Here is a 575406-nt window from a genome sequence, read left to right on the forward strand (position 1 = left end):
ATAAGCAGGGATACCCTCTATCCAGTAACCAGGAGTCAATGGAATCTGGAGGTCCTAGAAGTAAGTCAGGAGGGTAAGTTAGAGGTAGTAAAGAGAATAGAGTAAAATGTATGGGGGTGTGTGATGATTTTGGTTTAGTTTCAGTGACGTGGAAATGTGGAGGGGAGTAGAATCAGTAGAAAGAACAAGGTTAAAATGATAGACAATGGAGAGTTTGCAGTAAAGAGTGGAGGTGTTATTCATAGGAAAGTAATTTTTAAAGAAAAAGAATGCAAAGAGAGAAATAAAGAAAAATACTGGAAGACAGATGCAAATAACAGAGAAAAATTATTTAAAAAAATAAAAAGGAAAAAAGAAAAAATCAGGAAAAAAAAACGAACAACAAAAACAAACAAAAAAGAAATTGATAGAACCAACAAGTAAAAATGGAAAACAAAAACAAACCAATGACGTTTCAGAAATGAAAATTAAAAAAAAAAAAGCTTAAAAAAGTTTGTGAAAAAATAAAAAAATAAAAAGGAGTCTTCCTTGTTTGGGTGGGCTTTCTCCAGTCTCTGGTTTCCTTGCGATGGTCTGCAGTCTATTCTGCCGCTTGGCTGGTTTGACTTGCTTTCAGTTTGCAGGGGGTAGATCTGCTCTGACCCACTTCCCCTGTTAGTGAAGTCCTGGGGCTCTGTGGTTTCCACAGCTTGCCTTGGGCGTCCTCTGTAGGTGGCAGACATGAACAGTCTTGGGAACCATGGCTCCTCCCGTCTGCTGTAGGGCCTCTGCCTTTAATGCCTGGCTTTGAATAGCCTGTGGACTCAGCAGGACGGGGAGCCTCTGGTCTGGTTTACCCAGCTGAGAGTTGCTTGCCTGGGGGAGGTTCCTCCCTCCTGGGCGGGGCAGCCTCGCTTTCTCTGCTATTTCTGCCCGTCTGTGCTCAGCCTGTGATCTGTCTGTAAGCCGCCGTCTGGAGGATTTCTCCCCAGTCTCCATTGAGTGCTTTAGCTGCGGGGAGTGCAGGGCGCTGTGCTGGCGCCGGCACTGGCGTGGTGGCGAGTCGCCGCCTGGATCTAAAATCTGTGTTTTCAGACCAGCAAAGTCAATTTTTCCTTCCTGGCCAGAATCCCTGTCTGTTATAACTTACTTTTGCTATCTTTCTAGGGGTAAAAGTTTCTGTGGGATGGGAAAACTGCGATGTTGGAGGGAGCTCAGCTAGGGCTCTGCTGCTCCTCTGCCGTCTTCCACAAACTCCCCCCTTTTCTCTTTTTGATCATTAAAACTTGACATCAGTAATGTTCATACAATTCTCAGGAATAAGGTTCCCATTGAGCATTCTCTGTTCTTTCATTCTCTTTTTTGTATTTTTCTATGGAGATACTCCTCATTGTTTCCTCAAAAATGACGAGCTATAGCCAGGCGTTAGTAGCTCCTGCCTGTAATCCTAACTACTCAGAAGGCTGAGATCTGATGATCACGGTACAAAATGAGCTCAGGAAATAAAATATATGAGACTACTATCTTTAATTAACTGCCAAAAAGCTTGAAGTAGAACTGTGACTCAAGTGGTGGAGTACTAATCTTGAATAATAAAGTCCAAGACAGTGCTTAGACCAAGTTCAAGCCCCAGGACTGGCACAAAAGAAGACAAATTTATGACTGAATGTGAAGGGTTTTTTTGGTGGTTTTTTTGGCCAGTCCTGGGCCTTGGACTCAGGGCCTGAGCACTGTCCCTGGCTTCTTCCCGCTCAAGGCTAGCACTCTGCCACTTGAGTCACAGCGCCGCTTCTGGCCGTTTTCTGTATATGTGGTGCTGGGGAATCGAACCTAGGGCCTCGTGTATCCGAGGCAGGCACTCTTGCCACTAGGCTATATCCCCAGCCCCAAGGTTTTTGTTTTTTACTATTCATATGGAAGATGTGGATTATTTCAATTTCAATAATTTGTGTATTGCTCCAGACAAATTTTTGTCTCATTATTTTACTTTACTAATTTACAATTATAGCTAATTTAAAAGAAAGTGTTGAAAATTTGAAATTAAACATTACTCATTGGCAGTAAATTGTCTCCAAATAGCTCGTGACTAACACAATAAGTAAAACAAATAGTGTCAGTTGACTAATTTGTTTATTATCCATAAATGTTTTGCATGACCATATAGCTTGCTTTTCTCCTTGACAAACTTGTTTTCCTCTGGGAAATTTTAATTTATGAAATGGGAACTGAATAAACAGAATGGGCAAGATATAAAAGTAGAGGACAATGACTATTGGTCTGTTGAAAGTTATTTTAATGTTTAAGAATATTGCCATACTTTATATTGAGTACTTTTGCTCCTATCTGTTCTTTTTATTCAAAACTGAAGCTTTTTTCACTGGCAAGTATTAAGATTCCCAGTTAGGCACCAGTGGCTCATAAATATAATCCTAAATACTCAGGAGAGTGAGATATAAGGATCATGGTTTGAAGCCAGCGTAGACAGGAAAGTCTATGAGACTCATATCAGTTAACCAGTAAGAACCTGGAAGTAGAAATGTGATTCCAGTGGTAGAGAACCAGACTTAAGTGAAAAAGGCTAGTGGACAGTGCTCAGGCCTCATGTTCAAGCCCCAGTACTGGCACACACACACAAAGAGAAGAAAATATTTTGTCTCCCATTCTGTTATCCTTGCATTTGGGCAAGGATGTCCTTTACACTATATATTTTTAGAACTCAGGTGATGGCATTGATTCTTGCCTTTCCTTTTATTTCACTATTTATCACATGCATTTGGTTCAGTCTACTCAAACACCTTCCAAGATCTCCATATCATGAACAGTTCACATTCTGATAAAGTCCCTTTATACAACATAATACAAATTATCTGTAAACATACCATTTTCTCCCAGGAACCAGAGTTCTGATTTAGGAAGTCATATGTACCATGTTCTAAATGTCCTATCCAATTCCCCTGATCCTTGTTCCTGGGCCCATGTACCATCTCTCACAGTCATGAGTGCTGATTTCTACAGCCTTCAGCCTTCAGCTAGTTTCTTCTCTAGGGAACAATACCTGGGCAACAGGAGCAACTTCACCCATGATGCCCTGCTCATGGGCATTGTATCCTAATCCCACAGTAGAAAATACTGACCCCTTTCCTGGACTGCAGCTAATACTCCACATCTTCCCTTTCCTGGACTGTAGGATGACATACCCCCTATAACAACACACTTCACTTTTACTCCTGCCTGCTCTGGTTCCTTGAAAGCATGTGAACCTGATCCAACACACTATAAACACTTAAAACATTGGTCTCACGCTTTGTTTCTAGGAAACCAATCTAAGACCCTAAGAATCATGTCAAATTTTTACCTTTCTCATCTATCAAACCAGGGAGTCTTCCCTCATATTCAAATATAGTCCCATAATAGCACAGCGGTGGGCACTTCATTGAGCAATAGCCCACATACACAAATGATGCCTGAAGAGTTGAATTAAACTGAAAAATAATTCCAAATGCCTAGTGACACTGTAGCCACAGCAACATCTTTGGACCCTGCCTCACTCACATTTGTGGTGATGGTAGCATAAACAAGCCTACTGTGAATATCATATATAATTGTGCACTAAGAGACTTGCTAGTGATAATACATGACTGTAAACAGTTCATCTGCTTACAATATTTTGTCATTATTTTAGAATATATTCCTCCTACTTATGTTTTAAGTATGCTAGAAATCAGTGTACCATGTGTTCCAGGAGCATGTTATGCATGAAGTGTAACATGTCCCCTGCCTACTTCAGGAGGCCACATTGAATGGTTTACCTGGATGACCTAGGTCTAGGTCATCTCGCAATGCATTTCTCAGGATATATTCCTGTTATTAAGGGATTTATGATTGTAAGAGACTCCATTAACACTCCAATATCAAAGATTATTCAGCTGTAAGACCTGCTGAGGAAAGATCACATAAAGGAACACATGTATGATAGCATATATGACTACTCATTGTCTAATATTGCTGCCTAAATTCATCAACTAAAGGACCCACAGGGGTCTCCAACTTCTCTATTGAGAGAGTAAGGAAGTGGTTCAATCCCCTGTATGTTTATTGAACCCATGTATTTTAGTGAACAGTGACGTTCACAGGTTTCTCTGAAAAAAGGGCATGAGAATTGTTATTTTTGAAGCTATGTGCCTCAGTAATATCTAACACTATGATGATAATAGGAAAAAAAACTATGACCATAATGGAAACAGATTTTAGAAACAAGCTTACTTGTGAGGCAGTTATATACTTCTGGCAAGCCTGTGGTAGGCCCATTCTATTTCTGCTGCTAGATTTCCTGGCTTCTTTGGGACTTTTCTTTCCTCATAATTCCAGTTTACATGGGGCCATTATGCTGCCCTTATCTTTTGATAGCACAACAAATTATAAGATAGTACTTTGCATACCAACTGGCAGGAACTCCCAGTTTTCTGATTCTAAAACCATGCCTTTGATTAGCTTAGCTTAACTTTTCTCACTGGATATTATCTTACTAATTGGCCATCTTACGTATAGACTATACTCTGAGGCTGCTGAGGACTGATGAAGGAAATCATGAAGTATTCAATTAGATTCCTATTCAGTAGGACTGTGAGAGAAGGCAAGTTGCCTGAAAGGTCTATGGGTATAAATGCCCCACAAAAACTGTAATACAGTATACATGGAACTAGGAGGTGTTTTCATGGTGATTAGCAGAAGAACAAATATTTGGAAACATTAGAAAGCAGGTAAATTGGCCAGTACAGCAATCAGATTAATTTAACCATTTGTACTTACGAAGGTTGCCACAGATAACATGAAATCTTGAGATAACTGTGGCTATTTACATTTCAGAAAATTAAAACTAAGTTCAATACAAATTCAGTTCTTTGCCAATCGCTACTTTATTGACAGATAGGCACATGTAGTTATGTTTTGTTTTGTTTTCTTTTTTGGCCAGTCCTGGGCAGAACTCAGGGCCTAAGCACTATCCCTGGCTTCTTTTTGCTCAAGGCTAGCACTCTGCCAACTTGAGCCACAGCGCCACTTCTGGCCTTTTCTATATATGTGGTGCTGAGGAATCAAACCTAGGGCTTCATGTATATGAGGCAAGCACTCTTGCCACTAGGCCATATTCCCAGCTCAGGCACATGTACTTATAACTGGAGAATGTTCTGTAGAACATCCCTATTTGAAAGCCCCTGCTTTTACTTAGGAGGAAAATTTTAAGGTATTTGTTACTCTTTTAGTTCTTATTTCTTTTTTTCCCAATAAGTATGATAATAAGCACAGTTTGAGACACTTTCCTGGAAACACAGTGAGAACGAGTGCCAGGTTCCTTCCATCTGTTGTAACAGGAAGGCAACTTGTGTTTTGTAGCTATTTTAAATATAATAAGATGTCAAACACATGAAAAACATTCCCTATCTGTCCTTGGTGTTATATTTTTTCCTCAAAAAATTAATTCTCCCATTTGTGTAGGTGATGGCTTTGCACAGAACTGAAGAGATTATTAGAAGTAGAGGTGAACATTATTATTCTCTGAGTCTCTGAACATGATCTCTCAATATGCCTTTTCTATCTAATTCAGCCACTGCCTCTGCTACATCATCTACACAAAAGGCTATTTTCATTTAAGTTACCAAATGCAGAATGGAGGCCAAGAGCCATCTGTTTGTGTTTGACTCTACTACCTGAATATGTGGGCAAAATAAAATGGAAGAAAACTCACTCTTATGAATTTGACTTTGAGTAGGTAGTAATTTCTAATGTTTTAGTTTTTTAAATTTGCTATTATGTGCCAATAACCATAAATGCTGATATATAAGGCAAGTATTAAAGATCATGTGCTATCCATGGGTTGCATTCCCAATGATTGTTATTTTTAAATAGCAGTAAATATTTATGATAATCATTCCTAAGTGATATATTTGTTTCTAGTCTGCCTTCAAAAGCTGATTTAAATCTGTAACACATGACCGTTTCCAACATGACTTCTATAAGAAAATCCAGTTCTTTCTTGCTCTGTCCCTTGGTTCTCTTCCTTTCTTTCATTTGTTCCTTTCTGCAATAAATTTTGCATTCAAAGACAAGGAACAAAGCTCTACCTAATCTAGCTTTTGTCATATATGGTAATTTTTATGGAAAGATCAGATAGTTTTTGTAGCAGGAGCAGGGAATCTATGAAAATCAAGGGTGCTTTAACAAAGACATATGCTCGCTTAGGTTTCTTCTTATAGTGAAAATCAGAAAGCAAAATTGGAAATCGCTGTGTGACCAGTTTTCTGGATCCAAACTAAGAAAGACAGTCTCAGTTTGGTTGTTGCTTTGGTTGTTACATGATGACTCATAAAGCATTTCTTTTCTCAGAAAAATAAAATGATTTTGACATGCTTTCCTGCTAAAACCATTAAAAGACACTTATTAAGATGTTAACCCAGGAGGAAATTCTAGTCTCAGGAGTATAGAGATTTTAATATAACTGAAACTAAATATAGAAGAAAAGGCATATGTAAGTTACTTAAATATAACAACCAGTCAGGCACCAGTGGCTCATGTCTGTAATTCTAGCTACTCAGGAGGCTGAGATTGGAGGATCATGCTTCCAAACCAGTCCAGGAAGTCATCCTTGAGACCGTTATCTCTAATTAACCACCAAAAAAGCTACAAGTTGAGCTGTGGCTCAAGTGGTTAAATATCAGCTTTGAACAGCAAAGCTCACCTTAGGAAGAGCACCCAGGCCCTAAATTCAAGACACGACTCACACACACACACACACACACACACACACACACACACACACACACACTATAACCATTTAAAAATAGATATAGATGGGAAATTCCATTTAAGATGTGGTTTCTTTGTTGTTGTTTTTGTTTTTTGTTTTTGTTTGTGCCAGTATTGGGGCTTAATCTCAATGCCCTAATCCCAGAGCCTCTCCAGCTTCACACTGGTTAATTGAGTGTAAGTCTCTCAGATTTCTCTGTCCAGGTTTTCTAAGAATCATGATCCTCCTATCTCAACTTCCTGATGGTTTGATTACAGACATAAGCCACTGACAACAAGCTTGAGAAATTTTCTAGAAAAAAATACGTCATTATACACCTGTGCATCCCTTACATAATATATATTTAGTATATATAACATACATTACACTATATATATCAACTATTAAGTATTAGTTATCTAAGTTCAAGATAAATCATCCTAAATAGTCTTTATTAAATGTAAAATAAGAATAAAATTACTTTTACCACTAAACAATATGTTTCTTTCCATTTATTTTTTCAAAGAAGGGTTTCATTATGTGCTCTAGGCTGGCCTCCAACTTCAATCCTTCTATCTCAGACTCCTGTGTTCTGAAATTATAGCTTTTCACAGTTTATCTGTTTTTTGCGATGAGGTGGAGGGTTATTGTAACTAGGAATGAGCAAGCCTCTTGAAGATCAAGACAAATAGATATAATTGATCGGATAACATAATGCTATATATACTATTATCTCTTAGTTTATGTTTTGCTTCATTTGGTCTTATTTTTTGTTAGCTTTTAAATTTGTTTTTGCTTTTGATGAACAGACCACACAGACTATACCAAAAAATCCCACTGTATTGAAGAATGATTCTACCCTTTTGTTCCTTCATTTCTTCTCAATGGACTTCCTCATGCTGCTAATAGCTTCTTGTGGTCAGTTGAGGATATTTGTGTCATAGTTCTTTCAGAATAAATGACTAAAGTTATGCCCTCTAAATGAGCACATGAATAGAGAAGTCTGTGTGAAGCTATGTTGGAATCTTTCTCAATAATGCTATTCTAAGAAATGAAACTGAGGGCTGGGGATATGGCCTAGTGGCAAGAGTGCCTGCCTCATATAAATGAGGCCCTGGGTTCAATTCCCCAGCATCACATATACAGAAAATGGCCAGAAGTGGCGCTGTGGCTCAAGTGGCAGAGTGCTAGCCTTGAGCAAAAAGAAGCCAGGGACAGTGCTCAGGCCCTGAGTCCAAGCCCCAGGACTGGCAAAAAAAAAAAAAAAGAAAAAAGAAAAGAAATGAAACTGAATTCTCTTTTTCTCTCCTTTCTTCTTTTTTTTGGTATATTGAGATAGAAAACAATTTCTTTTTTTTTAAGATGGTCTAAATCAAACTGATATATTTTTTTTCTTATTATTGTCAAAGTGATGTACAGAGAGGTTAGTTTCATACATTAGGCATTGGATACATTTCTTCTACTGTTTGTTACCTCCTCCCTCATTCCCCCTCCCCCCTTCCCCTTTTCCTCTCCCCGCATAAGTTGTTCAGTTGGTTTACACTGAACAGTTTTTTGCAAGTATTGCTTTTGTAGTTGTTTGTCTTTTTTTACCCTGTGTCTCTCGATTTTGGTATTTGCTTCCAATTTCCTAGTTCTAATACCAGTATATACAGTTTCCAATGTACTCAGATAAGATACAGTGATAGTGCGGGTATAACCACAGGAAGGGGATACAAAAGAATCATCAACAATAGAAGCTATGGCTTACATGCATGTTGAAAGTAGTTACAACAGTGATATAACAGTTGTTTCCATAACATAGACTTCATTTCACTTAGCATTATCTTATGCATTCATAGGGGCATAGCTATTAGGCTCTTGTGATCCTCTGCTGTGACTAGCCTAAACCTGTGCTAATTATTCCCTATGAGGGAGACCACAGGGTCCATGTTTCTTTGGGTCTGGCTCACTTCACTTAGTATAATTTTTTCCTAGTCCTTCCATTTCCTTATGAATGGGGCAATGTCATTCTTTCTGATAGAGGCATCAAATCCATTGTGTATTTGTACCACATTTTCCTGATCCATTTGTCTACAGAAGAGGGGCATCTGGGTTGGTTCCATAGTTTAGCTATGACAAATTGAGAAAACACTTTTTTAATCTTAAATTATAAACTAAGATCTCATAGCAAAACATGCAATTCATCAAACAAGTTAATGACTTATTTCTCTTAATAGCCTTGAGCATTCACTCTTCTCTACATTGTAAAGCAGGGATCCAATCTAATTGGGAAGGTTCTGACATCGTTAAGTTATGATTCCCAAGGTTCTTTGCATGGTCCAAATTTCTAAATCCTGTCAAGGAAAACTTGGGACCATGTTCAGGACAAGCATAGGTAGATTTTAAAATGAATAACCCAGACATCGCAAACATAATTTCCCCTTATCTCAACGACATGGTCAAAGATGAGAGCAAGGAAGTCTAGGAATTTGTTTCTAGAACAGGCATTTATGTGGACAGGAAGGAAGGATTAGGAAGGGTAGAGGAATGTGGTAGATCACAGGTGTATGCCACATTTACTACTCTGTCCCATCACTCAAATTTTAGTAACTGATGGAACAGTGATGATCCAATTGTTCCTACACACGCTGCAAGTTACACTGCCAAGATTGGCCTTCCATGCCTATTTTTGAGCAATAGTTCTTTAATGGAACATTTTGACGTTTATGGGTCAAGATTTTTTCAGTGAATATTTTCCCAGTGTTAAATTCTTTAGCCCCATTCATGAGGCCATGATAGATCACATGAACCACCACTTCCAAAGCAATAACTATCTCTCTTGCATTGCTGTTGCCTTTGGTACTATCCGAAGAATACAGGATGGTCACTACTAAAGAATGTAGATTCCATATTTTAGCTATGGCAAATTGTGCTGCAATGAACATTGTTGTGCTGGTGGCTTTAGTGTGTTCTTGTTTGTGGTCTTTTGGGTAGATGCCCAAAAGTGGGGCTGCTGGGTCATAGGGAGCTCTATGTTTAGCCTTCTGAGAAATCTCCATACCGCTTGCCAGAGTGGCTGAACCAGTTTACATTTCCACCAACAATGAAGTAGGGTTCACTTTTGGCCACATCTCCTCCAACATTTAGTATTGTTAGTTTTCTTGATAAAGGAAATTCTTCCTGGAGTGAGGTGGAATCTCAATGTTGTTTTGATTTGCATTGCTTTTATGGTCAATGATGTAGAGCACTTTTTCATATGTCTCTTGGGCATTCTCATTTCCTCATCAGAGAAGCCTCTTTTTAAGTTTCTAGCCCACTTGATGAGGGGGCTGTTGGTTCTTTGCAGTTTTGTTTTGGAGGAAGGTAATCTTTTCAGTTCTGCATATATTTTAGATATGAGGTCTTTGTTCGTTGTATGGCCAGTAAAGATCTTTTCCCAATCTGTGGGCTTTCTGTTTATCTTACGAGCTATGTCCTTTGCCCTGCAGAAGCACTGCAGTTTGATGCAGTCCCATTTGTTCATCCTTTCTCTGATTTGTAGCATTTCTGGGTCTTTGGTAAGGACATTTTGTCCTGTGCCAAGGAGCGCAAGTGTTTCTCCTACTCCTTCTTTTGGTGTTTTCAGGGTATCTGTCTTAATTCCGAGGTCTTTGATCCATTTCGAATTGATTTTGGTGCAGGGTGATATATAAGGATCTAGTTTTAGTTTGTTGCAGGTGTTGAACCAGTTTTGCAGCACCATTTGTTAAAGAGGCTATCTTTCTTCCATCCTATTTGTTTAGCTCCTTTATCAAAGATTAAGTAGGCATAGTTCGGTGGGTTCATTTCTGGGTCTTCAATTCTGTTCCATTGGTCTTCAGGCATAGCTAAAATATGGAACCAACCGAGATGCCCCTCAGTAGACGAATGGATCAGGAAAATGTACAGATACACAATGGATTTGATGCCTCTATCAGAAAGAATGACATTGCCCCATTCATAAGGAAATGGAAGGACTAGGAAAAAAATATACTAAGTGAAGTGAGCCAGACCCAAAGAAACATGGAATCTATGGTCTCCCTCATAGGGAATAATTAGCACAGGTTTAGGCTAGTCACAGCAGAGGATCACAAGAGCCTAATAGCTATGCCCCTATGAATGCATAAGATAATGCTAAATGAAATGAAGTTCGTGTTATGGAAATGACTGTTGTATCACTGATGTAATTACTTTCAACATGCATGTAAACCATAGCTTCTATTGTTGATGATCCTCTTGTATGCTCTTCCTGTGGTTGTACCTGCACTATCACTGTATCTTATCTGAGTACATTGGAAACTGTATATACTGGTATTAGAACTAGGAAAGTGAAAGGAAATACCAAAATCGAGAGACACAGGATAAAAACACAAACGATTACAAAAGCAATACTTGCAAAATTGTTTGGTGTAAACTAACTGACCAGTTCATGGGGGGCAGGGAGAGGAAAAGGGGAGGGGGGGAGGAGTAATGAGGGAGGAGGTAACAAACAGTACAAGAAATGTACCCAAGGCCTAATGTATGAAACTGTAACCTCTCTGTACATCACTTTGATAATAAAAAAGTAAATAAAGTAAAAAAAGAATGTTCATGGGCCAGGTGCCAGTGGCTCACTTCTGCAACCCTAGCCACTTAGCTGTGAGAGCCAAGGACTGTGGTTCAAAGCTAGTCTAGGTAGAAACATTCATGAGAGTCCATCCCCAATGTAACCAGAAAAAAGCAGGCTGGAGGCATGGGTCAAGTTTTAGAGAACCGGCTGAGCAAAGAAGCCCTGAATTTAAACCACACAGTACCACTCACACAAAAAAGCAGAGAATGTAGATGTAATTAAAAAAACAACAAGCACATGAAATGATGTTCCACAGATTTTAAAATTATCTGACAAATTCCCCTTGTCTAAACAAGATGTTGCTTTGGGATAGGTTATACAGGAGAGAAGACACTGCTACTTTTAATATGGGCTAATTTTCATCGTATCACTTGAAGTTTGATTTAGTGTAAGAGTTGAAATATCCCTTATGATCACTTTAGTCATATAGAAGAAAAGGTATAAATCATTAAACCATCTGGAAAGGTAAGAGGAAATGTTGAGGTTGTTTCACTTGGTTTAAGGCCATGTAGGTGTGGTTAGGAGCTATAGATTATATCCTCCAAGCCATTCCTAGGTAAGAGCATCAAAACCTAAAGAGGAATCAGTCTGTTGGATATACTGCCTAGGGCTCCTTCTAGTGCAGAATGAGACCTTGATGGTAAGGAATTTTCTGCCTGTGACCAAACTACTAATAAAGTAAATAATTATTTTAGCTGGCTATTTTCTACCAACCATATGTTTGTGAAATCTATTACGCATTTCTGTATAGTTCTTTCAAATGACTACATGGCGTTTTAATGTAAGCATATACCAATATTTATGCATTCTTCTCATGACAGATGTGCAGGTAGTTTTCATTTTGGAATTCTAAAACCAATGAACTCTGGCAGCATGCAAAACCTTAAAAACATAATGAAGGCTTTGATAAAGGAGCTGAAACAATAGTATGGAAGAAAGATAGCCTCTTTAACAGGTGGTGCTGGCAAAGCTGGATCAACACATGCAACAAACTAAAACTAGATCCTTATATATCACCCTGCACCAAAATCAATTCCAAATGGATTAAAGACCTCGAAATCAAAACAGACACCCTGAAAACACTAAAGGAAGGAGTAGGAGAAACACTTGGGCTCCTTGGCGCAGGATGGAACTTCCTTAACAAAGACCCAGAAAGGCTACAAATCAAAGAAAGGTTGGACAAATGGGACTGCATTAAACTGCAGAGCTTCTGCACGGCAAAGGACATAGCTCACAAGATAAACAGAAAGCCCACAGACTGGGAGAAGATCTTTACCGGACATTCAACAGAAAAAGGCCTCATATCTAAAATATATGTAGAACTAAAAAAATTACCTTCTTCCAAAACAAAACCACAAAGAACCAATAGCCCCCTCATCAAGTGGGCTAAAGACTTACAAAGAAACTTCTCTGATGAGGAAATGAGAATGGCCAAGAGACATATGAAAAAATACTCTACATCACTGGTCATAAAAGAAATGCAAATCCAAACAACATTGAGATTCCATCTCACCCCAGTAAGAATGTCATATATCAAGAAAACTAACAATTACAATTGTTGGAGGGGATGTGGCCAAAAGGGAACCCTACTTCATTGTTGGTGGGAATGTAAACTGGTTCAGCCACTCTGGCAAGCAGTATGGAGATTCCTCAGAAGGCTAAATATAGAACTCCCCTATGACCCAGCAGCCCCACTTTTGGGTATCTATCCAAAAGACCACAAACAAAATCACAGTAATGCCACCAGCACAACAATGTTCATCGCAGCACAATTTGTCATAGCGAGAATCTGGAACCAACCCAGATGCCCCTCAGTAGACGAATGGATCAGGAAAATGTGGTACATATACACAATGGAATTTTATGCCTCTATCAGAAAGAATGACATTGTCCCATTTGTAAGGAAATGGAAGGACTTGGAAAAAGTTATACTAAGTGCAGTGAGCCAGACCCAAAGAAACATGGACTCTATGGTCTCCCTTATTGGGAATAATTAGTACAGGTTTAGGCAAGTCATAGCAGAGCATCACAAGGCCCAATATCTATACCCTTATGAATACATAAGATGATGCTAAGTGAAATGAACTCCATGTTATGGAAATAATTATTATATCACAGTTGTAACTACTTTCAACGTCCCATATGTATATGTAGCTTCTATTATTGATGATGTTCTTGTATCACCTTCCTGTGGTTGTACCTACACTATCTCTGTAATCTTATCTGAGTATATTGGAAACCGTGTATACTGGTATTGGATGCAGGAAATTGAAAGGGAATACCAAATTTGAGAGACACAGGGTAAAAAAAGACAAACAACTACAAAAGCAATACTTGCAAAACTGCTTGATATAAGTGAACTTAACACCTGGGGGGGGGGGGGAAGGGAAAGGGGGAGGAGGGAGGGGGGTATGAGGGACAAGGTAACAAACAGTACAAGAAATGTATCCAATGCCTAACGTATGAAACTGTAACCTCTCTGTACATCAGTTTGATAATAAAAATTTGAAGAAAAAAAAAAGAAATGTAATGAAGGGGTTTGAAATGTTCCTTTCATTCAGAAAGCTCTATGTTCTTCTATTATGGGAATATAGCTTTAAAAAATTGCCCTACCTCCATGGTAATGAAAGTTCCCTATCTTTATTTCAGAGTTCCAAAGGAAAAATAATTCTGGATATATGCTCCAAAGTGTAACTTTGTCCTACATTTTCCAAAGGAATAGAAATGTCTGCTGAATTTATATATCTCATAATTTTGACAATAGAGAAAATAAAACAGTCACTCTTTTCCATTTTAAAAGAGCTTGAAATCCCATCATTGTCCGACAAACCTACTCAAATTAAATAGTAGTAAAAAATTGGAGAGAAAAGTGCATTTTCAAAGTTTTCAAAGCTTTGAATTTCTTATTTTGTGAATAACAAAGAGACAGGATTAAAGTGGTATTTAAATAAACCTGTTAAAACTTCACATTAAGTACATTTCAATCATAGCTGTAAAAACCAGAAATTAGGAATTATTATTCTGACAATATTTTCTGTCTTGAAGTTATTTTACCAGGCCAACAAGCCACCAGCCACACAGTAGGATTTGTTTCACAGGGACATGAAACTTCTAAGACTAAAATCAAGATTGAATGAGAACAAAACACTGTTCCTAAATGACTGCAAATTTTACTATGCAGTTTTTTGTTGTTAATTTATATATTCAAATGAGAAAGATATAATCTGTTGTAATAGACAACAATCCAGTCCAGCTTGTTAACTATATAATAGTTGTATTCGTAGCTTCATTGACAATCTTCCTCTAAGGGTACTACTGATGAAATGTTTGCATAGTAGCTAATAATCAGCATTGTTGGCTTCTTAGTGTAAGTGTTTCATTCCTTGGCTAATTAACGATAATATAAATTCCATATGTTAGAAGCAAGTGGAGATGGACATGAGTCCCGTAGCTGAATGACCTTAGACAAGTGAATTCACTCTGATACTGTCATTATCTGCCTTCCTGTAAGGCTATTTCTATTTTGTGTGAACATAGCCTTGTTTATTTTATATTTGCATTAGGATAATGTTTAGAGTTTCATTCATATAACCCATTGGACTCTGGGGTTTGGTTCCTCTGAAGTCCAGTTCTGCTGCTACTGACCAGCAGGAAGGTCTCCTCTGGGCAGCAGTTCCCTAGACATTTTCTATTCTAAGACTTTGCTTTTTTCTGTTTCTCCCTTTTCTTCACCCAGCCAACACCTGATGAAAACCTTGATATACAAGTGATTCACTTCACTTCAGGACTTAAAGTCTTGGCCAGGATGAGTTGGTGCAATACCTGGATGAGTTGGTGCAATACCTGGATGAGTTGGTGCAATACCTGGATGTAAAGAGAAAGGGGAAGGACCAACTATCCAGGAGGAATTCCATATTACTGAAAGGGAGCATGTTTAAGTACACATACTTGGTAAAACTGTTGGTGTCACTGATGTAGGTGCTGATTCTGACTACACCATCATCACACACCAGTATTCCCTTAACCATACTGAGCATGGTACACATCACCATCCTGTTGTACAAAAACTGACCAATGTGTTGGTGACAGGAAGTAGACCAATGAAGAGAGCAAGAGTAGGTGAATTTGCTTATAGTGTTTGATGTATATAGGTGAAAAGGGGCCTAGGAAAATTGAAGGGAAAATGATGAAATGGGTAACACTGATCAAGATGCATAATACAAACTGACATGTTGAATTGAAAACCCTTTGTACAAATACTTAAGTATAATTTTTAGAAGAAAAGAGAAATACAGTTGCCATTTTAATGTCTAATGTTTGGTATATATCATTAAATATATTTTTCAAGGTCTCCATCAGGTAGATAGAAAATTACAGCAGTCTCCTTTTATCTGTAGTTTCAGTTACCAGCTAGCAGCTACAGTCCTAAAAGTACTAAAGGAAAAATTCTAGAAACAAACAATCTATAAGTTTTAAATTGAATGCCATTCTGAATATCAGGATGAAATCAGATGCTATTCTACTATCACACTCAGGTTATGAATATATGATTAGATATAGAGTACACCCACTCTACATATACTATCCACCCATTAATCAATAGACTGAGTTATCAAATTAACTGGCAGTATTGTAGTGCTTGTGTTCAAGTCATCCTTTATATTGTTTGATAATGCCCCCAAAGTACAAATGCAATATAAAGGTCTTCCTTTAATTCAAAAGGTAAAAGTCCTCAACTTAATTTTAAAAATGGTGGGGGGGGGGTGTTGCATGCTGAGACTGCTAAAAATCTATGATAAGAAAAGTATCTCCTATTCATGAAATTTTTCCATAGGTGACAATCTGTGAAACCGAATAGCTCATGTTTATAAAGAAGAACATAGACTCTGAGAGTCTTAGTGGGATGTACTTGTAAAAGCAAAATAGACCATAAATGTTAATCAATTTGAAAATCAATAGTTGAATTATAATACCTCCCACTTTATAAAATGCCGTAGAGATTTTTTTTAAGTACTGATCATTTGTATACCATTATGAGAAAGAAAACCAATATTTGCTTTCTTTAGTTTCTCTTTTAAACATTGCAGCTAACGATAGGTTAAATGATGCCAAAGCAATTCCCACCCCATGTACACAGTGTGGTTGTGTGCAGGGACAGCAAAAATAAGCTCTCATTTGGGGATGTGATGATGGAAATGTATAGCGATCGCCTCTTCACTTTCATTGTGTATGTTTCTCTATTGTTTGAACTAAGCATGTGTTCATGGCTTGCTTCTGCAATTCGAAATACCAGTTTTTGTAACACTGTAATTACATGAGGAGCTATGGGGGAACATGAGGGGTATTCTAGGGCTTACTCAGAACTTTGCCAAAATAATTACAGTGATTTGATTGTGAAGGGAGACTGCAGGTGATAGCTAGGATAAGAGCATGGGGACTGGGAAAAGGAGAGGCAAGAATTGGAGGGAACAGGGGCCTTTTAGGGGTTAAGGTATCTACAAAATTATAGAATTCTTTAAAAAGTTAGAAAAATATCAAGGAACAAACCCCAGAGAGTCTTGTGAGCTCAGAGGTGTGTGTGTGTGTGTGTGTGTGTGTGTGTGTGTGTGTGTGTGTGTGTCTGTCTGTCTGTGTCTGTGGTCTGTGTGTGTGTCTGTCTGTCTGTCTGTCTGTGTGTCTGTGTCTGTGGTCTGTGTGTGTGTGTTACATGCAAGTCCTGGTTCTTGAACTCGGGCCTGGGTGCTGTCTTTGAGCTTTGGTGCTCAAGGCTATCACACACAGTTGAGCCACAGCTCAACTTCTGGCTTGGGGGGGGGGGGGGCATATTTTAATTGGAGATGAGTGTCAGATACTTGCTTGCCTGGGTTGCCTTTGAACTTTATTCTTCAGATCTCAGCCTCATGGGTAGCTAAATGGCATCTGGCAGTTTTCTTTTTTAAGGTCAGTGAGAAATCTTTTTTTTAAAGTTATGAGAGAGAATATGATGTGAATTCATGTTTTGGAAAGATGCATCTGGCAAGTGGTGCTGTGGCTCAAATGATAGAGAACAAAGAGGCTCAGGAACAGCACACAGCCCTGTGTTCAAGCCCCACAACTGACAAAAAGAAGAAGGAAAGAAAGAAAGCAAAAAAGAAAGAAAGAAAGAAAGAAAGAAGAGAATTGATTTTACGTGTGTGTGTGTGTGTGTGTGTGTGTGTGTGTCTGCCGCTGGGTGGAGTATTGCTTGAAAGTGGACAAGTTTAGTTGAAGGAAAATCTAGCTAGGTGAGTTCTCAGTAGCCCAGGAGAGAAATAATAGATGTAGACACAGAGGACAGCCAAACACTGCCCCCACCCCAATCCTGCAAATGTGTTAGGTTTCAAAGGAGAATTATAGTTGCAGGTAGAATGACCACTGATCGTGGACTGAAATTAAAATCACGAGCTTATCCAAGTGAGCTCAATCTTACTGTAAGACTTCTTTTTTAAAATTAATATATTTATTGTCAAAGTGATATACAGAGGGATTATAGTTTCATACATAAGGCAGTGAGTACATTCTTTTTATCAAACTTGTTACCTCCTCCCTCATCTTTCTCCTACCTTCCTCCTTCACAATTGCCCCCAGAGTTGTACAGTTGGTTTACAGCATGTAGTTTTGTAAGTATTGATCTTGCATTGGTTTGCCTTTTACCCTTTGTCTCTCCATTTTGATGTTCCCCTTCCCTTCCCTAGTTCCAATAACTGTGTATACAATACCGAGGGTACCAAAATCAACAGTGACATCAAGCGTAAAACCATGGGGAAGAAAGACAAAAGAAAAAGGCAGAATTTCACATGGTACATTGAAAATATCAACAACTATGATAAACCACCTATTTCTATAACTTGCAGTTCATTTCACTTAGCATCATCTTATGTGTTCAGATGTACATAGCTATTGAGCTATTGTGATCTTCTGCTAGGACTATCCTAGACATGCACTAATTCTTACCAATGAAGGGAACCAGAGAGTCTATGTTTCTTTAGTCTGGCTCACTCAACTTAGTATGATTTTTTTCCAAGTCTTTCCATTTCCTTACAAATGGGGCAATGTCATTCTTTCTCATGGAAGCATAGAATTCCATTGTGTATATGTACCACATTTTGTAAAAGTGTAATAGCAAGGCAGAGAAGAATCTGAGGGGCATGTAGAAAATGATAGAATAGTCAGAAAGTGATACATGTTGTTACCTTTGAATGTGGGATAAGGATCTAAAAGTCAAGGAATAAGAATGACCTCAAGAAGGTAGAAAATGTAAAGAAATTATCTCCTAGAACCTCAAGAAAAAGGAACATGGCCTTATCATCACTTTGATTTTTGAACACCCACTAAATTATTTCAGGGTTTTGACTTCCAGAACTATAAGTTACATAGTCTAAGCTACTATGCTTGCTTTATGACAGCAGCAAGAGGAAATTCAGACAGTAGAAATTCCAGATGAATAGTTCTAATGGGCCTTTGGGGCACAGAATGGATAGGAACAACAATTAGTGAATGTGTGGGATGAGAGAGAAGAGGGAGTCAAGTGGATTCCCAGAATTGCCTTCAGCACTTCTCAAGTTTAACTGCAGTGTGATGCTCTGTGCAGGAGGACTGAGATTTATAGAACAGGAACAGGCAGAGCATGTGGGAAGATTGAGAGTTAAATTTTGGAGATTCTGAGTGTCAAGAATAATCCATCAGAAGATTGGGAAACAGATCTGAAATTCAGGAAAAGTGTTTAGACTGTGTCGCCATCTTTGGAATCTTGACATAAGGAAACAAAGAATAGGAACATTAATACTAGTTTTTAATTTTCAGTTTCTACTTGCGTTGACATTACTCTGAAAGCCATGTTCTTCTGTTGTTGTTTTGTTTTCATTATATGTTACCACTCTGGACAAATGTGAAAACAATCAGAATTCAAATATTTTTCTCTTCAAAGTGAGCTATTTGTCAGGTTTGTTGTTTTTTGTTGTTGTTGTTATTGTTGTTGTTGTTGTTGTTGTTGTTGTTTTGCCATTCTTAGGGCTTGAACTCATGGCCTGGGTGCTGTCCCTGAGCTTTTATGTTCAAAGCTAGTGCTCTACCACTTGAGCTGAAGCTCCACTTCTGGTGTGTGTGTGTGTGTGTGTGTGTGTGTGTGTGTGTGTGTGTGTGTGTGTGTGTGTGTGCGCGCGCACACACGCATGCTTAATTTCTGATAAGAGTCGTGTGAATTTTCCTGCCTTCCTGGCTTCAAACTGTGACCCTTGGATCTCAACCACCTAAGTAACTATAATTACAGGCATGAGCCACCATTGCCCAGATTGTTTGTCAATCATGAGTGTTTGGGTGATTGGGAAATGAGAAGGACAAGTTGAGGTCAATATAAGGAACTGAGGTAGATCAGAAAGTTCTTGTAACTTTGAGGGTCTAGATATTACAGACTCAGGTGAATTAATATATATTCATGAATGAAACCCAACTGTGGGTACAAATTCTAGAATCACCCAGAATCAGAAAACTGAGTTGAGAAGAAATCAGCATAGAGATAAGACCCAAAAATTCTAAGTGAAGTGTCTAAAAGTAGGAAAGGACAAGTAAGAAACAAGGTGTCAGATCTGGACTCCCAGGCTGAAGGATGGAGCTTGGAGACCAGAGTCTAGCCAACAAAAAGAAGGAAAGGACAACCGCTTTTAAGAAGGCAAATGTAGTTGGATTTAGGTGTAGTTCATAAACAATAGGCACAGAGTGACGGTGCAATGGAAATGAGGACTGAACTTGATTGTTTTTTGCTCTTCCAAATCTTAGAAGCAGAGTAACTGTCCCATAGGTCTTGTTCAGGAAGCATACAATAAAAGAACCCAAGGAAGGAAAATTACATTATTTATAAGACACAGAATAATTTTTCCCTTTATGATGTATTTTTATCATTTTAACCATTTTTATTACTTTTACTTGTACAGGCGTGTTTCAACTCAACATGTCAATTTATGGGTATAATCTACCGATCCTTATTTTTTAAAATATTTCCCACTAAATCTCAAGTATGTAATTTAGGTTTTATTTACCTTAAAAGCAATATAATAAATAACAGTGTGGTGCTTCTTTTGTTCTTGAGGCTATGATATCTATGCATGTCTATATTCAATGACATTTCTACAAAGGGATGTGTAGTTAGAGCTATGCTCTCTAAAATAGGGCTCTGGAGAAGCCATTTTTCTTCTACCAATGACAGGCTAGTCATTAAACCTAAATTAACTGAACACAAGAATTTTTGAAGTACTTAAATATCCATTATTGCATTTACCAAGTTCTGCATGATAGATGTAAGACTAAGAAAAATCTCTTCATAAGGGATTCAGTGAAAAAAAAAGCCCATGCCTAAAATGAGCCCTTTAAAGGTACCATTGAAAAAAAAAATTCTCCAGTTTTAACTCTATGTCTCCAGCTATTTGTTAGTTGAAAAACCACCACAGTAGTCCAGTAACTATGTTAATTCCTCATTTCTGCTGTAGGACTACCCAAACGAATTGTGCCAAAAGTTAGATGTCAACTAGATTAGACCACAATGAGATGTCAAGAGGGAATATGAGCAAAATGATTTTCTAATGGATTGATTTCTGCTCTCTCCATCTTGTCCTTACTCAACCCCATTTTCAAACTGACCCTTGTCTACTGCTTCCTCCCTTTAGATTGAAATTCCTGGGGGTTTATCTGTACTACCACCTATCATCTATGCTATTATCATAAGAAACACATAACATAAAAGCCACTGTTTCAACATTGTTACCCTCTCCCTCAATTTCTCCCAGTTACTACTACCGCACCCCCCCCAACAAGTTATAAAGTTCATTTCCAACATTATATCTAGTGACTTGCATTCTACCACTTGAGCCACAGGTCTACTGCTGGATTGTTGTTTTTGGTAGTTTAGTAGTGGTAAGATTCTCACAGACTCCTGCCCAGACTTGCTTAAAACCATGATCCTCAGCTGTCAGCCTCCCGAGTAGCTTGGATTACAGATGTGAGCCACTGGCACACAGCTTATTTACCTTTTAAGAGAACCATCAGCATTATCCACCATTTATTTTAATTTAAAAAAAAACTGCTGTGAGTGGATCAATCAACAGAACCACAGTGGTTGAGTTGAACAAGGATGGATAATGCTAGAGCCTGCTCCATTTATAACCAGGGTCCAGTGAGTGGTTCTTCCTCCCTGCCTACCTTACAAAAGTGTTGAATGATGGCATTTCCACCACTGATTGGAATCTACTTATCAGTAGCGGTCTGCCAACTATATGTGAGACTCTTCTGATTCATTCCCCTCCAAAAACCAATTCGAATTCACGATACTAAGGGGTAAGTAATACTGAGCCATTGCTATAAGCAGAGACTTAAAGCTTCTTATTTCAGTAACTCCTCACAACAACCAAGTTTTCAAATAAGGATACTGAAGCAAAGCAGTTTATCCTAAGCTGTAGAATGTCCCCAAGTGTAGTAGAACTCCAGTTTAGAGCCAGGCAGTCTAGAACCATGCTTTCAACAATAATGCTACATCAAACAATGAGTTGGAATGCCTGAGAGGCAATGGCATTGTTTTATAGCATTCTGTTTATCTTTACTCTTTCAGATAATTGAGTAAAGAAAATTGCTTAATGGAATGGCACTTGTCTCATTTTGAATTTATCAGGATTTATGCCCAAGAAATAGATAAAGTGGCAAAAATGAAAACTTAAAAATAGAGTCATGAAGGAGTACATACAAGTAGGGGATCCCTACTTTGTAATGTATTTATTATATTTTCAACATATACATAGTGTAATATACTTGATAAAATTTCCACTCTAGGCTTGTATCCTGAGGCTCAGCCATAGGAACAAAGTGACATTCTAGAGAGGCCAGAAGAGGGTGGGCTTCGTTTGTATCCTGCCAATCAAAGGTGGTTTCTTTGTCTCCCTCTGTTCATCCAATGATAAATATTTAGTCCAAAAGGTCCAAAGGATATATTTCTTTCAGTGAATACAGAATAAGATGGGTTTTCTAAAGCTAAATAATGTTAGCAAGTAAAGTAGGATAATAGAAACAAGGGCAAAGAGGCCCAAGATTGAAATCAACTCATGATTCTTAAATGAGCACTTATCTCTATGAACTGCTACCCCTCTGGCAAATGGTGAATTGCAATAAGCCAATGCTTTTTTGGATTCCGAAATTCTCATATATTTCCCAAAGGATAGCAGCTTCTGAAATCCATGAATAGCTACTCTAGACATGATATCAAAATTGTGGCTATAGCCCTCTGTTTTGCTAAATACACTCATTAGTCTTTCTTGAGCATTGAACCCAAAGGATGGAATTTTAGAGTTGTTTGTTTGTTTTTAATCAAACTTAGTTAATTCTATCCTCATTCTACAAATATGTACTGTAGCATCTCACAGTTTGTTCAGAGATACAAAAGAATTCTTCTCAAATGATTTTTTTCTGAAATAATTTCTTCCTTTTTTCTTTAATGTTCATAGCTAAATGTCAAATTAATTCAGCCAACAGATGACCAAGTTATATTTTTTAGTTGTGTTTTAGGCTCAGTAAATAAAACCAAGAGATATTTTATAGAGTGTCTAACTTGGCATCATTTTCTGCCACTGAAAATATGTCAGGCCTTTTTTTTATTTACCAGATAGCAACATCATAATCAATAATGTTTTGAGATAATGCAATTATGTGGTTGCTAATATAGTTTCCCAGACTGGGTATTGTTATTTGAAACTTTGGAATGAAAGAGTAAAATGATAAGCATCTAAAAATACAAGACATAAAATAATAGTCAGATGTTGGCATTAGCTTTGTCTTCTACAATGCTACTCCAAAACATAATGCTTAAAATCATCAAATTCCTATATGAATTCCTTAGGTCAGTGCCTGTGGGTCCATTACCTGCAGACAGGTTCACTATTGTAAACAGAGGCAAGTTAGCTAGACAGCCCCACTTTTGGCGGTTTGTAGTTTGACATGTTCTCATGCAACAAGAGGTACAACAACAAGAGGTAAAGACACAATATGTAAACAAATTACAGGGTCATATTCTTTTATCTTTTGTAAAATTACATATCCTTTCCCAGAGTTGGTGTCGCAAAGGACAAGGGCATGGACACCTCAGGCCATTCCTGAGCGTGCTCTACTTCACCAAGTTTCCATTGCCTCTTCACACTCAGGCAAATGTACCCAAGCTTTAAGATCATCTTCCCTAGGTCTATTAGCCTACATGTAGTAAATAAAGCACCTAATGAATTTTTAAAATCTCTTTTCCAAGAGAAGAAATAGATCTAAGTGTTTTGAACCTTTTGTCATCTTTTGTCAGTTTTCCAAAGTAAATCATAAGTAACAACCAGGAAGAATGGACAAGTTTTGATGGAGTTTGTGAGTTAAGACTATAAATGATATATCAAGGCTAAGAAAATATCTATACAAGCTGAGAATGGAAGAGAAGCTTGAGGAAATGGTAATACAGTAGGAAGACCCTGTATGAAAAACAGCGATAAATGGTTTAAAAACAAAGAATTGTGAATGGGTGGGGTGGGGGAGAGGATGGATGATGTCAACACTGTATCAATGAAATTCTGTCCCCTTGTGCTATTTGCTGAATTAAGTGTATTATTCTTGGTGATTCAAGTCTGTCAAAAAGTATGCCTTTGGCCCTACTATATGCCAGGCATTAGCAAATAGCAATGAACAAGTAGACAGCATTCTTTTTCTTATGGATCTCATGTGCTAGCAGGGAACTGACCTGTAACGAGTAACAACTGGATAAATGCTATAAAGAATATGAAGAGAACTGAATATGAATAGAATATGAATATGAAGTATAGGAGTGTATCATTCTCCTATTCTAGTCAAAAAAATTGAGATAAAGCTCCCCTTACCCACCCACCAAGGCAGCATTGAAACCAACAGATCATCAGAGATAAATCCCATAGCAGTGTGTGGAAGGGTTCCACACATGGGAATGCTTGTCCTAGTCATAGATAAATGAACTCAGAGAGGAAAAAGAAAATACCCAGGATCACAGCTAATAGGTGCCCTGCTCAATGTTCAAATCCAGGTTACTAGGGTTTAATGCATTAATCATAACTTCACACTTTATGTATTTTTCTGGAGGGTATTCTGGTTGCTATATATGTTGCACCTTGGTAAACTGCATTATTTAACACACTATATATAATATGTATAACTTATGTGTAATATACATTACATATTATATTGTATGTAAAATATATTATATAAAATTCTAAACATAATAAGCAATGAAAAGTGAATCTAATCCACTGACATTTATATATGAATATATATGTACATATGTGTATATATACATACACAATTACACATATATAGATAAATCTAACCGGGGACTTCTGAGAAGGAGAGGGGGAAAAGAGCAAATAATTTTATGTTTCAAGTATAGATGAAAATATCTTAAGGGAAGCTGCTGATTAATAAAGGGATGGAAGGGTGAGGAAAGAAAAGAGAACTCTGTTGGGTTCAGGTAATGTGGAGGAGGGTTTGTGGCTGACAACAGGGGTGAAAAGTTGAATCCAGTTAAAATAGATTATTTGAAACAATGAAAATAAAATAATAAAGCCTGTTGAAATCATTTTGGGAAGAAAGACAAAAGGAGGAGGGGAGAGTAACAGAGGGGATGAGATGGATTGGAATATATTGTAAGCATGTGTAGAGAGGGACAGTGAACTCTCCCCTGTATAACTAATGTAAGGCAATACTTTTTATGAAGGTGTCTCTTCCTCCTGGCCTTATCTCCTAGGTTCCATTCTTTATAGGCAATGGTTGCTCCTTTTATTGTATATTTATCAAGAGATACAGTTAATATACGCTGCACTTTCTTTGCACCAGATGATTTTTCTCACTATCTGATAAATATATATTTGTTTAAATCCCTAGTAATAACTTCATGTGGTAAAAGTCACTATGAACATACTTTTATGTATATATGAAGGTTGAGCAGGTTTAGTCAAGCTCCTTTTATCCTAACTTCCAGAAGGTTTAGGACTTGCATTTCCCAAGGACTGGGATTCAGCTGGTTTCGCATATTTATATGAGCTGACTCCTGTACATACACACTACCCTATGCAGCCCTGAGACCCTATTTGCCCACTTTTGTCTACTGCAAGTATAATGCCCATTGTTGGGCAGGCTGTTGATGTACAGAGTGTGAGCTGGTAAACAATGTCCTGAGCCTGTGCAGAATCTTTGCTGCTATTTTGCTGTGTGATGATGATGATGATGATGGAAGAGGAGGAGGAGTCTGTTAACAGGGAAGCCTGAGAATACAGCATGGCTGCCATTTACAACGTGTCTGGCATTTGCTTTTGGTCTTCCAGAATCAAAGATCCATCACCAGCAGCAACCCAATATATAGTTTTTGTTTTGTCACACAAATGCTTTTGAGTTTACCTGTGTGTCCACCTTTAAGTGTGCTACTCAGCTTCTGATTTAATAATACCACTGAACTAACAAGTCCAAAATCTCTGTGTCTTTATTACACACACTGACATCTCACTTGTGACTCAGTTGTAGCTTAGCAATGATCCATTTGTGCTTACCTGGTCTTAGCTCCAAACTGGGTGTATGTCTGCTTTCTATAGCTCCTTTCAAAACCCAAGCATCATCAACCTGAGAGGTCTTCATGGCAAGTGATAGGAGCATAAGGGGGAGGTAGAAATACATAATTCAGCCAAACACCTGTGCCCCAAACTACCCTGCTGTTGTCTTTTGGTTAAAACAGGTCACATGGCCAAATCTTAAATCAAAGAGGCAAGGGACTACATAATTCACGTGGAACATTGAGAGTAAGAATAAATAAATAAAAACAAAACACTAAGAATAGATTTATTCAATCCAGCTTCCTGATCTTTCATAGCTGGTGTCTAGAGGTAGGACCGATAGGATATTAATTCAGCATGAGTTGGCTGGGCATGGGTGGCTTAGGCTTGTAATCCTATCTCCCCAACAGCTTGAGAAGTGCTTGAAGCCAGCCTGAGGCAGAAAAGACCATAAGACTTTTATCTCACCAGCAAAATGTCAGAAGCAGAAGTTTGGGCTCATATGGTAAAGCACCAGCCTTCAGCAAAGAAGCCAGTTCAGAAAGTGTGAGGCCCTACGTTCAAGCTCCCCAAGACCATAAATCAATATTCACTGTGCCTAAATCAATATTAACTCCCTTATGGTTTTTCTGCTGTCAAAATATAAACTGCTTCCTTTATTTTCTGTCTGCATTTCCCAGGTTTTGGCACCATGTTCGGGAAGAAAAAGAAAAAGATTGAAATATCTGGCCCATCCAACTTTGAGCACAGGGTGCATACTGGGTTTGATCCACAAGAGCAGAAGTTCACTGGCCTGCCACAGCAATGGCACAGCCTATTAGCGGACACAGCCAACAGGCCAAAGCCAATGGTGGACCCTTCCTGCATCACTCCTATACAGCTGGCTCCTATGAAGGTATACTAAAGACTTTGCTTGCTGGGGTGGCTCAAGAAGCATGCTTGTAATTAGTGCACTGTGCCCTCTTTATGGACAAACTATAGAATACCTAAACTGTGTGTTTAATTCAAAACGTCCACATATGTCCCCATTAGAACATATAGTAGCATTGTGTGTCATAGCACATCAAAAGGAGCCTAAGATTTCAGGGTCTGTTGGTGTAGCCTACCTAGGCTGGCCCAGAACTTTTGACTTTCTCACCTCAGCATTCCCAAGACTAGGATTGTAGGAATGCACCATCATGCCCAGCTAAACTTGAATCTTTATTCCTCTTGCCACAGCCTCACAAAAGGCTGGATACTCATGGAGCCCTTCATTTTGAGTTCAGCCATATGACCTGAATGGCTATTGAGGTGTTTTGAAAAAGGTATGCCATGGACAGCAAAGATTTCCCTTTGGGCTTTTATCACCTTGAGAACATACCAGAGTGATTCTAGCAGAGAGAATGACTTGGGACACATTGTCCTAGAATGCTTACATCCTTGGAAACGGAAGCAGAGGCTCTTCACTCTCTTCTTCACTGAATGACGCTGTGTGGAGGTGTTCGGTGCATCACATTATTGGACAACTAGCTGACACACAATCATTTTTAACCCTTGAACCATCTTTTTCAAGTGAGTGGTATTAACTGTCTTTTAGGTGAAGAAATTACACTTAGTGAGGTTGAACAATTTTTGGAAGTTACCACATCTAACGAACTGTAATTCCTAGGATTTAAACCCCGAGTCCCTCTAACTCCAGGAGTTATTACAGCATCCTGATTCTGATGATAAGGATATGTTTAAGCATAAAAATGTGTCACATGTATTAGAAAAAAAATTGAATGTTTTCTTCTTGCCGGGTTCTGGCCTTTTTATCTAACTGTTGGTACAATTAGAAAAAAAATTGAATGTTTTCTTCTTGCCAGGTTCTGGCCTTTTTATCTAACTGTCGGTACAATTGGTTCTCAGACAAGCGTCAGGAGTTTTCTGAAATCCACAAAGAAAGTTAATGTCAGGATTCTAGGACAAGACAGTCCTTTAATTTTGGCATTTATATGGTTTATATTTAGCCTATGAATCCCCACTCAGTTGAGGATTTGATGAGGATATCCTTTAATTATTTTTTCCTTGTTTATTGTTATTGTAAAAGTGATGTTCAGAGAAGTTACAGTTACTTAAGTCAGGTAGTGAGTACTTCCCTTCTCTCACTTTGTTACAGGATTTTTTTTCCCCTTCCATCCACAAGTAGTTGTATAGTTCATTTCCTTCCTCCCTCCCTTCCTCCCTTCCTCCCTTTCTTTCTCTTTCTTTCTTTCTTTCTTTCTTTCTTTCTTTCTTTTCTTTCTTTCTTTCTTTCTTTCTTTCTTTCTTTCTTTCTTTCTTTCTTTCTTTCTTTCTTTCTTTCTTTCTTTCTTTCTTTCTTTCTTTCTTTCTTTCTTTCTTTCTTTCTTTCTTTCTTTCTTTCTTTCTTTCTTTCTTTCTTTTTGCCAGTCCTGCGAATTGAACTCAGGGCCTGGGCACTGTTCCTGAGCTGCTTCTGCTCAAGGCTAGTACCCTACCACTTGAGTCACAGCACCACTTACTGCCTTTTCTATTTATGTGGTACTGAGGAATCAAACCTAGGGCTTCATGCATGCTAGGCAAGCATTCTACCACTAAGCCACATTCCCAGCCCTGTATAGTTCATTTTCAACATAGTGTCTAGGGAGTATCACTGCTGCTTTCGTTCACCCTTTGTCCCCCCTTTTCTATGCTCTCCCATTACCCTCCCCAAACAGATAAACTTACATACAAGACAAAAGGTACAGAAAACAAAAAGAGCAACAAAAAAGAAAAAACTAACTTCTTGTTTCCATTTCTTGGATTTCATTTTAATGAATATCACTTTATTGAACCTTTGCAATCCTTTCCTATGCGTCTATCAGAAAGAATGATATTGTACCATTCATAAGGAAATGGAAAGACTTGCAAAAAGTTAAATGAAATGAAGTAAGCCAGACCCAAAGAAACACAGGTTGTATGGTTTCCCTCATTTGTAGTGGCTTAGCATGTGCCTATAAACCTACAAGTAAACATACTGGAGGTCAGAGGCCCCCAAAATACACTTGGATATGATAAATTATACAGGACTCTAGACAGTCACAGAGTGAGACCAAAGGAGGACATCCTTTTAAACATCTTAACTGTGATTTCCTCACACACGTCCATGTGATTTTATTTTCTGCTTGTTGAGTGTTCATGACCTTCCTTTGGCAGTCTCTTTCATTAGGTATGTAATTCATGCAGTTGCTGCCAGTGAATCGGACAGAAATGTTTCAACAGAAAATGTCAATGAAGGCCTTTGGCTTCACACACACGCGGCTCATTCTCTGTCCACAATGGCTTCACTCCTCCTTGAGCAAACTATATTTGAGATCAAATGGTGAGCCCCCAGATCACAAGCATCCATTCAGACCATAGAGCTGACTTGCTCTGAGCCCCTAACTACAGAACTTGCCACCTGAGGAGACTCTTTAGGTTTGGATAACTAGAAAAATCTACATAAAGTAAAAGGGTGTTCTCAGAAACACTACATTTGCCCCAGCTCTGCTTCCTTCCTGGCAGTGGCGACCTACCTAAAATAATCCTTCTAAATCAAAGGGGAAGAGAGCATGTAGCTCTCTGGGACTCCCACTCCTGCCTGCAAACTGAAAAGTTTATTTCTCTCTCACACTTGGGCATCTTATAGAAATTGGAGCCTGGCAGCACTAGTGACTCCCACCTGCAATCTTAGCTGAGATCTAGCAGATGGCAAGTAGAAGCCAGCCTGGGCAGAAAAGTCCATGAGACTCCATCTCTAAAATAACCAGGAAAAAAGCAGAACTAGAGGTGTGCCTCAGCTGGTAGAGCACCAGAGCAACCAAGTGCGAGGTCCTGAATTCAAACTCCGGTGCCTGCAAAAACAAATACCTTTAATTGCTTCAGATAGCAATTTATCAGTTATCTCTTAGGTTATCCTACCATGCCCTGGTGGCTTAGTGGCAGTCCTCTTGGGTACCTCAGCATTTGGTTTGTGGAACATAAACCTGACATCTCATAGCATTATCTTCGTTAGTGTGTGGTCACATGAGGATTCTGTAGATTTGCCCCATGATTTTAAAGCTCTGTCTATGGTTGAAGATTTTATTTATTGGTAAATTCATTGTCTTTAAAGTGGAGGGAGGTTTCATGTGCATATACCAAGATGAAATGCTCAAATACATAGTCACTAACCATAGGTATTTGCCCAGTTTACAGCCTCAGTGTGCAGTTTTAGAGTCTGCTTATCTCTGAATATGATGATTGTTCCAAATCCTATGTAGTTCATGCATATGTGTCAAGATTTTTTTTTGGCAGTCCTGGGGCTTGAACTCAAGGACTGAGCACTGTCCCTGGCTTCTTTTTGCTCAAGGCTAGCACTCTACCACTTGAGCCACAGTGCCACTTCTGGCCTTTTCTGTATATGTGGTGCTGAAGAATCAAGCCCAGAGCTTCATGTATGTAAGGCAAGCACTCTACCACTAATATTCCAGGCCCCTGCCAAGACTTTTTTAAATGAACAAAGAACCTAAAACAGAAACATATTTTTAACCTATCCCGATGCTTTAAATTTTGGAATTGATGAATTAAAGCCAAGGAATTTACATTGGCAGTAACAAAGAGAAATTCAACCAGGGAGAACAGAGGAGAAGAAAGGATGACAACTAAAAACAACTATGAAATTCCAAAATGTCTGACTTGGGTGATCATGTCACACCGAAACCCCGGGCTCCTCACTATCTCCTCTTCCACCGGGGAGGAAGCCTCCATTCAGGCAAATGTTGGTGCTACCGGCAGTATGGTTGATTGTATGTGCCAGACACAGAAGCCCTGGTTGCAGTTAGCTCTGCAATTAAGGGCAGTTCCTTGCTGCTTTATTATTGCTCCAGCTTTCAACTAGATCCACCCACTTTCTCAGCTTGATATGTGGAAAAGGCCAAACAGGAGAGGATAAAGGACAGACAGACACCTAGGGAGAGACTGGAGGGGGGCCAGGGGGAGGTGGTGGAAGGAATGAGAGAAGAGAAGAAGGAGAAGAAAAAGAGAAAGAACTTCAAAATACAAAGATGGTCCATGCTAATAGAAGTTGTTGGTGGTAGAGGTACTGTAAGATAATGGGAAGTGGTGGTTTGGGTAGTTGTGGTAGAATTTGTGGTAGAGGCTGTGGAGATGGTAGTCACAGAGGGATGAGCAAGTTAAGATGGTTGGTGAGCAGTGGTAGTGGAAGCAATACTAATAACCCTTTGTTTAACCACTGTGAAAGACTACCTCTAAATATATGACTCATTCCATTGCTGCTATAACACAATACACAGAGGTTAATTCTTAACAGATCTAGAGAAATCCAGAGTCAATGAACTCAGTTCTGGTGAAATCCTTTTTTTTTTTTTTTTTTTTGCTGTACCATCCCATGATGTAGGGTGGAAAGACGATGGCACATGCCATAGTGGAAAGAGAGGGAGGGAAGGAGGAAGAGAAGAATCCCCTCCAGCAGCAGCTCACCGACTCCTGTGATGGCAGCATTACAGAACGCCCCAGGGGCTCTTCAAGCTCCTGTCTCTCCACACCACTGCATTGGAAATTACACTTCCAACGTGGATATTGGGGAATACATTCAAACCACAGCAATGCGAAGGCCCATGTCTACTGTATGCGTGATTGTAAAGTTTTCCACAAGCCTTTGTTCATTGCTGGTGACATGCCCACCATGTGTTTGATTCTTCGTGAGGTGAATTTACTGTGGCATTAAGGACCAGAGCTGACAGTAGTGAAACATTTGAATACATGTCACTTCATTTGAGCCTTACCCTGTAAAGGGGAGGGATCATGTATGTTTCACAGATTGGTGATCTGAGGCTCAGATAACACAAGGGATTTGCCAATGGTCACGGAGCTATAGGAAGGCAAAGCTAGAGAAGGGCGCAGTGGCATATACCTGTAACCCCAGCTGTTGAGGAGGCTGAGGTAGAATTCACTTAGAATCAGGAATTTATGATCAATGTGGGAAATACAGAGAAGTTCCACTTCAACAACAAGGATAAATGAATAAAAAGAAAAACTAGAGCTGAAGCATGCTTTATTAAGCTCACAGACCTGAGAGCCACGTCCTTTCCATGTGCAAAGAGTGGAGGAAAGGGGAAGAGGAGAGGAGATGGAAGGGGAAGAGAGAAATGGAGGGGAGGAGAGAGGAGAAGGAAATGGAGGGAAGGGAAAGAAAAAGAAGAGAAGGGAAGGAGTCAGTGTTGCTGAGGATTTAGCATCATAAATAGCATTCTGGAGTTCAAAATAGTGTCTTGTGAGTATCACTGTTGCATTGGTTTGCCCTTTATCCTTTGCTTCATCATTTTGTTGTTTCCCTTTCCTTCCCCAACTTACATAAACGTATATACAAGACACAGGGTACCAAAAACAATGACAACAGGGGATAAACCAAAGGGGGGGGGAACAAAAGAAAAAACAAATAATTTCACACTGTACATTAAAAACAACAACAACAAAGTAAAAACCTTTTGTTTCCATTTACAACTACGGGGGGGGGGGAAGTGGAGAAGGAGGGAAAGTGGGAGATAAATGAAGGAGGAGGAAACAATGTTTGACAAGAAATGTGGTCACTACCTTGCGTGTGTAACTGTAACCCCTCTGTACATAACCTTGGTGATAAAATAAAATTAAATAAATACTAAAAAAGATAGATAGATGATAGATAGATAAATAAATGGCTAGACTGATAGGTAGATAGAATCCGGATATGAGGAAAAAGCATAAACTCTTAACTCCAAGAGAACAGATTAAGTTAGAAAAAACTGTTTTACATTTATCTTCATGATTTTGCCCAATCCCAGGCATTGCATGAAAATCCTTTCTCTACCTACCTTCCAAGCACTCAAATTCTGTTATTTTCCAAGATAATTCAGCAAACCATACCCTTGTGAGATAAGATCTGTGTGCTGGGATTTACCATTGGGTATATTGATGGTGGATAGCAAGACAAAGCTAAAACTTACACAGGATTGTACCAAAGTGAAATTTCCTGATATAAATCTCCTGGGCCTTGTTGGACCATCTGTTCCATAGATTGCTTAATCGCATCCTTTATCAACTTTCTTCTGTTGCAAGAATTCTTGTATTAGTAAGATTTTCCTTTCTGCTTTTACTTTAAGTGTCCCCTTTGTCTGACATTTCTGTTTCCAAATTAATGTCTTTTGGGGTTGCATTCATCTCTTTGTCTATTGGTAAGTTTTTCTTTGCACCGTATTTCTAAGGATTATCTTATAAATATCATGTCGTTATTTGGCTTTATGCCATTTTGTCTTCAGTCTGTCCTTTACTAAAAAACTTGGTGGATTTACATTTAGTATCATGACTCCTCTACTTGAACTGACATTATTTTATGCTTATTTTATACACTATTATTCCCACCCCACCCTGATACACTGATGCCCAGGGGTGGCTCTTTTCTTCCTCTGATGGTAGGGGTCCCTTGATTAGAGAAAGGCAAAGCAGAGGCCACAAGTGGGGATTGATGCTCTAACACAGCTAAACTGCCTGCTCCTCACTGAGACCTGTGAAAAAACCCTGGTCTTTTTCTGCTGCCTCGTCTATGCTCCCAAAATTCTGGATGTTATCCACATTTCCTAAGATCAAAAGCAACTATGTGGTATTTTTTTCTTCCAATCTTTTATTTTTACTTTTATTTCCTCTGAGTTACCCAAATTAAGAGAGAAGGAACTGGAGAAGAATCTCTCTATGCCTTTATCATCTCCTAAAACCACCTGTCCTGCACTGAATTATTGGTTATGAATATATTCATTCAACTAGCCTTTTCTTTAATTGGCTTGTGTGATTTACATAGAGAAACTCCACGTGTCACCAAAGAGATGCTCAATAAATATGTGATAATTGATTGAAACTAAGTTACAGACCATCATAGTTTGACATATGTGTTTATATATGCTTAGGTGATAACATACTGAAGCCACATGGTTGATGTGGGGTTTTTTTGTTGTCGGTGTTGTTGTTGTTTTAAATTTGTTTACAATTTAGTAGGCAGATAATATTTTGGAGGTACCAGATATTTTTCATCAGTAAAGTGATGCTAAGCTTTATACATCAGGCATTGACTCCATATGCTAAATGTTATTAATCTATCATTCACATATTAAATACCATATACTACATTATACACAGTTTAATGTAGCCAGTATACACATACCACATTTCTTGGACTGTGCTGCCACCTACTGGCAATGGTATCATATTACAAACTCACTGTTAGATATTTAATCTTGTTTTATTGATTTCAATCTTTTCTTACTTGGCTGATCTTCAATCTTAGGGCATCATTTAGGTCTTAAAGACATATTTGATGTTTCACAATAAAATTGTTTAAATAGTTCACTTTTTGTTTTCCATAATTTAGTGAGTCGGGGGATCATTAAGACAAATATTTGGATTCTTAGGTTCTCATATGGTTCTTGAAAACTGAGTTTTTTAAAAAAAAAAAACAATCTGCCTCGGTTTTCTCATGTTTCAATTAAGGGCAACTCTTTATTGTTTCTAGTGGCAGCACATGGAACAGTTGTTATAGGAAAATAAACAAATCTGGAATGAATTAAAATACAAATTCCCAGGGTGGGCCCCGGAGTTTTAATGCAGTTTCTTTGCAAATCCCGGTGTTTCCTTTAGCTGATCTCAGCTTTGATGTTTTTGGAAGTCTGGCTTTGTCAGGAAATATGTGCTGGCGCCGCCTGGTGTCCATGAACGGTTTGCACAGTCTGACACTGGAGAAGCAACCTTGAAAGAATCCAGCGACAGCTGCCACATTCAACACTTCACTTTGCTATGTCAGACACAAACACACTGATACTGTTTCCACTTATAAATGCAAAATAACTGGCTCTAATTAGTGAGGTGGATGATACATGGAGAGGCATGTGAGCCCCTCAACTCACTTGTAGTCATTTATTCTGATCTTCCTCTTGGTTTATGAGTTGACCTTTCCTGGACTCATTTATGCCACTCTGCTTCATTGTGTCTGAATCACACTTGGTTGCAATGCCATGCTTTTAGCAAGGGTCTACATTTTTTTTACATAACTCCAAGAAAACTAAAATGAAAGAATAAAATAGAACAGCTCTCCCAGGGAAAAATAGTGATTTCCAACTCCTTCCTAGTCCTGCTGCCACAGAATTCAACAACCATCCACCCACCACTCACATCACCACGCACCACTAGATTTTCATCCCTGTTATCACTGCGCACAGGACTGCCAAGGCTACCAGGCCCCTAAGGAAGGTAGCATGCCGTTCATGAATCATAGGCTCTTGTTTCCCACATTGCAAGTCAAAAATCCTGGGAAACTTGTTAGATAAAAAGTCTCAGCCCCTGCTCAGGTCGGCTTTTAGTTGCTACATCAGCACCTGCCTCTCAACGAGATGCTTCAGGGATGTATGCAGGCAGGAAAGTTTGACACATACCACAATGGAGAACAGAAAGACATAAATCAAAGAGAACTGTGATAACCTCAGTGTTCTGCGTCTCTGTTCTGGTACCAGAAGCCCAAATAGTCTTAAAGACGGTGTCCTTTCTGATATTGGTAGTTTGAGTTTTCTCTTTGTCTTCTCTGTCCCCTCTCTCTCTTTCTACCCTTCCCCTCCACCCTGATCTCTCTCTGTCTCTCTCTCTGTCTCTCTCTCTGTCTCTCTCTCTCTCTCTCTCTCTCACACACACACACACACAAATGCACTCTCTCTTGTCCTCTCTCATCTTGGCTAGAGACTTACTAAAGAAACAGTTGTAAGTTTTGTCAAATTTTTCCTTTTGGTTTTCTGTTTTTAATTTCAAAATGTAGCACCCCTCAAAGAGCTCATTTTTACATATAAACATTTGCATATTAAAAATATAGAAAGCTGAAGGCCAGTGACTTGTCTCTGTAAACCTAGCTACTCAGAAAGCTGAAATCTGAGGACTATGGTTCAAATGCAGCTGAAGTAGACTTTTAACTCTTATCTCCAATTAACCATCAAAAAGCTAGAAATAGAGCTGTGAGTCAAGTGTTCGAGTGTCAGCCGTCAGCAAAAAAAAAAAAAGAAAAAAAACACACAAAAAGACAAAAAAAAAAAAAAAAAAAAAAAAGCTCAGTGATGGCATCCAGGCTCTAAATTCAACCCCCAGGACTGACACAAAGAAAAGAAGAAGAAAAAGCAAATGGATGACCCAGTGCCAGTGACTCAAACCTATAATCCTGCTCAGGAGTCATAGAAATGGAGGATTATGATTCAAAGTCAACCCAGGACAAAAGTCCATGGGTCTTTATCTCAAATTAACCAGCAAAAAGTGCTGGACTAGATTTTTTTCTGTTCAGCATCATGCAAGTTTTCAAAATAGAGTAATGACTTCCAAACTCCCTATATACCAGACTTAATAGTTAATTTTGTAGATTTGCCTTTTGTAAATAATATTTTATTAAAACAAAACTAGACTCATGCACTTAATGTATTTTACATGACTTTTTCCGTGCTCTGCTGGCAAGTTGAGTCATTTTCTCAGAGGCCAAAAATACTAATTCTGAACTAGTACAGAAAAATTTTGCTGACCCCAGTGCAGAGGTGAGGAGGCCTTAGAAGGTGAGCCTCCATGAGAACCTTGAGCTTGGATGTTTATTCTGGGTCAGTGTTTCATTATCCGGCCTCATTGGGGCTTTTACATAATGGGTCAGACACCCTGCACCCAAGGGAGGTGGAAAAGTAACATTGTTGTTCCTCCCTGTTCAAAATGTTTAAAGAGGACCAGATGATTCAGGATGGGGGCGATGGCTTCTGGATGGGATCTGTGAATGGGAGGACCAGGCCATCAGTCATGTACAACACACTTTTATGAAGGAAGTGGTCCCAAGGGCCTGAGGGAGACAGGCAGGAAAGGGAAGACACTGAGCAGCAGTGGGACAACTCCAAGTGAATTCCCAGCCTCATGCTCTCTGGGGAGTTCTAGAGCATAAATCCGGCTTAGAGACCATCCTGCTTTGGATCAGTGGTGTTGGGCTGTTGCATAATAGAATCACTTTTAGGAGTAACAAAAATCTAAACTCCTTCCCCTACCAGCCAAAGTCATCAGCTCAGTGCTGGGCTCCTGGGGGGAGGTGAATGAAACATGTAGACATGGTCAGCTCTATCTACTCATCCTTTGAGGATGAATGTCTTAGTCCATTCCTGTAGCTATAACATAATATACAGCACCATACAAATATCCAAAATGTGTTACACACAGTTCTGGACACCAGGGAATCCAAGATCAAGTTGCTGGCAGGTTCAGTATTTGATGAAGGTTTACTCTCTGCTTCTAAGATGGTACCTTGTTTTATTTGTTTTGTTTTTGTTGCCAGTCCTGGGGCATTGACTCAGGGCCTGAGCACTGTCCCTGGCTTCTTTTTTTGTTGTTGTTGTTCAAGGCTAGTACTCTACCTCTTGAGCCACAGCTCCACTTCTGGCTTTTTTCTATATATGTGGTACTGAGGAATGGAACCCAGGGCTTCATGTATACAAGGCAAGCACTTTTCCACTAGGCCATATTCCCAGCCCTTAAGATGGTGCCTTGAATTCTGATCTTCTCATAAAGGAAGGGACAGAAGGGATAGGGCCATTTGTTCCCTCCAACCCTTTTGTAAATTCACTTTAATAAATCCTAAAGGCCCCACCTCTTATCATATTAGGGCTTGAGTTGCAACACATACAATACCTTCAAACAGTAAATATGAATGACATGTACAGATTGTTAGAAGCACAACACCCCAAATCCAGAAGAGTGATTAGCCAGAACAGTTGAAGAAATCTAGGTGGAGCTAAATAAATAATCCAAAACCTTCTACAAAGATCAGAATGGAAATGCCTTAAGATCTTGCAAATATGTCAGTATCTTATGCTTATCTATTATATCCTCTTTTTCTGTTGTTGTTGTTACTGTTGTTGTTGTTGTTACTGTTGTTGTTGTTGTTGATTGTGGGACTTGTACTCAGGCCTGGGTGCTATCCCTGAGCTCCTTTGCTCAAGGCTATCACTCTACAAGTACTTTGAACTACTGTTCCACTTCCTGTTTTTGAGTGGTTCATTGGAGATAAGTCTCACAAGGGAGTCTGCTTGGTCGTCTTTGAGCCATGATCCTCAGATCTCAGCCTCCTGACTAGCTAGGATTACAGAAGTGAGCCACCAGTGCCCCTCTATCCTTTTATAAGTCAAATATAAAATACATCTCCTGGGGCTGGGAATGTGGCTTAGTGGTAGAGTGTTTGCCTAGCATGCATGAATCCCTAGGTTTGATTCCTCAGCACATAGACAGAAAAAGACTGAAGTGGTGCTGTGGCTCAAGAGATAGAGTGTTAGCCTTGAGCAATAAGAAGCCAGGGACAGTGCTCAGGCCCTGAGTCCCAAGCCCCAGGACTGGCAAAATAAATAAACAAATACATGCATACATCTCCTGCATGCTATTCAGCTAAACATTTTCAGTGCATAATTTTAAATAGGCAAGATGCAAGCATGCTACACCCCCTAGAGATCTCTTTTTAACCAGAGAATGGAGCTGCAACTATACCACCTAGCCAAGAGAGATAACAGAAGCCAGAGAGCCATGGCAAACAGCCATATGCAAGCCCTGGGTCCTGACAGTATGGCAGAGCATGCAGGCTAAGTCTTCCAATTTTTTCGTGACATCACTGATATATACTCCAATTCATCCTGAGTTTCATTCCTAATGCTATATGCGTTAGACTTTGTGTATAGCAGTGTGAAATTCACTTAGCTATGTCAAGAAAAACCCCTTTTCAGCACTTGAGGCTGCTTTTTTGTTTTGTTTTTAATTTCTTTTCTTTGGAATAATTATTTATTTATTGTCAAAGTGATGTACAGAGGGATTAGAGTTTCATATGTAAGGCAGTGAGTACATTTCTTGAACCCCCCCCCCCACCTTTCCCTCTACCCCCATGAGTTGTTCAGTTGGTTTACACCAAATGGTTTTGTAAGTATTGCTTTTGGACTCATTTGTCTTTTTATCCTTTTAACACTAGAGGTCATTCATGAGTTTTGGAAATCAGTGTGTATCTTTCTTAGACAACAAAGGCTATGTCTGGTAGAAAATAAAACAAAAAAATCTCTTACCACACATTATAAAGGTTACCCCAAAATACAACGACTATTTCTATGTACATTTGGTGTCTTTAACTGTTATCCACTATCCATGTTTCTGTTACTTATTGTCCACTTGTCTTGTTTCTACTCAGTTTGGAATACATTTTGAAGAGCCATTTGAGTTTGAAAGAGAAAGATATACTATCTGATTAGAAATTTTACCACCTCATTTATGAGTCATGTTTTTTAAAGTTGCTCAAATGGATCATTTGAAAAAACTGGTCATTTTTTTTAATGTGTTGTTTTGCTCAGTAAAGCATACAAGAAAAGCCTCAGTTCTCCCTGCCTTGATGGCTTTTAATGTAGGCAGCTAAGGGTTGACCTTAGCACTTCAGACCATCCTTCTCATGGTCTCATTTTCCTCATCATTACTCCAGATACTGAGGAAGGAAAGTAATGGCTTGCATGTATGCCTGCTTTTCCCTCAGCCAGGGTCTGTATGTAAGCATGCAGAAACTGATGCAGCACACCTGGGGCGGTGGGGGGGTGGGCGGGGAGATTTCTTTGAGGAGGGAGGCATGGGCCATCTAGTTAGTTCATTCAGTGTCTCATACTCAACCCAAAGGCCAATGAGAAAGTTTCCAAAGTAGAGCCACTGGCCTAGGTACAAGAAAGCAAAGAAATGGAAAGACCTTGGTAATGGGGAGACCACCTGGAGCATAATCTTTTCCCCACTACCAAGACACAGGGCTGTTAATATTCCATCACACAAAGTCCTGATGTTTGATGGCCAAGTCAAACCCAACTGTCAATGCTGGGCCCTTCCACCAGGGATCGAATCCATTTTTCCCCAATATAGATATGACTTGGTTGAAGAGGCATCATTCATTCACCAAATCTAAGAAGCTTTGCTTATTCTTCATCACGCCTTATTTTCTCCATGACAAGCATTCTTTTTCTCTCTCCATTCTTGTTTCCATTACTGTGGCACCCGATAACTGAACTGCATCCAAACAGCTGAATTGATTAGGAATGTACATTGTTAGGCCCAAATCACGACTGATAAAAGAGTGCTATGGAAATGAGCTGGCTAGTAATGCAAATTTAACCTAAAGGTTTCAAACTGTGATTATATAGATCCTTTTAAATTAATTTACTGTAGAATTCCCCCCCCCCATTATCTTACTTCTAGTCTGAGAATATGTGCATATTAGACACATATTTGTTTTTTTCAAAAAGTACACTCTTAAATTGTACTGAAAAGTTATATAATATTAAAAAATGTTTGCCCCCTGATTTCAAAATGAGACTGAAAATCAGATATACAGACATTTCTCCTGATCATCTTAGCCCACATGGAGAGAGCTGAGGGTTTCTGATGAACTTAAATCCACTTCAGTAAAGAGTATTTCTACCTCGGGTTCTTAGATTGATTTGCTGTCCTCTGGGATTAGAAATCCTTCTTAATAAAGCATTTGTGGAAACGACTTTTCATTTCTATTTCAAATCATCTGAAATTGTAAGCACCTTACTAAGAACCTCTTGCTCTGAATCCGTTGAGACTAGGTTGTCAACCTGATGATCCATTGCCTTTGAACACCATAGTGTATGTTTCCTATCTCTTATAGGCTGGATGTTTCATGCCCCTCCCATTAGACAAAATCCGTATACTGAAATACTAAGCTCAATGTAGCCTTATCTGTAGGTAGATCTTAGGTCACTGGGCTCTGTCATTATGAAAGACACCTAAGAGAACTTTGTTTGCCCTGTGTCCATGTGAAGCAATAAGAATACATTTGTCAATCGACCAGAAAGGAGACCTTCCCAAGATATTACATCTTCCAGTAACATGATCTTGAATGTCTCAGCCATCGGAAATCTTATATACTAACTTCAGTTGTTTATTGTAGATCACCCACTCTATGGTCTTCCGTTAAAGTGCTCTCACTGGTTTTAAAAACCAGTGTATCTTCTACTCATCCCTATGTCATTATCCAAACCAGGACATTAACACTGAGTTCATATTTCTTGGGCTCCAGTACTGTCCTAATAATAAAGACCCAATTGACAGATCATTGTTGCATTTAGCTGCCCTGTGTCTTCAGACCATGATGATTCTAGAATGGCTCATCAGCCTTCCTTTGTCTACTGGACTCTTAGAGAGAACAGATAAGTTGTATTGTAGAATTCTCCTCACTTCAGCTTTGAGTCACACTTGCTCATAAGGAGATTCAGGATATTTACCTTTGGAAGATCTATCAGAGAAGGAATGCTGGGCCCTCCCACTGCCTCTAGCCAGGTAAAACTTGGGTTTTCCAGAGTCCCAAGGCTAGTGGCACTGACCTTGATCGCTCAGTGAAGGAGCTGTCCACTGTCAGGTGGCAATGAGTAAGTTTATGAAGGGTAGATTGTTTGTAACTGTGCTATATGGGTCATCACTTATACAACATCCCTCACAAAAAGTTTTTATCCTAAGCTTTAGTTGATTTTCTAAAATGAATTGATTAGCTTATACTTTTGTGTTCACCCTTCTCACAGAGGAGCATTATGTTTCTTCCTTTTCTTTTTTTTTTTTTTTGGCAGTTCTAGAATCTAGGACTTTGCACTTGCCTAACAAGCCACAACTCATCCCTTTTATTGCTTTCCTTTGTTTCTCGATAGAGTCTCACTAACTTTTTGCCTGAACTGACCTGGAGTCATGACCAAGCGGTGGTTTCAGGCATACATCACTACACCAAAAAAAAAAAAAAATTACTCTTGGTGTCATCCTAGGAAGACCAACTTGTCCTTTGCTTCATTTACACTGTTGAACTATTTAACTATCTGCTAACAATTAATATACATAAATAAAAGGGCACAAATAGCTAGGCATCAGTGGCTCATGCCTAGCTTTTCAGGAGGATGAGATCAGAAGATCATGGTTTAAAGCCAACTTGCCAGAAAGTTCATGAGACTCCATCTCTCTTTAACCACAAAAATACTGGATGGAAGGTCTAGCTCAGTGTTGTGTAAGAATGTGAGGCATTGGACTCCAACACTGGAATAGAAAAAAAAAAATAGAAGAAGGGTATTCAGGTACAGGAGTCACAATTTTACAAAGCTCTCCTCCCCTCAGACCCTCATCTCATGCCCACTTTCATTCTCAATCATCACCAAGAGTTACCATCATCTAACACAGATTGTCATGAAATTACAGAATCTCTACCATGTCCATTAAACATCATGGTTATGAGACTCAGTCTATAATCATGCCATTAGCGATTCTGTTCTTCCCAGGCCACCCAGGCCACCATGTAGATTTTGTGTCCCTTATTCCTTCTTTCCTTCATTCAATAACCACTAAGAATCCAGACCTTTAAGCAAAGAGTCTAAAGTCTTTTCACTTTTAACAAAATGAGAAATGTATAAGGATTACCCATGGCATACCTGGTAGTCTATCAGGTGTTAATACATACCTTGTCCACAAGCAATCTAACAATAAATCATTTCACAGATAAGTGATACATGGTTCATGTGGACATGCATCTTTAAATTGCATAGTGGCAGAACAGACCTTTAAACTTGTATCTCTCCATGTTCCATGTGCAAAGCCTATTATAGAACAGTCGTATGAATACCCTGCTTCAGATTACTTGAACACACCTGAGTTTACCTGCAGCTTTTGTGAACTGATCTCCTGCATACTGACAGTTTCTCATCTGCCCTGTATCCAACTCCTTTCCCTAGCATAATAGGTCTGTCTAGAGATGTTGGAGAATGAGTACCCTAGAGGTCATTATTAACCAAAGTGGAAAGGAAGTGGTTAGACAAACACCTCCACTTCTTAGTGAGACAGTTCCTACACATTCCAAGTAGCTCTTCAGAGAGTCAAAGGTAGGTCTGAGTTCCACTTGCTCAGTCAGTGGTTGTCTGCTCATCAGAGCATCCATTATGGGATTGTTCCATTGACACTGTAGTCTTGTCTGTCTCCCATGTGGCCTCCTGGAATTTCCTTCCAATTCAACTAGCTATGCTAAAGTGGTACTGCTTTTAGAAAAGCTCAAACTAGTACAATTCCTTCTACATCTCTTTATGTAGGGAATACAGAATAGGATATAATTCTAGAAAAAAATGTCAGGTCCTGTCTTTTTTTACCTTATGCCACAAAATGCCAACTCTTGAGCATTCTAGTGGTGCTTCTGAAGGGGAAAACCAGTACCATGATACCAGGAAGCTTCTTCTCACCCCCCCCCCTTAAATGAGTGTTCGAGGAGTGTTTTTTGTGTGAGTGTCAACAGGTTAGAGTAGATCAGGTCAGTGGGATTCACAAAGCAGGTGGATCCATCATAAATTCCCAATTTGGATGCCACAGTCTTAAGATTTGAGCCTAGAGAAATTTGATTTCAAGACCTGATTCCTCTACTTGAACTAACTTTGTGACTTTGACTCACTTAACCTTCTTCATATCTAAGTTTTTTTTTTCACTTTGGGTGGTGATAATAACTCTTTCAATCTTGTTAGTTTGTTAAATAGATTGCTTTTGAAAATGTATATGAAAGCCAGGTGCCAGTGTCTCCTGCCTGTAATCCTAGCTACTCAGGAGGCTGACATCTGAGAATTACAGTTAGGAGCCAGCAGAAAAGTTCCTGTGAGACTATTATCTCTAATTAACCACTCAAAAAAGCTGGAAGTGGGGCTATGGCTCAAAGTGGTAGAGTACTAGCCTTGAGCAAAAAAGCCCAGGTCCTGAGCCTGAGTTCAAGCTTCACAACCGACTCTCTCTCTCTCTCTCTCTCTCTCTCTCTCTCTCTCTCTCTCTCTCACACACACACACACACACACACACACACACACACACACACAGAGCTAGTGGCAACTCCAGGTGGCAATGCATTTTTTTTCTAATATTAGCAATGTGAATGTACCAGCTAAGGCACAGAATACAGAATGAGCAGACAAATGCCCTGAGTTCCTAGTCAGATTCCCTACTTAATGGCTAAGGCCCCAGTATCCACATCTGTATCATGGGCATAATATTAGTATATATTTCCTGAAGATACTTACTATGGAGATTATAGAAGGAGGACATTTTGAACAGTGTGTATCATTTATTGTAAGTACCATAAAGTTATCTATAAATCTAGAAAACATTGAATACAAATCTGTGCAAAGATAATCACAGAATGTGGATAGTTGGCACTGATGAACACACAGGGGAGCCATTAGTTGGCCAAGAAGAACACCGTGAAGGGATGGTCCTGAATTTTCTTCTCAAATAGAAGCTATTTATGAGTTGAAGATCAGCTATGGTGAGGTAGAAGCCTTCAGGTGCTAAGAAGTGCTGTTTCTATGATTTAAATAGAGCAGAATTTGAATTGTTCTGCAGGGAATAGAAAGAAAAAAATTCAGAGAAGTAGAAAAAAAGCAGAGGAAGAATTAATAACCATCAAGAAAATGAATGGCAAGTACCATCGTACTAGCTAACACTTACATTACTCCACGGAAGCTCCATCGACCCAGAAAACCATGGTGAAACTGAACAGGCAGGTACAGGAGAGTTGACCACTTTCTTTTCTACATGAATCTATGGTCTTTCTCTTCCCAGGCACCCTATCTACCAATTTGCTGTGTTGTGTGATGCTTCCATGTTGAAAAAGGCCCTTTGCATTTCCTGGATTCTGGGCCAGGACAAAAATGAGACAAAATAAATCAACTTTCATTTTCCATGAAAGCCACCCCTGTCTCTACCATCTGTGACTTAGGGGAGTAGGAACTAAAATGCATGCGTGATGATGACATGTTACTTTTGTTTGCTTACTTTTGTGGTTTTTGTTTTGCTGCTTTCTAGTTGACAAGTTGATCAAATAAAGACTTTTTTGCCTGCTAAGACTCCATTTCATGTACATTTAAACAAGGTGGAGATTTTCCTTGGACTTATTCCAAATTATTCCCTTTTTAAACGGAAGCCAAACTTCAATAGAGAAAGAGGGCACTTTCTACTTCTTAAATTTTGTTCAGATGCTTTGCTCACATTTGACTAATTTGGAACAACTCCGACTCTCAACTCTTCCTAATATTACATGCAAACCAAGCTTTTTAGTAATTCCTAATCTATTATGGTGAAGCCATGCAGTGCAAAATAACAAGAGTAGAATGCACTGAAAAGAAGAACATTTTGTGTCTCCAAAGCTAACTGAGAAATCAACCTGAGGTTCTGTTCATAAAAACGACGAATGCTTGCCAGGTCAGCAACTGTGCTGGGCACTTCCCACCGCAACATAACAGGTGTGACCACAGGTGTGAATACTTTCTAGATTGTACATTAGGGACCTTAAGAGACAGGGCATTGCATTCACCCTGGAATTGAATCAACTTTGGCTGCAGAAATGCCACATAGTAAACAAATGGCGGATTTCTAATGGTGTTATAACATTAAAACTTTCTTTTACCATGTGTATGGGTCAGCAGTTGCTGGGGGTATTCTAATTCAGGCTTCAGATGACCTGGGGTTGGCTGCAGGATTGACACTGGTTTCATGTCTATTCTGGATGCCTCTTGCCATTTTTCATGGATCAGCTTCCAATGACCAAAGCAAGACAGGTGGCCAACCTCACAGGTGATGAGTCAGAGATCTGTACTGTATGTATGTCATATCCTTACATATCTCTACATATCACAAAGTCAGCTGCAAGGAACATGATCATTAATGAGAGAAAAAAACTATTTGAAATGATATTAATTTCAGTCCACTATACCACTAAAAGAGATGTGGAATCTTAGGAAGTTATTGTAACTTCTGTTTTCTCACTTTTAAAATGAGATAGTAATAATGCATGTTTCCTGGGGCTGTTGTGTAGAACAAAAGCAAGACATACGTTTTGCCACCTAGTGATCTGATAAGGTAAACCATTTTGCTTTGAACCTTTTAAGTGCCTACCTTCTCCTCTCTTCTATCCACTCAGTAGTAACTTGCTTGCTCCCCACAATTCATGAATTCATGACAGTACTGCTTGGTCCCCTCTCACCTCTTGGACTGATTCAACTTGTTCTGCTCACACCATGGGTTATGGCACTGTTCATGGGGTAATGGACTGTCCATGCAGATTCCTGTACTTAGACTGTGGAAAAGGTAACAGAACTCTACATGTTTGCTTTATTACAGTGAATGTCCTTTTATTAATGAGTCTTCATAAAAGCACACACCTCTGACTCTTCCAACTTTAATTTGAGATAGCTGTGCAAGCTGGTATTGGCTCAGTAAGTGAGAATCACTTCTATTCACTCACCCCCTACTACGTTGGGTCAAAATAGGACTCCTTACCTACAGAAAGAAAGTTATGGGTCTTTTCTCCATGAAGGTAGAATATATGGTCTATAAAGACAGTACACGGGCTGGGGATATAGCCTAGTGGCAAGAGTGCCTGCCTCGGATACACGAGGCCCTAGGTTCGATTCCCCAGCACCACATATACAGAAAACGGCCAGAAGCGGCGCTGTGGCTCAAGTGGCAGAGTGCTAGCCTTGAGCGGGAAGAAGCCAGGGACAGTGCTCAGGCCCTGAGTCCAAGGCCCAGGACTGGCCAAAAAAAAAAAAAAAAAAAAAGACAGTACAGCTCTCTCAAAAAAAAAAAAAAGAAGAAGAAAAAAAGGTCCTTTGAGCCATGTATGTTCCTCAGCTCTTCCCCTTTTTGTCCCATCCAACAAGCCTCTTCCTTTTTATACATAGAAGAGTGGCTATAGAGGAAGAAAGAAAGAACAGAGGAGGATGGGGGAGAAGCAGTCTCTTGAACAAAGAAAGTTTTTTCCTGTCTTGTTGCTTTCTACTGAGTGGAAGAATTAGCTTACAATGTATAGCTTGGTTTCACATCAAGCTATGATTTGTTAGTGCAATTCCATATGTCAGAAACTAAACACTCTGAAACTAAATTCCTAAAAACACACTCAAAACTACAACACTGATCAAAGAAAAATATACACAAATAAATAACAAGCATCCTGTTTCCCTAGATCAATCTAGATCAGTCTCAATATTTTTGATAGTATGGTACTACAGATTCAACATAATTCCTATGGAAATATGAATGGCTTGATTTTTTTCATTATTGCAGAAATAGAAAAACAGTCCAGATGAGAGTACAGCTCAATGATAGAGCACCTACCTGTCATACAGGAAGCTCATAGTTCGATTCCCACCATCACAAAAAGAAAAGAAAAAGTAAAGAAATCCTAAAAGCTTTATGGAATCTCAGTGACTCCCTCTCACCAGAGTCAATCTGCTCTTGAAGAAAAGAGGAAGAGAAAGAGAGAGGGAGGAGAGAGAGAGAGAGAGAGAAAACAAAGTTGGAAATTGACATTTCCTCCCATTTCTCAAAGATTTCTAAAAACTATAGTAATAAAAAGATCATGTTGTACTGACATAAAGCCAATGTATTCACATAATATTCACAGAATAAACCCCAGATTATTCATCTTTTCAACAACTAATACCAAGGAAACTTGACCTAGAAAAAACAGCGAAAACTATAAAACTCTTAGAAGAAAAGAGGAACTTCTCAGCAATGAATTTGGCAATCACTTCTGGGATATGAAGCCAAAATCATAGCCATGAAAATTTTTTTAAAGTTTATAAACTGAACTTTAAAGGCCCTAACAAGATAGTGAAAAGATAAGCCACAAAATGTGAGAAAATGCTTGCAAATCACATATATATATGTGTGTGTGTGTGATTCATATATATATTCATGTATCATATATATTTCATACATATATAATATGTATTGAATTAATATCCATAACACATTTGGTAAATTCCACTAAATGAACACCCAAAATAAGTAACCCAATCAAATATGAGTAAATGACATGGATAGGCATTTCTGCAAAGAAGGAATAAGGCTGGACAACAAACACAAGAAAAGGGGGAAATAAAAGTTAAAACCATGATGAAAGGACCAAGGATGTAGCTCAGGCCCTAAGTTTGGTCTTTAGCAGCACATAGCAACAACAACAAAATCACAATAAGATACCACTTTATGCCACTAAGATGGCTATGATTTATAAAGTCATAATGCAACATAGCAATTGTTTCAAGGATGTGGGAAAATCAGAAGCATCATGGGTTCTGATGGGAATATCTGCTATATAAACCATATAAGAGGTTCCTTGAAAACGGAAACATATACTTAGTTAAACTATAGCAGTGCTACCTCTAAGTACATACCCAATGGAATGAGGCCTAGACTTGAACAATTCTCATGTACCCATGTTCACACCATTATTTTTGAAAGTCAAACAATGAAAGTAGTCCAAATGCCCATTAGCAAATATATGGGTAATAACATGTGGCATATTTATTCATGTGGAATATTACTATTTCTTTAAAATGACTAAAATTCTTGTAGTTAAAGCACATCAACAGACCTTACAAATATGGTAAATGAAATAATCCAGATATAAAATAATGTTGTATTATGTAGTTACACTTATGTGATAACCCAAGAATAATAACTTACATAGGCAGAAAGTAGAGTCAAAGTTACCAGGGGCTCAGGGCAAAGAGAGATAATGAGAGAGTTTCTGTTGGAGGATGATAAAATGCTCTGGTAACATTGTGTATGTGCTTAGTGCCACTGAATTGCATACTTAAAAACAGTTGAAATGGTACTGTTTTCAGTTATGTATTTTCAACCATAGCAATGATTTTAATAAGAGCTTAGACAACAACCATGGGTTGTTCCTGACAATTCTGCAAGTCAGCAGTTCAGCCTGGGCTCAGCAGGCCTTTCTTATCTCCTCTGCACTCACTCATCTGTCAGCTGCTGAGTTGGCTCCACAAGGCTGATTGGTCTAGAATGGCCTCAGCCCAGATACCTTGTCTCTGCCCACATCTCTTTCATTTTTCACAAGACTAATTCAGACTTGTTCATGTGGCAACTTGAGTGGTTTCAAATTAAAGTGGCACAGCATTAGGCATGACATCATTTCTACTGGTCCATTGGTGGGCGCATGTCACCTGGTTAAAATAAAAGAAAAGGGAATAGAGTCCATAGCTAGATGGAAGGAGCTGCAAAGTCATGTTACAAAGAACTTATGAGTCACATTGGAAAGGACTTATGAACAGTCTGGAGAGGAAAAGTGGGACCATATATAGCATCACTCCATACTCATTTTCTCTTCTAAGAGCCTTTATCAGACTAGTTATCAACCAAGCCAGCTACTGTGCAAACATAGCACTCTGTTAATGCTGTAAGTGCTTAGAACAGCTGAGACATGTGAGAATCTTCAAAGCAACAGAATATTGGGGCTTGGAAGGAGCCAGGCAATGCTTTTTGGTATAGATAAGCATAGACCCAGTAAGGTAAAGTGACTTGACAAAGATTTTAACAGTTGCCAAGGATGGAAGGATGGAACTTGCCCTAAAATCCAGATTGCCAAACTCATATTCCAGTGTTCTCTTGAGTTCATGGTAGGGATGTCATTTCCTCTGTAATAAGTAAGCCCCAAGTCAGCTGTCAAATAAGTTTGATCTGCTTTTCAGAACACTGGAACATCAAGTGTGTCCTGCAGATCAGCAGCATGTGAGAAGTTGAGAATCTCTTTTCTTTAAAATTGTTATTGTAAAGGTGATATACTGAGGAGTTACTGTTACCTAAGTAAGGTAATGAGTACATTTCTTTTTAAACAGTGTCACCCTTTCCCTCCCTTTCTCCCAGTTTTTCCCTCCCAGGCCCCCTCCCCCTTAAGTTGTATAGCTCGTTCAACATAGTGTCTAATGAGTGTCATGACTGCATTTGTTGACCCGCTGTCCCACCACATCTGTGCTCCCCCCAACCCTCCCCTAGACAGATAAACTAAGAGAACAAAAACAGTGACAAAGGAAAAAACAAAAGCCAAAATAACAAAAAGCCTCTTGTTTCTATTTCTTGGAGTTCATTTCAGCCAGATCTGCTTATCCTCTCTCTGTTAGAAGATGCTAGTAGATTGGTGTGTGCAGTAGATCTTGATAATAAATTGCATTAGGTTACTGGTGTCCAACCTTCGCTGCATTTTGGAATAATCTGAGAAAGGTTTAAAACTACTGCTTCCCAGCCCCCACCACAGAGATCCTTCTTAATTTACTCCTAGATACTGTCTGCGCTTAAAGAGTTTTGAAATTTCCCCCAAACACTATGTGTCCGTAATTCCTTCCTTCCTTTCTTTTCCTTCTTTCCTTCCTTCCTTCCTTCCTTCCTTCCTTCCTTCCTTCCTTCCTTCCTTCCTTCCTTCCTTCCTTTCCCTTCCTCTCTTCTTTCCTTCCTTTCTCTTTCTTTCTTTCTTTCTTTTCTTTCTTTCTCTCTCTTTCTTCCTTTCTTTCTCTTTCTGTGTATGTGTGCCAGTATTGGGGCTTGAACTCAAGGCCTGCCTGGATACTGCCCCTTAACTTTTTTGTTCACAATTGGCACTCTACCACTTGAGCCACATCTTTCAATTTTGGGGGGTTAACTGGAGATAAGAATCTAATGAACTTTCTTAACCTGGCTGGAATTGAACTTCAATTCTCAGCTCTCAGCTTCCTAAGTTGATAGGATTTCAGGTGTGAGCCACTGGTACCTGGCTGTAGCCTATTTCTAAGGTGACAATGTTAGCAGCCTGTCGTCTAGTTTTCCCTTGGTGCAGTGAGCTAGTGTTTCCTTAAGGAGCAAGCATAGTCTTCAGTTGATAAACTTGCTCTAGTGTCAAGAGTTAGAATTAGGACAAAGAAATTATTTCAATGTGAGTTTTTTTTTTTACAAGATTTGAAGGTCAAATGATAGAACTTGTTATTGGGAACAATTATCTTGAAAGTGACTTTATTCCCCTTTTAAGTTTTGCCATGAATGTGTGATGAAATTCCATATAATACCATTGTGCAAGGAATCATACATCTAAAGATTAAGGACAAAGAAGCATATAAATTATGAAAGTGAAATGACAATAGGAAGTTACGAATGTGCAGGTATTTCACATGAATATAATCATTAGGCTATCTGATTTTTCCCCCCAAGCCTCTTGAGCATTCAGTCAGACCATTACTAGACTCTTTATGAATAGAAAGCAAGAGTGAGGACTGCAATCTTCCCTAACAGGAAAGCAAAATTTCCAATTCTCATTTGAAAGTCAATGGTTCATGAGGCCTTATCTGTGGGACCTAGTGACCTAATGAATCCAGCCTACAGAGATTTTCTGAGGGCAAAAGCAGCTCTAAATCTTATTTGTTTCTCAGGATTTTTGTTTTTGTTGTTAAGTCTACAATCAAACATAAAAACACAATGGATGTAATAAAATTGTGGGCAAAGGAAAGGTAATTTTGGTTCATTCTTTCCTGATGTATGTGTGTTGTAAGGATCCCCGATTTATCTAAGATATTGCTTAGGGAAGGGACTGAGATATTTGCCAAAGGCACTTCAAGAAGTGCATTCTCTCCAAGTGTGGTGCAAGGGTTTGCTAGTCTATTGCTATCCTGAGACAGTGAATAGGAGTTCGGTGAACTCTTCACAGCATCCTGCATTCAGGCTTAAACTTGACCTCTGGGATGTTTGAACACAATCATAATAGGATAAATATTATCCATCATTATGAAACATACACAGGCTAGGAAGATAATACTCCAGAGGTGCCCTTTGTGCTGTAAATTGGTCATTTCCCTCTTTCTGTTTGTTTTCCTATAACACAAAAAACATCCCACACTAATCTGGGTTTAAGAACTAGAAAATATTTTATAATGTATATACATAGATGTATACACTTATATGGCATTTATAATTAGATTATATTCGATATATATATTCAATATTTATGTGAAATCAGATATATATTATATATAATTATATGTAATATTTTGCAAGAGAAAGAGGAAAAGAAAGGAACGAAGGAAGGAAAAAAGGGAAGGAGAGAGAGAGGGAGGGAGGGAGGGAATAAAATCACATGATTACATTCTATATGTACTCAGAAAGCAAAGTAATGCTGGGAAACTACCACTTTTGCTGTCCTCCCAGGACATGCAAGTTTTTCTAGCTGGTGAAAGTAGCACCACATTCTGACTTGTGGAAATGTTAAAGAGATTGAGACTTCCAGGAACTGCCAATTACTTTGTTGTTGTTGTTACTGGAAGCTTTGATTTGCTTTCTTCCATAACACTAGGTATTAAACCAAGGACATCACGTGTAGGAACTGTCAAGCCTTTTCTTTGCTGTTATTTGTCTGGGGTTTTCTGTGTGTATGCTGGTCTTGTGGTTTGAACTCAAAGCCTTGTTTTTGTTTTTGTTTTTTTGGCCTTGATATAGGCTTGAACTATAACCCTCAAGTGCTCTCCCTCCCTGGTGGCTAATATTACAATGTGAGCCACCACACTCGGCTACTATCACTTTTTTTTCTTTCTTTCTTATTTTTTTGCCAGTCCTGAGGCTTAAACTGAGGGCCTGAGCACTGTCCCTGGCTTCTTTTTGCTCAAGGCTAGCCATTTTCTATATATGTGGTGCTGAGGAATCAAACTCAGGGCTTCATGTATACAAGGCAAGCACTCTACCACTAGGCCATACTCCCAGCCCCAAGCACTTTTTTTTTTTTTTTTTTTTGGCCAGTCCTGGGCCTTGGACTCAGGGCCTGAGCACTGTCCCTGGCTTCTTCCCGCTCAAGGCTAGCACTCTGCCACTTGAGCCACAGCGCCGCTTCTGGCCGTTTTCTGTATATGTGGTGCTGGGGAATCGAACCTAGGGCCTCGTGTATCCGAGGCAGGCACTCTTGCCACTAGGCTATATCCCCAGCCCTGCCAAGCACTTTTTAATAGTATTAATAACATCATTTGTTAGACATTTGTAAGTTCTGGTGACTCATTAATCATTGTTTTCAGAGATAGGATTTCCACAACCATTGGTAAGACAATCTGCTGTTCACCTCGGTTACACTGACCTCTGCTTTTATACATGATGGCTTCTTTGCCTTCATCTTAGGGTGACTTCAGCCATCCTACATAGGAAATGGGAGCAGATAGATAAGTGTGCTGTTGCATTCCCTCAAATGATCAAATCAAGGCAACAGTCTTCACAGCTCTACAGAAAAGGCCAAGCCTGATACCACATACTTGGATTTGCTTCCCCTTTCCTTCTTCTCTTTTATTATTATTATACTTTATTTTTAAAAAATGTTCTTTAGTTTTATTGTAAGGTGATGTACAGAAGGGTTACAGTTACATCATCAGGTAATGAGTACATTCCCTTACCCCTCCCTCATGCTCTCCCAGTCTTCTCCCTTCAGACTTCCCCATCCCTAAGTTGTATAGTTCATTTCCAACATAGTATCTAGTGAGTATCACTGCTGAATTGGTTCACCCTTTGTTCTACTATTTGTGTGGTTCCCTTTCCCCCCACCCCAAATCAGATAAGCATATATCAGACAAAGCATACAGAAATAAAAAGCAACAACTAAAGAGAATAAACCAAAAGAAGTGGGAAGGAAAGCAAAAAAGAACTGAAAACAGTACAATAAAAAGCCTTTTCTTGGTGTTCATTTCAATAAGCATAATTTTCTATGATCATATGCACATTTCTTGACCTTACTTTGCAAAAGAATCTGCTTTAAATAAAAAAATGAATACGGTTTAATCTGCCTCATTAAGTGCAGAGTACTAAAAACACTTTAGGTAAATGAATAAAATAATGCCTAGAAATATTTCCATATACCTCACTGCTTAACTAGCCAGTGAGCCAGAAGCCATCATGCAAATAATAGAATACCCAGAGACAGTATTCATGATCTTTAAGTGACTTCAAACAAAAATCTAAACACATCTATTGACTGATTGAATTAGGTGGCTCTAGCCCATGTGTTCAAAGCAGCAATAACCCAGCCTGCAAACAATTCCAATTGCCTTGTCAAGTTTCCATTAAATGGGAGTCACTTGGTGGAGAGCAGTCTCTTGTGGAACTTGCTCACTGATTGTACTGGCCTCATTGCAGCATAGGAAGTAGAGAAGACGAAAAACACTACAGCATTTTCCAATTAATGAGAAAAGCTTTATTCCTGCAAAATCCACAAATCCTATATACATTTTACTTCCTTGATATTAATGAAAAGCATAACCATATCTTTAGTTATAAAAGAAACGGGCTTATGCAGATTCCATGTGATTGAGGATATTACATAATTTTTAAGAAGTGTCTTTATAATCAGAAACCTTTACCATCATCTAAGATATTCTGCCTAAATATGCAACTCTCAATTTCTCACCACAATGGGTATTAAATAAAAATATATGTAGAAAATATGAAGAGACTGAAACGATGTCTTATGATGTTACAACATCCAGTTGAGAATTGACATTTCTTCCCATAAAAGACCCACGTATATGAGATATGTTTTCCTTATGTTTTGTCCCAAGATGTTTCTAGTCACATGTTTTAGTATAAACAAAGGCACTAGGACTCTTAACAACAGGGTAAGAATTTACGTAGACAGTTTAAAAGTAGATCCTTCCGAAGTGCATCTTGGTTTATTCTTGAGTGAGAGGAATGTTTGACTTATCCTTATCCTGGGAAGTTTTTACCCAGAAAGACAAAAGGGAACACACTCTTGATATTCTGAGAAGATATTGTTTATCAAAAGGAAATGGAAGGTCTTATTAGGGCAAGGCTGTTAATTACACACTTCATTATTGTCAAGGTTAATACAGCCTATGAAAACAGAGGCACTTTTTCATCCCTTCTCCAGGAACAAGGGGAGACAGCTGTTCTCCAGGACAGATCCATTATAGCTTATCACTAGCCGCCAGCCTACACAAGGAGTGCCATGAAATATAGCTGCTGTCACCAGGAGCCAGAACAGATGCCGAGCTGGTCCAGGGTACAATGGAAAAAAACAATGAGAACCACAGCTTCCAACTTAAATAGATTGGATTGCATTGATGGTTAATGCCCGGAGGTTCCATGGCATAGAATTCTCACAGTTATTGTATTATTGATTTTTCTTAAGCTGCACAATCTTGCTTTAATAAATATCTGTTGTTGACGATAATAAATAGTGGTTCTCGTCCAACACCTGATTAAACTGTGTTGGAAAAAATTCTACATGATTGGGTTCCATTATTATTGTTTTACTGGTTATGATTTAGTAAGTAAAGAATGAGTCAGGAAAACAAATACTTCTTTGGTTCTGGATTAACTGGCCTTCCTGGTCAAATAAGGTTTTGCTACCCTTCCATTTTACTTTTTCTAGGGTTGACTAACCAATTGTTCTTAACAACATTTTGGTGTGCTCTTGTGTGTTTGCATTCAAGTGGAAAGCATGAGATTCCAGGAATAGCTCCTTTGAAAAACTAACTCATAAAGTAAATACCAAGAAGCTAGTACTTGAGATGTGTGGGGAGAGGTTACAGGGTAGGGGCAGATGAGTGGAAAGAGGAAAATGGGGAGAAAGAAGTCATAATATCAATATCCTATGAAACTACGAAAATTGAAGAGGGACTGGATTGGAATGGATGGGGGAGAAAAATGAAAAGGGTGATAGTGATCAAGAGGCATTGTACCTGAAGTGAGCCAGACCCAAAGAAACATGGACTCTATGGTCTCCCTTATTGGGAATAATTAGTACAGGTTTAGGCAAGTCATAGCAGAGCATCACAAGGCCCAATAGCTATACCCTTATGCACACCTAAGATGATGCTAAGTGAAATGAACTCCATGTTATGGAAACAATTGTTATATCACAGTTGTAACTACTTTCAACGTCCCATGTGTATCTGTAGCTTCTATTATTGATGATGTTCTTGTATCACCTTCCTGTGGATGTACCTACACTATCTCTGTAATCTTATCTGAGTATATTGGAAACCATGTATACTGGTATTGGATGCAGGAAATTGAAAGGGAATACCAAAATTGAGAGACACAGGGTAAAAAAAGACAAACAACTACAAAAGCAATACTTGCAAAACTGTTTGGTGTAAGTGAACTGAACACCTCAGGGGGGGAAAGGGTAAGGGGGAGGGGGGAGGGGGGTATGAGGGACAAGATAACAAACAGTACAAGAAATGTATCCAATGCCTAACGTATGAAACTGTAACATCTCTGTATATCAGTTTGATAATAAAAATTTGGAAAAAAAAAAGAGGCATTGTACCTATAAACCAATGTGTTGGGGGTAACTTACCCCTTTGTACAACTACTGAAAGATAATTTTAAAACATTTTTTAAAGAATGGTATATTTACTTCATCAACCAATATTTTCAAATGCCAAAAGTGAGACCTACAGTTGGGGGGGGGGGGCCGGGAGAAGTCTTAATTTCATTATTTTATTTATTTATTTATTTATTTATTTTTGGCCAGTCCTGGGGCTTGGACTCAGGGCCTGAGCACTGTCCCTGGCTTCTTCTTGCTCAAGGCTAGCACTCTGCCACTTGAGCCACAGCACCACTTCTGGCCATTTTCTGTATATGTGGTGCTGGGGAATTGAACCCAGGGCCTCATGTATATGAGGCAAGCACTCTTGCCACTAGGCCATATCCCAGCCCAGAAGTCTTAATTTCAGTATCATTTTCTTAGTTTCTTTTGTTTTGTTTTTTCCTATAGCTAGATTAAAATTTCTTCTTTTCAAATAGCTCCAACAATAGACTCAAGGCCCCAATGTTTTATTAATCTGAAATTCTAAGGGTTACAGCTTCATACTGTTTTTTTTTTAAGTAAATGTTTACATTATGGGTGTTTTTTTTAACACCAAAATGATGAAATCTATTAAGGTCATTATTTTGGTTAACCATGAAGATAAAAAGTCACATTCATTGAAAATGAGAAAACACTGAACAGTACAACTCACTGAACCAACCATAGCAGCTAGTAATTTACATATATATAATGTTTTATATATATATATACATATATATTACTCATTTACTGCTAAATTGTAGATAGTAAAATATACATCTGTACTATTTTTGTGTTACATATTTGCAAATATATGTATATACATATGCAGAGCACACATGTGTGTTATTAATGTTGCCTCCTGTTATACTGAAAAGCATGTCTCATTCTAACATTTTATTTTACCAGTAACCAAAATTACAGAAATAACATGGGAAAATGCACTAATTGTATTATTATACAGTGTGAAATACAGACCAGCAGCAAAAACATCAACTGAGAGCTCTTCAGTATCAACATCACAAGTGCCTTCCCAATGCCTATTGAATCGGACTATATTTTGAAAGTCTAATTTTATTGATTATAAGACTCATATATTACATTTTTTAAGCTTTTTTTTTTTGTGGCCAGTCCTGGGGCTTGGACTCAGGGCCTGAGCACTGTCCCTGGCTTCTTTTTCTTTGCTCAAGGCTAGCACTCTGCCACTTGAGCCACAGCGCCACTTCTGGCCATTTTCTGTATATGTGGTGCTGGGGAATTGAACCCAGGGCCTCATGAATAGGAGGCAGGCACTCTAGCCACTAGGCCATATCCCCAGCCCCATATATTACATTTTTTAAGAAAGATATAAACAGAGTACCATATATTTCATCTAACAATTATGGTAAATTCTTCAAGAATTTTGTGTTTTGTATCTAAAGTTACTAATGGTAGTTTATAATGGGACCTTGAGGATTAGTAATGTGACTTAGTGGTAGAGTGCTTGCCTCGCATGTATGAAGCCCTAGGTTTGATTACTTGGTACCACATAAACATAATTAAATAAATAAAATGAACATTAAAAGACTGGACCTAAAATCCTACTTCTTCCTTTTTAAGTAGCTGGGATATGTCTTCTGTTGTTCGTAGCTTCATTTTTCCCTAAATGGTCTGCCTAATTTGAAAGTAAATTTCACTGAGAAGATGGTTAAATAACTACTATTTACTAGTGCTTTCTGAATGCCAGGAGTCAACAGCACATGCTGTCTTACTAAATCATCACATTAACCTAAAGATTTAGTCTCACCATTTTATGAAGTAACTTCCTTGACACCTGACATTATAAAGCTTGTAAGTGCTATAAGCCCAAGATTCAAAACAATGATAATTACTACATTTTTTAATGTCTCTTCTTCAATGGGCAGCCTGTTTTTCTTCTAAATACCCTTTAGCTCGTAGCCATGTTGATATTTCTACTTCTTCATTAACAAACATAGAGTTACATTTACTGAGTGAACTGCTACAAATATTCATGTGAGCTGAGCATGCCTCTCTGGACTTGCAGTTGCAAGTACATAGAACTGGCTGATTTTCAAGTTCTCAGAAACAAGGACCTTCCAGTATACTGCAGAAATTGGAATGAATGATTATACTGAAGTGGATACAGAAAAAAGACATTAACTTGAGTAACATTGAGAAATGGTGCTTTGAGTGGAAACTGTAATACAAAAGTCAAAAAGAACTGGATGTAAATAATATTCTACTTGGCAAGACATTTCTCATGGTAAAATGAGTCAGGGGTTCTGAACCTGCTCTGCAATACTGGGATGGAGGAGATAGATGGATGACAGATGGTGGGGCCTGTGTTTTTCACTATTAGGCAAGAAGGTGACAGATAAGGAGAAAGTTAGAATAAACCATATGGTAATAGATTATATTCAAAGGCATCAGTATGAAATCACATTGTTCAATATAAAAAGAGGATGGGTAAGTACAATTTTATGTATACATGGGCATATGTTTTATGTTTGTATATACCTATATATGTTTTGTGCTTATGTTTATACATTATATCTTCCCTTTCTCCATTTACTGCATGGGCCTATGAGCAATCAAACCCCAGGAGGAGACTAGAACCCAGACAATCGTTTTGAAAAGGAGCCAGGACTTCTTAGTGTAATGGCTGATTTATCAAAGAAACACAACAGCCAATCCAAAAGAATTTTCACTGACCAAAAGCTAGAGCCTTTGATCAATAGTGCAAATAACAGTGTTGGATCATAACCCTTTCATGAATATCAATGAATTCATCCAGTAAATAAATGGGGGACAATAAACATGTCTCCAGTATAGAAGAAGAATTCCAGATACCTTATGTAGATGAGCTCTCTCTACCCCAGAGATACAGAGCTCAACTCCCTATTCCTTGGGAGTGAGATGTTCTTTGCATTTTGATCCCAAGAGGAAGGCTGGAGAATACATCTTATAGTGTAGAAACATGGGAAATGCTACCTCACCAAAGTGATCGAAGAAAACATCACTAAGTCATACGGCTGGTATATACACTAACTAGGATAAAATGAAACTGGTACTTTACTCTTCATTTTCTCCCACAAACCCATTATTCCAGTGTAATCACAGGGAAAGCCTCAGAGAAAGCCAAATCTACAAAACACCTGCTTGGTCCTCCTCAAAATTACCAAGGCCTTCAATAGGAAGGAAAGTCTGAGAAACTGGGAACACTGAAGAGACATGACCAATAATGTAATAAGTCACTGTTGATAGTACACTGGAGCCATGGAAAAACATTAATGAAATTTTAATAAATGTGGAGTTTCATTAATTACCAATGTAGGCTGTTAACTCCAGGAAAAACTGGCTGAGAAGTCTATGAAAACTATGTATTATCTTCATAAAATAAAGCATATTTATAATCTTCTAAAATAAAGTATATTTAAAAGACAATAGGCCAAAGCATTTGTCCAGGACTATTAGAAAAATATAAATAAAAAAATGGTGCCCTTCAACATGAATTGTATAAGAATAACTGATGTATAAACCATGAGCTCTGGCACAATTTAGTCTTCCTCCTTCCCTTTGAAGTTGCCTATTGTACTAACTGTGATGCTGTTGAACTTCTTGCCCCTTGCTCAAAGGGGACTTTCTCTTAAAATCCTGGAAGTCACAACACTTTGTTCTTTCTTCTTTTATCCACCCCCTTCATATTTTGCTCCCAACCTCCTCATTATCAAGGCTTCACTGACTAGATTTTGCGAGTGGTTTGCTGTTTCTCTGTTCCTTGTATTTCAGTGTTATTTTGGTTCATTAAAGGGAACAATTTGTCACTAAGATCCAGGTATAACCACATCATTATCAAGCCATCCAAAATTCAGAGATGATAATATTTAGAAGTGTGTCCAGGCCTCAGCAAGCATTATAGTTATGGAGTGAATAAAAACATCATATTTGATCACAAATTAAACTCTACAAGTAATTTCCACACAGTTCCTTATTCAGCTTCAAAAATGCTTCCCTGTTCTATGAAGTCCCATATCATCAGTTATTAGTGTCTTTAATAAACATTTTAAACAGTATACCCATTCCTACTTATAGGTATTGCTTAGTGGATTTTGTTTATTTGTTTGTTTGTGTTCGTTGTGGGGCTTGAACTCTAGGACTGAGCACTGAACCTGAGCACTTCAAGGCTATCCCTCTACCACTTGAGCCACAGCACCACTTCCTGCTTAGTGGATTTTTCTCAAAATCCTCTGAGTAGTAAATATACTTTTTATAACCAAATAATTCTAGATTGTTAAAACTCATAACAATCAGCTCATCTGTTAGAATTTCTTTTAGATAAAGAATCAGGAAGAAAGTATTTGCCAGTAAGATAAGTTTCTAACTATATTTCTGATCATTAGTATCTCAATGGGAATAAATAAGTACAAAGCTGATGTTATTGTTTCATATTTAATTTATTTTGCCAGTGAAACCAAGCAATTTTTTTCTCTTCTTCAATCTTTTATAAAATGTGCCTAGGGGATGGAGTAGGAAGTGGCATTCTTCTGGCAATTTTAAGATATAACATGTTTTCTTTAAACGGTATTCCTTTGATTATTTCCAGACAATTGTTAGAGGAAACAAGTCCTGCAAGGAATCTTCCATCAATGGCCTGCTGGAGGATTTTGACAACATCTCTGTGACTCGTTCCAACTCCCTAAGGAAAGAAAGTCCACCTACCCCAGATCTGGGAGCTGCCAGCCATGGTCCAGGCCACTCTGAAGAAAATGGCTTCATCACCTTCTCCCAGTACTCCAGCGAATCCGACACCACCGCAGACTACACAACTGACAAGTACAGAGAGAAGAGTCTCTACGGAGATGATCTGGATCCCTACTATAAAGGCAGCCATTCCTCCAAGCAAAATGGGCACATCATGAAAATGAAACACGGAGAGGCCTACTATTCTGAGATGAAGCCTTTGAAAACAGATATGGCCAGATTTCCTATGGATTATCCTGCACACTTGGACTCTCTGAGCAAACCAAGCGAATATGGTGACCTCAAATGGGAGTACCAGCGAGCCTCAAGTAGTTCCCCTCTGGATTACTCATTCCAATTCACGCCTTCTAGAACTGCAGGGACTAGCAGGTGCTCCAAGGAGAGTCTGGCATACAGTGAAAGTGACTGGGGACCCAGCCTGGATGACTATGACAGGAGGCCAAAGTCATCGTACCTGAATCAGACCAGCCCCCAGCCAGCCATGCGCCAGAGGTCCAAGTCAGGCTCAGGGCTCCAGGAACCCATGATGCCATTCGGAGCAAGTGCATTTAAAACCCATTCCCAAGGACACTCCTACAACTCCTACACCTATCCTCGCTTGTCTGAGCCCACAATGTGCATTCCAAAGGTAATGCTTCTTACTTCTGAAGTATGTGACAGCCCCTCATACCCCAAAAGGATAGGCTAGCCTGGTCTTATTCAATCAGAGTCTACAGAGCTTGTCCTGCTCTTCCATGAGAATCCCTATCAAAGCTTATCTAACTTCTCCCCATGAGCCCTAAGAACAAAAGTTTGGGGACAAGGTATATATTTCACTAAAATAAAAATCTGGCCAGTGGGATTTTCCATAAAATTTCTGATTTAAAGGAAATTTTATTTGATAGAAAGAATTTTCTGATTTTCCAATGATAACCTACTATGAGATCATATGTTTACCAAGGTCCCTGTGAAATTCCTGTGGTTATAGGCCTTTCAAAAGGAAAATACAGGGATCAGACATTTGAGAACATCTTAGGAATGACTTAAGCTATTTTGGGGGGAGGGAATAAAGCTATCAGGTTAGTTTCCAACATCTAAAATTTAAAACAAATCCAGAGATGTGAAGGTTTGAAATGTGCACCCCAAGTTAAAAATTCAAGTAATCACTATGTTTTTTTGTCTTACTATGTTAATTTATTTGAATACCTATGGTGAGAGTGTCATAAATGTCTTCATTTCCTCTTCATCTTACCAGGGGAATTGCTAGAAAGTGGTCTAGTTAGGCAACAGCCAAAGGCTACATGTATGTATCATTACAAGAGGGAACTATGATAGAAGGAACACCTTTTTAGTTCTAGAGTGAAATAAGCAAATTAACATAGCCTGTTGCTAAATCTCAGGCATTAACCATAGGAAGATATTTTATCTAGGAGTAAAGAATAGGATTTTGTGTGTGAGTGTGGTGTATGAAAATATAGGTAAGGTAGCTGGTTTTTACCATAGTCACAGAGAACATGTTCATGGGCGGTTTGGGGCCATTGACATACTTGGCTCACTAAACACTCATTTCTAAAATTAAATAGGAAAGTTGAGATATTTCACAGCTTTCATTTTTGAGATTCCAGGCTTCTCTTGAAAAATCAAATAAAAAATAATCTGCTATTCTTGGTCCACATTTTTACTTAGCATGGGGAAAGAATTGGCTAGAGGTAAAGGCTGTCCCATTAAAAGCAAATGGACTTTTTAGTTTAGCACAGGACCGGCACAATCCATTTATTTTTTCCACACTATTCCAATACCTAGAGGCTTTGGGGACTAACATGGTCTCCAACAGTCTCTCACTGTTTGTTTCAAAGAGGATGAAACTATAGTCCAGAATCATGTGGTACACTTAAACTTTCATAGTTGTCTGCTCTCAAGAATCCAAGCCTGATAGTTTTCCCAGTCTAGCACCTTTCTAATATATGGGCATATGTTATTTCAGGAGCTTATCCAAACTTTCCAGGCAAAAACAAGAATTTTGCAGGTTAGAAGGCAGAAGAGGGTAGCAGGTACAAGCTTCAGAATACAATTCTGCCCTGAATCCTAGCCAGGGCACAGCCAGAAATGATGCAGGAGTATTGCACCTCAGGACAAAAAAAAATTTTAAAAAAGCAGGAAATCACCCCCTGAGAATATTTGCTGGGAGTTTTCAGCCCTTATTAGCCAGGGTTCCAAAGGAGTTAAGCCATTGCTCTGCGTAACACAAGAAAACAGCTAAAAAATTCAGGAGCAGGTTTTTGTGGGAGGGTAGGAGGTAGGAAGCATGTTGATAATTAAGCCGTTAACTTGATTAAAAATATAACATCTCTCTAAAAAAGAACTAGGTGACTGTGTCTTCAGAACCATACTCTTAAAAATCTACCAATCACATTGGAGTTCCAGCTGAGGCAAGAAATAGCGATCACGACTCAGATAATTTGGCTTTGCCTCATGGAACTCTTTAGAGGAGGGTGGATATGATGTTCACATTGGGAGAGACAGCACAGTACCCATGTAGATCTTCAGATGGAGCAAAAATGAGGAGAAGGGGGGATGTGGGGTGTGTGTGTGTGTGTGTGTGTGTGTGTGTGTGTGTGTGTGTGTGTGACAGGTTTTACATTTGAGCCTAAAGAAAATTCAAAACACTAATGATAACGCAGTTTAAAGAAAAAGAAAAAAAATCCTTCAATGTAATCTACCTCCCAAATTTCCATGTTAGCATGAGAGGAATGAAAATGTTATTAACACTTTCTACTTGCATTTTTTTTTTTTTGCTGAAACTGAGCAGTTGAAACCTCAAAGTGACAAAGAAAAGCCAACCAGAACTAAAAGCACCCTTCACACCTCATACCTGTCAAAATTGCCAGATGTGGAGGGAGAATGCTTTCTCTACCCACTGCAGACATAGCTGCCTCTCCATCAGGGGAACTGGCTGGTAGTACTGTCATTGTGTATTTGGTGTTTCTAACTGGATGCTCCCCAAGGACCAGGCAGCTGCTGGTTCATGGGTCTTGGTGCCAGCCCAACACTTCCACTCCTTGCTTGGGGTGTACAACCACTGAGAAGCCCCTAAAGTCATAACAATTCCTCTAGTTTTTCAGACACTCACATCCATGTATTGCTTTCTCAACCCTTGTGGCCCAATCATACAGAAGTTTACATTCTCATTTTACAGATGAAAAGGCTCTGGACCAACCTGGTCATCAGGTCCTAGAAGAGGTAGGATTCAAAACGACCTGATGGCACAGGGCAGCTGTAGGGGGTGCTACTCCTTCAATCCATCTTTGTAACACTCTCTAATGTTTGGAGTAATGAAGTTGCATTATTAAATACATTAACAAAGAATTCATCAATGGGGTCACGTCCTGTTTCATTCAGCAGTAAGGTTTCTCAACCTTGGCACTGTTGATCCCATTTTGTACCTGGTAAGTCATTGTGATGAAGAGCTCTCATCATTGTAAGGTATTTAGCAGTATCTCTGGCCTCTACCCACTAGATGCCACAGCACCTTTCTTGTAACTCCCCAAATTATATCCCTAATGTCTAGACACCACCAAATGTACCAATCAGCTGAGCAGTAGAGCACAAAACATCATTGAGAGTATGTAAAGGTGGAATTTTTGGAGACAAACCACCTACATTTGGGCATAGACATTACCGGTTATTAACTGGGTAAGCAAATTTGCTTAATTATTCCTGCACTTTTTTATCTATTAAGTGAAGATAATGACAACTTCTGCCTCACTGTGGTGAGAGTTAAATAAATTAATGAGTTAGAACAGCATAATTATTAAGACATGTAACCTACATGCCAGTCTGTGCATGTAGCACAGATGATGACCATGACCCTTGAGGGTTACCATGTTCTAAGCCTGGTAAGAAGCATTTTACAGACATTACCCAGTTTTGTGCTCACAACAGGTCTAGGAAAGTTCAGGGTTTTCTCTTTTGCAATTGAGGAAGCTGAGACATCAAGACTTAGACTTCCTTGAGAATATGAATGTCAGTAGCTCACTCTGGATTTAAAATTGCATCCCTCTGACTCCAAAGTCTGGGTATCTACAACATTCCCACTTTCCCAGAAGGAAACTGAAGAGGGGGCAAAGTGGATGTGAGGACTTAAGTCATAGTCATGTGTTATGAGCAGCCCTCAACTTGGTAGTAGGGGATAGGTGAAGAAGGGATGAATTTGGAATGCACAAGAAATACTCCATTCTTTCTGGTATTGGTAGGCTGGAAATATTACCAAGTTTCTTACTGTGACCTAGGAGTAAAAACTGAAACCACAGGTTATAAAGAAAACATTGAGAGAAAAGATGCCTAGCACTTTCTTACACACTTTTTCTACCTTACATGATAGATGACCTTGTTTATTTATTTAGGATGTTCAGAAAGTGGCCACCAGCTGGGTATACCTGTAATTTTAGCTACTCAGGATGCTGAGATTTAAGGATCACAATTCAAAGCCCTCAGAGTGATCAGGAACATCAGAGAATCTTATCTCCAAATAGCCAGCAAAAGCTGGATCTGGAGGTGTGGTTCAAGTGATAGAGCACAAGACTTAGGCTAAAAATCTAAGAAACAGTACCCAGGCTCCTTCCTGAGTTCAAGCTATAGTGCCAGTACACACACACACACACGGCAATCAGAAAGTCAGAATTTTTTCACTCATTATAGAAAAATGCAAGTTTTAGAATTTTATTTCAAAACTTAGCACTTTCGAGCTATATGACCCCCTCTATGTCTGTTACCTCATCTGTACAGTAAGTTTCAGTCCTTATTCATGAGGATTAAATAAGGTTAATAAGCATGACAAGCACTCAACAGTAGCCCTTATTTCCAGGAATGTTTCTTTTCTTTTATTTTTTTGTAGGCTTGGTAGACAGAGGGGTTGCAGTTACATGAATCAGATAATGAGTACAATTCTTTTTTATTAATTTTTTTTATTGTCAAAGCAATGTACACAGGGGTTACAGTTTCATATGTAAAGCAGCGAGTATATTTCTTATCAAATTGTTTCCTCCTCCCTCATTTTGCTCCCTCCTTCCCCCTCTTCATCGCCCCCCCCCATGAGTTGTACAGTTGGATTATGGCATATAGTTTTGTCAGTATTTCTGATGCATTGGTTCTCTTTTCTTTTTGGGCCACATCTCCCCTTCAGTCACTCTCTCTAGTTTTTCGCTCCTGTCCCCACCTACAAGATATCCATTTCATTTTCCACATAGTGTCTGGTATCACTGTTCTGTTTGTTCACCCTTCTTCTACCTTCTATGTGCACTCCTTTGCCCTCACAAATGCAAACAAACAAAGAAGACAAAAAGAAAACAAAAACAGCAACAACGGCAACTAAAAATGTCTCTTGTTTCCTTTTCTTAGAGTTTGTTTTGTAGAATTTTTTATATGATCATCTGTACATAGCTCTTAAGAGACCTTATCAACCACTCTTATGCATATCATCCTTTGTCTTCTGTTTGTTAATGACTGGGCTCCTATGTAATTTATCATGTTCCAGTGTGTGTGTGCGCGTATGTGCACACTTGCATGCACACACACACACACACACACATGCTATTCAGTGTGTTAATACAATGTAATTCCACTCATCCATCAGAAAGAATGATATTGTACCATCTGTAAGGAACTGGGAAGACTTGGAAAAAATTATGCTAAGCAAAGTAAGCCAGAGCTAAAGAAACATAGACTATATAGTTTCCCTCATTTGTAGTAACCCAAATGTTCCTATAAACCTACAAGTAAACACATTGAATGACCAGGAATGTTTTTTGTTGGGAAACATGTTACCAATCTTCTAATGCCAGCAACAAGAGTGGTTTCTCTGTGTAATCTTTACATATTTACAAAATATATAGGAATCAAAAGTTGGACTGTCTTCCCTTTAGCAATGTGGGTCACTGAGTAGCTGAGTGCCTACCTCAAGGGAATGCAAAAATTTCAGCAACTGAGTGGGCCTGAGGACCCCAGCCTTACCACCAATGTTTGCTCTACTCTGTCCAATGGAAGTGAAATTCCCAAACCTTCCATAGAAACCGTAGAGCACTATCTACACACATACTTCCTTCTACCTCCTCTAGCTCACCTCCCCACCTCCTAAGCATGGTTTTGCAGGAGTGACCAAGGCTGCTGCTGTAGGTGACCTACACAGATGGAATGTTCTAGGGCACTGAAGTAAGCATGATGGATGCAAAGGAAAGTATGCCTGCTTCCCAAGCCTTCCTCTTATGGTCACCTGAGCAATAGTTTCCACTTTACTTTTTCTGCAAGGAAAAGCATTAGATCCATTACCTTTAGTCTTCTTGAGTCAGTGACTTGCTGCTCCTTGTGGCACATGTCAGATTCAGCCACAGCTCTTCTTTTTTACTTAGGATCCTTTCAGAGACCTGCTGGGGGTTCAGTGTGCTATGAAATGATAATCCTACTGAAATGCCTGGTAGGCTGCACTTTACTGTGAAAGAGAAAAGCAAATCAATTCATATAACAGTGCTTGTATTTATGGCCTTTAGATTTCCTTGTCTAAGGGTTCCTATAGGATGTGCAGTTAGATTCATAATGAATCCCAGGTGATTCAGTGCCACATCTTAATATTTGTATTTGTTGAAGGAGACTTTTCATGCCCTCAGCATATGCATGAACACATCTTCCCATAAAAGCTTTTGTGGTTCAAAGTACATTGTAATTTGGTTGTTATGAGAGGGTTTCCCACTACTAAACTTACAACTAAATGAATCTAAGTGCGTATTACCAATCCTCCAGTTCTCCCAGAGGCCCTGACACAGTTGAAGAGTATTCTGAAGCAAGTAGTCAACTCCCAAAAGTTCAGATTCTTTCCACAAGCTCCAGGCAGTGAGAGATGGCAGGTCAGAGCAATCTTCTTTTTAAAAGAGAATGCATTCTTGGAGTCTGGAACAGCAACTGTGGGGGGTTAATTGGATATACAACTTCAGTGGTGGAGAGAGTGCCTGAAAAATAGTATACTTGTGCACACTGATCTTAGATTAGGTTATTTCTTCATAGAACTGGGCCTTGCCTATTTGCAGAGGTTGTAAACTACCTTTCTGAACTTGTTCAGCATGCTTTTGTCAGATATTTTGTAAAACAAGGAAGTACAATGGCTCTTCAAACTTCATGTCATTAGGAATATGTTTGTACATACCTAAATGGGACCCTGATGTATGGTTGTAGGATTTTTTCCCCTGGAAAAATGCTCAACATGGTGGATAGCATTCCGCTACATGTCGTTTGGAAATCCAAACAGTGTGTTTAACCATGCAGAAGTTAGCCTCCTTCCAAAGCCTACCACATCAGATTTTTAGGGCTTACAAAGGCCAGCTCATGATCTTTACTCTTTATCAGTGATCATACTTACTTGTGTCTTTTATTAAGAATCCTTTGAGACAGTGTGCTGTGTCCCCTTTGTCATCTACTAGGGAGTATTCACTAGGAAATAGAGCTGTCCCATTTTGCAAATAACTGTGGCTGGCAACAAGCCAAAGTTTGGATGCAATTGGAAATAAAATAATTCCTTAAGACCCTACAGTAAGATAGACTTGAGCTCTCAAGTCAGCAGTCACATTGGTCAGAGTAGCAGAGACTGGCTACCCAAGAGTGGAGACACACCAGATTAGTCTGTTGGCTACAGGCCAAGCTGTACACCCCAAAGCACAGTGGCAAGTGGATGGTGGAAACACCTCCCATCCATTGTGTTTCCTGCCAGTGGAGGTGGGGGGATTGGAATTGCAGAGCACAGCTAGAGGGCCATAGGGCTTAATGTATCCCCTTTCCCTAATTATCAGTCTCTAAACTGTTCCATTTGAGGAAGCAAATTAGTGATTCTCCCTGGAGCTCTTACAAGCTTCCCAAATCCCAGGCTGGTCCTGTTAACATTTTCCTCTGAGTCAAGTCAGGAACCTTTAAGATGTCCTTCATGTGGTCAGATAATAGAGCACTGTGATTTGCTTTTATCTCAACTTTGATTTATGCTGACAAGTCAGTAGCACTCAGTCTGGCTTCTTTTAAGCCTGCCTCCCTCCCTTCCTTCCTTCCTTCCTTCCTTCCTTCCTTCCTTCCTTCCTTCCTTCCTTCCTTCCTTCCTTCCTCCCTCCCTTCCTTCCTTCCTGCCTTCCTTCCTGCCTCCTTTCCTCCTTCCCTCCTTCCCTCTCTCCTTTCTTTCTTTTGCAGAAATGAGAGATCTCTTTGTTTTATTATGCTCCAAAAAGGTGAATTGGAGCATTACATCCAAGAACCGGAAGCAGCTGCCTCTTATCTCTGTCACTCTCTATCATTCATGGAACATTCCATAGTCCCCGATCTATGGGTGCAGTCTCTCACCGTGGTTACCTGGCACTCCTAAGTCCAGGCATCATCCATCTATGGTCTCCCTGTTGTCAGTGAAGAAGGCCACGGTGACAAATAGATGCTGTGACCAGATTATTTTTCTTCTTTTCTTTCTCCCACCCTCCCCTCGCTAAGGCTTTTCCCCCCAAGCCTTGGCATAAAATGGTCAAAGGATGTTCTACTGCAGAATTCAATTTCACAGTTCAGTTAGGTCCTTGATTACACTGCCAAATTCAGATTAATGTGCATTTAACTAACATGGATCAGGGGAATTCTGGCTGACAGCCAGTCGTAATCGGAGCAATTGATAGCTGTGAGGAGTTTTATTCCCTGTCCTCCCCAGCACACTACTGCTGAAATTGATTGATGAAATGGATTCATCGCTATAATTGTTTATAATTTTGATACATCAAAAGCCTGTGTCTGACCCTATCCTTGGAGACGTTGTACTTATTGTAGAAGGCTGAATTGTTAACTGGGAATTATTTATTCCCTTATAATACAGCCTTTGTCTCCTTTTCTTTACATTTTGAGTAGACACATAAAAAAGCAAATTTCTATAAGAATTAATATATGGTGGTATACTAAAAGGTCCTGGAAACAAAAAAAAATGTGGTATATTATTAACCACTTCCAAAAGGAAGAAAACCATGGCTGCAATGACTCATTCATTCTGCCAATATTTTTAATGATTGCTGCAGAGAGAATTTTTCCTCCACATATATCTAATTTTCAGTGATCGTTAGTGGCCTCATAAGACTGGAGCTAAGCAGTTTAGCACCCTGGGCCATCATTAACAAAACAATTGATCCAGCTTCTCTGATTATATCCTGCCATATGGAAATCTTTCCTGAAAGTATGTGGGCCCCTAGCTTCATTCCTGAGGAGCCATGTGTTCACAAAGCACAAGGCTATTTTCTTTAGAGGAATATGGCTAGTCTTAGTTGTTTTTCTATTGTTTTCTCTCCTACGTGGCAGCTTTCCACTCCCCTTCAGCATATATAAAACTCTTGCTATCAGGTGTGGCAAGGGTAAACCACATACATAAATTCCTTAGAAATGATTTTGAGCATGGATAATGAGAGATGTAGTGGATTTACTTATTTAATAGCATCCTTGTCACTGGTCCAATACCACTGCATTATCATCTGGATACATAATTCAACCCACATATCTCTCTCACAGTAGTACAGAGAGGACATTCATATGAACTCCATGCATGCTTTCTTTAATTTGTAGGAAAGGGTACAGAGATCAAGCTTGACTTTTCTGCATATATAAAAAAATGGGGCTGGGAATATGGCCTAGTGGTAGAGTGCTTGCCTCATATACATAAAACCCTAGATTCAATTCCTCAGTGCTACATATATAGAAAAGCCAAAAGCAGCACAGTGGCTCAAGTGGTAGAGTGCTAGCTTTGCATAAAAATAGGAAGCCAGGGACAGTGCTCAGACCCTGAGTTCAAGCCCCAGGACTGGCAAAATAAATAAATAAATAAAGAGAGAGAGAACAAGCGAGAAGAGAAGAGAAGAGAAGAGAAATAGATTCATCATTTGCTTCACCTACTTCCATAGAGAGTATCATAAGAAAGGTAACTTCAAACAGGACAGTTAAATAACTATAAATGTTCATGATCCAGGCAAGTGAGAAGGAGGTCTCATCCCCCAAAACACCTTGGCCTTTGAAGCATCCTGAGCAGGCTTTATCTCTGCAGTTGATGGTCCACACTCTGCTTGTCCTAACTGCATCCCTCACTTACCATTGAAGCATTATCTCTGTGGGCCTAAGTGCTAAAGTGTCTCTGACCGTGTTTTAATCTTCATTCTAACTTCTTAGTGAACTCTGGACCTTTACGTGTCCTACATAAACATGCTGTGCCTCAATCCTCTTCTCAGTAAAACAGAACAGTTATGGGGCCTGTTGCCTAACTTGAGATGTAAGTACAATAATGCACATTGAGTACTTGAAAAACTCCTTGGAATGTAGAAAGCAATAATGGCCATTATTAAGAGCAGAGATTATTACTTCTTTTTTTTTGGCTTTTGTTGTTGTTTCTCTTATTTTACCCTTTGTCTCTCAATTTTGGCATTCCCTTTGAATTTCCTAATTCTAATACCAGTACACACTGTTTCCCATTCACTCAGATAAGATTACAGAGATAGTGGAGATACAATCACAAGAAGGTGATACACGAACATCATCAATAGTAGAAACTACAGATACACATGGGATGTTGAAAGTAGTTACAACTGTGATATAACAATCATTTCCATAAAATGGAGTTCATTTCACTTAGCATCATCTTATGTGATCATAAGGGTATAGCTATTGGGCTCTTGTGATCCTCTGCTGTGACTTGCCTAAACCTGTGCTAATTATTCCCAATAAGGGAGACCACAGAGTCCATGTTTCTTTGGGTCTGGCTCACTTCACTTAGTATAATTTTTTCCAAGTCCTTCCATTTCCTTACAAATGGGGCAATGTCATTCTTTCTGATAGAGGCATAAAATTCCATTGTGTATATGTACCACATTTTCCTGATCCATTCGTCTACGGAGGAGCATCTGGGTTGGTTCCAGATTAAGAGCAGAGTTTATTACTTCTAATAGCACAATCGCTCCGTGGGAAAGTCCTTTACTGGGAATCCCAGGAAAATGTCAGAGCGTTTTTGTGAGGAGAAAAGACTCCCTATCTTGGTTATACAACCAGGTGGGTGATAAGTCATGGTAGAAGTGGTAAGGCTGGCAACAAAACTGGCCTGTGCTGCCAGTGTGTAGAGCAGGTAGGATTCCCAGAAGCCCTCCACCGGAAGTATAGGCCAGACCTGAGGAGAAGAATAAGGAGTGATCCTATCATGAATATGGCAGCATTTTCCCTGCCGTACCTCACTTTTGCCAATAATAAAACATGATAAATTGCTCTTTTAGTGATTCCCAAAGTTAAACAAAATACCAAAGCCTGTCACGAATGTGGGTGAGGAATATGCATTACTATGGTATCCAATCTGCTAGGTTATAATCTAAATCTATAAATCTACAGTTCAGTGATGGCTCCAAACAGCATTTCTCATACATATATTTCTTCCCAAAGTCAAACTATATATTTCCTCCCCTGTGCAGAATAGTTAATTCCCTGTTCAGTAAATCAAGTTTGATTCTAAAAACTGTCTCCTATAGCAGTGGATTCCTCCTTGCTTAAAGAATCTGTACCACTAATCAGCAAGCAGGGAGAAACAATTGCAATTTTTTGTCAAAAATACCTAATTTCAAAGACGTTTAGCTCCTAGCAAACAACTCTGCTTTCCTACTGTAACCCGAAATTGTCCTTTTCATGTAGGCAGGCATCCTCTTCTATATGCCAAAAGCTGGCCGTTGAGAATTGACCCTAATAATGCTGCCTGACAAGCGACAAAGAAAGAAAGTGGCCTAATGCTGTGTGAAGCAGTGTTTATTATTCCTAAAAGGTACAACTGTCCTGTGTATAATATATCTACAGAGATCAGTGAGATATGCTTGTGGAAAATGAATACAATTTTGTTTCAACTACAGAAGGAAAAACATAGGAAGATGATAGCTTGTTTAAGGTTCCATGACATGCCTCCAAGAATATAAGTCTAAGATCTCCATTCACCTTGACACCTGGCCTTGCTGTATTTAAGGCAACAGTCCAGTTGATTAATTACCCTAATGCTTATTTCTCTCTCAATCTTTTTCTAATATACAGTATTTAGTTACAATTTAATATTTTAGTTGAATTTTTTTAAATTTTATTATAAAGGTGATGTACAGAGAGGTTACAGTTACATAAATCAGATAGTGAATAGATTTCTTTATGACGTGTCACCGCCTCCCTCATTTTTTCCCAGATTTTCCCCTCCTGCCCTCTCCTCCTTCCCCAAGTTGTATATTTTATTTCCAACAGTCTCTAGTAAGTACCACTGCTGGATTGGTCCACACTGTTCCTGGGCTCCCTCTTCCCCTCCCCAAATCAGGTAATTAAATTAATTAATTATTTTATTTATTTAACATGTTGAATCTGAAAGTATTTTGCCTGATTGTTTTGAGGATCCATGTGCAAGAATATCCATGCCACCGGTGCGCTGGTTGTCTTCAATAAATGGTAATTTGTTTTCTAATATTGCACTTATGATTTATTCTTTCCTTCTGTACAGTGTGATGAGTTAGGAGCTTAAACCACCTGCCTGCTTTACAGTGACTTTCTAGCTCCATTGAAAGCCAAGCCTCATTGCTTTTCCTTTCTCTGTTGCATATGACAAGATGTGCTACTCCTTTCTTCTAGAAATACTTTTCCTCCCTTGACTTCGGGCACATTGTTGCCTTTACTTCCTTTATACAACACTGGTCAGTCCTATGTTTAATACCTCCTACTCAGATTCTTCTTTTTAGCCTCAACTTTTCACTGGACTTGGGGCAGGGAACATGTCATGGATATCAAAGCTGAATGTGGGTATAGCAGAACTCTTGGTTTCCTTTCCTGTGTTAATTATATCTATTACTATATAAAAATATTGCAAAATTTCATAGTTTAAAACAATTGTAGGGCTGGGAATATGGCCTAGTGGCAAGAGTGCTTGCCTCGTATACATGAGGCCTTGGGTTCGATTCCTCAGCACCACATATACAGAAAATGGCCAGAAGTGGCACTGTGGCTCAAGTGGCAGAGTGCTAGCCTTGAACAAAGAAAAAGAAGCCAGGGACAGTGCTCAGGCCCTGAGTGCACGGCCCAAGACTGGCCAAAAAAAACAAAACAAAACAAAACAAAAAAACAATTGTAAGCATTTATCATTTCACACAATTTCTTTGATGAGGTCTCCTATTATAACCTATCAACTGTTCTAGAACAAACTAGCTCATAAACAGAAGGTATTGATGTTCATCAAATCCCCATCCTCCCCCACTCCCCCAAAAATATTCAAGCATCCACTATTCCACAATTTCTATATGCCAGGAGTTTGGAAAGGCTGAGCTGGTTAGTTCTATCTTTGCATCTCTCCTGAGGTTTCAGTCAAGATATCGTCTAGGGCAAGTTATCTAAGGGCTAGGATCCACTTCCAGGGTGATCCACCTGGCTTTTGACCAAAGCCTTGTATTTCTAACTTTGGTAGTTTGTTCCTTGCCACATGGACTTACCATGTAATTTTCAAGTGCTTTCATGAGAAGGACCTGGAGAAAGTCAGAGCTAGTAATGAGTGACAAAGCAGAGACACCCCAATGACTATTTTGGCCTTGTCCCTTCTATAAAACAAACAATCTTCAAGGATGTGAATTTTGAAGTACAGGAGAGGTTATCTGAGTTTGAATGTGTCACCTAAATGATGGCTGAAAGCTGTCTTTTAATGAGAGATTAAAGTCTTTCATTCCTGAATATAAGTAAATAGCAAGTACACCTTAAATAAGGCACACTTGAATTAAAACACCTCTCCGTGGGCTCTGTTAGGAGAATTGGCGCAAGATAATTAACATGCTCCCAAGGAAATGTTGGCATATATGAAAACAAAGGGGTGAAACTTGTTGAAGATGTATGAAGAAGGAGGGTAAGGGAGACTGATAAGGACGAGAGAGATTGGTTAGACTGTACTATATGAATACATGGAAATGTGAAAATGACATACCATGCCATATAGCTAATGTATGCTAATAAATCTATAAATAAATACATAAATAACACAATGTGGTGCACACGGTTAAAGAGGTGCTTACTCACGGTAAGTGTGCCAGCAGGGTTTTCTCTTCACCTCTTGGTGTTCTTCATTCTGCCAGCTGTTGTCTTGGTTTCACACTCATATCTAATATGTGAATATTCTCCATTCATGTGTGTCTTCCCAGGTGGATTATGATCGAGCACAGATGGTCTTCAGTCCTCCAGTGTCAGGGTCCGACACCTATCCCAGAGGCCCCACCAAACTACCTCAAAGTCAAAGCAAAGCAGGCTACCCCTCAAGCAGTCACCCTTACCCTTCTGGGTACCACAAAGCTACACTGTACCAACATCCTTCCTTGCAGACCGGTTCCCAGTATATGTCTACGGCCTCTTACCTGAGCTCTCTCAGCATCTCATCCAGCACCTACCCCCCACCCAGCTGGGGCTCCTCATCTGACCAGCAACCCTCCAGGGTATCTCATGAACAGTTCCGGGCTGCGCTGCAACTTGTGGTCAGTCCAGGTGACCCCAGGGAATACTTGGATAACTTTATCAAAATTGGAGAAGGGTCAACTGGCATTGTGTGCATTGCCACAGAGAAACACACAGGGAAACAAGTAGCAGTGAAGAAAATGGACCTCCGAAAGCAGCAAAGACGAGAACTACTTTTTAATGAGGTAAATGGTGTGTGTTGGGTCATCCTCTCTGTCCAATGGGACACATATTTCTCACTTCCAAAAATAGCACATGTATGTTTATGAAGGTACAAAAATATATTGTAAATAGAAAAGCAAAATTAATTAACCCACTGTAACGATATCTTCTAGTCTTTGGCTGTTGCTTTTATTAAGTGTTTTATGTGTATCTGTCTCTGTGCTAAGCAGTAGTCTAGTGTGATCTCTCAGAAGCTGTATAAAGCTGAAAGAGGCTATTATCAATGTTTCAAGGAAATCTGAACTGAGATAAGTTAGGTGACTGCTCAGGGTCATACGAGTTGACAACAGAGCTGGGATTTAAATCCTGTCTAGAAGAGTCCACATCTCACAGCAGGTTCCAGGTGAGTGGGATTTGAGCATCTTACCTAGTCACTATTTCTCATCTTGAAATTTATTTCCAAATCACAAATAACACCAAGACTGATTATTGCAACATTTATGCAGCATATATTATCATATATATCATTATTGGTAAACAACCCCCAAATTTTGGAAGTACACATAAAGTAGAAGTTCCTGGAAGCTCCATCTCCAATAAACAGGCTCAAGTTAAACTTTTCATGCCTATATAACATGTAGTTTTTTAACTTATTTAATTTTTTAAATTTTTATGTATTTTGTTTATATGGTACTAAACAATTGAACCCAGTGGCTCATGCATGCTAAGCAAGCACTCTACCACTGAGCCACATCCCCAACACTTATTTTTTTATATCATAAAGGATCTATACAAAGGTGTTTCAATTAAACATATCATCACATTTAGTTTTCCCATCCAAATATATTCTTTGCCTTCAGACCAAATCTTCCTCAGATTCAACACATAATTTTTCCCCCATGAGAAAATAAATTAATCTCATGCAGCCCTTCCACTATTAACTATTTCTTCCATTCATTTATGAAATTCAAATAACAATAACAACAAAAAAGAATGAAATAAGAGAACAGTCAACTAAGGGTCCTTTTTAAATGCAAATCTTGTTGTAGTTCAACATGTTTCTACTTCAGTCTTTTTGTCTAGCCCTATCCCTATCGTGTGTGTATGTGTGCGTGTGTGTATGTGTGCGCGTGTGTGTGTGTGTGTGTAGTTCCAATGTTTGACTGATCAACCACTTTCTCACAAATGTAAACAGTCATGATCCTTTTTAATCATACTTATGGCCTTTGTCTATTCCAGCTAGACTTTTGACTATAGGAGATTTCCAAAGCAATTCCCTGGCAATCAAAACCTCTCAAATATAGGTGTGGTCAACAGAGAACCAACAGGCAGATATCACTTTCACAAGTCAACAGTGTCTTTCTCACTCATCCAGGTTGTGATAATGAGGGATTACCACCACGACAACGTGGTCGATATGTACAATAGTTACCTTGTTGGTGATGAACTTTGGGTGGTCATGGAGTTTCTAGAAGGTGGTGCCTTGACGGACATTGTCACTCATACCAGGTAATTTTTTTCTTCTCATTATTGGTCAGACAGATAACCTAAGGTGCTTATTATTCCCTCTTGGTACATATCTGAACTAAGAACTCTTCATAAAATAGATGTGCTTTGGAGCTAAGAAACAGAAACCAACTTCTGTGGGCCACCAAGGTCCACATAGCAGTCTCATGCATATAGGGTTCTTTCATTGAATTAACATTCATCCTGCCCTCAGAAGCTCCTTAATGCCCATTGATTAAAAGTCAATATTTTCAGTAACAAATTATAGGACTTTCTAACACATCCAATAGAGTTCTAAAGTTGAGTTTTATCCTCCTGAATTTCCATATGGCCAACACCACTTTGAGTATCTGGAGAGGTGGGATTGGGGTGGGAGTGGTAGAAGATCATAGTTGTATGTTAGAATAATGAACCTGCTAGGAGAGAGAATGTCTTTCATTCTGGCTTAATATAGCCTCTGGGTTTAGCTGTGATTCTATGGAAATGCATTTGCACCAACAACTTAAAAGCTGACAAATGAGGGTCATTTTGGTAACTTTCCTTGGATTTATACTAGACCACTGTTGATCCCAGTGCCAGGCCTTATATTTTGAGAATCATAGCCTAGGGATACCCCTTTCTTCATATATTTTCCCGGTATGAGCCAGCCACATGGACTAGTATCCCATGAAAGTGGCTTCTCTTTAACATTTGAAAATGTTCTTAAACTGGTATTGCTCATCTACTATTTCCTTTCTAGAATGAATGAAGAGCAGATAGCTACTGTCTGTCTGTCAGTCCTGAGAGCTCTGTCATACCTTCACAATCAAGGAGTGATTCACAGGGATATAAAGAGTGACTCCATCCTCCTGACAAGTGATGGCCGGGTGAGATTTTCATGTTGGGTCCTCTCCACAGTTAGCTTCGTCACATCTATCATGGGTATTATTCTCTTATGAATACTTTCTCATGATTCTATTTTTTTTCTAAGTCACAAATTATTCACCATACTTCCAAAACATACAAAAAGGAAATTAACTTCCCGTCCTCTGTGTCATCCTGTTACTCAGAATTACTTGTGACTCAAATTTGATGGAAAATATTCCTCCTTTACAATGAGCATAGGAAGTAATGGCAAGTATTGGAGGTTCTTCATTGTTGGAGGAGAGGAGGTGACTTTTCTAGGGCTATTTCTACCCCTCTTTCTGTCATTCACAGGATATTGCATGGTTTTAATGCCTCTCAGAGGTCCCTGGAAGAAACAGATGACCAACTTCACCTGGGTAACTTGAGAGTTTGATAAAAGGATAGTTTTCTACTGGGCACTGGTAGCTCATACTTATATTGCTAGCTACTCAAAAAGCTGAGAAGCTAGAGAAAAATTGTGGGGTCTTTTTTGTCTGCTCAGACAGAAAAGTCCTTGAGACTCTACCTGCAATCAACTAGCAAAATAATTGACCAGTATTGTGATTCAATTGGTAGAGCACCAGCCATGAGCAAACAAGCTGAGCAAGAGTTTAATGCCCTGAGTTCAAGCCCTGGTACTGACATGCACACAGAAAAAGAATAATTTACCAATGTATGAACAGATGTGGAAAATAAAAAGGAATAGAATAGAAGTGCAAGTTCAGTATTCTAAAATAGACCACCAATCTTACCACTCCATGCTTGAAGAAGGGAAGTAGAGAATTGGCCCTTGAAACGTGGAAAGAGTGATTGTTGCATTCAGAGCTGCCTGGACAAAGCTCTGATTTTTGGTGGACACAAGACTACAGTGACCTTGAACACTGGGGCTGAGGAATAAATATGCCAACTTCACTCTGCTCCTTGGTTCTGGTCTCCTAGTGTTTGCACTGGCTCAACCCAGGCCAAAGCCACCAGTAAAGTCTTCACTGTGCTTGGCCTCCTAAACCTCAGAATAAAGTGGATAATGATTTCTGGATGGACAAACAGGAAATATTATCATGCTAATGTATCTCCATATTCCAGCCTCTGTACTTGGCATCACTGCAACCTGCGTAAGAGATTTTGTTGGAAGTCAATTGCCTTACTAAGGAACAAAACATACAATAGCCAAAAAAACGATGAATCGACATTCCAGAAAAGGCTTACATGAAAGAGTTCTGAAGCATAGATTTTCACCATTTAGCCCTTCTGATACCCTGAAACTCCACCAGATGTAACAGCTTTAGGATAAAGGAGCCAAAATCCCATTCATGTTTCTGGCTTTTACAATTCAGCATTTTCAGCCCTACAAAAATATGTTCATATTCATGAAAATTTGCCCAGGAATCATCAAACGGTAGACTTGGAAGAAACTACCCACACATTTTGTCTTCTTCTATCTTGTTTTAAATTTTTTTTTTTTTTTTTTTTTATTGGCCAGTCCTGGGGCTTGGACTCAGGGCCTGAGCACTGTCCCTGGCTTCTTTCTGCTCAAGGCTAGCACTCTGCCTCTTGAGCCACAGCGCCACTTCTGGCCATTTTCTGTATATGTGGTGCTGAGGAATCGAACCCAAGGCCTCATGTATACGAGGCAAGCACTCTTGCCACTAGGCCATATTCCCAGCCCCTTGTTTTAAATTTTTATTGCAGAAAATTTGGTAGACTTAGAAAAGAGCCGAAGACAAAACAAAGATCACTCGGTCTTATAACCTGTTTTCTAATATTTCCATATACATTTATACATAATTTGCCATCTTGGGATAATCTTTAACGAAAGGTTTATTTTTTATTATTATCTTTAAGTAGTTATATAGAGGAGTTTCAGTTCAACGTGTCAGTTTTTAAGTACAATGCATTTGATCAACTCCACCCCTTTCATCATTCACCTCCATCTCACCCAACCCCAGTAATGACATCATCTGGGACAGCCGCTCTCTGCTGGGGCCATCAGCTGAGCTCTCTCTCTCTCTCTCTCCCCTCTCTCTCTCTCTTCCCTAATGTTGACTGTCTCTCAAGGAAATCACCAGGCCATGTATTCAATTATCACACATCCCCAAGTAGAGCGTTTCTGGTTCATTCACATGGTGATGAATAACAAGAAAAGAAAGGCCTAAATTCAGATGAAGAAACCTAGATTCAAGGTATGAGACAGATTCCATTTCTTGACATGCTAATAAAGCATGTGGTTCAGGAAGGAAAAGAAGGCTTATTCTTTTTTTTTTTTTTTTGACACACTAGTCCATACTGAAAGGGAGATATAGGAAAATGATAAGAATCATCTCCTAGCCTGACTCACAGGGTGAGGCCCTATGATCTAAGAATACAATCTTCAAAACAATGAACTAGTCTGTAAATCATCTTTGGACACTACTGATACTTACAGAAAACAAACATAGGGCAAATTCAAGCTGAGTTTCTTTCCCTACATCTGGAGGCTGATCGTGTGGGCTTCCTTGCTGGAGGAACATATCCAATGTCAAAATCAGATGAAAGACTAAAATAATAAGTCATTGGATAATCAATTTATTTAAATCATTCAGCTGTCATTCTCAAAGCCAGAAAACTTTGCCTCCAACATTTCTTGCACCCCTATGCACCTATAAAACTCATAGGAGAAAATGCATTATTAAATAATGTATTAGTCTTCCATTCATTCCATAACAATTCCCTAAAAATTTGCCATGGATGGTTATAGGTCCTAAGAATGAACAATTTGAACATTAAGTTAACTGAGGAGAGGGGAATATGTTAATAAGCAAACCCCATCAGACAAGTAGTAGTAAATGCTAATATTTCTGTAGTTTAATCAGAGTCAGGACAAAGAAGTGTGATCAAGCCAGAGCTCTACTACAAAGGCCAATGAGAAAAGGCCCTTCAAGGGCATTATAGCAGTTTTCTGTCAGAGACAATTGTGCTCTGAGCAGAAGAAGCAAGCAGCATGTTCAGTAAACCTTTTAGCCACATAGTCCAGTCACATTTCAGAATAGTGCACCATGTTGATTCCAATGGACTTTTGTAGTATGTACAAAGAAAGAAAACATTTTTTTTTTACATTGAAAAAGCAGAGAGAATGATGCACTGGCTTGTTGAATTGAAACCTCTCTATACAACTATTTAAAGATAATGTTTAAAAAATAATATCAATAAAACAACAAAAGAGAGAAGAATAGAAATGGAGTGTCTGTACTCTAGGCAAAGACTAAAAGTACATTTATAACTTTGAAAGAAACTGTCACACAAGTTTTCAGAACAGATGTACCACCTTACATAACCACTAGCTGAGTATGAAGAAAAAACATTATTATTATTTGTCATTTTAGTTATACAATGATTCAGTTTTAATTTGTACTTCTCTAATGTTAATGATAGTAAAGAGAATTAATGCTACATTGTAGCAATCATTTTCCAAAGAATAACAACAATAATATCACCTATCCCTTGAACTTTTCTTACACTGTGTGACTTCCTTCTCCCTCCGAGGAGGGTGTTTTACTTCCTCTCCACTGAATCTGGAAGGGATTGGCCCAATCTATTCAACAAGGGATTAAGAAATAGGGGCTGGGGATATGGCCTAGTGGCAAGAGTGTTTACCTCGTATACATGAGGCCCTGGGTTCAATTCCTCAGCACCACATATATACAGAAAACAGCCAGAGTGGCGCTGTGGCTCAAGTGGCAGAGTGTTAGCCTTGAGCAAAAAGAAGCCAGGGACAGTGCTCAGGCCCTGAGTCCAAGCCCCAGGACTGGCCAAAAAAAATAAAAAGAAATAACTTACTCTGAGACACACTTAGAACTCTGCCCATTCTCCCTCCTTGCGCCCATTCTCCCTTCTTGCTACTCAACAAGTCAAATGTGTCCTAAGGCAGGAAGAAGCTACTCTATACATTGATTGCTTTTTTTGTTGTTGTTGTTTTGTTTTGTTAGTGCCAGTCCTGGGGCTTGAATTTCTTTTGCATAAGGCTAATGTTCTGCCACTTAAGCCACAGCTTTACTTTCTGCTTTTTTGGTAATTTAGTGGAGATAAGAGACTCACAGACTTTCCTGCCTAGGCTGGCCTTGAACTGTGATCTTCAGTTCTCAGCCTCCTGGTTTCAGCCTAATAGTCACAAGCCACCAATATCTGACAGAACTGATTCCTTTTGTTCTGTCTCCCACTCCCATGCTTTTGAAGGGCCCCTGATTCCTAGCTGGGACACATTAGAAATGACTTGGATCTTCAGTTTTAAATAGAAGGTTCATCTGGCCCTAGACTCTGGTCCTCCTCTGGTGCTTATATAACAAACTGTATCATCCCCTTTCAGAGTTTGCACTGTGCTAGCTGTAGTTCTCTCAGCCTAACTGCATTAGGAAGACAGGGTGTTTTCCTAAGCAGCCAAGTTATACAATTCCATCTAAAATAAGGCTCATCCACAAGGCTGTATGATTTGCTTTTAAGATCTGCCTAAAGTGCTTTATTATACTCATTAGTTGAGTTCTCATTATCTACTTGCAGATTTATTTGGACAAATGTTGTATGCAATTATGCTCTCTTAGAAAATTGTCTCTTTTATGTACTTGGATGAGTTAAAAAAAATCATACAAAAGCATTTATATTCCCACAACAGACAAGCAGGCCTAACTTCCAAGTATCTAGCTTCAATTTTGTATCTTACACTTGGTTGGGAAGATAATTATTAGCATGCCAGATTCTGAGAGTTTGAGGGTTGTTTTTCCATGTCAGCTAAGGGAAACCAGGATTACCAATGCTGACATTAAAAAGTGCTAATGCCAAAATGCTGATCCATTCACTTATTTCAATCACTCACTGAGATTTCTTAAATTTGTAGATAATAGCTTGTAAATTTAGAGATAATCACGAAGGGAAAAAATGCATAGGCATGATTGTTATAGATGTGGGTAGTTTGTTGGCAGTTAATCTTTAGAAAACATAAACACACATGCTTACAAGAGAGACAGACAGACAGAAAAAAAGAGCAGAGAGATTGACTGGGAGAGACAGAGAAAAATACTTAAGAGAAAAGCAGAAACACAGAGACAGAGTTTCCTGAAATGAATCCACATTTCTTCACAGAGCTAAACTTGCGAGATTCTTTTTTTAATGCTCTATTTTAATTCTATCCATTAAACTTAGGCTGCCTGAATAATTTAAACAGTGTCTTTCAAAGTTTAGTGGCATTATGATAAAGCTTACCGTTTACCTAAAACTCAAGTGTTTCAGATTCAACCACTAACAGCACCCCTCCCCCTTTCCTCCTACCTTTGCTTTTTCTCTTGGTGGCCTCTGGAAAAAGGAAATGAATGCCCTCAGGGTAATGGCAATTTCTCATCTTCTAGCCCCTTTCTGGTCCTGGCCTTAGTTTACTTGGACTTTTCTGCTACCTGGGCTAGTGCCACTCATCATCTACATAGAAGATAATTTCTCTCTGTGTCTCTATCTCTTTCTCTCTGTCTTTCTGTCTCTGTCTCTGTCTCTGTCTGTCTGTCTGTCTGTCTGTCTCTCCCCTTCCCTGTCTGAATCCACATCCTTAAAACAATACTAATATATTTGTTCATACTCACTCTCAGGGATCTGTCATTTCTATTATTGAGGTTCATCTATTCGTTCAACAAATTTTGTTTTCTGGGCCTGTTATGGTTCTTAAGGCTACAAAGCTAGATATTTTTAATGATCAAAGATCCAAGGTAAGATAGAAGAGTCAGGGATGATTCTCATGAGTTCAGCTATAGTGGCTAAAGGGATGCCATTAACTGGGTCAGGAGAGATAAAGATGAGGGCTCAGATTGAAGAGCAGAGAAAAGAATACCAAGTTTAATTCAAAGTTCCTGTGTTCATCCATACAGAAATATATGCTCATTGAAATTACAAGAAAATACTGTTTGGTTTTTTGGTTGTTATTGTTATGTTTTGTTTACTTGCTTTATTTGTTGTTGTTGGAGTGCAGAGGAACAAACCCCCAGCCTTGCTAATACTAAGCAAGTGCTTTACCACTGAGCTATATATACCCTTAGCCCAAGATACAAGTTCTGGACAAAGGAGAGTTATCTGAATTAACTGTGGGAAAGAAAAGAGTACTTGGCACAAGTAAGTGAAAAGAGAAGAGGCTATATTTGAAACTATAACTAAGAATATCCAGTATTTAAGCTGTGAGCAGCAAAAGGAAAGAAGGAAAAAGTTTAGAAATTCAGAAGAGTATGAAGAATAACAAGAGAGAATTCCTACCTTAGAGACTTTACATATATGATCTATAGAAAGTTTTAACTTCGAATAGTCATTTTAAACCATTGTAAAGCAGGGGTAGAACTGTTGTTTTAAACTAGTAACTCGAAGTGCCTCATTGAGGTTCTCTTCAATAAAGATATCTGAAGTTCAGAGCAGGTCATTGTGCCCAGGAATTCTGCTTCCCAGAAATAGACCCAATCCTAGTCATTTATAGTACATAGGCCAGCAAGATACCTAACAAAGTGCACTGTGTTTTTAAGCATGTTCTCAAGAATATAGAACCACTGTGAAAGAATTTTTAGGGTATTTGGCGGGAGCGGGGGCGGGGGGTTAGAGGGATGCAATACTAGAGACTGAATTCTGAGCTTCTGCTTATTAGGCAAGTTTCCCACCAATGGAGCCACACTTCTAGCCTTTATGTTGTAGTCTGTTTTTCAGATAAGATCTTGTACTTTTTCACCTCAGATCCTCCTACCTCTACTTTCAAAGTAACTTGGATTAAGATACATGCAGTGCTTTGAAATACTTTTATGATAAGAAAGATGAATAACCTATACTTATGCAGAGCCCTTGGAATGAACACCCTAAATGCTTCACAACCAAAAGGAATAGGCTTGCACTAAGACATCATCTGTTATGTTACATGGAAGTAAGAGGTTTGCAATTTAATTAAATATATTATTTGAGATATATTGAATTTGAGAGGTTTTTTTCTGTTGTCGGCACATATTTTTTTATGCATAATGAAAACTGCAAGAGATTTGCAAACCAACGTGAGGGTACCTGTGAGGGATTTTCATACTCTACAGATCTGAATAGACAGGATCTCAGGGTCCTTAGAGGATGTAGGAACCTCATCCCTAATATTTCTGAGACCTGTTAATGAATTTGAATTTGAAATTCTCTAGGTCCACATTGTGAGCCCTACAGTTGTATGTCTGTGTCCAGCAGCTGATGTTTGCAAACTGTTCATTGGTCATTTGCCTTTCCTTTTCAGATAAAGCTGTCTGACTTTGGTTTCTGTGCTCAAGTTTCCAAAGAGGTGCCAAAGAGGAAATCCCTGGTGGGCACTCCATACTGGATGGCACCGGAGGTGATCTCCAGGCTACCTTATGGAACAGAGGTAAGGATGGAGCATTGTCTGAGAGTGGCAGGCCCTGGGAAAGGCCAAGGACCTAATGGCCTTAAAACAATTGGTGACCTTAAGAGATCATAGCAATGAATTCTCACTCCACATTTGACCCTCATTTACTGACTTGGCTGTGACAGAAAGGACATCAACCATCACCTAGGCTAGCACCAAAGGATTGATCTAGGAGTGTTTATTGCAAACCTACAGTGACTACTGGGGCAGGGTACAGGAGCAGCCACTAAAACAGTGGTCAAGCTTTCAATGACAGGCTCCATAAAGCCAAGCAGTATGACCTGAATATAGCTTTGCAGTGCACTGGTGAGCAGTTATGATGTTCTAGAATAAAGAAAGAGAACCAGAAAATAATAGCATCATTAGAAGTAATGCTTGAATAAACAATATCTTCACATAGGGGGAAAAATTAACTTATGTGACTATTTAACTTAGGTGATTATTTTAACATACTCCAAATAACGTTCAATTTCTAGTCCCCTGAAAAGGAGATGGTAACCTATTAAAAGATAGGGCTTGTATATGTGAAAAGAATGAGCCAGAAGGAATGGAGCAAAAGCCTTTTAGGGAAGAGAATAGAGAAGCTCTAAGACTCTCAGGCTACATAACACAGGAAAGCCAAGGAGTTCATGTTAGCTAAGCTTAGAAAGGTCTACACATTGTGGTGCATGTGTGATTCTAAGGAAAGAGGCATGGAAAGATAAGCAAAAGATATCTGCCTAAGTTAAGAGAGGCTCTGCTGTCCTTCCCTTTTGTGCTTGACCTCAAATGAGCATTGCATTCGACTTGTTTTCCTCAGTGGGGTTCCAGGAGATAAAAATCTTCTGTGCAGGTCAGTGAGAGGAGTACCATGGTAATGCAGAGGACAGAGAGGAGGTGTAATTAGGCTGTAATGGGAAATGACTAGAACTGGGAATTTATAGCTTTACTATAGCCTCCCATTGTCCTGCCTTCCTATTCTTTACACAGACAGAAGCGCTTATCATCTCCTTTTCTTTTCTCTTTTCTCCAGCCTCTAAAAGTGGTTCACAAAGCAGGGTTCTAATGTGCATTCTGCTTCAACATGATAAAATATCAAGGGAAAACCTCAACATAATCAGAGAAATCTGTTTTTTAAAATTAAATTGGTAAAAGAATCAGACTTTATTCTGTATCATACTGTGTAGCTTCTTGAAGTTTGTTCTGAAGATACCAAAAACTTTTCTTATGACTTAAATAAAATTTCTTCTGTAGTTTCCTAACACAATGGTTAATTTTTTTAATCTTCCCTGATTTAACAGTTAAGTGCAATAGTGAACCAGGTGAAAATTAAAGTTCTAAACATTAAAATATTCATTTGTTCCTAGATGGTAGACCTTTCTTTGAGGTTGTTTTAAAAAGGCAAAATGAATATTAGCAAATTTTTGGAAAACAACCTGTAAGATTCTGTATTGTAAATTCTGAGAAGTTACAAATGCCATATTGGTTTAGGAATTAGTTGGCTCTGTTGGGTTCCATAGATGCATCCAACATTCCAGAGTTTTCCATTTGCCTGACACAACCAGTGGATTGTACTTAACAGGTAGACATCTGGTCCCTTGGCATCATGGTGATAGAAATGATCGATGGAGAGCCCCCCTACTTCAATGAGCCTCCTCTCCAAGCAATGAGGAGGATCCGGGACAGTTTACCTCCAAGAGTGAAGGACCTACACAAGGTGAGAAATATCATGTGTTATGAGGTCTGGCATAGTTACTGGATTTCCTGGCTTTTCTGTTGTTTTGTAGACTGCTCTATGACATCTAGTGGGGAGAAAGTTCTTGACTTTTCATGCATGGACTTCAGAGTTAGCCACCTGGATTCAACTCACTCATCTGTTTATTAGTAGACAAGTAACCCGGCCTCTCAAAACCCAAAGCTTTCTTTTTATCAAAATCAGCGTGATCTCATCTCACAAAGGGCTGCTTAGATATGAGCCAAGGGCTCCACTCAACACTCCTTCACTACACACTTGTTACCTGCAGGGATTTTTAATTACTGGGAATATTGCAGAATAAGATCTCAGGTTTCCTGACACTTGTGGAGCTTGAATTATAGTTAGAGAAGCAGATAATAAAGCCCAGAAGATGGCTGAACAAAATAGTAGCAGTGAATGGTACATGCTGTGAAGAAAACAGCACTGTAATGAGATGATGTGTGCAGAAGGGGACACAAGGCACTGGTTTAGATTGAAGAACAAAGGACACCCATCTGAGCTAAGATCCAAATGTAAAGAAGACACTAGTCATACAATTAGTTGGGAGAAAAGTATCCTAGGTTGAAAGGCAAGCAATTCCAAGGACTTAAACCAAGAAAGAAGGTTTAGATGAATTCAGAAAGGTGAGGGATCAGACAGGGATAGGATTGTCCGACAAGTTAGCAAGGACTAGATTGTGCAAGGCAATAACAAGCATGTTAGTTAGCATAATATCCATTAGGGGCCAAGTGAGATCTTTCCTGTTTTCTAACACTTGTCAAGCAGAATGAAGCTCAGGAAACAAAGACAGGTCCAAGAATCTCCATTGCTGGGACTGTCAGCTCTCTGCAGGATTGCTGAGAAGGGTCATGTCCACAGGACACCCACAAACCCTGGCCAGCCCACACTTACTGCCATCTGCTTCATGACAGTGACAGAGAATGTGACACTGCATTTTGCAAGAAAATGTTTGTATGTAGTAGTTAAGAGTCCCTTCTTTCCTTTCACTCAAACATTAGTGAAGAGCCTCAGTCGAATCATTCATACAAGTTGTATGAACCTGCAGCAGCAATAACAAAATCCAGCTGAATGTAATAAGAACTTGAAACTTTCACTAGATTGAACAAAGTTTAAATAATAAAAAACTGGCTAAAGATGGAGTGTAGGAAAATAGTACCACACTTATGCTGCTAATGTTCTTCAAGCCATGTACAAAGGCACCTTCAATCCTAATAGTCAAAGCAGGAAACTATTCAACGCTATTTCCCAAATGGATAAACAATGTATAATATCATTGGACAGTGAACACTGTATGACAATGAAATGGGTGAATCTTTGTCAAATTTGTCAGGAATGTATCTCACAGATGGAATGTTGAATGAAAAAAGCCAGAGTTCACAGCATATGACTTGACTTCAGTAAAACACAAATGTTAAGTATGCTATTAGAATTCAGGAGAGTTATGACTTTTTGACTTATTGTCAAGGAGGGAGTCTGAGACAGCCTTCAGGAGTGGTAACAATATTCTAGATCTTGATATAAGTGGAGACTAAATAGACATAAATATATGTAGAACCTGTGAGGTATTCACTCAATATGTATGCATGTAAATATACATAAGGTGTATTTCCAACAAAAGTAAATTATACAAAATTAAAGGTAAAAATAGAACCTCAGTCATATGTCTTTACAGAAGTTTATTTCTCTTCAAGAAAGGTGAATCAGTGCCTGCCTCGGATACACGAGGCCCTAGGTTCGATTCCCCAGCACCACATATACAGAAAACGGCCAGAAGCGGCGCTGTGGCTCAAGTGGCAGAGTGCTAGCCTTGAGCGGGAAGAAGCCAGGGACAGTGCTCAGGCCCTGAGTCCAAGGCCCAGGACTGGCCAAAAAAAAAAAAAAAAAAAAAAGAAAGGTGAATCAGACAGCCTAGATATCTTTCATATACGTATATATGTATATATGTATATGTGACATATACATATATATGTTACATGTGTCCAAGACCCTCTATGTATTATCACCTCATCATAGTTGTTCTTGTGCTTACTCTTACCAACGTTATTGTACCTGGTAAATACATTTTCAATTCCTCCAATTATTTCCAACTTGGGCTACAGTGAGGAAAACACCATGTGTTAATAAAGACAATATTTACTTTTGCTTCTGTAACATATTTTTCCTTCAGGTGATTTTCTAGAATCTGAAAGTTGTTGCGAGGATTAACTGGGAACCGTGGCAGGGGACTGGGTAAGGTTCCTGTGTGTGTTTTCGACAGTGTCTGTGTGTTTTCTCAGGTTTCTTCAGTGCTCCGAGGATTCCTAGACCTGATGTTGGTGAGGGAGCCCTCTCAGAGAGCCACAGCCCAAGAACTCCTCGGACATCCATTCTTAAAATTGGCAGGTCCACCATCTTGCATTGTTCCCCTGATGAGACAATACAGGCATCACTGAGCCAAGGATTCGTATAAATGGCAAAGCTAGGTGAGAACATAAGACTAATTCAGGAGAACATAAGGAAAACCACAGAACATACAAAAGGCCTGTCCATTGGAGACCAGCTGACTGGTGGAACAGTGCGATGACCGGCAGGGTTCCACAGACCAGGGCATCTTCGTCTGTCTTAAATAGGCATCTCTCCACTGACAGCTGGCATGGTCATTTGGAGCATGGCTTTAAGAAGTCATTACTATATTTTGCAACCCTTCATCCAGCAAATCAGAAGGACTCAGTACAAACTCCGTTATGATATATATCCTAGCCACATGCAGGGTACCGCATAGGATTTTCTATATTGAAAGAATACTTTTCTGGCAAAAAAAAAGAAAGAAAGGAAAACAAAAAAGCACTTTTTTCTTAATGGTAGCAGTGTAATGTATTTTGCAATGAATTTGTAATTTTTCTGTACAATAGTTTTGATAATTTATAGTACTTTGATGTCACGTAGCCATTGTATCAGTTGAAGTAATACTTGTTTACTAGCAGGAGTTTGAACAAAGCCTTTCCTACTTTTTTATCCCTTTCAGAGAACCAACGATTCTTTAGGAACTTTGAATACTGAATGACTCTCAATCACCGTCAGCTTTAGTAGAATATCTTTCTTATCCTAACAAGTGTCTTATGTGATGGAAGAAGAATTAAGGATGATGGTGGTGGTGTGCCCATTTCATTTTATCCAACCAAAATTAATGAAATAAAAGTTGAGCCACAGTATACCATCAAATTATTCCTTGGGATAAAGCTAAATATGGTGGGAAAATTTAGTTGTGTTTTTTTTTTCAGGGCTTCTATTAGCAAAACTTTTTTTTTCCCCCACACCAGGATGTTCCCTTGGCGTGTGTACTCTTAAGGGGGTACTGTATCCCCTTGTGGCCAAATTTCCCTCCCAGGGAGAAATTTCCATACAAAGATCATTGGATACTGTTTTCCCCAAATTGAATGTTTCACTGAAATTATGGGAATTCCAGGAGAGTGACCAAGGCAAGATGTTTGGTTTCGTTCATCACTGTTTCTAAAACTTTGTATGCTAGCACACCAAACTCTTGTCTGCATTTACCTTTGTACCATGGTATTAATCACTTATTGTTCATGTATTGTGCTGGAAGTTTGAGCTGATGCAGAGGGTATTTTACCAAGTATGATCTGGCTTCAGTGGTGACCATGTTATAATGTGTTTCTGACATAGGAGAGTTGTGCTGCTGTCTAGATCTTCTTGAATGTTGATAAAAATGAATGACTACTACAATACATTTTTGTGTTGCTTGTTGGATGAATTTGCATGTTACCTGTAGGCCAATATAGATTTGCCTTTAAACTCTGGAAGATCTACATAGTCATCATTAGTTTCTATTAATTATGCATCACAGAAAAAAAAGCCATGTGTTATCACACTGGAAAACCAGAGGCTTTTCTTAATGAATGACTTCACATTACTATAACAAATATGAGTTTAAATTTGTAAAAATTCTCTGGTTTCTCTAAGAATAATTAGGAAATTTTGTAATTAATAGGTTGGTAATTATTTATCATAGCTTAAAGGAACAAAAGGCATAAAATGACCTTCTACTGATTAGGTTTTCAGGGTTTTTTTTTTAAACTGGAAATGCCACATCATGAATAGGTTCTATAATTTTTTTCATAAATGCAGTGAATCAATGTTTTATGTAAAATATTAAAGTTTTAGTATAAGTAAGAATATAAGCAATTGAAATCCAGAAAATAGCAGTCCTAAAAGTTCACAAAACAGTTGGTCTTACCTTAACTGGTACTATGTAAGCATAGAAAGAAAAGTAAAAGAAAATCTTTTTTGCAAACCAGAACAGATATTTAAAAAATCATTGCAGGAAATAGTGGATTTTGAACTCAAACATTTCAAACATTTTTGACAATGTCATGGAAACTTTTTTCTGTGATTTTCTTATCACTGGATATTTTTTAAAATATTCATTGAGTTTACTAAAAGTTACTGTAGCTAAAAGGAATATGTGATCACTCTTGGCAGAAACTACACTCGCAAATAAAAATAAATGCCTTTTCCCCATCGTGTCATTGGGGTCATCATGTCATGATTTTCAACATGTGTCTTATTTATTTATTTGTAATTCTCTTTGAGTAGTTACACAAGGCAATTACTATTCAGTATGTCAGTTTCTAAGGACAGTGTGTCTTATGGAGTGACTAAGAATGATTTCTTGTGATCTGGGGCAATGTAAATGAGTGGTTTTAACGGTAGCCAGGTACTAGTAGCCCACACCTGTAATTCTACTACGCTGGAGACTGAGTTCTGAGGAATGCAGTTCAAAGCCAGCCCGGACAGACAGGTCTGTGAGCCTCTTACCTCCAATTAAGGACCAAAACCTCAGAAATGGATTTGTGGCTCAAGCGGTAGAGCCATAGCTTTGAACAAAAGGCCTGGTTGCTGTCTCTTGTTTTGCTCTCCACTTTGGGCATGATGGAGGCATTGGCAAAGTTCTGTGTGATGGACTCTGGAAAAGTATGGATTGTCAAATCACTTTATTAAGTAATATAATGCTAAACACACGGAGTTCATTGGAGACATTCACCATGGGAGGAGCTTTGGCTACATTTCCGTAATGAGAAGCAGTATGGTGAGATGAAACTTCATATCATCTACACCAAGTTAACCCTAAAGAGAAGAGGTTGTGTTATTCATGTGGCTCCAAGTAGAGTGAGCTCCATTTCCAAGGAAGAAGATAAATACAGAGAAACCTAGTGTGGAATTGTACAGAGATTGATTTGTGTTTATAACCAGAAGTTTTCCTATTTTGGCACCACAAGTACCTGGCGAGCATCACAAAACTACAAATTATAGGTTATTCCCATAGAGAGTCTCAGATAGTCACTCTGGGATGACACCGTGGAACAAACACTTTTTAATTGTCTCCTAGGGTAATTCGATGCCAGAGTGACTTTTTCTTTATTTTTTTCTGACAGTACATGGGTTTGAACTCAACTCCTCATGTTTGCTGGGCAGGCCTTCTTACCACTGAGCCTGGTTTTTGCTGGTTATGGTTGAAAGAGGGTCTTCTTCCTTCCTGGGCTTGATCCACCCATGCTAGATGTCCCATGTAGCAAGGATAACAGGTGTACTCTATCTCATCCCAGCTCTTTATTGAGAAGGAATCTCTTAATCTTTTCTCTTTGGACTCACCTCAAATCTCAAGCCTCCTGACCTCAGCCTCCCAATAGCTAGGACTGCAGATTTCAGTTCCCCCATACCTGGCCCACATTGCATTTCAAGACACCCTGACTTAAAGCTGCCTGGGTCAGGTAACTTGGTGTTTGTAATGGTGGAAGATAGCTTTTCCAGTTAAAAACTGGATTTTGCAGGCAAGTGTTTGATCCCAATGCTAATTTAGACTTTCTCCCCAACAAAACACTCTCATATGCAAAGTATGCTGCAGTGTCAGCGAGGACTAGCACAGCTGATAATTTTTAATATTGCTCCTCCTGTTTCTCCATTCACGTTTCCCTGTGTCTCCCACACCCATGCAGCTTTGTGAAGTCTTAGATTATGGGAAAATTGCACAATTGTCAAAAGGGAAGTGGTTATATTATAGAGAATTTACTATGGCCTCAGATAATGAGTGACTGTCCCTAGACTGTCTCTAGGGCAGTTTTCCCTTCTTTCTAAGAATCATACTCAGAATTTAAATCAAAGTCATGCTCCCCTAAAAGAAATTTGCATGTGGTTCATTTAGTCTGATGTTTCCAAGCAAACAGACCCCAGCATCCTTTTTGTGTTCAGACACATTTGTGTTTAAAGTCCCAGAAAAAAAAAGAAAGAACAAGAGAAGAAAAATGACAGCTAAAGGGGTTCGTTCATTGAGCATCTGTGTTTCTCTGTTTGTTTTCTTTTCCATTTCCTAACATGGAAACAATGCAAGAGCATTCACAAAATGTAAGACAATGGCCACAGGCATGAGAGAAACCCAGAGCATGGCTGAGGATACAGACTGTCTTTGCAGACTGTTAGGTGGGAGAGTGCAGTGCACAGACGTGTTCAGACAATAATGTCCCAGCTCTGCACCCCAAGCTTCCCATTTATCTTTTGCAGTTCATTTGAAGATATCAGTAGAGTTGAGAGAAATAAGTCTGTGTTCAAGACACATTAAACTGAGTTTAGGACAGCTCGATAAACTGACAGTAATTAATGATGATGATAGCAATAGCAGTAAATCTCCAGAATCGCTTTTTATTCAGACTGTATATTATAGGTGGATGAATTCTTCTCAGTTCCGAGAATTAGGAGATTACTCTGGAAAGATTTAATTAAGCATCTTAGACTCACAGATACAGCCATATGTCAGTATTTTGAGAGCCTGTCCTTTTCAGAACAGCATGTTTCTGTGTATTTGGATTTTTGTCAGTCCTCTTCCTATGGACTCTATGTTGTCAACATCATATGCAAACCCCACACTAAGCCTGCACTCAGAAGGCGCTCAGAATGATAGCAGGTGTTCATATTCTATGTCTGTTGAATACATGAATGAATAACAACCCCCAAACTAATAATGAACAAATATTTTGTAGGGAAAGAAATAACAAAAGGAATTTTTGTAAGTATGAAAAGTGAAAAGAAAAGCCGTTTTCACAAGTGTTTCTCATCCTCAAAAATGTCTAAGGATTTTTTTTTTCCTGAAGGTGTCAGAGAAAGAAACTGCTTTGTGAAGTCCTCGCCACCTCTATGTGCCCGCTCCTCCACAAATCCTTGTACCAGTCTAAATAAAGAATATCACATTGTTCTTTAATGCATGAAACACTAAAAATAGAAAGAGCTTTTTAAGTCTGGAATATGGTGTGAGAGGGTCATAGATGAATAAAAGTGAGTCAACAGTATTGGAGTGTCTACTGACATAAAAAGTATCTCCTTCTTGTGCAAAATTTACTCTTTCAGTGGTACCAGGGAGACACCAGGAGAGACAAGCTAGAGAAGATCCAAGTTGGTGAACAGCAAGCAAATGGGTTACAGAACATTAGTGAGTTGGTATTTAGCAAAATGTGCATGTCACTCACTTGTCAGTACTTGAAGACTTAGGTAGATGAATTTATTGGCTACATTGGTGGAAATTTATGGGATATACAAGGAGATTCCCACCCTTAAACTAAAGAAGAGGATTGCCTCTGCACCTACTCTGTTATAAAGAAACGTGAGTTTTTTTTGGGGGGGGGGTGTTTTGTTTTTCTTTTTTCTTTAATACCTCATAGTCACTGTTTCTGATTTTGGTATCCTTTGTCTAGTGTATAAGTTTATCTGATTTGGGGAAGGGACAGGTTATCACAGAAATGGCTGAACAAAGGGCAAACCAATCCAACAGCGATACTCACTAGACACTATATTGGAAATGAAGTTTACAACTGGGGGAGGGAGGGGGAGTCAGAGGGAAGGGAAGCAGGAGAAAACAAGGGAGGAGGTAACCCTGTTCAAAAAGAAATATACTCATTACCTTACTTATGTCACTATGACCCCTCTGTACATCACCTTTTCAATACAATAATGTTGTTGTTTTTTAAAGAAAGAGGAAGTAGTGCTGTGGTTCAAAGTGGGAGAGCTCTAGCCTTGAGCTGAAGAGCTCAGTGATAGCTCCAGGCCAGATTTCAAGCCCCACAACTGACAGGAAAGAAAGAAAGAAAGAAAGAAAGAAAGAAAGAAAGAAAGAAAGAAAGAAAGAAAGAAAGAAAGAAGAGAAAGAAAGAAAGAAAGAAAGAAAGAAAGAAAGAAAGAGAGAAAGAGAGAAAGAGGAGAATGAGAGAAAGAGAGAAAGAGAGAAAGAGAGAAAGAGAGAAAGAGAGAAAGAGAAAAGAGAGAGAGGGAGGGAGGGAGGGAGGGAGGGAGAGAGAGGGAGGGAGGGAGGGGAGGAAGGAAGGAAGGAAGGAAGGAAGGAAGGGGGAGGGAAGGAGGAGGGATAGAGGGAGGGAGGGAAGGAAGGAAAGAATGAAGAGAAAAAGAAAGAAAGAAAGAAAGAAAGAAAGAAAGAAAGAAGAAAGAAAGAAAGAAAGAAAGAAAAGAAAGGAAGGAAGGAAGGAGGGGGAGAAGAAGGGGAGGAGCAGGAACAGGAGGAGTGTCCCCCATGGGTTGAGGGCCTATTTTTCAGCTCCCCATGCTCCTGGAACATAGTAGAACCTTTCGGGGATGGGGTCTAATAGTAGAAAGTTAGATAGCTGGATGTGTCCTTATGGAGGTATTGGAACATAGCTCTTTTCTCCCTCCCTCACTTTGTTTCCCAGCCACTGTGGGGTCAACAAACCAACTGGGTCATGGTCATGTGCTTCTCTCATGATGTATGATGCTGTCATAGAAACAAAACCACAAAGCCAAGGGGACCATGAGTAAAATTAAATCTTTCTTTTGTTATAAGTTTCTGTTTTCAGATATTGGTTACAATCATGGTAAGCTAATGGACACATTCATTTCCCTTCAGAAAGTGAAAAAAAAAAAAGAAATCCACCTTTCTTATTTTTGCCCTCTGCATACCAAAGACATCTCTTTTATTTTTTAAGTTTGGCAATATTGTTCCAAGAAAGCAGCCAAAAGCCAGAGAGTAGTATGTTTTAATTCATTTTCAGAGAACAAAGTCACATGAGCTGATTCTTCAGGTCCTCTTACCTTGGACCTGACAAATTATGAATCCCAAAGAACGGTGCATAGTTGCATTAGACAGGTTCTTGTGCTACAGTCATTGGTGCAGGTAGCAGTGAATCATTCTCAAGACAATCACTAGACATGCAGAATGTCAGCCAGAAGCATGGATCACTTTCAGAGGCCTTGCTGCAGGGAGTATGAGGTTGTGTTTTGTGTGCATTGATTGAAATCTGTATAGATAGCTGGCTGAGGCTAAGGGAGCAAAGCACCATCCCCCCATTCCTCTGAATCTAAAGAAGTCTTATTTCAAAGGAAGCATATTTCTAAATCCCTAAACATCAGGGCCAGATGCCTCTCCATGCAGACTTAGAGAGAGTCGAATCCAAGCCATCTTGAGCATCAAAGCTAGCTGGCTCTCCTCCCTACCTCTTACTTCCCAGCATGAAGAAGAGAAATTAGGAAATTGCCATTCACCCCATGGGTTCAGAGATGCCCCTCCCCCCATCCCTGGGTTTAAGCATGGAAGCAGGCCAAGCAAGCCTCAGATGCCCAGACCTGTGAGAGTATAGCTATGTTGTTGAATCCTGTAATACGAGGTGGAAAAGTGCCTTTGTTGTTCTACCTGATCCAACTGGGGGGCAGAGCTTGGGAGGGAAGGCTCTACTGGCCTTTAACCCATGTGCTTGTACTGGGATCTGTCCCGAGGAATCTGCACTTGATTGGCAGTCATTTTGTGGTGGACATGGTAAATGGCAAGTGTTATCACAATGACAAGGCCCAAGATAAGGCCCAAAACCAAGGGCAAGGTTTCTTCCAATTGTTCTCGTTCATCCACCGGGCATTTATGCTCTGAAATAGTAAAGAAGAAAATCAGTGAGTTCTAATCAAAACATTCGAAGTAAAAATCAATTCTGTGAAAACTAAGCTAGAAATAGAGATGACACAGTCTCTCAAAGGGGCTGGGCATGTGGCTTAGTTGTAGAGTACTTGCTTACTATTCATGAAGCCCTGAGTTCAATTCCTCAGTGCCACATAAACAGAAAAGGCCTGAAATGGTGCCATGGCTTAAGTGGTAGAGTGCTGGCCTTGAGCAAAGGAAGCTCAGGAGTTCAAGCCCCAGGAGGGGTGGGGAGAGAGAGAGAGAGAGAGAGAGAGAGAGAGAGAGAGAGAGAGAGAGAGAGAGAGAAGCTCCTAATACTTTCCCCAGCAAACCCAAGACTTAGCCATTTAATATTTCTAATCATAATCTAAAGCAAATATACACCAATAGGACTACATTCAGTTATTGGAGTCTTGGCAGTTTTGAAGAAAAACACAAGTGATTTCTTTACATTTTCAATGTTTTTGGTATTCAATAGAATCGTTATTGTCCTCATTATTCATTATTTTTAACTTTGGGTTTAAGGATACTATACCCATACAGCATAGAAAATTGTATAAAATAAACAATGTTTAGAAAAATTGAAAATATTCACAGAAGCTTTATTGAAAGTAATCATAAACTAGAAAGAACCAAAAAGTCCATCACATCGGAAGGAACTGAAATGTATCCAATCAATAAAGTTCTTATATGTAAGCAGAAACATATTTCAAGAGAAGTTTTTGTTGTGATGGCAGTTGTCATATCCTGGTATAGGCAATGTTTTGTTTTGTGTGTTTTTCTTTTTCTTTTTGAGACAGTGTCTTTTATGTTGTCCAAAGTGAACTTGAATTTCAGTCCTCCGGACTCAGTCTCCCTTTGAATGTTGGGATTACAGTCAGTGCCACCATGCCCAACTAGGTGCTGTTTACATGATTCTAAACATTAAGCTGTCCATTTTTAATTTGTCATACTTCCAACATTGCAGTGAAAATAATAGATATGTACATTAAAGTTATTCTACATTTTAATACATGTGAACTCAATATATGTGCATATTTGTATCTGTAAATATGTGAATATTTAAAGTAACAGAGCTTCATGAATATTCACAAATTAATATCTCATGTGAGTATCATCTAGATCAAGAAAGAAAATGCTGCCACATTCCAACACTAACACTCAAGATAGTCTAATGACCCTACATCTCCAGGTTACTTTCTGGTGGTCAAATAGTTTGTACATCTGATCAGAACTGTATGCCCAGATTACATTTTCTCAGGCTCATTTTCTCCTGTGGGTAGCTAGACATTTTTTCACCAAATTTATAAGCCATATCTACAGGGGAAAAAAAAACTGTTTTTTGTTCTTTGTTTTGTGTTAGATTTTTTTTGCTGATTCAGTGGTTTGAACTCAGGGCTTCAAGCTTGTAGACTAGTACACGTTAGTGCATACCTCTAGCCATGATTTACACTGGTTATTTTTAAGATTGAATCTTGCTTTCTGACCAAGCACTTGCTTGAGCAGCAATTGGCCTACTTCTAGGTTTCCCATCATCACTGGGATGATAATTACCTGCCACCTATCCAGTTTCCCATGTGGGGAGATGGAGTTTGGTGGAGTTTTCTGCCTAGCTGGCCTCTTAGCATGACCTTTCTTATCTCAGCATCTCATGGAACTGGGACTGATGGTTTCATGGTACTGTGTCAAACTATGGGTTGAGAAGGGGAAGGGGGTGTCTCAGGAGCTTTTCTGCCTGGGAAGCCTTGAACCATGATCTTCCTATTCTCAGACTCCTAAAAGTTAACATTACAGGCATGAGCAATGAGCACTACACTTCTTTTAAAACGCATTCTGAAGCTTTAGTACCAAAAGTGTTCTCCCCAAATCAATGGTAAGTTGTATGAAAGGAATAATACATCCTATCCCAGCCCTTAAGAAAGACAGAAAAAAAAATAGATGATGAATAGTGGAGGGAGGGGGTGGAAGAGGGGGCCAGGAAGCTGTAAACATAATTTAGTTTTCAAAAATAATAGCCATATGTTGCTTTTAGAACCAACTTGGATTAATATCCCAAGAAAGGAGAATATAGGGAAATACAAAACTATAGAGATGTGAAAATAATGCAAAGAAGAAGGTATCAAGTATAATGAGAAAACCAAGTCCCCATTTTTTTCAACCCTACCCATTAAGTTGGCAAATAAAAAGTGCTTTGTGAGCTATCCCTTGCCCCACCCCAACCTCTACACCATTCAGAATATTATAAGTACTCTGTGCTGGTCATCTGGCAGCAACCCTGACTTCAACTAAGGCTACTTGTAGTTCTCATTTGTTCTACCTATCATGAAGATACATGTGTTCTGGAAGGTAACACCTATATTATGTTGGTTACCATTAGCTGCCCTGACTCTTTGGGATCATATATAATCGGTAGACTGTGATGCACTGCAGTGTTTACCTCAAACGTAGAATATCCTGGATTGTGCAAAACTTTCCCTGAGAGTTTTAGACAAGTTTGGTCCTGTAGAAGCAAGACATGCATTCCCAAAGGCTGAGGCCTGTGCTTCCAAATTCTGCGTATATAGTCCAAGATGCAGCCAGAATGTCTTCCAATGGCCCAGGTGTAAGACTTGATTCCTATCCAAGGGAACAACTAAAAAGTAGTAGACACTTGAGGTGGTAAAGCATGGTAGGAAGAAGCCAGACCATTGAAAGTGTGCCCTTGATAAGGTTATTGGGGCTCCAACCCTTTCTTGTCTCTGTTGCTTCACAGACACCATGAGATGAAGACGCTTTGGCCATGCATTCCCACCATGTTGCACTATGCTGCCATAGACCAAGAGAAGCTGGAGGGAAACATCTGAAGCTCTGAGTCAAAATAAACTTTGCCTTCTTTTAAGTTCATTGTGTCACCTACTTTGTCACAATAATAGAAAGCTAACAGCTAATAATTTTGCTCTATCCTACTCTCTTTCACTTAAAACAATGCTGATGATGACTCACTGAAGCAGAGATGGTGATATTTTGGAGCAGGTATAATGAAATTGTGCGTACCTACTAAGAACAATGCTTACAAGTGCAAAAAAAGACATAAGGTGACAAAGACAACTGATATTCACCATAGTCCACTTTTAAAAAATAATTTCAGATACAGCATTGTATGTACTTCTTTCTTGGTGCCTATGTATTCTAGCTGTGAGGACAAAGAAATGAGGAACATAAATATTGCTTCTCAAGATATGGACAAACTAACACAAGCTAAGTATATATCATTTCTCTTGGTTACCAAGTCATAGGTACTGCTAATAATATTGCCATGTATCCTCATCATTTATAATCAGAGAAAATGCTAACTATTAAGCAGAGGTTAGCAGAAGGAAGGCTGGACATTTCTTCCACTGAAATTTACAGACCCCCTAAATTTTATCCACAAACTCCTTGAATTCTCAGGTTAAAATCCTACACAAGAAACAGTGAGAGACAAAGAACAAAAAGACAAACCATTCAAAAAGCAACACTTGCAAAACCATTTGCTGTAAACCAACTGCACAGCTCTTGGGGGGAGAAGGGAAGGTGGAGGGAGGAGGGGGGAAATGAGGGAGGAGGTAACAAGTAGAACAAGAAATGTACTCCCTGCCTTTCATATGAATCTGTAACCCCTCTGTACCACACTTTGACAATAAAGAAAAAAAAAGAAAAAGAAACAGATTATACAACCTATAAGTTACAGAACAAGAAAGGCACCAGCTCCCTGCCAGAGAGAAGAGCATCTCTTGGCTTAGTCCAGGCTACATTCAGGAACTCTGAATGCTTATCCACCTTCACACTATGGGGATGAAATCTTCACTCTAGCTGGGTTCCACTCTAGAATATGTGACACAGAGGCCTGGATGAGTGGTCTAGGGCTGGGAAAGGTGACAACCAGCCAAGTCACTGAGAATGCGATAAATGTAGGTCAGACAACAAAGTACTCACCTGTGGCCAGGCCCCACTTGCCTTGATTATAAACCTCATGCATCCATCAAAATCATGATGCATTCTAGGTTCTGGTTGCTAGATTCTAGGCTGGATGTCTTTTACTCTATGTTTCATTTGATGACCATGGCATTTTTTTTTTTTTTTTTTTTTTGGCCAGTCCTGGGCCTTGGACTCAGGGCCCGAGCACCGTCCCTGGCTTCTTCCCGCTCAAGGCTAGCACTCTGCCACTTGAGCCACAGCGCCGCTTCTGGCTGTTTTCTGTATATGTGGTGCTGGGGAATCGAACCTAGAGCCTCGTGTATCCGAGGCAGGCACTCTTGCCACTAGGCTATATCCCCAGCCCCTGACCATGGCATTTTAAAGCTGTATTGACACTCTGAGACAAGCTACATGTGCTCTTCATTATACTCCAAATGAACAGCATCAGGGTGGACAAAGAACAAAGCTAATTGCTTTCTGGAGTTTTTTTTTTAATATCTGAAAAATTCCAGGTGTATTGAAGAAAAGACTTGCTAGATAAGGATCTCTCTGCTGTCAGATGTGGCAGGAAAGAGGGAAGGGTTTGACTTTTTTCTACAGGAGTGGTTATAGATATCTATAGCCTAAAAATTCCCTCTATTTTGTAAGTTATTAGAAATGAATGGCAGAGCACTATTCACAATAATCAAGGTATGGAAACAGCATAGATGCCTACAATAAATAAGTAGATCAAAAACAATATGGTACCCAAACACCATGGAATTTTGCACAGCCATTAAAAAGAATAAAATAATGTCATTTGCAGGGAAATAGATGGAACTAGAACAAACCATATTAAGAGAGGTAAGCCAAGCTAGAGAGATAAACAGCACATGTTCTCTCTGATGTGCAGAAATTAGATCTAAAATATACTTGCATATGGAAATTTATACAGGATTCTATATACTCACACACAATGAGACCAAAAGTTGATACTCTTAGAAGAGAAACACAAAAGTGCAATGCCTAAGTGCCTCTTCATATTTATGTAAAATAATATACAGATTGAAATGAACTCCAAGATATGAAAACCAAAGATATTTTTCCCCTTTCTATCTTATTTTTTCTTTAGTTTTTGATGATTCTGTCTTCTTTGCCTTATGTATAGTGTATTCACGTGCATATCTTCAGGAAGGTGGGGGCAGGGCCCAGAACTCAAGGGAAGAAGGGTGAAAAAAGTGCAGCAGTGGAGCTTACTAGACATTGATGAAAGTGAACTATACAACTTGTGGGTGGAGATTGGAGGGAGGGATGGGGACAGAGTTAAGACAACAGACACTACAAAAAGTAATGTACTTATTACCTGACTCATGCAATTGTAATTCCTCTGTGCATCGCCTCTCACCATAACAATAAGTAAATTCATTAAAAGAAAAGATCTAGTCATGGCTACAACAACCACAGTAGTTTTGAAACAAAGTGATTTTGTAGAAAGGTGTGTATGCTCACACACTGGTACAGGAGCTTAAACATAGGGTCTGAATGCTGTTCCTTAGCTTTTCCATTCAAGGTGGATACTTTACCATTTGAACCACAGCTCCATTTCTGGCTTACTTTTCTTTGGTTCTTAATTGGACATAAGAGTCTCATGGGATTTTCTGCCCAAACTGGCTTTTTTTTTTCCCTTGGGCTAACTCTACCATTTCTTTTATTCCTGAACATAGTTGAAGGAGAAAAGCACCACTAGTCCAAGCTGGCTTTGAATAGTGATCCTCAGGTCTCAGTCTCCTGAGTAGCTAGAATTACAGGCATGAGCTACATTTCTATTGGTAACAGACTTGCAGGTACTTCTAACAAAAGTACAGTTTGCTGCCTATATTCATAGTTGAAGAAAATTACAAATTGCATTTAGAGGTATGGTATTCAATGTGCATTTTGGAAAATGGAATTATAAAACTTATGGGCAGAGACAAAAGGGGAAAACTGGGGGAAAGCAAAGGAAGGGTAACATTGTCCAAAAAAAGGAAATATATGCATTACTTGACTTATAAAATAACAGCCCTCTGTACAACACCTTAATAACAATAAAACATATTTCAAAAAAACAAAAGATTAATGGTAGGTGCTCTTATTGAGATGTAAGCATTGGAAATTAGAAATGATAAAAGCAATTATTATCGGATGTTGCCATATTCTAAGAACATGACACGCATCATAGGCACTCTGCCATTCTCATATCGTTGGGCTTAAGTGTAACCAGTACAATGTCCATTCTTTCTTTGTGGCATTCACCATGTCTATACAGCTCCAATGGATTTTAGTGATAAGACAGGTAGAATTCCCAGAACATTAATATCCCTAAAACAGCCAGTAATGGGTGATTGTGGTGAGTAGAAACTACAGTATGCCTATGATGATTCGAAGACGTGTACCTCAACACGGAGTTCTGCTGGCTGGCAACCAGGCCCTATGCTGAGGCTCTGTCTTGAAAGTATCAAAATGGTTCTCAACTGTATTGATAACCGGATTCGATTTCCTTCCCCTTTGCTGACTCTGGAGGCCCTGCTGATCAAATATCCAGGGTAGTATCTTTCTTGGTGGAAAAGTACCAGGTAAATTATAGATCTACATAACACTTTCTAAGGCTTGACATATAGCCTTGTCCTGTAGATGGCGTACAGAGAAAGATAAGCTGTATTCATTTTCACTACAGAACAGTTTTCCACTGGTGGCATCTCCCAATCCCACTGCAAGGAACCATTTTAAGAAGCTCATAGTGACTGACAATGTAGTGGCGTGGTAGTTGTCAAGTACATTAACCACTGTGGGTTAATTTCCCAGCTCATGAAGTCAGGGTCCCCTTGGGCCTAAATTTTACATGTATATGAGGACATTTACTATTCACACAGGTTTTTTTCTTGGTTGTTTATCCTTCTAAGAATTGAAAAGAAAGGTTTAGAATATTTGTGGCAGATTTCAATGAAGAGGCACAGTAGCAGCTTTCACATCCTATCATGTTCTTTCCTGATACTATGTGTCAACGTTTCCCTAATTCAAACCACTACAATTCTTAGGCTGGTTCTATCCTTCCTAATGAGGATTTTCCCAGGCCTTTACTGCTAGAAATTGTCCAGGCCTTCATAGGGACGTAGCGTGAATCGATTGCAGAAGGGCAAGTTAAATTAACCTCAACTGAGAAACATGGGGTGCCTTGACCTGTTGGGTGATCATTGCCATCCAGAATGTGGGTATAAATGAGCCAAAGGTGGTATCTATATGCTGGTTGTTTATTTCTCTACTGCAGGCTGAGACCCATTAGCTCAAAAGCTTGCTGGCATCAAACCCAATTATTTTCCTTTAGTAGTCCAAATATGAAATGTTTAGCCATTTAGACCCTGCCTGTTTTTATATCCTTTGAAACTTCCTCCTTGTTACTTATAGGGCCGCAAGCCACCACTGCCTTAAGAACTACTCTGACCTAGAGACCCACCCCCCAACCCACCTACCCACCCCAACTTATACACACACACAGGCTATTCAGAAACATTACCTAGACATATAAACCTCCACTCCTCTCCAGAAAACCCTTGCTCTCCCCATCTTCTACATAGTGGTCCTCAGGCCAAAAGCCTCCCTCAGGACAATCTTACACTGTAAAGGCTTCCCTTCTCAGACAACTCTGAGGAATCCCCACCCATTAAAGCTGGTTAAATGGTACTGCCTCTTAATCCTTTAAATCCTCTCTATATTCCATAAACAGGAGAATCACTTGGAACTTCACCAGCAAGGAAGCATATTAGACCCCATGTCAAGGTTGATTGAACCAGGGTTTGCATAATAACATACCTACAATGGCACACACTGAAGCTGAAGATCTCTATGCATGTTGCAATTAGAGATGTGCTGAACTGAGACCTTCATAAGGGGATCAGAGGAGTAGACAAGCCCAATGCACTTAAAAAGCCTTATATGATAAAGACATCAATCCCTATGTAGGCTGTTCTCTGCCCCTGTTTGTGGTTACTAATCCAGTTCACTGACCCTATTCTCATAGAACCTATTATATAGGCATCTGGAGACACTTCCATGTATAACCTCCTTATGCAGGGGATACACTCTTTGTGACAAAGCCTTATGCTGTACTGAACCACAGCCATGTTTAAACACACACACACACACACACACACACACACTCATACATGCACACAATGTGCAGATGTAAGAGCAGACAGCATCCCCTCAAGCAGGCATGCTCCATGCATACACAAGCATCTGCCACACATTGGAAGTTCACTGAACTCATATTCTGGAAAATGGATTACCAGTACCAAAACCTGCAAAGGTACCTTAAAAATGAATCTTTCAGATTCCAAAAAGTGGAATATAATGATCTCTTACAAAACACAGTAGAGGGCAGGTGCTAAAAGACACAGTTAGAAGGAGCTCAGAACAAAAAAATCACCCTCTACACAAAGATATAAAAATCCAGTGGTATTGAATAAAACCTGCCCCCTCCCAAGAGGGTCAAGACTTGAGCCTCAAGGCACCACACAAGAGTATACCAATTGTTAGCCAGAAAAACTTTAATGAGACAAGTACAATTTGCTTATGCTTACTAAATTGCAAATTTACAAATTTACAGGTGCTCAACACACTACATTTACTAAAGCAATGTTCCCTATCGAGAACCTTGAAATGTACAAAAATTGCTTTTGTTTTCAGTATACCACTTGAGCCACACCTCCAGCCTGCTTTTTTAAACAAAAGATATCATTAACTTCAAGCAATGAACCTCACTGAATTTTAGCAAAGCAGCCCTGGTTCTTACTCAATACTTATTTTGTTGTTGTTGTTTGTGCACAGTTTTAAATATCCATGACATTTGATTTCTCAGCACCAACTTAGAAATAAACCAGAGTGAGTTAGGGTTATATTGTAGTAAGGAATTATAAAACCAGGAATGCCAAGGAGTAAAGAAGTGCCTAATACAAGTGATCAGGAAACTCACCCCCCTCAAAAGCCACAAGCACTACTACTACTAAAATATCTCTGTGCAGTAGGAGCCTTGGAGACTGATATTACACAGTCCAGTACTTACCTAAAGAATCTTTTGTCCTTAATAATATGTGATTATATTCAGTATTTTTAGTTTAAGAAAGACACTGTTACATTTCATAAGCTTTTACACAATCAAGCCGATCTTCAAAACTGTTAAGGTCTTGACACTATGAGCTTAATTAGTTTTAATCCCTAGAAAACACATTAAAATTGAATAACCTATTCTTCCATGAGAACAGATAATTATAGTAGTGCATGTAAATACATAACATTCTTCTATGCCTGGCATATAAATATTTGGAAGTCTCTGTTAATTGAATCTTCAGCTTCAGAATATCAATTTAGTCTGAATTAATTGGACATCGGCAATGGGTCAGTCCTGTGTTAGATTCTAATAAATGCAGAGATGAGTAAGAAAGAACCAGGCTATTCTTTGAAGGACAGTGTAATGGTAATTCTCAAATGCCTTCTGAATAATCACAAAGTGGTTGGAGGTGCATTCTATTTAACAGAGGATAACTAGCAGCTTCATTTTATGAAAAGTGGACACCTTAAGAAATGATGGTAGGTGAAATGGATGAGGATTCACTTATATTTTGAGCATTTGAATGATTGAGTTCACCTGGTGATCCCCACCCAAAAGTAGATGGATATAAAGCAATTCGAATTTCTGTGTGCAAATTATATATATGTATATCATATATATGAAAGCATATATATGTGTGTGTTTTTATATATACATATATATATATGAAAGCAAGAACCGCTGAGAAAAGTTGGTACATTTCAGCTTGCAGAGTTTTCAGTCTTTGAAAAATTATCACAGAGGCCAAGAATATCAGCCTAAAGCAAAACCAAATGGTAATATCCTGGGACCCCAGCAGATCCCTCTCTCCTCCATTCTAAAAGTCAGTCATTGTTTCCCATTTCTTCCCAACCCCTCCTCCTTACCTTCACTAAAGACAAAATCTGAGATGATATCAAAGGGTTGGATGTGAACAGCAGATAGAATCATGGTAACTGTCTTCTGAGGGTCACTGGAAGCCAGAGAAATGGTCTGCTGAGCCTGGCACTCATAGGACTTCCCAGCTGGAGTGACTAAGGCAGAGAGGCGATGGGAGTTGGCTGTGTGTTTTCCAGCTGCAGGAAAGACACAAAACAGGGTTAAGATCCTTGCTGGAAGAGCCATCATTGCTCCTAAGTCCATGCACCTTACCCTCTGGGTACTTTGCTCTCAGTTCAGACTTTCTACCCCTCCAATCCTTTGTATTTCCATCTCAGGGCCCTGACTCCAAAAATGAAATCAATTAGTGATAAAGAACAAAAACAACCATTCTCTCTGAGCCAGGGTAGTAGTAGTAGTAGTAGTAGTAGTAGTAGTAGTAGCAGTGGTAGTGGTGGTGGTATTTTTAAGCAGTTTTACAAAGAGGTTTTGATTCAACAAATCAATTTATTTTACCTGCAATGCATTTCGACACCCTTTCCATTGCCTTCCCTTACCTCCCAGAACCGCATTCATGTTATGTAGTTATGTACCCAAATTATGTAGTTCCATTTTCACACATGCACATTGAATATAATGACTCTATTTGCCCACTCTTCCTCTGTCCATTTATCTGTCTCTCTTCTCTTTGACAACCCCCCCCCAAATTTCAAGACTTTTTAAAAATATTGATTTGGAAATTATTTTTTGAAAAAGAGGGATATGAACCTGGAAACCATAATATTAAGTGAATTAACTAAGGCTCAAAGAGTCAAAAAGCACGTGTTTCCTCTCATGTGTGGAAGTTAGATCTAAGTTATAAATAATACATGAAAACGTATAGGGAGTCATATGAAGGCATACACAAATGAACTGGCTAAAGTATGGTACACATGATGGAAGACTCCAACCATGTAACACTTTTGAAACACTTTACAGTTCAACAAAATGAATACCAGAATGCTAGAACTTGTGGTCAATGAGGTGAGGGTACACACATGGAAAGAGGATGGATGAGTGAATACAGTCATTATGTTCCAAGTACATATGTAAAAACCAGGTAACATGAGGGGAGAGATGGAGGAGAATGATGGAAGGGGTAACATTGATCAAGATGCACTGTACTCATAAATGGACATAATTGAAACTACTTAAGGATGCAATTGTATAACTATTTAAGATCATTGAAAAAAAAACAACCAAAAGAGATACCTTAAGACACGGGCCTTTTTACTACAGGAAACCTGACAGCAGGGATTCCAAAGACACAGAAGCAATGACTTCATTTCCCACATTTCCTACTAGCTCGACAAAGAATGAAACATGTTTCTAAACAAATATGGCTGATGGCTGCTGCACTGCGTGAATGTCCTTGCACATAGCCATACCCTTCTGACATCTGCCTTTTATTCTCCTTTTCACGACTGTTTTACTTTTCTTTATTTAGTTGGTTAACCTAACCCGGGGGAAATGCTTGAATATGAATTTTGACATAGAGCAAAAGACAATCCTTTTCACTGCAGCAATAAAAAGAAATAAAAGAAGAGGGAGATTGAGGCATTGCTTTTCTATCTTCATCTACAACCTCCCCCGCCCCCCGCCATTTTTGGTGCTTGGGAGATGGAAGAACTCATTACAGATGAGGCACCTTCAAATTCTTGGAATGTGGAGTAAAAGCTCATAGAGTAAGATATGGGGTAAAGAATGCCTTCTGAGGTGGCTACAGACTATGACTGGAAAAAAATCTGTATTACTGTGTGGAAAGTGTCTGACGTTGACCAGGGCTCATGGAAAGAGAAAGGCCCACTGTCCTCTTGGATGCCTAGCACAGGAAAGAAAAACAAATGGTCCAGAAGAAAATAAAAAGAAAGCTTTGTCCTTCTCCGTGATCCTTTCAAAGCCAAATCACAGGAGGCCACTAGGAAGAAGTCAGAGGACAGCAATATCTCAAGAGCTGTTTCATTTACAATCAGGCTCAGTTACTGATTGATCTCTCCAGGTTGTCCTTTGTGTATGAGCCAGCTCTGAGAACTTCTTGGGCCCTCCTGTCTCTTCCACCCTGGAGAGCAAACTGGAAAATCTTGGAGGTGACCTAGAAGAGCAAAACCTTGGATTTCCAAGACCTTGGGCAATCTGTCTGCGCCTGCGCTTACTGCTATACGTACGCTTTTCCAGGCTCCCTCCCCAGCCCTGCGGGACTCTACTCACCACTGACTGCATCTTTAAAGTGGGTCTTCTCCGAAGAATCGTAGACAAACTGCACCTTACTCATCCTCCATGTCACCTCAGGGCCCTTGGAGGTGTTGTGGCTTTCCTAACCAAAACGGGGAGGCGCGGGTCAATCGCTCCATTGACTTCTTTGTCTCTACTACCCACACCCACTTGGGCTTGCCCAGTGTAGCAATTACCTTCACAAAGAGCAGTTTCAGTGTGTAAGCGCGATCCACCCAGAACACCTGCAGCTCCGATTCGTTGTGGCCACAGTGGCCTTTCACCTCTGCTCCCCGAGTCAAGGCGACGTCAGCCTGTTCTGTGATCAGCTGGGAACACAGATGCCCCGTGCCCCCTCAGCGTGCCGAGCCCCGAGGGGAGGGGGGCTGTAAAGGCTTGTGCGTTCAAACTCTAGGTTGCAGGTTTGGGCGCTCCTTTCGCGCGCGCGCGTGCGTGCTCTCAAATCGGAGAACATGCGCTTAGATTCTCTACGTGCAGACCCGGCCAGTAGGGAAGCAGAGACACAGGGGTTTACTTTAAAAGCAGGCAGGGCAAGCAGAAGGTGTTACAAGCTGGAACCCCCATGCAGCATTCAGGAGCAGCCTGGAGAGCTGTGGCCAGAAGGGAGGGATCCCTCAGGTCTTTGCGGGGGAGGGGGCTTTGAAGGAGGGTACCCTATAGCCCCAAGCCCTAGGAGCAAGCTGAGGATGGGGGTCCTTACATCGACATAATTGCTGGCCCACACATCGTAAGGTACAATAAATCTGGCTGCAAATTCTGCCATGAGACACGTCGTCCCATTTTCTCTCACTACAAATATGTCTTTTTCAGGGTTAGTGGAGAGTCCAGAAAGATTTTCCACCTCTTGTTCTGCTACGATCTGAGCCACTGCGTCTGGGGAACAAACGAAACCACACGGCCAGTTTAGGGCTCTCCCAGCCCACGCGTCCAGCGAACTAGAGCGGAGAGCGGAGAGCCGACCTGGGTCTGAGGCTTTCTTGCGACAAAGTTCCCCGCTAGCATCTGAGAGCTCGACAAAGCTTTGCTTTACAAAGTGGAGCTAACAAATTCAATTCTATTGCTGTTGGTTTATAACATCCTGGGGGGTTGTTTGGAGTCAAATATGTCTTGCCAATGCTCAATGCTGGATACCCACACAACCAGTCTGTCCAGCTCTCTAGGTCTTGGTCTCGGTCTCTGTCTCTGTCTGTCTCTGTCTCTCTGTCTCTCTGTCTCTGTCTGTCTGTCTGTCTGTCTCTGTCTGTCTCTGCCTCTCTCTCTCTCTCTCTCTCTCTCTCTCTCTCTCTCTCTCTCTCTCTCTCTCTCTCTCTCTCTGAGATATACCATACAGGTGTGTGGCTCTGAGGGTAGTTAGGGTAGTTCTGTGCCACTGACAACTCTCCCCCATCTCCCCACCATTATAAAGAAAAAGAATCCTCCTCCCCACCCCAGTACCTCCCTCCCCCCCAAAAATCAACACATAAGGTCCAGATTTTGAATCTGTGTTACTGGCTTTACTTTGCGGATCCTTTTCTCAGTCACAAGAGAATCGCGCCCTCGGGAATCTCCAAAACACTACTCACGGAACAGCATCAGGAGCACTGGGAGTCTGTCATTGCCGAGAACCGCTCTTCTCCGGAGATCCATGCTTGCAATTGCAGCTAATGAGGCCAGCTGTGCTACTGCAGAGGCCGCCCGGAAAGGGAATCCCTCAAAGTCGCCGCCACAGGAGTGGGCTGGAGTGAGCCAAGGGCGGGGGCTTGGAGGGAGGAGGGAAGGAGCGAGGAGCGCGCAGCTGGTCGGTGCGGCACCGATCACTGCTGGTGGAGCCTTGCCGCGGACTGCAGAGGCGAGAACCGCTCTTGAGGGAGCTGTCCACGGCCGAGAGTGCTGAATGAAATCCCGTTGTATGGAAGGCAGGGTGGTTCCGATTTAGCTTGTGCAGGGGACCAATGAGATTTGTGGACGGGAAGGGGGAACTAAAATTCTCTCTGGGTTTTCTTTCTGTCCTGCCATTGTATCCGCAAAGATAAATCTGCCCTGAGGAACTTGATGGCATCAGGATTATGAGATCTCCCTATCAGGTCCAGTTAGCCCGTGGTGTAGTCATCATACCCAGTCCTGGATTCTGGAAATGTGTCCGGCTCCTGAAAGTAAACGGTAGGGTACAAACTATGCTTGCGTTGGAGAAGGAGAAGGGGGCAGGGATCTAGAAGGAAGATGCTATAGCAACAGTCTCCATCATTTGGAGACATCTCTCCTCAGCTCTCATTGAGCTGGAGATAAAAATGCAAGTGACTGATTTTTTTTTTTAAACTAACCTGACACCTGCTCCAATGGGGGCCATTAGACAATGAAGTATATCCACTTAGATTCGATGTCCTGTGAGTTCTGCTTTCTGAGCGCATTGTCTGGACTCTGAGCTGCGGAGAATCATCTACATTCTCTCTTTAGATTGTGATTTACATGAGCTGGAAGTTTATCGGGTCACCTGGGGTCTTTTAGGACAGGGATTTTAGAATTACACATCCAGTAATGTCACGGAGTTATGTAAGAAAAACACACTGGTATTAATCTAAAGCCTCTAGCTGAACAGCAAAATAAACATTACTGGGATAATTCCCATATTTGCATTTTTGGTAGCTTGCTTATTTTTCATTCTTGCTCTATAAATCAGAATACATCTCTTTGGGAGAATAATCGCTCTGTTCCCATTAATTGTAATGGCATTCCAGTGTTTCTCTCCTTCAAAATTATTTCAATGTATGAATAAATAATTGTTGCCTTGGTACTACAATGTCATGTTTAAGGAAAAATTGCCAAATACATTTGTTTGTATTGTCTAATATAATCCTCCACACAAGTTTAGAAAGTAGGCAAGGGAAGATATAGGCTATTAAGGTTACAAGGTTACATGTACCCCTCCCCAACTGAATCTCAAAAAAAAAAATCAAATGACCTTCCCACTGTTACATGGTCAGTTGGAATTAAAACAGAAAAATTGCATGCTTTAACTTTGTGATAAGCACCTTAATTTTCCTTGTATAATATTTGGACTTCAAAACATAACATTTGCCTCCCATAAAACTCCTTTATTAAATAACCAAGTAACAAGCTGAAACCCAAAATGTGTCAAAAAATACACATTCCTGAGATGTATAGATTGCTTATTTATGAAAAATTGTGTTAATGAGAACACAATTTTTAAGCTATCTATGTAATGATTTTAGCTTTCAAACACATTTTGTAGCAATAATTACATTACTCAATATTCAGGTTATGAAGTATCAACTTGATACTCTTACTTTTATGTATGTATTTGGGTATTTCGTTAAAATTTTCCCAAAAATTTTTACATAAATGATTACATAAAAGTGTAGACAAATATGTGGATGATATAAAGTCAATTTTTATTATGTAAGAGTTATAAGGTTTATATGCCTCACAATTTGCATTTTAGTGATTATGGAACAATTGTTTTCATGTGGAAATTATAAAGCAGTAACATGCAGATAATGAAGCTCTTACCCCCCTCTCTGTTTCTCTCTCTACCCTCTCTCTGCATCTCCTTTCTCCTCCTGCCCCTCCATCCCTCTTTCTGTGCAGCTTTAATGAAAAAAAAAGACATGGTCCAGTCTAGAGTTCAGTATATGTTACTTTTGTGACCTTTACAGATTTTAGCTTTCCTGTCCTAAAAATTGAAATAATAGCTAAGCGATGGCTAGTAAGATCAGATGACCCAGTGAATACAATATCATTCAAAATATAATACAAATTATTGTGGCTCAGAAATAGTAATTGAATATAAACCAGTAGTATTATGCTTAGTGCCTTAGAAACCAATGTATAAATAAATAAACCAATGTATAAATAAATACATTACAAATAGGAGAGATACTTGTAACAATTATGAAATTTATTTTGTGATATTTCTAATATCCCCACCATATAAATTGGTAAGAGATTAACTCAATTAACTCATGAATATTGCTTTGAAGCAAAATATTAAGTAGGTATTATTATTATTACTATGTTGCATGTGATTTGTAAATAAGACAGTGGTTTCTTTGAAATAGTTTCCCATTTCTATTCCTTATTGATATTCTGTTTGGTTCCTTGTTGACAAAGAGAGCACTATGTGAATGTAAAGCAAAGGAGAGTAATTTTAACCTTTTCTTCATGAGACAATCACCTTCAAATAATAATTAATTCAATCTTATACAAATCTTACACATTCTACTTACAAATACTAATAAACTTATTCATAACTTTACCAGTTAATCTTACTTGCAATAGGGTCATTAAACCTACAAGTTTTCCTATATTAATTTATTAACTTTCTAAATATTCCAAAAATATGTATTCCAACCAGAGTTGACAAAAGATAAAAATTTTATTAAAAGTTATACTTTAAGATACTAAGATTTGCCAAGTTTTTCTACTTTTATTTTGTCAAATGTGAGAAATATCAACATGTACACATAAGTAGATAGTAGCTCTGTCAGTTTTTAATCATTGGTGTGGTGATCAAGACAAAATGCAAGGATAAGCATGGCCCAAACACACTGGATTTGAGATTTCCTGTAGATTCTGTAGATTCTTTAAATGATTCTCTCCAATTTGTGCATTTGCTTATTGAGTCCGTCTTTATGAATCTCATGTCATCTGATAATTGCTGTTTTGTACAAATGGGAAAAAAATCCAATGTAAAACTTCCATTTTTTGTTTGGGAGAAAAGTAAGAGTTTATGTGGAGATGTATACGGTAGATGTTTAGGAATACAGTCATCTCATGAGAATAGGGATTAACGTGAACAAAATTGGCCTGGTAGGATTGTTGGATTCTGAAAGAATTGACCCATTAACCATGGGTGGAAGACAAGGAAAAGCAAGGCAGATAAGAGAAATAGCTGTTGAACAGGTGAGTCAATGCAGACATGTAATATCACATCATTTCGGGTTTATCAGATTGTGATAAAGGGGAAATTAGGCCATTGAATCCATAATGCTTTATGTAGTATATAATCTCTCTGTGAATCCTTTCTTTGACAGTTTAGCCAGATATCATATGTACAAAAGAATAGCATATGAAAAGATTGTTCCAAGTAAAAGCAAACACTCCCAGCTGTTAGGTGCATCTCTTTACACAATCAACTCATATTCTTAGCATCAAGAAACAAAAGTATGAAAATCAGGAAACAATACTCATTAGAAAAGCATGTTTAGGAGATTCAAATGGAAAAGTTGTAGGCTTTGTTGTAGCTGAAATTTGATCATTAAGGTTTCAGCCCACATTTTAGTGTGAAAATGTACCCTGCTTTACCCCAGCAATACCCCCACCCCCCACAGACACAAAAGCAGACATGCCTAATAGATGCAGAGAAATTCAACCAAATTGAACAGAATGCAGACCCATTAATATAAAACCAGCCATGACGATTCACCAAAACCTTTTCTTACACCCAGCACATATACCACTGACTATCTAGTTCATATCTCTTTTTATTATTACCTTTAAATCATTTTTTTAAAAATCTTTTCTGAGAGAAAGAATTTTGAGTAGGAAATAAAAAATATAGTTAGAATATATTTTTTCTTTTTGCTTATGCTGCCAAATATTAAGATATTTTGGAAAGGATCTGAAAATGGAGCTTGGGCTTCAGCATTCATGCTTCTGGTGCCATTTCCTGTATCCCATTATTTCATTGTTACTTTCCTACATTATCTTGAGAAAGTAAGGCTGCTTTTGCAATAAAGGTGATCAATGGAAGAAACAAGGCAGCAGAAAAAAAAATGCCCTTTTGGGTAGCAAGGCTTATATTAAGTCCTGAAGACATTCCATTTACGAATTTGTTTAAACAAATGCCTTCGACATAGAGAATTTCAGGTGATAAAATCCTCTAGTAAAACCCTGCCTGAGACATCAGGCAGTTATTCTTCAATTGCTCAATAGCCAGACATCCTATGCATGTGGCAAACCAAGAATCTGGTAAGTGCTCCAGTCAGTTTCAGGTTCCTTATTTTAGGTTCTAAGTTATGGACACAATCCATTTTTGCTTCTTAGTGGGAAGACAAAGAAAACTTTGTTAATGTCAGGCAGGAGACCTTCCTGTAGAGTGAAGGCAAGAGTTATGTGAGGATAGTTTAAAAAACCTTTCAGAAGTTTTTTTTTTCACCCATGAATAATTATAATATGGGCCTGAGTTATTAGACAAGCTGATGTTCATTTAAACTTGTTTTCTAGACAAAAGGTACAAAAATTAAAAAAAAAAAAACAGTGACCAAAGGGAGAAAAAGAAGAAAAAGTGCCCCAAACAGTACATTTTGTCTTATATGTAAGTTTCTCTGATCTGGGGAGGGGAAGGGGAAACACAGAAATGGCTGGACAAAGGGTGAACCAATGCAGCAGTGACACTCACTAGACACTATATTGGAAATGAACTCTACAAGTTGAGGGGCTTCAGGAGGGAAAAAAAAACTGGGACAATATGAGGGAGGGAGTGTCACTGTTCAAAAAGAAATGTACTCATTATCTGACTTAAGTAACTGTAACACCTCTGTATATCATCTTTACAATAAAAGAAAAGGAAAAGGAAAAATTGTTTTTATCTGAATCTTGAGAAAATTCAACTTCCGGCTATTTCATTTATGATGTGTCCTAGGGGACCCTTGTCACTATAGTTACTTTTTACATTGTCTGTTGAAGTTATTTGCATATTTTCTTGGAGATATATTGAGAGCTATATCTATGATGACTTTGGTAGGAGCGATGAGAACGGAACTGAGCACTCCGAGCATTGGTGGAAGAGGTTCAGGCCCAGCAGCTGGAATAAAAAAAAAAAAAAGCCTTAGGTGCTCCATGTGGTGATTTGGGGATCTTTCTCTGTATCTGTGAAAACAACACATAATGCTCTAGTGTTAAAAGAAGAAAAAAAACCCTGAAAAAGTGAACGAGAAAGACAACAAGGATGAGAGTCTCTCAGAAGTGACTTGGTAGATATGACATCTGGGAAAGAGTGACTTTATAGCTCCTTTCTTCAAAATGTCTTTACTAAGAAATACCTGCAAGACTGAATGTCCCATGTCCTTGAATGACATCAGTAGGGAAGTGAACTAATAAATTTGTGTAGAAGGAAAACGATTGTGAATTCCATCGTGCCAATGTAATATCTAAATTGGCAATAGGTGTGAGCTGCTTAGGAGAAAGGACTGTTACCTGTGATCTTAATCTTGGGATGGCAAGAAATAAGTAGAACTAATTATTGAGCAGTTCAGATCCTTGAGCTAGCGTCTTCTCCCTGTGAATTAACTGGGAACTGCAGGCCTGACAGTTCCTGCCCTTGGGAGAGGAGACTAAGGCTACTGCCCAGAGCTGGAGATGACCTCGGTCTGGTGCAAGGGGCTGGGATCCCTGTCACATTAGCCAGCTGTTCCAGGCCTACAGGTTGGAAAAGAGGGGGGGGGGAAACGTATCAAGTTTCGAAGATGAAATTTGCATCTGTTCCTATGCCAGGATAGAGAATATGATCATGAGGGGCTCAAGTTGAGGGAGTTTTACCCATGGCAACAGGAACTGCAGTCTTTTCCTGTCTAGAAAAGAAAAAAAGAAGGAAGTTCACCTCAGAGAGTGTGTTTTAGGCTCCTCTGAAACCTGCTTTGGAGCTCGAATGCCCAGCGCTGACTTGGCAAACCCTATGATCAAGCTGAGAATACTGATAGTAAGACTCTGGAGCCTTGCAGGGTCAGTCACTCGTCACTCCCCTGGGGGGGGGAAAGTCTAGACTGAAAGGGAGAAAATATTAAAGGATGCGTTAAAGAGGGGGAAGGAAGCAATCCTATCGTATTACAGCGTCCCTTCTCTCCTTTCCTTACCCACTAAACTCAGAAAATATCCTCACCAAACAGCCAGGAAAGTATCTTCATCTCCATGCAATCTCCTGACGTGCCACAGCGTTGCAGTTTCTTTAAAGAGCAGGAGAAGGTTGCTGTGCTCTTGGGCCAGGAACGCATGGGGATCCTCCGGAGCCAGCAGCTGGGTCTTTGGGTAATCCGGGCCCTGTGAAAGGCTTTATAGCTGGACAAGCGCTTGTATAGAGGAAGGGAAGGCAGAGACTGCGGTGGAGTTTTCCAGAGCTTGCTGATTAGCCTAAGACGTTTATTTGGAGCCAGCAACCTCTTTGAGGCAGAGCAGGTTCAGAGCCTGGAACCAAAATAAGAGGAGGTGCCCTTCTGCTAGGGTCCCGGGCAGCAAACTCCTGGCTAAGGGAAAAGACTCATCATCTTCACTCTCTCTGGCGACCAGAGTAGGAGGAGGCTCCCAGCTAAGGGGTGAGAGATTTGTTTTGGTTCACCTCTTCCAGCAAAGCCCCTCCTTCCGACCCACACAATCTATGGATGGGGGAGGCAGGAGCACAGGGCATTCTCTCATTCTCCACCCAGAATAAAACCTAGTTTTTCACCCATAGTCTTTCACCGCAATTGGCGTCTCCAGGAACAAACCAGGAACCTGCCACCTTTCAGCCAAAGGTCTTCTCTGCAGCTGGGGAACCCCAAAGCACTCCTCTGATCTCCCGAAGAGTGGTCCCCTATGCTCCCAGCTCCAGGCTGCTGGCAAGCTATGCAAGCCCCATGCCTGCACGCCTCTCTCCCTTCTCTTGTGGATGGGGCAGATAAAAACTCAGGGTGGGGTAGTGGTGAGGGGCTGTCCCACAGCTGGCAAGCATCGTGGAACCATTCCGGACAGTTGGAAGGCTAGTTCCTTCAATGTTAAAATACACACTTCACAACAGGGGTGTGAAAATACGTTTGGCTTTTTTAGTTTCCCTCCGTGGTGATCTTTCAGACATGATTGCTGAGGTTACTATTATTCAAAAGCAGATTTGGTAGTGCTCCAGCCTTGTCCCTACGGTGAGATCTCCTAGGCCTCTGCCACCCCAGATGGCTCTAGCAGAGGGCTTTCTCCTCCCAGCAGCCCCAGGTAGGCGCCCCCAGGAGCGGTTTCCCTGGACTTTTCTAATTCTCCATGCCTCCAGTCCCCACCGCAACAAAACAGCCTGGTCTGCGGAGGGCGGTAGCCACCCACCGCCTTGTGAATCCCAATCGAAGCCGAAAGCTCCTAGAGCTTAGATTGCCAAGCAGTGAGCCAAGCGCGCCAGCGCGGGTCGCTCGGCGACCGCTGTGATTCCCGGATGACGGAGGCTCACAGATGGGGCACGCCTCCGGGCCGCGCACCAGGGGCCAGAGTGGGTTCTTGGGAGCCCCCGTTGATGGATCGTCTCATTTCCGGACTTGATGGGCTGGAACCTGAGACGCCTGGGCCGATGGGGCCCAGAGGGGCTGGGGTTATCTCAGAAGCTCTCCGCATTTGAATTTTGAGTTGGGATAAGAAAATACAGTTTAAACCAAACCCTGAATCCACCTCCAAATACCAGGTTATCTTGTCTTTCCTTTTCTGTTCTGGGTAAAAGAGGAGCCGATGGTTTTTCTGTCGACAGTGGCCTTATGGGGAGCATGGGACCAGCAATGCCTCTGCATACGCCCCCCCGCCCCACCCCCCCGCATTCACCAACCTCCCCCCATGTGGCTTCCTTTACCACTAAGGCTGAGGGAAGGGGAGGGGGTGGTTGCCAGAAAACAGCCACAGGGAGGTTTGAAAGCCGCACCCTCCCCTACCACCCTAATGCCCTCCCAGTCCATCTGAACTCCACATCTCGCTGCAGATGAGACCGGGGCTCTCCTGCCTGTCCGTTCCAATTGAGCGGCCATGCCAACAAGGGCCAGATCTGGTGGACCTCCTAGCCCTCATCTCAGGCGGATTGGAAAAAGACAATCCAACTGATGAGGAAACCTGCAAGGGACAAAGGGAGGAGGTGAAAGGGTACATGGGAACGTGTACATGGAAACCCTGAATCTCTTCAGCTCTCCAGAGAGACCTAGAAAGTGTGGGAAGGTCCAGGCTGCTTGGTCTAGTCTTTGTACAGGTGGGAATTAGAGCTAGTCTAGGGGTGAGGGGAGATTGGAAGAGAGTTCAGGGGAGAAGAGAAGATCAACTAGACTTATGGGTCAGGTCCATGGGAATTCCTGCTTCTGGGTTTTTCACTGTAGTTTAATCCTGCATTTCTGCTTTCTTTTCAGCTTCATAGATTCTTCCTTTAGATGTTAGAAAATCGAAATCCTATAGTGATTCTAAAACTAATTCTATGCTAGTCCTTAGAGCATGATGAGAGCATCAGGCTAGGAATCCAGCAGGATAATGGCAACTCTGGAGAGGGCCAGGAAACCACACCTGCTTCAAAAAATCTGAGTAGCATCTGCCCGGAAGTCTGGCTTTTGGATCAGTGACATCATTATTAAGTGGACACTGAAGAGTTTCTGGCCCCTTGGGAATCCACATTTTTTAAAAAGAAAACTTTTTCGTGTTTAAGTTAGAAAAGACCTGGCCCAGTTTACAGACCTGGGAGTTTAATTATTAGCAACTTTCTCAGCTATATCTTTCCAGGTTTTCATCATTAGTCAATGTCCCTTCCTTCCTTCCTTCCTTCCTTCCTTCCTTCCTTCCTTCCTTCCTTCCTTCCTTCCTTCCTTCCTTCCTTCCTTCCTTCCTTTTCTCTCCTTCCTGTTTCTCCCCTCCCCTTATGTGCCCTCACTTCTTCTTTCTTTCCTTCCTCTTCTCTTTTTTTCTTTTTCTCTTTTGCTTAACATGAAAAAAAAAAACTTTATTTCTTTTTAAACCAAGACCATGTTTCCACCTGAGTAGCCCTCTTAGATGGTTTTACTCCATGTAGTAAGAAAGACTCATGCTGCTCTGTTTTGTATACCTCTGACATCTTGTTGTTTTATAGTTGTTCTGATGTTGACAAGGGTCCCAGAGGTTTCAGTTGGTGATCACTTAGTTAAATTCTTTTGGGGATAGTGAGGATCTTGTAGTAGAACACAGAAAGGTGGGGAAGAGAGAGAGAGAGAGAGAGAGAGAGAGAGAGAGGAGTCACAGAGAGCATTTTCCCTGTGCTTCAGTCTTAGCTAAAACTTTGGGACTTGCTTTCACCAATAGAATGTGGTAAGTGTGATGCCATGTGTTCTGACTGAGGATTCCTGGGTTCCTAGGGCCCAGCATTTTCATTTTCTGTCATTTTCAGTTCATTTTCCAGGTAAAAAAGCTTGAACTTGACCATACAATACTGAAAGGCCTTGTGTGTCTAGGGACTGGCCCCAAACAGCTTTTCAGTGAAGAACAGACATATAAGTAAAGTTATGGTGAACATTTCTACCCTAGCTGAATTGCCAACCAAATGCAGTCATATGAATGACCTTATCCAATACCAAATGGAGCAGAAGGCACAGCCAGCTGAGTCTAGGCAACCTGGAGCAGCATGAGAAATTACAAATTTTTGTTGCTTCAAGGACTAAGTTTGGGGTATAGTTGGTTATACAATAGGTAATTGGAACAACAGAAGCCATCATAGGAAAGTTTATGAGCTTGAGAAAGGAGTCCAGCTTTTATTTCTAACTCAGAAGTAAGCACTGCAAGATTTTAAACAGATCACGAATGCAATCTGATTTCTACTCTAGGAAAATGCCTTTGCAACTGTGTGCAAGAAAGGGTAGAAATGAGGAGGTTAGAGTACTCAAAGTAAGACATGACAAAGGCTACACCCAGGGTGGTTTGCACAGTACTGACAAATTGTTTTATTTTATCAATGTTCTGGAGAGAGAGTCAATTTTACCTCCTTAGTGACTATATCAAGTAAATAATACAAACTGAGTAACCAAAGATTATTCTTAGAATTTTAACCTGAGTCCGGGGTGATGGTAATGCCATTAATGACTGAATACCCAGAAGCAGCTTAAGTCTTTAAATATCAATGAGTAGGACAGTAATATATAAGCTGGTAAGTCTGATTTTTAAGGATGATTTTCTGTATCTCAAGGTATGGCTGCATTGTTTTGCCTTGTTCTACTTTCTCACACAAATGCATAATATCAGTGAACCCAAATTCTAGAATTTCATATTGAGAAGTAAATTTAGAAAAGCGCATTGTTTGTAAGATACAGTCTCGTGGCTTTCTTGGCACCTGGCATGCATATCTAGTGGATTTGGGATGATTAATGGATAATATTGTTGATGACCCACTTTATGGGCCGTTTCTTCCACTGTAAGTCATTTGAAATCTGGGAGGCTGGCTGGATTCCATTTCAAATGGGCACACTACCATCTTTAAAATATCAAGAAATAAACAAAATAGGACAAAACTCACAACCCAGACATCTCAAGAGGTTTTGCTGTTACTAAAATACAAACCATATTGTAGTGTCTGGATTTTTTCATGCCTTCTGTCCTGTTTCTTAAAATCTTTGCAACAAGAAACAAGGTTCCAGGGATGATTTTGAGTGTTAATCCTGATCACAGTAATTTAATGTGGATTATGTTAGGTAGCAACTAGCCATGAGCTAAGGAAAAATGCAAAGAAAACATAAAATAGAGGATGAAGCCATAAGATCTCTAAGAAAAATATATTGTAAGAATATATTGTAAACTTCCCCATTAGTGGTTAACCTTAGACCTTTAGATTGGACCTAGGAGTAGGAACTTGTCACAGGAAATCTCAACAAATACTCAAATCCCACAGGCTAATTTGGTTGTTCTCCTTCTACAATCTACTTTCAATCTACCAAAAGCATATTTGTAACAGGTACTTATCTTCTAGTGGGAAACTTATTTTTGCTAATGTATCAACTTCTGATGTACTAGTAATTTGAAAATAAGGAAATTATACCTTTGTACTTTTTCTCCATGTAATGGTATACATAAATTAATTTATGATGATACCCAATGCAGAGAACCTATTGTTTCTTCCTTACTATGCTAAGTACTATACTATGGAACTTATTCAGTAATTGCTCCATTTGAAAAATAAATGGTAAAGCCCACATTAATAGGTTGCCATGACAATTAAATGCCATTGTGTCTTTAGTAGTGCCTTTTGTAATTGTAAAATGTCATGTGGCATTGTGATGGTGATTTTTAGGTATAAAATATGATGTTTTCTGTTACAGTGGAGTAATTCTGTAGAGGAAGTAAACTTGGGGACTGGGGAATCAACAAAATATATTCCGTTTTACTCAGACAATTTTTCTGTTTGACCTTGGATTCAATAGCTATAAAATGTCAATGATAATTTTTACTTATCTATATCATAGAGATTAAATGAGAGAGATCATTAAATGGCATAAGCATGTTAACTTTAATATTTAGTATCTGTGTGTGTGTGTGTGTGTGTGTGTGTGTGTGTGTAGCCAAGTATTCAAGATGGTCCCCAATAGTTCTGCCCCTATACATATATATTCTGTATAATCTCCTGTTGAAAGTGACTAGGACAGTGAATAACATTTATTTTACTTCCTTAATTAGGTAATATTTCTAGACAAAGCTGGAAAATTTTGCAGATACAATTAAAATTCCAAATCTGTTAACTATGAGTTAATCAAAAGGAAGATTTATCTTGGGGGAGCCTAACCTAATCAACTGAATCACTGCAATCAATCCTTTCTAAAAAGTGATAAGACAACCATTCTGTTGTAGGCCTTGACAAAGCAGGCTGGCATAACTTTCAGAGGACTCGTAAAGTATGCAGGACTATGAGACTATGAATTGTAGGCATCTTGGAGATTGAGAACAATCCTTGACCAACTCCTGAGAAGGTGTGGGCACAGAGTGCTGTGAGGAACAGAACTTTGCAAACAAACACTTGAACTTGGAATGGGACCCCAGTTTTTAAGTGAGAATGAATACCAGATGATACTTTCAGACTTGGAAGAGTCAGTGCAGATAATCTAGCCATGCTGTGCCCAGAATTCTGGCCTTCAGAACTCTGGAGTTAATAAATGAGTCTGTAAATCAGTCTATAATCATAGCAATAGAAGATAAATACATGTGATCTTCCTGTCTAAATGGAGTGATAAGAGTTAGCTTGTAAAAGTTAGAGCAGATAAAATGCCTAGAATTAGTTGCTGATAAATATGGTCTGGGCCATCAGCTCGGCATCCCATACTAGAATGGAATAACTGGGAAGTATGTGGTAGGAGGTAGCATGGGAACTCCCTAGTTGAAAGATTTCTGTAGGTCTACCTTTTCTCATGAAAAGAAGAACAATATCCTGGGAGATACTGTGTTTATGAAGTCTGAGGGTCCATATGGTATAAAATCATTGAAAAAAGGAGAATGCTTTGGGAGTGAGGCTATGGTTGGCTACGTCCCAACCACTGCTGGGAGGTTGAATGAGGATGTAGAAAACACTTAGGCAATTTAACTTGGTAAAGGTCATCATATCTTGAACAAAACCAAGTGGGTGTGCTAGAAGTTAGGTAGTGAGTTTACCTTTACATTTATCATCCATTTATCTTTGGTAAGCATCAATGCACTTTTATGGGAAAAATAGTCTCTTCAACAGCAGTGTAGGGACAAGTATCTCTCTGCCAAAAAAAAAACAAAAAAAACCCTGAATTGCATCTTCATTATTTAAAGCCTTTACTAATAGGTGCTTACTAATTTTTGCCTTTCAGGGAGAGGGGTTATAAACTTTTGTAATAAATTAAGCTTTAAAAAAATCTCAACTTGACCAGACAGGGCTACAATGAGATGCTAGAAACCTTGACCATGAAGTTTAGTAGCTGAGCATAATTCTTTGGAAGACAGAAATCACATCTCATGTGTGTAAGTGATTTTCCCTGGATTTTTTTTTTTTTTTTTTTGGCCAGTCCTGGGCCTTGGACTCAGGGCCCGAGCACCATCCCTGGCTTCTTCCCGCTCAAGGCTAGCACTCTGCCACTTGAGCCACAACGCCGCTTCTGGCCGTTTTCTGTATATGTGGTGCTGGGGAATCGAACCTAGGGCCTCGTGTATCCGAGGCAGGCACTCTTGCCACTAGGCTATATCCCCAGCCCTTTCCCTGGCTTTTAAAGTGGTTTTTGGGCCTCTGTAAGGAGACAACTCTACTATTCCCAGTGCTTATTGGCAAAAGTAGCTAATTGGTGCATAACAAATCATTCTGAAGTCTGAAAGAGGTTGAAAATGTCATCCGTTTTCTGTTTACTATGAATGTAGGAAATAGGTGGTTCTACAGCTCTGGAAGTCTTGGTTGGGCTCAGCCAAATCCTCATGTATCTGCTGTGTGCTAGTGGGATGAATGAAATGCCTCACCTCTCCATATGTGTCCCACAGGTTCCAGCAGGCCAGTTTTCACTTGTTCACATAGCAGTAACAGAGATCCAAGGGGAATGAACAAAAATGCACCTGTGCATGGGTCAAGCTTGCTGCTACTCCATTGGCCACAGAAAATCACATAGTCAAGCTCAGAGACAGGGCAGGAGGGCATGAAAACATGGAAATATTAAAATGCAATCTATCATATAAGCATGGCGTAAAGCTACAATTTTTTTAAAAGAACTCATTACTAGCCAGAAGAAGTGAGGAGGGTAAGAATGAACTTCTAATAAATATATGATCAACTAATAGACTAGACTGAAGATATGGAAAACAGAAACATTTGCATGTGACTAGATAAGCTAGTAGATGTCAACTTATGTGTCATTACCTGTACAGCTTAATATTGCATTATGAACATCACACTTTAACAGAAATATTACATTGTCTTTTCCAAAGAGGAAGCAAAAGGTTGAAATTTAAACCTTGTAAAGCTTGAGAATATTAACTTCATGGCTTGTAAAAGGTAAACAGCCTTTTGATGCATTAAATACTTTCTCATTAACATTATATTGTGAAGTAAATAATCAATGGTTGAATTCTCCCTTCTCTATTTCTGATTTTGGTACATTCCAATTAATCCAAAGCTTTTGGGGCCTAGTGTGATTATGCCTACAGTATTAAATTGGCTTCCCGTGTTAAAATTTTTCAAGTTCTTTGTGGAAGCTAAGAAAAAACGTTCTCAAGTGAAGCAGCTCAGGGGACTCTTCCTCATCTTCAGTTTCTGAGAGGGTAACTCCAACAAATGAGAGAAATGGAAGAGGCATTGTATCATTTAGAGATAGGTACAGACACATGCTATTTTTTTAAAATGTTAAAACAGCGATGATGCTATTTTCTACCATCTACTTGCCCACTCCTCTAATATTTCCCCTTATTTTAACCTATGTTAACAGAATTCTTTTTCATAAAACATCATTAAATAAGATGGTTCATAAATATACATCCAGAAGGAACACTTTGGATTTATTGTTATGTTAAAGACACAATAATTGATATGTGTATTTGGGATTCTATTCAATGCAGAGTGACAAAGAAAAGGTTCAAGAAATAGTGTGGTTTCTTCTAGACTCATCAGAAGTGATGATGGGGGGCTGGGGATATAGCCTAGTGGCAAGAGTGCCTGCCTCAGATACACGAGGCCCTAGGTTCGATTCCCCAGCACCACATATACAGAAAACGGCCAGAAGTGGCGCTGTGGCTCAAGTGGCAGAGTGCTAGCCTTGAGTGGGAAGAAGCCAGGGACAGTGCTCAGGCTGAGTCTAAGGCCCAGTACTGGCCAAAAAAAAAAAAAAAAGAAGTGATGATGGGGAAGTTATTTAGAGTGTGAAACGAGCTGTCCTTAAACCATCATCAAAGATAAAGTCATATGATTTTCCTTCCTCAATCTCTAGAGTTGCTTTTAATGTTGATGGGTCCACCTGCTCAGTCACTGATGGCCTTTTGAGATCATTGAGAAGGATGCTAAGAGAACTGAGAAAAAAATGGTTTTCTTGGAACTGAGAAGACCCTATACAAAAATCTTATTTCAGATTTTCATTCAGGTTTTCTTTCTTGCCCAAGAGACCATACAGTCAGAAGCTCTAAAATCTACTTCCCAGAAAAGAATTTAAACAGTTATTTGATAGTCATTGTCTATTTACTCTTTCAAAAGCAATTGAACAAAACTTGAAAAAATTAATTTGGAATGGAAGAAATATCTTACATGTAAATGCTACACTTTAAAAAGTGTAAATTACATTAAGAAAAATGATTTCTACCAGGTGCGGGTGGTTCATGCCTGGAGCTACTTAGGAGGTTGAGCTTTGCAGTTCAAAGCCAGCCTAGGCAGGAAAATCCATGAGACTCATATATCCAATTAACTATGGAAGAGCTTGAAGTGGAGCTGTAGCTCAAATGGTAGAGCACCTTGAGTTGAGAAAGCTAAGGGACAGTGCCCAGGCCCAGAGTTCATGTTCCAGAACTGGCAAAAAAAATATAAAAATAAAAAAAAATTAATTAAAGAAATTCTCACTTGGAAGTAAAGGGAACTTTGTGAAAGTAGTGCTTTTGGAGACAGCTTCTTCAGCGTTTAAAGAAAATCATTAGGAAATGTTGCTAGAAAATGTGCATTCTGTATGTTTATGAGCAAAAAGTAGTGATAAATTCGAATTGGCTGGGAGAGTAGGTAGACTGGGGCTAGAAGTGAATGCTGTTATCAATAATTTTAACCTATTCTCTAGATAATAGAGATTCCATTATCTATAAATAGAATGCAGTCTAATTAGAAGCTGCCATTTAAGGAAAGAAATCTGTATGATGAAGGGAAAGAAATGAACAAGACACTTAGTCTTAGATGTTATAGAATGAAGGAAATTGTAATGAAGAAGGAAGTTTCTCAAACAGTGAGGGTACAATTCATAAGATTTATCAACAGATTAGATATGGAAGCAAATGAGTTGGAGCAGAACAACATTTCCCCAAGGTTTTGCACTGATTATGGACTATTAATAAACAGGGATAGCAGATGGAAAAAGGGTAACTATTTTTTAAGTACATACACTGTACATATGGGTTGTTTTCCTCGTGACAAACTAAGAGGAAGAACCAGAGTTTTGGGAGGTAAGAGCAAGGGTAAGTTTACAGCTATGAGAATTGTGTGCAGAGAATAAATGAAGGTACGTGATTGGAGGACACACCTAAGTGAAAACTTGATTTATAGACTATGAAAGATAGATCTTTTTTCCCATTCTTGAATTGATTCCCAAGAAGCTCATTATTAAATATGAAAAACAGTGGCTGAATTGTTCCCTAGTTTATGTTTTCAGATAAAGAATTATCCTGTGCCCTTTGGAAACTGCTCCTTTAAAGCTTGGGGATGAAGAGTCGGTATAGTATTACTGAAAATCTACCTATTTCATGTATTCTCAGGGGCTCCTGTCCTTCGCATTTTGTCTTCTCTGAAATTGAGATGTGTCTTAACAATCACTGGGGGATGAAGATGTAGCTCAATGGCAAAATATTTGTTCAACCTGTGTGAATCCCTGTAATCTGTCCTTAACTATTAAAAGTAAGTCCATAAAAGGAGATTCTAAACACTATTGAAAAGTCTAGCAATAGTATAAATGACAGCATGTTTTCATTTTGTGAAATATACAACACAATGGTGTCTTAACTTTGAGGCAATATGGTACTTTCTGTTTCTCTGACTTGGCAACCTTACTTTCTTTCCATGAAGCCTTTTGTCTCGCCAAAGGAAGAAAGACTGATGTGCTTAGAGAAGAGGAAATCTAACATGGTATAGGTATTCTGGTTCTTCAGGAGTGAATAGTTCAATGTCCTCTCTCGGCTGACAGAATTGGAGAAAAAAGGCCTGGGTGTGGAAAGAGCAAGACAGTGTGGAAATCGAGATTGTTGTGGGGCTTGGTATATGCCCAGAATACTGCTTCTTGGGGTAGGGTTCTAGAAAACGTTGAGCCTCTTGGAGCTCAAAGACATCATGATAATGACTCATATGAAACTGTAGCTGACAAATAGTCAAAGGATGTGTTTTGTTTGACGCATGGGCTTATGCTGTCATGTCTGGTTTCCCACAGTCCAAACAGTTCCACGCATTCTGCAGATCCCAGAAAATCACTGGGATAAACTGAGCATCAAGCTTGATCTCCTTGCAGGCTATCAAGGTGGGCAGTCCAACAGCACAGAAACCTCATGTAACTCCCAATGATCAGGCAGAAGAGCTTCCATGTAGAGCCACTTGCCACCTGGTAGAAGAGGTAGGGGAAATTCTTGAGTGAGGGCAACTTCTAAAGGGGCATTTGACACTAACATGATTTAATATGTCCCTGGATTGAAGTTGTTTCTTTGTTTTAAGCTGGAAGACATCGAATTACTTTAATAGGCAGTATATTTTTTTCTAGAGAGAATGAGGGGATAAAGAGGAGTATAAACTTATAATGCCATGGAAAGTCCGTATTTTTATTGTAAATTTCAGCAGTGTATATTAATCCTACCATTCTGAATCATTTGGGGCAAAATGTCTCTAATATTCTGAGTTCAGTATATATTATCGGAAAACATATTTATTGTGCCAAAGGAGAATGAAAATCCAGAGAAGAGTTGATCGAAGCAAGAAAGCTTATAGTATCTTTCAGAAGCAGGCAGGAGAAAGTAAATGGTAAGTTTAGTTAAAAATTATAGGAGGGTGAACTTGCCCTAGGTCTTCTCTTAAAGAAGCTGTGTAATGTGATAAAGAAAATCTTGGAGAATGGGTAACCTGAATGTAGCCACATTTGACTAACTACAACTTTTTCATAAGATGTTAGCACCTAATGACATGTGAAATGGTTCTATTCTTTAATAGATCATAAGACTAGGAACCAGAGCAATTCTTGTAGAAACCAGTTCAAGTTACACATATGAGAAAAAGAAATCCAAGTCCATTACAGTTGAAAGAGAAGTAGAGTGTACGTGTTTTGTGTCATTTGGGGTTAAAACAAGTATGGAGCATGGTATAAGCTCCCTTTTGGAAATAATACAGAGATCATTTATGGCTAAAAGGCTCACTAGAAAATGATGTAACAAAGCAAATATTCTGACAAATGTTAAATGTGTTTTAATTTTTTTATTAGAGAAGTTGGAAGTTGAATTTTAGTATCGATGGTATCTTCATTTTCTCTGCTCTGTCCAGAGGAACACACAGAATCAATTTGTACAAACATATACCACGTTTCAGTTGGCATTTTGCATCCTAAAATCAGTCATCTGATTACTTCTAGGTTCCTAGATCTCCACTCATTCCTTTCTTTCTGGCTTTGGCTACACAGCTCACTTCCCAGTGTTGGACTTCATGCACTGCCTGCGACACGACGACATGAGGCGCAAGGACCATGCAGATTAACACTGCAGCAAATCGTTTGGCTATTTAACAGACATAAAAAGGTTATTTCTTGATATGAAATTCTGAAAATCTGCATAAATATTTTTGTGTAAAATTAAATTAGTTTATGTATTTATTTTTCAAACTAGAACTTGAAGTATCAAGAATGCCCACATAATTCATATACACACATATATATTTATATATATATATAGAGAGAGAGAGAGAGAAAGACTTTTTCATTATGCTAAAAGCCTCGATCATCAAATTATAGTCTGTGCCATACATTTAAATCAGTATTGATTTGGCATTAGGGTAACTACTCTGAACCAATTACTCTTTAAATGGTGCTGTGTATCATGCAAATGTAACTCTAGTAGTCCTGTTTACTAATTGTGTAAAGTGATGATACTTAGATGATTGTTGCTCTATAACAGTGTGAATTAAAGAGTATAAATACTTTATACATGATCACATTTACAAATGTTTGCCAACAACCACTTCACGATCTGTACAGTGCAATAGTGAATTGTAAAATCTGGACTCTGAAGAAGCAATTCCTATAAAGCAGTGTCAGGTGAAAGCTTTCATTAATGAACCTAACAGAACTCCCCTCTTTTGAGCACAGTTGAGTTTCAGCACAGGTACACTCTTTTGTTATTTTTCTCTATTGTTCTAATAATTTCCACAACTCTTACAGGAAATTAGCTTCATATGGCATGGTAAAAACATGGCACTTACTGATGAGGTAACTCAGATATAGAAAAATTCTGCAAAATCATTTCTCTAGCAGACCACCACTTCTGCTGACACATCTGTGGACAGAGTTTCTTATTTTTCTCTTAGTGCATGCACTTGCTATTAAATTGCTAATGCACTATTTTTGCTGTAGCTCAAACATGTTCTAATGTATCACAAAGCAGAGTTGTAAACACCAAGCTCATTTACTTGTGATGGTATCTTATAGCAAAACATGTTTAAGTTGTATTATCAATGGTTAAACTCTGCCTGACTGGAAAGGAGATTTTTGTGGATTCATAGCTACTTTTGGTTGGCCAAGGATATTCAATACTTGAGCTATTAAATAGGAGTACATAAGTCATCTAAAATCTCTGTGTTTTCAGGTAACTTCTTGTCTACACATAAAAAGAAACAGTAAGAAAACTGCTTTTGTCCATGGAATTTGTAGTTGGAAGGTGGGAGTGATCTTCTGATGGTTTGTGGCTTTGTTGTTTCAGTTGGAACTTTGGAGTTTCACACTACTGTTGCTGGTCTGCGGTCCATCTCGGCTTCCAATTTCACCATCTGCTGCATCTCCTTCGCCTGTAATATCAGAAACATGGTATTACATGTGGAAAACCTCTTCTAAAGCACCTCATACAACCCTGGACTGTCTTCTCCCCTACATCTGATGTTATCACTGTATCCTTGCTATTCAAAACATGGTCCATGGGCCAGCAGTGTCTGTGTTGCCTAGAACCTTGTCTGGAAAATCTTGGCTTACACATGGCTCACTAAAACCAAACTTCCATTTCAACAAGACCCATCAGGAAATTCTTATGTACATTCATCTTTGTAAATGATTGGTGTTCATAGCTTTAGTAAAAAAACACTTGAAGAGAAATGGAGTCAGGCATTGGGTACGTAGACTATGTCAAGATCAAACCATTTGATTTGGTCTTTACAGTCTGATGCATTGCTTTGTATGTAGATAACTCTAAAATCAGTTTTAGAGTAAGTGTTGCTCATGCACAACTTGCCTGAAATTTCATTAAAAGTAATTTCCCAAGAACATAATAGATGCAGAAAGTTAAGTGAGACCCTAGTATTGATTTGATCCCAGTGTCCTATATTTAGAACTTTATAGGAATAGGTAGGATCCCTGAAATTGTATTGCTTGAACTCTGTCCTGAAGGATTTTTACTTCTCCGGTGTAATTCTTTTTTTTTTTAATGGATGACTAGGAAGTAAGTCATGATGAATCCAGTCTTGTGGATTAAGATTGTCCCTAAGATAACCAGCTGTTTTAAGGGTAGAAAGGAATAAGATAAAGGTAAGGTGTGTTGACAAATAATTGCTTGGCAATACAAGGAAAATAAAACAATTCATTTCAACTTTTACTTTCCAACTGACATCCTACATACTTGAGCCAAACCCATGTACATGTATCTAGAAGGGGTAAGGAAATGTCCCTTTCCTTGTTTAGAGACACACTACTTGTGAAATAAAGGATATGTAAGAATGGAACTATGGAAGTATAAAGGTACCAATCAGAGGAAGAACCTGAAGTGTTCTGATGCCTCTACTGATGTCTGTTTGGTATTCCAATGAAATGGAAGGTTTGGAGGTTGGTTCATTCTAGATCATACTAGAAGCATTTAAATCTCCCAAATGAAGTCCTGTGACTATTTAATTCCACAGACCATTCGGTAGTTTTCTTCTTATTATTCTTATACTATGCCTTTCAATTTCAATTTGGTGAGGACAAAGAGCAACAAGTAATTGTGTCTATCTGCATAAATTTAGGGTGAATGATTCCCTCCAGAGAGATAATTTTATGCCTGATAGTTATCCTCTACTAGAAAAATGAAGAAATGGAGAAAAATATACAAACATGACACTATGACACAAACAGTATTCAGAAGAGATGACAGTGAAACATTATCAGCACTGCAAATTAAATAACTTGATGGCCAATAAACAGTAATAAAAGATTTTCTATGCTTTTTTCCCATTACCATTTAAAGACAATATGGAATATAGTTTAGAAGGAAGAATCAGGTGACATTGAAAGATTATTCCAAGAGCTAAGTTATTGCCCAGCAAGGTGACCATTCATTTCCATTTGCAATTCTAGCATATATCTGGCTATTACAAATATTGCTCTCTTTCTCAAACATTTTTTTTTGTTCCTGATCCAAACCATAAATTATATGGGCACCTTTATGAAAGGTGACTGGACTTAGCAGAGAGTAGAACAAAAGATTGCATAATATCTGCAAACAAATCATTACTCTGTCATTAAAAAACACCAACAAACTTGCAGCGTGGTTCATTAAAAATTAACATCTTCATTAGCCATATTAACATTTATAAATGATTTGACTCTGTGACCCTGTCTTAGCTGTGGTGGTTCTATATAACAATCACATACCACTGTTCTAAATGTCTGGGCTGTCTTCACAACCACTGCCTGTTTCCCAGATCTGCAATTGGAAATGTTGGCTAACATGCCATCCAAAATGATTGTTTCTAAAGATTTGGGGCATTTCAGATTAACTAATAAATATTTTCAGAAATCTAAGTATGAAATAGTCAAGCTGTTAAGTTCAAACCCTCATGATATTAGTTATGACCAGATGTGAATCGTAAATAAGATTGCACCCAGAATACTGATGTAGCTGAGAAGGAAAGCGATATCTTGCTTATCAGAATTTTGGTCCTACCTTGTGATTGGGACACTGCATGACAGGATTTCAAAAGCTGTTTGTACAAAAATAGTAATGTCAAAATTGAGTCATACATACAAAACAAAGAAAATAAATGAATACTGAAGTGAATTTGAGAAATGAATGTAAAACCATACATAGAAAAGCAAAAGGCTAAGAGTAAAACATGTACACACCCATCAGTGACAAACTTTCCCCAAGTTGATCTCAACAAAAAAATTTTTTTAAAAAAAGAACAAAACAAACAACCAATGCTTATTGGCCCCAGCTGAGTAGAGAACTGTACCTTTACCTAGATCCCATATTTCATTTAATTTTTAAATTTATATTTTATTGTTTTTGTGTTAACAGTGGGGCTTGAACTCATATCTCAGCCTCTTGAGTAGCTAGGATTATAGGCATGAGCCACTGGTACCCAGCTCTTACTTCACCCTATTAGGACTGATGACAAAAATCAATTTTTAAGAGTCAAGGGTGACAATAATGGAGTTGTTAATGCTTGAAATGGTACATGTGAAGACAATGAAAAACTATGAGGTAGGGAAGTCTGTGGGAAACTAGAACAGAGAAAAACAAATCACCAACATTTGGAATTTTAAGTGAATGACTGAACAAATACGCTAGTCTATTATGTGTCTTACAAAGGACACATGAGGGTAGAATCCAGAATCAGAATAAAAATACATAACCTCCTGAATTTATTTCTTGACACTGTTCTTGACATTGTTCCAGTTAATTAAATACAGCCATTCATGTTTTACTTTGAGGATGATGGGGACAATGTATAACAGTAGAAAAATGGGAAGAAATTATGAAAGGAAATATGAGAGGGGCTTTTTAGAAGTGTTGAGGCTTAACAATAGTTCTAGAGACTGTTCTAGAAATCTAGAATTATATAGACATTAAACTGTTCTAGACCTTGTTTTTGGAGGGAAGAAATGGAGTCATGGTATCTTTTGCACTGCGTCTATAAAAGTTGTAGAATAAAGAACAATTCTGAATCCAGTGCTTCTGGTCTTTAAATTTAAACAAAAAATACACTAGAAAGTGCTGGTACCCAATTAGTTATGGATCAGATGATATTTACAAAGTAAAGCCTAACACAGAAATTCAAGTCCAAATTCCATAGTTATCAGAAGGGTCAATATCATATCTTGTTTTGTTTTTTTTTCTTCCCTTGAATGTCACTAAACCTTCAATTCTCAAGTGTCTTACTATTCTGTGTGTTCCCAAGATTTTGTGACTCAAAGTATCAGTTGTGTGTGATAGACATTACTTATGACATATTAAACAGCAATGTGCATTTGCAGAACAAAAGCCAGCCCAATTCTCTCCAATCAATACAACTATCAGTAATCCGCAAGAACTCTCCTGTGGTTTGATTGCTCATATATTAATACAAAATGTCAAAGTGATTTCTTTATTATGTCCCGAAGCTAGGGACAACTGAATTCTTTAGCTCTGATCTACACCACTTTCATAGTGATGAGTAATTTTTAGTGCACTTACAGTCTTTAGTCAAACTTGTTGCTAAGCAACACAAAAAGTTTTAAAGAGTTTCTTAATTTAGATAGTTAAAACATAACTGTGCTTACCTTTCATCATGCCCACCTTTTAAGGATGATTTTTTAAAGCCTTCTCAAAGGCATCTTTATTCCCTCTTATCCCTGAATTACTGAAATGGATTCTAGCACTGGGGAAATAGTGGCTTGACCCTTATTTACATTCTTATATTTCCCCAGGGACATTTTCTGAGAAGCACTTTAAGAGCAAAACGCAAAACACAATTTACCTAACTTGTACCAGACTATAATGTATTTATGGGCTGGCCAAAGGAATTGGACTTATGGGGTCTTAATCATGTATAGTTTTCCTTGGGAATCAGTGCACTAAAGCTAAAAAGAAAAGGAAATGTGAATAATAACTCTGAAGTATGGAAATGCATAACACTTCTGTCCATCAAAAGTAAAGAAGCTAAAATCAGAAGTTGGATATTCTTTTACCCAATTACAACACAAAATATTATTTTACAGTTTCTGTTTTACTTTCTTATAGGTTCTTTTAAATGTAATTCTTAAGTTTTCACCAACGGGAGCCATTTACTCTGAAACAGAATATACCTTAGTATATTTTACTTTTCAAATGGGAGAAAACAGAAAAGAATAATGCAGTATATTAGGTCTTTAAAGTTTCTAAATGGAAGTAAATTATCTAGAAAGAATAACTTTCCCACCCAATTGTACCTAAAGAGTGAAATTTAAATGTGTACAGAGGGTCTTGCTGCTAGAGAAGCGAGAGAAAATACCATCCAGGTAAAATGGCTCTAAGGAAGGTCAATGGGGACAGCTATTGTGGGATGGAGCTCATCTGTGCTAGGATCTAGGTAACTAATTAGCTGGAATTTGGACAATTCCTTTACTTCTACACACTTTTCTTTTGTTTTGCTTTGCTGGGAGAAAGCATCTAGAGGATAGCATGCATTCACTTTGGTTATTTGAACATTTACAGAGGCATAAATTCAGATCTCACTTGTAAACTCTAGGAAGACTTTATGACTTCATTTTCAAATTGACGTTGAAAAACACACAGTTATTTGTCTTAATATGTAGTATTGCTGGCCTGTAGATTTATGACTGAATGAAAACAGGGAAAATCTTTCTTTCCAGTCTATTCTCCTTTAGAAATATCACTCCTGAAGTTGGCATTATATACTCAAATAGTAACTTTTCATTCCTTGCTCTTTTCCTCTCCCATTACCAATAAGGTACTTTCTGCTTGTTTTTTTTTTTTTTTTTTTTTAAATACAGCAAAATAGGGAACAGATTCCTCTAGCCACTTCCCATTTTGCTCAGGCCACTAGCTTTTGCGAGTTTATGGCTTAGGTATCCTGAAGTTGTTTATGTCTTTTTACATATTTTGGGCAAAGTACCTGCTCATTCTGTTTCTCTAGAAATTCTAGGTGTTCAAGTTGGACTTTTTTCAACTGATCCATTTCTTTGGACTGCTTCATTGCAAGCTGCAAGAATAAAACAAAATCTGTTAAACATTTGTTGTAAAGACTCATAGATAAAGGATGAGTTATAAAGTTTACAATTTAAATAATTTAAATGGAGATCACAATTTTAACAAAAACACTTGTCTGAAAACTGGGATACTTTAGACTCAGAATTGTTACTGGGAAGACCTTTCCTGCAAAAATCTTAGAAAATAATAAGTGTACTTATACACAACTGGAATGAAATGTGACTTTATTTTCTAAAAAAAATGGTGTCAAATATAATTGCTTTAAAGAATTTAGTAAAGGATTCCTGTAGCTTTCTGGGAGGAGAGAAGCTGGAAAGGTTTATGTACAGAAAAAGTAAAATTAAGCAAATTAGAACTTGCATCTAAGCATGAGTTAGTGTTTACATTTTTCAAGGAAGAGTGTCAAGAAAATTATACATACTTACTCTCTTTCTTTCTTCTAGAAACTTTTTAGTGTTGCTGCTGTTTAATTCCCTGACTCGCCTAAAAATAATGGAAAAAATAGTTGGTATGATATTGAATAGAATTAAGAAACCATAAGAATAAGTAATACTTCATTAATTAACTAGGTAGAATTATGACTTCTTTTCTCCATTTTCATTGCACCATGTTCAAATAAACAATGTACACAGAAAACCAGAAAAATCACCTAAATGCCCAATGCTCTGATTCACAAGTACTAATGATTTACTAAAATCTGGTATTTTTAAGGGGAATAAAATGTAGCAAATATGGTTTAAGCTCCCTTTGTGTTCTTCCTGATTCTTTTTCCCTCCTTCCTCTTCCTCTCTTCCAGAAGGCAATCGTTGTTTGCAATTTGGTGTGGGTCTTTTTCTCTATGATTTAATATTTTTACTTACAGGTGAAAGCATCTGTGTGCAATATATTTAAGTGTGTCTCATGCTTTCCCAGGCATACATATCACCTGGAGTGATCTCTCTCTCTCTCTCTCAAATAAAAGTAGAGAGCCCAATTCAGTAGATCTGGAATGAGCCTAAGGTTCTACGTTTTTAAAGAGCTTCCGGAAATTCTGCTGCTGCTGGTTATCATTTTGTGGACTTTCAAAATGTACCCAAGTAGTAACACATTCTAGGTTTCTTTTTAATTAATAACAGAATTGGAAAATAATTTGACTTATTTGAACTAAAGCCCACTCTGTAATATACTTGAAAAAATGACAGAGTGAGGACAATGTAAATTTAATGTTTTATTTTTAAATTGTGGCTGAAATATTTTATGTTTTTGAACAGATGAATACAGCATTATTTCGATGTATGTAAGGCCCTTCAACAAAGTTCGTTATCTCAGAAAAACATCCAGTTTGCCACCCTTTACTAAAACAAAATCAAACAAGTATCAGAGGTATAACAATACCATGTTTCCAATAAGCACTGGTAAAAATGATGAAAAATCCTCCTAGGGACTTGGAAAAAAATTATACTAAGTGAAGTGAGGCAGACCCAAAGAAACATGGACTCTATGGTCTCCCTCATAGGGAATAATTAGCACAAGTTTAGGCAAGTCACAGCAGAGGATCACAAGAGCCCAAAAGCTATACGCTTATGAGCACATAAGATGATGCTAAGTGAAATGAACTCCATGTTATGGAAACGACTGCTATATCACTGTTGTAATTACTTTCAACATGCCATGTGAAACCATAGCTTCTATTGTTGATGACCCTCTTGTATCCCCTTCCTGTGGTTGTACCTGCACTATCACTATATCTTATCTGAGTACATTGGAAACTGTGTATACTGGTATTAGAACTAGGAAAGTGAAAGGGAATACCAAAATCTAGAGACACAGGATAAAAAGACAAACGACTACAAAAGCAATACTTGCAAAACCATTTGGTGTAAACCAACTGAACAATCATGGGGGGAGAGGGAATGGGGGAGGGGGCAGGGGGGAATGAGCGAGGAGGTAACAAACAGTATAAGAAATGTATCCAATGCCTAACGTATGAAACTGTAACCTCTCTGTACATCACTTTGACAATAAATAAGGAAAAAATCTTCCTAGGGAACTCTTATTGTGACACACAAATAATACTCCATGTTGATCAAGAACTGTCTTGGCCAAAGTATTCATTTCCAGGTCAAAAATCTTGTGGAATTATCTATCTCACTGGTACCTATTAATCTGAGATGGCATGATGCTTTACATTTCAATGTATTTTGATTTTGACATTCCTTAGCACTGTTCAAAAGTTAAATGTGTTATGAAAAAGTAACAGCTGCTGTACAGCAGTCCTTTCTGCTCAAAGTGGTAAGACCAGGTATCCTGTGGGAATCCAGAAAAGACAAGGTAGCAGAGGAGTTGAAACATGGAAGTTCTACTTTGTGGCTTCAGAGTCCTCTAACAGCTCCACCTATAGGTTCATTGAGAGTAAATGATCTTGGCTATGGAGCTCGTTGCCTTTGGATCTTCAGAGGTGGAAGATAACCAGACAGGCAAATTAATGTGTTAACTGTGACCACTGGTGATCAAGTACCATTAACTTCCTCTCACAGCCATCACAACTACTGACGTTCTTCAAGTCCTCTTTACCAATAGCAGATAAAGGCTGGGACCTGTCATCACAGGTCTTACTCAGCCCCTGCCATGGCTCCATCCTGTATCCACCAACTCCCCTTGGCTGAACATCCTGCTCAATGAGATATGTACCCGAATTCCTGTGTTAATGTCTCTTCTCACTAAAAATAAAGATAAACTTGAAAAACTGGGTGGGAGCTTTGAAATTGATCTGTTTGTTAAGATATCAAGGCATCAAGCTGGCTGCCAGTGGCTCCCACCTGTAATCCTAGCTACTTAGGAGGCTGAGCTGAGGATCACAGTTTGAAGCTAGCCTGAGAAGAAAAGTCCCCGTGAGACTCTTATCCCAAAACCACTCAGAAAAGTGAGAAGTGGTGCTGTGGCTCAAGTGGTAGAGTGCTAACCTTAAGCACAAAGAGGCTCAAGGACAGCACCCAAGCCTTGAGTTCAAGCCCCAGGACTAACAGACAGACAGAGAGAGAGAGAGAGAGAGAGAGAGAGAGAGAGAGAGAGAGAGAGAGAGAGAGAGAGAGAACACAGGTGAGGTACTTGCAAAATGAATGACCCCATCAACGGGAGAAAGGATGTTTTGGAATTACATTGATCATTACATTATGTTCTATACATTTTCAGTTGCAAACAAGCACACATATATTGAATATAAACTCATTTTACTTGTGGTCATAGTTAACAAGTAGGAAACTATGGACACTTAACTGTTCTTTAGTTGTAATAACAAATTCCATACTTTTATCTCAGACATGACTGTGTGTGTCTATACATACACACATGTTGCTGAGACTGTCTCCAAGTCAATGACCTATTTCTAGTAAACATTCACAGACTTACCTTTCCCGTTCTGCTTTGTTCTTGATTGATTTATCTTGGCTGATGGCTTTGCTGTTTTCCATAGAAATCTTAGCCTGGTGGGCTCGCATTTCCTTGCTTTCTCTATGCGCGAAAAACAAATGAGGATGAGGGTGGACAGTCAGTGCTTAATGAGTGCAAGAGTTTCACTCAGGGCAGGTGAAAAGGTCTTGGAAATGGTTGGTGGAGATAGTGCATTTACACTATCTGCCACACACAAACAGCAGCATGAAAGCCTCTTATATTACATATTGCATGCCTTATCATAGTATACAAACAAACAAAACTATGAATTCTGTGGGAGTAACTCTAGAAATAGGTTTCCTTTTTGTTAGTGTGATCAATCTGATCTAGTTGTTTTGTGCTTGGGAGACTGAGAGACAGAGATCGTGCTCATGCCTGTGATCCTAGCTATTTAGAGTCTTAGGATTATAGTTTGAAGCCAGTCGAGTCAGAAAAATGTGTGACACTCTTATCTCCAATTAATCCCCCAGATCCAGAAGTGGAGCTATGGCTCAAGTGCTTGAGCACCGTCCTTGAGTGATAAAACTCACTAACAGACTCGGGCCTTGAGTACAACTCCAGTTTAAAAAAGAAAAAAAATGACAGGAGTTTACCCTAGACCTTCCTACCTGTCATGGGACAGTTTCAGCTGCTGGGTTTGTTGCTCATGAGCATTGATTAGTAGCTTTCTCAGTAATTCACACTGCTGGTTGAGGTGGAGGTCTCGGATCTCTTGCTCCTCTGCACTGTGGGTATTGATCATTTCTGACCACTCCTTTGTGTGCTGAGCTACAATCTCTTTGACCTGTTGGGGAAATGGAACAATATCATCTAGAATCTTCACATCCCAGGTGCGACCTGAAAGCATTATCATTTTTGCACTTCAGATTATTCCCACCAATTTACTTGGCAAATCACTAGACACCCACATACCACACAAAATGATACCTACTGATGGATGGGGATTAGCAAATTATTGCTTATTAGAATTAACCTATTGCTTTGACTCAGTATTACATCATGCCTGTTATGGTCCTTCCTAACTCCATTGTCCTAACCTAAACCATAGGCTCTTCTACAAGTTCCATCTAGCTTTGCTTCTATAGGGCCATGGGTTGGAGTAAAATGAAGTGCTCTCTATTCCTTTCGAACAGACACTGGGGAAGGAAGTTCTCCCTTCCTGATACCCATATTCTTTGCAATATGGTTGTGTAGTTCCTTTTGGTAACAGATTATGTGGGTCTCAACATAATTAAACTTAGCTAGCTTTGCAGGTTCCTTTAGCACAGTAAAATGGAAGCAGAGGGAAACTGTGATGTAAGGAGAGGAAAATGTTTTTCCCCTTTGTTGGGTTTGGTACCCCAATGCTGAGACTGCTGGAGACTAAGGTAAGGTAGGAAAAGACAATCAGCAGCTAGCCAACCATAAGATGCACAAGTGAGGTCAAGAAACCCCAGCTGACTAGAGACACATTAGTGAGCTCAGCAAAATTGGAAGAGCCACCCAGTAGACAATAGCACAAACTTTACTTCACAGAGTTGTGATCTAATAAATGGTCATTATCGTTTGGCCTGAATTTTTGACAGCTTTTTTATGCAGAAAAAACAACGTATATTATCATTGTACTTGATTGGTTATAGCATCCAAACAGCTCCCAAAGCCAGGGTTTACAGCTTTTATATACTTCATGTTATAAACCATGGATAGCATCAAAGTGAACATTATCTAGAACGGCATGGCTGGCTCATGTGGGCAGAAGGGTTATGGTGCTCAATGACATAGCTGCCCATAGACATATGGGAACCAGATGGTTAAACAAAAAGCTACAGCTGGGAGCTTTAAGAAATATATATATATATATATATGTTTAATTTACTATTGCTGGAATGAAGTTTGGATTCTTTTACCATGCCTTAGTAATTAGGTTTTCAAATGTTCAAAACTTTGGTGAAGGTATTTCAAGCTTCTATTATTTTCCTGTCTTGGGAGAAATGCACAGATGGAGTAGGTTTGTAACAAATTCTTTCCTCCCAGTTTGGGTAGGGTTTTTTTGTCATGCATTTATTGTTACTTATATAGGAAAGAATACTCTGTATTTTACACAGTATTTCCATCTGGTCCTTTCACTTGATGCCTTAGAGTGAGATGAAATAAATATTGTTAGCATATCTCTATATATAAAAACAAAAATGGTTTTCCATAAGGTGGATCTTCTCAAAGGTAGCAAACTGGGGAACATATGAACCTTGGATCCAACTACCTACATCACTACTTTGTTGTTTCTGACATTAATGCAAGTAAATTTTCTAAAGTAACTACAGTGTCTTCTGCATGCCACCACTGTGAAAATGGTCATTTTTCTCACCTTAGATTTGTGATCTGATGTCAGTGTCTGAATTTTAATTTCTGTTTCTTTCTTCATTTCAAGACAATTACTTCCCCTGAAAATAGAAAATTGCAAATGCATGCCAGAAATTAGATATCTTCTAATTCCTTTAGCCGCTGTGACAAGGCTTTCTAATGAAGACAATACATTCATCAAATGTGGAATGCCCTGGCTCAATGGGCCGCATTAGTTTTTCTAGTAATAGACTGATCCCTTACATAATATTATCTATATTGTGATTACTCAATTCATTCACCATACAAAGAAACACTTCAAACTTAGCAATTATTTCATTGTTACGGGTCTGTTGTCAGAGTTTCCATTTTGGTTCCTGATTTTTTTTCAAGCTGATTTTTTTGTTTGTTTTTTTTTTTTAGTCAATCAAATGTTATTTGGAATGAAAACTGGAAAATAGAGATTCTCATCCTTCAAGTGAATTTCTAACTCTTCCTTTTGGTAAATCCAGATTTTGTCTTTTAAACATGCCAATGAAGAAGAAAATACCATTTCTTGGCATCATATGGAAGTTTTTTGCTTCTTATTGTACCACAAATAGGAAATACATTTGAGGCAACTGCCCAGCAACTATTACTGCTGATTTCAGGGATTATGTTGTCCTTTCTGTATCACTGCAGAAACAATGACAGGTCCTGTGCCTCGGTCATCAGCATGCATGTTTTGGTTTATTATAGCCAGAGTCAGAGTGCTTCATCGTAATTGTTCATTGAGTATCAAATTTATTCCTTCTCAAACACTGGCTCTGAGTATGTTTCTTCTGTCATCTGTCATTCAGTGAGAATGAAATATTGGTGAAACATCACTTTGTCTTATTTCTAGACACAATCTTTCACAGCAAACGCAACACGTTTTACTGCAAATTCTTATCCATTGGCATGAGCTAAATATTCCTGATATTTGAAAAATCATGAGTGCATTTTTGTTTCTCTTGTGTATCCATTTATGTATTTTCTGGGCTCTGTAAAGCAATTTCTATAATTTTGAATTTTCCCAACTTTAGCTTGCCTTTCCTTCTCCTCCCACTCATGTTCTCTGCTTTGCCTTGAAGATATTGAGTGAAAAAAATACATACTATTTTCACTGCAGAGCACTTGAACAAAGCTTACATTTTCACTTCAATCATTCCCTTTAGCTGAATAGGAAGAGAAAGGAAACCTACAAGTGCTTCATGAGTTAGAGTAGAGTTGTGCCTAATTTATACATCATAAGTCTATCAAAGGCAAAAATGCATTTATCCACCTAAAGTTCCAAACATCCTATGTTGACAATCCAATCCAATGATAGAATACCATAGTTCCTCTGTGTAATTCTATGGCTGACTGGAGGGAGGAGGGAGGTTCTGCTCAATAGCCAAAGGTTATTATATCACCTCTTGGTAGCCTAGGGAAACATCCTCAAATTCAGAGTGTACATTCTCATTGTAAAGATAGAAATTCATAATTCAAATAGTCCTTAGTCAAATATCATCTATATTTGTTTTAGAAGCAGATTTCACTGGCGAAATCTCCAAAAATTAACACCACTTTTGATGTGCATGGACAATTCACTAACTTGAAGAAAATACGTCTATATGATGTTGATGAAGAAAAGAGGGAAACTCTAGTCAGTCCTGCTGGCCAGAAGAAACCAACTGATATCTGGTTTCACAGATTTTGTTTTTGTTTCTGTTTTTGAGACAGGGTCTCAATATGTAGCTGAGGCTGGCCTTGAACTAAAGATCTGCCTCAGCCTCCCAGGTGCTGGTCTTACAAGGCATAGACCCAACATGATTGGCTGAAATAACTTTTAATGAATCTTTGACTTCTATTGCTTAAAGTATTTGGAAAATTCTGTTCAGGGTCTGAAGGCTGAGAGGCGTTCTTTTTCTCACCTACACTCCTGGTAAAATAAGACTTTGTTGAAAGATCTCCAATAATGCTGGTTGTTTGACCAGGAACATTTTGTAGTAAAGGTTACTGTCACCCCACTTTTAATCTTTGCAAGTAAAATTAATGAGGTAAAGATGTACTTTACCCATTTTTGGAGTTATAGAGGCATTATTATTGAGTTATGAATTTAAAGAATTGTAGCATCATTTTTTTTAGCAAAGAAACTTTTTACATGATGCGTGAGCCTAAAATGTCATAAGATTTTGGTTTAAAAACATGTAAAGATAAAAGATAAAAGGAGCAACATTGATCAAGATAAATTGTACTATAAACTGATTTGTTGAATGGCAAAAAAAAAACAAGACCAGTTTTATATGACATTATTCTAAATGGAATGCAAAATTATATCACTATTTTGGGAATAATTGGAAAGTTAGTAAAGCAAGATATTATTATTCAAAAAGACAAACAATTTAGGTTCTAAATGTCTGTAGTTTGTAAAAAGTAGATGGATCTTGACCCATCTTTCATTAAGTAAATCTTCTGAATTTTTTTAAAAAATGGGAAAAGTTCTCAATACTGGTATCCACAAAACCAAATGTATTTTAAAAATAATGACTTGTGAATACTCATTCTTGGAGAGAATGCAAAAAAAGTTCCTTAAAAATATGGCATTAGAGCCTATTTATACTTTTTTCTACATTCTTATCTAAAATATCATTGGAAATAAGAAAATAACTGGAAAACAAATCATGAAAATTCCAGAGCTGCTAATGTGGTTAGAAGTCCAGAAAAGTCATAGATGCACAAACTTCCATTTATTCATTAATATAGCCACATGAGCTTTGAGACGGCTAAGTTCTATCTAACTAACTTAAAATATGAATTGGTCAAGATTCATTATAGACATATAGTACTTTATTGAATAGCAGCTCATTTTACAAACACTTAAGGATAAAAATAAAACAAATAATGGATGGACTGAAAAAACTTCAAAGAAGGAGGCCTTATCCTGCTTCTATGACACAAATTAATGGCTAGACTATGCATAATAGCAATGCTTCATAATCAGTGACTGGTGTGTGTGTGTGTGTGTGTGTGTGTGTGTGTGTGTGTGTGTGTTTATATGAAGAAACCTTTTTAGTTTGAGATCTGAGGTCAGGCTAGGTGTTATATTATTACTCATCATTGACCTTTTAAGGCAAATGACAGTGGTTTCATGTAAAAAGAAAAAAACAAACCAAAACAAACCATGACCTTTGGACTCAGAAATTGTGAGAAACATTCTGTTTTCAGACTTTTTATTTTCTAGGTATATCTATAACATCAACAAATCAAAGTATAAAATAATTCTTTTCTCCCTCTTTTTATGGATCAAAGGCTGTGGAAGGAAAGAAGATACCAATAGAGAGCTGAAGATGGAGAATAAAAGCCAGAGAAAATCTACTAAGCAAAGACAAAGCTGGACCAAAAACAGTATTTCAGAGAAATAGACTATCTGCATTGACTCAGTATCTTCCCCAAAAGACAAGTAGGCAATATTACAGTGCAGACACCTGTCAGATTATCAGATCAACATGTCCTTGTGTTGTTGTCAAAAGTGCATATTCTCCAATACCATGTACTGCATAGATAGCATCATTGTTTTCATGCTACGCTTACCAAACATTCATACCTTCCCTTAAATCATGAGAAATACTAAAAGCCAAAAGGAGCATAACTCTACAAAATAACTGAGAATTATTCTTCCAAAATGAAAAAGTGAGGAGACCATGAGACACTGAGGATCTACAACTGACCAAGGGTACTGGGATATAAGTAAATGAAATGTGCAATTTCTAGGGTTACTCTCAAAGCAGAAAAGAGACATTAGTAAAAAAAATGAAACTGCTGAAATTTTCAAAAGCAGTGTAATTGAATGAACAGAATTTTACCAGTGTCAATTTCTTGGGTTTATGATTGTATTAATGGCTACATGAAAAGTTACTATTTAAGGAAGCACAGTTAGGAGTAAGCAGGCTGGTGGGGTGGGGGGGGCGGCACACACAGAAAAGATAGGCCAAAGGGTGAACAAATACTACAGTGGTACTTACTGGCCAATAAATGGACAATGATAGAAGGGATGGAAGGGCAAAAACTGGGAGACAGTAAGGGAAGGGGTGACATGTATTTATTACCTGACATATGTAACTGTAACCCCTCTGTATATCACCTCTACTATAACAATGAAATATATTTAAAAGAAAAAGAGTAAGTGAGAACTCTAGCACAGGGCATGTGGGCTAAGATCCCATTTGCATGCCTTAAGCCAAAGATAATATCTAGTAATACTGTTTCTTCCCCCACACACCTACCTATGATAAGGTTTATTAGTCATAGTCAAATATTCACAACTATAGTGACAAAAAGAGAACAACTAAAACAACATAGTGTAATAAAAGTTCTTCAAAGTGTATCAATTACTATTTCTAGAATTTTCCATGTAATATTTTTGGACTGTGGTCCACTGTGGTCAATAGGTATACCAATGTAATCAAATTGCACATCAAGGGGAGACTATTTCATTTCTGTAACTTATTCTATAATTTTCAAATTAATTACTTAAAATTTACGTAAGAATACATCATCACCAATGATCAGAGTAGAGAAGTATTTTTTCAAGTAGTTATGACTGAACTTCCTTTGTCATATTTAAACTTGTTCTGATAAATTACTTACTTCCAACATCTCTGCTTGGGAACTTTCCTTAAACCACAGAAATGTCAGCTAACGCTTTAGGCTACTATGATGCTAGTGTTTTTAAAATGAATGGCTCTTGTTTTCCAGTAGTATTTTCAATGAGCCAGCATTAATGCAGTTATTCCTTAACCTCAGTAGACAGCTACACTGGGAAAAGATAAACACTAAGAAGAAGAAAGCCTCTGGAAAGAAGTGAACAGCCTTACCCTTTCTTCTTCATTGCTTTTTCTAAGATTTTCTCATGAGTTGACTTCTCTTTGTCATACTGAGCCACAATTTTGTCAACTTGTGTGCAATGCAACTTCTGCATGGTACTGTGCTCCTGAATGAGAAGAATTTACAGTTATTTGTTGGGTTTTTAGTGTGGCCAAGAAGCTTGATATTGTTGGGTTTTCCTAGTCTTTATTTGAAAAGCCAAGGACTAACCCAGTCTAAGAGGATTCTCAGTCACCTGTCCAGCACATTCCTGTTGGAATCCCCAGTAAGGGCAGTCCTCAGCCTCAGAATAATGAAAATGCTGACTTCCAAACACAGCTTTGCTCACAGAGTAGCAGTGCCAATCACCTCAAAGTCCTTTCGTCTACATGCACACATACCTTTATACATTTCCCACCCACTTCTCTTCATTTTTAGAAAGAGGTCTTGCTATGTTGCCGAGGATGTTCTTGAACTGGGCTCAAGTAATTCTCGTCTCAGCTTCCTGAGTAATTGGAGTTAAAAGCATATACCCCAGCATTTAGCTTACCCATTCATTCATCTTTGTTCTGTTGTCCAAGATACCTAATCTATTGTCCTTTCCACAAACTAGTCCTTCAGAACCTAAGTTTGGCCATCATATTCCTTCATTTTTGTGCAAATATAACTATCCACCCTGTGACATGTTTCTAAATACATTTTGGAATGCCTTGAAGACCATTCTTACAGAATAAAGAGTGTCATTATGGCTGCTGCCATGAGCTGAGCTTGAATTTATATGACTGATTGTGTAACTGACTTCCTTGTTCATGATACCAAGGATGTTCAGGAGCAAAGCTTTCAGTTTTGCAGACATTCAATCTACTTTTTGTCACATGCTTAATTGAATCACTGAAATTAAGGGTACAACTTGTTGGAATTTTTTCTCTAAGCATCATTTTCTTCCAGACAATGACAAAGGTATGCAAAGCCCTTGGACAATTCAAGTAGACTAAGAAAATCTTTGTAAAAGTTGACAATGTGGTAAGTAGTAAAGAATACTGTTTTTTAAGAAACCATCCAATCGGGCTTGTAACTAGAATTGGAGTATTAGTTGTACTCTGGGTAAAAGATTCCATTTCACAGAATTTTACTTTACTCCCGTCTAAAATATGGAGAGGGGCTGGGGATCTGGCTCAGCGGAAGAGCGCCCGCCTGGCAAGCGCGAGACCCCAGGTTCAGTCCCCGGCTCCGGAAAAAAACAAAAAGAAAAAAAAAACCACAAAACCATAAAATATGGAGAGTATTATTTAGATTTCAAAGATACTGTGAGGATTCAAAAATGTTTGTAACATGTGTGATGCAAATACATGTTAAACTTAAAATTGGAATTCCATACATCTCATAAGATAATGAAGTTAGTCCTCTGTGTGTGTGTGTGTAAATCAGTGTGGGAGAAGCAATTCATTCATAAGATTAGCATCACACACTAACAACTTCTATTTCTGATGTGTAAGAGGATATGAAAAACAAGCAGTGAGATCCAGTGCTGCTCAGAAATGCTTCTGGGAAGCAGCAGCACAGAAACACATAATTTACTGTGGCACATTAGTCACAACAAAGTTACTTTATGGAATTCTGAAAGCTAATGCTTCTTCCATAGAATGCATGGGAAAGCTGTTAAGAAAGTCCACAGGCATCCAGGTAGGGGGCTTTAAGGAGACATTAAATTTTCTTTTACATTCTATTATAATGGACCTTTAGAAAGTTTGAAGTTATTTTTCTGCAAGGGAAGGTAATCTAATTTATCCAGCCATTTGGAACTTACTGGTTGGTGAATGATATGAATCTTTCCCTCCTTACCAGAGATCAAAAATAGATGGAATGAAACCTAAGGCATCTTAAGGTGGAGGGAAAGGCATATTAAGCTCCATTTTAAAGAAGGGTGTTGCATGTTAGGAGGTGTTTTCAGCTATAAGAGAATTCCTAGAGTTCTCATAAATTTGCACCTGTCTCTTAAAATGTCTCCCAACCACTATCAGATAGGCTTCTTCTGAGTAAAAAGGAAAAATAAATAAATTTCAGAAGTAGTCTGCTGGGTGGTGTTTAAACCACCTTGTAACGGAAGAGTAAGAATCATTACGTCCCTAGGTGAAATATGCAGAAATTCAACCTTGCTAGTTAGTATCTGCCTCCCCACAGAGAATACAGTAAACTACCGGATAGTGACCAGGGAACAGAGACAAGGAACAGAGGAGAGACTTTACCTTTGCATGTTTCTTCTTTAAAGAATTTAATTCTTTCTGTTGTTTCTTTAAATGTTTCAAGTAAGCCTATAAAGGAGAGGTGGAAAGAGGATCTAAATGAAGTTTATTTTTCTTGGAGGAAGACTGTCTACATTTGTTAAGGAAAAGTACATTAAGTTTTAACAACTGACAGCACAATAGTGCTTGCAGAAGGGTTAAGCGATTTTACCTTCATTTGCTTTAAATCTTCTATCCTTACTTGAGGTATAAGTTCAATACCTTAAAAGAAAAGTCACACAAAAGTTATACTGTATATTAACAACTGGAGAGAATAATAGATCACACAAATTTCAATTTTAAAATCTTAGCTAAGGTCACTGAAGCAGCCTTATATCAGCAGTATATAAACACTTTAAAATATATTTTATTATCTTTAAGTAGTTATTCAAAGGAGCTGCCATTCAGCAAAGCAGATTATGAGTGAAATGCATCTTGATCAAATGTCATTACTTTCATCATTCTCCCCCATCCCTCCCAACCCCATTCCTTCCCTCAATTTTCTTAATTTTGTAGGATATGCATTATATTTTATGAAAGGTATATTTTAATTCTTACTGCAAAGCACTTAACTAAACCACTAGAATTCTCAGTGTCTTAGTTTCCCTAGCAGCGGAAGATACATACATATGTGACTTATTGAAGGCAGACCCAGGAGAAACTGCTAAGCAAGAAGCAGGGCCATTTATTGGTGGAGCATGCCTGTAATTCTAGCTACTCAAGAGGCTGAGATCTAAGGATCACAATTTGAAACCAAGTTTACAACCCAGTTCTGGCACAAAAAAAGAGAGAGAAACAGAATAGAGCATGTCATACTTCCAGGTGAAATACAGCCTCAGCCTGTCCTATAAAAGGTCTTTAGTATAAATAAGGCACTTAGGAGTCACCTGACCTGGATGAAAGGAAGTTTGACTCCATACAAGCCTGCTGAGAACTTCAGAAGTTTCATGAAACAATTCAGACATTTCCAGGCAAAGGAATTCTCATAGTTTCGTAATTCCGGAGAGGGAGCAGCTAGAATTTTGAGTCAGCCAATACTAGCAGCTCAGAGATTGGCTAAGTGACTCCCATAAGGGGATCTGATCAGGCTCAGTGACATCTAATACAGTTAGTTCTGCATTTATTTTTGAAAGCATATCATTAGATCAGTCAACAAACTCCCGACTTCACTCCCAACTTAATCATCACTAACGAATAAGACTTTTTAAAAAAGCTTTTTTTTAAAAAAAAACAATTAATCTTAGCATTTAAGCCACATGCTGTCTGAGTGCAGCAATGCCTTTAACACAAAGGAAATAATGAAATCAAAGCACTGTATAACAGAATGCTGCCTTTAGTATCTAGACTAATGTACCAAGTCATCTTGCTATCTGAGTTAATGCTAGGCCATAAGTTGTCATGGCAACCTCGTGGTAGCAGAATGTCTAATGGGTTCTGTTTGACTGCAGATGTTCGTCCTAGGCAAATAAAACGAATGCACACTCAGTACTAAATTGATTTCCATTAGACTCCCAAAGGCCAGGTATGATACTTCAAGACAGATAGATATGAAGTCCCCATTATATCTACTCGTCTTTCATTTTGATTCATTTTAAGATCTGCAGATCCAGGGTTGGGTGATGTTTGGGGGGCGGGGGGAGCTGTAAAAACAATCTTGACTGAGAGAAATCAGTATTGAGAGCCATGGCATTTTACAATAGGGTTTGAAGGATAGGTCATGATATGGAAAGCTACCTCCCTGCTTTTTGGCAGACAGTGAGCTAGAGGCAGTGTAGGACAGGAAGTGAATGCCAGCATGATTAAGAGCTTCATAACGTTGGGTCTCAGTTCTCTTGCCTATAAAATGAACACACACAGGATTGGAGAGTCTTGTAAGGACCTCTAGAGATCTAATAAGCACAAGTAGCTTGCCTGATGAGACTTTCTTGTTTTGGTTTTGGTTTGGTGAATTCCTGGTAAAGACAAGCTCCAACAATATATACTGTTTTTGCACTGTTAGAAAAGGGAACTATTTAATTCCCCTAAGTGATTAATTAGAAAAAACCCACATGGCACAAATCATCATCTAATCCAAGCACATGGACTTTTCCATTGATATGCCTAGAGCAGCATGTCAAAGGCACACTGGATGAGAGTGGCCATGTCTCAGGTATGAGGTGTCTAAGAGCCACGAGCTACATGGGGCTCTTGAACATCAGAAATGTGGCCAGTATGGGTGGGGAGCTTCAAATGTTGGAGCTTAAATTAAGTATATTTAGATAGACACAGGCATCTAACTACAGGATACTATCTTCATACCAACCTCTCAGATATGAAATTGGGCTAAGGGGCACACATTTTTGCATTTAAAAATTTGAATTGAAGTCTCAGAGGTCACACCATTCAAAAAATGTACTCAGTATCTGACTTGGGTAACTATAAGCCAATAAATGTTACAATAAATATTTTTAAAAGAAAAATATTGTTCTTAACATAATTTCTAAAAAATCATCTGTTTTCTCAAATAAAAATTTAGAAATTGGGTAGGAACTGGTTCCTTCCTTCTTCCTTTCTTCTTTCTCTTTTTTTTTCTTTCTTTATCTCTCCCTTCCTGCTTCTCCCCCATTCTCTCCTTTCCCTCCCTCCCTTCTTTCCCTTATGTGCCAGTACTGAAAGCTTGAACTCGGGATTTGAACCCTGTCCCTTAGCTTGTTCACTGAAGGGAGAGCCACATCTCCATTTCCAAAGTTTTTCTGGTTAATTGGAGTGAAGAACCTCAAGGTCTTTCCTGTCCAGGCTGGCTTCAAACCATAACCTTCAGATCTCAGCCTTCTGAACAGCTAGTCTAATAGGTGTGAGCCACCAGCAACCAGCTTGGAGTTGGATTTTCTGAACTTCTTGTTTTGGGAATGAAAAAGGAACTGAGGTATTATGGGTGGGATCATTGGTGTGTTGTTACAGGTGTAGAAGCTGTTCAGAACTTCCTTCAGAGCCGCCACAGTGAACGCTGTCCATTTTGCCCCCACATCAGGTCCTTTCCATTTGTGGGCCACATTTCCTCTTTTCCAATTCCCTTCTGCTTCTCTTCATTAGCTGCTACATTATTGCTGGTCAGCAGAACAAGCATGTTATCTTTGAAGTCATCACACTGTTTTTCTGTCCACATATATCAGCCACAGCTGAAGTCAAAGAATCTAGGGGCAGAATCATCATCTTCCTTACCAAAAGCAATTCCTCCTCTCAACTTCTACTTCTCTCACCATCTATTTCTAGATCTTCATCTTGATGCCTTTGACTTGCTATGAGCGAGCCCTTTTGTCCTTAAGGTCCAAATCCAAGCTACCATCTTACTTCTATTCTATTTCTTCATCTTTCCAAGTGATGACTTCCAGTTTAATTCAGGCCCTCCTTGTCACTATAATTTATTTATCTGTCATTTATTTCCCAAGAGATAGCTAGATCTTTCCTAGGCTTAGCTTCAGTGATGATGAGGCACACTTTCTCCTGAAATAATCCTTCTGGCTAACATTCTATAAACAGAATGTGATAAATGTGACAATAGAGGTATGAGTACCATAATTCTTAACGGCCCTTAACATCTCCCCTTTTTAATGCATTTTCTGCTAAGGCTGTATTAATCTTAAAATTCTCAATAGATCATCGTTACCCCTTTTTTTGAGGTGATCTCAGAATCCTTTCCAAACCATAGAAAGTAAGTTACATACTACTACCAGTGAGCACTCGCTGTGCTACCTTTCCCTGCACCTAGGCACTTCTGCATGGCTATCTCTAGAAAGCTTCCCTAGGATACGCTGGGCACTTCCACGTTTCTCCTCCTGTATGAACTGCAACTGTGTTTCAAAGTCCAAGTCAATGGAGATATTACTTGAGTCTTCTCTTGGATTTGTGCTGTAAAAGATATCTACACTTGTTGTGTTATGAGTTGTCAGCATCCTGTACCTGCTTGAGCTGGACATCATGTGGAGGCTGTATCATTAAACCCCTAGCCACCCAGTCATGCACAGTCTCTGAAGACATAGATGTATCTTTTTGAACCTAGTATTCAAGTAGGCTTCCAAATTTCATGCATAAAATGCAACATGTGTATGTTCTCTTTCCTACATCACCTGGTTTCTACTGGATTAAAAGTGAGAGCTGCTTGGCTTCTTCAATGCAGTCTGGCTTGGATACAAGGGTGAGGCAGCTCTATCCCCAAGCATGTTCCCTTCTAGCATGAGGATCACTTTTGTCCTCTAGAAACTGGTCATAGTGTCTTGTGGGATTTTTTGGCCATTTACCCTAGAATTACTAATGCCTTTATGTACTCATGGGTATAAGGCAGAAAATTGAACACAATTCTCTCATTTTCCACTGTCTATCTCTATCTTAGTAGCAATCTTAATAATGACCAGGACTGGTATGCAAAGCCTGTATTATTACCTTACTCAGTGTTCTTTCAATGGGAGAGCAGACAAACAGCTGCAAGGCCTGTACAAATTGGGCTACTTTTGTGTAGTCTCATTATCTAATTTGTTTCACAAAGCTCAATGCACATTTAGTTTCCTGCTAAATTACTATGTTGCTTTGGTTTGGGAAAAGCCTGTCATTTCTTACCTTAAACTGAAAAGCTCTAGGTGTTCTTAAGTGTATGAACAACTTGATTTTCTTATACCAGGGACACTAAAGTGTATAAATCAGAACTGTTTATACTGAGTAATAAGACATTAAGAGAAAAATAAATTTTATTATAGTTTGGAGAGTAAATTTAGCAAAGAATTCAAGATCAAGGAGGTCATTTAATTACCAGTGTGTGATGGGGACAGTTCAATCTGAAAGGATGTCAACATTTAATAGTCAGCATAGTTTTTCTTTGCATACGAACTAGCTGGCTACATGGGACATAGAACATGGCAGATGGGACAAATAATTCCCATAATTCCATGTGATAATAGCTCTTATCTTTTTGTTTACTCATAAGTAACTGTGTAGAAGTAGCCTTCCAATACATATCTAAGAGTTTTACAAAGAAATAATCACAGGTACTATCTGTATATAAGAGGAACATAGAATTCCTCCATATAAAGGATTTTAAAAATATAGGACACTCCCTGTTCAGGTAAGTACATATGACGCTATCCAGAAAAGAGTGGAGATGAAAATTTGCTAATAATATCCCTTGTAAAAGTTTCTTTTTGTCCATAATGGGCACCAAATTTACATATCTTATAAAGCTATGGATTTTGTTTGTTATGTAATTGGTGCAAAGGTTCTAGCAGACAAAACACAAATGTTGACTCACTATGAAACACTTAGGGAAATTAGACAGCTTGCCTAATCCACAACAAAATATATTGCTTTCACATTCCTGGTGCAATGAAAACTGGTGAAACTGACAGTTCTGAATCCTCTCATAGAGCATTCTTTAGAAAGAAGCTAAAACTGCCCGAAGAGATAAAAAGGACAATCACCCTCTCACCTTTCTTAGCTTCCTGTCCAGAGCCCAGGGCAGCTGTGGTGGTTGGTCTGAGCTCGGAGCTACTCTGAGGTGTTACACTTGCTTTGGCTGTGTTAGCTTTTCCTTTCTTGTCATTCTTGGATGTGTCACTGGGCACATCGGCAATGTCACTCTGGAATAGAAACATTCAGACTGACTCAAGTGAATGCCCCCCTCAAGGTCAAATTCCTTGCATGTAATCTTAGTGTACACTTGGTACTCCTCAGCATCTCCTATTCCCTTTGTCAGACTTCTACTGTGTTAAAAGGTCTTCACCTAATGATAGAAAGTCTATGGCTTTCTTAGGCAAGAAGGCAAAGGATCAAGCCAAAGGAAGAAACTTAACTTCTTTCTAAGCAAGATATAGCTTCTCTTTTCTGTTTGTTTCTACTCTACACTGAAGAGTCTGGTTAAGTGGACCATTTTAACAAAGAAAGAAAACAAAACAAAACAATATACGCATGCACTAGAATGAGACAAAGTTGGGAGGCAAAGATAAAAAAAATGAAGAAACAAATATCAATTTCATTAATTCACTGAACTATGTCAATTGGTATTTCAGGTATTACAAAAGCATCCTGTATTTTAAACTTTCCTCATGGCAGCACAGATGTTTTCTATTTTCCTTCTAACAGGGCTGAGGTCCCCAGATGTGTTAAGCCACTTGTGATGAAGTGACTTTTTTTAAAAATTAAAAGTAACCACATTTTATGAAACATACTACATGCATGTAGTTGTATGAATCCTTGATGAATTAACAAAATGAGTTCTGAAAACCCTCTTAAAACTTGCTGTATTCAGTTATTTTGCTTCTGTAACCACTGACAACGGAACTCCCCAACCCGACTGACTTCAATCAGCCATTTCTACGTACAGTTTCAATGCCCATTGCTCTCATTTGGTCTGCTCTCTTTTCCGTAATTGAAAGAAATTTCTTTGGATCTGATAAAGCATCCACAATATCTAGAGAGGAAAATAAAAGTCAAATCAGTTGTAATTCTGTTTTCTTGAAAAACACCAAGAAATCCAACTAATAAATTCTTCAACAATCCTAGACATCTATTAAGGTAAATACTTTTCTCCCAAGACTCATGACTAATAGAGTTAAAAGAATACAACCGGTTCTGAACATAAATAAAAAGTCAAGGAACCACAGGTAGGTAGGGTTCTTTACTTTCTGTTCCAGAAACTAAAGGTAAACTGAGTAAACTGCCTTAGGATCTTGAATCTTCATTTACTTATGTGACTTCCAGTAAGCTAACTAATGTCTTCAGCCTGTTTCTTCACCTGAAAATGACAGAAGATACTAAGCACTCTGTAGGGTCAGGATGAGATTTCGACAGGAAGATGTAGGCACCAATAACACAAAGTTTTGTTTATAGATACAGATACAGAGGTTAGCTTGTAGTTTATAGATATACAGGTTATAGATATAGAGGTTAGTTAGTACATATCTAGATATAATACTTCTAGAGTATTTTCACAGCTATAACTTGCACTTTTGAAACAGAAAAAAATGTGTTTTATAATGCCATCTGAAGAATTCCAAGTACTTTCAAGGTTTCATATAATTTTACATGATTTACCAATACTCTAAAGGGAATAATTATCTCCTGAAAATACTACATAATTCACAAGTTTTAAATTTTACATGCGTTCATAATTTTCTCTAGCAAAACCACCTAATTACATTTCAAGATCATTTTTCTCAACAGACAGAATTCATAGAATTCCATTTAAATGTTTTCTTTCCTTTGATATAACAGAAAATAAAACAGGCACATAATTAACATTCAACTATACAAAACGGAAAACTAAGACTCCTTTTACCAATCCTAAACCCAGAAAACAACTGCTATTATACATTTCTTTCTACATATTTTTTAAAATATAGACATTGCATTTGTGCAGTCTCTAAACTTATTCACATTGATCTTACTGGTTGACAAGTTAACAATAAGAAAAAGACATATTTATAAATTGGACTTTACTTATGAAACTGTAACCCCTCCGTACTTCACTTTGACAATAAAGAAAAATAAATAAATTAGTAAATAAATAATTTCAGCTGAAAAAGAGAATATATTTAGCAGAAAGTCTTTCTGCTTATTTTTATGTGAGCATATGCCAGTCCTGGGGCTTGAGCTCAGGATCTGGGTGCTGTCCCTGAACTTTGTGCTTAAGTTTAGCACTCTACCACTTGAGCCACAGCTCCTCACTTTTGACTTTTTGGTGATTAATTGTAAGATTCTCAAACTTTAGCTGTCTGGGCTGTCATTGAGCCATGATACTCAGCTCTCTGCCTCCTGAGTAGCGAAGATTACAAATGTAAGCCACCAACACCTGCTTGGCTCTTTCTACATATTTTTAAAACTTCAAATGAGTTTATCATTTTTTTACTTCAAATATCTTGGAAACACTTTTATATCAGGAATGCAAGCATGCCACATTCATTGTTAAGAACTTCTTAAAAAATATTTCATTTTTCTGAATGGTAGCAATTTCCTTAAACTAATTTGCCATGGAGAGACAGTTGGAATTCTTCACTTTTTTTGTTATTAAAATACCACTATAGTGAATTTCCTGGAACATTCTGTATCACATCTGTATGCGTGTTCATAGGATAAATGCCCAAATGTTGGAGCAATGAATGAGAATATTGTTGCTATGATAGTTATTGCCAAATTTACTTTCACAAGTTTTACATCAGGAGAATGCTTCGGGTTATAACTAGCAGCCCCTAACAACATTTTGCCCCATTACAGTGGATGTGAACAAATTAATTTTTAAACCTTGCTCAGGTAAAAAATTCAGACAATTAATTTGAGAAGCTAATAATAAAAAATTTCAAGTACATACCAATGTTGAGGGAAAACTAAGAGTGACTATATTTTTGACAAAGATCTAATAACTATGAAGTTTGATACATTTCCTTTATCTGTTATTTCCTTTCTTCTGGAATATGTTAAAGCAAATTTAGGGATCTTGTCATTTTATTCTTAATTTTCTCTGGATACATCAAAGAGAACTATTTTTGTTTTGGAACTAGTCATACCAATATCATATCTGACAAATTTGATAATGATTCCTTACTATGATGCAATGCATAGCCCATTGTAATATTTTCCCCTGCTTAGGTTCTCTATTTGATTCAAGACACAAACTCGACTCCACATCTCTGACAAACCTATCTCTTACATGCACTTTAACCTAGAAGTCTTCTACTGTTTGTGAATGGATATGCTTGCTGAAGAGGCATCAGATGTCCTGTAAAGTGACCCACATAATGAGTGAATCTCAGTGCTTTTCTTTTGTGGTATGTTGCTCTAAGGCTTGGATTCTCATATTTGGAAAGTACATTATAAGAAGTGTTTTGACTTCATAGGAATCACACCAAGGGACATAAGTCTGATGTCCCACTTGTGGAGCCAAGCCCACTAAGAAGACTGCTGAAGGGACAGCTTGACCTCTGCACAGTAGAGCCACTTTCTCTCTTCAGAACCCATCTACAATATTTTAGTTATTACATTTCCCAACCATACTTTTGGTCGTATTGGCATCCTTCTTCAGCTGGAAAGGTCTGGGGAGACACAGAATCTGTTTCCATATCCAAGGAAGGTCACAGGAAGTTAGGAAGGCTCTCTGATGTCCACTTAGCTCCTTCCTACTGAGAAGGCCTCAGACTTGTGGTCACTTACCATGACATGATGTGTCATGTGGCTTTCTTTGCTCATCAGAATGCCACATTGTGGGTATCCTTAATCCCACTTAACACATGCTGGTACAATTTGACCAACCTTTAAATCATCTCTGTCTGACTCCTAATGCTTCTTCCTTCCATTCAAAGTGAACAAGTGAGGTTTAGTGTGTGCTCACTGAAATTTCTTGCCTATCTGTACATGTAGGAGATACATACAGTCTGGATATCTTTGTACACTCCTTCATTGGTACATATTCCCTGGTAAACAATAATATATTTCAGGTGATGCCCCACAGTGCTGGCCTGTTAGGAAATACATGATTGCTAATCTTTAATGATGTATACTTAATCTAGAAGCCTGAACAGACTATATTGCATTTTTAAAGAGTGATGGGATGTTCTTCCATTAAGAAAAACAGATGAGGGCTGGGAATGTGGTCTAGTAGTAGAGTGCTTGCCTAGCGTGCATGAAGCCCTGGTTCAATTCCTCAGTACCACATAAGCAAAAACAAACAAACAAAAAAAGTGGAAGTGGCACTGTGGCACAAGTGGTAGCATTGAGCAAAAAGAAGCCAGGGACAGTGCTCAGGCCCTGAGTTCAAGTCCCAAGACTGGCAAAAAAAGAGAAAAGAATATGAGTCAGGCACTCCTGTAATCCTAGCTATCCAGGAGGCTGAAATGTGAGGATGCTAGTTCAAAGACAGCCCAGGCAGCAATGTCCTTTAGACACTTATTTCCAAATAACTATCCCCTTAAAAAGCTGGAAATGGAGCTATGGCATTAGCCTTGAGAAAAAGGCTCAGGGGCAGTGCCAATGCATTGAATTCAATCTTCAGAACTGACACACACACACACACACACACACACACACACACACACACACACGTAACAGATGATACTTTAATTATTTAAAACAAAGCAAAACATTGAAGAAGGGAATGATACATAATCCTTCCATGTTAATAAGCCAGTTTTTATCATATATATTATATATATGTTGACCATTATTTTTACAAGAATTCACATTTTCCCATAGCTTGTTTAATGAATAAAAATAAGTTACTTAACCTGCTTTCATCTACTTCTAATTGGAGTATTTAATATCTACCTAGTTACTTTGGTGAATAATGTTCCACTGTTTTTACATTTCAAACTACTACCCACAGATAAGTATTTAGGTGGACTTTCAATTCTTCTGTGAAAGATGATTTCTCAAGGAATATCTTGGTGTAAGATGGTATTTTCATCATTTTCCTTTATCAAAAGTAAACAGTTGAGTTTTATAGTGATTATATGCCTGATGAATATTCCTAACAAAATTAATTCTTAATAAGCTAGAAGAAAGCTACTAAAGAATAATTTGCTGAAAAAGTGAAACTAGGAAAATAAAGCAGATTTAAACATTGCATAAGTCTTAACAGCCCTGTATCAAATTCTTGTTTATTCAGAACCTCAGAAAGAGAGAGACCTTATTTATAAATAGCTTCATTGCTTGTGTTTGAATTAAGGACTAAAATGGGATAATTGTTATGAGGATGGGCTCTAGATCTAATGTCTAGTGTCTTCCTAAGAGGATTCACAGAGACAAAAGGAAAAAGGCCATGTGACAACCCAGGCAGAGATTAGACTGGTGCAGATACAAGCCAAGGACTGTCAGGAGCTAGGAAGAGGAAAGGAAGAACTATTTCTGTGATCTCATGGCAAGCATGAATTTCAACTTTTTGCTCCCAGAACTGTGAGGAATTAATATTCATTGTTATAATACTTTTAAATTATAATACTATTAATGAGGAAACAATATTTATATTGTTCCAAGTCTTTCAAGTTGCACTCACTAGTTAGAGTAGCCCCAGGGAATCTAATACAAAAGGTGAAAATGAGACCAGTAAATTTGATTACTAACAATGACTGAGAAAAATAATTTTGTTATGAAATCCTCTACAAAGTCATGTGTTTAATAGAACAAGTTTTATTAGTGTTAGTAGGGAAAGACCACCCAACCCTGGAAATCTCCTAACGTCCTGTTTTGAGTTAATCAGGGGCAACCCCAACCTATAATCTCTAGTTTCCTTTCTCTTTACTAAAGTTTGCTTTGGGTGTCAAGGGCTGATTTTATAGAATCGATCTAGTTGGCTTTATAAAGAGATCAAACACAAGTTGACAGATGTTCTTGTCAACCATCTAGTATGGGATTTTTATACTTGTTACTTGAATTTAAAAAATATGCTGCAGATGCATCTATTTGTTTTATAGATATTATTGAAACCTGCCCTGAAATAGCAATACAAATACTTCTAGAAACCACTGGGACTTATGTCACCAGATTCTGAAATAATGCCTGTGAGTCTTACTTTTGAAATGTTCCATTTGGGACATTTTATTTGCAGTTATGTATTACCATTAAAATACTTACAATAAATGTCAGAGGGGAACATGATCAAGATACATTGCATACATAAATGGCCATGTTAAAAAGAAATCTGAAACAACCTATTGATGCTAAAAAAAATATTAAAAAAGCCATCATAATTCGAAATGGTTGCCTTCTTGACCAAATTATAGCAAAAACTTCCTTGTATAGTATAAAAAACAAGGCTTGCTCAAATTAGCTGAACGAGACAAATCCAAAGTTACAAAAGGGCTAGAGGTTGTGGATAAGGGTCAGGTTATCAGGTTATAGGAAATGAGTACTTGATTCTGGGCAATTTCAAATAACAAATTAGATATCTGTGTGGAGGCAGGGGGCCATTATGTTGCAAGAATTATAAATCAATATAGAGGACAATGATTTAATACACAAGAAAGTTCAATCAAAATGTTCAGCAAAGGGTGAAAGGGTTTGGAGTCAAGAAGCCAAAGCATGTCTTGGCTTTTTAGGGATACGTTTCGACGGGTTGCCTCAGTTTTTCCTCTGGCTAGAGGCATAAACATCTGAGACAAAATGAAAGATAGTCAGAATACAGTATATAATAAAAAGAAATTGATTTTTTAACAATCACATTTAAAGAAATGTGGAACTAAGGAATGGTCATCTAACCCTCCAATAAGGCATACTGTGGTATAACCATTTGCAAATGTTTATTTTTCTCCTTAGCCTAAGCACAGAAAGAACTGGTATATTTTTGGCTACCATTTTCAAACACTATTTCTGGGTATAGTGCTATTTCCGAAAGGCTGGTCTCTCCCATATATTCTTTTTTTCCTCTCCATTCCTCCCTTCTTCCCTCCCATCCTTCCACACAACCTTATAAAGTGGAAAGCATCAATTTAGATGTCCTGAAGATCTAAAGAGAAGATAGCAATTCATTAGTCTAGATTTGCATATATTTATTAAGTTTCAGGGAAATTTATGGAAAATTTTAAACTGTTTTTTGAGCCATCTGGGTGCCCTCCAGGCTGAGCACAAACCTGGCACCTAGTCACTTCCCTTCCTCATCTCTACGAATTTGTTCCTGGCCCATTCTCCCCACCCTATTATTTCTGTCATCAAGAGACATAGATGGAAGAATAATACATCTGTCCCTATCCCCTACAAAATATGTCAATAAGGACCAATTAATCCCACAGCTATGGTTTTGGATTCATTCTTTTAACATCTACAATGATGATTATCCATTTCCCAAACTGCAATGGTTGGAAGACTACACTGTGGTGCTTACAGTCACCAATAAAGCAACAAAAACCACTGAAGCCCATCCAGTTACAATGAAGCTGACAAAGAAAGAATGGCTCTCTTATCACATGCTTATAGCACCCCAACCTTATATTTATTTATTCATTCATTCATTCATTCATTCACTTGAGAACAGTACTGGGGCTTGAGCTCAGGACCTGGGTACTGTCCCTTAGCATTTTGGCTCTAGGATGGTGCTCTACAAATTGAGCCACACCTCTCTTCCTGGCCTTTTTTTTTTTTTTTTTTTTTTTTTGCAGTTAATTGGAGATAAGAATCTTACAGACTTCCCTGCTTGAGCTGTCTTTGAACAGTGATCCTCAGATCTCAGCCTCCTGCATAGCTAGGAATACAGGTGAGAGAGCCCCTGGAGCCTGGCTTGTATTTTAATTTTGTTCCTGAATGTGAGAGTGACAAACAATATTTTAATGTTCAACAATATTTAATGTTTTAATGTTCAACATGAACAAAAAAATCACAAGAATTAAACCAAAGCCTGATTTATTCCAAGTTATTTCTCCTCTACATGTTACTGTTTCTGTCCATCAAAATTTAGTTTCTGAGAAGTAAGAGATTCCTTGCTGTTCTTTAACCCTGAGACAATTTATATGGGGACTGCTGTGGGAACAGAATGCTGTGAAGAGTTCAGAAGGTCATGGTAGCTAACTGCAATGGTTTGGACGTGGGTTGTTCCCTGCTGAAATTCATGCTGCAATTTCATTGCCAAGGTAATGAGACAGGAGCTTTAAAAATGTACTCATGTCAGGGGGGCTCCACTTTCATTGAAAGGTTAATTTAGTTCAAGAAAGAGTAGGTTAGTTATCTTGAGAGCAGGTCCCTTGTCCCTCTCTTCTCCCACCGCGAATGGAATAGCAGAAGGACCTCTTTTTTTTTTTTTTTTTTTAAATAAATTACCCAATCTCAGGTGTTCTGTTAGAGGAAAAAATAAAAAAAGGAACTGAGACACCATCGTTGCTCTGTCATTTCTTTGTGCATTTGGGGAGTTATTACACCATAGTAATGAGGAGAATTAGGTGCAGTAAAATCCCTGCTTCTGTTTCTTGAAGAGTGAGCAAGGAACACAGGGTGTAGGAACAAAGTCAGAGGGAAACACTGGGCTCTAACCCTATGGCATGTTGTGTGTTGGGATGGAGTTGGGGCAGCCAGTGTACAATGTCTCTGAAGAGCATGAGTTGCAGGAGGGCAGGATTAATTATGAGCCACTGCAAACACAGCATATGTCACCATATGTCGACTACACAGAGCAAATCCCCTTCCCCCCACTTCCAAAACCCACAAAGGTGGCCAGAAACTCCTGTAAATGCCCACGCCTTTTGTATGGAAGTATCTTAACATGGAAAGCCTTAAGAACATTTTTCCCCTTTATTCCTACAAAATGATGCCACCCACAAGACATTATTGGGTTAAAATATGTTGTAAAACCATGTGGAACACAGAACTGCTGCTACCAGATGAAAATCTGACATCACCACCGATGCATTAGAATTCTGAGAAAGGTATGCGATTAAGGGATTTTCTTAGGATGATGAGTTGTTGATGACATAATTATTTACTGGTGGCATTTTATACAAACTAAAGTGTAAGTTAAGGTGAAGAATTTAATTAGATCTGGTAGATTTTTTTTCTTTCACTCACAAATTCTCAACAAAAATTTAAGAAATAATAGAGGTATGCTATAGTCAACACTGCCTTTCAATATAAAACTTGGGATGAAGGCTGCTGAGTCCCATTATCAATACAGGGCAGACATTTCAAATGCCTCTGATAATACTGGAAGCAGCCACAGTGGCATGTTAGGAGAAAACTCTTGCAAGATGATCATTATGGAGGTTGATTTGGATCAGTACCTAAATGTCAACACTGGCAATGAAGTTGGACTTATGAATACAGATATTTCTTCAATGTCTATCTAGACCCACTCACATCCATTCACAACAAGTTCACATTTTTGGACTCCCTTTATGTAAGTGCCTGGCAAAACAAAGTAGAAGCTCAACAAATAGTTTCTTTTTTTTTTCCTTAATGAAATAGCTCAGTTCCTAGGGAGAAATTAGTAGTTTCACTTGAAATTTAAACACTGAAGAGGCAAAATTTTTGAATTTCCCACCATGTGGTTTAGAAACTATTAGACATTTAGTGTACACTTTCTACTTTATTTATGATCATTATTTAATGTATTTATTGTTATTGTAAAGGTGATGTACAGAGGAGTTATAGTTACATAAATCAGATAAAGAGTATATTTCTTTTTGGACAATGTCATCCTTTTCTTCACTTCCTACTTTCTAAGCCCAGATATGAGGGACATGATTTTATCACCTGCTGAATCTTCTAGCCAGGGATGGGCTGAAATGCAGGTTGGTTTCTGGGCTGTCATGAGCTGGGATATGGCTTCTAAACTCCTATTGTAGACCTTTGGTCTCCTCTGACCTCTAGCCCAGTTCCATAATGTTCTCTCTCCCATCCTCTACTATGGATGCTGTATCTTAACTCTTACTGTCTGCTACAGCATCTATTACGTTGTCTCCTTCAATGAAAAATAAACTGGTGATGATGTCCAGCACAGTATGGGGGTCTTATTTTTACAGACACACAAGCATTCTTAAATCTTGCTATCTTGTGTCCTATATTGAAGGATGAACATTTAACCAGACAGCATCTTTCTTCCTCTACAGATGAAGAAATGAAGGGTTTGAGAAATTATATCATCATCACCAGGCCACTGGCCAACAGTGCAGAGTGAAGATTTGAACCTTTGGCTAATGTGATACAGTTCAACTGCGCTGTTTCTCAGTAGTTCAATATAGTCCAAGGACAGAAGGGCTTTTGTTTTCTTTTAATGTTATTGGATGACTGGCAGCTACAAAGAGTTATGTTATCTGTGTGAATATACACCTACGACTTGATCTAGTTTGAGTTTTTTCTACTTCTTGTTATCTTTGTAAGGCCAAGGTGGATTGATGACTGCTTTTGTTGTTGTTGTTTTGTTTTTTGGTGCCAGTCCTGGGACTTGAACTCAGGGCCTGAGTGCTGCCACTTGGCACTTGTGATCAAGGCTGGTGCTCTGCCATTTGAGTCATGGCTCCACTTTTATTGGAGTCTTAGACTTTTCTGCCTGCTTGTCTTTGAACCACAAACCTCACATTTCAGCTTCCTGAGTAACTGGGAGGAGAGGCACAAGCCCTCAGTGCCCTACCAATGACTGGGTTCTTTAATAAAACTGAATGCTGTTGTGGATGTGGAGGGAAATTCAGGCATGATGGCAACAGTGGAATCTAAACCTTTGTGTGACATTAGTTAAGGAGATACAGTTTCATCTTATTTTTCCTACTTAAAGTGGCAGTATAAATCTTCCCTTTATGGTGAACCAATGCAACAGTGATACTCACTAGATACCATGTTGGAAATGAACTTCACAACTTGGGGGGGTGGGGGGAAAGGAAAGTGGGAGAAAATGAGGAGAGGGGGTAACACTGTTCAAAAAGAAGTGTACTCATTACCTTACTTAACAGTTACCCCTCTGTACATCACCTTTACAATAACATATATACACACATATTTATCATTTCTTTATAACACATTGCTTGTAAAAATGATAAATAGGGCAAAATTATAATATTTCAAAGTAAGAACAGACTTGAAGACAATCTAAGTTTGACCTTTCATTTGCTCTTGCAAACCTTGGGTTACTCTACTCTTGACTTGTTCAAGACTTCCAGGGTCGGCTGCACTGACAGGATGTCATTTTATAAGCTTGGGGAAAAAAGTATCTTGTAATCCTGTAGTTGAATTTCACATACTTCATAATCTGTACCCCCAAGTCTTACCTCCAAATCCATCAGGCACATATGTTTTAAGAACAATATTGCAAAAAATTGTTGGCAGTGATAATGGTTTGTTTCCCTCATTCCGGAGGGAGATGTGTCGGTAGCCTGCTTGGAGGCCATCCAGAGGAAGGATCCTCTGGCCAATCAGCTTGCTGTTGTCATCATACACAGCTATTCTTAAGACAGCCAGGTCTGGCAGGATCACCTGCAAACAAAGAGCAAGGCTTTTCATTTGCTGTTTGTAATGCTGTTTCCAAGAATCCTGAGTCTAGGACTCTGAAGCAAATCCCTATTATACTTCTTCAATACTCTTTTCTGATGAAAATAAATCCAGGATCCCTTTGCAATCCTAAAATATGTAATGTAAGCTTTGATGCTCAAGAACACTGAGGAAGGTGATGGGCACAGGTTTCCTGGAAATTATGTCATTAAAAAAATGTTATGATAGACTCTATGGCCTCCCTTATTGGGAATAATTAGTACAGGTTTAGGCAAGCCATAGCAGAGCATCACAAGGCCCAATAGCTATACCCTTAGGAACACATAAGATGATGCTAAGTGAAATGAACTCCATGTTATGGAAACAATTGATATATCACAATTGTAACTACTTTCAACGTCCTATGTGTATGTGTAGTTTCTATTATTGATGATGTTTTTGTATCACCTTCCTATGGTTGTACCTACACTATCTCTGTATTCTTATCTGAGTATATTGGAAACCGTGTTTACTGGTATTGGAAGTAGGAAATTCAAAGGGAATACCAAATTTGAGAGACACAGGGTAAAAAAAGAGAAATAACTACAAAAGCAATACTTGCAAAACTGTTTGGTGTAAGTGAACTGAACACCTGGGGGGGGAGGGAAAGGGGGGGAGGGAGGGGGGCATGAGGGACAAGGCAACAAACAGTACAAGAAATGTATCCAATGCCCAACGTATGATACTGTAACCTCTCTGTACATCAGTTTGATAATAAAAATTTGAGAAAAAAAATGTTATGAAGGGTGTGGGTGGCTCATGCCTGTAATCCTAGCTACTCAGGAGGCTGAGGTCTGAGGATCATGGTTCAATGCCAGCTCAGGCAGGAAATTCCATGAGACTCTTATCTCCAATTAACCACCAGAAAATTGGAAGTGGTGCTGTAGCTCAAGTGGTAGAGCACTAGCCTTGAGCTGAAGAGCTCAGGGACAAGGCCCAGGCCCAGAAGTAAGCACCCCCCCCCTCAAACACGTGTGGGTGGCAGTTCATATTTATAATCCTAGCACTCAGAAAATAGACTTTGGAGGGTTGAAAGCTTGAGGCCATCCTCGTTGAGATTCTGTCTAAAAGAAAACCAAAAACAAACCAACAACCAATCTACTCCCAAACCAACCAACAAATAAATAAAACAAAGAAACAAAAAGATGGACCGTTTCAGATTCTGACTCCAACCCTTATCTTTCTTTACCCTACCCTCGCTATAGGAAAAATTAAGGAGTCCAAAAAACAGGATGACTTCTTAATCTTAGAGGTGGTCAGTATTTGAGCAGGTTTGGGAACTCAAGTCAGAACTTGAGTAGGTTTTGAATCCTGGAATCTATCTACTACATGGCTGGCATTTTGCTTTGTTTATTTTAAGTATCAATATCGATGTTTAAATCAACATTTTAACATATCAGTATATATGAGGAATTGTTTTATAGCTAAACAAATTTGTATGTTACTATAGAATATCCAGGTTTTTTTTTTTTTGTCAGTACTGTGGTTTGAACTCAGGACTTTGTACTTGGTTGCTCTGCTGGTACTCTGCTACTTAAGCCCCACTCCTTTCCCCACTTTTTACTGGTTATTTTGGTGATAGAGTCTCATAGACATTTTTTTCTACATCTGGCCTCAAGCCACAATGTTTCTCCGGATCCCAGCCTTGAGTAGCTTGGATTCCAGGCAGGAGCCATTGGCATCTGGCTTTACAATGTCATTATTTCTGACACTCAAGGTTTGGGGCACATTTTGGGGGATATTAAATAGAAGAGAAAGCTAAAAAAGTTAATAAATATTGATTCAAAGACATCCGTTCTTGCTATCTATATATTGAATGAATGGGTATAAAATCTGAGTTCACAGATGACACAATTCCTATTAAGGCAGAAAAGTATAACATAAAAAAGAAAATCCAATTTGCCAGCTCAAGACTGTTTTTATTGGCTAAGAGCAATCAGGACATGTTGGCTGATCTCAGTACTGTGTCTAAGGCTTGACAATGAGTTGCTTGCTTTTTACACATGGAGATGTCATTTAATTCTTGCTTTACAAAGATGAAGAGAAGTCTTGCTAAAATTCAGCCAACTTCCCACACTCTTTTTCCTCACATAGTGAAGGAAGGCCTTGGCCTTCATCATTCATGCCTTGTGACATTTGTGCAAAAAGCAAAACCAACTAATATAATAATATGGAGAAAGGAGTAAAAAGTGAAGATTTTGCTATCAGTGGAAGGCAATTTAAATCTGTAAGAACAGCAAAGGATCCAGACTTGGCATTTTGCTTCTGGGATTTGAAATATTACATGAAGAAAACAAGTGGGATATTTCTTTATATCAAAATGCTGAGAAAACTTTCTGAATTTCTAGAAATATCTGTAAGGACAATTCATCATGCCCCAAAGTACTATTCCATACAAGCAACAGATTCAGCTACAAGAAAATGACAAAGAAAAAGACAGACAAACAGATGAGAACCATAAACAAACAAGCAAACAGGGAAAACAAACTCCATCGATGATATTTACTGGTCTTAGTTTGGGATGTAAAATTTTGCCTGACCTTTTGGTTAAAGGAATAGAACAAGTTACCTACAAGAGAAAACCCTGCAATATAGGATGGTGTCCACCTATGAGAACACAGACTAAGTAGACTGCAAACCTGGAACGTGGGCATTGCCTCATGGGAAGAGAGAAAGGAGAATCAAAATGGGCCACCCCCCAAAAAAAATCATAAAATAGCTACAAGAATTATCTATCAGAAGGTGGGAAAAAGAAAATGTTGTGGGTTGAATACCCATCCCAATGCGTGTAAATATCTAGACACTGAAACATAGTCCCCAAGCTCATTAGAATGACGTGGACACATTAATAATGCCCTACCTTCCGAAACACAAATGATTCCTCATTGTAAACTGGGTTGAGTCCATTGTTCATGACCATGCGAGTTCGGAATTCCTTACGTATAGTGTCGGTGGGCAGCCCATACATATCTACTTCCACATACGTGCCGATTTTCTTATCTGATAAGAATTGCCCTGATATGACCTGCAGACCCATGGGCAGAAGAGAGAAAAGTAAGCTTTGTGATAACAATGAAAGGCAAAGAGAAACATTCTCTTTGATGGGGGAAAATTTTTTATTTTTTTAAAATTTAAATACTCCATTACTTTGTTATGAAACCAATACATTATTGAGCAACTAATATATTGAGCAAATAATATATATCCTATCATCTACAACAGTGTGGCAAAAGAATGAATCATACAACCCAAGAAAAAAAATCCACAGCTTCACTGTCTTTTCTTTCCTGACATGGACTGGCTAGTTTTGACAATGTTTTGTACAAACCATTGTTAAATTCTATCTCCTGTAATGCTATCGAGTGATTATTTTCCATTTATTGTCCAAATGACTAGAGCCATTCCCCAGTTTTCTCATCTTATCATAGCTAATAATTTTGAAAAAGTTTTTTTAGGTAAAAATGATCCATATAAACTGTTCATATATAAAGTATACACTCACATCAGTTTTCACAAGTAAGCACATCTATAAAGCATCCCAGCAATTAATACATCATAAGCATTTCTATCACCTCCAAATGTTTCTTTGGGATCTCTTGTTTCTAATAAGTGTGTACTAATTGAATAAAGGTGTTTTATTGTAGTATTTCCAGATGTGTGTATGTTTCACATTGATGATATTTATCCTCCTTTGTATTCTTCTTTTTCCTTCCTCCTCAACCTTTTACAATTTTACTGTTTCTTAATGTGATTCTTCTACATGAACGCAGCATGCTTCAGTGATATTCACCCTATATGATGGTCTTGCCCCTTCTGCTTCCTTTGTTACCTTCTAAAAATTGTGCTCCTTTTATATTCAGCATACATTTTATAATTTGTTTTAGGTCTAGATTTCACATATAAGAGAAAATATATGATATTTGTCTCTCTGAGCTCAGTTCATTTTGCTTAGCTTGATGATCTCTGCAGTTCCATCGATTTTCCCGCAAATGACATAATTTTATTCCTCTTTATAGCTGAATCCCATTGTGTGTATACATATACAGTATACACACAAATATGTATACATATATTACACACATATATAGTATATACACACATCTACATCTACTAATTATATACATATATACATGTGTGTATTGTGTGTGTATATATTTGTGAGTATATATACATATATATGTATATATATATATATAATTTCCTTTATCGGTTGATGGGCATCTAGGCTGATTCTTCAGCTTGGCTTTTGTGACTAGTGCAGGAGATATCCCTATTGTATGCTGATTTTCTTTTCTTTTTGTCCTTTTTAAGTCTATCTCTGTCCAGAGGAAACCACTGTTTTATTTTGTCAATATTGCTCATATTTCCTAGAAATTTTTACAAAGGTAATTGCATAGTACATACTTTTAAGATTGCATGTTTCATCCAAAGAAGCTTGAAATGTTACTAGCGCACAGATGTGTCTCATATAAAAAACAGGGCATTTTAAGTCAAAGTTGAAGAGGAACATTATGACACTTGCAGTTTGACATTAAATATCTGGATGATGATACCCCAGGTCATTTTCATATACATACAAATTTACACAACCTGTGATGAGGAGGGTCTGTTACCTGTACTGAGCAAGTGGCTGCAATGACCCCATCAACAGGGGTTTCAGAGAAGGGATCAAATGTCCTATCAGGCCGCCTCATGAAATCTGGTTTGAGAAGGTACCTGAAAGGAAAAAAAAAAAAAGGCATAAGAGTTCATTTTCTTGACAGCTTCCACAAAGACTAATACATTGCTGGTATTCTAAATATTTCCCATCTGCAACTAAGGAACTAGGCTTTGGGGCAGAGCGGCCTAGGGGTTGAGGAGCATAACGTGTGGGATTATCCTGAAGGACATTTCACAATGAACACCTGGCCACACAGGGCGTGCTGTAGTCAAAGGGAAGAACAATGTCTCCTTGCTTGAACAAGAAGAGGGGCAGGAGATAACAAGTTGCAACTCAAAATTTTAGGCAGACCCTGAGTTGTCGTCTTTTTTTTTGGGGGGGGGGATTAGCCAATGTCATCCTTCTTTCTCATCTTCCTTTTTCTTCTGGACTTGCAGAATGCAGTTTGAGTTCAACTCCTGCTAGCTCCATTTGTTAGTGTGTGTTTGGTCCTCTTCTTCCTAAAGCTGTGAGCTGTGATTGTGATGTCTTTCCTAGGGCACAGCACTAGAGAATGCAGTTTGTGCAAGGTATGTACATGGTAAGTGATTCAGGTGACATGACTGTCACTTGTATATGTGGGCACACTGGCAGGGTGCCATCTGTCAGGCAGGCAGGAGCACAGAATGTACACTATGCAGAACCATGACTACCCACAGCTGCTGAAAGACTCTATCTGGCCTGATTGTTTACAATGATGAGATGAAAATGTCCCACAAGGCAAGCCACCATGAAGAACTTCCTGACAGTGTCTTCATGGGAAGGGACAGTACTGTATGCACTAGATGAACCTACAATCCTCTGGGTTGCTGTTCAGCTTACTTACTTACAGTGCTACTTGGGGGAAAATGACTAGTTTCATATTTTCTATGAGCCTTGTAATATTTCTGTGTAGTTAACATTGCCCATTTCACTTCTTGATTCAGGGCTTATTTTTTTACAAGTGCTATTTAAGTAAACTAGAACAACAGTCATGATATTACGTAACTGCTATTTATAAGACATGCAAAAGACTCAGGAGAGAATAAAGGTTTATTATTGATTACATTCAATATGAAATTAACTTCCTTTATTTTTCACATGTTTGCACATATTTAATGCCCATGTCTCCAGTGTCTAAGTGACAAAGATCATTTACCTGTCTCGGCTTCAGTACATTTGGTACTGAATTGAGAGTGAGAGAATTAAGCCCTAGAATGTGTATGAGAAGTTTCCTGTGGTTTAAAATAGGGTAGTAAAAATGTCTGTTTGCAAATACAATCTGTCTAGGAATGCCATTTCTTTCTACCCTATGCCCCTAATCCAGCCTACATCCAGCAACCCCCTATTAAAAATGACATGGTTTCATTAGAGCTGTAGGATGAAATCCTACAGTTCAAGTCACGTTACTCACCCGCATGATCCATTATACTCAAATTTTCCCTGATTCAATTGCATCGCTAAATCTGTCAAGAGACAAAAATAATTCAGCATCTCATCTATCAGAACAAAGAAGATACTGACAGAGTGATGTGAAGCAATAGTAATCAGATTATTCCCAGACCCAGAGTTCTTCTGCACTAGAAGGTACTGCTGGCTCAGATTAAGGTACATTGTTCTCTTCTAGGTTGAAATGACCTGTGTTTAGTTGACATTAAGCATGAACTGTGCTTTTGTAGATATTATCCTACAATTGCTTTAGAAATGGGTTTAATACATGACTCATATGATGGTTCATATAATGTTGAGAACAGATGTCCAAGATGCTATGGTAAGAGAGCGTGTACATGCCTCATGACCTCAGAGGAAGGAGACTTCAGAATACATAGAAGGGTCAGCCTGAATACACTTGGCTAAAAAGAATACAGAATGAACTAGGTATAACTCACATAAAAATTGGCTGGATTTTTTTTTTTCCAGCAAGGGACTTAGAGTTCATCTACAGGCATGTACACAGAGCAGTGTCTGACTTGGGTGTTTTTTTCTTTCTCTTAAAGAAGAGTAACTTTAGGGCTGGGAATATGGCCTAGTGGCAAGAATGCTTGCCTCCTACACATGAAGCTCTTGGTTCGATTCCCCAGCACCACATATATGGAAAACAACCAGAAGGGGCGCTGTGGCTCAGGTGGCAGAGTGCTAGCCTTGAGCAGGAAAAAGCCAGGGATGGTGCTCAAGCCCTGAGTCCAAGGCCCAGGGATGGCCAAAAAAAAAAAAAAAAAAAAAGATGAGTAACTTTTCCTCTCTCTCTCTCTCAACAACAACAACAACAACAACAACAACAACAACAACCGAAGTAAATGGATAGAATTTTATTTTTTTTATCATCTTCAAAACACCGTGGTTAAGCCTAACTACATGATAGATGAACACATAAGCTGGCCTAGAAAATAAACTGCTTTAGGGGCTGGGGATATGGCCTAGTGGCGAGAGAGCTTGCCTCGTATACATGAGGCCCTGGGTTCGATTCCCCAGCACCACATATACAGAAAACGGCCAGAAGTGGCGCTGTGGCTCAAGTGGCAGAGTGCTAGCCTTGAGCAAAAACAAGCCAGGGACAGTGCTCAGGTCCTGAGTCCAAGGCCCAGGACTGGCAAAAAAAAAAAAAATAAAGAAAAGAAACTGCTTTAAAGCCTTGGAATCCTTACCATCTATTTGCTGACAACTGAGAACATAGCTTGACCCCTTGGGAAGTAAGAAACAATGGCAGCACTTTTTGGGTTGTTCCTGCCCCAAACATCTGGGATTGTACTGGTATAGGTCATAGTCTCATCTAGTAAGGAGTGTTCAGACACCATGTACAAAGGGGCCTCCTGTATGAGGATTTCTGGTGGCTGAGGGGGCTCCCCTAATGTGAGAAAAATGTAATTGGCTCATGAAAGTCAAAGAACCTTCCAGTAAATCTAGATATCAAGGTGCAAGTATAGTAGAGCAACAGAAAAGGAAAAATTCCCCCCAAATAGATAGACCTGGGAGGTACTGTCATATAGAAAAAAAAATGAAAAGGAAAAAGATTCGTCTAACAAAAACCTCTATACTGGAAGTAGAGGTGTGGCTGCCTTGGGTGAAAAAAGCCAAGCAAGTGCACATAGTTCTGGCACATACAAACAACAACAACAAATAAATAAATAAATAATGGTGGCTACCTTCTATCTTTTGGATTTCTATTTTGCATTGCAATTCTTGGCCCATAGGCTCCTAAGAGAACTTTGAAAACTACAAAAAAAAAAACTTATTTATGCATTTATAAAAATGTACTAATTTCTTTCCGGAAAAGAAAAGAATTAGTATACATTGAAAATTTGTCTTTGAATACACTTTGGAGGACCAGTTTGCAAGCTAATTTACCTCTCAAAATATACTATTCATTGCATACCATTTTAGTGGAGTTTACTCTGTAATAGTCTGTATTTTGTGGTGAGGTATCATGGTTGTTAATATTAGGGTTTAGGTACTTTCCACAAAAGAAATGGCCTAAACTTACTCAAAATCCTAAATTTACTCATATCGTTCTCACCCAATTCTGGCTCAGCAAACAAAAATAACAAGTTTGATCCAAAAATGAACAAAACAAAACAAAAAAACAAAGGGAATAAAATAGAAATTAAAGTTTTAGAGTAGGAGGTAATTTTAGCAGAATAATCACAGCATTTATGAAAGAAATTTGAGTCAAAGCATACTATCTTCTACCATTGTTTTGTTGTCCTATTTAGGTCTTGTAATGTCTCACAATAATAGAAACCAATGAAAATATTGTTTGCCATACGCCTGGTTCTGTCAACTGATAGCAGAGTCAACTGATAGCAACTGCCAGCACCACCCCTCCACCCCTCCAAGCATTCTCATGAAATTTGGGGTCATTGGACATCAGCATATACCTGGGGTTTGATAGTTCAGTGAAACCATCTGGCAGCCAGCGTTCCAGAAAATCTGAGGCATGTAATTACTGGAATCCACTCTGCCTCCCTTGGGGTAAATGCGACTCATTTGCCGTTTGTTGTAACTGTGTAACTTATTAAGGAAATAAAAAAGATAACATACATAAATAAAAATAATGCTAGAGAGATAAACGACAAAGAACTAAACTCACCCAGATATAAGCCAATGTAATGACAAACAGCCAACATGGAACAAATGTCAAATTGATAAATGATGCTTAGGAGAAAAATCAGTGTGCTCTGTGGATTCTGAGAACAATTCACATCTGGGCAGTTGGTCACAGCTGCTGTGGTCTTTCACACATAGTGTTTTATTAGCTCTACCATCAAAATGATTTATGAGGCATCATTCTATTCCAGAGACCACTGCCCAAGCAAAAAGACATCATCTACTCCTTTTTAGTATAAAAGGATACTTTACAAATTCGATCGCATGTGTCTTCAAGTAGCCAAGACCAACGGACTCATTAAAAGAAGACATGTTATAATGAATGTTGCGCTCTGTAAAAGAAAAGCCAAGATACATTCAGAACTCTGTCACCAATTCTTTATAGAAAGACAAGCAATCTGTGTAATTACATCCTGAATCAGGAAACTTCAGTGACCAACGTCATAAGACCAAGTCAGTTGATATGGGGTTCATGAACCTTGTGTGAATGGAGACATCTAGCTTAAAACAAATATACTGAGTTATCTCTGGAATCATTAAATAAGTTATAGGTACTACAGCTTCCATCACCACCCCTATTATTTACACCTGTTTGATGAAAATGATAATAGCTTCCTCGGGCTAAAAATGATTACAGAAAAGTTTATAAATACTTAGTCTGTTCTGTAAGACTAGTATTTGATGGAAAGAAGTCAGGTGCTTATGGCTTATATGGATTATAGTTCCTCAGGAGGCTGAGTTTTGAGGATCACAGTCCAAAACCAGCCTGGGCAGAAAAGTATGAAAGACTTCTATCTTCAGTGAACCAGAAAAGCTGAAAGTGGAGGTACAGCTTAAATGGTAGAGGCCAGCTTTGAACATAAGACAGAGCGTGAATCTCTCTGAGTTCAGGCCTTAATGCTAGCAACAGAAAAGAAAAGAATGAAACAAAAAAGTTTTGGAGTTGGGTATCGGTGGCTCACGCCTGTAATCTTAACTACTTGGTGGACTGAGACCTAAGAATTAAGGTTTGAAGCCAGCCAGTGCAGGAAAGTCTGTGAAATTCTTATCTCCAATTAACCACCAGGAAACTGGAAATGGCATTCTGGAACAAAGTGGTAGAGCATTAGCGCTGAGCAAAACAGCTGCTGAGCAGTGTTCAGGTCCTGAGTTCAAGCCTCATGACTGAAAAAAAACAAATCTTGGGTTCTAAATGAACATCAGCGTGTACGTCTGCCTCAGTCTCATTGTTAATATTGAACATTGAGCCCATTGATTCCCTTCACTCTCTCCAATTCTTGGGGACACTAATTATCCAGAGAACATATGATTCCATACAATCATCTATACATTGCATTGAACCACATAGATATATGTACAAATAGTATGTGTCGGTAAATATGCCTATGAATGTGGATGGTTTCTTAAAGAGGCTTTGTGAATGTACAAATAGAAGCAGCTAACAAGCCCACAATGTTGCAGAGCCACCGTGTGGATGATACAGAGAATGACAACACAACACAGGATCTATGAATAAAAGAAAAAGGTAAGGTGAGTTCCCATGCCTGAAAAAGAAAAGAGTAAGTCCTATCAGGGCTGAGCCACCAAGACAAAAGAGAAAGAGACATAAAAAAAGCCATTGCATTTAACCTTTGGTGTTACCTTCAGCCACATGGAAACCTTGAAACTTTACAGGTTGTGCGTAGTTGATCATTGTGGACAGATACGGATGGATATTGGTGGTAGCACCTACGTATTTATAAGATGCCATCCATGCCTGCTCATCTTCTACTGTAACCAGGCCCTGTGAGCACAAGGAAAAAGAACATATAAGCCCATGACCTCAGAGAGACTCATGCTGTGGAATCCATTACTGAAGATGATTTGCAATGTTACACAAACTCAAAGGTGAATGCTCTTTCTGTGCCTCAATTCCATCAAAGAAGAATTTGAAAAATGCAATGTGTATTGTATTTCCAAGTGATGTGAAAGGAGGTAGTCAAAAAATTACTCAGCCTATATTGCATGTTTCGGACAGAGTTAAAGTTTCAAAGAACTTTAAAATAGTCAAGACATTATATTGAGATTTCACAGGAAGGCTGTCAGGTAAGTTCAGCAATTGTATCACTCATGATTTTACAAGCTGAGGCACCAAAGCCAAAAGCAGTGACTCTCTCCTACTTGAGTGTGCATTAGAATCACCTGGAGCACTTGTTGAAGCAGATTTCTGAACCTTCTGCTTAGCGTTGCAGCTGAGGAGAACCTGAGGCCCAGGATTTGCAATTCTCTAACTAGTTCTTGGGTGCTGGTGCAGGGTAGGTCTAAGGGGCCTACTTTATAGAGTGGCACTGTTCTGGATTTTAAGCACATGTACACATGGTCTAGTGTATTGTAAAATGAGGACCGATTACTAAAATGGGTTGACAACTTGCTACACCTGATATACTGGAATTGCTTGAAAAATCAGAACAAAACTAATAAAGCCACAAGGAATGAATTATTAAACAGGATCAATATCTTGTTGAAAACTTCCAGGTATAAAAATTGCTTAGTCACATGATCTCATCCTTAAGTGAAAATAATAGTCAGATTATTTCTTTTTTTTTTTTTTTTTGGCCAGTCCTGGGCCTTGGACTCAGGGCCTGAGCACTGTCCCTGGCTTCTTCCCGCTCAAGGCTAGCACTCTGCCACTTGAGCCACAGCGCCGCTTCTGGCCGTTTTCTGTATATGTGGTGCTGGGGAATCGAACCTAGGGCCTCGTGTATCCGAGGCAGGCACTCTTGCCACTAGGCTATATCCCCAGCCCCAGATTATTTCTTTTAACTAATGACTGAAAGCCCTTCTGAGCACTCTAGAACATCAAACTGATATCATCAATGAAACCTTGAGCTAAGTAATCAAAGAAATTAACTTCCTTGTGTTATTTTGTTCCTTTCCCCCCAAGTAAAATTAGAAGCTACATGCATTCCTTCTTGTGTGTTTGGTGATAACAAGTAACACCAGTGCTGTCTACTGAACACTAGGATCCACGTTCCTGCCTGCCCAACTTCATTACTTTTCTTTCTTTCATGATACTGAGGCTTGAAATTAGAGCCTCATACTTGCAGGACTTTTATATTGGTTATTACTCAACATGGCATCTTGCTTTAAGCCCAAGCTGGCTTGGATAATGATCCTTGTATTTATGCTTTCCTGTGTGGCTGGGACAGCAGGCATATGACACTGTACCCAGGAATACGCTGCCCCCTAGCTGGGATGACAGGTGACAGGTGAGTGCCTCACTGTCTAGTCAATGGTGGATGTGTGAACTTTTTCACATGGCTTTGTATTCAACCCCAATTACTTCCTCCCAAGTAGCAAGGACTATAGGTGTGAGCCACTTTACTCAACTATTGCATGCCTTTACCATCATAACATATTCCACAGGGATTAGACTCACCCATGGAGCACAGAAGACTGAGGCATTGAAGATGGAAACAATTTAGCTAATAATTTTGTAATGACCAAAAAAACCAGTCAGTCTTTGCACTCATGACTCTACTACATAATAAATCCTAGTCTATGAAAGGTACAACCTCATCAACACTTCAAGAGAGCACTATGGTCAGAGCACTTCATAATTTCTTCAATAAGGACAATAAGGACAAGGTTTCACGACAAATATGCTCAGATCCCAAAGACAGGCAGGTAGCATTTTTCAGAAGCTCTGAAGTCTGAGTGTCAAGGTACAAAGCAAATTGTTGCCTGAGACTGTCATAATTTCGCCACTGCGCAATAAACCACACTCATTTACTTGGAATACTTTGGCTTTTGGAAAAAACTTTGAAGAGAATGAAAGAAAATAAACACATCGCTTTACCTTCTTTACCATAAGGTGAATAGCTAATACATCAAATAAGACTCTAGAAACTACGCAGTGTGAAGCTAATTAATGATCTCTTGCAAAGTTAATGTTTACAGAACCAATAGCACCTTTCAGTTATGCTATAATTTGGATCTGATGAGCTATTAGGTCACTTTTATTTTCAAATTCAATGTGCTAGTGATTAGGTAGCTCTCTCTTCGAGGACTGACATTTCTAATTTCAACTAAGAAAATACCTTGCCCACATGCAACACCTATTTTTAGGAAATTACCTGCTCTAGTTTTGTGGGGGATTTTGGTTAAAATCAGGACTTAATCATTTTATCATTAGGATTAGTTCTTTCCTACGAAAACTCCTTTAGTTAGATAGATGAGGCACATAAAAGAAGTCTAAGAGAAGAGTGTCTTCATAAACATTTTGGCAGAGGAATATGATTAGATTTATCCATAATTCTTTCAAATTCAATATTTAGCCAGTAAGAAGACGGGATCTCAGAATATGATGGGACCTGTAGACATCAAAGCCCTATAAATATTAAGCCTGATATTCCATATTTTGGGGGAGATACAGTTACTACCATGTTTAATCTAAAATGCTTATACTATTAGAGGGCTGCCACAATGTGTGAGAGAATTTTACCTTTTTGTTGTTTTCATGTTCAAGGTCATCTGAGGTCTAAATCAGAGAAAGAAAATGATTTGTTTACTTCTCTAATGGGCAAATTTCAAATTTATTAGCCAAACATAAATTTATCAAATAGTTAAATAACTATATGTAAATGTGTCATTCTATTTATTTATTCAAATGGGAAGTTATTGATGACATAAAGCCATGAATAAAAAAAAGAAATACTGAAAAGATGTAATGATATAACTGGTTTTTATTCCAGAAGTTCATCTTAATGTTATGTCCCTACTTGACAGCCTTAACTTAGATGTTTCACTATAAAAAAAAAATCATTAGTGACTGTGTTATGGGGCTTGGGAAATGGATAATGAATGTTGCTATCTCCTAAAGGGCAGCTTTCTTATCTGTATATTTCATATGGATCCAAGGATTATCAAATTCCTATCAATTATTTTTTGCTAAATCCCTAATTCAACTAGGATAGTAGACAGTCTTCAATTTAATGATGACTTGACTCATGATTTAAAAAAAATAGGATGGTATGAATACGATATGTATTCAGGAGAAATTGAACTTCAGTTGTGATCTTTTCTTGGACAAGCAATATGTGGTATGAAGTCTTCTTGCAATGCAAGAACACAGTGATACTGTGTCCTAAACCCTAGTCACTCACTCATGTGATACTGAGTGGAAATGAAATGTACTCAATAGCATCAAATGCTGCTAAAATGCAGTATTTAGTTCTCTATCAAATGTTAACTAATATTCTAGTTAAATACATTACCTGCATTTTAAGCTTATGATACTCTCAACTTACAATGGGTTTATCATAATCCCTTTCTAAGTCAAGGAGCACCTGTGTTTGGAGATGGAGGCCTCTGGGATGTAATTACATTATGAGGATAGAGTCCTCATGGCAGACTTAGTGTCCATATGAGAAGAGCTGAGAGAGAGTTAACTTTCTCATTTTTCTCTCCATCATAAGGAGATATCTGGGAAGAGCACCTTCACTGGGAACCAACTGGCTGGCATCTTACTCTTAGACTTCTCAGCCTCTAAGACTATAAGAAATAAATTTCTGTTATTGAAGACAACCAGTCTTAATATATTTTTGTGATCTCAACCTGAATTAGACAGAATTGATTAATTCAATGTAGTACGGTAACTGTCTTGAATCTTATCAGGCATCTGATATTCTCAATGTATTCACTATTGCCACTATCAGAAAAGTCAGGATGCAATGGTGATATCTGTATTTGCTCATCAGACAAATCCTATTTCCCTACTACTAAATCCAACAACTTCCATCTTTATCCCTTCACTTCACAAAGCAAGTGTCCTTGTTTCCAATAAAGAACCAGACCTTCACATCATCATGATCTTTTCTACTCTCATCTTCTCAAATAACTTCTATAGGAAGCTATCCTCTCTCTTGAGAAAAATTAATCTCTCCATCTCCAATACAAGCTGTTTGCAAACACAGTCCACATTCCTTCAACCTACATATGACATTCTCTTGATACTTCAAGTTTGTTTAGCTATCAGCTCATTTCTTGTTTCCTTTCTTTGCAAAACCCAGAAGAGAAGCTCTTCATTCATGTTTGTTTGGATTCCTTTTCTCCTTCTCCTTCAAGAACTCCATTAAAATTTGTCTTCAAGGTCACAAGGACTTCCATGCCACTAATCTAATGGACATTCTTCAGTCTTCTTACCTAACCATTCAACATCCAGGTATTGGATCCATTTGTTAAACACTATTTTCTTGGTTTCCTTGGTTTCATTACTGGATTTCCCTTCTCCTTTTTTCCCATGGGGCTTGAACTTGGGGCCTGGGCACTGTCCCTGAGCAATGTGCTCAAGATGTGCTTTACCACTTTGAGCCACAGCTCCACTTCTGATTTCTGCTGGTTAAGTAGAGAGATAAGAGTCTCATGGACTTTCTTGCTGGGAGTGATTTCAAACCATGATCTTCTGATCTCAGCCTCCTGAGTAACTAGGATTACAGGCATGAGCTACCAGTGCCTGGCCCTCCTACTTCTTTGGACATACTTTGTTCTTTTCTGGTTTTCTTTTCTGTGAGCTCAGTAAGAACCTTCTTTCCATGTCTCCCCATGAATTATCTCAGTTATTTCTAAGGCTTTAAATATAATCTCTCAAATTCTCTAACTCAACCTATCTTCTAGATATAAGTGTTAATGATGTTTGTGACGAGGACAATGAAAATGAAGAAGAAAATAGTGATGTATAGAAACAACTAATATTTTTATAGCACCTACCAGTTGTCAGACACCATCCTAAACCCATTGACTTTTCATATTAACCCCATGAAATGCTATTCCCTTCACTTTGCAGATTAGGAAACTAAGGAGCAAAAAGGTTAAGTAACTTACCCAAGTTTAAAGAGGACAGAAGCCTAGAATGTCAGATGTCAATGCGGAGCAAATCCTACTTAGCACTTCCACTGGAATACCCCACTGGCATCTCACATGCTCTCTCCCATTTGAAACTTGTGAGTTATTTTCCCATTCCAGTAAAAAAAATCCATGGCCAATTCCTGCCACCTCATTATTCTCTTACTTATCACTTACTTTCATTTTACTAAAAGTTCTTCTCACAAATGGAATTGAATAATTACTGTTTACTTGTTTACTCTGTTTTCCATCTGTTTCTGTAAACTATAAGAAACCTATAGAGGCCATTTTAGGACAGAAAGTAAGTTGTTTTGCCCCTTTTAGGAAATTATGGCCTGGACTGTGCCTGAAAAATAATAGGCACTTAAGAATTATTTTTATTGGCTGAATGGTTGGAAATATTTTTATGCTTTGTCTATATCAGGAAGAAGGTATATGGCCAGTAGGACTGGTTCTCTAATGAAGTTGAGGTGTTCCAGGGTCATCTTCCACATACTATCAACAAGATATCCTTCAGCCTTGTTGCTGCTTTCTTCCTACCTACTTACTGTAATGCATAACAGTAATAGTTGAAGGTAACTGGCCATCTTGGTATGACTATATAACTGATAAGTAATTTAAAGGTCTTTTTGTCATTTATAGCATAATAGTATATGACATCAATTCTGGTAGCTCAGTAGGAACAATCAGAAGCAGAAGGATAGGTCACTTGATTTCTAACATTTCACAACAGTTGTTTTCCCTTAAGGAGTTATGAGAAGCTATATACATGAAGGATCTGACCTTCTTGACACTGTTTACAACAGCTTCCTTGTGACCCAAATCATCAGCAGAAAGTTCGTTTCCAAATTTGAATTCAGGGTGAGCTTCCTCCTCTTGATCAGCTGTGTAAAAAACAAATGGAAAATCCATAAAGCCATACTCAGTAACCTTACCATTAAACATGGGCAGAACACAGATTCCCAAAACCGACTACTGGAAAGCAAAGTTTGAGTAACACTCATTATCACTATTATGTTTCCATTTCACCAATGGATTGAGCAACTTTAACTTGAAAGTTCAAAGGGCTTAGAATGCTCCAAAATCCTACATTTTGAATGTGATGTCAGTACTCAGAAGGCTCTGCATTTCAAGTTTGGAATTAAAAACACACCTTAGTCACAGTTTATTTTAGTTTTATTCTGCTTGTATAGATTCTGTTCTTCAAGTTGTTAAAAAATCCATTTTGGTATTCTGATTATCAAAAGTATTGATCAAAATATATTGTACTCATGAATTGCCATGTTGAATTGAAACACTCTAGGACAACTACTTAGAGATAACAAAAAAAAAAAAAAAGGAAAAAAGCACACACCTCAAACATCCAAATAAGGTCTTAGATCTGAAATGATTTTGGTTCCAAACATTCTGAATAATGGATATTAAACTTGTCTATTTAGTCAAACCTGTCCAGAGATGTAAACAACTCATACAAGCAATAGACAATAGCTAGTACTTTTAAGAAGTATATGAATGTAGGATATTGTTTCCTGAGTAAACCTAAGTCCATAGACACCATGCATCCTTTTGGCATCTTCTATTAGTGCCTCATATTCCTGGGAGCTAAATGTCAATTTGAGTCTTAATCTAGCAGAACAGCTGAACATGCACTATTACTGAGAACCTTTTCTATTTTCTACAGCCTCCAGGCAGGCCTGCCCTCTTGAACTATACTTGGTTTCCTTTCGCCTACAGTGCTGATTATTTAAATTAGAGACTCTAGCTGATCACATACAGTAGGATCATACTATGCACCAACTGGATGACTAGAACAAAAGCCAAGTATTGCTTAGAGAAGCTAAGGATATACACATAGCTGGTATGACAGAACCTTTCTGGTATTAGAAAGAAACTTGGCAGGGGATTTTGTCTTTTCAGATGTTTTCTTCTTGTACTTCATCCCATGTGATTATATCTGTGCAAAATTTAATCAAAACCTCAAGTGCATTTGTAAGAACATTGGAGTCACAAAAGGCAAATACTCTTTCCAGAGGAATAATTAACTTATGTGTATAGAAGGTGATAAGTGGAGTCATATTGAACCTAATTTTAGATTTCTGTGTGTGTTCATGAAGTAGCACATCTGACTTAAATCAGTTACGTTTTTTTCTGCTTTAAAAACATTTTTATTTTGCCAGTCCCGGGGGACTGGACTCAGGGCCTGAGCACTGTTCCTGGCTTCCTTTTGCTTAAGGCTAGCATTCTACCTCTTGAGCCACAGCAGCAATCTGGCTTTGTCTCTTTATGTGGTACTGAGGAATTGAATCCAGGACTTTGTGCATGCCGGGAAAGCACACTATCCTAGCCCCTGCTTTTTAAACATTTTAACAACTATTTTCCATTTTTGTGCAATCTTTAGAGTCTTCATCTGAAGACTAAGCTATGAAAAGAGTCTTGGCCCTGGTATCAGATGATTCTGGGACTGAATTCTAATGCTACTCCCTCTTCAATCCCAACTATTAGATTCTAGGTAAACTATGGTACCTCTCTTTTAAGTTTCTGCTTCATCTGAAGGATAAGAATAAGAGTTCTTATTTCACTGTTTATACCTTCCATATTTTTGGTTATTCTCTATGGAACAACCTAAATTAAGAACCTGTTTTCTCCTGGATTTTAGGAGTACTTTGTTTGCCTCATATTTTCAATACTTAATTCTTAAATACTGTTCAAGTTTACTTATTTTTAAAAATGTGAAACAATGAACAGGCAGTGTCACTTACTGTTTGCCAAAGACAGTTGGCTTTGTCACTCACTTGTGCCCTCGAACCTGAGAAGCCCTAGGGCTGTTTTTTCTTTCTTTTTTTTTTCTTTCTTTTTTTTTATTAATTAAATTTTGTTGACAAGGTGTTGTGCCAAAGGGGTATAGTTACATAATAAGGTAGTGAGTACATTTCTTGTGATATCTTATACCCTCGTTTTTCTTTCCCTTCCCTAGTCAGGTAGGCATATATACAATACCCAGTGTACCAAAATCATATACAGTAACTACTTAGCATACGCCAAAGGAAATTTACCTAGAACTTTAAATGTAACATCAACAATAGAATCCTCCTGTGTCCTAGGGCTGTTTTGGTGAATAAAATGGAGGGCAAGTGATGTTGTGCTAGATCCATGCATAGCTCTTAAATAAATTAGCAGTTCCTACTGCTTGCCTCTTGAGATATAGGTCCTTGAATGGTGCATTCAGGAAAGAAGCCACTAGGTGGTAAGAAGCTCAATCCACACAGGAGGCCCTCTGCCTAGTAAGCCTGGCTGAGCTCCCAAGAGACAGCCTGCTTCAACTGTCTGCTGTGGGAAAGAACCATCCTGACTCACCCGTCCCATCAAACCCTCAGTCTGTGCCAGCCCCCAGAGGCCATCTGCCAGCAACTATATGAGAAACCCAAGGGAGAATCACCAAACTGAGCCCACATCACAAAACAAACTGGGAGAGATAATGACATTGTGTTGTTCTAAGCCTTTAAATTTGAGGATAGTATATTAAAGAATAATACATTACCATTAAAGGCATCAACTAAATAATTTCAGACATCTTTGGCTTTGTTGAGCCTCCTTGCCATAGGAAACATGAAGTAAACCATTATGACTTTTCTCTGGGAGTAGAGTTCAAACTCATGGTTTAGAGATGCATTCAAAATATTTATGAAGTATGTTCCATAGCTAGAAATCTTCATTAAGGTTCTGTGAACAAAATTAGCTAATATCACAGCTTTCAGGTTTTTTAACCTATGTATCCAATTTTCTTAAAGTCATATTTCAGATGTTAAGACAATGAAAAGAATTCCCATATATGATTCTATAAACACTTAGGGCTAAATAATATATTCAGCTAAATAATTTATTTAACCTCAGGCATATATATATATATATATATATATATATATATATATATATATACCCAAGGTGCTGTCTAATCAATGAAATTCCTAGTTGTTTGGTTAGTCAATTCTCATGATACATAATGAACTAATAGTTTCCCCCAGATGAATAACTTTATCTTTTTTTTTTTTTTTTTGCCAGTCCTGGGCCTTGAACTCAGGGCCTGAGCACTGTCCTTGGCTTCTTTTTGCTCAAGGCTAGCACTCTGCCACTTGAGCCACAGTGCCACTTCAGGCCATTTTCTATATATGTGGTGCTAAGGAATCAAACCCAAGGCTTCATGTATACAAGGCAAGCAACTCTTGCCACTAGGCCATTTTCCCAGCCCCCCAAATGAACAACTTTATTACTATTATTTTTTCATTTTGCTGTATGAACATGGAGTTTTACTCATTTTTGGAAAATGCTCTATTGAACTACATTCTCATTTTAGCCAATTGTACACTCTAAATTTTAACCAAAATATAGTAGTGGCTATATTGCTAAAATAAAGTAGGTATAGGTAATGATGAAAAATTTTAAGTGAGGTTGCCTTTGCTGATATTATCTACTTATATAGATACTGCTAGTCAACTGGCTATTTGAAGAAATTTGAAGTTGTTGGGGAAGAGGGATTAGTTGTGCTGAGTTGAACTCAGAGTTTTAGGCATGTTAAATGCACACTGTACCCCCAAACAATACTCCTGGCCTGAACTTGAGATTTTAATAATGACACTGAGTTTCCATTTCACATCGTGCATACCAAACAATGTGAACTTACCTGAGGTTCTTTCATCCTGTGTATCTTTCATTACTGTTATCATTATTAAGACTAGAGTTCATGTTCATATATTGACTAGAGTTTACTATTTATTGAAATGGATCACAATATGTACTTTTTTTATTTCAACCCCTACCTACTACAGAAAATACTTCAAGCTTCAGTGTCTGGCTATAAATTTCTGAACAGCTGAACACACACTAGGAAAGAAGATGACTAAGCCATGAACAAGCAATATCCAGATAAACTATAGTAATACTTGAAAAATTATTTTAAATATAATTGAAAGATTAAGGTACACCTAAAAACACACACATGAGTATTTTACAAGTCTACTGCCATTTCTCTATAAAAAGGTTCATGAAAGAATTCCTTGTTTTTCCTATTTCCAATGGAATTATTTTTAGCAACATGTAACTTGCAGTCACAACTCACCACTTTCTATTTCCTCTTCATTATCATCCTCCAAGATACTAGCTGGGGCAGCAGATTCTCCAGCTTCCATCATGCTTTTCAAAGCTTCCAGCTGTTCTATGATGAAAACCAAACAAGAACAAGATGATGATGGATGCTCACAGAACTTGGCCTTTAAGATCAATAACTAAGAAGGAGAATGTGGAGAAACAAAGTCATTTGGTTGGTTTGGTACTTGCTAGCCATGTTCCTAAGGTGGCCACTGTCTTGCCTGTTCCTGATGGTCTTGGCTTTGTCAGAAACATGCAAAAACAAATCCTACATACACATGAAGGAGATCTAATAAAATACGAGTGAACTGCTCAAAATTCTCATCAACAGGCTTGACATGAGAGCTCAAGATTTAAAATCAGGTAACTTTATCATAATTTGGAAACTGGCTCACACCATGATTTATGAGCAATTATTGTTAAGCGATTGAAAAATGACATGAACAACACAATAAAACTTTGGGAAAAATTGCAACTAACTTTACTGGGACTATTATCCTAATAAACTAACAATAAACTTCTTATAAGTAACATTGAGACAAACAACATATTTTTTAAAGTGGCACTATATGCAAGGACAAACTGTAATATACAAATAAATGAGTTATTGATAAGCATACTAGAAAAATTTAGGGCCTCGTTTTTTATTCACTAAGTACACATAAAAGTTGGCCAATAGCCAACATTGATGATATTGCTGCAAAGCAGGTTGTCAAATATGACAATGAAGACAGTGTTGTTACAATTTTAATGAGCTAGAACAAGATATATCACCATATAAAGTGAAAATTCTCATTTTTCCTCTAAATTCTGGAACATAAACACACAAATATGCTTTTCCCACTGTATGAACCAGGTGATGTGGTAACTAAACTTCAATGGAAAGTATATGTACCATCATCACTCCAAAATAGTATTTTTAAAATAAATTTTCTTATGGAGAAAATAAATAAATAAAATTCTATGACTTTGTAATTGAGTTTGAAGTTTGGTATCGATATGCCTCCAATGATTTTTTTTTTTTTTTGCTATTCAGGGTCTTTTATTATTCCATATGCATTTTTTGGATTACTTTCTCCCTATCATTGAATAATGTTGTTGGGAGTTTTGATGGGTACTGTATTGATAATGCACCATTTGAAAGGAAATGGAAAGACTTGGAAAAAATTATATTAAGCAAAGTAAACCAGACCCATAGATTGAGTGTTTTTTCTTATTTGTTGTAACTAGAATGTGCCTATAAGTCTACAAGCAAACACACTGGATGGTAAAAGACAAAACAATATACTTGGACATGATAAGTTGTACAGGACTCTAGACATTATTCTTAGAAGATCACAAAGGCTCATTAGTTATGTTCATACAATCATAGAAAATGATATTTATCAAAATGAACTCTAAGAAATGGAAACAAGAATTGTTTTTTTTCTTTGTTGCTGTTTTTGTTTTCTGTAACTTTTGTTTGTAAGTTTATTTGTCTGGGGGAGGGTGAAAGGGGCACAGAAAAGGTGGGATAAAGCGTGAACAAATGAAGCAATGATATTCACTAGACACTATGTTGAAAATGAGCTATACAACTTGAATGAAGGGGAACTGAAGGGGAAAACTGGGAGAAAGCAAGGGAAGAGGTGATGCTATTCAATAAGAAATGCTGTTATTACCTGACTTGTGTAAATATAACCCCTCTGTATGTTACCTTTACAATAACAATAAAATAAATTTCATCCTAGACAGCTGTATTGCCCAAACATATGCATGTTTCCATGTATAGAAATTTGACTTACTTTTCTCAACTTCAGGTTTCAGCCGTTTATTTTTTATGAGTATTTTTCTTTTGAGGTCATTGGGAGATGGCAAGGGTCGGCCTGGTTCAAGCTAGAGATTCATAGAAAAACCTGGATTAGTGATGGTTGTGTTTTTCAACATCCACTAGATGGCAGTCAAGACAGTTTAACATTTTCCTTTTCTAACCAAATTAGTCCAACTGCATCCAACTTTTGTTCTGAATAATGCTAGGAACATTGAATTCCGTCTTCAGAGGTATGCGAATTAGGTCCTGTTTCCTGGGGGTGCTGGGGTCTGATCAGGGTGCCAATGGGAGAGAGTCCTGATATACTTCAGACCTTGTGCCTTTTACATTTCTGATACAATAGAAGGGATTGTTGAAACCTGGGGGCGGTGCAAACTGGATCTAGGTTAGAGGTTTCCCTGATATCTCACTCCAGCAGGTGTCAAGCTGCAGTATAAGACTGCCTGCTACCCCTAGGATGATTCAATTAAATGAATTGTGGCCAAATGGATTCACTGAGGGAATCAAGGAGAGGTCCCCCATACTAAAACATAAATTTCATGTGAATAAAATTTAAATCCATAATATACATAAAGTATACATAAATCTAAAATTTGCACAAATATAATCTACAGATTTATTTGCTCATATTTACATCTGAAAAGGAGATGCCCCTTTAGGCTATTATGTTTGATGTATTTAAGTGTCCCATATGTAATCATCTGTTCTTTATTCCTCATGCATCCATTCATTCATCTATACCCTCAACTCTTCCCTTCTATCCATCCACTCATCCTCAAAATCTGGTTTTATCTTATGTCGAGCATGCATGGGTGTGCATTCTGTATCTGTCTTGCTTCAAGTGAAACCCTTTGCTAAAATGCCAGTTCCTATGGCCAGTCTAGTCTGACTGCTCCATTGCTCAGCAATCTCTCATACACATGAACTTCTCCCAGAAATATTCAATGAACCAGAAGGCTATCTCTTTTTAGTTATCCCTTTACTTTTGAGTCTTCCTCCTACCTCTTTGAAAATTGAAAGGTCTTGTGTTCAGAGAGCAGGTCTTATTCCCACTTACACTGCCTATGAATCTTATAATCCTTCATGCATGTATACATCACTTCACTAAGAATACATAGGTCTTTCCACAAAAGCAAAGAATCTTACTTCCACTATGAAAAAGGCAGAGGGCCCATAATAACAAGATAAATTAAGGATGTTGTTTAGTTTGAGTTGCCTTAGAATCAGACTTTGAGACAAGGATTAAGTGCACCAGTAGTAAAGTACTGTGGGGTGGGATCAGCAGGTCCCAACCGAGGAACAGGAAAGTGAGAAAGAGAAGGTCATCCATCAAGGGTGTGTTATCAAGCAAGTTATCACCCTGGGCAACTGGGACTCAATCCTGCTGTGGAATCTTGAGAGAAAGAAAAGATACTGAATCATCTCATCTTGGGCATGATGGAGTGTGCATGGAGGTGTTAATTCTCTGGCATTTTTGAAGCCTCTCCAGGAGTCAGAGCAGATGCAAGTGACCCAAACTCATTACTCTAAAAAGCTGCAGGCACTAGCAACTGAAATTAGTCCAGTTTCAGGGAGACAGGAAGTGCTGGGGAAAGATGGGCAGCACTTGGAGTAACACATCAAAAGGCCAAATAGAATCACATAGGGGAGGGAAAAAAGTTCTCATACATACAAGTTCTGGGGAAATGCTCAGTTAAACCATACCAAGTTTCATTTCTAACACAAAGTTAGCTCCCTGTTGCTAGTCAATGTATTAGCCTGCTCTCTCCTGCTTCATGCTACCATGTTTGGTGTCTGTCAAGGCAGTGTTTCAGGATGAGGTGTCACAAAGAAATAAGGACGCCAACTTGAAAGGAACTGGGCAAAGCAAGCACACAATGCAAGCCGACAGCTCCCTTTTTATGCTTTACCCAGCAAGCCCTACCCCTCTGCTCACATAGGCTGAATTCAGGTTCACAAACAGGGATGTAACTAAAGAGCTTGGATGTAAGTATGGAGCTTCTAACAGGATGTATTAATTATGGTAGAACAGGAAAAGGATGTAACTAAAGTGTAATTAACAAAGGCCAGCCCACCTGGCCAAAGCAGGAACTGTTCGCAATTCTCACAAATTTGACAGAAAGGAAGCAAACTACTTTGATAGGAACATTTTTTTTTTTCTCTCAAGTAGGAGGGCCAAATGTCTCACTACTGTAGCGAGTCTCACACTTCAGTTTCTTCAACTGTCCTGTTTCTTCTCATAATGAACATCTTAACCATTTTAGGAACATGTAAGGAGTTCTCTGGAATACTTATATATTTAAAAACTGTTAGAATGAGGTAGAACAAGTTCAAAGACCCTATAAAGTTGATTAATAGACTAATGATTTTCTCTTTATGAAGAAATGTATACACATAAAATAATGTTCAAAATTGTTCATGTAACATTGACCAAAGGTTTCCTTTAGAGTTAGGAACTTAAAACTTCAGGATGCTACAACATCAATTTGAGAGAGCACTACAGTAAGCTCCCATTAGTTTTGAACCCTGGGCACACATTTTCTTCTGGAGAGTTTTCACACCTATCATGTTGGAGTTAGCGTCTAGATCCATTCAATCAGTCTGTAGAGGGGCTTTCAAGTAGGTGTTTCATGTTGCTGTTGTTTCTTTGCTTGTTTTTTTAAAAATTGCTTTCTATGCTGATTCTAACACAAAGGTAATATTATTTAAAGACTGTAGAATCTAGACTGTTGACATTTATGAAATTTTTAAAAATGAGACCCTAAAGATGTTCTAAATTAAACTGAATCCGATGTTTATTTTATGTCTCTCCTTACATCTCCCACAAGCAAGATAAAAGCTTTTTGTACCAAAGAATTTAAATAAATACTAAGTTCTTTAGCATTAGTCCTCCAGTGCCACTTGACCCTTAAAAAATGAATTTCAAAACAAATCCATTCATGCTAGAAATATTATTTGCTAAAAATACATACTGGATGTGATTCAAGAGCTTGTTTCAACAGGAGATCCCCAAATAGATCTTCACAATATTTGGACATCTTGTACTGTTGATATTTGCTGGAGAGAAAGAAGTGGCATTTGTAAATTCAAATCTCCATTAGCCATTCAAAAATAAGAAATACCCACTCCAGGGCAATTCAAGATGTTTTCTCTACAAGATGCATGATTAAACACATAATGTTAACAGGATATACACTTTTAAATACCATAAACTTAACTAGTGCAATTTAAAAGAAAGTAAGTTCCCAAACTAAAAAAATTGGCAAGAAAAAGAGAAAAAAATGACTTTCAGATGAGTGCCAAATCTTTCAACGTAATGGAACTTTACGTGAGGTGCTTTAACCTTTGACCTATTGTTTAAAGCAAGTATTTCTAAACCACAGGAAGATGATTTTCTTAGTCAATTTAGGCTTGCACAAGACTATGTGTCCTTACTGGAGGAAGATTTGCGATTTAGCAATTCACAAAATAAACTACCCAGTGATTTAAAAAAAATGTTCAGCAAGAATGAGGAGTAGGGTTAAAAAAAGAAAATACTATGTAGGTACTCGAGGTAGAAGCATACCTGCAATGATTTTCAAAGGAGAGAATCACAGGATATTCTGATGTGACAAATGCTGTTTCCTTGATAGCTTGGATTACATCCTTTAAAGATAAAGAACATTATTGGGGGAAAGGGGCAAGAATAATTAAAGTATTTGAAACTACTTAGAGATTAGTAATTGAGCACTTTCAGAAAGTTAATCCCTGCAGTTCAGACCTAGAGACGCTATCTAACTTGACATTTCTATATGGTAGAGCCTAATACACAATGAATGGTTATGGGCAAATGTATTCCCTCAAAGCTATCTTTTGCTTTTCCAGAATTATGGTGCTTTCAGTTTACAAGGATTCTAACTGAGCTCATTCCTTACTTGTAATCTTCCAAGACAGGTTCCTCTGTGTGTGTGTGTGTGTGTGTGTGTGTGTGTGTGTGTGTGTGTGTGTGTGTGTGTGTATCATCTAGGGATTTGTGCTCAGTGCTACACACTGGGCAACATATTCATTCTCCTTGAGGAGCCAGTAAGTTTTGGCATTGCAATATTCACAAAATACCACCACTCTTCTTCAATGGCTCCCATTCAATGGCCTCTCTGGAAATGTGTTAGTAATAACGTCCATTGGAAGATAAAGGTGGAGCTTAGTAGTAGAGCGCTTGCCTAGTTAGTATGTGTGGAGCCTTGGGTTCAATCTCCAACACCTCAAAAGCCAAGTGAATGAATAACATTCATTGGAAAATTGTATTTTCTTTGTGTTTGGAGATTAGTCTTGAGCTACTTTTCATTAATTTACTTTAGATCCTTGGGTACTGATGTGATATTTACAATAGCCTTTGTTTTGTATTAGCCAAGTGAACCTGAGATCTATCTGGAAGGATTTCTCTTTGGTCAAGCAACATGTAAGCTAAAATTGGGAAGGAGCCTGGATTCCCCGTGTATTTAGAATAACTTTTGAATGAGTTGAGCATTTTCTCTCCTATTTATCTTTGAAATAGGAGAACATTTATCAAATGATTAGTTCAGCCAAGATTCTGCTTGCCTTCAGGGAAAAATAAAGGCTTCAAACTAGTACTGTTGTACCCAACTACAGGAGAAAGTATTGTAAATCAGGGAATCAAGAAAATATTTTATCATAGTTATCTAAGGAAGTCCACTAGATTGAAATGCTCTCCTTAAAATACTTTTTCAACTAGAAATTAAACTATTCTGTATAAAATATTCTGAAGAGGATTTTCTTTAAAAATATCTTTAATTAGTTGTACAAAGGAGTTCCAGTTAAACATGTCACTTTATGGGTCTTATATATTTTGATCAATACCATGTGCTCATGTGAAAATGAAACCATACAAATTGAGGGGGTGTGTAAGGTTAGGAGAGATGGGGCAAATCTTGGAATACTTCATTTAAAAGTAAAAAAGGTGGTCATTTAGTTATTCTTGCTTAAAATTTCTTCCAAGGAAAAGATATTGTGATCCTAATTGTCCAGCTGAATAAGAATTACTCCAGAGAACTTTGGTTGCTCTTGGGTTCTTATTTGCTTAGTCCAAACTGAGAGAGAATAACCTCTTTTGCTTTGCTTAATTATGAGGCTCTTTAACTCTCTGAAGAAGATACCATCCTGCTGGTCAGTTTGGCATGGCACACAAATTCATGGCTTTTCATTTGAACACATTCGTGATTCTTCTCAGAAAGCATACTCTTGAGTGATTGCTGATCAAAACTCAGCAACATCTTGGTTAGGAGAAATGATATCCAGGAAATATCATGGGAATAGATAGTGTCTAGGTATCTGTGGTTTTGAAAGACTCCTGTATTTTTCACATGTAAGTAGAGCTGGGAATCATTGCTCCAGCTGTGATAAACATCTATCCCAAGTTACACCAAATCAGTAGAGACTGAAGTACCTGACATACTGGCCAACAACAAAATTTCTTTTTCTTTCTTTCTTTCTCTTTCTTTTTTTACTTTAGCTCTTGGCTGGATGTCATGGACATACTAAGGAATGCTCTAAGAAATTACTCTTCAACTCCTATTGGAGATCACCAAACAACAAAAACCATTAGTGATTTATAGAACTAATAATTCCTCTCAAGGAAGATCCTTGAGAGAAAATTTCTCACTGGTCAGATCTGGGAATAACTTCTTTTTCTTTTCTGGATCCTATGAATCACATGTTTCTCTCCTTGCACTGAGTTCTAGAAAGTACGGAGGCCCATTTATGATCTGACTTGGAAATTCATAGAATTTCTTGACAAGCATTCTCATTGTCTCTTACTGATAAACACTCATACTCACTATCTCTTACTGTTATTGACCCTATTTCTAGTGTACTCCTTTTGTCCTGTGATTTTAGCTCACCATGAAATCCTCCAGCAAAAACAAGAAATGAGCAAGCAAATAAGTAGGTAAGAATGCACACATGCACACACAGTTTTGTTTGTTTTGTTTGGAGCCAGGTCTCACTACAAAGCTTAAGCTGGCCTTGAATTTCTGGATTCACAGGATCCTACTACTTCACCCTCCCAAGAAACTGAAACTACAGGTATGCTCCACTGTGCTTAGCTTGAAAGATTATTATCGCTATTTCTCTTATTTATTTATTTTTGTTAAGATCAGGAAGAGTCTTCTAGAGGAACTCCATTTGAAGGCAGGAAAATAAAAGACCATGGAGGGAAAAATAAACAGAGGTATCTGATCAGATCAGCGAATTTCCTCAAACTAAGAAGAAAGAAATACAAAGGGACAATGTCTAGTAGAATGAATGTTTGCTTATTTGTTGTTGGTCTGTTTCCATCTCCATTTCTAGCATTTTCACAATCGTCTGCAAAAAGCAGTCATTATGTAATTTTAAGATGTACCTTAAAAAGGATATCTGTACACATTGCTTTCCCATGGGTTATTATGGGTTCTTGATCTTCACCTTTTCCATCCCAACAGTCAAGTTCAACACACCTAGGAACACAGTGAAATTATTACACTGAACCTTTATAATAAATGTGGGAATACAGATTTAATGAGAAACATGAGAATATTTTTCTTACAAAGCAGAAAATGGAATGAAGTAGCACAGTGCTTTCATGGCATATACAGGTTAAAACAAAACTGTTGTCATCAGAAAGGGACTAAGAGACAGTCCTTTTGTGAGATTAAGAGATTTAGAAGACACAGCCACTAGTTCAAGCAGAATAGTTTGAATGAAATCTTTCTGCAGTATGGTCCTAGGTGAAATTACATTGAGGATCAAGAAGCGATAAGGGAAGAGTTTTAGGTAACTAGGGAATATGAATATGATCTGGGTTATGACATAAAGTTTTTTTTCCCGTACTTCTATGATGATGATATTGCTTTAGCCATACTAGAAAATATTTTGATGGTTTCAATGATTCATCCTCAATTATTCAGAGAAAGTATGTGAATGGAAATAAGGATATAATTAATTTCTTTTGAAGTGTTTCCATACACAAAAAATAGTGAGTTAAAAAATTAGTTGCTGCTGACCTGATAACCAAGACAAAAATCATAAGGTGATTTCCCATTCTCAACTTTTAGTATTTTTACCACATTTTAAACCTGAGATATTTGCCTATTTTCTCTAATTCTTTTCAGTATGCAGTAATTCCCCTTCTCAGAAAATGACATTTTAAAATCTCTAACATTAAATAAAGTTAACTTTGCAAGTTGTTATAACCAGCAGAAAAGTTAACATGACTTCTTAATATACACGTGTCTTCTTTCTGTGAGCTGTGAGGCATGTATTAAATTTACAATAAAACAGAGTCTTTTGAGCTACAGGATGACTATATTTTTGTAAAAGAGCTGTTATCCTTCCTTACCCAAATTTAAATGATCAACATAATCCATTAAAGAGAAAGACAACTGTCATTATTTCTCTGATTATTATTGCCTCTTTTGGGGTGTGTGTGGAGGGGTGGGGGAACAAATTACACCAGCCCTTAATAGTTCACTTACCTGTGGTTAAATGAAAAATTTCAGAAACAACTCATAATTTTTAAACTGCCTGTCATTGAGAGTAGTGTGATGAAATCTTCACAGCCCACTGTGGCACCTGGGACACGAAGCAGCCCCTCTATCTAGAGTTTCTACTTTGTATCCACTATCACTCAGCAGACACTTAGTAACTTTCTTGGTTAATTAGACTTTTATGGTATGATAGCGGTTAAGTAACCATTATTTTGTTTTAAAAATGGACCCCAAATACTAAGGTAGTATTACTGATAACTTTATCATCAGTTATTATTGTTGATCTCTTTCTGTGTCTAACTTATAAATTAAGCTTTATCATAAATAAGTACAGGAAAATGAACAGTATATCTAGAATTAGTTACTATCTATGGCTTTAGACATCCATTGTGGATCTAGGAACTTATCCCCTGTAGTGAAGAGAGGGCAACTGTAGATTGAAGAGTATTATATACAAAACAAAACAAACAAAACAATTTGACATCTTCAATTTCTAACCTGCAACCAGCCAGGAGAATTTGTCTATACATTTCTACAGAAGACTTCCCACCAAACTGCCGGCCAGTGAGATAGGTGTTATGGGAAGAACTGATGAAGTAATGAGCCAGAGGGTGGTCCATTTCTTGGTAAAGTTCTAAACGATCTAGGAAGACGGGGGCATTTTCATCTGACATCAGGTATCTGCAAAATCCATCACTTGATATGAGGCCTGGAGAGAAAAGAACATTTTAGTAGCATTTTTCAGGGGGTATTGAGGTGGTTTTAAACAGTATGAGGTTAACCTTCCTCTTGGTCTTGTTGTCACGCAATCTCATTTTGCGTAACCTGAATAAAATAACAGAGTTGCATGTTATAGGTAATGCCAAGCATTCTCCTATCTCCATGATAGATGTCAAAAGGTCAGAAGAACTTTTCCTAGCTCTGCATTTGCCACTTGCTTCCCATGCTCCTGAGTCTCAGCTGTGTCTTTCCCTGGTCATACAGCCATCATGAATGATAAATGAGAATACGAATGAGATATGCCCTTTAAGAATAGACAACATATCCCTTGGTGATGATTATTGCTCATTTATCTAAAAGTATGGGTCTGGTGAGAAGAGTCTGCAAGGGCCATTGAAATGTGGCTCCAAGAACTGTTATTCACTGCAGTCACTCTTTTCTAACAGGGAGCCAGGCTCATGTGGTAACCGTAGGGCTGGGCAATGTTTGTGCATCTTCTACCTATCAATTACTGGAAACCTTAGCTTTCAGTTTTCTTATTTAAACACTTGCAACTTATGAAATGATTTCACACTAACAGAAAGACACAGATGATAATATAATGTACAGTCATGGATTTACACCTCAGTTCTGTTAAGATCCTAACATTTCCTTTGCTTTGCATTTTTAACATGAGTATATAATTACAAATGCACTGTGGTGAGCTGCTATGTGCCCACTTCTTTTGCATTCAATTTTATCTTTCTTCTGCCAGATAATAACCGCTAGTGGAGTTGTGTGTATGATATTATCCAAATGGTTTTTCTTTTTTAATACATGCACATCTGTCTTAGCAGTAGACTGTTTTTAATGCTTTGGAATGAATAGAGGTAATATCCCATGTGTACATTTAAAGTTGCTATTTTTACACTATACTTTATCTATCTACCTATTTATAGGTCTTGTTCACTTATTTTTAATTAAATGTGTACTAGTCTGTATATGAATATATGATACATTTTTTGAATGAGTTAATAATGGAACATTTATTAGCAGTTCACTTTGTGCTGGTTCTTGATATACAGAGATTAAAAAAAAAAAAACAGACACCATATAGCTTTAGAGGTCTTGCTTCTGTGTAGGCCCCTGTGTATGTGAGCAGGGGTCTGTGCATCCATCCATCCATGGGTGCATATGTGTGTAGTGTAGGCACATGCATGTGGTATGAATGGGTACACGTCTCTGTGCATGTACATGGTATCTGTTTATGTGTTTATGCATATGTATCTGTTGATATGCAGTTATATACCTATGCATGAGTGTACATGTGTATGCTTATATTGTGTGTGGACGTGGATGTAGTATCTGTTTGTGTGTGTGCAGATGACTGTATATGCATGCACGTCTGCATGTGCATACACAAGTGCACACATTTATATGTGTGTGCATATATCTGTAAATGCGTTTATGCTCGTTTGTTTCTGTGTGCATGTGTATGCTATGTGTAGAGACATAGGCAGAGATGTGTATGTGTATAAACAACATGTATATACAATGTAAGTTAAAGTGTATAGCTCTGGGCACGAACATGTATACTTCTGTGTATGTGTTGGTTTATGTATATGCCTGCATGTGCCTGTGCATGCTTGTGCATATCTATGCATTACACTATAAACTTATTGTCCATTATTGTGTCAATGGAGGTTTAGGTCACCTCTAACTACAAGTGAAAGTATACCCTAGAAGTCTGCATACCTGTCTCCTTGGGTGCATTTGGTCATTCACTTGTTCATTAGTTTGTTCATTCCTTCTATGAACAAGCACTTTGATGCACTGAGATAAATGCAATGATAGAAAAATCAGAAAAGTTCCACCTTCATGAAACTCACTCAGTTATGTATGAGAGAAGCAAGTAACCAAACAATGTCATAAAAGTAGTGGAAGCAAAAAAGAAAGGCAGGAAGAAAAGTAATCGAGAATAGCAAGATGCTGTATTAAGACATGTGGCCACGGGGCTGGGGATATAGCCTAGTGGCAAGAGTGCCTGCCTCGGATACACGAGGCCCTAGGTTCGATTCCCCAGCACCACATATACAGAAAACGGCCAGAAGCGGCGCTGTGGCTCAAGTGGCAGAGTGCTAGCCTTGAGCGGGAAGAAGCCAGGGACAGTGCTCAGGCCCTGAGTCCAAGGCCCAGGACTGGCCAAAAAAAAAAAAAAAAAAAAGACATGTGGCCAGGAGAAGCTCTCTAGAGGATGTCACACATTCATGGGAGCAAGCCACATGTGTACCAGGAGTGAGTGGAAACCACTCCAGGAAGAAAGATCAGCAGGTCTAAGGACCTTGATGAAGGTGTGTGTGTGTGTGTGTGTGTGTGTATGTGTGTGTTTCATTCAATGACAGCAAGACAGAATGAACACACTAGTGAAAAGTGGCTAGAAATAAAGCTGGGGAAGCAGCTAAAGACTGTATCAGCTAAATTTAATGTCTAAGTATTTGGGATTTTCTTCTACATGTGTGGGGAAGCTAACATGGGTGTTAAACAGAGTGGATATGCTTTTGGAAGGCTTACTATGAATGCTGTGTAAAGTGTGGCATGAGCAGAAAGGAAGAGAGCCTTCAGAAGTCAATCGGCATTGCCCACGAAGAGAGAATGGAAGCTGGCAATACTGAGATGATGACATATGCTTTGTTTGGAGGCTGTTATCTTATAGGCTTGTTGATGGATCTGATATGATGTGAATGAATGGGAGAAGTCCAGGATGATTCCAAGGGTTTGGGTTTAAAAAACCTGATTAAATATGGGAATGGAAGGACTTGGAAAAAATTATACTAAGTGAAGTGAGCCACACCCAAAGAAACATGGACTCTATGGTTTCCCTCATAGGGAATAATACATGTTTAGGCTAGTTTAGCAGAAGATCACAATAGCCCAAGAGCTATGCCCTTATGAACATATAAGATGATGCTAAGTGAAATGAACTCCACATTATAGAAACAAGTGGTGTTTCATTGTTGAAATTATTTTCAACATACCATGTGAAACCATAGCTTTTTTTTTGTTTCTCTCATATTCCCTTCCTGTGGTTGTATCCCCGCTATCACTGTATCTCATCTGAGTACCCTGAATACTGTATATACGTGTATTCGAACTAGGGAAGGGAAAGGGAATACCAAAATCAAGAGAAAAAGGATAAAAAGACAAATGATTCCAAAAGCAACAAAACCATTTGGTGTAAACCAACTATACAATTCATGGTGGGGGAGGGGCAAGGGGAGGCTGGGAGGAAAATGAGGGAGGAGGTAATAAGTTGAACAAGAAATGTACTCACTGCCTTACACATGAAACTGTTACCCCTCTGTACTTCACTTTGACAATAAAGGGGAAAAAATCAACTAAAAAATATGGGGGCCAGTTAATGGACAGTGAAAGAAACAAATCCAGGTACAGGGAAAGCCAAAGGATGTTGGACATGTGCATTGGAAATGTTCACTCAACATTTGAAAGGAGAGCTCTACTGCAGGATCTATTTTGCACTCCATCAGAAGCTTATAAAAACGCTTTTGCACCACATTCTCATATACGCACCTTTGTAACTGACCTTAAACTTTCCATCGTTTGTGAAAGGGTGAAGCTATACTCTTGGATGGTATCAGTGGTAAGTATGTGCACTTTTAGAAGGACATGAAAAAATAACTAGATTCTCACAACATTTATCTCATTTCCAAATAATTGTTGAGTTTTTCTCTTTTCTCTAGTGCATGATAATACTCAATTTATGACCCAAAATATTGAGTAATATATTTCAGCAGGCTCTATGGACCTTTTTTGTAAATTGCTAGTCCTGGGGCTTGAACTCTGGGCCGGAGCACTGGGCCTGGCTTCTTTTTGCTCAAGGATAGTAATCTACCACTTGAGCCACAGTGCCACTTCTGGCTTTTTCTATATATGTAGTGCTGAGGAATCAAACCCAGGGCTTCATGTATGTGAGGCAAGCACTCTACCACTTAGGCCATATTCCCAGCCCCTGTATGGACCAATTATGATGGAAGGGAAAACTGATACTAAGTGAACAGCAGGAGAAAGACAAAATAGTTACTACTCCATGGCTTTAGGGAATTCTAAAATATGTAAGATACCTTTAATGAAAAAAAAAATCCAAAGGTTTTAAAGACCCACATTTTCTTGTTCCAAAGGAAACATTTTTTTTTTTTTTTTTTGCCAGTCCTGGGCCTTGGACTCAGGGCCTGAGCACCGTCCCTGGCTTCTTCCCGCTCAAGGCTAGCACTCTGCCACTTGAGTCACAGCGCCGCTTCTGGCTGTTTTCTGTATATGTGGTGCTGGGGAATCGAACCTAGGGCCTCGTATATCCGAGGCAGGCACTCTTGCCACTAGGCCATATCCCCAGCCCCCCAAAGGAAACATTTTATCTATTTTTATTACCTTTTTTCTTTAAATCTTCATCAGGCTCATACATCTCGATGATCTGCATTGCCCTTTTAACATCATAAAATGGGAATAAAATTTCATTCAGTCGAGGGTCTCGTTGATGCTATGATGGATGAGAAAACTCCATTTAGGCTAACATTTATCAACCAGAGGTATTTCACATTTCCAAGCAGATCATTTCCTAACCAAGCTACATCTAAACTACTGCATTTATAATTACAAATTTGGACATCCCTCACTGCCTTCCTATCTTTTCCCCTAAAATATACTTCTAAGAGTTCAAATTTGGAAATCCTATCTTGTTTCCTCTTTTTGACCAAAAAGGAAATATGGGTTTTCTTCCTCATTCAAAAATTTGAAAAATTGCTTACTATTTCCCATAGGAAAGAGATTTCCATAGGAAAGACATTTGCCATAGACAAATCTGAAAACTGAAGTGAAAATATTTAATAGTAGAAAAATTAGTTTAATTAAGCAGTAAAAAAATAAATTATCATATAAATAAATAGATCATATGCTAATTTAAGTGCCAACAAAACCCAAAATAGTAGCAACAAAATCCCAAGTGTCACATAAGAAAATAACATTTCATTTTAACTATATATCTGTCTGCGTTAACAAATTTCTTGGGCACTCAGCAAACTTCATGTTTGTGGTTATTTTTCAAATTAAACCAATTACAATAATGAAGATTAACTAGCACAAGAATATGTACAAGTGCTAAGCCATATAAAAGTCTGAATTTAAATATCAGTACTTCAAAAATACTTTCTGGTCCCTATAAAGTAACTCATTTTGCCTAGAAAAATTTCCCAGGCAGAGAGAGAGGGTCTACGGATAAGGTAACTCGGGAGGCTGGCAACATTTTTCTTTCCAATAAGCGCACTTAAACTATTTCTGGTATTGCGGGCAACATCAGAGGCAGTGATATTATTCTGACTTCTTGAGATAGTGGAAAGTCCACTCACTACTTCACTTAAATACAATCATGCAGGTGCATGTGTGTGTACATATGTGTGTGTACATACGTATGTATATATGCATGCATGCTTTGGGTCCATAAACTTCCTTATATTTCATTGTTCATGATAGGATTGCCTCATGTCTCTCAACTAGTAAAACATAAATATATGAATAAATAGCAAACAAACTTTCATGGAATAATGACCAACAAAGAGATCTAAGACTTGGTCCATAAATAGGAACTCAGAAACAACTCTTTACCCAAATATATGCACAGACTTTGAAAAAAGTTACTGGGAAGGTATTTAAAAAGCAATTATTACAAGTTCATATGAATTTCCCTGACTCATTTGTTTGGGGATAATTGAAGAAGACTACACATGGAATGACTGCCTTTGACTAAAGAATACTTGATGTCATTTCCTAAGTGGCCAGAGCCTCTTCTGGTATCCAATTCAGTTTTATGTACAAGCTCTAAGCCATATAAAAATCTGAAGTGTAAGTGTTCTTACAAGGAATCAATAACCTTTGGGCAATTTATCCCAATGAAGCATGTCTCTGTTGTAACTTAAGAAATTATGACTCACAGTAGCTCATATCCATGCAGTTGCTAGAGAGGAAACTTATGAAATAACAGGCTTTGAGACTATAGGACAAAAGCAGGATAGGAAGAGGGGAAACTGTTAAGTAGATCATGGGCTGCCAGGCAAGGAAGGGCATGCTGAACCAAGTTGGGAAACAGGGATGTGATCATGCAATAAAACCCATAATTTAAGGAAACAAGGAGCTCCACTTTGAATGAGAAGAAATTGTTTTTAGAAGCAAATAATGTCAGGTGCCAGTGGATCAAGCCTGTAATCCTAGCTTTTCAGAGAGCTGAGATCTGATGATCTCCAGTCGAAGCCAGCCAGGTTAGGAAAGTCTATGAGACTCTTATCTCCAATTAACTACCAAAAAGCTGAAAGGGAAGCCCAAGTGGTAGAGTTCTTTAGCAAAAGAGGTATGGGACAATCCCCAGGCCTTGAGTTCAAGCCCCAGGACTTGCACAGAAAGAAAAGGAAACAAATATATAAAAATTAAAACCTCTTTTTAGGCATCCCTTCTCCCCTATACAATATCATGGAAAAAGACAGCTAAAAGTGGGAAAGAATCCTTTCTACTAAAGTTCAGTGCAGTTAAGTTCACAGTTACTATCTTTTCCTTCTGTATTAAAATTAAGTCTTTTGATTTATCAATGTGCTCTTTGCTAAGTCATGTAGACTCATGGAGCTAATGGGGTAAATCTATATAAATTAAAAAGTAAGACAAAGAAGGGATTCACCAGAAGGGAGAGAAGCGATAAAGTTAGGGAAAAGAGAGAAGTCAGACTTTTCTGTGTGTTTTACATATATCCATGTGTGTGGTCGAATGTGCTGATACCTGAAGTGTGGTCTGTGAATGCCAGCGCAGATTTCAGGCCTTACCCCCTACATTGCTATAGGGGACTGATTCTCTAGGGTGAAACCCAGGAATCTGAGTTTTCCTAAGCATTTCAGGTTATTCGGATTTACTCAGGTTTAAGAAAGCACTGCCCTAACCTGTAATGGTTTGCATCTTAAATACATTTAATATCTATTGGAAAAAAGCAAAGTAACTAATTCCTAGCAAAATAGAGCTAATCATTTGAAATGTCCTCCCAATTAAGCCCTATTAAAAGATAATGAGAAACTTAGTATTCATTAAACCATCCACTAGAAGCTACAGCCAGGAAACCCAGGTGTCCTATGATGATTATATCAATAACCTTTAGTTTAAGAATTTTCCAGGTGCCGGTGGGTCATGTCTATAATCCTAGCTTCTCAGGAGGCTAAGATCTGAGGGTTGGATTGTGGTTCAAATCTAGCCCAGGCAGGAAAGTCCATGAGACTCTTATCTTCAATAAACTACTCAGAAAAAGCCCAAAGTGGCGCTGTGGCTTCAAGTGGTAAAGCTCTAGCCTTGAGCAAAAGAAGCTCACGGATGGTGCCCAGGCCCTGAGTACAAGCCCCAGGACCAGCCAAAAAAAATTACAATCACAAGAAAATAAGCCTTATTTACATATATTCTGCCAGTTAGCATAATTTTCCTAAAACTATCACATTCTGAAAAGGAAGATGAGCACAATCTGAATAAACCAGTGGCAGAGAAACAAGTGATAGGATTTACATTAAAGTCACAAAACTATAAGTGTTATGTGAAAATAAATGAGGAGGAGAAAATCATGTTCAGGAGATGTCAGGGTAACTAAAAAAAGTAGAAAGTTCCATTTAGACACAGTACACAGTACACAGACACAGTGCAAATGCTTTGCACAAGTCAGAGGGACTATCAGTTTCTACTTGGATAAATGATGTACTCATAATATTCACCCTACGGTATCCAGTGCTTTGTAAAATAATGCTCTAAGTAGCTTCTGCTAGAGAGATAATGGACAGGTCCCTGGAATTGTCCTTACTTTTACTAAGAAAAAAGCAGCAATTGACATCAATCCAAGTAGCACTGGGATTGGGAGGATAGCTGGTAATATAAAGTAATACCAAAAAAAAAAAAAAAGACATAATGAGAAAGGAATATTTGGCAAGTTGTAAGCTTACTCATAAGGTAATATACCTCCTCCTCATTGCTCTATGTCTTCCAATTAAAGAATAAATGTATTGCTAAATTAAAAGTTATCTTGGGTCCTTTCTTAAGTGCTTCCAACTATAAAATTAGAAAATGGAAAAAATGAGGTTTACTCATGAGGTGATCATATTTATGTGACCTGGGATGAGAATACTTAGTAATGAGAAAATAAAGACCGTTCTTGATCAATGTGGTCATCTAAGATCTGTTCCTTCTCTTTTATATTTTGATCCATGTCAAGATAAAACTCTCAGAAACCCTCAGTTCTGCAGGACTTTAGATGTTCTCATCTCTGCAAGAAATCAAATAGGCCAGTTGCTGGTGGCTTATGCCTATAATCTGAGGTACTCAGGAGGCTGAGATCTGAGGATCATGTTTCAAAGCCAGCCCAAGCAGGAAATTCTGTTAGACTCATCTCCAATTAACTACCAGAAAGCCTGGAAGTGGGGCTGTGGCTCAAAGTTGTAGAGCACTAGCCTTGAGCTGACGAGCTCAGGGACAGCACCCAGGCCCAGAGTTCAAGCCCCAGGACCAGCTGACAAAAAAAAAAAAAAAAAAAAAAGGCAACACCAAAATCAAAATCAATTTAGTTTCTTCTTAGTATGGAGAGGGAAAAGAAGGTGAAACCAACTGAAGTCCAGAGATTATAATTAATCCTGCCATATGCAAGCACCAGATTGTTAGATTCAACCATGTGGAAGCTCTTCTTAACTCTAATTAGATATTTTCATAATTTTGTAATGGGACTTTCCCTTTTTCTACTGAATGCAACCCAGAGGTACAGCTGTAGCAAAATTTTTAGGTGTGAATGAATTTCCTTAACTAAATTCCTTATGTGAAATATCAAAGTATATATTCCTGCTACTCTGATATTCTTCCATTCACATTAGGCATACCAAGGAGGAATACAAACACTAGATGGCGCTGCACAAACTATCATGTGCAGACAAATGACTATTAAATCAAATATTTTCCTTTAATTTTATTAAATGGGGATCCTATTAGATGAAGGTTCTGACTCAGCAAGTCTAGATTCTTTATTTTCGTGTGTGTGCGTGTGTGTGTGTGTGTGTGTGTGTGTGTGTGTGTGTGTGTGCCTATGTGCACATGCACGCTGGTACTGGAACTTGAATTCCAGGACTAGGCACTATTCCTTAGCGTTTTTACTCAAGGCTGACACTCTACCACCTGAGACAAACCTCCACATCCTGCTTTCTACTGGCTAGCTGGAAATAAGAGCCTCACAGACTTTCTTGCCTAGGCTGGCTTCAAACCCAAATCCTCAGATCTCAAACCTCTAGAGTAGCAAGAATTTACATGCATAAGCCACCATAGCCCAACTAGATTAAAGGATAATGGGTTGACCTTAATAAAGGACATGCAAGGAGTTGGCAGAACACTTGCTGGACTTGACAGTTTCTTTAAGGAGATGCTCACATCTTTGCCTAGTCTTTCCTGTTCAGTTCCCTAGTACAGAAAAGGGAGAGTTCCAGGGTAGATTGTTTAAATTAATGACTACATTTTTTTTTGGACTATCTGACCTAAAGGTGAAATAATGTTCTCTTAAGAAATTAAGAATTACACTAATTTAATTAGTCTCATCCCCAAATTCAAGGCACCGCTTTACTATTTATAACTAGGGTAATAGGAGGGAATATTAAAAAAACAAAAAAACAAAAAACAAAACCACCAACTCCAGCTGGGCACCAGAGGTTCACACCTGTTAGCTACTCAGGAGGCTTAGATCTGAGGATCTCTGTTTGAAGCCAGCCTAGCCAGGGAAGTCTATGAGACTCTTATATCCAATTAACCACTTAAAAAGTTGAAGTGGGGCTGTGGCGCAAATTGGTAGAGTGCTAGTCTTGAGCAAAAAAGCTCAAGGACAGTGCCCAGGCCCTAAGGTCAAGCCTTATGTCAAGACAAAAACAAACAACAAAAAAACCCAAGAGGGCTGGGGATATAGCCTAGTGGCAAGAGTGCCTGCCTCGGATACACGAGGCCCTAGGTTCGGTTCCCCAGCACCACATATACAGAAAACGGCCAGAAGCGGCGCTGTGGCTCAAATGGCAGAGTGCTAGCCTTGAGCGGGAAGAAGCCAGGGACAGTGCTCAGGCCCTGAGTCCAAGGCCCAGGACTGGCCAAAAAAAAAAAAAAACCCAAGAAACCAAACCACCCAAAATCTACTAATAATAGCAACAGATAAAAGCCTGCCTAATAAAGAACATTAATGGCAGTCAAAAAATGTGGGACTAGACACTAAGTTAAAAATGAATTTTACAACCTGTAGATGGGGACAGGAGGGAAAAACTGGGGAAGGAGTGACTGTCTAAAAAGAAATATACTCTTTATCTGACTGATAAAATGGTAACCTCTCTGCATATAACCTTTCTAATAACAATAAAAATTTAAAAATATACATATAGGAAATTTTGTTTTCTTAAATTAAATACACTAAAAAAAATCTTAGAAGTTTTAAAGCAAAAAATTTAAATGTCTTATAGGAATTATAATACCATTAGGTAGATGATGAAATAAAAGTCCCTAAGGAGAAATACATCAGATAAGAGCCTATAAGGTGACACTTATCCTCAGAGTTTGGAAATGTTCTGTATAAAAACAACAGGCTGCACTAGGTAAGTTCTCTCTTTCATAAAGATGGTTGATACCAATTTCACCCCCAAGTGCATAGCAAGTGACACATGGATGATGCATAGATTTTCCTCATCTCTATTGAGCTATCTTTCTTCTTGCTTAGGAAGCTAGATTCCTGCCCATCTCACCAAATTTAAGATGATCCATGAATCACAGTGCACAAAGAAGCTGGAGGAAATAAACCAAACCAAATGAAAAACAGAAGAAGGAAGAACGAAGGGAAGGGGTTCAAGGAAATAAAGCAAGGCATTTCAATTTCTGAGTAACCGTGGCACAAGACTGTGGATAATATCTGGGTAAAGAGTATGAACATAGTATTCACATGACTAAAACCCAGTTGAGTGGAAAAATTTGAAATGTTTTCCATTAAAATAAATATTGTACTGAAAGGATTATTTAAAATTGGAGGCATCTGTGAGGATATATGGAGTCTCTTCTCGCTCTTGGATCAGTGCATTTAGATTTTGGTTGACAGTTTCTAAGGTACCACCCTACCAATTGGAGTAGACTCAACTCTCACCAAAAAATGAGAAGACCCTTGGCAAATGTGTGATTTGTTTCTATAGAGTGGTAAATCAAAGATTGCATGTTCTCTTTTCTTAGGGCAATATCTTGTGTCCGGCTATGTGTTACTTTCTCCTTTTTTAAAAATGCCGATGCGAAAGGATTGGATACAGGGCCTTGCACAATCTAAACCTGTGTTTTACTACTGAGCTCTATCTCCCTGTCCCTTTCAGCCCTTTCTAACATTTTCCCTTTATATGGTATGATGCTTAATTTCTTTTGAAACACAAATATGTTGTTTAACTCTTTATAAAAACTCATCATTCGTGTATTAGAAAAAAAACATGAATGCTCTGTTTTGGATTAATAAACATTTTGTTTTGCTAAAAACACTTTTTTTACATATAAAATAAAAAGGTTCATTTGAGTTGTAATAAAAGTTGCAGCCTTTACTTGTTCTCAAATATGTTTTTCCTCTGTGCTTCAACAAATTTTGTCAACCGCTTTGGTTGTTAAGTGAATCATGGTCTAAAATTAGCTCTGAGCTGGTTATAAAAATAAAAAGTAAAAATTTAACCTGCAATCCAACTGGCTTAAAACTGTATTTTCACCCAGGAATTCAATGTTTTGCTTGTTGTCAAAATAGCCTAATTGAACCTACATATTTTTCTTACATGCATTCCATTAAAAGACAAAAATAAAGCTTTCCAGTCCATGCAAAGGTATGAGGTAAAGTTAGTAACAAAGAATCCAACTACAGTGCAACAAATTCAATCCATTCTCTATTTAATGAGATTAACCTTTACATCATTTTGCAAAAACACAGACACATGTAATTAAATAAACACATTACAAATTTCACACATACCAGCACAGAACCAGAGCTACACAACACAGCAAGAAACCCACAGAAAGTGGTGTGCAAAGCCAGAGTGTAGGAAGCATGTGAACACACAGCAGCTGATTTTTTCACCTGGGAAAGCCATCATGGAAAGATCAGCAGGTGAGAAGCAAAGCGAGTAAGGGCATATAACACGATCATGCAATGAGGACACCAAAGGAGGCAAGCCACTGCACACAGACTTTATTGAGTTAATGTATGAAAAAGCTTACTTCATTTAGAAAGCTCACTAATTGGTCTACCGTTAAATAATCAGTTTTGTCTCCATTGCTGAAAAGAAATTTATTAAAAAAAGTAAGTTTTTGTATATGATGCTACAGAGGTACGATTTACATGTTGACATTTGTGAATCATAATTCTAATCTTAGTTTTCTAACCCTTAAGTAGTGGGGAGACAGTTTGGTAAGGGGAGGAAGGGGAACCCAACCACAAGGACAAAGGAGAGAAGACATTCCCAGCAAATCATGGAAAATATCTGTAGTTCTTTAGCATTATCAAAAGGCATTACTTTTAAAACAACATGTAAGTCATCCATTTGAGATAATTGGAATGAATGAACTTTTCGACAACATATTAACATTCCAAATTGGATCTAGTTAGTTCATATCACGGGTTAATACCTAAAGGAGCAGGTTAAAATTATAGGTAGTTAGTAAAGCCAATGCCAGGGAGAGGGGAGGGGGTAGGTTCCAGGTGCTGCATTTAATTTATGTCAAAGTTTCTCAAAAACTCAGAGTAAGCTTTTGCTTTGATAAGCTAAGGGGTGAAAATATTCCCTGCATAGATATTCCTAGTACTAACATACTATCTTAAATTATTTTGGCAAAAAGCACTCCAAAGAAAAATCTAAAGGAACAAGAATAAGATTTGTATAACATTTCTTCATAGTTGAAACTTACATTTTTTTAAAAAGATCTTCTATATCTGTGCGCGGACAAATCTTTTGTGTCAGTTCATAAAACTTTTCATAAGTAAAAGCAGCAGGCTCGATTTCATCATTCTGTGAAGAACAGAAAAGGATCATAAATCACATAATCTCTTTATCTTTGCAGAAGGACAACGTACAAGGTCATGATACAAAATGTGGACCACTGGGAATCCCAAACGCCTAGGGCAACTTTTAGATCATCCTGCTAAATCATGGCATGCTCAAACGCATACCAGCTCCCCTAGGAAACATCCCAAGGAAAAAATAGACAACCATTTTCTTCATCTCTCCTTAAGCTTACACGATGCCAAATAAGTCAAGCCTTATATTTAAATATGTTTACCATGTGACTATCAGAAAATCACACAACGGGACTTAGGATGTTCCATGTGAAATTTTACATGTTACACTGAAATATCTTTCAAGAAGGCTTGTAAATGCAGTCACAGGCTTAAATCTTTCTTGTGTTCTATACAGTTATTTCAATTATTTTAAATCTGAAGGGCCATGAACACGAATGGTCAGTCTTGGTGGAGGGCACTTCAGAAAATATTGCGAGGCCATCTCTAAGCCTATTTATTAATTATTTTTGCTGATGCTAGACTTTGTTGAGGTAGTGATGAGGAGCTTCTTTGACATAAACTCCATGGACTACGTGACCTAACAGTATGTTTTTTATTTCTTTATCATAATAAAGTTGACAAAAAATCAGCCAGGTGCTGGTGGCTCATGCCTGTAATCCTAGCTACTCAGGAGGTTGAGATTTGAGAAAAGTCAGCCTAGGCAGGAAAGTTTGTGAGACTCTTATCTCTAAACAACCACTAGAAAACTGGAAGTGGTGCTGTAGCTCAAGTGGAAGAGCACTAGCCTTGAGCAAAGAGCTCAGAGACAACACCTAGGCCTCAAATTCAAGCCCCACCAACAACCAAAAATTTAAAAAAAAAATCACTTTGAAGTAGCTTAGCTGAATTTTAAACTGCTTAGGTCGGAATTCTGGAAGAAGAAGAGAAAATTAACGAAATCTAATGGAAATCAGTTTAATACAAAGAAGCTAATTTATTACATATGAGAATGTAAATAAACAAAATGGTTTTAGGAAAATATTGTTAAATCTGTAAATACCTTTCCACTGGGAAGACCCAATTCCTTGAGTGCTTGAAATATCACCTTTTCTGTTTTCCCCGATGCAAAGGTTCTAGTAATACTAAGGGAGGGAATAAAAAAAAGAAAGAAAGTGAAGTTCAATATCTTGTTCACCCTGCCTTTTCCTGCTGTAAAAATCCAAGTAATCCCAGGAATGCAGGGAAGGAAGGGAAAAGAACAGATTAACAGTTTTGTTAATCTGTTTTGCTCTTTGTACGTGCTTTTCATTCTCCAATGTAGTTCCTCCCATTTCTCTGGTTTTCTGGTAGCCAGTTCTGCTACTTGATTCAAATACAAGTGGTTCCCATAAGTAGGTGCTTGTGAACATGAGAACTGAAGGGATACACTGTGGGAAAGACTATGGCACTTTATTGTGTGTGGCAGTACCAGGATTTAAACTCAGGGATTTGAACTTCTTTCAAGGGAAGTGTTCTACCACATGACCAGTTCTGGTCTTGTTTTCCAGATGGGGTCTTGTGATTTTGCTGGGACTGACTTTATATTACCACCATCTTACCTCTGCCATCAGTAACGCACAAATAAATATTTCATCCTAAGAAATTTCTTTCTTAGGTAAAAGGCATGTGACAAATGGGACCAGCACCCTAGAATAAGTGACACGAATGGAAAAAAAAAAATGCATCTTGACCTGGTGGAAGGAGTAGCTCGCTGGAACTCAGCCTAGCCTGAAATAGCTATTGTGATGCATTATCAATATGCTTTGATCTTGTTTTCAAATGAAAGACTCTTGAGGAACTCTACATAGGATTTAGAAACTTTCCTATGAAGGTAATAGGGTATAGAGGGACTCGGGGGAAAATTAGTCAATGTTTCAATAGAATCTTTGCTGTGACCCGAGTCCCAATAATTCTGAATAGAACCTTTTAAATACTGTAGTGAACAAGAAGGCTAGGTAAATGTACAACCATTATCTTGAGTATAATTTCTGGTGTTGGTGAAAGTAGCAAAAAGGGACCCTCTCAATATTAATGTTGGTGACACTTGGGATGAAAGTCATCCAGGTGAGGATTTGGTACCTGATCTGCATACTTGGCTTCAAAGCTGTGCCTTCTTCACCCAAGGAGCCTTTATTTACACCCTTACTAGAGACCCAGGTCTTATGTTAGCATGGTTCCTCAAAGTCTATATTCAGAAGTAGAGCTTTGATTCGAAGGTGGAGCTGATTGTCACCTGGGAAGCCTGTGTTTGCAATGTCTTCTGAGTACCAGAGGGTTGTTTTTTTTAATTGTCTCAGGCCCAAAGCATTCATGTGTTACATTATTCATGTTAAGTGAATCTAAGCCCTGGCAGCTAGTTAATCTTGGTGAGTGGGAGAAAGCACCACTTCAACTGCAGACTACAGCTTCCCAAAATAGATGGGGAGGAAGGAGCATTAGGTAAATGAATTATTATGTGTTCATTCAAAGCTTTATTATTTCGTACCAGGTCCAGGAATTCTTCATGAAGTACATTCATAAGAGAGCTTGAGATACTGCATTCAAATATAAGGAGGCCTGTGACTCTATGCACATGGAAGTATAACGAGGCCTGTGAATCTATGCACATGGCAGAGTCTAAGTGCTTAATATCAGATAAACTAATTAACAGGTTTCTAGTATACGGAGTACCGTGTCTATATTTTCTCAATCTTGGGAGTTGATGCAATGTTTAAACATTCAGTTGAGGTGCTATTGACCTGCCCTTTTTGATTTATGGAAAGTGATGATTCAGTGTGTCTTTATTCACAAAATTGTATGTTAATGTAAGAACTATAGATGTGTAACCCAACCAGACATCTGTAATTAGGGGGAAAAACCCTGAAATAGTAACCTCAAGGATATTTCAGCTCACATAAGTCTCTGTGAGGCTGATCCATATAGCCAGGATGAACCAAGTATGGAGATTGCATCCTTCCGGGGAGAAAGCATGAGAATAAAATCTTTGGCAAGTGCTTGAACAGTATACCAACATATAGGACCTAGGAACAGAGTGTAGGAGAAAATGGGAGAGGAAGGCATGGGGAGAGGCTGATTTCTCATGCTTCACTTTTCATGAGGAGGCTTGGGCTGGGCAGCTTGGCCACAGATTTGCTCCCATTGATTTTAAACAAAAACACACTCAGGATGGAACAAGAGAGTCAAGACCATTTCTGTGGAATGCCATCTATTTCTTTGATTCCAGGCACCTATCTGAGTCACTCTTCAGTCTTACTTAACATAGTTTCACCTAAGGGGTGGGAAGTATGAGGTGAAAAGGGATAGTCTTGAGTTTTCAGAAAGATGCCCTTTAAGCAGGGTTCTAAGAGAGGCACACTTAACTCTAGGCTGGGAACATTTTAGACATCATGGGTCATTTCATAGGAACATGACTTCTTTATAAAGGTATTAAGTGTTAGCTAACTCTTTCTGTACAACCTTATGCCCACAGAATTTTGCTTAGTGCTTCAAAGTAGCTAACAGGTGTTCCATGAGATTTTTCAGGAGGGGGAAAGATAAACTGCCATTCATTCCTCCAAAGGAACATCATTACTACAGCAAATACCTTTGATTTATGCCCATTTCTTTTACAGTTTGTTCTTTTTACAGCTTGAAATATATCGTAGCTGACCTTGTCAGTGATTAAGAAAGCAACCACCCTAGAAACTAAGGGAGTCCTACTCTTTGATTGCTTGCCCAGGGTTTGCAATGTATTATGGGATTTAAACATCATTTGCTGACATGATCACACAAGAGTGAAAGGAAGGAATTGGATGTACTGTCTCTGTAGAATCAGACCTTCCACATAGGCTTCTGGAGCTTAAGGTCATGAGTGGATCATACAAGATTGAATTGCCATGAGCATACCTGAGTCACTGGCCTTCTCTGACATACTTATGTCCTTTAGGATGCCCTCTAGCCATTGGCCACAGCTATTGTCTTGTTCCCCATAACTCAACTCCCTAGTCATTGAGTACCATCTTCCTAGCCACTGGATCCCAACATTCTAGCCGCTAGATTCCATTCCAGGTTATAAGAGGTGGGCAAGAACAAAAGAAAAGAGTTATTATTACAACTCTGGTCTGATGTGAAGGTATTCGATTTCATGATTATGTACAGAAAAACAAAGAGGAGCTGTGTTACGGAGTGAGACTTACTTTATCTGTCATTGGATTTTGGTTTACTATTTCAGGAGCAAAGACTATTCTCAAACTCTGTAATGACAGTGAAGCTAGATCCCTTTTAACATGATATACATTATATTAATAGTTTCTGCATTTGAAACTTCAGAATGAGAGTGATGAAATGATGTTTTAAAACTGTTTACACAACAGATCCATGAAAACTTTCAAAACAATTTCCACCTATCCCTTGGCAACTCATCTCCTAAAAGAGTAATTTGCTTTTTTGTTGGCTTGGTATCAATTCTCTATGAGCTCAAACAAACTACCCCCAAATCACAGATGCTTTGTGTCAAACACCTGTTAGGACTGGCAAGCACCAAAGAGGCAATGTCAAAGAGAGCTAAAGAAGATGCCAAAGTATGGAGGCTGAATCTGCCTAGGAAGGGGCAATTGGTTGTATGTGCAAGCTAGATAATGATGGATACAATCAGCAAAGATTTGTGAGGTCACAGTTTGATGAGGGAGAATACAAGGAAATGAAGCTAGTTAGAAATGTGCTGATCACCATCTACATGCTCCCACTTTGTCTATTTTCCTGTCTATTTTCTCTTAGAGAAAAGGTAGGACAGGAAGGCAAGAACAAAGAGCTCCAGCCTGTATTTGTGTCCATCATATTGCTATCCATGCTTACTTCCCCTTCCATCTGGATTTCACTTGAACCTTATTGCCTTTTTACCTGTATCACTTAGATTGGACAGGGTGAAAGCAGCTCTGTGATGTTAAAATTCTAATCTAATCCTGACCTAATACCAACACAATGGCTTTAGGGACTAAGGCCTTTAGGAAGTGATTGTGTCAGGGAGGTGGGCAATTCCTCCCCTGAATGAGATTAGAGCCATTATAAAAGAGACTGCCTAGAACTCTCTATCCCTCTTTCTACAAGATTACAATAGTTTGCAACCTGGAAGAGGATCATCATGAGAAATGGATCACTATAAATCCCTTCTCTCAGATTTTCATATTCTTTTCTTTAAGAGAACATTTTATTTGAAAATGCTAAAAATAGATGGGCTACAGCTATATAAGTCAGGTAAAGTATACATTTCCTGTTGGATAATGTCAACACTTCCCTCGTGCTCTCCCAATTTCTCACTCTCATCCCACTCAAAAGTTGTATACTTCATTTTCAACATAGTGTCCAGTGAGGACCATTGTTGCATTTGTTCATCCTTTTCCCCCCATTGCTGTGCATTCCCTATACTCCCAGAGAAATATAGACAAACAAGACAAAAAGAAAAGAAAAACAGCTAAAAAGAAAATTGATAAAATTTCATGTTTAACATACTTCCATTTTCCCAAACTGTGACAAGTAATCTCTTTCATTTGTAAGCTCCATAGGCTGTGGCACTTTGTTACAGCAGCCTAACCTAAGCCAGCTCCTGTCTTCTCTGAGCAGTAGATGAGCAGCAAAGCTAAGAATGGGAAAGCCCAATCCAGAGGCAGTAGACACATTAAAACCATCATGTACACCTGGGTTTTTACACAAATGATCACAATCAAGGCCATACTAAAACTACCAGCACAACAGTGTTCACAGCAGCAGTATTTACCATAGAAAAGATAAGGAACAAACCCAGATGCCCCTCAGTAGATGAATGGGTCAAGAAGATGTGGTATATATACATAATGGAGTTCTATGCTTTCACCAGAAAGAATGACATCGCCCCATTCATAAGGAAATGGAAAGACCTGGAAAAAATTACATTAAGCAAAGTAAACCAGGCCCAAAGAAAAATAGGTTGCATGATTTCCCTCATTTGTAATAACTAGAATATGTCTATGATATTATTAACAAGGCATTTCAATAGTCCAGTTGCTAAGTGCATGGAACTATATACAATGAAGCTTATCAACATGAACTCCAAGAATTGGAAATAAAAGGTTCTTATTATTGTACTGTATGCAGTTCTTTCTTTTTTTTTGTCTGTTTTAGTTTTCTACCCTTTGTCTTGTATATAAGTTTATTTGATCCATGGAAGGGAAAGGGTATCACAGAAACAGCAGGTCAAAAGATGAACTAATGCAACAATGATACTCATTTGACAGTATGTTGGAAATGAACGATACAACTTGTGGGGAGGGGGGTATGGAGGGATAAGCAGGAGAAAATGAGGGAGGGGTAATATTGTTTAAAAAGAAATTACTCATTACCTTACTTATGTAACTGTAACCCTCCTCTTTATCACTGTTACAATAGAGATATATATGTATATATATATATATATATTTATTTATTTAAAGCTATGCACTGCCACTGAAAGTATATATTACAGACCTTAATTTCTGCTAGTGTTTGCTCAGATAAGCTGGAAAATTAAATTTAAATCCTAAAGCCCAGTTATTTAAAGATTGAAAATTAGTACTATGTTTTCAGATGGTTTTTATTTGTTTGTTTGTTTGTTTTTATTTTTCCAGTCCTGGGCTTGAACTCAGAGCCTGGGCACTGTCCCTGGCTTCTTTTGCTCAAGGCTAGCACTCTACCACTTGAGCCACAGTGCCACTTCTGGCTTTTTCTATATATGTGGTGCTGAAGAATTGAACCCAGGGCTTCATGTATATGAGGCGAGCACTATAGTACTAGGCCATATTCCCAGCCCCTCAGATGTTTTTTAAATACTATCTATTGTGAGGGAATAGAAGGGAACCTTATTTCCATCCATTATTTCGACAGACAGAACACCCCCACACCCCCACACCCCCCACACCATGCCCCCCACAAATTCAAAATAAGATTCCAGAGATTATCATAAAGGCAATTAACACACAACACTTGTAGAAGACTGTCTTTGAATTGGTGTCATGGAGGCTGATCAAAGGCAGGAAGGTGTCCAAGAATGAGTGACTGACTTACCTCCTAACTGGAATTTTACCAGTTGTGTTGGTCATAAACGCCAATTTCATCCAGCTGGAAAACAGTAGCAAAAGCCTAATTTTAGAGTCCCAATTCAGTTAATAAACTTCAAAGAACATCTATTCTAAAAACCAGGAACAATTATATATAGCCTGAGCTGAATGTAAAGCTGTCACGCTCTCTATATTAATAAAAGATTTCCTAGGCACTCAAACTTAATTACTATTTCAATGTCTACCAATTGTAATAATGACAATTAATAAACACAGGGATATACATAAGCTCCAAAAACTTATAGTAATCAGAACCTATATAGCAGTATATTTCACTATGCAAAATAACTTATTTTGCCCTGAAAAGTTTCTGGGGCAGAAGGTACTATAGAAGAAGTAAATTTTCTCAGTAGCGAAAGCTGGAGCCATCCCAGTGCCTGGTTATGGACAACCACAGTGTCATAGAACTGTCTATCAGAAGATTCAGTATGGGGACACAAAAGCCAGTGCTTGAAACCCACAGGACTTAGAATGACTAGAGCTCCAGGAGCTTTTGGCCAGTGACTACTTGTTTCCTATGGGTCTGAAGCTTTGGATTCATCCATCAAAGTCAGGAGCATGAAAAGAAAGGCAAGCAGGAATTGTTCTCTCCACATATCAGAGTACTCTTCATCTCCTAATGGGACCATTTGATAATTTCCAAGTGTGATGAGTGATGGAAACTAAACTCACTGTTTCTTGAGGCATGTCATCGGGCTGACGTTGTTTGCCCTGAAGTTGTGTATGATTGATCTCAGGCCTTCTACCCATTGCTGAAAGGAAAAAAGAAGAAAACATTCTCAGTCAGTACATCTGCTATAGCCAAACATGGTGGCCTTTTATCAGTCTGTTGTACTCATTTCGCATAATGAGACTATAAACTCTGCTTTTATCTCCTGCCTGCCACACTGCCATCTATATTTCGCATGCTCATATTTTATGCCTTAATAAACAATTTTCATTCTTTTTATGAAGATAAATGTGACATCTACAGTGCCATAAAATACTACGTTGAACATGCTGCCTACTGACTGACTTGTCAAGCTTTTTGTTTGCTGCTTGTTTAAATATAAGTTCTCTTTTCAGTTGCTGGCAACCTCGGTTCTTTCTAAGCAATACTATATGACACCTGCTGACTTATTCCCATTTCAGAGGACAGATAAATGCATAGGGGTTGATTGTATTTCTGACTTCTCCTAGTCTGGGCTTCTTATATATCTTACTTATCTGTGTTTTCCTGCAAAGCCTTAAAAAGCAAGAGACCTTTACTGCCAAGCTACTTAGTGCAAGCTGTGATGTGCTCACATATTTCTGTCTCAGGACTTGGACCACATCTGTACTTCATACCATCACTCCATTGATTTACAAGGGAAAGTGAGGGAAGACTGAGGATGGCAGTGCAGGAATTTGGGTCTCTAGAAGAGCATTTTACTAGTAAAGACATGACCTAAGGTCTGCTCTGCTCTTGGATCCAATAAGTGATGCTGATGAATGTCAGACAAAGGCTATATGCCCACCACACCATGCTTTGCACCCCACTTATGCCATAGAACTATGACCTATACGTAAAGTGAAGCTTTACCTTCTTAGACCTATGACCTGATGGATTAGATTTGTGGCTCAGTGCTGAGCAAGGGGAAATACCTGAGAATAGATAGTAATATGAATATAAATTCTAGCTGCACTGTACATATATGGCTCTTTGGTGTGAAAGTGAATAATATAAAATTCAGTATCTCAGTTACAATTTTATTTCAAGTGCCCGAAGGCCAACATCGTGACCAAAATGGTGATGGCTACATATTGGAGACAAGGAATATTTGCATCATTACAGAAGTTTCTGTTGGATAGCATTGCACAGCATTACCAGGTTTATAAGTTCTTTTTTTTAATTTTTGCTAGTATTTGTTATTCTGTGTCTACCTTACAGCTTCATTTTCTTAACATAGTGTCCTTCAGGCTTATCCATTGTATTTCCAATGACAAGACTGCATTCTTTGTGGAGGAGTAATTTAAGGTGTGTGTGTATATGTGAGTGTATATGTGTGTGTGTGTTGGCTTGAAATCAGGGAATCACACACTCATGCTTGGCTTTTTCACCTCTACTTCAGCTTTTTGCTAGTTAATTGGAGAGAAGACTCTGCATTCTCTCTGCCTCAGCTGGCTTTAAACCATGATCCTAAGATCTCAGCCTTCTGAGAAGTTAGGATCACAGTTATAAGCCACCGATGTCCAACAGGATTTAATCTTTGCAAAGGTAAGAGATGATGACTGAATCATACGACTATTGAATTCCTTTTCTTGTAGTAAAATACATAATATTAACCACTCTCAATATTTTCAAATGTCATCCTGGCATTAAGTATATTCAGTTAAGCACATCCCCACCTTCCATCTCCAGAAGTAAAACTTTTTGCCTATTAGTAATTCCTCATCACCACCTCTTCTTGGTAACCATCATCCTACCTTCTGTCTCCATGATTTGGACTATTCTGAAAACCTCAAATAAGTGGAACCATACAGATTTTGTCCTTCATGTCTGGCTTATTTTACTTGATATAATGACCTCTAATGACCTCAAGGTTCATTTCTGGTTTAATGTGTGTTTCACTTTCTTGTCTTTTAAAGGTGGAGTTCCTAATTCAAATCTATATACACAGCACATTTCCTTTATCCATTCTTCTGTCAACAGACACTTGGGTAGCTTCCATTCTGCCTACTATATGAGTAATACTCTTGGGAACACTGGTATAAGTGTATTTCTAGTTGTTTTAGATAAATACCAAGAAGTAGAATTGCCAGATTTTATGATCATCCAAGATTCAATTGCTTGAGGAACCACTGCACTGTTTCTCATGACCTTTATACCACTTTACATTCCAACCAACAGAGACAAAGGTGGTGATTTTTTCTACATCCTCACTAATATTTGCCATTTTAAGGTTTATTCTTTTCTTTTTGAATGAAAATATCCTGATCAGGGTGAATCTAACAGGATGATTTTTTTTTATCAACCCTTTGTGCTCTAGTCTTTCTAATGGAAGATAAAGAGGTAAGTTTCCCTTTGTAACTAGCAAAGGCTGTTTTTTAAGAACTGTAAATAGCATCAACAGCCTCAACAAGAGCAATGGTGAAGTCCAGAAGCTGAAGAAAGAGGAAGAAAGAAAACAGTAGTGTTAGAGAAACATCTCACTTATTTCTGATCAGCAGAATCCTCCTTTGTCCAGCTATATATGGACTATAACTCCCTGGAGATGATCAAATATCCTGTTATTGGCCTAAAAAAAAAACCACAGGCTGACAGAATTTCCCAAGACCAGATAGAGAACAAAACAAAACAAACAAAAAAACCAAATAATTTGGTTGGCATTAACCTGAAGGTATTTTTTAAAACTTGTTCCAAAGCACAGAACTAAGTCCATACTTTCCAAAGAATCTTAATTCAGTTATTTCTAGAACTAAATTTTAGACATGGTGGGCTTGGGATAGGCTTATAAAACATTTGTGCACCTTTGAAAAATGGAATATTAGTGACGAATCTTGTTTATTAGAATGGAAAGATCACTGGGAGTGACTTCTGAGGTTATCATTCCAGTGATGGGGCCCATGCTTTAGTTAGTAGGAGATGCCACCAGTAACCTCAGAGGCCCTAAATGGCACTGGGAAGTGAGGTAGCTACTTTTTTCTCCCAGCAGTGATAAAAGCAAGGTCAAAGGCCTTCTCCCCAAGGTCATAGAACAGCTGGTTCAGAGCAAAGGAACAATAAGAATTTTAGAGTCAGTCCAACCCTCACGAAAGGGGGTATTTTCACACAAAGGTTGTCTACACATTGCCCGCTGTAACAGAAAATAGTCTCTTCAGAACTTTCCTATTCACTGGGTGCTGGTGGCTCATGCCTGTAATCCTAGCTACTCAGGAGGCTGAGATCTGAGGATGGCATTTCAGAGCCAGCCCAGGCAGGAAAGTCCCTTGAGACTCTTATCTCCAATTAGCCACCAGAAAATTGGAAGTGGTGCTGTGGCTCAAGTGGTAGAGCACTAGCCTTCAGCTGAAGAGGTCAGTGCTAGCATCCAGGCCCATGAGGACCAAAAAAAAAAAAAAAAGAACTTCCCTTCTCACTGTTATCTTTCAAGTCAGTTCACTTAGCATGACAAAACTGAAAAACAATACGAGAGATAAGAATGCTCTTGCTGTTTTGTCATTCTTTTATAACATCCAATAGATCTAATACCAGCAGGTGTCAGTAGAGTCTTAGAGTTTTGTTGGAAAGTTTTGTTTGGAGTCAACTAGATGCCTATTCATGTCTCTCACCCTTTGTTTCCAAGTTAGCAAAAGAAAGACAAAAATGACTGAGGATAGACCTTTTGAACGAATGACTATAAGCTTGTATGACAATCATCTATATTACATCCCCAGAGAGGCATCTTGGAGTTCCTTGAATTATTGGCTAGATGAGGTCAGGCACTTCAAGTGTCTTCCATCTGGTGGGGCTACCTAGAGTGGACATACACAGCTCAAGTACTGAGGAACCCCACCACAAACACACTTGTAATAAATGCCAAAGTGGGCATGCCTATTCTACTTACCCAGCAGGCTATTCTTCTTACTATTCTCTCACTCTTTTCCTTTTAATCTATTTTAATTTTCTGTTGCGAGGGACTGGTGTGCATTCTATGTGTCACATCACTGAATCACATCACTGTTTTTGTTTGTTTGTTTGTTTGTTTTCAACTTGTACGGTTTTAATACTGTTATCAACCAGGGATTAATGCTGCAAGTCAAACAGCTGTGATATTTTGAGAGGCAAAATCAGCTGACTTAACACTGTATAACACTGACCTAACACCGCCAACACACCTATTGGTCTTGTAAATTTACTTTTTAGTTCAGGTAACATTCAATTTCCTATTATCTAAGACATACACAATGGTTATTTGGCAAGGACAGGCTTCCTTAGAGGCTGTGCACTGTTAAGCTTTAGTTCAAGATCACATATTAGTCAGAGCAGATTCGAGAGCAGCCACCACCTATGGTAGGGGCATCTGCTTGGGCATGCACTGGGCCTCATCAAGGCTTGTTCAAACTTGAATTCAATGGTGGGGTGTGGCAGGGTGGTAGCTGCGCTGCAGGTCACCTGCTCCCCTGTGGCCTGGCCCGGTTGGGAGTGGGGCACTGGACTCATCAGGCCACCTCCAACGCACCACCACAGCACCTTGATTCATTAGCCAGGCATGCTAACCCCAATCCCCCCGCAGCAGGGCCCAAGCCTAAGGCTCTGTTAAGCTCTTCTCAACAGCCAAGTGCAGGGAAGCAACAGCTTCATCTACCTCCATCTAATCCATGTCCTGAAAACACAGGCCAGCTTTCTTCAGGGCCCCACGGATGAAGGGACAGGACCAATAACCACATCACTGTTTTTAATCACTGTTTTTCAATGTTTTTCTTAACTAACTTAAAGATTATTCTAGTCTTCAAAGGAGTGGGGTGAGGGAGCTTGTGGGGTGAGGGTGCTTGTGGAGCACTTGTGCAGGTTTGATGTGGGGAAGAAGGACTACAGAAGCTGCCTCTGATTCTCCACTGGGAACTTTAGACCTCTACTACAGGACTCTGGCAACTTATTTTCTCCACACAAACAGAATCCACCCTCCAGGCAAACATCTGGACCTTCCCCTACACAATCTCAATGCTGTCAGAACTGCCAATGACAAAAAGAATCCCTTTCTCATGAGAAGAATACAAAGATACATGAATATATAGAATAAACCAGCACAGAGGAATTTACAGGGAACGTTTATAGTTCTTCCTTCAAATACACTAGTAGATTTTTTTTTCTTGGTCACACAAATAACACTTAGGTGTTCTTTGCAGATATAAAATGTACAGCAAAGACTAACCCATAGCAAAAAGGAAACCTCATTCTAAATCTCTTTATTTCCAAGAAGAAAGATCTACCACGAATCCTCTTTGACATTAGGTCATTTGTCTATTTAACTCCAAAGATCATTAATATTGTTATTATATATTTAGTCAGCTTCACTTCATGCAGAATTCTTGCCCCTTTATCTATTCTCTGTGACTCTGTTGCTGTTCCACCAGCAATTCTTTCAGTTCATAGTCATGAAGGCAAATAAGAATAGAGATCCCAGGGCACTCTCAAGTTAAGTATATTGGATGTTTCTCTGTTCCTGGGTAAATTCTTCCAGTTAAGATGCTGCTTTCGATACAATAAAAGGAGGAGGAAGAATCAGAAGATAGTGAAGAGTGATCTGTTAACAATGTAGAGCTATACTTTGAGAGGTGAAGCCGGCAGTTTACATAAGGATCTGATAAACAAATAGAAATGGTGCAACTTTGGGATGAGGAAGGCAGTACAAGAGAAGAATGAGCAAATTGGTAGAGGTTGATGTTCTATCCCTGTGTGTGGGAAGGCAGCTTTTAACAAAACTGAGGGTCTCTGCCTGGTAGCCCACCCCAAAAAGGTTGACAGTGGTACAGAGGCTAGGCTCCATGTGTGAGACAGTTTACACCTTCATATTTGATCCTTTAGCCCTTTCTCACTTAGTCTGGATATAGAGAGAGGACCCAATAAGGTATAGGGTCATTATCTTAAGCACTGTTCCAAGTATAGGCCACCTGAGGGTCTTAGGATGGATTCTGTGGCATGGGGTATTTCTTTAGTCCTACTCATGGCTACCTATTTTCTTTTGATAAACAAATGTTCTCTAAGGAGATGAACAAGTCTATTCTGCTTCATCTTGTGGTAGGGGCTCTGTTTATAAAGAAGTGGTGGAGATATCTCAACCAAAGCTGCTCAAAAGTTAATTAGAAACTGCTAGTTAAACTATTCCAAAAGCCACATACAGTGATGAGCCCCTGAAATCCCAGCAATTGGGAAGCTTAGTCAGGAGGAACATGGGTTCCTGGCTGGACTGACCTACATAGGAGACACTATCTCAGAAGAAGAAAGAAAGCCCAGGGACCAAGTGCAGCAGGATCATTTGGGAACTATTAAAGTGCAATGAGTAGGCTAGACCTACAGAATCAATCTCTAGCGATGGAGAAGAGAAATTAGGTCTGTCTGTCTGTCTATCTGTGATCCTAGAGTTTGAACTTAGGGTTTTCAGTTTGTACCCTACCACTGAGCCACATCTCCTTTGTAGCACTGGTTACCCTGAAATAAAATCTTGCCTTTTTTTGCCTGTGCCTGTGCCCGGACAATTATCATTATATTATCTACTTCCCACTATTGCTGGCATGACAGGTGTGTGCCACCTTGCCCAGCTTCTTCTGACGAGATGGAACCATATGGATTTTCCTTTTCCTGGGATGGGCTGGAATTGCTATCATCTCAATCTCAGTCTCCTTTGTTGGTAGTGTGACAGGTACATGCCACTGTATCCAATACCCGGATGAGATGAAGTCTTACATACTTTTCGATCTGGCCTAGCTTTGAACCACAATCCTCTTGTTCTCTACCTCCTGAGTAGTTGGTATTACAATCTTGAGCCAGCACATGTGTGGCTTTTAAACTCACATTTCAGAAGCACTGTTCTAAACCAATGCCACTCAGAGGTGGTTCCCAGACCAAGAGCCTTAATATCTTCTCAGACCTTGTTAGAAATGCAGTCTCATGGGCTGGGGATATAGCCTAGTGGCAAGAGTGCCTGCCTCGGATACACGAGGCCCTAGGTTCGATTCCCCAGCACCACATATACAGAAAACGGCCAGAAGTGGCGCTGTGGCTCAAGTGGCAGAGTGCTAGCCTTGAGCGGGAAGAAGCCAGGGACAGTGCTCAGGCCCTGAGTCCAAGGCCCAGGACTGGCCAAAAAAAAAAAAAAAAAAAGAAATGCAGTCTCAGGTCTCATCTCAAAGTTACTGGATCTTATCTGCATTTTAAGGAGATCCCCAGGTGACCACGGGAGCATTTCCTTTGGAAAGCACAGGTGGAGAAAGTGAATCCTCTCACTGCACTCCTAGGAAGGTCTGGATTGGGCTTCTTAGCCTGCTCAGGATGATGTCACAAAATCCCTCCTACAATCTAGGTGACCAATAAATAAAATAAATTTATTTCTTCCAGTTCTTGAGACAATGTGTCAGCAAATTAAATGCTTGGTGAACACATATTTCCTGGTTCACACTTTCTACCTTCTGGCTGTCTGTCTCCTCACCTGGTGGGAAGAAGACGAGGGGTTGCTCTGAGGGTATGTTTTGTTTTTATAGGAGTCCTGCCCTTATGATCTCATCTCCTTTGATTCTACACCCTAATGCCTTCATACTGGGGATGAAGATTAGACATAAGTTTTGAGGACATAGACACATGCAGACTCAGCAGGTGCATAAGGGAGCTAATGTTCCCTATATCCTTTAATTGGGATGATTGGCTCCTATTTTTGTTTTATCCCATATCCCTGTACCATCTCCTCTGTGGTCTGAACAAATTTATATTCACTAGGACATAATGCTGATCTGCACCTTAGGAGACTCAAGATCATATATATATTTGGTGGAAGTAAGAAAGGTCAAGATGGTAGAGGTTGTCATTTTACCTTCCCTCTGTCTGAGGGAACAGAACAATAATAAGAGTCAACAGAATAATCAGTGAATGGGCCATCTGAAATATTTAAAATGTGGGAACTTCCTGGTACAGGTAAGTCATAAATTTGACCCATGCAGGGTTTATTTCAATGTATTTGTTTGTTTGTTTAAGCACACAGGAATCAGTTCACTGGTCTCTGGATGTCTAAATGAGTCTGTCAGTTAATTGTAGTTTTATCTGCTCAAATAATACATCAGGAATTTATTTAACTGGAAATGCAGGTCTGAGCTCTATAACAAAGGCTGTAAAGAATTTCATGCATCATCATGGAGCTAAGCTGTCATTTTGCACAAATCCAGTCAATAAATCCAAAGTGGAAGGTGAAATTGTGAGTGTATGTGATATACCAAATAGTAAAAAGTTCACTTGACACTGGTGGCTAGGAAGCAAGAGGAATTTTGCAAAAAAAAAAAAAAATAGTGGGCTGGGAATATGGCCTAGTGGTAAAGTGTTCGCCTCGTATACATGAAGCTCTGGGTTCAATTCCCCAGCACCACATATATAGAAAATGGCCAGAAGTGGCGCTGTGGCTCAAGTGGCAGAGTGCTAGCCTTGAGCAAAAAGAAGCCAGGGACAGTGCTCAGGCCCTGAGTCCAAGGCCCAGGACTGGAACAAAAAAAAAAAAAAAATAGTAGAGAGACAATCCAACAGAAATCACAAAAGTTGGCCAGATACTGGTGGCTCACGCCTATAATCCTGGTAAGTTAAGAGACTGAGCTCTGAGGATCCTGGTTCAAAGCCAGCTGGGGCAGGAAAGTTTGTGAGACTCTTACCTCTAATTAACCATCAGAAAACTGGGAGTTGGAGTTGTAGCTAAAGTAGTACAGCACAAAAGTTCAGGGACAGTGCCAAGTTTAAGCCCCATGACTGACAAAAATAAGATAACAAAAACTTTTGGGAAATTAATAATTTTCATAAAATTTTCAAATTTTCTGGGTGCCAGTGGCTCATGCCTTTAACCCTAGCTACTCAGGAGACTGAGATCTGAGGATCTCAGTTCAAAGGCAGCCAGGGCAGGAAAGTGCTCCTTGTCTCCAATAAACTACACAGAAAAGGCTGGAAGTGTCATTGTGGCTCAAGTGGCAGAGTGCTGAGGGACAGAGCCCAGGCCCTGAGTTGAGGCCCCAAGACCAGAAAAGAAAAGAAAAAAATTCCAAAAGAGAAGTGACAGGAGGAAAAGAGAACTAGAGACTTTTTGTTAACACAATCTGAATGTCTTCTAGGGAATACACATTGGTTGTCTGCTTTCCTCTCTCCTCAGAGTGAAGCTGAGCAAAGTTAAAGTAGAAAGGTTCTAAGTGCTATCTGATGCTTAAGTCACTTTCTGCCCATAGTGAAATAAATTGCCAGCTGTAAGTATAGGTGGCTGTGTTTGACAGATAGAACTGCATAGGCTTGGATAATATTTATGCATTCCTAGTCACAATTAGTTCAGTCACTCACAGAGAGTCAAAATAGACTGTCGGGCTGGCTGGTGATCTTGACAACACTGGCTAGGTGGGTCAAAAAGGACCTCTGAATAGTCACTGGGGCAGAGAGGACGTTGTGCTGCTCTCTGTAATGAGTCAGAGGCAGAAGTGTCAAATTCCCATCCCCTAAAGGAATGGCAATTCTGCTCTGTAACATTCTTGGGGGACAATTCTTGCAATGTCTAAGCCTGATGCTATAGCTACCTGGTAAGTATGTCCTATTACATCAAAAAAGTCTTGACCCTCTCATCACATCTGCTACCAAAACATAATTCTTGGGTATACAGCACTGACAAAGAATAAAATATATACACACTCAATATATATTAATGCCATATTTATTTTAACTTGCTGCCCTTATATAAACAATGTAGGGCATTTTTCAAGTGCCCTGTGTTGTTTGTGTAAAGGCTGTGTGCAAGTAACATTCAAACACCAGAAATTACTTAAAAAGAAAACAAGACAGTCAGTTTATTTTATGTAACACTTGTCATCTAGATGGAACCCTTCAAAATCTTAAAAATTTGAGAAAACCAAAAGTATATATTTTTCTATACCAGTGAGAAACTACTATATCTTTTCTTGTGGTTTATCTTTTGTCTCAACTCTTGTCAACTCTGTAAAATCACATGCTAAGGGGTTGGTGAACTCACAGGTGTGCATGACTTTTACTGTATTCTTTGTTTGTATGTACAATACCCAAGGTCACATTCTTCCTGATATGTAGTAATAGACAATGTTGAAAAATTAATCCCCAAAGTAAATAGTACTTAACTTGCAGAGAATGCTACCTTCTGAATCTCTGGAGCCTTTGCCTAACCCTTGCCCATGCAGGAAAACCCTATTTAATTCAAACAAATCTAGTCTATAGGTCTTACAAAATAGTCACGACTTTCAATATAAGAGGAATTACAGGATTTATATCTGTGGGCTTGAGTTTCACTTCCTATCATTTAAGGAAGGCTCCCCCATACACACCACCTACAACAAATGAAGTACGTGTGGGGTGGGTGGCAACAGCAGGAAAATAAGGATAATAAGTAAAATATTTTTGGTAAAGATTAATACATAAACTCAGAGATGACATCATTGTTTTCATCCTTCTGGAAAACGGTCTTGCTAATGAACATCCATGACATCACTGGCTGATTTCTTCTGTACAGCAATAGTTCTGAAAGGTTTTAATTGATATTCCTTTCATAGAAGGAAAACAAGCTGTGGAAAGCATTGGATAGCTGCTATCTTTGCTGAGATTCCTATGAGAATGACTGTATGTTGAACGTTCTACAATAAAGAAACAGGTCTAGACAAGGCTTGCTCTGGCTTAGGTGAACAGACCACCTCCTTTATAATGTGGATGTCTATAGAAGGAATCTGTTTCAGACCACCACTTTAAGATGTGCCAAAGATAACTACATTGAAATTTTACCAAAGTAGTATATTAAAATGGTGCTGTGTGCCGAGCACCAATGGCACACGCCTATAATCCAACCTACTCAGGAGTCTGAGGTCTGAGGACTGTGGTTCAAAGCCAATTCTAGGCAGGAAAGTCTGTAAGACTCCAATTAACTATTCAAAAACAGGAAATTAGGAAGGAAGGAAGGAAGGAAGGAAGGAAGGAAGGAAGGAAGGAAGGAAGGAAGGAAGGAAGGAAGGGAGGGAGGGAGGGAGGGAGGGAGGGAGGGAGGGAGGGAGGGAGGGAGGGAGGGAGGGAGGGGAAGGGAGGGAAGGAGAGAAAGGAAGGAAGGAGAGAAAGAAGAAAAGCCAGAAGTGGAGCTGTGGCTCAAGTGGTAGAATGCTAGCCTCGAGCCAAAAAGCTCAGGGACAAAGCCCAGGCCTTGAGTTTAAGCCTCAGGACTCTCTCTCTCTCTCTCTCTCTCTCTCTCTCTCTCTCTGGAGTGGAGGACCATTGCCAAAGTTTAAAACATTAAACACATACTGGCTATTATATAACTCTAGGCTAGTGTCTTAGCCTCATTATACCAGAAGAAATCTTCTTTTGTAAAATGAGAATAATCATAAGCCTCATCCCACTGGGCTGTGAAAAGGAAACAATACACACAAGCACTAAAAGAGCTCTTGCTGCCGTGATTCTTATTAAAGGCTGAGTATCCTTTATTTGGAACACATGGAACCAGAAAGTGTTTGAGATTTCTTGAGATTTGGGAATATTTGTAGATACATAGGGAAATGTCTAAACACAAAATTAATTTGTGAGTTACATATACTTTTGACTAGCCCAAAGGTAACTTCTTTTTTTAATATTTTATTTTATTATCATAAAGTAGTTGTTCAAAGGGGGTTTCAAATCAACAATTTAAAGGCAATTTTAATGTCTCATAGTTTGAATGAAACCCTTTATAGGAGGTCAGCTGTAGGATCTGTACTTCTTAGCGTTATGCATGTGCTAATAGTGTTTTGAATTTTGGAGCTTTTCAGATTGGAATTTTGCTGTACTTGAATTGTTATGAGGGGGTCAGATAATTTTCTGTAAAGGGCCAAAAATTATTTTCAGTTTTAGAATCAAAGTTTTTATAATCAAAGTTTTCATGTTTGTTTGGCTTGTTTAACAACTTCAAAAATGTCAACACAGTTCTTCACTCAATGGCTCTCCAAAGGGCTGCATTTGCAAAGCTTCTATAGAACTCAGAGGCAATGAGTCTTCACCTCATGCATTCTTTTCTTTGTGCCACTACTGGGTCTTGAACTCAGGGCTTCTCATTCTTGCTTGGATTCTTCATGCATGGCTAAGCTATAGCACTTGAGCCACACTTCTACTTCCAGCCTTTTGCTGGCTTACTGGGGACAAGAGTCTCATGGATTTTTCTGCAGAGGTTGGCTTTGAACTTCAGTCAGTCCTCAGAGCTCAGCTTCCGGAGTAGCTAGGATTACAGGCATGATCCACCAGCACCCAGCCACCCTCAGGCTTTCTACTTTTTTTTTTTTTTGGCCAGTCCTGGGCTTGGACTCAGGGCCTGAGCACTGTCCCTGGCTTCTTTTTGCTCAAGGCTAACACTCTGCCACTTGAGCCACAGCGACACTTCTGGCCATTTTCTGGCTATGTGGTGCTGGGGAATTGAACCCAGGGCCTCATGTATAAGAGGCAAGCACTCTTGCCACTAGGCCATATCCCCAGCCCAGGCTTTCTACTTTTGAATTACTAAGGATTAGAAAGCATTCAAATATACATAGGCCCATGTCACACCTATGTTATTCTCCCAATGACAATTTTTGCTACCAGAGCTGTGTGCAAGATGGAGAAGCAATTTAAGACTAGTGGCAACTTTCTCCCCTAGAGCCAAAAGGTGAAATGCAAATATTGCTTCCTGTTTCTGGAGTAATTAGAAGGATTCATTCTGCATTCCCTTGGTGGAGTCATTTGATAACACCCACAAGGAGGGAAAATGAAAGGCTATAGGCTAGGTCTCCAGTCTCTCCTTAAACTGGAATGTTCACAAACACAACAGAGTTCTCAGCAGTGAAAATCATGTACCTCATGAAGGTTGGAGCATTCTAAACAGACTGTGCCCGGGAGGCAGAAGGTTTCCAACGATAAAAGATTTAATAGATTTACAATGTCATTAAAGCCTATGACATTGTTTTAAAGACTAAGAAAATGAACACGATAAAAATTTTAAGTGACAAAATACAGCATATTAATTCTATCAACAGCCTGAGACCAATTGGATAGAATAAACATGTAGAGGGGGAGGGAGGGAAACACATGAGGGTGTTTACCAGGGGATGTGGAGGGCTGGGGGTGGGGATTCCTTTTGGGATGATAGAAATGTTTTAGAACTATATAGAGGTGGTAGTAATACAACACTGGGATGCACTAAATGGGGACAAATTGTCCCCTTTCTGGGGTTAATTTCATATTATGTGGATTTTAACACATTTAGGAAAAGAATCAAAAGAGCTGCGAGAATGTACTTTTACTCTTCACTTTCATGCTCTGCCATGAAGCATGCTCCTCTTGCACTCAGGATGCAGTAGTCTCCATGTGCTGTCCATGCAAATGGTTAAAATGATTTTTCCTCTACACTCAGTGTAGCTCTGGATGAACTATTGAGGAGCCAAGACCACATTGAAGCCTGCTTTCTCCCTTTGCCACTCTCAAGACACCACAGAAAGAAAACTCACCAATGTCTGCAGCTGAATTCCTCCAAAGCTACTGCTAGTGCCAAGATACTTTAACTCTATGTGCATGCATCTTAACAAGGTGCCTTAATTTTAAGTTGAGTGCTAAAAGAAGTGACAGGTAAGGGATTTTGACAGCAAATAAAGAAACATACTTTTAGAATGTCAAAGGGCTCAAGATGCAGAGCACAAGGCTGGTGAAGTCAGTACTGGCTGCATACACAGCCTCTGAATAGCATGTGATCTTGTTCCCATTGTATGCCCTGCAGCATCTCACATAACAAAGAGACTCCTAGAAGAGGGTATTTTAAACAGATTTATGATCCCTTCCCCTCTGTGCTCTAAATTAAGCAGGGCCTTAATATCCCATTAACCCTAACATCATACACTCAGTTAATCAGACTTAAATCTGGTCTTGACTTATCATACTGTTTTAATGTGTGTTGTGCAACGTTATGAATTCTGTGCACCCAAATAAACTGGTTAGGATCAATAAGACTATGCAGTACTAACTCCACTTCAGGCTTTCTCTTATAACACAGGCTATATCTGGGCCATGTTGTTGCCTGATAGAGTCACCTTGAAAATAGGCTGATTGACAACCATAGTGACAATTGGGTGCCCATATGCAAATAATTGAACTGATGTCTGGAAATAGCATTTTAATATGAGGTGCTTCGAAAAACAAATTCTAGAGCTACAGGAACTGCATTATTTCAACATGTCTTTTAGTAAGAATGTGGGAGAACCTGCACTCCAGATGTATGTGTGGCTATATTCAGTTGGATAAAAAAATTTTCTGGTTTCAAAACTGGTGATTTGTTTGTTTGTTTGTTTGTACCTTATGACAATGGATCTCAGACATTTGATTTATCAACAGATTCTGTTGGAAAGCCTGTTAAAATACATTTCTAAGCCAGGCACCAATGGCTCATGCCTGTAATCCTAGTTCATCAGGAAGCTGAGCTTTGAGGATCAAGATTCAGACATCCAGAGCAGGAAAATCTATGGGATTCTTATCTCCAATTACCACCCAAAAGCCAGAGTAGAGCTATGGCTGACATGATAGCCATTTGTGAAAGGCTGAGTTACAGTACCCTGGCCCAGAGTTCAAGTCCTAGTACCATCACATACCCATACAACATCTAGGTTTGGGCTAGGGGTATGAGTGAAGTGGCAGAGTGCTTGACTAGCAAGTGCAAGGCCCTGAATTCAATCCCCAGTACTGCCAGAAAAAAAAGATTGATAGTCTTCCTGAGTTTATCTGGGGTCTGGCCTGACAACTCTTATATATAGGAAGCTCTCAGAGGTGAGTAGCTTTGTGTTACGCTATCAGTAGAAGAACTAACTGGGAGGCTGGGAGGCTTTGCAGAATGTTAGCCAACCCAACAGGAGGAATTTGATAGAGAACTTGATTTTGTTTTCCCAGTAAAATGAAGAGTACATCCTTTTTCTAAGAACTACTGCAAGTAAGCCTTCCATTCGACATAATTCAAGTACAAAGTGATTTAAACATTCACATCGATCTGTTAAAATATTTTATCACCTGTAATAAATTACCTAACCCTATTTTTGTACACAAAAAAGAACATGTACTATTTTTATAATCTAATTTCTATAGTAGCGATTCATGTACTTATTTGGTGTCTTAGTCACAAAGCCTAATTTGTGAAGTTCACCAAATATTTACAACCTACATAAAGTCTAACAAGCAGTCTGGAAATTGTCTAAACTCAATCTCAATCTTTGCATTTTTGAACTTCATAATAACAGCTTATTTTTTGTAATCAAAGGGAAATTCAACTTGGGATGAAATAACAGACTTATTTGTGGAAATTTTAAATGAGGACTGCCTTTCAGTTTGGGGTACAGTACAGTGATTCTGATTGGGTTTGCTGTGCAGCGCCAGCTGTAACTTAATGAAAGACATCTGAACTCCTTTTTACGTTATTACAGATGGAAATTCTCCCAAGCCAGTTGCATTTGGAAAGAGAGAGAGAGCGAGAGTGAGAGTGAGAGCGAGAGCGAGAAAGAAAGAGAGAGAAAGAGAGAGAGGGAGAGAGATACAGAAGAGAAATCATAGTTGCTTTTCTAATGAAATAAGTCGTTATAGTGCTTGGTATTAAATAAGTTGCCTAGTTTCTGGTTAAAAAAAAAGTATTGAGAAAAGAGAAGAGAATGATTGGACTGGGAGTAGAGGAGCTTTATCATAGATGAGGAAATATCTTGGCCACATGGCTGGCTACTTTTATTCACAAGTGTTTTAAGCTACATGACATATGGGACGTACCTATGTTACCCGAAGGCACACTGGGTTTTGGGTAAAAGTGGTAGCAATTTGTCAGCAATTCTTTTAACGGAGGGGTTTTCAGGAGAGGAAATGGAAGGTAAATTTTCAAATTGGAATGACAGGAAGGATTTAGGTAAGCAGGATATAATGATCCCAAGTGGAAGGTGCCAAGGCACTGGGGTCAAAACCTCCTGTCTAGTCATGAATTCTTAGCTGTAGCAGACCCATTACATCCTGAAAAATGACTCTTCATGTCAAAAGATCATTCCCCTAACCCTTTCCCTAGCTAATCTGTGTGAAATCAAGGTATACAACATTAGGATGATACAATTGTGATTCCTCTGCCAGCCCGCCCACCACTTAACTATGCACAGTTTCACTTTCTACAGTATCAATTACCCACAATCTGAAAATAAGGACTGGAAAGTTCCAGAAACAAGTGACAGTTTTAAATTGTATACCATTCTGAATAGCATGATGAAATCTCATGCTGTCCCATTACATCCTGCAGGGCAATGGGAACCATCCCTTTGCCCAGCAATATCTTCTCTGTGTATGCTACCCTCTTGGTTACTTTTAGTCACTTAGCAACCATCTCTACTACCAAGTTAACAGCCACGGTGCTGGTGTTCATGTAAATCTTATTTTAATTAACAATGGCTCCTAAGCACAAAGGAGGTGATACCAGCCATTTTATTGCACTGTGCTTAGTTGCTCATTTTATTACTAAATATTAATGTCTTACTGTAACTAATTTAAAAATTGAGCTTTAACTGAGGTATGCACAGGGAGAAAAAAGTATTATATGCATATTTTGATACTATCCATGGTTTCCTGTATCCATGAAAAATCCAAGGGCTAATACACATCTTTACACCTACGTTATGATTTACTGGTTTGGGCAACATAACTATCTCCAATGAACAGACATTTTTATTAAGTGCTGGGCACTGACTGTAGGCAGTCAGTTCCCACCTCTTTCATTGACTGTTTTGCATGTTCAGGAGTCAGTAGTAGACACTGCTCCCTTTGCCTAGGTAAATCGAGGTGAATGTTGTAAAGAAAAATAAAGCAGGATACAGAATTATGAAATGCTGAAGGGCAGCAAGATGGGGAATGTCTACTAAGGTGAGTATTCCAGCAGGAATGAGGGAGATAAAGACAAAAGCTCTGCCTGTAACCTGCACAAAGATTAGGAAATATAAATTCTCAGTTTTTCAGTGATGTAAATTTATGAATTTTGCCTTGGTTTAGATCTAGCAATTCTGTCTGTGTGAAGTTCATATAACTTCTCTTACTTTGGTGTCATGTATATTCTGCTGGGGGCAACAATACAAAGAAAGGATGAGGAATAAAATGACGATGAAGAAATTTTGTCAGCACAGGAGGTGGTAAATATCATTACCTGGATTAGTTAGTTTAAGTGTTGAAATCAGGAAGTGGGTAGGATTATTCATATACATGTTATATTTAAAAGTTAGCAAAATCTTATAACATGTCATTAGTATGGGGAAAATGGTATTAAATGTCATCTCCAAGAGTCCATTAATCAAAATGACAGTCTAATAATGATAAATTGTCTAGTGTGGACAATGGAACTTGTATTTATATAGTATACAATTAGTGCAATGTAAATTTTTAAGTAATGGTTCTAGGTAACTGACATATTTATTTTCTTTAAGATGACCAGGCTTTAAAAAAAGTGTAGAGTGGGCTGGGGATATAGCCTAGTGGCAAGAGTGCCTGCCTCGGATACACGAGGCCCTAGGTTCGATTCCCCAGCACCACATATACAGAAAACGGCCAGAAGCGGCGCTGTGGCTCAAGTGGCGGAGTGCTAGCCTTGAGCGGGAAGAAGCCAGGGACAGTGCTCAGGCCCTAAGTCCAAGGCCCAGGACTGGCCAAAAAAAAAAACAAAAAAACAAAAAAAAAAGTGTAGAGTTTGAATTGAAAATGTAGTTCTGATACTTTTTATTTGCCTGATTAGTTGCACTGAATTTTTAATAAAAATGCTTCTAGATTTTGGAGGAAAAAAAATCCTGAATCATTTCATCAGTTATACAGTCCCTTTCTCCTCTCACATATACATATGTTTTAACAACTTAAGAGTGTCTCCTCTAATCATAGTTCTTAAACACAATGGGCCAAGACTGACAGCAAGGAAATGACAGGAAGTAATAATGTTTAAGATTTTCTGACCACTCAGGTGTACTAAACCAAAATATTTTCTTTTTAATCACTACAGTGCTGGGACTTGAACGCAGACCCTTGTTCTTACAAACCCCAGACAAGGCCAATGCTACTGAAAATGATGGTAAAAGATCTCTGATGGTCTAGCAGTGAGAAAAACTCAATTCTGCTTTAAGTTATATTTGAGTCTCTATGTATTAACCTGTTTCCTTACATGGTATTACCTTGGTATTTCCTCCTAGCTCCAACATTTGTTATTTCTAAGGACATTCTCATTCAACCCACACTGAGTTTCTACTTGTAAGATGGATGAGAAAGTAAACTACCTTCTCAGCCCCACCCCCAAATCCACATCTCAGCAATGGAGGAGTACAGGCTCATTCCACTTTATGCATATGAGTGACAGATAACAGATGTGCCACTCAAAGGGAAAGTAACCCTGGAAACAAATCATCTACAGAGAAAAGATTAAAGTCTGAAGCTTTTTAACTTCTTTGGCCCAAATCCCCTTGAGATTAGCTTGCTAAATCAATGGTATTCGGGGTATAAATCTTCACCCAGAACTTATGGAGAAAGGGAGTTTGGGTTTTCCAGCCAACTAGAGATGTACTGGGCAACATGGTAGCCCTCAGTCATAGACAGATCCCAAGCACTTTATATGGCTTGTATAATCTGAAAATATATACCAGATGTCAAAGACTTAGTATAGACACAGAATATAAACAATGCCACTACAAAGTCTTATATTGACAGCTTGTTCAAATGATAATATTTTAGATACATCATGTCAAATAAAATACTTTACTGAAATTTGACCAGGGTCACTCTCTAGTGCTAAGGAGAGAACCCAGGGCTTTGAACATGGCGTGTACAAACTCTACTACTGAGCCACCCCCATAATATTTTACTTTTTTTTTTTTGCCAATCCTCGAGCTTGAACTCGGGGCCTGAGCACTGTCCCAGGCTTCTTTTGGCTCAAGGCTAGCACTCTGCCACTTGAGACACAACACCACTTCTGCCTTTTTCTATATATGTGGTGCTGAGGAATTGAACGCAGGGCTTCATGTACATGAGGCAAGCACTCTACCACTAGGCCATATTCCCAGTCCCATATTTTACTTTTAATTCCTTCTTTCTTCCTACTTTTCCTTCTTTCTTCCCTCCCTTCCCCCTTCCTCCAGGCTCCCTCCCTCCCTCTCTTCCTTCTTTCCTTCCTTCCTTCCTTTCTACCTTCTTTCCTTCCTTCCTTCTTTCTTTCCTTCCTTCTTGCCTTCCTTCAGATTGAATCTGGAACCTTGGACATACTACGCATGTACTCTGTGACTAAAAATATTACACCCTCAAGCACATTTTTTTTCCTTTTTAAATGTGGCTCTAAGAAAACTTTAAATTATACTTATGGATCATATTATATTTGTACTGGCAGTGTTGACTGAACCACTTGTACCCATCTGTGATTCCTAGACCAGCAGCATCTTACCATTTGAAACTTGTCAGAAAAGGAGACACTTGTCCCCACCCCAGACCTAGTATATCTATATTTTTTTTAACAAAATCCAGGGGAATCCTGTGCACATTTAAGTTTGAGAGGTCCCAGGCTGGCTTTCCCCATAACTCATCCTAGTAGATACTTGAGTTGTTGATCTAGAGCAGTGACATGGTAAAAGGATTCTGTCCTAAATTTTTTATACAAATGTTATTGGCTGAGCATTAGAATTATTTTTGTAAGTTAAATGATTATACAATTTAAAAATATATGTTAAAATTATTTTAAACATAAAATTACACACGCACACACACACACACACACAAACACACACAGAGGATGGAACAAGAAGGTTGCTTTGATGCTACCTTAGTTACTTCTGGATTTTCAGCCACCATGTAGGTGAAACTAATGTTCACCAGATCTGTACCACTGCAGACACACACTATCCGCCCCTCTAGATCATTTTCGGCTTTTCCAACAGTTTCAAGAGCCGCCAGGATTTTGGGATCCTGTACAAAGTTATAAAAATAGAAAAAAAGAAAGAGAAGAGATCATAGAGCATGAAGGAAACCATGGTAAACAGAACCACATTGACGTAAAAATATCCATGGAGCAATGGTTTATTTTTATTTCCCTTATTAAAAATGCCCAGTCAGTTAGCTTTACTCTAATAGGTACACAGGTGGAATTCCTAACGCTATGTGGTATTTAAAATCCCTTAAGAAAAATAGTATCTATTTCTTAGTTGAATAAACCAGGCATGAGTGTATTTGTTTAGATTTTTTCAGGTGCCACTATTGGAGGCCCTGGAGTTTGCTAGTGGCATAGGAAAGCCTACAATTAGAAAATTCCATGTCCACCAAGATCCAAAGAGTCTTTCCCCACAGGCAGGCTAATCACAGAGGGTTCTGTGAATAAATATGGCGTTACCATCGCCAGTTACCACAGTGTAGTCTCAAAATGAGATGAAGTCTTCCAAGTAGCCTGGATCAAAAGAGAGAGCATTTTCATCTCTTCAAGTCATGGCATCCTCAGTTGGAATGAAAGCAGTGAAAGACTGCCCATATTCATAAATAAAACAGTGTCTTTGTTCTCCAAAAGGGCTCAGAAAGAAATGCCAACATATAGTTACACAGAAAATTTAACTAACATAAAAGAAGCGGCTTTGAAAAAAATAAAAACAAACTAAAGAATGTAATTTTGTTTTGAACAGCAAAAAAACCTGCAGGGCTATTACACAAAGTAAAATAAATACTGTGCTTGAGCATTCTATGAAGAAATATCCTTTAAATTCCTAACACCACCATGCAAATAGCTTCTTATCAAACCAATCAATCACTGTGAAGAACACTGACTGATGTGCTTGCTCTGCATGGTTTTTCTTTATCCTTTCAGAGGCAAACTGAGCCTTCTAGGCACACAGGTATACAGAGATATGTGGCCACCTCAGCTACTTAAATTTCCACATTAACCACAACTGAAATGAGTCATTGCCAAAAATACAGGGGAAAGAAAGCTTGCAACTTCTGATTTAAGGGAAACAGTTTTGTTATGCTGACAGTATGCAAAGGCTGTCCTTTTCAAAGGTTAAAAACATTTCTAATACAAGCAAAGATAACGTAATCTATCACCAAAAAGTTAAGAAAATCAGGAAGTAAAATAGTGTCTTTTTTTTTCTCCCAAAGATGAGATTTTCTAAACTGTGTCAGTTCATAATTCCCAGGTGATAACTGTGTGGAAGAGACAAGTTAAGCAGCATCCTGGAGAATAATCCAACCTGTGTACATCTATTGAGATGAAGAATAAACACCAATTGCACATACCTTTGGTACAGCTCCCAGCCGAATGCTGTTGATAAGGGAACATTCCAGCACTTGTCCTTCCTGAAGACAGAGAAAATAACCAATCTATGAGTTAAATTCTGATATTCTGGGCTCAAAGTATATAGCAAGCACCTATGTTGCTCTTTTTTATTTCTTTTGAAACAAACCAAACCAAAGCAACAACTACAACAACAACAACAACAAACAAACAAACAGCTTGTAACTCAGGCTGATTACCAAACTGTTTACAAAGTCAGAACTGGGCTCGGAATATGGCCTAGTGGTAAAGTGCTCCCCTCATATACATGAAGCCCTGGGTTCGATTCCTTAGCACCACATATATAGAAAAAAGCCGTAAGTAGCACTGTGGCTCAAGAGGTAGAGTGCTAGCCTTAAGCAAAAAGAAGCTAGGGACAGTGCTCAGGCCCTGAGTCCACGCCCCAGGACTGGCAACAAAAACAAAACAAATAAACAAAGTCAGAACCTTCCTGCCCCAGCCTCTCACATGCTGGGATTACATGTATGTAATGAGTAATTACCAAATTTCTGATGATGAAGCCAATGTTAATTAAAGTAGGAGAGGGAATAAAAAAATCAAGTAACAATAATTATTTCCAGTGATAAAAAATAATTGACAGTCCAAATTTTTTATTTCAAATATATATGAGGTTAACACTCAATAGTTATTTACCAAAAATGTTTATGGTTTTATACATATAGTATTTGTAAGCATGTTTAAATGTCATGAAATACATATATATACACAAAATATTAAGTGGGAACAGTGCAAAATTTTACGTAACTGCAATTCTACCTTCCTTAAATCCAATTGAAACATTTTTTAAAATATGTGTAAGCTGTGCCATGTAGCAAATTAAGTCCCCGAGTGTTAAGAGGATCACCCTTTCCATTCTCCTTATGGAATTTAGTCCAAGTGAATTTTTCTGGAAAATATTTCTGATTCACAAGATTACATCAGACCAGCCTATTGCAGGCTCTACACTTCTTTAATAATACTTAATAAGTTGTAACTTAAAAATAATACTCCTTGCTTTGCATCTGCTCTAGGATTTATCGGAATTAGGACAACGTCCTTGAGCCTCCCAGCATGTGAAAGCATGTTTCCAAAACCCTTGAAAAAAAGTGGAAGGGCCATACCCTCAGGAGGACCCTGGTTCACCTGTCAAGAAATGACATAGCCAAAACCACCAAGCAAGAACAACTTCTGATTCCCGTGTCCTACCTTGCCTTCACTTTTCCAGGTCAAAAAGAAACCAAATTCATCCACCTTAAAGAGGCAGTTGGGTTCAAACACAAAGGATTCCTGTTTAAAAAAAAAAGAAAGAAATGTGTTGACTTTCAATATTTTAACTTAATACAAAATGCAAATATCTGTGAGGAAAGGAAAGGAACATGAGCCTAGATCCAAGGATACCCTGATTCTAATAACTACATTTTTTATATTATAGAACATTTTCATTTGGAAAACTCTTTTCATTCTTCTTCTGTACTGAAAAACAGGTCAGTCTCATAGAGCATCATCCTCTAGAACAGGTTTGGAAATAAACAACGATGAGGGTCATACTGAAGGCAGTTTCTCTAAGGTTTTAGAAGATGTCTTAGTTTCAGCCTACAGGTTTTTCTGCACACAAGACAAACTGTTGTCTGTATTTAACTTAATGTCAAAAGTCAGGACCAATGCCAGGTGTGGTGGTACATGTCTGTAATTCCAACACACAGAAAGCAGAGTGGGAAGATCACAAGCTTGAGGTCGGCATGGTTCACATAGACTTCCAGGTCACATTAGGGTGCATAGTGGCAGCACGTCTCAGACAAACAAAATGAATCAGCCCCAGTGATGTATTCAAGAAACCTCTCTGTTAATTCGGAAGTTTGTGGGCTATTGATGTGGACTTGGACACAAGAAACTCAGTACAAACGACAGGATGAAAGTCAAGAAGTGTGCCAAACCCAGAGGATTGGAGCAGCTGGACTTTATCTGCCAGTGGATTCCTAATCTTTAGTAAGAGGTTACCAATATGTTTCATAATTCCAGAAAAATTCTATGTAAATGAGAGGTAGGAAGCACTCAGGAAATGAACCCAGATAGCCTGTGCCTTCCTCTTATATTACTTCAATATTTCCACCTTTGCCAACTAATCTCTGTGCTCAATTCACCATCTCAAGAACCTGTCTGCCTACGTCGCTGTCCGCCAGAAATTAGGAACCTGTCTGGTAAGCATGGCTCAAAGCAGTGACTTTTAATCAAATAAACAGCAATGACAGGATTAAGATTTTAAGGGTGCATCAGGCTCTTACTTGTACACATTAAACTATATAGTTTGAAAAACCAGAAAAACAGCACTATTCACCAAGGTAACTCCAGTTCTGTCTAAAGTGACAGAATGCAAGGTCTCAAAGGCCTAAATGAATGTAGCCCTGAATTTGTTCAGGCAAAAGAAGAATTATCATATATATTCTAGCCCCATAGCGGATATGTTCTGGGCACTGAAGATATGGCAGTGAATAAGATCAGGGCAAGGAAATATTAAGTCTTCTGGAGTCAAAATCCAATCCCACTGCTTTTATTCCTTCTCCTAGAAAGACCCTTTCTAAGTCTAAGTCTGCTTGAATGCTCTAGTAATGACATCATTTCCAAAACAGGATAAGAAATTTGGGCAGGTAGAAGAAAAATAAGAGACAAAGTAAGGAGAGAGTGAATGGTTTCTCCCACAAGTACCTGTTTGGCTCTACAATCCATAGCAACCAAAGAAAAAAGGGGAGAAATATTCATAAGGTATCCATCTGGCAAAGTCAAATCAGTTTTTAGGTAGAGCAATAGAAATTCTCCAGGGGGCGCTCACTAGGAAGTCTAACTAAGCTGAAGTCTAAGTGCCCAACAAAGCCCACAATCAGCTAATTAACTGTAGCTGAAAGGTTTCCAGACCCAAGGACTGCAAACCACTAGTGAAAAATCAGAGTCAACAGGAGAGATACTTTGCAATCCCCTGAAAGAAACTACAACAGAACCTATTTAGGTTTCTCACTACTTCCTTGGCCTTTCTCTCAGAGATCATGTGTCTTTAAATTTAAAGAGGTTTAAATTTCACCTTCTGATGGGAACTTGGACTGTGGCTCCCCGACCATATCAAAGCAGTAGTAACTTAACACTCTCTTTTCTCCTCCAGATCTGGGTACTGCCAGATCTTAACAGGAAGTTAGGCTATGTCTCCTCTGCAGATCTGTTTGTCCTGCAGTTAAGAAATGCTAATGGCATTTTCAAGTAAAGAAATAAGTCATAGTGGAACTTTTCCCAGGGAGCCCAGAATCTCAGTTCTCATGTGACTTGGCTAACATTCATCGCAGTCACCCGGCAGAACTCAAGGAAGGACCTGCTATGTTTCTTTATGTCACAGATAGACAAGGGCTGGAATGGACCAGGAACTACTTTTTGTGGAAATACTGAACAAGTGATAGCCAGACTGCATTTTTGTTTAAGAGATGAAGGATGAATCACTTTGGGCAGAAGTGCTACTTAGATGCTTGTTCTGACACAGGGGTCCCCGGCTCTGGGAGGGTTATAGAGACATCAGCCATCAAGGATAATTGTAAATGTTCAAGCTATATGTTACTTGTGCTATGTTCTTCCGACATTTAGTTTATTCACATTATTCTTTATCAAAACTTGTCTTTCAAAGACTCAAGTTATTTTCAAATTGATTTAGGCTAAAAGTATATTTTTTCACCAAAAGCTGCTGGCTCATACCTGTAATTCTAGCTATGCATGAGGCTGAGATCCAAGGATTGCAGTTTGATGCCAGCTGGGGCAGAGAAGTCTGTGAGATTCATCTCCAATTAAGCACCAAAAACCTAGCTCAGCTGTGGCTCAAATGGTAGAACACTAGCCTTGAGCAAAAAAGCTCAGGGACTGCCACCAGGTCCTGAGTTCAAGTCTCAAGGCTGGCACATGTGCATACATATGTGTGCATGCATGCATTCATACACACACACTACATATATCTGTATGTCTATGTATATATGTATAAACATACATATATACATACATATGTGTGTGAGTATATCTATATCTATATCTATTCTTGCCAGTTCCAGTAATTCTGTTAACATTTAATTCCATTCTTCTTATAAGGAAAGAGTGAGAGAGACTTAATACTCTTTTGGTTGAAGAGAAGGAGTGTTTGGGTAGGAGATCAAGAAAATAGATCACTAACTTTGTTCTGATTATTACCGGTAGTTATTTTTACATTTTTTTCTGACTTCTTTTCTACCAGTTTACTTGTAAATATCTATATTTTTACACTATAGAGTGCAGTGCTTTCTCATTACCAGCTATATGGGAGTAGATAATAAAAGGTGTTACAACACAGTATTTCATTCAAGGGATGCTTTTTTTTAATTTGTGACTGGTCAGGCAGATAAGAACACAGACAAGAGTGAAATGAAATGAGAGTTTTGAACTCCATCATGGTTTTTATATCTTGTGTCATCAGATGAACAGGACCTTCAAAGGAAGTGACACTCCACAATGATTGGGAACCTAGTCTGCACTCCTGAACACAAGCTTTTTACTAGCCACCAGCTCAACAAACTCAGCAACTATTGTTGATTAACCTCATGGGGCTCTCTTTTCTTACCTGAAGTTGGGAAAACTAATATCAACCTCACCAGTCTCTCAGAGAACTAAAGGTGAAAAAGTCTACATAATTGGGACAAGGTAAATGCTGATTGCATTGCAAGAATTATGAAAGACCAGCTACCATTGGATGTATAGGTGTCGCACAAGAAATTTCATAATACAGTTCACAAAAACTCTGCCACAGTTTAAACTTGATGAACATCGTCCAATAGATTGCTGTGGTGATGGAAATGTGCCAGGTGGGCACAGCCCATCATGGTTACCATAAAGACATGGGGCCATAAAGCACTTGAGATGTAGGGTGTACAACAGAAGGGCAGGACTTTTAATACTAACTTAAATTTCAATTTCCAGCCATGGCTAAAATGGCAGTTACCATAGTGGACAATGAAATTTTGGAAAGATGGAGAAAAATGCTTAGAGGAGATTAGTTTCTTCAGTAGACAATAACACATCTAAAACTGGGGTCAATTCTCTGATTCCAATGTCCATGTTCATTTCACTCTGTCATTCTTGACCTACTGAATCCCCTCTGCCTGTTATCAACAGATTGCTAGTAGGCCAATAAAGGAACTTGAGCTACATCTACGCTGCCTTTGGGTACATGTGGCACTCACCTTCCTTGTTTCCTGGTGTGATAAGAACTCAGAAAAGCAAAGACCTGGTCTCATATATATATATCTCAGATCCTGGAAGCCCAAAAGATGTGCATGGCCCATCCTGACCCTTCTCTTAGTGGAATACTCTAAGCTCTGTAACTAGCCTATCCTTTTTGGTTTTCCATAAATACTTCTTTCTTTTTCAGACAGAAAGACAAATTTCTATTTTTTCAAGTCAAACTAAACTCTCAGAAATGACATTCTGTCACAGGTTGAGTTATGGGCTGCTCTAAGATATAAGTGTGGGTCCTCTAAATTTGTGTCTACCTTCATTACTAGGGTCTCTCCTCAGAAGATCCAGAATGGTCCATACCTTTTCTTAATCTCTCATCTAATTTTCAGATGCCTTGGGATGATGGATAGCATGTGCTCACACTCTCACACTCCATGGGAGGAGCCGGAGGACATTGGACCCAGCTGTTGAGTCCTAGGCTCCTATTTTGTGCTATTGCCTTGTAGAGAAGGCAACACGGGAGCATGTATAGCTTTTGCATTATTTTCTCTCAATCTTGGAGTCTTTGGACAGATGTTCCTATTGGCTCACATTGTTTAAATTGAATATTGAACTTTCTGTCTCCTACTAGTCACTGATGCTGCTCTAGACCCCAATAAAGAGATAGCAATCTATATCCCCACCATGAACTCCAAAGGCCTATGTGAGGACACTGAGGTCTATCACATAGATGGGAGAACAGAGCAGGAAGTGGTGACTACACTGAAGCACTCATTGAAACCATGCATGCTTTATCAATCTCATCAAGAGGGCCAGATTGTTAGGGAGAATGTTCGGGTGACTGCTCTAGAGTCAATCTGAAGGAGCCTTTGCTGTCCCTCCCACCTTTCTCTGAATGTCCTTAACCATCTATCAAGGGTTATAAAATTTCTCATTTCTAATTACTTCTTTTGAAGATTTCCTAGGGAATCTCTCCAAATACACAAATGAGGTGTTCAGGTTCGATGACAGGCTTCCTCTCCCACTAGGAGGTAGTGTTTGCCAACACTTCAAATACTTTTAGTTATTTCTCAGACACTACCACCAGGAAGATCTCTGTTTCTACTGATGTACTACTTATCATGCAGCCCCATGACCACTATGTCTTCTATACCACTTCTTTCCTGCATTGTCAAGGCTACCAAGAGCACCATAAGCAAATCTGCAGCTTGTGACTTTCAACCTTATAGAATGTTTTTCTATCCATAATGTTGCTGGCCTGCCCATTTTATCCTTACTTTGATAGGTTTCCCCACGTGTGTGTGTTTATGTATGTATGCATTTAGTTATTTGTTTATTTCTACACAGTCTAAATCCCTCTTCCATTATTTTTTATCTGGCTATAGTTGTTATAGTTTCCTACCAGCAATGATAAAAACATATAAGTAGAGAAACTATCTTACAAGCACTAGAAACAACTGAACACTTGTTATGGAGTCTTAGACTCAGATGTCAGGTGAATCTGACAAATGTAATGGTTAGACACTCGTTTCTTTCTCCCTAAAATCAGAGACCACCATATCATCTCTAATACATATCTCATAGGTTAACTTTCAGTATTAGAAAATATAGTACAAATCTCAACTAAGTAAATTACTATTAATGATTAATATGATAATGCAGTCATAATAATGATTAATGTTGATTCTATTGATTATTACAATCACAAAAAATGAGATAAATACTATCATCCCCACTTTGCAAGTGAGAAAATGAATATTAATGGAGTTTGGGCAAGTTGCCAAATAAGGTTGACATTATATGGGACACAGCTCTACTTGTGTCTTAAGAAGGAATCATTTTTGTTATGTGGATCCGGAATGCACTTCTGTAAATAAGGGAAGCACAGAGTTTTCATATAGGTAATTATTGAATTAGACTCACTGACAGCTTGGTATACATGTTCAGGGAGATAAACCTGAGTTTCTTCTTTTCTACCCTACCTATCTCTTGTGCCCAACCCAGCCTCCCTACATTCATGTCATGTCAAGTAACAGAGAACAGTCAGCAGAACACATGTCCTTTCCCACGGACATCATGAAGTACTTTCAGCAGTAGCAAGCAGGAGAGATCATGCCTGGGTTGGGAATCCAGTGGCCTGTACCCTGACATGGCTGATCCCACTAAGGGGAGAGACAGAAGCCAAGTGAGGTTTTAAAGGTAAAGAGGCCTCCTGTCTATGTTGGTTCCTAAATCTCACAGGAACAGCACTATAAATCTCTCTTTTAATAAACAACTGTGAGCATCTACAGTGTTCATTTCAGCAATGACTGCAGCATCAAAAACATTCCATCTTGGTGTCAAGTGGAAGGATTTTATTTAATTTACCCTTTCACATTATTATCTTATTTTATTTACTTCTTGTGCCAATACTGGGGCTTGAACTCAGGGCCTTGTACTCTTGCTTGGCCTTTTCACTCAAGGTTGGCACTCTTATCACTTTTGCCACAGTTGCACTTCTGGCTTTTTGCTGGCTAATTGAAGATAAGCATTTCATGGACTTTCCTTCCCAGGACTGGTTTGGAATTATAATCCCCAGATCCCAGCCTCCTATGAGCTACTGGCACCTGGCATTATTTTATTCTTATATCAGAAAGGAAAATCATCACCTTTGCCGATGACCTAGCTTGGAAGATCCAATGAAGGTATTGGAAAGCAATAAAGAGAAGCAATAACAAAAAATTGAAAGTCAGCCTGATGGTCCATTCATGGGTAGTGAGAAAAGATGACATTCTCCACAAAGAAATTTGCTCTTTACCTGACTTTATAATGACAATAAAAATATTTATTATGAAAACAAAACAAAAAACAAAACAAAATGCCATGGCGCTGAATATGTGTGTCCTCCTAAATGTATAGGATGAAATCTTAACTCTTAAGGTGATAGTATTAGAGTATTAGGAGGTGAGGGTTTTTGAGGGGATGACTAACATTAATGCCCCCCATAAAAAAAGATCCCAGGGAGACCATCATCCCTTTTACCATGTGATAACGTAGCAAGATATCATCTAGATATCTAGAGGCTCTACCCAGCCTCTAGAATGGTAGAAATACATTTTCTGTTTATAACCATTCAATATATGGCATTTTGTTGTAGCAATTTACACAGACTAAGACCCGAGGCATCAACAATGTCCTTTCCTTCCATCAGCTCAATTACAATTTGCATGCGAAGAGGAAGGCAGTACTCAGATTACCCTGATAAGAGAGGCCAACCCACTTCCAATAGCTTATCTTGTAGTCATCAATAGCTGGGAGTTCCTATTTCCTAGTTTACTACTAAAGATTTTGAATCTGGGGGACTTTAAGGTCAGCTAGTCTGAGACACCAAACTCCTGGTGTACATGTGTGTGTATTTGTGTTTGTGTGTATGTGTGCTTGTTCTTCTATCTTTCCCAGCATAAAGACAGACATTTTGGGATTAAGTCTAAATGTTCAACTCCTTAAAAGCCTTTTATGCATGGAGGTGAAGATCCTGATCGTTGCCACAGCACACTTAAGGAATGATTACTAAAACATCAACCACTGCCTCCCAAGTTGCAGGAGGTCAACAAAACAGGTCTTCAAGGGGAGAGCAGTCTCTTAAAGTAACTAAAATAAGGGCCAATTAAAAAGACCAGCTTTCTCCATACACTGTGGACACAAATAAATAACATCCATCATAAATATTTACAAGTATTAAAAACACATGTTTTTAGTATTTCCAACCCCAAACAATTCTAAAAATAGATGTGCTAGAAATATATAACTGTAAGCTGATAAACCCCTGATTTTTAGTCAAGCATTTCTAATTAAAACACCATTGGCTCCAAAGTAATAAATTACAGTGAGTAATTAATTAAAAACTTAGTGATACAGAAGACATATTGGGAAAAGGCAAGTTAAGGAAATAACATTTTTTTTTTTTTTTTTTTTTTTTTTTTTTTTTTTTTTTTTTTGACCAGTCCTAGGCCGTGAACTCAGGGCCTGAGCACTGTCCCTGGCTTCTTTTTTGCTCAAGGCTAGCACTCTGCCACTTGAACCACAGCGCCACTTCTGGCCATTTTCTGTATATGTGGTGCTGAGGAATCGAACCCAGGGCCTCATGTATACGAGGCAAGCACTCTTGCCACTAGGCCATATTCCCAGCCCCAGGAAATAACATTTTTAAACCATGGTCCTATGGATAAGATCATGTTGAATAGAGTCATTGTAAAGAATGGAATGTCATGTGATTTTGTGAAACTTCCCACAAACAATGCACCTTTTAAAAATGCTTTTTTTCCTAATAGTGGCATAACACATTGCCACCATTACAGTTTCATCTTCTGGAATAGTTTATATTGAGCCTCAAAGATACATAGTCCCCCATACTGCTGCTAGAAACAAAAGGCAGCATTTACTGGAACATCATTCAAGGACCACTGCTGTAGCCTAGGGAGTTCAGTGAGTAGTCAGCTTTATACAACAGCAGCAGAGTCTTGAAGGATTGTTCATGCAACCTTCCTGCTAAGAAAAGGGCTGCTGCATTGCTTGTAGCATTGAGATTCAAATGCCCAGACAGAGATGGAAAGCATGAGAGACCCATCCAACAGGTAAACAAGGAAAGGGAAAGAAACCAGGAGTGAGCAGGCAGAGCCTCCAAAGCACACTGTGGAACTAATGCCCATGAGAAGAGAGGAGGAGGACAGAGGGTTGGGGACTACAGGTCTCAGATTGCCCTACACTCTAAAACAGATCTATCTCACTTCTTCCTTATACAGGTGACAGCCTAGGCAACTTCACTCTCTGTCAAAAGAAGTGGCTGTGCTTTCATGCTTAGTGTGGGTTTAAGACTGAGACAAGGTCTCATCTCTGAGTACTCAAAACCAAAATTGAATTTAATCCTGTTTAACTCCAATCGTGTGCTCTTAATCAACTGACTGTGCATCTTTAGCTTTTGGAAAGACCCCATTTGGCATTATTTTTTTTTTTACTTTAAATATTACTCTGTACAAAAACTCTTTATTTGCAAACAATATCCTAGCAACTTGGCCCTGGTGAAGTCTAAAAAACTCCAGACTCTTATGTATTCTTAACTACATTACAAAGATCTCTTGCCCTTTTAGGTAATTGGGAGAAGCAAGTCCACAGAAGAACCGCACTGGAGGTGCCCACAAAGTTGTCCCCAGGTTAACTTCTTATAGAGTATAACAACCCAAACAGTGCTCAGGCCCTGAGTTCAAGCCCCAGGACTGGCACAAAAAAAAAAACAAACCAGGGCTGGGGATATGGCCTAGTGGCAAGAGTGCTCGCCTCGCATACATAAAGCCCTGGGTTCGATTACCCAGCACCACAAATACAGAAAATGGCCAGAAGTGGCGCTGTGGCTCAAGTGGCAGAGTGCTAGCCTTGAGCAAAAGGAAGCCAGGGACAGTGCTCAGCTCCTGAGTCCAAGGCCCAGGACTGGCAAAAACAACAACAACAACAGCAAAAAGACCAAAACAAACAAACAAAAAAAAAACCCAAATACCTGAGAAGCTAGATTGGCTCTCCTCAAAGACTTCAATAAAAAATTTGAATACCTACTTTGAGTAGCTTTAAGAGAAAATCCATAGTTTTTTTTTTTTTTAAAAAACATGAGCTTTGAGGTATTTTATTTAAATCTATATTAAATATTGAAAAGATGACTTTCCTGTTGAGAATACCTCATTACTATTTTCATCAACTAAAAGGAAATACTCATTACCTTTCTTATAGCAAATTGTACCTAGTTCTTCCCTCTACTTCAAAAATAGAGGTTTAAAAAAAATCCCTGGTTAATAGTTTTCTATCCTTAAAGGCTGTTGTTCATTGATCATAAGGGAGATATGTTACCACTGTTAAGAGTACCGAAGGGCAATTAATGAAAAATAAACTCTTCCCATTCTCATTTTCCTAAAAGAATGGCATTGAAATTTTTGCAGTATAAAAACAAATGGGACATAAAAGAGCTAAACAGATCTTTGGGGATGAGAATGTAGCTTAGTGGTAGAGCACTTGCTTATCATGTATAAGGTCCTGAGTTCCATCTCCAGGACCACAAAACAACCAACCAAACAAAGCCCCCCAAAATATCTTTGGCTGTAACTTCCACTCATGAATTTAAGAAGGGCTGTTTACGATTGCTTTTTTTTTTTTTACATTTGCACTTTAAAAAATATTTCTCTGCTTATAATCATTCTGTGTCACAGAGCAGGTAGCTGTAATGAGTCTATACCCTGCATTCTGTTTATTCACACATCATTCTTGGAAACTGGCTCCATCACTTACTAGCTGGATACTTGTCTTCCCTTATCGGTAAACTCTGGAAAGTAAGCTCATTTAATCCTCATAACTGTTCATGGTATAGCATCCACTAGGCAACCGAGGAAAAGTAGCATCTCTTATTCAATAGTTTTCCTTCCTTTATCTGCATCGCCTCAGGGAGATTAGCTGTAAAGAACTTTACTTGCCCTGTGTCTAGTAGCTCTCAAACTTCAACAGCATCATTGGAATAACTGCAGCAGCTCTTGTAACATACATGGCTAGACCTCCACCTCTGGTTTAACTCTGTTGGCCTTGGATGGGGACTGGTAATCTGCATTTGTAATAAACTTGTAGATGCTGCACACTGGAGACTAGCTGCCATGGGCACCCCAGATTTGCCTAGGCCTCTGGACTTGTAAATAGATGACTATGGGGCTTATTTAGCCTACACAGTCATGTGATTCAACTGTTCACAATAAACCTCTTCCTGGCCTTTTAAAAATATAAATGTGTAAGTACTTCCTACTGGTCCTGCCTGGAGAAGCCTAACCAGCACAGCACCTTCTCTAAAGGCACAAAAATAAGTAACAATTATGAAAACATACCTCATAACTTCTAAGAACAGAATTAATTCACTGGAAGTTGCACAAGTTTAAAAATGTCATTTTCTTACTCCAGAAGGAATGTAAAACTTACCGACTTTAAAATATGCCATATATTTCATTTGACTGATCATCCCTTCACACTTGAATGGGCATTATTAATGCCATGGCTATACCAGAAGCATTAACAGAGTACAATTCCAAAGAGAATCTGTGAAGGCAAAGTCAGAATAAACTATAGGCTTCTTTGTCAACAGCCTAGAGATCCACAACCCTTGACACATTGATTTAATCAAAAGCATATTTTGGCCAGATGCGGCTGCTCAAGCTTGTAATACTAGCTACTTGATAGACAAAGATAGGGAGATTGCAGTTTAAGGCTAACCCAGGCATAAAAGAGTGAAAGACTCCGTTTCACACAATGGCTGGGCACAGTGATTTATGCCTGTCACCCCCCCCCCCAGCCAAAGAAGGAACAAGTATAGAGGTTGTAACCCAAGTCAGCCTGGGTATAAAGCGAGATCCTCCCTCAAAAATAACCAGGCATGTCCTCGTCACCACTGCTCTATTCACCTGCAGCAGTAGGAACTAATAGTAACTATTTACTAAAGATGGAACAAGAGCCAGAGAAAATCCAACACTGTGACTTTACCATTGAAATTTTAATTGAATTCTTTAGGATAGCACAGTAGCATCTGATGGGTCTATGTGGCTTCTTTGACAGTTTCTTATATTTTAGTGGTATTGACTCTCAAACATTCTGTCCTGTTTGTTTGGTTTCCACAAGCTCCTTGTGAGTTCAGCACCATCTCAGATTTCTTTCACTGGTTTCCTAATGGATTCGCCTCACGTCTTCTCATAAACAAGTTGTCCTTCTTGCACCCTTGAAGCAGAGATCTCAAGTATTAAAGACTTTTCCATTGCCCTGACTCAGACACTATTTCATGGGTGAAGTCCTTCTGTTCTTGCAGGAAATAGAATGATTTTCTTCTACCTTTGGGAAGAAATGAAGTAAAGCAAATCCAGAGAAACTTCACAGAGAAGAAAGTAACATAAAAATGAGAAGAGCCAGCAAAGAAAACAAAACATGAGAACTCTATTATGCAGCAAAAGTAGATACAATGACGGATTAAGAAAAGCAAAAGAAATGATGGTTCACTGTGCTAAACACACAGTAAAACCAGAAGAGAAAACAAGGAGTTAAAAGTGATTTCATCATTGCTATCAAAATGAATTTGTTAATCATTTCTGACGTCATATGTCCTCTATGCTAGATAGCCTCAAAATACTACCCGGGGGTCAAATAGTCTATCTTCTTTTTCTGAAAATATAGTTATATTGGAACACAGACCATTCATTCATTTACATATTAATGGTCTGTGGCTGATTCTGTGTTACAATGACAAAGTGAAGTAGCTGTCACTTCGTGGCTGACAAAACCTAAAACATGCACCGTTGGGGTCTTTATAGGAAAAAGTGAGGTGAGTTCTGTTCTATGCTTTTGCAATTCTCCTGCTATATAGGAATACACGAGGTAAGTGAGGTGCTTGTAAACAGAGCCACAGTCTTCTCCCCCATCTTGCCACCAAACATTTACAATGTGACTTTCATCCTTTCCCTTCCAGTAGTGGAATTTTCTGCCCCATTACTTGAGTCTGGGCCTGGCTTGTGGATTCCTGTTGCCTTTAGAATGTGGCAGCAGTTGGCTGTGCCCATAAGAGGATGAGGAATTTGGTCTGGTAAAGGTAAGACCAGCTCACAGTTGACCCAGGAAATGTTCAGGAAGTCCAGAGTATTGATGTCTGGGTTTGTGGAACCCCCAAACAGTGGCAGTCTTAATTCACTAAGCTGTGGAGTGGTTCCTTAAGCAGCAAAAGCTGATCCAATTATTGACACTATTGCAGGCTGGTAAAACCCTGTCTCTTCACATTCTGGACACCCCCCCTATCCTCCCTTGCTGGCCTCTTCATCAGTCTGAGCTCATGCCTCCTGTTGATTCTTCAGTGCCTCTCTGTGACTTTACCTTGAGTCACTAAAGCCTGAGATTGATTATTGCCTCTCATAGCAACTGCCTCTGTCCATTCCAGTACTTTTCTAGTTTAGTGGCCTGTGCAACTTAGCATTCTGTTATGCTTACATGCTAGCATGTTAGCATGCACACTATCACTGCCCCAAGGCTTCTTTCTATCAAAAGCTGTGCTTTCTTTCCCTGGATCTAACACACTAAAAGACAGCTCTGAAAACTTTGCAATTGGCATTTTCTCTAACCTCACCCATGAGTAAAGTAGCACATGCCCATCATGGAGCCATGTGGCAGATTATCTCAGGCTTCTACTAATAAACTAATCTCTTACTCTGGGTGAAAGGATGAAATCAAAGATGGAAGAAGCTAAAGGGGATTAACTACTAGAAAATGTAAAATCTGACTATTAGAAGTCTGATTATAAATAGGATGAACTGATTAGTAACAACGCTTTACAGTTCTCAGCCTCAGTGGGATCTTCACTCTGGGAGGCATCCACACACACTGGCTGTGCCTCATGCTTTCTCACTGGAATTTCTGGCATAGGTATATTGGTTCCATTTGGGGTGAGACGAATGTTCAGACCAGTGAAGAGGACTCACTCAAGGTCATAACTTACAAATGTCAGGGGCATGGCTCAAACCAAAGTCTTTTTGTCTTTAAGTCTACTTACCTTCTGGAACAGTCCCAAAGCACACAGACCTTTTCCTTAAACATCTCATGATTAGATGACAATGAGCTCTGAGCTCTAGCTACATGTGAGCCCAGATAACATTATCAAAAGCTGGTCTGTAGGAAGGAACTGACGTGAGGGATCTGGTGAAATCCTGGCGGATGCTAACTCTTGCTACTTTGGGTTATTTCAGGGTTCAGGCCAAGTGATGTAATGTCCAGGGGACTGGCCATTACTTTCTTACCACAGGAGAATGAAGTCATTTAACTGTGATGACAAGAAAGGTGATGGAAAGCAGGTAGGTGCAGAATCATAATTAGGTGAAAAATGGAAACTCTTTAGATTCATTGCCTTCACATTACCTATTCTCTACCACAAATATGTTAATAAAATACTGTGAGAGCTGGACAATGGAGCCGAAAAGTAGGCAAATACTTGCTTTCTTTGTGTGAGGCACTGGGTTAAATCTCAGAACCATAAAAGACAAAGAACAGGAGTGTAAGACTGAGACAGTGAAAGAAACAAGAATGAGAGAGAAACATGAGTGCTAGGAACTGAAATGAGTATGTGGCCCATGCCTGTAATCCTAGTACTTGAAGGCTGAAGTAAGAGGATGGTGAGGATTTTGTGATGGTCCTGGGGCTTGAACATAGGCTTAGGCACTCTACCACTTGAGCCAGAGCTCCACTCCCAAGGATAGTCAAACTGGACTTAAAAAAGTAAGACCCAGCTTAAAAGAAATGTAGAGACATATTGTATATCCAGTAAGAGAAAGGGGGACTGAGACTGTAGCTCACCTTCCTTATATATTTACAAATTCTTTGTTCCCTGTTATGATTTGGACCCTGAATTTTCCTTAAACATCCACAGAGACCTAGTGTCTACAATGGCACTAATGGGAGGTGGTGGAAACTTTGAGAGATGTGGCTTAGTAGAAGTTCTTTAGGTCATTAGTGGTGTGTGTATGAAGAGGATTGGGAGGTCTCGTTCCTTACTCTCTTGTTCTGCTTTCCAGTCCTAAGTAATACCACACTATGTGAGCCCTGTCACTGACACACAACACATCCTTAGAGGTCCAAAACAATGAATCCACCTGATTTGGGGCTGGAGACTGTAAACCATAATACACCTATTTGTGTTGGTTTTCTCCTTCCAGTGCTGAGCCCATCCTTAAAGTATCTAATGAGAAAGTCTCTGTTTTACACCACAGGCCCCTCTTGTCAATTCTACCTATCTCTTTCCTTAATCCATGGTTTAATTATATAGTTCAGCTTGCTTTGAACTCATAATCCTCCTGCTTCAGGCTTGAGAGAGCTAGGATAAAGATGTACACATCAAGATCTGCTGCTACTTGTCTTCTTTTTTGCCCTCCCCCCCATTTGTCTTCTTTTCATTCTCCTTTCATCAGATCCTCTCTAGCCTTGGTCCAGCTCTTCAATATACCTAATTGTGCTCAAATTTCTAGAATGTACAATGCTTTCATCTTCATTCTTGCCCTAGTAGGTTCCTCCTTGACATTCAGGTGTTACATCAAATGTTATCATGCTTACAGCCTTTCCTTCTCATTAAACCCATGCCATGACAGCCTCTCTCCAGTGCTTCAGTGTCTGCTTCTCTGATCATTCCTTTATAATTTTACTGGAATAATTATGCATCTCTGGAAATCACTTGATTTTTTTCTATCCTTACTGACTTACTTCCTGCCCACCTCCTGCTAAGGGACGATAAAGTCCTCAAGAACTGAGAATTCATGTTCACTGCTTTATCTCTGCCTGTAGAACATTAACCAATGTAGGTTAAGTGAATTTATCCTGTCTATAGTTGACAAGACTAAATATGTTTTCTAACTTATTCTAAATTTCATCTAAGAAAATGCTTTTCTCGTTTGTTCTAAGCGATGCTGCCTCTGCTAAAACAAAGCAAAATTCTGAACCGCATAGGAGTCAATTGTACTCAGAATTAACTTCACTATGATACAACATGTTCTTCTGTAGCCCAATAACTTATATAGTAATGCATACTCAATATACAAAATGTGTAGAACTCACATGTAAATATATACATATACATTTTACTTTCCAATTATAATGAAAATACTAAAACTTTTTCCCCTCAAATATTTCTATACAAAGAGGCTTTTAATCCAAGCTGATAAATCTTTTATATCATCTTCTACCTATGTGTGATCAAAGAACTATTTTCCTCTTTTTTTAATCTTCTTTATTGTCAAAGTGAAGTACAGAGGGGTTACAGTTTCATATGTGAGGCAGTGAGAACATTTCTTATCCAACTTGTTACCTCATCCCTCAATTTTCCGGAGACTCTCCCCTCCCCCTTTCCCTGTCCTTCTTCCCCCCCCTGAGTTGTACAGTTGGTTTACATCAAATGGTTTTGTAAGTGTTGCTTTTGGAATGACTTGTCTTTTTACATATTGAGTCTTTATTGAAATATCTTATTGGCTTTGTTTATTATTTGTTTGTTTTAGAGAACAAGAAAATTTATTAGTGAAATAAAGAGAAAGATGGCACAGGAAAAAAAAAGAACTTATTCATCAGTCTCCAATAAATGTGGTATGAACAGTATACTGAGAGATTTATCCTTTATGTCAATAGTGGTCAACCTTAGCTGAATATTGAACTCACCTACTCAGATTTTTTTTAAAAAATATTAATATCCAAGTCTCAAGCCTGAGGGAGATGATATACAGGTACCTCAAGAGGGAAAGGACATCAACTTTGTGAAAATCTCCCCCAGGTGATTTTACTGTATAGGTAGGATGGAGGTTGAGGTTTTGAGGACTGACAGTAGTCCAACCTCCACCTTCAGATAAACGAGCTTATCTCATATCATTTCCACAGCAGGGAGACAGGTGAGAAGCTCAATACAAAAAATGTAGCTATAAAAGCTATAAAATCAAGAATGAAACATCTCTTCTTAAACAAGACCCCATTCCTTAATCCCACCAGGATGCTAACAGTTGCCCTAGCAGTAGAGGACCAAGAAAGGAAAATGGGAACACTTGCTCAGTCAAGAATAGGGAAACTTTGATGTGCCAAGGGCCGTGTGGGTATGTGTAACATTATTCTCCGGTTAATCAAAATGATCAATACAAGCAGGTGGGTGTGAGTAGCTGAGGTATACAAGAAGAAAAACAGACATGCCTGTTCTATCATATACCAAGTGACCAAGTGACTTCACAGGCCTAATAAGGACATGACCTGCATATTCCCACTCCCTATAGTTTACTATCCTATTCAACTCCCTTTCTGTTCAACTTATTTTTATACTAATCCTCATTTGAATCGTGTGTGTGTACGTGTGTGTGTGTGTGTGTGTGTGCGTGCGCACGCCAGTATTAGGCAGTATAAACTCAGGGCCTCATGCTTTTATTTTATTGATATTTTTGCTCAAGGCTGGCACTGTACCATCTGAACCAGACCTCCCCATCAGGCTTTTTGCTGGTTGCAGACAAGAATCTTATGGACTTTTCTACCCAGCCTGGCATTGAATCTCAATCCTCAGATCTCAGCCCCTGGAGTAGCTAGGATTACATGAGTGAGCCACCAATGCCCAGCTAATGCTTCATCAATACTACAGAAAAGATAATAATAAACAGCATCATTGCTTTAAGCTTTCCCCCCACTGTGGGAGATACAAACAGCGCAGGTACAATCAGCAAGTCCTCCACTCCCACAGTTTCTTTGCCTTGCATCAGATCTGCCCTGCTTTCTGTGTTGGAAACCCAATCTCAATTTTGTAATCCTGTTCTCTTTCATCTCCTCCATCCTCTCACATATTCCAATATTCACACTTCCCATCCCATTTCTCCACAAGTCCAACCAGTTTAACTATCTGTGGGGTTCTTCAACCTTTCCCCTACTGCTGCCTTTCCCACTATCAAGACAATGAATCCAATCATATCCACTTTCTATTCACTTCTCAGACCTTCCCACATCCCTGCTCAGAATCCATCAAAGGTTTCCTAAAGCTCCTTGGATGTAATGCTAGAGCACTGGGCTGGAAACTAATTATGATGTGAACAATGCTCTCCTCTGTATGGAGCTTCAGCCCCTGCACTCATGGAGACAGCCTGTTATTGAACTTAATTACCCTCCAGCATACAGAGCCACAGACTCCTTGGGATAAGAGTATACATTTTTAACTCCATTCAGCTTTCCTCCTCTGACTCGAAGTGACCCTTTATTATTTTGGGTTTAGTGATTGGCTCCTTTTAAAGAATTGGCATAACCTCTATTTCATGCACCATCAAGAGTACAAACTCTGATTTTTCTTGCACTTTTTCCCCCTGACATTTCTATTTTCTAAAATCTGTCTGAACCCTTACTTTACTTGTAAAGTTAAGTGTTTTTCTTTAAAAAAAAAATTGATGTAAATCACTTGTGCAAAGGGAGTTTCATTGTGGTATTTATACTCCTATTCTTTAAAGATTTTAGTGGGTTTCATATATGAGAGTAGCATAATAGGCTAGGAATATGGCCTAATGGCAAGAGTGCTTGCCTCGTATTCATGAAGCCCTGGGTTTGATTCCCAGCACCACGTATAACGGCCAGAAGTGGTGCTGTGGTTCAAGTGGGAGAGTGCTAGCCTTTAGCAAAATGAAGCCAGGGACAGTGCTCAGGCCCTGAGTCCAAGCCCCAGGACTGGCAAAAAAAAAAAAAAGGAAAAGAAAGTAGCATAATAAAACTCATATCTATACATAAAATGTACTTTGGTCATATCATGCCCTATCATTTCCTCCTTTTTCTGGACTTCTTTTCATAATAGTTCACCTCACCACTTCTATTACAATCATGTGATACCATCATCTTCTTCATCATCATCATCTTAGGTCTAGATTCTGAACAGGAGTGCAAACATATTATATTTATCTTTCTGAACTTACCTTATCTTGCTCATTGTGACCTTGTTTCCTTGATCTCCAATTTCATCCACCTTCCTACAAATGGCATGCTTTCTTTTTTCTTTGCAGCTGAATAATAATCCATTTTGAGCATGTACCATATTTTCTCTAACCATTCATCAATTGCTCCGCACTTAGGTTGATTCCATAGCTGGCTATTTTGAGTAGTATAACTATATAATACAGGTGTTTTTATATATGCAGCTATATACCTGGGAGTCAGATAGTAGTTTTGTCATTGTTGATGATGGTCATGGGGCTTGAACTCAGAGCCTGAGCTCTTTTGCTCAAGGCTAGGGCTCTACCACTTTGAGCAACAGCTCTACTTCTGTTTTTCTGGTAGTTAATTGAGCTAAGGCTCCCATGGACTTTATTGCCTGGGCTTGCTTTGATCTGTGATTCTCAGATCTCAACCTCCTGAGTAGCTAGAATTACAGGCATGAGACACTAGTGCCTGGAAATATTAAATTTTTTTGAGGACAAACTACACTCCATACTTTTCTCTATGTTCCTGTTGTGTTTGGTCAGCAACAATGAAATGGCACTTCTAAAAACTGAAAATGAAGTTTATAATAATTACTTTGATTACGCTGTAAGTTTGTTGTAGAATAAATATATTATGGTACATTTCTGCTCTTAACTCTTTGAACCCAAAATCTTGGCCTTGTAAATACAAGTTAAATTATCTAAAGCTTAGAAGTAAGGTTTTAAAAAATGGCTATAGAGTTTTTTAGTGTCTTGGAACAATGTCATGTGGTCCACACAAGAATGATTTACTCAGGCATAACAGAACTTGCTTTAGTTTGATTTGCTACCTACTGTTACTTTTTAGGGCCCAGATTCTTTGGCGTTATATAGATAAGGTACATGTTCTTTCTATAGAAAGGCACATGATTAGTGTCTAGAAGAATAATACAAAGAAGTTTTGGTTTTATTCACCATAACCTATTAACACCTTTTGTATCTACCTGGCACAAGTCATTTCAACTGTCCTGTCATGCTATGGGACTGACTTCCTCAAGAGCTCTGGTGGTATGCTTTATCATCCTGCTGTTGTTCCACATAGATGTTAAATTAAACCTTTAAAATAAAAGAAAATTTAAAGAGTGAAGTTTTTAGATTTTTTTTTGAAACTATATTTGGAAAGGCTGTCTTTGCTGATGAACAGCCTGAGATGTGTAGGCTGCCTGGGCTTTTTCGGAGTTTCAATGCATGGCCCACAATTTGAATTCAGAACTTCCTTAGAAGCCAACCGAAGGTGCCACCCAGCCCTAATCTAGGATTTTGCATTTTGACATTGTGCTGTCTGTGACACCGTTTCCTGGCATCAGTTGCTTTGCTGTATGCGTAAGGGTTAGAAAGGTGAGTGGAGGGTAGAATGTGAAGGAGACATATGCAGAACAAGATTTTGCCAGTGTCAAGTAAATTTTATACAACCAAGCCCCTAACTTAGACCCCAACACACCAGACTAGTAATCAAATGGAGTTATTCATGCTGAAGTTCCACTTCACCAAACTGAGTAGAAGTTGCTGTCTGACCCTTGACAGAAATCAAGTGAAAGATTTAAGAGCCAACTCTACCTTAAGGCCATTTTCAATTGACACAATAATAAGGGCTGCCTTCTGCCTTAATCCTTACACAGAAGAGGTAACCTGAAGTAACCCAACATTAACATTCAGGTATTTTCTTACTGTCTCTCTCCCTTTCATTTCCTTACAAGGAAGGCAACTTTGAAATACCGATCTGTTTTCTTACGCTTTGATTCTGCCTTTTGAAGCCCTTGTCTATCTATAAAACTAACCTTCTATGTTGGGCTTACTGGAATACTTTTTCTGTTTTATGGAATGGAGTATTGAGGGATTCTGGAGCCAAAACTAAAGTTTTGGTACAAGGGAGCCTAAGGCAGGATACTGAAAGTCTAAAGCCTGCCAGGACTATAAGGTAAGAGTTCCAGGCTAACCAGGACTATGTCAATCTAGTTGTAGTTTGGGATGATTGTTCCATGATCTAATGATAGCCTCTAACTATAAAGGAATGCAGTTATGTCAGCTTAAATTAACTGAACTAAAATGAGACCCAGTTCCTCATTTCACTAGCCATAGGTTCACATGTTGGTGGTGGTTGCTGCCACAGGCAGCCCACAAGCAGGCTATACTCAATACAGCAGAAAGTGCTGCTGAAAAATCCTCTCTAGAGGTAGGAGCTACCTTCTTAGAGATAAATCTCCTTTTCAATCTTATTTATGTGTTTTAACTGCAGGTTACCCCACATGCTTAGGCAGGAAGGAAGGGCTCAAGAGTGTCTGCCAGGAGGAGATCAGAATTTTTTTCCTTGGCTTGAAAGGGAGAATTTTATGGTTTAAAAAAACACTTGGAAAACACACTTGGATCAGAGAAAAGAAAAAAAATAATTGGAAAAGGACTCTGGGTAGAGATTGAATTAGAAAAGACATGAGAACATGCATGCTGGTAGAGGAGTGGTATGAAAGAAGACAATGAGAGACATCTTTAGATATAGGACTGGCTAATCACATCTACTTGATGAGACCTCTGAGTCCTTAATCTTATCCTGTGTCCAGGAATATGTTGTAATTCCCCTTAGCTGCTACAAAATCTTCAATATGTCTATTGCACCAATGCCCTTGTGTTAAGAGATCTGATGATGTAATGAATTTCCTAAGGGAAACAAACAACTTAGACCCAGCATCAAGGCTGGAAAGGGAGAGGTAAGAATGCACTGGAGGCTTTTCCAGAAAGTGAGGGCCCTGACGAACATGGGGAAAGAACAAGGAGAGCCACACTGTCAGAGGACAGTGTCATAGGTCCTAAGACGTTGCTACTTACTAAAGGCAAGTCAAGAGATGCCCACTGTGATGTTTGTGTTGCATATGTTTGCAAAGGCACCACAGTTTCTCTCATCTGCAAAGTAGAATTTGTTATTGTAGAGATTTAATATTAAACATCACTTAGAGAATAAAATACAGTTTGCACAGACTTAGATAAGTCAAGATTTGGATATGATATAGCAATAAAATATGATGTAAAACACAAGCTGTGCTCTGAACCTTGGGCTACCATGAAAGAAATCCTATGAATACAGAAGTAACAAAATGATGGTTAAGTTCAAAATCTGTATTGACACACAAAAACTATGTTTTAAAAGCAGTAGCTACTGAACAGTTTTTCCCTTGACCTGAGTCCTCCACCAAAATTCTTTCTTCCCTTCTTCCGGCCTCTTCTCTCTCCTACCCTCTCCTACCCTTCTCTTCCTTTTTCTTGTGCCAATACTTGAATTTCCAGTCTCAGGCTCTCCCTTGGCTTTCTTCACTGATGGCTTGTGCTCTGCCATTTGAGCTACACCTCCCAGTTCTAATTTTTTGCTAGTTAATTGGAGAGAAGAATCTTGAGGATTTTCTACCCAGGAAGATTTCTGCTGTGATCCTCAGATCTTAGCCTCCTGAGTAGGTAGGATTATAAGGATGAGCCACCAGTCCTTTGCTTCTTTGCTTTCTTTGTATTAATATTCTGGATATAACTTAAGTTTAACCAGGATAATATTAGTCATTTTGTGATGCTGAGAGCATTTATGTACCTTCATTGGATCAGCCCTTTGCTATGACACTTCTGGAATGCTTGGATTTTCTTTTTTCTAATTCTTGTTTTCCCCACTGCCTGTCTGCTGTCATCTCTCAGTGTTATTTATGCACACATTGTAGAAACAAAACTGTTCTGCTTACATTTCTACAAGTGAATACTTTAATGGCTGTTCCAAAAAAAATCTCATCTTATAGAACTGGGAAATGATATGAAAAACTGGCTGTCACCCAGTTTGAAGTATTATTTGGCTTTCTGGTTTGATATGTTATTAGGAAGAGACATGTCTGCTTTTTAAAGTTAAAACCTTTTGCTTTAAATCCTAGTGTAATAGAAATCCAGAAAGATGCAAGCTCAGTTGGATTGCATTTAATGTGTTCCAAGATTCCTTTTCTTCTGGCCTTACCATATTTTCAGAGGGAATTGGCAGAGGAGTAAATGCTTTCAGAAGCATAAATGACCAGAATTTTCTAAATAGTTGTGAAAAATCACCACAAGAAACACAAAAGATTCAAAGTAAGAGAAACCTCCAGTTCATCAAATCATATTTCACTTTATGTACAAAGAAAGGTATTGTTTTCTCTTGTGTGCGCATGCTTACATGACAGTGGAAGACATACTCAATCAGTAATCTAATGTCCTTCAAATGACCTCTGAATTATCTTGTTTTCCCTGTCAGAGCTGGGAAGATTTTCTTAAAAAACTACCCATCTTTTGGGGTCAGTCTTAAAGGCTAGGGAGAGATGTCTCATATGGACCAGTCTAGGGCAATCACATTGGTGACATTTAGGACACACTAATCCCAAAATATGGCAACTAGACATTTCAGTTAACAGCAGCAACAGTAAGGTCACCCTCTATTTCTCCTTGTCTCCTCAAGTAGGCCATGAAAACCCAGATGACTACTCCTGAAGTAGGTCTTAAGAGTTTAATTCTATGGAGATCCTTGAACTAGCCAGAGAGATGCGATGTCCTTATCATTGACCATGCATGGGTCCACAGAAAAATCTGAACAGTAAGCTTTGCTTGCTAAGTCCTCCAGTGTATCATTCATTACATGATCATATCCATCCCTTCTGTCAAATGGAGGAGTATGAATATATGGTTATATATATAGATATAGATATAGATATAGATATGAATCTTTACTTCTGAAGGTCCCTATATCATTCTTCATTCTATCATCATGGTGACCATAGAACATAGACAAGACCAGCTTACCTGGGAGAGACACTTGAACATGCTCTGAGTTTGCCCTTGACATTCTATGATAGGTTTTTGAAGTGAATGTGAAGTAAATGTAGATAGTCTAATAAATTACTTCCTAGTAAACATGACATATGCAAAAATGGCTGATAGTGATAAGGTTTAGTTGTTTTGTTTTTCTAACACAGAGGTTTGAATTCCAGACCTTGTACTTACTAGAAAGTCACTCTAGGGCTGGGAAAGTGACCTAGTGGTAGAATGCTTGCCTAGCATGCATGAAGCCCTGGGTTTGATTCTCAGCATCACATAGACAGAAAAAGTAGGAAGGGGGTACTATGGCTCAAGTGGTAGAGTGCTAGCCTTGAGTAAAAAGAAGCCAGGGATAGAGCTCAGGCCCTGAGTTCAAGCCTCAGGACTGGGGGGGGGGGGGACAAAAAGCTTGTCAGGCACTCTATCACTTAAACCATGCATTGAGCCTTTATATGAATAACTTTTTATTTAAAAGAGAAGTATTTTGTACAGGTTTTCCTTTGAATCTGTCCACCTCAGATAAGGATTATCAAGTCCTACAATTTTGTCATAGAGGGATTCAAGGGAAGAGGGACAGAAAATTAGAGAAATGATGGGTGAATACAGTCATAACATTCAATATACATATATGAAAATGGAGCTAGGAAAATAGAGGAGATGAGTGGTGTTGAAAGAGATGGGGGAGAATGATAGAAGGATGACACTGATCAAGAAGTATTGTACTGACTGACACGTTGAATTACACAACTACTTAAAGATAATTTAAAAAGAAAAATATGGTACATCTTAACAAAATAAAGTTTACTAAGTCTTGTCACCATTGTAGTTACCAGGAAAATGGACAGCGAGGGGTGTAGCTTGTTTTGTAAACTTAGGTCCCTGGATTATAAAGCCCAGCAGAGAGAGATGATTTTATGTAAAATGCTTTTTGATACTAGGCAATTACAATGAGTTTGGGAGTTATAGGCATTCAAGTGATTCCTGAAGAAAGAAATGGAAGTAAATTATAGTCCCCGATTTAAAGAATCTCAGAATATTGCAGTAGAGGCAGAAATATTAAATAAAATATGAAAGCAGTAGAATATATTGGGGGGTACTTTAGTGGTAAGACAAGTGAATTATTTCTTGCACTACTGGTCAAGGAAGATATCTCAAAAATTTTTTTCTTTTGGGTTCTGAAGAATGCACAGGAATTTACTAGTCAAACAGAAACAAATACAGGGATAAAGATTGGAGGACACATGGTATGGATTATAAGAGCTTATAAACAAATTGTGAGTGCTTTGCTACAGCTATGTGGTTTCCCACACAGAAGATCCGTGAAGGAAACTATTGTAATTAAGGAAGAGTAAAAATGTGAAAGGTTTTTATATTTTATTCTGAAGACTGTTTTTTATCCTCCAGTGAGGACCCACGGGAGCCTTTTTTTTTTAATAAGGGAGAACAATATTTGATTTATATTCCTGAAATATTATTCTATAACCACAACTGTGGGAGCGAAAAAGGGTGCAAATAGAATTGTTTAAAAGACATAGAAGAAGGGCTGGGGATATAGCCTAGTGGCAAGAGTGCCTGCCTCGGATACACGAGGCCCTAGGTTCGATTCCCCAGCACCACATATACAGAAAACGGCCAGAAGCGGCGCTGTGGCTCAAGTGGCAGAGTGCTAGCCTTGAGCGGGAAGAAGCCAGGGACAGTGCTCAGGCCCTGAGTCCAAGGCCCAGGACTGGCCAAAAAAAAAAAAAAAAAAAAAAAAAAAAAAAAAAAAAAAAAAAAAAGACATAGAAGAAAGCTGTTACAAATTAAAAATGACGTGTTTGTCTGTAGGTGGTGGGATATATATTTTCCTTAGAGCAGAATGCCGTGAGCCAGTATTTTCTAATTTCAGATATCTAAATAGATGTCATTTCCATATTTAACCACATCTTATCTCCTTATCTGCCTTTGCAATTCTGTTTAGGTAAGAAGCATCTGCCATATAAATCCTGGAAGCACTATGGCATATATTAGAAGAAGCAAGTTAATAACTACTAAGTCACATGGGTCCACAGAAGCTCTTGTGAAATGTCTAAACCCTGAGAAAGGGAGGTTAACCACCTACCCAACAGGTATCTCTGGCTTGAAGTGAAGTTTTACCTTTCACTATACCATAGGAGCAACACCCATTTCATCATGCACTCTTCCCTAATAAGTCATCTCAAATTCATGTACAATCAAAGAAAATGCATGTCGAGGGTGAAAGAAGCTTGGTGTAACTACCTAGTCTTCTGAATAGATAGGCACCCCAAAGTTCTCCACTTGATAGAAGTGGAGCTGTTATGTTATCACCTTGTATAGATCACAAAGAATAGAAGAGACAGGTGATGCCTTGGACAAACTGGCCTGTACAAAGGAAATGAGTTAAGCAAAGGATTTAACACCAAGTCTAAGCACCATCACATTTATAACAAATGGAAAGTTTTCTGTAGAAAGGCTGCCAAGAGCACTTCCTGAAGTAAAAACTGTTACTACATGAAACCCAACTGGAAAACCATAATAACAGTAGCAGCAGCCTTATAAGGAGTTTGTTGGGAGAAATTAAACAAATAACACACACAAAGTGCTTAGAAGGTAGTTTGGCACATGATGTTCATGCAATAAATCATACTACCATTGTCATAATTATATCTGGCCACAGCCAGCATGCAACAAATTATAATATCATTGCTATTATACCTCATAACTTAATCTCTCTTAAACTGTTCCAACTCAGAAAGCTCAAAGATATGGTTATTTCTGTTAAAGAATACTTACTCAACACCGAGTTTAAAATTAGATAATTGTTAGAATATTTTGAGAGCAAGGAGTAATCACATTACTTTACCTCTTCATATCTGTCAAAAACTGCTCCTTCTTGCAAAAAGGAAGGAACTTCCTTCTGCCAGTTAAATTCGTAAGGCTTGGCCATGGTGATATTCAAAACCTAAAAATGACCAAAAATATCTCATTAGTGTATGAAATTAGAGCAAAGTGATAAAAAAAAATCAACCCCTTTTTAATGTGTTTACAAAAGGTTTTCAAGATGTGGAATAAAGACATGTTATATTTCTTTTTTTCTTTTTGTCTTCCACTTATCAAACCCCAACTCCCCTTTTCTTTGTATATAAATTTGAGGATCATCATCCACACCTTCTATTCTATAAAACAGATTTTAAGGGAGAAATGGACTTTAGGTTCCCTACCATAACTAATGTCAGAAATCTACTGTCAGCATAAAGTTAGATTCAAAACTATGTGCTGAGGGCCTGGAGTGTAGTTCAGTGATAGAGGGCAAGCGTAGCATGTACAAGGCCCTGGGTTTGATCCCCAGCATCAAAATACACAAATAAATAAATGAGATAAAAGAAACAGTTTCTCCTGCCAACCATCCTTTAGATTATTTTCTCTTCATTTGCATTTTAAAAGAAATAGCTGGGATTGGGAAAGATGGAGTAGACCAAAGGACTGGGTGACACTGATCAGGATGTGTTGTACTAGCTATGTGCTAGTGGCTCTCGCTGTAATCCAAGTTACTCAGTGGGCTTAGATCTGAACATTTCAGCTTGAAGACATCCTAGGCAGGGAAATCCATAAGACTCTTACCTCCAATGCACCAGAAAAAAGCTGAAAGCACATTTGTGGCTCAAGTAGTGTAGCACCATCCTTGAACGAGAATGCTAAGGGACAACACTAAAGTCCTGAGCTTAAGCCTCAGTACAGATAGCAAAAAACAAACAAAAAGAAAAGATTCATTGTACTTACAAACTGATTTGTTGAATTTAAATCCCTTTGAACACATATGCAAAGATAATTTAAAAAATTAAAAGGAATAGAAAGAAGTGGTGTTTGGTATTTTAAAAATCCTACATTAAAATTACGAAGACAGCTTCTATCCATTTACCACCTTTCATTCTCTTAATTCTGATTTCCCCAGGATCAACATAAATACCCAAGACATGATATTTCCTAGAACTCATTACTATTTAATACTAATGTTCATATCTCTTTGGGTACTAGTTTCATCAAAATAGACTTATTGTATGAAGGAGTGTGGAAAGGTTGAAGAAAGGATGTTGAATTTGGAAAATTGTGGATTTTCACCTTAATCTCTAACCACAGATCTGTCCAAAAGGCAGGGAACCACTTAATTTCTTTTTCCTTTTTCTTTTGGTTAGTCTTGGGGCTTGAACTCTGGGCTTGAGCTCTTCAGCTCAAGGCTAGCGCTCTACCACTTGAGCCACAGTGCCACTTCCCTCTTCACTTCTTTCCTTCAGATGTCTGGAGCACAGAATAAGGTAAGAGGCATTTTGGAAAAAAATATATATTGAAATATTTTAAATTTCCTGATTTTAGGCAAGGTTAGAAAGATGTTCTTTCTGCCATTTCCAAAGTACTTCCTATAGCTTGACATTAGGGGCCAAGACTGGCTTATTTCATAAGGATGATAAGGTTAGACCTAAGGTTAGAAACCCCTGACAGTCAAATGATTTTCAAATGAGCACAACTGAAGGTATATTTTACAGTCTACCTGACTGTAGAGAAGGATGAAGGGGCTAAATGTTACTTCATGTTAACTACACGAAGTGGAGAATTGGCCCGGCAATAACTATCTTTTTCCCTCATCATTTCAGATCCCCTCCCACAGATTAAAATACCCTCCCAACTGGGTGACACTGGAAGTTCCATCACTTTTGTCTTGCCTCAAACAGCCTCATGTCCAAGGTCTTTAAAGGTGTAATTGCCTTCTCCACCTCCCAGAAGGGCACCACCTCACCACAGAGTCCAAGGCTAAGGACCCATCCAACTTTCTCCCCGCGGAAGCTGAAAGTAATGAAGAATTACACCATCTCAGGTTGATAGCCCAGAACCTTTTCCAGTGTAAACACCTTCAGCGGTGACTGGGAGAAGACAAGGAGGTTTTTAAATAGTCTCATTGTTTCTAGATCCTTAGGCTGCTAAACAGATTAGCTAAGGTATTAGCTGCAGAAGAAAAATTCTGGACTGACAAGAGCTTAGTAAGGAAGGAACAAAAGAGGAGGAGACTCTGGAGTAGCCTTGTTTCACCATAAATAAATGACATAAGACTCCATTTAAAGAAGATGATGTATCTTGTGTCTTGTATATAAGATTATTCAACCAGGAAAAGGGAAAGGGAATCACAGAAAGAGCAGGTCAAAGGATGAACTAATGCAACGATAATACTCACTTGAGTAGGTTGGATATGAACATTTTAACTTGGGGGAGAGGGGAGTAGAGAGAAGTGGGGGGGTGAAGGATGGGGTAACAGTGTTTAAAAACAAATATTATCATTATCTTACTTATGCAACTGTAAGCCTCCGTGATCATCAACTTTTCAGTAAACATTTAAAAAACGAAGATGATGATGGGAAACTGGAAACATTAGTCAGAGGAGAACCAGGAAGCCAAAGGTTGCTGTTGAGGAACCAGACATCCAAGTAGAACAAAACATCACCCATGAAGACAGCTTCCCATCTCTCAGCTGATGTGAACAGAGGAAGAGTGGTCATTTGGTTTTCTGGCCCTATCCTTTCCTTTATTTTTAATTTTGCTAGACCTATAAGTGATTTAAAAGAATATTCCTTGCTAAACCTACAAAGTGGTTACCAAGACTTATCTATCACCTGTGTCAGATGTTCTGGGTTGACTGTAGAGTCAACACTGCCCCTCGCCCTCAAAGTCCTAGGCTACTTTGAGTCAAAATTTGGGCCAAAAAGTTTCGGTTGTTGGACACATGGTTTGTTTTCTGGTATACAGAAGGCAGAGCACAGTATGTAAAATCAAATACATCAAAGGTTTTGGATATGGTAAGCTGTTCCAAAGATGCTCACACACCAATTTGTATGAATGAAAGAAAAATTTTGTGGATGCAATTAAGTTCAAGGTTTGATGATGGGAAGTGGCTTAGAGGCAGAGTACCTGTCTAGCATGCATGAAGCCCTGGGTTCCGTTCCTCAGTACGATATAAACAGAAAAAGATGGCAGTGGTGCTGTGGCTCAAGTGGTAAAGTGCTAGCCTTGAGCAAAAGAAGCTCAGGGACAGTGCACAGGCTCTAAGTTCAAGTCCCAGGACTGGCAGAGCGAGCGAGAGAGAGAGAGAGAGAGAGAGAGAGAGAGAGAGAGAGAGAGAGAGAGAGAGAGAGAAACAGAGACAGAGACAGAGACAGAGAGACAGAGAGACAGAGAAAGAGAGAGACAAAGAGAATGAACCCTGGATCATTCATATGGACTTTAAATATAATCACATGTGCTTTTAGAAAATCAAGGCAGAATTCCATTGTATATATGTACCACATTTTCTTGATCCACTCATCTACTGATGGGCATCTGGGTTGGTTCCATATTTTAGCAATGACAAATTGTGCTATGATGAATGTAGTTGTGTTGGTGGCTTCAGTGTGGTCTTGCTTGTAATCTTTTGGGTAGATGCCCAAAAGTGGGACTGATGGGTTGTTGGGGAGATCTATGTTTAGCCTTCTGAGGAACCTCCACATTGCTTTCCAGAGTGGTTGAACAAGTTTACATTCCCACCAACAATGTAGTAAATTTTAGCCATATCCCCTCCAGTTTTTGTTATTATTTTTCCTGATAATGTGGTATATATGCACAATGGAATTCTATGCCTCTATCATAAAGGATATTGCCCCATTCATAAGGAAATGGAAGGACTTGGAAAAAAATCATACTAAGTTAAGTGAGCCAGGCCCAAAGAAACATGGTTTCCTTCATAGGGAATAACTAATACATTTCTAGGATAGACATAGCAGAAGATCACAATGGCTCAATAGCTATGCCGGTATGAATACACAAGATAATGCTAAGTGAAATGAACTCCATGTTATGGAAACAAGTGGTATATCATTGTTGTAGTTAATTTCAACATGCCATGTGAAACCATACCTTTTTTTTTTCTCTCATATTCCCTTCCTGTGGTTTTACCCCTGCTATCACTGTAACTGATCTTAGTACCCCAGATACTGTATATACATGTATGGGAAATAGGGAAGGGAAAGGGAATACCAAAATCTAACCATTACAATAGCGATACTTTCAAACCAACTGGTATAAACCAACTCTACAACTCATGGGGTGGGGGGAGGAACTGAGGATGGGAGAGATGGGGGAAAAAAGAGGGAGGAGGTACCAAGTTGGAAAAGAAATGTACACCCTTACATATGAAACTGTAAGCCCTCTGTACTTCACTTTGACAATAAAGAAGAAAATATTAAAGAACTGAGATAGAGAATGACTGCATAGAAGAAGCAAAGACAATGTCATTATGGGGACAATCTGGACTGATGATGTGGCAACAAGTCCAGGAGTACTATGGCCATCAGAACATAGAAGGGACCTGGAGTGGATTTTTCTCAAGAGCCCTGAAGAAATGTGGCCCTAATGACAAACTTGATTTCGAGTTTGATTCAAACGCTTGACCTTGAACTGAGAATGATTTCAGCCTTCTCTTTTCTTTTTAAACTATTAATTTGTAGTGATTTTTCTCAGCAGCCCCAGGAAACACATACTCTGGGTCTACTGACACTGGACATTTTCCCTGAAAGATCTAGAAATTTGCTAAATCATGCTAAAATTCAGTAAAAATAGTTATAATTTTAAGGGATTTAACATGCATTATTTAACATATGCTTATTCAATGGAAGCAAAGGTAGAAATAAAAGTGCAAAAATAAATGAAACCTATAAATGAATTCAGATAACTTCATTTTCTATATTGAAGCCTCACTGAACAGTAGAAATGTGAGTACTGCAATACATTTTCCCCTAGATTCCAAAATCTCTTTAAACAACTTTGTATCAAAGCAATAAATATAATGTTTCCATAAACTCTGCAGCATCCCCTACACCAACAAAGGTATTCTCCATTTTCTATGTATTTATGAATTAATGAACTCATTTTTTAAAAGTCCTTGCTTAACAGCATATATCTTCTAAGCAAATAAAATGCACCATGCTGAAATAATGAATTTTAGTACATATAACATATGTTTTACCTTTAATCTTATTAAAAACACAATCCATAAAGAATCGGTCTCTTTCTCCAAACCAAATAACCCATGACTTTAAATGCTGCCATTTTGAGCACAGCTAAAATTATTTTTCATGACAGAAAGTGGGATTAAATATCCACTGGCCAAAAGTAAAACAGTTGAATCCTTAAACACATTTCCATATCTTGCTCTTCAATCTGCAACTAAGATTCCCTTGCATCTCTAAGTACAGAACAAGAACCTATCACCATGCCATCCTGCACTTTTAAATAAATGGCTTTCCTTCAGGTAAGAATCTAATTTGAAAATGATATATTGTATCATTAATGATAATTTTTCCCTATTAGCTAAAAATACCTCCACTTTCAACAAGCCATTAAAGAACTTTTTAAAAAAGTGTGTAAGGAGAACAGGCCTATGAAAAAGATAATAGGTAATGCCATTGATGATTAAAAGAAAAGGGCACTCAAATCAGATGAAATTTTTTTTCCAATGCATTCTACAGCCTTGAAAGTCCCATGTTCTTTGTCTTAGTAATACTAATAGTAGGATTTAACCCAAAGCAAATGCACGCAATTCTAGGTACAGAGACACTGTTGTGCTGTTTATGGTAGAAAAGTATGAACATTATATTAACACAACTAAGCGACTGGTTAAGTTTACTACCCATTTAAATACTCCTATGCTTATTAACAATAATGTTATAAAGAAACATTTTCTTTGTTTAATAATAGAAAATTCAGAAGAGCTATTAAACAATACTTGAGGCTTTTGTTAAGCAAATACAAATACACCCAATATGCTGTTAAAATAAAAATGAGTTGGGTGCTGACAGCTCATTCCTGTAATCCTAGCTACTCAGGAGATCAAGATTTGGGGATGGAGATTTGGGAGGGAAAGTCCATGAGACTCTTATCTCCAATTAAGCACCCAAAAAGCCAGAAGTGGGGCTGTAGCTCAAGTGGTAGAGTGCTAGCCTTGAGCAAAACAAGCTCAAGGACAGAACTTGGGCCCTGAGTTCCAGCTCCTGGACCAGCACACACACACACACACACAAAAACCCCAACAACAACACCCCCCCATACACCACACACACACACACACACACACACACACACACACACACCATACAAAACAGAAAAAGCAAGTATGATATAAATTATTATGTGTTATTATTATGGTTTAGAAGTTAAACACTACCTAAAAGTTAATCATATATTGTCCCCCCTCTCCCCAGTACAGCAGTGTTCAGAAGTAGTGGTACTTTCGGGAGGTAATGAGCTCATGAGAGCTCTGACCTCATAGATGGATTTAAGTGAGTAGATTCCTAGCTTGATGCGGTTAGGGAGGAGCTTTATTGTACAAAGGAGTTCTCTGCTTTGTGAATGTTGTGAGCTGAGCAGCTCAACCTCATCACAGACCCATATCCATGAGACCATAGCTTCAAACACGTAAAACTAAGAGCCCAAAACGCCCTCTACTCCTTCAAAATTGTTTTTCCCCCTCAGCTATTTTCTCAGTGATGGAGAGCTGATGGAGTATAATTTTATATGCATACATATTACATATATGTATATAACCAGCTTACAAGCACAAATGTACATTTTATATTTTCTGTAGAGGAAAAGGACTAACAGAACATGTACCAAACAGAAAAGTAGTTACATTTTGAGGTGGAGTTTTTTTTTCTTTTCCTTTCTGGTTTTCTGTATTTTAAAATCCATAAAATTTTAGTGAGTGTAATATTTACATGCAAGGAAAAACTGTTCTCTGGAGCAAAAGGAGGATGACATTCTAAAAAATTATTTCTTTTCATAAAAAACAGTTTTTAAACAATGTCTTTGTTTTCTACCAGCGCTCCTGGCAAGAACAAGCTTCAGGGAAGAACTAATAAATGAAGCTGTAAAAAAGATCCTCCATCTGCCTTTGGGATTTACATCCATGGCTGTACATTGACAGTCTTCACCAGTTCAGTTCAGCTCAGTTATGACTGCTTCTCACTGCTTGCCAAGAAGCTACCATGTAATACTTTTTGCAACTTATGTATTAACTCCCAAACCTGCTGTTATTTTATCTGGGAATGAAACTTATTATGGTGACATTGGAATTAGACTTTTATAATTTTTGAACTATAAGGAACTCATGGCTTTTGCCATGTTTAATATATGATAAGATATCACTTGAATCAAAATAACTTCTGGAAGCTAATATCAACAACAACACAAATAATTCAAGAATTTAACATGAGAATCAAAAGTAAACTACATCCACTATTTAACTCCATCCCCACCCTCTTTGATATTCATCAGAATGGACAACTGTAGCTTTCATTAAATGTGATGATTAAAGTCCAATGAAGCATATTATATTAATACTTTCAGACAAGTAAGCATGATTGCAAATATATTGATATAATAGAGCCTTTATGATCACTTTGTATCATCTGGTACATTTATATTGACAATTATTTTAAACATTTTATTCTTTAATTCCTTATTCTTTGCATTTAAAGAAAGCTACATAACCCAGGTTATAAAAAAAAGTTTATGAGACATCATCTCAACAGAAAAGCTTGGGTATGGTGGTATGAGACTGTCATATCAACTACAATGGGACATGTAAATACGGGGCTTGTCCAGGCTAGTACAAGCAAAAAACAAGATACTATCTGAAAAATAACCAAAACAATAAGGGAGATAGGGCTATTTCTAAAGTGGTAGAATCTCTGCCTAGCAAAGAGTGAAACTCTGAGTTCAGATTCGAGTACTGCAGATGAAAGAAGAAGAAAAATAATGAGAGCAAAAAGCATTGTGAGTGTGGCTCAAGTGGTGGAGTGGTACAGCATCTGACTAGCAAGCGCATGGCTCTGAGTTCTAACACGGTCCAAACAAAACAATGGGCAAGCAAGACATCTACTCACACCCAACAGCAACACCAACAAAAATAAATGAAACCAATGGGAAAACTTTTTAGTTTTTATGCTTAAGATTCATGGATAGTGGATACAACACACAAGTCATGATTGGACAAACAGAGTATAATCTAGTAGGGGTAACCCAGGAGAACATAGCAAAGCCTGTTTGTTCAGATTCTTCTAGACTTCATGTCTTTTTTCCTTTCCTCTAGATTCACATGTGAATCTCTCTGGGGAAAAAAGAAGGATCAGGGGCAGAGTATAACCTTCCGGTTCCTATAGTTTTCTTAATTTCTGTCAATATGTTAAAGTGCCTGTTAGAATATTGGGTTCTTTGCCATCACTCTACAGCCAATCAGTTTTCAAAGAAATCAGAATACAACAACTGCATACAAAAAGAATGACTGAATTGTTCCGAGAACGTGGTTTTGATGCTGCCTACTCCTAGCAATTCCCTTGGAAATGACACCTGAATTCAAATGATAAGGGGCTGAAACTTTTAAAAATAGCTGACCATGACTGAGGTGTTCTGAGTATTACTCACCTTCCCTGGAAGTTCAGGATGCAGACATGACTCATGTGGGGGCCACAAAGAGGAGAGAGGGCTCTGTGGGAGAGCTAGGACTGTTTATGGCCTACTGAGTGCAATGCCTTCTGAGATTCCTAAATGCTTAGTAGGTCCATCTTTGGCTTAACAATATTTTGATCTTTCAGAAACAGAAGGTGTCATCTGCACACGATGATGCTTTTTTATACTAATGAATTATAGAAGTGACCATTATACACCAATATATGGTGCAAAAACCTACACAGTCATATGCCCAAAATAATGTTTTGGAGAGTGATGGATAACCTGTACCTGGTGGTCCTATGCGAGTATAATGGAATGGAAAAGATCCTGTGACTTAGTGACAACATAACTGTCATAACAGCACAGCACAATGCATCACATCATCTCTGGTGAGGCTGGAGGAAACAATCCAACCAAAATGTCAGTCATACAGAAGTATAGCACATAATATGTATGTATAATGAAGATCAAATCTTCCTGTCTGGCACTTGGTCTGTATAAAAGTTTCCATTCTTTGCTTGGCTCTATAGCTTGGATGTAGTCTCTGAATAACCTATAGGCACACCATCCTAGCTACACAAGTCTTCTGTGGCCATAGACAAAGCCTGGACTTAAGCCTTGTCTCCAGACTTTGCTCTTCACTTGTCCTTCGACTGGCTCTGACACAATTATTAGACCAAACATCTCCAGCATGAATCATACTTGTCAGGAGAGAGAGAAAAAATCTCTTTGGAGACTTGATTTCTGCCTTAATTATAGGATGATTTCAAAGGGACAATTTTTATTTCATCTTTGTGTGAATAATCTTCCGGAAGGTTGCCTCAGGCATTAACATGGGGTAAGTCTGAAGACTGCAAGATGAAATTCCACAAAAATAGGAGAACTTCTTGGTATAGTAGCAGACATAATTTCAAGGATTCAAAGAATCCTTTGTTTTTGAAATTTTATTTCCTTATTAAAATAAACATGATCACAATGAGCCATTAAATTTAATAAAGATTCCTTGTAGTTAAACATTTTCTTCACTATCATATAAATGGGTCACTGTTATTATTATGCAGGAATCACACATACAGTATAACATACAGCATAAGACTATATGTATTAGAACTGAGTCCAAGCCATATATGAAGAAAATAAATCATTGCTCTGTACATTTTTTTGAGCTAAAAGGTATCTGAAAATTAACAGTCTTCTCATGTTCATACACTTAACAGTACTACATAAACCAAGGTTGGAAAATAAGTTTTCATCAAAGAAATAGAACCTAAATAAACCTTAAATCTCACACTAAGTCAGTTATCTCCTAATATGTTCAAAATGCTTCATCTGAAGTCCTCATAAACTTAAAGTATGTACAGCAGTGAAACTAGTAATTTTAGTGGGGGGGAAATCACATGGAAATCAGTTTAGAGGAGTTAAGTTTATTTTCTTATTTATGCAAATTCTTTAAAAAAGAACAAAACCCTTTCTTCATCTTTCATTTTTCAGTGTTCCGAAGTATAATCACTCTGAATGGAAAAATCCTTTAACTAAGTTAAAGTTAATGGAAGAAATATTATCTTTTTAGGTTTTCTTCCTCCAGGCTTGGAATTCTTAATTAACTACTTTTTAAAATGAAGTTGAATAACTTCCCAAAAGTATACGTGAGTGAAGGACTTACAAATGTATGGCCTCAAAATATGCCATAGTGATATGTATGTATTTCAAGCTACCATGACTTATAATTTTAGGAAGGGCTACTTGGCTTTTCTTTTTCTATATGCAGCAAACCATATTACATGGTTTGGGAAAGAGTGTCTGTCCCATAACCAGGGCTGAAGAACAGCCTTGATTTCCAGAGACTGGTAAGGAAGTTAATGACCCTGAATATGCCTACTCACTGACAAGTTCTGTACCCTCTGCCATAAATCTTGTGGTACATCTCTAGTATGTGCTCCTCTACTCTAGAGATCCATTTGGCTATCATTCTTTACATATTTATTTGACCAAAAATTTATAAAAGAATTTTGATTTGGTCATTTGTTTTTAGACTTCATTTTCTTGTGAAAATATAAGATTACAAAGACTGGGAAGTTTTCTGGTTATTTTTCTTGTGAATTACTTTTGTATTCATTTAGTTTCTAGTACCAACCAAAGATTACATAGGAACCAAGGGATCTCATTCTCAACTACATGAGGTTGAACACAAAAATTAGGTATTCCTAAAAGATGCTGACTTTGTTCAACAGACGAGCAGAGAAACTGAATCTGAGTCTGCTTCGTTCACTTCACACTCACTTCTGACAACAGGCTTTTACACAACTTCAATGTGACATTAGAAGAGTGAATTTAGAGGTAACTTGGCCACACCTTTAAAATGGATCATAATACAATGATATGTTTCATCATTTCCACAATTAATACTAAATGAAAATGACCTGCTCAGTCTCCTATTGTGGAAACAGAGAGGTAATCAGAGATGGACGGCCTGCATTCCAGTCCTAGCATTCCAAATGAGTTTGCTGACCTAAAGCAAGACCATTAAACTCCTTGATCTTTCATTTCCTTGTCTGTAAAATACGAGGTATAATCACTTTTCTGATTACTACAAGCTTAAATTCGTTTGACCAAACATTATCTGGGCTACAATATTAATGTGAATGGATTATAATTTATAAATGGAGATGTTATCTAAGGACTACATACATACCTGAAATACATCTTACTTCCTAAAGAAAGCCATGTTAGACAGATCCAGGTAAGATGCCCAACAATGTGCTACTATTGTGTATTGAAGGGCAATCTACAGAGTAGTGACACAGTGACATTTCTACAACAGCTCTTCAGTATCAAAGCACACTTCACAAGATGCCAAGCCATTGCCCAATCCTTGTGAGGTCAAAAGCCTTTCAATAATTGTCCCTTTCATAAGATGTGTGCTTTTACTGGATTAAAGTATGTTTGCTTCCATGGCTTATATAGAAACTGAAAAACAAACCCCACTAACAAGGCCCAGAGGCAACGGGAAGAATATCAGGAGCCAGAGAGCGTCATGTGAAGCAATTCCCAAGAGTTCATAGCCTATACTATTTTAGCAAATGTCTCTAACTTCTAACTCAAGCAAGGCTGGGAAAATAGAACACAACCTGAGCTGCTTTCACTACATTTGCTGACCCCTGTTAAATAAGTGTTTTGTTTCCTCCCAAAGTGTCCGTACTAATAAGCAAGTTCTGGAAAATTGCTTTGGTCTTTGTGACTGCAATCAATTATATTGTATCTTCAGGGGAACTGTCTGGCCCTGCACACTCTAAAATGCCACAAGGCTGTAAGCAAGTTTGAGAGACACTCCGGAAATAAGTCAACAACCTGTCTAGGGACCAAGAGGATGGCAGTCTTATCAGGCAGGGAAAGGCGGCCTTCTTGCAGCTTCTGACAGAGGCTCCTGTCATTGCTGGGCTCTGAACGTTTGTGCTGGAGGCACTGACCCCAGGGCCACGAAGCCTCTCCAGGCTTCCCAACAGGCACATCCAACATGCATAGAATGTATGTCATTTTACCAAGTTCTTTTCTCTATACCCTATTCAAGTGAGAAATTATCACCCAACTAGCAAAAGGTGGAAAGTAAGGCTTTGAAAGATTAAACCCCCTCAATTTTGGTAAAATGAGAACTTAAACCTAAAGGTGACTCTATAACTTCACTGTGTGAGATGGTGGTTCCCAAGACCAAAGTCCCTTAAATGCAATAAAACATTGAGATGGTAACCTGACTAAAATGAGGGAAGGATATCTTCTCTTGCAATTATATTTAAGCTACTGTGATCAGATGAGGTTAAAGCAGAAGTAAAGCTTATCTTGCTTAAAGGAGATACCATGTAACTGCTGTTTTTTTAAATTAATTAATTTATTTATTGGTAGGTCATGGTGCTTGAACTCAGGGACTAGGTGCTGTCCCTGAGCTCTTTTTGCTCAAGGCTAAGTGCTCTACCACTTTGGGGACCACTTCTGGTTTTCTGGTGGTTAGTTGGAGATAAGAGTCTCATAGACTTTCCAGTCTGGACTGGCTTTGAACTGTGATCCCCAGATCTCAAAATTACAGGTGTGGGGGCTGGGGATATAGCTTAGTGGCAAGAGTGCCTGCCTCGGATACACGAGGCCCTAGGTTCGATTCCCCAGCACCACATATACAGAAAACGGCCAGAAGCGGCGCTGTGGCTCAAGTGGCAGACTGCTAGCCTTGAGCGGGAAGAAGCCAGGGACAGTGCTCAGGCCCTGAGTCCAAGGCCCAGGACTGGCCAAAAAAAAAAAAAAATTACAGGTGTGGGCCACTAGTGCCCAGCTATGATTGCTGTCTTAGTTTCCTACCTCAAAATTACCTGAAGATAGATCTTTCCCACGTCAACATCAAAGTCAGGAAATACAAAATATCCATAATTGAACTTTCTTTCATTTTTTAATCCTCTTCAAGATAATACTGTTCATTTAAGAGAGTTCAGTTTCATTCTTTGCTTTTTATTTTAAAATTGTTCTAGATGTGATGTTTTGCTTAAAAAAATAAAAAGCAGGACATAGCCCTTTAGTTCTATGACACTAAGTGAACTATTAAATTGACATGGTGAATTGAAACCCTTTTGCACACCTGTTTAAAGATTAATAATAACAATAATAATACAATAGTTGGTCTACAATACTACCTTTGGAATATTTGTAGTGACCATTTTAACAAAATTATAACATTTAATTCCAAAAACAAGTCACAAGTGCAATAAAATAATTATTCATTGTATGTATTTTGTCCTAATTATTTTGTAGACAGATTCTTACTATGTAGCCCAAGCAAGTTTCCACCTAAAGATCCTCCTGCCTCAGCCTCCACAATGCTAGGACTACAAGTGTGCCTTACCACACCTGAGTATTACATGTGTTTTTATTTGACTCTTTTGAAACCAATCCCCAAGGTAGAATGGAAAGGGAGATGACATATAATTTTTGCCATTAGATGAGCAAATCAGGTTTTGTCTATACACCTACTGTCATTAAGTTAATTATTATGTCCTTTAGTTAAAGAGGAGATTAATTATAATTAAAGTATATTTTGGTCACAAATATCTTGTCTTCCATGACCAAATTGCTTCAAAAAAGAAAAGTTTTGATTTTTGCTATCATTATTGCCCATTGACTTCCTGGTAATGTTTAAGATGAGTGTTCTACTTTAAAAAGTGTATTCAAAATGCTTTTGTGAGTAGCTGGAGATATTGGTCTTCAAACATGATCAAATTTGATCTTGACCTTATCTGATCTTTTTCTTCCTTAACCTCTCCACCTCTCCTAATCAGTTTGTACTCTATAATACTTCTTTTCCCATGGAGCTATTCCCCCCAATCAATCCCTTGGTCATTTTTCCCCACATCCTCCCTTTTACAGCTGTGTCCAACTACACCCTGAGCTAAGCTCACTTCTCTAAAAGGACTGCTTGGGAGAACAAACTGAAATTTAAAAATAATATGAAAGTGAGAAACAACAAAATCTTTATGAAGGTTTCTATGATTTGAATACATGTCCTGAAAAGACCTGCTTTTCTACAGGCTACTATTAACGACCTACTTAGCCATGCCTACTCAGGCAATGATAGAACCTGGTGGGAGATTTTCAGGTCATTAAGAGAGTGTCCATAAAGAGGAAAGTGGGACCTCAGCTTCCTCCTCTTCTCCCTTTTGCCTCTTTCTCAGAGGTAAGTATTTTTACTCTACCATATTATCTTGGTGTCTCATCAAAGTATCAAAGCAATAGGGCTAATTGACCTAATTGACCATGGACTACAACACCCAAAAGCATAAGCATGTGCTAAGAAACCCTTTCTATTAATAAGCAGATATTTCAAGTGCTTGTTATAGTAATAGAAATCTGATACAGGTTTTTTTTTTTTTTTTTTTTTTTTTTTGCCAGTCCTGGGGCTTGGACTCAGGGCCTGAGCACTGTCCCTAGCTTCTTTTTGCTCAAGGCTAGCACTCTGCCACTTGAGCCACAGCGCCACTTCTGGCCATTTTCTGTATATGTGGTGCTGGGGAATCGAACCCAGGGCCTCATGTATACGAGGCAGGCACTCTTGCCACTAGGCCATATCCCCAGCCCCTGATACAGGTTTTTAAGCAAAGCAAATACAGGACAAAAATAATTGGCCATTCCATATGACAAACATCAAACCTTTGTTGAACTCCATCCTTAGTGAATGAATGGTGAGAGGGAATTTGTTTCAACTTTAAGGTCATCTTAGGGAGGACAGTGACTAAAGAAGACCATGGCTTCAGCCAATTTTCAGATGTTTTCATTATGGAGTATTATGTGCTGAAATCCTAAGCAGTAGGTCAGTAGAATGAACGTCTTTGAACCCTATCACTTCCTCATCTGTCTCACAGGCCAGGGTAAAAGAGAGATGTTTTTGTATATTTATGAAATAATCCACATAAGAGGAGTACTTAAGCCATTCTATTTTCATTCATAGGCAAAACTCTGTACCCAAAATCAGTAACCTCAGAAATGCAGAGGTTTTATTTTGTTTATTTGCAATGTTGGAAATCAAAGACAGAGGGCTTTGACTTCGTACTGGAGGGCCAGCCTTCCACCACTGAGCTACATTCTCAGCAAGGAATGCAGATTTTAAATCATCAGAAAAATGAGGATTGTTGTACAATGACAATGAACTGTTCCAATCCATCCACTTACAGAACCTAGTGTTCCTCTGTTCTTGGAGGTTATCAAGGAATAGTTGTTCTGGGAGAGAGAGAGAAGAGATTAAATTCCCCGCTAATGTCTTTTCAGAAAATAAAGCTGGATTAGTGGTTTTCACTAGGACATTATCAGCATCTTTCCAAATTCCTCTGAATATAGTCTAAACATTTCCCTCACTGGCAGATAGGAATTGAAACGTGAAACGTTTCTTTTTGCTCTATAGAAGAATACTGACTACAGTCCAAGTGGTAAATAGTCAGCTGCAGAGTGATTGGGGAAGGCTTATCCAATCTTCCACTTGCAAATAGTATTGGAGCTTAAAAAAAAAAAAAAAGGCCAAACTTCTACTGGTTAAACAGCCATCATCTCCCTTTTGATTTGTGAATTTGAAAAGGACTCTTGAAATAGTCAAGCCTTAAAGGAAACCACAAAAGACAGTTGATTCACAGTGAATCTTTCTAAGATTTTCTTCTGCCCTAAACTAGAGCTGACAACAAATATGAAGTCAAAGCTCTAGGCTTCAGATTTTGGTCATTTTTGGTCATCTGAATGCCAGTACAAGGGAAGCAAAGAATTCCAAAGCTCAGGAAGCAAGCCAACATGTTAATGTTGAAAAGGTGCCATTTGTGTGCCAAATAATCATATGCTTTTATAAACTGGCTATCAACACTTGTCATACACTGTTATTCACAGCTTGGTTGCTCCTCCCCCCACCCTATCCCTGCAAATAGTATTTTTAAATTAAAAACCTAAGCTTACTTGTTCTTAACTTTCCTATCTTGTTGACTTCTTTTTAACAGCATGGAGGCCATTAGAATGATCAAGACAGCAGTCTTGCTAGCAGCAGTTAAAGGAACTGGTATGAAGAGAAACAAAATGAAACAAAAATGTCTGAAAATTCTGCATGTTTTCTGTTTTAAAGCATATGAAAGTTACTGTTGTTTGGCTTAAGGAAATAAAACCCAGGGATCTGCAGAGATGAGTTTTAAGATAACCATAAAATGTAGATAAATCACACATTCATTTATTCAAGAAAGCTCCCATCTCTCTGGCAGTTTATATCACAAAGTAATTTTATTAAGGTTTTATGGAAAGGTCACTATTGCATTTCTATAATATTAAAATCCATCTTAGCATACAGAAATCCCCCATGAGCCTGAAATATTAGCTCAACAGTAAGTTTATTAAGATTTTGGCATAACTCAATATTAACTTTCTCCAAATATTACAGCCATTTTCAAATCAGATAAGCAGTGGGAGATAAAACTATGGCTCATAAAAATAAAATCAGGAAAACAGCACCATTGCTTATTAGTACTTAGAGATTAGCTTTAAAAACACTCAGAAATTCTGAGGCAGCTATCAAAACAGTTCATTCTGTGTGGGCACTTTTCTTTCACCCAGAACCACACAGAAACAAGGTTAAGGTTTTAGCATATATGGAAATAAACCGATGCTGTAAAGATAAAGTCTAATGTAAGTGCCAACAATAACTTTAGCTATCTTCATAATTCCTCCTGTCTCCTAAGACCTTCTTTCATCCATGAGTTCAATGATAGCTTAAATACGAAAATGAGCAAGGCAGGGTGACTCATGTTTATAATCTAAGTTGCTCAGGATAAGACCATTGGAAGAATCATTATAACAGGCCAGCTTAGGCAAAAAGCTTGAAGGACCTCATGTCAACCAATAAAAAGGTAGGTTCAGTGGTGCATGCTTGTTATACTAGCTATTCAGGAAGCATAAGTAGGAAGATCACACCTTTCCAGCAATATACTATTTGAGAACTAAATGAAACACAAAAAGTCCTATAGACATGGTTCAAGTGGTAGAGCATCTGTCCAATGCCTGCACCTAAAATCCTGTAACTGTTACATTGCTTAATGCTGGATTACCTGCCTGCTGCATTTGCATTGTTTCCTTACTGTAGGATCTGTAGTTCAACCACCATAGATTCCACCAGTGTCTAGTCTATGTGGCATACCAAGCAACCTTCATAAGGCCCTTAGTTTGAACCCCAGAACCAAGAGAAAAATAAATATAAATAAGTAAAAATAATAAGAGGTTTTAAAAGTCCATTTAGTACTCCAGACAATTTGAAATACCTATCAATGCTCATCACTTCACATATTTCATAACTCCATGGAGCACATGTATGCAGTTCAGTGGCAAAAGTGTACTCTGAATGATGGGCACCAATTTTAAGAACTGGTTCGACAAACGACTGTGAATCCAAAAGAAAAATCCCACAAACTATATTTAAGTTGATTTCACATCTGAAGACAGAAATGCCTATACAGTTTCCAAGGTAGAAGAGATAGTTGTGGAAACATTCCCAGAACAAGACAGCTTCCTACAGGCTTATGGAATTGTTCTAGTTCATCAATGGCAGAGCATTTTAACCCTTCCCAGTGAGCAAAGGGCTTGGCCTTGGCCTTGGTCATGGCCAGGCCACCACGGAATTCTCCTGTTCATTTAGGAGTGCTATGGAGCCACACTTCACTCCGAACTTTAGCTTTCTAGTCTGTGAGGAGGACTATAAAAGATATTCCAAAAATATCTCCCAAGATGTAAAACTGAATGCATTGGTCAAGCACATTTTTTTCCATCTTTTAGTCAGGAAAACTGAGGATGTCAGAAACCGGGTCTATATACTGCAGTAAGACATAAGCATGTATATATTTATTATGTAACACCCAAATAGGCTCTCAGATTTCTTATGTACTACTAGGAGGTGGGAATCAAGCTGAATTTACTGAAGGTCATAACAAATAAAAATGATAATTTACTTTTTCCTTTGTTTCCACAGTGATATATAGTTGTTATATAAAACCAGTTAAGTCCAGCCAGGCACCGGTGACTCTCACCTGCAATCCTAGCTCCTGAAGTGGCTAAGATTTGAGGATTGGAGTTTAAAGCCAGCTCAGGTGGACAGATCCATGAGATTTATATCTCCAATTAACAAAGAAAAAAAAAAAGAAAAGAAAAGCAGAATTATGGCTCAAGTATTAGAGTGCCAGCCTTGAACAGAAAGAGCTCAGGCTGAAGCTGGAGACCCTGATGTCAAGCTCCAGTATTAGCATTAAGAAACAAATCCAGTAAACTGTCAGCATAACTGATTATCTTGAAAACAAATGTCTTTATAACAAGTCTAATTGGGTCTGGTTATGTAGCACGATATTAACTATCACTACATTTTAAAAACACTAAAATTTTCTAAATTACATCTATTACAATATGTCTTTATTTTTGTAATTCAAAAAGAAAAGAACTATTCCTACCACACTTACATAGAAAGCTTTTTGTTTTGTTCTTGATCACTTTCTTCATGGAAAATAAGCTTGTGAAAAAGAAAACATCCTTATGCAAGTTCTTTTTGTCACACTGAAAGCCAATGCTCTCCACTTCGCACTCTTTCATGTTGAAACATGTGAAATCCAGATCATCAAATATTAACAACAGCTGACTTCTTTCAACTTAAATCATATAGTTGAATTTATTATTTTTTTTACCAAAACAATTTCAGCAGGTCTGTTTAGACCTGGCATTCTTTTCAAACTTAAATTATAATAAAAGCAAAACATAATTAAGGGACTTTTAAAATATAGATTGAGTCTGGTAAAACGGCAAGAAGTACTAGCACCTTGGCTAGTATTTAATGTATGTGCTCAGAAGTAGCCAAGTATTTCCCATTAAAAAGGTATATTATACATTTCAGAAACCATGGTGCATGGCTAGGTGGTGATTATTTTCTCATATATAAGTAGATTTCCATAGGAGGTAACAAGGAGAACTGAGAGGAAAAAAGATCACAGGACACACATTTCCCATTCTCTCATCTCTCTCTCCAAACTTACATAATTGTTCATGCTTTTTGTTCTTTATCCTTGTGTGACTAATACATTTCCCTTAAGTACAAGCTTATCTAAACAGTATACTCCAATATTTCGCATTTCTCTGGCTTCATCTGTCTCCTTCCTTGTCTCCTATTCATTCTCTCTTCCACTGAACTCTGCAAACGGACTTTTCTTATATCCCACAGAGGTATTGCATAATTCTACTTCAGGACTTTGTGTATATCATTCCTAAAGGTTAAGCTGTTTTCCCCTAAATATGTGCATAGCTGTTCCTTTGCCTTCAAGTCACAGTTTAAATAACATCATATTACTGTATCTTCCTGGCTACTTATTCCAAAATAGCATCCCATCCCACAAGTATCTTGTTTTGTTTTTCTAATATATATGTATATATATCCATCAGAATAGCAATTATATTTACTTTTCATTCTTCTGCATTTGTCACATAAATGTATGGCACAGGATTGGTGCTCAAAATAGGTTTGAATGGAATGAATGAATGCCTTTTGCATCTACCCTTTCTGCCGTAAAGGGATTAACAAGAGCAATCCACACTTGACAGTGGCTTCAAGTATCAGCGACCAGGGAGAAAACAGTTAAATAGAACAGTTAAATGGAACATTAGAATGTAAAATACAAAGGGACTAACTAGGGATTAGTCTTAAATCCGGCCTCTTCTTTCTTTGTAAAGGTATTGTTTGGTAATGGTTGCCTGGTATCCCTGATATACTGGACACTGATGTAGTCAATAGTGGCTCAACCACAGAACCTACAACAAGGAAACAATGAAAATAGAGGAATTTGGAGGCAGGAGAGATGACCCCCTACCCAGGGGATACTAGTGCAGGATGGCTTCCTGGAGAAGGCTGTTGAGTGATGCTACAAAGGGTTAATACATTTACTAAGTGAAAAAGGCAACAAGTATGAGAATCTGGAAAACTATATGAGCTCAGAAGAGAGAAAGTAAAACACCCCTTTGTTTCTTAAAACTTAAAACATTTCAACAACTTTCCACTCAAATCCCAATGGATCAGAAGACTGGCATCTAATCACATAGTGTTAAAGATGGGAATTCATGGTATTTGGGTACAGCCAACTCTGAGGCTTGAATTAATTGTTAAGGATAAACAAATTAAATATAACTTGGTCATTTGACACAAATATATTCCTTAATTGCAGAAAAAAGCTTCACTTGCCATCCTCCTTTTCAAATAAATCCTCACCTCTACACCCCCATTATAATTCAACAGAACATTGGTTAAATTAATTAAGCCACATAGTACATGAGTTATTGCAGTCAACAAATAAGGTGTGTCTTTTTTTGCTGAAACATTTATTGCCCCTTCTCAAGGCATGGTAGTGGACCTTTCACAAATATTGAATATTGCCAATAGAGTTTACCCTTCTCTGTACCATGCATCCTTGCAATGTAGCTGCAGCTACTCCAATCAATATAGACTTTGTTACTGGCTTTGTTGCTAATCAGAAGCATGCAAAGCACTCACTCACACACTACTTGCTTCTCTTTGGGTCTCTGATATAGTCAAAAGGCTGGGGAAATCTACTGGAAAAGCACAAGGTACATGGCCTAAGTTAATACAGTCAGTCATCCTTATTGAGGCTCCAAATATGTGAATGAGGCCATCTTAGATCAACTAATCCTCACCAAGACATCTTAGCCCAGGAAAATCACCCTACCAACATTCAGAATTGTGAGCAGTAAAGCATGACTCCTGTTAAATCCGCATAATTTTAGGATGGTTTATTATACAGCAAAAAACTTGCTCTTATACCTACTAAAAGTTCTCTGACTGGCTGTGTTGTAGGTAAGCCAGCATCCTTATTACATTATATAAAGTGATATTATTAAAGAAGAAAAGAAATCTAGGGAAAATTGCAGGAGACAATTAAAATCAAAACAAGCAACCTAGATAGAATGGGAGTATGGGAATATAGTAAAATTTAAGTCAGTTATCTTTCATTTTTTAGTCGTCTTATATATTAAAGTCAGTTATCTTGGTAGTTTTTCTCAAGCAAGAACAAAGAATCCACTATGTTAAAAAAAGGAATGTACTCATTACCTTTCTAATGTAACTGCAACACTTGTGTATATCAACTTTACAATAAGCTTTAAAAAAAAAGAACACAAAATCAGTAACATATGAACAAAAATATGATGACTTTATTGTGAGCTATCTGACAGATAAAGATTTGCATCTTATTTTTTTAAATTTCTTCTATTTGCTTCTCAAATCCTGCACATAGGAGAGTGGCAAGTACTTCAAGTACTTTATAGGTAACTAGAGAGACATTGAAAAAGGAGTGAATAACTGAAGGTATGATTATCTTCTTTCCACAGTGTGTATCTATATTTTATTTTCATCCCATTTAAGTATCAGACCTTGGAGAATTCCCAATTGTTCTGACTGATGGATTTTTCTCTCTTCAGAGGAAGGAGTAAAGCTGAGATTATGAGATAGTTATGAATGATTAAGCCTCTGTGAGAGGGCATCTGGATTTCATAATAGCACTTTATGGGTTGGATGCATAGCCATTTGCAACTCCTAGCTGCATGTTTCACTTCTGGATGCTTTACTCTTTGTTTAACTTGGTTGCTTGATATACTATTAGTAAACCTATATCTAGTTAAATTACTCTGAAACTCTCCTAGTGAGAAATACTTTCATTCTATCATTTCAACCTAATAAATCACAAAATTTTGATATGTGAATGTGCCTCGCTTTACAAACCTAGCTCATAGCAAAACACTGCTGCATTTTATTTTACATGCATAATCTCACCTGCAAACTTGTCGATTAACAGAAACATTTTTAGGTGTTTAACTTGACTTCTAATACAGTATTCTAAAATATTTACTTCCTTCTAATTTGCGTAAATAAGCTTTGTGACAGGGTTATTACTGTATAAATTTTTATTTATTTTTATTTTTTTGCTAGTCCTGGGCCTTGGACTCAGGCAGGGCCTGGCTTCTTTTTGCCCAAGGCTAGAACTCTGCCAATTTGAGCTACAGCGCCACTTCTGGCCTTTTCTATATATATGGTACTGAGGAATCAAATCTAGGGCTTCATGCATACAAGGCAAGCACTCTTGCCACTAGGCCATATTCCCAGCTCTACTGTGTTAATTTTGTAAAGGCAATCTAAAGCCTCAAGCAATTGCATCCCTTGTCTAAAAGCACAGAACTTTTAAATAGTGGAGCCAATATTTAAACAAAGGCAGTCTTATCCCAGAATCAGGACAGCAGTTTTACTGTTAGGAAATTCTATCTTCTCTAAAAGAGATTAACAGTTCTTTTTAAAAAGTAAAGTTCTTGAGGAAATCTGTAACATGATTTAAAGTGGGAAATTAATTCCTCAGAAATGTTCAAAACAACATCTATTATATAATATGTGCTATGCCTTTTTTTTTTTTTTAGTTTCTACAGCACTGTGGAACAGATGTTCCTTTACCCTAAGTTACAAGTCTCTTTCCTGTCTCCTTACTGTGCTGCACCATAACACACAGATGCCTCCAGGACTGTTATTAGGAACACATGTTCAGCACAGGGAAGCACCTCCTTCTGATAGGGTTTACGAACCCATTTTCAGCAGAATTTACTGCAGCATGCTCAAGAAAGACCTGTGTTTCCCTCCAATTCAATTATCTTCCCCTTGAGTGACATTTCATGAAGGAGACAAAGGACCAAAACCAAGAAGAATCAATGAAAAGCAGGTCAGGATCTTTATATATAGGGAACAAGTCACAAGCATGGGTGTTCAGCATCTATCCTCCTCCTCTTCCTCCTCCTCCTCCTCCTTCTAGAATCCAACAAAGGCAGGCAAGGCTTTTCTTCTCACTATTCCTTCTAGGAAGAATGCCTTCCTGCTTGCTGATGCCAAGTAAGAAGGGATAGGAATCCCACTGATGTTAAGACAGGGACTGCTCTTTTCCATCATGCCTGCCTAGTCCACCTTTCAGCAGGGAGACAAGGAGGAGGTTTGAGCAGAATCTTTTCCTTCTGCTAAGGTTTGTTTGCCTCCTCCTCTGCAGTGTTTGAGTCCTTTACTAATTTTCTAAACTTTCCCAGGAAATGGAAAGAGTACCAAAGGGCTTTGAAATGCAGTGAGTCTCCTTCCTGGGGGCACAAGGTCAGTGAACTTCTCTGAGGACATGGCTCAATTACTAATTAATCTTTACTACTAGAAGCTCCAAAGTCCTGTCTTCTAGTGAGGTAGCTGATTTTTGTGTACAAAAAGTCTCTTGCCTCTTTCTGGTTCCTAAGCAGCGTAACCAGTCAGTCTTCATCTCAGCTTTGTTACATGCAAGTACCTCGACTGTATTGTCTATAGATGCAAAAGGATAGCTAGCTGACAGCCAACCTGTTCACAGCCCTAGAAATCATGGGACGCTGAAAACCTCCAGCAATAGGACAGGGGAAATGAACGGTGACAACAACCAAGGTGAAACAGTGCAAGGCTATTCAATGTCCTGGCTGCAGGGAGTTTTTCAGAACATTGGTAAATGCTTGTAATATTATTGTAAATGAAAAGATAGAATGTAATGATGATTTCAACTATTGGAAAAGATTCAACAAACACAAAATACACAAGAGATTTGAAGGGGGAAAATCAAATGTTAGCTGTGGGTTTCATTTGAGTGAAAGTATCTTTGCCAGATTTTTTTTCATATTTTGTGTACATCCAAAATGTTTGAAAGTGACTGTTTTTTGAACTCAGAATAGTTACATAATATTTATGTGGCACAATGACATGCTCTAATTCATGTATACACATAGAAGTGATATCCCTGGGTTTAAAATCTCACATGTCCATGAGAGACTATCAAAACAATAACAGAATGAGGAAGTTGCATAGAAAATCAATCTATACCTCTGAAATATCTACTTTATCTCAAAGTGCACCTGAATTTCCCATTAGCCACCTCTGCATTTTCCATAGCATTCTCTCTGCTTAAGATGGATAACTACCCCAATCATCTCACCATTTGACAATCCTTTGAAGACTGGCTCAAATCTTACATCTCCCTTGAATTTTTCTAATCCTCTCTTCCTTGAATCTTTTACCACTTTTCATATGCCTCTCCAAGGCAATGAACTACCTACTGCCATAATTATTTCAAGCTCATGAAATAATGCACAGGAAAGATAAATCATTTTTACATACCCTGCACAATCTGCTACAGATCAATATGTACTTCCAGATAAAACAAAACATAAGGAAGTGAACTATCTTATTTTAGGTTTAAATTTGTCATTGGTCTTTAGAGACTTTCTTATTTTCTAATTAGATATCATCCTCCAAATTTTGCTTACAGTTTTAGAACATTACTACCTATCATGCTTAAGAGGCCTTGTTAGAGAAAACCCGTTGTAGTCAGGGCAATTCAGGACTGCCATCTAGTACTCACAGAGATAACTAACTCAATTACTGCAGTAGACAAAAGTGCAGCCCTGGCTCTCATATCTGGCCCATCAAGCTGTAAGTAGGAAGTGATGATGTTTACCTGCTCTGTCCTTATAGAGTGACATTGGATGGTAGGTGATACTTCCTTTCCCAGCCATGAATAAAGCATGTTAAAAAAGAACAATAGGTGTAAGTGTTCTGAGTCAATCTATTGTAATGACCATGAGTCATTCCAATAAGCAAATACCTTTCCTGTGCCTTGACCTAAAACATAATTTTGGAACTTTATAAAGTGCTTCTTGAGTTAAAGTACTTGAAAACAACTCAGTTTTGAGATGCTCTGTTTAAGCAATGCCCACCTTCTTGTGAGATGCTGTTATTATAAGTCAAATCTTCCCTGGAAACCCTGCCAATGGAACATTAATATCAACCCTTATTCAATTGGACTGACATTAAATACACTAGCATAAAAATGGCAAATCCCTTCCTTGATTTATAGGGCATTTAAGCTTGTAGTGGCTCACTGGCCCCTACTGAAATCTTGCAGTTCACAAATGACTCCTCCTAATCTCCATGGACTAATGAACAGACTTGTAACTGTTGTGCCAAGTCGCAAGACCACCACCAAGAAGACCACCGAGACTCAGACATTCTGAAATGCAATAGCAAGGCAAGACTTTATTCAAGCGGGGCCACAGCCCGGGCCTTGTCCTACCCACCGACACAGAGGAGGTTAGGAGGCAGCCTCGAGCTGCGATTATACAGAGCTTATAAAGGCAAAATTACGGGTACAAATCTGATTGGCTCAGGGCTCGAGGTATTCTAGGGGCAATTAGAGTTAAGCATTCCCAGTCCTTAGAGTTCTCGACCCGCTGGGCCCTAATAAGCTTGTCCTGGGTTTGCTCACAGGGCCTGCTTATTTTCAGGTTCACGTGGTAAAGTGGGGTTCGCATGGTAAAGTGGGGCCTGACTTCAAAGTCTGGCACTTCAGTAACCGGTAGACAACCCACACAGCTAGAATTGTTTGTTCTGATTTTTAAGCACATGGCTGGTCTCAGTGTTCAAATCTCTAAGAAAGCAAGATGGAAACATTAACTATGAGTGACTGGTGAGATTTAATTGAATAAAAATAGCATATGGTTACCTTCTAAGGCAAGAGACATGTTGTGGGTACACAAGGTCATAAACTAGACCAGAGGTGCTGTTCCTGATTTGTTTATTCTAAGGAAATCACAGACACAGAATGAAACAATCAAGAGAGCAAAGCTTTCAGAAAACAGTTTTATTGTTTCAAAACAGAAAGGTCTGGTCTGTGTGTTCCTTGAGCTGAGGGCTTTAGGCTCCATTCCCCTGTGACAGGAAGCCATCCAGGTCACCTCTCAGAATGTTTGAGTCCCTCTGGTAATTGACCCCCCCTTCCCTTCTCTCCAGTGAATGATTTCCTAATGCAAAGTATTATCGTGGGATTCACACAAGAGAAACCCTCCCTGACACTCCTCACTATTAAAACTGACCAGAAATCACCCACTGGGAACTACAGGGCAACCTTAGCAGCTGATAAACTAGAAATTGGTGCACTGAGGAAAACGTGGTACTCAAGGTCAGATGATTTCATAGTGAGTGTCTTTAACCCGGTTTTGCCCTAACTATACCCTGTAGAGGAAAATTGCATGAGCAGAAGCTAAGAAACTCAGTATTCTCATGTTCTCAGGGAAAGAAAAAAGGTTGTTCTTTTCAGGAAAAAAAAAAATCAAGTCATTGTCCACAAATCAGAACAGAAAAGCTCTCTTTTCCTCTGTTTTGCTCCAGTCTGTTTGGCTTATCTATGGAAACAGCTCCTGCTTTTCAAAAACCGGGCTGATTGGTTTTTCAATATTATGTTGCTAAGTAGTCCTTTCTAGGTTAAATAGGTTTACCTTTCTGAGAGGCTGAAATTTGACGCCAGTGGATTATAACCCTGTGTGGTTCACATATAGTTAATCCCCATCCCTTCATGCATGGAAGGAAGGTGGCTGCCAAACAAAAGAATAGGACTGAGAAAGAGTGGGTTTCTGGGAACCTGTGACAGGGAGTTGCTGAATTTACAATGTAACCTAGAAACCCAAGGAATCCTCTTGAAATGACCAGTCTGATTCAGAAATGTCAGATGGGGACTGAAGTCACCCATTTCAAATGCACTTGCTGGTGATCTCAAGACTGCCAGGCCATGAGTCATATTTTTGCATAGAAGAGAATTATTTGGGGCTTGAATATTACTTTCTAGGATTCTTCTTATCAAAAGACTAGTTGGTGGGCTGGGGATATAGCCTAGTGGCAAGAGTGCCTGCCTCGGATACACGAGGCCCTAGGATCGATTCCCCAGCACCACATATACAGAAAACGGCCAGAAGCGGCGCTGTGGCTCAAGTGGCAGAGTGCTAGCCTTGAGCGGGAAGAAGCCAGGGACAGTGCTCAGGCCCTGAGTCCAAGGCCCAGGACTGGCCAAAAAAAAAAAAAAAAAAAAAGACTAGTTGGTGGCAGTAAGATAGAGGCAAAAACAAATTTCACAAAATGATGTCAAGGAAGAACGAGGCCAGAGTTTGGGCTATACCACACAGAACCTTGGGCAAATGTTCATATCGTCAACCTTGGCTTTGTAAACCAAAATTTAAAAATGCCTCTTTTGAGTGAGAATTAAAAGTACAAATACTTATAAAGAGACTAGATGCTAATGAAAGCTCATAATCTAGGGTTTCTTGAGAGTTCAGAAAAATCTATGTATTTTTCTTCTTCTGAGCCCTGGATCTTGACCTCTGAATGCGAATGAAAGTCTACCCTAGGTCCAGAAAATCTTCCCCCAAATACTCATTCTTCTTGGTGACTTACTCCTGGAAGTTGGAGCTTATCTCCAGTTGAACTTGAAAACTGCATGTTAAAGATTAGTCCGTGTTTCTGAATATGAAGTGCCAGACTTGAAGTCAGGCCCCATTTTACCACGTGAACCCCATTTTACCACGCGAACCCCACTTTACCACGCGAACCTGAGATAAGCAGGCACTGTGAGCAGACCCAGGACAAGCCCATTAGGGCCCAGTTGGTCTAGAACTCTAACCACTGGGAATGCTTAACTCTGACCACCCCTAGAATCAAACCCTGAGCCAAGCAGATTTGTACCTGTGTCCTAATCTTGCTTGCTTGAACACCTGATTGTTGTAACTTTGTTTTTTGCCTTTATAAGCCCTGTGTAATCGTAGCTCAAGGCTCCCTCCTAACCTCCTCTGTGTCGGTGGGTCGGACGAGGCGGGAGTTGCAGCTCGCTTAAATAAAGCCTTGCCTTGCTTTTGCACTTCGGAATGTCTGAGTCTCGGTGGTCTTCTTGGTGGTGGTTTTGCGACTTGGCACAACAAATAGTCATAAAGACCAAGCAGCCTCACCAATACTTCAATCTGCCTGGAATAGTGAGATGAGCAAATAACAATCTTCAGCTCTATTTGAACCATTTTATATTTGTTGCCTTATCTGTTAAACTGCTAGCTCACCTATGCAACACCTTTCCTCTCCCTTTCCTTTCCTCTTTATCTTCCTTAGCTCCCTACTTGTGCATCCTAAACTACAGTACATTAGCTAAAAGCTAATCAGATTATCCAGGTTCAAAATTCATCTTTATTCAGGCTTTTAACCTTTTGCTGCTATGACAAAATATCTGAGCAAGCCTCTGTGGAAGAGAGGTTTGTTTTGGCTCATTACTTCAGTGAGTGGTTGACTGGCTCTGTTGCTCTTAGGCTTGAAGCAAGGCAGAAACATGGTGAAAGGAGATGTCAGAAAACTATGGTAGATGAAAATGGCTTCTCTCATAGGTCCAGGAAGTAAAGACAGAAAGAGGAGATAAAAAGCCCTACAATAGATGAGCAAATCCAAAGCAATGTGGTAGCTACACATAATGGAATTTTACACAGCCACTACAAAGAATACTACTAGGTTATTTGCAGGGAAATGTACGGACCTAGAACAAATCATATTAAGTGATGTAAGCGAAGTTCTCAGAGATGAATGGCACATGTTTTCTCTCATGTGCACAGGCTAGATCTAAAATACCTGGACATAATAAATTACACAGGTCTCTAGACATTCACACACAGTGAGACCACAGCGAGGATCCTTTTAGGAAAGGAACAGAAAGGCACAATACCTATGTGCATCTGATCACACAAAATGATATTTATCAAAATGAACTTCAGGAAATAAAAACAACAGGTTTTTTTTTCTTTTTACTGTTTTTCTTCTCTTTTTGTTGTGTTTATGTCTTTGGAAATATATGGGGAGGCACAGAAATTGAGGGACAAAGGGCGAACAAATGCAGTAATATTACTCACTGAACACTTTGTTGAAAATAAACTATACAACTTGTGGATGGGAACAGGAGGGAAAAAAATGAGAGAAAGCAAGGAAAGGGGTGACATTATCCCAAAAGAAATGTACTCTTTTCCTGACTTATGTAACTGTAACCCCTCTGTACATCACCTTTATAATAACAATAAAAAATTAAAAAGAAAGAGAAGAAAAGATATACACTTTGAAGTCACACCCTCCAATAATGTCCTTCCTTTAACTAAGTTCTACCTCCTAGTAATACATTTAGCTATGAACACATCATAAGTTATTGGTGAAGTTAGCATCCAATATATGAGGTAATTTTATACCCAAACTACAACATAAATATGAAATTTCCAATCTTAATTTATCATCTGTAGGAAAACCATATAATTGATAACCTCTTGGTAAGATCATTAGATAATGAATCCTAAGCACACTGTATGTAGATGAATAAGCACTTCATAATGAGTTAGCTCTTTTACTTGCATTGTATTCGTATCATATAAATAGTCTCATTTGATGATATATCATCCCTTTCTCTCTACCAAGTAAGGCTATATTAAAAGAAATACAAATTGTTATTTGTATGATGTTAGCAATCAGTACTGATTGGGAAATTCAGTACTGTATAGTAACATTCTTGAGAGTTCCAGCATGGAAGATTTCTTTCAAGGATCTTAAGAATGGTTTCTATCTTTCTAACACTTGAAACTAAATGAGAAAAAAGAAGAAATTACTCAAATAATCACTACATGTATTAGAAATATTAAAAGAGATTTGTTATTTGAAAACCAGAACTGTCCAGAAAAGGCAAGACAAATCAGAGAGTTAAAAATATTTGTGTTGACAGGAGCTGGTGGCTCACACCTGTAATCCAAGCTACTCAGGAGGTTGAGATTTGTGAATTGCAAACCTAGTCAGAAACTGCAAACCTAGTCCATAAAACTCTTATCTCTAATTAACTATCAAAACCCTAAAGTAAAGCTGTGGCTCAAGTGATTGAGGACTAGCCTCTTTGAACAAAAATGCTCAAGGACAGTACCCAGGCCCTGAATTAAAGCTCCAGGAGACATACACACACACACACACACACACACACACACACACACAAACACACACAGAGAGAGAGAGAGAGAGAGAGAGAGAGAGTATACTATTTCCCTGCTCTCTTGAGCTGTAGATAAAACCAATCAGCAAAGACAGATGCCCTCTATTGAAGTGCAGCATCCATTGTCCTGATGCCTCATGTCAGAATCCAAGGTAGAGGAAAAGCACAAGGCACAGTTTTCATAGGACAGATTTTTCTCTTTCATACACTGTTAGGTGTAAGTATAGAATACTCTATCATAAAACTGCATTACTTGATGAGCATGAATACAACTTTGCTGTTCCTAACTATACACATGATAGCTCACGAACAATGTAATGTTAAATATGTGTGTATATATAAAAGTAGAATAAGAAGGGTAGGGAGAGGTGAAAAGCTATAATCAGTAGTGATATCTCAGGAATACGGCATCCATTATGGTAGAGAAGACCAGCATAATGCCTTTAATCTTGCTTTTACATTTCATTCACTTTTTCTATGGTGACTTAAAGGGATTAGCAATGCTATAATTAAGAGACGGCATGAACAAAACATTTACTGAAAGAATTTGACATCACAAGTAGCATGACCTCAAGAAATCATAGTAGTACAAAAGTCAAGTGGGTCAGGTTCATACAAAATATGTTTATTTGTCCCTCTAGCATTTAACTTGCCCTTTCCTTTCTTATAGCTATGAACTATAAGAACAATAAAATGTTAGCCTGGAATAGAAACCATGAAATTTAAATTTTATTCCTTGCACTATTCTAAATGTACTCCCTCTCTCCAACTCTTCTAAAGTTCTGTGATTCTACCCCCTAGATTTCTGGGATTTACTTCTGGGATGGTGTAAAACCTCCAAGTTAAACTTTCAACCTACTGTCATCTTTGACCCCTTCCTGAAATCCAGCAAATGTGCTGGCTGTTTTTGTTGTTGTTGTTGTTTTTTAATGAAGGTTTCACTGTACCACCTAATTAAATACCTTCAGTAGCTTACCATTACCCATAGGATAAAAAAATTAGTAACTCAGTTTCAGGAGGATTATCATCCCATCCCTCTCTCTCTCTCTCTCTCTCTCTCTCTCTCTCTCTCTCTCTCTCTCACACACACACACACACACACACAGAGAGACTCACACACACATCATCATCATCATCATCATTATCCAAACAAAACATTTTAAATATTCTCTTCTTCCTTCCTTCTGTGGCTAATTTCTATCCATGGTCCATGACCAAACACATTTGACATGGATGCTGAAAGGACTTCTCAAATCCACAACGCAGGGTAGATGGACTCATTTGGGATCCCTTGCTTTTCACATCTACCCAGTAGACTCTAGGATATGAAAACATAGGCTTTGAATTCGTTTTATCTGAGTACAAATTTGAGGCTCACCATTTATAGCTGTGTGAATCTCAGCAAATTACTTTGTCTGTGCCTCTGTTCTCTCATTTATAAAATGGGAGTAATCATAGACCCATTCTGGGGATTACAGAAATGACTTTGATGAAGGTCTGATGTCTAGTTATTGCTCAATAAATTTTAGTCAAGTGTAATCATAAAAGTGACAGTGTATTATGTTATAGTCAGTTGGTATACTCTTGTTATATGCTTTGCAAAAAGCAGGCATATCATGATTCCCCTTGTACAATATAAGACCTGTATCTGACATACAATATACTAAGGATAAATACCAACCAAAGGTCTTTCTGAAGATTTTCCACAGTTTCTTCTGAATTACATGGGTGCATTTCCTTCAAATAACTATAAAAAATATAAGAAGTAATCATTGTGTATCCAGTACTATGCTAGGTACCAAGATGAACAGAAAGCAAAGAGAAACCAAATTCCTATAAGCAGAAGCTCAGGGTAAATCAAGCTCCCTAACTAAGTATGAACACAATCTGAGGGTCTTTTCATTAGACGAAAGAACAAGATGGTTGGCTAGATGTCAACAAAGACCTTTTTTATTTTCCTTTAAGGGCATGCTCACTGTGAAATAGGTCCCACCCACTCATGCTCAAGAGGAACATACTCCAAAGCAATTTGATTCATGGACCCAAGGCTAGCACTTCTGTAGATTACTGTTTTGCAGAGAAGTACTAAGCAAGTATATGACCTGCCACCATAAAATGTGTTGACCTTGCTGGTCAAGCCTATATTTAAAATGGGAGAGATCAAGGCACTAAAGGGACAAGAAGAGAAGGGAAGGAGAAAGAATCTCCTGATGGGGCCATAATGGAAACCGAAGCTACTGCTATCCTCACAGCCAAGCATTCAGAATTCAGCATCAGAGATTTCTATTCCAGTTAACAGAATCTGCAGTTAACAGGGCATCATTTTAAGCCCATAAAGCACTCGTCGTAATATTAGGTACACAGCCTTAATCTGATTTAATTTCATCAAATTATTTTCAAAATGATACAGCAGAACCCCATTGCACAAAGTTATGTGTTGCAAAAGCTTGTGTATGTCAGGTCAAATCATGTTCCTCTAAAATCCAATAAGCTACACTCCACAAAGCTCCACTGATTTAGTTAGGATAGATGTGCAATGTGACCTCTGACTTCAGGAATGAGTGTTACAAAGAATTCCACCGCATTTGCCATTTGGCCACCTTTCTTGGAAGAAGCCCAATGTTTATGATGAGTAATCTCACTGGTCCATAAAATATTTTAGATGAGAGGAATTGTCTGCTCATGACTCATACTGTGTCAGGCATGGTTTGGGGAATTAAGTCATCTGGACATCATCTTAATCACAGAAGCACTATGGATGAACCTAAATTATTTGGATACAAAATAGTATCAACAGAGTCACCGCCATTAAACCTACATGCAAAAGAAGAAGTAAAGCTTTGTGGTCATAAGAACAAACTTTGTTACCAGAATGCAAATGTTCCCTTTAGCTTGTAATCCTAGCTATTCACAAGGTAGAGATAGGGGGGAATCACAATTCATAGACAACCCAGGCAAAAAGAGAGTGAGACTCTAGCTCATAATCAAGTTGTGATAGGCATGGTGACTCAAGTAATACTAGTTACTTTTTTTAAAATTAAATTTTATTGATAAGGTGATGTACAGAGAGGGTATAGTTACATAATAAGGTAGTGAGTACATTTCTTGTCATATTTGTTACACCCTCCTTCATTTTTCTTTCCCTTCCCCAGTTCAGATAAGCATATATACAATATCCAGTGTACCAGAATCATATACAGTGACCACAGGGGGTACAACAAAGGAAATTCACCTAGTACATTAAACATTGACAACAGTAAAATCCTCCTGTTTCCATCTTTTGGAGTTCATTTTGCTTAGCCTCATCTTATATAATCAAATGTACGTAGCTGTTGAGCTACTGTGCTCCTGGCAGGTCTATCCTAGACCTTTTTATGTTTATTTAGTAATTGTTTGGTTTTAGAGAGATGATGTAAAGTCGCTGACCAAAATATGCAGAAATACCATTTGAAAAAAAGTTTGTTGTTTTACACACATGATCTCTACTGTTCTCCCCTCCCCCTCCAACAACCACATATCAGGGAGACCCATGCGCCTTTGTCCTCTGTGCTCTAGGCTTGTCTTGCTCAACATTATTCATTCAAGATCTGACCATTTCCCTGTGAATGCCATTATTTTATCATTTCTTTTTTTTTTGCCATTAAGATTACCTTTATTTTAAGTACACAATAAACAAGGGATTGATTATCTAAAATCAAATGTAACACTTTTGAAAGAGACATATTCTAAAATAACTGATTTCAATGACAAATTAAAAATTTACTGAGTAGTCTGATTTCTAAGTTAATCTTGCTGTTAATTTCATTAAACATACTGACTATTTTTTCAGCAGGCAATTATGTTTACTTTAGAGACAATATTTTGGTTGATTATTCAGTAGAATTCATTATGTTACCTAATATGCACAGAATGGACTTTTCTATGAAATTATGTAAGATGTCATGTTATCTTCTCCATATTAATAACCTAATTGTATTTTCATATGTGCAAATAAACTTTATGAGCAATATTCTTTGTTAGCTTTCTCTACTCTGGTTGCTGCTCACCACACAATCTGAGCCTGTTTTAAGAGTTCTTTTTTAAAAATGGATTTACATTCACAAGGCTTTTATCCTGTTTGGGTTCTCCAATGCGATCTGAGTTTTCTTCCAGGTGAAAAACATTCCACATCTATTACATTCCTAACGTTTCTCACATGTGTGAATTCTCTTAGGCCTGCTAAAGTGTGAATTTTGGTTGAAAGACTTTCTATTTTACAAGGTTTCTCACCTATGTGAATTCTATTATCCATGCCAAGGTCTGTCCACATTTGTTGTATTCATAAGGTTTCTCTCCTGTGTGTTCTCTGATGAACATGAAGGTCTGTCCCACTTCTAAGTGAAAGAATTTCCTCATTTGTTACATTCGAACTTGCCGCTCTTTGCAGCAGTGTGGAAAATCTGAACTGCCTGGTCGGTCATTCCTCCTCCAGGCTGGGAATCCGCTGAAATGATCCCAGGGTATCGCAGACACCGGAAATCTAGGCCATACCGGTAATGATAATATTCTCCCATGAGCTCTGCGTGCACTTTGGACATGCCATAGATGGTCCTGGGTCTCTGAATACAGAGATCTGGGGTTGGGTTCCGGGGAGACCTCCTCAGATGACCAGTTGGGCTCCTCAAATGACCTGCGGGCACAGCTGCCTGGCGGGGGAGCCAGGCGGGGGAGCCGGGATGAGGAGCAGAGGGGTGAGGAGCAGGGACTAGTTACTTGAGGGGTAAAGATGAGAATCAGTTTGAGGTCAGTTGGGCATAAAATCTGTGAGACTCCATCTCAACCAATGGCATCATGACAGCCACAGGGGAAACCCAATGCCTGGGCACAGTGGCATGCCTCTGTCTTCCCAGCAACATGGAGAAACATAAGCAGTAATGTCACAGTCTAGGCCAGCTCAAGTCAGAAAACTAGACTCTACCTAAAAGGTAAAAAAGGCTCTGGATGCATGGTTCAAGTAATACAGTACCTGTCTAACAAGAATAAGGTACTGGGTTCAATCTCCAAAAGGACTAAAAACACACCCCCTGCAAAACAAGGGGAAAAAACCAAACAAGTTGAACATGTGAGTATATGTCTAATCCAGGATTAATAGAACAAGGTAGGACTCTTTAGATCCTGGAGCAAAAGCCAGAGGACTGTATCTGAAAAAACAAAATAAAAGCAGAAAGGTCTAGGGGTGTGGTTCAAGTTCTAGAACAGTTGCCTAGCACAAAGATCCTGAGTTCAATTTTCAGTACCATGGTGGAAAGAGGATCCTTCCCAATGAAGATGATGTTTGGGGAAAGAATACTTCTACAATCCCAGCTTCCTTAACTCTTCAGTGTTGTTGATAATGAATATGAGATTCAGGATATCTTGGGTGCCACTAGGCAGATGAAATCATCTCGGTTCTTTTACCATAGCAGGTTTTACTAGGCCCCAGCAAGTACAGCACTGTCAGGGATCTGCTTCCAAATAAGATACAAAATGGACAAGCCAGAAACATGAGATAACAAAGTCACAGAACCCTTAATGAAAGAGATGGAGGATAGATCCTCAGAGACTGGATGAGCAGAAGCTGGATAATTCCATCCTGTCCAATGAGGCCTCCAGGAACCTGAGAAGAAATGAAGCAACCTTTCTTTCTTAGCTGTTGTCTGATGTGCTCTTATAAGGCAAATGATAAACCTTTTTTTTTTTCTTTTACAGTGACCCACTACAAATTGCTAAAATTTGTCTGGAGGAAAGGTTCCCTGTAAAGACAGCCAAAAATGATTCTACTTTTTCTGATAGAAATTGGGGTAGCCTTCAATGACTGGCCTTTCAGTTCTAGTCTGAAGCCAATCATCAACAACCCATTCAAACCACTTATCTCTTTTGGAGGACAGAAACTATCTTCAAAAGTATTATAGATGGGTGCTTACTACATATTAGGAAGCACATTTAGTCCAAATATTAGAATAGAAAAAAGTGTCTTCCCTTGAGATTTGGCTAATTCAAATCTCTTATTCAATGAATCAAAATTAAACTAGAAAGCCTGATGAATCTTCAATTAAAAAAACTTACCACTGAGGGTAAGGATGGGGAAGAAGGGAAGGTGGGAGAAAAATGAGGGAGGAGGTAACAAGTTTGACAAGAAATGGACTCACTACCTTATGTATATAACTGTAACCCCTCTGTACATCACCTTGACAATACAATTGAATTTCTAAAAAAAAATTTGAAATTATTCAGGGAAGGGAACATGTCTATCTTGGCTTCTTTTTTTAAAATGATCACAGAAAGAAAAAATGAGGTTTAAGATATGCACAATAATATATGGAAGGATCAGAGGCATAGCTTGGTAGTAGAACAGGAGAGCAAGGCATAGCAATCTCCAGCATTGCAAAAAATTTAATTAAAAGATTTTTAAATGGAGATTTTAAGTAGAGGAAAATATACACTCATTTCACAAGTCATGAGTAATATAAATAGAAATATATATGTGTATATATACACACACATAAGTATATACTAATTATATATAATAATATATAAACACATCAGTCTTTATTAGCTTCCACTAGTATCAAATTCAATAGACATTGAAATTCTCTTTACATGAGAACCTGGAGAAGACAAGCATAGTAGTATTGAAGAACAGAACAGTGGTTACTGGAAGGTACAAATAGGGAGAAAACTTGAATACAGGCATCAGTGGCAGATGGGAAATTTTTAGAAGGATGGGGCTGTTCTGTCTTCTAAACCTGCTGGTGGTTGTACAGTGCAATGCTTTTGTTAAAACTCATATAACCAACATAGAAGTATGAGCTGTACTTTCTGTAAATTTCAAAGTCACTGCTTAGTGAGTTTTAATCTTAACATTTCTGAGCTATCACAGACACAGATGGTTTCCCTTAAACTAAACAAAACAAAACAAAAAAAGGATGTCACTGATAAAATCCAAAGGGAAAGCATTTTTTTATATTGCCATATATACAGTGGATTTTCTCTCCACCCCTCCATTAAGGAGCCAAAGTGCTAAACACTGCATTTCTATCTGAAAACACCAATGAGAAACATTTACATATTTGGGGAGAAGAGACCATTCATCTTTCTACTCTAACTGCTCTGGATGATGAAGATGAGAAAGATACATCTTTTAGAAGAGAGATTAAAATGTATTATGTGAGGTTATTTCTTTTTTCCTTAGATTTTTTCCCCCCTGTGGTTTACCCTCTGCTATTACTGTGTTTGATTTTGGTACCCTGAGCATTGTCTGTACATATGTTTACCTGAATTAGGAAAGGGAAGGGGAACAACAAACTGGTGAGACAAAGAACAAGAACCAATATCACAGTGATACTCACAAAATGTTGGAAAATGTATGTTGGAAATGAACTGTATAATTTGTGGAGGGTGGGGGGAAGGAAAACTGGGAGAAATATGAGGGAGGGGTAACAATTTTGACAAGAAATATACTCCCTACCTTACGTATGTAACTGTAACCTCTCTGTACATCACCTTGACAATAAAATTAAATTTAAAAACAAACAATCAGTGGCAACCACAGCGAGCCCTTAAACTCAAAAGTCCAATGATGGCTACTGTATTTCTGATTTTCCAGCTTTTCAACCCTGTTGTAAGCACTCAACTCCTGTATTAAATCCTTTCTCCTTGAAACATCTGGAGGCCTTTGTTTCCACTGTTGATCTTTGTTCATCAAAAAGTTATTTTATCCATAAAATGCCTCTATGTCATGGTTCCCTAAAGAAGGATAATCCAGAAGTGCCAGAGACATCCTTTTAAATTTATGTTAAATTTAAATCTATGATCAAAGTGAAAATGCTCTTTGCTTCACCAAATTTTTCTGTGTTTCTCAGTCCCTGCTTACTGTCTTGGAATAATGGCATTTGTTAAACAAATTATGTTATGATTGACAGTTCTAAGCTCATATAGTTACCAATACTAATATTCCTAATCACAGTGAAGACTGCTTCCCAGATGTCTCAACAAAGTCTCTGATTGAAGTGGTACATCATATTTGGTCAGATTTGGATAGTATGCCCATTCTTGAGCCAGAACCTTACATAGCCAACTGTGGGAGGACATAGCCCAATCATTTCTGTCACAGACAAATGAAAAAAATACCTGTTACCCATCAATCAAGTGTTAGTACTTTTTCATAGGCTTTTTCCTTTCCTGTTAACCAGATTAGTTAAGTTTAAAATAAGTGCTGTAGAATTGTTTAAAGTAAAGCGTACAAGGAGACTCAGTAAATATAGCCTGAAGTGCTAGGAAAAAAAACCTCATTTTTGGGTGCCAAGGGACCTAGCTCACTGCATTGCTGCACCCCTAGGGAACATATATGAACAAATTCCATACTATTACCTGCCTTGCTCAGGCACTAAAGCAAGCAGGACATTTGGGGCAAGGCATATGACAAAGGGTTCAGAGGAGAAATAAATGAATGAGAAGAAGAAAAGGACCATGCAGGCAGGGTTGAAAATGCCTCTCAGAGTAGATTATCACATTGTGAAGTATGGGAGGATATTAGCCTGTTGGTGTCATGACCCATGTGTTCTCAAATACAGAAGAAGGTACAACAGAGAGACAGAAAGAATCCCCTATCAGACCCATCCAGTCAGCTAGATGGCAGTCCCAGAGATGCCTAACACCCTTTCTCAGAAAGGTGCACCAAAAGTTTTTCTATTGTTGTTTAAAATTCCTGACCTCAGCCAGAGGCTGGTGGTTCATACCTGAAATCCTAACCATTTAGGAAGCTGAGCTCTGAGGGTTCCAATACAGTTCAGGAAGAAAATTCTTTTAGACTCTTATCTCCAATTATCCAACAAAGCTAGAAATCAAGCTGTGGCTTAAATGGTAGAGTGCCAGTCTTGAGTGAAAGTGCTAAAGGATAGTTCCCAGGTCCTGAGGCCAAGATCCAGCACTGGCACAAAAATAAAACAAAATAAACTTCCTCAGAACACATTCTCACAATATTAACACCATTGTTGCTTTCCCTTTTTCCTTTTTCCTTTCCAGTCCCATCCCTTCTTTGGTCCATGCAGAATAGGATGTGTTATGGTTCCCCACATCTGGTTCACAATGTGGTTTTATTGTTGCTTTTCTCAAGCATAGGGAGTACTCTCCAGCCTTATCACTAAATTTCCAAGCGGGGAGAAAAATAGCCAAGACATTGTTACCTATGACAAATTATAGAGTTACAAGCAATCTCCCATGGAAGAAAGTCATCCTAATAACCCTAATGTGTATTTGATTCCTAACACTGTTCTACATCTAATCAGCCTTTCTGAGATGCTAATGCTCCATAATTATAGGAGCGTTCCTGAACAATCAGATTCTGAGTCAAAGGGCTTAAAGGCTTAAGGTTGTATTTCTGTCAAACTTATGGGTGATGATAATGCTGCTAGTCCATGCACCACTTTCACTAGCAAAGACCTAGATACTTCTCTTAGGGGAAAAGAAAACAGCACTGGTAAAAGACTATCCTCTGTCCCAGCCTGCTAAGGTATCAAATGCTGTGCTCGATTTTGGAGAATTCACATAACACCCTCACCACTTCCGTCATTGATGATTATTATCAGAATCTACTATAGTTTGGGCCTGGAATAGTTCCCTAAGGTCTAGGTGTTAAAGGCTTCATCCCTAGTCTAGAGCTATTAGGAGGAAGTTCAAAATTTTTAAGTTGTGGGGCCTAGTAGGAGGTCTTAGTCATTAGTGATAGGCCCTCATAGAGGGATGTGAGACACCACCCCCACCCCGCCGCCCCCATGTCTCTCTCTCTCTCTTTCTTTGCTCCCTAGCTGCAATGAGGTGAGCAGCTTCTTCTGTTATGTGTTCCTATTCTGTTGTGCTGCCTTGTTATGGGGCATAAGCAGAAACCTAGTATAGACTGAGACCTCCAAAACTGAGATTCAAAATAAATATATCTTGTTTTTCAGTTGACTATCTGGGGATATTTTGTCACGATAATGAAAAGTTAACTGGCACCCACCCTTCTTCACGAGGGTGATGATGACACTCATCTTTGTGCTGAGACTGTTCCAAGGATGGACATATGACCAAAAAAAAAAAAAAATTGGGTCAGTAAGGTTCTTCTTTTCTTGAGAGTTTGGGGTAGGACTTCAGGGGTATTGGTTATGAGTTGCTTGAAGTGAGAGATAGGAGAATATGAAGCAGACACTCCAGATCATGTTGAAAAAGAAACAGGGACAGAGAAAACCAGCATTGGAGAAGAGATAAGATAGCACCTGAAGCCAATTGTTCTGATTTTTCAGGTTTTCCCCTTCTAACCTGAAATTTGTAGAGAGAACCCTACGTACTTCTGGAAAATGTCCAGTATTTCTCTTGCTTAAGTTACCTTGGGCAAGCACCTGCAAATCCCAATGCAAAAGGATCATGGGATCATTTTTCCTGTGCACTCATAGGTCAGTCCAGAAGTTCCAGAAAACATCCTGGTGTTTCCTAAACGTCAGGATCTTAGAGGAATAAATAATTCAGGTTCACATCTAACTAACAGTAGTGGATAGCTCTCTGAGGTGTCCTGGGAAACACTTCAAAGCCTTCTGCAAGTCCTTTTCAAAGGAGTATTCATTTCCTCCTGGAATGCAAGATAGTGCCAGCACTTCAAACTCTTCTAAAAACATGATTCCATACAGTTTAGCCTGTTTCACCACCTTCACCTTTCCATCCTTATATGTTCCCTCATGGCTTCCTAAATGGGAAACTTAAACTCTGACTCATGGGAAACAAATGACCAACCTGCAAGTACCCAGGAAACGGGAACAATATGGTTTGTTGTTGTTGTTTTGAGTGAATCTTCTCTCTACCCATTTGCTCATTGATCTACCTTTTTTATTCTTTTTTTCCCCCTATCACATGCCTTCTTATTATAATGCTTACAAATGTCTCAGATTTTCCAGTTGTTTCTCTTCTGCCATCACCAGCTCCTGGATTCTCTTATCCATATGAACCACATCTTCCCTGAGCCACCCATCCAGTCATCCACATGGCCACAGAAGACACAAGTCTGAACCTTTACTTTCTATAATGAACACTACATTCTGTTGGTGACAACATGTATGGACCATCACAAGTTGAATTCCTTAGGTAATGATGACTTGTGTCAAATGAGCCAAAAACAGTTCAGCAAAGAGGAACCCATCATTTTCTGACATCCTGTGTTAAGTAGAGAATACGAGTTCATCTTTGTCCTAAAATGCAAAGTCCAGAAGCCAAATCACTTTGCATTAATGAAGCTTCTGGTTTGCAACCTAGTTCTAGATACCAGATAGAGAGGCACATGAGCAGTCTAGGATAATGAAAGATGTAGTGTGGGATATGTTTTCATACCCTTGGGGAAAAGTTCTGCTGGCTAGTACTAAGAGCTTAAGGAATTACTATTGATTACAACACAGTAAATATTTATCTTCTTAATGATAGGATCAAGTGTGTACTCTCACAGTACAGAATAAATGTGTACAATTCCAAGCACAATGAAATGCTATATATTCATACCTAAATTAGACTCTTGGAATATTTTTAGTTGATTTCCACAAACTGAACTCTTTTAGAGTCATTACAACTGTGCTCATGAAAAATACCCAAGGTCATGAAAAAGAACTCACAGTTTGCTGGGGGTGGGGTGGGGAGATGCAGATTACAGATACACAGTGAATATTTTATGCTTTTAAAATGATACACATATATATGTCTAAAATAGAAATAAATATAACAAAATACTGTGAGTGGTTATATGAAGGTCACAGAATGACCTAAATAATTTGGTTTTATAATTTAGTTTTCTCAAAGTTTCCAACTTGAATGCACATAGTTGGTTGGTAAATAGACAGTAAAGTGAACAGGCAATATGGTGTATGTTCAGGAAATTTACAAGAAAATTCATGCAGCCCCCTTGGCTTTACCTGTCCTGCCCAAAGCACTGTTTGTTAAAGCTGATCCCGTCACAGCTCCTTAAAATGGGTACAAAGAATGATGAAGAGCACCAGACTCTAAAAAGTGACTTAGACTGGAAAAATGGGTTACGGTTGGCTTCACTAACATATGTAGAGAGGAAGAGAAATTAAATGCTAGCCTTAATACTTTTCCTGCAACTAGCTTCTAAAAATAATACAGAGGAGTTTTGCTTCCTACAGTTAAGGCAATGTGTTCAGTTCTAAGAAAGCCCTGATCGTTACAATATGTTTTTAACATTTATTTTTTCTCCTTAATGACTTTTTAAATTTGGATAATACAAAGAATGATCAAAACTAAATAAATAAAATTATAAATATATGAACACCTTTCTATGAAAATTTATAAAACAAGGACATGACGTCATTTCCCTTTGTCCTTCCAATCAAAATTCTGGGAAGCCTTATGAACAGTATTATAATCATATAAGTACACAACACACGACGTATATATTTTATGAAATCATTATATTTTATTTTTCTATCTACTGTAACATAAATTATACATATCGTATATGTATTCATTTGCAGGCATATACCTTGCAAATATATATATATATATATATGAATGTCAGAATATACATGCATAACTTAAGAGAATATGGAAATATGTAAGCTCTATAACAAATTAAAAGGATTTCATGCTATAAATATTTCTTCACAGTTTTCAGTTTTCAGAACAAATGCGCCACGAACATTTCTTAAAGAGAAGTGTTAAGTGATACAGACATACTAAATTTAATATCGCCAACTTACTAGAACAATAAAAAAAAAACCCTCCATAAGCTATCATCCACTTAGAAACTTTGTAACAGCCTGGTAGTCTCTGGTGGGAGGAAGAAATGAAGTCAGTCAGTGGTGTTTCTTTTTCCCTTATACTGAGTAGTGAAGGAACTTTGTTGTCTTGCTGTTCACACCTTCCATGAATGTTGCAAATAGCCTTCTGAATCTTTTCAACATTTAATAAAAGAGAATTTCTAAAAAGATGCAAGGCATATAAAACAAAAAACTTTTCTCACTGTATCCCAGTCTGTATCTGTAATGGTATAAATAAATTATTTCTGATTCATAACTTCATAGCTCTAGATTTTTACTCAGTAGCAAGGTGACTTACAATTTCTACTTAAGGTATTTTAGTAGTAACACTAAAAACCATAAGGATTTGGAATGTAGCTCAATGGCACAATATATGTTCACCATGTAAAAAACCCTTGGTTCAATCTCTGAATGCACAACACATACACACACACACACACACACACACACACACATTCACACAGAAGAAAGGAAAATCATACAAATTAATGTTAGTAATATGTATCCAAATATCAGGAAATATTGTCAGTGAAATCAATGTAAAACTATTGAGATGTATTTCCCATTCCTTTTCCAAACATTAAGAAATCTAGTGTAAGTTTTACATGTATGGTTCATCTCAATTTGAACTTTCATATTTCAAAGGGTTAATAACTCCAACATGCCTAGGGGCTACAGTGTTAGGAAGATTATCTGTAAAAAATGAACTCTTTTCTCCTCTCTTTGTCAGCTTTAAAATTATCCTTTGATTCCCTAATTTTACCCTCACCTCCTTTCTTCCCTCCAGCTCTGATAGAATTATTTTGCTATTATGTTGTCAACTGAACTTTACAGCTTTCAAACTTCCTTGCTTGCTTCCTTCCTTGTTTCCTTCCTCCCTCCATTACTTCCTTCTTTCTTTTGTGGTTTTACTGCAACTTGAACTCAGGCCCTGGGCAATGTCCCATACATTTTTGATCAAGGTTAGCGCTCTACTACTTGAGCCATAGTTCTACATTCAGCTTTTAGGTGGTTAACTTGATATAAGTGTCTCATAAACTTTCCTACCTAGGCTGGCTTTGAACAGAGATCTTAGTATTCTGAGTATCTAGGACTATAGGAAGAAGCCAATGGTACTCACACTAAGCTTTCTTAACTTAGCAAACTGTGATGACATTTCTACTTTCCATTTTACTTCCCAACCTTTTTCCTGAGAACTACCACTTTTCCGTGGTCAAAGATCTATCACTTTTACCATGTTCTGTATGGTCACTTTTTTTTTTCACATGTGAATTTCTTTTTAAATTTGAGAATAATATGTTCACTGAAGAATTACATCATAATTCTCTGTAGAAACAAGTAGTAAAGATGAATATTGAAAGAATTTTGTCACTAAATGTGTGGTGCTTGAAGAACACTAACAACAGAGGAAAGAAGGGCTCTGCTTAAATATCACTTCATGCTCCTTGAGAACATTGTATGTTATCACACTGTCTGTTACAGAAATTTCATTTTCTGTTAGGATTTTCTAATTTTGACACCTTAAAAAATGAAAATGAGTCAGGCGCGGTGGCTCATGCCTATATCCTTGCTACTTAAGATCTGTGGACCATGATTCAAAGCCAGTTCAGGCAGAAGAGTCCATGAGATTCTGATCTCCAATTAACCACCAAAATGCTGGAAGTGGCAGTGCAGCTCAAGTGGTAGAGCACCAGCCTTGAGTCAAAGCTTCTTCATGAGTGAAAGTGAGATCATGAGGTCCTGAGGTAAGATGATTATCCAGGTAACTACTCTCAGAACTTTTCCCTTACTATATGTCTGGGCTTTTATGGGCATGCTCAGCATCTCTACTTCCCTCTTCTATTTTACTGTTTGCTACCACATTGGCTTACGATTGGTCTAAAGGATAGAAAGTATTTTAGTTCTGATTTCCTTGAAACTATTTTCCCCCCTTTCCTATTAAATTTCTGGTTTATCTAAGAACAGAACTACAGGTTCAAAATAATTTGCCCTCTATACCTTTAAGGGTGTTCTCTAAGATATGACCACTGTGGCCGACCTTATACATTGTTCCCACTACTGCAGACTTTTGGCATCCTCTCCTTTGCCTCAGTGTTCTGAAATATTATGTGATTGTGCTTAGTTATTGCTGTGTTTATATTCTTATTGTTGATCAGCCTGTTTTTGCATTTTGAAGGCTCTTCCAGTCTGACAAAGGAATTTTGAAAACTATGCATCTGTGTTTGTGTGTCTTTCATTGTTTCTTTCCTTTCTTTTTCTATGTTGAGACAAAGTCTTGCTCTGCAGTTCAGGCTTGCCTTGACCTCAAATCTCTACCATCTTATCAGTCCCGAGTGATGGGTTATAAGGAAACCCCACAATGCCCAACTCCTTTCAGTTCTTTTTAAATTTCTTTTTATAGATTGTCTATTAGAAGACATAGAACCATTTGGAATAATCACTGGTGTCTCAACTTTTCACTTGTATTTCCAGCTCTTGTGTATTCTGGAATATGCTTTAATGTTTTCTTTTAGCCAGTATACCTTTTGCTTTTTCATGTGTTTGTTGGTTTTAAGTTACTAATGACTTCTTAAATCGCTAAGAAATCCTGTACACTCCCTGTATAATACCCCACTTATCAACTAGGGTTTGAACTCAGGGCTTCCCCTGCTTGCTAAGCAAGTGCTCTACTGCTTGAGCCACATCCTCAGACCATCATCTTGAACTGTTCTTTTCTATAGGATCTGTTCTTCACTATCAGAGGATAAATTTTAGGACTATTTCTTGACTTCTTCTGTCTTTTTTTTCCCTCAATCAGTTGGCAAATTATTCACATTGATTCATCTTTCAGCTCTTTAATCTGCCCTTCTGTAAAATTGAGTCTAGTTTGTTTAATCATATTAATGAATGATCTGAAAGCTAAGGTGCCATCAGATCAAAATATGTGTCTAAATGTTTTCATTGTTTCTAATAATTAAAACAAGGATCATTCTATTTCTGGTGGCCTTAGAAATAGTTTCAAGGGGTCTCTTATTAGTGGTACTTCTAAGAACCATAACTCTTTGCTTTTCTTACCAAAGTTTCCAAGAATAAGGTAGATAAAGGTCTAATATGCATTATTTTAGAGGTCAGAATTTATTTGACCAATAAAAGAAGATGGTTACACGTAATCATAATAATTATATTGGAACAGCTAGAATTATCTCAGTATTACAGAGTTCAGTTGAACAAAATTTCATTAGCATTTCAAGTCTAAACAATAAATGAATATATTTATTTTCATATAATTCCCACTGGTCCCATTTTAGGATACCCTACCAAGACACACACTCAATAACATTTTGCAGATATCTTTATCCTTGCTTATTATGGTAGTTTATGCCAAAGAAAGCCAGTTAAGCACCCTGTTTCCATTAGGAGAATAAATACTGCCAGGATGGCAAGGGTTGAGGGGGTGGCCAAGAATCTGAAGACACACAAGTAAGAACTAAAATGATCTTGTGTGCTGTTAAATTGCTTTTTCTCTCAAATTCATACCAAACCCATATTTAAAGAAAGTTACTGAACCGTTGGTTCTGCTTACAGTACTCTGACTTGAAAAAATCAAGTTCTAATGTCCAAGACACCAACCATGCAGACAGATCTGCTCTCAAGGATCAAAATGTAAATCATATCCTGTGGACTTGAACTTTGTCCTTTCTTCAAACCTTGCTAAACCTCCACACTCAGTATCACATCGAAACAAAAGTCCTCCTAAAGGAAAACCTCAGGAAATTTATTTCTGATGACCATTCTCAAGTGATTACATGTGCCTATGATGCAACGTTTATATAAAAATGTGAATAGTATTATTTAATTTCCAAATACAAATGGAAAACAAGCTGCTAAGCATGCTGTGGATACTTAAAATGATAAGTTGCTCAGGGGAGAAGATGATACAATGTTAAATATCTAAATATAAAATATAAAAGCCACCCAAAACAAGAACAGATGCTTCAGCAGATGGCATGTAATTTGCCCACCCCACATTCTTTCTCTTTTTTTTTGGAGGGTAACTCTGATCTCAACTGAATATACTTTCTTCCTAAGGTTTCCTTACCATATAAACAACCTATGTGATCCAACAGAAGGAATGTCAAGATAGGCGGGAGGGATAGACATTGCTACTTTTTCTAAGAGTAATGATGCTTTCCACTTTTTTCCTTTTCTTTTGGTTAGAAGTGTGCATGCAACATTTTATAGTACTCATCTTGCAACAAGCATGCAATAAATGGAGAATAAATTTAGACAAAGGATGGAACCTAGAATTACCTAGCTCTTAAGCCAGCCTCTGACCTGGTTACATGGTGCTAACAATATGTTTAAACTCTTTGTGGTCACAGATTTCACTCTCACTAGTAACATCGGAACCTTAACTGTTTCTACACTCCTTTGAATATAGTGATGTTAGTGCTTGATCATAAGAGAAATGACAGTCTCCTTTACAAACTGTTTTTCTGTTTTCGTTTGAATATAATGACGTTAGTGCTTGACCATAAGAGAAATGACAGTCTCCTTTACAAAACTGTTTTTCTGTTATGTCTTTGTTTTTAAAGCTGGCTCCCTCCTGTAATCCTAGTTATTCTGGGGCTGAGATCTAAGCTTCATGATTTGAAGACAGCCCAAGCAGGAAAGTCAGCAAGACTTAAGTCTAATTTATCACCAAAAAAGCAAAGTATATTTGTGACTCCAGTGGTAAGGCATCAGTCATAAGCAAAAAAGCTAAAGACAGGGCCTAGACCCTGAGTTCAAGCCCCAGTACTGGCATGAAAATAGAGCAAACAAATAAATAATACAAAACAAACAAACAATCAAAACACTTCTGTTGCCTGAACATTTTGATAAAGAAATTGGTACAAGAAGTAAGGAGGCATATTACAGAGGAAGTGTTCCAGCTGACCAGCGAGAAGAGCCATTTCTAATCCTAACACTTCAGCAGTTGGATCAGCAGCAGCTCTGCTTAGCTGTCAGATGGGAGCAGAGAGCCTGCCAAAGACAGCAGAGGACTGAGACAATTGTGTAAAATCACAACCAAGCACAACATAGCCAGGGGTGATAAGTCAGATATACTTCGTTAAATGTGCAGACACAAATATATATCTTTCTAGATGTAATGTGCATTTAGTTATAAACTATCTTTTCTTGCTGAATAAAGTGTTTTCAGGAAGAATTAAAATTTTCCTAGTCATCCAATATGTGGTTCTTCATAGTGTGTGTTAAAAATTCTGACATGGGAAAGCAGACCGTGTAGTTTTTCTTTTGCCTTATGACTTGACTCACATTGATTATATTTCTTGGACAATCCCTGACTAGGCACCAGTCCACTTGTGAGAAACTTCCAAAACCTTCATGGGAAATCTGCCAAAAACACTTCTTGTATGAAGATTGCATAAGGAATTTAACTGGAAGTTGTTGAAGAACAGCAAGGTAAGGAGGACAGGAAGAGAGACCGCAAAAGAAGAGGTAAATCTGATTGCATTATAATGTATGCCACATGTTAAAACTCATCATGGCATTCCTTTAAACATTTAATGTACTCTAAAAAAAAAAAAAAAAAAGAGCAAGAAGAAAGCACCAGGCTGTGTTGAGGAGGCAGATGCCAGTGGGTGGGTGGGGAATCAGCAGAATGTAAAGTAAATGTGGTCAAAGTACTTTATAAATGGGTACGGAAATAGAACAATAAGACCTATTGAACTTGTTTTAAAAAGGTGAGATGGTGAGAAAGAGTCACAGAGGGGTGAGTTCCATGGAGATGCTTTGTATGATGTATAGAAATGTCACAAAGAAACCCTTCCTTTTACAACAAATATATGCCAAAAAGAAAAAGCAGAAATTTTAAAGAAATGATAAAAGTAACTTCATAAAGCTTAAAAAGTTCCTATACTTATGGGACCCCAATTATCAAGAACTGAATTCTATTTATCTGTGTGTCTATGTATGTATCTAAATAACACCTATCTCTCTCTCTATCATCTATCTTCTCTCTCTCTGTCTCTCTTCTCTCTTTCTGTCTCTCTCTGTTTCTCTCTTTCTCCCTCCCTCTCTCTGTCATGCTGTGATTGAAGGACTAAGCACAGGTCCTTGTACATGTGAGGCAAGCAATCTACATTGAACAACATCCTTGGAGCTCAGATTCACATTTTATTCCTATGTAAGTATTAGAGAAGAATTATGTAAAAATGGGTATATTTTTATATAAGGGTATTTTAAGTCCTGCTTCATAGCCTGAATTTCAAAATTTCTGCTTTCTAATCTGATACTTGTTTTAAATCATAAGGCCTATAAAATATTGTATAAAATACTGACCTGATTTTTAAAGTATGGGCAAAAGAATTTACTTTGTTGGTTGACTTCTACATTTGTCCACATATTAAATCTTCCATACATTTTTATACAATTTAGACAAAAGATGTTTATACCCTAATAATAGTTTCCAGAAACCAGTAGGATTCTTCCTAACATGTAGACCTTGTCAAATAAATACAGACTAAAGTATGGTTGTTTCATTGGTGACACAGCCTACATTATTGAGAAGTTCTTTGGTTCAATAAGACAACAATCATTCATAGTAGAAATGTATGACAGAAAGAAATCAAGCAAGAAATATGATGATTTCAGAGGACTGCTGGCCAATCCCAATCCCTTTGTTTTTGAGCCTGAGGGACAAGAGAATTCATTGTTCTAACATGGAATTGTTTGTGCTGAGGAGAATAACTTGGTTGAAGATTCCTAATAGAGGAGTAACTATTTTTCTTTCAGTTACATCCTTCTAAACTTTTCTCCTCAAAGGGAAGTTTTGTTTGCAACAGAAGTGTGCCAACTTGCAAGCCTGTGTTTTGAAGGATGGGCACATTCTCAGTCTCCAAGGGCCAGGAGAAGCGCACATAGATGGTTACTGTACACCCAAATATAGTCACAAGCTCACATCTCTAAGTTTTGGATGCTAGAGTCAAAGCTGCTGTAAATGGACAGAGTTTGTGCCCAGCCCAGTTGAGATTTTTTACATCAAGGAAGATATGAAATATAACCAACAAAACAAGTGTAGATTAGGAGTCCTTGAAGGAAACCAATTCTAGAAACATACAAGGTGCAAAGTGGAAGTGGAGGCACTGCGGAAATGCCAGGGTTGAGGTAGCACAGATGGAGAGTTCAGGAATAACAAGGGTGTGGCAAAGGGAGACATTTTTTTCCCTGTGCCAGATGGGAATAAACTGGCTGGTTGAAATAATAGCTTGCAAGTTGAGATGGCTCAGCAGAACACGGAACCACATCTGCAAGCTACCTGGGTGGATAAGGATGATGAGAAATGGGGAAACTGTGATGGGGGAAGTAATGAATGGCAGTAGAAAAAGACCAAGGTGGTATGACTCCATCATGTATAACACAGCCACAGACAGGCTGGTATGAGCATTTTTGCAGAGGTTACAATGTGCCCAGTTTGAATTCATGAATAAGATTGATCTAGACCAGTAGTTCTCATGCTTAGTCAAGGTACTCCAGAGAAATAGAATCTGTTGGATAGAGAGAGAAGTATAAAAAAGAGATTTATATTGTGCTGTTAGCCTCCATGATTATAGAGACTGAGTATCCCCACAACCTGCCCTCTATAAACTGGGGACCCAGGAACACTAGTGGGGTGATTCCTATCCAAACCCAAAGGCTCACAAACCAGGAGCGCCAATGGTATGAAAGTCTTAGTCCCTGTTCAAGGGCATAAAAAATAACAACACCGGTGTCTAAGACAGGAGAAGAGAGACGTCTCAACTCAATCAGAAAGAACAGATATACACTTCCTCACTTCTCTGCACTGTCCAAACCCGTGATGACTTGGTTGCTGATGTCATCCACACAGGACCCCATTAACTATCATGAACAAGAATTCAAACCAAATTAATGTAAGTATTTGTGTCCCATTGATGAGAACATTCTTAGTCGTCACAGGACCCAAAGCTAATCTCTGCCCATTAATAAGAGCCACCCTTTCAGGCTATGGTTGGAACAATATTGTAAGTGAACAGAGATCTAGGACATAGAGAGTTAGTTATTCCTGTTCATACAAGATAATTGTAACTATGGGGGAGATACAGACAGAAATCAAGGGTTGGGTGGTTGTTTGAATCTGTACAGAATGTTTTGGGATAAAAGAAGTTAAAATATATTTCTCTACTTACAGAAGATGCACAGTCATGAATGTATATCAAGAAGAGTCTGAAGAGTTTCTTTTTTTGTGCTGAAATGTTAATTTATAATGTAAAACATAAGACAACTTTTGAATTATGACCAGGAAATTATGCACTGCTTAGAAACCATGTTGCACATAAAGAACCTCCCTCTCTTCTAACTGATTAATCTTTCAATAGAACTTTATATGGAACCCAAGGATGCTATAAACTGGGAGAACAAAAGCCGAAAGCAAATACACTGCTGTCTTTTCCACAGTACATTATTTGTTTTAGCTTCACATGCTAAGTGAGCAATAGCTATTCCCAAGTCCTGACCTATAGTTTAAGGTAGAAATGAGGAAATACAGCCTGCCTATAAGTAATAGAAAGCTGGGACACTTTTACTGAAGTCTTATATAAGGCCAAAAGTCATTTCTGATTTAGGCAATGGGAAACAGGCAGAATCATAGCTCCTCTAAAATGCTCACTTTCTAGTGCCTTGGAACTATGGCTTTCTTATGTTACTTAACCAGGGGTGCTGAGATTAAATATGACACTTAGATTATTGTGTGTCTGATCTTAAGGTAAAGAAATTATCCTGGATGACACAGGTGGGTTTAGCGTCATCACAAAGTTCCTTAAGTACAGAAGAAGGAAACAGAAAAGTAACAAACCATGATACCATCATAGTTTCAAAATTGGAAGGGAGCCAACAGCCAGAGAATGCTGGTCATAGTATGGGCTGTATAAGTGCCCCCGCCAAAAAAAAAAAATCATTTGGTAGTAGGCAGAATAGACATATGTTCCTCGTATGCTCTTTGGTAGCTGCCTGCAGCCATCTGATTATTTGGTATGACCTGTGAAAGATGTTAGAAATATCTAATGTCCCTTGACAGGGAAAAAAAAAGGTCCCTATCTGTTCTAAAGGAAGGAAATGGGAAAGTTCAAGTGCCAAAGTACTTCATAGGCATGCATGAAGATAGAACAGTGCAACCTGTTGAAATTGTTTCAAGAAGGAAGGTGGTAAGGAAGAGTGATATGAGGTGGGATTTAGATAATGTACAATACACTGTATATATCTATTGAAATGTCTCAATGTAACCTCTTTATACAACTAATGTATGCTAATGAGAAAAGACAAATCCAGCCTTTTCTTTAAACAATGCTAAGGATCAAACCTAGAGCCTTATTAAACTCGGTTAAACAGTTTGTGTAACTTCTACTCAGAAGAAGATACGGTGTTTCTTCTTTTGTCTCTGCCCACAGGAATGAGACCAGAGTGTATGCCTAAGAATGGAAATCAGGTCACCCAGGTACCTGCAGTGCCTGCTTTCTCAGAACCTCCAGGATGGCTATGATGCACTTTATCATCTTCACTCATACTGCAATTTTAAATCAGGAGAATGCTCAAACCCCTTTGGAAGTTACATGGAGAAACAAACTCAATCAAAGAAAAAGATCCATAGATTATGCCATATAAAAACAACTCATTAATAAAGTGAAAATAGTTAAACTCGGCCCCAATTTTCACCACCACAAGAGCAATATAGTGACTTGTCTTAGAGCCATTTCTAAAATAAGTTTTTCAGGACACTTTCTAACCTGTAATTCAGAGACCTCAGTTATCTATGAATTAGAATGAGAACAAAATTGCATCTTTCTTTATATTAATCTCTCTTTAAAATCTAGAGTTTTCTGAAATTATGGCATAAGCAATGAGCCATAGTAGTATTGACAGGATATTCAGATGCCATCATTAGTAGAAACTGTAAACATTTTCATATCGCACTACACTGGTTAAGTACCTTGTTATATTGTATGACTAAGAACTTATCACTACTTTGAACATGACAGTAGCTGCCAGGCACTGGTGGCTCATACCTATAAACCCAAGCTCCTTGGGAGACTGAGATCTGAGGATCATGGCTCAAAACCAGTGCAGGCAGGAAAATCTGTGAGACTCTTATCTTTAATAAACTACTCAGAAAAAGCCTGAAGTGGCACTGTGGTTCAAGTGGTAGAGTGCAAGCCTTGAGCAAAGAAGTTCAGGGACAGTGCCCAGGCCCAGAGTTCAAGCCCCAAGACAGAAAAAAAGAAAGAAGGAAAGAAGGAAGGAAGGAAGGAAGAAAGGAAGGAAGGAAGGAAGGTGATAGTAGCTAATTAGCCTACAGTTGGATATTATTATATGATATACCAATATAAAGATGTACACATAATATTATTTCATTGGTGATAATGCCTTTATAGTTATTGTGTAATGGAATTTATATACCTGGTAATCCCACATATCTTATTTTATATATTAATAAATATTATCCCAAGATGGATCCACGGTGTCCTCCAGAGGTGTATGACACAAAAATATTAAGACATCTTCTAGAAGAACAATTCACTGAATAGATTTACAATTCAGTCTAAGAAATAAATGGAATCACATATTATAAGGCAAGGCTAATAGGAAGTATTGTCCTGTTTCTAACTCATTTATTCACACAAGCAATGAGTACTATAGTCAGTGAGCCCTTCAAAGCACCATGGAAGATTATGTGGATGGTACAAAGAGAGAGAAAGCAGCTCTACCTTCAGGAGGCCACAGTCATGTGGAAAAAAGAACTCTGCAAGTAACTGTACTTGAACAACTTTATTACAGATCTACTAAATCATGGGGTGGGAGATAGGAGGGAACTAATGGTAGCAACTGAAAAACAGTGGAAGATCCTAACCAGAGGTGACTTGACTGAGCTTTTCTTCAGGAGGCCAAGCTGGTGCAGTAGTTAGCCTACTTACTGGAGAGAACCTTAAGATCGACAGTTGGTGATTATAATGATTCCATGGAGAGATACATAGTACGGCCTGATGGAGAAAAAGGGCAAGGGTAATGAATGTTAATCCAAGCTATAAAGCTACATTGTCTCGGGCATACAGCTCCATCCAAAAAACAAAACAAAACAAAGCTTAGCCATATCAAGAAAATGTGTAGGTAGAATAATTTAATTGTATAAGACAGCATGCAGGAACCAACACCACTTAGTGTAGAATTTAAATACGACAAGATTGAGTGCATATCATTTTGCAAATACTAAAGGGGATTTCACTTAAAGAACATACTCAAGACTTTTCAGCAAAACAACCAAAAAAATGCCCAAACTACCTTAACCTTCCTTACTTTACTTATTAAGTAAAATATGTAGTATCCTGAATAGGATGTGTAAACTGAAGTTCTACCAGGAAGCTAGGATTTATTACCTGAGTCTGCACTTAACTGTATTTTCTTTTTCCTCACCGAAGTGAAGAGTCAAATAATTTTTTTCTTTATTGTCAAAGACGTTTACAGTTTCATATGTAAGGCAGTGAATACATTTCTTATCCAATTCATCTTCAAATTTATAAAGTAATTACTCTCTATAGGACCCACAATTATAATTTAAAGAAAACTTGGTTGTCAGATTAAATTTTTTCCATGACTCTTTGTCCTTTCTAGCAGAACTAAATGGATTTAGAGTTCAAGTTTCTCAAAAATATTTTGGAAATGTCATTATGAACTCTGTGACATTATATGGCATTCTGTTACAGAATTTTAATTGAATTTAATTTGCAATGGGAAATGAACCCAATTCTCTGGGGGCGGGGGGTTGGAAGATGTGGGAAAGCTCATCTCAGGAGAGAAAAAGAAATTATTCCTGACAAGGATGCAAGTAGCAGAGAGTAACATCCTCATGAACTTAGGCTAACACCTTAAGATCAAGGGGTCACACAGAAAGACTGAACATTACTTCTCACAATGGAAAACTCTTCTCTCATACATGACAATGAACTGCCATTCAACCCTAGCTTTGGGTTACAGCAACCTCTGACTGCCTGGGATATCTAGACTGAAGTCCTTAATAATATAACACCACAATTCACAAAATCAATGTTCCAGGCACAGTTCTCATAATTTACACAAATAAATTCATTGAAACTTCCAGTAATAAGATGAGATGACAATTCATAACAGCTCGTATTTTATAGTCAAGGCACAAACTAGCCTAAGGTTACATAACTAGGAAATGACACACTGTTGAGATTTAAACCCATGCAGTCTAATTCTGAAGCATCCTTTTAGCAACCTCCTACAAGACAATCTTTAAAAACCCCACAAACACACACAACCTAAGACTGAAAAATAATCATAAGAATATGACAAAAAAACCCACAAGAATGCAAAAATGGAAAGCTCAAATACCATCATGTAACCTCAAATAATAAGTCATCACAGGTCTTGAGAAATTATCTACTCCAGCCTCCCATTGGTAAGTGTCTCCCTTTGAATTGATTCTTCAAAAATATGGGCTGTATGTGACAGAAAGCGAGCTACAGGTTAGAGACCCTCAAGTGACTGTGATGAGTATGTACACCTCATCATTACCAGCCATAACTCTCACATCACAGTTGTTGCTGATATGTGTTTTACTATTATTGCCTTCTCTTTGCAAATAAAGATAAATGATGATCTGGATATATTTTGAGATTTCATAGCAATGTCTGTTTAATTTTGATGTCAGTTTTTGCATTATATTCAGTTACTTCTAAGTTTCATTTGTGATTGTTAATTGAACTTACATACCTAGAGATTCACACATAAGTTTTTTTTATATTTAATTCATTTAGTTCATACACTAAGTGAATATTTTTAATGAATATGTATGATTATATGGGTCGTAAAATTAATTGTGAAAGTTTTAAATTTATACTAACATACTTATTAGAATAAAAAAAAAACATGAGTTGGATTACTAGCTGCATGAAAACCACGTAACATTTCCAAATGCACATGAATACTTTTAAGATCACATCGCCTACAATTTGCACTGGAGTCATTCACTGACAGAGAGTCTTGCATTGTCATAAAAGAAATTTCTTCCAGGTTATTTTGAGCAGTCATAAAGAATAACTCAGCTAGATTCCCCTTAAATAAACCTCCAACCTATTAATCCTAGCAACGCATGCCACTCTGGCTTATTAAGTCTAACTTCTCTCCCATTAAAGATCTTAATTGTTCTTTGAACCTCCATAATTTTCCTACACTTCTTTTTAAGGTAGCCAGATAAAATATACAAAGAAAAATTGAAATTTCATCTTTAGATAAATAAAAAGTAGTATCTTAATATATATGCATCCTATACATGGCACATAAAAGAAAAACTAATCACTGATATTATGAAATTCAAATAAAATCGGATACCTTGTGTTTTTATTTACTAAATCAGTCTAGTTATTCTATTCATTTTAAAGCTGTGAAAAGCACACACAATCCTAGCACACAATCCTAATTCAATTATTTCAAAATCAAGCATACATCACAATCATGAAGAACTATGAAAACATAGATTGCTGGATTCTGTGTTGGATCCCACTCCCGGAATTTCCTGTCTGCGGTTGGCTTGAGAATTATATTTCCAATAAGTTGCTAAGTATTGAGGAAAGTGGGACATGTTGGTAATCATTATACAATTATTACACAATCATTACACAAATTAAAAAAGCTTCATCTAAACTGACTTAATCCAGAGAAGAAGAGAGTGGAATGTATATTCATTGAGAATTCTGGTTCCATTATCTCAGGAAATACCTAAAGTTAAGAAAGCGTAACTACTATTTATATTTGAAGAGATCCCTCCAGAGGGGAATAGTCCTTATTAAGGTTCAGGTGAGTCATCATCATAAAAGGAGTTTTCATCAGATCCATCAGTCATTCTTTTATTTTCATTTGTCCCAAAGACAACTTGCACCTTGTCCTTAGGAGGAAGTTTCCACCCCATTTCCCCTTCTTTGAAGCTGATGACTATTAGTGTTTGCTTTCTAATTTTTTGTGACTCCTGAACCCTGGTTTGTCTCCCAGACCCATAAGCCTGGGTATATAACTGCCCAGTTCCCCAGGTACAATATTGGGACTAAGGATCTGTGGCAGATTGGCTGCCTCCATTTAACCACCTCTCTATGTTCTTTTCCTCTGCACTGCAACTTTGACATCTCTTCCCATTTAGACTCTGAGAATGGCTTTGGAACTTGTGTTGGGCACTAGAATGAGAATGAGGCTTTACCTGCTTCACTCCTTCTCCTGGATTGTTGTTCAGTTGCCACAAAGGATCCCAGACTAGCCTGATAAAGTATGAGAGACCACCATTGTAGGGAGATAACTACACAACATTATTGTGCCCAAGATAACTGATTCACTACTGACCTTCCATGTAGGGCTCACTCTCTATTGGCTGTGTCATGGTTCCCTCTTGCCTTGCTCCTACGAAAACTAGCTTTCTAGGAAAGGAGTTGATGAATCCTCCTTTTTAGCTCCTTCAGGCTGTGTTCTCTGCTTAAAGCCACCCATACTCTATATATAGTTTTTAAATATATGTGTTGACTTATCCTTCAGCTGTCCAGATCTGTGCAATCATATTTAGTGTTAGTCAATACCAAGCATATTTTTTTCTATTTTTTAAATTTATGGTTGGCCATTTTTTTGTCTTCAGCTCAGTGGTTTGTTTATGTTAAAAGGTTTTAGTATGTATATGTATGTGTTTGTATTTGTGTGTGTTTACAGTTTTGCCATGAGAGGGATAAAAGCATGATTGACAGGCTGATTTACCAATTACAGCTTCTGACAGCAACAAACGTAAAAGACTTGTGGATGAACGAGATAAGCAGGAAGAGGTAGAGAGGTGCCAGTATTCACCTCAACCAAAAATCATTACTGGTATTAGTAAACCAGCAAAACCTTCATTTAAGCAAGAAATTTTGTTGTCATTAAACAATAAACCTACACCCACTATTTTTTCCTCCTTAATTCTTGTTTTACTTCCTTTCTTGTTATACATATATTTCAAAAAATCTAAACCTAAACATTTATTTTGCAGGTATTATCTTCCATTCTACAATTTTAAGGGGAATGTAGGAAGAAATATAACAGAGTCAGTGGACTAGAAGATATTTTGGTGAAACCAACAATTGGATCTTTTATTCTAGGGTAAAAAATAGTAACACAGTTCCTATGTATAGCAGAGCCCATCAGAATAGAGGATATGAGAAGAATTAAGTGGCCTGAGTTGTTAGACTAAACTCATATTATGTCTCCTGCCCCCCCTCTCTCTGACAGTCTACAAAGACTTCAATGGGATAGAAATAAAAGAGCAAAGGTAAAAATTGACAGATACCCTAACCAAAAAAAAAACAAAACATCAGCAGCAAACAAGACCAGAAGATAGAGACAAAAAAAGGCATGGATGAAGATGTTACACTGAGATGAAAGCATTAAACAAGACTATGCCAGGAAAAGAGCACAATGAGTAGACTCATCTTAACCCTGGCCCAGAGGACAGAAAAAAAGTCAGTCTTAGACACATTACAGAAAACTCAGTAATAGGTATAAAATAAATCAAATCCAAAAAAGGCTGAGTTGATGAAATTATTTAGAACACACTGGATTGCAGAGAATAGAAGGGTTTACTTGGCAGGAGAGTGGAGGGAACTGATGAGACAAAACTTAGTGCTCAGTATTTATCATCAATCTCAAAACATACTACCCCACAATATAGTACCTTGGCAGTCATTCTCTCCTTTCTTCCACTTTTCTCCCCAGAAACATGGTCATAAAAATTTCTCTGACTTACATCTCCTAAAATGTCATAAAACCCTCATTTCTTAAGGTTCTGTTCTATATTCAGAGGCCTAGGAAAATCTGAACAAATATTCCTCTAGTTTAGTATCATTAGATCAGACAGTTTTATCTTCTAACTGTACACCTGTGAAAGTGGCCCAGTAAATAAATAAATCAGAGTTTACCCTGGGTTGGGGTAGGGTCATTATTTATACTCTATACCCATTAAAATCTACATTGTTGTTAATATAAAATAACAAGGAAAAACTATCAGAGCACAAGATACCAAAAAAGAAATAAAGGAAGTGTTCACATCTTTGACTATTATAGGAAGTGGGAATGAAAGGAAGAAAGCTCAAGGAGTAGAGAAAACCCTACCATCTGCTATAGCAGCTAGTTGAGAATGACTTTCACATGTTGAAAGGATAAGAAGTTTAAAAATGGGGTAACAATGTTCGATAAGAAATGTCCTCATTACTTTACTTATGTAACTGTAGCCCCTCTGTACATTACCCTTAAAATAAAATAAAATAAAAAGAAGTTTAAGAATGTTATTTAATTAATAGTCACTACCTAAAAGTTATAAATAAAAATACATTAAAAATGAAGGTTGAAATGAAATATTAATTTATCAAGTAAGACAATAGCCAATTTTCAAAACTGATCAATTATGTACCTTAGCCAGATGTAGGTTATAACACTGATTAACCAGAATATTTAAAGACAGAAATCATTAGTGAGACTGTCTCCAAAGATTTGAGCAGGAGTGAGAGAACTGATCCATTTCTTTATGTCTTTCTTCATTACTTTTTTAAAACATGAAAAATGAAAATGCTACTTTCCCCACTGAATGATTATTCAGCCTAAATGACCAAATTCCCTATCTTGAGGCCCAGGAATGCACTTTCTGAGATAAATAAGAAAGTCTTTCAAATATAATCTGATTGATTTGAGTACCCTCACTTATAGCATGAAAGCTGCAATAAAAGCCTTAATAATGAGGAAATGCTAACAATTTCCACTTTGCTTTCATGCCCTAAAAAATCACAGAGGTTGGGATGACAATATCAACATCAGTCAAGGTAGAAGCTACCCAGCAATGTGGCTCTGTCAGGTGACACTCTCCTGTGTACCAAGGACTGTAATAATCAGTTCAGGTTTAGAAATAGAAGGCCCAGAGTACCAGCTCTGCACTGAAGGACAAAAATATAAAAATACATAGGGATGAGATGACATAGGGTGTCAAATGCTTGCTCTTCCATGCACATGCTCAGCAGAAGCCTGTGGCTACCTATCAGTCAGAAGCCACAGTCTGTTGGTAAATGACTGCTTCTACTTTTAGATGCTACTTCCAGAAATCATCTTCATAAACCATGAGCTGTTGGCTTGTAGGGAAGTGACAGCACAACTCCATTAGTACAGCTCAATGTTAAATTAGTACATCCACAGGGTTTCCTATAATCTCCCCACTTCTACAGTTTTTAGCACCACTGTTCTCATTCAGCTGCTCTCACTGGAAAGTCTCTCATCATTACTACTCTAGGAGCCATTCTCCTGTTGTACACACTCATCATTTCCACTTTCCCAAATCATAGCTCCTACTTCTGGCCTTTAACCATCCCAGTTGTCAAAAGTATTCACAGAGCATGGTTCTAACCATGCTCCTCTTCTCCTTCTGGGGAAAAACTCTTAGGCTCATTCCTTCCCACTGTAGTATATCCCCAAGAGTGTTCTCCAAACAAAATTAACTCATTGCTTACTTCTTACTAAAAAATATGACAAAGGGAAGGAATATTGCTTTTCTGCAGAAAAATCAGTTTTAGAAGCCCTATATGCCATAAATCCCTTTCAGTGGATTCGCAATCAATATCAGAATATGTTGGGTGATGAGAAGGCAATAGTAATGAAAAGTATCTCATGGTGTTTTTAGTGCAAGCATTTCACTTCTGTGCAAAACATTTAATACCACCACATAGTACTCCTCTTTTTGTTTTTAAGCCAACTTTGTCCAAAACACAAGTTTAAGTTTGTGTTCTCAGGAACTACGGTCTAATGTGGTGGATTTTTTGTTTTTGTTTTTTTCACATTTGAATCACCTTAGAATCATTTGGAGGATTTGTGGAATCTCATGAGGAGTGTTGAGCCTCATCTCACAGCTGTTGAAGCAATAAGTCTGATGGAACATCCAGCTAGCAAGTTACTAGTGATGCTGCTGGTCTACAGACAATATCTTGAGCAATAAGCTGTGCTTGAGAAAGGTCTAAACACCTCAATATTACTTACTTTAAGAAAACTCTTGTCACCCATTTTCCCCCTCTCTTCTCTTTGGTTATCTTATGCTTACAACCCAAAGAATATCCTGTCTTTTCCTATATCTTAGTGGCTCTTTCCTGTCTCCATTATCTCTTCTACCCCACCCATCTTTAAGATCCAACACACACAGTGGCTTGACCATCTTGCTATCTCTGCTTCCTTACAGACTTAACAACTTTCTATACCAATATGTAGCTGTTTCACTGTTTACTTCTACTAGAAGCTGCAGGATAGCATGCTCTGTCTTATATTTATGTTTGGCAATGACAATATCAGGCAGAAAACTTTATAAAAAGTAAAGGATCAGTAAGCATTTGATGAGTTAATGAACACATAGCTAGCAAAACCAGTGGCTCTGATCTGATACAATATTATAAGACAAGTATAGGAACACTCTCTGCTTCAGTGAACTCTGCCAAGTTCTATTGGGCAAATTGATTAAGCACCTTTGGGGATTCATAACCTGGGCTTCCCCAGATGGTTTTGCAGGTTGTTTTCTTGTATAACATGGTATAGTCCTAGAGGGTTACCCATGTTAGAAATAAAAGTGATCTGTATTTACAAGGAGTTATTAAAGAATAGAAGTGGGAGGTTCAAACGTGAGATGACATGATAGCAGCTGACTATGTACTACAGATAAATTATTTGGGTCAAATAAGACTGTGTATTACAAAGGTGACATTTAAACTAAGACCCAAATGATGACAACTGGGTATTTAGAAAACCAGGGGTAAAACTTTCTAGACAAAGAAAATAACAAGTACAGAGATCCCAAAGTAGAGGTGAATTCAGTATGTTCAAATAACAAAGGCCAGAGGAGACCATGGGAAGAACCCAACTTAGATGAAATCAGAAGGCGGACAGTGGCTGAGAGCCAGACCCCTTTAGGCTTATGTAAAGGGTATTTTTATTTTTATTGTTGATGTTTCTGGTTTGCTAGTTCATTTGTTTGTTTTAAAGGAAATGAAAATTCTCTGACAAACATGATCTGCTCTGTATTTTAGTAAACTGCTCTCACAATGTAAGATTAATTGGAGGGTAGGGCTGAAGACCAGTTAGGAGGTTATTGTTAGAAAGAGAAAAGAAAGGCTTACACATGATTGTTGGAGGTTATGATGGAGGATGCAGGTAGGTTTAAAAACTATTCTGAGCTCTTGTGATCTTCTGCTAGGACTATCCTAGACATGTAACTAATTATTATCAGTGAGGGAAACCACAGAGTCTATGTTTCTTTGTGTCTGGCTCACTTCACTTAATATGATTTTTTCCAAGTCTTTCCATTTCCTTACAAATGGGGTGATGTCATTTGTTCTGATGAAAGCCTAGAATTCCATTGTGTATATGTACCACATTTTCTTGATCCATTTATCGACCAAGGGGCAATCATGGAAATAAGTGGTTTATCATTGTTGTTGTTATTTTCAACATACCATGTGAAATTATGCCTTTTTCTTTTGTGTTTCTTCCCCAGGGTTTTACTCCTGATGTCACTGTAACTGATTTTGGTACCCTGGGTATTGTATATACGTTTATCCAAACTAGGGAAGGAAAGGGGAACATCAAATGTGGAGACAAAGAGTAAAAGGTGAACTGATGCAACAACAATAGTTAGAAGATAATATGCTGTAAACCATCTGTACAATTCAGGGGAGGGGCTTGGGAAGTGGTGAAGGAGGGAGAAAAATGAGAGAGGAGGTAACAAGTTTGATAAGAAATGTACTCACTGCCTTACATATGAAACTGTAACCCCTTTGTACATTCTTCTTACAATAAATAAATGAATTTTTAAAACTATTCCAAAATTCATATGAGGGATAAAAAGGCACTGCACTGCAGTTGACTCCCAGGTCAGTTTGACCTAGAAGTCATATTGAACAACAAGTGGGAAATATATGGAAATGGAAGGCTCAGATGAAAAAAATCGCATTTTTTTCCTACAAGGCTTTACGCTGTGAAGTTTAATATGTTCGTTTGGTATTCAAGTGGTGGCATCAAGTAAGAAGTTAAATATAAGAGAGTGAGGGATGGAAACGGAGATGGCATGTAAAATTTGGGGACTATGATCACCTAGGAGGAGAAAGGACAGAAAAAAATGTTACTTGAACAAGGAGAAGTTAGACAATGTAAAAGGGGTCAAGATGGGGACATGTGGTTAGTAGAGATACATGCAAGTAAGAGGTATGGGATCACTGTCATCCAGAAGGACGCTGGGTCAGTGGGTCCAATGCTGTTACTTTGGATGATGAGGACAAGCAGGTGACTACTGGGTTTCATAACATGGAGGTCACTGAGGACCTTGACTAGAGGAGAGAATTTTAATTGCAACTCTCTGAAGAGAGAGGTGAGGACTTCAAGCCTACCTATGTTGACACTTTGAAGAAGCAGTTTTAGGAACAATGCTGTTACTAAAACATAAGACAGAATGGAGTTTTGAAATCCCACAGAATGTGAGTAAAGGACAAAGGGTGAACAAATGCCAACAGTGATACTCATAAGACACCATGTTGGAAATGTACTTTACAACTTGGGGAGGGGGGTGGGAGTCAGGAGAGAGGGAAAGTGGGAGAAAATAAGGGAGGGGGTAGCACTTTTTAACAAGAAATATATTCATTACCTTACTTATATAACTGTAACCCCTCTGTACATCACCTCTACAATAAAATAAAATAATTTTCTTTTCAAAAAACAGTCACTTCTGAGAAGAGAGTCACATTGTGAAGAAGGATGACTGAGTCATGTCTAAGCATTCCTTTGAGATTTGTATTCATGCAATTATAGTGAGATTTCATCAGTGTGGCTGTATGATTTTTTTTTGTAGTTGGCTCTAATTCAAGTCCATGAGTACTGTGGCTGAACTGACAGAAGAATTAGGTGTGATCACATTTGGGGAATTAGCAAAGTGAGCATTATTGAGAGACTGGGAGACAAGGAGGGGAGAGCGGTAATAAGATATGATGGAATTGAGGATGGGTAAGAGGGGTAGGGGGTCTGAAGGCTGTCCTGCCTAATGAAAAAGCACTAGGGACCATAACGTGTAGGTCTCAGTTCAAGTCATAATGCCTGAACTTGCCTTTTTAAATTATCTCTATTGTGAAAGCCCCAAATCTGAAGTGATTCATATTCTGAAATTTTTTGAGCATCAATAGAACAACTATGGTTTGTAAAATGCTACACCTGATCTCATGTGCCCAGTCTTAGTCAAAACACAGACATATTAGAAATGTGTTTTAGAAACACATGCTCAGGCTGTATATATTAGGTATGTATGAAGCATGAATGAGTTTGATAGTTAGATTTGCCCTTTATCTCCTCTATGTTAAGTATATGCAAATATTTCAAAATCCACTGAAATACAAACTATGAAACTTTTCTAGTCACAAGCATTTTGGACAAGGTTCAATAAACTGTAGTAGAGAAGATCATGGCAATTGGTCAGTGAAAGTTGCTTGCATGTAGTTGTATGAGGTGATGGAGTACCTGGTGAAAATTTCAAACTCATGAACTAACCCTTGCTTGTTTTTGTTTGTGGTTTTGTTTTTTCATGTTTTCCAGACAGCATTTCACTACCTAACTTGGAAAGCCCTTGAACTTGCTCTATAATCCAGGATGCCATCCAACTTTTCATAGCATGAATTAATTTTGTTTCTTGATGTCTTGGTATTTGAAGAAGAGAATCTGCTGTGATGAATAGATATTCCAGGACAGAAAAAGCAAAGAATGCTCTAATGATGCCTAGGTCTATGCTGCATCCAAGAGCTGAAGTTCTCACTACTACCCTCTCCTTCCTGGGCACATAACCACATTATCCTCAAAGGCTGCTGGTAATTACATAATGATATAAACTGACCAGACACAGGTTCCTTTCCTTTTATCCATTTTCTGTTTTGTTTTTGCATAGTGTTTTTTTTTCTTCAGTAAGAAACTCTGGAACATTTATAATGAGTCCTGCAGGGAACAGCCTTCTTAGCTACATCTAATTGCACAAGACAGCATTTAGTCTTTCATTTGTGTATCCATAATAAAGACAGCCCTTCTGATAAAGGTAGCAGACATGGGCTTAAGTGCTCTCCTGTCCTCTGCAATAGAGCCGTGCTGGGAGATGTCAGACCTGAAGCAGGGCTTTCCTGGACTCATTTTGAATTGATGAGAGAGGCACTTATTTCTGACAAACGGGAACATTCTATGGAAGTTTCTATGGAAACTAGTCAGATGAAATCAACGGCTCAGTTCCATTTCTTCCTAAGGTAGCTCAGGTTATATGATTTTGGATGAAAGTTGGCCTGAAGAAAGAAAAGAATCTAAGACCTTTGCTTTCATGGGAATGGACAACTGAAATATGTTTTATTTGTCCAAGAGTAGATAATACATTTTTGTTATGGGCTCACAAATGTCATCATGACACTGAAGGAACGTTCCTAAATAATACGATAGTAGTACATTGACTGCTCTCAAAATTCAAATTGTCAGATGTCTCAGCCTCTCATAGGTTTTAAACTCGAAACTAACTAAACAAATAAATAAACCTAAATAAGAGGAAATGCAATATGAACTCATATATATAACCACATAGATCAAGGTGCATATGTGTCTTTATGTATGTGTAATTCATTGTGTACATGTCTTTCTCCTACTGCCCTCTCTGTGTCTCCTCTCTCTTTTGTTTTCTCTCTCTCATATAATCTTGCTTAACTATTCAAAATGAATCACTTATAATACATAATCAGTTGTTATAATCCCGTTTGTATTCCTCTTTGTCTGTCTCTCTGTCTCCCTGTCTCTGTCTCTGTCTCTGCCCGCCCCCCCCACCTTCCAGCCCTTTCTCTCATTATTATGATATGGCCTGGTCTAAAATTTACAATTCTCCTGCTTCCACATTCCAAGTATCAACACACTCGGCTTCAAGTTTTTTCTTGGCTATCCCTTTTTTTCTCTTAGAGCTAGAGATGGAACTCAGGGACTAGTGGCATGGTAGCATTCAACCACTGAGCTATATCTCCAGCCCTCAATGTATTTTCTTAATGCTTACCACCACATGAAATTGTCTTGTCCTTACCTTGGTTTACTTATTACCTCTTTCTCGTCACTAGAATCTATTCCCATATTAGAACAGGAATGTTTCTTGTTAATTCTTACTTCTAATACTTAAAACTTGGTTTGAGATGTGGTATACTCAACAAATATTGGTTAAATGAATGAACAATAGACATAAAATACAAAAGGCAACCCCTTAGAAAATACTACTGGAGAAGGAAATTAAAATATTTTTCTAGGTCAGTATCATCATGTTTAATATTAAGGCATCAAGAAGATGAAATCTGCAACTCATTTCTAGATGATCAAAATAAGAGTAAAATGAGATACATTCTCATCATTCCAAATAGATTGTCATTTGGCTAAGATGTAACCCAAAATCTGCTTTCCATTTTAGCACTGTCAGCCTTTGACAATATAATCATTGTCTCTCGTACTCTGGGGGCATAAATGACATCTGGGAACTAATAAACCTTTGATGCTAAGAGAAAAGAAGTTGTTCATACTAAGTCACATGCAGTATTGAACCCAAATAAACATCTGACAAACATATTTTCTTCCTCGCTTGATCTTTCAAACAGAGAGTAAACAGGCCAATACTAGATGTTAGAAGGATATACTACATAGTCAAATTAGACATTCCTAAATAATATTAAGGGACTTTTCTTCCCAACTATTATCTTCTTCAGTCCCTTCTAGAACATACACAGCATAAGTAAAACATTTGTTGTCTTTGACATTATGATTTCCTTTGGAGAATCATCATAATTGGCTGTTTGCTAATGTGAGCCATAAACCTGACCTCAAATGCTTTATGTTACATCAAATGTTGCAAGTGATTGATCACTTGGCCCAGCAAGATCACTGATGTAAATGTTATACACAATAAAACATGCCCAACTAAGGAACTAGCACCACAAATAAAAAGGTGAAACCTCTGAAGGAGAAATAAGCCACAGCTACTAAGCCCTGCCATAATGAGTCAGGAACAAGGTAAGCCCAATAAAGACGAAAAAAACTTCTGCCAAAGCCAATCTGATTTTTTCAAGTCCTTCCTTTTCCTTACAAATGGGGCAGTGTGGGTTTTTCTGATAGAGGCATAAAATTCCATTGTGTATATGTACCACATTTTCCTGATCCACTCATCTACTGAGGGGCATCTGGGTTGGTTCCATATTTTAGCAATGACAAATTGTGCTGTGATGAACATTGTTGTGCTGGTGGCTTTACTGTGATCTTGCTTGTAATCTTTTGGGTAGATGACTAAAAGTGGGGCTGCTGGGTTGTAGGGGAGCTCTATGTTTAGCCTTCTGAGGAATCTCCATACCACTTTCCAGAGTGATTGAACACGTTTACATTCCCACTAACAATGTAGTAGGGTTCCCTTTTGGCCACATCCCCCCCCAGCATTTGTTATTATTAGTTTTCCTGATAATGGACATTCTTACTGGGGTGAGGTGGAATCTCAGTGTTGTTTTGATTTGCATTTTTTTATGGCCAGTGATGTAGAGCAGTTCTTCATGTGTCTCTTGGCCATTCTCACTTCCTCTTCAGAGAAGTCTCTGTTTAGGTCTTTAGCCCATTTGTTGAGGGGGCAGTTGGTTCTTTGCAGATTTGGAAAAAATCATACTAAGTGAAGTGAGCCAGACCCAAAGAAACATGGACTCTATGGCTTCCCTCATAGGAAATAATTAGTGCATGCTTAGGTTAGTCATAGCAGAAGATCACAATAGCCCAATTGCTATACCCGTATGAACACATAAGGTGATGCTAAGTGAAATGAACTCCATGTTATAGAAACAAGTGGTATTTCATTGTTGAAATTATTTTCAACATACCATGTGACACAGTTCCTTTTATTTCTTTTTCTTTTTTTTTTTTTACCCCTGCTATCACTGTATCTGATCTTAGTACCTTGGATACTATGTGTGTGTGTGTGTGTGTGTGTGTGTGTGTGTGTGTGTGTGTGTGTTAGAACTAGGAAAGGAAAAGGGAATATCAAAATCGAGAGACAAAGGATAAAAAGAGAAACCATTCCAAAAACAATACTTACAAAACTATTTGGTGTAAACAACTGTACAACTCATGAGTGGGAGGAATGGGAAGGGGGAGGCAGGGGAAAAATGAGAGAGGAGGAGGTAACAAGGTGGATAAGAAATGTACTCACTACCTTACATATGAAACTGTAACCCCTCTATACTTCACTTTGACAATAAACACACACACACACACACACACACACACACACACACACACACACACACCAGTCTGAACAACAAACCCATGGAACTATGAGGTAAATGAGTAGTCTTGTCTTAAACCACTGTATTTTGGGAGCAGTTTATAATGCAGGTTAGGATGGGCCCTAATCTGATCTGATTAGTGTCCTTATAAGAAGAGGGAATTTGGACAAAGAAGCATTAGGGATATGCATGCACAGGGAAGACACCATGTAAGGACACAATAAGAAAGAAGCTGTGAGCCAAGGGGAGAGGCCACAAAAGAAATTACTGCTGTCAACACCTTGATCTTGGACTTCTAGCCTCCAAGACTGGTATTTTGTTATGGCATCCCTTAGTGATTTTCACTGCTTGTAGAGGGGGGAAAAAGGTGGAATTTCCTAGCTTTTTCTCACTGATGACCACTCTGATGATTCCTGTCTTTAAGAAGGGTAAAGGGGAGGGGGGAGGGGGTTATGAGGGACAAGGTAACAAACAGTACAAGAAATGTATCCAATGCCTAATGTATGAAACTGTAACCTCTCTATACATCAGTTAGATAATAAAAACTTTAAAAAGAAAAGAAATTTGAAGCAAACAAAAAAAGTTCGTAAACAATATATGCCCATTGTATTTGAGGCATCAAGGTAAAACATGATGTCATCACTCTTCACAAAACATATAAGACAATAAAATTTCCATGTCCAATGACACTCTGAAAGGGCATCCTGTCAGCAGTTTGTTACATCTCCTTGCAGTGTCCGTTTGATTATTCTCCCACTTCCTACAAACCTTGATGACAAGCACCAAGCTATGTGCCAAGGATCTGTGTCCTGTCATTGGCCATTCCGTATCTTAACACCTTGCTTTATAGCAGAAAATGCCAGTGATTCATGTTACTAGCTGATCTAAAAACATACATTAATGAGACTTTACAGTTGCTACTCCTTCTATTGCTGCAAGGAAACAAAATCTCACAGATGTTGAACTAGACAGGAGGTTGAAGTACACCCTTCCCATAGGAAGTCCTAGAAAGCAGCCAGGCCAGGGAGCAGCCTTACAGAAGTACCCCTTTTGTATATCTGACAATAATGGTCAGCGTTCATTGAGTACTTACTAAGTCTTAGGCACTGTGTTGGGATTGCTTTATGTCATTGTTTATACCACAAGGGAATGTGATTCTCACTGTGATGTCATAACTTCCTATCAGGACATGAGCATCAAGCTATCCTGACCTTAGAAGTCACCCTTGGCCATATCCAGTCAGGCTCTGGTACTTTTGTTGCCCCTCAGGAATCTTCTTCATAGTGCTTTCTCAGTAGCCTCTAGCAATGGCTCCAAGATAGGCTACACTTCCCAAGGCACCAATCTTCATCTTTTGGAGGAAAGCAGAACTTCAGGAGCATCCCTTCAAATTCATCCCATGTAGGTCCCCGAGGAAAAAAGCACCTCTCATACCTACATCCCAAGAAACACATTGCTTCAGGAGGATCTTCACAGGCCCAGATGTTAACCTTTTGTACCCTTGTAGATAGCCTAGGTAATTTGCCCTAGCCCATTTCTTCCAACCATGTTTAATACCTAGCTAAGCCAGTAGTTCTCCATGTAGAAGTAATTTTTTTTCACTCAGTGCTCAAAGCTGGTAAGTGTCTAGCATATGCAAGCATGTGTGTGCAAACATGCACACACACACACACACACACACACACACAGTTAAGTATCTACTTCTGATTGCATCTTAAGCTCATTTTAAGAACATGTACCTCTTTCCTCAACCTTGGCATTGTAAAGGTGGCTAAGGATTATAGCAATTCTCATCCATCAGGAACAATCTCTTAGTGACCATTAGATGAGGACCTGAAGGACCATCTGGAAATGCTTAAAAAGCAGTGGCTGAGAATTTACAGCAAAGACTTCTTTCCAGAAGGAAAATCCCACATAGTCCCTGCGAAACTCTCCAAGCAATGGACTAGAGGTCAAATATACTGGAAACAAATGTGCCTCATCCCAGCAACAGCCCAGCAAAGCCTTCTTCCTTGTTCTGTCTCACCACAATTCCTACTTCTTCCTGCTTTGGATACTTTTAACAGTGTGTTCCTGAACATAAAAAAAGAATTTTCAAAACAATTACTCATGCAATTGAAAATGACAATCAATGCAGTTAAACATGTACCTTAGTCAGAACCATGTCTAGTTATCAGTGCAAATGAGAAGGATGTATATTGTCTTTTGCAAAAGGCTCCTAGAATGGGTTCCCTTGGAATTCTAACAATAAGCAGCTTGAAGCAAGCAATCTGTACACCAGCTTTGCTTTATCAACCACCAGCACTTCTCACTAAGGTTTCTAGGGAGGAGTGAAAGCAACAGGGCCTTTAGATTCTACCACACCTGTAAAAATCCATGAGGACTGGAGGACTATGCATTGAAAGAGCAGCAACAGAAAAAAAAATCCTTTATCAAAAATTAAAGATTTTGTATACATCAAGATGTATTATATAAACTACTTTGTTAAATGGTAACTCCTTTGTACAACTACTTAAAAGATTTTTTTTTAATTGAAGAAATCAAAAAGTAAAACCATAGGATGGAGAGAATATGCAAGTCATATCTGCTAAGGAGCAAGTATCTGAAACATATAGAAAAAGTGCTCCAAACAATCCACTTTAAAAAATGAGCAAAAGAGCCAGGCACCAGTAGATCATACCTACAATCCTAGCTACTCAGGATGCTGAGATCTGAGGATTGTAGTTCAAAGCCAGCCTGGGCAAAAAGTCCATGAGATTTTTCTCTCCATCTAATCTAAAAAGCCCTAAGCAAAACTGTGGCCAAAGTAGTAAAGTTCTAGGCTTGAACAACAACAGCAAAAAAGCTCAGGGTCAGTATGCAAGCCCTGCACAGGACATGCACAAAAGAAAAAAAAAAAGAGGAAGCACACATGAATAGAACGTTTCTCCAAGAATATAAGAATATATACAGATAGCCAACAAACAACTGAAAAGACACACAATACTGTTAGTCATTAGGAAACATATGAAAAACATAGCAAGCTTGGTTCAGTTCCCCACAGAGTAGAAAGGCTGAATTTTAAAAAAAAATCCTAAAGAACATGTTAGCAAGGACGGGAAGAAATTGGTATAGAAATTCCATGGCTTCTTGTAAGTTACAGTTGCTATAAAAATAAATTTTGTCCTCCTGAAGTATTAATTTTTCATCAACTCTTCTGTCCAAATTGAATTCTCCTTAAATAAATTAGAACCTTATTCTAGTCAGGTTGGAAATAGTAATCCTGATACTTGCCTTTTCTGGTGTGTGTGTGTGTGTGTGTGTGTGTGTGTGTGTGTGTGTGTGTGTGTGTTTGCATGTGTGTGTATGTGTGTGTGTGTGTTGTTTTAAATTTATGAGGATCAGATAATGATCCTTAGTAGGAAGAGTGAAATGTATTGGTTCATTTAACTTGCCCCACTCACAGTGGCATACCTCTGGTCAAGAACTCCAAATGACACAAATCCATACAGATACTATGTGCATTGGAGTCTGCCAAGGGGCCAAAGAAAAGTGGGGAACAAATGTTTTAATGAGTCTGAGAGGTTTTCTTGTGTTTTATAACCAGATAGAGGTGGCAGTTATCTAAGATGGTGAATGTACTTAGCAATCACGAATGGTTCACTTAAAATGTTTACATTTTATCACATGGATTTCACTTCATTTAAAAAGAAAGCAGGGTAACATTGTTCAAAAAAGAAAACTACTCATTACCTGACTTATATAACTGCAACCTTTCTGAATACCACCTTTATAATGACCAGTTTAAAAAATAAAGAAAGCAGATAGAAGAAAAGAAGAAAAAGCAACTAAGGTTTTCCGGCATGATTGAAGTTCCTGTGAGAGGGGGAAATGAACACTAGGATAGGGATTAGTGCTGGTGACTACTGGAAGATAGAAGGAGGAATGATGTGAACACAAAAGAAGGTGGCTCTGTTCCTAATAGAAGACAGACATTTAGATGCACTCTGGAATCCACAGAAATGTCACTTTGTAAAATTCTAGAAAGTAAAGCATTACAGAGTAACAGAGTGTGTAGATGGAGCTCCTCAGGGACAATCCTTTGCAGACTCTTTATTCTTTTACATTTGTGTAAAATAAAAAGCAGAAAGCTACAAAAGTGGGGAAAGAGGCAAGGTGATTAGAAATGAACTGTGAGCCACACAACTCAATCAGGTTTTATGTCAACATCCACAAAAAAAAGAAAGAAAATGAATAATTTATTTGCAATAGAACGGGCCCTACTAGCACCATCTCCTTGTTGATACTTCCAAAAGCCAATGAGTTTGATGGAGCTCTGCTAATTTTACAGATGGAAAAGCCAAGAACCCTAGCTTCAGAACTCCTGTTCTCTTTCTCTCACAGTCTGATATATCTATCCAGGTGACAAGCTTAAAAAGTCACCTGTTTCTGGTGAACCTCAACTTGTTCGAGGAAAGTGGGTTTGAGTCCTGCCTTTTCAGAAGTTCAATAAGGATTCTTTCACCTAACCTCAATGCAAAAGTGTCCTGCATTTCTCTGAATACTAGACTACTGTATCATTACTTGGGGACTAGAAAAAAAAAACCTCACTATGGCTACATCATTTCCCAGATCATTTGTCACAGATCAATGCCTGAATCCTGGCTACAAAATCTCAAGACTTCCAGACACAAAGGCAGGGTCAGTGGATGATGCCAGCACTGTCACCAGCAGAACCACTGGAGTCTTTCTCAAACTGCCCCTTTCCTGCCTGGGTGACACTCGATTCCCTTGACAGGCCACAACATATGGGAAGGAATGAAGTAGCTGATAGGCGAGGTGGTTGCAGCCCAAGGTCACCAGCTGGTTCCTCTCTGGAGAGAGCTTATTTTAGGCCTTCATACAGGACAAGCTGCTTTTTTCCACCTGAGGACATCAGACAAAAAGATGCCTGCTCTGCTTTGCAGCTCAGTAAAGTAGCTAAAGATCTCAACAATTTCCATTGACTTGAAACAATTTTATTTGATATACTTACCTTACCCCTTCCCAAATCCAGTTTTTTCCTTCCTTATAGAAATAGATCAAACAATCATTTCTATTACTATTGGAGAAAGAAGCCATGTTTCAGGCATGAACAAAACACAGGATATCCAGTCTGAAATGGGAAGGTGCAAAATGGAAAATGGATAAGAAATCCCATCTTCGGAATAATATTATCACCAACACAAGGACCATTGGGCAATTGTGTCATAATGACATCAACAGCAGTGTCCTCACAAGCAATACATGATAATTCTAGTCAAAGGGAAGAATTAAAAATTTTAGACTACTTTTTTTATCCTAGACTTTCAGACCTTTTCCAGTTTCCTCAAACCCTAAGGGTAAACTGAAGCTGGAACAAATAATGCTAATATAACCTTTTAAAGGTTAAACAAAAAGTAAATAAATGAAAAACAGGACAAACCTTAAGCATTTGCTAGAGGAGAAAATGGACATTTGGTTTTCAAATACATCATTGTATAATTTTCAGTTGATGCTTCTCTTCTCTAACATTTTATTTTAAACAAATGAGTTGATTTATTTTTAATGTACATACATTCACATAGCCATATTATATATATATATACACATATATATGTATATATGGCTATAGCCATGTTTACCTACAACCTAGATCCTACCATTAAAATTTTATTCTACTACATTTTCCAAATATCTAGCCCTTTATCCATCTTTTTAAGAAAATGCATTTCACAGTAAGTAGGTTCCAGAACTTGAGTGCATTCCACCTAAATTCTTACATGGTTGGCATTTTAATAATTTCTACTGGAGGGCTATGACTAGGAAAGAGGAAGGTAAAGAGGAAACAAATCCTCATTATGTACCCAGCAAGAGATAAAGATTAGATTCTGGCTAAAGTCAGGAACTGTCTCATGAAAACTAGGAGGAACAGTCCTTGGCAGATTGCTGACCTTAGCCACTGGAAGGAGATTTTCTCTCAAAGGTCATGCTGTTTCCCTCATGCCCATTTTTCCTCCTTGTAATAAACATGGGAAGGAAACCCAGGTGACACACAGAATGAGAGACAAAGCCAAAGAATGTCACTCAGGGAAAGCTAGCCATTGGCCAAAGTGGAAGATTTTGTGCTCTGAAGGAGATATTCTTGGGTTGTTAACAGTATGTCCTTTTGCTTAGAGAAACAGGATTGAGATACTTCTTTTGTCCCTTTGTTTTTACTCTGTTCTCTCTCAAATCTCAATTCTTTAACACATCACCAAAGGAAGGAGAAAATGTGGGGTGGAGATATGTCTCAACAGTTGAGAACAGTTCTAAAAGTAAAGAAGGGAAGACACTGTCAATGTAGTTCCAGAGTTGTCCGTTTAAGAAAAAGATAAAAGAATTTGGATTTTGTTAAGGACTATCTACCCTTGCTTTCCAAAACCACTGACATTCTTCTTACATTGTTCTCTGCCAGAGAAGATGTCTTAAATCATCTCTTCTTAAAACAATGAGGCTTGTGAATCATTTGGAACCCAAATAATATAAAGGGAGAGATGAGGTACAAGAGCCAAGGCCAAGTCATACACTGATGCTACTTTTACGTGGTCACCTGGAATAACTACTTGGGAGCCCGGGTAAGCAGTCTGCCTCCCCAAAGCCACCAACATAAAAGGAAGAAAATGGCTGTGCATGACGAGAGAAACCATGTTGAAGCTGATATTGTGTAAAGAGAAAGAGATGTCCGGTTAGCCCTGGCTGTTCCAGTGACCATCTTACTGCAACTCTGTGAAGAGATAGTTGAAGCAAAAAGTACAGCCAATGGGAGGCCAGCCAGGGCAGAGAATTCTGCTAGACTCCATCTCCAAAATAACTAACAACAAGCAAGGCTGTATGGCCCAAGTGGTAGAGTACCAGTCAAGAAAAGCAAGACAAGCAGGCCCAAGGCCCTGAGCTCAAACCCCATGCCACCAAAAATACACAGAAAACACAAACCACAAAACCAAACCATACTTCCCCCCCAAAGACAGAATATGAATATAAAAGGGGGACTCTTTGAGTAGGATACCACAGAGGGAAAATTAGAATATGATCAACGTACATTCTACACATATATGAGGATATAATAAAATGTGTATTTTTTTTTGTCAGTCTTGGGGCTTGAACTCAGGGCTTGAGCATTGTCCCTGGCTTCTTTTTGCTCAAGGCCAGCACTCTACTATTTGAGCCAAAGTGCCACTCCCGGCTTCTTCTGTTTATGTGGTACTAAGGAATCGAACTCAGGGCTTCATGTATACAAGGCAATCACTCTACCACTAGGCCATATTCCCAGCCCTAAAATGTATTTTTTTTAATTTGCAATAAAGTTTTATAGGTGTGAGTTGAGGTAAGGTAAATAAGAAAGAGTAATAGAGGAGGGAATGTGATCAAAGAACATTATAGACAGTATGGGAATACCACAACAAGGCCTCTCACTTTGTATACTTAATATACATTAACAAAAGTATTTTTTAAAGCAATGGTGACTGTTACAAACCCCTACATTTTTAAGAGATTTCTTACCCAACAATCAATCACTAGAACAAATCTCACATATATTAATGGATCACAATGATCCATTCTTACATCATACATTGTAAAATTCAATCCATGCACTCTAAAATCCAGCCTGTTGCCTTGTATCCATCCAGCCATGATCTTTCTTACTGTATGAGTAACAGTACCATTTCATGAGTCTACATGTGAGTACCCATTACACACATATTCTTTTTTATAATTTTTATTATCTTAAGTATTGTAACAAAGAAATTTCCATTTAACAAAGCACTTTATGAATACAGTGCATTTGATCAATGTCACCTCTTTCAACATTCTCCTTCCCCTACCCACCCTCTTCCCTTATTCTTTTTAATTTTTCAGGATATATGTTGAATTCTTGATGACATTCTATCCCTCTTTTCCTCTTCATTCATCTACCCTTTCCCCCTTAATGCTGCCCTCCCCCCTTTCTAGTACCTATTACCTGGTATTTGCAGTCCAGAACTTTCTTTCTTTCTTTTTAAAAAATCTTCCTACTCAAGACCACCATTTAAAAAAAAAATGACCTTAGTTGGTTCACTGCTGAAGGTTATATATTAGTGCCATATTACCTGCAAAATCCAATAATTTTAACCTCCATATGGACTTATAGAACTTTGAGTCCAGCAATGGCACACCAAGAGTGGATCACCTCACGTTCCTTTGACAACAGTGCTATGTCATTTCTCTATTGAATAGAGTTCCAAGCTGAGAGGTTCTGGAGCACTGACAAAAAGTCTTATCTCCTCATTAGACACCATGTTGAAAATTAACTACACAACTTGTGAGTGGGAATGGGAGGGAACAAATGGGAGAGTTCGATGGAAGGGGCGACATTGCCCCCAAATTAAGTGCACTCTTTACCTGACTTATGTAACTGTAACCCCTTTGTACGTCACATTTATAATAACAATTTAATTTATTTATTTATTTATTATTTTTTTGCCAGTCCTGGGCCTTGAACTCAGGGCCTGAGCACTGTCCCTGGCTTCTTTTTGCTCAAGGCTAGCACTCTACCACCTGAGCCACAGTGCCACTTCTAGCCGTTTTCTATATATGTGGTACTGGGGAATCGAACCCAGGGCTTCATGTATACAAGGCAAGCACTCTTGCCACTAGGCCATATTCCTAGCCCCTATAATAACAATTTTAAAAATTTAAGTTTATCTCAAAAGCTACAAAGATTTTTTTCAACCAGTTTTTCTATAACATCCTAAATCTTTACTGTCCATTTGGGTGCCACCAAATATTGCTTTGAAGCATTTGAATCATTACTATCCTGAACTGAAATCTGTTGTAAATATAAAATACACAGAGATGGATAAAAGCATAATATCACAACAATTTTTATATTGATTAAACATGACACTAAATTTTGATACACTAAATTAAGTATACTATTCAAATTTATTTAATTTATGATCTTGAACTTTGCCTCAGGCTTTGGTCTCTCTAATCTCTTCTTTTCATTTACTGAGACAATAAAAATAAAACAACCTTAAGTTTATATGTTGCTCACAAATTGCTACTGAGTAGCACTAGTCTCTGTGATCAGGTGAACTAACAAAAAAGTTTGTGCTCTACTGAACTGAAGGTGCCCAAGAAAATGCCTTATAACTACCAAAAAAAAGAAAGAAAGAAAGAAAGAAAGAAAGAAAGAAAGAAAGAAAGAAAGAAAGAAAGAAAGAAAGAAAGAAAGAAAGATAATAGTGATAAAGACAAAGCCAGGTACTGGTGGATTACACCTGTAATCCTAGCTAGTCCAGAGGCTGAGACCAGGAGGATCTTAGTTCAAAGCTGGGCCAGACCAAAAAAAAAAAAAATCCATGAGGCTATAGCAAATGACCTAGCAAAATGCTGGACTGGAAGTGTTGTTCAAGTGATAGAACCCTTGCTTTGAACAAGAAATTCACGAGCACAATATCCTGAGTTGAAGTTCTGGTAGCAGGACTGAAAACGATGAAGGGGATGTGTGAAATATTAGAAAACTATTATATAGGATTGGAAAACTTTCTAGCAGAAGTAAATGTAGGCCATACAATCACATATCCTTGCTTCTTTTTTCAGGGCAATAAAATCATTGTTCATAGTAACATTCATTTAAGAAAAGCTTTATACCCTAGATTGTATTTTTCTGATTATATCATTGTGTGTGTGTGCACATGTGCACATGTGCATGCATGCGTACACATACACACACATGCACACGCACGTGCATGCCAGTACTAGGGCTTTGAATTCAAGGCCTCACACCTCACAGTCTCACATTGCTAATGTGCTAATTCTAATTTATATAGAAATTTTACTTGCTGAAAATCACCTTGACATCTATCAGCACTGTAATAATTTGAGAACTTTTAGATTTTTGAAGTAGCTACTACATTCTCAAGAGAAGAAAAAGAATTTTATACAGCTCATGAAAGGGCTTAACTTCAACCATGAAATACCCAATGGGTGACAAATGTGCCTGCAGGAGAAAGGAAGCCAGTGAGATGATCTGTTATTTCAGGGGGCAGACACTTTCAGTGTCCCATTCACACACCACCGGACCCTTCGAACAGACCTGTGCATCCACCTGCCAGCTTTTATGCTGTTGGCTTCCAGAAGGTGAAACTGAAACTTCTTTTAAAACAGGCCCCTCTAATCTCTGAAGTTGCTTCATCCCAGACTCACCACCCACAGCCAATGACTGAGACTGAGGAATGGGAAAGACCTGACGCATTCCCATAAATGGAAGGGGCTCTCCATAGCAACTGTTCCAGAATATCTCAGGGATCAGGCTGGGCACTCTTCACCTCTGCTTGGCTTTTTCCCTTTCCTTCCTATTCCCCCAACTCATTTGCTTTCCCTGAGAACCCTCACTTCATAAAACTGAATCGGGCAGAAATCTTCATCTAGGGAGCACTATTCATGACTTTCAGCAAGTACTCCAAGAAAATATAAAACTACAGATGCTCTTTACTACTGGCTCTTATGGTCCATGGAGAAGAGCATTTACAAGACTCAGGAGTTTGAAATAACTGTAACATCCACAGTCTAAAAAGCAAGCAATACCTTTGTTCCATACACACATTCTAAGGCATTGTTGCCCTCAAATATATGTCTTAGATCTAGAAAAACAATGATAATAACTAATATAACAACATGTGGACCTACAAGTATGAAAGAGGTGAGGATAGGATGTAAAGTTCCAAAGTAAAAGTAAAAAGAAAGAGAAGACAATGTTAAAACTTGGTGAGCTAACATCAACGTTAAAAGTTGTATATGTTTTTCTTTTGTTTTTTTTTTGTTTTTTTTTGTTTTTTTGGCCAGTCCTGGGGCTTGGACTCAGGGCCTGAATACTGTCCCTGGCTTCTTTTTGCTCAAGGCTAGCACTCTGCCACTTAAGGCGCAGAGCCACTTCTGGCCATTTTCTGTATATGTGGGGCTGGGGAATCGAACCCAGGGCCTCATGTATACGAGGCAGGCACTCTTGCCACTAGGCCATATCCCCAGCCCCTAAAAGTTGTATATGTAATCGATATTAATAAAAATTAATTAAAATCATTTTTATAAAAAAGAACAAGGACTCAAAACACCATAATTTGTTTCTAGAGCAAACTGCAATCCTATAGGAAAATTTTCATGCAGTGTTTCTTTCTCCTACCTCTTTCTTGAAAATGGCCTTTGATTTAATCTAACTTTCTAGCAATACAAGCATGGGCATAATTCGTCCAAAAATAACCATCGTATTATCTGTATAACATGTTTGATCCTAGAAAATTATTGATTCACACTGATAATAAATTAAGTTCTATGTAACATAACAAACAAGATCTATATTACAGCACTGCAGAAACTAAAATATATTCTGAATGCTTATAACGAGCAGGCCTAGAACATGTTTAGAACTGATACATGGTCAGAGTTGCTCATTGTTAGAATCATGGGGCCATAAAGCAAGCATTTCAAGACCAAACCAGAAAAGTTTGGTTTCCAGGGTCTAGAAGTTTCCTATTTTTTGATTATGGTAAATTATTAGAAAAATATTCTAATTTCAACTAGATACTCTAGAAAAACATGTAAGTCACTATATCCAACAACTGAATGGTACTTAGAAAGCGACCAAATGTTTTTATTTTGGGGGGAAGGTGGAGAGAAATATGAAACAATTCTCTCCTGGGAATGAGGACGTCAATCAACAACAACCAGGTGACATCAAATCCAATCGGGATCTATAAGCCTGGAGAATGGGACAGGAGACCATGAATAGTGTCTTCTTTTCTAGGACCTAGTCCTAGAACATTTGCAAATACTTATGTATGTCATTTATACCACTTAATACACATGAACGTCTTCTTTGAACTTAAAATATTTAATGAACAACTGCTGAGCTCTGTTTGATATTTTTGGGGTTTGATGAAGTGTTTATATTCATTAAATACATAATTCTTCTTACACCATTTAAAATACAACTGATGTAAAACAATGACCTAGTTAAGGTCACAGTATTACACAGAAAAAATGGATAGGCCAGGAAAACAGAGCCAAGGGCAGATGGGTAAGTCACACTGATATAAAATCTCTAGAATTACTCAGCACCCCTCAACTCTGCTGTGCCTACTGAGACAAGGTTTATGAGTCATCCTCAGGGAGTAGTAAAATATAGTCCACTTGACTAAAAATAGGTAGGAACATTCAATAATAAATCTACCTTCTTGATACTCTTATGTCATCATTAATGACCGATCATTTAGAGATCTGTCAGATTATGCAATTCCTCCTTTCCCTCACAGAAAGGCCAGAAGAAAATGAGCCTCAGGCACTCCCAGACAGAAGATAACAAAGTTCCTGACATGACATGTAACACGCTGGAGAGAAAAAAACACTGACAGTAAAAGACTGGGACTTTAGTGTTCACTATCAGGAGGACCAGTTATGTTTGTGCTAAGTGTGATCACTACAAAATGATTTCTTGTCCCTTAAAGGAAGAAAGGACAGATAGTACATTTTTTATGTGCAACAATAATTAGAAAATAGCAGTTTGATGAAGGGTTCAGAAAAGAACAGACTCTCATATTAGCTTGGATTCCAGCTCCAGTGTAACACATGGGTAAGATCAAATTTGTCATTAAAGTGCTTCAGCTCTACCAAAACTACTCCCATCCTATTTTGGCATTTCACAGAAGATGTGTAAAATGGAACATCAGGGACACAGCTGAAGAATTGACTGATATCTTCCATACAGGTAGTTATCCTAAGATGGAGGCTTCCAGCTGGCCAATGAATACAGCAGCTGTGGGGTTTTGTTGTTGTTGTTGTTGCTGTTTTTATATTGGTGAGAATCTCCCTGACAAGACCTGCCTCCTACTAAAGGTCACATAGATTTCTCTTGAAAAAGAACTCACTAGTAAGACTCAACACTTCAGTCATAACGGATGTAACAGTACCAAATTCAGTACGCAAAAAGTAAGCAGAAGATACAGTGCCCACACCAAGAGTGGGATTCGTAAAATGGAATGTAGTGAACCCTGGAAGGTTCTGCTGAATCTTCCATAGTCCCCCAAGAAAGATGACTGAGAATCCATTGGAAGAGACATTATCAGTGTGAATCCAGAGATTCACTTTTCCTGATGCAAAGCTCTAGAACCCAGCACTTCCAGTTCCTCCCTTCAGGGCTATGGAGTACTCACCAGGCAGCTCTCTACCAATGAAGAGTGATGTCTACTTGGTCAAATACAGAATCTGGTTCCCTGTAAACAAATCAGACACAGACAAGAGGAAAAAAATTAATAGCAGGAATGTTCAGGGTTTTCATGAAAAGAAGCCACAGTCTTTGCACTTTGGAACTAGACTCTATGATACAATTCTTAAAATGCATCAGAAAGATATTAAAGTTGGAGTGTTATTAGTTTTATGCAATGAGCATGCAGAGTTCAAATCAGAAATAGTTACTGCCCTGCCCATGCCATGGGATTTTGTATATGGACATCTCTCCAGTGTTGTGGGTCCTCTCAGCCTCTTCATGGACTAAAATACTTGAGCAGCCATTGAAAAAGGCAATGTAAAACTTGCTTGAAGTAAATATAATTGCCTTTGTCCTGATTAATAGTAAAATGTCCCAAGATGAATTGCAATTTTAAGAAATCTTTCAAGTGTCCCCAGATAAACTACAATTGGAAGAAACCTTTCCAAGGCGCATAGTTCTGTACAGGGAAGATTTACAATGGAATTGCATCCAACTATAAAAGTCACATTTTTATGTGTGTTTCTGTCTCTTCTTTGTTAATAAGTTGTTTATGTCAAGTCTGAATTTGACATCGGACTTCTGGTTTGGCTGAAATGTAGGTTTCGAGGTCTTTCCAAGATGTAGCAAAGAGGAAAAGGTTTGAGATGGGATCAGAAGTAAATTAAAAAGAAAAAGAAGAGAAGAAGAAGAAAGCCTACTTGCTTGGAAGTAGGCTTGTTGGGAAGAAGATAGAGGCATAGAACACTGGCAAGTGAGACCTAGGGGAGGTGATATATGTAAAGATGAGTGAATTCAGAATTTATTTTTTATGCTCTATGTATGAAGATGCCTGTGGCACGGACTCTTCATCACTTCCCGGGTAGGATACAATCTGTAAATGACAAGACTATGCCATGAAATAGAAAGAAGCAAATCTGGAGTTCAGTGGACAGTTACAATAATAAATTCTCAGGTCACAGGATTTTTTTTTAAGCTGAAGTAGTATCGTAATGTGTAAACTATGAGCCCATAAGTGTATTAAAATAAACTTCACTGTGCGTAAGCACACAATTATGATTTCATTCATTGTGATATGCAAATTATACATCTAGTTAGCTAAAAAGAAACTAAAATGTGGCATTAAAGAAACATAAAAAATTAAAATTAAGATGGGTTCATGGGAGGAGGACTAGAGCTTTTGCTTTAAGTCTAACTTTTGTCATTGTACAGAATTTCACCATGAAACATTTTGCTTTTAAAATTGAAATTTAAAAACAAATTCATCCTAAACCACATATTAAAACATTCCATTTTAAATATACTACTACACAGAATGAGAGGCCATAAAGCACGTGTACAATGACTTTACTGATCTAGTGAATATTTAACTATGACCCAGGCAGGCTCTAAACATAAATTACATAATCATTACTATCCACATAGTAACTCTGAGATGCATCTGCTGGTTTCGTTCCCACTTTACAGTAGAGAAATCTGGGAAACAGAGGAAACATTTAAGAATCACACAGAGCTGAAGAAGGCCAGGTAACTGTGGACCTCAAATACATTGAAACTCAGTTTCATTGACTTGTGTAGTGCCTATGTAGCAGTTATATTTAAAATTATATATGAACATGAGTAGTAAGTAACGTTAGGACAGGAATTATGTGTGCATTAAAAGCTATCATATAGACAGCTGCCCATGGCTCATACCTGTAAGTAGGCTGAGATCTGAAAATTGCAGTTTGAAGCCTGCCTGGGCAGAATGTCTGTGAGGTTCTGATCTCCAATAAACTGCCAGAAAGCCAGAGGCAGAGCTGTGGCTCAAGTGGTAGAGTGCTAGCAAATGAAACTCATGACCATTGTACCCCAGCCTTGAGTTCAAGCTCCAAGATTCTTCTCTCTCTCTCTCTGTCTCTCTCTCTCTGTCTTTGTCTCTCTCTCTCTCTCTCTCTCTCTCTCTCTCACACACACACACACACACACACACACACACACACACACACAAAGATCCCCAGCCTCTAGGCCTCTATCATGGTGCCAAGCACATCATTGATGCTCAGTAAATTCTTGTTCCAAGAATGAATAATTAAATAGCATACCTAGAGCTCTCATGTCTCCTGCAGTTATGAGGCAGGCTGAGTTCCTAAAAAGCCCATGGATTAATAACCCTGACACAACTTGCTTACTTAGAGATACCTCTTGCTGCCTGTCTTTTTCGAAGACTTAAAGACTGGATGCATATTTTCTTTTCCTTTTCCTAATTCCCTAAGTGACTATCAGCCATAGAACTGCCACATTGTTTTATAAACCTTACAAATTCTGTGCATACTTAGAATACTTTAGCATTTGAAAAAAATAATGTTGTAACACTATACAAAGAAGTAAAGCTGTATGAACACTTCACCAAGAACGATTTAGCTTCTAGCATACAATTACAACTCATTGGGTATTGTGTTCAAATATAAACAGACCACAAACTACCAAACTTTTATTCAAATATTATCATTCTGGTTGCTGAAAAATTAATGGGAGTCTTTGGTAAGGGAGGAACTATGTATGAGAGCATGTGAGGCACAATGGGGAAATCTACATTTAGAGGTATTCATATATCACTCTGGATTTTTTTGGTCTTTCAAAAGAAGAAAATTTTTTTTTCCTACAGTATGGAAGAGAAAAAGTGGTTAAAATACCCAACAGCCATATTTTATTGGTGTTAGTGAAACAACTGTTTTAATCCAATAAGAGTACCAAGACCATCCAACAGGAAAGGATGGTCTACTCAAGAAATAGTATTGAACTGGAAAGGATGACAATAGACCTCCTACCTTACACTAAGAAAAAAAGAAAAGGCAAGAAAGAAAGAGAAGAGAGAAGAAAAAGAAAGCTCAATATATAAGACAGATGTAAAACTACAGTGATTCTGTATTTCTTATCATTGGGTTTTTCCTTATGATTTCAGTGACCTATGAACATAAGAATGGTAATTACAATGCCACCAGGCATTTTGAGAGAGTAACAGCACTTTCATATAGCATATTCTTATAGTTGTTCTATTCTTATTATTTGTTATTGTTAGCAATCTTTTACTATGTACAGTTTATAAGTCAAACTATATAAATGTGTATGAATCTTGAAAATTACTTACCTTGGATAAGAGCAGAGTACTGTGAAACATTCTTAAGAGTAAATATGCTAAATAACATTGGAATACAACTTTGTAACCTTGGTTTATGCAATATATATATGTCACCAAAAGCACAAGCAGAAAAAGGAAAAATAGATAAATTAAGCAGCTTTGAAAGCTTTTATGCTTCAAAACAGTCATCAAAAAAGTGAAAAGAAAAGCCACAGAAGAGAAGACAAGTTTTGCAAATCATGTATCAATAAAAAGACTTTTATCTAAAAATCTAAGTATTCTTATGACTCAACCCCAAAAGGCAAATAAACTGATTTGAAAATAGGTGAATGATCTAGGAATAGACAAACCTCCAGAAAATATACAAATTGTCCACCATCACGGTAATGTAAATTAAAAACACAATGTAATACTATTTTGTAACCACTAGGAAAACTATAATCAAAAGATAAGGAATAACAAGTTCTGATGAGTTCAAGATGTCAGAAGCCTCATACACTTCTGGTACACATCCAAAGGAAAAGCTTGGTAAGACAGTCTTAAATGGCAGCTTGTTGAATGCTTAAGCATATCTTTGCCATTCTGCTCCTAAATATCTACAAAGAAATATATTTTTAAAAAATTCACAACAGCATTATACATAGTAGCCAAAGTGGAAACAATCCCAATGTCCTGTAACTAATGGGTGGACCAATAAACTGTTGTTTATCCACATAATAGAATGCTTATTCAACAATAAAAACTCCAACACTGATACACAGGTCATGTGTTCATCTATATTGACACAATAGAGATGAAATTAAAAAGAAAAACTATGTCAGTCACAAGGACCACATATCATTCATGTCCAGAGCAGGCAAATCCCCAGAAACAGAAAGGTGGGTAAGAATTCCCATGACTACATAACAGGAGATGGAGAGAGAATCATTACTGGTGGTGTAGGAACTCTTTTTAAGGTAATAGAAATGTGTTAAGGTTAGAGTGGTTGAACTCTAAATATACATCCAAAAATCACTGAATTTGACATTTTATTTTTTTTTTTTTTATTTTTTATTTTTTGGCCAGTCCTGGGCCTTGGACTCAGGGCCTGAGCACTGTCCCTGGCTTCTTCCCGCTCAAGGCTAGCACTCTGCCACTTGAGCCACAGCGCCGCTTCTGGCCGTTTTCTGTATATGTGGTGCTGGGGAATCGAACCTAGGGCCTCGTGTATCCGAGGCAGGCACTCTTGCCACTAGGCTATATCCCCAGCCCTGAATTTGACATTTTAAATGAGCAAGTTTTACTTTGTATAGGTTATAGAAAGTAAAAGTAGTTAAAAGTGAGCTTGGCAATTACTATTAACCAGCTCTTTTCAAAAATTATAAAATTAACAGTTATCAAGGAAAACACAGAAAATGGTAAATATTCATGTTTTTTTCAAAAATGTATGATTGTGAAGTGCCATGAGATTCCTTAGCATAGGAAATATAAAGAATATGAGACCCTCCATTACCATAAGAAAAAACAAATATCTTTCTGTATAGTATCACCCTTGATACCATGGTACTTGAGACACAGAGTCTTATATTTTAAAGCAACAGGAAATTCTAGCAGAAAATAGAATTTTATTTACAGTTTTAAAAACCTACAAATATCTGGGAAAGCAAGACACCCAAACAACACAGAGGGGTTCAATTCTTATTCTCTTCCTATGAGCACTTAATGACTCCCTCCTCCCCCCAATGCCATCAAATTGAATTGTAGGTTAAAAAACAAAAAGGTCATCACATTAGCCCAAATAGTATAGCACCTTGTAATGTTAGAGGCCATCAATCTTAATGGCAATCACGTTTGATATTTTTATACCTACGAACTATTTTATGCCTCTGCAGATTCACTACACCAATATTTACAGAGCCCTCATTGCATGTGAGATACTGTTCTCAGCTTTGGAATTGTGGTGCTGAGAAGACCACAACTCCAGGTACTCACAAAACTCTCGCTCCCCAACTCCCTCTGCCTCACACAGTTCTCCCAAAACTCACTTTTGAAAGATGCAGGAAAGTAGATGCTGCCCTGGCCTAATCTGGTCCCATCTAGGTCCACACGATTCTGTGATCATCTTTTAAAGTTTGACCTGGTTGTTATAGTTTAAAAATAGTAGATTGACATAAATAACCAAAATCTCAGTATCTCTTAAACATCTGGATGATTCTGTAACACTAGACACAGAATATTGCCTGTAGCTCAATCAACAATCAAGCAGTCACTTTCACCTAACACGAAAGTATGGAGGTGAACCAAGTACGAGGGCCCCCACCCTCTCAGGCCCCTCCACCAGCCAACTCCCTCCTCATGTTCTCTGCTCCCTTGAGAAAATGATCCTTAAATGGCAGGACTACCCTCTTACTGTGTATATTCTTCATCACCAGGCAAATGATGCTTACCCAGAGATATTTAGCCATTCATTCCCACATGCCCCTCACCCCCAATGCTAAAACTGCCAGTTTGAGAAACCATTCTAAACCCCACACAGAAAAATTATTGGTCTTCTAGCTGTCATTAATGTCAATTAACTGGTTCTAAGATGCAACACTAGTAACTGTTAATAAGAACTCATTCCAAGTTTTTTCACAAAAGTTGGAGGTCAGTTAAGCTATATAGAAAACCAGAGGCCAATGTTCTAGCCATTTATACCTCCTTCTTGAAAGGAATAGAAGAAAAATGGAATTTATTTGTTATTCTCATTCTTTAAAACCCCTCTTCCACTGTGCAACATTTGGAAGTTAACAGATTGGCAGGGGCGGGGTGGGGGGGATGAGATGCAACAAAAGTTCAGACTAAAAGCCAAGCAGGGGGTTGGAGGATGGCTCAGGTGGTAAAGAATCAGCTGTGAGCAAGAGAGCTGAGCAAGAAAGAGCTCATAGCCCTTAGTTCAAGCTCTGATACCAGCACCAAAGGCCAAGTAGAAAAGGCATTAGACCCCAGTGCAATAACAACAACAACAACAATAAAGAGAATTGGAGAACCACAATCAAAATAATCTCTCAAGTCTTTTCCATCAACTGCACTCAGCCACATCAGGGGTAGGTTAGCATGATATCAAGAGCCACAGTACCAAGGATCAGGCAGTATAACACCAAGAAATCCATGCTCAGTAGTCATACTAGTGAGTTGTGGTAGGGGACAGACACAACATTTAGGTCTTGATGTGCATTTTTTTTATGTGCATTAAAGTCAGATTGGTTTGTAATATCTCAACCCACCTATCAGTTAGCACCTGATACTTGCCAGGTTCTAACCAAAAGACCTGTCACCTGTCTGGCCCTTTGCACATGGAAGTGACCATCTAGAAGCATACTTTAATCAGGCCTCTATATTTCTTCCTATAATTCAGTCTCACTTCCAGAGTCCTGTTGGTCACTAGGATAGCTCACAGAAATGCAAATTGATTTTGTCAGGAAACCCCTCTCTTTAATCTGATACTTTGTGGTAATATCTAGTCTGAGTCTTGGTTTTACTGAGTTTTATCTATGAGAACACATCATGCTAGCTAATTGGATTTAAAATCACCAAGCGCTGCAGCCAGACACTTAAATATGCTTGGATGACACCTGTAGTAGTGGGCAATGATTCCTCAGAAAATTCCAGCAAGGTATCTGTTTCAGAAGCCTGGATGCGTGCCAACCCAGGTAATTATTCTCTGCCTACCTAATTTCCCCAGGCAATTTTAATTGAAAATGATATTATCCTTCACCTCGGTTCTAATCTGTTCTGAAGCGTCCCTGTGTCCCGTTTCTTGATTCCATCATAAGTTAACAGAATAGGTTTCTTTTTGCAGCTTAAGTTGGGGGGGGGGGGGTTTCTGAGACTTTCAAGGGAGGAAATATCAGATAAATATGAGCCATTTAATTAGTCTCAAACCAGTGTGCTGAATTCCCTGGCAAAGGTTGCAAAGTATCCCTTCTTGTTTAGATACAGGCAAAATTTCTTTCATGGAAAGAAAGAAAAAGGGAAGTAAGGAGAAAGGGAGGGAGGATTCAATGCATGTGCTATCAAATGAAGAAAACTGAAGAAAGGGGTTGGATTGGGAGAAATAAAAGAGAATGATAGAAGGAGGTGACATCAATCAAGATGTCTAGTATTCATTGTAGCACCCTGTTGCAGCTTAGGAGGTTGATGGAAAAAGTACTAACTTCTGGAGATAAACCCAAGACCTGTGATCAGGCAGGAATGGGAGGTGTAAGGCAAGGGTTGAAGGTGTAAATTCTGTGAAAAAGTAGACAAAGTTCCCCTAGAGTTGTTTGTTTTTTTACATTTCTTTTTGCCAACTTAGCTTGTGAAACTAGTATCCTACAAGGCTGACTGAGAATGTTGCACTTCTGTCACCACTTGCCAGCTCAAAACTCAAACTGTAGTCTCAAAATCATGCACCTGCTTGTGTGGTTTTTCTAAATATCCAGCCTCCCCTGAACTTGGGGCTGCACTCTGTTTCTCCAATGGTGGAGTGTAGTTACTACAGTGGTTAATAAACGTTCTTAGCCTGATTAACTGAGTGTCTTGGAGTCTCATTTGGATTTGGGATATATCATCCATAAGATGATTTGTCGAATAGTAACTCCTTTGTAAACTACTTAAAGATAATAAAAATGTAATTAGACACTTCACCAAAAAAAATCCTATAAAACCTGCATAGATTCTGTTAATTTCATGGCTATGAAACTCCACTGTAGCTTTGTAGATATTATAGCAGAGAAAACAAATAATATACACAAACTATGCATTATATTGTACAACTGCATGTGAATCTTTGAATCACAATAATATCAAACAAATGTGACAAAAAAAGAGGAGCTGAGGAAGTACCTCAATGCAGAGTGCTTGCCTATCATGTGTGAGGTCTTGAGTCTCATCCCAGTATTCAATATCTAAATGCCAGGTGTCTGCATATGAAGATAGCATAAGGAAATGCAAGGAAAGCTATTGATCAATAAGAGATTAGTGAGGACAGGGAAAGGGAGAGCAATAAATGAAGTTAACCTAAATGATAATATATGTATGTATTAATTGCCATAGTGAAATTCTTTTGGAAAATAAATATATACAACATAAAAATGGGGAAAAATGACTTGCAGGCAAGTAAAAGAGGCTCTGTCAGGAGGCAAGTACCAATGGAAGGGAGGAAGGCCACCTAAGAGGGTGAATATGGGTTCAAGTACTTAAGTAACATATATGAAAATAGAACAGTGAAACCTGTTGAAATTCTTTTAAAAGGGGGATGGAATGATAGATAGAGATAGACAAGTGAGTTTGATGTGGGTACATTGTAGGCATATATAAAAGTGTCATAGAGGGCTGGGAATATGGCCTAGTGGCAAGAGTGCTTGCCACGTATTCATGAAGCCCTGGGTTCGATTCCCCAGCACCCACATATATAGAAAAATGGCCAGAAGTGGAGCTGTGGCTCAAATGGCAGAGTGCTAGCCTTGAGCAAAAAGAAGCCAGGGACAGTGTTCAGGCCCTGAGTCCAAGACCCAGGACTGGTGCAAAAAAAAAAAAAAAAAGGTGTCATAATGAACTCCCAGATACAATTTGATACATCCTAATTAAATATAGTTATAATCATAACACAATTAAATATAGAAAATTTGAATGTAATTTAAAGACTATATTTTATTTAACTCAGCCTGTACAGAGTATTTTCTTATAATCTATCTATACATATATATGTGTATAGATAATATAAAAACTGAAATATTTAACTTCTTTTCACTCTAAGTCTTGGGAATCCAGCGTGAAGTTTATGCAGCATTTCTCAGTTCAACGTAGCCATATGTCTAGGGTTCAGTGGTCATATGGGGCCCAAAAGTACTTTAAGCATAACATCCATTCCCTTTAGGGATGCATTCTCCTAACAGGACATGTCTCTCCTTTCTGGAAGTCTCTCACAGAATCTATTAATAATGAAAACCTTAGAGTTAGAACTGTCACCACAAAACATGCTCTTGTTTGAAGGGAGAATTAAAACAGCAACACTAGATTGAATCTGCTTTCAACTATAATGCCAATGTTTTTTTTAATGTAACTAATTTATATTAAAAAGACTTAGAATTTTGTAAGAAACAACATCCCAAGTAGGTTTTCAGGACATAGAATATATACACTGGGCTCAACATACAAAATTTTAACTGTGCTTGTGAGGTTTTAGGGTCTTTTCACCTTTGCTTTCCTGTTCCCCTGTGATTTTTTTTGGAAGTAGAACTGTAGAAGTAGGAGAACTATGTGGGGTTTGCTGTTCAAAACTGTAAGGCTCATTTTTCCTCTGTAGGCATTCATGGGGAGCAAGAAACAGGTGATCGCATGTGATGGCAGATTTGAAAAATAGATAGAATTAGGCCAAATCTCTTGAGAGTCTGAAAAGTAAAACAGAGAGCAACCCAGTCTGAAAGGAAACTTCAAAGCTCCATCTCAAAAGACCAGTGCAATCTCTATCTCCTATTAAAAGTGGGAATAAGATGAAAAAAGCACTATTCCCAAATGGAACATTGGGGAGTAAAAAGAGAGTGGGTTTGGGAGTAAGAGAGACCTATCTTTCAGACTACAAGTCAATTAACCTCTCCTGGACCTAGTTTCCTTGTTTGCCAAAGCAGCAATATTATCTACCTCACTCATTGTTGCAAAGTTAAATGGAATAAGACACACAAGAAGTCCTATCACATGCCAGCAGCAACTCTGAGTGGGTGTTCAATTACAGTCCTTACTGACTCCTTCCTTTCACTCTATATCACTGTGCACACAGAGAAATGATCTGTACAAATCCATCTAAGAATAGTAACACAGGAAACTCAATATGTGTTGCTCTAAAGAGAAAAATAAGCACTTTAATTGGCTGTGATTCACTTCTAATCTGATGGCAAAAAGTTGGTTTCATTGGATTAAAAGCATACTGAAAGAAGCAAAAAAGTGAGTTGCAAAAAGCAGAAGATACAAAATGGACTAGAAAGATAAAAACAGTTCTGGCTATAATACAACACTGGCCTCAGGAATCTTTATACATGTGTACAAGAGAAAACAACAAAAATATCTTGAAGCCAGCAAAGGTCAAAAGGCAGAGAAGAAGAATTAGAGATGATTTGAAGACAGAAAGCATGTCTTATTGGTCTTAAGGAAGCACAAGAACTGAGAAATGTCATCTTAGTTTTTTTTCTAAAACCTAAATTATACTCACTTATTTATTTTGTTTCTCTGCAACTGGAAAGTAGGTCCTTGAGGGCAGAAATGCCTGTACTTGTTCACCTCCTACAACCCTGGGATCCTGTATGGGGTAGATTCTTCCTAAATATTCCTGGCATAACTAAATGAATAAAAATATCTATATACTTACAAAGTTATATATATATATATATATATATTCTTTATAAAGAATAAATTACAAAGGGATTTTAAAAGACTATGGTACAGTTTATTAGAACTTTTCAATGCCCAAACTTCACTTGTTATGAATTAAGGTTGGAGTATCATTTATGTTTGTTAGGGTGTGTGTGTGTGTGTGTGTGTGTGTGTGTGTGTGTGTGTGTGTGTGTGTGTGTGTGTGTGTGTCCCATAGACAAATGGTCAATGATAGGCCTCATGAGACACTACATTAGTCATGGACTGGCCCAGCTGAGCTTTATATGGAAGTGAACACTGCAAACTTCAAGGCCCACACAGCTTACTGATGCCAGAACCCTGAGACAAGAACCATATTGGAAGCAAAATCCCAAATACACAACCTCCTATGTATCAGCAGTAGCCTGCTCCTGATGGGTTTCCTACCACTTATGTTTGGCTTTATCAAAAGAGTTATGCATATTCTTATCTACCATTAGAACATACAAAAGGGGCTGGGAGTATGGCCTAGTGGTAAAAGTGCTCACCTCATATACATGAAGCCCTGGGTTCGATTCCCCAGCACCACATATATAGAAAAGGTCAGAAGTGGCTCTGTGGCTCAAGTGGCAGAGCGCTAGCCTTGAGCAAAAAGAAGCCAGGGACAGTGCTCAGGCCCTGAGTCCAAGGCCCAGGACTGGCAAAAAAAATTTAAAAATAAATAAATACATAAATAAAAGAACATACAAAATGAGGAACAGTCTCACTCCCAGTGAGCTAGGCTAGTCATGTGGAAAGATCATTCTGAGAATGTGATACGTCCACTGATAGATCCTGGGAAGAATTTCTGTCATTACTGTTTTTGACCTTAGAATCAAATATAGCATGCTACAGATACTCAACTAGAAGCAGGACAAAGGAAACCACAACAATTAGTGTAAAATAAAATGCTTAGCTAAGGTTTAGATGTGAGCTACCCATCTGTGTCATTCAGATCTTGTCAATGGCTGATTCAGAAGCATAATTGCTTTTAATGAGTAAGAGAACGCATTCTCTGTGTATTATTTTTCATTCATATAAAAAATTTGCCTCCTAATGTGGTTCAATGATGTGTGACAAATGCATATAGTCACACAGTTCCATTGTCTTCAAAACTCCCCAATGTTTCCTCTTCGTAGTCATACTCTTTCCAATCCCTATGTAACCAATGGCCTGTTTCTGTCCCCATGAGGTTGTCCTTCCCATGTGAAATTGGTAATACACAGCTTTCTTCACTCCACAAAATGCATTGATAGATTCATCTGTGTTGGCATATGCTGCAATACTTCTTTCCTCCTCACTGCAAGTAGTAATTCATTGTTTTGGGGATGTAGTACAATTTGGATTATCATTCCCTAATTCCCTGCATTGTCTTGACTTTCAGGTGCTTATACAAAGAACTGCTAAGTTGTACAATTTTCAAGGAAATGGAAGAAAAGACTTGGGGGAAAAAATGATAAAAGTGAAGTAAGTCAGACCCAGAGAAACATGGGTTGCCTTGTTTCCCTCACTTGTCTAGCTGGAATGTGCCTAGAAATCTATAAGTAAACACAATTTGGTGTCAAGCAAGTGGCTACAAATGAACTAACTGAAATATGGTAGACTCTATGGAGAGCTCAACTAGTATAATTCCTTAGAAAGACAAAGTCAAAATCTAACAAAATAAGCGCCAAGAAATGGGAACTTGCAAAGGGGTTAGGGACAAGAGGAATGAGGTAGACAAATGAAGCAGAGTATGGGGCGAAGAATGCAGTCAAGAATTCATTGTATATACTACAAAATAAATAAGGGAAAAGGTGGGTTGAGGGGGGTGAGAATGTTTAAAGGGGTGACACTGATCAAGATGCACTGTAGTCATAAACTGCTTTCTTAAATGGAAACTCCTTTGTACAACTCTTTAAAGGCAATATAAAAATAGAGGAAAAAGAACTATTATAAATATGAATTATGAATTTGGGATGAAAAGAAGCTTCCATTTCATTTAAGTAAAAACCTACAAGTAGTACTCTCTGGGTTAGATATAAATATATGTTCATCCCTATAAGAAACCACAACACTGACGGGCTGGGAATATTGCCTAGTGGTAGCGTGCTTGCTTCACATACATGAAACACTGGGTTTGATTCCTTAGCACCACATATGTAGAAAAATCCAGACATGGTGCTGTGGCTCAAGTGGTAGAGTGCTAGTCTTGAGAAAAAGAAGCCAGGGACAATGTACAAGCCCTGAGTTCAAGCCCTAGGATTGGCAAAAAAAAAAACAAAAACAAAACAAAACACAAAACAAAAACAAAACGGAAACCATAAAACTGCCTGATACAGAAGTGGGACCATTTTGCAATCCCACCATTAATATCTGAGACTCCCCAGATGTCCTGCATCATCACACACTAGGTACTGTCCAGGTTTCATTCTTCTTATTTTAGTCATGCAGATATATGATATTTCATGTAATTTTAAAATCATAAATCTTTAAGGTTTTGGGGGTTTCAGAATAATATATATTTCTACCTGTAAATCAGTAATATATTTGGAGACAAGGCAACAAGCCCAGCCAGTTAAATAAATTCAGCTAAAACACACAGAAAAAAAGAAAAAAAAATGAGTGCTAGAAGAAAAGTTTCTTCTATACATATGCAAATCTGTGAACACTAACAAACTGATAATAATCTCCAGTTTCATCAAATACTAGGAGAAAACTCCATACTTTATACTGTTCTTTAATTTAAAAATCATAAATGGTTACTAATTTAAGTATTATGCATATACTTACATATAGCCGCACAAAAATACATTTTATGGTAAAATAAGTTTGTCAAGCACAGTGGTAGTTTAAATTTTGTGGCAAAAGATTGTCTGATAGTTTAAAAAACCAAGATTCAAAATTATACTAGCCACATTATATTTATCTAAGTCAATGATCCTGATTGTAGATATTAGCTGTTTGGGGGAAGATTAACAATTTTCAATGATGTATTAACCCTTTTTTCCATTACTCTTGGAATTTCAAATTAAGAAGAGTAAATATATGGTTTGGAATCTGTACCGTGTCTGATTTCTTACAACTTTGTTGTTAAAGAAAAAAATCTGTTCCTAAGGATGATTTTATGCGCTTCTTATCTATTTCCATAGATGGAACAGGAAATTAAATGTCTTTTCATGAAAAATAACTATTTCACGTATCCAGCAAGTATGTATTGCCTTGCTAGCAAGCTAGATCCAGGGTTAGTGGCTACTGCATTAGGGAAGGGTAGCACTAATGAACTGATGCCTGAACAAAGACCTGAGAACTGGAGGAGTGAGCCTCCAGAGGAAGCAGTTTGCAGGAAGAGCTGCAGGTATGAAGGCCCTGAGGGAAGTGTGTGTTTTGAGAGACTGAAGAAAACATTGTAGCTCACACACAGCAGAGTGAGAAAGGAAGGCACTAGAAGGAGACAAAATTGGCTCAACCAAAAGCCAGACCATACAAAGATATGGATTGGATCCGACTGTCAGTTAAATATAAAGCAAATAGAGTGTTGTCAAAAGCACAGTTGTGCAGTCTGAGTTAAGTTTAAAGCAATACTTGGCCATTTGAGAACGGATTGCAACAGGGAACGACTGAAGCATAGAAACCTTAGTTAAGAGGCCACTATAAGGGTCCGAGTGAGTGATGACTATGGTCACTGCCAGTCACAGCTGGTATCTGGAAAGGCTGTCAGATTCAATACTGTACTTTGAATGTGGAGACCAAAAGAATGGTTTGAGTATTGCATTTGAAGTATGAGGAAAATAAATAACTTCAAGGATGAAAAATAGCATCAGAACGTTAAAGAAATAATAGTCACTTACTCTGCAAAGAGGGCACACAGTGATTGGGGAAGCTAGCTGGCATCCTGTTTCTGAGCGTCAGAGAGCAAGAACGTTGCCATTTTTAATGACTAATTATGGGAACACAGGCTGCCATTATGGAGTCATTGAGAAATCTGAATAATGATAAAAATCAGAAAGCTGGTTTCTTCTGTTCTCAGTGACTTTAGTGTAATATATTCCCTATCAGATATTGTAGGCTGAGTTTGACAGGGATCATTCAGCTGAACGGATGAACAACAGATAAATGGCCCGATTGAAATGTAAATAGATGAAGATTAACCCAGTGAAGAAAAAGAAGCCCAGTGTAGGAAGAGATAAGAAGCAAAGAAAGTAAATTGTAATTTCTACAGTTTCATCTATTTGTATCAGTTGTCTGAAGTAACAAAAAATCTGAAGACTTGGAGTTCAGAATACAGAAAATGGTTCTTTTCTCTCAGTAAGAAGAATGCTGTCCAGGTCAAGACCATTTCCTACCAAGATAACCTACTGTTTCAAAACAGAAAAATGACTTTTAAAGAAATTCAAGGCCATTTTGAAAGACAAGAGAGACTGGAATTGTAAATGGCATTGAACAAGTTTCCTTTATACATCTGGGCCCCTCTCATGTGAGATCCAAGGGTGAGAGAGCCAGTGTTCTGCTAATGTGATTCTCAGGATCCCGTGACAGATGGGATATTAAGCAAACTTGTTTGGAATCAAGTATTCAAAGTATAGGCCCTTTGGGAATATTGTCAGTTACCTTATACAATGATTCCATCCAGTGTTTAAGAAATATTGATTAAGTGAATAAATAAATGAAACTTCTCACTACTTTTGGGTTGGGACAGAATAGGAAAGGAAATCCAGGTCCATTTTTATATCCTTCTTTTTCCAAGGCAGGCTCAATGTCCCTCTAAAGTTAGCTTTCTGGGGGTCTGACAAGCTGACAATATTATAATGCAGAAACCTTTAGTGTCAAAAGAGACAATATAAGAAGATGCTATTTTGGAATTCCTTCAAAAAGTTATAGTACTTTACCATTAAGTAGCATATACTCAGAGTCCCATTGGTACTAATTCCTGCCTCCCCCACTGCTCCCCACTCAAGGCTACAGAGCAATCCAATCATACCCACACAACCCACAACTACAGAGCAATCATACCTAAGAACCTTTAGAAATCCTAAACTCCCCCATAAAATCACAGGCCCCCAGATGCCCCTTTCACCAAAAGTTGAAAGAGGTTCCAAAGAGTTCTCTACGATTTTCCTAGATGGCCTTCCAGAGAGAGAAATAAAATGCTAAATCAAAATCCATGAACACGATGATATGCTCATAAAGGAATTCGATTTATCGACATGCCTCTCTATTTCTCATGATTAGAGTGAAGTGTGAATCATTTTCATCTCTAGAACTGAGATAATCTAAAGACAAATGAGGGACCAAAAATATCTCATTAATATGACTACTCAGCCACATCACAGTATCCATTCCATATGGAAAACCATAACTCTACTTAATAGCACAAAGCCCTACATTTATTTCCTTCTTACCCGCAATCATTCAACAGATTGAAACAGCCGGCTAAATCATCTTGACCTTATTTAATTTAACATTCTCCTTCCACATTCGTTCTGCTGCACAAATAGACCTACGGTTCTTTGTTCAATAACTTCCCACATCTGAGAACCAGAAACAAACTTTCTTTTCTGAGTCCTCATATCCCAGAGAGAAAGAACCAGTAATTGTGACACCATTGATGAATATCTATCCTCTTCTCTTTCTTTACAGCAAAATAGATAACCAAAGGAGTTGTCTGATTTTTCTTTTGCTTAACTATTCTTTTATTGTGTTGTCTTAAAGAGGAAAATGTGTTTTAGAGATGGACACTCCTTAGACAAGGCATCATTTTGTAAATGAAAGTAGACAAGTGCTGACTTAGAACAAAGGTAAAAGAAAGCTGTGGATAAATGAGGTAATAACTTTATTTTAGTTATAACCCTTAGACTGTACCTGAATATGCCTTCTGAATTGCCACAGGAATTCAGTTGTTAACTTGCTCAAACAATGTCCTTCCACTGAGAAAAAAATAACCATCTCAGATCAAAGTTTTGTTTTATTTCTGTTTAGTGATAGAGAGATTGATCATTTAACCTCTCCTGGAAATTTCTATATGGGCCCCAGTCTTGACTAGTGTTTCCCAATAGGAAAATAATTCAAATGATGTGTATAACTTTAAAATATTATAGGGGTTATGTTGGAAAAAGTTAAAACAGTAAAATAAATTTGAACATGCTTTTAATAACCCAGTATATCCTAAATATTATTTCATCTAAAATTATAATGCAATACAAAATGGTTAATGAGGCATTATCTTGTTTTTTTGTGTTTTTTTTTAATATAAGTCTTTAAAGTCTGGTGTATATACTTGTAGACACAAATCAGCTTATACTGGCCACATGCTAAAGGCCAGATAATGCTATGTAGCAAGTTGCTCCAACATTCAATAGCAGAGACCTCAGTGTGGGACCTAGAGATGTCTGTGGGATTATCTAAAGGAGAGTGAATGTGTGTGGGCTGGTAATAGCAAGATCTCTCTTTAAATGGTGACTGCAATAAAGAGAAATAGAAAGACCTATATAATCTGCAGTCTAGATGTACCCAAAAAAAACTATAAATTTTAATAATAGCCCAAACTGAATTCTCCTCTAATTATCACAGCCCTTGGTATCATCATCACATCACCTCATTGTGCCAGAAGCTCTACAAATAAATTCTTCCTTCATCATGTATGTGGAAAATATTGATTTACTGGTTTTCTCAGGCTTGACCATCCCATTTTCTTCACATCTTGCATTCTTGACAACCCCCATATTTGGTGCTATGGTACCCCACTGAGTAAACCCAGTTCTCATCTTCATACCTCATCATATGCAATAACTCAAGTTAATCTTCCTTAAAAAAAAAAGTTCTCTCCTTTTGAGAATGTTCATGCTGAATATTCCACAAGGCATTTCCTGAACATCACATCTACTTCACCAAACGTAGGCCTTGCCACCTGCATTACAAAAGAATATGCCCAAGCTATTCGCATTACTACCCTCTTTGCCTTCATTAAATGACAACACTCAATGTCCTTTAATCCTAAAGTGTTGGCCCAAATGCCAGCATCTTTTTCATTGGCTTAATTCTAAAGTGCAATTCTTACATTATTTTCTGCAAGCAGAAATCAGTAAGAAAGCAACCACCATCTGTCACCATAGAGCTTGCAAGGAGCAGAGGAAAATCCTTTTTTTCCCCACCCAAAGTCCAAGATAAAGAAATTTACTGAGTACCTCACACATTCCACAGCCCTCCCACTCAGCTGTTCATGTACAAAGCCAACAGTCCTTTTCATTGCAAATTAGAGGTCACCTCTGACAATTCTGGCCTTCCATGTCCATTCTTGGGGCACTCTGATCCCCAAAGTCATTAGTTTCGATTGCTTTTCAACTTTGCCTACACGTAAATTTTCTGAAGGGACCACTGTTATTCCAGGCTTTTGCTCCTCTCACACAGGCTGTCGCTAAGGAGAAGTGGGCTCTGCCTCCTCTGTCATTACTGCTTCAAATTCTGCCGTCCTCTCTATCAGGCCCTTTGTGAACACCAAGCTCTCCTACTTCTGAGAACTATAACTTCTGGTTTGGAGCACCCTTGGGTAAGACTAAGAAGCTGCCATTTGAAGTCAGTAATAACAGATGTCCAACGACAATAAGAAATTCAGTTTTTCAAGCACCTCCAAGCTTAGAGGAAACCCTTCCTGAACAACCATGAGTTTGGGTAGTGTGTTTGGGTAGAGAAGCAGAATTTATCTGTTGTCAAACTAGAAGTTTGACTGGAGGTGTGCAGAGGTCTTCCTTTTCGCACAAGTCTCCCTTCGATCCAACTCTGGGAAGAGAGCTCCCCAGTAGTCACATCAATGTAAAAATAGTGATCTGCACAAGAAAAATGCTGAGTCTAATTTTATTTGCAAAAATCTCCTTCTCATTCAAAGCACCCAATCCTTGATCCAAAACAGTTTTCTTCCCATATTCAAGCAAAATGGATGCTAAGGCAAGTTATCTGAAACTATGTTCATCAGGGTACTACTGAGAAATAGAACCAACAAGATATATATATATATATATATATATATATATATATATATATATGGAGAGAGAGAGAGATGTAAAGGAAGAGAAAAATTGGCTTACACAATTACTGAATGCTGAGAAGGCTCCCAATTTACCTACTGAAAACTGATAAACCAGGAAAGTCAGTGGTATGATTCTGAGTCGAAAAGACCTAAAAATCTGAGGCAGGGATGGTATGAACCAGATTTAGCCTGGTATTTATACCAGGTTAAATCAGAAAGACCAAGAAACAGAAACTCTGGTGAGCTAGAGAACATAGATATCCCAGCTGAATTGGTAATGGAATCCTCCATCTATTTTGAATTTTTTCCAGGCTCTCAATGGGGTTGTTGGTGATGCTCACCTGCACTGGCCAAGGACAATGCCTTTGCAACTCAGGCTAGCAAGTCAACCAGCTCATCTCCTCCACTAATGCCCTCCATGACACTCCCAGAAGTAATGTTTATCAGCTCTGTTGGCATCCCTTATCCAGGTAACTTGGCACATTAATTAACTATCTCAGAGACATTGTTCCTCAAAAGGTAAGACCATGGAGAGTCAGCAAAGCCATCATCTGAAAGCTGGTTAGAACTGTAGAATTTGAATTTAATATGATTTTCAGGTAACTCATTTCCAAGCATTAGCATAGGGCAAAAAAAGAAAGATGTGACAGGTGATTCTGTAAATACCTGGTAGCTGGTGCAAATAAACTATAATTTTCATTTCTTTCCCATTATGCTGGAAATTGTTGGGCTTTGCTTTTAAGCCTCATTTTTTGTAGCCTAAAATCAGACAAATCAGAACAGTTTCAAGACAAAAACAAACTCTCTTTATGTGGTCCTGGAATCCTGCTGTCCCTTTACTTAGTGAAGAAAAAATTAATACTCTGTGAGACCCTTGCTTATGGCATGGAGAGAGATACTACCTACCAAAAGATTGCAATGTGACCCTGAACACATAAAACCATGACATGATGGCCCAAAAAGCAAGCCAAAGCACTCAATGCTTCCTTGTAATTAACAAGTTCTGAGTATTTTATTTTTTGATGACTCCAAACTCTATTAGGATGACTAACGAGAAATATGATTTTATTACGTAACTATCAATTTGAGTTGAAATAAGGAAATGAGAAAATAGGTTGATTTTAAAGTTTTATGAAACAATGCCTTACAGAAAAATGTAAGGTGTCTAAAACCTTCAGCAGTTTGGTTTTGTTAATTCATTTGTGTGTTTCATGGAAATATATATATATACACACATATATAAGTGCATTTATATAGTAATAATGACATTTTACTAGTAATGTCTATAGATTAAATAAAGCATGGTTAATGTTCCCATAAACAACACTTTTCATGATGCTGTGCCAACAAGTAAGTGAGAATCATATTTTTCCTAATGTGAAACATTTTGTAATTTAATTTTATTGTCAAGGTGAAACATTTTTTAATTTAATTTTATTGTCAAGGTGATGTACAGAGGGGTTATAGTTGCAGACATAAGGTAGTACATACATTTTTTGTCAAACTTGTTTTCTCCTCCTATTTTTCTCCCATCTCCCTCCTCCCCAGTTATCCCCTCACCCAGTTGTAGAGTTAATTTCCAACATATTGTCTTGTGAGTATTGCTGTTGCGTTGGTTCACAATTTTTCCTTTGTCTCACCAGTCTGATGTTCCCCTTCCCTTTCCTAATTCAGATAAATGTATATATAATACCCACGGTACCAAAATCAAATATAATGACAACAGGGATAAATCATAGAGAAGTAAAATGAAAGACAAAAGAAATAATTTCACATAATACATTAAAAATAACAACAATTGGGGCTGGGAATATGGCCTAGTGGTAAAGTGCTCACCTCATATACATGAAGCCCTGGGTTCAATTCCTCAGCACCACATATATAGAATAAACCAGAAGTGGCGCTGTGGCTCAAGTGGCAGAGTGCTAGCCTTGAGCAAAAAGAAGCGAGGGACAGTGCTCAGGCCCTGAGTTCAAGCCCCAGGACTGGCAAAAAAACAAAACAAGAATTAAAAATAACAACAATGTTGTTTCTGTATCTTGGAGTTCATTTTGCCTAGCCGTATCTTATATGATCATATATACATAGCTATTGAGCTACTGTAATCCTCTGCTATGACTATCCTAGGCATATACTAATTATTACCAATGAGGGAAACCATGGAATCTATGTTTCTTTGGATCTGGCTCACTTGACTTAATATGATATTTTTCTAAGTTTTTCCATTTCCTTACAAATGTGGCAATGTCATTCTTTCTGATGGAAGCATAGAATTCCATTGTGTATATATACCACATGATGTGAACCTTCTTATATAACTTCGTAACCCTATTCAAACCAAGTACTTCTTCACTTATTCAGTCATTAAAGAACATAGAGAAATACCAAGTTAAAGAAAAACATATTTTTTTAAGGCATAACAGATCTCTTCCACCATAAAGGGGGGAAAAGTTACTTTTAATGACCTTATTTTCCACACTTGAAACAAGATGATGATTTTGCTTTTGAAACTTACATTTAGAGGCCTATGAATGAGAAAACTTAGAACATAGGTTAAAAAAAAAATCACAGTATTCAAACAAGATTGTTAAAAACAATTGTAGCCAAATGATCAAACACCATCTCCCAACAACATTTTCAAGAATACAAATGACACTTCCAAAGAACTTGTCTATTACATAGTCTTTTACATTAGTTTATTATGATTCCTGTTTTTTTTTAAATAGCCTCCTTCTATCCATATTTTGTCCTTTGAGTGGGGCTGGAGCTTGAACTAAGGACCTCATACATGATGGGCAAGTGTTCTACTACCAAACTACCCATCTACACCCCATTCTAGAGACATGAAAAGAACAGAGAGAAGACAGAGCCCTCCTGTTACCTCTTCAGAAAGGCCACTCCTATTAACCTATTCAAAATGGCAATCCCAAGAATTTTCCATTCTTGCTATCTTTGCTATTGTTAATATGATAAATACACCCACCCACATCTTTCTAGTCCAAATACTTGTAATTCTTGGTCCAAGAGATTCCTATAGCTAAAGACCTGTACTCATTCTTACACAGAGAAATGTCCCTAGAGATCCGTCAGTCAAAGGCAGCCTGGTGTCCATGGATAGATAGTTAACCTGCCTGTCCTTTTACAGGACAGTTCTAACCTGGCTGCTTCCCCATCTCTCAGAGATCTTCAGGGGCACCTGGCCCTGGTAGCACATGTTGTTAATCTCTATGAAAACACATATACACTACTGGGAGCTTGCTTCATTTGCCTTACCTCTTTATTCTCTTATCATGGTTTCCTAAGATGATTTCTCTAATGAGATGCATTCATTCTCTTGCAATCAATTCTTTGTCCTGGGGTCTACTTCACAAATTAAAACTGATACACAGTGCCCAACTCTTAGAAGGGTGCCTAGTACACAGGAGAAGGGCAAGCCAATGTTTGTTGAAAGCATAAAGGCACATTCAGAGTTAACTTTCACCTTGGTGATGCCACTGATCAAAGATACTTTGTGTCTCACCCTAAATTTTGTTTGAATGAGGACTAGTGGTACTTGATTTTAGCTAGAATATGGTCTGAGAGAGGCCTGGGACACTAGTTCTAAGAGTCATTCCTTTGCTGACACCCAAGAGTAAGTCTTCCATCTAGAAAGGTTCCTCTTCAAGTCAACAAACAAATAGTCCAGCCCTAACTCTAAACTTAGTGTATCACAGAAAGGTGTTGAGTAATACTCTTCAGATTTTCAAATATATATATCCTCTACCTCAGTGGCTGCAACTAAACACTGAAGTCCAAAACTGGAGGCAAGGCTTATGATCAAGACAAGCTAATTCATAGAACTCAGGGATATTAAGAATGCTATGTTTAAGTATAAGACCCCTTTGTTATTAAATTCTTCAAGATAGTGACAGCAATGCATTAAATAAAGCACAGGGCTCCTCTGAGTTTAGCAGCCATATGAATTCACAGGTCACATGTCCATGAAGCTGCCTTCATAGAAGTCACCTAGGATAAACTCAAAGACTTCCTCAGATACCTCTCTTGCCATTATTCTCAGAAAAAAAAAGGAGAAATGGTAGTTTTGTTATTTCCGGTTAGGCCACCATGATGTACAACACCTGAGGCAGAAAGGCCTGTGGGCACTTCTTCAGAGCTTCTCAGGTCGCATTACCTTCCAACTTCCCAGATGCCCAGGAAATCAATCCTGACACCCAGCTCCCTGCTGGCTCCCTGGTGGTTCACTCTGCTAATAGCTCTGTGGCTACAATAATCCTGTGGAGTCGCACAGTTTAAACACACAATTATATAACTGACAGAGACAGAGAACGTGTGCAATTAGATGCCAGAGGATGTAAACCATTTCAGGATCCATTTCCAGAAAATCTATTCAGGTTAACAGCTCCAGGGTCTGGTGAAAGCACAGCTAAAAAGTCAAAAGTGTTTGACAGAAAAAAAAATGAAAGAAGAACATGGTTTATTGATGTCATACCTAAGCTCCAAGGAGATTTGGGGAATCATAGAGACTCACAGCCTGCACACAGCCCACAACCGATCTATAGAAATACACCCAAGGTGGGAAAATGGGTCAGTGCCCCCTGGAGCTGTGATGTGGGGACCTATTTTGGGAGGAGCAGGGAAGCAGTTTGCAATTATAACTCCCCAAAAGAGAGATTCAAGGTGTTTTAACAGAACCTCTGCTTTATCAAGCAACTATAGGACTAGACATAGAAAAGACAGTCTGAGAAACAGCAACTCAGAGTTCACTTCAAGTCCATCTAACCACAAACCATATTGACTGATAACCACAAACCATATTGACTGATTGACTGTTTAAGTCTATTTGCACTACAGTAACAAAAAAGTACAGATTCAGTAATTATTATTTATAGAATTCAATTTCTCATGGCCCTAGAGGCTTCAAAACCCAAGCTTAGGTTTCCAGGAGATTCTGGTGTCTGGTGAGGAACTGGTCTGTGTTTTCACATGATACCTAGAACATTCTAGTCTCCTGCAGTGGAAGAGAGGAAGCTCTAGTTAGTTCAAAACCATCGATACTTTATATTGAGGAGCAGTAGCCTAGTAGTCAAGAGACTTCTGGATTGAAATTCTGTTTCTACTTTATAGACTGTATGACTTTGGGGCAACTAATAAATCTCCATGAGTTTCAGTGCCTTTTTATTGGGAAAATGAAAAGGAGAGATTTCTAACCCTATGGGTTCTTATGAAGGAAAAAACAATTCAATAAACGTTCTCAAACACAACACATCCACATCAAACTTGATGTCTTCCCAAAACCTGCACTTCTGCATCCTCCCTTCCCAAACCTGGTGGCGGATTTTCATTTTTATGCCTGGTACCTTATTCTGTCAGCCCATCATAATGGCTAGGCATTCACAACATCTAAATTCTGATCACTCTTTGCCATCCCCAAGTCTGTTTCTAAGCACTTTCATCACCAACCTGGAATTCTGCTGATGTTCCCCTGGGTCCTGTCTTCATAATCTCGCCTTTAAATTCAATTTATTTTCAACATAGAAGCCAGAGGACTCTTGTTAAAATGAGGGAAAGACTCCAAGTAATAAAGTCATTACTCCCATCTAAATCAGAGGCTCTCAACTGATGTGATTTTGTACTTCAAAGGACATTTTCTAAGGTCTAGAGACTTTACCAAGTGTATGTCATGGTTAGAATGTTTAATCCCTTCAAAGTTTATGTTGAAACTTAATTCCTAATGCCACAGTTTTGAGGGGTGAGGCCCTCGGGGAAGTTATTAAGCTGCAGGGCTCTGACCTCAGGGATGGTTTTATGTCTTTTAAAAGAGCTAGAAAGACGCCAGGCACTGGTAACTCACACCTGTAATCCTGGCTTCTCAGAAGGCGTGAGATCTGAAGATTGTGGTTCAAAGTCAGCCCAGGCAGGAAAGTCCATCAGACTCTTCATTTCCAGTAAACTACTCAGAAAGGACCAGAAGTGGTGCTGTGTTTCAAGTGGTAGAAAGCTAGTCTTGAGCAAAAGAAGCTCAGGAACAGAGCCCAGGCCCTGAGTTCAAGCCCCAGGATGGACAATGAATGAATGAATAAATAAATAAATAAGCTCACTGAGAAAGAATTAGTTACTTTATTTTACCCTTCCATTCCTGCTGTAGTTGGCCTTTATTTGAGTGTGACCCACAAAGCTTCATGCACTGAATGAAGTTTAATCTTCATTAAGGTAAAGTTACTAAGGATGAAAACTTCAACTAAGGTGTTTAGATTTGGGGACTTTCGGATGTGTTTAGATAAGAACAGGTCATCAGAATGAAGCCCCATGATTGAATACTGGTGGCTTTATAAAAGAGGGAGGGAGATTTATCAAAAGCTTGTGTATGTGTGTATACATGAACACACACACACACACACACACACACACACACACACACACACACACACTTCCTGTTTCTCACCATATGATTGTCCTGTGCTATGTTGAGACTCTTTCTAGTCATATGGTCGTTAATAGATCTGATGTTTCAACCTTGCGCCTCCAGTACCATGAGCCAAAATAAACCTCCTCTTCTTACAATTTTCCCACTCTGTGATGTTGTATTATAAACAAGGTCCCTTGATACCATAGTAGCAATATGTCATTTTGAGGTAGAGTTTCCCCCTAGACCCCAAATCTGCTGATATCTAATCAGCCCCCTGAACTAAGAGTAATTCATTTCTGTCCTATATAAGTTACCCAGTTGTTATAAGCAGCATAAACAGCCTATCTGTGCTATCAGCATGTAACAAGCACATTCCCTCCTGTAATACCTAGAATGGTCACCAACAAGAAAACCTATCCAGCCCAAAATGTTAATAGCAGTAAGGTGGATATACTTAGGTGATCTGGGCTCCAATGCCCCTCTGAACTCAAGTCCTAATCCCAACCCCCTCCAACTCTCAGAGTGGTGTCCCAGCTGCTCCTTACAGTGACAAGCCACCCACACAAAGATACATTCATCCCTCTGACTAGAATGTTCTTCCTGTAGAAATCCACCACCTTTAGGCCTCTGCTCAGTTCCCTTATTTTAAGTTACCACCCCCCTCACCTCTGCTTCCACACTCTCCCTCCTCCTACCCCTGCTTCATTTCCCTCCATCACAATCATCACCACCAGGCATCCTAAATCATCTCACTTGTGTTCTATCTACCTGGACCTCTTAGAAGGTAAGTCCCATCTTTCAGTTTGATTTATTCATGTTACATAGCTGGCAAAGACACTCAATAAACATTTACTAAAATCAATGAATAAATGTATGACTATCATCTTCATGCATAGGGGAGAAAGCAGCTACTTTGCATATGAAAAGAATCTGTATTTAGATTACTGGGCCTGTATTCATAACCTGTCTTGTATCCAAACATCAGGAACTGAGGGAATAATTGTCAAATGGATCCGTAATGCTGTCATGAAAAATGAAAAGGGATTGTAAAAGTAGGGAACACACACCCTTGAAAAAATAATCTTTTGGTCAAAATTCAAGCTTTTGAAAATATGATGTTTGCCTGTGACAACTATGTTTCCTCAAACTAAAACTCATTGCTTATTATTGGGGGAAACATACAATTTTCAAAAGAGAAGAGGGTAAACTACTTAATAAAAATCAAGATCATTCTAGAAACTCTGGGTCTGTACAATGGTATTATTTTGATTCCCTCCATTCTGAAACATTCCATAGATCTAAGAAATATATAGTAGACCTCTATACAATGACATCATACTTCCTGGGTCAGATATAACAATAAAAAGATGCTGTTCTTGTCCTCAGTGGCTTTATGGTCTGACATGGAAACTAAGACAGTATTGTTAACCCAATCCAAAGTAAATCCAGAAAACAGAAGGCACGGTACAAAAGGAAGCATTCAGAATGTACAACTGGATTCCCCTGCAAGAGGGTAAGGAGGGCTTAGAGCAAGAGGGATCCCCCGGGGCTTCTGGAAGGAGCACTGTGGGAGGAGGCATGATTGCGTTTTTGAAGTGGGACGTGGTGGAATTAGAATAAAACAATGGTCACCATAGGGAAAGGGCAAGAAGCAAGTAAAAAAGGTCATGATTGGCAGAACAGAGCCTAAGGCCTAAGGCAACTGTCTCAGGTCTGATCTGAAAGGAAAGACAGCAACTGGAACTTGAAGTTAAAAGACAATAATTTTGGTTTTATTCAGCTGTGTTTTCTGGCATTTTCCCAACAGGCAGTAGGGCTGGATGGAAATGAACTGGTTTATATAAGCAGGCTACGATGAGAAGGGTAAGATAACAGAATTCTAACTAGAAGTAGAAGAACCTGGCTAAAAAGAAGTGGGATGGGTGTATAAAGAGGACCTGGATCCATGGGAAACAGGAGCAAATCAGCAACTTGCCTGGCACAGGACAAACTGCCTGAATTTTCTCACACTGAAAAGGCATAAAAATGGCCCAAAGGGGAAGCCCAGAAAAGTGAGTTCAATGGATGCCAGGACCTCAGGGACTCAATCCACTCAATAAAGTTACAATGCCCAACATTTCTATTTGGTTTATCAGTTGGTTTCAGAGAAGTAGAATCAAAAGTACATGGTTATTTTTCCATAGATGTTAGAATGGTCTTTTCCTGAAAACAGCCTCATCCCAATTGAAAGTTTCTACAAATCATATGGGAGTTTCAGGAATAGTTTGGCAGAGGCTAATGTGTCACTAAAAGAACAAAGCAATCACAGTGGGCAATGTTAAAAAAACAACTTTTCACTCTTACCTCATAAATGGACATGTAAAGAGTAAAATCCAAATCCAGTCCATTAGGAAATGGTTTTAAAATTTATTAAAACACATTTCTTTTTTTAAAAAAAGGCACCCCCACCCCCCCCCAAAAAGGAAAGAAGCCTATAGTCAAAGGACTACAAGGGTTTATCCACTGCCCTTTGAATAAACATTCACTTTTTCAGCAAGTATTTGAATTCTTACTTAGAAAACACCTAAAAACAAACCAAAAATTTCCTCACCATCATCTTACAAGTTACAAGCTAACAGAGTAAATACAAACATAATTGTTAAGTTATTTGCTAAGCTAAGGAAGTAGAATAGAAGAGAAAAAAAATAGAGACCAGGGTAGAGAGGTTTTATTGGGGTAAGGTTTATGATTAAATGAAAGTTTATGGTGATCTGCCATAGTCACATTGATAAATGTGGGAAAAGAGCATACTGGGGAAAGGAAACAGCAAGGCAAAGACTATAAAGAACATATCTGCATGCTTGAAAAACTGGAAGGAAGACAGTGTGGCTGGAAGTGACATCATCCCAAGATGACATCCAGTAGGCAAGAAGGAATCAGTCTTACTGGACTAAGAGACCAAGGTGAAGGTTCTGACTTGTGAGTGGATGCTTATTCTGACATACAGTAATTGATGACTGACTGATATGGGCAGAAAGAAATGATACCTGCTACTCTGAGCCCATGACATCTGCAGTCTCTGCAGAAATTAATTGGGTAAGTATCAGAGTCTCTTGAAAAGACTAATGCAGTGAATTTGACTATTAGTACAGGAAATCTGAAAATGATCCATGAGACCAAAGGTTGTAATAGTCGTTCACAAAAACCAACTGTTTGGTCAGCTCTGGTGTCTTCACCCTTGGTCAGCTGTTCAAAGAGCAGTCAAGGTCACAATTTCCAAACAACATTTCCAGCAACACAAAGAGACACAACATATGGGCTGCAGCTTAAATCTCTCATTCGCAGTAGACTTATCTCGACAAGTCTTCACCATAGCATTTGGCAAGCTCATGTCTGAATAACAAGTTCAAGGACATTTGTTCAATTTATTGCCAAGGGCTTAATTTTGTTGGAACAGAGTTTTCCAAAGGAAGCAACAGCTTCTCCACATGAAATCATATTTTAAACTCTCTTTTAATGAGATAAGTCTTAGGAAATCTGTACATATTGTTTTTCTTACTGAATTAGCACCTGGAGGCTTCAAATGGGTGAGAATAGGCGTAGATATGTTCTCCCACCAGGGGAAGGAGCTAACAAAATTGAAGTGCTCTTCAGAGGGTGTGTGGCAGAAGTGAGTGCTGTCTATCACTTATGTATTAAAGGTAGCACTCTCATTAGATACCATACATTTTTAAAAAATGAAGTATGGTACTTCAAAGCCAATCAGGGCAAAAAAAGTGGGTGAGACTCAATGTTGATCAATGGCTGAACAAAGTGGTATATACATCCTGTCTTCCTATTTGCAAACAGGAAGGTTATAGTGTACCTGAAAAAATAACCAACATAAAGACGGTTGGCAGAGTGGCTTGCTAGTGTGTGCTGCAAGTACAAAGCCTGGAGTTCAAATCACAGTACTATAAAAAAAAAGAGGGGAGGGGATACATTTTCCCTTGTGTGAGAGGGGATTTTTCAGTGGGAGCCATATTCATGCTAAATGAAATTTAGGCAGGACATACTTCTAAAGAACTAACTGTGACGTGCATTTGCCATTGTGGTTGTTGTTCAGGAGTTTGAGCCCAGGGCCTTAAGCGTGCTAGATAATTACTCTGTCACTGAGCTACATCTTTTTCCAGAATGCATTATGATGCACATCAAATGACTACTTTAAAAAACACCCCCAATATGCCAAAATAAAACAGTAGCATCAGCCTCATAAAGGAAAAGTTCTCCATCAAGCGGCCGGTTCTAACCAATAAGATCTAAATCTTTGATCACTGAATTACTAGTGCCCCATGCATGCCCAAATACCTTCAAAACACTATAGATCATTCTTGGTAAGAACCCACTGTGATATCAAGACACAGAGGGACTTTCATTCAGTGTAAATTTAAACTGCGTGACTAATACAGGCTTCAGTTCCGAACCTTCCTTTTTATTTTCTGTGATGCAAAGTGAGACATTTTTATCATTACCATGATATTCCCAGGCATGTTTGATAATTATGACTACTGTTTAAGATGTGAAATTCCTAAACAAGTTAACTGAAGCATAGCAGCCACTCATGTTTTACAGTGAAGGATATATTTCCATGTTTACCAAATAAACCCTTTCAAACAATTTCCTTATTTTCCTCTTCCTCAGCAAAAAGAATGACTGAATTTAGTAAGAGGGTTTTTTGTTTGTTTTTTTACTTAAGCAAATATTCTCAGAAATTTCAATCTGAAGTTAACCTGACATCATCTATTTCAAGCTCAAATATTCAAGACTAGAACACTGAAAACAAGTAACAAATAATTCTTCAAAATGGCTTTTTGTCATTCACTAAAGCCAGTTCCCACCCACAACACTAGACTGCTAATCTTTAACATATCCATCATCAAGTTTTCTAACTTATCTTCCACATTAAAAACAACAACAACAACTGGGTAAACATGAGTGTAGCTCAGTGGTAGAGCTTAGCATGCATTAGACTCTGGGTTTGCTCCCTTAGCACAAAGGAACAAACAAATGAAAGGAAGGGAGGAAGGGAGGAAGGGAGGGAGGAAGGAAGGAAGGAAGGAAGGAAGGAAGGAAAGAAGGAAGGAAGGAAGGAAGGAAGGAAGGAAGGAAGGAAGGAAGGAAGGAAGGAAGGGAGAGAGGGGGAGGAAGGGAGGGAGGGAAGATATAGATATATAGATATCCTCAAACTAGTAGCTATAAACAACCCATATTCACTCAATTTCTTATATTCCTATAGTTTAGAAGGGCAAAGGGTTAAATATAGGCTTAAATCAAGATATCAGCACAGTTCCTTCCTTTCTGGAGGCTGCGGGGGTCACCTTGTCTCCTAGAAACTGTTATTCACAGCTTCTAGGTCACCCACATTCCTCCATCCTCAAAGCCAGCAGTGCTAATTCAAATATCTCAGTGCCTTTCATGCTTGAGATTCCTCCTGCCAATTTTTCCCACACCCTAGCTCATTTGTTGTCTATTTCTGTTAAGCTCTCTTGAAATCAGTTAAGGTTCTCCACTGCTAATGACTCGGGAGAAGGGATACAAATTTCCCCAAAACCCAAATATCCCACCCATATCACCCTCTCATGTTACTTTACCCAAATCCTATCTGCACAACCCTTGTTGCCCTGTTAAGTAATTACAAATTCTAATGATTGGAAGTTGGATACTTTAAGGAATCATTTTTCTGCCTACAACACCTGTCTACCTTTCTGACCCTTAACTCATTAAATAGCCCCCACAATCCATCTGGTAACCAAATCAGAAACCTAGAAGACAACTCTACCTATTTATTACCACATCCAATTAATGCCTAAGTATTGTCACCTTCAAATCAATGAGCTTGAGTGTGATACCCACAGACAGTAAGCAGCCTAACATCACAACCATTTGCAACTATCAACTAATAGTTCAATAAGTGTTTGATTTTGTCCTTCTGTTTATTTTCACATTGGGAATAAGAAATTTTCTGTCCAGGAGCTAGCTCTAACCAAGAGCTATATCTCTGAACAGTGAATTACTGGCACTCAAATTGCCATTTGGGATGTTTCTGTACCTAATGACAATATACCCTACATTACCACTAAGATTTGGGGGATATGAGAGGAATACTTTCCTGCTGTACAATAGGAGAGATGGCAGGTGTTTTCATGGGCAGATTAATTATATACAGAAACAGAAAACCTGGAAAGTTAATCCACTCACAGTCTCTGAGCCTTGCCTTATATCCACTAAAACACACTGAATTATGCTCAAAGGTATGTACCTAAAGTCATGTTTGAAAACTGCCCATGAAAAGGTTCTTTGCAAATAACACAATGCCCTCTGTGATGTAACACGAGCTTATAGCTTAGCTCCCATTTGCCAACCTTCCCTCTGCACTCTGTTCCCAATACCAGCCAGCTTCAGACATCGAGTTACATAGAACCAGTTTTAAGTTTTCTTTCAGGGGAAAATGTGTCAAAAAGACTTCCTCTCTTGACTACACTTTGACCCCCCAGTGCTGCTATTTTAGACTCTAGAGATGAGTCACTGAAAGTTATACTGGCACCTTGCCCCTGGCTCAGTCTGGTCCCAGGGATTCCACTTCTATAGGACATGAATTAACAATAGCAGTTTAACGAGTCATCATACCTTCAGGATAAAACCTTCACAACAAGCTTACCCAGCCATATATTTTATTCCCAATCTCCAGGAACACCGCTTAAGAACACCAGCATTCCACAAAGACAGCTAAGTATTCTGTTCTTCTGCTTTCCATTCCCCGACTAGCTCCTTTTTCTGACGCCTCTCAGTTGTGCTCTCCTCAACCCCAGGGATAGAATTAATCACGTTCTTCTCCTCTAGCTTGTTGCTGTCACTTCTATTGGGTATATCTCCCATTCTGCTTAGAGACACTGTGACGCATGTAAAAATCTGCTTTCTCTCTGCTGGGGGCCCTGCCCACTGTTTCCATCCTCACTGGATTCCTTATCATGTGATGTATCCATTCTGACCACCTGTCTTTGAGAAACTCTTTTTCCATCAGATCAGACCAGGGCTGTTGATCCTCACATGATCAAGCCTTCTCCATTTTCACCATTTGCCTTCTGTTCATCGCAGAGGTATTTAAACTTTGCTGGGCACAATCAATATAGCGGGGAAAAGACAAAAAGCACGATAGGTATCTTTTCCCTACCAAGTGTAGTAAACTGAAGAATAATTTCCCCATATTACAGATTCTACTATTTTTCTTAAAATGACTGCTACTTGAGTACTAGTAATGGCCAGAAAATGACTGAAGTAAATAAATATTGAAGAAAAACATAGGCATCACTTATATTTAGCTTAAAGCTTTTGTGTAATGCTGATGGATGGGAGTTTAATATTATATATAAAATAAGATCCTGTGTTTTACTAGAAAAAAAGTGGTCCTTTTTCATGATATAAAATATACCCATATTTTTCTTTTTCTGAATGTATGCATATATACATATATGTATGTATGCAAGTATGTATGTATCTAAAATACAACACAAATATATGTGTGTGTGTGTGTGTGTGTGTGTGTGTGTGTATGTATAAAGGGAAGTTTCTTGCTATTTGATATCACAGCCTGTAAAAATGGCCCAGGAGAGATGCTCAGAGATTGGTAAGAGGAATCCACTCTGGTAGTTTCTTATCCATCTCAATATACACTTATTATATGACTCCCTTGTTCCAAACTTAAATATTCATCAAATGAAGACCTATCCATTACCAACTTATGCACAAGTGGTCACAGAAATGTTATCTTAATAGCTTGAAACCGGAAAACACACAGCTAGAATATAAGCCAGGTACATGTGGCTGGTGTCTATCTATAACCCTAGCTACTTAGAAGGCTAATATCTGAGGATCTATCTGTCAGCCTGACTTTTATTTCCAGTTAACCAGCAAAAATAAATAAGAGGCATGGGTCAAGCAATGAAAGGATCAGCCATGAGTGAAAAGGCTAAGTGAAAGCATGAGGCCCAAAGTTCAGGGTTGTATATACAACTGAATTGTACATGGTCCTATAATAGTAGGAGAAAAAGAAGCAAAAGCAGCCGAAGAAGCAGAAGGGAAGGAGGAAGAGGAGAAGGAGGAGGAGGAGGGGGAGGAAAGGAGGAGGGGGAGGAGGAGGAGGAGGAGGAGGAGGAGGAGGAGGAGGAGGAGGAGGAGGAGGAGGAGGAGGAGGAGGAGGAGGAGGAGGAGGAGGAGGAGGAGGAGGAGAGGAGGAGGAGGAGGAGGAGGAGGAGGAGGAGGAGGAGGAGGAGGAGGAGGAGGAGGAGGAGGAGGAGGAGGAGGAGGAGGGAAGCAATAGTCCTGAGCAAAATGCCAAGCGAGAATACAAAGCCTGAGCTTAAGCGCCAGTATTTGCACAAAAAAAAAAAAAAAAAAAGAGCGGGGGAGGGAATTCTTGGAGAACACCATTTACTGGAATTGAAGATTATCTGTAGAGCATAACATAGGTTATCAGAAATGATCTCCTGGGTGACCAGAGCTAGTAAATGCATCCCATGATTTAAGGAAGGAGACCTAAAAGAGACAATCCTTTTGCAAGGCCCCTTCTGTAACAACATAATGCATCAATGGCTCTCACACATGATAGTGCTTCAGAAGCTCCTGAAGAGCTTGTTGGAAGATTGCTTTCTGGGTCCTATCTCCAGGACATCTGATCTGATAAGTCTGGGGTTGAGGCCTGAGGATTTGCATTGAATAGCACGTTCCTGGGTGATAGTGATGCTTCTGGACCACAATTTTGAGAACCAGTGCTGAGTACCTTCACCTTCTGGACCAATGCCATAGCTCTAGAATTTTCTAGGTCATACTCATAAGTAAAAAAAAAAAAAAAGAAAGAATCTAATTAATTTAGTTCACTAACTATACTCCCAGTACTGGTAACAATAAAAACATCAAAAGAAAATTTTATAAGCCTCAAGATAAGATGAACAAATTGTTTCTTCAGATACCTTTGTGTATGAGTTTATCTTAGTTCTGAGATTACTAAGTAGCTTCTGTATTTCTGAAATTAATTTTGCCATGCTCTCATCAGCAAAATTGAGTAGTGTAGTTTGTCCTTCAGAGAAGTGACAGAGTCACTATTTCAAAATGTACATTATTTTCTATTGTCAAATGACAAAGTCAAAGATAAGAGAATCCCCAAGGGAGGGTATAACAAATAAGACAAGAAATGTACTCATAGGGGCTAGGGATATGGCCTAGTGGCAAGAAAGCTTGCCTCCCATACATGAAGCCTTAGGTTCGATTCCCCAGCACCACGTATATGGAAAACAGCCAGAAGGGGCACTGTGGCTCAGGTGGCAGAGTGCTAGCCTTGAGCGGGAAGAAGCCAGGGACAGTGCTCAGTCCCTGAGTCCAAGGCCCAGAATTGGCCAAAAAAAAAAAAAATAATAATAATAAAAATAAATAAAAATAAAAGAAATGTACTCACTACCTTATTATGTAACTGTACTCCCTCTGTACATCACCTTGTCAATAAAATTTAATTTAAAAGAATAAGAAAAAACAAAGAAAAAAAAGAGAATCCCCAGGGGGAGACTAGAGGGAAAGACTAGAAAGTATATTAGAAGTTGTAAAGACAAAGAAGAAAACCAAAAATTCCAATGCAACCAGGAACTCCTCAGGGGAAAAGAATGTAGATTTAAAGAGATTAACAGTCAATGGTCCAAAGAGAGAATAATAGCTTAAAAGTAGGAAGTTTATTCAAAAATGCAGTCTAGAATCCAATTATATCCTACAAAATTAAGACGAATGAGAGAAAAGGTAGGTTAGGAAGAGGTAGGTAAGAATGTTTCAAGAGGTAACACTGATCAAGATACTGTATTTATAAGTTGTTTTGTTAACTGGCGCCTCCTTTGTACAATTACTTACAGATGATAAATGAAACTTTCAAAATTCTGAAAACGTCCTGAAAAAATAAAACAAATTTTTTAAATGTCCACTATGTACAATGGACTTGAAGCTGTTGGGAAAGGGGAGATGAAAGAAAAGAGAAAGAGAATGTGGAAAGGAGGGTAAAGAAAAATGATTGAAAAAAAAAAAACTAAACTAAAAAGGTGCTATTTGGATTCTGGCCCCAGGTCTTGAACTTGGGGCCTGTGCACTTTCCCTGAGCCTCTTTGCAACTCTAGTGTTCTACCACTTGAGCCACAGCACCACTGACTAGTTTATTGAAGATAAGGATCTCATGAAGATAAGGATCTCACCTTCCTCAGCTGGTGGCTTTAAACCTCAGTCCTCACATCTCAGCCTCCTGAGTAGCAAGGATTACAGGCATGAGCCATTAGCACCTGGATGCTATTTGGTATTAAAAAAAATTGTTAATACAGTGCTTTAAAAACAAGTAATTTGGGGCTGAGAACATGGCCTAGCAGTAGAGTGTTTGCCTTGCATGTATGAGAAGCCCTGTGTTCGATTCCTCAGCACCACATATATAGAAAAAGCCAGAAGTGGTGCTGTGGCTCAAGTGGTAGAGTGCTAGCCTTAAGCACAACGAAGCCAGGACAGTGCTCAGGTCCTGACTTCAAGCCCCAAGACTGGCCAAAAAAAAAAAAAAAAAACACATTTAATTTGCTAAGAAAGAAAATCAATTTTACTAATACTCTCATCTTATTTCTTAGATAAATATACCCTCCAGGAAAATAGAAATCCATTGAGTTGTTCAATACTATGGAAGACTGTAAGATGTTTCACGAGAAGTTGGGGGTGGGGGGGAGTGTAGGGCAGGATCTGGAGCATGGTACACAGAATAAAGCCTTATGGACCCTATGAAAATATCATCTTCCATGGCAAAAAGTACTTTGCTGACATGATTAAATTGAGTCTTGCAGTAGAAAGAGAATGCTGGGTTATCTAGGTTGGCCTAATGCAAACATACAGGTCTTGATCAAAAGAAAGGGATGGGAGAGAAGTCTCAAAGGAGATGTGATAATGGAAGTAAAGGCCTAAATCATGAGCCCCAGGGCATGACTGGCCTCCAGAAGGTAGACAAAGCAAGCAACGGATTCCCCCAGGAAACCCAGTAACTCCCCTAGAGACCTCTTTTCCACTCAGGCTTGAGAATCATGAGAGTAAAGTTCTGTTGTTTTGGGTCAATAGTGTATGACAATTTGTTACACAGCAACAGGACACTAACACAGTACTGCTAGGGATGTATGGCAGAACTAGAGAGTGTTACAGCCACTCCGATGGCAGAATATGGGTCTGGGTTTCACCAGGTCTCCCAACTTATTTGGACCTATGGTAAGCCTGCATGAAGTTAGTAACCCGTAACATGATGCTGAAGCAACAAACTATGTCCACAACATTGATGGATGGTCTTTTTTTTTTTTTAAATTGGGTAGATGCAATCATATGGCTCATCTGCACTAAGGAAGAAAAGATAGATAAATCAATACCACAGCTGTATTTGACCCAGAGTTCTTCCCTAGACCATGGTCCAAAGTCAAAGCTTATCGAGGCAAAGTGCTTGGCTATTGATGGCCCTCCTTACCTTCTTATAAGGACATATCCCAATCTAAGAATGGTTCATGTCATCTGTTTCCAAGTCATTTGGAGGCTGAACTTCAGAGTGTTAAAGTTTTCTTACACTCTATCTCATCAGTAAGGCCAACCCGTTTTATAAAGTCCTTCTGGAAAATGAAATTATTTTAGAAAAGAAAATTCTGCCCTTTACAGATGAAAGGAATTTTATTAAAATGCTAAATGTTAAGATTATTACTGAAACACGGCCAAACATGGAAATAACTTTTAAAAGTGAAGACAAATACAAACAAAACTCAAAGCTTTTGCCTTAATACAATCCTTCTGTTAATTCTATTCTTAGGGAAAAGAGGAAAATGAAATTTATCACATTTATAGAGACAGTGGCCCTTCTTCATATGAAGGCAATCAGCCAAGCATTTTTATTGAGTGGAAGCTCTCCAGGACACTGAACAAGCAAAGATTAAGAAATATTTTTTAAGTGTAAAACAAGGTCCTTGCAGATAAGACTCCACAACATCACTTTACAAGATACAGAGGATTCACTGGTATTTCTTTCTGTTCGATTCGGGTTTGAAATTAAAAGAGAGAAAATGGTTATTTCCTATAATTCCACATGATGTAATACAGGATTGCATAAATGGGTGCAGATTTCTGCTGCCTCCGAGGATATCATTGGATGAAATATTTAAACAAAGTCTCAGGTAGTGTTATAACGCAGTAGATTTATCAGCCAAATTTATTTTTCTTAAAACATGGGTCTCTGAGTTATTTTGTAGGAACTGACTTCAGCTAATAATAGTAAAAACTTGTTCTGTCCTTCCTCTCAGAGAAAACTAATCATAAATTAAGTGGCCTGGAAAACAACTTGGTAATTTTATATGCATAGAGTCTTTTTCTGGCCTATAGATAGTTAACTATAGGTTAGCTCCAACAAAATACAGTCTCTGATTTAAGAGGGAATTTTAATATATAACTGTTCAATTATTTGTTCATTTGTATTGTAAGGACTACATACTTGCTTTTAAAATCTGACAGAATATTTTCTTGCATCCCTCTCTAGCATGAAGATAAGGACTGGCTGGGTATTGGTGGTTCATATGAACTCTTAACTACTCAGGAGACTGAGATCAAGGGTTATGGCTTGAAGGCTACAAAGAAGAAATCCCTAAGTCTTTTATCTCCTGTTAGTCAGCAAAAAGCCAGAAGTGGAATTGTGGCTCAAGTGGAAGAGCACCAGCTTTCAGTGAAAAGCAAAAGCATAGATAGGACCTAAGTTCAAGCCCCAGTACTGGCATGGAGAGAAGAAAAGAAAGAAGGGAGGCGAGAGGGAGGGAGAGGGAGGGAGGGAGAGGGAGGGAGGGAGGGAGGAAGTGAAAGGATATGTCCCAGCCATCCCAGGGGCCATGCGGAGATAGTCATGGACAGAAGAAGGTTTATAAGGAGGTTTATTAGTGGGGCTATATCTCCCACGTTAGAGGGAGCAACATGGCAGCTGCACCTTATCCAGGTGGTAGCTTCTGGGGTGGGGGGGGGCTAAAGGGGAAGTAGGTAGGTCTTAATGGTGAGTGGGAGTGGCCCACTATAGTTCTAGGGCAGGGAGTTTAGGTATGGGTGGATCTGGGAGCTAATGGGAGGAGTTGAGGACTTGAGGTGGGAGAAATGCTAACAGGAAGGGAGGAAGGGAGGAAGGAAGGGAGGGAGGGAGGAGGAACATAAACTTTCTAGGGAATAATGTACCTTTGAAAATCATTCTAAATTTATATATAGGTCCAAAGATTATTAAAGAGGCTTCTGATCACTTGCCATGTCTCTATGATTTTTCCTCACTGAAAAGAGTTAAGAAACCCAATTAAATCAGCATGCACTGTCACAGCAGAAGACATCTATGAGTAAATAACGGTTGGAAGAGTTGTGTGGGTTTTGTGAAGATAAGACTCACATTCCCCTAAAGTGTGTTAAAGTGACTCATGAAAAGGAGCAAAGCAAAAATATGGGAATTTTACAGCACTTTCATAGAATATAATTTGAGCACTTTACAGCCCTCAGTCCCTGAGCAGTTAACTTAATGGTGCTCGGATCACAGTTGCTGTGACCAAAGCCTTTCTGCTATACTCATTTCTTAGTACCAATTTTTACAACTGCCTTATTGATAGCAAAGAATTTCTGTGGCATGTTTCCTTTCTAACTACTGGTTATTCTGAGAGTCCATCAATCTAGTAAGTCACTTTCTGCATAGCCAAGGTTTTACATAGCTCTGTGTATCTACATCAAAGTGGACCAAAATCAACCTACAAAGAACCTACACTGAACAGAAACTACTGCCCATTAACATGGAACACTGGGAATTAAGACATCCAGGAATAGAGCATTCTCTTCTGAAAAAGCATGATGAGCAACTTACATTATAGGTTGTAGAAACATCCCACAATACAGTTTTCACAGGACAGAGATTGCTGCCTAGGTAGGGTGCTTTACCTCTGTGACCCACGTAATCACATATGTCAGCCAAAAGTACCCATGAGAACATGTATACCTGCATGTCTCCACAAATCTATTTATATTGACTGGTCAACTTTCCTTTGTAATGTAACAGGATTAATAAAGTCATCGGAAAATATTTGGTTCAAGTGAAAACCAGATATCCTAAGCTACTTGGGTCAAAACTCTGTGTGTGTGTGTGTGTGTGTGTGTGTGTGTGTGTGTGTGTGTGTGTGTGTGTGTTTCTGTCTGTCTGTCTGTCTATCTAAGAACAGGCCAGGGCTGGGAATATGGCCTAGTGGCAAGAGTGCTTGCCTCATATACATTAGGCCCTGGGTTCGATTCCCCAGCACCACATATATAGAAAATGGCCAGAAGTGGCGCTGTGGCTCAAGTGGCAAAGTGCTAGCCTTGAGCAAAAAGAAGCCAGGGACAGTGCTCAGGCCCTGAGTTCAAGGCAGAGGACTGGCAAAAAAAAAAAAAAAGAACAGGCCAGTTGCCAGTGGCATGTACTTGTAATCTTTGCTACCCAGGAGACTGACACCTGAGGATCACAGTTTGAAGCTAAAGAACAGTGCCTAGTCTCTGAGTTCAAGCCGCAGTACACCCCCTCCACACACACACAAATAAAAAAGTCAAACCCCATATACATAAAAGGCTCTGGATGGGTAAGACGTTGCAGGAGACAAGAGTGGATATGCCTGGCTCTAGTGATGACAAAGGGAAACTTATGCCAAGACTCAAGAAGCAGTGACACAGGAAACAGCAGGCCTCCTCATGTGTTACACCATCTAGCAAGGGGGCAGTGGTGATGGCAGTCAATCCACCTCAATCACATGCTCAGCCATTTGTTGGTAAACTGATTTCCTGGTATGGACTAGACAATATCTGTGAAGTAAAGAAATACTTGGTACAATTTACTTGATATTTCATGGTACTGCCCTTTGCTAGTCAAACTGAAATCCCTAAACCATTAGCAGCAGCAGCAGCAGCAGCAGCAGCAGCAGCAGCAGCAGTAGCAAGAACAGCAGCAGCAGCACCTGGAAACTTAGAAATACAGATGCCATCCTTCACATATGGCTCACATCTGTAATTCTAGCTATTTAGGAGGCTGAGATCTGAGGGCAGAGGTTCAAAGCCATCACAAACAAAAGGTCTGTGAGATTCTTATTTCTAATTAGCTACCAAAAGTGGAGCAGTGGCTCAAGTGGCAAAACACCAGCCTTTTAAATTTAATTATTTTATTTATTTATTTATTTATTTTGCCTGTCCTTGGTAGGGCCTGCACATTGTACCTGGCTTCTTTGGAGTTTGTTTTTTGCCAGTCCTGGGCCTTGGACTCGGGCCTGAGCACTGTCCCTGGCTTCTTTTTGCTCAAGGCTAGCACTCTGCCCTTGAGCCACAGCGACACTTCTGGCCGTTTTCTTAATATGTGGTGCTGGGGAGTCGAACCCAGGGCTTCATGTATATGAGGCAAGCACTCTTGCCACTAGGCCATATTCCCAGCCCCTGTACCTGGCTTCTTCTTCTTCTTTTTTTGTTTTTTTGTTTTGTTTTGTTTTGTTTTGTTTTTGCTCAAGGCTAGCACTCTGCCACTTCAGCCACAGCGCCACCTCTGGCTATGTTCTATATATGTGGTGCTGGGGAATCAAACCTAGGGCTTCATGAATACAAGGCAAGCACTCTTGCCACTAGGACATATTTCCAGCCCCAGCCTTTTTAATTTGAAAGAGAAAAGCACTAAGGGACAGTGCCCAGGCCCATAGTTCAAGCAACTCAGCATTTCCCCACATTTTTTGTTGTTGTTGTTGTGTGTGTGTGTGTGTGTGTTATTTATATTTATGTACTTAATATAGTTTTTATATAACTGTAAATTAATATACTTATATATTTATACAATAATATATAACATATAACATATTATAATATATATGCATCACAGTCATATGATTCCCATGCACATTAAATAATGCAATTGACTTCAAGCCTATAGACTAGCCTCAATAACAAGTATTTTCTATAGCAGTTTTATCTTGAGACAGAGAGGAAAGGGACAGGTAGATGTAAGCAACAGTAAGCTTTGTCCATTTGGTTTCTTCTAAGGATTGTCCCTGATATCTGCTTTTTTTGTGCTTCCTCGGTGCTTTGGCTAGCCTCCAGCTGTGTAAGGGACTTTAGTTTGAAACTCTTGGAAAAGTCTATGAAAATAAAACCACAGTTGAACCCATCCTAAAAATTCTGAAAAAAACTGCACACACTTCAAGAGATCTGACAATATTTCTTGTATCTGTGGAGAGCAGATCGCCTTGCATGTAATTGCTCTATGAAAGTATATGAAATGTTTTCTCCAACAGATAATTAGCAAAGGAGTGCTGACCACAGTCCCTATCTCAGCTAGAGACAGCTGTGAAAGTTCTTCACTCATCCTTAAAAATAGAAAGTTGCCTGTTACTCATGTATAAATGTGCATAAAGAAGTTTATTTTAGTTATGGTTGTTTGCAGTTATTATAATACATACTGTTTTGTTCCGATAGCTGTCGCTAGTCACTGTTCACACAAATGAAAGGTTATATATTTTCTTTTATGATTATGTATGTTTTCCAAGACACTAAGATATTCTTAACAGAAATAACAAAGCATATAAATAGGAGATATTGTTCTAACACCATTAAAACCCAACTATTCTGTGCAATCTCCAAGTTTCCTATCTCAGTATCACTTCCTTGCTTATGAATATGTACAATTTACATGAAAATCAATTTTTTAAACTCATGATTATCAAATATACAAACCAATGTTCTAATTTATCAATTTCTACTCTTATTTCAGAAAGGAATTTTATATGGTAATAATTAGCTTTCTAGGACCAGATAACAAATACGAAGTATATTTTCATTTTTACTTCTTATTCAGGAAAAGAGACTTGTTTAACATAATTTTTTCTATGACAATATAGTTGAACCATAAAAGAAGACAAAAACACAACAAATATTAATTCTGTTTCATGCTTTCATTATTAGTTATAAAAACCAAAACAATTTAGCCTCTGTAACAGCTCATATAGGATAAAAGAAACTCTTAACATCATCAATGCTTTATTGCATAATAGTTAAGTATTCACTTAAAGGCATTATGAAGATGCTGTTCATTTGTTAAATAAGATCTTATTTCTTAAAGCACTTTTATATTCAAGTAAAGTATTAAGACACAGATTTCTCATTTAACCTCTCACCCCATGAATAATGTTAATACATGGAATGCACTAAATAACAAATACAAAAATAAAAAACCCTGTGTGAGAGGCAAATAATACCCATAAGTGCCTTTCTGAAAAAAAATCTATATGAGTTACAGTTAAGTTTAGAGAAATTGTACAAGAGGCAATAAAATAAATAAATCTACATCAAATTAATGTCAGAATTCCCACAAAAATGACATTGCATAATTATACTTCCTTGGCATTTAAAATCCAAACAGGAAGAAAAATCAACAATCGATTAAACAATCTTTGTGAAGATTGGGGTTTAGCTGGAAGATAAGAGAAGTATTTTCTATTGTCTTACCTGCTTCCTTTCAAGGAATCATAGAATAAAACTGTAATAGATCTTCTATAAACCATGAACTCAACAGAGCTGCTCAGCTACCTAAATCTCACCTCTCTTCCTAAAGCCATGTTTCAGTATGCTTTCTTACCTGACCAGGAGTGAAAAGCATATAAACTTCCCCAGTCACACACAGGTTCTTGAGAGCATGCCTGAGGCAGATTGAAGAACTTCAGGGCAATCACAGTTTTTGGATAAGTTCAGTCTTTCCAAAGAGGGGGAAGAGGAGGTAGGAGCCTGAGGACAGCCAAGCCCTCACTGGTCTCCCACAGTCCCACCCCTTGGCCACAAAAAGAGAGGCTGGGCAAACAGTGCCCACAGTCACAACGGAGTATCCAGACAGAGCGGCCAAAGGAATCTTCAACTATTCTAAGCAGAACAACAAACACAGCAAAGCTTTTTGCAGACATATTGCCGAGTAACTCTGCTCTAGAATGAGTTAGAGGGCCCAAACATAACAAGAAGTGCCACTTGAGCAGACATCAGGCCACACCTATACTCTTCTTCAAAGCAAACCTTTGCTTATTCTAGACTGAAGGCTAGGTCGAAACCTAAAGGAAACCAAAACCGATTGCTTATCATTGGTTTGAGCTGTTCCACATCTTTGCTTTAAGCTCTACTCCAATCTGGGCTGCCAGTCTTTTTTTTTTTCTTTTTGTCTATTTTCCTCCAAAAAAGGAAATGAAATCTTTTAAACTGTTAAGTTACTAGTAGCACTGATATAAAGAAAAGCAAGTAAAAGTCAGACACCAAGTTATTCCCGCCTGTAATCCTACCTACATGCAAGGCTGAAATGTGCAGGATGATAGAGCCCAGCCTGGGTTCAAACCTCTCTAGACTCCATCTACAAAATAAGGGGGGGGGGGGGGGAGGAGAAGGCGGGGAAGCAGGATTGAAGACAGGAAAAAAGAAAGTAATTCAGAATGAATGTTGAAAGGGAATTCTAAAGATTATATCCCCTGCATGCACAGCCAAATGTTCTGAGGAGGGTTTTCAATTGTGCTTCAGATTCACATGCACACACACATGTGTACACACTTACAGATAAGTCTCCACATTTACAAATCTATAAGTGCTAGCTTTGCTTAAAAGACAGTGTTTCTCAATATGTAATAAATAATACAAAATGTCCTGCAAAATAAGAATTTAGGTCAAACTTTAAGACAGGCACAGACTACAATCTGAGTTTTCTGAGTTTTTCAAAAAACAATTCTCATATTTGTTGAATCTATCAGAAAATATACTATATGTTTTGTTTTTCAAACTTCTTCAATCCTGAGCATCTTGAGAGAACTCATATTTTCCTGAGACTTACTTGAAAGAAAAAAGCTAATAACTCTAAATTGCATTTGCTAACTTCTTTTTTTTTCTTTTTTTTTTTTTTTTGGCCAGTCCTGGGCCTTGGACTCAGGGACTGAGCACTGTCCCTGGCTTCCTTTTGCTCAAGGCTAGCACTCTGCCACTTGAGCCACAGCGCCACTTCTGGCCATTTTCTGTATATGTGGTGCTGGGGAATCGAACCCAGGGCCTCATGTATATGAGGCAAGCTCTCTTGCCACTAGGCCATATCCCCAGCCCCCAGCATTTGCTAACTTTTAATTCACCAACCTGGCATGGTGATGAGCTTTCAAAGCTCCTGGGAAACTCATTGAATTATGACCACACACACAGACACACACACAGACACACACGCACACACACGCACACACACACACCCCAACTTCTACATTTCTCAAAGTTCTAAAGCTAAGCGTCCCTCCCCCACATTGAAGCATGTAGAAGAAAAAACAGTGCACAGATACTAACTAGATATGTACTTCAACCTTTACATTACATGAGGAAACACAAGGACAGCACAGAGCCCATCCTCCAGGGGTTGGATGTTCCATTTCACAACTCCGCAATTGCCATCAAGGACATGTGGCCATGGTCTCCTGTGTGCCCTCAAAGGTGAATGTCAAATGTCAACGATAGACAGGGAGGTAATGTATGCTGGATAGTGGGCACCAAGCCAAAGTCCTGATACAGGGCCAGAAATCATCATTAAAAACACCATCCAGCAAGGTTCCAGTGGCTCATGTCTGTAATCCTAACGACTCGGGAGGCTGAGATCTGAGGATTGCTGTTCAAAGCTATCAGACAGGAAAGTCTGTGAGACCCTTACTTCCAATTAACCACCAGAACACAGGAAGTAGAGCTGTGGCTCAAAGTGATAGAGAGCTAGCCTTGAGTAAAAAGGCTCAGTAACAGGACCTAGGCTGCTAAAAAAAAAAAAAAAAAAAAAAAAAAAAACCCATCCAGATAAATAACATTTGTAGCTTTGTCTCACATTTCAAACACTTTTACACAGGTGGACTACAGAGAAAGAATCTGAGTGACAGCACTTCCAGTAAACCGTGTTTAATACCTGACAACCAATAGAATCTCCTCACATCCCCAGTAGGACCTGTTCTCATTAATGGAAGGGAAGGAGGTAATTTTCAGGGCAAAACCACCAAAACAGACTATCAATTGGCAGCTTCTCCAAGAAAAATAAGTGAGCACAACACCCCTATTCATCACCTGACTTCTTAAGAACAAACTTCTTTCTAATAAATGTGTTTACCACAGCTACATTATGCTTTCTAATAACTAGGTGGGCCTTCTTAATTCAATTATTCCCCACTGAAATACTTTCTGGTTTATTATTTTCTTTTGTTCTGATCTTTGCTACATAATTTATTTGCATATGAACTGGAAGTCTAGCATGTATAGTATACGGAATGTAATGAAACTACTAGTCCAGATCTTGTTCATAATGAAAAGTAAGTAACATAATCAGGAAATTGGAGAAAAAGGAAAGAAGTATATGAGTGTTATTTTTGTTCATATTTTAGAATCAATACATATTTTCTAGAGCAAATGAAGTCTACAAGTATAGGATTTTTTATATTATTGTTCACATGTGTAATAATGTGCTAACATAAAATAGCAAAAAATACAATTAATCCCAAATTACCGGAATTCACCTGCCATGCAATCCACACTTAATGACTTAGTATTCATTTGCAGCTACAATATTTAATATTAATGCTTAATCCTTAACAATAATCTCTAAAAATAGAAAGAGGAATACTGTTTAAAACAGTTAAAACTTGAAGGGAGTTAAAACTTTTGCCAAGCTGAGATCTTTCCATGCCTGGGCTCCTGGTATGTAGAGAAGAACCACTGCTAACTGAATAATCAGAATATGGATTCCTATGAATCATATGAATGCCATGTCACACAAAAGCACACAAGCATGGGAAATTATATTATCAGATAACCAGCTAAATCTTCAGGTATAGATTATTTCATTGTTCACATTGGTGATTCTTAGTTGTACCCACAAATTGCTCTTAGAGAACTGAAAGGAAGATCTCAATCATTCCAAAGAAAACCAACTAAATAATACCAGTTATTATTTTTGTAAAGCAGGAGATGAAAGGAAAGCTTGACAACTCAATCAACATACAATAATCCTATATTAATCAATAGTATTGTATATATACAGACAGTGCCTTGGTAGCAAAGGGCAGACATTATTCCTAATAATCTCTAGCTTGCATTTGAACATGCTTAGCACCATCTAATGTAATCATCAATTTAAGGTCATATTCCAACTGGGTTGGCTTACAATGTATGGGTAGCCACACCATATTAGACAAGAACTTAGATAAAAACCACTCAGTCCTTTCCACGAACCCACCTAAAACTAGTCTTATTATAATCAGATAGAGTAGTGAATGACTTTAATGATAATAATCCAGATGAGAACTCTACTTGAATTTGAAGAAAACAAGCCTGAATTCTTCAGAAAAGCCCTTGGCTTCACAGTCCCTAAGATAATTCAGAAGATTGTGCAATAGCTTCATATTTTAGACAATTCTCAATGTGTAGGAGCCACTAACATCAACTGATAGGGGGTATTAGGTAATTTATAAATTCAGCATTAAAAACACAAAAATCCCTCTCTGGCACCCTCTCCATCTTACATTTCCCTCTCCATCTTTTTCTTTCTCTGGCAGACTTGACATAGGGTTTTTTACTGTTTTTGTTTTGTTTTTGTAGGCAATAACATCAGATTAGGACTGAAATAGGACTTTTAAATTTTCACTGGCAATTAATATATCTTACATACACATACACACGTGCATATATGTATAGATATATAATTACCTAGAATATAATAGTTTTCCATTTAAGGTTAATGGTTTGACACAAATAAGACCACAAATACGTGGCATTTTTACCACAAAATGCATTTATTTGTAGTTAAAAGCAAAAAAACACTAAACAGTGACAGAATTAGAATACAGCAAGAAGCACATGAGTAGTATCTAAATGACTGAAAAGTGGAAACCCTAATAAAAGATACTGATAGCATCAGTTACATGAGAGATAGAGGCAGAAGAGAATCTCAATTTGAGAGAAGTCTAGGCAAAGTTAGAAAGACCTTCTCTGAAAAACAGTCTAGGGCTGGGATGTAGCTGAGTGGCAAAGCACTTGCCTAGCAAGTACAACATCCTGGGTTCAATCCCCAGTACCAAAAAAGAAAAAAAGACCAAAAAAAATACAGTTAAAAACAACAACAACAACAACAAAAAAATCCAGGTGTGGTGAGGCGCAACTATAATTCCAGCTACTTGGGAGGAGGAGGAAAGTAGGAAAACGTTGTGAGGCTTGCCCAAGGGAAGTTAGCATATGAGCCTATCTGACAAAGAAACTAAAGGAAAAGGACTAGAGCTATGGGTCAAATGGTAGTACACTTGACAAATTTCTGAATTCAATCCCCAGTTCCCAGTATTCTCTACACTGAAAAAAAGCCAACCCAAACCAACAACAACAAATAAACAAAAGAAAACTTGTTGTGCAGTGATCAACAGTTTAACCATTAGTTTTTTGTTTTGGGTTTTTTTTTTTTTGCTATGTAACTTGAGATGCCTTTGCCTCAGTCTCCTCATTTGTAAAATGGAGCTAAAGAAAGTACCTACCTCAAAGGGTAATGGCAAGGATAAATGAGTTCTTAGTAGTAAAGTGCTAAAAATAATGTTTGGCACTTAGCAAGAATGTAATGTAAGTTGCTTATCACCAATAAAATGACCAGTAGTTTATACATACATCCAAATCACGACTTGGAACTTTTAAGCTTGACCCTGAGGCCTATAAATAACAGTATAAGGTAAGGAGACTTCTCCTTATTCCAGCAAAACCCTTTTTCTGTTTTGTTTTCACTTTTAAAATTAAGAATCAACCAGTGTAAACTTATGTGACAGTCCCCTGCAGGAAACAGTATATCAAAGTCACTATCTTCAATGTGATAGCATATTCTTCTTCCTTCCCTAAAGGTCCTCATGGTTTGTTCCCATTTTGAAGGGAGTTTGTCCATTTATTAGTGCTGTCATCGTTTGGATATAAAATATCCGCAAAGACCCCTGGGATGATGGCTTGGTTCCAGCTGGTGGCACTATTGAGGAACAGTTCGACCAGGAGACACTATTGTCATCAATGGATTAAACAACTGATGAGTTTGTAGCTGAATAGGCTAATAGGAGGCAGGGCTTCGGAGGAGGCAAGAACTGAGAGTGTTCCGTTGAAGGTATATCTTGTCCCTAGAATTTTGCACACTCTTGTATCCTCACTCTGGCCCTCACTTTCTTGCCTTTTGCCTAACATTTAGCAAGCAGCCTCTTTAACACAGGGTTCTGCCACCATATTCATCCTAGCCTCAGGCTCAGAGCCATAGAGCCAGCTAATGTTACAGTAAACCTAAAGAAACCTTTTCTTTTACCTTGATTTTTTACAGGTCTTTTGACACAGCCATGGGATAAGCAAAATGTATTTACAATTAGTCATGCATTTCTTCCCATATTTAACAAGGTCTGACTCACACAGTATCCAAAGAATTGCTATGTACTTTCATGTTACCACAGTAAATGACTTTTCATTAAAATTACAGCCACTCTCCATGCAATGACTTTAAAAAAAATCTGCTCAAATATAAATGGCGAATGGAGAACTTTTTAGTCTTTTTCTTTGTGTAATTTTCCTCTATAGTTGGCTTCCAAGGAAATTATTCCATTTGTTGGTGTAACTTAAAATGAACATCCTGAATGAATCAGGAAAAGCAATGAGAATCATCACTTCGGATTCAATGTGGTGGGCCTTCATTTAATGAGCATTTGGATTGAAACAGGAAAAGATAAAAACAACATGGCTGGGGGGGAGGGGTGTGTGTGACATGAAATCACTGACACACAAGGCCCAGCCAAGTCCACACTCCCACTCTGTGAACTAATACTACTTCTTGAACAATAAACTTAAGTTGAACCACAATCCCATTAATTATCAGCTTCATTAAACCTAGCCACTCCCCCACACACCAAAAACAAACAAACAAGGGTGGGGAAGGGAGATTTGGAAAAAATTATATTAAGTGAAGTAAACCAGACCCAAAGAAACATAGGCTGCATGGTCACCCTTCTCCTTTGTAATAACTAGAATATGTCTAAGATATTCTTATCAGAAGATCACAATAGCTCAGTAGCTATATGCCTATAACCATATAAAATTATGCTAACTGAAAAGAACTCCAAGAAATGGGAACAATAGGGTTTTTTAGTGTACTGTTAGCATGTATTTCTTTTTTTTTTTTCCTTTCTTGCTTTGGTTTATTCCCTGTGGTCACTGTTTTTTGTTGTTTTGTTTTGTTTTGTTTTAATTTATATACCCTTTGTCTTGTATAGAAGTTTATCTGGTTTGGGGAAGGGACTGGGAATCAGGGAAACTGTAGGAAAAAGAGTGAACCAATCAACAGTGATACTCACTAGACACTGTGTTGGAAATGAACTTTACAATTTGGGAGGGAGGGAAGGGAGGGGAGTTGGAGAAAATTAAGGAGGAGTTAACATTGTTCAAAAAGAAATGTAGTCATTACCTTACTTATGTAACTGTAACCCTTCTGTACATCACCTTTACAACAAAATAAAAATAAATATTTTTTTTAAAAAAGAAAGAAACAGGCGTCAGTGTCTCAAGCCTGTAATCCTAGCTACTCAGGAGGCTGCAGTCTGAAGATTGAGGTTCAAAGCCAGCCCAAGCAGAAGAGTCCCCATGAGATTCTTATCTCCAAATAACCACTCAAAACTGGAAGTGAAGCTGTGGCTCAAAGTGGTAGAGCCTTGAGCAAAAGAGCTCAGGGTCAGCACCCAGGCCCTGAGTTCAAACCCCACATTGACAAAAAGAATGAAAGGAAGGAAACAAGTAAGGAAGGAAACAAGGAAGGAAGGAAGGAAGGAAGGAAGGAAGGAAGGAAGGAGGGAGGGAGGGAGGGAGGGAGGAAGGAAGGAAGGAAGGAAGGAAGGAAGGAAGGAAGGAAGGAGGGAGGGAGGGAGGGAGGGAGGGAGGGAGGGAGGGAGGAAGGAAGGAAGGAAGGAAGGAAGGAAGGAAGGAAGGAAGGAAGGAAGGAAGGAAGGAAGGAAGGAAGGAAGGAAGGGGAAAGAAAAGAAAAACACCCTTGAAAAGAGCATGAAGGAAAATGGTTAACAATGAAATTAATACTGATTGCAAATGTAACCTTCAAAATGCCCAGAGCCCAGTAATCCCTCAAGGAACAGATAATACAATCTGATTGCTTTTGAATGTCAAATGTACCTGCAAGAAATAGCTCTGTAAACTGCTATGGCAGGCTATGTACAAAGAGTCTAAAGTTAATTTCTAAAGTCTAAGCTGTTGTCCCCACCCTTTTCCTTGCTGTCAGAATGCCTCACATGGCCTTCTACTCACACCCACACCTCTGTCATATGGGGCGGCAGTACCAAATTCTTGGGTACAAATCCCAGGTGTGTGTGATTTTGCACATTTTGAACCTTTTTGTACCTCAATGCCATTATCTGAGAATGGAACTGGAATAGCATGTTCCCTGTATGGCTGTGCACAGCTTTGCTCACCAAATAGGAAAACTGTACTCAAGGCAATCCCAGTATTAGTTATTCTGAGAGTAATGGTCACATGTTTTTAAGTGATTCCTTGAATACGCTGAGCTAGGTACTTCATGTATCCACATTATGGATGAATAGACTGCAATTTTCTGAGGGTTGCCCTACGCGCAACATGGAAGAGATAAACAGCATGAACTCTGCACTTCTGCACTGCCTGAAACCAACTGAAGTTTAAGCACCCAGGGCAGTGACAAACCATAAGAGGCCTCTGTAATGACTGCCACAATTGTTTAAAGGGTTGATATTTAAAAGACTAAGACAAAGAAATCAACCTTTAGGAGACTCCCTTGGTTTACTATTGGCTGACTCAAAACACTCTTTCCTTCTTAGTGAACAGTATTTACTTTTTGGTCTATGTTTATAGGCTGTGTTAAATTCTGCATCTTAGCTCCATGTGTCAAAAAATGAAAACTAAAAAGGAAGTGCTACCTGTATTAAGATACACAGTAATAGTGACTGCTTTTGTACTGTTCTCTAAAACCAATGATTGACATCTACTTCTTCCCACACCCACCTTCCTATGGGACTTAAGCGGATTATACTATTTATTTTGGATGATGAGTAGCAGAGCTAGACATTGGGAAAAGGAAACCCGAGTGAATTCTAACCCTCTACCTCCATCCCTTTCTACATTTCTCACCAAATGAAAACATACCTGGAATTTCTATTTGGACTTTTTCTTCATAGCTCCTGTTTACACATCTAATTATCAAGAAACTTGTGTGTTTATATTTTTTACCCCTCAGGGGAATCCAGAAATCAAATCACTTTGCCAACAAAGCCAGGAAAACAAATCATTTGTGTTGTAGCTGAGCCATACGGCTCCCTTAGAAAACACAGGCAGAGCCTGCACAGCTTTGCTCTCACAAAGCCATTTGGGGGAAGATTTTTATGGCAACAGCTGAACTGTTTCTACCAAAACAACACCTACACTTTGCTAGAGTTATTTTTGGAGGAGAAGGTTTCCCTTACTGACGTTTAAGTTGTTCGAATGTGTAGTTAAAAGGAGGCGCTCATAATGTGGCTATAACTTCTCACTGCTGAGGCTGGGTGACTTGAGCAGGTCATTTAACCTGAGTGACTCGGGCCTCCTCATCAAATGGCAATCTCAGTGCCTTGGAGAGCTGCCCTAAGAAATGATGAGGCAGTGTGTGTTTAGTATAGTCATGATATAATAAACATTGGTTTAAAAAGAAAGCTGTACTAATTTTGTCAGATTGGATGAGAACTACCTTAGGGAATAAAGATATAAAAACCTATAGGTGTAAGCACATGTCAAAACCCATATTAATAGTAATATAGGAATGTGGATAACAGCCACAGGACTCTGTTGACCCACAGTCACTTATTCTGCTTTTTCTCAATTCTGTGGGACAAGGTTATGGAGAGGAAGACAGTAAAACAGTCTCAGAATAGCTAGACATCATAAAGTCAAACCACCGGAACTTCCATAATTCATTCATGAATAATAATCCGTGCTGTTGAGTATATACCAAGCACTGTGCCCCCATTTTCTGTACTCCTTACAATGAGCTACTGACCTTTCCCAGGGTACACCTACATATATGTGTGACCATTATATAATGCAATGCTCAGACCCCACTGTAGGGTGAACAAGTGAGTTCTTGGCTCTTGTGAATGAGGCCAGAAGATGTCCTTAGCTCTCAACCTTCTCCAGACAAAGCTCTTGACTTGGAAGGGCTGCTCCCCCAAGGTCAAGCATCTCCCATGGTCAACATCAGTGAATTAAAAACCCTGCCTCAGAACTACCTGGTGAAATTGGCCAAGGCCTCTCTCTGTTAAGAGCTATCTCAAGCCAATATAATCGCACATGCTTGTACTAGCAGCTGTTTAGGAGGCAGAGAGATCATAACTCAAGGCTAGCTCAAACAAAGTTAGAGCTTATCTGGAAAAACAAACTCAGAGCTAAACAGCTGGGAGTATGGCTCAAGTGGTAGAGCTCTTAGATAGGAAGCCCAAGGCCTTGAGTTCAATCCCCACTTCCACAAGGGAAAGGAAAGAAATAAAGGGTACATCTCAGTGGAGCTTTCCCTTCTGCCAAATTTTGAATTTGTCATTATTTTCCTTGAGTGCTGATCTCAACAGTTATCAACACTTACCCTCTGCACATTAATCTCTACTTTTAAATCTGCTCACAGAAAACCTAGGACTGGAATTGGTTTCATTTTTTTTTTAAATTAAGTCCACATTTCTTATGAAAAGTGTCCTGAGTCACAAAACCCCATGAATGATGTGGCTAACACTAAACTACCCTGCTCTACTCTTCAGTGTCATTTCTATCTTTATGACTAATAAAATTAACCAAGTAGCCCAGATGATGTCCTAAAAGTTAATCTCAAAAGTAAATTAAGCTGAGCACCAATGGCTCATGCCTGTAATCCAAGCTACTTGGGAGGCTGAGATCTGAGGATTTCTGTTCGAAGTTTTCCAGGCAGGAAAGTCTGTGAGACTCTGATTCTCCAATTAACCACCAAAAAAACCAAAAGTGGTGGAGCTCAGGCCCTGAGATCTTGGAGTAGAAAAAAAGTAGAAGCAGGATAAAGGGTTACAAGAACGTCAAGACTAAAGATATAGCTCAGAGGTACAATACTTTCTACAAAAATAGAAAAAGAAGAAGGAGCAGGAGGAGGAAGTGGAGGAGAGGGAGGGGAAGAAAGAGAAAGAGAGAAGAAGGAAGGAAAGGAGGGAGGGTGAGGAAGGAAGGAAGGAAATAAAAAGATAAAATGTAAAAACTATCATAATAATAAACTATCATCAGTCAAAGCAACAGAAAAGAGAAACTACTCCATGTCTTTCCAACAAAGGGACTGGCTAGAGGACTTGTGAAATGGCTACAAGACCAGAGGGAATAGGGAGCCTAAGACCACACCAGAGTCTCCGCAGAGCTGCTCACTGACCTTGTAAGAAGGATGGTGCCAGGATGTGGTGGTGTTATCACAGTCCAGCCAACCTGATAGGCCAGGACCCCAGCCAAGGCTGCTATGGAGGTGAGAGCAGATGCTACAGAAGAGACACACTCATTCCTGGAAATACCTGAGAAAGCAGACAGTAGAGAGATTCCTAGGTCTCTTGCTCCAATTTCCACCAGTGCTCCCTGCATTGCCCAGGTCTTCCCTGGAGGACTCTGGGCTAAGGAGACTTGGAAAGCAGAGCAGGGAGAAGGTAAAGGAAAGGAAGCTAAGCACAAATTCTGTATTTGAGCAACCCCAAAATAAAGAAGTATAGAGACAATAAAGAAGTATAGAGAATTACTTCAAAGGTAAATACAGGAATTCAAAAGGTGGATGTGTCTAAAGCAATTTAGCTCCATGGCGAGTAGCTGGGAATATCCCACTATTTTTAAGCAATAACATGAATAATGCCTAAATACATCTGAATCTTTGCAATGTACAGTACTATATTAGTGCACAATATCCTATCCTATATCTAAAGGCTGAGGGTGACAGGTGTGATCATACATGTCTTTAATCTTATCATTTGGAAGACTGGAAGACCGAGAGTTTGAAGCCAGTCTTTAGTATAGAACAAGACCATATCTTGAGACTAAAGCAAAAAACAAAGACTAGAGATATAGCTCAGTGATAGAGCATACTTCCCTAAAAAATGGGGGTATGTTGGAGAAAATGCTCAGAATTTCCGTTATTTTCTGTTACTAAATAAGAAACACACAAACACACACACACACACACACACACACATACACCACATATAACACTGAGTCACTTAACAAACAAATAAAAATTGTTCCTCAGTACTGTCACCTATCTTAAGCATCAATGTTTCTGCTATCCTAAGCTAGATCTGCCTTCATACTTTTTTAGTATTGGCTAGTATAATTATTTCCTCTCTTCTCAGTTCTCTGTTGACTTCTCTTATGCATCAAGTGTTATGGAGGGCAGGAAAGGAAGAAAAAAAAGTCAAAGATCTCTAGCTAAATGAAGATACTTAATTACTCTGGCCATTTTTCTTTCCAAAGATGTCTAAGAAGGCATCTAACGACTCCCTAGTCTTATTTGAACAAAGATTACTTATATTACAGTTCCCAGAGCAGGAATGAGAGTTTTTTTAGAAAATCAAGATCATATTTCAGTCTCTTCTACCTTCCAACAAGGCTTCTTTGAGGTCATTAATAATCTAAATGACCTGAAAGGGTGTTTAGGACCCAGCTTTGTTTCTAAATAGCTGTTTGGGAATATTATAAGACAGTTCTCTCTGAGCCTCTATTTTCTCATTTCCGACATAATACAACTAGAACTAGACAGTGTCCAATCCTTTCAGTTTTGAATGGAATAGTTTTCCTACAAAAACAATAAAAGCCTTCTGTAGAGCCAGATGAACTATCTCTTCCTTGAAAAGGCCCAAACATGTGTTTGTGAGGCTACCTACCAGAAGTTAAAGTACAGTATATGGCCAAGGCAGAGAGCAAAGTTAAGACCACAGTCCTTGCTCAGGTGCCTATGATCACACCCATGACACTGATGGGTATAGGGTAGTCTGGCTGTAATAAAGAGCCGAATTCTTCTCATTCCCTGTGTCCTCACCCTGTGTTGTGAAACCTCGAAGAGCCCTTGCCCCGGCACTGGCCTGGAAAGTTTTTGCTCCATGGATGCTAGCAAACATGATGCAAGCAAAGGCTTTAAAAGTGCTAACCACAACCAAGTTTGCTCCCATGCTTAGTCTTCTGCCTTACCTATGGTAGGACTAGCATGCTTGAGAATCAAAGACACCTATCTTGTATCACACATGCAGACATAGCAAAGAAGTCACATGAGTCTTCCTAGATAAAGCCATCCTCAATCAGCTGACAGAGAGCCCAGCACCTGGATATGTGAGCAAAGCCAGGTGAGATCAGAGGCAGGCAGGCAGAGAAACGCAGAGCTGCCTATCCAACTTGCAAGGTACCACAGATACAGAAGGCAGTGGGATCAGTTAAACCTCCTAGCTTCTAAGTTAAATACACTTTTATTATGATATTCCAGTTTTGTGGTCACCTGTTATACCACATTATTGTGGGAAAAAAGAACAGATAGAAATTCCTTGAACTATTTACTTACTAGTCCCCAGATTATAATGACTATTTGTTGAAAAATAAAAACAAACAAGGTTCCTTTCTGTTAAAAGAAGGTTAGGATATCTTTCAAATTGTAATACACATTAGTATTTTTAAGGCTCTCACAATAAAGAAGTGAAGCTGGGCTCCAATGCCATATAACAGTAATCCTAAATACTCAGGAGACTGAGAGATAGATAGAGGCCATCACAGTTAGAGGTCATCACAAGCACAAGTTTAAAAATACAGTCCTTAGCTGGGGGGCGGGGGGTGGGTAGTAGTATCTCACACTTGTACTATTAGCTACTCGGGAGGCTGAGATCTGAGGTTTGTGGTTCAAAGCCAGGTAGAAAAGTCTGTGAGGCAATTATCACCAATAAAACCTAGAAGTGGAGTTGTAGTTCAAGTGGTAGAAAACTAGCCTTGAGCAAAAGAGGCTCAGGGACAGCTCCCAGGCCCTGAGTTCAAGCCCCAAACAGAGAAAAAGCAAACACACAACATTTCATGAGACTGTATCTTCAAAATAACCAGCAAAAGAAGATTGGAGGCCATGGCTCAAGTAGTAGAAAACAGGGTCTCAAGCATGAGATTCTGCATTCAAAACCCAGTAGCACACAAAACATATGTTTCTTTTCTCTAACTCATGTTTCATTTCATTAATTTTACTACAGACCTCTATGTATTATCCCTAATCAAATTCTTTCACAGCTTTAGACCTCAAGTCTGTGTTGAATCTTTATCCAACCTTCTTCCCCTATAGGCCATATATTTTATCTTCTAAGATGGGTAATAGGCCCTTTGAGGACAAAAGTACATCTTGCAAGTACTCTGTCACTACAAAAGCTTATATTATTTATAATCAAACTCTGATTGGAAGTGAAGAACGACAGTTCTACAAATACTTCAAATCCACATATAGTCTATACTCTTATAGTCAATGTGCCTGTTTGTCTTTTAGTATGGTTTACAAGCTTGTGATGATCTAAAGGTGATTCCTTATCGAATGTGTCCTTCCTACACTAATTCTTCCTTTATGTACATACAGTGCATTCAGGTGCATCAAATGGTCACATTTGATAAGAATCTGAACCATCCGGATGTAAAATAACATGATATAATACTATTATTCATGTGGTGATTCACATTTAACTAGGCCCAAGGTAGCTCTAAATCATTTTTACAGTGTGGCCACAAGGTGGCACCATATTAAATGTTAAGTGTAAAGCCCATCACCTTTTGATAGAAGTATTTTTTTTTCTTTTTTTGGGGGGTGGGGGTGGTGGGCCTATGCTGGTCCTGGGGCTTAAATTTAGGGCCTGGGCACTGTCTCAGACCAGCACTCAACCACTCAAACCACAGCTCCACTTGTCTTTTGGGTGGCTAATTGAAGATAAGAGTTTCAGGGACTTAACTACCTAGGCTGGATTTGAAACACAATCCTCAAGATTTTAGCCTACTAAGTAGCTAGGAATACAGGCTTGAGCCACCTGGCAGCTGGCAGACGAAAATATTCTTGAACCGTAGGCATTTTAAATCTGCAAGAACTTCATAAATACAACCTTGTCACAAAATATGACCTCTGAAACAAGGAATTTGAAACTTTTGGGAGCTTTCCCCAAAATCCCCAGGAACAGGATACTGACCTTGCCTTGGTAGAAGTTATTCGACATTATCCATGATAATCCTATCTATTTTTTGGTGCTGTCTTTGTGAAAAGAGACATCCTTGCTGTCCCTATTTGGATGTCTCACAGATGCTCAATAAATACAACATGGGTGGATGCCTTGCTGGAAGCATAAATCTGGATGGATGGATGATGAAATTAATAAGTGAGATGGGGCACAAAACATGACTGATCTGGACTATGCATTCTCTCTTTATCCTCTCCACTGACCAGTCTCAACAAGATAATTATAAACACTAGGCAACAGCAGGAAAAAGAAGACAAGTAAAAAAGGACCTTGATAATTGAATCAGCTGGATAAATGTGATCATTATGAATCTAGAGTTAACACTAAGTGCACATGTTAAAAATACAGAAGCCTGGGGCTCGGGATATGGCCTAGTGGTAAAAGTGCTCGCCTCCCATACATGAAGCCCTGGGTTCAATTCCTCTGCACCACATATATAGAAAAAGCCAGAAGTGGTGCTGTGGATCAAGTGGCAGAATGCTAGCCTTGAGCAAAAAGAAGCCAGAGACAGTCCTCAGTCCATGAGTTCAAGCCCCAGGACTGGCAAAAAAAAAAAAAAAATACAGAAGCTTATAACCCTAGCTACTCAGGAGGCTGACAATATGGGGGTTGTGTTTCAAAGCAATCCCAGGCAGTAAAGTCCTTGAGACTCTTATCTCCAAGCTGGAAGTGCCTCAAGTGGTACAGTGCCAGCTTTGAGCAAAAATGCTAAAGGATGGCACCCAGGCCCTAAGATCAAGGACCAGAAACAAACAACAACAAAAAGCAAACAAACAGATTATAACCAAGAAAAAGAAAACTATGATATGGTAATCTCTTTGTTTTCCTAACAAGATCAAAAGACAGGTACTGAAGAAATATCTTACTTCTTTGCAGATTAAGATTTTAAGTCATTTATTGCAAGTGGATGATTCTCTCTGGGACTTGAGATCCATAAGGAATGACCCCCTCTGACATGGAAGACATGCAGAAAGAATTCCTGATCTCCTAGAGAAAACTTACTTAGAGAAACACTTCCTTTCCATGCACTTTCGCCTTGGACACTTTTGCCTTCATTATTTTGATTACTCCCTGAATGTACCCTGTTTAAAGAGGAGAAACACAGCTAAACTACAGGCACAGTCAAGGTGTTTAATACTGAAAAAAGTCTTCATCTTTGATGTTCTTCTCACATGCTTCCTGGCTGTACACCAGCACCCAATATACCTCGGGTGCTTGTAGGAACAGCTAGGAAACAGCTCAGCCATTGATTGAAACCCTCTTCGAACTGACGCCATGAAATAGCCTTAGGAACTATCACATGGATGAACTTTGGGCTGCTGATGTGTTACGGCCTTGTTTTCTAGGATTTAATTCTATTTGAACTTTGTTTTGACCCCTTAGACGCTGTATCTGAAAACAAAGGCTTTACAGTTTTGTGTTTTCTTTTCACAAGCTAGGAAACCCTAAAACAATTTTCTGTGGACTGTTTTAGTGTGAAAGTTAAGCAAAGCATAATCTAATGCAAAAGTTTTTCAGGCTCACTTTATATTATTTCCCTCCCATCTAAAATCCTTTTATAAGTCTTATGTGCTAGCATAAATTAAAAGTTGACTATTAGTTGTGTCACAGCAAACCCCGATTAGCATCATCTATCAACCTGAAAGATTCAGGCTAGCCCAGCTTCTTTGAGCTGTTCTGTCCTTCAGAAATTCTTTCAACTTTCCACAAGTCATTTCTGCCTCCCACTGTGTGTGTGTGTGTGTGTGTGTGTGTGTGTGTGTGTGTGTGTGTTTTCTGGATTCATCTTTTGAAAGACATCTCTATCATCCAGGAAGCAAGATTATGACAAATGCAACAAAAAGCCAACACCAGAGGGACTTCTCCAGGAAATGCTCCCAAATAAAGAGTAACAGTTCTTTACTTTATCCTCCCTTCTCTCTCTTTAACTCCTTTGCAAAGCTAACAGCCCCGTCCCCCCCTCCAGGTTATTTATCCTTATCACTTATAAAAGCACCCACTAGGTAACCAAATTGAGATCCTTTTGGTGGAGGGAGACCCACCCAGCTAATCCACAATGGATGAACCACAAACCTTGGCTGCCTGGGCTATCACAACCACATCCATCCACCCTGCAGTTCTTGCCAGTGCTGTTCCTTAATTGGCCATGAATAGTTACAGTCAGCCCCAGCCATTTCTGTACCCTGTATAGTATAATCTCCCAAAGATCAGCTGGGAGTTTAAAGTCCAAATTTTTAAATAGCATCCAATTAATAATCCTTGTAATAATGAAAGAATTGCCAAACTGCTATGTGAATTCTAAAGCCCAAAGTGGAGGCTCAGTTAAATGAAACAAAATTATCTTTGGACTGTCCCTCCTCTCCATCAAAATGCCTTTCTGCTTCTTCTTCCTTAAAAAAAAAATGTTTAAAGGGTCTTCTGATGTTACACAAGTGAACCTCTAACTTGTAATCCTTCTGCCTTCTCCACCCAAGTGCTGAGATTACAGGCATGTGCCATCATTGCCTGTTCCTGCTATCACTGATTAAATGGTGCATTTAGAAGAAAAACATTTCTGGAAGTTGATCATCTTCAAGGTCAGAATTTTTTCCTTCAGGTATCCTTTTCTTATTCACTTATTAAGTATTGACTGGTCCTAAATATAAAGATAAAAATTACTGGCAGCTAACCACAAGGATGTCACAAGTCTATCCAAAAGGAGGGTTTTAACAAATCTGTTCCACTTGCATGCCACATGTTTTCATTTGGCACTGTGTGAGAGATTGAGCTGTCACAGTGAACAATGTGGGCAGAAATAGCTGTTGTGCTGGAACTTCCATCCCAAAGAGAACATCTAATGACACCAGGTAAGAAAATGGTCTGATATAGAAAGATACCAGTGGGTGGGGGTGGGAATGAATTATAAGCAACACATAAGGATGTTAAAACAGGAAAGCAAAAGAAGTCCCCACAGAATAAGAGGTGAGAGGTGAGGGGATAACTTTTATAGACAATGTGAGGAAAGGTTTGGAAAAAAAAGGGTGAATGTGTATAGGCCCTAAAGGAAGGCATGAGACACAAGTATGAGGAATATCAGGTGCCAAGGGTAGTCAATGCAGAATGGAAGAGTAGGCAGTAGCAGCAGATGAAGTCAGAGGTAATAAAGAAGGGATGGATGGAGCCGGGTCCTAAGGCCCTATGGGACTTTGGGAATGAGGTGGGATACTGCTGCATGCATGGACCAGAGTAATATGATCATAAATGATCCAAAGACTCATTCTAGGTGTTGTGTTTACACCTGACTACAGGTAGCTGATAGTAATTTGCAGGGCTACTGCAGAATTCATGCCATGGAGGAAGTGGTCAGACAAGTGGGTAATGACGAGGGTAAGGTGACATGGCAGTTATCTTTGGGATGTTTTGAATGTGGAACAAGTAGAATGTACTGATGAATTGGATATCAGTAATGGAAGGTAGACATTCTAGATATTATTTTTTTCTTTTTCTTCTCTACTTAAGATACTGCCTACGGTTTGGATTGTGAAGGCCATTCAAGACCCAAAGGCCCAGGAGTTAAATAAAGGATTGATGCTTAGCTCAGTGTTATCGTGAGATGTAGGAAGCTCTAATGTAGGATGTAGTGGGATGAAGTTAGGTCCTGGAGGCCTTTGGAGGGGATGTTGGGACTTCCTGTTTCTCCTCTTTGCTTCCCAGATGTCATGAGATGAGTACCTTGGTCTACCACGCATGCCCTACCATGATGTTCTGCTTTATTATAGGCCTATGGTGACTAGGTTAAGCAACCAAGGTCTAAAACCTCCAAAATTATGATGACAAAAAATTTTTATTTCCTTCTTGATTGATAATTGCAGGTATTTTGTCAGCAATGGAAAACTAATTAATACAAATGCTCAATAAAAAATGTATTACCTGACTTATGTAATTATAATCCCTCTGTACATCACTTTTATAATAACAATAAAGTGAATTAATTGAAAAAAAGAAATTCAAAAATAAAATCAGATTTCTAGTGGGACAGCAATGGTTCATGCTTACAATCCTATGTACACAGCTGAGGGAGATCTAGAGGAACAGGGTTTGATGCCAGCCTGAGCAGAAAAGTCCTCCATGCTCCATCTCCTATTAATCAGCAAAAAGCTGGACTGGAGGTGTGGAAATAGAGCATCAGCTGTGACCAAGAAAACCAACTGAATGTCAAGCCTTGAGTTCAAGCCATGGTGCTAGAAATTAAAAATATAACAAACTCTCAAAATTTGTGTTCATTGGGTTTATTTAGTCCAACAGCTTCAGAGGATACAGTGCTATATCCCCATCCAATATCTTTCAACCCAGTTGCCGATCACTTACACAAGATATTTTCTCCCTCTCTTCCATTTAACCTTAGCATGACTGACCATTTCAAACCTTACTACTGGTGATCATGAAATCAATTTTGCACTTACTGATACTCAGGTGCTTTTTGTCTCTTGTTTTTCTGTTTTTCTTACTGGGAATCCAGATGTGAAAAAGCTAACATTTCTTCCTCTGAACCTTATTCAGTGCAATTACATCTCTCTTACTTCCTATTGCCACCCCTCTGAAATATTCAGTTAGGCTATGACCCTTCTCCCTCCAAAAGAAACTACCTACACATTTTATGTCACTCTCCCTATTTGATACTGTGGAGCTGCACATCTTGCTCTTCTAAGCCTCTATCTTAAAGATAGGGCAGCTTCTGCCTTTGCATATTTGCAAAATACGCATCCCAGGTGCCATATTCTGTGAGGAGCATGGAGAAGTGTTACATGGCAGAGAACTGAGATCCCCCAACTGACATCTTAACCCAACTCAACTGCTTGCCAATGATTAATCCTGAACACTTCAGGTCATATGAACCCCAAAAAACTATAGCCCAGCCAATCCCATGGAGCCAAACTCACCAGCAGCCCAACTTACCAAACCCAGCCCATGTGACTCATAGAAGATGCTAAATAGTCGTTATTTCAAGTTAATAAACTTTGGAGTGCCTTGTTTCAAAGCAAGAGATAACTAAAACAAAAATAGGACATGGTGTTAAATAAGAGAAGGAAAGCATAATAAAGATACAGAAAAAAAAAGAGAGAGAGAGACACCCTACATGGCAAGGAACAAAAACTTCATTATAGATGTTGGCACCAAAGTCCCATGAGACCTGACAGAGACTTTGTTTCTGTCTCTGAAATTCATGCGACTTCAGATTTCTGAACAATAAAACATCCTGTGATAGGATCAGTTGAAGGGTTTCTGTTCATAAAGGCTTTTGCTATAATTTTCATTTAATCTAGGTCTCATTACTAACATGTCTCTGGAGAAGTCTTGTTTATCTGTGTCCTAAATAAGTAGCATTCAGAAATCCATTTTCTCTGCAAGTGTAGTATTGGTAAAGAGTCTTCATCACTTAATCTGCCATAGCATACGAAGATTGTCTGAACTCTTTGGGACTAGAGCAGTTAAAAGAAATAAGGGAAAACATCCTTTATGATAAGGGTAGCAGCTTTATTTTGCTACAGATGTGATAGTGAAATATGAATGGCAACTTAATTATTAGTCATTGCAAAGGAATCCATTGTATTTCCAAGAAACATCAGATTCCCATACCTTAGGAAGTTCTACAATAATAATACAAGATAGTCATAGTGATAAGTTTGGTATAAATGCACCTAAATCTGAACAGGGTCACACATTGAGAGCAGATACTAGTGCAGCCATCTTTCTCTGCCTCCTTTGAGATGTTCATGGATTAAGAAACATGCTTTGCTTCCTATTTAGAATGTCTACTACATGATATCTCACAATATGCTTCACATTAAATGTCTAAAGATTCTTAAAAACATTGTTTCCTTTTGCTTACAATCCTCTAATTACTTGAAGAATGTGCACAATCTATATTATTTTAAATGACAATGAGTCTTAGTGATTAGATGACTATTTTATCCTTGGACTCAAGTCCTGACATTCCTCTAAAGGCCACCAGCACTTGGCTAAGTCCTATGCACATTGAATCTCAAAACCATCAGGAAATTTGATACCTTCTTCCATGCCATCTCTCTCTCTCCTCCTCCTCCTCCTCCTCCTTTATTCCTTGATAAGCTCATTACCATCCTTCAAAATCAAATCAAGGTCATTTGCTCAGTGAAGTATTCTGTCACTCACCAACCGCTCTGCATTTTCTTGACAAATACTCTCATTTAGATATATATGAAGCTCATTATCTGTCAATCATATTTTAAAATACTTATCATAATTTCTTGTTTGAACTTCTATTTTCCCAACCACATTGTGATTTCCTTGGAAGCAAGTGATCAAATACCATTTGTCACTGAGTCCATGGTGCTCAGCAAAGTACACAAGTGATAACAGGCTCTCTGTAAGCACACACTAAGGGAATGTTTTCTGTTGCTTTCATATCTTTTTCTAGGTAGCCTGAAAGGCCTTTCCCAACAGCTTAGGAAAAAAAAAAAAAACACCACTCAAAAGTAGACTATAACCTACTAAAGGGATGAAAAAACATAAGAAGTTGAAAGAAAAATACTTAGCTAAAATTAGAATATTTGAAAGCAATCTCCAAAATTTCCAGTTGGATGATCATTTGTACCTTTCTGTGTCTGTGAATTGCATATTATCCCATCTTATAGACTTAAATGTGTTATAATTAACTGCATGCATCATCCTAATAAGGCAGAACTTTTAATTTTCAATTCACTACTCAAACGAGGCTACCCACAGAGCAGAAAACATATTACCCATCAAAGCCTAAGGCACACCTCCAAAAAAACAGTCCTTTTTTAGTAAGAATCCCTTCTTTTGTTAATGTATCCTACATACTGAGTGGCCTTGGGGCTCAAGTACAACTTACCCTCCATTTTCTGATATCTCCATAATGTTTCCAGCTGTTACATTTCACTCAATTCTATTTAGAGATCAAACACCTCCAAGATGGTACCACATAGAGACCCTGCTGGACACTTGAATGATGAATGAAGCAAGTAAGGCTGTTTAATACAAGGCTGTTTACCAGGTTGGCAGAACTTAGGGAAAACAACTAGGGAACAGCAAGTGTCCCAAGGATTGAACTATAGGAACCCCGAAAAAAAAAATCTATAGCTATAGCACAAGGCCACCTGCCAGTCTCTGTAGCTAAAGGGGACAGAGACCTTTAATATGCTGCAAAAAGAAATCTAAGAGAACACTGACTTCACAGCTCTTCTCTCAGAAGTCTCTTCTAGAACTTGCCATTGCCTGCACACTGACAAAAATCAGAGGACCAGGAAGCCTACCAGTGTGCCAGCAACTCATACCTGGCTTTCCCATTCAAAAGCACTGGACACATACAAACGGGAAAGAATAAACGAGAACTGAAACAGGGAATTGCTTTTTGTGCAAGAATTCTACTTGCATCCTTCTGCATTTCTTCTGTGTGTGTGTGTGTGTGTGTGTGTGTGTATTAGAGCTTGAACTCTGGGCCTCATGTTCCAGCTTGGCTTTTTGCTCAATGTTGGTGCTCTACCAGTTGAAACATACCTTCACTTCCAGCTTTTGACTGGTTAAGAAGAGATAAGAGTTTCATTTTTTGTCTGCCTGGTTGGCTTTAAAACAAGATCCTCAGATCTCAGCATCCTGAGTAGCTAGGATTACAAGAGTAAGATACTGCTACCTAGCTGCACTTCTCCCTGAGTATCCTTTCAGGAGTTTCCACATGCAGATCCCTCCACATTCCCACTGCTCAGTTTCCAGCACAATGACCAGCTCTTTTTCTAGAGTGCAAGACTTTGCTGACACTGGCTTATCAATGGTAACTCCTAGGAAGAGGCCTTTCAGAGAAGCTCTCGGTGACAAAGGTGTTGTTAAATAAATAAAATTCCCAGACAAAAACATTTTGAAAATCCAATTATTTTCATGCATATAATTCTCCCATAAACATGTCATGACAATTTTTTAATCCACTCAATATATAAGAAATACATTTAAAAATAGGACTAAGGGAAATAATCTACACTGGGAATTTCTTATCAACAAAGACCCTCAGGAGACCAGTGGAACCTAGTTCTTATTGTCTCTTCAGACAAATCACTTTGCTTTCTCATTCCCCAGAGCACATACCTCCAAGACAGATAAACTCTGGCATTCCATATACAAATGATAAATTGAAAGATCAACTGATAGAGTAAAGAATAGTACTTTGCCTCAGTTGTTTTGAGTTGTTGTGGGGTTTGTTTTTGGTGGTGGTGAGGTGTTTGTTTGTGTTTTTGTTTGTTGGTTTTTAATGGACAACATGACCTTAGGTTAGGTTTGGTGCTTGGGGAAATGCTGAAGATCAAACCCAGGACATTGTGCTTGTTAAGTAGATCAAATGGGCTCTATTTCTGAAATTTTGATATGTGTACATTGTAAAGAAATAGAAAGTTTACGCTATTTATATTAGTTTGGCTTTTATTTTTGCATATTGTAAAATTTCTTCTTGAGATGAAACAACATAGTAACCTCAAATTTCAGTCCTGCAGCCTAAAATGAGTATGTGTTGACCATGGGAGCTATTGCCTTCTTTCCAAAGCAGCCGTTCTATAATCATGTTTACCTCCTCACCAGTCACTTGCCTTCTCAGCTTTCCTAAGCTCATTCCAAAATGAGTTTTTAAAAACGATGCTGGACATGACATGCAGTGACATGATATTAATAAAATTCCTATTTCTAGCTCTCCTATTGAAATACAATGGCAAAATTCATTCCATCCAGCAACCCTGGGCATGACCATTCTGACAGGTGTCAAGAACTCTACTCAGTAATCTTTGGAAACATATGACAAGCAAACCCAAAGCATGTGGTTGGAAGAGGTAGGGGAGGACCCAGAGGGAAGATATAATTGTGAAGCATTTGTAAGTTCTTTTACTTTTCTTCTTAATCAGCACACTCATAACAAATGAAATGATAAATCTTAAAGTATCAAGCGGCAGACAAATCATGAAATTCTTATCCAATTAACCAGCTAAAAGCTGGAAGTGGATGTGTATCTCAAGTGGTAGAGTGTCAGCCTTGAGCAAAAACCCAGGCCACACACAAGGTCCTGAGTTCAAGCCCCAATATCAACACAAAAGAATACTGGGGACCATTGAGAGCTTTCCCTATTTATTTTCCTAAACAAAAAGAGCTACAGGTATTGCAAACAGGAGCATGAAGAAACCCGTTCTAATTTTGTATCTGTTTGTCTAAAAAAAGAAATTGGTTTCCTTTCAACTTCCTCAGACAAGAAGAATGGACAGCTGCTTCTCTTTGATATTTCTTCTAAGTTTCAGGGCCAAGGGAGAGGAGAACAGGGGGATAAATGAAACTATATACTGTCATTTCCCCCAAATCTAGATATTATTTTATTATAATTGTAAATTTGCAAAAAGTTTAAACCTTTAGTTATTGCTTATATTAAAATTTTAAGATGCTAAGAAATATTTAAGAACCAAGAAAGACACATTAAACTACTTTGAAAATGTTAACATGAGTGGTTATGATGTAGCACATTGTATCAGTGGTTCTCCACGTTGGACACATAATAAAATTACCTGGGAAAGCCAAAAATTCCAAAGCCTAGGATATTCCCAAGATTAACTGGAATATCTTTGGCAACTGGGTGCCAACATAATGCATTTACACGTATACATACAACTGCATAAATGTATACATATGTGCATGCACATATACAAATACATATATTGTGTGTATATGTGGGCCAGTACTGGACCTTGAACTTAGGGCCTCAGCTTCTCACTCTGCTCAGTTTGCTCATGTTTTGGAGCTCTACAACTTGAACCATACTTCCTCCTCCAGCTTTTTGCTGATTGACTGGAGATAAGAATTGAGAATTTGTCTGTTCAGCCTGGCTTGAAACCATGATTCTCAGATTTCAGCCTTCTGAGTAACAAGGATTATAGGCGTTAGGCACTAGCATCTAGATACCAATACAGTATTATTTTTTTTTTTTTGAGGAGCCATTCTGGTGAAATGGAGTCACAGACAACAATGAGAGCAATTGTCTATATTATCCTAAATCAATGGTACTATGGAACCAAGGCAAAAGATGGTATCTTCACCCATTCTTCACTCTAAAATCCTTGCCTATCTTGGTCCTTATGGTTGGCCATCTGGGAAGGAAGATTTGTCTCCTTATTCCTATGAAGCTGAATCTCTATTCCCTCAAGCCCACCCAGGAGTTGGTAGTGATAGTTGTGATGAAGGTCATGAAGATTGAGGAAGGACCATCATGACATTAAATAGCATTGAATCTTATGCTGCAATAACATAGGTGTCTACAGGGTTTTTGCAGGAATGATTCATCCACTAGGAAGAAAACTGGTTGCAAGCGAGCCACATGCTGCCATCAGCACTCATAGATCCAGCTTCTTTTCTAGTCATGGACACAATCAAGCACCTATCAATTCACTTAACTTATTTACAACCCATGTAATATGGTCCCAAAACACCTTGAACTGACATATTTGTGAAGCAAACTGCAACTCAATGTGATCAGAAAAACAGAAGAATGAAAAATCAGAGCAATAAATCTACCACATGGTACGTTTTGTGGGAATGAGTGTTCTAGACTACAAGAATAAAATAAGCTGAATCCTACAAAAGTAAGAATATAGGAAACCAGACAGTTCCTTACCACTGCATGAGATACATGCATAAGAGACCAAAGGTCGGGGGTGTGAGGTGAGAAAGAGCAGCAGCAGTAGCCACGATTGGTGGCTCAGGGAAGAAAGGGAAAGGGACAGGGGAGAAGGATAGAGGCAGAGGTGAGGAGGATGTGCGAGGAGAAGGAAGGAAAAGGGAATGAAGGGGAAAGGAAGTAAGGGAGGGGAGGAAAGTGAGGGAAGGAGAGGAAATGTCCCAATTAGACTTCAGGCTCAAAGAGAAATATTAGCACATGTAGTCAATTCTCATTATTCATATCTTCTGTATTTCTAAATTTACCTATCTGCATTTTTTTCTACATTACAAGACAGTACAACACATTTGCAGTATTGCCAGATATGCAGCTCCCAAGTTGTAGATGATGCCAGGGTCTTTTTTCGCAGGATTTAGTGGAAAGTTTCTCTCAATTTTAGGCTTTGTGTGTGTTTAGTATTACTGTTTAAAAGATTTCTGTTAAAATTATGTCTAGTGTTCCTACATGAAAGGAGATTATGATTTGGAGAAAACAGTGGGCCAATGTAGTTTAGGTAAAAGCACCTCCATTATTCTATTAACATCTGTATTTTCTCTTTGCCGATGACATTGGCTTTACCAATTATAATGGAATGGAAGTTCAGAATTTTTCATTTACATAGAAATCTAGTTATTATGGACAGGAGCTTAATTTGGTAATCATACAATTAGCAAAAGAAATTATAGAAACAACCTAATGCAAGGATTAACAACCTGAATTCTACAGATGATCCAAAGAAGTCTGTGGATATAGTCGAGCTTTTCATAAAGTTGAACAGAAAAAAATTTACATGATCTTTTTACTCACCTTCATCTGAAGTTTACAATCTCTTGAGTTATGACCAAATCAATAACCAAAATAGAATTTGTAGTACTTGTCACTTGGTTTTCCATGGAAATTTCAGATACTTTCAAAGCACATTACAACTATTGCTGATACTACAAAATAACACGAGGCTTGTCAATACTTCAAAATAGTAAAGTATTGATGTGTTGTTTTATATGTTACTACTACGTATATACTAAGATGACATAAATTTATTTACTATTTTTATGTTGTTATTTCAATATTGTGGATTCCTTTGTAGGCCTGTGTTGTTTTTCACAGTTTTGTTTTGGAACATTTAGAAAGTTATTAAAACTGGGCATGGTGGGGGCATAATCATAATCTCAACACTCTGGAGGCTGAGGTAAGAAGATCTTAGGTTTAAGAGTAGCCTATACCGCATAGCAAATCCCTATGACCATAAACAAACAAAAAAGTAAAAAGACATTGAAGAGGAGGAATCCACAGAGGGCTTCCCAGGTAATCAAAGGAGCCCATCATACCCTGCATCAAAACTCTTCACAAAAATATCATGACCTAGAGAAGAAAAAGGGCTTCTGGAGGCCTGGCCACCTCTTAGAAGCAGACTCAGACCTGGAGTCTCAGAATGCCCCAAAACGGGGCTCTGGGCCACATTAAGCTGTTTCTGTACTAAATTACAACAATAAAAACTGAGTAACTTGTTCCCTAAACTCTGGCCAATGGATACATGAGCCTAGAGATGAAATAAGACTAGTAAAGAGAAAACGAAAAGTATGCATGCTTGGGGAGAAACCAAAGAAGATCTTACAAGGCATGAGCCCCTCATACCCTCCCAACTTTCATGTGCCTTCCCCGGGAAGCCACAATTGTCCCCCTCTATGTGGACAGAAATCAAAAGGGTGGAGAGCCAGGCTGGGGCTAACATAACAGGTATAAAAGTTACCATTTTTTTTCTCCATCACCCACAAGCATCTGACACAGTGGCCACCACAAATGAACTTCTCTACACCGCACCTGACACCAGTTGAAAGCAAACCCAGGCCCAAACATGCCCAAAGCCCTTTTACACCTCCTGACACCATCTCTGCTTTCTAGGACCGCCTGCTTCTCTTCCTGGTGAACACCTCATTCTCTCATACCCAGTTACACATCACCTTCAACCTCTAATTTTGCAAAGTATTTTGTCTCAACAATAGACAGTGAGCTTTAAGAATATGAACAGAGGAAGAGAACAGGGATATTCATATCAATATATCTATAGTGATAGATAATGACCATAATAACAATAAAGTTAATGTTTATTGAGCATTGAATATGCACCAGGCAGAGTTTTAAGCATTTTACACATATTACTCCCTCATTTATCTTCTGAAGAGCTGGTAAGGACAATAAAGACTTTTATTTCAGACATGATAAAATAAATGCATGGTAAGGTTAAACAAGCTGCTCCAAGATCCACCAGAGAGGAAGAAGCAGAGCTGGGGGATACTCAGACGGCACTCTGTTCCAGAAGCTATGACTACTCTAGTTCTCACTGCACTGGAAGGAGCGGATCTCACTTGGTCATTCAATAGGTGAAGAAATTAGAGATTCTATGTTATCTGAGTAGTGAAGACCAAGGAAAGGTTAGAATTCAAATCTCAACTACAAGGAGGCAACCTGAGTCTAGTTTGAGTTTACATTTTCATTGGAAGGTGGAAGAAAGAAAGGAGAGAAATGAGAAGGGAAAGGTAAGGTAGGATTAGGGATTCAGATGGGTGAGAAATAATGGAAGAGAAAGAGAAGAAAGGGGTCAAAAGGCAAAGGGAGGAAACAGGTCATGTGGTTAATCAGATGATCAGCGATGAATTCGCCAAAGGTCAACAACTGGATAGGACTAGTCATATTCAGATATCTCCAGAAAAGCAAATCGGGTCCACACAGAAATCCATCATAGCTTCTTGAACCATGAAGAGCCATCAAGGCATGTTATTAATAGCATTCCTAAGTGTTGTCTAATTTAATGTAATTTCACACTGCTATCAATTAGCCAGGAAAGCACAGAATTGAAAAAGGTTCAGAGAAGGTAAACTGCCTTCCCAGGAAAACTCTCAGCGATTCTGAGTTTTCAAACAATTGCCTTATTTTCACCTTCTAAATCAGTTCTTCTGTATTTTAGTGGGTGTAATGAATAGGATGTTCTCTGTTTGTTCAAAGAAACAATGACCAAGTTTGCTTTGCTTGGGAATCATATCAACTTCTTGCTATGTGATCTCACAACTTCAATTTACTCCATGGGGATAGGGGGTTGAAAGGAGAGAAATCGACTTTATTTTTTCTCAAATAGTTATCCGTGTACAAAGTCAACAAAGATTTCCAGCCTACAGCGTAAGAGATAAGGTAAAAGTGCTCTTAACCTTAAAAAAAAAAAAGTAAACAATTGCTGAGTGCCAGTTGCTCATTGTAATCCTAGCTGCTCCAGAGGCTGAGATCTGAAGATTGCAGTTTGAAGCCAGACCTAGCAGAAAAGTTCATAAGACTCTTATCTCCAGTTAACCACCAAAAACTTGGAAGTGGAGTGTGGCTCAAGTGGTAGAGTGCTAGCCTTGTGCAAAAGAAGCTCAGAGACAGTTGAAAAAGTTCTAGCTCCAGGATTGGAAGGGGGGAAAAAAAGCAATTAAACTATCTCATGCATATTTCACTGATGAGTTTCATGAGAAAACAATTCAAACTCAGAAATTCATCTTCTGTGACACTCTCATCAACTTTATAGGAGAAATACTTGTAGTGACAGTACTGCTTTTAATTCTTTTATTTTTTATTTATTTGTAGTTGAATCTACTTCCTACTTTGAAAGCTATTCACTTGCTACAAAATCGCTAGACAACACATGGATTAAAGTAATTTACCTTTGCAACTCAAAAAAAGACAATGAGTTCCTGAAATGGGCATTGTCATGCAGGGGGTTAGAGGTTTACTTCTGTCCAGACAAATCACAAACCCTACTAGGCCTCACTCACTCTCTGTGGATCTGCAATCACTCCCTTACATAGATTTGGCTTGCAAATGCTTTAAGCAGGCTCCAACAACATTAAAAACACAAAGATCAATGGACATTCACACTGGCTAGAAACCAGACTCGGAAGCAGAACTCTTGACTTTTATTGCCGGCTGCGTTGCATCGTTCACTTTGAATAGGTACAAGAAATTTACATCTGTTCCCAAGCTTGTTACTAAAGATATAATTTTATATTTGAAAAAAAAATACATAGAGAATGTGAAAATGAGCCAAGAACAACAAACTAGTTACAACCAAGAGAAGCCTGAGGCTGCAAGTGGTAGCAAAAGCCAGAAACTACCATCTATATATAGAAAATGACTGTCTTAAAGTACAAGAAACCTAGTCGTTTGCAGCACTGTGTTCCTGCTGTCTTTCGGGATCCAGCTAAATGTATGGTAACTAAATTAGAATACTGAACTAGTAAAGAGGCACAAAAAGAGAGCTTTAGAAATATTTTTGTGTCTAAAATGTGACAAGATTTAAATGCCGTGAAGCCATCCTGCACACCTGGCTGAGCAGAGTGGTGAGGCAACCATACGCACCTAACAATCCACCAGAAATATAGCAAGTTCATTACTGCTCTCTAACAACCATGTGTCTGTAAGTGTAAACAGCTATGAATGGTGTACCAAGGTAGCAAAGGAGCATGTCTGGAAACAGCTGCTCCCACCTCAAAGGACAGCCACCATGCTGTGTGATTGGCAGAGCTCAACCTCTGGCCCAGGGCATCCACAGATCAGTGGTAGGTTTGTGGGTGTGTCTTGAAATACCTTGCTACTCAAAATTGTCCGGGATGCACATACACCTCAGAGTTTCAGAAGTGCTGTATTCACACAGCCATTAGATTTTTGTACATGATTCCTGGAAAGAGTCTTTTTGCTGTTGGTCAAACTACCTCAGGACCTTTGCACTTGAAGTTTACCTTTACCAAAGAACACTCCAGGTATTTATATGACTCATTCTTCATCGTTCACATTTCCTCTTCAGATGTCACTACTCCAGAGGAGCCTGCTCTGCCTCTCTTGAAAATGAAGAAACAAGCTGGGCCCTGACGTCTCATGCCTATAATTTGACCTACTCAGGAGGCTGAGATCTGAGGATCACAGTTTGAAGCCATCCTGAGCAAGAAACTCTTGTTTTCAACTAACTAAGGGAAGGAGGAGCTATGGCTCAAGTGGCTCCAGCACTAGTTTTGAGCAAGCAAACTCAAGGATAGCTTCAAGGCCCTAGTTTAAGCCCCAGGACTGGCACCAAAAATAACAACAACAACAACAACAATGAATAAAATAAAATGAAAAAAAAAACACAGAGTATCTAATCCAGAAGAGATGCTATATGAGTGATTTGATATTATTAATATATATTAATAGGACAATAATGTCATCTGAATGGAAACCTGGAAGTTTTCACTAACGTGATAAACTTAATTTTATTTGCTGGAATTGAACTCTACCATATGGCAAGCTAAAAAGAATAAAATGATTTTCTCCTCAAACAGAATGCTTATTTTGTAACATGCAATTTAATATTCTTCAGTTTCTTTCAGACTTCTAAACAAAAGATTACATGTTGAAACTTGCCCTGACCCTCTTGCATTTCCAAGGCTGCTGATCTGTTGTGTTTCAACATCTTTTATCCCCCCCTCATTTCCTATGCATTTTGTGAAAGAAAATAATGTTCTTTGCCATGAAGCAACAGTAAGTGAACTAGCTGCCTCACTCAAAGGAGGAATCGCTACACAGAAGCTGTGTAGAATATCACAGCACCGTTCTGTAAATTAAGAAAATACTACCAACCTTTGTGGAAATATGGAACTCTGAATATATGGAAGGAAGAAGAGAAGGAGCTAAGGGAAGAAAAGCACAATAGTTTATGAAGTAGCCATATCTGTCTGTTTAGGGCCACAAGTCAAAACATGATTATTCTTTGTCCAATATTTCTGCTCCTAGGAACTTTTAACCTAAAAGTATGCAAAATCTGTGTCAGTCCAGAGAATGATATTCCTCACAGCCTTATAGGAGTTTATTTTTATTTATTTATTTTGTGTGCATGTGTGCTGGTCCTGGAGCTTGAACTCAAGGCTGAGGCAATGTCCATGAGTTTCATTTGCTCAAGGCTAGCTAGCACTCTACCATTTGAGCTATGGTTCTATGTCCAGCCTTTTCTGATTAGTTGATTAGTTTACTGCACTGGAAATAAAAGTCACATGGATTTTACTGCCCAGGCAGGCTTCAAAGAACTATCCTCAGAACTCAACCTCATGCATAGTTAGGAATACAGGTGTGAGCCACTAATACCCAGCTTTGTTGTTTTGGGGTGTTGTTGTTGTTGTTGTTTGGATGCTGATCCTGGGACTTGAGCTCAAAGACTAGGTGCTGTCCCTGGGCTTTATTTTGCTAAAGGCTAGCACTCTACCACTTGAGCCACAAATTCACTTCCTGTCTTTTTGCTGGTTAATTGGAGATAAGAGTCTTGCAGACTTTCCTTCCCCAGATGGCTTTGAACCACAATCCTCAAATCTCAGCTTCCTGAGTAACAACGATTACAGGTGTGAGCCACCATGACCACCAGCAATCTAATAGAAACTTTTAAAATAAAGCAAAAGATGTAAAAATATTGGATATCTACTTTTAAAAAACCTAATTCAGGGCTGGGGATATGGCCTAGTGGCAAGAGTGCTTGCCTCATATACACAAAACCGTGGGTTCGATTCCCCAGTACCACATATATAGAAACGGCCAGAAGTGGCGCTATGGCTCAAGTGGCAGAGTGCTAGCCTTGAGCAAAAAGAAGCCAGGGACAGTGCTCAGGCCCTGAGTTCAAGCCCCAGGACAGGCAAAAAAAAAAAGACAAGCAAAAAAAACCTAATTCAAAGAAAAAATATGTCACAGTACTAGACATTATGTTTAATAACAAAATGCTAATGTTATGCTGGGTGCCTATGGTTCCTGCCTGTAATCCTGGCTACTTAGGAGACTGAGATCTGAGGATCATAGTTCAATACTACCCTGGCAGATGAATCTGCCAGATTTTTATTTCCAATTAACCATTAAATGAAAGAGTTTGGCGCATGGCTCTAGAACATCAGCCTCAAACAAAAAAGCTGAGTGACAGGCTCAAGGACTAGAGTTCAAGTCTCAGTATCAGGACCAAAAGAAAGAAAGAAAGACAGAACAACAAAACAGAAGGAAGGTAAGAGGGAAGTAAGGAAGGAAGAGATGTAGGGAGGAGGGAGGGAATATGCTATTATATATATATATATATAGCATATATGTGCTACATATACACTATACATATACTATATATATATATATGGTTTTTTATTTAATTTAAAGATACAGACTGATGGGAGTAGTGGTAATACACATCAGGAAAGTGTGACTAGCAAGGAAGTCAATTTGATTACAGTTCTTTTTATCACTGTGTAAAAAAGAAAACTGATGGCAAGACTGTGAAACAGGTCCTGTTCAGATTGTGGCTGCTGGTGGGAAAGGGGAGGGTGAATAGAGCGGCTGAAGGAAAATGGACATAGTAAAAATATTTTAGGTACAAGTAATGAAAATGGGAGGGTGAAGAGTTTGAGATTATTTTGAGAAGAGGGAAGGGGAAGAGGGAATATGATGGAGGGAATGAATCTGATCAAGGAACATGGTGTTCATATACTGACATGTTAGTATGAAATCCCCTTGTACAATTAATTGATCCTAATAAGAAATGTGAGAGGTAAAACAGGATGGACAGAATAACCCATCACTATCTTTTCTTCACGCATGCATGTGCGTGAACACAGACACACACACGCACACATACACACACAATGGGTATTGGGAGCTAGTTCCTCAAATAGTAACAGGGACTACCAAAGAAACATATGCTTTCATTCTCTTTGTACGCTGGCCCAGTTTTCAAATGTCACAGAGTGCATTTCTTCAAAGAATAAAAGCTATGACCTCTTTCCACTTTTGTGCATTCATATGTGTGTATAAATGTAGATGTATCCACATGGATAAACATATGCATGTCTATATGCTTTGTATAATTATGAAAATAACTATACACAAATACATATTTTAAATACATATTTCATATGTACCTCATATGCTTTTATAATATATTCATGGATGTAAGCAGTTAATAATTGGCTGTCCAACAAGAATATTCCTTATTCCTCCAACTGCTACAATGGACAAATGTGAAATACTGTTATACTTCCCACCTCAAGGGAACAAAATGAAATATGGAACAAGTGGCTTAAAAACAAGAAGCACAACAAATCTCAGGACCATCAAAATAACAAAATAAAATAATATTATAAATACACAACAAATCCACTTTTTCTTTCCACACAGACATATTTTCATAATTATTAATAAATGTTTATTTATTTCAGGAAAATATTTTTATGGGTTTGGTATACACTGCAAAATGTAGGTGTGTTTTGGACACTTAGAGCTCACAGGCATTCCAATAGAAGGTCTATCGATTTAAACAATCAACTACACCAAAAAGAAGCAAAAATGGACCAGCATGTTCCCACTGGTCTGAAAGCAGAAGTGTCATCAAGAACCACACCTGGTCAGAAGATCAACTCAAAGGCATCTTAAGAAGGTAATCAGAGAGCACCCCTTGCTCTGCTGAAGGGGTCAGCCTATACATCATATGGCCTCACCTTCATGAAATTTAAATGTAACATATTTCCTGGCTGATCTTCAACACTTCCTTTCTATATTCTCTGAGGAAATATAAAAACTTTATAAGCAAAAAACTTAAAAAAAACAAAACCCTGTTCAGAGAGTACACAAAATTATCAACTGCAAGATGACACTTGTCAACTAACATTGTAAAGCTTGGCTCATCCAAGCAAACAGATCTCCAAAGGAAGCACAGTTCTCAGAAGAACTCAAGAACCTCTCCTGGAGGAATACCCAAGGGAGACTGTCAAGGCTAACAAAACACCAGGACCACTCTGGATAGGCCACCTGTGGCCTTAGGGCACCTTACCCTTCACTTTTATCTCATTTCTTCTGCTTCCTTAACATCTCCTTTCATTCGCCATAAAAGGTCAATTGACACTTTTTTCATAAAAAAGTGTTTTTGCATCTTGCGATGCTATTTGCCCACTAAAATGTGTGATTTAGTGTTATGAATGAGTTGATTTTACCAAAGATGGACAAACTATAGCTTGAAGGTCAAACCAGGCCTGTCACCTGCTTTTGTACAGCCAATAAACAAAGTCTGATTTTACACATTTAAATGGTTGGGGAAGAAAAAATAATCCAAGGAATAATTCTTCATAACACACAATAATTATATATAATTATATGAAATTCAAATTTTATTATTCATAAATACAGGTTTGTTGGAGCTTAGCCACACCCATTCATTTAGATATTGTTTATGGCTACTTTGAGACTATAATACTGAATAGTCTTGACAGAAACAACAGAGCCCACAAAGCCAAAAATACTTACTTTCTGGCTTTTAGGGAAACATTTTGCCAACTCCTACACACACTATTCAATGGGGCAGCTGTATTCAATGCAAACTTCTACATTCCTGTGTCACTGCTTTATGTACAATATTTGAAAAAAATGAGTTAATTTATACAGGAAAATCTATCGACAGCTACTTACCCACCTACCTACCTACCTGGATGAAAGATCCACAGAAACACCACACAGACATTACAACTGCCTGTATTTAAAAAAAAAAAAAAATGTGAAAGCAAACTGGATGCCAGTGGCTTACAAGTATAATCCTAGTTCCTGGGGAGAGTCTGAGGACTGTAATTCAAACCAGCCTACCCAGAAAAGTCTGTGAGACTCTTAACTTCAATTGACCAGTAAAAAGCCAGAAGTGGAGCTGTGGTTCAAGTGATAGAGCACCAGCCAGGAGCAAAAAGAAGCCAAGCAAAATCTCAAGGTCCTGAGTTTAACAGGGGGGTGGGGGGTTAGGTGTGTATAGAGGCATTGGCAAAGAACAAAGAAGAGGTTAAGAAGGAGGAAGTGTAGGGGGGAAGAAAAGGAAGGGGAGGAGAAGGAGAAAAATTTAAAAACAATTGCAGGAGTTTTCTTAAGTAATTATTTACAACAGCCACATTCAAAAGAAAAGATACCAGCACCATGAAAAATAAAAAATATTACTCAGTTATATCATAGTAATAAAGTCATTTCAAAAGCACACAGATTTTTTAAGCCACACATTATTCAGAAACTAATGAGGGATACATTTTTTAAATACATTGTCGTTTCACTGAGTGACATATAAAAACAAGACAATTTAAGTATCTCTACTTCCCTACTTTTTTTTTTTTTTTTTTTTTTGCCATTCCTGGGGCTTGAACTCAGGACCTGGGTACTGTCCTAGAGCTACTTTTGCTCAAGGCTAGCACTCTACCACTTGACCAACAGCACCACTTCCGGCTTTTTCTGGTTATGTGGTACTAAGGAATTGAACCCAAGACCATGCAGGCTAAGAAAGCATTCTACCACAAAGCTACATTCTCAGCACAAGTATCTCTACTTTTTATCCTCTGGTTACTTCAAAAAACTAGCTGAAATTAATTCCTTGTATATCTAATAAAGAAATGCTGGCTCATAATTTTTAGTTAAAATATGATTTTCCCAGTCTACACTGTGCGAACATAAACATTCTGTAACCATATGACCAATTGTTTCCTCTTTTTTGTAATGAGTAGTAAAATGTTTCAGAGACCAGACACTGTGTCCAGACAGGACATGATATAGTAGCTCCTCAGTGAACCACCACATTTATAATTCAATTCCTCCGAATTTATCAATGTTGGCTTTTAAGCTGCAAGCCCACTGGTCCCTAAACTACACTTAGATGCACAATAACTGACACCTCATTACGACAAGTGGTCTCAAGAGTAAAGTATTAGAACTAATGGTTTGTAAATGCTTTGGTCTCCAAACTTGGGCTGGCATTAAAGAGAATAAACTGGTCCTTGTCTTGCATGGATTTGATTTTTAAATGCCTGCATCAAACAAAACTAATCTCCTTATTTCTAATCTGAAATACTATTTATTTAAACCAAGATCACGCATCTAATTGTTATTTCAGTTAGGAAAAAATTCTATAACAACTACCAATATCCAAATATTGAAGGGGAACAGAGATGGCTTTTAAAGCACCAACAAAACAAAACACAACAACCAAAAACACCTAAATATCCAGTAATAGACAAGTCTTGAAATAAGTCATATTATTGCTGTCTTAAAAGTATGAAACCATCAAAAGTCATGTTTAACTAAATTACATAAGCATAGTCAGGTAGGAAGCAATCATGATACAATGTCAAGAGGAAATAAAGAGAATAAAATGTGCATGCTTGATGTCATCCTAATTTCATTTTGAAATTATATTTCATGTAATGGCTAAGCCATAAGTTAGGGTGATTGTATGGGGATAGTAAAACAATCTGGTTTTTATTTTCCTGAATTTTCAAAGTTATCTACAATAAGCACTATATTACAATCAGGAAAAAATAAACATGATAATGTTCCTTCATGTCCATTCCTACTGGTAAATTAAAAAATATACATATTCCACTATTAAAATAGAATTCTAGCGACAATGAAGGAAACCAAAGAACATGTTTTATGTTAATTTCCCCCTCACATAGTAATCACTAACAAAAAAAAAGAGATTTAAGCATCTTAAGGAAAACAAACTGAAATGATACTGATAGTTTCTAAAAATGTTTAGATCTGGCAGATCCAAGATGGTCTTAATACAAAGAAGTAGAAAAAAGTTAACCTCTGTAATGACAATCATCACATTTCTAAGGCTGATGTTTTTTACCCATCTTGTTCACACTTTGTTCGAAACTCTGTACTAAAAAAATGGCTTCTGGGCAGGGAATATATTCAGTGGTGGAGGATCTGAGTAGCACACACAGAACTGTGTGGTGTTTGATCCCCCGCATCATACAAAACAATTAATATTAAGTAAATGCGATGCTATTTTCTCTACAGACTCATTTTTGCCTTTGAGGAAAAAGGAAGTAACTCTACTGTACAAAGCAGTTCAATACATTACCACACTGTGTTTACTAACTGGCCTACTTGGTAGAAAGTATAAACACTTCATTTCCTACTTTTAGATCAGATACAAGCTTGTCCAGGCCTGGGGAGTACATGATCATAAAAGATGTTTGAGATGTCAGGGAAGAAAACTGGCAGCTCAGAAGAAACAGTTTACGGAAATGATAAAAAATAAGGGCATCACTTAGGTGGAACCCAAACCCAAACTGAAGATCTAAGATGCCCATCTATGCTGATGGTGATGGTTAACTAAGAAAAAAAAGAAAATAGCAAAAGTCCAAAAAAACTGTAGATGTCTCTCACTAAGGATTATGGAAGCTCAAGAAACACCCTTCCTCCCATTGGTCAACTTCAGACTGGAGTTGATGAGACACAAAGAAGTGGGCTGATACCATACTACCTCTAAGGAACTAAGGGCACAGCTTCTAATGGTCTGTAGATAAATCCCTTCAGAGGAGACACTCTGCAAACTTTCAGAGAGGTTAAAGAGACAGGAGACTACTCAGGTGGGCAGATCATCCTGGCGAAGTCCAGCATAACCACGTCCACATATATGGAGCCGATGACAGTTCAGATGGGAGAGTATGCATGATAGAGAGTTACAGAGCCCCTCATCTGGTTAAGGGACAAGCTAATTTGAAGATAAGGCTAAGAGAGAGGCAGAGGAGAAGCCTCCCGATGACCAATGAGGTGTCTTCACCAGGAGTCAGGCATTGGTGGTGCACACCTGCAAACCCAACACTAAGGAGGCTGAGGCAGAAGGCTCGTGAATTACAGGTCAGCCTCAACTAAATGGCAGGACTCTGTTTCAATTCCTCCACAGACAAAAAAAGGAAGGGAAAAAATGAAGTAAGGAGAGGAGAAGAAGAGGAGAGGAGAAGGTAAGGAAGCAGGAAGGAGAAGGAAGGAAAATAAAAAGGAAAGATTAGAATGGAAACAGAATAAATAGAAAATAGAATCATATGAAAAGAAAGAGAAAAAAGAAAAGAAAGAGAAGAACAAAAAAGAAATAGAACAAAATTCTGCAGGGGGCTCTGGAAACCATCACATGTAGAAAGGAAGGTGCGTTTGAGACTAGGGTAGACAGAGCCAAGGGACAGCCAAGAGAAACTTTGGACCTGGAATGGAGTGCAAGTGCTCCAAGTGCTAATTACTTGCTCCTGATGAGGCAGAGAAACAGAGATGGCACAATGTGACCGACAAAAGGAAGGGAAGGGAAATTTAGAAAATCAGCAAGTTAAGGAGCTCAGACAGAATGGGACTTTGAAGAGGGAATCCTTGGAGCCTGGAGGGCGGGACCTGGCAACCTCCCAAAACGACCTTTGCTTGTGATAGGGTTCTGAGTGTCATCTATCAATAACAGAAGCTGCACACAGTAGGTGCACAGAAAAGGACTGCTCCATCTGCTGTGCGTTTCCTTCTATCATGTAGATGAAAAGGGGATTGCAATGAGAAGATTCCTCGAGCAGAAAAATGAATACCTATGCCTTAGGCAGACTGCTGCCTGCAAAAGCAGATCCCCTTGAGGACAGGTGCTTCCAGGACATAAATCCACCAACCAGCATCCCTCATGCCCAAGAATGTCCACCAATACACACAGAGGACCATCATCTGATCTCTCTTCTAGGCTATCATATGCCAGAAGATAAAGGGAGAGAGAGTCAGGTGTCAGTGGCTCATCCGGTAATCCTGGCTACTCAGGAGGCTGAGATCAAAGGATCACAGTTCAAAGGCAGCCCAGGCCCAGCCAGGAGACTCTTAGCTCCAATTAACTACCAAAAAGCCAGAATTGCAGCTGTAGATCAAGTGGTAGCAACCAATCTTGAGTGAAAAAGCTAAGGCCCTGAGTTCAAACTCTAGGACCAGTACAATATTTGTTTGTTTGCCATCACCTAGGGCAGCCGCATGCATGTTGTTTGTAGAATTTGTTTGGTGGCAATGAAGTCTCCTTAGAAAAACCTTAAAAGACAAGACATTGCAAAACTCAGGATCCTAAGTAAACAGTAGCAGATGGTTGCCAACACATTTTTAATTATCTTCAACTCATTCTGGTGGCATTAATATTGATAAATTAATAAAGGTGAACTTAATAAGCTGCTAGGTTTCTATCATTTAAGTAGTTCTAAATCACAAAGATAGGATAGGTGATCATTGAGCAGATCCCTTTGCAATGGGCTCCTTTTTATCCTTAAGATTATACATAAAACTGCTACTGTGTGTCTAGATGGTTTTCTTTTTTTTTTTTTTCTTCACACAGTAAGGGAGACCAAGACAGGTTTCAAGCTATTAAACTATTTGTGATGTACAAGTCATCAGCGTAATTGGGGGCACACTTTCTTTTGACCTTTACAAAACTTTCATTTCCCAAATGTGACAGATAAGAAGAGCTTTTATAGCACCAATAATGATTTTTTCCTATGGGAACTTGCCAATTATAAGTTGAAAGTGAAGGAAAGACCATATTGGATATGATTTAAAATCTAAACGTACCTAAAATATAGCAGAAGAAAAAAAAAAGAAAATTCACGCTGGGAGGACAGTTGAGGAGAGTGAGAAATCTATTCAGGAGAAGTAGACATGAAAGCAGTGTTGGGCTGGGTGCAGATGACTCATGCTGTAATTCTAGCTACTCAGGAGGCTGAGATCTGAGGAACATGGTTCAAAGCCAGCCTGGGAGGAAAGTCTGTGGGACACACATCCCCAGTTCACCCTAAAAAATCCAGAAGAGAAACTGTGGCTCAAATGGCAGAGCACAAAAATGGGTCAATGCCCAGGCCCTAAGTTCAAGCCTAGTATAGAAAAAGAAAAGAAAGCATGCTATGCCTCCCTTTCCTCTAATTACAAGTCACCACTTAGGAGATGTTCATTTTACATTTAGTCTGACTCAGATTTCCATTATTACTCAGATGGACCCAACTTATAACAGACCAAGGTTTATGATGACACAAAGGCAATATATATTCGGCAAAAGTGTAAAGTTTTACGTTTTCTCTAGCTAATGATAGGCTGTGCCACATTGTCTCTCTCGATACAGAAAATAAGCCATTTTCTTGACAGACATTAAGAAGAACTTAAATCACAATAACATTAAGAAGAACTTAAATCTCCCTAGGTAGGTAGACTCAATATGTTAAAAGATATCCTCCTCCACTTAACCTATAGATTCCATGTTATCCATGTCCAATTTCCACTGAGATTTCTATTATAGAACTAGAAAAGCTGATTTTAAGAATTCCTTTGTGGCCTGGTGCTGTGGCTCATGCCTGTAATCCTAGTTGCTCCGGAAGCTGAGGTTGGAGGATCACAGTTAGAAGGCAGCCCAGGAAGGAAAGTCCCTGAGAATCTTATCTCCAATCAACTATCCTAAAACTGAAAGTGGAGCTGTGGCTCAAAGTGGTAGAGCACTACAAAGAAGTACAAGGACCAGAGGGTGGGGGGGGAGGGTGGGCGGATAAGGGAGTGGGTGGGAGGAGGAGGATACTTTGCATACTGAAAATGCCAGCAGTTCAGCCAACCATATATCAACCATATATCAAGAGTTTTGATAAAGTTCTATTCAGGGTTAGCCTAGTTAATCAAGGCGTGCTCTCAGGGCCCAAGGGCAGAAGCCTACACCCACTCTGTGCTCTAGGTCCTCATCCTAGTTGAATGAATGAATAATGAATGGAATATAAAGGAATAGTCAAAATGATGTTTTGTTCTGTGTTCATGTTGAAGATCAGTCTCACTACTTAACCTCTACTGGTCACAAACTCACTGTTTAGCCGGGTTTGAACTAGCAATCCTCTTGTTTCTGCCTCCCGAGTGCTAAGATGACAGGTAGATACCAAGATACCTAGCCCTAACCAAGATAAGGAAATATTTAAAATATTGTGTCTATGTGTATCATATACAGATGTATGTGCATACACATATATGTGCCTCTAGTAAATACATACATATATCAGAGGCACAAAAATGATGCTAGAATATGGGAATACAAAGAGATAAAATGGGACCCTGAGAAGAGGTATTTCTTCTGTGATATGAGAAATTGACTGGAGTAAGACCAATGAATTGAGCACTAATAGATTCATAACCTAAAATTTTCTTTCATAAAAGACTTAAAAGCCATACATACAAATCCATACATATGCATATCACAGTGTCAAAGATACCAATAATTGTTAGAGATGAATACACACTTATTCACATCTTAAATATAAACATGTATGTTGCATATGGAGAAACAGAAATTCATACAATGTTGTTAGTGCTAAATTGAAGTCCTAAAATCATTTTTGAGTGATTTCTTATACTTTCCAATTTCCTTATACTTTCCATTTTCAAAAAGATAGTAAATATTTGATGAAGATAGCATATTACAAATGTAGAAAAGACCAAATTTGCAGCCTAAAAATGAGGCTTCAAAACTGTAATTTAGGACAAACTTTATTAATTCAAAACAGCAACTTGTCACCAGCAAGTATTCACCAGCATGAAGGAGACTCCAGCCCATCAATAATTCAAATGAAATGAATAGATTCACATCCATTATGCTAAAATTACATTTTAATTATATCATATGCAGTTTTTTTAATGTTCCATTATTTATAGGCATGAGAGTGTGGAGGCAATTTTATTATTAAATAAGACATACTACCTCATTTACCTAAATAATAATCTACTACACTTCAGTTTCTATGAGAACCATCAGGACTGTTCTGGGTTTGATTTATTACTTTTACGAGGGGACTACAAAATGAATAAAAGAAGATTTATGGAAATTTTAAAGGGGTCTATAAATTCAATGTTCTTGATGAAGGAAGTAACTTAGAATATATCTGCTTCTTAAAAAACAAAAAGGAAGTTACTAAAGGGGAAGTGAGTATAAGACAAAGTGTCTCACCTTTGCTTGAGCAAAACAAGGTGTGTCTGAAAGATGACTATTTGCGAAACTAATACTGTGTAGCATGTAGGTAGAGGACATACTGGCCAGCCATCCTATGAAGTGGATTCATGGTCAAACAGTAGGCAACACAGACTGTGGTCACATCTCACCATTCTCAGGCAAAAGAACAAAGCACAGGCGTGTCAACTTGAGGTTGGTCACGGCCATAAGAAGGAAGACTGTCTGTTTACAGCAGCATGCTTGGATAGATGTCAGTACACAGGTATGTTTGGAAGCTATATTAATTCTCCTGGGGTGCCACAAAGGGATCCAGAGTATTTTCTTAAAAGAGCGGGGCACGGAATCAATCACAAAGAGCCAACATTCTACATGTGCATTTCCCTGAATCTATTCTCCCGGATTACTAAATGTTAAATAGGAGAAAGAGAAAAACACTACAATATGATAGAAGACAATTACTAACAAATTCTTATTCTTTTCTTTTCTCTTCTTCTTTTCTGTCAGTCATGAGGCTTGAACTCTGGGCCTGGGCACTGTCCCTGAGCTCTTCAGCTCAAAGCTAGCGCTATACCATTTGAACCACATTGCCACTTCCAGTTTCCTGATGGTTATTTGGAGTCTCACAGACTTTCCTACCTGGGCTGGCTTTGAATTGCAGTCCTCAGATCTCAGCCTCCTGAGTAGCTAGGATTACAAGCCTGAGTTACCAGCGCCCGCCTAACAGCTTCTTCGTAATGCACTGAGCTCATATGCTCATTCTCCTTGGCAAGGTCCATGTGTACACTCACATCTGTTTCTTTCCTTTTCTGACTTCTTCACATGCTATATGAACCCAGCTACTGCCCATCTAAAAGCAGCCTCAGACTTCCTCTCTCTTTCCTGATCGCAGCATCAACACCATATTAAAGACCTAATTTCACAAGGACCTTTCTAATTATCTCCTGAACAACGAGAGTCTTGACAGAAGCAAGTCACCTACTTCATGACATCATTTCTTGGGCACATTGTGAGCTTAGCTCTGGCAATTCCTTTCCAATCGAACCACAAGCAACATAATTCAAGGTAGATGTGCCTGACTCAATGTGTTTTGCATTCAATTAACAGGGACACCAAATGAGCAGAATTTCACATTCATACATTATTGATAATGACCCAAGGGGGTGGCAAAAATGGTTCAGCATCAGGTGGGAGTTTAATTACATTTAGTACTCTTTTAGCAATTTAGCATATTTGATTACCTTGCAGTTTAGCAACTTGGGTTATTGAAAAGCAAATAACATCACTTGTTTTAACAATTTTGATTATTAGAAAAACCCACAACCCACAAAGGCAATTAAAGTGTCTCCAAGATAGTATGTAATTTCTACCCCCCAATATAATAATGCCCTGTACTTTCTGATCAAAGCTTTTTATTTAGATATTCCCACTCATAACATAGCTGAGAAAATAATAACAAAATGCTGCCCTTGACATGGATGACCAGAAGCAACCTTAGACAGTTGTCTACCCAGCCTGTCTGAACTCTGTACAATCAGAACATAAAGTTCCCTTCCCCAGTGCCAGTGAGGTCCTCAAAGAATGCTATCTTGGGGGATTGCCAATGTTTTGTGTTGTTATCTGAGGAAGCCTTGGGGGAGGTGCCCAGGAACCAAAACAGCAGAAAGTTCTAACTCTGAAACATTACTGGCATGAACATTTTGATTACCATTTAAACCATATAAGCACAGAACTCAGGGGGAAAAATAAAAAGGAAAATTTGCTTATCAAATTTGACTTTTTCCTTTAATGGGTTCATTATTTTCCCTCCTAAGGATAAGTCATTGGGTGGCGTCTGGCATGCTTAAATAAATTAATACCAAGGCATACCAGACCACCATTCCTTGCCTACCCCCCACACCAACGCAATTCAAATCTTATAAAGTCCCATTGTCCCGCTGTAGGGAGCTGGCACGAAGTTTTACAGCAGTCAATTCCTTAAGCAGGCCTGTCTTTGTGGAAAGAAAAAAAAAAACATATACTTAGCACACTGAGACGTTAAATTAAAAAAAAAGAAAAGGAAAAAGGGAGGAGGAAATTGTTATAATTACAGTGAGAGCTTTTGCATGCAAATTCAGTTTTCCTTGGATTTGCATACTGTCTAAAAGAAATCCCCAGGCTAAAAGTACATATTCTGCTTTTCGGCCATCTTTAAAGCAGTACACAGCCCTGGTTCAGATAAGCTGTTTATAAAAAGCAAGCACTTTACAAAGTGTTTTATAATATTCGAAAGATGCATTGCCTGCCCTGGAGGCCTTGACAGTTACCAATCAGGCTGAAAATAAAACCATAAAAAGTAAAAGTCTGTGGCAACAGGTCTTGAAAACATATCTAAACTTTGTTCAGTAAATACCATTTTAGAGGCTTTCTTTCTCCTGGAATCCTTAAAAACTGGTAACAATTCAAATCATTGGATTTTTTTTTTTTTTTGCCAGTTCTGGGACTTTGACTCAGGGCCTAGCGGCTGCTTCTTCTTCTTCTTCTTCTTCTTCTTCTTCTTCTTCTTCTTCTTCTTCTTCTTCTTCTTCTTCTTCTTCTTCTTCTTCTTCTTTCTCTTCTTCCTCTTCTTCCTCTTCCTCTTCCTCCTCTTCCTCCTCCTCCTCCTCCTTCTCTTTCTCTTCCCCTTCCATTCCTTCTCCTTCTCCTTCTTCTTTTTCCTCTACCTCCTCCTCCCTCCTCCTCCTCCTCCTCCTCCTCCTCCTCCTCCTCCTCCTCCTCCTCCTCCTCCTCCTCCTCCTCCTCCTCCTCCTCCTCCTCCTCCTCCTCCTCCTCCTCCTCCTCCTCCTCCTCCTCCTCCTCCTCCTCCTCCTCCTCCTCCTCCTCCTCCTCCTCCTCCTCCTCCTCCTCCTCCTCCTCCTCCTCCTCCTCCTCCTCCTCCTCCTCCTCCTCCTCCTCCCTCCTCCTCCTCCTCCTCCTCCTCCTCCTCCTCCTCCTCCTCCTCCTCCTCCTCCTCCTCCTCCTCTTCTTCTTCTTCTTTTTTGCTCAAGGCTACCACTCTACTTCTTGAGCCACAACACCACTTCTGGCTTTTTCTGTTTATGTGGTGCTGAAGAATTGAACCCAGGGCTTCATGCATGCTAGCCAAGCACTCTACCACTAAGCCACATTCCCAGCCCAAATCATTGAATTTTTATGGCAACATAAATAAAGAATAGGAAAAGTAAACATCCAAAATAAGGACTCACTTGTAATTTGGTTTAAATGTGTTTGCTTTTCATTGTTAAAATATTTTAGGGGTCTAAGCATAGTGACAGATATCTGTAATCTCAGCACTCGAGGCATAGGCAGAAGGATCACAAGTTCCATATCAGCTTGGACTATTGGCAAGACCTTGTATAAAAATTTTCGATTATCAGTCTTGAGGGAAAGGTGATAGCAATAATTGACATGGATGAGCTTTAAGGGATATTAAATATGTATTTTTTCTACTTCATCATAAAAAAATACTTGGAGAAGGCCATATCAGTTTAAAATAAAGTAATTGTTTCTGTATGAAAGTAAAACCTATGTTCTACAAGTTAATTGCTGCAGGCTATTCTTCTCCAACATGCTATTCCAACAGTATAATAAAATATTTTTCCATGAGCTTTCAGTAGAGAAAGTTATTCATTCACATTAAAGAAAGCCTACTTTGGCAAGGCATTTCCACGGCAAACAAGTCAGTGGCTTTAGAAACTGAATCCACAGCTACAAATAGCAGCTGAACAGAATGGATGGAGGAAGGTATAAACAGAAAGAGTATACATGTTTCATATCTTCCAGAACCTTTCAAGATGATTTCAGAGAGCTGAAATATCTGTCACCTGAGATAGGCCCTAGCTTTATAAATGGAACTTCTATAGTTGAAAGAAAGACTTTCAAGAATAACAGTGAGGAAGCCAAGTAATAGTGGTCCATGCCTATATTCTTAGAAATTCAGAAGCTGATATCTAGAAGATTACAGTGTGAGACTAGCTTGGATGAAAATAAGTTTGCTAGACTCCATCTCCAAAATAACTAGCAGACAAGTAGGACTGGGAGTGTGGCTCAACTAGTAGAACGCCAGCCGAAGCAAGCACCAAACCCTAAGATTAAACCCCAATACTGTAAAATAAATAAAGAAGTACACATGCATGCATGTATACATGCATACAAACATACATACACAAGTACAAAGAAAAGCAAATGTTTGAAAAAAAAGTTTGAAAAGTTTTAAAGTGGAAAACATTCATAATATATTAGGCATAAAAAGGACATTTAAAAAGTGAGAGATCTCAACTTTATATAAACAAACAATAAACCAGTGAACCCCTACATTGCCCTCTGTAGAACACCCTGAGAGGTTATCAGGTGCATTGTTAAAGCTGGCTGCATGTCTAGTACATAAGTCCACTGGAGTCTCTGCCCTAAGAGTGGTGGTGTCTATGACCACCATAGCAGTCTACTATTGTTCAGTATGACATTTTCCAAATGTGGAGAGCTATTTTCCTCCCAAAACGCCAATTAGCATTCTCAGAAGATCCCCTAGGGAAGTTTATAAAATATAAACTCAATGATTGCTTAATGAGTACAGGTAGCTAGATATAAAGACTGATCAAAGACTAAAGAAAATATTAATTAAATGTCCAGAGTATTCATTGGAATGACTATGAAATTTCAGATTATATTTTTTCCCCTAAATTTTACATAATAAACTATTTCATCCTTTTTTTGGGGGGAGGAGTAACATTTAAAATGACCGGAGTACAAAATTGTTCACCTGGCTTTATTTGAAACCATTCATGGATGAAAAGTATATTAGGTACTTCCAATGGAAAGACACTACATTGGTGAGAAGGAGAAAAATCTGGCAATGTGCAGATTGCCACAAGTACACCAGCTATAAAAGACCAACTCAGATTTCTGGTGTCCCATGAAAATAAATGGAGCAAACAGTCAGGCCTGGCAAAAGATAAAGGACAATCTCAGCATCCCTAATTTCCTGTTTATTCTCTCAGATACCAAGCATTACACAGCAGCCTTCAGGAGGAATTTTAAATGTGTAAAGATAATCTAAACACTGTTTTGTCTCTTTATTTCCCCCACAAGAGATATTACAAATAAAATATAAATCACAGCTTGCAAGACATTCCTATGTATCTGAAACAATAATATACTTATCATTTGAAAGATGTTTAAACCCTAGATGTTAAAGATCCAAGTTTTGTGGAGATACATGCTAAGCAGGACAAACATTTTTCCAGTCAAGAATATATTTTGGGGGCTGGGAATATGGCTTAGTGGTAGAGTACTTTCCTTGCATATATGAAGCCCTGGGTTGGATTTCTTAGCACCACATATATAGGAAAAGCCAAAAGTGGTGCTGTGGCTCAAGTGGTAGAATGCTAGTCTTGAGCAAAAAGAAGTCAGAGACAGTGCTCAGGCCCTGAATACACGTCCTAGTACGGCACACACACAAAAAAAGAATATATTTTGTGTACGCTAGTCAGCTCTGGTTTTAATTTCATATTAGGGGTGGGGAGGGCATTCTACTACATATAATTCTAACTACTCAGAAGGCTGAGGTCTGAGGAATATGGTTCAAAGCCAGCCCTGGCAGGAAACATCCATGAGATTTGTATCTCCAATTAAACCACCAAAAAGCAGGAAGTGAGGCTATGACTTAAGGGGCAGAGTGCCAGCCTTGAGCAAAAAAAGCTAGGGGGCAGTGCCCAGGCACTGAGTTCAAGCACCAGTACTAGAACAAAACAAGCAATAACAATAACAACAAAAATAAACCTTACAGTTCCAAACAATAGGATGAAAAGACTATATATTTGCCTTCAATAGGACATTCATTTACTACATTAGGCTTGCCTATGTTCTACAAATTAACACACTGCAAAAGTAGACTGACATTCTGTTAAATGTCCACTTACAATCCAAGAAAAGCTGGAAACATTGTCTGTGGAAACATGTTCATAAACATCAATCCTAGATTCACAGAACATAAGACCTATGGGTAAGAAAGAGCTTCATTTGCCACTTCATGCCCCATTATTCCCAATTCTGAGGCCTGAACTGGGCCAAGGTCATAATGCTACTTAGGGATAACACAAAGCCAGATGACAATTTCCAGAGACTAAGATTTTGGAACCATAACTGAAAAATCCCCAAGTTAATTAGGACAATGAATGTGTTTCAGCCCTGGCAAGAACAAAGAGATAATATTCATGTAAGAATGAACTTGATCCATCTGGAGTTGGTGTTTGAATCCTTCCCTCCACTGTTTTGGGCCATGCACATGGACTTGTGCTGCCTGTTCACTGATGATACTCCAGCTGAGCCCAGCTCTACTAATCTAATAAGCACCAGAATATGTGCATTGTGTATAGAGGGAGAGAGGGGAGGTTTATTAAATCAGGAAGCAATCCTACTCCACGGCCAAGAAACAAAAAAGGCAATCATTTCATTTCCCAAATTTGTGCATTAAGACTCTACATGAATTCTCTACCCGCAAAAATGGTGAGATACTTCTTTCTAAACAGAGATACAGATCAAAGTATATTTTTATTTTTACACTTTTTTTAATATTTTGCATAGCAAAGACCAAAAGCATGAAAATTTCTTTGTAAAAATCAACTGAACAGAGAAGACATTTACAGGTATACTCTTACAGTGCCATTTTATTGACATTTAGTGGCTAGAGACCCAGAGATATGAATATACATTTTATTCAGAATAGGGACAGTGATATTATTGGTTGAAATACCAGGGAAATTATTTATCTGTATTTTACATGTTCAACTCTATTCAGGACAAAACTTTGTTCAATGCAGCTAGTTGGGCAGGGTTTTGGGGGGAGTATGGGAGGTGTGGAGAGGAATGAGAGACATCAGGGGTAGAATCTTAGGTTTATTAAACTCAATAAAGTCTTATTAGGAACCCAGGACTTTTGTTGTTGCTGTTTTGTTTTGTTTTAAAACAGCTATTTTAACTATATTTCTTCTCCCCCTTCCCCCGCACCCACTGCCTCTTTCTCTTCCTGCTTTTATTTATTTTTTCACTGTCTGTCCCTGTGTTTCTCTCTCTCCCACAATTGACTTTACTCACTCACTGGGCTTTTGCCACAGGTTTGGACAGCTGTGTGTCCATCAGCCAGTTTTATAATTAAATCAAATCCTCTCATAGGTTATAGAAAAAGTTGTCTTTCAATAATATCAGTTTGGCTTTTTGTGTTTGTTTGTTTTTGGCTTCTACATTCAATGTTAATGGTAGGGTATGTATTTGTCATTCCTGATAACAAAATAAGAAGACAGTCTTCCTTTTGGATTAAATAATAGTAATTAGCACCACCATCAGCTGTAACTTCTTCATGCTCCTCAATTCACACACTAACAAAAAATGCAAACTGATGCACGGAATTGTTCTAACTTGTGTTTGGTATACTGTTCTTCAGGTTTCAGTTCTCATCTTGTTTGACAAGCCTCTTATTATTCCCCCCCTCCTTGAAAGACATATGGGTCAGCCACTATAGACCTTGCTTTATTCCTATGTCATTAGTTTTCTCTCATCCCTGCTCTATAATATTTATTCTTCCTATTCTCCATGTCCCTAATAATAAGTATCTTTAAAATCTAGTCTCCATTTGTGTCTCAAGGAGCCTTACCCTGAGCCACAATACCCATATTTACATATCTTCAGCCCAGATTTATCACTGAATTCCAGATTCCTCTACACAGCCAAATGCTAGTGCTCTTCCCTTGAATGGGAATCTCAAGTCTTACAGATCCCAAAATACTTCCTCAGTCTGCTCATTCAAAACTCTTCTCATCTTTACCATTCTAGGAAACAGTCCATTCTCTACTTGCAGAGGCTCAGACCCTGGAACCCCCTCCCCAACTTCCCTACCCTGGGCACCATAGGAAAATTATGAGCAAATCCCCTAGACTCTACCTTCAAATGAGAGTTTCTAACCCCATCTACCATCACCATTCCTTCTACTCTTGTTCAAGTCCATACCATGTTGTCACTATAACCTTATTTGATTCTCTCTCATCTGGGCATGGCCTCCTACTATCTCTTCTGGATGTAATCAAAGTGAATCTTCTCAAATGTAAATCAACATACAGTTTTTAGGTTCACATTCCTCCAACAGCTCTCTATTTTGTTCAGAGTAGGACTCAAAGTCTTCACGATGGCCTTAAACATCCTCCATGATCTGCCCTCTGTTATCTGCACAATCCCCTTTGCTCTCCAGCTTGCTTGAGCCAGTCATACTTGCTTCCTTGGTCTTCCTCAGATAGAATAGGCTCACTTCTGCTTGGGGCCATTTGTATCTGTTGGTCCTACCCTCAATAACTTGATAAAGTCTTCCCCTAATGACCCAGTGTCCTTTTTTTGTGTTTTTGTTTTTGCTGGTTGTGGTCCTTGAACTCAGGGCCTGGATGCTCTCCCTGAGCTCTTTTGCTCAAGGCTAGTACTCTATCACTTTAAGCCACAGCTCTACTTCCAGTTTTCTGGTAGTTAATTGAAGATAAAATAGTCTCACAGACTTTCCTGCCTTGGATGGTTTTGAACCACAACCCTCAGATCTCAGTCTTCTGGGTAGCTAAGATTACAGCTGTGAGCCACCAGTGCACAGCAATAACTCATAGTTCTATCTTCACAAGGAAAAGACCACCTTTACGAAAAGACCATCTGCATCTTCACAAGGAAGATTTTCTCAGCCATCTTTCTGAACAACTAACTATGCATCCTATTCCTATTTTTCTCTGAAATAATTTCTAGTATTTATATTCCATAATTGCAATTTCTTTTTGTGTTCTGATTTTCTCTATTAGCATATAACATCAACACTGATTTTTAACTTTATAAACACACTTATAAATCCTTAGCATCTGGAACAATAAGGCATAATTGCTGAATGAACAAATAAACCCTCCTGTATAATCTCTTCTTTTTTATTTACAAATGCTCACAATCATCTTTCCACATAAGTAAAAACAATGCAGAAGTTTAGGCACGAGATTGGGCAGTATTGGCTAATAGATGAAGCTGGCTATGTGCATGAGAATTCTTTATAATGTTTTTTCTACATTTGTGTGTATCTGAGATTTTCCAATAGAAAAATATAATATACATTTGATTAATCATTTCTAATTATTCTCCAATATGCCATAGTGTGCCCCTTCTGTAGGCATTAGCTTACTATAAGCCATCTTATGTCTTTTTTCACTATCACCAAAAACCTTACAAATAAATCATCTAACACAGCTAACCATCAGTTAAATACATAGTGGGAAAAACAACTCCATCATAGTGTGGGAAGAAATGATACATTATTGCTTACATATACCACTACCAGTTTAAAGTCTTGCTTTGGTTTTATCTGTCATGCCAGTAACTCAGCAAGAAGTTATCACTGTAGGTTTCATTTGCATTTTTAACTGCTGCCAGGTTTTCCCATATTCTTATGCATTGAGGACTCCATATGCATTAGTTTACTCATTATTTGTTTAAGTTTTCCCCATGACTCTGTTGTTAAGTTGCTCATATTAATGGTAAGATCACGAAAGCTTATTTCAACAGCTCTTTGAATTTTCTGGATACCAGCTCTTTCTTGATCATATAATTTTCAAATACCTTCCTACTATGTTGTGTATCTATCTCTCAGATAAGTTACGGTGACTCTGTATTATACCAATGGGTTTAGTTTTGTTTTTCTTAAATAAAAAGGATTTATAATATCATGTGAAGTTACACTTTTTAACCTTTCCTTCATGGTTTCTAATGAGAAATATTCTCCCTCTATACCACAAGATTATAAAAATATCTGTCTTATATTTTGTGAATATTTAATATTTTATGTAGGTGAAAATTTGATTTCCAGAACTGTTTTTATATGAATGGTGTGGTAGGAAATCTGCTTTATTTTCTCCAGATGACTAGGCAGGTGTTCCAACACCTTTTAATGAATAATTCAACACTTCCCTAACAAACTGAAATACCAACCTTATCACATACTGAATTAGCATATATACTTGTTTAAAAATAGATTCTCTAAGCTTTGTTCATTAATTTAGCCATGTACCAATACTAATGTTCAGTCATCACTGATGCACAATATTTGGTAATACTTGAAGTAGTAAGTGGTCTGGAGAAGTATTTATTATAATTCAGACTGAAAATTCTGAGTATACTCTATACTGGGGCATAGAATGCATACCGATATACTTACTAAAGGAAAATCAATGCAAGCAGCCTTGATTTAGATCACCAGTCCCACAGAATTAAACAGTACAATGAAAGAATAGATGTTAAGAAGAGTGGAAGTGTGAGGTAGAGATGTCTCAGTGGGTTCTATCCCCAGCACTACAATAAAAATATAATAGGATTGGCATAGATGAATATGGGTTAGTACAATGCTGCAGGAATAAGTCTTAAACTTAAATACCCTTATTACTCTCATAATTTTCATAGATGTGACAGTCCTATGTCTGATTCAGGCAAAGTATTTACTTTGTTCATAATATCTTGCCAAATAGCACCTTTAAACCACAGAGAAGATGAAAGAGATACTTAATTATCAATTCAAGTTATTGAATTGTCAATCTCAAGTTATATAACACTGATACTGAAATGTTTTCTTTTTCTTCCAGCTGCTATATGACCCTTATAAAATGCCCTGACATAATTAACAACAACAACAACACCAAAAGGGAGAGATACCAAGTCAACAAAATAAAACTGTTAACAGAGTAGTTATTAGTGCTAAGAAATTTCCCTCACAATGACCCAAAACATTTCAACTATATCAGCATGCATAAAAACTTCATTAGTAATCTCACAGGTACACAATTGTTATTTCCACATTTAAGGAGAGGAAAAGGCTATTCGTTGTACACGGTAAACTGAAAGCAAAAACAATAAATCCCTAATTCCATCTCTTTGTCAAGCAACCATTTACAACACATACCAAAATAAAAAGAGCTAATAGCCTGAACCCACCATAGTTGAAATTTTTGAATGAGCAGCAAATACATTCACTGCTGTAATACAAGCAGATTTCATATCATAAATTCCCTCTATTCTCATTGTCTGCCTCTATGGCATACATACAACCATTAAGCTTAGGAAGACTTTTCTATTCTAATAACACCATCAAAGGTTTTATGTATAATACATGTATAATATACCACCATCGGGTATAAACCATGCTTCTAATCAATGTAAGAAGGGAAGGGAATATGGTCTAGTGGTAGAGTGCTTGCCTTGCATACATGAAGCCCTGGGTTCAATTCCTCAGCACCACATATATAGAAAAAGCCAGAAGGAGTGCTGTAACTCAAGTGGTAGAGGGCTAGCCTTGAGCAAAAAAGAAGCCAGGGACAGTGCTCAGGCCCTGAGTTCAAGCCCCGGGACTGGCACTTTAAAAAAACAACAAAAAAAAAAATTTAATGTAGGAAGAAAGCTTCAGATAATGGGCACCTGAAAAAAGAAAATTGCTACCCAATAAGTGACCAGAAGGATGAGGTTAAAACCAATGAATGAGGGCTATGAATGCATTAACAGCTTCTGCAACAGTGTAAACAAATAGCTTATTTGTCTCCCTGCCTTCTGTTATATGCACCTTCCACTACACAGTTACTGGGAAATACTATAAACAGACCATGAAATATTTTCTATTTAGAGATGACAAGGGCAGTGGTACTACTAATCAGTTCTAGAGTGCTTGCCTAACATGACAAAGCCCTAAATTCATTTCTCAGCACAGAAGAAAAAAGAAAACAGTTCTGTTCTGACATATGCAGCATTCCTAGTTAGTGAAGAGGCCTCCATCATAGCAACAGCTAAGTCTCCCGTCCCCTCAATCCTGTTTCCTGCTAGTTCATTAATAGATGCCTCATATTTTTCTCCATCAACCCAAGGCAGAAGGACACTAAGAGCACAAGCTTTAGAAAGCTTGCACATTGCTCTGGTGACAATATGTTAGTGAGATGAACCTTTGTGGCTCACGTAGATATACCTAGCAGCTGCTTACCAGTCCCCTGGTTGGGTGGCTGAGCTGTGTGTGGCAGGAACTCTTTCCAGAAGGTTGAATACAGTTATGATGGCTGGCTGGCATCTGTCCCAGAGTTGACAGTCCCACTGCCAGGCAAGTCCCTGATACTGTTCATGACATATGAAAAAACAGCCCAAGGGAGATTTCACCACAAGTCTGGGAAATCTACCCATGTTAAAATCACACCTGGGATGAGGAAGTCCCAATGGTCCACACATATGGCAGTCCATGGAAGAAACTGCAGCACTGTAGAGATGACACAGACAGCGGCACAGCTGCTGTCTATGCCACAGTAGGGAACCAGCCCACAGAAAGAGCAGACAATATGCTCAAGAACTCAACACATAACATAAAACAATATGCAAAACTATTTGTTCTGGAAAGCAAATAAAACAGGCACATCAACCTCACTGGCAGGAATCAGAAAGGCTGTCATTCACAGACAACAGTTTTGATTGGATTCTGAGTGTCAGAAACACAATTATCAACATGACTGTACAAAAAGCAAAGAGATGTTCAGCCACTAAACTGAAGTGAGTTGTTGAAAGTTTTTGGTACAAGTATTCTTTCATTAAAAAGGTCAGGATATCTTACTTATGTTGTAATTGATTTAAGAGATCAGCGATATATGGGTCCACTTAGTGTGTTTTAAAATGGTCCTCTTACTATTATGTGGAAGGGGATATATGTTAGGATAGAAACTAAGATAAGCTTCAGTGGCTCACACCTGTAACCCTAACTACTCAGAAGACGAGATGAGAGGATCATGGTTTGAAACCAGCCTAATCAGAAAAGTCCACAATACTACATCTCAAAATAACCAGCAAGGGGCTGGGAATATGGCCTAGTGGCAAAAGTGCTTGCCTCGTACACATGAAGCCCTGGATTCAATTCCTCAGAACCACATATATAGAAAAAGGCCAGAACTGGTGCTGTGGCTCAAGTGGCAGAGTGCTAGCCTTGAGCAAAAAAAAGCCAGGGACAGTGCTCAGGCCCTGAGTCCAAGCCCCAGGACTGGCACACAAAAAAAAAATAATAATAACCAGCAAAAACCTGGGCCAGAGGCAGAGTTCAAGTGGCCATTAGAACCCTGACATTAGGCACCAAGTTCAAATACCAGTACTGTGAAATGGAATTTTTAAAAACATAAGAGAAGCAAGTTGGGTATCTACCCACATAGAAAACCTGCTTTCCTTAGAATTTCTCTTCTGTGCTTAACAACTATTATGTCATCTACTGCACCCACCACTGTTACTGATTAGAGCCACTGTCCTCCTTCCTGTGTCAGTAAGAGACAGAATTCTAAACTACCATCTTCCTTCCTGGGCCATTACTCTACCATGCCAATTTGGCAAAGGTAAAGTACCATCAGTGCTCCCAGAAGGTGGTAGAAATCAGGAAAAACAATTTCTGGGTCTGTTTGGGACCTGAAGAGAACTCAGACATGCTCACTCACACAGCTGCAAACAATGCTGGATTCGCACAAGCACCAGAATTGTTTTTCAAACCCAGCATCCCATGTAAGTATTCTTAGCTACACATTCCCACCAGTCCCATTCGCTGGGAAATTCTTAAATTTAAATGACCAGATATGGCTACTGGCTTTCATAGTGAAGTGTGGTGCATCTAGCCAATCCAGCATGTTAAAAATAGGAACAATTTGGAAGGGTGTCTTCCATAGCTCCCTGTGACTCAATCTCAATGCTTTATTATCCTCACACATATATTTCATGTCAGAGAATAAGATTTGCCAGAGTGGCCCTGGTTCCCAGAATTTACTGAGGGGGGAAAAAAAGGAGGTAAAAAGGCAAGAAAGAGAAACCTTGGATTTCTGGGTAGTACATGGCCACTCATGTTACATGGTACAGACCAATAGCTGTGCTGAGATGGGTTACTGCAGGTACAAGTGATCAATAAAATTGAGAGAGGGATCCAACCCCCAGGCATTTGGTTCACTGGGTGTATGAGGAAATGAAAACAAATGAGAAAGAAGCAAACTCTACTTGAGTATTATTATCTGTAATAGCTAAAATGAAATACAGTGTGCAGAGTTCAGTCTTGAGGCTGGCTCAAGTTCAGATGTCAATCTGCCAAGTGATGTAAGTAGGGATGATGCCTAAGCAAAAATCTACAAGACTACTTCTAAGCTTCATGTCAGAATTCCTAAGGTCTTGGTGTGGATGGCAAAGTGGGGACACGGACTGACAAAATTATATTGGCTGGCGGTAACAACAGTCCTCACACTGTCTGAAGGAGAATGGGCCAAGAGAAGACCTTTGCTAGCCTCATACAATTGCCTGCAGTGTAGACCACCCAAGAGGCCATTTCTAGGGTCTTTCCAAAGGTGATTAAGCTTCATTATTGGTGGAGAGAAGGAGGGATGGTAGCTGAAGGAACAGAAAGGAATAAATGCATTAGGAATGGAGGAACATGATACATTAATACCTCCAAAGAGGCCTGGTGGGAGAAATAACATACCTTTTAGCTCAACTATACCAAAGGCCAGAAGGAAGGAAGTTAAGACCACTCTTTTGGAACCTAGAGGAAAAGAATACAAGTTTATAAACTGGAATAGCTCACACTAGGAGGCATAGCATTCAATATGGCTATAGACTGAACTAATAATTCATGAGTAAATGAGATTTTTGTGATGTAGCAGTGTCTTCTGAGTTGCATATCTGTATGTCTGCTTACGTAAGAATCCATGTTTGCAAACCAGAATGTACTCTGTGATAAATGACATATGGCTCCTGACTCATAACTCCCTTCCTAACATAGGACTCAGAAACTCAGAATTTCTCTTCCCCAAGACAGATCATAGAAACTCTAATCTTGCCTTGCCTTTTCTGTCTTTGAGCTGGTCATAAAACAATTCACTGACCCACTGTTGTCCCTAGCAGGATCCTCTCCCATGCCCAGGAGGAAGGAATGCAGCATACAGAGAGGTCAAGAAGAAACCGAATCAACATACTTGCTGGGTTTCCTGCCCTCATCTATTTTTTTTTTTTTTTTTTGGCCAGTCCTGGGCTTGGACTCAGGGCCTGTGCACTGTCCCTGGCTTCTTTGTGCTCAAGGCTAGCACTCTGCCACTTGAGCCATAGCGCCGCTTCTGGCCGTTTTCTGTATATGTGGTGCTGGGGAATTGAACCTAGGGCCTCGTGTATCCGAGGCAGGCACTCTTGCCACTAGGCTATATCCCCAGCCCCCCTGCCCTCATCTATTAACAATCTAACCTTTAAGAGAAATATCTCCATAAAAATCCAGGAAGAAGCCAGGCACCAGTGGCCCAGATCTGTAACTGTAGCTACTTTGGAGGATGAAATCTGAGGATCATGTTTCCAAGCCAGCCTGGGCAGGAAAGTCCAGGAAATTCTTATCTGCAATAAACTACTCAGGGAAAGCGGGAAGCAGTGCTGTGGCTCATGTGGTAGAGTGCTAGACTTGAGCATAAAGAGTCTGAAGGATAGCACCCAGCCTCAGAGTTGAAAACCCAGGACCAGGAAAAAACAAATCCAGGAAGACAGGGTTGGGAAGCCTTCCAGACAACTGAACACTTATTTGGAGGTTCCAAGAGGGTGGCATTCCCAAAGAAGGCACAAAAGCTATCCACTCCTTCCTCAATTATGTCCTACCCACCTTTCATCTGTATCCTTACCAGGATCCCTTATAACAAACAAGTGAACTTAAGAAAATGTCTCCCTGAATTCTGTGACCTGCTCAAGCAAATGAATTGAAGGGAAGGAAAAACTTGGGATAGCCCCAATTTATAGTCAGTGGGCCAGAAGCACGGGTAAAACAACTTACGATTTGTAACTCGCATCTGAAATGGGGAAAAGGACAGTCTCAAGGATTGTCAATAGTAGAAGATAGTGGCAGAACCATGCTGGATTAAAGGACACGTAGTTGGTGTGGTCTGCAGAGCTGGTTGCATTCAGGATGATGGGTAGAAAGCCTCACACATCTAATATTAGAAGTTGTCTGTGTTTTTGATGCATGTGAGAGGACAAAGGAGTACCCTGGCACTTTGTTTTCCTAGAGTCACAAATATCCACAGAAATGATATGTGAATGTTTATTATTTTAAAGAACACTGTGGCCGGGCTGGGAATGTGGCCTAGTGGTAAAGTGCTCGCCTCGTATACATGAAGCCCTGGGTTCAATTCCTCAGCACCACATATATAGAAAAGGCCAGAAGTGGCGCTGTGGCTCAAGTGGCAGAGTGCTAGCCTTGAGCAAAAAAGAAGCCAGGGACAGTGCTCAGGCCCTGAGTTCAAGCCCCAGGACTGGCCAAAAAATAAATAAATAAATAAAAAGAACACTGTGGCCATACCCTTGGTTTAATCCAACCTGACTCAGGTTTCTTTCTTAAGTTCTAAAGTAATAATTCTCACCTTACTGGATCATTTTCTTCAATAATTCTGGGATCTTGTTTTAAGGTCAGAAAGAATTAACCATTTACAATAGACACACTTTAATCCCTGTTGATGGAGAAAATACATTATAGTCAAAAGCACCTCTTAGTTCAGTAACTATAGTTGAAGACTATGAAACTGTCATATACATACTAACTGGAGATGTTATTTATTTATTTATTTATTTAGTAAGCAATCTTTGGTACTAGCAAGGCCTCTGGGATTCATAAAGCAGTCCATATGCTTCCAGGCTCTGTGAGCTACAGAAATTAAGAGTCTTCCATGGTTGAGATAAGTGTCCCTTAGAGGCTCACGTGTTAGAGGCTTGGTTCCCAGCTTCTGGTGTTATGGGGAGACTGAGAAAACTAAGAGGTTGTGGAACTTTTAAGAGGTAGAGCCTGGTGGAAGATTTGACGAGTCACTTTGAAGGTGATACTGGAAACTCTGTGTTTCTCTCTCTCCTTTCCCTCTCTCTTTCTCTGCCTCTCTTCTCCTCTCCACACCCCCTCTCCTGGATATCATGATATAAGTAACTTCCTTTACCACCTTGCTCTGCCATATAATTACCCCCATGATGTACTTACTGCCTTACCACAGACCCAAAAGGCAGTGAGTGAGACCAATCTACCAGAGACTAAAATGTCCATACTTGGAGAAAACAAACCTTTCCTCTTACTAACTAAAGCTGACTAATCTCGAGACCTCTTATAAAAACTTTGATCAAAGTGTTTCATTGTCTCATAGACACATAGTTCTTTATTTCTAATAAAGACCAACCACCAAAAAATTTGGATTTCCTGAAAGTCTCTTTTTTTACTTAACATATTTCCTGTGTTTTCACTACGTCTTTTGTGATAATCATTTTTTCAGAAACTATCCTCATTGTCTGTGATTAATTCTCATTTTTCTGTGTGTTATCTCAGAAGCCAAAATTTAAAGATTTTTGTTGGGGGAAGTAAATATTTACTTCATAATTTTGTAGCCACTTCATTGTAAGCAATCTGCATGTAACATATTTTTGAAGTCCAATTTTGAAGCAAATTAGTAACACTCTCTATCTGGTGTCTCTACAAGTACACACTTGAAATGCCCTCTTTGCTTTGTTTAAATTTAAGTGCTCACTTTACACTTGTGGTTCATTTGATCTAAATAGGCAAAAATATTCACCTCAGCTGCACTCCTCTATTTCTACTTCGGAAATTAGAACATATGTGCCTTCACATGCGATTTCTAATGACTTGCTGGTTGCCATAATTTAGGTGTAAATAAGTGAGTGGCTTACAAGTAATATGTAGGTAACTACTTTGGGAGTTGTCTGAAAGCAGAACTGAGCCATTCCAAGGATGGTGATGTCTTTGATTTTTCACAAGCCACTGAAAACTAGAGAAAACTATGAGAACAGGAGAGCAATGAGGTAAGACCTCATCAGCATCACCCATCTATGATTATAATTAAATAAGGGAGGATAGCCAGGGACCGGTTGCTCACACCTGTAATCCTAGCTACTTTGGAGGCTGAGATCCGAGGATGTAGTTTCCAATACAGCCTATGCAGGGAAGTCTATGAGACTCGTATCTCCAATTACCTACCAAAAAGCAAAAAAGTGGAGCTATGGCAGAAGTGGTGAAACACCAGCCTTGACAAAAAATGCTAAGGGACGACCCCCAGACCAGAATTCAAAACTTGGTACTGGTACAAAAAAAATTGTTTTAATTAAACAAATAAAATAATAAGGTCAAAATAGGAAGGAATGCTTATACTTTTCTATCCAGAATAAAACTAAAATCTTAGCAAACAAAGCGAAAACTAGAGGGCAACACTACAGGATGCTGTTGTAATGCCAAGAAAAATCACTATGATTTTAGATACCCCAAAAATCTGAATGAAGAAATGCCGCCATTTGGAGTGATAGCCCCAACAAACACACTACGTGTCTAGTACCTGGGGCTTTCCCAGCATGCCTAGGTAATTCCCTAGACACATGTATTCATCAGAATCAAATCTACAAATATACCTTTCAGGAAGACAGAGCAGGTGGATGTCAGACTCATTGAAGAATACAAAGTATCAGTGGAAAACAAAAGCAAGTTGGGAGCTAACTAAACCTAGTTCATGAAATTCAGAAAACGCTTACCACTATGGAGATCACTGAGGAGTTCAATATCCCTGTCAATGTCCAAAAACTTCTTATTTTAGTCAATAAAGAATCAATAAATCACAACTCAGGCTTACAAAGAAAATACTACAGAAATAAACAAAAGGTATCAATCACAACTTTTTTCTGGCCACAGATCATTGTAAATTTCCAAACCCTGGGCTTCCTAGAAAAATGTCACGGACAGAAAAGGGAGGAATATATTTCATCAAGATGAGTTGAAATAAATCCATTCCAATAAAAAATATATATGCATTTGGAAATATTCCTTTATTATGCATCACATGAATGGGAACAGAGCACATGGACTCTTCTTTCCAAATGGCTAGTTGTTTCAAATATGGACAAACTGAAATATTAAATGTAGAAATCCTAAATCAACTCAAAATGGTACATGATTGGAAATAAAAAATGCTCAATTAATAATCAGAATATTTTTAATATTACACAACCTATCTTTTTAAGAAAGATCACATCTCAGAATTCCATATAATTTTAAAAAATCATCTTTTCCTGTGGAGGACAAAAATAAAAGACTTTCACTAGCAACAAAGTAACAAAGTAACTGGTAACAAAGGTCAAATTTAAGATCTGCAATAATTTTATTATGTTTTGGATTTATTTGCAATATTAAATAAATAGTAATCTTTAAGTTAAACTTAAAATATTCCTTCATTGCTATGCAAATGAAACATTTTAAAGATGATTTGGTTTCTAGAAAAGCAATCAAATAAAATCAAATTTTGAAAGCATAAAAATAAGTTGAAATAGAACTAAAGCACTTCACTTCTCTCCCCAAAACTTATTTTTTAACATTTTGTTTTATTCCATAATGTAAATCAGTGAGCAAAGATATAAATTTAGTTTTTAAAACTTTCTATTTCAAAATAAAACAAAATAAAAATGACAACTAAAAGCCTAACTGGACTAGATAGATTACACAGACACAGATACACACACACACACACACAGAATCAGAACTAATAGCTCCTGCCCCCCCCCCGTTTTTTTTAGTGTTCAAACTTTGGTTATGGTTTCTGAATTCCTTTGCTAAATGTTTTGGATCGAAAAATGTAAAGTAAGTAGTGGTTTAGGGTAACACAAGTTAATTATCCACTACTATAAATTGTTTCCAATCAAGTCTAAGTAAAATGCATTTTGGAAAAATGTACACAAGACTATAATTCTACCTCTGACCCTGAACCTGATACTTGGATTAAACATGTCAAGTAGTTTAACTTCTAATGGGAATAATGTTGTGTAGATTCAGAAACCATGACAGAGATTCTGTCCCAAGTGAATTCCAATTATTTGAAAAGAATCCCTATACATTAATTCCAGGGGAACAGATTCCAAATGAATTACCTCCATACAACCCAACGACTGGAAACACATGGGTAGGATACACAGATGAAGACACAGGAAAATTATATTACTTTTAACTAACATCAAGAGGTCTAGACTTCCTGGTTAGAACCAGGAAGCTGACTTAAGGAAGTAAACTGAAAAGGCAGAGAATATTAAGTTGCAAGATTACAAGATAGAACTAGGGCTAGTAAATCTGTCTCCACTTTAAAAGAAAATCTGTCTCATCTTTTGAAATGGTAGAACTATGGGAACTCTTAAAGAATGACAGAAAGAACGAAAGGTCATATCTGGCAAAAGGAAATCCAAAGGCTATCTCAGTGTTTTGGGTGAGCTTCACTCTATTTATTTATTTATTTATTTATTTATTTATTTATTGCCAGCCCTAAGGCTTGAACTAGGGGCACAGATGCTGTCCCTAAGTCTCTTTGTGCTTAAGGTTAGCACTCTACCACTTGAGCCTCAGCATCACTTCTGGCCTTTTCTGAGTGGTTTATTGGAGATAAAAAGTCTCATGGACTTTCCTATCCAGGCTAGCTTTGAATCATGATCCTCAGATCTCAGCCTCCTGAGTAGCTAGGATCACAGGCACGAGCCACCAGGGTCTGGCTTCCTCACCCATCTTATTCGCCCAAAACCATCATCTAAGGATCAGGAATTGCTAGATATATATGACAACTCTGAAAGTATTAAAGATAAACAAGAGTATTTAAACAAGTGTCTTTAAACTAAAGCTAAACAAGAGTTATTTTCTGCATGGAGAGCAGGAAATATTTCTCTTTTTCTATGTCTCCCTACTTTAACCCCGTCACGCTAGAACAAATCCTTCGCAGAAGATCTCACCTAGTGACTCTCCTTTTTTTCTGAGATATGTTGAAATACCTTTCAGGAGTAAATCTCTAGATTCCACAGGTTTGTGTGGAAAACTAGGAAACTAAAGGAATCCTTACCCATCTTCTGGTGACAGCAATACATGAGCTGTGCCTACTTCAGTTGTCTCCTTCTTTTCAGAGTATTATAAAGATCTTTTTTAAACTTTAAGTAAGAAATTCCATCATAGATTACTGAAAGCCTAAGTCCTGAAACCATGCTCATGTCTGCATAGAGCCAAATTTGAGTTCCAGCTTTCTTGGTCCCACTGAGGTCCAGAAAGTCTTCCCTTCAAAACAACACAAAAAGTAAGCCTGCCTCTGAGACCTATCCTCCCAGTCTTTTAGTCAGTTCAGATGCCCACCTGCATTGCTTTGACTACTCATCTACAATACAATACAATTAAAGAAATAATCTGTTTTTGGAAATTACAGTTGCAGGTAATCTCTGTTAACAAAATGGATGATTAACACAGAAACACAAGTCACAAGTCATGGAGCCTACATTGAGCCAAATCATAATCCACAGCACAGTAAAACAACTTTAATAAAACCACTTGTAGCACTTAGGTTCAAAACAAAACAACAGCAAAAATAAAAAAAGAAATAATATGGTATATCGAGGATCTTTTTTCATGCTATCCAGTCAGGGTCACTAACAAGGAAAAGCAATAGCCAAGAGTTTATTGTGGTTTCATGATTGGTACATAAAAGTTCCTTGCAATATCTACTTTACTTTAATGTATATTTTAAATTTTTGTATAGCAAGAGACTTCAATGGTCATCTAATGAACACTGAGTGAAAAATATACAAAAATATATATCTCATAAATATCACATTTCTGTTATTGAAGATTCCCCAGCAAAAATGTGGGAAAAAGCTTAAAACTTATTCCAAACAAAAATGTTAAAAATCAAATATCAACTTATAGGAACCTAACAGCATGGCATTATGGTTTTATAAACACCGTAATAACAATAGCCCTGAAGGTTTATTCCAAAAGAAGAATATCACATACATTACATGTTTCTTTCTTCTTGTTGTTTTAAGAATCTATGTTCTGGGGCTGGGAATATGGCCTAGTGGCAAGAGTGCTTGCTTCGTATACATGAAGCCCTGCGTTCGATTCCCCAGCACCACATATATAGAAAATGGTCAGAAGTGATGCTGTGGCTCAAGTGGCAAAGTGCTAACCTTGAGCAAAAAGAAGCCAGGGGCAGTGCTCAGGCCCTGAGTCCAAGCCCAAAACTGGCAAAAAAAAAAAAATATATCATTGTTCTGAATTAAGTGATAATGGAGGAACATTGATCATCATATACTTGGGAGAAACTGTTGGTAGTTAAATATGCCTTTGATTAACATAATAGGCAGCACAGATGATTTATAATTACTAACAATGTGATCTATTTCACTAAGAAAAACCTTTGTAAACAAGAGATCTGAAAATAAATCAAAAATGAAAAGATCTTTTACTGGTACAAGTGTTGGAATCCCAGACATAAGTTATTGAATCTGCAACCTGCTTAGGCTAGCTAAGTGGTTTGTCGCTGGGAAACAGCCAAAAGACAGGCACTCCACAGATTACACCATCAATGTTGGCTAAAATGTACAAGAGACGATTAGGAGTCATATGAGGAGAGAGATCAGCTTGCACAATAATCAGGAAAAGTCTCACACCACACATAAAACCATTCTCCAGGCCTCAAAATGTTACTTACTGGTTCTGCAAGTACCACTGCCAAAAACTTGACCATAAACATAGAATAAAAAGCTGCACTTATGTCATGGTTTGAGTAATGAACATGGGTATAGCTGTGCCAAGGCCTCTTTCAAAGATGAACCCTATGGAAGAACAAACTTAGGTTCCTTCTGAAGACCTAACATGAGGTAAGATGATTGAGCGAGACAGACAGACAGGCAATCAGACAGACAAAGAGAAAGCCTCGTGCCAGTAGCTCACACCTGTAATTCTAGCTACTCAGGATGCTGAGATCTAAAGCCTATGGATCAAGGTCAGTAGAAAATGGATAGTCTGTGAGACTCTTTGGTCATCCAAAAAGTAAGAGGTAGACTGTTTCTCAAGTGGTAGAGTTTTAACCTTAAGTGAGAGGAAAAAAAAAAGCCCAAAAGAATTGCACCTGGATCAGGAGTTTAAGCCCCAGCCAGCACCAGAGAGAAAGAGAAAGAAAAAAAGGAGAAGAGATTGAAGGGAAACATTAATCATTTTCTGTTTTTTTTTCAAGATTCCTAGCCAAAAAACAATGTTTCCTTTCCAATACATAATGCCAAGATTTACAAAGATAATTTGTCTAACTCAACAGATAAACTAGAAAAGAAGGGTATTGTAGGAAAATCAGAGAAACTCGGCCTTAAGAGGCAGCCTTGGAAATTTATTGTGGAAAGGATCATTGGTCAGAGAAGGGAGTGTGTGGATAATAATTCTCAACAAGTTACATGACAGGGCAATTAAACAAAATTCAGTTGTTTTCAATGTGAAAATCCTTCATCCAGCAATTTACAATATGAGCTGAGAAACTTTTGCTAGTTTACACCCATCCTTAGATATTTTTCATCCATAAACCCACATTAAAGGTCGTTTTGTTAAGTTGAGGATGCTACATCATGAGTATTATATCTTTAACAAATACTTGTCAAATAATGAAGTAGCAACCAAGATTCACCAAATCACAAGACTAAGAATTGACAGAAATTAAAATTCCCAGGTATAATGTCATGACTGCTTTCTCTATTTGTAATGTTGATTTTCTTCTGAGAGGAAACATCCTAAGCTAAAATGGTTTGTCCTACAGCCAGCATTTCACCTGCAGGCATCATGTGATAAGCTGGGAAAGCTTAGTCTCATAATATGAACACATTCCCCATGGTCTTCTGTGGGAGGTTTCAAGGCCATCACATGACCATGAATGAAGACAAAGCCTAGAGAAGAAGGGGAAAAAAAGAAAATAGATTCTGGTTTTACAATGGCATTACTGAAATGCTGTCTCTGTTCCAATTTTTGTTTGTTGTTATTGTTTGTGGGCTCTGGGGCTTGAACTCAGGGTCTGGGTGCTGTCTCTGAGCATTTTCCTTCAAGGCTAGCACTCACCCATGCAGAGCCACAGTGTTACTTTCAGTTTTCTAGTAGTTAATTAAAGATGAGAGTGACATGGATTTTGTTGCCTATACTGGCTTCAAACCATGATCCTCAGATCTCAGATTCCTGAGTAGCAAGGATTACATGTGTGAGCTTCTGGTGCTGGCACTGAATGCTTCTTAAGCTACCTTTCATGTTAAGTCTAATGTATTTCTGTGAATTTAAGTGCTTTTCGTATAATTCACTGCCAAAAATGGTCTAAAACACATGAGGTATAATTCATCTTTTCACTTTCTGAGTTCTCAGAAGAGAAGTCACTCCTGTCTCAGCCCAGGTGCAGGGCTCTCTGAAAGCATCTAACAACACAGTCACGTCATCATCTCTGACTTCTGTCCACAGTTCCCACTCACCAGAAGAGCACAGCTTACCTAAAGGTCAAGCAGCTAAAGGAGGAACAGTCATTAGAAAACCTCAAAAACAGCAGACTCTGTCAACCTGCCAAGATGAACTGCAGCCCCTTGTGGACTACCACACTACCACATAGGAAGGATTCAAGAGAATAATGATGAAAAGAAAAGGAGCAATACTGTTCCATGTTCAAACAAGTGAAAAAGCTTCTCATTGAAGATCATCTTCAAAACCTGTCTGTCTCCACAGAGAAAAGTAAACATTTAGAAGCCTAGAAGGCTAGATTAAATATCAGAAATGAAACAGCATGAGAAAACAAAAGCAACACAAAAGGTACCCAGTTTTGAGGGTGTAAGGGCTGACCTGACTCAAATGCTTCTATGCTGCTGTGTAAGTCCTCAGGAACACACCATCTAAGGAAAGGTAAAATTCCAGTCATTTCTCTTAATATGGCAAGCTATTGTGAAATAAGTCAATGTGCAAAGCAACCTACTGATTACATTTCCAAGATAATTTGACAAAAAGTATGAAATTGTCAAAACAACAGTCTGTGAGCCTGATTTCTGGAAATTTAATAATGAGTAGGATAAAGTGAGACAGGCAGAGTGACATTTTTAACATTGCAAAATGTCTACAGAAAGAAGAGAACTTCTTTCTCCTTTACACTTTCTCTTTCAACACTTAAGATGTCATTAGTGATTATAAACAAGACAATGGGATAGGAACTTCACATTGTTTCGTTAAAAACTCCCCAGCTAAGTCACTAGTGTCTTCCCTTTCCAAAGGACAAGGTCAGAGGTAGCTAAGGAGATGGCCTTAGGTCATACTTTCAGTAAAAGGTAGACCAGATATCTAAATCAGGATATTGCTCACTTTTTTGCTGTACCAGGCTGGTTCTTCATTTTGGCTCTTATTAAAACACTATTTACAAACTTCACACAAATATTAGCTGAGCAAACATCACAAGAACCTTTAACATATAGCCTCAAAAGCATACATAGAGTCATTTTCCCTTTCAACCTCAGGTACAATTGCTCTTTCTCCGGATTACAAACAAGACACTGTTCTATACGGCCAGTTGGTAATTCTCTCTAGTGACCCTTACAGCTAGAAAGGACAACAAAGGTCACACTTATCCATGGCATTTCATTTTGGTTTTGTGCTTAAATCTACCTTGCAAAAGCATGACCTAGAAATTGTAAAATTAACTTGAGTCTATGGCTCCAGTTTCTCTCAGAAATCAAAGAACTCATATTAAAGTTGGATCTTAAATGGATCCCAAAGATCCACATGTTTATTTTTTATTTATTTTATTATTTTTTTATTTTTTTGGCCAGTCCTGGGCCTTGGACTCAGGGCCTGAGCACTCTGCCACCTGAGCCACAGCGCCCCTTCTGGCTGTTTTCCATATATGTGGTGCTGGGGAATCAAACCGAGAGCTTCATGTGTAGGAGGCAAGCTTTCTTGCCACTAGGCCATATTCCCAGCCCAGATCCACATGCTTGTTAAAGGTTTGATCTCAGGCCAGTGATACTATTGAAAGGTCATAGGGTCTTTAACAGGTAGGACCTAGTGGAAGAAATTAGGTCATTGGGATGTGCCCCTGAATGAATTAGGTCAATAGGACCCTCCCCCCTTCTCTCTCCTTCTCTCTTTACACACATACATACCCAGAGCACCTCTTCCCCATTTATAATTGTATATACACATTCAGAAAACATATGTAGTACCAAGACTCCAGTCCCTTAGTGGGCATATAAATAAAACCTATGACATCTGTGTATACAACATATCAGATCAGATGAAACACTATGAAATAGTAAACTCATTCAAACCAAACTAGGAAAGAAATTCACTGCAGAGAGAGAGAGAGAGAGAGAGAGAGAGAGAGAGAGAGAGAGAGAGAAGAGCACAGATTGTAACAGATTCCTCACACTTTCCATTGAATAAATAATACCTCTTTAAAGTTGATGAAAATCTTGGTGAAAATATTTATCCAGCCAACATCTTTAGTGACATAAACTGTTATGATTCCAAAGACATTAATTTAGCAACTTCATCAATGCTCACGGAGAGGAAATAGACTTACCACCCCCGAAACATTCGGTAATTATTTTAACACAATATGTGCACTGTCTATGAGGTATCTGCATAGATGGAAAAGCTGACTGCAATGTTTCAGCCTGAACATGAGCTTCTCTGTTCTGCCACTTCAGGTTGACCTGTCCAGAAATTCCATATCCATTCTGACTTTTGGGCAAAGCTTCATTTCTGTTATAGCAACTATCAAATACTCATTTGAGAAACAATAAAATACGTCATTAACTTGGATCAGTTATTATTAGGTAATAAGGCATACTGTCATTTCCCCATTTCTATTAGTTGCTGATTACTCAAAAAAAAAATTCCATATGCTGAGTTTAAAGAAAAAGAATGATGGGGTGGGGGTGGGGGGGATGACAGTACTGGTGCTTGAATTAAAGGCCTTATGCCCTTGCTTGGCTCTCACTTGGCTTTTCTGCTCAACACTGGCACTCTGTGACTCAAGGCATTGCTCCACTTCCAACTTTTTGCTGGTTAATTGCAGATAGGAGTTTCACGGGCTATTTCACCCTGGTTAACTCTGAACCTTGATTTTGGATCTCAGCCTCCTGAATGGCTAGGATTATAGGCATGAGCAACCAGTGCTGGGATTGATAAAGAATGAGTATACATAAGGATATCAATATGTTTTTCCAAATAATGGCTGAATTCTCCTTAGAAAGATAAATATATTCTTTTTCTGATGAACTCATCTCAATACTTTGCCATAATACTAAAGGAAAATAGGATTGTCAGCATGGTAGTAGCATTATTTTCCTCTAGAAAGTTATTTTTCAATGTTTTCCTTCTTTTTTCCAAAGGCCAGTTATTTTAAAAGACAGGCTTAACAGAGGAAAGAAGAGGAAAAATGAATTTTTAATACACACCTACACATACACAGTAACTAGCAGCAAAGGAAAACTATATTCAAATCTCTAACTCAAATCTCCAAGCTTTCTAACAAATTAGGACTCCTTTAGAATCTTTAGAATGCTTACCTTGCTTAAAGTATACCCTAAAAAATAGGCCAAAGCATTTATATTTCCCCTTACATTTGACCCCACATAAGAAAGACACTGCCCATTTACAAAATGAGATATTGAGGTCCACATGAAATTAATTGCCACCAGCCATCTCAGGGCTAGAAGGAAAAATAGCCTCAAGTGTTAAAATTACTCCTTCATATACATCAAGAATTTTCCTTTCCTTTTCTGCATTTAAAAGTGACTCTTAACAATGGACTAAAAAATGTAGTATACAAATAAATTTTAGGAGTTATATTTAACAGAGTCTTGATTATATTGCAGTACAGCTCCCTACCCACTTGGTCTAGACAAAAAGAATTTCTATTTATTCTTAAAAGACAAAATGGTGAAAAAAAAATGGTGAGCAAAGTATAGACAAAAAGGTGAGCAAAGATAGATAGATAGATAGATAGATAGATAGATAGATAGATAGATAGATAGATAGAAAGAAACAAATTTCACTAGGAAAAGATCAGAGTTTGAGGGGTTTTTTTGGGAGGGGACTTATTTTGTATCAATAAACAAAAAGCAATCACAGTGGCCTACAATAGTTATGTATTATGATTAAACTAAGGGCACTTTGCTTTCCTCTCTGTGCTTTTCAGTTATTTAAGATTTTTGGAATGATTGCATAATACTTTCATAGGTTCCAAAGTTATTTTTAAGAATCTTAGACACTACTGAATGCTAATATCTTTTTTCATTCATTTAAAGCTGTATTGTATAATAAATAATACATGCTAATTGGTGTTTTTTAAATATTGATAATTAACTCTAGTCAAGATAAATTAACTTTAAAGTGACTTCTTTTCAAACACTTATTTTGTTACATATCAGATTCTGGTACAAAAATCACATGAAATGATTTTAGTTTATTTTCATGCAAAATTAAACTAATAAACTAGTAGATATCTCTACATATGCTACAAAAACATAGGAAAATACCTGTTTTGTCCTAACTATTCTCCTTTTCCAGTGCTACTTACTCTTTGCTAACTACTAAAATGTATTTGTTATGTTTTATTTATCATGTCATCTCTGACAGCCATATGGGGACTATAAAACATATTTATGTTTGCAGACATGCAGATATATGCATATATTCATCATATAAGCATATGCACACATACACTTATAAGCTGGCATTTAAATTTATATGGTACATATAAACTATGTAACCGTAATTATGCTCTGCATTGTTCAGAGATTTCTAAAAGAGATGCCTGTCAATCCAGTTTCAAGTTTTATCTACCTTAACCAACCTGATCAACTAGTTTGACTATGCTAACAATAGCTTTGAGCTATCTTTTCCATCTCAATGATCTATTCTTTAACCAAATTGGTAAAGAGCGCTGTAGATTAGAAAACTCATTCCTCTCCATATACTGGTGACCTTTCCCCAGAGACTGATATCCAGAAACCGTCATTAACCTATTCATTAAGCATGTATTTGCTATTAAGTATTTATCTTTACATTGAAGGGAGAAAATTAAGAAGGTGGAAGCTCATAAAACACAATGTAGCTGAACTTATCTGCCCCTTGTGTTCTGGACATAATAATATCTCAATTCTTTTAAAAGGCTTAGACAAGGTTATAAAGGAAAATTAGAAATACGCTTGTGGTTCAAAAACCTGGTGGTACTAAGATGTGAGTTTTCCTATGGTCCAAGGGAAATGGTAGATAGTCGGGTCTGAAGGATCTTATAAGGGCACCACCCAGAAGGCTTCCTGGGCAAAGAGACAGGGACACCACTCCAATAGTGTAACACTAAAGGAAAGGAGTGGAAGGACATAAAAGTCATCCGTGGATGGCCCACTTCATATAATGAATGTTATGGTGTCAATGGATCCTGCAATGAACCTTCAAACATGTGTATAAAAGAAACAGTTATGACCCGGGTGCCTGTAGCTCATACCTATAGTCCTAGCTACTCAGGCTGAGATCTGGGGATTGCAGTATCCATGAGACTCTCCAATTAATCACTAAAAAACTAGAAGTAGAGCTGTGGTTCAAGTAGTAGATCACTATCCTTGAGGAAAAAAGCAGTGCCTAAGGCCTGAGTTTAAGCCTCAGAACTGGTACAAACAAAGAAAAGAAAACAAATGGCACAAAATAGACTTCAATGTAGAGCATTACAAGAGAAGAAAAAGAACTTCATGATGATTAAGTAGACTTGAATGAAAAAGCTAGCCCACGTCCTTCACTTAAGAGATAGGAAACACAGGTGAGTTGGATATTGGGCACACAAGACAATGCCTAGCTACACATTACTCCTCTTAATCGTCTTTTCTGGGTCTCAGAAACAAAGCAAAACAAAATAAAAATCCTTACCAGGACCTCTAATCTGAGCTTGTTCAGCAAAAAAAAAACAAAAAAAAAAAACCAACTATTCTGTTTGGTCAAACCCATCAACTCAGTAGCCTGGCAACAAAAGCTGTGGAAGAGAAAGCCTCAGGGAATGAGAGAAATGGAAATGAGTTTCAGAGGGAGGGAGGGTGTGTGTGTGTGTGTGTGTGTGTGTGTGTGTGTGTGTGTGTGTGTGTGTGTGTGTGGTGTGTGTGTGTGTGTCACATTTTACAGTTATCATATCTTTCCCTCTCCATAAAATTGTGAGATCAAAGTGAACAATGACAGCAGGGTAGGAATTTCAATGATAATTTAATTGCTAACACTTCTTATGTTCCAAACTGAGTCATGCAATGGACATATTTTTAAATATCCCTTTAAAAACATTAATCATCACATTCTGCTCAAAGGAAAAAAAAGCCATTCCTCATTTTGTGGTTCAAGTATCATATTCTCAGAACTGCACGCCCAACCTTCCACATGGTAGAAGATTCTTCAGACAATAAACTATTCACACTGGGGAAATTTGTCCTGTGTAAGGCCAATCCCTGCACAAAATGTTTATGAACCTTGATTATGTTCTGGATTATTTTATTATGTAATTGAAGATGTTATAGGAAAAGGTATTTTCAATCACACTGAGCTCTGTCTTTTCAAAAATCGACTCAACTATTCTAAATGCCAAGGTTACAATCCATATCAACAGTCTTTCAACCTGGAACAGTAGATGTCCTGTCTGTCAGCAAGGTAAATAGTGCCCATTTATGCAGCCTTATGTAACCACATGAAATTTAAGACTAAGACAAAACTTGATAATTAATGCTAAAAAATGCATTGCTTAGATATCAAATTTAGAAGCAGCAGAATGCATACAAATCTGAAATAGGATGTTAAAAAAATGAAATAGGGAAAAGATGTAGCAGAACAGCATATAGCCAGTGTCCTCATCTTACATAGTAATGTTAGGACATATCAAAGAGTCTACAGTATGCTGGCTATTGCACAAATTTAGCTTTTAAATTGAGAAGGAGGCTGGCATCAGTGGCTCATGCATGTAATCTTGGCAACTCAGGAGGCTCAGATCTGAAGATCAAGGTTCAAAGGCAGCAGGGAGAAGGAAAGTCCATAAAATTCTGACTTCCACTAATCAACTGAAAAAAAAAAAAAAGCTGGAAATGGAGCTTAAGTGGTAGAGCACTAGCCTCAAGCAAGAAAACCTCTCAGGGATAGCACCCAGGCCCTGAGTTCAAATCCTTAGGACCAACACACACACACACACACACACACACACACACACACACACGAAAGAGAAAGAATGACTGTGGCCAATTGAAAAAGCCATACAGCTTATAATCAATGAATTCAAATACATTCACATGATCACTCAGGTGAATCACTAAAATTTTATACACATAGACACAGGAAACTAGACAACAAAGGAAAGTGCACAACTTATTGCCCTGACCTCATTCCATGCAGCTGTTCTGTCTTATTCTCTGGGTAAAATATTTTAAAGAAAACATCCACCTACACAGTGAAATTTCCACATGATTTAACTAACAAAATAGTACCATTATACCTCAGAGCCTTACTCAAATAACAATATTATAAAATGAGAAAGTTATTTTATTCCTTTGTTATTTAAAGCATATCATATAATGCTTCCTATTTAAGACATCTTTGTACATGACAAATATGTAATAAATAAAAATATAAACCTTTAACAGGTGTGTTTTCTGTTTTATAACCTCCAATATGTTGCTTCTCTATCAGTGATTGACAAAGAGAAAGTTCCAATAAAGTAAATCAAAACTAAATTATTTCTGGACTATTATTAAAATACTAAAAACAAAAAGTCAGCACAATTTTCATATCATTTAAGAAAGCTATGCCAGGGCTGGGAATATGGCCTAGTGGTAAAGTGCTCGCCTTGTATACAGAAAGCCCTGGGTTCGATTCTTCAGCATCACATATATAAAACAAGCCAAAAGTGGCACTGTGGCTCAAGTGGTAGAGTGCTAGCCTTGAGCAAAAAGAAGCCAGGGACAGTGCTCAGGCCCTGAGTTCAAGCCCCAGGACTGGCAAAAAAAAAAAAAAAAAAGAAAAGAAAAAGAAAAAGGAAAGAAAACTATCCCAGAGAAGTACATAAATTAAATGTTACCTACAAAACTATAAACTAGGCAACAATTCAAGTTGCTAATCATGTAAAAGAGATTTTAAGCTCAGGTACATGACATGTTTCAATTTTTAGATGCATTCAAGTATGTGAAACTCAGATAAGAAAAACAGAAATGGACTAAAAGAAATACATCATTGATCCCATCTCTGCCCATGAAAAAAAAGTCACATAAAATCTAAGTGAAAACAAATAAACACTCTGTCATCTAAGCCAACTTGAGACAAAATCACCTTTTGGAATCGAGACTATATGTTCACATATAAAAGTTAATATCTGGAAATGATTAAAGTGCATACATGTTTTATATTATAATACCATTCATCTCATTTGCTCATTCTGTTTTCCTAAATTGCCAAGCACATTCCTTTAAATAAATTATTAACAAAGAAATATAAAGTGCCTGCTTTGTATCAAATATTGTAGAAGGTTAATGAGAAATGAAAATGAGGCAACTTCAGCCTGTAGGAACTTCCAGTGTGGATGTGATTGTGTGCACATGCATGCACACACACACACACACACACACACACACACACACACACACACCAGTGGTCGGAAATTGAACAACTAAATAAGTAAACAGAAAAGGCAGAGATTCATGAGTACTGTAGTGACAGCATTTGTAAAATTCATTCAAAAAGAAGCAGGAGAACTATCAAGTTATTTATATTATTTTGTCTGTCACATATTGGTTTTTGGCTGCTATTTCAATAGGATTACTTTTGGACACATGTTTTCAAAAAAAACCCTGAGTTTTCTGTGACTGCTATAACAAAATGCAGTAGACTAGGTGACCTAAGAATCAGAAAATTAATTTTCTCACAGTTGAGTAAGTTGGAAGTCCAGGATGAAGGTATCAGCAGGCTTGGCTCCTACTGAGGCCTCTCTCCTGGGCTGCTAACTACACCTTCACATAGCCTTTCCTCTGTACTTAAACACCTGCAGACCTAGAGGTATGCATTCAGGTCAGTTTCATTCTAAAGTCCTATGTGTATCCCTCCGCAACCATGTGAATTGCAATGAATGCTTTAATCAGCCTGTTTTCTTAGGATCAAATGTAATAAGGATGGGTCATGATATCTAGCCTACAGAATTGCTGAAAGAATGAAACAGGGTTCATTCTAAGGCCCAGACACTCGGCCTATACCCAAAGGATGGTGGAATGTTTAGCTTAGTCATGAAGTGTTTGGGAGAAATCACAGTATTGTAAAATATGGCAAAGCCACCTTACAAATACGAGACATATCCAAGAATGAACTCCTCCATCTCATCAGAATAGTTTCTCTCACATACCCTCCTGGGGGGAGAGGGGAGGGGTGTGTGTGTGTGTGTGTGTGTGTGTATGAGAGACAGACAGACAGACTTCCATTCGGAAGGTCTCGCACATTTGGTAAAGGTAGGAGGCAGTGATAGTAAGTAGTTGTTTTGCTGGCATCCTGAAAAAAAAAAAAAGAGAGAGAGAGATAGGCAGAAACCCTGGTGAAAAGTAAGGTATACCTCCCAGGTTAATTAATGCTGTCCACTTTCCAACAAATCTGGGAGTGCTTCATTTCAGTTCAAAGTGAAACATTTCCAAAAGACATCTGCTGCTCCTAATCAAGACATGGGTTCCTCCTGGTTAACACGCTTTACGGAAAACCTGTCCGTGTGTGCTGCTTATAAAATCCAAGCTTGGAAAATCAAAATTAACATGTAACAAGACAGACAAGAAGAGCCTGGTTCTGGTAGAGTCGCCTCAAGTCATCTACTCATTTTCATTTTCTTTCTTTCCCTCTGGTAGCTGCAGGAGAAATCCCTTGTATATTACTAATGACAGATGGAGAGGAACTTTAACCAGTTACTTTGAAAATCTTTCAAAGGGAATGAAAAATGGACAGAATGAGGCCAGGCTTATGATTCTCAGAGGACCTCGCAGGTCCAAAAAGGCTCTAAATAAAAGGAAATATTTTCTGTGTTTCCAAATGTTATTGTGAATTCTCTTCTGAACAGCTGGAAAAAAAAAAAACCCAAAACACTAAAAGCTAAACTTCAATTCTTCTGAATGCTGTTGCCATTGAAACTTGAGTAATGATATATGTTATAATTAACATACTCAGACAGCACATTTTCAATATAAAGCAAAAAGAGAATTTTTTTAGATAAAAAATATGCCAATTGTGAAGATGAAACATCTCCAACATTATTAATGCTCTAAGCTTGGGAGAAGGAGTCTGCTTATGGTGGTGAAAGTTATTTTTCACAAAATTCAAACCATTAAAAACAAAATGCTCTCTTCTGATATGAAACTATAAAATATGTTTCACAAACACTATTCAGCAGACTATTTCCCTTCAATTAATTAATAACTTTCTCTAGTTGGCACTCATATTGTCTCAGGTAATTTTGAAAATAAATACAAAGCATTGTAAATTACCAAGAGTCCCACTTAATAACATAATCATATCAAACAATTTCCCCCCTAAAGTTCTAGCCAAGTTTGAAATTTAAAAAACTGTTTCTGATTCAAAGCTATATAACACTATTAATTAATAAGCATGATCTGTTTAAAATGAAACTCAATTTTATATGGAAGAAACAAAAAACAATGAATTTGTGTGTATATGTGTATGTGTGTGTGTGTGTGTGTGTGTGTGTGTGTGTGTGTCCACCAAGAATAAATGACAAACTATCTCCAGGGAAATATCTACTCTGGATGTAGATTACTAATACATTACAATGTCAGTGATTCTGTTAGCAGAAATAATGAATACAGAATTTTCAAATTACTGATCATCTTACCAAATTGATCATTCTGCTACTTTTCAGGGACCAGTATAAATAGTCATAGAATACTTTTTTCCTCTTCAATAAATCTGTAGATGGCTTCATTTTATTAATCACAGTGATTCTTCTGCTTATACATATATTGCTTTTTTAATTTCTCTACTCTGTAGAATTTTCAATAATGGCATTTAGGTATTCATTCATTTCAGGGTTGGTGTCATAGTCTTGCACTAACCAGATTTTTTTCATTCCCTGAGAGTTATGCCAGTGGCTAAAATTTGCAACACACCAACAGGAGATGAGAGCTGAGGAGGCACTGATCTGGCCTGAGGTTGAAACCAAGGATGCTCTGCAACAAAGATGAACACTGTGCAGGGTCTAGGAAGACCTGTAGAATTCAGCCAGTTACAAAGTCAGTATTCTAATAAGTCTGAGTTCAGGTGAGGCCAAGGAAGGAGTTTACACTTCAAGGCAGAGATCGGGTCATGAGAGGTTTGTTTTGGCAAATTAGAGAAATAGAAATCGATCTCCAAAATAACAGGAAGCTGTTGAAGTATTTCAAAGATAATGCTATCTAATAAGATTTGTTTTCTTAAAGTACTTCTGCTGAGTGAGGAGAATGGAGTCAAGGGGCAAAGATGTAAAGTTATAAATTATCTATTCACATGTCCTACTCTTCCAATAAACTGCTAACCAAAGAACAAGAGTGGCAACTCCATCTCTATTAAAAAGTACCTGATTTTCCCTCGATAGCCAGTAGAATATATGATGGATGAATGGTGGTAAGGGAGTGAATTGAAACTTCTTGGAATAATCAAGACATGAAATGACAAAGGTAAAAATTTAGCAGCAGAAATGGGAGAAATGAGAGATATAAATGAAACTCTAGAACCCAGGGTAAGATACGTATCTGGGGTGAAGTTGAGAACATGTGTTTTGGACACTTTGACTTGAAAACACCCACAGAACTTCAAGATCCAGGTGCTACCAGGTGAGATGGATCTGGAACTCAAACAGAGGTCGTGAATAAAAAGGTCTTCAGTGAATTTTGCTGTAAGAATGGTAGAAGTCAGTGTATTATCTCACGCAGGTGTTAATAGAGTAAGGATAATCAAGAGCAATGTAGAAACTTCCAGAGAACACCATTGTAAGTAATGGGTGATGGAAACGTACTCATGAAGTCTTGCCTTAATATATAAAAATAATTGTGTGGGGGTGGGTGGGAGACAATCAAGCTCTTGGACTCAGGGACTTCAAAGACTATGAAAGTCCTGGCAAGAATGAATTAATGCAGTGTGATTCCTCCAGATATGAGTGATGACGTGACTTCCCAGAGTCACTCTCTATGCTAACAGCTAGTGCCTTGTTTCCTTATACCACAAGACCTGGATGTAAGAAAGGGATGAACTCCTTGCAACAGTGTGGTTTCCTGATTTGAATCAAATTTCACTTCTTGTTCACGCAGGACAAATACACAAACTAAACAGAGCATTCTTCACCTTTCAAACAAAAGGAGCAGGAAAATAAGAGAACACATGAGCCTAGTGTCTTGGATTTTCACTGCCACACTGAACAAATGGGAAAACACAGCTTGTTCATTTCTACTCAGTGATGCTAATGATTCAGTTAAATTGACTTCTATGAAAGAAAATTACTGTTAATAACCTTAATTTCATTCTAGTCTCTTCCCCCAGGTACCTGACATTTTAGATAAAATATTTTCATAAAATATTAAAAGCAAAGGAATTATATCTTAGGTATCTAATTCCATGTTGACAGACTTTATGAATCCTTTCTAGTTCTAAGTCTACAATTTTGGTTCATCACATATAGTACATGAGATTTCTCATTCTAGGCATTTCCCAAGAAACACAATGCATTTCTATGACCAAAGTTTTACTGATATATTTTTTTTTCTAGCACTAGGGTTTGAACTCAGAGACTCTACCTTACAAAGATGCTTGCTAAGCTAGTGGCCTACCACTTGAGCCTTGCTTTGTGTGATTTTGGAGATGGTGTGTCACAAACAATTCTGTTTAGGTAAACCTTAAACCACAATCATCTAGATGTTCATCTTCTGAATAGGTTAACTGTATGTATGAATTACCTGAGCTCAGGTCTAAAATCAATTTTTAAAAATGATTAAAACTGGGCTATGAATATGGCCTAGTGGCAAGAGTGCTTGCCTTGTATCCATGAAACCCTGGGTTCAATTCCTCAGCACCACATCTATACAAAATGGCCAGAAGTGGCACTGTGGTTCAAGTGGCAGAGTGCTAGCCTTGAGCAAAAAGAAGCCAGGGACAGTGCTCAGGCCCTGAGTTCAAGGCCCAGGACTGGTCAAAAAAAAAAAAAAAGATTAAAACTTATTCTCAGGCCCACCAAAAATCTTAATGATTTATGAGCCATGGAACACTGTGGAACACTCCCAACTTTCAATGTGATTATTGCAATTGCAGCCCATTTGTCCATAAAACCAGACTATAGGCTTTCGACATTGGCTTAACCTTTCATTCATGTCTACCTTGTTCTAGGAGTGCAAGTGGTGAAGACTGCCACTTGCCTCTCTAGACTCATTCACCAACCTTTCCATCCCAGGACCTTTGATTTTTTTTATTGTTATTATCAGGTGATATACAGAGTCAAGTAAAGAATATGTTTCTGTTAGGACAATGTCACCCCTTCCCTCTCTCTCAGTTTTCCCCTCCCATCCCCAAACTCAAATTGTATAGTTCATTTCAACATAGAGTCTAGTGAGTACTACATTTGCTCACCCTTTGTCCATTTCTTTGCCCCCTCTTGCTCTCTCAAAGACAGACAAACAAATAAACAAGACAAGAAGAAAAGAAAAGAAAAACAACACAGAAAAAAGAAAAACACTATTGTTCTACTTCCTGGAGTTCCTTTCGATATGTATTGTTTTAAAATGATCAGAGAAGAGTTCTTTTTTTAGTCCCCCTCAAAGAAGTTACTGTACACATGCAATCTGCTTCCTAGCAAGACCCTGAAGACACAGGATAAGAGAATCACCAAACCCAGTGAAGTGGCTCAAGGCACTAATTCTAGATACTCAGAAGACTGAGAGCTGGAAGATCACTGCTCGAAGCCAGCCTCAGCAAAAAAGTCCTGGATAACTCCATCTCCATAATAACCAGAGAAAAAGCAGGGCTGGAAGCAGGGCTCAAGTGGCACAGCACTAGCTTAGCAATATGACATCCAGAGTTCAATTTCCAGTACAACCATCTATGAGACTCTATCTCAGCCAAGCCAATGACTAGGCTTGGTGGTATGCACCTGTTATCCTGATTATGGGGAAAGCTGAGTGTGGGTGTCATCCCCAGAGACACAGGGGAGTGCACAGATGAAGAATGCAGCTTAGGCTAGTATGAGAAGAAGATGCAAGATCCTACCTTGCAAATAACCAATCGAAAGAACAGCCAGATGTGTGGGTGAAGTGGTACAATTCCTGTCTAGCAAGTGCACGGTCCTAAATTCAATCACAACTAATGCCAAAAAATAAAAATAAAAAGACGAAGGAAAACGGACTACCAGGTGGTATTCCTTATTGGGCTTACACAGATTATTATCTAAGGATATTGTCTGTAAACTGTGAAACATGATATAGCATTTCCATTAACAAAACCCAGCACAGACTTTCCTTGAATATGCAAGGTTTTGATGCCAAGGAAATACGACTGAATCCTACCATATTTCTACAATTGGCAGGGTGCTGGAAAAATAAACATGCAGAAGGCATACAATCAGAATTTGGATGTCATTGCCAACTTAACCAGATTTTTTTTCTTAAAGAATGGGGTATCTGGAGAAATAGAACCAGTGAAAGAACCAAACCATCTGTGGAAAAACAGAAATGAGATTTCATCTTCCTGCTATTTATCCACATCCAAATTTACTAACCCTGATGCTGTGATATACTGTTATTCCAGTGCTTGCCAAGGACATCATAAAATTCTGAAAAGTAACCAATAATTGGATTTACATTATTGATAACAATCATATCACTTCTGAAAGAAGTTGAAAATCAGTGACCCAAGATTTTGTTGATTTTTCCAAATCTTTCTCTAAATGAAAAGTTTCTCATTTACAAAGTTATTTGCCTACAATATTGCTTTTAATGTCATGGAAATTAGCTCCAGGTATATGTTAATAAAGACACATGGTAAGACAGCCTTATCTTGGAATTTTCTAATTCTCTAAAGGTAAAACAGATTCTTAATTAAGTACAGTCATTCCTCAATACTCACAAGGGCTGAATTCCACCCCCTCATAGATACACAAGTCCCTTATATAAAATGGTACAGTGTTTGCATATGACCTGTAACCTATACATCCTCCTGTATCCTTTTAATAATTTCTACATTACATGTATTACATGTAATACAATTAAATACAATGTAAACAGTTGTTATACTATATTGGTTAAGGAATAATGACAAGGAAAATGTTTAGGTCAAGAAATGAAGCTCAATGGTAAAGTACCTGGCCTTGGGTTTGATCTCAAGCACAGCATTAAAAATAAACAAAGAAGATAAAAGAATCTGTCTATATTCAATAAAGAGACATTTTTATCCACATATTTTCAATCTGTGGTTTATTTGAACCCATAAATTCAGAATCCATGGATTCAAAATCTGATTGTATTAGAAAGTCTACAGTTACAAATACATCTGAGCAATATCTTCAGCTATGAAATTAACTGTCCCAGGTGAAGACCACTCTCTGTTCTGTATCACTTATGCAAGGCCACACTGTCCTGCGCACATATTTCACAGTTAACCAAAATGATTAGAAACTCTTCAACTCTAACTCTACAAGATATTTCTGCATTGCAGGGCTTTTCCATTTGGCCCCTCAAGTAGCAAATTCTTTTGACTAAGTGTAGTCTTCTCAAGGAATTTTAAGAACACTCTATTTCTACATTTCTAAAGTCGCTGAATCTGAGTTAGTAAAGCTGTGTAGATCATGCTTGACTTAGAAGACACAGCTGCATAATGTGAGGTTGTAGGAGACAGAAGTTTCACAGGGACCTTTTTTTTTTTAAAGAAAAAAAAGCAGTTTGTCAGTGCTCCCTCAACATTTAAAATGTGCAAACTTTAGGACCAAATAATTCTATTTCTTGGAATTAAGCTGCAGGAAATTTTCACATGTGTGCATAAAGCATAATGAGGAAAGATCTTCAATCTTCCCATTTGTGGTAGTGAAAATAGAAAAAAAATGCTCAAGACCTGGTATGGACGAGCCTACCAAATTGTATGCAATGTTAGAAAGAATGAAGATAACAAGTATAACGCCATGACAAAATCTCCAGTCAAAGGACAGGAGCAAGTCAAAGGAAACTGTAACCAGAATGACCCAGTTTATATAATAAGGAAGAAAACCATCTAGATAATACTATGTAAATGCACACAAAGATGAGGAAAAAGAGGCTCTCTTCACTGTTGCCAGTGGTTCTATCTGGGGAGGCTGTAGAGAAGGGAGAAAACAAAATCTATCTCACAGGATTTCATTTGATCGAGGGTGACCTGTGAGTCAAGGAAAATGAGGGCTTTTAAGTGGATTGCACCTGGAAACACTAACCTGCAGAAACACTCTATTCTATCAGAACAAATATAGCAACTACCAAATGGCAGGAGGACAATTGTGGCTGGTTAGAGCTGAAGTCAGTGATGTAAGTCAGAGAAGCTCCAAGCCCCCATCAATGAATTCACCCATGTCTCTATGGTGGGGTATTCGTATATTAAAGGACTGCCATAAAATAGAAAAACATATCCTACCTCTCGCAATTTGGTGTAGAGTTTGCAAACATCTTGGGGAAAATAGAGCAGAAAAAAAAATACAGCCAAAATTCAGAATCCAAAATCCTTCCACTCTCAAAATAAAAGACCATAATCACTTTTGTAACTGAACAATATCTACATTAAAAACAACGTCAAAGGGGCTGGGAATATGGCCTAGTGGCAAGAGTGCTTGCCTCCTACACATGAAGCTCTGGGTTCGATTCCCCAGCACCACATATATGGAAAACAGCCAGAAGGGGAGCTGTGGCTCAGGTGGCAGAGTGCTAGCCTTGAGCGGGAAGAAGCCAGGGAAGGTGCTCAGGCCCTGAGTCCAAGGCCCAGGACTGGCCAAAAAAAAAAAAAAAAAACCCAGAGTCAAAGAAAATTACTGATATTTTCTAGTATACCTTATTTCTGTGCATTCAACCCTTGGCAAAAATCTCAAAATGGGTGGGAGTTGGGGGAGGAAGGTGCTGGTGGGTAGAAGTAAACTTTTTTCCCAGATGTGTTTGGTTTGGCCACATCAGAGGTTGACATAATTGTTTTTATTTTCAATTATGTCCAAACATACGTAAATAAGGAGATATAATTGAGGAGACTGAAATGTCCCTTTGTGAATACTCCAAAGAAATCTGGATTTCATGCTTCTCCTGAAAATGTATAGCTGCTGGCAATCCTGAGCCCCAGGCCCACCTGTAGAAATTGATGTGGCTTTGCCTGCACTGTAGCTGCTCCCCAGAGAGGGACTTAGCACCACATGACTCCTTAAGGTCCCAATCAATAGCTCTTGTGCAAAATACTTAGCTGGCCCTCGAAGCATTACAGTCCATCTCAAACTCAATGAAACCATGAAAAACTTGGTCTGATAAAGCACAGGTCCCTGAAGAAGCTAGAATTAATGTATAGGATACTGCAGATTAGCCTTCAGTAACATCCCTGTCAGAATGTTGGCCTATGTAACTGTGGAAAGGAAAGCTCCTACAATGAAATGATGAGATCAGGAGTGGTGGTACAGGCTGATAATCCCAGCAACGGGGAAGCTGACACAGGAACATCATGAGTGTCTAGCCAGCCTAAGTTATATAGGAAAAAAAAAAAAGAGTTGGATTTTAACTCCCTGGGGCGAGTAACCTAATTTCCCCAAGTCTCAGTTTCCCCAATGTAAACAGAAGAGACCACTAGTACTCACCAAAAAAAGCTTCTTGGGGGTATTAATGAGGTGGCTTTTTTCAACACATGCCTGTGATTTTGCTTTACTGTCAAAGTAAAGCTTTTACTGTGCAAAGTAGAGAAGCTGAGTGTCTACACTAAAGAACTATGGATGAGCAAGAGCCATTGTGCCCCTACAATCAGTGATCCCTAGATCTTCTAGGAGATAAACTTAAGACTTTAGACTCTTTAGATTCACATGACGTAATGACTATAGTCTTAAAAAAAAAAAATTCAGGCACTGGTAGCTCACTACTGTAATCCTAGCCACTCAGGAGGCTGAGATCTGAGGAGCATGGTTTGAAACCATCCTGGCCAGGAAAGTACATGAGACTCTTATCTCCAATTACCATCAGAAAACTGAAAGTGACACTGTGGCTCAAAGTGGTACAGCACCAGCCTTGAGCAAAAAAGCTTATGGACAGTGCTCAGGCCCTGAGTTCAAGCTCCCAAACCACCACCACCAAGAACAATAACAACAACAAAAACATAGACAGGAGATATAGATGCATGGGAAATAACATCTCTATCAGAGATAGGAGACCATGAGCTAGTGTTAGATTCCTCTACCCAAATGAAGTTACAGAATGAGACAAGCCCAAATAAAGATGTAGCATTTCCAAGCAGACAGTGGAAAGCTGCTAGACCTTCCTTTGGACAAAAAAAAAAAAAAAAAAAAAAAAAAAATCCTCTAATTGGTCTGTATGGGATACATCAGTGCCATTTTCCCTTAAGGAGGAAAATGAGCAGCATGAGTAAGAATACTAGCAGCACTCATTGGAAGAAAGGCAGAAGAGTTGCTGCAGCAGCACTTACTACACTACCCTGGATCATTCAGCATGCAGTTCAGGACACTTTAGCCTACATCTTTATTCTCCTTGTACACTTGGGGCAACTGAGGCTCAAAGAGTATGCCTGGGGTTACATGGCTGGAACAGAACATCATTAGGATTACAGGTCAGGACTCCCCGACCCCAGCATCTGAAGATCTGAAGGTCTCAAAAGCTCTACATTGTTGAAAGCAAACCCAGTATGCAATTAGTATCTCTCCACCTGTCCAGTGACCACCTCCCAGAGGAACCAAACGTCACCTGTGTGATCTTGGACCCTCTTTCTTATGCTGTTAGAAAGCCTTCTGAGCATGTTTTAAATGTACACAATTACTTACAGATACAGTAGAAAGAAATCATATTAAATATATGTACTACAATAATAATTTTTAATTGGACCCACACAATAATACTTATTTATTCTGAACCCTTAATGCCAAGTTCTAGCCATGCCTCTAAGACCTGCCCTAATTGTCACTTGGAAGTAAGCACAAATAAAGACCTGCCAGCATAAATCATGAACCCATTAAACTGCATCCTCCCGCTTTTATAGGGTGGGTCTGAGGTGAGGAATGTCTGTCCTATGAGAGGTGAAGTCAAATGCAATGAGCTGCTTATGATTTGAGTTACGTTTTCTTCCAGCTTTTAAGGAAATGGCTACTTAGATTTGTTCATACCAAGGAGCCAAAAACATCCTTTAATTGTTTAGGAGGAAAAACGTGCTTTAGAAGAACAGTACATGCTTAAAGCAATGATTTGCCTGGCCCAAAAGTGTTTCAGTAGCTGAAGGTGGAATTTCCCCAAAGGATCATGGGAGAAGAGCTGTAAAGGAGGCTCCCAGACTAGGGGAGAAGATAACATTATCTTGTAGTCATGTGGTGTGAGTGTCCTCAGTGAAGATTCTGTAAGTAGTAGATGAGAAAAGTGTTCAGAGGAAAACCTTCTGATTTATGGCCCCTTTCAACTGTTTTGATTCCTTAAAGTAAACAGAAAGTAGATTTCATGCAGGAAAAAAATTTAAAGCAACTATTAATTCATTCCCCTAAACATAATCTCCAAATGAGACTTGAAAGGCAGGTAAATACGACTCTTTCATCTCCTCTAGGAACTTGCACCCAAACACACTAGCAAAGAGGTAGACTTTGAGAAAATGAGGTTTTAAAGTTTGTGCTTGCAATGGAGTGAAAGGTATGTTTTGCAAATGAAACTAATTCTAGGTTGGTTATTTTGAAAGCAGGCTTAAATCCAACAAAGGCAATACAACCTCTCATTCATCCACACAAGTAATAGATTAGTACCTGATTTACCTCTACCCACTTCAGGAGAAGCAAACCCATTATGTATTTTGTGGGGGGAAGAGAGGCAACAATCTCTAAATAATGCAAAGCCTTTATATCACTTAAATGTGAAACTAGATAAGTAATATTACAAGTTGAGAAAATATTTCTGCTTTAAAGTATGAGGCTTTATCAGAAGAAAAACAATTAAACAGAAAAGTAAACACTAAGTATACTATGCAAGGTTATTCTGTCTCTTCCCTGAGTAAGACAGGGAAATAGGAAAATATAGAGTGGACAGCACTGAGAATTAAGCAGTATCCTTGCAAACAAGGTTAACATTTAAACGCCAACAGCAAAACTAGACAGCCACTGCTGAAACATATCAGTGCTGGAAAGCTGTATTTATTCATCTCTAGGTGGGTAGGTGTTCCCTATAGACATAGAATGGGTCTACCAGCTCATATTATAAAGTAGAAGTCACTACTTGAGGAATTTCCAATCTGGACATGAAATATCAACTGTGTTCATTAAAGCACCGCTATTAGTCCTTGACCTAATTCTGCATATCAAACACAGAAATTCTTGATCATACAGGAACTCACCGTGATAAGAGAGTTTCTTATCCATGCTAACACACATGCTGTTTCAACCTTATATTAGAAATGACCACCACTGTCAACAATTTAGTCCCAATCTAACTAAATAATTACAAATTTCAAAGAACATTTACCCTTCCCCGAAAAGATTTGAGTTCACTCTGACAGACACTGTAGGAAATACAAGAAATTTATCATTTTCCGTCCTCTGCCTGACACTATTATGTATGTGCTGATCCAAAAATATATAATGTATTCTCAACATAAGATGTTAACATAAAGTCTCAGGCTTAAAAGTCTTTAAAATCAAATGTGGTAGTTACTAACTTAAAAAAAAAAAGTCTGCAAATATTGTTCGTTAAGTCTGATAATTGTTTGCAGTTAGATCTGAAAAAAGTGGGACTGAAAATCCAGACCCTGTCCCCAAAGCTAACTGCCTTAAATCTCAGCCTTTCATGAGTTGCATCTCCAAGGGAGGATGGATTCAAGGACAACAATGGAGTAGCAACAAAGCTCCAATCATGTCCATTTTTACTTTCAGGACTGGAACCAATGAATACAAGACAAGTGTCATCATTTTAATTCTTAATCAGCCAAATCTTAAGATAGCTTTAGTGTATCCCAGGAAAACAACATACTCATTAAGATTGTAAACATAACAGTCCAATGTTGCCAAAATCAGCAGTTTATACTAATCTAAAGGCAGCTGCATATGTTCTTGGAAAAGACAAAACAGCAGCACCAGAAGGATTGACGGGTCTCTTATGGTCTGCTGGGGATATAATATTTCAGAAGTGAGACAATTTTTTAAAAATTCATTTCTACAAAAGGCTTTTTGTTAAGCCTTAACACTGTGTGTGGAGTGTATTCTGGTACCAGGGCATGAATTCAAGCCTTGAGTGCTTTCCCTTAGCTTTTCACTCAAGGCTAGCACTCTACCATGTAGCCACATCTCCACTTCTGATTTCTTGGTGGTTAATTGGAGATAAGAGTCTCATGGACTGTCCTGCCTGGGCCGGCTTCAAACCAGGACCCTCAGACCTCAGCCTCAGGAGTAGCTAGGATTACAGGAGTGAACCATGGAGGCCTGGCCCTTTATAATTTTTTAATCCCCATATTTCATCATCTCCTAAGACTCACACATTTCATCTCAAGATTTCAGGGAATATAAGTCATTTCACATCACTCACATTTTCTCAGACATCCAAATATAACACTTTCCAAAGTGTATTTGAGAACAAAGCTCTTCTGCGTGGGTGGACATTTGTAAAAGTATAGGTAGAATTGTTCCAACAGACTTGAATGTGCACCCCTGATCAAATGGAGTCTTTGAAGTTCTGTTTTGACAGTTACTTGCAGAATAGCATTTGCACCTCAGATTTAATTCAGGGTTGGGTAGTGATATTATCAAAGCTAAATCAAAACTAAGTTCTGATGGCTGAAGAATGATATAGTTGGAGGGAAATGTAATCAGTAATCCAATACATGGGACTTTTAGATACGGGTTATGTTACATTCAAAGGGTTACTAGTTCCAGAGGCAAAAGTCTTATATGCATAAAAATTCTAATAAAATGCTATTTCATTTTAAAACTGATTAAAAAAATAAAAGCAGGTGTTCTCCCAAGATAGCAGTCATATATTAGACTTCTCCAGTTGGAAAGAAAGATGACATAATAGATCAATACACCAGCAGAAAAATATGCAAGACTGTTATACGAATAACACAACCTACTAGATTATATAACAGATCGTCAGGGATTATACCACCCTGCTTCAACTGATTTTTGATCTTCTGTGTGACTCGGAACACAGGTGATGAAGTTTGAAGAGTATAAGGCAGTAGATTCTTTCTCACTTCAATCACAGTTTTCAAACCAACATCTTGAAAAAAGATAAAAGTTAACATTTTACACACACACACACACACACACACACACACACACACAATTTTCCTACTGAAGAGGACAATTCTTCCAACCCTTTCTTCACCTTCTTGGAGAATGCCTAGGTTAAAGTCACCGGTTGCTTTTTCTGGTCATATTTCCTTTATGAATAGGATTTCTCTTTAAAGGGGAAGTTTAATTTCATTTTGAGCTGTTACACAGTTGCCTACGCTTGGATGATATTATTATGAACCAACGAGATCGTTCAACAGCTAGGTCGACACACCGTTAAATTTATAGACCTATGTATTCACATTCTATGCCTTAAAAAATGGCAACCTTCTATGGATATTTTTGCCCCATATTAAATCTCAAACATTTTGCTTTCAGAATAATAGCTACAATCACTGCAGGACTTTTTTTTTTTAATAAAAAGTTAGAGTCAGCACTCAAATGCATGCACTATTTGTGGAAATATAATAAGCGTCTGCCTTTCTTTGTAGGAAAAAATACTAGTTTTATGCTTGCAGATAAAGTTGAGCTGGGGTACATTTGGAACTTGGAGAATTCCATATTTTCATACTTGGATCCGACAGTCTACAAAGTCTAAAACTCAGAAACACTGTACTACAAGACCTAACTGGTAAAGAAAAGAGCAACTTTAAAATTCTCAAAATAAGACACCTATACAGTATCCTTCAGTTACCCGCTTCTAGAAGGGCCAAACACTGCCCCCCCCCCCGGCCCCCAGGAGTGCTGAGCCAATCTGTGTTATTTTAAGTGGAAAAGGGTCGACTGTTTCTATAAAGTCCCCGGGAGAGATTAGGACCCACACGCATTCACATTTGCATGCGTAGCACATTGCCAACTATTTCCAACCAAAATAATCAGATGCACGTCGAGCCAAGCTATTTCTAGTCCAGAAGCGGGTGAACGTCTCAGGGAGTCTGAGGAAAGCCCAGTGAGAGATGACTACAGGCAAACAGAGGCGGGGATGGGGCTGGGGAGGGGGGAGGGAACGGAGACGGAGATCTCCGGCTTCCCGGCGCGCGCGCCGGGCGTCTGGCACCCGGGCACCTGCACCCGGGGAACCCGACAGGGCATCCGGGTGCGCGCGCGCGCGTGTCCGGGACGCACCCTCCGAAAGCAAGCAAACAAGCCCCCCAGCGGCGGGCCGGGGTGGGCGGGAGCATCCTCGGGGCGGGATCCGGGAATGTCTTCTCCTACCTGTCACACTTTGCTTGGAGGAAGCTGCGGCCAAGGATGCGACCACGGTCGCCTTGCCTGCCTAGGAGACCCCGTGTGTGTGTGTGTGTGTGTGTGTGTGTGTGTGTGTGTGCGTGCGCGTGGATCTGTGAGATCTTGTTTGCGGTGCAGCTCACTAACTGTTCCCGGCGCCACGAACCCCCTCCCCGCCATCGAGAGCCGCCGCCGAACCCCCTCCCGGCGCACCCCAGTCCCGCCCTCCCGCCTGCCTCCGCCCCCCTCCCCGGCCTCCCCGCCTCCCCGCCGCGCGGTCCTTACCTCCGCAGATGAAGGGAGGGGGGTCTCCGCGGTCCTTCCCGAGCGAGCCCACAGGGCAGCGCCCGCCCGCTGCACCTCCCGCCGGGCTCAGCGTGTCCCCCCCCACCCCGGCCCCCGACGCCCTTCCGTGGCCCACGGCTCCCCCTTCCCCAGCTGCTCCAGGTTCCCCAGCCCCCCGAGTCTCCCTCCTCTATCTCGCCTCCCGGCTCCGGAGCCCGAGCTGTCGCCTCGCAGCCCCAACCTGCCCAGGCTACGGAGCATGCCCAGTGCAGCGCGCCCGGGCTGGGTTTGGGGGTGGGCAGGGGCCGAGCCGGCAGCTGGTGTGCTGGAAGCCCGCGGGGCGGGGAGGGGGCGCCGGACGGGCTGAGGACGGTGGAGGGTGGCGGACCGCGTTGGGAGGTGGGTGGGGCGTCCGGAGGAGCAGCCCCCGTGAGTGTCCCCCGAGGGGGGGGGGTCTCCCCGGTAGTCCCCGGGGGCACGTGGCCATGCCAGAGTTCGGTGTGCGCCCGGGATGGAGCCTGGAACGCAAGGCGGAACGGGGGACACCCGGCTGGGGTGGAAGGCTCGCCGTGGGCCGTGGGGAGCGGCGGGAGTGGGGAGAGCAGTGGGGGTGAAGACTGGCGAAACTGGTGCCCCAGCGCCGCTGGCCGGGACGGGCGGGAGTGCTCTTCTGTTTATGTATTTTTTTTTTCAAAATAAATAAGGCGTGTGCACGGTGGCAGGCGCTGTTCTAAACGCTTTTTATTCATTTAATCCGTGCAACAATTTTCCAAAGCAAGTACTACTGTGATCCTATTTTATATAGATTTTTTTTCCTTTTCCTTCCCCCCCCCCCCCCCGCTTCTTTTTACTTCCAGGCTTAAGCTGAGCCTCAGAGAGAGAGACAGAAAGTGGACCTAAAAAGTCTCGAGTGCAACCTCAAATGTGCAACACTCCTTCCACTCCACTCCCAGACTTTAGTCCCAGGGATCCCGGGGGTACTATCCCAGCCAGCTCTCCTTAGCCCAACCACAGCCCCCAGGACACCTCCCAATCACGCTTTCGCTTAGGCCCTAACCGCCTTTGGTCTAGTTAGCGTCGCCCTTTGTGTGGACCCTAAGTAGGAGAGGCTTTAGGAAGGACTCCGGGAGGGCTTCCTCCTCCCGGGGCTACTTGGCCTCCTCCTTCTCCAGGCCGGCGGCCACCAAAACCCGGAGACGTGGCACCTGCGCACTGGGAACTGGAGCCATGCTCGCAGCCGAACTGGGCATGCTCAGCCGCCTGAGCTGGGCCGCCTCTCTAGAATGAAAGGGTCTGACTCTGTGTGTGTGTGTGTGTGTGTGTGTGTGTGTGTGTGTGTGTGTGTGTGTGTGTGTGTGTGTGTGTGTGTTGTGGGAGTGGGGGAGGAAAATGGGGGGAAAAGAATGAGTGTACAAACAGTCCAGGCTCTGGGAGGCAGCAGGGGAAGGACAGTTGAAGATGCAAAAGGCTCATTCTCCTAGTGCATTCTCAGCCTGGAGATATAAAACAGGAAATTAACCAACGAAAGTTTGACCACGGAACATCTTTAAGCAAGAGAGGGATGAGGATACACTGACCACTCTCCAGCTAAACTAACACACTGCAGTTTTAGCGGAACCCTAAGGGAATACAAAACAAAACAGAAAACAACAACAAAAGCTCTTCTGCAGCTCAGCCTGTGAAGAAGCCAAGAAAAATATCCTAGATCGAGTTTCTCTGGAAGATTGGGAAGGAAAAAACAGATCCTAGGGAAAAGTTGGTCCTTCATTATTCAGAATTCTTGAGATGTGTTGATTTAAGCCTATGCCAGAGTGACAAGGTATTACTTCTTAAGCCAGAATGGGCACACAAATTGCCTGTGCATCTTATTAAAGAATAGTTATTGAGCAGGCCTAGAGTAAAACCTGAGATTATGCATTTCTAGTAAGTTCCCATATCATGTTTATGTTGCTGTCTTTACATAAGACTTGGAGTAGCACAAAGATAATGTAGTTCTTAAGCCTGTTCTCTATGTACTCAAAACTAAGGGTCAGAGAGGTTAAGCAATTTGCCTCCAGGCTGCAGGGCAAGGAAGTAATCAATAGCTAGGTTTCAAACCCACTTCTTTGTATATTCTCATACTCCCCAAATATCACCCAAATCTAGACAAGCTAGAAGCTGCAATCTATGTCTTAACATTTTTCCCCTTAAATGCAGTTAACACAATTTAGCTTAGTACATAATGCACTGAGCTTACTATAACAGCTTTTGCTATGTAACAAACACACCAACATTTAGTAATTTGAGATAGTTATTCATTCATTAGCTCAAACATCTATGAATCCTCAGTTTGGGCTGAAAACAGCAGAGCAGCTCTGGTGTCTCTCTTGAGCCCCTCTCAAAGCAGCTGTAGACATGTACAGTCTGGCTTCATTCACATGACAACTACAGGGTATCTCTATGGTTTCTTCATGCAATAGGCTTCTACTTTAAGAGGCAAGGAAGGGCAAGCCCCAAACCAGATATTTCAAACCTATACCATCTAAAAGTGAGGTTTATTTTCTCCCGTCATTAAAGAATTGAAAAGTAGGGAAGTGTTTAAAGCATGCAGAGCAAGTCTTTTTGAAAGTAAAAGGAAGGTCATGAGACTGTTCAAAGAAGATCCTAAGGGAAGTCCCCTGGAATATCCTTGGAAGGCATGCTCCTCCCATAGCTTCTCCTTTGAACTCTGTGCTGATTGCTTGATGGCTTATACTAGTGATGTCCTGGCTTTTTTTTCATCTACTGAGAGGACACACAGGGTATTATGGGAAGAAGAAGTGTTTAACAGGAACCCAAGGCACTATGGAAACAAGAAGCACCATGATGGGTTGTTGGGGGTTTTTAGCGCCCCCCCCCATGGGTCACATGATAGCTATCACTAGGCTTATCACTTGTTTTTGGTCTGTCCGGAGGCTTGAACTCAGGGCCTGGGTGCTGTCCCTGACCTTTTCTGCTCAAGGCTAGAGTTCTACCACATTGAGCTACAGCTACTTGGGGTTTTTAGGTGGTTAATTGGAGATAAGAATCTCACAGCCTTTCTTGCCTAGGTTGGCTTTGACCCATGATCCTCAGATTTCTGCCTCTTGAGTAGGTAGCTAGGATTAGCCTTCACCCCTTTTTTATACTTATCTAACATTCTCCTTTCCCTCACAGCTAATATCTTTTAATGCCTAAAGAAATTTATATACCTAGCTCTAGATTGAATATACTGGAAAGGTATTCCTTTTTAATGGGAGCATATGCAAAATTGATGTTATTTTTTAATCTACCACATACACAAACTGCCCAAAATTTTGCTCCCTCTCTTGGAATTCACTCTAAGTTATACATTATATATACATTAGGTCATTCATTTTATGTATTGGTAAACTAAATCACAGCAACCTCTGTTACATCAAATAACAAATGTAATCAATGTAATATTGCTTTTATTTATCGATCACTATTCAGTGGATTATAAACTTAGTTTTATTTTAAATCCTAAATTCATGCTGATTCCCCTTCAATGACATCTTAGGCAATCATTTATTTAACAAATCAATGAAACCTTTCTTTGTGCTAGGCACTGTTCTTTCTCCAAGATATTAAGGTAAACAAGACAAAGTTAGTTCTCCTATGACACTTAGATACTATCAGAAGAGACAGATAGTGGCATGTTATGAATACTAACACTTAATAGAATGCTAACACTTCCTGAATTAAAAACCATGGGGGAAAAATGGAGAGGAAAAAACTTCCTGGAATGGGCTGGAGGGTGGGAACTGCTACTTTAGATAGCAGTAGCTTCTCTAAACATGTACTATCTGAGTAGAAAAATGAATGAGAAGAAAGATGCAAATTCTGGTGAACCATTTCCAGCAGAGGGAACAACAAAAGCTGTAAAATGAGAATGTGTTTGTTACATTCAGGGAAGAAAAAGGAGGCTAGAGTGGCCGAGCAGGGCATAGAGGGAACAGAATTAGTCACAGAAGCAGCAGGAAGCCATTCCCTGTAAGGACACTGAGTGGACTGTGGACTTTAATATGTGTGAGGTCAACTCATTGGAAGATGTTGAGCAGGATTTTAAACGGCCTAATTGATCATGTAGAGAGATTCACATTTAAAAAAATGCCTATGGGTCAAGTACAGAAAGAGGGACTCTGTTCTAAGGCTATAGTAGTAGCACAACTAGGAGAGGCTTGGTAAACCAACTTTTAAACAGTACAAACCAAACCAAGTTAACACTTCAACTTGAATTTCATTTTACAGTCAAGCTTCTACCTTTTCTGCTGCAGGCCCAGCTGTGTGCTTTACTTCTTAAGTGGAATTTGATGGCACTTTCCAGCTCTCTTTCCTCTCCCACATCTGCCCCTGCCCCATGCCCATCATGACCTAGTTTCAGGCAAATAATTGAATATATCTGCACTTCACTCGTGACTATGGTGCCCTCCCCACACTTAGCTCAATGTACTAGAGCACTGATATCACTTTCTGTGACAGATCTATAATGCAAACTCTTTGTCATGGAGATCATAGGGAGGACTTTGGAGGATGCTTCTAGAACTTCATCACTGGGTTCTATTCCCTTTTTCCCCCCTAAACTCCACAGCATCTCAATGCTAGGGTTCACATGCCAGGTAGGCTATTCTACTTAGGTGAGCTTTCCACAAGAAAGTTAAACCCCGTACTATGTCCTCAGGAAGCCGGGAATAAATGGAGAAAGTACTCATCTCAGCCAGGCTAAAAGGTTGACCGGAAAGGAGGTAGGTATACATAGGGGTCCAGTACACCTGGACCCAATTATGATGCTTTCCCTAGAACACAGGTCCAGGGATATCTCTTTGTGGTTGGCTGAAAAGTCCAATGACCAATTTTCTGGCAGCAGCTTTGTATGCAAATTAACATTCACCACCAGAAAGGCCCCAAACAATCAAGATGCAACGATTTCCTCACCTTGATGATATTTTATAATGTATTTGTTGTTCTTGTTGTGGAAAATGAAAGGTAAGCAGCTTCAGTGTGGACCTTGAGGTTAATAGTCTGGACTATATTAGCAATGACTACATTGTATCTCTTTTAGAGAAAGGGCAGAACATCACTTGTCCCAATTTAAAGTGACCCATTAATCATAGCTTCCTCCTAGGTCTTTATTTGCTGCCCTTTGAAAATGAAGAGGTCATCACTGGCCCATTTGTCCAGTGTGCCTTAATTGGAGACATACATCTTGGAGAAGTGGGCAGCTCACAGACTGCCCTGACATGAGCTGTCTCAGCCCCAGAGTACCCTCCCTCACCTCCTGTCAGTGTGCTTTGTGTGCGGAGGAAATAAAAACGACTTGTTGGAGGACATAGGGAATGATAATAAGGGAGGAAACGAAGAATGTGGCAATAAGAAAAACAGCTCAAGGACTGAATTTATATACAACATATGGCAGTTGGAGGGAAAAAAAACCACATTACATTACAGTTGCCGTTAAATGGTTGTTGATTGGAGTATGAAGGGAGATTAGAACAAAAAAAAATAAAGCTGAGCTTCAGCTCATTCCAAAGTACTTTCTTAAAAATGGAATTTTCTATGATTGAAAAAGGCTTACAATATGACGTATATGGTAAACATTTAGATATTAAACATTAATATTAAAATAATTAATATTAAAATTTAAAAAGTGATGGGGATGAGATGATTGTTGTTATAGAGGTATAATATATACAATGAAGATATTTGGTAGGAATTCAGGTGACACTTTCAGTGATACAAACACCTTTGTTATCAACACCTAGATGAAGATATAGCACCTTTCAGCACCCCAGAAAGTTCCTTCGTGTTCTTAACCCATCATCCATCTTACACTCCCACACTGTCATCAACAGCACAGCAAAGATAACCACCATCCTGACACCATGAAATTGCTTTGTCTTCTTTTTGAACTTCACAGTGAGAGAATCATGCAGAACACATGCTTCTGCCTTTTTTCACTCATCATTATGTCTGGGGGAATCTATCCCCGTTGAAGCTTGTATCTGTGATCTTTTCCTCTTTTATATTATCTAGTGTATCATTGCTTGAATATAATAAAATTAATTTATGCAATTTGTTCTGATGCTTAAAAAAACAAACAAACAGGTGGGGTTTTAGATCTTGCTTTCTTTCAATGTTCTAGCACATCCTTGAAAGCCCTTCCTACCCCTACACAATGACTTCTTTGCATTTTTTCCTGATATTAGCACAACATGGTATTGTAACTCCTCAATTCCTCTGTTAGTGGATTGTTCTGCAAAAATAAAGGTTATTCTGTGTCATGACCAAGTGATTCTTAAGTGTTTCATGAATAAAAGCATAAATAAAAAATGATTGCATATTTCTGGATAAAATATAAAAATATTTTTTCAAATTAAGCCAGCAATTACATTGTTTTTCTAACACCATAATATTTGCAATCATTCCCTTGAACTATCAGGAATACATGCCTTTGGGCAGCAATTAGCAAGCTTTAAAAATGACGTCAACATTGAACTTATGGCATAAAATGTACAAATGAGTGTGCTGTTCCTACTTACCTGATGTTTATGACAAGATTACACAAAATGAAATGAGAGCATATGTAAAATATACACATTACTTAATGAGGCTGCCTAACTACTGGCCTAATTGCATGATTTTATGTTCCTTGCCATTCTTTAAATATGAATAAATCAGTTTTGTAAATACAATGATTTGTTCCTACTATTTCTGCTGTGCTGCAACGAGATTAGAAAAATGCATTAACTTACAATATAAATATCAATTGTACACTCCACAAGACTCAATGTTCTTTTCTTTCCTTCACCGACTCCATGTGGCTAGAATCACAACAAAAATACAATTCAGTTAAATTTATTATTTTGCTATGCCTCAGGAAACCCAAAATCTTCACCCACACTAAAATAATTTTTGACCTTCCCCTTTCAATCAGTTTTGCCATTGTGATTGGTACTGATCAAGCTAAAAATAAGATAATTTTCAGCTTTCCACATAGAAAAGGTTTACAAGACCATGTGGTCTGATCACTTCAACTCATCAATGAACATTTCAAATCCCAGAGAAGCTTTGTGACTTGCTCAAGTTGCCTGTCTGGCTGGTGTCAGGCTGGCTTTCACTTTCTTTTACAAAATTTGCAGTCTAATCATTTCAACAGACTCCAGAAGGAACAAAAAAAGATTAATTGGATATTGACAGCATTCTATAAAGACTTATCATTAAAAAATGCTCCTTGATTGGCACTGATGGTTCATGCATGCCTGTCATACTAGCTACTTAGAAGGCTCTGAGAGTTGAGGGAAATAATTTGAATCTAGCTTGCGCAGAAAAGTCTGTGAGATTCATCTTTAATTAACCAGTAAGATGTCAGAAGTGGAGGTATGGTTCAAGAGGTAGAGCACTAGCTTTGAGCAAAACAAGCAAAAGCAAAACAAAACAAACAACTAGAGAAAGCACAAGTCCCTGAGTTAAACTCCCAGGTACTGGTATACATAAAAAAAATTAATAGTTATACCTGTAAGTTATAGATGCCTCCACAAAGAACTTCCCTTTTCTAGGCTTAGGATAAGATAAGTTGACAAATGCTCCAGTACTTTACTAATTAGAAGGAAGTTTGGGGCACTTACTGATGATAAAGCAAGGCCTCTCTAGGACTTAGGCCAGGCTATCATGTATGGTGGGATAGTCTACTGCACAAGACTGTTTTGATCACGGTAAACTATTACATGAGATAGTCTCACTTTTCCATACTTAGAGAGCTTAGAGCTGAATCAGTCACAAGAAAAAAAAAGAGCGGGGGGTACTTTTTCCTAACTTACAAAAGTCAGTGTAGTAATAAATGTTTGTTGAACTAAAAATGAATGGCCTTGGAATCCACTGAGTAGTTGAACCCAGGACCAGTGAGTTATTTTTAACTTTTGGAGCTTCATATTTCATGTCAAGTCAGTCATTAAGTAGTATTGATTGATACTGTTTTATAAATATTTCTTAAATTGTTCCCTCCATTGAAATTTCTGCTTTTCTAATCCTTGCAAGAAGAATTAAACTTCTTATGTTTCCCAAAGCACAGAGTGCATTTCTGTTTATAGCACTTGCCTCACTGTTTTACAGCTATCCATTTAGCTGTTTCACCTGAAAGAAGAGTTGAAATTTGTAGGGCAAAAGCAGGATTCTAACTCATGTCTCCTTTACCAAAGAAATACAGCATGTATTTTAAAATAGTTACTACATATACAAGATGCAAAACTCAAAGAGTGTAAGACAGAGTTCATAGTGAAATAGTTCAGCCAAGTATTCAGGTAATGAAAGAAAATTGTTGTATTTCTATGTGCTTCATTTGACTTGTCTAGGAGTTGACATGGGTGTTTCTCCTCTTTCATATTATTCCATTTTCTTTCATTTTTTAAATCTTAATTTAATTTTAAATAATCTATTTTATTACATACTGTTTATGTACAAGAGAGTTGCAATTTAATGTGTCAAGTTCTTAATCAGAGTCATTCCTTCCATCATTTATTCCTTTTTATTTCCATCATTATTTCCTCTTGTTTTAATATCAATCTCCCACAGTTGCATGTTGAATACTTAATCCCCAGCTGGGGTCAGTGTTTTGGGAGAGAATAAAAATTTTGAGAGGTGGGTAAAATTCCTTTATCTTGTTCTCAAAGGTATTTTGGTCACTGCTATGCAAAAGTCACTAATACATTCTTTTAAAATTTATTATAGGGCTGGGAATATGGCCTAGTGGCAAGAGTGCTTGCCTCGCATACATGAAGCACTGGGTTCGATTCCCCAGCACCACATATATAGAAAATGGCCAGAAGTGGCGCTGTGGCTCAAGTGGCAGAGTGCCAGCCTTGAGCCAGAAGAAGCCAGGGACAGTGCTCAGGCCCTTAGTCCAAGGCCCAGGACTGACAAAAAAAAATAATAATAATAATAAATAAAATAAAATTTATTATATTTTGTAAGTTACATCTATACACATAGAGCTGCCTTGATCTTTCTAATGTCTTCACATCATTCTGTTGCATGGGTATGCCATAGTTCTTTTATTATTTTATTTATTTTTGAGAAGTAGTTCTAACTATGTTATTTGGGCTGGTTTTAAACCTGTTGGCTCATGCAATTCTGCTTTAGTCTTTCAAGTAGCTGGAACTATAGGCACAAGACATTTTGTCAGGCTTTTGGATGTGCCATAATTTAGTTTATCTGTAGAATTAAGGACCGTTCTTTACCTACAAGAAATAATAAAGTAGACAGTTGTCAGTGGCTTATACTTGTAATTTTAGCTGTTTGAGAGGCTGAGAGTTTTGAGATTGTGGTTTGAGGCCAGCCAGGGTACAAAATTTTCCAAGATTCCTTCTCTATAGAGGACTAAACAAGGACACCCAAACCCTCAGTCTCCAAAAAGCCAAAGTAAGTAAATCCTGCCTCAGCACACACCCAAGCAGAAAGCAAGACTCTACCTAAAAAAGAACTCGCAAAACCAAGGCTAGAGGTGTGGTTTAGCATTAGGAGTACCTGCCGAGTAAGCAGGAGGGTTAAAATTCAAAATTCTAGTGCCACAAAAATTAAACAAATACAATATTGAAAGTCATGTATTTACCCTTTTTTTCTCACCCCTCTTCCTCCTCTTTGCCATCCAATATTAGCTTGTTCAATTTATTTTTTTAGTGTTGCTCTTTGTAGTTTTACATATCTCTTTACTTCTATTACTTATTTAACTACAGCTCTAAATCTATCCATATACTGATACTGCTTTCTACCTCTTTTCTTCTTTCTTTCCTGGTTGTTACTGAACTAGTCCTACTTTTTCTGACTTTGATTGGCATTTGAATTAGTGTCAGTCCTGCAATTAAATGGTTTCTATGATGGACCATTTTCTATGTCTTCTCCTTTCATATCTTGATTTTTCTGACATTTGGCCTATAATAACTATATTCTGTATTCCTTACAGATTTTATGTCAAGATGTTTCTGTCCAGTGAATACACAGTTGATTGCATGACTTCAAATAAAATGTTCTAGCTTTTTGTCTTACCTCAAAGACTAGTTATTGGCATCGTCCCATGTTATTATGAGGAGTCTAAGTTTGTCCTGATGGTGTTCCCCTTAAAGATAATTATTTTTAACCAAAATTCACAGGGTATTTTTATGTCTTTTAGGTAAGAAATTCTACTGGAATATTTTCATATCAACCATAATATTTAATGATGAGAGATAAGGTGCCACTTCAATTTTTAGATTTAAAGTTATTGTGAAATTCACATTTTCCCAAATTACATCTTTAAATATTTTACATGCTATTATTTCAGTTTTCGATTTCAGAGATGAATTATATGTACTTTAGATTGTCTTTATTGGTCATCGATATCTTATTTTCTTTCTAATTCTTAACTCTGTTCTTTTATGTTTTATTTTGCTCATTTATTTTGCTTATTTTGTGATTTTATTTTTTTCCTTCCATTTTCCCCCCTTTTCTATGTTGACTCTTTTTCTATGTCTCAACTTATGCTGAGGTCTTTGTAAAATAAGTTTGTTTTTCTCTTTTTCTAGCAACTCAAAAAGGCAGCCTCAGGGCTATTGGTAAAGTCGGGTCTTTCATCTCCTTTGTACTACACTGGGATCCCACTTGCTATCAATATTGAATGCCTGTGTGAATCTCCATCAGCCTGACTTGTACCACACTATGTAAGGAAGGTCTCATAGTCAGTCCATAGTCTTTCCTGTAGTTTCGAATTAAATCACATATACTTTATAATCCCACTTCAAAAAATACCTAATGGTGGCCTGTGTTCTTTGGAGAAGTGTGCTCTTTTATCCTCAGCCTTAAGTCAATCCAATAGGGCATTTTTTTTTTTCTCAACATCTTCCTGAACCACTATTTCACCTTCTTTCTTTCAGTGTTGTAGCCCTGACTGATGTATCTGTGAAGAGTTATTGAATCACCTTCTGGACTTTCTAGGGAGAGATCAATTCTCTTGTTTTTCCAGCCTCTAGAGGCAGCCTCATTCCTTGATTCCTTGGTTCTTCTCCTACCTGCAAAACAAGTAACATTGATTGCAGGTTGAATATCATTCGTGTGTCATTACTTTACTTTTCTTTGCCTTCTCTTTGATTTTTAAGGAAATGTGTCATTATCTTAGGCCTTCCTAGATATTCCAGGATAACCTCTAGTAGCCCAGAATCATTTGTCTAATCACATTGGCAAGTCTCTTTTGCTCTGTAAGGAAGTAATTTTCATAGATTCTAGAGATTAGGATGTGGATAGCCAGCTTGTTCTATCAGAGGGATAATAAAGGTGAAAGGAAAGGTAAGTCATTTGTTCTTATGCAAAAGTGAGGATGTATTTGACAGTAACAAGAGCTTATATTGTCAGTGCCCACTTGGCCATTAGATAAGTGGAAAGTTAGGACTTTCATGTTGAATCTGAAATGATACCATGCCTTATATAAATAAGTACATGCATGCCCTAACTAATCTTGTTTTTGGAAGGCATAATGTATGTAATCATAAAACATTATTTGAAAGATTTGTTAAGTATCTCCTCGATGTACTGATTTCCATATGATAAATAATACAAGAGATCAAATAGATCTATAAAATTAAGTGTAATAAGAAAAAATTATATATAGTTTACTGTTATATATAAAATATATGATGTAATAGATGGAAAAACACATACATATAAAATTGCTAATCACAAAGCCTTAAGAATAAATGAAGAAATTATGTTTTGAAATCTGAATTTACATGTAAATTAAGAGGAAATGTAGAATACTTTTGAAACAAGAGCAAAAAGCATGACCTTAATATTAATTACATTCAGAAAATATCCAACTTAAAAAGCTAGCAACTAGTTGAAAATGTATTTGAAAGTTTAAACTACTAACTACACGTCAGATTCTCTGACATCTTGAAGAAATAAATGCATAGATTATTTTACTCTATTTTTAAGACCCCAAGTTGGGGCTTGCACTCAGTACCTCATACTTTTACTCATTGCCTAGTGCTCTACCAAATGAGCCACAATTCCAGAACTACATTATTCTATTTTACTTTTGTTTTCTTGTTAGTTTTTGGACATATTGAGGTTTAAATTTAGGGCTTTGGATTTGTACAATGAGGGAGACACTCTACTGTTTAGATCATATCTCCAGCCTTTTTTGAGCTAGTTATTTTTGAGAAAAGGCTTCTCTTTTTAATCCTCCTACTTACACTGGAATGATAGGTGTCCACCACCATACCTGGCTTTTTTTCTTCTGAAATGGAACTTGTGAATCCTTTTGTGTGGGCTGTACTGTTTTCCTAATCTCAGTCTCGTGTTGATGGGATGATTGGTATTTGTCATCCTGTCCAGCTATTGATCGAGACAGGGTTTTGCAAAATACTTTCTTTTTTAAAATTATTTTATTTTATTGTAAAGATGATATACAGGGGTTACAGTTATATAAGTAAGGTAATGAGTACATTTGTTGTTAAACAGTGTTACCCCCTCCCTTGTTTTCTCCCACTTTCCCTCCTCTCCCCTAACTCCTTTTCCCCCAAGTTGTAAAGTTCATTTTCAACATAGTGTCTTGTGAGTATTGCTGTTGCATTGGCTCACCCTTTGTCCTTTGTCTCATCATTTAGTTAGTCCCTTTCCCTTCCCCAAATCAGATAAACATATATGTAAGACACAGGGTACCAAAATGAAAAACAGTGACAATCGGGGAAAAACCAAAGGGGGAAAAGTGAAATAAAAAAGAAATAACTTCATACAATACAAAAACAAAACAATGAAAAAACCCTCATTTCCACGTCTTGGAGTTTATTTCAATTAACATTATTTTATATAGTCGTATGTACATAGCTATTGAGCTATTGTGATCCTCTGCTAGGACTATCCTAGACTTATACTAATTATTACAAATGAGGGAAACCATGGAGCCTATGTTTCTTTGGGTCTGGCTTACTTCACTTAATATGATTTTTTCCCAAGTCTTTCCATTTCCTTACAAATGGGGCAGTGTCATGCTTTTGGCTGAAAGCACAGAATTCCATTATGTATATATTCCTAGAGCTCAAAAACTTACCCCCCCCCATAACAAATCCTCAAAGAAACAAGCACCTCATTAATAAGTGGGCTAAAGATTAAAAAGAGACTTCTCTGGAGATGAAATAAGAATAACCAATAGTCACATGAAGAAATGTTCAACATCTGTGGCCATAAAAGAAATACAAATCAAAACTACTACCCCAGTTAGGATGACCATTATCAAGAAAACAAATAACAGATATTGGTGGGAATGTGGCTAAAAGGGAACACTACTACACTGTTGGTAGGAGAGTAAACTTGTTCAACCACTCTGGAAAGCAGTATGGAGGTTCCTCAAAAGACTAAACATAGTACTCCCCTATGAACCAACAATCCCACTCCTGGGCATTTACCCAAATGATCACAAACAAGGCCACACCAAAGCTACAAGCACAACTATGTTCATTGCAGCATTATTTACCATAGCTAAGATGTGAAACCAACTGAGATACCTCTCAGTAGATGAATGGATCAAGAAAATGTGGTATATATACACAATTGACAAGTGTTTTCTAGGACTGGCCATGAAAAAACATTGCCAGATCTCTCTCTCCTGAGAAGTTAGGATTACCTACATGAACTCTGAGCTTACATTCAGTATTTCATTATTAAAATTATGATAATAAAAATAACAAGATTAAACTTGTTATTAAATAATGTTATTAATGATTATCGTAATATGGAGGTCAGATCTGGCCAGTGCCATCATTGGCTGTTGAGGGGTGTCAGATTGACTCCATCTCAGATTAGTTAAAGAGAGCAGAAGCCGACTCCATCTTCACTAAGATCTCCGCCACCCTATCCAAGGAAGTTTCCCTTCACTGTGATAAGATGGTGTAAAGTGCTTGACCACCTGAGTTGTGGAACAATCAAGTTTAAATCTGTGCCCTCCCATGAGTAGCCTTATCTGCTTGTATGATGTGAGCCCCGCCAAATCTGTGCGCCTTCTAACTAAAATGATATGTTGGTTCAAAAAGTTGCTATAAGGCAGATCAACTCCATTGGCCACCTGTGTGTGACCTGGCATGTTCTGTAAGTATTGTGACCTCACTGGCCACCTGCATGTGACAGGCTTGACAATTGTGGTGTTTGCCTTTATAAGCCGACCCTGAGCATGGCCCAGCACTCTCTCCCAGCTCCCCAGTCTGGGCTGCGGCCCTGGCCAGCCAGTCTGCTTTTTTACAGTCGCAGTTTCAGCTCCCAAGTCTGGGTTGTGACCCTGGCCAGTCAGTTTGCTTTTTACTTCCCCAATAAACCTATCTTTTTATTTGAGACTGTCACTGAGTGGCGGACTCTTGGAGGGATGGAAGATCCCCCCACTGGGACCCCATTACAATTATAATTATCCTTGAAAAGAAAATTGTTTTGAGAGTTTCTATGCAAACTACTGTAACTATTGGGGCAAATAATTGAGTTCAAATTGCTTATGGCATGTGGAAAACATTTTTATTGTTTAAATTTCTACTCAAAAGAAATGAATTAATAAATGAATTAATGATTATCTGTTTCCCATTATCAATATCATCATCATCATCATCATCATCATCATCATCATCATCACCATTATCATAAAAAACATAGTCTTTATTTTAGATGTAGATTCCACAAATGAGGAAAACCATGTTATGTTTACCTTCTGAGCTTGGATTATCTTGCTTAACATGGTGATTCCTGGTTTCGTTCACTTCCCTGAAAATGACATAACTTCATCTTTCTTTGTGCCTAAGTATGGTCATATCTTTATCTTGACGTTCCAGGCCCCTAGAATTATGAGAAATAAATATCTGTTGTTTAACTCAGACTGGCAATTTGTTACAGAAATTCTAGTAACTAAAATAGGAACCCCACCCACATGCCCTCATTTAAACCCAGTTACTTCCCCAAAGCCCCACCTCCAAACACCATTACAATAGAGTTAGAACTTCAACATGGAAAGAACAGGACACAAGCACTCAATATACAACCTAGCTTTCTCACACCCAACTCTTGGCACCTACTAGTTTGATTTGTTTTTTACATACACACACACACACATTGTGTATATATATATATATGAATATATATTTAAGATATTTAATTTTAAAGAAGTATAAGAAGAAAGAGAGAGAAAGCAAAAAAAGAAAGGGAAGGAAAGGAAGGAAGGAAGGAAAGAAGGAAGGAAGGAAGGAAGGAAGGAAGGAAGGAAGGAAGGAAAGAAGGAAGGAAGGAAGGAAGGGAAGGAGGGAGGGAGGGAGGGAGGGAGGGAGGGAAGAAGGAAAGAAATTCTATTGCTCCTAGCACTTCAGATTTACATCTTTGGAAATGGCATCCAGGTAGAAAACACTTATGTCCTTCACTACTTTTTAACACTGCACTGATGTTTTTCCAAGGAAGCATAACCCATGTTTCCTCTAGCTAACGATTTGGGGCACAGTTCTCTTTTGCCCACTTTAATATTATTTCCATGAGGGCACAGCAATGAGCCAATCCCCACTGATTATGACCACTAAGGCTGGGTTGACTCAGCCTTCAGGCTAAATTTAGAAAAATGAAAATAAATAGAAACAGAAATGAGTTAAATAAAATCACATGTAGGTGCTGATGAGAGACAATGAAGTGCTCCAGAAGCAGATGTAGTAAGCATGCCTGTAGGTAAGGACATCAAGGTGGCTTCTTTCACTTCTGTTTCTCTACAATCTTGTTAAAATCAGGAAACATATTGATCCTTTATTAGATGCTCAGAAAAAGTTTGAGCTCCATGGCAGCCATACAGAATAAGCCTCACCACGATCTGATCCTCTAGCATTGGCTATTATTTGACTTGTTTCTTATAATTCAGATTCAAAATATTGCAAACTATCTGTTTTTTCTTTTCCTTTTACATAAGCATTCCTTCCAGAAGGCACCTTGATAAGTTATGTAAGAAATTTAGGCAAGGTATTTTCCTGGAATTCTTGACTCCATGGAAGGTTTATCACCCACTACATCCTGTTGAGAGTCTCTCAAGGAAATGTCCTATCTTCCCACTTCCTTTTTACATTCTTTCTTACAGGGCTTTCTTTCTTCGTTCCAATACCTAGAATTTACCAGGCAGTTGATTCTAAAGAAAGCCTAATGTGACTTAAGCCTCAATTTACTCATGTGCAAAATAAGGACAATCAAATCATGCTATTCATCAGGTTAGTGAGAAGATTGAGATAAAATGATCTATCAGGCATGGTTCTCCAGAGAAACAGACCCAGAAACAGAGGAAGAGAGTGGCAGGGACAGGACAGCGAAGAAGAAATAATAGAAGTTGAATTGATGCACATGACTACTAAACCTCAGTGTCAAGAGCTTTAATCAACAAGCTGGAGATCCAGGAGAGGGGCCAGTGAAACTTTCAGTTGGAAAGATGGCCACCCAACCCTCAATGTTTTACTTAAACTCCAATTCTGAAAAAGACCGGTGTCCCAGGTCAACAATTTGGCAGCTTTTTATCCTATTTGCATCTTCAGTTGATTGGATGAGACATACCCAAATTGGTTCAGCTCATCAACTCCAGTATTAATCTTATCCACAAACACCCTTACAGACACTCTGATGATAATTAATGTTGGGCTGAATGTCTGAGCATCCTGTGATTCAACCAAATTGACAAATAAAATTAAGAATTACATAGAACATGGCACCTATAGGAATTCAATCAATCTGTGTGTAGAGGCTTATACCTGAACGCCAAGCTACTCAGGAGAAAGACCATGAGGATTGTAATTACAAGTTAACAATACCCTTTATCCATCAATACGTGAAGCAGAGTGATTCATATCTGTTGTCTCAGTTATCGAGACGGTCGTGGGTAGAAGGTTCACTGTTGGAGACTGGCTCCAGAAAAAAAACATGAGGCACTATCTAAAAAATAGTTAAAGTAAAAATGGCTAGGGGTGTGGCTCAAGTGGTAGAGTGTCTGTCTAGAAAAGGTGTAGGCCTTGAGTTCAAAGTTAGTACTACAGACAAACAAGCCCAAAACCTACAAATAATAACAAAAAATTGAATACTAACTCTAGAGACCTTTCAACCTACTTCTACTTCTCATTAATCTCCTCATGTCTCTGAACTTCTATAATGTTTTCATGGTATAGTCATATAAAAGAATGACTTTATATAACACTTATGGCACTAATGCATTTTATTGATTGCTGATGTCCATTTGGTTTCCCCAGAGACTGGGTTAAGAGGGGCAAGGAAGACAACCTTTAGCATTCTCAGTTGCTGAACTAGTTAAGAGAGCTGTGTCTTTTCCTTTCTTGCTCATTAGACAAAGGAGAAGAGTCCTTGTCTCACACTATGCCAAAGAAAGAAGATGCTCTGATTAAACCATTTCTAGATGTTGGGTTTGTCCACTATAAAAGAATATTGACATCTTATTAAATGTCTAGCTGGGAGACTTCCAGCTTGGGTTTCCTAGTATGTTAGCCAACTGTGTGTTTTTATAATGAATTGCAACTCAGGAAAGAAATTCTTGGAAAAAGCTGAAGTGTAGGACCAGAGTTCAGGAAATAGAACTTACATTTCCTGCTTTCTTCTCACATGGAGCTAGACAGCAATGACAAGAATGTGGAATGGGTCAAGGGAAAAGAGTAGTAGGAAGGAACAATGGTATAGAGTCATGGCACAAAAGTAGTGCAATCACCATGTTTCATTTCTTGGACACTCTTAGAAGACACAGAAATTTGCTTCAGCAATTTCTATGCATGAAGAAGTATAGGGAGATAAAAGGAAGCAAACCAAATGGCCCTCAAGAATTGCAAATCCTAACTACAACATGAGCTACAGGGCAAAGGGAAAATTTGGCTGCTGATTTCCATGGGGTCCTCTGTGGGGCAGAAAGAACAATGCAGGACATCCTTTCAAAAACAACTTTGTCTCATCTTCATGGAGGTCATCTTGATTGGCCACCAGAAATATTTCTAGCCTGAGGAAGCTTGGGGCACATCCTACCACCAACAGACAAGCATTTGTTTATCAATTTATTCTATTCTTCATCATGCCTACAAAATGAAGAATTTGGAACCTCCAAGGAAAGGAAATAAATAATGTCTATGGAAGAAATAGTTGAGTGCTGGTTCAGGAAGAGATCCCCAACAGGCAGCCAGGTACCAGTGGCTCATGCGATTAATCCCAGTTACTCAAGAAGTTGAGCCCCAGAGAATTGCAATGCAGAGGCAACCCTGTTAGAAAAATATCCCACATATCACAAATAACAACCCAAAATCTGGACCAGATAGATGGCTCAAGTGCTATAGCACCATGTGAATAAACAAGCCAAGCAAATGAGAGTCCTCAAACACTGGTAGGAAGGAAAGAAAGAGAAGAAGAAGAAAGAGAGAAAGAAAGGAAGGAGGGAGGGAGGAAGGAAGAAAAAAAAAGAAAAAGAGAGGAAAAAAGCTTAAAAAAAATCCAAGTCTCTAATTCTCCAAATCAGGAAGAGCTCTAAACTAAATTTAAATTAAAAACAAATTATAAACTAGAACTCAAAATTGAATTCCTTTGAAATAACCCAGTGTAGGATAGCTGTATTAATAATAGCCACTGGAATATAAGGAAAAATGGCAAGCATCATTTTTGAGCTGAGAAAGTAAAATTGTTTGGAAATGCTCCAGTGTTTCCTCTCCTTGCCATAGCCCCCTGAAAGACATATATTAGATTAAACAGAATTGTAAGATGTAAGCATGCTGCATCTCTGAGTCAGCTCTTGGAAAGAAGATGGCTTGGAATTCGGCTGGGCTCTCAGCAGGCTTTCCATGAGTAAGAAATAAACCTTGGTTAAATCATTGTCTATTTTGTAATTGTCGGATAATGTAACCTATTTTGAATAATCTAGAAATTGAGGGGGATGGGGATATGGCCTAGTGGTGAGAGAGCTTGCCTCATATACATGAGGCCCTGGGTTCGATTCCCCAGCACCACATATACAGAAAATGGCCAGAAGTCCGGCGCTGTGGCTCAAGTGGCAGAGTGCTAGCCTTGAGCAAAAAGGAAGCCAGGGACAGTGCTCAGGCCCTGAGTCCAAGGCCCAGGACTGGCCAAAAAAAAAAAAAAATAGAAATTGACACTGGAAAAGGGGTGGTACTGAAACAGAAATCTAAAGTATTTGGAAAAAAAAAAAAGTATCTATTGAGCTGTGATGAAGCATGCCTGTAATCCTAGCACTAAGGGAGCAGAGGCAGGTGGATTGAGAGTTCAAGGTCAGCCTGGGCTCCATAAAGTATGCAGCCCTGTACCCCAAACAAAATATGTGTTAATTAGGTGGGAGATGAACATGCATCACATTCTTGAGACAGAGATGTATGTGCACAGGGATGAAATAGTCTGCTAAAACTGTTGTCACAGAATACTTAGGGGCATGCATTAGTTGTCTATTACTACTTTAATGAATTACCATAAACTTAGACAAACTTGGCTTGAAAGCAAATGTGTTGTTTTCTTTTATTTTCCATGATAAATACCATTTTATTGTGGTGGTAGTTAGTATAAGTCAATAAATATTGATCACTAACAAAGAGCTCTGTTATGCATCACATCACTGGTCCAGAGAGAGATAAATGACACTGAACCAGGGGACCCTTGTAATGACTACAAGTCAATTCTGATTCTTGGCAAAGGAAGTTATCTATACCCAATTGATACATCATGGCTCTACATAGATGGGCATCGGCCACCTCACCTTTTAGATGCACTGGAATTCCATTATTTTCCTGAAATAGTTTTGTTTTCCTGGAACTTTATTTTCCAAATGCTTGCATGAAACAGTACTAATGGTCCTCTGGGCAATTTGACAAAGAACTAGCAGATTCCGCAGCATCTTGGCTCAGTAACTACTCAACAACAACAATATAATGTCAGGAACCTAAAAGTTCTACAGGGACAAAGCCCTGGAGTCGCACTTGGCTCAAATCAAGGTGTCCACAGGCTGCACGTTCTTCTGCAGGCTCTAGTGGAGAGTGAATTTTCTTTATTGGCTGAGTTGCTGACAGAATCCAGTTTCTAGTGGTTGTAGGACAGAAGTTTATGTTTTCTTTATGGCTGTTAACTGGGGGCTATCCAGCTTCTACAGATGGCCCTATTCCTTGGCTTTTTACCTCTTTTCTCCACTAAGATGGACAGGTTCTTGTCTCAGGAATTTAACAAATAAAGTCCATAAGAATGGAGGATAAGTGTGGAGAACCTTACTCAAAGAAGTATCCATCCAGTTCAACAGCTGCTGCTGCTCCTGTAGCCATTGCTGTTCTACCTGACCATTTTATGATCTCTTCATCAATCATTCATCCTCTTTTCTTCAGGTGGCTTGCTCTATCTTTATGTCTCTATGCGGTTTTGAATATGTGTCTCAAAATTTGAATCTAGTTCACTTTATGTCCTGTGCTCTGATAGGTTGCCTCTAATATAATTATGTGTTTTAGAAGTTGACAATACTTTATTGATCAGGTCTCACAACATTCTGAGAGGGCTTGCAGAAGGGATATTAGGAATTAACCTATCAGAATGTTGTTGTACCCATCCAATGAAGTGATACTTCCCCAAACACCAAATTATAAGATGAAGCACATAATTTGGGTAGGTTTCAACCAATCAGCTGAAGACTCCAATCAAATAAAAAGCTGCCAAATTGCTGACCTGTGACACTGGTCTTTATAAGAATTGGTATTTAAAGCATTGAGAGTTGGGTGGCCAACTTTCCAATGGGAAGTTTCACTAGCAACTCTCCTGGATCTCCAGCTTTCTGGTTAAAGTTCTTGACACTGAGGTTCAGTAGTCATGTGCATCAATTTCTTCTAACACTAAGGGAAATCAGTCAGAACACAGCCCAGAGTGTAAGATCCCTTAGACTTATAGCCATCTAGAATGAAACAAAGATCACAGAGTGGACAGAGAGCAGAGACTTTCCAGCAAGATACTTATCTTCTGAATACAGTTCTTTTCTCTCATCCTCTGTTGTTCTGAACTTCATTTGGTTCCTGAGAAAAGAGCCAGTGATTCCTACAGCAGCAATGATCAACCAGTAGAACTTCAACCCTGGTAGGCATTGCCTCCTGCTGAGTTGCAACAGAAACTAGACATTGCCTGCTTCAGAACTGGCTGCAACCCTAGTGTCCTCTGCTGGCTGCAGAGCCAGAAAAGCTGTGATGCCAGAAGAGCTGTATGAACCCTGCCCACTGTGAGCTACAGCAGAAAAGTTCTATATTACTACATCCGGAGAGTGTCATAATCTCAGAGGTTGAAGTCACAATCTCCAAGACTGCTCCTTTGCACACTTGCAGATGCCTCTGGCCAGCATGCTATAGATTAGAATTTCTGTGACTCCCTTTCTGAGTCAGTTAATTTCATCTAGTAGTTCATAGAGGAACTTAAGAAGACAGTCCATGTTTAGTGGCTTCTTACGAAGGTTATTACAAAGGGTACAGATGTAAATATAGATGGAGTGAGGTCTAGAAGGAGGAATTAGAGCTCTTATGCACTCTATATGCACACCACCCTCCAGGAAGGGTCATATGCTCAGCTGACTGAAGTTCTCCAAACCTATCAAAACCTAAAGCAGGTCTTTTGAACATTTTGGGGACTTTTTTTTTGCACAGGTATGGTTGAAGTACGGACAAACCTGTTATAATGCAACTGATAAAATGGGTTTTATGTATTGCTAAGAGACTGAGAAACCAAACATAGCCTGTTTGTTCAGATTCTTCTTTCTCTCTATGCAACATGCCTTCTTCCATAGTATGGAACAGGAAACTTCTGGAATGAGTTGAGATGAAGATAGGTCAGAGACTTTGTTTATGACAAATCCCCAAGACAAATGACAGAGGGAAATGAGAGTTTCTGTAACTTACAGTGTAAATAAAATTTTGTTGAAAAAAGTCAGGAACCATAGGTAAAAATTATGTATATATATATAATATTATATATAGTAAATTCACAAAGGTTAGTTTTGTTGAGCAAGATTAACTTTTTTTTTTTTTTTTTTTTTTTGCCAGTCCTGGGCCTTGGACTCTGGGCCTGAGCACTGTCCATGGCTTCTCTTTGCTCAAGGCTAGCACTCTGCCACTTGAGCCACAGCGCCACTTCTGGCCATTTTCTACATATATGGTGCTGGGGAATCGAACCCAGGGCTTCATGTATACAAAGCAAGCACTCTTGCCACTAGGCCATATTCCCAGCCCAAGATTAACAATCTTATTCCATCTGTAACCTTAGCTCACTTTTCCTTTGTAAAAGAAGTTATATATATATATATATATATATGTGTGTATATATATATATATATATATATATTCAGTTTTCAAGGATGAGAAGAATGTGGACATTTTTTTCAGAGCCATCAGAAGGAATATGAACCTAATGGGTTGTAGTTTTAGAGGAAAAGGCTATAAAATAGAACTTTGGGAGTTTATTGCTGTTGGCTGCATTTGACAAAGGTGCTACAGGAAAAATGTGATTTCAGAAAACTATTGCCAATATGCAATTAGAAATGAGTGGAAATTAAAATTTTTAAGAAGTTCAGAGCCTTCTGGGTCTGGAATGCTCTCTACTTTCAGTCTCCAAAGAAAGAGATGTGATTTTTTTTCTTTAAAATAAAGCTTTATGCATCTAAACACCATGATGTATTTTAAATTGATTAAAATACTTCAAAGCAAAGCAAGTATTAAGAATAGTAAAATGTGTCAGATACAATGTCTCAAGACAAAGATGAGTGCGAAGTTGACTATAGGGTCATGAAACCTGAGTCCACAAAGTAAAATAGGGCATAATGGTTATAACAAAGGAAGATCTCAATTGTACTCATTGATCACATGGAACTGACTACAAGCAAATCACAGGTCTGTCAGGTTTAGGGCAGAAATGTATTGCCAGGAAAGCAGTAGTCTGGGATTGTTTTAGTTATGGAGCAACCTGAGGTGAGTCTTTGCCCAAATGACAATTTCACATATAGCTGTTAAGGATAGGGAATAAGAAGCAGTCCCAGAGGTCAGATCTCATGGCCACATCTTATGGACAAGTGGATGAGCAAGGAGCATTTCCACCCAAGGCAAGGCTAGGACTAGGCAGGAATTTGGTCGGGCAAGTGTACGTCTTCATTCCCTGTTGAGAGCCATATATTGAGATGAAGGTCATACAGACTGTGAAGTCATTGCTTAGATATTTGCTGTCCTGGAGAGCCATAAGCCCTTCATAGACTTTCTGTAAGCAAGACATGCCTGTTAAACCATTGATACATTAAGGTCTATTTGTTACTTTATTCTAATGCAACCTCTTAAAGAATCAGTAAGTGGCTAAGGTTTTAGAAACAACCCAATATTCTAGTAAGAGTTGGAGAGCAAATTTGGCCCAGAACCATGAAAGTAGTGACAGAAACAGGAAATAATTTCATACTTACGGTTTTATTTGAGAGTGCTCTCTTACATGTTACACACATTATTTATTAATTTCTACTTTTTTATCTGATTTTTAGAGGAGCTTTAGGCTCACTTGCAAAGTTGAGAGTGTTGAGATTTTCCATTTACTCCTGCCCCACACATGCACTTCCACTACTAGCCTCTTCCACTATTGGCATCCCCCACCAAAATGACATCTGATGAAAATAATGAACCTTCACACCGTACTATTACAAAAGCCCATCATTCACATTAGGGTTTGCTCTTGATGTTGTACATTCTATGTGTTCAGACAAGTGGATGACAAAAGTTAACACTGTAGTATCACATCCTGTTCTCATTGTCTATGATCCTCTGTGCTCCATGTCTACTCTTGCTCCTTCTTACCCTAGACCTCAAACCACTTGCCTTTCTAGTGTCACCAAAGTTTGGTCTTTTCCATTTTGTCCTGCAGTTAAGAGTCACACATTGGGTACCCTTTACAAATGGAACTTTCTCACTTACTAACATACACTTATGGTTTCTCATGGACTCAACAGTATGTCATCATATTCCACTCGCTGGATGTACCACCATTTATTTCTCTATTTACGCATGCAGGACATCTTGGTTGCTTGAAAATTCTGAATCAAGCTGCTATAAACATTGATGTGCAGGTTTTCTGTGGACCAAAGTTGTCACCACTTTGGGTGAATACCAAGGGGTCTTCATGCTGTATTACATGGTTTGAATAAGTTCACTCTTAAGAAAAAAAACCAAAACAAAACTGCCCAACTGTCTTTCTAAATGGCTGGATCATTTTACATCCCCACTACCAATGAATGAAAGTACCTATTGCTCCATGTCTGTATTTTTAAGATCCTCAGAGGAAATAAATATATAGAAATGGATATTTTGACTTGTTCTATTTACAAAAGACAACTGGTGTGGAAGAAATCGAAGGAAATCTAGATGTGTTTTCTTGTGAACCACTGGAACATCAGTGCAGTGCTATCTCCTTGTGAATCAGTCCAATGGGGATAATGCACACGCCAGCTTTCTAATTAGTTATATACAATGTATTCTCTCTCTTAGCAAATTTAAGCTTGAGCAAGGTGATGACTAGTGAGGCCCAACATGAGCTCATGTTCAGATGAGGAGAAGCCAGGAGAGGAAGGCTGATTTACTGTTTCTCATTGCTTATATTTTCTAGGTAATTATCATCAAAGATTCATTAATTAGCCATTAACCCCCAGTACAACATTATACTCCACAGGTGCAACTTAATTGACTGTTATTATATTGGCAGATAATAAATGAGAAGAATACTTCTACTATGAAGAAAGTGTACCCTCTCAACATATGTTTTCATGTATGAATTTAAATAACTTACTCTGTTTTCTAAATACTAGTCCTGACTGGTGCTGGTGGCTCATGACTGTAATCCTTGCTACTCAAGAGGCTGAGATCTGAGGATTGAGGTTTGAAGCCAGCCAGTGCAGGATAGTCCACAAGACTCTTACGTCCAATGTCCAACTAACCCCTAGAAAACCAGAAGTGGCACTATGGCTCAAAGTGGAAGAGCATTAGCCTTAAGTGAAAAAAAAAAAAGCTGAGGGGGGCTGGGGATATGGCCTAGTGGCAAGAGTGCCTGCCTCATATACATGAGGCCCTGGGTTCGATTCCCCAGCACCACATATACAGAAAATGGCCAGAAGTGGCACTGTGGCTCAAGTGACAGAGTGCTAGCCTTGAGCAAAAAAGAAGCTAGGGACAGTGCTCAGGCCCAGAATCCAAGCCCCAGGACTGGACAAAAAAAAAAAAAAAAAAGCTGAGGAACAGTGCCTGGGCCTTGAGTTCAAGCCCCATGATTGAAAATAATAATAATAATAATAGCAATAATAATAATAATAGGTTCAATTCAGGTAGAATGATAAAATTATGGTCACTGAGACATAAACTCACTAAGGAAACTACATTACTTCTCAGTTGGGTTTCCTGATTTGTCTTAGGTTATATTGGACTAAGATTGCCTCTTGATCTTTCTGCATTTCTATCAATACTTGAAAAAGCTATTGCTAAGATATTCACAATGAACTTAGTGTTTATTGTATACATATTATTCTGCTTGAAATTTCTTAGGAATTTAGTTTCTCTATTAATATAGATCCTTCAAGTAACCTCAGTGAATAGAAGACATAATAGGAATGCACAATATTTGTTACATAGATCATATTGAGGTTTTTTTTTTTTTGTCTGTAGCCTATTCCACAATTCCTCAAAGATCTAAAATACCTGAGGCTGAACAACGTGGCTCCAAGCTATTCAGGAAGTGGAGATTAAAAAAAATTCTGGCCAATGTTAGCCCAGACAACCAGTTAGAAACAAGTTAGGCATGGTGGTGCACACTTATTATACCAGCCACAGAGCATTTTAGGTAGAAGGATTATGGGTCAAGAATAGCCTGAGACAAAAATGTGAACTCTATCCTAAAAGTAAATAAAGCAAGTCATTCTGGTAGTTAACCCCCGTAATCCTAAATTACTTGGGAGGCTGTGATTTTGGAGAAATGCAGATCCTGAGCAAAGACCATTTTCCACCAAGATGTCATCTTGCTGTTGCTGTGACTTCCCAATGATATGAGAAAGCAGGTGTGCTGACATCTATTAAATATTATGTACACTAAAAAGGTCTATCACTCATTATACCATGAGTTTGTGAGCAATAAGTCAGTCATTTGAGCCTGATCTATTGTATGCACCAGCTGAGCTGAGTTTCTGAAAGTACACACTTAAGACCAGTCCTCCAAACCTTAATAGAAAAACCAAATAAGATACCACTGTATTATTGAGCAGAGAGATGATCTTTCATTGAGTAATATATTGTCCTTGAGTTGCTTTAGCTATAACCAATACAATAGCCAGACAGTTCTGTGACTCATTTATATCCATCATTCTATATATTCAGCATCTTTCATATGCCAACAGATATTCTCATTAAGAATATAACCATATTTACTATTTATTGTGGATTGAATGTCTCCTCCAAAACTCATTTTGAAATTTAATTACCACTGAGAAAGTGTTGGAAGGTGTTGACTTTATCACTTTCAAAAGTGTTCTAGGTCATGACAGCTCTGCCTTCCTGAATGGATTTGTGGAGTACTGATAAAAAGGATATACCCCTTTCCTGTCTCTCTCTTGTCACTGTCTCTCTTGCCACTGTCCTCCTCTCCCTCATATCCCATGTGATTCCTCTCCTCGTATTATAGCCCAGCAACAAGACTCACACCTGATCACCAGGTGTGGTCTCTTGATTTTGAACTTTTCAGACTCCAAAACCATTAGGCAAGTCAGCTTTTGTTGTTTATGGACTTCCCCTGTCTATATTCCTTCACAGAAGCAGAAAATGCCTAAGACATGGCTAGTCCTCGTGCTTTCAAAATGTTTTACATCACTGGATTACAGAAACAACTCTGGAAAAGTTCAATTTTAAAACCAAAAGTATGACAAAAACCTTCACCTTTCAAGCTTAAAAGAAGCAGCCGAACCTATTCTCCCCACTAAAAGCTCTGCACAAAACCATGCCCTAAGATTGCTCCTCTTGTTTCCTTTCTCTGTTCTTATAGCCACCCTTTCAGATCTGATCTTCTTACATCACCATCTGGCCATCATTTGTCCTCTACTTTTCTCCAATTGCCATTAAAGATTGCTTTAAGGGGAGGAGGGATCTGATAACCTCATTCACATTAGGATGTAAATTAGTAATTCCCTTTAAGGCATAATAGGGTCCCTCCCATGGGGAATTTATATTTTAATGTGAGCCAAAGGACCACATCTATAAAAGTATAATTTCAAGGATCAGAAAAAGTAAAGCAGAAGAGGTCACTCAAGGAGGCTGTAGGCATTTCTCCAATTTATGTATGTGTATGCTCTGGGAGCACAGCAAAGTACTGTGAGAAACATTCAGGAACTGAGGATCAGCCGGAACTGAGCTAAGGCAAAGAAAGAGATGGAAGACAACATGAGAGGGCTTGGTGGCAGGTCTAAGGTAGCACGTCAAGTTGGTGGTCAGCTCCTCCAGGGATCAGTATAGGGGAACCCTGGCAACAGGCAATTTACATCCAGACAAGGAGATAGCAATATCAGGAGTGTAGATTCCACTGGTAGGTTGAGTTTTAAGATGATAAATTCTGAAGCTGAATTTCAGAAGCTGAAAGCTAGAGCTAGAAATTACTTTCATCCTAATGACATCAGGGTCCTTAGTGATGCATCTTCCCAATTTCTTGGCTCTAGTACTTACAAACAAGTAACATCCAGTCTAAATGATTTAGAACAATGGGCCACAGGTCTGATCGCTATTCAGTGTTGCCTGTTTGATCATTTTCAAAGTGTGGTTTTTGCAATACCTTAATACTTTATTTTCCTGACTGTCTTTCCAAGACTCTCCACCTTGGTTCTCCTTGTTCTGTGTTCCTCTTTTTCTTCAGTTGACTTGTTTCTATTCTCCAAATATGGTTCACTTACTCATTTCCTCTGGTGTAATGCATGTTTCATACATAGTGATGAAAGCAAAGCCTCTAACCATGTCCATACTACTGTTTTTCCCCTTCTGGACCCAACTTTAGCAAACTCTAAGTTGACACTAGTGGGGGAGCACTAGAGAAAGGTATTCTAGGGAGAACTTCAGTTAAACTCTAAAGATGAGCTCTGTTGTTACCTGAGCCTTTCACCTTTTAGCAGATCAGCAGCAGCTATAGCAGCCAGCATTGGTCCACCTGCCTTCTGCTATTACTGGGCCTATCCTAGGTGTCATGGATGCTCCCAGAGCATGTAAGACTCTGAGATTCTATTTTATTGTTGTATTTTGCTACATTTAATCAGTTTTCTTTATGGCCACAATGCTGTGTAACAAATACTCCCCATATCTCAGTGACTTAGATGAACCAACAGCTATGCATACATTGAGACTCCACTTCTGTAGATTGCAGGATCAGCAACAACCTGGTTGACTGAGCTTGTTCTGATTCAGATCCGGATTGGGTTTAAGTCTTCTCCAATATGGTTCTCATTCTAGTAGCTAGGATGAAGGATCGAGACTATCTGGAATATGTTCTTGTGGCAAATGGTATTAGGATCAGAAAGAAAATCAAACTGTATGGAAGAATTTGAAACTTTCAGGGAGATATGGAATCCCACATACCTTACATCTCACAGTCCATTGCATGATTCATGGTAGGTGCCAAGGTCATCCTACATGTAAAACCAGGAGGATGTAGAGTAGTATGAACTGTTTCTATGAACCAAAACACATCCCAGAGCAAAGGCAGAATTGCACATAACAACACAATCTATAACAACAACTCGTATAGTGATAATATAAAGATAATTATAGGAAGAAAAGGAAGGATAAGGGAGAAGAGGAACTCTGCTTTGTGGAGTGGTTTCTTTGGGCTATTGAGTAGGCTCTACCATGTTTAACGGCATATGTTTATTCACAGCTATCTTATTGATGATTCTAAAAATAAATAACATTTTTTTGTTGTTCTGGTTGTGGGGTTTGAGCCCAGGGCTTGGATGCTGTTTCAGCTTTTGAGCTTAAGTCCAACGTTCTGTCACTTGAGCCACATCTTTACTTTGGGTTTTGTTTGCTTGTATGTTTGTTTTAATAATTGGAGATGAGAGTCTTACAGACTTTCCTGCCCAGCTAGCTTTGAACTGTAGTCTTCAGATCTCAGCCTTCTGACTAGCTAGGATTACAGGTATGAGCTGAGCTCAAAATAAATACCCTTTAATTCTCAACTTAATAGATCAGAACACTTAGAGACAGAAGTAGTTGTAAAAGTCTATAGTTATTGAATCTTACATCAATTTCAGGCTTTTTATGCTACAAACAATGGAAGTTTGGCTTTATTACATTCTTTATTACTAATTGCATTATTAATTACATAATTAAATTAATTACAGTATAGGAGACCTTTGAGGGAGAAGATTCCAGATTTGGCAATCAGTGGCTCATTGTTATCTTCCAAAGATCCAATGACATCTTTGATTATATTCCATCATCCTTAGCATGTTACTATTATACAGTCATGGTACAAAAATGGTTGCATTAGTTCCAGTCTTCAAGCACGTCACATCCTCCAAAATATCCCTATCAAGTATCCCATTGTTTCAGCCTCCCCACCCCCAGAGTTCCTCTTCCATCTCATTGATCAGAATTACATCATGCATTTATGCTAAGTGAATTATTGTCTGAAGGTCAATCAATCAGATTGACTTAGGCAAAAATCTAAGGGAATTCCAGCCTTCCAAACAGAAAGTGTTTTCTGGGGCAGGTAGATAAATAAACATTAGGGTCCTGTTAATGAGAAAAAAAGAGAAGAAATGCTGAGCAGGCAACTGAAACATCTGTCAGCATCTCCTTCTTTTTGCTGAGCTTTGTCCCTATATCAGAGCATAGAATATGCCCAAATACCCACTGTGGGTCTTAACTCTGCAAACTTTTAAGTATTGATATTAGCTTCAAATTTTGTATTTGAAGCTAGAAGGTCAGATAAATTTTCCAAGATCATTCAGCTAGTAAATGATAGAGCCATAAGTTGAACACTGGATCAAAATTAGCAGTTTGGATATTCTAATATAGTGTTAATATAACATAGGTTTCCTTTACCTCTGAAATTAGAATACAACTAACAAGAAATGATGTTTTAAAGTGCTACTCCATCATTTCCTTTCCTGAAAGATTTATGAAATAAAATAATGCAATGATATATCTAACAATCAAAAGCATAGGTGATAAGAAATATTAGTCTTCTCAGTTACAATAGTCTTATTTATTTATTTATTTGTTTATTTATGGTTTTGGGGCTTGAACTCAGGGCCTGGGCACTGTCCTTGAGCTCATTTGCTCAAGCCTTGAGTTCTTCCACTTGTAGCCAAAGCTCCACTTCTGATTTTCTGGTGTGTAACTGGAGATAAGAGTCTCATGGACTTTTCCTTTGAACCACTATCCTCAGCTCTCAGCCTCTTGAGTAGCTAGGATTACAGAGGTGGGCCACCAGCCTCTGGTGGCCCTAGTCCACATATCCAAAATACCAACACTCTGATTAATGGCTACACTACACCTCCAAATAGCTTTTTCTGGTTATTTTAGAGATGAAGTCCCACACAGTTTTCCAGCCTTGGCTGACTTTGAATCTCAATCCTCTGAATCTCAGCCTCCTGAATGGATAGGATTGCAGGAGTGAACCACCACCAGCAATTGGCTTCTTATGACTTATTCTTCCCTTTATAAGTTCAAACCCAATGTTGACATTCTCTCATGAATCATTCTCTCCTATCTTGTATTGTATCTTTAAAAAATTCTGAGAAACAAGACAGACAGCCATGCCAGTTCTTGCTGCCCTCTGCTGGCCCCACATTCTTTTTTTTTTTTGGCCAGTCCTGGGCCTTGGACTCAGGGCCTGAGCACTGTCCCTGGCTTCTTCCCGCTCAAGGCTAGCACTCTGCCACTTGAGCCACAGCGCCACTTCTGGCCGTTTTCTGTATATGTGGTGCTGGGGAATCGAACCTAGGGCCTCGTGTATCCGAGGCAGGCACTCTTGCCACTAGGCTATATCCCCAGCCCCCCCACATTCTTGACATTATGGTGTCAGATAAGGACCTGAGAATTCTGTGACCACACAATGAACACACCAGCAACTCAAATTACCATTGTCTTTTGTGTCTCTCTCATCCAGGAGAAGACATGGATCCCATCTTTCTAAACAACCAGAACTTTAACTGCCCGCAAACCTATGGTCAGCTTTGGGCAAATCAAGGCTTCCTTATGATTGGCCCCTTTCCCTATCTTCTTTGGTTTTACAACTTCCATCGTACTCTTTTGCTGTGCTCTAGGGTCTTGGGCCAAACTCTGCTCAAAGCTAGAGGAACTTAAAGGACATCCAAACTACAGCTAAGATATCCTTAGCAGGGCATATTATTAGTTTATAGCCTGAGAGGGAAATTACAGAAAGGTTTGAGGGTCACACGCATAAAATATACACACCATCTTAAGAAAGATAAACAGGGAAATACCTGACTACAACAATGCAGATTAATATAAGAGTCAAAGAAGAATGCTTTATTAGTCTGGTTCATACTAATAAGCCAGATTGTGGGATAGGAGTAAGGATTTAGGACACCTTTGAAGACACCTTTAAATAGAGCTAAGTTCTTCAAAAACATGTTTAGTAGGGGAGGTGTAACATGCAAATGCTAACTATCCTATACAGCAAATACAGTATTTGGATGCTTAGAGAGTAGAAGGATGAAGGTCATTTTGAAGGAAATCAAAAGGAAGAGATGACTATAAAGCATGAACGAGCTAAATATGATCCTTTCAGTTAGATTCCTCAGAAGCAAAAACTGAGTTGTCCTCAGGAGAAACTTTCATGATAGCACCAGGAAAGGAGGGAAATTGGATCAGTCTCAGCTAAATATAGCTCAGTCTGATCCTGCAGGGATCAGGAATATGAACAGTACGACAGTCAGTTGTTCTTGCTTAAAGCAAGGGGGTGAAGTGTTTTGTCTTGTTTTTCTACTTTTGGCATTTTCTCCTGGTCCTGAGGCTTGAACTCAGTGTTTGGGAGCTGCCCCTAAGCTATTTTTCCCCCCCAAAGCTAGGGCTTTACCATTTGATTCACAGCTCCACTTCTGGCTTTTTGGTAGTTAATTGGAGATAAGATCTCATGGATTTTCCTGCCTGGGCTGTCTGAGCTGCAATCCTCAGAACTCAACCTCCTGAGTAGCTAGGATTACAGGCATGAGCCACCAGTGCCCAGCTGAGGGTGTGTGTGTGTGTGTGTGTGTGTGTGTGTGTGTGTGTGTGTGTCCAGCTTCCAGGTCAAATGGTCCCCATAGGCCAGGGTAATTCCCCAGAGGAGAATGCATACAAGAACTGACTGTAGTGTTCAATTGAACACCACGGTCATCAACAGTGGGAAAATTTCTAAGAGATCTAGAGGCAAATTAGCTGATTATTTTCCCAACAAATACATTTATATTTCTGCTTTCTGTTATTTATCTATAAAGTCACTGCAGGGGAAAACCTGGGAGAAAATGAGGGCGGGGACTACACTATTCAGAAAGAAATGTACTCATTACCTGACTTATGTAAAGATGATGTACATCTTTACAATAAAAAAGTAATAAAAAATAAAGTCAATGCATGTGTTTTAAAGCCATAAGGCAATTTATAAAAGAATAGAATGAGAAATACTCACTGGCTTCCTATTGACAAAACAAATCAAAACCTGCCTTGTCTTTCTCTTTCCATTCTTGTAGAGATAGAGAATTTATAGGACTTAATAAATAATCAGCTGTGGAATAAGTCAATCACTTGACCAAAGACATCTGTTTTAAAACTAGCTTTGGTAACTAGAAAATGTGAATTTGGAATCAGCGAGTTAATTGATGCAGGACTCAAAAGAAAGTGGTTTGGACCCATTTATTTACTTGCTCTTTTTCTTTTATTCCGTAGATAGGGTAGAAGAGAATAATGTTGGACAGACAACTTCAGGATAATGCTAGCTAATGATCATTAAATTATGACATGACTTCACATATCTCCATTTCAGTACAAGTAGCTATATCACACCTCTGGTTCAATCACTATGAGTAGGTGACACAGACTGAGATGAATTGACAAATATAATTTTTCCTTTGCCTTGGGGCATGTATCCATACTTCTTTTCCCAGCCTCCCTTGAGCTTTGATGTAGCCATATGAATGTGTTATGAACAAGAGATGTGAATTCTTCATTTGATTGTTCATATTCTCTCTTTCCCTGTGTAATGAAGAGACGTAGGCAATGAGACTGAAGATGCTAAGGCTGAAGACACATTGGAAGCACAATATGGAAAAGCTTAGAATCTGGCATGATGTATGGAAGTCTGCCTTGTCTCCAGACAAGGTTCTTACATGTGTAAGAAATTAATTTTGCCTCTATTAAGGCATTGTATGTTACAACAGTTGATATTTCTTGCTCTAATCAACACAAGTGATAATAATGAAGTGCTAGAGGGGCCTTGTGTTCAGTTTTGTGGATAAATGTTCCAACAATTTGGCTCTTGGTTCTAGGGTAGTTTAGTCATTGCCTTTGGTCTTATTACCATCTATTCTTGAGTCATGTGATTTTGCCTGTGATGATGGTTACTGAGATAGATTATTAGATTTAGCTGGACCTGAATCACATAACTTCTTTTTTAACCAAAGAAATGAGACTTTATGGTTTGTGGTACCTCTCAGGCCACACAACAGAGGAGAGGAATTGTTCCTCAAAGGAAAATGTGTAGTCAAGATTGACAATGTAATGGCATCATCTAAAGTGAAGACATTAATGCCATTTGTGAGCTCAATAATCACAAAAGAATATGGTTATCTTTTTAAAAAAGTTTTTTTATTGTTATTATAAAGGTGAAGTACAGTGGGGTTACAGTTACCTAAGTCAAAGAGTACATTTCTTTTTGGACAATGTCACCTCTTTCCTTGTTCTCTGCCAGTTTTTCCCCCCATCCTCACCCACATAGAAGATGATCATCCAAAAGGCTGTCATCCTTAAAGTATTTGTATCAGAAAAAAAAAATCACATTGACATTGTTGTTGTCTAAAAACATGAAAAAAAATCACCTTAACCTGATGGTTGTGCCTATTCGTCATATGACTAAAGAAACAAAAACAAAAACAAATTCTACCAAGCCAGCTGGTATGGCTCATGTGATAGAGTGCTAACCTTGAGCACAAAGAGACTCAGGCCCAGGCCCTGAGTTCAAGTTCCAGGACCAGCAAAAATCAACACCTCCCCCCCCCCCACAAAAAAACACTACCTGCCAACATATTCTCCCTTCTCCAACCAGATATATATGGCAAATCCATCTCTTAGCTATGGAGTGAAGGTTCTTAGCCTCAGTGTACACTGGGGTCATCAGAGCTTCTTTAGACACACATATTCCAATGCTCCACACTCACAGTTTTGATTTGGTAGGCCTGGGCTGAGAATGTATAGCGAATCTGTGTGTGTGTGTGTGTGTGTGTGTGTGTGTGTGTGTGTGTGTGTGTGTCGGTATTAGGGCTTAAATTTAAAGTCTGGGGCACTGTCCTTGAGCTTTTGTGCTCTAAGATAGGTCTCTAACACTTGAGCCACAGCTCCACTTTTGCCTCTCCGTGATTAATTGGAGATGATAAGTGTCTCACAGATTTTCCTTCCCAAACAGGATTGAACTACAATCCTCAAATCTCAGCTTCCAGAGTAGTTAGAATTACAATCATGAGCCACTAGTGCCTGGCTTCTGGCCTTTAAAATTTTTTAAATACGGTTGACTGGAAATGAGAGTCACACTGATTTTCCTGCCTAGGCTGGTTTCAAACTGAGATCCTCAGACCTCAGCCTCCTGAGTAGGTAGGATTACAGGTATGAGTCACTGGTGTCTAGCTTAGAATGTGCACTTCTAAGAGCTATCCTGTGATGTTGATGCTACTGACCTGGGATCCAAGTTCTAAGGCCCAGTGCTCTAGGTAAAGTAGATAGCAAGGCCAACATGTTTGTGTACTGGCAACTTTCAGCAAGATATTAGGTCGCAATACACTTAAACAAGAAATAGCTGGTTTTGTGGGGCTGGGGATATGGCCTAGTGGCAAGAGAGCTTGCCTCGTATACATGAGGCCCTGGGTTCGATTCCCCAGCACCACATATACAGAAAATGGCCAGAAGTGGCGCTGTGGCTCAAGTGGCAGAGTGCTAGCCTTGAGCAAAAGGAAGCCAGGGACAGTGCTCAGGCCCTGAGTCCAAGGCCCAGGACTGGCCAAAAAAAAAAAAAAAAAAAAGAAATAGCTGGTTTTGAAAGCAAATATCATAGGAAATTGAAAAAAAAATCCCTAGTACTGAGATGGGCTCTCACATAGTAAAGCTCAAACTAAAAAGGCTTTGATAGACAGAGTTTCAGGAAATATTCCTATTTGAACAGAATGACTCAACCAGAGACAAAGGTCAGATAAACAGTCTTGCCTTCCTCCCACCTGAGCCTGTTCCTTCCCATGTTCTCAAAGAAGCTGCCCTTCGCCAGAAAGAGAAACACTGGGTCTAAGACACAAACTATCAAAACAAATATGCAAACAATAACAAGAAAATCATGACATTTCAGAATTGTGTTTATTATCAACAATATATAATGATGAGAGCATACTCCATTTTTATTAATTTCAGTTATCGTTATTATAGAGGTGATATACAGCAGGGTTACACCTTTACATACATCAGGTAATAAGCATATTTCCTTTCATACAGAGTTATCTGTTCCCTCCCTCTCTTCCACTCTCTCCCACTCCCTCCCTCCCATCTCCACCCATGACTTATATAGGTCACTTTCATCAATGTCCAGTGAGCTCCACTGTTTCATTTTCTCACCCTTCGTTCCTTGGATTTTGTATCCTTCCCCCACCTTCCTACAGATATGCACGTGAATATACTGTATATAGGGTAAAGAATACAGAATTCTCAGCAAAATCAAAAGCAAATTAGGAAAAGAGTCCTTTGTTTCCTTATCTTTGGGGTTCGTTTCAATGTGTATATTATGTTATATACATATGAAGAGGTACTTTGACATTGCACCTTTGTGATTCTCTCCTAAGGGCATCCTCATTTGGTCGCACTGCATGTGAGTATCTAGAATCCTGTGTAATTTGTCATATCCCAGTACATTTTAGATCTAACTTCTGCATATCAGACAGAACAGAGCATACTCAATATTAAGAAGACTTTTTATTGGCACATATGAGTCATGGAGAGAAGTATTTACGGTGATATTTCAAACATGCATATAATGTACCCTGATCCAGTTCACCCCTTCCAACTCTTCAAACTCTCTCATTCATTCCTCTCCTTCTTTCAACAAGTTTCATTGTTTTATTTTCATAAATGCATATACAGTTCTGTGACTACATTCACTACCATTGGCATTGCCAAACTAATTGTGAGCCAAGATGAAGCAATGTCTACATATTGTTAACTGGAAGGTAAGATACAGAGGAGATGAGGAAGGACTGTGTCTTTACGTCCATATGCAGTGGCTGACATAGATTCTCACACATAGCATAGGTGTAGTAAATTCATACCAAGAAAAAACAATAATATATCCATTAGAAACCTCCGGTTTGCTGTTAGAATCTGGTAATGAAGGCTATGTATCCCCCAAGGAAGGTCTAATTTCTACTGTGCTCTGCAGATATGGTCATGGAGGTGGGTGGACAAGAAAGAGATTTCCTGAGAATAGACCCTGGGATGTAGAGAACATAGTCAAAGCCCAGACTACTAAATCACATTTGATCCATCACATCCTCACAGTACTCAAGGGGAGAGTAGTCAATGGACACATAGTAGATTTCATATCTGTGTGTGTGTGTGTGTCTCTGTGTGTGTGTGTCCCAGTACTTGCTTTTATGAAAAGGGAGGTTTATTTCCTTTCTGCTGGATCATTGTGTATTGTGTGCTGTAGGGATTTGTGGATAACTTGTCTTTGTAGATAAATTTTGTAGTCATTGGACTACAACTGGCTACTCTGGGTCACCATCTGTGATTTTGGAAATGAGTTCATTGTAGTGAGTGGATACAACTTTGAGCAGTTTGTGGCCATACCAGTCCAATCTCCAAGGCTGCTCTCTTCAAATCTCACCATGCTCCCGTTGCCTTCCTTTTACAAGGATATTTATGATTGCATTTAGTGACAATCTGATTAATTCAGTGTAATCTTTCAGTCCTATACTGCTTATTGAACACATTATGTATATAACTGCATTGGGCTAGTATGTTGTAATGCCAATGGAGAGACTCAGAGATTGTATCCCATTTTCTTTTCAGGTGACTGACAGTCAAGTAATTGAGGCAATGTCCACTAGTTCTGTTTCCTCAGTCCAGAAGTGGACCATACCATTCTGCGCATATTCCATTGGGAGAACTAAATACAAGAGGGCTGGGAATATCAGTCAGTCTTAACCATAGATTGTACCTACGATAACATTCATTTAATAATATTGTATTTAGTTAAAATAATATTGGGGTTGGGTTTTTTTTTTTTTTTTGTCTTTTCATTTATGGGTACTGGGAATCAAACTCAGGATGTTGCACTTGCTAAGCAAGCACTTTGCCACTGAGCTACATTCTAGCCCTTGATTGCTTCTTTTTTTTTTTTTTTTTTTTTTTGGCCAGTCCTGGGCCTTGGACTCAGGGCCTGAGCACTGTCCCTGGCTTCTTCCCGCTCAAGGCTAGCACTCTGCCACTTGAGCCACAGCGCCGCTTCTGGCCGTTTTCTGTATATGTGGTGCTGGGAAATCGAACCTAGGGCCTCGTGTATCCGAGGCAGGCACTCTTGCCACTAGGCTATATCCCCAGCCCGCTTGATTGCTTCTTATTAAAGACATTGTAAGAAGTGGGAAGAGATTCTTGTTTTCTGAATATTAATGATTCATTTCCTTATAGTTACAGAGGTCACTCTAACCATATTGGAAATTAATTCTGAGTCATCTATTTCTTCTTGCTTAATAGTATCTGTAATTTTTAGTCATCTGGTAGGTGACATTGCATAGTGCAATGTAAATAGAGTGAAAACAATTGCTGAAGAATATCATACATCTTATGAAAGGTGCTAGATTTGATGCTGTCAGAAATATGATTTGTGTGATAAAAGGGAATTTGATAAGGCCAACAAATGAAGAAAAGAAGAGTGGGTTTGGGGCCTCATGGCTGTCATTCCAGCTACTTAGGAGACAGAAATCAGGAAGCTCTAAATTTGAGGCCAGCAGGAGCAAAAAGGCAGCAAAAACCCCTAAGTTATTACCTGGGGAGGGTTGGATGATCCTATCATCCAAGTTAAGTGTGAGGCTGTAGGTAGGACAATCACTGTCCGAGGCTAGCACCTGACAAAATGTGCTAGCCTCTGAAAAATAACTATAGCAAAATAGGGTAGAAGTGTGTGTGGTTTAAGTGGCAGAGTACCTGCCTAGCAGTTGTAGGGTCCCAGAGTTTAAACTCTAGGACTACAGGAAGAAAAAAAGAGAGAGAGAAATAAGACCAGATATTTTACCAAATACATACGTTAGAGGTAAATAACTTAAATATCAAGGATAAGAGAAGCCAGTGAGAAAATTGGTGAAGCCCTCCATCTTATTTTTAATTTCACTTTTTATCATCATGCTACAGAAAAGTCAGGAGTGACATATTGCATTTAAGTAATTTCAGCTATGCTACAAATACACAAAAAGACTCAGTACATGGTTTAGTCATCATCTACTCTAATAACTCATGCAACACTTTGATTTTAATCTAGACCAAAGAAACATAGACTCTATGGTTTCCCTTACTGGCAATAATTAGAACATGTCTAGGATAGTCCTAGCAGATGATCACAATAGCTCAATAGCTATGTACATATGATCACACAAGATGAAGCTAAGTGAAATTAGCTCCAAGCTATGAAAACAAGCAGTTTATCATTGTTGCTGTTATTTCTAATGCACTTTGTGAAATTATTTCTTTTTTCTTTTGTTTATCTTCCCTATGGTTTATCCCCTGTAGTCACTGTTTTTTATTTTGGTACCCTGGGTATTGATTATAGTGTGTCTGAATCAAGGAAGGGAAGGGGAACATCAAAATGGTGAGACAAAGGGTAAGGGATAAAAGGTGAACTAGTGCAACAGCAATACTTACAAGACAATATGCTGTAAACCAACTGTACAACTGGGGTGGGGGAGTATTGGGGAGGAGGAAAGGTGGGAGAAAAATAGGGAGAAGGTAACAAGTTTGAGTAGAAATATACTCACTACCTTACATATGTAACTGTAACCCCTCTGCACATTAATAATAGTATATATAATAGCTAGGCATGGGTGGCTTACCCCTGTACACCTAGCTACACAAGAGACGGAGATCCAGGGCTGGGAATATGGCCTAGTGGAAAGAGTGCTTGCCTGGTATACATAAAGCCCTGGGTTCGATTCCCCAGCATCACATATATAGAAAATGGCCAGAAATGGCTGTGGCTCTAGTGGCAGAGTGCTAGCCTTGAGAAAAAAGAAGTCAGGGACAGTGCTCAGGCTCTGAGTCCAAGGCCCAGGACTGGCAAAAAAAAAAAAAAAAAAAAAAAGACGGAGATCCAGAGGATCCTCATTGAAAGCCAGTCATGGTGGAAAACTCCATGAGAATCCATCTCCAAATAAGCCAGCAAAAATCAGGACTAGAGGTAGGCCTCAAATAGTAATGTGTTCACAAAACAAGCATGTCTATCAAGAAAAAAATAAGGTAAATAAACAAAAAACAGTGTAATAGTTTTTCTCTTTATCAGGGCTTCTTTCTTTATAAATTCCTTTTTTTGTTTTCATTGCTTCTTATAATTTTTTTCACTATGTTAAGCGTGGAAGGATCCAAGTTTTGAGGACAAAACCAGAATGAGCTCAGGTATAAAAAGCATAGATTGAGCAGGGGATTCATGGGGGGTTCTGAAAGACAGAGTAAGAGGCAAGATCACCCTTCTGTTTGGCTCATTAGAATCTTGACAGGCTTCTTCCATTCTTTAAAAGTGCAGAAACATTTAATTTACTGATCTGGGCATATAATGACACAATGAATATTTGTAACAGTAGTTAGGCTAAAATGTCAGAATATATGTAAATTGTAGAGTCCTGTAAATCCTTAGGTATGTTTAAAATCATTTCTTAGTTTTATATCACTGTATGATGTTAAAGATTCCTCCACATGAGTTTTCATGGAATCTACTTTTATCATTCAGTTAGATATATTTTTAATATCTTTTATGTTTCTTTGAGCCAAGGGTTATTTATAAGCTTTTCAACTTTCCAGTATTTGAACTTTTAAGGCTATGTTCCGTCACCAGCAGAGCACATATTGCAATCACTTGAAATTTTTTGACTATAAAATTTATTAAGTATAACCTGGCATTTTATCTATCTTTATGAACATACTCTTGCACTGGATAAGAATGTATTTTGCAGTTATTGGGTAAGATGGTCTATAAATATCAATTGGGTCAAGGTGGTTGATACTCTTCAGTTTTAGAAAAAAAATTAAATGCCTAATCATTTGGGGAATAGAAATTAAATATGGTAAATTCATATACAAGGCTATTTTATTGCTAAGAACTCAGGACCAATTTTTCTCTATTGACCTCCTCAAATTTGGAAAATGTTCTCATTAGTTCAATATAGCTCACTGCATTTTCTTTTCAGACAAATTTTCTGAGTGGCTGAGAATGACTAAACACAGCTATTGATGCCTAATGTACAATTCACAAAGAATCCTGTATTGTCAGAACTCCTGAAGTATCGGCACTTTAAGCCTCAGCTTTCTAAGAATTCCCTTGAAGGGCTATTCAGAGCTAAAGTGAACTATACATTTGGAAATAAGACCTCATACTTTTGTGCCTGCTTTCCTTGGAACATGATCGTCCTATCTCCAGCTTCAACATAGCTGGATGACAGGAGTACACCACCAGTCCTTACTCTTATTAATAATGGAAATATGTAATTAGCACATTTTAAAAAATTAGCAAATGTTTGTAAGCCAGTAAGAAACTCAAGGGTCTGAGCATTCTATCTTCCACTGCTGATGTTCAACCATGAATGCTATTTTCCCCAGAAGCCAGAGTCAGGGTTCAATATAAACAAAAAACACCAGGAAACATCTATTGCAAACTGAATATAAATCTGCCACAGTGGCATAGGATTATAGCAGCCAAAAGTATGCCACTTTGGCATGAAGATTAGTTTGAGCTGAAAGCAATTCAAAGGAAGTAATTTAAGATTTTCTTTCTCTTTACTTTCCTCCTATTTGCCTCAAACAGAACATGTCTGCAAAGGTGTTCCCCTCCCCCACCACTCTCTACCAAGAGGAACAGAGTAATTGAGACAATGCTAGATGCTTATCAGCCCATAAATATTACCAAAGGAATATATCTGCCACACCTCACAACTTTCCAGCTCTCAATGCTCCAATTCTTTTTCTTTTGTCTGTCCCACCTATATAAATGCATTGTATTTGTATTAAGATGTGATATAAAATCCAAGCTCTCTCTACCCTTTTTGCTGTATCCTGGTATGACAATCAAATCACCGGGAGTCTTTATTTAGCTGTTCACAGAAATGGGTTAAGCAAGCTGTTTACAGAAGCAGAATTTTGCAGTCAGGCTGACCTAATATCAACTTTATTTTAACAATTGTTACCATGTTCACCCAATATCAATAGAGAAAGCATGAGCGGGCTAAAACAATCCAGTACTCAATCATAAGTGGACCAACCTAACAGTCACCATGGCATTTTGGTAACTACTCCTATGGTTCTAGATACAGACAGGAACAAGGGCTACATATATATTTTAAATGTCAAACTACAAGGAACTAGTCCTACAGGTGGGGGTGCAGTCCTCTAGCATAGAATCACCAAAATGGAGTTATAGAAGCTAAGAGTAAAGTCTAAGACAATGAAATTTTACAAACCTTATTGTTTTTAGGAGCTTGCAGTGTGTGTGTGTGTGGGGGGGGGGGGTTACACTTTTCCCTGATTTTTCACACTTGGAGTGCTTCCTTGCATATGAACAATGCATGTGTTAATACATTTGTTTGCTTTTCTTTTGTTTTTTTTGTTTGTTTGCTTGCTTTTCTTTTGTTAATCTGACTCTTGTTGGTCTAGTTTATAGAGCTCTAACGAAGGACTCTAGACGTGGAGAAGGAAAAGGGCTTCCTCCATCTAAAAAAATCAAATAAATTTTAACTGAATTGGTATGTTTTATTGAGCAGGATTTCTTAGCTGCAAGCAACAGAAATGAACCCTAGATGATCTGAGCTGAAAAACAAAAATGGAAGGATGACAGGTATCCTGTGTAAAAGTGGTAGGCAGGCTAGAGAGTGGAGACTTTAAGATGGACAGAAAACAGGGATAAGTCTGCAGGTACAGTAGCCTGAGGGAACATATGTGGCTGCCAGCTTCAGGTTTATCTCCGTAGCTTACCAAGTTAATTCCTTCATCCTGTAGAGAAGCATAGGATCAGCCACAGTCGTTCACAAATCCCTCTCCCAGCCACCAGAAATAGTCAGCTAGGGATTTTTCACCGTTTAGAAAGCAGTGAAACCCAGCATTTCACCAAGTGTCATATGGCAGGAAATAGCTTCCAAATAGGAAATGCACTCAGACAATAGCAGGAAAAGGTGATAAACGTCTGCTAGATGCGACCTTACTTTCTGTCTTTATAATTGACTACATTCACACCATACAGCAAAGGGAGAACATTTTTTGCTTTGTTTTCTTGTTTCCTATTTTCATATGTCTTAAAGAATTAGCTGTCCCACACCAGTCTGTAGGATGGGACAAATTGGATTTAATGCTGGATTGGCTACTGACTAGATGCATACTACTTGAGCCTCTGTTTCTTCACCTGTAAAACAAGGGATTTGAAGTAGATAAAACAAAACTTATCAAGAGATCATCAATAGCCAACAGAACTGTCTTTTCTCGCAGACTATGAATAAAAGAGAAGGAGACTAAGAAACCTGAAGATACTTTTGAAGAAAATAAGAACAGAGTTAACATTTATGGATGGGGATGGAGCAGATTTGGGAGTAGAACCTGGGAAGCAACTGGGATTTTCATTCAGCATCTGCTAAGTGGAAATACAGCATGAAGGATTATTATGTTCTCTGAATCTTCTAGCTCCTTGGAGACAGGAGGAATCTGTCCTAATAGTAGAACCTATGGGCTGTCTACCTTAGGGGACCCAGCAAAAGCCTGGTGCTTGGGAACTCGCTCTTCTTTGCTGTGAAGATGTGTCTTCTACCTCCCGGCCTCCCAGAACCCTCAGCTCTTCATCACTACCATTTCCCAGAGGGCGAAGTGTCCAGCAGTGCAGGAAAACTGTTTACTCAGCCTGAAGGAAGACATTTAGACCATGTCTTTCACTCCTTGACAATAGTTTCATTCTCTAAAAAAAAATTTCAAAGTGATGAAGAGAATGCATTGTTTGTTCCAAGTTACTCTTCTTTTACAAGGAGACAACATGACACAATTTTAGTACCAAAAAAAAAGCCAAAGGTCTTCAATGATGTATAGTTGTGGGTAAAATATTATATACTAGAGAGAATCTTTAAAAATAATGTTAGTGTTGTTACAGATGTTTAAAATCAGAAACACAAGTATTTTCCAAAGTGATATAGGAAATGAACACATTACCTTTGAAAATTGTGTTAAAATAAGTAAATGCCTGAACATACACCCATTCTTCCCACCTTTATCCTTAGAAAGGATTTCCCAGGTTTCAGAATCTTTTGTTTATGAAAGTCTGGAAAGCTGGCATTTGCTCATTCTCGGGGTGGTGCCAACAAGAGATGTTTGATATCTGATAGAACAGAAGGCCCCTTTGATTTTCTGGGAGAGTACAGTCTTGCAGAATGTGAAGCTTGTGGAAAGGAAAACCCCATCGAGTTGGCCACAGCTTTTCCTTGAAGGATTTGCAGAACAGGGGCAGCATTGTTAGGCTAATCAGCTAAGCAGGATTTCTCTGTTCTCCCCCTGGCTTTCCTGGCAAGGGAGCCTTATTCAGGATCCAGAGATCTGTTTTTGGGTCCTAAAAGTGCTCATGTTTCATGCTCAGGGATGAAAGCTAGGTGTTTTCTTCTCTTGGGTGGGGGTGGGGGGGCACCTGTGCTGCCTCAGTGCCTTTTTTACTCACTATGAAGAGGCATCTCCATTTTAAGCTGGAGTCGGTGTCCACTGGCCTATCCATTCTGTAGAGGTAGTGCATTGGTTTCCTGTTCAGACCCCATTTACCAATCCTGACACTTGTCCTTTAGCTACCCTGAATGCTGCCAGTAAAGATAACTTTCCTTCTCTACGGCATGGTCCTTAGAAGTCACCTGCCTTGGAGATGCCTGGCAGGTGAATCCTCTTATCATTAATGACTGATGAATAAGAAGGCAAAGAACTCTTTGCTTTAAAGTTAAGATAGCCCCCTTGCTGGTGGCTCATGCTTGTAATCCTAGCTACTCAGGAGATCTGAGGACCACAGTTCAAAGACAGCCCATCCAGGAAAGTCTGTGAGACTCTTACCTCTAATCAACCACCAGAAAACCACAAACGGTGCCGTGACTCTCAGTGGTAGAGTGCTAGACTTGAGCAAAAAGCTCAGGGATGGCATCCAGGCTCTGAGTTCAAGCCCCATGACCTATAAAGGAAAGAAAACTCAGCAGTGCAACCAGTAGCTCCCAAACCCCATGGATCAGATTAAAGTTTCCAAAGTTAAATTGCCTGTCTTGAGACTACATCCTTGCTGGAATTCTTCCTTTCCTGCTTCCATCTGTCTCTCTCCTATGAGACTTCTCACAGCACTCTCTTCATTGTTTGCACGCACATTCTTAGTTTAACCTTTGCTTCTAGGTAACTCGCAGTCATAGATGGTCTTCTGAGCATATACCATGACACCCTACCTTTTGAACTGGAGGAGCACTGGGCTAGTCTAGGCTCTGGCAAACAGATTCCATTGATATGTACAAATGCAACATGTAGTGAGATCACATTAACCTTGGTAAATGGTTGTCCTTCAAAGAGATTCTGAGTGCTCTTTGGCATTCACAGGCTTGCTCTGAGTTTGGATGTGTTACAACTGCAATCACAAGGGTTTCAAAAAAGTATTTTTTTTTTCTTTATGTAACCCAGGCTGATTAGGAGCTCATGATCTGATCCTCCTTCTTACTTTGGAGTGGTGGGGTTACAGTCTTGTACCACCGTGTTTGTCCAAAAGATTCTAACCTGTGGATGTTGTAAGTTTTTTTGCGCATCTATTGGGAGTTTCTTTGTGATGCCTTATTTTTTAATGAGACCACTAACTAGTCTGGGTAAAGATGTACAAAGACAACATCAAACCCCTTTTTCTTTAGAAGTATGATCTAGATGTCTGTGGCTGTGCATGCTCTTCCTAGTCATTCTGATGATGCTCAAATTTTGCTTCCTCTGTCTTAGAGAAAATGAAATGAGATTGATGGAAGGGAAAGGGAAATAAACAAGATACTGAGCAGCCTGAGAAATCTCCAAATGACCTTGACTTGGCTAAAAGAATAAGAATAGGTTCCAGTAAGAGGGGCTAGATTTCATGAAGACAGTAGAGAAACCACTACCTAACCGGGGCATCAATTTTACAGTAAGGTAGAGATCATTCTATGTTTGCTTTGTTTTCTTTTTTTCCAGTCCTGGGCTTTGAACTCAGGGCCTGAGCTCTGTCCCTGGCTTCTTTTTGCTCAAGGCTAGCACTCTGCCATTTGAGCCACAGCACCACTTCTGGCCTTTTCTATATGGGGGTGCTGAGGAATCGAACCCAGGCCTTCACGTATACAAGGCAAGCAATCTTGCCACTAGCCCATATTCTCAGCCCCCTGGAGATCATTCTAAAAAGTAATGAAGGGAATCTTTACAGGAGTCTGGCTTTTGTACTTCCACAAGATTAGATTCCACAAGATTATTTCTAAGTGGTAGAGAAACATGGTTATAAGAAAAATGAATGTGAGGCTAAAGGAGAGGATTCCATTGTCTAAAGACTTAATTTATCCAGGATGTTAAATTAAGGAGGTTCTATTATATTCAGTAAAGTCATGAATAATGCCATGTGGATAACCCTGAGGTCATCAACACCAGGTACCCTTTAACAGGATCCAGCTGTTTTGGGGGTTTTATTTGGAGATAGGAATCATTCGAGACAATGAAAATGGCCATGTTAACATTTCAGGGTTCGCTGTGTGGCTGTATCTTCTTTTCTTTAAAAAGAAAAAAAACCCTTTTCTGTGTTCTAACAGTATTTTATAATGTAAACTTTAGTTTCCTGTGCTCCCTTCACATATTTATGATTTACCCAGTATTTAACCCGCAGTTATCCTCTAAGTGCAAACAATTTAGATAGATGCTCATTAAACTAATGTGAAACCATACTGTCAATATTCATAAAACTACAGTGGAAATCATCCTATGGGATGCTCTGGTTACTGGTTTGATTTTTCTTATACTCAATTTTTTTCTGTTTGTTTTTGATGATTATTTAGATAGACACAAAATCAGATACCATATTGTTCTGCCAAGACTGGAGCCAAGTAATAGCACTAAAATAGAATGTCCATAATGTTCTACAGAATGGAGAGATACACTGAACGCATTACAAAGTATAATTCTGTTAGAATGATTTAGTATCTGCTTGGTAACCTCTTGATTTAGGTTTAAATTCCCAAGAAGTGAAAAAATTAAAAAACAAACAAACAAACGAAATGATGGCTTAGTGGCTTTAGGAAGTAATGTCTCTGCTGTAATCACTCTCATTGGAGCGAATAACATTACCCTAAGATGATCAAGGTGGACCACTTCTGGGGTAAAGAAACATGTGTCCTGTCAGGGGGAGCTTGTGCTTCTATTCATATCAAATACAGTTCTATCTGATATCTGCCTACATGTCTCCATTCAACTGACATAGAACAGGGCAAGATTACAGTTCTGATGGCCAACAGCTTCAGTGTATGTTAACACTGGTAGAGATCTTCTTGCAACACAAAAGAAAGACAGGTTGCATTTGATGGCCTTTGCTCCTACTTAAAAAAAAAATTCTTTAAACATTCACAGCATAATATTAGTATTTTCTTTTTTAAATGGACAGAATGTTCTCTGCAGTTTTGCTACCAATGGTGGTCTTTGTGTATTGCAAAATAGGACAGCCACTTCTATAAATGGAACAAATAAGAAGCACATTGCTGATTGTCTTGTCTAGTGCTTGTTATATAACCTTGTTATATAAGCAAAATGTTTTGTTTTGTTTTGTTTTTTGATAATATGGGGTCACAGGAAGGCATGATGGATGTTCCTTTCAGAATATAAAATCCAAATTTTATATCAGTGACATGGCACTGCATACATTTATTTGTGCTTTTTACTATTATTAATAGTAAAACAATTCAGGAACTAATAGGATAATGGAGTATATTTTGACAAACCAATTCTGTAAATATATGAATTTGCTTGCTTTACTGTTTTGATTCTGTATTAAATATGATGTAAAAGCATAGGCTTTAAAATTAAATTTATAATCATATTTAAATTTTCTTTCTTCCCCAAGCGTTTTGTTTTTTTCCTTATTTTCTTCAAATTTAATCTCTCCTTTGCTCTCCTCTTGATACTTGGAAGAATTTTTGTGTTTTGATCGATTTTGAGCCAACTTAAACCAGGTTCCACTGTCATTTTCTTGAGCTGGAATATCAGGGGCTCTAAGGAAAGGAGCTATTCCATGTGCCTAATTCTCAGAACAAATACATGTGTCCTGAATCCAATATGGAGCTGTTATTATTATTAATTATTATTATTATTATTATTATTATTGTACAAGTCCTGGGGCTTGAACTAGGGCCCGAGCACTGTCTTTGGCTTCTTTTTGCTCAAGGCTAGCCCTCTACCACTTAAGCCACAGCACCACTTCTGGCCTTTTCTAATTATATGGTGCTGAGGAATTGAACCCAGGGCTTCATGCATGCTAGGCAAGCCCTCTACCGCTAAGCTACATTCCCAGCCTAATATGGAGCTATTATGCTGGATAAAATATGGATAGAGGTGGTGGTCTATTTAATGAATCTCATTCATGGGAAGATATTTCTCTCTAGTCTCTTGGGTTGATAATCATAGGAATAGATTTGAGGTGATCCAGCCATAAAAAACCTTAACATTTTCCTCTAGATTTCTATCTTTAACAACTTAGAGATTATGACAGTTTTGAATTTAATTTTTTTATTATACCTGCTTTTTACATATCAGCTATTAAAGGGTAATCAATAAGCAGGTTCCTGATACAGCCTTAAAAAAACAACAACACTTTCTTTTTCCTTTCATAGAAAAATATGGCTCCCATTCTAAGGAACATGACATGTATCTGTGTGTACTGTCCACAAAAGCATGGCAAACATCCATCTTTCTAGGGCTTTCATCCTGGGCAATTTCATGTTTACCCATTCACAGTAGAGAGGTCATTGTTCTTTTGAATACACTAAGAGACAAGAAAAAGGCAGGGAATCAGGAACAAAGGAGTATTTTTTTCGATGCCACAGAATATCTTAGAGGGAGAGTAGGGGAGGGAAGTTTCTGGGGCTTCCCTTTGTTAAATAACCTCTTTGTTCACTTGCTTTGCCAGTTTTCAGTAGTAGCATTAATTTTATCTGTACAAGTGAAAGAAGCCTTCATCCAAAAAAAAATTTAAGAAGGTTGAACATTAGTTAGTCACTTCAGATTGATTCCAGATAGAGATAGGAAATTATAATCTTACCAATTACCTATGTATGGCCACAGGGCCAAAACACTGAATGAACTTAGAGCAAATACACCATTAATATGTCCATGCTACCCTCTCAGATGGTAAGTGTGTAGGGAAAGTTATTAACAGCACATTTAAACTCTTGAAGATCACCTGAATAGACAAGGCATTACCATTTATGGTTGCAAGACAGAGCCCAAGAATGAAGAATTAATGCTCTGCTTTTACAGTATTTCCTTCCTTCCCCTTTCCTCCTCCTCCTCCTCCTCCTCCTCCTCCTCCTCCTCCTCCTCCTCCTCCTCCTCCTCCTCCTCCTCCTCCTCCCCTCCTCCTCCCCCCTCCTCTTCCTACCCCCCCTCCTCCTCCTCCCCCTCCTCCTCCTCCCCCCCCTCCTCCTCCTCCTCTCCCTCCTCCTCCTCCTCCTCATTGTCCTCCTCCTCCTCCTTGCCAATCCTGGGCCTTGAACTCCAGGCCTGGGCACTGTCCTTGAACTTTTTTTTCAAGGTTAATGTTCTACCAATTGAGCCACAGCTCCACTTCCCAAATGCTATATTCTAAGCAATGGGCTCATTTATGTCAACCATTCCATTTCTAAGTGTATTATAAAAGTTTTTTCAAAGTTCTTGCCTTATGAAAAAACTGAATATTACAAAATAAGCAGTTTATAAGCAGTTTACAAGGAAATAAAAGAATATTTCTGAAACCAAATGGTTTGACTCTACAATAGGTAGCCTTAAGCAACTGGGCTGTATTGTTTCACACATTAATTTAACTCTATATAATAATAGTTATATAATTAACTCTAGTTTATTTATGACTGAGGATCTTTCTAGAATACACACAACCCTCCTAATATTTGTTATCAAGCAATTTGTTGTAGACCTATTATTTGTTCTTTTCAGTGAGAAGTTGGTAGTTTAAGGTTTATACCTTTAAATTTCATTTGCTGGATACCTACTATGTGTTGTAGGGAGTACAGTTGACTTCATCTTGGCTAGGGAAACATAGTAGGAAATGTTGGGGGGAGTAGATTAATTAGGTCAACCTGACCCCAAAATTTCTGCTTCTGTAAATGGCTTCCTTAACTTGTTTGTTATTTGCTTTACCCCCTGTGTCAACCTCCTACATCTGTGAACTTATTGCATGCTCTACCCCTTGCGTCAAGCCCCTACATCTGTGCTACGCTTTTACCTTTATAAACCCCAATTTGAGGACTGCTCGGGGTCACAGTACACTGTGTCCCTGGCCAGTCAGCCCACTTTTCACTAGCATAGTTTCAGCTCCCGAGTCTGTGCTACGTCCCTGGCCGGGCAGTTTGCTTTTTGCTTCCCCAATAAATCCATCTTTTTGCTTGAGACGGTCTCTGAGTGGTGGGCTCTTGGAGGGATGGATGGAAACTCCCCTCCCTCAAACCCCATAACATTTCTTAAATCTGTAACACTATGCAAACAAGTATTCAAATTCTTCTGCAAGTTTCTTTCTATTGAAAGAACTCATTAATATCAGAAATAACTAGCATTTATCATCAGCATCTCTGGGGAGGTGGCACGCATGGACTCAGTTGGGTGGTTCGCAGATCGGGCCCTTCATTCATCTGCAACCCAGCAGGGGTTGTGTAGTCAGAGAAGAGACAGAGCTGTGTCATCTTGAAATCTTCACCCTCATTTCTTGACAGGTTAGGTCTCCACACCTATGCAGCTTTTCCAGATGACAGATGGAAGCTTCAGGTAGCCAGGTTTTGTGTCTCATGGCCCAGAGCCCCCCAAGCACAAGGCCTGAGACAGCATTGAAAGTCACGCTGTGTACCTTCCAATGGAATCTATTTTTCAAAACAAGGGTCTAGCCCAAAACTAAGGCTAGTCCAGTTTCAAGGGCAGCGGAATTAAACTTCATCTGAGATTGAAAGGGTGACAATGAATTGTTTAGACATACTTTAAAATCACCACAAGATGCTGGGTACTATGGTTCATACTTAACAATCCTAGCTACTCAAAAGGCTAGGGTGATAGTTGGGGTTTGAAGCCAAATGGGGTAGAAATGTCTGTAAGCCTATCTTCAAATAACCAGCAAAAAGCTGGTCTTGAGGCATGGCTCAAATAGTAAAGTGCCAGCCAGGAGTGCTAAAGCTGAGCAAGAGTAGAAGGCCTTGAATTCAAGACTCTGCTAGCACAAAATAACCAACCAAAGGACAACAACCTCCTCAAAAAACCCCAAATAAACAAAGAAGTTACAATCGTGAGCATTTGCATACATTATCTTATTTAGTTACCAAGTTATTAACACAAAATGAGATTATCTGCATAGTATAGTGGAGGAAGTAGATGCTCAGTTAGGAAAGGACAAAACATGGACTTAGACTTTTGCCTGCCCCACAGAGTCTAATACTACAGTACAAAACATTTGAAATATCCATTAGAATGAAACCTGGAACTTTAGAAATAAAAAGAAGGGTAATTTCAGAGAAGAAGAGTTTGTTAGCCATACCAATTATTCATTCACTCAACAACATGTACTACATGTTTAATATGTTCCAAGAACTACGGATAGAAGAGTAGGGAATACGGATATCAACTTTGAAATGAAGTTATCAGCATCAGAGTATTCACCGTAGTCCCCAGTACATAGATGTCAGCATCTAGTGAACTGACCTTTACCAGATAATCAAGACACAATAATGTTTATTTATAAATTGTGGTGAGTACTTAGAAGGAAAGTAAAAGATATGATAAAAATTTTGACAAAGGCTTCACTTCAGGTATAATATTTGGAATGAACAATCTTATTACCTCACCTACCTTTGCATGGAAAATAATATGGTTCCAGACCAGCTGAAAATTGTACTGTATTGCAATGACAACACAAATAAGTCCAACACATGTACCTGTTATTCAAGGTAACATGACGTAGTGTACCTTACATTCATATATATATATATATGTGTGTATGTGTGTGTATGTATGCTCATATATGTAATATTATGAAAAGTGTTCTTTTTCCAGAAATGAGAGAATATTTATATGAGTTGTTAGGTAGCTGTATGGAAGAAGCATATCTAGTTAAAGATAAAATGATGATGGTGCATAGAGAGGAAGGAAAGGTAGATGGGGTGGGTGGAGAATTGAAAGTACAAGCAGAAAAGAAGAGAGAAAAGAGAAGAGAGGAAAGCAGAGGAGAAGAGAGGAGTGAAGAGGAGAAAAGGGAAAGGGGAACAAAGGGGAAAGGAGATAGAGTGAGAGAGAGATACAGAGAGACACAGAGAGAACTGGTAATATCCACTGGGTAAGTGTTGGTCACATGATACCCCTCTATTTGTCCAGAGCACTTTGTACTTGCTCTTATAGGCTTGTTCTACAATTACACGCTACCCTTTCTATTCCACCCACATGGCTGTGAGGTTAGAATAGGGCCTGTCTTGCCCAATAGTTTCTTGCTATCTTCTAATAGAGTGTCTGGGTTATATTTGGCACTCAGTGAGTGCTTATCCAATGATGAAAGCAATGAAGAGATGGTGAATGAGTGAACAAATGACATGGGAAAGAAAAACTTAAAAAAATATGTCAAGACAATTTGCTTTCCTCTGTCAAATAGAAAAATATGCCTACCAAATTAAAGAATTTTCATATGTAAAAATACACTAATAAAAAGCTGTAAGAGCCACTCCTGGCAGGGCTCCATGAAGATGCCCTTACCTGTCTAAAGTCTCCCCCCAATACCTGTGTTACCTAGGTAACTGGCATACCTGGAGGCAGCCATGTCCCCTCACCTGGACACATCTCCCTCCCCCTGCCCTAGATAAGGCATGGCCAGCCCTGGTCAGGTGGTGGGTCAGCCCTTCTTTCTGGCCATGTTTGATCTCGGCCATAGGCCAGCAGTTCAGTAATAAACTTTTCTCTCCTGCCTGAATAGTGCGTGATGTTCTCGTTCATCGGCTACCTACTTTAGTAACTCTTAGAAAAACTACAGACCTTTGATTCAAATAATATATTAGAAATAAATAGCAATAATAGCATTAGTCAGTCATAGAAGATGCTACATTTCTACAAGATATGAATATAAATATAGCTCAAATAGTAAAAACAACAAATCCAAACTCTTTCTCTCCCTGTCTCTGTCTCTCTCTCTCTTTCTGTGTGTGTGTGTTTTTCCAGGGTCAACTTAATTCAAAGAAATTAGCTGTTGACAGGCAAAACACAAGGTTCGCAGAGAATTAAGAGCTAGTTAAAAATGTCATACTTTCTAGCTTTCCACCAATATTGATTTCAAGCCTATAAAAATAATATAACTTCAAATAGCATTAGAATCAAATGGCTTAGAATCAAATGGTATTAGAGTTGGTAAAATCAGAGAAGACCCAGAAAGGCAGAGCCTCAGGACCAAAACATAACCAGACTGGATGTGTCTTCCTGAAGCCTCAGAGGTATAATTTAAAAATTACTGGGTTAATTTGCTTTTCTATAGTAAATGGTCCCTGCAAATGATCATGTCATTTATCACCCAGGAAGGAGGATGAAAAGTTCCTGGTGGGAAGCCAGGCTTTGTCTGATTTCATAAATTCTGACATTGCGATATTTCCTTCATTCTTGTTAAGTTTATGGACACAGTAAACTTGTGTGATTTCACCTTTCACTTGAGTTCTGACCATCTAGGCTAGCGTTCCAGTTAAACAATCAAAACAAATATAAAAGCCAATACACACTCAGCAACGAAACTCAGAAATCATTGGATATAGGAAGATTACTGTTGGTTATTTCTTATCATTACAGTTATATCTTCATTCTTTTCCAGTCCTCTCAGAAGATCACCTTCACTGCAAAACCCTGCTACCCCAACATTGTCTAGCCTAAACTCCCATCCACAGTAAAGCGCACATCACAGCCAGCAACCAGAATCTCCTTTCTAAAGTATACTGGTGTCTTAGAGAGCAAAGTTCCAAGATGGCTCATTAGACATTTTGGAGTTCCTTGGGTTTCCCAAATATCTGTCTGGCATTATGAAAGAGCAGATTTTGCAAGAATAATTGAGAGCTGCTCCAAACAATGGAGAGAGAAACATTTATTTGAAGAGGCATTTTGTTTCCGATATAGAGTTGTACCTAAGCACTTAGATGCAAGGATCTGAAAAGGTTTGGGCAGATGACTGAAATTGGGGAGGTGCAAGATGACAGGCAGTGGGAAAAATCATTAAGGCATGCCACTTATGAGATTTGAACTAATATTCCTAAGTAAACAAGTACAAGTGTTAACTAGACCACAGCTTTAGCTATATGGGACAGAGAACAACAACAGCACTGACTTAAAGAGGATATACATTTTCTCTTTTTGAAATATTCTACCGAGTACATTCTAACTAACAAATGAGAGAGAACAGAATAAGATAGTTCTATTTTGCAATCTCTGAAAATTGCAGATAAACACAGTCTAAAGCACCTAGAAAGCTGTAGGTAGAAACAGTGATTGTTCTAGATAAAACCTATTCACATATGAAACATAAAAATTGTTTGGTTATGTATCACTTCTGTGATTCCCCCTTCCCACAAAACAACAACAACTTCCTGTTTTATTTAGGAGGCTAAAAGGTCAGAGCAAGGCAAGATGTATGGTTGGTAAAGAAGCAGTCATCACTTGCTAGTCAGAGAGGTCATGATGAAGCACTTTAGGGGTATCAAGTTGGCCTGTCTCTGTTGTGTTAATGTACTGTGGGAATTGCTTGTGTTTAGTGAGGAATATTGTGGATTTGTTATGAGAAAAAATGTGGGTTTTTTTTATATGCAGAGTTGTATACTAACATTGCAGACCAAGATGACAAGGATATGTGTAGCAGTAGAGCTCACTGGATACTGTGTTAGTAGAAAACAGCTTGCTGGTGGAGATAGGAGGGAGGGACTAGGAGAGAATGAGGGATGAGATGCCACTGTACTAAAGGAAATGTATTCATTACCTGATTTACATAACTATAATCCCTTTGTATATCACCACCTTTACATTAACAATATAGTAAAATTTTTTTAAAAAGATGGCAAAATCTGTAGCTCTAGAGAACATCAGAGTCAGCATGAAAGTATCAAGTCTAACCAAATCAATGGTGTGAAAGATACCTTAGTACCTCACACTGTAGGTAAACTTTATTGTTAATTTTACTCTTTAATAACAGCACACATGGTCATCTCTGGTGACAAGGGGGAAACGACAGAGACAGAAACGGTTCCCAAATGATGTAAACTAGCATCAATCTCACAGTTGTAAAGTGGAATGAAAATAGTACAGTCAATTACCCAGAAAAACCCCATGTAGAGAGAAAGATAACCCATTAAAATAAAAAATTAAAGGGAATCTCATTAAGAGTTACAGCAACCGTGTAGATTGTTTTAGAAAACTATTAACAGGAATTCAAGTCGTGCTTCTTTAATGCACTTCACACCATTAACTTTACATAAAGAGCAGCACCATCAAGAAATAAATGAAATGACTCAACTGGCATGCAGTGCAGGATTATTTAAGAAGATCACCACTTAAGAACAAAAAGCCCCAGATGCTTTCCCATTTATATTTTGGCATGGGCCATGTCAAAGAGGCTCAGTTAAAAGGAGAAAGAGTAAAGTAATTAAAATAACGTTCCTTGATATTGTAGGTAAGTGGGTGCAGCTGTTGGCTGTGTTTGATCTCCTTGGGCATAAGTTACTTTTGGTTCTCTTTCATATTTGAAAGTGTGACTTTGTGATGGAACTTTTTCTACTTTTGCTGCTATAGTCTGGATCTTAACTACCCTTCAAAGGCTTGAATATTATGGGCTTGGTCCCCAGAATGGTGCTATTGGGAGAAGGGGCAATCTTTTAAATGAAGAGTCTGGTGGCCAGTCTTTTTTTTTTTTTTTTCTTTTTGGCCAGTCCCGGGGCTTGGACTCAGGGTCTGAGCACTGTCCCTGGCTTCTTATTTGCTCAAGGCTAGCACTCTACCACTTGAGCCACAGCACCACTTCCGGCCTTTTCTGTGTATGTGGTAGCAAGGACTGGAACCCAGGGCTTCGTGCATGCTAGGCAAACACTCTACCACTAAGCCACATTCCCAGCCCTGGAGGCATCATCTTAAAGGAGACAATGGGATTTAAGCCTCTTCCTCCTCTTTTTGGCTTTCTGTCCATGAAGTAAGCAGTTTTGTTCCTCCATGTACTACTGTCATGATGTTTCCTCAGTATAGGCTTAATCTCTTCCATGGCCTAAAACTTCTATATCCTTAACCCCCAAAGAAAGCTCTTCTCTACAAACAGATTATCTCAGGTATTTGTAACAGAAAGCTAAATAGCACATATATGAAACTATTTCTAGAAGCCCTAGATGCAGAAAATGGCATCTCCTCTTCCTTGGTCTGAATGAAAACTCCTATGTTAAAAAAAAATCTCAACCTCCAAGAGTGTGGTGTTAAAAACTGAGCTTTTGGGGTTGATTGGTTTATCCTTTATGAACAGAATTAGTTTCCATATTGAAAAGGTCTCAAACCAGATGCCAGTGGCTCATGCCTGTAGTCCTAACTACTCTGAAGACTGGGATCTAAGGATCATGGCTTGAAGCCATCTTGGGCTGGAAAGTCTGTGAGACTCTAATCTCTAATTAACCACCAAAAAGCTGGAAGCAGAACTGTGGGCTCAAGTGGTAGAGTGCTAGACTTGAGCAAAACTGGTCAGAAGCTGCACTCAGGCCCTGAGTTCAAGCCCCAGAACAGGGACACAAACACACAAAAAGGAATCAGAGACATCTTTTTCCACTTAAGCAATGTGAGGAAATTGAGAAAGGGGCATGGTTAAACCACAGAACAACCTAACCACACAGAATATGCTGGCACTTTGCCCTTGGATTTCCCAGCCTCCAAAATTATGAGACATGGATTTCTAGTGATTACAAGTGACCCAGTCTAAGTTGCTTTGAAACTCCCACTTTCTCTACAGGCCACAATAGTTAAACAATGCAATCAAATTCTACCTCAGATGAGGGTAGAGGTAGGGGCTGACTCTAATTCGGAGAATGTCAGTATCAGCATTAAGAGTTGAGCTGAGAGGTAGGTCCTTGAGGTGTGAAGCCTTGAGCTAGAGCAAGGAGAGAAGAGGGTTAAGAGATTGGGAAAAGAAAAGAGATCAGACAATGGAGAAAGAAAAAAGACAGTGGAGCAAAAGAAAAATAGAAGAAAGTGAAGGAAGAGGTAAAGGGGCCAGAAACAGGAACTTGCATTATCTTCTTTGCAGCCACTTGTGCTGAATGCTTAGGTTGGGTAACCCATTAAGTCTCAAAAAATTCCCTAAACGAGACATTACTTCTTATAATTTAGAGGAATTTTAGACACAGACAAGGTAGCTTGTTTATCTAGTATATGGCTGGGGCTGCGTTGAAATTTGTGGGTGGGAAGCTGTACTTTCTTTCTTTCTTTTTTTTTAATCAGTGGCAATAACAACTGAAACTTGGATTAAGCAAGCAGTGAACCCAAAGCGGCAGTTTGAGTTGTAAATTGGGTGCTATGGCCGAAAACGTGTAGGCCAACAAAGAGCATCTGTAAAAGAACTCTGTAAAAGAAAATAAGACTACACTAATTCTTCCCATCATCCTTGTTCCTGTCTTACCTTTATCTTGTTGCCCTTGGTGTTTTTCTCTTATCTCTCATTTCCAAATATTCATTTCAATTAGGAAAATGTTCTTGTCTCCTCTCATCCTTCCGAATGCTTGGGTCAGTTAAAAGGTTGAGAAAATCAGCCCTGATTTCAGCAGAGGCCAGAACCACATTTTCATGGCCAGTAATGTTTTTCATTATATTCTCTCTCATTGTCTATTTTTTCTCTTTGTTTATTTTCTTTTATGCTCCTGGTTTCTATTTTCACTTTGTCACTCACAATGAAATTCAGCTCTCTTCCTTTCTGGAGTAACGTTCACAGTAGAATTGTAGCTAATATTTTCATCATTACTACTATCATTAATTATTTACACTTTGTAAGGTACCACTAGCCAACATTCTCTCTGGATAAATATGTTCCATCTGCCACAGCATTCTCTATCCTGGTTACCATGGCATCTCTGAAGAGACAGCCCCCTTACATCTGGCCAATTTAGCAGCAGGTTCTAAGGAAACAGCTCATTATGGGATCAAGACAAGGTGGTAAGAAAGTATTTTCACCAATAGTTTGTTCTTGTTGTAGTGCTATGTGGGGAATTGAACTCAGGATCTTGTGTATGCTAAACATAAGCTAGACTACTGAGCTAGACTACTGACCTCTGCTCCCCAAAGCATTTTTGTATTGTGGTCTATAAAGTTACAAGGGACTTCCTTCCCTTGATTCCATGTTTTCTTGTAAAGGAGTTTTAAACAGACTAATACTTCTGGCCTCTCTCAAGTACTCTATCCCCATCCTCCCCCTCCTCCACCGGAGGAGGAGATACCCCACTGACAGAAGAATTTGGATACAAATACTGTACATGTTTCACTCAGTTTCTACCTTATGAGACCAACTTGCTTGCAAAGGGCCTTTGTTCTCTTTTTTTTTGTTGTTGTTTTATAAGTTTCTCTAGACCTTATTTCATGGGGTGAGGCTGTTGTATCTCAAGAACCTGTAACTCATAGATAAGTTCCAGTCAGGAAAGCCATGTTGGCGAACAGATGAAAGGTACTTTCTTAAGCCTCTCCTTTCTCATTCATAGAAATTATAATTTGATCCATGTTTGCATTTATGTCTCAGTTGGTTCCAAATCTGGATGGACAAAAAATATTAATACTAGGCATTAACTTCCTTCAATCCCCATATGAATTTTCTTTGAAGGATTTCTTAAAGTTGAGATAAACTTCTCAGGAGCAACCTCTACACAGTTACCTTCAGTGGTATCACAGAATGGCTAGATTGTGTAATTTATTCTCACTAGGTGTCTAAACCTCTCTCCTGAAAAGTCAAATGCAAAAATCCACAGATCATTTAAGGATTGCCACAAATAAGTTTACTGAGATAGTCTTGTTCAATACTTTTATTCTGTGTTGTTCATGACAAGAGAGCACAAGGCTCTTAAAAGGGAGAGAGATTTTCTTCCTTGACCTGTAATGCAATGCATTTATATATTATATTATATTATATTATATCTATATTATATAATATGTTATATATTATATACATAATATAGATAATATATGTGGCATGTATATGCAGCAACAACTTCTGCAGTGGAATTTGTGGAATAAATTTAGCTTTTTTAGATAGCTAAAGGAAAAATAATTCTTTTTCTTTATCTAATTTGATTATAAGCATGTTATCTGATTTTTTTTTTTTTTTTTTTTTTTTTTTTGCCAGTCCTGGGCCTTGGACTCAGGGCCTGAGCACTGTCCCTGGCTTCCTTTTGCTCAAGGCTAGTACTCTGCCACTTGAGCCACAGCGCCACTTCCGGCCATTTTCTATATATGTGGTGCTGGGGAATCGAACCCAGGGCTTCATGTATACGAGGCAAGCACTCTTGCCACTAGGCCATATCCCCAGCCCCGATAAGCATGTTATCTGAAAGCACAGCAACCATCTTGTACCCATGAGGATAAAAATTAATAGTGATTGGGAATCAATTATGAATTAAGGATGTCAATTCAGCAAGACAGTAAAAGCTAGTATTTCCATTAGTATTGTATACAAATCAAAGCCAACAATCATCTACCTCTAGATTTTTTTAACTTTGAGAGGGGAAGGAATAAACCTTAACTTATTAAGGGTCTATAGTGCTTTTCCAGTATACTGAACACAATAGTGGATATGTCACTGTTTCTACTCTGAAGCTACTCAGCATAGTCATGTCAATGTAGGTGGATAGTATTGTAGTGAAAGGTAGAGACAAGAAAGATAGAGAATGGACAAATAGCTTACTCTGGAAGTGTTCTATTTTGGAAATGTTGCATCTAAGATAAAACCTGAAAATAAAAATATTCATGTGTAGGGTTAAGAGAACTAGGGCTGGGGATATGGCCTAGTGACAAGAGTGCTTGCCTCGTATACATGAAGCCCTGGGTTCGATTCCCCAGAACCAGGTATGCGGAAAATGACCAGAGTGGCGCTGTGACTCAAGTGGCAGAGTGCTAGCCTTGAGCAAAAAGAAGCCAGGGACAGTGCTCAGGCCCTGAGTCCAAGGCCCAGGACTGGCAAAAAAAAAAAAAAAGAGAGAGAGAGAGAGAGAGAGACTAAAAAGACTATGCTTGAAATGATGCCAGCAACAACACAAGAGTTAAAGTGGAGCCAGGAATAATGATGATTTTTTAATGTTTTTGATCATTTAATGTGCAAATCTCATAAGCTTTCTCCTTCATAGGAAAAATGACCAACACATATTATAAAAAGTCATAGTACAACTAGGGTCATAATTTGTTATTATTTTTTGACAATCAACCAACTACAGATGCATGTTAAAATTAGCTGGGGAAGACATCTAATGCTTATATAGCACAACAAAGCAATTCTTTTTTTGTAATTTATTTATTAATTAAGCACAATTTTTTTGACAAGGTGTTGTGCAGAAAGAGTACAGTTACATAGTAGGTGTGTACATTTCTTGTGATATCTTACACCCTGTTTTTCTTTCCCTTCCCTAGGTCAGGTAGACATATATACAACACACAATGTACCAAGAACATATACAGTAGCCACGTGGCCTACGCCCAAGAAAATTTGCCTAGGGCTTTAAATGTAATGTCAATATTAGACAATATGTCGACAGTAGTCTTATATGGTATGAACTTACATACATAGCTTTTGAGCTATTGTATTCCACTGAGAGGTCAATTTTTGACCTTTATATGTTGAGTAGTTGTTTGGTTTTAGTTACATAATGTTGGGTCGCTGCCCCAATCCTGTGGGAAATACCATTTGACAAGCAGTTTTTGGTTTCACAGACCTGGTCTCTACTGTCTCCCCTTCACCTCATCTTAACAGTCATATATCAGGGAGATCATGCCCCTTTGTTTTCTGTGTTCTAGGCTTGTCGCTCAACATTATTTATTCAAGTTCTGACCATTTCCCTGCAAATAACAGTATTTCACCATTCCTAATCGCTATGTAGTATTCCATTGTGTATAGGTACCATATTTTTTGGATCGATTCATCTGTGGAGGGGCATCTGGGTTGTTTCCATATTTTGGCTATTGTGAATTGTGCAGCGATAAACATGGAAGTGCAAATGTCTTTTTGATATCTTGGGATCTGCTCTTCAGGATAGATGCCTAGGAGTGGTATGGCTGGATCATAGGGTAGGTCTATATTGAGCTTTTTGAGAAACCTCCATACTGTTCTCCAAAGTGGTTGTACTAATTTGCACTCCCACCAACAATGGAGAAGGGTTCCTCTTTCCCCGCACCCCCTCCAGCATTTGTTGTTGCCTGAGTTCAGAGTATAGGCCATTCTAACTGGAGTGAGGTTGTATCTCAGGGTTGTTTTTATTTGCATTTCCTTTACTACCAGGGATGTTGAACATTTCCTCATATGTTTCTTTGCCATTTTTATCTCTTCTCTTGTGAAGTCTCTCTTTAGCTCCTTTGCCCATTTCCTAATTGGTTTATTGGGCTTGGAGGGGCTTAGTTTTTTTAGTTCTCTGTAGATGACAGATATTAGGCCTTTGTCTGTTGCTGTGCTGGTAAAGATCCTTTCCCATATGGTTGGCTGTCTTTCTGTTTTGATGGCTATGTCCTTAGCTGTGCAGAAACTTTTTAATTTGTAGTATTCCCATTTGTCGAGTCTCTCCCCTATTTGTTGTGCCCCTGGGACTCTATTCAGGAAGTTCCTTCCTGTGCCCATAAGGTCTAGCGTCTTTCCTACTCTGTCCTTCAGTAGTTTCAAGGATTCAGGTCTGATATTGAGGTCCTTGGTCCATTTTGAGTCGATCTTGGTGCATGGTGATAGGCTTGGGTCTACTTTGAGTTTTCTGCATATGGCTGCCCAGTTCTCCCAGCACCAGTAGTTGAAGAGGCTATGTTTATTCCATTGTGTGTCTTTAGCTCCTTTGTCGAATATCAGCTGACTGTAAGAGTGCGGTTTTATTTCTGGATCTTCAATTCTAATCCATTGGTCTTCCAGTCTGTTTTTATACCAATACCAGCCTGTTTTTGTTATGATGGCCCTATAGTAGAGCTTGAAGTCTGGTATTGTGATACCTCCTGCATTGCTTTTTTTGCCTAGAATTGCTTTGGCTATTCTAGGTCTTTTGCTGTTCCATATGAATTTATGGATTGCTTTCTCTATTTCAGTGAAGAATGTAACTGGGATTTTGATAGGGATTGCATTGAATTTGTATAACAATTTGGGCAGTATAGCCATTTTCACTATATTGATTCTGCCTACCCATGAGCATGGGAGGTCTTTCCATCTCCTTGTGTCTTCTTTGATTTCCCTAATTAGATTTTTATAGTTCTCATTAAATAGGTCCGTCATGTCCTTGGTTAGGTTGATCGCTAGTACTTTATTCTTTTTTTTTGGCTACTGTAAATGGAATTGTTTCCATAATTTCCTTTTCTGTTTGTACATTGCTGGTGTACAGAAAAGCTGCTGACTTTTGTGGATTGATTTTGTATCCTGCTACTTTGCCAAAATGGTTTATTAGGTGTAGGAGTTTGGGGACTGAGTTTTTTGGGTCCTTCAGGTATAAGATCGTGCCGTCTTGATTTCTTCCTTGCCGATGTGGATCCCTTTGATGTCCTCCTTTTGCCTTATTGCTACGGCTAGGGATTCCAGCACTATATTGAACAGAAGTGGGGAGAGTGGGCATCCTTGTCTTGTTGCTGAGTTTAGGGGGAATGATTTTAGTTTCTCTCCATTTAATATGATGTTAGCAGTTGGTCTGTTGTATATGGCTTTTATTGTTTTGAGAAATGTTCCATTTATTCCTGTTCTCTCCAGAGCTTTTAATAAGCATGGATGTTGTATTTTGTCAAAGGCTTTTTGGGCATCGACTGAGATAACAATGTGATTCTTGATTTTAGTTCTGTTTATGTAGTGAATTACATTGATTGATTTATGGATGTTGAACCATCCTTGTGACTGTGGGATGAATCCTACTTGGTCATGATGTATAATTTTCTTGATCAGTTTCTGGTTCCTGTTAGCTAATATTTTATTGAGGAGCTTTGCGTCTGTGTTCATTAGTGATATTGGTCTGTAGTTCTCTTTTTTTGTTGGGTCTTTGCCTGGTTTGGGAATGAGTATGATATTAGCTACACCGAAGCAATTCTATCAGAGTTTCTAGAAGTTAATATTTTGTATCAGCATTCACATGTGCATGTATTCATACAAATGGCTTTTGAGAAACTGACTTCACAATTGGTAAAGTAGCCCTATGTTTAGTCCAGCTAACTTGGCATTTCAAATTAAATAGTCTATGCTGATTGGGCTAGACAAACCAGAGTTCCTCACATTTTATCATTACCTGGAGGGCTTATATTCATAGAGCATGACTGATTCAGTCTGGGGTGGGGCTGGAGAAAATGTGTTTTAGATGCTGCTGCCCCTTACTGATCAGAGATGGTATTTTGACAAACCCCTCAATTCAATATGGTGACCAGCCACTCCAGTTTCTGCCATTAGAAGGTCTGTGATAATTACTGTTAGCCCAAGAATCTTTTGCTTTAGTTCTCAAAATCTGCAACCCCCAGGCACTTAAATATAGTAGACAGTAGTTAATTACTGCCACAGGGAAAGGGTCCTCTGCTGGGATGATTATCTAGTTGCTTAAGACCGTGAAGGCACCTGTATAGGATCTCAACTTGAACAATTCAGTTCTTCAGTTTCCCTCCCAGCCCTCTAGTAAGTGAAGAGAACCAAGTTGGAACTGGAGTTGCTACAGCAAAGAGGCTGAAATGTACAGTACACAACAATGGAAATCAGGGCTATGACAGTGAACTCACAGCACCCAGTTAACAGCAATAGTCAGAGCACACAAAAGAGCCCAGATGAATCTTCAAGGAGTTTGAGTCTGACCTTCTGTGAATTGCGTACTAGTAAGAATGTAGACAAATCACTTGTTCTCTCCTAGATAAGGGCAGATGTTCTCAAATGCAGTATTTGTACTTCATACCTTGATGAGGTGAACCAAACCTTCTCTTATATCCTGATACTTGCAATTCTAAGGGGTTCTTACCAGCACTGGCAAATAAAATTATTTTCTCTTTTTCAATATTATCAGGAAATTTATAAAATACATCCTATTCTCACCTCTTAGGTATTGGGGTTTGAATATTTACCAGACAGTTTAATACTTTCAGGAATTTTCTAAGAAGATAAGGATGCCTTTCTGTAATGTTGGCATGCTTAGTAGTTTGTTTTTCTGTTAGAAGCAATATTTCAAGCTGTACCTGAGTACAACAGAATAACTCAAACCCAAATCTAACCAACATTCAGCATGGGCCTTTGTGGTAATACTGATTTGTCTTGATCTCTAATCATTTCTTCTCTTTGGGGCTTCTGAGTTACATTATTCCATGTACCTGAATCTTCGGGGTGCATTATGCCACCATTCTCTCATAATTTTCATCTTTTGCTCTGTGAGTTTCATGTTATTTAATTAATTAATTAATTTCCACTTGGGATTGTATCTAAGTTCTTGCACTCTACCATTCCAGCCCCATGAGTTGTTTTAGATAATTTTGCAGCTATCTGATTCTTCAGCTATGATGAATCTAGTGTCATTGCATGTCCTGTTAGTTTTTTACTTAGATGCTATATTAGTCATTTCTAAAGAGTCTATGTAGTTTATTTTCAAATTGGCCTGATAAACATTAGCAGCCTCTTGTTCTTATTCTTTAAAAGAAAATTTAAGTGAGTTTATCTTCTCCTCCATGTATATCAATATGAACATCTGTTATTTCTATGTCTTATTATAGTGACCTCTCTATTCTCTCCTTTGTTGATCCATTAAAATCAGAGATCATAGGGTCTGTTCCCTTCCACACTGAATCAAAGACATCTTTGTTCATGGTACAGATATAGTTTGTTTACCTCATCACTTTCTAGATGAAAGAGACCATATGGTAGGTCATTGCAGATAGAACTAGTCTAGTATCTCTGCTTCATGGAGACAGAAAACACAGTGCCTGTTGTACCTAAGCTGAGGAGGGACAGAGCAGGATACAGGACCAGATGAGTCTGAGTTTAGGGGGTAACTGACAGAAAATATAGATGATATATCTGCTCTGGAAACACAAAAACCTATCCCAATGGTGTAAAAAAGGCCCAGGGAAGATCCTTATCTTCCCAACTAGATTAATCAATCATCCTTCTTTAGAGAGAAGTAAATAAGTCTGCAGGGTGGGTGGTAGGAGAAAAATACTGTCCTGCAAAGTCTGTCCTGAAAGTAGCTGATAGGAGATGTTTTGATTGTTGTTGTTCTGGTGGTAGTAGAGACTGAACTCAAGGCCTCATGCTTGTTGCAAGTGACCTATTGCCTGAGCCATGCTTCTAGCTCTAGGAGAAGCTTTTGTAACTTGAGTGCCCACTGATTTTTATCTAGTTCGGTCTCTCTATACTCAGCTTTTACTACAGCTGAAGGAATTGTCCAGCCTTCCAGAAGAAAGATAACACTCAACCAATGGGGAAAATAAACTAGTGATTATTCTATGTACTTCTCCTGGAAATGCCCTTTGAAAGTATCTGGGGGTTTTATCCCTTTGACTGTAAAGATTCCCAAAAGACTATCTAGAGACTTCTAGTCTCTTACCATCTGATAGCTGATAGGGAGCCCGCAGTGGTCTTTACATTGAATATGTGTATGTACTTTGTGGTTCTAAACTATTCTCAGTTGTAGAATCAGTAATCATTGGTGGTTATGAATATGAAGTCCTCAATCACATTCATGGAAACCAGAAAACAGCCATCAATACTAGTTGACTATTTTCTATTTATGGTAACACTAACATGTGGACCCTGATTTTACATTAGTAATATTGCATGTGTGTGTGTGTGTGTGTGTGTGTGTGTGTGTGTGTGTGAGAGCTTAGCTCATCCACTGGGGGAAAATGTGTTATATTTACTATAATTACATGTACTATAATGAGAAAAGAATAGAATAAATTTAAACATGGATACATGTGAAAATACCTCAGCAGTGCTCTAACATCAGCTGTAAAACTAACATCATGTTAAACGCATTTAGATTTTGAAAAAATTCTAATCTTCAAAGACAAGCATAAAAATATATTTTAGAGAGAAATCTGTGTTAACATTGTGTCTGTTCTTTGTTTCTGTTCTTTCTGTTTTTGTGTATCTGTCTCTGACTTTGTCCCCGTCTCTTTCTCCTTCTCTCTCTCTGTGTAGGTTAACTCTTTCTCTCTATTCTCAGGTTTTCCATCTGCAGATTCAAAAAACTGAGCATTGAAGATATTTGAAAATAAAAGAAAAATTTGCATCAGTACATTACAGGTATAGACCTTTTTCTAATTGTTATTTCCTAACAACGATATGTATAATAGCAACATTGCATTAGGTCCTGTAAATAATTTTAAAGTGCATGGGAAGATGTGTTCAGGTTAAAATGCAATTATTACACCATTTTATCTAAGGGACGTGCATATCCATGGAATCTACCATCCATGAGTCTCTGAAACTCATCCCCTGAAAAAACTGAAGGGCGACTGGAGATTGGCAAGAACCATTTGGAACAAGCCATTGAATTGCTTTTTCCCTAGACACTTCTGAATATAAATAGGTTATGTTAGTAATGACCAGAGTGTAATCTTCAAAATCAAGGAGTTCAATACAATATTACTGTCCAAATATACGTTCAAATTTTAATGATGTAATGTCTTTAACAATAAGGTAAAAACAAAAACAAAAACCCTGGTTGGTCTTCTTCAATGTAGAGTTCATTATTTTCTTTCATGACATTTACATTTTGAAACAGTGAAAGATAACTATTTATGTAATCTGCTATCATCTGCTATATCCTCTGAAACGAGCACACTCTAAATGTATAGATGTGAGTGCTATTTCTTCAGATTGTGACAGCTCATGGGTTGAATTTTGAAAACACCCACATCCCTTTGTCTTTGACATACTCTGCTATATATTTATATCTGCTCCTCAATTAGAAGAAAATAAATGAATTCAGGGCTTTGAGACACTTTCTGATATAATTGGGGTCAACCTTTGGTGTCACTAAACGGTGGTTAGGGATCAATGGTCTATTGTGAAATACAGATCACACAGATTTTTGGTAGATCAATCACCTCAGTAAACCTCTCCTGAGAACAACCCACACCTGAAAATAAAACTTTTAGCACTATATAAAGTTAAAGTTGTATCAAGCAGTTAACTTTCTATTTTAAGATAATAAAAATTTCCTTGCATGCTTGGATAATAAGACTAGTGATTCTGTATAGTATGCACAAATTATATATATGGTAACCTACTTTTCAAATGATTTCCCCTTAGAACTAAAATCCCAGTTATAGTGAAAAAAAGATATTACTTATTTTTTTTAAATGTTCTAACAGCCAAAGCATAGTGAGCTACATTTATATATAGAAGTCTGGCTCTGTTGGACCAGAGCTCAATTGTTGAAATGTCATTGAGGAATAGCCTGCAGAAGGGTTTCCCCTTAAGGATTTTGATTTTTGAAACTAAATGAAGGACAAGTGCCAAACAAGATGGATAAGCAAGACAAAGAGCTGTGAAAGCCTTTTCATCTCTGGACTCCTACAGGTTAGTGGACTTGGAACCAAGAATTGCTGCCTTGGAAGATAGCAGGTAAATTATATTTGCTTTATAAGCCGTGAGATGTGGAATTTGCTTATTTGCTTTGTGCTGGGCACAAGTCTTGTGTAATGTGATTAGAAAGAATCAAGCATCTATTATTGTCTTTGGGTAATATTGAGCTCCGAAGTACTTCTCATGTAATTTTTTTTAGACACAAGTGATGCTGAATATTTTAAATAATCCTACCTTTCTAGGCAGCTCATTGTCCTGTCTTAATGATATCATAATAAATGCATATGTGTCTACGTAATATATCTAATTTCAGTAAGTTTCTGCTTAGTTTTACAACTGTAATGTTTTCTTGAGGCTTTGTGTTGAGTCACTCAGCATTTGTTGCATTTGCTGGTACTTATGCTACTAACCAAAGGATCAAACGGTCTGTCAGATGCAGAGAAGTAGAAGTCCTTTTTAATAACTGTGTGTCATTCTAGACCTAAAAGTTAGCCATTGCTCAGGGATTGTTATTATTCACTTTAGACTGAAACTATAGAAAGATACTCTATAACATATGCTTATACACTGTGTAATTTAGCATGAGCTAGATTTATACAATTGCTAGCTGCAGGTATTGTTATTAATCTTAGTGATCTTATTTTTTTGTCAAGGTAGTGAAAGAGAACGTAGTCTTTTCATATTTACGTGGAATACTGATGAAGTCTGCATTGATGCAAATGACTCTGTGGTCATATACATGGATTACCTCACTCCTATTCTTCCCTTTATACTCGTAACAGAATTGTAGAAACTGAAATGAGTTCTAATCCACCAGATTTAACTCCTTTGAATGAACTAAGAATATAGTTTATAATTTTTTTTATAAATGTTTTTTATGTGTTAGGAAGGATGGTGCTGAAATTACCTTTCTTCTTGAGAGACCAGTGACAAAATTCAGAAATGCCAAATGTTCAGACCTATCACAGAGAGAGACTGTACAGCCTCTCTTTATTCCCATTAAATGTTCTTCTTGTTTTATTTTTGGATTTGCTACCTTCCTTTTCAGAGCAGCAGTATATAACTCAGAATAAGCTTTTCTATAATGTTTGAAAGCTGAAGCTTTGGGAAGATGTTCAATGCACTAAAAACACCAAAGACTGCTCTCCTAGAGAGCCTGTGTGATTTCTGTATTGAGTAGAAAAAAAAAAAAGAGGAAGGGGGAAAGATGTAAGAAATATCTTCAAATATTTTTAGCTTGAGACTCACCCTGTTAAGTTAAAATAAAAGTGTCTTTTTACTTTTCTCATGACTTTCCTCTCTTCCCCACGTGCCACCTGGAACATCCTTGAACTGGCACTAAAAGTATGAGTGCACGTAGGTTCATGTGCATGCATGTGTGTGCACACACAGACATTGGTAGAAGATGTAATTACAGTGGAACCGAGTTTAGAATGGCAATGGGAAAGTAAGATTAATATTCCACCCAGGGACCTGTTATTTCAAAGGCCAAGAGTTGGCAAATTACAGATTTCAATTTATTGGTCAAACCCCATGCCTACTCCCCCCCCCCACCACTTTTTAAGTTAAAATTCATTGCAAATAGATTCACATCTGGTTGTTTACATATTGTCTGCAGTTGATTTCAGGATACAACATAGTCTACAAAGCCTATTTAATTTGTAGTTTAAAAGTTTGTATTGGTATAAGAACAGTTAACATGAGACTTGCCCTCTGAAAAGATGTTAAATTATACATAATTCAGTAGTGTTACCTATAGGCAAAAGGTTTCACAGAAAATTGGTAGGACACGTCTATTTTTATTAGAGTAAGGACATTTAATGAAATCTACTTTCTTACAAGTTTCTATGTGCATCATACTCTATTGATGACTTCAGGTACAACATTATACAACAAATATCTAGAGTTTAATCCTCTTACTTGACTAATGAGTAACTCATTCCTCCCCTTCCAGCATTTGACTTTTTGGTTTGATGAATTAGACTGTTTCATATATCTCATACAAATGTGATCATTTGGCTTTTAGTACCTGGCTTATGTAACTTAGTATAATATCTTCAATGTCCATCTGTGATTTTGATTATTGTAGAATTTCCTTCTTTGTAAGGTTGGATAATATTCTATTGAATGTATGTACTGCATCTTCTTTATTCATCCACTGATGAATCCTTATGTTCCTTCCCTAATTTGGTTTTTGAATAGTACTTCAAAAAAGTTTTTTTTAAAAAAGCATATTTGTGTATTACTTCCCACCTATCAGGATGGATACTGTCAAAAAACAAAAAGAGAAAAATAAATTCAACAAGTGTTGTTAAAGATATGGAGAGCTTGAGGTCTTTGCACACTTGCTGACCATCCAAAACAGCCCAGCTACATTGGAAAAAAGAAATAGTAGTTCCTTAAATAGTTAAAAATAGAATTATCATATGAGCTGGAAATCTGCTTCTGAATATTTTCCCAAAGGAATTGAGATCCAATCTGGAAGAGAGTTTACAGCATCCCTGTATTCACTGTAGAGATTTGTCTCAGTAGCTAAAATAGTTTATATAGGGCCCAGGATTAAAAAAATAAAATATTTACTGGCTCTGTTAAAAGTTTAAAATATTGTTTGTCTGCTGGCTCCAGACTACCAAATTCAAGGTCACCTAAGAATTTGTTGGGATGTTAATTCTCTTCCTCATCCCAGGGCGGGGCCTAGAAGTCTGTGCATTAGCAATCCTTGTAAGTAATTCTGATGCATACTCAACTCTGAGACTCCTGAGGGCCAAATGATGTTCATAGGTACATGTACCAGAGATATTCACCTACAGGCCAAGGGTGGCTTCTTGTAGGATCACCGAGATTCAAATTCTAGGGAAAGACACCATTGAAATTATGTTTTAGGAAGTTCATTCAAAAAGATTAATAATGATTTTCATACAGCACAAATTTCCTGTCAATCTCAGACTATTTTCCAATAACAAAAATGAACATTTGACCATACTTCATAGTTCACAAAGTCATTCAGTGTGATCCTTAAAGGACTCTCTAGCTTGAATAGGGATGTATCTGAGAAGGCATTGGATGCATTTAATACCTTTGTCTTCAACTATGACTGGTATCTTTCAGGGGATTCAGTAGAGGGACATAAAATTTTATTTTAAAAAATATCCTTAATGCAGTCCCACTGTACTGTGCTATAAGCAAATGTGACAAATGAAGATCTAGACTGGACAAACTAACCCAGGGACCCACAGTGTTCAACAAGTAATTTACTTGAGATAGCAACCTCCCCTAGTGTACCTAAATAGGATTCCATGGACAACAATTTATCACAAGCCATGTTTTAGGAACATTTCTGCTGCTTTTGGCAAGTCATGCCTGTGGTTACTCAGTTCATAGCTGGCAAGTGCATGAGTAAATGTAAACTGACAATAATAATCAGTGGCCTATCTAGCAGCAGGGCAGAAAGTGCTGACTCAGTTGTATGTAGAACAGGGTCCAAACAAAGCCCTGGTACAGGAAACGGGGCCCACAACCCCACTGACAGTAGGAATTCAAATTCTGTCCTGAAAATTTCTTCCCCAGGACTTGGATCCATAACAGGACCCCCAGAACTGTTTTAGAAGCTCAGAGACAGATCTGTTGACTGGGGTTTTAAATATATGGGGATTTCTGTAGCCCTGGATCTACATTGCTCTTAATCTAGTTGGGCTTGAGTTAATTATTTAATCTAAACCATTCTTATACTGTCCTTGCCCATGTATACATACATACATACATACATACTCTCATTTGAATGGAGTCACTGCTACAATAACAATTAAAAACTAAAAGAAATCAGTGTTCTCAGATCTTATCAAGCCAGTCAGAGGAGCCAAATCCATAACCCAGGTAGTGGCTATCCCAGGAAAAAACACCCTCCAAAAAGATTGTCACCTCCTATACCAATTCTGTCAAAAGCAAACAAGAAAACCACAGACCATGATTTCTTTAACTCTAAAGAAAGTCTATTTGGTGTTATGACTCCAAAGTTGGAAATAAATTTGAAATGTTCAGAACAGAAATGTTCCTCATAAAAAAATATAATTAAAAATGGATGTTGCATTCATGGTTGTTGTACCCATCTCTTCCTCACTTTCCTTCTCAGACATCCCTGGAAAAAGGAAATGAATGGCTCGCTTCTTTCTCTCCTCTTCCCACATAAGTTTAGGTAGACAGCCCTTACTTGTTGTTTCAGAAAGACTGTATCTGAAAACAAAATAGAACAAAAGAACAGTGGAGGCAGAAGTGGTGGAGATGGACAGAGAAGTGGTAGAAGCAGGAGAGAGTGGTGGCAGAGGGTGGGTGGAGAGAGACAGGGCAGGGTGCTGTCACAGAGGCAGGGATGGTTACATGACCGCCAATGTGGAGGCTGAGAAGCTGTTGCTGAGAGACAGATTGGTGGGGATGTTGGTGGCAGGTGTGGCAAGGATAGGTCAGGGAGTAGAAGGCATGGGCAAGGATAGCCAGAAATTCAGAGATAAACACAGTATTACTCAACAGCACTGTTTTGTTTCAAGGCTTATACTCCCTCAGTAAGTTAGAACATTTAGGAAAGAAAGAAAGAAAGGAAGAAAGAAAGAAAAAGAAAGAAAGAAAGAAAGAAAGAAAGAAAGAAAGAAAAGGAAGGAAGGAAGGAAGGAAGGAAGGAAGGAAGGAAGGAAGGAAGAAAAGGAAGGAAGAAGAAAGAAAGAAAAAGAAAGGAAGGAAGGAAGAAGAAAGAAAGAAAAAGAAAAGGAAAGAAAGAAGGAAGGAAAGAAAGAAAGAAAGAAAGAAAAGAAAGAAAGAGAAAAGCACAGCTGTTTTCCTGTGACCTAGACTACTTGTCACAATGATTAAATATTCTCTAGGAACTAAGAACAGATAGATTAAAGAAAGGCACCTATCCAAATAAACACGTAGGTACTCCCTTGATCACAACAGTGTTTGCAATGAAAAACATTTATCTCAAGGATGGATACCTGTCTTACAGAGAACATTTGGAAGGACCCATCCTCCAAAGCGATGCTTACATAGCTGTTGTTATGTCCCAACTTACTAAACAGATTTTCCTTGAAACTCAGGAATCAACTTGTTGAAACTGGGTTAACAGCAAGAATGACAAATGAACATTAATGTTTTTAATGTCAATAAGCAGAAGTCTCCATCCTTTAGCAATGCAGGGTCACACTGCCAACTCTAACTTGTGGACAAAATGCCCCTGATAGCAAAATAGGTGAGGGAATCTTTCTCAGAGCCTCATGCTGTATCTGTTAAAGCGTGCCTTTGATATTTGTTGGCTTGCTCAGTAAAACTCTGCAAATTAAAAAAAAAAATCGGGAGTTGTAGCTCAAGTTGTAAAACAGTTATCTAACATATCCAAGACCTTGGATTCCTTAGCATGTTTCTTTTTAAATATGAATATTGAAATATCATTTTTTCACAATTTGTTTATTAATAAAATAAATTGTGTACCTTCAGACATTATTGGGGGGAACAAGTCCCTTGTAGGAGTGTAAGAAGAACTCTGATCTTTGATTGAACTCTGATCTTCTTTTTAATGTTTTCTAATTTAATAGATGAAGTAATACATTATCTGAATCTTGTTAGAAACCCAATTTGACTTTAAAAAAAGTGCACCTGTAACAGATTTTTGAGATGTGATGAACTAGACAGAACATGAACTGAGTGATAGGTGTTAAGGAACTGCTAAATTCTCTTTTAGGTGAGGTCATGTTATTACAATCACATTACAAAATTCTTATCTGTAGGGGATCACATGCTGAAATTATATCCTGTCTAGATTTTCTTGAAAATACCTGCACAAAAGCAGAAAAGATTAGAGAGCCAAGTGTGGTGCTACAGACTCACAGTCCCAGCACTTGGTATGTGAAGGCAAAAGGATCACAAGTTTTAAACAGCCCAGGCTTGAAACCCTGTCTCAAAAAACTCCATTGGCAGGGGAACCTAGTTGGCGGTAGAACACCTGTAGCATTCAAAAGGCCCTGGGCTCAATCCTCAGGACTGACAAAAGAAAAAATAATAGTAAACAGTTGAGAGGAAAGAAGGAGTAAATGAAAGAAGAACGCAGAAAGTTGGTATAATTTTAGAACTCTTTTAAAACTTTGAATCTATTTTAGATTTGCAAAAATATTCTGCTATATATTTTTAGCCTCTAAGCTCCAGTTGCTAGCACTGTTTCCCCCTTGTAACAACAGCCTATGTCACTGTGGTATGTTGATGAAAAGCAGTAAATCAGCGATGACATAAAGACAGTATAAATGCATCTAGAGATTTTATTCTAATTTACTTTTTGCCCCTTGCTAATGCCATTTTTCATTCCCAGAATACATCTCGGGTTCTACATTCCATTTACATTTCATGTCTTCTCTGTCTCTGCAAGGCTGTGATAGTCCCTCTCTCTTTCCTATCATTCATGCTCTTGATATGTTTGCAGAACACTCATCTGTTATTTTGTTGAAAGCGCTTCAATTTGGGTTTGTCTTATGCTTCCTTGTGAATGTATCATTGATAAGAATCCATGCATATCTAGGTTTCCATTACACTGTTCTCTCCACATTTGGCTATGTTTGAAAATTTCCTGAATGGAAATAGTTTTTTTTTTTTAAAGAAGCAAGGTGAGGTTACCCAACTTCATAATTTCCTTAAGTTGGCTTAGTTATTAAATAAGCAGAGTTAGGATTAAAATTTGGGTTCATTTGACCAAAGAAATTCATCAGCTTTTATATTATAGAGAGTCTGATGCAAAATACACTATCTTTAGTTGTTGAAGTTGTGTTCGTGGGTGAGCCTTGAAGAGAGAAGCTTGCCTGTTCTCAATTACTCTAGTTCCAGTTTGTGGGAACCTAATAATTATGAATCTATGAGATCAAATTTGAATTTTGTTTTGTATGATGCTTTAGCAATAATGTTCTTTGGATGAGAAAATTTAAAACTCATACAAACAAGCAAAGGAAATATTAAGTATACGATGGTAGGGTGAATCATAGATTTCAAAGTGAGAATAGCAGTCTTCCTTTGAAACAAGAGCTCAGAAGAAACTGAAGTCCCCTTCCTGTATGTCTCTGTCTTTGCCTCTTGTTCTGGAGGCAGATGAAACCAGTTGGTTATCTAGTCATTCCTCTGTGATCTGCTTCCTCTTCCTACTTCTCTCTGCAGTCATTCTTTAAATGATGGAACCATGGAATAATAATCACTTTATCTTGAAGCTATATAACCTCAGACATATAGATCATTATACGGCATTTTTAATTTCTAGATTTCATTCTAAATCTGGAATTATATAATCCAGTTTTCCCAATCTTGTGAATTAAATGCTAATCTATAGCTATGGAGAGGTGGGACCTAAAGAATTCATAGCAATAGGAGCTTTGTCTGTGGCTATGAGGCAGGTAGGGGAGAGGGTGGGATCTGGTTGAGCTGAGAAGCAGTAGCAAAATAGTGCCTCAGTTCCATAGGTGCAGCCATTCATTGATGACTTTTATCTGCATTTTACTCATTCTAAGACCTAAGAAAAGGTTACAATGGATGATTCTTGGTTTCTACTTATAAATAAAAATGCCAGTATACACAAGTGAAAAACTGGTGCTGCAGTGGGGGTACACCCACTTAGGTGTAACATTGGATGAAATGATTAGCCCCATCTGGGGAGGTCTTTATGAAAACTGGAGAACAGCTACCCTGGAATTTGAAGGGCAAATTTGGAGGTGAAATAACCTTCTAAGATGACTCTTTAACCTGTGAGGAGAGTCAAGAGCTAGTCTTCTCTCACTACAGCACAGGCTTTCTTGTTGTTGTTTTGCTACCTGAGTGCTACAGTATTAAGTCATGTGCACTTATGTCTTGCTCTCCTCAAGGCTGACATATATGAAAACCACTCTATTGGATTGCAATTTTTCCTTAACTACTTAAAAATAGTGATTTGTTCAGCCATGAGAAATCCTGAAAAGGCATTGTATGTGTGTGTGGCGGGGGTGGGGTTGTTGTGAACAGACTGTCAGAGCAATCCACATTTGCCACGCAGAGACAGGGAATATGAGATGAAGATGCATTTGTGATTTTACTTCTTTCTTGTTTACACAGTGAAACTATGTAGAGTTAGAAGAGTGCTTCCGTAGGAAGTAGTTTTATTAAATTTCCTAGTCTTAGAAAAGCAGACACAGGAAGAAAGTGTTATGGAGAAAAGCAGTTTGCTCCTGAGCTCAAGAAATTCTAAGAGCTAGAGTGGTTGACAGGGATCGTTCATTGTGCCTCAAAGCAACCATTTTATAAATAGAAGGTGGCTGAATTTCAGTGTGGAGGATAGAGTTAGGTATCAAGCATATTGGGTGGAGGGAAATATGTATATACAGTCACTGATTGACTATTGTCAGTTAACTAAGCACAGCAGTGTTTAAAGTAGTAAAATGGGAGAAACACAGGTGTAATAGCCACACCTTTCCTCCTGTGACATGCACAGGTGCTAAGCAAATGATGTCAGAGAATAAAATGAGTAGGTTTGTGTCCTTCCCTGAGAACCATGACCATCTGGTTGTATACAATAAAAGGAAGCCCATTCAAAGGAGACTTCTGAAACATTCAAATCTTGTAACGTCACTTTGGAGAGCTGAAAGGAAGAGGACAGCAGCAGCAGTTCCTCATTGGAATGGAGTTTGTTTACTCTACTTATTTGAAATCAGAGCCAATGACCTTAATGGTTTTGACTTGCTCTAAGAGCTCCTTTGTTTTTGTCCACTGGGCTACTGGGTTGGACCAGTTTCTGCAAATATGCCTTTACCAGTTGCTCAGGGCTTTCTAATTCAGTTTTAAAAAGAACTTTCAAAATTCCCGGGAAATCATTCCTGAAGTCATCTCTTCTCAAAAAAAAAGAAAATTTAAGTAAATCTGCTTAGGGTCCCAGAGAAGAAAAGGCATTCCTTAACTCACAACCCCTGACAAAGGTCCTACTGCTAGAAGCTATGGTGATTATTGTCTTGTGGAAAAGGGAAGAGGTATGTGGAGTAATAAGAGAGGGAGGGGAAATCAACTGGATGATAACCACTTTTAAAAAGCTAGTATCTATCTATCTGTCTGATCTGTCTGTCTGTCTATCCGTCTGCCTATCTATCTCCAAGTTCTACATAGGACTTTGCCAGAGAACATGGGAAGAAGGGGTGGGAGGGAAACCCAGAAGTTGATCCATATTTCTGCAGGAATGTTAGCACCAGGAACAACTGCCTTTGGATGGCTCAGAGTACCTTGCCCAGTCTGAGTGTTGATCATCCCAGAATGAAGGGCCTGCTTGCATATTTTATACTTCACTGTGATCAGTACCAGGAGAGACTTAGATCTTAGGACCCTTAGCTGCAATGAGAACACAGCTAAACATATCCAGGGGGGTCTCTGCTCTGAAATGGTTGAGCTGAGATGAGAGTAAAAATCCAGTTCTGTACCACTTTGGTTTGACAGATGCAAGTCAGCAAAGCATTTACCCTATGACTCCAGATTCTTCACTGGCAAAACAAGAGACTTGGTATGAGTAGTTTGCAGGTTTGGGTTTTTTTGTTTGTTTGTTTTGTTTGTTTTTTAATTGCCAGTTCTGGGGCTTGGGACTCAGGGCCTGAGCACTATCCCTGGCTTCTTTTTTTCAAGGCCAGCACTCTACCACTTGAGCCACAGCGCCCCTTCTGGATTTTTCTATATATGTGGTGCTGAGGAATGGAACTCAGGGCTTCATGTATGCAAGGCAAACACTCTACCACTAGGCCCTATCTCTAGCCCCAGGCTCTTTCTTTTATTTTTTTAAAGCACTAAGAATGCATCTTTCAAATACAATATTATTCAAGCCTGAGAGAAAAATAGATCAAAGTAACGTTGCTGAAGCCTGGGCGGGAATCAGAATCCTTAGTGTCATCCAATTCCAGAGGAGACATATTACCCATGCTACTCTTCAGCGATTTCCCTCTCTCCTCTCCTATAGAGGGCTTCCTACCACCCACTGATGTTGGGCTTGCCTTTGTAGCTTGCTTTTATGGAGCAGAAGGAATGGGTACTTTACCCATAGCAAATGAACTCACTTGGCATGATAGCTTGACATCTTGAACTCCTGACCCCTACGGTCACAAACTTAAATACCAACAATCTGTGTTCTTTCCACTGGAAAGGAGAAGACAGCTGGATCATATGAATGCTTTACCTTTTTTTCCTGTGTGTATATGGGGGGGTGCTTTTTAAAATTTATTATTGTAAAGGTTTGTACGGGGGGGGGGTTATAGTTACCTAAGTCAGGTGAAGAGTTTTTCCATGTTCTCTCCCAGTTTTACCCTCCCATTCCCACCCACAAATTGCACAGTTCATTTTCAACATAGCATCTAGTGAGTACTGCTGCATTTGTTTACCCTTCGTCCCTCTGCTTTACTTTTAATGTGGCTAAATTGTAACTTCATGAGAAATAAAAGGTTCATTTTGGAAAATCTGAGATTTTAGAGATGTTGGTTATGCAGCCTTATCATAGCAAATACTTAGTAATGTCAAGTGCCAAAACGTAATCTCAGAACTTTTGTACCTGAGAGCATATATCTGTTTGGTGTAGACAAGTAAGACACCAAAAGGCTTAAAAAAAAAAAAGAATACAACAATCTTAACAACGCTGTATTTATTCCACTGTTAGAATTGTCCAGGCAACTAAGTTACTTGCCATTCACATGCCTGGTACTGCTTACTTTCTTCATTTCCTGACCTATTTTTAAGAATACAGACCATTCTGGGAGATTTTTTTCTTTTAATTTCTCAAAATAATTACTCAATAAATAACCCATAAGGACTACAGTTTCTGTTGTTGATAACCAAAGAGGTCTAACTAACACACATAATTCATGACTATATCTCTATGCTTTCATACTTACATTATTCATAAGAGTACAAATGAGGAGTGAAAAAGGGTGGTTATAACTACTCATGTAAATTAGACATTGACTCCATCATAGAATAAGGAACTCCATCATGGCTGTTGTCAGCACTTGACCATATCTATTTCCAGGAGATGTGCCCTTCTCCCAGGTGATGTGGCAGTCCTGTTGTGATGTCATACAACTGTCTCTTCACTGGAGCTTTGCTCTTACTGATATCATACCACCCCCCGCCCCCCAGCAACCTGTAGCCTCTGAGACATAATGCTATTTCTTTTTTCCAGAGCTTCTATAGGATCAGGCTAAAGCCCAACTCCAGCTGAGTCAATGTCCTTGCAGCTCTCTCTGCTTTGCTACGGAGTGTCCCTGCTCCTAAATATACTTGCTTAATAAATCATGGAGTCTGAATCCATATCTCAGACCCTGGTTACGGGGAAATAAAGCCTATTTAGATGGGCATTTCACCTTCCAAATCTTTACGTTCTTTCTGTCTCTGTGACCAAAATGATCTTTAGGATGGCTACTTGCTTTATACTGAAACACTTAGGGAAAAATGGAGGGGGGCTATTATATGCACCAGGCAAAGTGGTAGGTGCATACATTCTGACCCCTTTACCAAGATATGCTGGTAGGATCTCAGCCACTGGCCACCAAGGCATGATAGCTTTTAAGAAGACTGATGTAGGTGGTATAGGGTCATTGTGTTTATGAAATGAAGTCAATTTCACTTCAGTGAAGCTGGTAATGCTTCAGCTTCTAGTGCCTTTCATAGTATGGGGCCAAGAGTCCTCTATTATCTGCCTTCTGCGAGCTTTAATTTTCTGAAATATGTTCAGGAAACCAGTCTATCAGCCTAGAGTGCATAATGATAATGATAGAATAATAATCATAATCATTGTAATAATCTGATATTTACTGAGTACTTATTACTGATCGCATGGGTTCCAGGAACTTTACGCTAACTAATTCAAGCTCCCCATTTTATTATCTTTATTTTGCAAATAAGAGCTAAGGCATAGGAAAGTTAGATAAATTGCCTGAGGTTACACAACCAGGAAATGAGTCAGACAGGTTTAAAACCCAGCAGAGTGTGGCTTTCAATTTCAGCTCTTAATCTTATCAACGATTCTTTACCTGGCATTCACAGAATTCAAGGACAGAATATAGGGGAGAAGCACTTATATAGGGATGAAAAAAATACATGTTTTAGTAATTTTTTCATGGAATTGTTTCATTTTCTTCTTTCTAATGAATATAGGGAACAAACCAGAGCAGTGTTTGTAAAACCTGTGACAATGGTTACCAGCAAAGAGCCTGGGTCATTTCCTTTCATGTAACAGTTGTGGCTCTAATATCCAAATATTGCCTACATGCTTCACTACTTAGTAGTTAAAAGTATTTACTTTGCCCACCACCACATGCTGCATTGATAAGGTACATACTAGAAATTTGCTTCTTAAAATACTTTAACTGTATTTCAGTGTGTTGTTTTCTTTTGAAAGCCTATTGTTTTTCTTATTCTTTACACCCAAACCATGATTCTAAATGAAGTATGGATACATGCTCCCATGTGGATAAGTCTCAAAAATGCTAGGTTACGTAAAGGACTGCCACAAAAGTCTAGTGCTATACTGTTTCATTTCACTTTGGAAACTTAAAAAAAAAACAAGGCAAATCCATGGATACAAAGGTAGATTCATGCTTGCCAGTGGCAGGGAGAAAGGGAATTGGGTGGTGAGTGCTAATTGCCACTGTGTTTCTGTTTAGGGTGAAGAAGGTACTCTCAAATTAGAGTCTGATGAATGTTAATTCTGTAAATATACAAAACACCATTGAATGGTTCATTTGAACTGAATGACATTTAGGATGTGGAAATTCTATCTCAAAACAAACACAATAGCACCCTGTAAGAAGAGATGGGGGACCATGGTTTTCTAGAACTGTTTGTGAAATCTAAGGTAACAGATATGGAAGTTTACCAGTTCTGCCAATGGCAGCATTAAAAAAAATGCAGAGGTTCTGATTTAAACATTTTTAACGTACCTTTTCACTACACCATTGTGGGTTTAAGTAAATCAATTTATATATTGATAGAAATCAGTGTGGTAGAACTGACAGGATAGGATGTGAATGTCAAGGAAAAATTTCCAGAAGTCTTCTGAGAGCTAAAATAACAAAACCAGAGCCACATCTCACATCTGTTTTCCCCCATTGCTTCTTAGTCCCTGACATCAAACTTCCTTCCACATTTCCCACTAAGCCCTCTACTCCTCAGGATACCCCAGAGGCAGGAAATAGCGACTTCCTTTCCTTTTCACACCAGCCTACCTTGTAAATATACTTCTGTCTTGAGTGCAAAGTAATTCTTCTCCAGCTCTTTTATTGAATCATCACTTGTGCCAGGAAAAAGTATATTTTCATGGCTTGTTTCCTAGGATGGTTGGTGGTCAGCCTGAATGAAGAGGAGTGTGTGTGTGTGTGTGTGTGTGTGTGTGTGTGTGTGTGTGTGTGTGTATGTGTGATAATCAGGTAATTCTTACTAGGAAATACCCTCCCTTTATCCTCACACTTAAGGGCTGGCAGGGTCTTGCCTTCTCTGGGAAGACTTCCCTTGTGACCAAGTTCATTCTACCATGGAAGGAATTGTCATCTGTCATGGATCATTGGTACCTTATATTTTAACCTAACAAGAGAAGTGCTGATATCCTGCCTGTGGTCTTTTATAGTTTTCAATGACATTTTCTAAACATACTGATAGTTTCTAATCTTGAGTACCTGCTACTCTAATGGCCAGAAGAGTAGATATAGGTGGCTCAGCATACAACATCCAGGGATTTAATGAGCTCAGGAGCAATCTATGACAAAGAACAGTCCAACAGTCCTAGTGGATTAATAGCTTGTTTTCATCACTCTTTGGAGTCATTATTCTGTTGTGTACTCCCAGAAGAACTGAGCTGCAGGTGTTCAAGTGGCAATATGCTCATTAAAATGCTCTGTCATTTTTTCTTCATTCCTTGCCTCATTTCGCAGCCCTCTCTCCCCACTCCCACCCTCTGCCGACTTCTGCTTGTTGAGATCATCTCCCAAATAAACTACTTGTATCCAGGTTCTTGTCTCAGTTTGATTTAGGGTAGGTAGACATGTTCAAATGACTAGACATTAGTATAACAGACATTTAGGTGTGAAGGATAGTGGAGGGATGCATCAAGTAACAAGCCAACGGTCAGCAAGAAGTATTGGGATGTGGCTTCTCACTCCACTGACTTCCATTGTTCAAATATTTGGGATATGTGTTTTACTTTTTTTTGAAGCACTCACTGATGATTGGATTAAGATCGGTAGTGGTAGAGGCTTTTCATTTACTGAACACTAAGTGAGTTGGTTTAAGTTGCCAAATGTTAACTTGAGCTGAGTATAAAGCAGTTGATTTTCACAAGTGATAAAACTTTATTTATACCTGTGAATCAAACACAATCAAGGAGTATTCTAAGAGTATATTGCCCCAACCCCAACAGTCCAAAATCAGAAACAACCTAAATGCCTCTCAATGGATCAACAAACAAATATGGGTAAGTGGATAAAGAGATACGACATATCCAAAAAATGGAATGTATTCCTCTATTTGAAAAAAAGTGAAAGAAAAATTTAAGATTGGTACTTGTTAAGGCATGTATGAACTTTGAAAGCATTACTTTTCCTATGGGTATGGATGACATTAAATTTATTTAGCAAAGTTAATACAGATCAGCCATGTGCTAGAGGGAACATCTGGGGCAGGTGTAGCTTCTATGCTGCTGGGCCCAAGGAGCCTGGACAGTTTGTGGGAGTCATGTATATACTGTGTGTATACCAGAGGGAAATTTGTTAATTTTACTGGAGCCCTAGGCCAGAGGCTCCATACAGAGAAATTATAGCAAATAAAATCTGGCCACTCACCCCACAAATCAAATGGAAAAGTAACAGTGAATAGATCAGAAAGGAATTTAGTCAATATGGCCATATTAGAGGAGGAAGAGATTAAACATCTCAGACCATCTTTAGGGGCTGATTTGATTGCAAGGAGCTTCAGATGAGGTTGGGTTAGAACAGAAGTAAAGATACTAGTGCTGATAAGAAGATGCATAGTTGTACTAGTGGCTCACACCTGAAATCCTAACTACTCAGGACTCAGAGACCTGAGTATTGCAATTTGAAGTCAGCCTGGACAGAAAACTCTATGAGGGTTATTTTAATTACCCAAAATTTTGAAGGGAATCTATGGCTCAAGTACTAGAGCAGTAGCCTTGAGCTATAAAGCTCAGCAACAGTGGCCAGGCTCTGAGTTTGAGACTTAGGTCAAACTCCAGGATCAGTGTGTGTGTGCGTGCACGCACGCACACACACACACACAGACACAGAAAAAACCCTCAACAAACCAGATCAACTTTAATGGAGAATTGAAGAGTGATGCCATACTGATCCAAGGAGAGTCACAAGACATGAGGCATGACGTAAAATGGCTGCTGAGGTACTGGAGCCTAAATAGGGTCATGGTCAGGGGGTAGGGTCAGAAGGAGCTCCGAAGAGTTCATGGTATAGATCTGGCAGGTCTAATAACCTATTGTCCAAGTCCCCTCCTCTCCCTCTATGAATTCAGGCATGCTTATCACCTGGGGGCGGGGGTGGGATTTCATCTCCTGAGTTGTCAGAAAGTCCCCAACATCCACCAAGATGACAAGAAGGCACCAATTAGACCCAGTATCCATATTTCAGTACCATTCCAGAACTTAGCACTAGAAAGCAAATTTAAATCCTCTATTTTGTCTCTAAAATATGGGGAACCATATCTTCCTCCTTTGCAATTCTCTTACTGCCAGGATTTAGAAGGAACACATCTCAAACTTTCTTTCTTTCTTTTTTTTTTTTTTTTTGTATACTATCCAGGACTTTTCTGGGTAAAACTAAAAGTAGCTTATAGAAGGCCTACAACATTTTTAGTTTCCCATTTCATTTTACGAATTGATGTGAATTTTGTACTGAATCCCATAAAATAGTGATATTTATCATAACCTGAAATTATTTGCTTTTAACCTTCCAACTGTTACCTTGATGCTTCAGCACCAGAATCTTGCTCAAGAGTCCTGGCTATAGGTTTGGTTATGTGCCCTAGAGAACATGTGTTAAAAGCTTGTGGTGGTGTTGAGGAGGCAGTGGTACATTTAAGACATGGGACTTCGTGGGGGCGGGGTGGGGGGGAGTTAGCTCATGGAGGGAATACCCTTGAAAGGAATAGTGGGACCTCAGCCTCCTCTTCCACATTCCTTGCTTCCTGGACAGTGCAAGGCGAGTAGCTCATTCCACAACACAACTCTTCAAAAGCAACAGGGCTAGTCAATCATGGACTAAAACCTTCAGAACTTGGAGCTAAAATAAACCTTTCCTCTTTGTAAGTTGATTTTCTCGGGCATTTTGCCTTATAAAATAGGAAGCTGATGAATAAAATTCCTGGTCTTCCAGCATGTTATGTATACACGAAAACAGACATAAAGTAACACAGGAAGTTAATAATTCAACAGGGAACCATTGCTCATTTCAGGATACAATTACCAGAATAAACACAAGGATACAAACAGATGATTACAATAGAAGACCTTTATGTGAATTCTTTGTATAGGGTACTGACAACAGAATGGAGCAAAAGTTCATAGGAGGCCTTCTCCCAGAGCAAAAGGGATTCAGAATAGCCTCATTAAAAAATACCTTTTGAAGTCAGTGACTGTTTTAGGTTGGTTTCCCTAGAAGCTGAGCCTGAGGTAAAGGTTTATGTGTGGTTTATGGAAGTTTTTTTGGGGGGGAAGATAATAAGGGAAGCAGAAAGAGTCTAGGATCTGTGGCTTTTGTAAAGTCACAGAGAACTGTAGAGCACAAATCCTACCACTTGAGGCAAAAAGGCCCGTACTGTGTCTTTATGTAAGCTAGTCATTGACTTTGAGCAGCTTGCAGAGAAGAGAATATTTAAATATGAGGAAGGCAATTTCTGCTTGTTCCAGGTCAACTCTCTGGAGAAGGAGATCTTTTCTGTGAGCAGTTAAATCCCTATAGCAGTTAGAAAGAAGCCTGGGTTGATTAGCAACAATGGTGTCCACCACAGCCTCCCCAATGGTTGAGCATGTTGATATTTCATTGTGTTGCCCTTTTGCTTGTTCTCTATTTGGCTTATCTTGTTAGTACACATTCATGTAGCATGAGAAAATAAGAACATGCTCTGAGAAATGTGTCCTTAGCCACTTAGCATGACTACAGCATCGCTAGGCCAAATGCTCTTATAGGATCACAGCCGTAAAGTGGTTTATCACTGACTAAGACATAGATTATGTGGCTCTGTATTACTGTCAGTTTCTCTTTTAAACAGTCACAGTACTTGACCATCGTCATTGGTTTCTGTGCTTGAAAACAAACTTCCCACAATATCCTGAGAATTTCTACCCCAAGCCTTACTAACTTGTCCCTTCATCCAGGTGACATTCCTGAGGTGGCTCCCTTCCTTCCCATTTTTTTTATTTCTATTGTGGTCCTTCCCTGGACACACCCATCAATCAGTCCTAAGGAAATAACAAAAAGAGCAGCCCTGGCCTTATCGGTCTAGTACATTATTTAAACAGCTGCCAGAATGCTGCAGCTGCCTTGGCAAGTGTTCACTCAGAGGAAGGGAGTGAACCAATTTCTGACAGAGCAGTGATTGCCTTTACCAGGCAAGGAAACATCCTTAAGTGTCAAGTGGCTTTTCAGCAGGGAAATATGGTTTTTCTGTGATCCCCTTGAATGACCTGGTGCTGGCGACCGTGGCCTGCTTTCACGCAATGCAAAACCTGTAAGTGGTTTTGTTTGTGCACATATTACTCAGAGTTCTTGAATCCAAATTATCAGGAGGCAAGCATACTGCTTTTCTTCACCCCATTTCCTTCTCTGCACCCTGTTTTCCTCTGTACAGTATCTGTTCTCACAAGACAGAGAAACATACCCCATAACTCACTTTCCACATTGCATGAATGGAAATTGAAATCATCTAAGCAGGCCTTAGAACTTTGAGATAAACCCTGAGAATTTAAAATTAAATTCACTCCCATGCAACTATTTTAATTTTATGACTCCAAGAAACCACTCTACGGGATAAACAGTATATCTGTTAAATATGAAGAGTAGCTTTTTAAAAATCATAAGGATTCCATATTCTCTGCAGTGTTGAATAAGTGACCATGAATTCTTGGGAAGTTTGCATTTTAATGCATATAATTTGCTGATACCTCAGTTCTTTTTCAGAAAGTGTGAAATCAGAGGTGACCAGTTATTCAGCCTTCCAATAAATCAGAGAAAAGTGTCTGGTATATAAGCTTGTGTGTGTGTTGCCATTTTTCAGTGGTGATGATATTTTGTGTTGTCCACAACAAATGTGCATTAGCATTTAAAATACTGATATCAAGATCCAGGGGGACATGTTATTTTCTGGAAAGAGTTGAAGAAGATAAACAATTAGGTCAAGTTTATTCAGTGTTCTGGAAAGTCACCTCATGATGTCCTCGGGCCTGAGGAAATGTCACTTTCCCAAGTGTCCTCAGGGAAACCCTTTTCTCCCTTGCTTCCTGAAGAGAACAGTGTATTAAGAAGGTTTCCTTCTCCCTCCACTCCAACTAAGCAGTGACAACAGGGACACTCAGTGGCCTGTGTCCAACACTGGTTATAATCTTGGGAATAGGCAGGCCTATCACTGTGGAGGCTCAGTCCAGCCTAATTTCTTTCTTGTTAATCATTTTTCAAGTGTCATGTTTCCATCAGACTCAGTGACCAGCATGATTCTTACATATTTGGCTATGTCCTGTGTTTTGGAACTACAGTATTGTGGTTGGATTTCTAAGAAGAAAGACAAGTGTGGACACAGGTGAAAACAGATCTCTTCTTTGAGAATCCCTGTACTTCTAGCCCATGTGCCCTTTGAACTGTTTCCCAAAAGCACAGTTCCTTTTCTCTTGGGAAGAAAAAAATTCTGCCCTGGTCAGGGAGCTCTGGGTCTACATGTTTTGCTGGCTGCTTGGCACAGGTTTGTGACAAACCAGGTGCCCATTTGTGAAGAAGATGGATGGATAATGTGCAATGGATATGAATCAGCAGCTTCAGCCTGGGATAAGTGACATCTTTAATCTCTTCTTTTTCCTTCTCTCCCTTCCTTTATTTGTGGGATGTCCTAGGAGTTCCATGTAAGTAATGTAGAGGAGCAAAGTTATCTACAGAGAAATGGAGAAACATCACTGGAACCACCAGGTTGATGCAAGCAACATTCCTAAAACCTTGGAAATACCCCTGGTCCCAGTTAGCTACTTGCTTGCTTCTCATGCCAACCTTTAGATAAAATTCTGTGCTGGTTTTTATTACCACAGATTATTTTTCATTGCTTTTGTACTTTATATTGTTATATGGGAATTCGATAGCAAGATACAGAGAAGCCCTATTTTGAGAGGCCAAATCTGGAGTCTTTATTAGAAAGCCAGCAACTGCAGATGGACACATGTCCCCAGAAAACTTGCAGCCTCCGATCCATTTAGCACTGTTAGAAAACTGCCATCAGAGTAGCGGAGTAAAGAAAGCAGAAAAATAATCCCAACAAACCAGATCAACTCCAATGGACGGTCAAAGTGGGACACCATGGTGATCTGAGAAGAGTCAGGAGATACCAGACATAGCACAAAATGACAGCTGAGCTAGTCAGGGCCTAAATATGGTCATGGTGAGGGGGCATGGTTACCAGCTCAAGAGTCTCTTGTGTTTAAGGTTTAGGACTGGCAGGTCCACTAACCTATACTCCGAGTCTCTTCCCCTGCCTCTAGAAATTCAGGCATGCTCACCACCTGGGGGTGAGACTTCTCCTTCCTCCACCATGAGGACTAGATGGTGCCTGTTAAACCCAATGCATTGACAAGATGGCACCAGTTAGACCCACTATCTTTATTTCAATATAAGCGTTTGGCTTCTTTCACTCAACTAAATATTCCTGTGATTCAAGGAACACTTTACACTCTTCCTTAGAAATAAAATTACCGTAACATTGGGGGTGGTGGACATTCTTCTGAGTCAGTATTTGACTCTTATCTCCATTGCTATTACAAGGCACAGAAGATCTTGGTGGGCATGAGGGAAGAGCTCAGGCACAGAAATACTTGTTGAGACCCTTCTTTTCCTCAATTAACACCAGTTGGCTCTATTATTACCACTGACTAGGGCTGGAAGGTTTTTGAAAATTAATATCACTCAGGATCTTGTTAGTCTCTTCATGGACTAAAAGGAAAGAAATTAGGAGAAAATCAAACCATGTTATTAGGGCCAAAGTGGATATTTTGATAAATAGAAATGCATCTGTGTCTTTTTATGGCATTCTTTTCATTAAATTATAGTATCATTTATCTAACCTCTTTTCTTGATTTGTTTGAACACTTGAATATTGTGTTGCTTTTATTTTTTTCATCATTGAGGTTTGAACTGGAGGCTTTATGCTTTGAACCAGGTGCTCTGATACTTGAGTGTCATCTCCAATCTTTTTTGCTAAATTATACTTTGAATAGAACCTTGGTTTTTTAAAAAAAAATCCATGATAGTTTGGGCAACAATGTTCCTCCTTATACCTGCTACACAACAGGACAACAGGTATAAACCACCAAACACAGATTTATTGGTTAAAATGACATCTTGCCAATTTTCTGTCTTTGTTGGACCTAAAACATGCTCTTCTCTATTTCTGCCTCCCAAGTAGCTCTAAAATTTTAAGTCATAAATAATCCATATCTACAGAAAGCATAAAAATATAAGATACAACAAAAGGAAGAAACCAATTTGATATATGCCATGTTTTCACAGCATTAAGTCTGTAGAGATCAGATTTCCTCAGGAAATTCTTTTTTAAAAAATTGTCTATTGTGGGGCTTGAACTCAGGGACTGGTCATTGTCCCTGAGCTCATTTGTTCAAGGCTATCACTCTATTACTTTGAGCCACAGCTCTACTTCCAGTTTTCTAGTTGTTAATTGGAGATAGTCTCATGGACTTTTCTGCCTGGGCTGACTTTGAACCACAATCCTCAGATCTCAGCCTCCTGAGTAGCTAGGGTTATAGGCAAAATGTTTTACTCCTTCTGAGTTCTTCATAGGCTTGGAATAATCATGACTACTGATCTGGGAAACATCTGAATCTGAGCTGCTACCGAAATGCTTCAAATACAAGATAGCAAAGATGAACCAGTTATCTGAGGTGAAAAGGTGGATAATGTGTCTGTGGATAACTTTCCATAAAGGATGACTGAGATGTCATGAAGATAAAACTTTAATGACATGGTAGTCATAGTCACATATCCAGTGCTGATCCTGGGATAATTAACCTGAACTCTTTGAAATCAACTTAAGCATCTGGTGACCTTAAATACCTTATCTAAAATTCGGATGTAGATGATTGTAATTTGCTCCAGTATTGACTTAGGAGATTGACCTGGAAACAGGGAAGAAATGATCAGATTTCAACTTCAAGATTTACTTCTGAAAAAGATCCATAAACACTGAAGAAAATATTGATAGCTTTTGTCCAGAGGAAAAGCTTCATGCTTTTTCCTTTTTTCCAGAACGGCAGGTCATTACGAGCAACAATCTGTGTGACTGAATCTTCAATAGAAACACTTTGTCTGATAGCTGTGCTATTTTCTGAGACAATTTTTCCTAGTGACACCAAGTAATTAAAAGTGATCACAGAAAATCAATCGGCCCAGTTAATCTTGCCTCTTGCAAACTGAGAAAGAAATCTATGACAATTTGTTTTGGGAGGGGCACGGGAAAAGCCATCAGAAATGGACTCCTGACATCAAGAGTTAGCAGAGATTATTTCTGGTAAATTAATACATAAATATTTTGTTTTTTTTCTGGAACGTATGATTTTTTCTTCAAAACAATTGTCTTTGTAGTGCATAAACACTAAATGTTTGCTTAAATATGAGTCACTGGATGATGGTGTGGTCCAATGCAGTGCTATTCATAACCTACAGGCCCTTGGCCATATTTTCAAATCCTTCTTTTGGGGTCTCCAAGCAAGCCGTTCAGTCTTGGAGATACAGGGAGGGGGGGTGGAGAGAGAGGAGTAGAATGTCAAATTTAGAAAAGACAGAGGTAAAATGATTTGGAAAGATATCAAAATAAAATACAGTGATGCTAATTTTACTTGGAAAACAGTGGCTTTACAATTACTTTTTAAAGTCAAGGGTATATATCTCTATTTCCAAAAGCAACATGTAGAGAAAACCTTAAAGTACAGAGATGATAAAGATATCGCTGTACTGAAAAGGGGAAATGGATGTTCATCTCTTGCACTCCCTAACATTGCAGAGTCTCCTGGGCAGTTTAAAATCCACCATTCCCATAGAGAAGAAAACTTACCTGACCTCTAGGGCTATAGGATTTCATCAGTAAGAATACAGTTATATTTTAATTTCCATGTCATATGTAATACTTGGTGCATACATTGATTAAAAAGCTACTCTGTTGATCTCTACTATTATTATTACTATTATTATTATTATTATTGACAAGGTCTCCCTCTGTAACCCAGGCTAGACTGAATCTTGCTATGTAGTTTAGCCTGCCTCAAATAGACCATCTTGCCTCAGCCTCCTATGAGTCACCATACTCTTTCATTACTTGGATATCCAAATTGAATTGGCTGTCCTGAATTTAATTAGTTACCCTATCTGTACTTGTGTTGTTGTTCTTTTTAAATTTGATTTACTTATTACTATTTATTTATTTATCATGATGTTGGAAAAGAGGATCAAATCCATGCCCTCTGCATGCTAGAAAAATACTTTGCCACTGAGTTACATTCCCATTCCTTGTTTTTTCGAGACAGGGTCTCACTACATAGACCAGATTGGCCTGAAATGAATGTCTTAGACTCTTGAGTTCTAGATCTTCATACTTGTACTTCCATATTCAGCTTGTACTTTTTAATTTACCTCTTTATGCTTAAAATTGCTCATCTATATAATGGGGGAAATTATAGTGCTTATGTATTTGGATCATTTTAAGTTTTAAATAGATTAATATCATTTTTAATTTTAAAAACACATAAGATGACACAGGGAGTGCTGTCTTAGTCCCTGTTAACTGTTATTAGTTATGCTACTAGCTAATGAATATTACTAGTATAGGTATTAGTTCTAATTGTAAGTAATAATATTTAGTGCTTGATGTAATTATTGATACTATATTTCACTTAGCTCAAAATTTATATTCTGAAGCTCTAAACCCAGGTGTGACTCTAAAGATGTAATTAAGGTTAAGTAAGATCACAAGAGTGGATCCCTAATCCAATATGACTTGTGTCTTTACAAGAAGAATGTGAAATATGAGGCTGCATGTGAGCAGAGAAAAGGCCAAGTGAGGACACAATGAGAAGGTAACTATCTGCAAGGAAAGAGAAGATGACTCAAGGGATACCAAACCTGCTAATACCTTTCTCACAACTTTATACAGCAATCTGGCATATGATTGAAACAATATACTTTCACTGGTCACTTTAAGCTCTGAGAAATTGTATATCACCTTTACAATCAAATTTATATAAAAAAAGAGAAGTGGGAGAAATACCTAGAGTAACAAAAAAGCAATGATATCATTGATCTTATTGCATGGATCTGATTTAATTGGGTAAATGTAATAAACTTTACCTATGATTAAAAAAACCCAAAACAAAAACCTATAATATTATGATAGGTTTGTCTGATGATTTCTTTTATGGAATACATTCTGATATATTTCTTATTTTTAGACTTTCATTTTTGTTCCTTGATGTTTGTACCTCAGTGTAAGTTTACTTTTGTAACTTTATTTTGTGATTATAAGCAGTTTCTACAGATGAAAACAGTATCTTTAGGAAGAGATGCTTTAACCCACCAAAGCAACACATTTTGAGCCCACAGCTTGGTTTGCATCTCAAATTCCATTATTGTAATTTTTTTCCTGCCACTAAGATAAATGAACAAGATAAATAGTGGGCGTTTATTTTTTTCCTTTTCTTTCCTTCTTCTTTTCTTTCTTTTTTTTTTTTTTTGTAGTGTTCATTATCTGAACTAACCAGGCAGTTAAATATAAGCCTCATCAATATTCAGAGAAAACCGCCCACGTGCAGTATCTTGGAATTGACTGTCTTTCTTTGTTGTTAAATATGCATCTGTGTTTTATTTCACATCATGTTGACATCCTAGCTCAATCGCCATCATTATTTTGTAAACTCTTTGAGGTCTAAATAATACCAGTCTCCTGAAAAAATCTGAATTCATTTTCTTCCCTTAAAGACACTTATCAAATGTAGGATTTGCTTCCAAATAATGTGAGAGTGAGCAATGAAAGGAGATGAGAGTGGGGAGGTGATTGTTGTTGCTGCTTGATGGGCACATTGGGACATATTTTGACATGCTGTCTACTTTTGGGTAGCTTTACAAATTTGCATATTGTGGCAGGTTTCCAACTTTCCCTTCCTGTAGGCAAAAGAACTATATATTACACTCTCTTTGCCGTTTGACATATCAGCACATCCCACTCTGCTGTGCACTGATAATCTCTGCTGTGCACTGATAAATCTCTTCTAAGATATGGGGTAAAAACCATCTCTAACTCATGGAGTGTGGGAAATTCTAACATAGGCCATTTTCAATGACAGACTTTTTTGCACATATGATTTTATTTATTATATCTAGAACAGCATTTTTGCATACTTTATTATTGACCAAGAAAAATTATATCTATGAAGCACACCATTGTATGTATTATGTATACACACACACACACACACACACACACACACATACATTGTGGATGGCTGGATTGAGCTAATTAGCACATACTACAATGTGTTCACATGATTTGCCTTGGAATTTTTATAACCCCATGCTCTGCCATGAAAAGAGTATATGCCCAGGGTAATTGTCTTGTCAGCCTGTATTGTGGAATAGAAAACATAGAGCCTAGCTAAATGTGACTCACAATATGGGTTCTAGCTCTGCCCAACCCTGCTGAAAATGGCCAAATCAGAGCTAAACTATAGGCCTGCAAAAGTGTAGTCAGTGTTTGTTTTGTGAAGCCACTGAAATAGTAGTTCTTTCTTATGGAACATTTATACAGGAGGAACCTGGCTAATGTGCATATACATTTTTTAATAAAGAAATATATCCTTAAAAATCTTCTCTGCATTAATAACAGTGTGCTTTGTAATTAGTTGGCATAATTAATCTTGACCTACATTGTTATGTAACTGCATTCTTATCTGGAATCCATTAATATCTATTTAACAAGTAAAGCTATCAACTGTACCATTGACTCCTAGGAGTCCTGACTTGACCATAGGATATGAAAAGTGACTTAAGACTTTTCTGATGTCTTACACTCAAATGCTAGAGACCTACTTAAGGTCCACAAAAGAATGCTATGAGGACTTTCACCAGAATCCAGTGCCAGGAGACATGCTCTAGCTGCTTCTTAGGGGAATATGAGTTAGGTGTGAAACCAAAGTATCAATACAATCATCGCCTATGATTGTGAAAAGTTGGGAACTTAGAGTCAGTCTTTCACATCTCAGTGACCATTTTGATATTTATCATGTCAATCACTTATCTAGCAATATGAAGTGTTTAACAGATAAAGCTAAAACGAAGAAGCAAAACCTTTAAAACCATACCACACAGGCTTGTAGAGGTGGTAGCAAATTGATCTCTCCTCATCTTTTCTATCTGACATTCAGATGTTTTGTTTTATTCTCTCATAATTTTAACTTGTGCCTGGGGCATTGTCCTAGGACAAAGGTAAGGGGCTTTGACAGAACATTGTATTTTTCTACTTAACTATGTGTTTAGGGAGGGGGCACCCCAAAGGCAGACCCTGAAAACAAGTGTTCAGTTTAAGTAGTTTACTTAGGAAGTGATCCCAGGAAAGCACAAAGAAGTGAGGCCAGGACAAGAGGGAAGATGAAAAAAGAAGGCAACTTATCACTGTGTCAACTGAAGGTGGGGGAAGGGAGGTCACCTAACTGGGGCTCTCTAGCATGCCACAGAACACACAGTAGAATTTCTCTCCTGAGAAATGAAGAAACCAAGGTCTCCTGACCTGACTCCTACTTCTCCTTAGCTGAGAACTTCTGGGGTCATTACATCTGTCTCTTCCTGGCTTCATTTCAAGTATAATGAAAACCTGTCCAAGACCTTAAAAGAAACTATCAATGAAAAAGAAATAAGCAGCTTCCTCAAGGGAGGAGCTGATGGTATGATTAGAAGCAGTCCCCAACAACTACAGGCAACTCAAGGGTAGACTCAAGGGCCATAGTGGGACATCTGGATAGCATTAATAACATTCTATTTGATTAGACCCCGAATATATTAATTAGATGCTGTGCATGCAATGATTACTTTCTCTCTCAATTTATAAATTGAATTAACATTTCCCCCAAGCTGTTGGTATTGGAAACTGGGCCTTAGAGAATTGATTAGGTAATCAGGACATAGTCCTTAAGGATAGGATTCACTAATCCCTTATAAAAGAGAAAATGGAGAGCCCTTGGCCCTCTACCATGTCAGCATACAGCCAAAAGACAAAGTTTGTGAGTCAAGAAATAGAATATATTGGTGGTTTGATCATAGACTTGTAACCTCTAAAACTTCACAATAAATTTCTGTTGTTTGTAAGCTGCCAATTCTATAGTGGTTGGTTTTGACAGCTTAAATGGACTTGGTCAGTAGAGAACATATGCTCATATGTTATATGGTGGGAATTCAATCATGAGATGCAGAAAAGCCAAATTTTGAGAGGTCGACTCAATGGTGAACCAATTCAACAGCAATACTTACAAGACAGTATGTTGTAAACTAACTGTATACTTCAGGTTGGGAGGATTAGGGAGGAGGAAAGGTGAGAGAAAAATGAGGGAGGAGGTAACAAGTTTCACAAGAACTGTACTCACTACCTTATATATAACTATAACCCCTTTGTACATCAGAGATAGCAGGTGGACACATGTCCCCCCCAAACTTGCAGCCTTGAATACACTTAATACTGTTTGTAAACTTAGCCACAAGGATAATAGAGTAAAGAAAAACAGCCTTAACAAACCTGATCACCTCTAATGGGGAGCTGAAGAGGGGCACCGTGGTGAACTGAGGAGAGTCAGGAGACATGAGGCATGAGACAAAATGGTTTCTGAGCTGGTCTGGGCCTAAATAGAGTCTTGATCAGGGGACAGGGAGCTGGAGAGTCTTGTGAATTCATGGCACAAAATTGGCAGGTCCAGTAACCTAGTGTCCAAGTGTCTGTCCCTGCCTCTAGGAATTGATTCATGCCTATCACCTTGGAGTAGGACTTCATCTTCATCCACCAAGAAGACAAGATGGCAGCTAGTTAGACCCAATTCACTATCATCTACCACCTT

At 38.5% G+C, this 575406-nt stretch overlaps 3 protein-coding genes across 9 annotated transcripts; 1 reads left to right on the forward strand and 2 right to left on the reverse strand.

Moving 5' to 3' along the window:
* Positions 1-26652: 26652 nt before the first annotated feature.
* On the forward strand, positions 26653-90863 carry Pak5 (p21 (RAC1) activated kinase 5). Its single transcript, XM_048347419.1, has 8 exons — positions 26653-26861; positions 60790-61575; positions 75146-75637; positions 76990-77123; positions 77860-77986; positions 85261-85386; positions 86969-87103; positions 89419-90863. Exons 1-8 carry the CDS (start codon positions 26658-26660, stop codon positions 89572-89574), a joined length of 2160 nt encoding a protein of 719 aa, XP_048203376.1. The 5' UTR covers positions 26653-26657; the 3' UTR covers positions 89575-90863.
* A 6030-nt stretch (positions 90864-96893) lies between these two features.
* Lamp5 (lysosomal associated membrane protein family member 5) lies at positions 96894-110916 on the reverse strand. Of its 2 annotated transcripts, XM_048347420.1 has the most exons (6): positions 110853-110916; positions 109991-110163; positions 109467-109598; positions 109267-109372; positions 107028-107216; positions 96894-97072 (listed from the first exon to the last, which is right to left on the reverse strand). In XM_048347420.1, exons 1-6 carry the CDS (start codon positions 110914-110916, stop codon positions 96894-96896), a joined length of 843 nt encoding a protein of 280 aa, XP_048203377.1. The 2 variants fall into 2 exon arrangements, with proteins under 2 accessions (XP_048203377.1, XP_048203378.1); XM_048347421.1 differs by lacking the exon at positions 109467-109598.
* Positions 110917-129115: 18199 nt separating this feature from the next.
* On the reverse strand, positions 129116-480604 carry Plcb4 (phospholipase C beta 4). 6 transcript variants are annotated; one of them, XM_048348807.1, is made up of 40 exons: positions 480522-480604; positions 457367-457416; positions 347776-347835; positions 266229-266327; positions 240006-240086; positions 238763-238822; positions 237305-237448; positions 217459-217538; positions 216734-216787; positions 210702-210783; positions 209551-209651; positions 208864-208921; positions 200986-201094; positions 196342-196552; positions 194721-194814; positions 191889-191968; positions 191296-191380; positions 188298-188388; positions 186485-186580; positions 182155-182255; positions 178973-179008; positions 176131-176272; positions 174737-174821; positions 174261-174385; positions 171800-171851; positions 170321-170423; positions 168568-168732; positions 165449-165653; positions 155102-155190; positions 154210-154360; positions 148927-148976; positions 148719-148784; positions 146484-146599; positions 141632-141707; positions 139896-140071; positions 139246-139347; positions 136284-136341; positions 135764-135850; positions 132832-132868; positions 129116-130708 (listed from the first exon to the last, which is right to left on the reverse strand). In XM_048348807.1, exons 4-40 carry the CDS (start codon positions 266310-266312, stop codon positions 130620-130622), a joined length of 3621 nt encoding a protein of 1206 aa, XP_048204764.1. In that variant the 5' UTR covers positions 266313-266327; positions 347776-347835; positions 457367-457416; positions 480522-480604; the 3' UTR covers positions 129116-130619. The 6 variants fall into 6 exon arrangements, with proteins under 6 accessions (XP_048204764.1, XP_048204763.1, XP_048204768.1 ...); XM_048348806.1 differs by lacking the exon at positions 480522-480604 and adding an exon at positions 480225-480240; XM_048348811.1 differs by lacking the exons at positions 178973-179008; positions 480522-480604 and adding an exon at positions 480225-480240.
* Between the last annotated feature and the right edge of the window lie 94802 nt (positions 480605-575406).

This window comes from Perognathus longimembris, chromosome 6 (genome assembly GCF_023159225.1).
Source record: "Perognathus longimembris pacificus isolate PPM17 chromosome 6, ASM2315922v1, whole genome shotgun sequence".
NCBI classification, from domain to species: domain Eukaryota; kingdom Metazoa; phylum Chordata; class Mammalia; order Rodentia; family Heteromyidae; genus Perognathus; species Perognathus longimembris.

Coding starts and splice junctions, on each gene's coding strand:
- Pak5 (XM_048347419.1), top strand. CDS start 26,658: ATGTTCGGGAAGAAAAAGAAAAAGATTGAAATATCTGGCCCATCCAAC. Junction 77,987..85,260: donor TCCTGACAAGTGATGGCCGG/GTGAGATTTTCA, acceptor TTTCCTTTTCAG/ATAAAGCTGTCTGACTTTGG. Junction 87,104..89,418: donor GAGTGAAGGACCTACACAAG/GTGAGAAATATC, acceptor GTGTTTTCTCAG/GTTTCTTCAGTGCTCCGAGG.
- Lamp5 (XM_048347420.1), bottom strand. CDS start 110,916: ATGGATCTCCGGAGAAGAGCGGTTCTCGGCAATGACAGACTCCCAGTG. Junction 110,164..110,852: donor AGTGCTCCTGATGCTGTTCC/GTGAGTAGTGTT, acceptor TTTGTTCCCCAG/ACGCAGTGGCTCAGATCGTA. Junction 97,073..107,027: donor AGATTTTGTCTTTAGTGAAG/GTAAGGAGGAGG, acceptor TTACTATTTCAG/AGCATAAATGCCCGGTGGAT.
- Plcb4 (XM_048348807.1), bottom strand. CDS start 266,312: ATGGCCAAGCCTTACGAATTTAACTGGCAGAAGGAAGTTCCTTCCTTT. Junction 196,553..200,985: donor TGAAGATTTAAAGAAAAAAG/GTAATAAAAATA, acceptor TTTTCTCTCCAG/GCCTCATATCAAGTGATGGA. Junction 179,009..182,154: donor TTGTAAACAGTGTCAAGAAG/GTCAGATCCTTC, acceptor TCTCTGATTTAG/ACCTCAGATGACCTTGAACA.